At 31.7% G+C, this 487,587-nt stretch overlaps 6 protein-coding genes across 20 annotated transcripts; 3 read left to right on the plus strand and 3 right to left on the minus strand.

Annotated features, from left to right (window-relative positions):
- The first annotated feature begins 38,015 nt into the window (after positions 1-38,015).
- LOC142328266 (mitochondrial 2-oxoglutarate/malate carrier protein) lies at positions 38,016-70,412 on the plus strand. Of its 2 annotated transcripts, XR_012757262.1 has the most exons (6): positions 38,016-38,206; positions 50,058-50,294; positions 54,726-55,130; positions 61,080-61,294; positions 66,931-67,002; positions 69,839-70,412. XR_012757262.1 is itself a non-coding variant. In XM_075371953.1 (4 exons), the coding sequence occupies exons 1-4, from the start codon at positions 38,139-38,141 to the stop codon at positions 61,285-61,287; spliced, it is 918 nt and encodes a 305-aa protein (XP_075228068.1). In that variant the 5' UTR covers positions 38,016-38,138; the 3' UTR covers positions 61,288-62,003. The 2 variants fall into 2 exon arrangements, 1 of the variants encoding a protein (XP_075228068.1); XM_075371953.1 differs by lacking the exons at positions 66,931-67,002; positions 69,839-70,412 and having other exon boundaries at positions 61,080-62,003.
- A 52,984-nt stretch (positions 70,413-123,396) lies between these two features.
- On the minus strand, positions 123,397-408,374 carry LOC142328271 (E3 ubiquitin-protein ligase RNF19A-like). Of its 6 annotated transcripts, XM_075371980.1 has the most exons (16): positions 408,312-408,329; positions 365,151-365,179; positions 242,244-242,441; positions 222,855-222,940; positions 217,090-217,285; positions 211,411-211,525; positions 209,138-209,328; positions 206,285-206,429; positions 192,612-192,748; positions 191,899-191,996; positions 153,139-153,334; positions 151,732-151,879; positions 144,612-144,762; positions 142,694-142,891; positions 133,170-133,354; positions 123,397-131,207 (listed from the first exon to the last, which is right to left on the minus strand). In XM_075371980.1, exons 3-16 carry the CDS (start codon positions 242,419-242,421, stop codon positions 131,033-131,035), a joined length of 2,199 nt encoding a protein of 732 aa, XP_075228095.1. In that variant the 5' UTR covers positions 242,422-242,441; positions 365,151-365,179; positions 408,312-408,329; the 3' UTR covers positions 123,397-131,032. The 6 variants fall into 6 exon arrangements, with proteins under 6 accessions (XP_075228095.1, XP_075228086.1, XP_075228107.1 ...); XM_075371971.1 differs by lacking the exon at positions 365,151-365,179 and having other exon boundaries at positions 408,128-408,374; XM_075371992.1 differs by lacking the exons at positions 365,151-365,179; positions 408,312-408,329 and adding an exon at positions 361,350-361,367.
- Positions 162,025-170,253, plus strand: LOC142318521 (putative oxidoreductase dhs-27). The gene is made up of 2 exons (XM_075355085.1): positions 162,025-162,342; positions 169,244-170,253. The coding sequence occupies exons 1-2, from the start codon at positions 162,025-162,027 to the stop codon at positions 170,120-170,122; spliced, it is 1,197 nt and encodes a 398-aa protein (XP_075211200.1). The 3' UTR covers positions 170,123-170,253.
- LOC142317754 (protein FAM200A-like) lies at positions 377,532-378,140 on the minus strand. Its single transcript, XM_075354303.1, has one exon. It carries the CDS (start codon positions 378,138-378,140, stop codon positions 377,532-377,534), a length of 609 nt encoding a protein of 202 aa, XP_075210418.1.
- On the minus strand, positions 377,663-379,209 carry LOC142317755 (SCAN domain-containing protein 3-like). Its single transcript, XM_075354304.1, has one exon. It carries the CDS (start codon positions 379,207-379,209, stop codon positions 378,181-378,183), a length of 1,029 nt encoding a protein of 342 aa, XP_075210419.1. The 3' UTR covers positions 377,663-378,180.
- A 304-nt stretch (positions 408,375-408,678) lies between the features above and the next one.
- On the plus strand, positions 408,679-485,943 carry LOC142328306 (mitochondrial protein C2orf69 homolog). Of its 9 annotated transcripts, XM_075372050.1 has the most exons (9): positions 408,681-408,955; positions 426,045-426,112; positions 445,325-445,411; positions 449,424-449,531; positions 456,130-456,303; positions 456,558-456,691; positions 468,898-469,048; positions 470,588-470,834; positions 483,477-485,943. In XM_075372050.1, exons 4-9 carry the CDS (start codon positions 449,487-449,489, stop codon positions 483,701-483,703), a joined length of 978 nt encoding a protein of 325 aa, XP_075228165.1. In that variant the 5' UTR covers positions 408,681-408,955; positions 426,045-426,112; positions 445,325-445,411; positions 449,424-449,486; the 3' UTR covers positions 483,704-485,943. The 9 variants fall into 9 exon arrangements, 8 of the variants coding, with proteins under 8 accessions (XP_075228178.1, XP_075228131.1, XP_075228146.1 ...); XM_075372063.1 differs by lacking the exons at positions 449,424-449,531; positions 483,477-485,943 and adding an exon at positions 478,369-478,504 and having other exon boundaries at positions 408,679-408,955; XM_075372016.1 differs by lacking the exon at positions 449,424-449,531 and having other exon boundaries at positions 408,680-408,955.
- Positions 485,944-487,587: the final 1,644 nt, after the last annotated feature.

A 487,587-nucleotide genomic window follows, 5' to 3' on the forward strand; every position in this document is an offset into this window, starting at 1 on the left:
ATGAGTACAAGGTGGCTTTGCGAAAGATCTATCATAACTTCTCAAAATATTTCTGCATTTGAAATTAATAATATGATTTTAGAAAATGTTGAAGGGAAAAGCACGGAATATCGATCTGTAGATTCTGTAATTAATACTGAAGACAGGGGTTGCTATATATAAAATAACATGTCGTGTGTAATCAACACCCAGTAAAAACTACTGAAGATAAATTAATGAAAATTTGTATACACTTCTCCTTATGGTGTAAGTGCATACTAAAAATTCCAGTTTGAAATACCAAGTTTAATGGGTTAAAATGGAGTAACAACAATTTTTTATTTTTTATTTCTTGTTAGCAGATGTAGATATCTACTTAATTATTGATGTACATAATTTCCTTATATGAATATATAAAGGTTGATTTCTACATTTTTTGAAATTCAGAGATTAAAAGTGTTAAAATGGATTTTTGATTTTTTTTTAAACCCCTGTTTATTTTTTTATTTTCTTGGTAAAAAAGGAAGAAATCAACCTAATTTTTGGTGATGTAATCTTCATGTCAATAAACCAATTTCTAGATTTTTGAAATTCGACCTTTGAAGGTAATGAAGAAAGGTAAAAAAAATTTTGAACAATGATTGTAAATTTTTCCAATCCCGACAATAATAAACTAGATATTCAGTAGATTTGGGCTTGTAAATACTCTTCAGATAAATATTTAAAAACCTTTTTAGGGTATTTTTAATTTTGATTTTTTAAAGGATGCGAAGTATACGGCGGCACTGTGGCTCAACCAACACAGCCACTGCCATCGTAATTGTATGTGTGACTGGCTGCACCTATCTATTACTTGTCTAAGAATTTAAAATAAAAGAATTGACTGCTATGGAAAATACAAGTAACCACAAAGTGCAAGCGAAGCTGCAATGGGTAACTATATATACACACCATATATCCAAAGGCTGAAAATAACTTTCACCCTCATCTAAATTTTTTTTATAATTAAGATAACTGGATGTGATTTGCAGTACCTTCCTTGTCTCTCTTGTACCAAGGGGCAACTCAAAAATTTAAAATGGGACAATTGCTCATTTGATATATCACTTTAAAGAAATCTATAAAATGAGAAAAATTATATAATTAAAACTAAATTCTGATCACCCGATCCAAGAACTAAAGTTAGAATTAATCATCCAGCTAGAACTAAAGTTGTATGCTCCCCTTTAATTTTTTTATTATTTGAGTTTCCTGTTTAGCTTAAAGACAAGATAATATAACCAAGTAAGCTCTAGCAAGCAACATAAAAAGGGTAGTTTTATTATATTTTATTAACACCATCATCATCGATGATGAATCTTTCCAATGACAGGTCTCAATGTGTTCTTTTTGCTCTTGTTAATCTTGAACTTTTCTCTCCCTTTCTCTCTACAGTTCTTTGTAATTTCATTTTTTCAAAATTTATTAACATATCGTACCTTCTACTTTTCCAGCTATCTTTAGTTAAATAATTATTCCTTTTTAATGAAATACAATATATATATATATATATATATATATATATATATATATATATATACACACACATATGCATAATAAAGATTAGTACTTTTTATCTACAGTATCAGATTACAGTAAAATTAGTTAAGTTACTTAGAACTACTCTAATATAAAAATAATGTAATGAAACAATACAAAAGAAAAGAGTATTTAATTTTTAAAAAGAGAGTTAAGTTAAAAATAATTTAATATTATCATTACAATGCTTATGTATTTATATGATCATTTTTCTTAAACATATTTTTCTAACTATAAAACTAAAAAAATATTCATAGAAAAATTTACCCGGTAGAAAATATAGCAAGAAATTTACCATAGCAAAAACATACCTTTGCACCATGAGCTATAAGCAATTTTGCTAAAGGAATGCTTTCATTGGTTACAGCTTCAAACAATGCAGTTTGGCCAAAGACACATGGCTTGTTTGGTTTTGCTCCATTCATAAGCAAGATTTCGGCAACCTTGAGATAATCATTCATGATAAAATATAACAGTAAAAAATTAAATTGAGTACATTTGAAATAAAATGTGGCTTAACTTACACTTAAGGCATGCTTCAGAGCAGTGCCAAGAATTAAGATTTATCTTATGATATTCCTTAATTAATTCTCTACTGCTATGTACACAGTTTCATTTTACTACTTACTACACTGCATCTACTATACTAACTACATTAACTGTACTACATTGTACTCAATTTATTTACCTTGGAAATGTAGCGTTCCTTACGCTCATTAGCCAAGATATCTATTGGTTTGACTCTGGCTATAACACAGACTGCCTCCCATAAGACTGTTTTATAACCGCCTATAACAGCCAGCAAGAGGAGTCACTGGGCCCGCAGCAAAATGTCCACACAATATCTAAAGGCCATGTGGTGAGCCCAGACAGGCGCAGCATTCAGAATAATAGCTTCGTTGACACCTTTGTAAAGGATACACACGGTACAGTAATTCAACCCCCAATCAGGATGAATAACTCTACGAATTCCATAAAAAGCATCAGCAGCTTTTTTTGCTACATACTGTAGATCTTCCTTGAACTGAAAATTTTCTTCAAGGATAACACTCAGGTATTTTTGAGCCATAATGTACCGAATGGGGAGACCAACCATCTGAACCCTGATTTGTCAGGAAGCAGCCAATCGGCCTTTAAGCAACATCATTGTGGTTTTCTCTGGGCTGAAAATCATCTTATGTTGGAGCTCCACAGTCGGAGTGTCTCACAAGCATGAGCAGCTCGGAACTCTGCCTCGTTATGTGAATCCCCTTCAATCAGTAGCAGCATGTCATCAGCATAAGTGACGACACGATAACCACATGGTAACCTTAAATGCAACATCGAATCAAATTCTATGATCCAAAGAAGGGGACTCAAAACACTACCCTGAGGGCATCCTTTAGTTAGGTCTTACGAACCTCCGGGCCGCCATCATGCAGGAAAACAGTCCGATGGCTGAAATAATAACTCAAGAGCACTTCTAATTAATTTTGTGTACACTTATGCTTCTGCATCTGAATCAGAGCAGAGGGCCACCATAAAATGTTAAATGCTCTGGATATGTCCAGAAAAATCCCTAATACATATTTACGTGGACTAGAGGAAGCTGTATCTCCATCACCTTTAGTATGGCATCCTCAGTTGTCTTGCCCGGTCAGAAACCATACTATTTGTACATTAGCAAATGATCAGTGGCCAATCTAACATTAATAGTCAAATATAGGACCTTCTCAAAAACCTTGCCATTTATAAAACCACTGCATTGTACTACTAACTATGACCAAACTTCATCTAATCCTAGACTGGGAATAAAAAATATTTTAGATTTAGATTTGAGAATATAAAATCAGCATAGCCAAAATATCAGTTTCAAATTTCTTTGTACTGTTAACAAATTACTTAATAGTTTTTTAACAAAAAATTGTGAGGCCTTTATAAATAATTTCAAGACATTTATTTTTTTTGGCTAAATAATTTCAAGACATTTATTTTTTTGGCATGGCTTTGTATTGAATTTTTGTGGGATAATAATATATACTGATTCGTTCTGGTATTCAAAAATTCAAGAAAATAAGTTGGGAAACTATGACTGAAAAAATACATATACATATGTATTATTTGCTACATTCCTGAGATCACATTCAGTAATTGAATTTTTACATCATGTCTCTGATAAAAATACTTCATCAATTATTATTTAAATTTCAACTGTTTAAAGTCACAGTTCATAAACTTCAATCTGATGCTGCTTTAAAAAATCTGGAATTACAGAATAACTGAAAGAGATTTAGTATTAAATTTTTTATGCATTAAGTTTTGTAAGCTTTTTTAAATTTGTACATCACAATTAAAGTTAAAATTTGATTGTACATTATTACCATCTTTCTCCATTAATTTAGTTTGTCATATTCCTCTATTAATGTTTTAGGTCTTCTGCATAATAAAATATTTACCAATGTTTGTTATAAACAGCATCAACAGTACAAACATTGCAAAATGTTTATTATTCTATTTGTGTACATTTATATAAAATATCCTGTATCTATATTACTACATAAAGGCACAGATGTTTTTTAATTTGTCTGGGTAATGTCAAGAACTAGAATCAATATAAAAATGCCTGCACTGTTTTAAAATTGACTTGCTACCTAGATTTATAGGATGTACAGTAAGTAACCTCCCTACAGATATCTCCTAATTTCACTTCCTTTATACTACTTTGTTGTAATAATATGTAGATAAAAAATAAGCTATGTTTGTAAAGAAACCATTTATCACATCCATCAAACTTTAGATTTTATTTTACAAGTACAGAAACATACCTCCAATAGAGTTAAAAATATTTTTAATTCTTATTACCCTCAGATACCTCCCCTTAAAAAAATTGAACTATTGCAATATTCAAAATGTGTTCTATCTAAAAAATTGATATCTATATATATAATAGAATATATATATAGCCAAAAAATAGCAGTGGCAGTAGTATTTTTCATCACATTTTTCTCTTGTACATGTGTATACATATACTTCAAATACTGCAATATGCAAACCACTCTTTTCCTACCTTAAATATCATTTAGGAGAAGAGGAGATAATATACAAAACTTCTTGCCTTACAAAAATGTAAAAGTTGGACCATACTTTTTAAAAGTGTTTTCTATCTTCTGAAAAATTAGAAAACAGTGTTTTCCAAAAGGCTCAGATTTCCTTGCCCTCAGGAGATTCCCTTTAAACCAAAATTTAAATATTCAGGTCATTTCTTGTAATAAAATATTTTTTTTTGAAAAACTTCACAATACTGAACATGTTAGCTGTGATATCTCCACAGGTACTGACAATTAATAATATTGTTGAAATCCACGTCTATAAAATTAAACTTTTGTTTAAGTAATCCTATCAAAAAGATCTTTTAATGTCTTACTATTAAAAATAAAAAAAATAACACTGATACAAACAGATCCTTTATATCTATTTCATAGTATTTCTGTTAGTTGAGTTTTTCTTATCAGACAAATATCAGTTTTAATCTGCTAGATTATAATGAAATGTATAAAAATTGTGTTTTGTATTTATTAGGTCTTTTAAATCTCCAAGAAACAATATTAATGTCTACGGGTGGTGGTACAATGTTTATGGATGGTGGGTGGCTTTTTTTGCTGTTATGGGTGGTGGTAATAGTTTATCAATTTTTATTATTGTATAAATAATAAGAAATATTATTTGAGATTGCTGTTATTATTGTAGTCTTCAAACACCACCTGATTTAATCAAGGCAGATAAATCTTGCTAGTGGGTAATACATATATGACACATAATACACAAATCAATAGTAATACACATCATCAAAATCTGGCTGGATAACTGAATGAAAAACCTGCTGTAAATCAGTCCATTTTGTTTAAGTTGATTTACTGATTCAAAATTTTCTTAAACACTGAAACGAATAACCATTTTTTTTTTATCATCTTTTATGACTGCATAGGATCACTTTAGTCAGTCCATTATCCAAATCTCTTTGAAGGGCCTGTTTGGGCCTTGTGGTCCTCGCAGTACTTTTTCATACATTCCGATCTCCATACCCTTTCCAGTGTGAAAATGTTCATGTTGTGAGTTTCTTTCTTGTGAATGTGAAGTAAGCGTTTTTGTTAATTTTAGTTTTTATTTTAATTAATATTAAATTAATTTTTTTTAATTTTGATTTTTTTCATTTTATTTTATCTTGCCTCTGGTGTCTTCTGGTTAAATCCAATTTCCTTCAGATCCTCTCTTATTTCACTGATCCATCTGCATCCTGTCTTGGTATTTTTCAAGTCAAGATTGAACCATACCAGCTGTTTTAGAAGTTTCAAATCTTGTATCCTCATGATATGTCCAAAGAATCCTAGATGTCCAAAGAAGTATTTGAAAAATTTTATTAACTTTTTCAATTTTGAATTAACGTAATGACATTTTTGTTTTCAATTTTAGTTTAAATTGTCAGAATCTAATTATTTTCATAATGTCTTGCTTGTCTTGCAAAGACCTTTAAAGCAAGGTATCACATGACCATATCTCCCTTTTAAAATCTTTGTGCCGCATCTGCCCCCTGATCACCCCCATGAAGGCTGAATATTTTAATATACTCTATTAGATAGAATACTATTTTTAAAGATAGATTACTCTATTTTTATTAATTTCTAATATTTCTAAATTTTTGCTAATATCAGAAGTAGAATGTTTATTGTTTAATAGATTATCTACAAAAATAAAACTAATTATTTATTTTTGTAATTTCTATAATATTTATCAATAAATCTAGTTTTAAAGGATCTAGTTGTTTTTTATATACAAATATCATCACAATATTATTATTATTTTATTAATATTGTAGGAAACACGATGACGTTCCGCCGTCCAGGAAATTCAGGAGACCATTCCTGATATTTCCCTCCTCGCCTCTGAAGAGTTGGTCACACTTGTCCAGGACTGGAGATTCCTCGAGGACTACAACAGTAGCAACAATCAATACCTCTTGTTTAGAAATCTAGACGGGAGCACCCAAAACCCCCATGGCTGGTGAAATATACAATGTCAATAAAATCGATGAAAAGAAATTCAAAGAAAAGATCTCCTCAGTCCTCAGAGTTAGTAGTTTCTGGGAACATCACCACCGGAGGGGCTGCTGGCACTGAAACTGCAGTTGCTTCGACCATGTGGCTGATGATCACTTCTGCATGTGCCGCTTCCATGCCCCATGAGGGTCGAGGCACCAAAAGCGACCTGTGTACTGGTGGACACCGGAGGTAGCAAGGTTTCTCTGAGAGAGTAACCTTTCAGAGAGAGAGAGAGAGAGTGTCGGGTTCAGCTGAGACAAGCAGCACAACATGCAAGGAATAGCACAGATGCGAATGCTAGGTAAACTGAGAAATTCTTAAATCAATAGAACTAGTAGAAAACCTTGGATATCAGAGGATGTATTGCAGCTGATGGATGAGCGTAGAAAGTATAAGAATGCTAGTGAAGAAGGTAAAAGGAACCGTCGACAATTAAGAAATACAATAAACAGGAAGTGCAAATTAGTGAAAGAAGAATGGATTAAAGAATAGTGTTCAGAAGTGGAAAGAGAAATGATCATTGGTAAAATAGATGGAGCATACAAGAAAGTTAAGGGGAAATTTGTGGTGCATAAATTAAAATCTATTAATGTGTTAAATAAAGATGGTACACAGATCTATAATACGAAAGAAAAGGTTGATAGGTTAAGAGTTATATGGAAAAAATGAATTAGAAGCTGGTGTTATAAACGAAGAGAAGGAAGTCAAAGAGGATGAAAAGGGAGGTAGGTAACAGTACTGAGATCTAAATTTAATACAGCATTAAAGGATTTCAATGGGAGAAAAGCTCCTGGGATAGATGGGACACCTACAGAATTACTGTGCAGTGCAGGTAAGGAAGCAATAGATAGATTAAACAAACTGGTGTGTAATATTTTACAAAAAATCTGATGTGGACTACATATGACTTCCTTGTGTGGCTATTAAATTACATATACACATTTTAAAAAAGTGAAAAGTACATAAAATTGTATTTCATTAATAACTACTGATTTTTTCATGTTTTTTTTTTAATTGTTATTATTGGATTATTATTAACTGTATTGTTTTACGATCAGAGGTTAATAATTAATTAATAAATCAATATATTTAAATTAAAAAAAAAAGTTAAAAAAAAGGAGATGAAGTCTGATTCAAACCAATGTGCCTCCCCCTTGTAAGATCTAAATATTTCATTAATTAAAATTTTATTTGGCTATTACTCTGGAACCAATGAAAATAAGTATCACTTATGATATATCATTGAAAATCTCTCAATTAGGGCTTATTGCTGCAGTAAAAAAAGTCCATAATCCAAATTTTCTGGATTTTGGGCTTTTTTGGATACTTTTGGTCCAGTTGATTGCAATCAAAAGGGAAGGTGCACAATTAGATATTACAACAGTCCTAAATCCAAAATTTCAACACCCTACAGTTAATCCTTTCAAGTTATGCGAGATACATACATCATCATGCTGAAACTAGTCAAAATGGATTCAGGGATGGTCAAAATGGATATTTCCGTTGATATCTTAAAACCAAAATTTTCATGATCACAATACTTCCTTTACTCTGTACAAGGAAATAAAAAGGTGAAGTTCCATCAGACTTCAAAAAGAGTGTTATTGTCATGATGCCAAAGATAGCAAGAGATGATAAATGTGAAGAATACAGAACAATTAGTTTAACTGGTTCATGCTTCAAAAATTTTATCTATAATTCTGTACAAAAGAAATGAGAAAAGAGTGGAAGAAATGTTTGGAGAAGACCAATTTGATTTCAGGAAAAGTATATGGACAAGGAAAGCAATTTTAGCGCTCAGATTAATAGTAAAAGGAAGATTAAAGAAAAACAAACCAACATACATGGCATTTATAGACTTAGAAAAGGAATTTGATAATGTAAACTGGAATAAAATTTTCAGAATTTTAAAATATTTAGGGTTCAAGTATAGAGATAGAATAACAATTGAAACATTTATAGGAACCAAACTGCAACAGTAATAATTAAAGAGCATAAGAAAGAAGCAGTACTAAAAAAGGGAGTTTGACAAGGATGTTCCCTATCCCCATTACTTTTTATCTTTACATAAAAATAGCAGTTAATGATGTTAAAGAACAGTTTAGATCCGGAGTAACAGTACAAGGTGAAAAGATAAAGATGCTACAATTTGCTGAAATAGTAATGCTAGCTGAGAGTAAAAAAGAATTAGAAGAAATAATGAATGGCATGGATGAAGTCCTATGAAAGAACTACCACATGAAAATAAACAAGAATAAAACAAAAGTAATGAAATAAAGTAGATGGATCACTGAATATAAAAATAGGATGAGGAAAACTATGGAGGTAGAAAATTTTGTTACTTGGGAAGTAGAATTACTAAAGATAGACATCCTGACTCCCCTGCAGGGGAAGACACCCTTTGCCACCCCCTCTATTCCCAACCCTCATGAGCTTTACTGGAGGTCATCTTCGAAACCTCGGCTTTTGACATATTCTAGTCCGCCTTGGCCAGGATACCACTGATGCGAATGCCACGGAGTGACATTCCCATCGGTGTACTACTATTTAATGAACTCAAAACAAAACACATCTTACAGAATCTTAAGTTAGACTGAAAGGACCTAACTGAACAAAGGATCTGAACTTCCTACCCGTAGAAGGTAAAAGCGAGTTCAACACACAACATGAAACATAATAATATTACACGGAACAATAAGAACATGGTTTCATTGAAACAAAACAATGGACAAAAACAACAAAGCAGGAGTGATATGAATTGCCAAATAGCATAGGCGAAAAATTAATTTAAACATCAGGAAAACATTTTTGAAAGTATATATTTGAAGTGTAGCTTTATATGGAAGTGAAACTTGCACGATCAGAGTACCTGAGAAGAAAAAATTAGAAGCTTTTGAAATGTGGTGCTACAGGAGAATGTTAAAAATCGGATGGGTGGATAAAGTGACAAATGAAGAAGTGTTCCGACAAATTAATGAAGAAAGAAGCATTTGGAAAAATATAGCTAAAAGAAGAGACAAACTTATAGGCCACATCTTAAGACATCCTGGAATAATCATTTGATATTGGAGGGCAGGTAGATGGGAAAAATTGTGCAGGCAGGTAATGTTTGGAATATGTAAAACAAATTGGTTAGGGATGTAAGATGTAGGGGGTATACTGAAATGAAATCCCAGGGACTAGATAGGGAATCTAGGACAGCTGCATCAAACAAGTTAAATAAATGAAGATAAAAAAAATATATACAAAAAGTTTTCTTGTGCTGAGTTGAGGCAATGCCTATTATATAGCAATAATCAGATTATTCAAAATAACATAGTGAATATTGGAAAAAGCATATTATACTATTTTGTTCCTTTATACTATTTTTCTCTTGTGGCTGTGATGCATATAAATTATCTGAGGCACAAGAGGCACTAGTTGGAATTGTGGTGCATGCAGATCCATTAGATAAATATTATTACGTATAGATGTATATAAATGTTCAAAATATGTACTAAGTCCATAACTCCATGATGTATATTTGCTTAGGGGGTATGGGGACTCTCAGACATACTGTACAATAAAATTATAGTATGTTTATCACAAATTCACTTACTAAGTGTGAACCAAGGAGTTCACTTGTTGTTTAGACAAATACAAGTCATGAACAAAATCACAAATTCTTTTTATGTGATGAGGTGTGGTTGAGTATTTGATTCTCTTACTATGAATGTTTTATCTCTTGACTTGGTGTTTCTGCAATACTGTCTGGAGAACCTTCATTTGTCAGAAATTTCTAGCTAAGAAGCTGGTGTTGAAATCAGTTAAGTCTTCCCTGTAAATGATTGGTTTCATAGTTGATAGAACATTTGGATGGACAATATTGCTTCTATTTTTTTTTAACTAAAACCAATGATTTGTTCAGCAAAAGTAGTAATCATCATAATGATTTGTTGGCTCTCATCAAATCATTGGTATTCCAAAAGGTAAATTGTCATTTTTTCCCAGTAACCATTGGATCAGTTTACTGTATTACATAATGCATGTTAAATATGAAACAACATTTTATCTTTGTCTTCCAAAGGACAATCAAAATAAAGTTTAAAAGCAGTTTTCATCAGTATTGATATTGGTTTGCATTGACTTTTCATGTTGAATTCTCCGCAAACATAACAAAAAATACTTAAAAGTTCGTATTCAATTTCGATATTTTACCAATATGCAATTCAATATTTTACCAAATTAAATTAAACTGATGTTTTAAAGTCATGAATAAATAGTTGATAAATTTCTTTGACTTTGATATACAATAAAATGTTTGTCATATAACTCATCTAAATGTTACACATTAAAATGTACAATTCCCAAATGTTTCTAGTATGAAAAAATTTAATTTCACTAAAATTATTTTGTAAATTATGAGTAGTTATAATTCTTTGAAATAATAAAAAAACCTACCACAAAAAAAATCACATACAATTTCCACTAATGATATTGCAACTATTATTTTCACAGTACAATTTATTTAAGCCTACAATATTAGTCATATATCAGACATGAATAAAGGTGTTTACTAAAGTAATACTAACTTTGTGTCTCTTATATACAAAAATTATAATGATAAAGCATGTAGATTTAGGTTGTGGTTACTTGAAAATATGATATAAGAATATTTTGGGATAGATATTCTGATTTAGCATGAAAAATAATACACAGAACACCCTTTCCTTTCCATTCTAATAATTGTGTTGACTAGTGTAATCAACCTCTTGATAATTTACAAATAATCTGCAAGTATTAAATTTTCTTATTTTTCTTTCAACCTATCAGTGAAAACCAGTGTTGGGTAAAGTTATCTTTAAAACAAAACTATTAATTTGTTTATCTAAAATATACTGGATATTTAAGGAATACTGTATATCTTTCACAGAATTTTAGTAAAATATTCATCGATTTTGATCTGTGTAACTTTGAACATTTTATATAAAATTTATATTTGTTAACTCAACATGGGCGGGCATATTTATAGACTGCTACTCTTTCACACTATTATAACTTATGGAGTTCTTTAATTCTGTACTACAGCTTTCTGTACAGTTTTTTCATGAAAAGAGTTTTATTAAGTTTTTTTTTACTTTAATCATATCCCTTCCCCTGTTTTAGCTACCTCATTGAAACATAGTGCGTAGATACAAATTTTTCTGGATTATTTCATATGATTTCTAATCAATATGCAATCGACTCAGCTAATCTGTTACTGAAAACAGGCATAAACAAAAGTGATGTCTGTATCAGACATCACTTTTGACATAATACTTCCAAAAAGCTTCTGAAAATATTTTATAACATTCTATAATGTTGATCCTCATAGAAAGTAGGTACTTGAAGAAAATTAAATTCATCACCTTGCACAGCAAACAAAATTTATGAGCTTTTTCTTTGTTATTTTTCTGGTACAGTACAAAAATATTACCGACTACCAAAATTATTTTAACAAATAAAAGATTTACTTGTGTATAATTCATTTTATTTGTCAAACTGACATTTTTTTAGCTGAATTATTCATTCACAATTTGGGTGAAACCATTAAACACTTTTTAAAAATTGTTTCATAATAATTAGAATATATACCTAATTAAAATTATTTTAAAATAGAAATAAAGTCTCTTACATTTGAATGTCGCATAAATCAATATGCTCAATAAGTTTTTTCACTATAATTAATATTATTTCTATATAATTAATTAAAACCATTGATTTTTTTTTAGTGATTATGAATATAAATGCACATAGTCTTGACACACTGTGCAGAGATTTTGTAGTCTGTCACTAAATTGGTGACATCAAATTAATAAAAAAGTTTACTTCTCAATAATCCCTTTTTGTCTTATATATCTTAATAATGTGTAGCTCTTTTAAACCATTTTTCAAGACACTAAATGTGAAAAACTAATAATGAAAAAAAAAGCTTTACCTTCAACTTTTTATGAGATATTGCAATGTACAGTGGTGTACTTTTAAATTCATTTCTTCTATTTATTTTAATAAAAGGATGTTGTAGAAGCTCTGAAACTAGTTCCACACTTCCACTTTCAGCAGCCAGATGAAGCGCTGTATATCCAAGATCATTTGCTGCATTTATGCTTGCTCCACTTACCAATGCTGTATTCATTTCTTCTAAGTCATGTGTCATTACAGCTGTTAAAAATTTTCTATCTTTTGTAGTGCATGAAGAAAGGCGAACTGTGAAAACATATGACATACCATTAGTAGCCTTTTGAAAATTACAATCTATTTGATGTATTATAATTATAATAACATCCTTTACATCCATAAAAAAACGTTAAATTCACCATACATAACAAACAATGAACATAAACAGTCACTTTTTTCAAAAGTCAGAGTAACAAGTGATTTGTTATTCTATAACATGAAATAATAATACCATATTCATTCATTCAAATTTTACTAAAAAATGGTATGTGTACATCACTCAAGGAATTGTGAAATAGGAGTACACAATACGTCATATTTTATTTATATACGTTTCACAATCTCAACCATAAATGATTTCAAAAACAAAATCGTATGATAATAATAGGAAAGAAGTTATCACATATTCATTACACCCAAATACCTAATGTCTCTTCAAGTGATATGGCACTGGTTGAGGACAATAAAAACAGCATTTTATTTAGTATTCATAATGGATGTGACATGTACATACATGTACATATATTTATAGGCATAGTACATACATGTACTATGCCTATACATGCCAATACATGTACATAGCCTATAAATATGGTAGACAGTCTTATAATTTCCAATTATGGAATTCAGTTGAGTATTGTTTTCTAATCCATGGCTTCATTATCAACTATAACATACTTCTGCCAAAGCCTTTGAAAAATTGTTGGAAACATTCCTAAACCATTGTTAAATATCATGCTCAGCTGCTTCGTGGCATTGACCTCACATTATCTGCATCCTTCTCATGTCTTTCTTCTTCAAAGCCTTTTTCAAACAAGTAAAAATCAGCTGGTACCAATTCAGAATAGTGTGTGAGGATGCTCCACAGTTGTTGCATTGTGTCATGTCATATGTTCTTTGACAAGCATGATCAAAGAGCCGGTGCATTGCCATGCAAAAATTCCAATTCTTTGTTTACATTTAACAGGACGCTTCACTTTTATCGCATCCCATAATTGACAAAGGATACCAATGTACACTTCATTGTTTACTGTTTTGGCCATTCAGAAATTCACAGTGAAAAATACCCTAACCCACCAGTTGGTCTAGTGGTGAACTCATCATCACAAGTTAGCTGATTTTAAAGTCAAGAATTCTAAGGTTCAAATCCTAGTAAAGACAGTTACTTTTTTACAAATTTGAATACTTGATCGTGGATACCAGTGTTCTTTGGTGGTTGGATTTCAATTAAGACATATCTCAGAAACGGTCGATCTGAGGACTGTACAAGATTACACTTCATTTACATTTGTACATATCATCCTCATTCATCCTCTGAAGTAATTCCATACAGCGGTACCCTGAGAATCAAAAACCTTCCAAAATAACTTTTCTGTCTCCTTCCGGTATCATAAAAGTTTTTTTCTGATCTGTTACATTTTTGACACCATGAGTTTACAAATGTGATGAATGTTCAGAATATTATGAAGAATACTGTTGTGACAACTTCCATCTAAAATCCCAACTATTGACACTATCTCTAAGTTTTTATTCTATCACTTAGAACATTTTCAGCATGCTTCATTTGTCAAGGTACACCCACTATTTCATTTGTCAGTCACCCACTAGGAATGTCATCTTCAACACTACTATGGCCATCACTGAACAGCATATGCCAATTGTAATCCACTGGTTTCTTCATTGCTGAATCTCCATATACTTGGTCAAACTGCATTAGCATTGTGTGTCAGATGGTGATTTTTAAGTAAAATGCAAAATTTTATATTTGTGCAGAGTTCAATTGCTGATGGTTTTCACTGAAGCGTACACAAAACCAAAACTGCTTTAGTATTGTTGTATGTAAAACAGGAAAGTTGTTATTCGTCTAATTGTGATTCATGAGTCCTGTCAACATAAAAACCGATGAAACTGTCAACATAATCTTGTTGAGATTACTATTTAAACTCTATAGGTAATTTTGGGAACGTTTTAGCTGCAGAATTTTTTTCTGGCACAACCAATTCTATTAAAACTGCATTAGTACAAAAACTTCCTGATAGACAAAAAAAATCAATAAATTATTGAAATTATTAAATCATAAGTTATTGACATTCCACAGATCCATCATTAAGAAAAAAAAAAATATATATTATTAACTTTCACAAGTAGCTAAAATTGGACAAACTCCTGCAGGTTTGAAATTTCCCATGCTTCAAATGCCAATAAAACAAAAGAGAAATCAGTTATAGTTAGGACAGGAGGAAATTAAAAACACAAAACATAGAGTAATGCTTTGTACAACTGTAGGTTAAAAGTATTTAATATATATTTTTTTGGAGAAACAGTATGGTATAAGATATCTAAAGAATTAATTAAGAGTTGTCAAGTATATATTTAGTTTATATGTTCTGCGCACCTCTATTGTTTCTTTTAATAAATGAAGGTAAACATTTATAGTTTTTTATATGATTTATTTTTGTTTTTAGTTACAGATATTTTAAGTGCACAATTACCATGAAGTCTCACATTATTTGAATAAATGCAGTACTGAAGATCTTTATGATCTTACAATAACAAACTGTTGGATTTTATGAACACATGTAAAGTTGCATTAGAAAACAAGTGAAGTTAAATTTGTTATGTCATAACGCAACAAGCACAAGGAATAGACATGTATTTGTGGAAGCCACAAAGGAATGGTGAGGAAGAAGGGGGTGGCAAATGAAACAGGAATTACACATTTTTATGAGATAATTCTGACCAAAATTTAAAAAAGAGTGAAAAAGGGGTAGGTAGGATTCCCTAATTCCCTGAATATTTTGAACAGCTGGAATAAGTGATTTTGATTTTACTCTAAAATAACTTAAAATATTAAACAAAAGCATCATGTTTTCTAGAATTTAAAAGGTCAAAGAAATCAAAAGAAGTAGTTTAATTATTTTTTCATTCAGGAATAATAACTATTTCACCTATTCAGGAATATGGGAAAGATGGATGTATAAAAATAGCAAATGATCTCCTCTCTTCAATCTGTATGAGACTTATATACAGAGGTGGGTTGAAATCACCTTTCTAGAGGGAGGGAGGTGGTTTGAGCTAATGAAGTACCTAGCAAGCTGCTTGTCCAAGAAATACTTGAAATAGTAACAGAAGATAATTTTGATCCAATTTAAAGGTATTCTACAATAAAAAACCACACACAATGTATTACAGCTTGATATTTGAAAGAGATTTGAAAATATTCTGTTATTTTAGAGTGACCTTTTTCAGCTGGGAAAGTAACTACTGAAGTACTTGGGCTTGTGAAAAGCTGTAGGCTTCAGCAGCACACTTTCTGAATTTCTGTCATATAGCAACCAAAATACTAAGAAATTTCTTTACTGATGTTGTGGTAGAAGTTACCCTTAACTTTAAAAAAATAAAATGATGCTGTTCCAAACCTGGAGAACACTAATGACAAATATCAAAAAATTAAAACCAATCTAAAATTATTTAGGTGGTAAAATCTTAATTACGAGTACTTCACTTAATATGTAACATAAGCTTCTCAGAAACTTGCTATATTGTAGACTGTTGCAGGCATTGGTAGTTAGTAGATCTATCAAACTGAACTGTAGCTGTTAGTTTCTACCGCTCACAGTTAAGCAGATTTTACAGAAAGTTAAAAAACAAAGCAGCTTTCAAATTCTTAATTGAAGCTCAATACAAATTGAGAGAATGGCTATAAATTAATGAAAGTACTCAAGTGTCAAATAATAGTGAATCTTATTTCTGGAATGCTGTCAAACAAATCATTTTAGAACATTGTGGAGGTGAAAGTTATAAAACACAATAGTTGCCCCGAGATCTGTGTTGGCTCCTTTTCTGTTTAATATTTGTACCATGAGTTTATAGCCTTCACCCTTAAGAAAGTTTTGATGACCTGACAATTGATGACGTATACTAATAGGGTGTAGAGATCACTTTTTCTAAAACTATGTAAGGTTAAACTAATATAGAAATAGCCCCTACAGCATTGAGTGTAAAAACCTGATATTAGCTATTTCTATCTAATTTACATACAAAAAAATTTGGTTGTTTCTATCTAAACAACCTATAGAAAAAAAACTGAAAGAATGGAAGAACAATGAGCCTTTCAATGACTATCTGTTCTCAAACTTCAATAATTGGTATAACTACATGGAAGTAATCCTTTAAACATTCTTTGTTTCAAAACCAGCGGAGTGACAGCGTCTCTGTCTTTCATCCCATGGTCTCGGGTTCGAATCCTGCCCAGGCATGGCATCATATTTCCATATGGCACTTGACCGACTGAAGTTGTTTCACAATCATTCAAGGGCTGTATATTAGGAACTGATTGAAGCTGATTAATGTTATCAATATGCCAGTCTTGTATTTTTTCCAGGGTGCGTTTTTCTCGGCTCAGAAGATGCAACTCGTCGTATTCTTTTTCCTCAGACGATAATTCAAGAGCAGATGAACTCTTGAGGTGTTCTCATGAGAGTTCATGAGGTGTTGACTTCCAAATTACTTTAAGAGTTTTCTGTTTTGAAAAAATACATATATATATATATATATATATATATATTAATACTTTTAATAGATTCAGGAATAATATCTTACGGTAGTGTGAGAAAAGTTACGGTTAAATGAAAAGATTAACTTGCTGCATTAAAGCAACCGATTGTATATAATTATTATTACCCTTGGTACAATTAATTTATGGGAACTAATATTTTCCGGGATACAAGCTTTTTAAGTTTTTATTGTTTAAAAAAGTTCAGTTTTTTTTTTTTTTAGCAAAATCATTGAATATCACCCCAGTAGGAATTACAGCAAAAAGTAAAGTAATCCTTTTATTTATTATTAAAATTGCTACAATTTGAGCCCATAACTGCTTTTATAAGGTTTTTTTTTTTGTAATAATTTTGTAATATTTTTTGAGATATAAATTTTTTAAATTATGACAGTTACTACATGAACCTCTAATGCAATTAATGTTTAAATAAAAATATCTTCATTAATCATTAATAAAAAGAATATATGGCAATTCACATAGTGTTACCACCATTTCTGAGCTCATTCTACTCGCTAAAATAATAAAAAAACATTCATATAAACATGGTCCACCCTGATTCCTAGGCAAAGAAGGAAATAAAACCATACTGAAATTCTAGGAACTCAAATTAAGAGGGGTAAACTTGATGGGTTCTTATGGTTTTTGACCTGAAAAATTGAATAAAACAGGTTCCAGAACCATATCTCTACTAGTTTTCATAAAATACGACATAAAACAGAAAATTTAGTTGTCTAAAAACACCTTTTTTCACATTTGTAATACAAAAACTGTTTAATAAATAATAAATGAACAGAATTTATTATTAAAATTTACAGAGAATTAGAAAAGTAACCCAATAAAAAACAAATAAAAGTTAAAGAAATTTGATTGTGTTACTAACACTTACAGTATGAAAACGAATCGATTACACCTATAAAGCAAGTTTGTTTTCCTACAAAGAGAATGATACAAAAAATAGTGTTGTATTAAAAATAAAATTAAAAAATTACGATAATAGTATAGAAAAACCAGTACTAATGGTATTCAGAGGATAAAATTTATGTAGGTAGACATATGTGTAATTAGGGGGGAGTTGGTGGCAAGGCATAGAATATTAGAAAAAATTTCAAAACTTCTGGAAAGAAAGTTTCAAAACCCTAAAAAAGGTTATCAGCAAAAGGTTAGAATTATCACGACCAAACTATATATTTCATTATTAACATTTTTACAACAAAAAGTAAAATAATGAAAGCAATCATTTTTCCAATCAAGGTCAAGCCAGTGGAAACAATAAGTTTCAGATTAGTCAATATCTCGAGAAACAGATATGAGACTCCATTTCAGATCCTGAATTGTCACCTCTTTTGAAGGTAGGAAAATATCACATTAGTTTCCAATGGGGATAAAAGAATAATAACTGTTCATGACAGAAAATCCCTGGGGGTTTTCTACCCAAAAAACATTCAAAGATCAAAGCGACAATTAGTCAAAGCTATGTCATCAAAGTTTACCCTTTGAGGACTGTGATGAACTAATCAATTATGACTGTCGGAAAGGAAGTGGCGAGTGAAATGCACACAATACAAAATACTACAGTAAAGCTATATTCATCATAAATGAGGAATGCTGTAATCGATAGTTTTAATAGGACGGACCTGTTAAAAAAAAAAAAATGTGTATTACTTTTCTTGAGAACTGACATAATGTCAGTTTTTTTTACAAAAAAGTAAATCTGATCTCAAAGTTGATCTTAAGTGACCATGGACTATTTGCACAACTTTTTATAGCGTGTTAAAGTGCGTCGAGGTAATCATGGTGAGTTTTTCTCAAGAAAACCATCTGTGGCCTCAATCAGTAAACATGTAAATCTACCACTAACTAGCGATAAGTTAGACTTACTCTCTTGCATATCTTCAACCAAAGATACATACAAAATTTTGACACCAAAATACTTGCTGGACCTGTCATTATACACACCATTTCCTAGATATGAGATATGTACCTTGGAAGATCGTAGTGATAGGTATTCTTACCATGAGTTAAGAACCAACTTAAGGTAAGGACTTTCCAAGAATAGATGTTGATGGGACATTTACAAAAGAGAGTCTAAAGGAAACTGCACATGTTAAGAGAGAAAAGGGAAATAGAAAAACTAACAAGAGACGTACTTCTAAAAAAATAGTACATTCTTCAAAATTCAGAAAACAAAACTGAAATTTTTATCCTATTAAGTGAAACAGTCACCGCCCAAAGGCAAAGAAATATATGTTTCCTATGGTAAATCTGTCATTTCTAAAAGCAGCAATACACCCACATCAGAAACTGATCACGATGAGGCTGATACGAGAATGTGTCTTCATATAATGAATGCATTTCGAAAGGGTGCAAATTACATCTTTATAAGCACTGTTGATGTAGATGTTATCATGATCCTGGTAAGCATATTTTTCAAGTAATGAACTTACAATTCTAATTTTCAATTTCAGGTTGCATTTGGTAAGAGTAAACTCCTTTGATATCAGTACCATTTCTTAAGAGCTCGAAGAAAACAAGCCGTAAGCATTATCCTTTTTCCATGTATTTACAAGTTTAGAAACCATATTATAATTTTCTGGTAAGGCAAAAAGACACCAAGGAAAAGTGAAAAAACATCAGCTTCTGAAGGATTTATCTTTTCTGCAAATCATCCGTTTCAGCCAATCAATGTCAAAATAAAGGAATTCAAAATAATAGGACACAATTCATATGCATTATGTATGATGGTACCACAGAACTCAGAAGTGTCAGCAAGTCCAGAGAGAATCTCTTCACAAAAGGACAAGTAATGATGGATAGTTTACTACCTGCACTGGATGCCCTCTTCCAACACATAAATCAATGTATTTATCAATGTAGTATCTGGTTAAACAGTTTGAAATCGTTCCAAGATCCACCTACTCCAGTGAAATTTGGTTGGAAACAAAAAGAAGAAACTTAGCAACCAATTTGTATGTTCATACCAGAATCAAGTAAAAACTGCAGGGAATTAATAAGTATGGCTGTAAGTCTGAACCCCTCTGCTCTAAAAAATTATAGTTGTAAAAAGATTATACTTTCCTTATATCTCTATTAATGGAAAGGTCAATGTGGACAATGAAGTTATTTTTGTTTAAACATTAACTGCATTGAGTATATTCAACAAAAACCACCTAAACATTAAAGGTTCATATAGTAACTGTACTGTACTTGTAACTGTACTTACTAGTACTTACTTACTAGTTTTAGTTACTTACTAGTTTTTTAGTCATAATTTAAGAAGTTTCTATCTTGTAAAATATTAATGCTAAAAAAAATGGTTAGGAAATTTAATTTTAAATAAAAACTTATTACTTCACTTTTTTCTGTAATTCCTGCCATTTGGGTGATTTCAATGATATTTGTAGAAAAGTCTGAAAATTTTTCAAGTCAATTTTTAAAAGCTTGTCTCACAAAATATTAAATCTGCAAATGAGGTATGGCTGAAATTGTAATAATTTTAAATTTAAGTAAAATGAAGTCCTACCATTTTTATTCCAAACCATTTTTGAAGAAGTTGAAAAACCCAAGGAGAAAACAAAGATGGCAGACCCAAAAATCAGAAACCCCATAAATTGATTGTACTGATATTATATAATTGTGCAACATCTGTCATTTAATCCAGCAGGTCACAATTCTGACTAATGTATGCTCTAAGCGAACTCACTAGAATATTTCTTTTCAATATTATCAGAATTAATTATAAGATAAATAACTAAATAAGATAAAAAACATTTCAATAAACGGTGGTTATTGAAAGTGTTAAATTCTGGCTCTTTAAAAGCAACTTTATTCTCAGAGTCTGGTCTTTTTTTATATTGAAATCTTCATCGAATCATATTACGTTGTGAATAACAAAAGCGACGAGTTTATTTTACATACAAACAAGACGGTGAAGGGTTAAAATAATAACGAACATAAACATACATGATTAAATAAATTACTTATGGATGATGTAACAAAACATGATTACAATGGATGATGTAATAACTTCATCTACTACTACACCAACAATAATTCCCTCCAATTTAGCTGTAGGCGATAAAGATCATGAATTTATAATGATACATTGATTGAAGTAACACAGTGCACAATGAAATTCTTTATGAAAACATGAAAATTCATCTTTAGAGTTTCAAAAAACTCATTAACTATTGATGGCTAAAACTGTACTTAAAGTTATAAACATCTAACCTATTTTCAGTATAAAATTTGTGCCTGAGAAAATGTATTATCTGCTATTGCCAGCATACTCATAGTACTATAGGTAGCGTAAAAAACTGAGAATTTTGTTATAAGTTCTACTTGAAGAGCATGTAATTAAGAACAATTATAAGTCCAACATCCAACAACATCGCTGGGATGGGGGAGAAAAAATTTAAAAAAGATTATTTTGTAACAACTGTTAGTTATAACAAGTTGTTTTGTAACTTTTTAACAACCATTTGTTGGGTAAAAATTACTACTCCTTCAATGATGCTCCTTCAGTATTTGCCAGGATGGATCAAAGAAACTTTTGATCACAGCATCATAAGTATTAAAAATAAAAATACAGAGATTGTAGTATGTATTAATAGTAATAAAAAAAATTATCAAATAGTAGCAGTGCAGGTATGTAAGATACAAATATACAAATAATTGAAGTTAAAAAATAACAATTTTAAGGCACTAATTGAAAAATATTTGAGTTCATATTATTTGTAAATGAGAACAGAAAAATTAGGTTTAACTAATTGATATTAGTTAACAGTTAGTATTAGTTAAATTTTTTGGTCATATTAGTTCATTAAAAATGACTATGAAAGCATTATTTGGTCCTTTCTCACAACTAAAATATTTATCCTAAAACAGATAAGCTGTTTGGTGTAACAAAAGGGAACATTGATACTTTTTAACAGCAGATGATGAAATTTTTTAATTTAAAGAAAGATAGATGTTTGTAAATATATATATTCTCATTGGTCTATATATATAATTATTAATATATATGTTAGAATTATTCATTTACTAAACACCAATCAACATGATTCATTTTTACTGGCGCCAAACAAAAAACAGATAGCTCATATTTATCCTGAAAATTCATTGACTTTCTGTATAAATTCCAAGGTGAAATATTATATTTTAGATGCAAGTATTCATAGACATACTAAATAGTTTTGATAATGATGATATTCTTATTGTTTAGTTAAGTCACTCCAAAGAGTAACAATATGGTTTAATCTTGGAACATAAAAATTCAACTTCATCATCCCAACTGAATTTACCAACTAACAAGACACTTGGAAACTTCATTCTATTTGCAACAGAATTACTATGAAATTGTCATTATTAATCGGAGTATTACCCATATGACTAGCAATAGTATTCTATTTGTTAAGAATATTGACTTTTTACTTAATTACATGGAGATATTTTGTATTAATAATAATACAAAATATATATATTATATTGTAATACTATATATATATTTTAACAAGAATTTTAACATAATGGACCTGAGCAATAGATCCCTGCCAATTAAGAAGAAAGTAGTAGCAAATAACAATGAAAGGAACCAGAAGGGGACTAAAAGGAATTCTTTTTCTAAGGCTGATAGGTCCACTTAACAATTGTTCTTTGTAATACTGTCCCTCGCACACTTGCAACAGATGTTCAATGAGAAGGATTACCAAACCAGGGTAGGAATTTATGGAAAAACGTAAGGGTATGGACAATAAATAATGCTCATGCTTCAACATTTAAGGAATTTGGATCTGGTTCTACAGGTGAAGAGGATACGAGTATAAATACTCAAGACCTGGTGAGTTAAAAATCAGTGTTAAGCAAGGACCAAGGGGCAAGAAGCGATTATGAGGATAGTGCTGGTTATGTTCGATGCGATAGTGAATCAGCGTACAGTAGTAACAATGTGTAAAGTGATGTTATAAGAGTTCTGATGGTGACTGCAGGAAGTTGTTCAGTGGGTTACTGACAGTGAAAGGGATACAATATTAAATTCATTCATAAACTATAGCGTAATTTTATTTATGAACAGCAAAGTTATGTGCAAAGAATAGAATTGAATGAACTTTAGACTAATCCTATCTTCTAAATAAAACAATACTAGTTGTTAAAAGTATAAATATTAGCAGTCTGTATAATATATTTAGTCAATTGAACTGAATTCTGATTTTTGATTTTTAACTAGCTGAAAATAAATCCTGTCCTTAACTTGAAATTCCATTTTGTATGTAATTTATTAATTATTATTGACTTTAAATATTTTTATTACCATTATTGTTATGTTTGTTGTTATTTATTTCCAATTATTATTGATTTTTCTTATTTTACTTATGTTTTTAAACTAATAAACTGTATTTATAAATGTATTTATATTAAACATCTTAATTGTTGGTTTCTCAATATTCTAATTGAGCCACGAACACGTGACTACATATATATATATATATATGTAATATTATAATAAATTTATAATATATCACACCATAATCATAATAAAGTAAATTATAAATGTACACTAACATCCTATATAGGTGGATTAAACATAGATGTTTGGATTAACTATACGGATTAGATGGATGTTATACATGTAAAGAATCATTTTAACCACAAATTATTTGAAAAACACATGCTTTGTAATTTTTAAAAAATCAGTTTAATTTATGTAAAACACACACTGAACTAAGTGTTTCCTTCATTTTTACCCTATTAAAATTGCTTCTATTTGTGGAGTTCAAATGAAATAAGATTACAGAGTCCTGTTGTTACATGTTTTACAAAGGCATCCTGCTAAACTTAATTAAGATATACTCCAATTCTGATAGGAGTGATTCATGCACACTAACTGAATGCATCAAGTATTTTTTTATAATCTGAGTGAACAGCATTACAAAAGATGTTAGTTTTTTTATAAAATCATTATAAATTAATAACAACTTGCTTTCAAATTCATGAGCTGTGTTTTTCAGAGGAATTTTTGAAATAAAAGAAGCTGCTAATTAGTTCTAAAAGATCCTTTGAAATAAAAATTTCCATGTAATTTGAAAGTGAATCATTAATAACAGAGACCTGTGTTTTTTAATGATTGAAAAATTGTTTTCATTCTGGTAGCTCATTTTTATGTATATTTGGTGCTGAATCCAAATATGACCTATGATTTTTCACAAAAAGGATTCAAAATTTTTTTTTAAACATAAAAACAAATTTTAATTAAATTTATAATTTATTTATAAGTAATAAGAAAAACAAAATTATTTTAAAATACCAAAATGAAAACACATAGTAAGATACTATTTATATCTTTACAAGTCCTTGTAAATCTTTTCTTTTTTTGTTTTGATAATCCTTTTGGTGCTTTTTTCTTTTTTGATCTCAAAGCCAGTCATTCCTTTTTAATATTCAACAGGAGTCGGCTATCATGGTCAAGTACCATCTCTCTTGGTATCTCTTCGAGAGGAGATGAAAGAGATCAGAATCTCTTCATGTCTTGGTGGAATCTTTACCACTGTTTCTCACTGCACCAAGATTTTCAGGAAAGTAGTTGAGATGCAAATCTAAAAAACACAGCTTTTGGCTTATTTTAAAGCCTAAGGTTTTTAACTTATTCAACATATTTTGTACAATATTTTTATAATCTTCATCATTTTTGTTGCCAAGATGCTTTGCAACAGATTTCTTAAACACTTTCAAAGCTTGTTTTCTGCTTCCTCCATTTTAGATTAAAATATTTCATCTTTCATAAGCTTCCTTATATCTAGCCCAACAAAAACACTCTCCTTTATCTTTGTTTCTGATAAAATTGGAGACTGACAGTACATATACTTGAAACATTACCCTACTTTTTTAATGCTTACACAAATTGCTTCATTAACCCTAGTAATAAAGGAAGCCAAACTTTGCTAGGTTCTACTAAACTTCTCTTTCAATATTTTTCATACAAACTTTTAAGGTTTATCTTGGTGGCCATTCTTTTTTATTATAGTGCTGCTTTCTCTCATTACTATCCCAATCACAAAAACATGGATATTTGGTAAAACTGCTTTGAAATCCAAGTAACAAAAAAAGTACCTTTAAATCTCCACAAATTGCCTAATCTTGATCCTTATACCAAAATTTAATTTAAGTAACTCAAGATTTTCATAACACTCTTTCAAATGAACAGAATGCCATACTCATAAAGAAGCATACTTTCTTCCATTGTGCACAACAATTGCCTTAAGACTCCTTTTTGACAAATCAATGAACAGTTTTCATTAAAAAAACCTTGTAGTTAAGTTAATGTGGAATTATTCCATGAGTCCAGGTACATAATTACAGTAAACTAACTAAACTTAGAAAAATATTGAAATTTTTTTTCTCTATTCCTAAATCAATAAAAAGTAGTGTCAGGAGCTAACAAATTCTATTTCTTCAATTTTGAACTTTAAAGTTCAGCAGAATTCTAAAGAAGGTTTAAGTACTTCACCAAATCATTTAATTCAGATTGCTCAAACAGTTTTGGTTCATCACTTCCAGGATCATAATCATAATTTTCATCATTCAGTTCATTACAGGCCTGTGAAACAATTTCTCATCACTTGTATCATCTAATTTATCTGGTGGTGAAGAAACATATATTTCTTCTGGTAGATGAGGTACAGGACGTATCTCTGATCACGGATTTGGTCAAAAATGTCCTTTCTGTTTTTAAATTGAATCCCTGTATTATGCATGAACAAAATTAACAACCATTGCTATGATTGGTTGGTTATCTCCAAATCATAGGCACTCCAAAGCGGAAAGACTTGTTTTTTTCTTTGTGACCACTGCGAACCTCTTTAACAAACACTGAATAAAACTTATGAGGAGCCAAATATTTGTCTTGTTCTCCTAATTTCACACCAAAATATCAAAAATATACTTTTTTATGAATTCTGTAATGTCTCTTTGTTGTTTTATTGACAGTAAAATTTCCATAAATATAGCCAAAAGAACCAAGAGGCGCATTGACACAACCTCATGATCCCGTTGTTATTTAATTTAATAAAGCATTGTGAAATATAAGTTACATAAGATTACTTGTAAAATTTAAGTATAGTTACTTGGAAAATATAAGTACATAAAAACAAATTACATATTAAAAGAATTATAAGTTAAATGAATGAAGTTGTCACAAACAAATATCACAAATGCACACCACAGTTGTAAGCAAGATACTGAATTTAATTTTTTATCTAGAATAGCAGATATGGTGGTGGAGGTGGTGGTGAGGCAGACACACAGTTAACAGGAAAATTATCAAATATGTAGTAACATGAAAGTGGCTGTATGTAAACGATTTATTACCGCTTTTAACTTCTTTATCATAAATCTACTATATTTTTATTCAGAATATTAACTTCTTGCATTTTCAGACATAACAAGAATTATGATTATTTAAACTGTTTTACAAAATGATATTTTATAATAGGCTAACATCTATTGATAGAACAAAAAACAACAAATTGTGAAAAAATCTTACGTGTTGAAATTTTTTTAATATATTTCCCATTTTTAGCCCCAAAAAGTTTATTGAAATCACGGGATAGATCCAGACAATTTTACCATTACAGACCTGTGTAATTTCAAAGTCTTTGTTATGGTATCATTATTCTCATCAAACACGTAGAACAAAGGCCAAGGCACTTCAACTATGATGCTATTATGCAGTCCCAATCTCAAAAAAAAATAAATAAATAAAAGTGGCAAAATCTGTCCAATTCAGTGCTTCTAAAGAGTGTCAGAAAGAAATTATGAGCTGAAGGTAATACATAAAGTGCCTCCGCTCTACACCCAAACAGTCTTGGATGATGTCTCTTGAAGTTTGATCATGATTTCAGAACAAGGTGTCTTCAGAATTACCTACATCTATAACAAAAAAATAGGACCTTTCATAACCATGCCTTCCTAAGCAGATTAGGGAGTTAGAAAAGGACTTACTAGTTCTGTAAATTCCCTGACCTCTTCTACTCATGTCTAACTTGCTTTCTTTTTAGCAAGTGTATCCCTTCTCTCATTCCTCTCTATGACATCATGTACCACTATCCTAATGCTTTTTCTGTTTAGCCTCCAGAACCACCTTCAGAGGATGAATGAGGATGATATGTATGAATGTAAATGAAGTGTAGTCTTGTACAGTCTCAGGTCGACCATCCTTGAAATGTATGGTTAATTGAATCCCAACCAGCAAAGAACACCGGTATCCATGATCTAGTATTTAAATCCATATAAAAGTAACTGCCTTTACTAGGATTTGAAGCTCAGAACACTCGATTTCAAAATCAGCTAATTTGTGATGACGAGTTCACCACTACACCAACCCGGTGAGTTGGTACCACTATCCAGTATATTCAAATAACACTCAATCTACTGGTAAAAATAGATTAAAAGAAAATGGAAAGTAGTAGATTAAAAAGTAAATAGACATAGTAAAAATAGACTAAAAGTTTTCCATTGTGTGTTATAAAAAAACAAAAAGGCACAAAAAATATCTTAGTTGATAATGATCATTGTCCAATTATTGTAATAGGACAAGGAAATGAATTTTTCTTTGAAAATAAACCATAAATTTTACTTACAAATTTCTACAAGTAGATCATCTATTTGGGGTGATGATATTACTTTAAATGAAACACTTCTTAAATTCTGAAAAATTGAACCTTAATTAGTTTATTGAAGCTGATAAAAAAATATGTATGTACATTTAGAAGATTATAATTGCATACAGGTACAGTTATAGATAAAAGACACATTCTTTATCTTTTGTCTGTGACAACCGGTGATGATAATTATTTAAAACTTAAACCTTTTAAACAACAAACTACTTTTAGTCAAAGTATTAAAACTTGCTTCAATTTTTTACACTCTTCATTTCATTTTAGCTCACTAAATGAGTCACTTAAGATTGCTGCAAAAGTGACTGAAAATATTATAAGTGAGTTTTAAAAACTTCTGCATTTTATTAACTTGAAATTATGAATTTATTATAACATTTTATCAATCAGCTTTTATTCAGAAAAAAATTCCCTTCATGGGAATTTAATCTGACCAGTGATTGATTATTCATTACTTTTGTTACAATAATTCTTTATGTGGTTTTGCAGATTCTTAGTAACATGAATTTCAACATTTTGACAATACACAAGTTGTAAAAATAATAAATTAACTGTAATAATAAAAAAAAAAAAAAAAAAAATAGTCGATAGATGGGTGGAATATATTGAAGAGTTATACGGAGGAAATGAATTAGAAAACGGTGTTATAGAGGAAGAAGAGGAAGTTGAGGAGGATGAAATGGGAGAAACAATACTGAGATCTGAATTTAAGAGAGCATTAAAAGATTTAAATGGCAGAAAGGCTCCTGGAATAGACGGAATACCTGTAGAATTACTGCGCAGTGCAGGTGAGGAAGCGATTGATAGATTATACAAACTGGTGTGTAATATTTATGAAAAAGGGGAATTTCCGTCAGACTTCAAAAAAAGTGTTATAGTTATGATACCAAAGAAAGCAGGGGCAGATAAATGTGAAGAATATAAAACAATTAGTTTAACTAGTCATGCATCAAAAATCTTAACTAGAATTTTATACAGAAGAATTGAGAGGAGAGTGGAAGAAGTGTTAGGAGAAGACCAATTTGGTTTCAGGAAAAGTATAGGGACAAGGGAAGCAATTTTAGGCCTCAGATTAATAGTAGAAGGAAGATTAAAGAAAAACAAACCAACATACTTGGCGTTTATAGACCTAGAAAAGGCTTTCGATAACGTAGATTGGAATAAAATGTTCAGCATTTTAAAAAAATTAGGGTTCAAATACAGAGATAGAAGAACAATTGCTAACATGTACACGAACCAAACAGCAACAATAACAATTGAAGAACGTAAGAAAGAAGCCCTAATAAGAAAGGGAGTCCGACAAGGATGTTCCCTATCTCCGTTACTTTTTAATCTTTACATGGAACTAGCAGTTAATGATGTTAAAGAACAATTTAGATTCGGAGTAACAGTACAAGGTGAAAAGATAAAGATGCTACGATTTGCTGATGATATAGTAATTCTAGCCGAGAGTAAAAAGGATTTAGAAGAAACAATGAACGGCATAGATGAAGTCCTACGCAAGAACTATCGCATGAAAATAAACAAGAACAAAACAAAAGTAATGAAATGTAGTAGAAATAACAAAGATGGACCGCTGAATGTGAAAATAGGAGGAGAAAAGATTATGGAGGTAGAAGAATTTTGTTATTTGGGAAGTAAAATTACTAAAGATGGACGAAGCAGGAGCGATATAAAATGCCGAATAGCACAAGCTAAACGAGCCTTCAGTAAGAAATATAATTTGTTTACATCAAAAATGAATTTAAATGTCAGGAAAAGATTTTTGAAAGTGTATGTTTGGAGTGTCGCTTTATATGGAAGTGAAACTTGGACAATCGGAGTATCTGAGAAGAAAAGATTAGAAGCTTTTGAAATGTGGTGCTATAGGAGAATGTTAAAAATCAGATGGGTGGATAAAGTGACAAATGAAGAGGTATTGCGGCAAATAGATGAAGAAAGAAGCATTTGGAAAAATATAGTTAAAAGAAGAGACAGACTTATAGGCCACATACTAAGGCATCCTGGAATAGTCGCTTTAATATTGGAAGGACAGGTAGAAGGGAAAAATTGTGTAGGCAGGCCACGCTTGGAGTATGTAAAACAAATTGTTAGGGATGTAGGATGTAGAGGGTATACTGAAATGAAACGACTAGCACTAGATAGGGAATCTTGGAGAGCTGCATCAAACCAGTCAAATGACTGAAGACAAAAAAAAAAAAAATAAAAAATAAATAACTGCAATGTTTTTCTTATTTAATTGAATTTTCAATTTCAAAAATAAGGCTTGGTAAAAAATTGATTTGACTTCAGCCAACATAAAATGAAGTTTCCTAATAATACAATGGCAGTAGGAAAACAACCATGTTTAACACCTCACTGTAATGTTATTTAAAAATTATTGTTTCTGTAAAAGAAATATATATTTATTTCAATAACATATATTGGTTTTCTCAACACTCATCCTAAAAGCATCTAATAAAATCGACACTATAATAAATGCCCATGCACACCCTAATAATAAAAATAACTCTCCAATAGACCATAAAGAAACAGCAAAGTTTTAGGGATATTATTAATAACATCCCCAATAACTGTGTTAAACAATTAATCAGAGACTTCAATGCTCAACTAGGCAGAGACAGAAGATAATGTGACATCATCGGAAAATGGCCTGCCCAAAAGAAAACAAACAAAAACGAATAGAGACTTGACAATCTCTGCAGGAACCACAACCTAATCTTGACAACCACATATTTCAAGAGGAAACTTCAAAAACTCTAAACCTGGAAACACCCTCACTAAACTAAAGGAGAATTGCCACTAGACCATGTCTCCATGTACAAACACCACCACAAGGACATCTACAGGCTCAGATCACTATGTAGTCAAAATTAAATTTTCTCCCCAAAGAAAGCAATAAAACCAAGCCCCCTAATACTAAAAAAAAATGGGTCCTACTCAACTAATCGAGAATGAATTACCAAAAAGCAACTGGAAAATAACAATCACAGATAAACTCAAAGATCTGGCCAACTACCTTAAACAAATCACAGAAAAATTAGCCCCAATAAGATCCTGTAAAAAAAAATTTCAATGATGGAACAGCGAATGTGACAAAACACTGGAGAAGTGGCATCAAGCATGGCTATTTCACCAATCCCAAAAATCACAAACATCCTTCCAAAATCTAGTAAAACAAAGAAGAAACCACCTGAACCTTAAGAAGAATAAAAAGACACACTGACATTAATAGAAGAATTCAATAAAACACAGGCAACAGACTACTACAAAACCTTCAAAAATCAGCTCCAGAATACGAACCCACAACCCTATTAATAAAGAATGAAAATGGTAAACTGGCCCGTAACAATAAAGATAAGATGATAATCCTAGCTAAAATATTTCAACAAACTCCTAGACTGTGAAGAATCTACACTCCTAAACTTTAACACCAAGACCCCAATTAAAACACTACCAAAAAACATCAACCTTCCCACAATAAAAGAAGTCTACCAATCAGTGGGTGAGATGTACAATTACAAAACAGTGGGAGAAGATCAGACTTTTGTAGAGATCTGGAAATCTGAATTCATGTATCCTGTAAAAATTAAAAAAAAAATTGAATTTGAAAGTTAAGTGAAATCTGCCAATTTTTAATAAGATAATCCTGAACTCTTTAAAGAGAAGTAAGACAGATAGGGATGTAGTGAAAAAAATGTCACAAATCAAATATCAAATATTAATATTACACAACTTGAGACAGGTGATGCATTTGTGATCTTGTACAGACTGCATTTGCTTTGAATTCATTTTACTAAAAAGCCATTGATAAATTGAAAACAAATCCTAAAATCTGTGTGGTAAAAAAGTCGTTTAAATACCCTCTCTCTGTTTTTCATATTTTTAATTTAGAGTTGTAATTGAGGCTTGAAACCACTGAAGAGTTTGAAATCATTTGATTACAAAGAGGTAATACCGTTGTTTTTGATAACAGGGTGTTGAAATTACACAACTGATCTTATGACATTTTTATATTAAATAAATCTATTAAAAGCACTATTGAGAGCATATGGGGATTTTTTTAATAAGTATTTAGGGTTATGAAATCTTCTGCTGTTGAAGGCACAAAACTTCTTGGTATACTAGTTTATGCTTATCATCAATCAAAAACCATTTAGCATCTAATAGCATGGCTATCAGAACATTTTTTGGCACTCATAAATATGTTAACATATATTCAGGAAATTATAAATGTTATTACATGTATGTGTTTACGTTCATAGGTGTGTCAAAACAAACTAAAAAGTATTATCAATTATTTAAAAAAAACTAATTCAAAGCACTGCTTTGGCTTCCCTTAAAGAACTTAATTATTCTTCTATTACCATTATTAATGAATTACCAGATCACTTAAAACATTTGCAATAAATTTATTTAAAATAAAATTTAGAATTTAAAAATCAGTATTACTATTATTGTTATTATCTTTTATAACCACATAGAATCATTTTAGTCAGTCCATTATAAAAGTCTCTTCAACGGACTGTTTGGGCAGTACTTGCAGTCCTTCCAGTACTTTTTCATACATTCTGATCTTTGTGCACTTTCTAATGTTGAAAATGTTAGTTTTGTGAGGTTTTTCTTGTGAGTGTGAAGCGAGTGTTGTTGTTGTTGATTTTCTTATTTAATTTATCTTATCTGTGGTGTCTTCTGGTATGAGGCTATTTCATTCAAATCCTCTCTTATTTCTCTGATTTATCTGCATCCTGTATTGGTGTTTGTGTATCAAGATTGTACTGCACTAACTGTTTCAGAAGTCTTGAATCTTGCATCCTCATGATAAGTCCAAAGAATCCTAGTCTCCTCCTACACATGTTATCAGTGATAGGTTCTAACTCTTTCTGGTACTTTTTATTGATCCAGGTTCTTAAAATTATTCTTGTGATTTTCTGTAGTCTGTCTGTCTTTGATTATTCGTTCAGATGGAAAAGTGTTTCTGCTGCATAACCGACTTCTGGTTTTATAACTGTGTTGTAGTGTTTTTTTTTTTCATTTATCGATATACATTTTTTATTGTAAGTGTAGTAGCTTAATTTTTGAGCTTTGGCTAATTTGTTTCTTCTTATTTGGATCAAGGTTGTTTATTTTTAAGGGTTAGGGTTTTTTAGGTTGCTTGATTTGTTTTATAGTTTTCATTTGTTTTTTTTGTTTAAGTTGTTTGTTATTATTTCTCTGAGGTATTTAAATTAGGTTATTATACTGATTTTATTACAGTTTATGTTTGCTTCTTTTAATGCTGGTTTTTGGGGCATAAATTCTGTCTTTTTGAATATTTTGAGGCCAATTTTATTTGCAATGTTTTGAAGTTCTAATATCTGCGATTTAGCTTTGTTGATGTCGTTTGCTAGCAGTGCCAAATCATTGGCAAAACAAAGACAGTTTGTTTTGATTTTTCAGTTATTGTTACTTTTGGGGGAGCCATTCCCTCATTACCATTTCTAGAATGCATTTGAATACTAGTATATAGTATCTAAGAGTAAGATTCCCCTGTAATTTTTAGAGTCTGTCTTGTCCGCTTTTTTGTGCAGCGGATAGATGAGGGCTGTTGTCCAGTGTTTTGGTAGTTCTTCTTTGATCCAGATGTTGACATGCTGTTGATGAAGGGTAATTTTTGCTGATCTTCCTGCGTATTCTCAGATCTCTACAAAAGTCTGATCTTCTCCCAGTGTTTTGTAATTCTACATCTCACCCACTGATAGGTAGATTTCTTTTATTGTGGGAGGGTTGATGTTTTCTGGTGGTGTTTTAATTGGAGTCTTGGTGTTAAAGTTTAGAAGTTCTGTCAATTCTTCACAGTCTAGGAGTTTGTTGAAATATTTAACTAGGATTTTCATCTTATCTTTATTGTTACAGGCCAGTTTACCATTTTCATTCTTTATTAATAGGGTTGTGGGTTCATATTCTGGAGCTAATTTTTGAAGGATTTGTCGTAATCTGTCGCCTTTGTTTTATTGAATTCTTCTATTAATTTCAGTGTGTCTTTATGGTGTTGCCTTTTTATTCTTCTTAAGGTTCAGATTGTTTCTTTTTTGTTTTACTAGATTTTGGAAGGATGTTTGTGATTTTTGGGATTGGTGAAATAGCTATGCTTGATGTCTTTTCTCCACTGTTTTGTCACATTTGCTGCTCCACCATTGTTGTTTTTTACAGGATTTTATTGGGACTAATTCTTCTGAGATTTGTTTACGGTTGTTGACTAGCTCTTCGAGTTTATTTGTAATGCTTATTTTTTCCATTGGTTTTTGATAATTCTCATTCTTGACTAGTTGGGTAGGGTCCATTTTTCTTTCCATATAGAATTGTTAATGTTATTATTTAATGATTGGGATTAAAATATTGAACAAGAAAAGTTCATCATTATTATATGAACAGACCACATAGCAGCAGATCTTAAATACTGCCCTGAATTGTTCCTCTCCAATGCCTGCTCTTCTGTCTTCTTATATTCTGCATACTTATCTTTTTTTATAAAAATTCCCTCTTTTCCACTGTTCTCTCAAGATCTGTTATTAAATTAATGTCCTTCCCAGAATGTTTCCAATCAAATTTTCTTTCCTCCTCTACACATTATGTAGGAGTACTCAATATTTGGCAGTGTTGGTAAGCACTTCCTCATCCTGACTCAGTTCACCCATTTTTTCTCTGCATCTTCCTCCACACCGAAATTTCCAAAACTGTAATCTTGTTCTTTTATCTTCTTTCTAACTACTAGAACACATAAGTATAATAAAACATTCTGCTAAGCATAGAGTTTTGTGTTGTATAAGTGATATGCAATACTTTGTTTTGTTAGGTTATAATATAGCCAAATATATTTTACCTTTCCAAAAACCCTTATTTATATCTTAATTGTTCCATTTATCTTTAATTACATTAAAAAATAACCATAAAACACACTGTATGTTGATGATAACCTACAACTCTAACTAAACCAAGATACCCCTAATCAGCCTTTATCATTCAGGAATTGAGTTGTGAAAGTACCACTATCTCCTTCATGCCATTCAATGTTTACTGTTATATGTAATTTAAGAGCACAGAAATACACATATATAATTTATTTTATTCTCATTGTTATATTACAAATATAGTTTTATCCAGCTGTACACTGACCAGTTACTTACACATTTCTAGGGTATAATGAAACAAAAATGGTTGAAAATTGTCTTATTCCTTTCTCTACAGCTCTAATTATACGATTCTTTTAATGTTTCCAGTGCTTCTTCTTGCTTCCTTATTTTTTTTTTATTCTTCTTAACTACCTTTATTAACATTCCACAGAGTATTTCTCTTCTCAAACTACTAATTTCCAAATAATAATATTATAGTAATATTATTTCTGTATTCCATTTCTTCACTTTTTTTGGCAGCTTAATCTTTTTATTGTTATTCTTATCTACAGCATTAGCAGGGCATGGTCACTCACTCTTAGTAATCCATTAGCTCTGCTCACAATATTTATATATCTATCATCAATATCAAACCTGTTTGGTAAGATAAAGGTAAAGAATTAATAAATTTTACAAGAATCAGGTAGCTAAAAAAAGGAAAAGTAAAGTGCAGTACAGAATAGTAATGACAGAAGAGTCTAGTACACTCCTATTTCTTTTTTATTTATATTTACAATGACAGAAATGCATGAGGACATAGTAACAATAAAAGGAAAAAAATATAATGTTAATATTAATGATATTGTTTTGCTGATAGTAGGAATAAGGATTATTAATGAACAATATGGATTAATTGCTGAGAAAGAAAGTAGAATAAAATATAGAAAGTGAAATCCAGCAGAAATGAGGAATTAAATCCCAATGTAGAATACATGATAAATCAGATATGTTCAGGCAGTATAAATTAAGATCGAGAAAGTGAAGAAAGAATAAAAGAAGACTACCATAGGCCAGGAGAGCTTTTATGCAGAAATGAAATTTAGAAATTTACTTCCGGTCGACACACCAAAAGGTGTGTTGACCACCCTCCCAAACAAAATAATTTTTATTTATTTTTTAAGTATGTGCAGTTAAAATAAAGTCGGTTACAATTTATGTGAAATAAATATGTATTTATGTTGAGTACCATAACCCTAATTTTTGTGGCAGCCAGGTACTATACACATATTATTTCCAAAAATTGCACAGTCATTTCCAGGAATTATAATTATCATACATAGGCTTACTAAAGAATGTGTAAAGCAAAGTGATTTCCTATTGCCCTGTCAGATATTAGCATGCTATGGCTACTGAAAGGTGATTATTCAGCTTTTTCAAGTAACATCTTCACTCTGTTCACCACTGACTATCTGTATAGCAAACAGCATTACTTTTTAAGAAAGCAACTCTGACTAGTGGCACTTGTACCTCAAATAAATAACCAATGTCTTTTAACTAGAGTGTTAGAAGATAATTGAAAACTATTGGGTCAACATAGTATAAAATTAAGAGGTTTAAGATGAATAAGGGTGACAAAGGGAAAAGTTTGTGGGAGAATCTTGTAAAAAGAACAACAGGAAGAATAGGTGGTAGGTCATTCATTAAGGTATTCACAGTTAGAAAATTTTGTTTTAGAATGAGGTTTAGAAGATGAAAACAGTAAAGGAATGAGATAGTAGTACATATTAAGGTGATAACAAAGGATGTATGTTGTAATTAATATGTTGAAGCTGTTACTAGTTGTGCAAGATAGAAAAAAAATATATCAAGGTGTTTTATTATTATTTTAAAATAGCAATACTATGTTTTTAATAATAATAATAACTATGTATATAACAATAGCCTACTGAATTATGTTAATAATAGTATTACAACAATCCAACAACAGTAATAATAGTACTACTTCATCAATACAGCACACCAACTACACATTTCTTTTTGAAAAGGTCAGTCAGTTGGTATAGCGGTTAGTTAAACTGAAACAATTTTTAGATTTAAGTCCCAAGAAGAGTCTGGCATTTTTCCACCTATCATTTTATTAATATTATTTTCCTTGTTAATATTCATGCAAACACAAGCCAAAGCAGTATTGTTACTGGGTCTCAAGGGTTACATGACCACCACTATTAAGACCCTTGGGTACTTTCTGATTAAACAGAGGCCACCTGTTTTCAGAAGGAAGAATTATGTTTTTTAAAAACCTAACCTTAAAAAAAATTAACCAAATGTTTAAGGTTAAGTTTGGTTAGATTATATTTATAAGGGTCATATTTATATATTTTTATTTTACTTTATATATTTATAATGGTGGTCGTATAACCCATGAGACCCTTGCTGCTTTATCAAAGTTAGAATTATATCAAATATCATCAAACACACTTTTAAAATATCATACTTTTGTAATTAAAATAATTACAGTTATATTATTATTTTATTATTCAATCACCTGAGTGATCCTCCATTTTAATACAGGTAAGCAATCAGTTGAAATATATTATGTTCACATATTTTATGGTTTATCATTATTATTTTATTTGTTAAAAGGTGTATAAAATATCACCAATTGGCAAATTGGTGATACATCAATTTCCAAATATTTCATGGGTTATTCTTAAAAATCCATTAAAATTTCCCCCAAATAAAAATAAAAATTAAAGTATTAGCAATGAAAAGATTAAAATAGTTTGTTCCTTAGTAGAGTTCAACATTTGTTATACTCGAAAACAAGTTATAATTTTGGTATGATTGACCATCCATATCTGAAATATTTTATTGAAATTTTAATATTCGTGGATATAAAATAAAAATTTACCTTTCTTTCCTGATAACTCGACATTCTTAATCTTTTTAGAATATGCCTAAACAAATTACGTAAGTGTTGTCTTAAATGAAACAAAAATATTTTAATTCCTGTATTACCTTTTCAACTGTACTTTAACTGTTTTGAAAATTCGCGCGTCTTAACAATTGAAATGTGGCAGTCATTTTCTCAGCTGACCTGTACAAGTAGTTAATGTCACATGTTAGCGACAGCGTGATTAAGATTACTTTCACTTTTATTACTGTAGTGCAAGTAGGCCTGGGGGTGAATGTTGTGTGTGTGTAACATTTAAAAATGGCTAAGGAACAACCATCAAAGTCTTCGCCCGGCTACATCAAATTTTTATTTGGTGGTTCAGCTGGGTAAGTATAGTATTTACATATACGCCGTTTTTCATTCACTTGACAAATTTTTTTGGTTGTTTTATATACTCTGCGTTGGAAAGAATTTTAAGATATTTTGGTGTTTTCTGAGTTATTACATGACATATGATAAGAAGTAGTTTGTACAACATGGTTGATGAAAAACCTTAATTTCTATCCTTTTGTTTTATTTCAATTCGGGACTTCTTGTAACATACATTTTTTAGTTTTCATATTTTTTGCAAATTAGTTTTATATCCTCAATGATTGGTTAAATTTATTAATAAAATACAAATATGTGTATGTAGGTAACTATTATATTTAATTGGTTTTTAAATCACCGAAAAAACCACTGATGTTTATACTCATAAGGTACTAAAAATGAATTGATACTAAAAAGTACCCAATTTTTTTGCTACTACATCATTGTATACCAATAATCGTATTGTACCATAGTTCTTTACCCAATAAACTATTTCATTTCTTCATGGCTTGTCATCAGCAACTTTAATTATTTTTCTCTTAAATTTTATAGTTTCTACTTATATCAGTAGTTTGTTGAATAATTTTTTAATGTTATCATTTTTAAAATTTACTTTTCATTTCTTATCTTGTAATATTTGTTATTTATATATTTGTCAAGTATGTATAGTATAGAGGATTAATTTGTATCCTATTTAAAAATATGAACGCTAACAGTGAACCACCTTGGATTGCTATAATTTTAAGTTTGGCACTGTACAATAATCAGTGTGCAAGAGTAAGAATGATTACCTATCCAAAGTGGCTAGGCAGTGAAATAATCACAATGGCCATAAACAATTATTAGGGCAGTGGGACAGAAATTATGGCATCATTTGATATTTGTTTTATAGTCAAATGTTTTATCTGAATTATTAGGGTGTCTTATTTTGATTTAAATGCATTTTTAACTACTGTGATAATTAATGGAATCTATTTTTTAATACATTTGTATAAGTACAGTTTTAAGTTTAGATCATTTAAACATCATATTTATTCCAGTAGAATACAATTAAGTATAAAATTTGAGAAGATTAAAAGATAGGAAATATTTATTTATAATAAATATTGCACAATATATCAATCAACATTTTTCTACAAGAATAAAAACAAACTGCTAATCATAAATAAACATATTTCTTATAGATTCAGTGTCTTTTTATTTTCAGTAACATCCAGTACCATTTTGTAAAGATATATGGTTGAGCCATGCTTCTAGTCTATCTCATAGTTGATCAAAGATAAGTCTTCAGTTTTTGATGTGTAACAAAGCTTATTATGCTTCTTAGCTTAATCCTGTACATACAGAATCCAACCAAACCTTCCACATTTCTGAAACGACCTTTGAACCTAAAACTTTAAGGTCCTACATCCTTGGATAAGGGACCAACCTTTGTCAAAAGGACATTTCTCTTGCTTTAAAAAAAAATAAAAGTGAAAAAACTATAGAAAATGTTTCATTTGCCATAAGCTTGATTTATGTTATTTTAATTACAAGGAGGATGAGATGAAATGATGTTGAAATAAGCCCCAGACCCTTGATTGGAATCAAACCCGGACCTGTTCATCAAAAAGTTACTGATTTTTAAATCGGAACTATTTTTTTTCTCTAGAAGCATAATCAAAAGCTTTCTTAAATAAAAGTTACTCCATTCTCATTCAGTCGGTAGCCACTGACTTCTTCATATTTCTATTCTGGTAGTTCACATAGCATTTCAATTAAGAGTTTGGTATATACTAGTCTTATTATTTTACTGGAGTAGAAAATTAGTTAGTATTTTCATATAAATTCATATCACTGCAGAATTTTATTGTGACCATGGATGTAGCTATCTTAAAAGTCATTGGGTTGATCTTGTAAATATTACTAAAAGGACCCTGGTATGCATCATCTAGGATGTGGATAAACTAGCTCTTTTTTGTTATGTTTGAAAACAAGATTCATAATTGGTTACCATTATCAGTAGATTTATCCATCTCTATTAGATCATTGTTAGGTGAGGTAATTTCTATTTTATTTTGAATTGTTACTTATTTCTCTGAGTTTATGTGCACAATTTAGTGTTACAAAACCATATTCTTTGTTACTGAAATTGTTATTCAGTCAATGAATTCAGTTTTTGCAGAGATTAATTTGCTTTTTGTTTAGTTCGGTTTATTTTTGTCATGTTCAGTTTAGTGTTACTTTATTTTTATTTTGAAAATTTTATTTCATTTTAACAAATTTTTGTTACTAGTTTCACTGCAATCAAATCTGATCTGAAGCTTTATTAATTTGTATACTGGTTGTCGTATAAGTATCCAAGTTTAATAACATTAGGTTTAATTGATTTAATTAGGGTTAATTGATATGATTGCTTAATTTCCATAAAGCGCAATTCTCATTCAGTCAGTATTTATGTCATCAGTGGTATAAAGCCATTAAATACTCAACTTAATATCTTGTACCCAAGATTATGAAAAACTTTCATAAAGATCAGATTAAAAGTCAGTTTTGTAGTGACACGGTTACAAAAGATAATTTTTGGATTTTTGTTATATATTTTTTAATTAGCTAAACAATTATTGCCATTTAGATTGATGTCTTTAACCAGAAAATTATCATCATATCAATATTATAAAACTGAAATACCTACTTTTATACTTTGATAAAAGCAATTATAGACATCATTGATATTATTTAAGGAAAAAAATTTAAGCAATAACTTTTGAATTTAGTCCATATTATGGACTACTAAATCTTCATAATCTAAATCTTCAAACCATATTATGACTAAAAAAATATCCAAATAAATATTAAGTTTTTGTTCAATCTAATTACTATATTGTATAATTGTGTAGAATGTAGATTTTGACTTTATTTTTAATGGTCACTTTATGCTTCACTTTGTACTTACATTGCTAAGAGTAACTGCACTCAACTTCTGTATATTGCTACATAATAGATTTGGTATGTTTTACTTGAAATCTTAGTTAAAATTTTATTTTATATATTTTTATTTAAATTGGCAGTAACAGACGGCTATCAATTATTGCTAGAAAATCTTTATTTTTATCATGAGAAATGAATTTTGTTGACTATGAAAAAATGTCAAGTCTTTTACCCAGAATATTTTGGAAGAAAGTATTGTAATTGTGTGATTGTGCTATTCTTCCGTAGAGGAGCAGATGTTTTATATACAATTAATCGTAGTGATAATTGGCAAATTGATTACTACATTGAAATTTACGAATTAACACCACATATCTTGTACATATTAATTCCTGCAATATCCAGCCAGAAAAAAATGTGAATGTCACTTACCCGATTTAAAGGGTAGACCATTTTCTTGCTGCATCCGTCTTGTATTCACTGTTAATTAAATTAAAATTTAATAATTATTATTAGTTATTTTTACTTAATTTAAAAATTAACTATTTTTATTTAGACCAGTTTCCTCCAAGTATTTTGTGTGTGTGTCTGTGTGTGGCACGCACATGCACACACACATACACATACACATACACACACATGTAAATAATTACATATGTGTGTGCTTTGTTAGTTATGGCCTGAATAAGTTTTTCAAGGAGAATGCTCCCTCTTGCAGCTGCTAATTTAATATCACCATAACATCTTAGTTTATTTTTTCATTTAACTTCTATATAAAAGAAATTAAGAAAATATTTCTTACAGACAATTTTCTCCCTGTGAAGTATACATTCTGTAGAAGTAGGAGATAAACAAACAGACTAATGCTACTCACAACAATAACAAAACACAGTACTGTATAACAACAGATTAACCACGAGTCTGTATGTAGTCACTTTTCTTTAATGAAAGTGTACACAATATGTTATTTTTGTTGAATATATAATAAATTAATCGTATGTAATATTTAATAAATTTGTATTTACATATTTTTGTTGGTAACACCATATAACAGTTGAAAAAAAGAATAATTTCAGTCTTAATGAAATAGTCAAATTGTACACATCAACATTAGTCCAGTGTTTGATGGTAAAAATAGAGTATTACCTCAGAATTCTTTCAGACAACATCGATTGTTATGAAAATTTGTAATTAAGTCTATCTAACCCTCTGCTTCAAAAGTTATATGTTCGCAATGTGTGCTTTTTTTTGGAGATGAAAACTACTTGTTAAAAAAATTGAAAAACCCATTTAAACATTTCATAGATTGAAATCATGTTTAATTATGTTGCATAATAAACATTCTTTTATGTTATGGAATATAATTTATGTTTTACTACATTTCAGCCCTTAGAAACCACCCCTTATGATGAAATTTAAAAAAATTTGTTTTCAACAGTTTGAAATGTTGAAATATTGCTCCATTATAAATGGTGCATTTATAATGAATTAAAATCCCGTTACTGTTTATAATATAATTTATGATTTATTGCAATGTTTCAACCCTTAATAACCACTCCTTATGACAAAGATTGTTAAAATTATAGGTGTAAGTGTTTTGTAGCTCAAAATCATTTAAATGTTTAGAATAAACATTGTTCCATATTCTGAATCATAATTTACGATATGTTGCAATCTTAGAACCTACCCTAATGATGAAAAAAAAATTAGTTTTCAACAGCTTAAAATGTTTTAATGGTGCATTTATAATGAATTATAAACCTTTTGCAGTTGTTAATGTAATTTATCATTTATTGCAACGTCCCAAACCTTAAAAATCGGCCTTAAAATGAACAATCATGTTTACTTAAAATTAAAGGCATAAAATTAAAAAACAAAATTAATACTTTTTGAAAGGTAATATTAACAAAGTGCACCACGTGTTTATTCTCTCGGTTTTGGAAATTTACTGACTACACAATATAAAAGAATGTATATTCACATATATACATGTACAATATACCTATATACATCTGTGCACACAAAGTTCTATCATCCATCAGCAGTTGTTCGTCTATGGTATGCTCCGTTACTTTTCTTCTCCTACTTATACTTTCATCTATATATAAATATATGTGTATATGTATGTATATATGTATATATATATATATATATAGTGTAAAAAAAAAACATAAAAAACAAAAATATAAACATAAAAACAAAAAAAAATAAATAAAAACATATATATATACACACACACAGATATGAGTGTACAAGGATATACTTATACATATGTAGATACAGTTATATGTGTTCACACGTATTCATAAATTCTCTGAAACTGTTGAGAATATAAAAATTTATTTGCCCCGAAAATTTCACTGAAAGAATGCAATTGGTTTTTTAATACCAATAAAAACAACTTCCTTAATTTTTAAGCTATCCAATCGCTCAAAAACCTTTTTTCAGGGAATTTCAAGGGCTACAAGGCATGTAAAGTTCAGATTCCTTGAGCCCTTTGTTTTTGAAATTTTTGAGTTTAAAGAACTTGGAGAAGGTGGTCTTTGAACTTAAACGCAATGCTACTGGCTGCACTTGTCTGTGGTTATTTGATTAAAAAACATTAAAAAAAAAAAGTGACTGCGACAGGAAACGCCAAGTAACCATATAGCTAGGGCAAAGCCATGACAGGGATGCTAATATGTATATATTACAGGTTTTGTGTGTGTGTGTGTTCAGCAACATGCTTTATTTAATCTTTTTTATAAATTGTTTAAAACATTGGGCCATTTATTCTGTCATAGCACTTATTAGTGTGTCTGTGTCAGAGTATAAATTCTACAGGATTTCAAAATTGTATGTTATGAGCTAAAAAATCATTCTTTGAATTGGAACTTCTAACCTAAAATTTGTATAAAATCTTTACAATGTGCGTATGAGGAAGTTCCATTGTTATTCTCATGGTTACTGAATTCTAGTAGTGAATCAAACATTTTTGATGTCTATAGCCATTTATCATTAAAGGGAATACATTTATGATAATATTATGTGGTATTTCTGATACCCACAGTCTGAATCCTTTTAGATATTCTGTTAAGAAAATAAATTCTTGCGAATAGTCAAATTGATTTTTATGTGGTAAGATCAAATCATATATGAGTACTTTCATTTTGAAGAAACTTTATTGAACAGTAATTACATCTTGGGATTTTTCAAAAGTCAAAACTAAGTTTTCAGGGTACAAAATCAGGCTAAAAAATTAACTGATCCTAGTAGATGTGTAAACGAATATTTAGTAAATAAATAATTTTAACATTTATAGTTAGTTTATATTTATAGAGTTTATATTATAGAGTTATTTATAGAGTTTATTATTTATAGAGTTTATATTTATAAACGTGCTGCTATCTTTATTTTTTTTTTAAATATAACTTATTTTTAAAAAAATACCAGTACTTTTTCTGCCAAATCAGGCAACAGAACTATTTTGGGGGTTGCTCAACTTAATGCAACCTACAAGTGATATTAAATGTATTCTAAAAATAATATTCTTTTTTTTTTATTATAAAAACAATATTTATATATTATTTTGTAAAAAATCAGAAGAATTAAAGTCCTATCTTGTAGGTTGCATTATGTTGAGTAACATCGAAAATAATTCTGTTGCCTGGCTTGACAGAAAAAAGTACTGCTACTTTTTTAAAACAGTTTTTATTTTTATGCAAGAACTGTGTTAACTTCTATTTTAATGTGCAACTTCCGTTTTTGTATTTTGTGATGCTGCACTGTTGAAGAATTTCCTTGATCCTTTCTGTTAAATGCTGAACAAATTTTTTTTATGTTTATAGCATACTAAATATTTTACTATTCCTAACATGACCTATCAAATATATAATTTAAAAAAAAAATTAGAAGAATATGAAAAATTCCAAATCCAACTGGATTTGGAATTCAAAAGTTAATTCAAAAACATTGACAGACAATGCAGTGTGAGCTGGTGCATTGTCCTGATGAAGAACCTATGACTTGTTCTTCCACAATTCAGGTTGTTTTTTTTTTTTTTTTCCATCGAGTTGAGCAAGGACGTTGGATAAAGACAAGAATAGTTAACTGACGGTTAGATTGGATTAGATTACCAATCTATTACCAATTCAATCCTTCTGAATTCAAAACAAAAAGGCATTACCACTCTGTCATGGAGAGTGTATAAACCAGAGAAAGACTGGTAATAAATATTTACCAGCAATTATATATGTAAAATTATAAAATCAATTTTGTTTGATGAGTTGGCTTTTCAGTTTAACATTTAAAATTCAAAGCTGTAGGTTTCTTACATGTTTGACAGATTGACTGAGACTACCAAAGCTGTAAATAGATTTTTTTATAGAAGGGATCTTTATACTTCTCATACTTAGCTAAATAGCTGCTTTGCAGAAACTTTCTCAACTTTATTACTTCTTAACATACATGTTATTCATATGCATGTTCAAATTGACATCTTAGTTAAATTCTTCCAAGAAAAATTGATACATTTTAACGGTATTAAGCTTAGAGTAAAGGTAATCTAGTTTTATCTTCTTTTTATAAAAAGAGTGGACACAAGGAAGACAAATATGCAAGTGTATTGTTTTGTTGACTTCTGCTGACATGGTTCAACAGTTTGTTATGATTCCCTCTTACAAGGTGGTGGCTATTAAATAACAAGACTAATGCTGTAAAATATTTTTAATTTATATGTAGTAGTTATTATCCCCCTCAATATACACCCCTCCTCTAACCCTACACCACTTCATGGGAATTTTCCATTCTTCGAAACAGTGCTGGAAATCTGTGAGCTCTTTCATGACGTGTGCCACTTTTTCTTTTACAGCTTCAACAGTCTGAAATCTTGTTCCTGTTAATACAGATTTGATCTTGGTGAACAGATAAAAGTAACATGGTGCCAGATCAGGCAAATAAGGTGGATGGTCTAACACTGGGATGTTATACTTGGCTAGACACATCTTGACAGACAATGCAGTGTGAGCTGGTGCATTGTCCTGATGAAGAACCTATGACTTGTTCTTCCACAATTCAGGTCGTTTTTTTTTTTTCACTGAGTTGAGCAAGGATGTTGGATAGACAAGAATAGTTAACTGACGGTCAGATTGGATTAGATTACCAATTTTTTTCAATATTTTTATCTGTTTTTAATGTGGAAGGGTGACCCGGGAGAACATCATCTTCAACATCTTTTCAGCCGGAAACGCTTAAACCATTCAAAAACCCATGCACGTGATAAGCATTCATTGCCATATACCTTTTTTTAATAAAAGATAAGTTTTCAGTAGCGGTTTTTTGAAGTTTCATATGAAATTTCACAACAATTCTTTGCTCTAACAAAACACTTCTAATTTTTTTTTGGCAAAACAAAAAACATGTCATCCAAATGAAGGCCATGATCAGACTAATACGTCTACAGAAACTGGAGTGGCAACAATTGAAAGAGAAGGCTGTACACTACCCAGCTGTCAGTCATATGAATTTGGCATATGTGCGGTTCTTCTGTAGCAGCATTAGTCTCATTATTTCATAGTCGCACCTCATATAGCCTTACTACTCTTTCCATAAGTGCTGAGTTGAGTTTATGTAGTAAATTAATCGCAAAATAAGTACAAAAATGTAGTTCTATAAATATCTTTCCCCAGAACATCTGATTAAAAAGAGCAAGAGATTATAATATAATTATTATATTATATTAAAAATTATTTGTATGTTCATAAAGATAACATACAGCTTCTTTCCTGATCATTTCAAGAAAGCTCAAATACATCTTTAGCCTTTCTTCAGAAAAACAAGTTAACATACAGTTAAGATAAACAAGTTAAGATATTGGAATCATTTTAGCAAACTGGTATCTTGCAGTTTCACAATATAATCCATCAGAAAGTAAAAATTGTTATACACTCTCTTACTCATACACACACTTTATAATACACACTCTTTTTAAGTAGATGCTTTATTCGGTTTAATTTATTATATTTATCTATGAGGGTTATTTTATTTTCAAGGTCCGATCAGTCACAAAATTAAAACCACAGTGAAATTAAAAAATTTTTTATTTGTAACAAGTACTTGCATAGTTACGCTATTTCTCTACATCGTCGCCACTCCAATTTAGACATTTGTCATAGCGTTGTGCCAACTTTCTAATACCCTCGTCATAGAATGGAGCTGCCTTTGTTTTCAGCTCTATGTCAGTGCCAAAATGTTGTCCTCCTAGCCATCCTCCTAGCCAGCGTTTCATGTGAGCAAAGAGGTGAAAATTGGATGGAGCCAAGTCCGGGCTGTGTGGGGGTGATCAAACACTTTCCAACGAAAACGCTGCAGGAGCTTCTTTGTTACAGCTGCAGTGTGCGGCCGAGCATTATCATGGAGATGAGACAATGCCTGATGACAACATTCCTCTCCGCTTATTCTGAATTGCCCTTCGTAGACATTGAAGAGTGATGCAGTATGAAGCTGCAGTGATGGTCGTACCACATTCCATGAATTCCACCAAGAGCTGCAAATCAGTGTAGAAACATGGCTGAAAACACAGGCTGTTCCGTTCTATGACAAGGGTAAAGTTGGTACCACGTTACGACAAATGTCTAAATCGGAGTGGCGTTTATGTAGAGAAATAGCATAACTATGTAAGTACTTATTACAAATAACATTTTTTATTTTCACTGTGGTTTTAATTTCGTGACCGATTGTACCTTGAAAAAAAATAACCCTCGTATTTAGTGAGATTATCTCAGTTAAAATGGTTTATTTTTTCTGAAAATATTTTAAAATTCTATACATCCCAAAATAGTAAAAAACAAATATTGAAGCTTTTCTGTTCACAAATATCCCTTCACTTATGTTTGTTATAACTACAAATAAAGTTTTAAACTCTATAAAAGTGGCATAGTGTGACTTAAATTATCATAAAAATAAATTTAATCATCTAACATAGTGCAACTGTGCAACACTTTCATAAATGTTGCATTTTCTACAACACACACCCCATTTATAGAGAATATTTTACATAAAATTTAGAACAAAACACTTGTTGTGGACACCACAGGACTTCCTTTTATGCCTATTAAATTACATATACACATTTTCTTTTTAAATGAAAAGTACATAAAATTTTATTTCATTAATAACTTCTGATATTTTTTATAATTTTTTTTATATTGTTATTATTGAATTACTATTTATCGTAAAACTTTTTATTACAATCACAAGTTAATAAGTATCAATATATCAACACATAAATTAAAAAAAGGAGAGAGATTTGAACCGATGTGCCTTAACCTTATAAGATCCAAATATTTAATTAATTAAAATTTCATTTGGCTATAAATTCTGGAAGCAGCGAAATTAAGTAATAATCCATTATTTTTTTGGATTTTGGGCTTTTTTGGAAACTTTTGGTTTTGTCTATTGCAATCAAAAGGAGAGGAGGTGCACAACTAGATGTTACAACAGTCCTAAATCCAAAATTTCAACATCCTATAACTAATTATTTTTGAGTTATGCGAGATACATATGTACATACAGACATGCCAAAACTAATAAAAATGGATCAGGGATGATCAAAATGGATATTTCCATTGAAAACTGAAATTTTTCACGATCACAGTACTTCCTTTACTTCGTACAAGAAAGTAAAAGGATAATAACTGCATTTCATAATAAGCCATGCATATTAGTAACATACATCAACAATCATTCATACAGAATTTGCAACATTTTCAAAAAATGTTGTTGAGCTGCTGAAGTGTACAAAATGATTAAGTTGCTGCGTTTGCACTAAATACATCATTAAGCAGATGAGATTCCTATTCATCTGTAGTTGCAGAAAATATATTCTGTTTCTTGAAGAGGATAGTTAACAATGACTGGCAAAGTGAATGGGATGCTACTATTAACAATAAACGTCATCCAATTAAGCACACTTTGTCGCTGTGAAGTTCTCATGAAGTAATAACAATCTAGAGGTGGTTATTATTTGCAGTTTACAAATACGGTACACTAGGCTTACTCATGGATGTCTGATGATGCAAACAGATACAACCCTTTATGCTTGCTGTGACTGCCAATTAACAGTGTCCCACAGCCTTGTTAATTGAATATGTTGTACGGTACTGCATTGCAAGTTTAAACTAGGGGCTGACAGGCAAAATATGTTAGGAAACAATCCAATGATGTCAATTGTCTTGTGATTTATAAAGGCCATGCATCTTGATTCAAGAATTTAATTATTTATACTGTCCTTGTTGATTGTGTAATTGTGTATACTGTTTGGCATATGCTGAATGGTAATTTTTATTTTTTTAAGTTACTTTTTTAATGTTGTATCTACTGCGGTTTTTATTTTTCTTTTAGTGAAATAAATGAAAACAGGTTACACGCTTTTTCATTTTAAGATGTATTTTTACGTTGCTAGATTTTAGTATTAATATTCAATTTTTAACTAGTTTTTTTTTTTTAATCTACAAACAAATATATCATGTCCAGGCAAGGATAACACAAAAATGTTCTTCACCCAGAAAAAAACAAAAAAACACAACAAAATATAACAAGCACCTAGCTAAGAAGTAATTTACATCAGAATCATTCTTCACTAATACAAATAATACAAATTTTCTAATCTCCTCTAGCTACTACCACAAGTAGCCAATTTTACATCAACACATAATAAATGGATTACTACAACAGAGATCAGATAAATTACATACAAATATTTTAACCACTTTAGGATGAATAGCATTTACGATATCGCCACTACAGCAATGCTAAGGTAGAAATGTGATTGTATGATAAGATTGTCTGAAAGCATATTTTTATATTTTTAAAGAGTGAGTAGTTTTTAATTTTATTTTTTATAAAAAACTAAATTCTCTTTACCTGGAAATTTTTTAATTTATTATATCTTTATTTTGCATGTTTATTGTGATATTCTAGAATGAGTGCAACAATGTTTGTGCAACCATTAGATTTGGTAAAAAATCGAATGCAGCTAAGTGGAGTTGGTGGTGGAAAGAAAGAATATAGATCATCTTTTCATGCTCTTCAAACAATAGTTAAAAATGAAGGATTTTTTGCACTTTACACAGGTTTATCAGCTGGGTTATTGCGACAAGCTACATATACAACTACAAGACTTGGTATCTATACTTGGTCTATTAATGCTTTATCTAGGTGAGTTTTGTATTACTGCCTTATTCATTCTATACTGAATTTAATCTATAAATGTTATCATTAGTTCATCTTAACATATTGATTTCTAATATTTGATTGTTAAAGTTTGAGCTGTTGGTCAAGTTGTTGGTTTTGAGTGTATCCAAGAAAGAATACTTCACATTTCACTGTCACTTCACTGTAAAAAAGTAGAAGTCGTATTCTCACAAGTAGGAGAGTAGATTATTTAAATTTATAAAAAAAGAAATAAGTGGAAATTTTCATTTAAAAAATCCTTATTATTTTTATAAAAAAAATTGATCATTTTTTTTTACATACAAGTAGAAGTAATGGTTTCCATAAATGAAATATAAAATACATTAAGCTTAAATGTATTGAGATTTTATGAAGTACATTTTAGTTATTTTATTTTCTGAACTAAGTATGTCAATTTTATAATGTAATTTATTATATAAATACGTTATATTCAGTAAAAAATTTTGCGTTTTCATTGTGTTTTTTGTAGTTATTTTTTATCGCAGTCATTAATCTCTCATTTAGATAAAGCATTATTTAATGAATTCATATATTATTATATTTACGTTTATCATATCTTTGTTGTATCATGATTAATTAATTTCAAGGACTTATAGTCTATTCAATGTTGTATATTTATTTTTTCATACTCCACTTTTTGACAGTTTTATAATAATAAATTCATTCATTTTGGATAATTTGGAATTCTGAAGTGCACTAATTCCAATCTCACAACCTTCAGTTAACTTAGATTAATAATTAATAATAATAATAATTAATTATTAGATTAATAATTATATATATATATAATAATTAATAATAATAATTAATTATTAGATTAATAATTATATTATATATATATATATATATATATATACATATATATATATATATATATACAGGGTGTCCCATATAAAACGCAACCCAACCTTATAGTAGTAGGTATTGAAATAATAAAAAGGCATGTGTAAATGTAAATGTAATTTTTATTATTACCATCCATTACCTTACATTTAGAGTAAATGTTGGAAGTGGCCGCCAACTTCTTGAATACAAGCTTCAATTCTTTTTACAGCGTTTCCTGCAACTTTTTTCAAAGTCTGTGGCTGGATATTTAATACAACTTGTTTCAATATTCACTTTCAATTGTTCAAGTGTTTGAGGTTTGTTGCTGTAGGCTTTTTCTTTGACGTAACCCCATAGGAAAAAATCCGCCGAGTCAAATCTGGAGATCTTGGTGGCCACAAGCCTCGACCGATAACACGATTACCAAAGAATTCCTCAACGAAATCAGAAGTTGAACCTGCATAGTGCGATGTGGCACCGTCATGTTGTAGCCAGTAGTGTCTGTCTTCCTCTTCCAAGAGTGCGATGAACTGAAATAAAATATCCTGATATCGTTCTGCATTAATGGTGTACTCGAAAAAAATAGAACCGATTATTTACTTCTGCGATATTGCGCACCACACGCCCAACTTCGGCAGGTGTAATTGTTTTTCGTGATAAACATGGGGATTTTCAGCACTCCAAATTCTACTGTTTTGGCTGTTTACGTAGCCATCCAAATGAAACCGTGCTTCATCTGTAAAAAATAACGAATCCATAACATTAATTCCCTCACGCAGATATCAACGGAACCATTGACAATATTGTAGCCGTTTTTTTTGTCGGGCTCAAGAAGTCGATGAACAGTTTGAATGCGATAAGGTCGTAATTGTAATTGTTTGGTCGCCCGATGAACAGTTGATTTAGACAAATTAATTTCAGCAGACAAACGTCTGATCGATTTATTTGGTGAGGCGAATAATCGGTCTTTGATTTCAGCGACTGTATCTGTATTCAACACTGACGCAGATCTTTTGTGTTCCTTGTTATTAACAGAACTAGTCTCTGTAAATTTTGCAACTAACCTTAATACTGATGTTTTGTTAGGAGCTGGTTTATCTGGGTACTTGTGGCGAAACAAATCTTGCACTGCAACCACTGATTTCGTACTGAAGTACGACTCAACAATGAAAACACGTTCATCTAACGAAAACACCATCTTGTCTCTAGCAATACACTGAACGTTATGATTGCATTGTTGTTACTATCGGTAGTGTTCTACTGCGTCGCCGCGATCTTCAGATGTTGGACGAGTCCATTTCAGTAACGAGTAAGGGAGTAAGCTTGACTTTTGAAATTTCATGGGTGAGTAATTGATGGGTTGCGTTTTATATGGGACACTCTGTATATATATTGCATATACACACACACAAATAATATGGAATACTTATACATTTGTATGTGTTTGTGTATGCATGAGCACGAGCATGTGCTAACTGTTAGACCTGACTTCACTCAGGTGTTGGATAATGTGCACCCCTCCTCGCTAATTGAGCCATCTTACAACATTGCTAAATAGTGTGAAAAAATTTAACACCAAATTGATGTCAGGGTAAATTTTTATAATGTTAATTCTGTTAACTTTTCTTGTGTACAAAGGTAAACAAAATCATCGAATGATATTTCTTTATAATATCAATTAGATCAGAGCTTTGTCTGTTTACACCAGTTTCTCAGGGAGGAGGTTACCATAATATTTATAATACCATAACATTATAAGGGTTTTCAAAGGAAGACCCTTGAAGGATTGTTACAACTTTTTGCAAAAAAATCAAAACTCAGAATAGTTTTTAACCATTAAGTCTTATAAATCAAAACTTGTATTGAAATGCACCACAAGCCTTTTGATTAACTAAATTAAAAATTAATATTCTGCAATCAAGAAATGGATCGGTGAAATTAGATATAATAAAAATGGGGTAAGGTGGACAGAAGAATACCTAACAGTGATCCCAGAGGTAAAAATAAAAAAAAGTGAACAGAAGAATGACTTTGGTCTAGGAATTGTAGAATAATTAATGCAAAATCAAAAACTGAAAAAAGTAAATAATAATGAACATGATTTTTTTTAATAAAAGAAAATTATTACAAAAACTCAGAATGAAAGAATATATATTAGACCAAATCAAACCCAAACTGTATAACAATAATACAGATTTCTATATAGTGATTATCCACTTCAGCAGCTAAAGCAATGCAAGGTGAAAGTAGATAATCTAATTGAATATTAAAGTATAATTTGATAATAGAGAATACTAAAAAACCACTGTAGAAATACAAGAAGATAAATATTCATAGTTAAGGAATATGTTAATTTGAAAGGAACTAGGCTTTAAAAATCTCATACCAAATAAAGTTATCTGTATACTTTTTAAAATTGTTATAAAATTATAAGGAAGATTTCAGATACAAATGTATTTCCTATCTTTTGGGCAGAGATTTTGAAACAAAATTTCAGACTGTAAATTATATTAAGTAGCACATTACCTTCTGACCGCAACTTTGTAATGATGAAGTGTAGGTTGAAATTTAAAAAACTAAAGTTCAGAAAGAAGTACAGACAAACCAAAAGAGAATGATGTGAAATTGAAATTTGTTCAATTTGAACAAAACGTAGCTTTTGGCCTGAAAGTTAAAACAAAAGGAGAACTATCAGATATTACTTTTTTCTTTTAAATAATGTGTTTAGGAAGAAAATTAATAATCAGTAGAAAACCTCTAATAAAAAAAGATATGTAAGATCTGATGGATAAAAGTTGACATTTTATCAACATTTAAGAAATGAAATTGCTAGAAAGTGCAAAGAAAGTAGAGAGAGAATGTAGAACTAAGAGCCAGAGATATATTGAAAGACTGCATATGGTGGAAAAAATCCGATGAGTGGTAGAGGAAAACACAGATTAATTATAATTTCAGAGGAAATAGTATACTGAGATGAATATGACAGATAGTGAAAGTTTTAAATAAGGAATTGTTCCATCTTAAATTATTATGTTGCCTGTGAAATGGAAAACTAAATAGACTGTACATATTATTATGCAAATTTTACTGGACTGAAAACAATACCCTCAGATTTAAAATAGAAGTATTATGTTTACCACATCAACGACAGCAGTAACAGATTCTTGTGAAATTGGGATATTTTTCTGTAATCATATTTCATTGGAAAAATATGTGATTTGAAGGTTTTTATTTGAAAAGTTCCAACTTCTCTTAGTCCAAAATTCTAAATCTTAACTTTGAACAAAATTTCTGCTGTAATAAACAGCACAGTTATTATTTAAAGCTTTTAGATGTCACTATTGTCATTATAGATAAGGTCCACAGAACTTAATTACTTGTTAATTTACAGGTTACAGATAGATTTTATTTATGCAGATTCTTCTGTAAACTATGTGCAAAGTTTTGTTGACTTAAAATTTTTTTGTTATAGGAACTTGCAATTTTTTTTTCTAATCTTTTTTTTTTACTCTTACCTCACTTGTACTGAAATAATTGAAATATTTTTGTATTCATGAATTTTTTGTTTAGCGAGGATGGAACACCCCCTAGTTTTATTGTAAAAGCACTTGTTGGAATGCTAGCAGGAGCTGGTGGCTCATTTGTGGGAACTCCAGCTGAAGTCGCACTTGTTAGAATGACAGCAGATGGTAAATTGCCACCTGAACAACGTCGTAATTATAAAAACGTGTTCAATGCACTCGCACGAGTAACTAAAGAGGAAGGTTTGTTTACATTATGGAGAGGTGCTGTACCGACTATGGGGCGAGCAATGGTCGTTAATGCTGCACAGTTATCTACTTACTCCCAAGTTAAACAATTTCTTTTAGAAACTGGTTACTTTGAAGAAAACATTCTTCTACATTTTTGTAGCAGCATGGTTTCTGGTTTAGTTACAACTGTAGCTTCAATGCCAGTCGACATTTTAAAAACCAGGTACAACTTAATGCTTAACTATAATTTATGTTTAATTTTGTATGCCTTTGTTAGATATTTTATTTTTTAGTACTTTTTTTACTGATTATTTATGTTAAAATGGTCCTAAGTTTAAGTCATGTCTAATTTCAGAAGTTTTAAAAAAAATATTAAAATAAATTTTCTATATTTTTATGAAATATTAAATAACGTTAAATTTGAATTTTTGACTTCAATCAATATAAGCGCTAAAGCTTCTCTTTCACATTACAGTGAGTGAAGTCTCAGCGCCCCCTGAATACCACTGCTAGAGTCCACATAAATGATTTATTTGAGTTTTCTAGTTAAGTTATTTCAAGTCAGTACAGATACTAATTGACGTAAGTAATTAAATAACATTCAATAAACAATATTTGTTATTGTATTAGACTTCTAGTGGAACCTTCAGAATTGAGAGCCTGCTTTAGTGTCTCCAGTTTTTGTAATTTTTTTTGTAATTTTTTGTTCAAACTATAAAAGTTATGATCCCTACTCACTGGAATTGAAGTCCTTTTGAAATTACAAATGTAGTGTTGTTAATTAACATTACTTCCAAAACTGATGTGTGCTCCTGATTCATAGATTTTTAGTTTCTTAATGTTTTAGTTCCCTTTTTAAAAAAAAAAAAAAAAAAAACTACATTATTATGCATTACTATTTGAAAAATTGATAACTTTGTTAACATTACTTCTAATACTGGTTGTACAAAAACAATATCAGGATCTTAATTTGTTATACCTCTAAGATGAGTTGTATAGTGTTGATTTAAGGCTAGAATCAAATAGCAAAAAGCACAGTTTTTGTTATGAGCATAACCGTAGATTGTGATTCTTTATCTCTCTGCTCGACGTGTCAGTAGCAAATATGGCAACTCCTGAACAGAAAACCTTTTGTGCTTTGCAGTTTGCTAAATGCAAATTTGTAGTTACAGTTCAAAGTGTGTTACAAAGAAAGTTTAATTGTGATCCTCCAAGTGATAACATTTATCAGTGGCTTATTAATTTGAACTAATAAATGAACTGTTGTTCATTTTGTGTGAATTTCTGTGTAAAGGAAAGAGTAAAGGGCAACCAAGGATGTTTGAAGAAAATGTTGAATATGTGAGGGAGTCTTTCCTTTGTAATCCTAAAAAATCTATTGGTAAGGCCAGCTGCAAACTAACGATGCTGGTGAGGACAGTGTGAATGTTTTAAGTAGACACTTATTATATGTCCATACAGTTTACAGCTGTTATGCGTTTTGAAGCATATACGTTTTGAAGCGTATTAACTTACACTGTACATGGCAACGTTGCAATCAATGTGTTTTAACATGAAGATGATGACTTTCTTGAACATATTGTGTTTAGTCTACCTTTCATTGTAGTGGAAAAATAATGTCAATTTCTGGAGATCAGAAAATCCTCACAGACTCTTAAAATTCTAAACTGAGTCCCCAAAATTAATTGTTTCCTGTGTAGTATCCTGATGGCAAGTTCATTGTCATCGCAAATCATCTGATTTCAAAGTCGAGAGTTCTAAGGTTTAAATGCTAGTAAAGGCAGTTACTTTTATACGGATTTGAAAACTAAATTGTGGATATCAGTGCTCTTTGGTGGTTGGGTTTCAGTTAACCACACATCTCTGGAACGGTCGACCTGAAACTGTACAAGACTACAATTCACTTATATTCATACATATCATCCTCATTCATCCTCTGAAGAAATACCTTACAGTGGTTCCAGAGGCTAAACTGAAAAAGAAAAGAAGTTTACAGGTTGTTATTTTTTGCTTAAGTAAGGTTAATAGTAGTTTGCGTATCTAGATATCCTGGTTACATGGCTTTCTCTCTACTCAATTGCTAACTGGAGTAGAAAATTTTATTTGGCCACAAAATTGTACACCTCTTCACTGGTGTAGCTTGTATGGGATTGGTTAAATAAAGTTTTTCCCAACCACTGGATTGTCAGCATGGACCCAATGACAGAGCATGTTTGCAGTGGTCTCCAAGGTCACCCAGTCTGAATCCATGTGATTTTTTCCTTTGGGGTTTCATAAAGAATCTTGTGTATGTGTTTGTCTGTGTCTCCACTAACTAGAGAGCCATCTGATTTGAGGTGGGTAATGAGCTACCCATTACTCCAGACATGCTGGTTAAATTATGGGATGAACTCTATTACTGATTAAATGCGTGCCACATAATTAAAGTTGCGTCATTGGACACTTGTAGGAAAAACAGTAAGAGTTACTCTTTCATTTTATTTGCGATTCAAAGGTCATAAGACATAAATAGCTTTAAAACCCTGATATTTTTTATACCCTGTTTAATCTGCATTTATTTTTAAATTATTTCTAATACATTAATCTGCATTTTTTTATAGTTATAAAGAAATATTTAATTGTAATAAATAGATTGTATGTAGGAGTTGTTCAACAAAATAATACTAAATGAAATTCACTGCCCAATTTCACACAATGAATTCTAAATTTATGGCTAAATTTTTGACCTTGAGAAGTAAACTGCTAACTTAAAAGAATAACAAATAACTTTCAATAAATATTAAATTTCTCTTGTAGTAAAAGCAAAGCATTTCTTATTAAATTATAAAGATACAGTGTAAAATTTGATTCTACAATTTATCAAAAACATTTTCTCATATTATTAATTATTCATTTGTGAACAGCAAGCATTCTTTTGTGTCCAGGAAACTGTGATATTTAAATATATATATAACATATGCTGTAATAGAATTTGCTTCCAGTTTCAGAACTACATTATTAAATAACTGTAGAGTACCATATAAAAATGTCAAAAACAGTTCACTTTCTAGATTTTCAAAAAATCAAATAATAATTTTGGGCATTTGTCACAAGACAAATAAATAAATATATATATATATATATATATATATTTGGTTTTGCTGTCAGCAAAAACTGAAGTATTTATTATGAGCAGAGAGAAGCTCTATCAGTAGGCTTTCCATATTTTTTGGGTCCAATCCAGGACATATTTTTGAAATTACTTAAAAATCGTAATAATTTACCGAAACATTCAAACTTTATTTAGTTGTATTTTTCACTAGACATGACTTTTTTCAGAAATGGTTTGTTTATTTTAATTACATCATAAAATTCATTACAAGAAAGTTCTGAATTAATTTTAACATTTAGCAAATGTTTAACAGTAGATACTGAAAGTCTACCCCATTCTGCAGACTAAATGTTCCCTGTAATTGAAAAATTCTCTACTGGAGCAAAGAATGTCCCAGGCAAAGACATCACAAACTCAACCATTTTAGAAGTATTGCAACATGAAATACCAGTCTTTTGAAACACCTAAAAATTGCTTTCCACCTTCTCTTCAATAGTATCTGGTACTGTTTAGAACATGTACCACAACCTACCCTTTGGTTTTGAATTACCTGGTTCAACTATTTACATTTATCAAATAAGTCATCAATATTTATGGAATCTTTTATAATTTCATTAAAAACTTGTGCACTCTTCTAAATCAGACCAGGCAATTTCAGTTCGTAAATTTATCTACTTAAAAGTATTGGATACTAGAATTATAAAAATTGCCTACGCTTGAGAAGAATTTTTGTTCTTGAACGTCATTATTTTCTTTTAGAGTGCATAGCAGTTGTTTGGCAGAAGATGGTATAAATTTGTGGGTTTTTCTTTCCTGAAGTTGACAAATTAATTCAGAATAAGTCTGAAATGTTTCTGTTGCTGTGATAGAATTAGCTGTGATAGAGTTAGTTTCAGAACTACATTATTAAACTGTAGAGTATCATATAAAAATTTCAAAAACAGTTCACTTTCTAGATTTTCAAAATATCAAATAATAATTTTGGGCATTTGTCACAAGACAAGAAGTATGATTTTAGGCCATCAAAAATGGAAAGAATTCTTTCAATTGCAGATAACAAACTAAGGAATCTTGTGCTGCTATGAGATAATACTTTTTTTGTTATCTGTTTCCACAAATTCACAGAACTCTTTAGGTTACTTTTATTGTATATATGAGGTGTGATCAAAAAATACGGTGAATAATTTTTTATTAAAAAAAGTAATAAGGTTACATAGAATTTGATTTAATCTCCTTCAAAGTACTGTCCTTGGCTAGCAATGCACTTATTCCAACGTTGACTCCATGACGAGGCATTTCTGGAAGGCGTCTTTCGGAAGGGCTTTCAGCTGCTCAGTCGTGGTCCTCTCAATGTCAGCAATGGTATCAAAACGTTTTCCTTTAAACACAGTTTTAATTTTTGGGAATAGCCAAAAGTCACATGGTGCTAAATCTGGTGAGTATGGCAGATGTGGACAGACAGGAAAACTTTTTTCGGCCAAAAACTTGCGAATGAGAAGCGAGATGTGACACGGCGCGTTGTCGTGGTGAAGAAGGAAGCCATTGGTCCATTTCTCTGGTCTCTTTCTTCGTACGTCGTTAAAAGTTAAAATGCTTTGAACGGATCCGTATGAGATGTTAAGGTCTTCCGATAGCTCTCGAATAGTCATTCACCTGTTTGAACGAACCATTGTTTCCACGTTTTGCACATTTTCAACTGTTTTTGAGGTTACTGGACGCCCCGCACGCTGCTCGTCTTCAACAGACTCATTTCCGTTTTTAAATCGGTCATACCACTTCCATACCACTTGTACACAGTCTTCAAAGTTACCAAATTATCGCCGTGCACTGTTTCTAACATTTCATGAGCTTCTTTGGCACTCATTTGCAACTTAAGACAAAACTTAATGTTAATGCGTTGTTCAAAATCCATGTTGCGCGACAGACATGATAAACACAACCTCACTCTAGCGGCTCTGGCAGCTGACTGGCAAGCTCGAACGTGTTACAACTTATATAAAATATACACATAAAGTAAGTTTTAAATCTACAAAAATTTAAAATTTTTTGAAAACCATGTTTATTTCAAAGAATTTAACAAAGCCAACCTCATTTTTGAATACCTCTTGTAAAATATTAATGTTCATTTTAGTTCTGTATTTGTACAGCTAAAGGGTAAATTATGTACAAACTTTCAGTTTTGTAGTACATGAAAAGTTATTTTTGTTACAGTTAGGTAATACAGAGATTTCATATATGGATCTTTATTTTTCATCTAGAGATGAAGGTAAAGGGAAGGAATAACGAAATTCCACTGAAGGACTAAATCAGATTGAAATAATTTACTCGCTAAAGTAATGGGATAAGATCTAAAACTTGGTATTATTTTTGTAATATTTCATTCAAGATGTTGAGGAAATTGAATGATTTTGTGTTTTGTGCAAAATACAGCTGTAAAGTTTCTTATTATACATCATTCTAAATTCATATGTGAACTCTGAATTAAATGTGTAAATTGCACATTCAAGTGTGTTGAAAATGATGGCATCTTATAAAATGTGACTTTAACTGAAATAATGAAGATACATATATGTTTTCATCTTTCTAATTTTTATTGCATATGTGCTTTTTAACTGTAATTATTTTTTCTGCTGATTTGTTTTCGTTCTCATCAGTTTTATACATCTGTTTTAGTTGCTACTTAATTTATATTACATTGTTATGCTCATTTTTATAAAAAAAAATATTAACATCATATTTCATCTAAAACTTCTCCATAAATTGTCAGGCAAAAACTTCTTATAAATATCTAAGTTTTAATTTTCTTGATTAAAAAGGTAGTGCTTGAATGTATACACATATAAATAAATGAGTAAGGTAAATTGATAGTATAATGGATAATAAATATGCAAAACTGGAACTGGTATAATTTTTTTATGTAGTAAATCTCTGATTATTGCATCAATGGAAATCTTGACCATTAACACAAATTTTCATTACTTTATTTTACTGGACTAGCCAAAAATGGTAACATGAATGTGTATATAAGCTAATGAAATTTACTTCAGTAATTTAAAATATACTGTGTTTGTCAATTTTCAGAATTCAAAATATGAAGACAATTAATGGAAAACCAGAATATAGTGGAAGTGCTGATGCATTGTTTAAACTCATTCAAAATGAAGGATTTTTTGCATTATGGAAAGGCTTCACTCCATATTATGCTCGATTAGGACCTCATACTGTTCTTACATTTATATTTCTTGAACAGTTTAATTCACTGTATGCTAAATACGTACTTAATCCTTAAGGTTCTTGTGAGTAAAAAAATGATCTTTAATTTAGTAATTACTAAAAATTAATTTACTATACCATAATGTAATTACTGAAATGCTTTAAATACATTGAAAGGAAAAGATTAATGCTTTATGTTGAGCGCTAATAAATTGTACATTTAGCTGTATAAGTTCTAAATTTTAAATACTAAAAGTGTGATGATAGTTATTAGTTGTAAAAAAAATTAGCAGATTATAATAATTGATAGATTTTCCAAAAAATAATAAAATAATTATAAATCAAAATATGTAATATTAAAAGTAATATTTCATTGTTTTTTTATGTACCAGTATCTATCTGTTATGCAGAATAACACTGAATGCACAAATATGGGCACATGACATATATTATAATACTGACAAATATCAGAAATTTGTATTACGTAGAATATTTTATATTTTCATCATGAGCATTATGTTAGTAATTTCGATTACTATTGTTATGGCACTTCTTGTGAAGTGAAAACTATATTTGATTTTGATCTTTTATGATGTTATTGTTGAGATTGTATAATATATTTTTATAATAAAATGTTGATGGTAGAGTATAGGTTAACATTTAATTTTATATTTAAGTTGACATTTATTATATATTTTTATAGTACTCTGATATTAATTGATCATGAACATCTGTGAGTTTTGTTAGCATTTGTTTTTTTTTTTTTATTATAAATCATGTTGAAATTTTCAACACTGTGCAGTTTTCATATCATTTGTGATACCAAAAAGAGTTATACATAATTTTATAAGTTAATGAGAGAGGTAATTGAAGAATATTCAGAATTAGATTACCATTTTGCTTACAGATATATTTTCCATCATTTTATTAGTCATTTTACATTTACAAGAGGTACCCAGAAACAACCAGGATTGTTAAAAAAAATATTTTTAATCTTTATTTACTTTAATGCTCATTTAATTGTTTTAATTTTTTATACTTTAATGTACTTCAAAATACTCACCATGTGATTTAATGCACTTGTCCCGGTGTTTTTCCCCACTGCTGAAAACATTTTTGAATATTGTTCAAGGAATGGAGCAATCTATACTTGACATCCTTCAGAGTACAAAAAACACTCCGATATTTTTTCATATGTGGGAACAAAAAAAAGTCACATGGAGCAAAATAAGACGAGTAAGGAGATGTATACAGTTTTGCTTTTTGACAGGAGTTGTTTGACATTGGAAGGCAGTGTAGATTGGGAACATTATGAAGGTGCAGAAACCAATAACCACTCTCCCCCGCATTGCCAGGTGTTTTCTTTCTACATCTCAAGCAATCTTCTCAACAAGTCCTGGTAGAAATTTTGATTCACTGTTGTCCAGGAGACGCAAATTCTCTAAACAGTGGCATTCACATCAAAAATTCAAATAAATAACATCTTCACATTTGCTCAAACTTGCTTTTCTTTTAATGGTTTTGGTGAGCTCTGTGATTTCCACTGGCTTGATTGTTCTGAATCATAACCATAGCATCAACTTGCATCATTTCTGACAACTTGAGAAAGAAAATGTGTGGATCATTTTGAGGTTAATCATTAAATCATGACATGATGGCACACATTTTACAGCAACACATTTCATGTTCAAATCATCCATTAAAACTTTGTTGGCAAGAACTCTCACAAGTGATATTTTCCCAAGTTTGGAACAAGAAAACCTCATATATCTTGGTTTTATTTAAAGCTTCTCTTTTGAAACATTTTGAAGCATTCTACTGTTGCTGTATTTTTTCCTTAGAGGAAACAAAATTTAGTGCAGAAATTACTCTTTATGAGCACCCATCATAAAAATTGCACATTTAACGAGCATAAAAAAATCAACATAAAACACCCTACAAACAATACAGAGCAACATCGGCAGTCTGTTGCAAAATACTGTAAACTTGCCACAATTAGCAGCAGAATTAACAACTGCATCTAGATTGCACACCAGATACAGATTCCAGTTATTTTTGGGTACCTTTCTTAAGTATTTCTAGTCATATTATACCAAACGTACATGATAGATGACATTTCCCTAATCTAACCTTAATGCTGATATAGTTCAAAAGTAAAAGATTTTCATAAGCTGTTTATATACCATAAAAATTCAATTATTAATTCTATAATATTGAACAACTAATACCAACGATTACCAAAATAGAATTATTTATTTTTTCATCCATTAAATATTCAATAGAATAATGAAACTTTTCCTTAACCCTGGAATGGAAATGTTTTTCATTATGCTATTTATGGAAACATTCATAAATTTTGTGACTCATAAGACAAATAAAAATAAAAAACCATTTAACTTCAAAAAATTGTTTATTTTTTGTATAGAATTTTATAAAGATGATTTTATGTACAATATATTAAAAAATATAAAAAACAAGCAATTAGAGGAAGTATAATATATACAGCATTTTCATTTACATGTGACACCTTGCCTCAGCTTTGTGTTCTTTGAAGATTTTACAATATGTTGCCGCATGTGACATTTTTAGGATGGGCAGATAAAACATATTGTTCTTTTATTTCCATTTTGACTAAAGAATCTTCTATATCCCTGATATTGTTTGTAATGGTTGAACACAATTCACGAGATAAAAAAAGGCTACTAAAGGCTATGAATAAATCATAGCCTTTTTTTTCATCCATGGCTCAGTGAGTGATTTGCTTATAGTTATAAGGAAATTTTTATGATTTAAACTTGCTGCTGTTTGTAACATGAATAGCTATGAATTTAGGTATACAATATTTACCGCATTCTAAAACACATATAACAGCCAACATCATGTTTTATGGCAGCATGAATTGTTACTGCACATCTGATCTAACATGTCAACTACAGATTTAGTAGCATAATCTCTTCATTTGTATGACATAAAATTATTTGAAAGATTTCTTCATTGAATAACAACAAAAACATTTCAATTAGACTAAAATCATTTTACGCTTTTTCCCGCATAGACTGAATGTGATGAACTATATTTCTTTTTTATGTTCTTGGTCTTTAACTTTTAGAGGCTTGACTGATTAGAGATGACCAACTTTGCCTTTGAGTGACTGAACTTTTGGGACAATTACATATTTCTTCAACTGTTTCTTCTCTGCATTTTCTTTTTCATCACTGCTGGAAGATGAGATATGTCTATGGTGGTTGAATGGAGTTCAGATTATCTCTGCTCATGCCGTCTATGTCACTGTCTGGATTTGAAACTACAAATATAATTTCATGATTGGTGATATCATTCTCTAAATCAGTTTCCTTTACTTTGTTGACCTCTACAAAGACTTCATTTTCACTGTCACTGGACCTTCACCAGAATCATAATCAGTTTGCTTATCCAGATCAGTTAAAATCTTTTCTGTTTTCATAATCTGTTCAGAATTCACTTTCAAAATCACTTGTAATATCTCCACTGCAGTTATAAATTTTGAGGAGTTAATATAAGACAAATAACCTTTATGCAGAAACTTTTTCCATTCCAGGGCCTCCACAAGGTTATTACTGATTGAAATTATTTTAATAAATATACTATCTACATTAATTAATTACAAAATAAATAAAAACGTTACATGAAAAAATTAAAAATTATATTTACTGTTTTTCCTTACACAGATAAACATTCTTAAAAATTATGACTAAACAACTACCACCATTAAACTGAGCACTTTATATACAATGTTAACATATATAGAACCATACTAGCCTGATGCTGTAAAGCTTCTACATCTGTGAAGCACACGACCAGGAATCAAACTAGTTTTTCTCCACCAGCAAAAGTATGAATAGGCGTCAGAATTACAAGTTTTTCTACTTCAGGGTTTAGAAAATTCTATACTGACTCAAAATTAATAAAGGAAAAAATCTATTTATTGATTTTTCAGACTCTTATCTTGTTAATTTGTTAAATTATACATATATGTAGAGTACATTTTAGTATTTGTATATATGAGGTTTGATAAAAAAAATACGTGGAATTTTAGTTTTTCTCAAAAAAATCTTTATTCATCATTGATTTTGTCACCTTCAAAGTACCCCCCTTCAGATATAGTAAATTTATGCCACTATGTTTTTCTATCTTCAAAGCACCTCTGGAGCACAATCTCTGGTATGGTATTTAACTCCAGCTATTCTGTCTTTATTTCTTCAATGTCAGCAAAACGTCATCTTTCATGGTTCTTTTCAGCTTAGAGAATAGGAAGAATTCACAGGGGGCCATGTCTGGTGAAAATGGAGGCTGAGGAATCATAATGGTGTTTTTGGCCAAAAATTCACAAACAAGCTGTGAAGTGTGTGAGCAGGTGCATTATCATAGTGCAATTGCCATGAATTGTTTCACCACAAATTCAAACATTTTCTTCAGATTATTTCATACAAACTGCATAGAACCTCCAGGTAGTAATCCTTATTGACTCTCAGATAGTGATTCAGTGATTGTCCAAATCATTTTCTTCTCTTTTTCATTGGTTACTGATGTGCTGGGACATCCAGAACACTCATCATCCTCAACATCTTCACGGCTCACTTAGAAATGCTCTCTTAGAAATTTGTAAACCCTTGTTTTATTCATAGAAGAATTGCCGAAAGTAACATTCAGCATTTCCAATGCAGTGTTGCAGTTTATTTCATTCTTAAACAAAATTTAATGCAAATTCTTTGTTCCATTTTTCCAATAGTTAAACACTGCTGACCATACAAAAAAACACATGTAGCCTTTTTGAAAGCCAACAATAAACTCAGCATCAAAAATGGCTACCTATGTAAGTATGGGTTAGGAACAAGTGTACCAATACCACAAAAAAAAAATTGTGACAATTGGACTTGACAGTACAGAAAATTTTTAAACATTCTATGTATTTTTTTTATCAAACCTCATATGTGTACCAGTGTACTCTCTGGTGTTTTAAACAATCTAGTTTTATGAAATGGATACACCAAAGTATTTTGATTCCAGGTATAGTATGTAAAAGATTCAAATACTGTTCTAAAACATTTTTAAGTTATTTTTATATAAATACAAGAGAGAAAAGAGGAAGGAGATTGTAATTTGTAAGTTGATCTTCATGATGACCATTATGTAATTTGTAAGTTGATCTTCATGATGACCATTATCATGCATCAGTTATTATACTTCTTTTTTTTTCCGAATAACCCCTTAAGAGGCTATGCTAATCAACATAGAATAGTCACTTCTTTAGTTTGTTCTTTATATATATGTCTCAGTTTTATGTTTGGCCCAGTATTCTTTCATTTTTTGTGACTTAGTTGTTTACATTCTTCAGACCACTTTCTGCCAACTCTTCTAGTTATTTCTGGAAAGCCAGAAATAACTTCTTTATAATAAAAGGATTTCATTTTTTAAGACAGTTGTCCAGTAAGCAGCTCTGTAGACAACGATGAGAATATGTATGTATGCATAATTGATAATTGTTTTTTTTTTAAATTATATCGGATAATTTAAAAATTATTTAGTATGCACTATTAAGTTTAGAAAACAATCAGTTGATGTGATTCATTTTTAAATGTATTTTTGGTGTGGAAGCCCTGAAATTTTGTATTTGGCAGATTAAAAAAAAAAAAACAAGAAGCTGCTTATAATTAATTATATAGGTTTCGTCTTTTTTCAGATTACCTAAGCAAGATCATATTAAAAACTTCCAAGAAAGGATTTGAATTTTTAATTGCTGATTACCTTCAGTGTATGTAATGATTTTTCAATTTTGAATATTAAGTAACAGATCTTTAGTATAGTGTAAGGGATCCAAAAATAGATATGTAGAACTTCATCAACTATTTTTTTGGTTGCAATGCAGATACAAGATCCAGATCCAACTGATATTTTTTACATACCATTTGATCTCAGTACTACTTCCTGATGTCATAAGTGTTAATATTTCAACAATTATGTAATAGTTAATGTGATCAAAGGTCTTTCACTAGACCACAAAAACCAACAGCTTAAACTGTGACCTAGCTGCAGCAGTTTCAAGAACTAACTTACAAATACTGTCAATAATGCTTCTTTTTTTTCTGTATCCCAATCCTCTGGAATACAAATAGTGAATTGGTTCTAAGATACAACAAACATTTAGGTGACCTTCTCATGAATAATTTTTATTAATAAGATGCCACACTATGTTTCAAAAGAACTGTTTTCAGAGAAAACTGTATCAAAAACTTTCTTAAAAATGTTCTTTACCTATAATATAGAATACGTTAATGCCATACTTGAAGGGAATACATGAATACTATTCCCTTTGGATAATACTCTTTGGATATAATAGAGCAATTCTTGAAACAATTTTTTATCGATCTTTAGTTAAATATTTACATATTAAAATATGTTTTATGGCATTCTAGATTTTGATGTTTCACTGATTTAGACAAGTTCTTGCCAGTTAATTTTTTTTTACCTGCAGAGTAAACTGGATTACTAAATCCATATATTTTAGAAACAGACTGAATTTTCCTTGTCTTATTACGTCAATAAAACCTGACATATTAAAAAAATTGGAGTAAAAACCTATTTCCAGTCTGTGTGGGTGTTCTACTGGATGGATCAGGCTGATTTTTTTTAATTCTGCTCAGAATGACTCACAGATTATGTCATTAAGCATCATCAGACCCCAAACTTGAGTCTCCTCTGAGAATCCATCCACAAATCCTCATTTATTACTTAATTGAGGAAATTCCCGAGGTTATTACTCACAGGTAAATCACTTTGAAGGTCTGTCAATGCCTGATGACATATGTGGAGGCCACTTCGAGCAGAATAGAAAAAAATCAGCTTGATCTGTCTGGACAGACTAGAAATAGGGTTTGAGCACACATTTTACATGTGGTAGGAAAGGAAAGAGAAAAACAAGGGGGATTGGGGTGAGATATGTTGTAAATGAAATAGGGTATTAGCAGATTTTTTTAATATGTATAACATTAGTTTGTAATGTTATATAGTAACACTGTGGAACAGCAGATCACTAGTTTTACTAAAATTTAAATGTATTAATTATAATTTGAAAATAATTTGTATATTAATTATCAATTAAATAAACAAGAATTATAAATTGAGATCAAACCACAGAATAAAATGAAGTTACTTATTTGGATCACAGAAAGAAACCCACCGGGTTGGTGTAGTGGTGAACGCGTCTTCCCAAATCAGCTGATTTGGAAGGCGAGAATTCCAGCGTTCAAGTCCTAGTAAAGTCAGTTATTTTTACACGGATTTGAATACTATAGTGGATACCAGTGTTCTTTGGTGGTTGGGTTTCAATTAACCACACATCTCAGGAATGGTCGAACTGAGAATGTACAAGACTCATATGTATCATCCTCATTCATGCTCTGAAGAATTATCTAAACGGTAGTTACCGGAGACTAAACAGGAAAATGAAAGAAAGGATCACAGAAAGAAGTATGTGAACTTTCATTGTAATTAAACACTTTGTAAGGAGAAAATTATTTATTTAAGTAAATATCATTGCGTTGGTTATATAAATTAAAAATACTTACAATGGTTTAGTGTATTGTGATATTGTTTTTGAACATCAGTAGTACATAAAATTAAAAGCATTTGTGATAATAAAATTAATATTGAATATGAATTAGATTATCTGAAAAGCAGTTTTTTTACAATTGTTTTAATTGAAAGAAAACTTTTTTACCTTATTTTTAACTTTTTTACCTTATTTTTTTATGGAATCCTACCAAACAATTTTTGTTTTTGAAACTTGTTATTTTCTTTCTTGCATATTTCAACAAAATTAACACCTCTGTTATTAAACTGAAATATTATTATTTAGAAAAATATTTTTTTTATCAGTACTTATTATCTGACCAGAGTATTCAAGCCCTTGTTTGAAAAAATCCTGTTTAAAAGACCATAAAAGGAATACTATAAAATTGTTTCATCTTCCGGCATATAAACAGAGTGATTCCAAATTGCATTGCAATCTCTCTGGAGATGATTTTATAGCCAAAATTAAAAAAAGAATTTCTTATAAACGTATGTCAGACAGTTCATTAGCGAGTTTCAGCTCGTGAAACATTTAGCCCTGCTTTTTGCTCCTTCTGTGAAATTACATCATAGTAAAATTTTTGGAGTACAAATTAAGATATAAATTTTGAGCTTCCTTATGGTTTTTGGTCCAAAAAATTGAAGGAAAGTAGTCCCAGATCTCTATCTCAGTTAGGTTTTAAGAAAAATGGGGTAAAACACAAAAGTTTTTTGTTGCAATTACACTTTTTTAGGTTTGGTAATTTAACAAAGTTAAATTACCAATAAACAAATAAAAAGTTCTAGTTATCTTTGTTGACAATTAAATTCTGAGAAAATTAATGTAAATAACATCTGTTAAAATTAAACACAAATTTGAGATGTTCATCTTTAATTAGAAACAAAACACACAAATTAGATCAGAAAAGTTATATGATTTTAAACAGAACAATTTACATACCAATGCTAAAAATCTTAAAAATAAATAAATTTGAAAGACATCCTTCTAAAACATATTAAAAATTTTTATTTTTTCACAGGTTGGCAATAACAGCTGATCAACAATTAAGTTTAGTGTCTAGCATTTGAATATTCATTTGAGCGGTGTTTGTGCTGTTATTGTTCAGTCAGTCATTCATAATGGGTGATACCACAAATTTATTTTCATTTGGAAAGTTGACAGAGATGTTATTAATTTATGGTTATGTAATAAAAATGAATTGGCTGCTGTGCGTGAATACTGGAAAAATATCCAAATTAAAGAGTACCGGATCATAAAACACTTACAGCAAGTTTGAGAAACAGGTATGCTTAAACCGCAATGATTCAATGCTGGTCATGAATATTTTGTGAAAAATAATAGAAGCTGGAGCAACTATTAGTAATAATAATGATGCTATTAGATGTGCTCAGCTAGCATGGATTTGCCGAACTGAACTGCCGCATTGAACAGAATTGTGGTCACATTCAGCAATTTCTTTGAAGAAATGTTGCAGCTTTATCAAGTAACCATTTTGATATTTAATGATTTTTAGGAAAAAAAGCCAAAAAGTATGTGATTTTTTATTTTTTTATTCAGTTTTTCTGTTATTGATAAGTTTTCTAATTTTTCTTTTCTTTACACTATGATGTCCAAACATTGATGAAAATTGTTCTGTTTAAAATTGTATTACTTTTCTGATCCAGTTTGGGTTTTGTTTCTAAAGTTGAACTTCTTGAATTTGTTTTTAATTTTAAAAGACATTATATCAATTTCTCAGAATTAAATTCTCTACAAAGTTAATTAGAAATTTTTATTTGTTTATTGGTAAATTAACAAAGTTTATTTCCAAACCTAAAAAAGTGTATTTTCCGACAAAATATTTTCATATTTTACCCTGTTTTTTTAAAAACCTAACTGAGATAGAGGTCTGGGACTACTTTCATTCAATTCCTTAGCTTAAAAGCCTTAAGGAAGCATCAAATTTACCTCTTAATATGTACCCCAAGAACTTAAGTACGGTTTAATGCTCCCTCCACAGAGGGAGCAGAAAGCAAGGTTAAATGTTTCACGAGCTGAATTTCACTAATGAACCATTTTCTGACCTATGTTTATATGATCGTTTTTTCTTATTTTCAGTTATAGAATCCTCTCCCAAGAAATTGCTACACAATTTGGAATCATCTGTAGTTTTATATATACAAATTACAAACTATTCTTCTGAAACTTTTAATGTTGAAAAATAATTCTCAAAAAATAATTTATACTGCGCCTTTTTTTTTATTCGTTAGATTAAGTGGAAAACAGCAGTGTTGCACACAGGCAAAAGTTAGATTTTTAGTTCATTTAATTTCTGTTATTTTATTTTAATGAATACAAAATATTTTTTTTATATTAACAAATATTTTTTTTAACCATGATATACTATTTAAAATACTAGGGTGAATCTTGCAAAACTTACCTGCTCATCAACATTAAGACTCTTCAATGGGTTATTGTGGTAACTTCTTATTACATTAAATAATAGTCATCCTTCATAATGATCATCATTATGTATGTTTGGTTTCTCTAAATTTTTTATTATATGAAGATCATTTCATGTAGAAAAAAATTTGCCTCTTAATATTTAGGGATACCCATAGGAATGTTAAATCGGAGAGCATTTTAATTTTAGCTATATCATTTGGGGTAAATGTCATACAAGTATGCTCTGAACAGCAGCAAATTCAACAAACACTTTTTATTAATTTTCTTTATGTACTTCATGAAATAATTATCAGATAATCTTAAATTTTCACCTTAGTTATCAAAGATATTGTTTTACATGAACTGAATTACAGGCTCAGTTAAATGGATAATGCGTATTCTGGAAGTCTTTTTTGTTAATAATAAAATTGTAATTTCAAGTGTAGCCAAATTATTTAGCATTCTACATTATTTTTGGATTTCTACAACTGGTTGATGCTGGCTGTACATCTACAGTGTAGTTTATTGAAATGACATGAGCTTCGATATATATTCCTTAATTAGAAGGACCAAGAACATTTTCTGCATTATTGTCATCATCAATTTCTGTAATATAACTAGGCAAGTTATAAATTTCCATCTTTAACTATAGACAAAATTTTAATTTTCATCATCACATTTATACCTGAAGATAAAATGAAATAAATGTATCTTTCTGATGCATATACCATTCCCCATTTATGACAAAAAAATGATTTTAAAAATTTATCTATTTTTTTCATGAACATATCAGGGAAAATCACAGAGTATGAAGGTAATCTCCTTTTATGAGATAAAGTGTAATGCTTGAATAGTGTGCACTCCTGTCCAATTTTTGTAAATATTACATTAGTGCAAGTATGTTAAGCATGGATTAGTTAGTAGCAACTATTGCATTTTTTCAATGTTTGTGAAAATCACCAATTGATAAGTTTTGACCACTGAACCCTCAACACAAATTTCATCCCAAAGGTTAAGATTCTCTTTATTGTTATTTGTGATTGTAAATAGTAGAAATAACAATTAGTTTGTACAAATCCGTTTGTAATTTAATATCTTCAGCACTATTAGATCTCTTCATTTATTTTTCAACCATGGCTAGTCCTAATATGAGATACTAGAGTAATCCTAATATGAGATATCTTACATTAGTTTCATTACTTATTTATGGAATTTATATTAGTTTATAGTACATATATTAGTTTTTTATTACTTATTTAGTTTATTACTTGTTTATGGTCTAAACTATTTAAAATATAAAAACCTAATACATTTTTAACACATTTTAATGCAAGAATCTGGCAAGTTTTAAATTGTTGCCAGCCTCCGTGGCATGAGTGGTAGAATCTCGGCCTTTCATCTGGAGGTCCCGGGTTCGAATCCTGGTCAGGATCTCTAATTTTATCTGAGAGACTAATCTTACAAAATTTATCAGTACAATTTTTAGATTTTAATAAATTGTAATTAATATGAAAATGACATCTATGGCTCATGATTTTCTGCTTAATCTCAACTAGAAGACCAATATTCTCTCCAAGAAGATATATTCTTCTCTGTAAGGAAATTTACTCTAAAAAATATTTGTAATTCATTGTCATGCTTACTATTTTCTGTTTTATTGCACGGCATAAATTGCTCTGGTAAATTGTTACTTCAGTAATGGATTCTACTACTCTTTACAAAAATCTCTGTAGACATTTCACAACAGCCAAATACACCCCAGGCTGAACCTAAAATAAATAAAAACTATTTCTGTTAAATATAACTAATAACCTCAGAATCTAATGCAAATATAATTTCCTTCCTGTATATTAGATGCATTTGTTTCTTTTACATCAGTACGTGTTAGATACGTATTCCTGATGAGGTTGTTTGCCTTCAGGAAGTTCAAATTACTCATTACCCTCTTCTTTCAATGCGTTGTTAGTACAGCTTCTGGAAATAATAAAATTCAGAATGATTAAACCAATTTATAAGAAAGTATTTTATAATATTAATCATGATTAAATTATATTATGTTGTTTAATTTTTTTAGATTTACATAATAAAACGAGTGCCAAAAGTACAGTTAATTAAAACAGAATTTAGAAAGGAATAAAAAAATACAGTTAGAAGCTATTGATTGCAATACACTGCTAAAGTATATAAAAAAATTTGATTTCTCAGCCAAATTCTAGAGTTGGACCAACCTAAATTAATATCTCTGATCAGTGGTTTTTTTCTCCAGAAAATAAACAAACTGTTTCAGTGATCCCATAAAAATAATAATGTGATAATGTAATCAATCCCATAATAAAAATAACAGTGTAATTAAAAATTAACTGAGTTATTAAAAATTAACATTCAAAATACATGCTCGTATTATTTTGTCTTGCAAATTTCTATACATAAATAACCTTATATAATGCATATTATGAATTCGTGTTGATTAAAGCATATCATTTCCTAATAATATTATCAGTAAATATTGTATTACAAATTGATATTTTTAAAATCATAAAAAAAACAATTGTTATAACTACACAATAAAAAAATAATTATTAAATCATTAAAAAACTAATGCAGATTGCTTTATTAAAACTGCTGTTAGATCATTTCACATTGATTAACAAGAATACACTTTTTTCATACTATCAGTTATGAAAATTTCCTTCAGTGAATAAAGTAGATTAACTGTACCCTAAAATTTTTCAATTAACCCTTGATTATGAAGACTGTTTTTTATAATATAATTCATGAACTACAGAAAATTTTATCATTTTTCATCTTGATCATTTTTAATTAAAAAATTAATTAAAATCATGTTTAGTACACTTGTTTGGTTGTCATTCCTTAATTGTATTCTTTTATTGTTTACTACATTCTGCTCTAATTAATTTTAGTTTTGGCACTTGCTTTACAATGTTAAAAAAATCAATGAAACAAAACAATAACAAAGTTTTCAAAGTAAAAGAAAATAATTTAAAAAAACAAATGAGTAAATAAATGTACAAACAAATGTGAAAATTTATTACTTACAAATTAAGAGGATAGGAATGTTGACCTATAACTTAAAAGTATGCATATACAACTAAAGTATAAAACACACATAACATCATAATGAACCCAAGTTTTACCCAAATCCCAGTTACATTATGTGATGTTATTTGTATCAGTTCTATAATTTATTTAATAAATTGCTTCCAGAATCTTATATAACAAAAATATGTTTATATTGTAAAAATAATCGCTAAATGCTGCTTCAGATGCAGCGAACACCACATATATAGATTAGCAGTAAGAGCTGTAAGAAATTGGCAAGCCAACATTGTCTTGCCGACCTCCATGGCTGAGTAGGTAGCATCTCGACATTTCATGCAGAGGTTCTGTGTTCAAATCCTGGTCAGGCATAACATCTTTTCATACACTACCAATTTTCACTAGACTAATGATCATAGCTGTTAACGCCTATTCTTTCAAAAAAAAATTGTCTTCTAAAAAATTGAAAGTCATTTAAGTCCCAGTGGGCAACAGCAAAGATTTTGTTACCAGTTATTAAATGTAAGTTTAGTCCCAGTAGTTGAAAACGGGATAGATATCAATAAATAAATAGCAATGTTTTAAAAGAAAAACTGGGATCTCATCCCAGTTTTTCAACGGTATTCAACAAATTGTTGAATGTATGTAGAAAATAACTATATTATTTAAAATAACTTATTCCAAGACTTTATATAGTTTAATGTGTTTTTAGCCATTCAAATCTCATTAATATGATCTATGATTTAAGCCAATGTTTCAGCTGCATTTTCCCAATTTTTAGATCCAGAAACACATTTATTAAATTTATTTATATTTTTTAGTAACAGAAACTTGAAAACAATTTGAGATTCAGCGTTTATCATTGTTGGTCATATACTGCTTTAATTTTGGATGTTGCTAGGCCGAACTGATGTGTATATTTAGGAATTTAGAAAAATTTATTTACTATTTATATCATTCACTTCATTGTACACAAATTTCCATCTTTCATTTTTATTACTTTCTGAAATACTGCTATGCTTTTCTTGGAATAATTTCTTTCAGATATACTGTTAGAATAGGTATTTTTTTATTAATTATATCATTACAACTAAAACAAACTCTTAGTTACAATCTACCAATAATAAAATTTCTTTATAAGCTACTTTTGATATTTATTTTAAATGATTACTAATAAATAATATTCGTACAGTAACATTCTGTAAAAAATATGTTTAGTTTTGTTTTATAATGTAAAAAAAATATTTATGTCATAAGTAATGGTGTACATTAGGTGATGAATTTGGAATTTATTGATAATCAGGTTACATGAAAGCACATCCACATTTTTTTTATAATAGAAGATTTATATATATTTAGCCTTGCCGTAACTTTGTATCTGAAGTTAGTCACAGCACTTTTCATTATAGACTGTATAGTGCTCTTAAAAAGTAATCGTGCTGGTTTTTCTTAACAGAAACTGTGAGTTAATAGTGAGTGCTTTTAAAAACCATGTCATTATCCCAGATTCTATACGTCTGTATTATTTTGGCCATGAGAATTTACCTAGTGTTTTATTTATTCTGTGCATTAATTATTATTTTTGTGTTCTGATTTTATTGGACAAACTTGTAAAAATGTTTCATACATTTCTAACTTTCTTCATCTTATTTTTTTGCACATTTATGCTAATTAATAAATTAATTGTTGTACTCTTAACATACAAAGATGACTTTGCATAAATATTAATAAATAATAACATAAATATTTTTCTTACTGTATAATTTTAATTAATTGTATTATTTTTATTGTTAAAAATATTTAACAATAAATTAGAAAGAAATGAATTTTGATTAAAAGAACTTGTATTGATAATTTGTTCCTTACAAATTATTTATTTTTTTAAATTAGTCTGTTTGTTATTTCTAATTGAATTGCTCAACCAGGTGCCATGTTATGTTTTATTTATTTTTTATTTATCTACTTTAATGATAGTAGTATAAATTTTAACGTATACTCTCATTTAATGAATTAATTGAATGTGCCATATTTAACCCGCTAACCTAACTTATTGGTCAGATGACTACTTAATATAATAAATGACGAACAGCAAGTAATATGGTTGTTTTCTGATGTCCAAAACCTGTAAAGTAACTGTGCTTTGAAATAGTACTAATGAATAATATCTCTTATATCAAGAATTATTTTCATTAACAGTATTCTAGAATAAGTAAGACAGAGTGATCAGTATTAGACAGAACTCTAAGTTAATTAAGCTTCTAGCCTGTTACAAGGCAGTGTAATCTCAATATGAAAAGTGCAAGGAACTATGTGTATGAACTTTTTAATATAATCTTTTTACCTTTTTTAATATAATTTTTTTTTGTTATAATTATAGTACTCCAAAAAAAGTTCTAAAACAAAACAAAATAACTCAGGTTTCATCTAAATAACAAATGTAGTTAAGGACTAGTAGTTCATGTTGTTTAAGTTACTTGAAAGATACGTTTTTCCATTTTATATCAAATACTTTGAACTGTTGCTTACTATTTATATGAATGTGATACATAAATTTAATTGCACAAACTTACTCCGTAATATTAATTACCTTTTTTGTTTTTTTGTAGTACAACAGTTTGATTTTTATTGAATCAGATTTTTATAAGTCTCTGCACTATGATTTTTTTTTAATATTTACAACCATTAGCTGAAAATGTCATTAGAGTTAGTATTTGTATCATTTATATTATTGTTTAAATCTCATCATAATCTTTGTTATAACATACTTACACTGATTAAAAATTGTGACTAAACATTATTATTAGGTTTTAAAAGTTATTTTTTTTTTTTACTATTAGGAAGTGTAATAAATAAATTTTAAAAGATTTACTGCCATAAAGTATTGTTGATTCTTATAAGTTTAGCTATGTAAAGTATTACTTTTATTTTCAATGGTTTTAATTTATGAAATACAGATGGTGGCATTTCTTTTCCTGAAATAATTAGAATAACAAAACTGGAAAATGTATTCTTTATTGTATTACACTATTTAGCATTAATGTTTTTTTTATTTTATATAAAGAATTCAGTATAAAAATTAAAACTTCTAAAACAAAAAATACATGCTGTAACAATTGTTTTTTTTTTTGTTCTGGGTGGTACAACTACATGTCTAGTAACATAATGGTTCCATGCACTTAAAATAGTACTCTTAGCTCTAATGGAACTTCTAAGAGATTACTATCTTTTAGAGCAAAGATTGTGAAGTAAGGATAATTGATAATCTCGGATCCCTTGATAAATGAGAGCAGTTATGGAATTAGAAAAGTTTTTGTTGCAAATGTCATCAACTTCTGAAGCACTTTTCCTAGTTCCTATTACTTACAGTTAATTTTTAATGTTTATATTAAATTTTCAAAAATACCTAAATTTTCAAAAATACCTAAAAAACAAATTAACAAATACCTAATAAAACAAATTAACAAAGGAAATTTAAGTATCATTAATACTATGAAATAGAACACTTATTTTTAGAAAGAAATTTTTTCAGGTAAATAAAACATTTATAATAATAAGTTTATTAATTTTGTCTTTCCCAAAAATATTATTTTATTTCTATAATTGGAAATACAAGTTTATTGTACAGTCTCTGCAACACAACCTGGTGCTGCTTCCTCTCCTCACCCCATCTGCTGTTTCATGTAGTAAATTTCTTTAGTATAAGTCTTGGATCTAGACTTATACTTAGTCTAGATCCAACCATCTTTTTATTCAATCTTTTTAAGATAGATCTATTAACCATCTAGAAATGCTTCCTCAAACCCATTTTAAATATGTTAATAACGAGACTGTCTTGCTACATAGTTTATTATAAATAATATGTGAAATATACTCTATTATAAATTAGTATTTTGCTACTAATTTACTGCTAGTAAGTTTACATAAGAAAATTGAATTTTTAAGTACCATTAATTAATTTAAGGAATCATTACATATTTTAATTGTGTAATTATTAAAAGCACATTTGTTGTAAAGCTAGTTTGCTTCGTTAATTTTTGTTTAATATTTTTTTCTATAACAAGCATAGATATTTTAAAATACCAATTTACATAGATACTATAAAATAGTAATTTTGAAACCCTATGCTAGCATTATTATCAATGTGTTTACCAACACATTCCTGAAAAAGGCTTGTTTTTTGAGTGATTTAGAACTTGAATGATATCTACTAAGAGCTAAGCATATTGTAGCACATTAAATCTTTTTTTTTGTTTTAAACATAAAATTAATTAGCATGTATTTTTTCTTATATAAATAGCAGTTAGTTAATAAATTATATTATAATATTTTGTAGTGTAATGTGCTTTTCAGTTTTGATTTCATATATAAATCATGAATGAAAATGTGTGATATCTCATTCCCATTCTTTGATGCATTTATCTAATTACATGCGTATTATATCGTTTTATGGAGTTGTTTATATTTATTAACTCTTTAATGTGTGGAACTGAATGTTCATCATTTAATTGTTTGTAATGGTTTTATATCCTTAATTTATTTTAAACAAATTATGTAGAAAAATGTGTCTGGTATAAGTCTGACTGATATGTATATATACATATAAAACAGTATAATGAATTAAAATAACAGTTGAAACTTTGTAATTTATTTAGTCTGGAATTCAAGGTAATAAATTAGTAAAAACTGTGAACTGGTAAAAAAAGATTATATATAATTGCAACCAAATTAAAAACTGAACAGGTTTGTAAATATATTTGAAAAAACAAGTAACTTGTATTTAAAAACTAATAGCGAACTAGTTTGAATAATCGATTATTGTGGCTATTTTGTGCATATAAATTTTAGTTACAAAAATTAACTCGGTGTCTTTTTTAGGAAAATCTAAATTATTGCTGCAATTGTACTTTTGTAGGACAGGGCTAATTATATTTGCTACAATCTGCTAATTATTGTTTTTAGCTTGAAAATTTATCCTGACTAATCGAGTAAGGTATGCCTTTCTTTAATTCATCTATATTAGCATAAATTTCTCAACATTCTCTGAGTATAGTCCTTTGACTTTTCAAACTTCATCAAATGATTTTTATGACAAACTGTACAGTTTTCTCCAGTATTATTCATGAAATTTCTGATATACAATCTTTCTGTATAATTTTTTTACTTCAGTCAACTTAATATAACAAAAGATTTATGACTGAGGACTCGAATCCTGTAAAATATGTTAGATCACATAAAATAATATATTCTCAAAATAAACTGTAAATTTATTGTATTTCAATTGCATGTTTATTTTACTAAATATTCACCATTTAATGCAACCTGATTTTCTAAACTTTGTTTGTTTTTCACTGATTCTGTGAAAATAATTTCTAATTTACTGTTAACCATCTTGCAAACGCAACTTCAATTTCCAAAAACTAGTGTTCACCTTTTAATACCTCTTCCAATTCCAGAACAAATCTGATGGTGCCTAATTGAGCCTCTACACAGTGTGGGAAACAACCGTAATTTCAGGTTCATCAGTTTCTTCATTATTTCACTGTTGCAGTACACCCTAGCATCATATTTCAACCAAAAAATTGATCTAATGTGTTTCTTAAAGCTTGTACGCTTTTGCATATCACAAGGTTTATTCTTAAACTGTTCTTTCCTTTGGCAGATATTTTGTATAAGTTATTCTCTTTACATTCAAGAAATTACTTTATGTGCTGAGGAAAGAAATTACTTTATGTGTTCTGAATGTTTTACATATTGAGAATTAGGATGACTGTATTTTGACTGCTGCTTGCTTTTAAGGTTATAAATGTGACATAAACAGCTTTCAAATACCTGTGAATTTTGATGGGCACAAACTTCTAGCATTAAAAAATCTTATTACTGATCATTGCTTGATACTCAACTCTCACTCTGATGTTAAAACTCAGGGCAAATGACATTTGTGCAACAATTTTCATTTCCCAATGATCTGATTAGTTCACATTTTTTTAATAATTATTACATTTTTACTTCTCCTGTTTTATTAATATAAAAATCTGATGTGGACAACACATGACTTTCTTGTATGCCTATTAAATTACATTTACACATTTTTTTTTAAATTAAAATTACATAAAATTTTAATTTTTCATTAAAAACTTCTGATTTTTTTTTTGTTATTATTGAATTATTATTCATCGTAAACTTTTTTTTACTATGAAAGGTTAATAAATCAATATATTTAAATAAAAAAATAGTTAAAAAAAGGAGTGAAGTCTGATTCGAACTGATGTGCCTCACCCTAAGATCCAAATATCTCATTAATTAAAATTCTGTTTGGCAATAACTCTGGAACCAATGAAAATAAGTACCATTTATGATATATTGTTGAAAAGAGGACCTATTACTGCAGTTAAGAAAAAGTCCAAAATTCAATATTTTTTTGGATTTTGGGTTTTTTTGGAAACTTCTGGTTCAGTCAATTGCAATCAAAAAGGGAGGTGCACAACTAGATGTTAACGGCAGTTCTAAATCTAAAATTTCTATATCCTACAGTTGTCTTTGAATTATGCGAGGTACATATGTACATACATACATCGGTACATATAGACATCATGCCGAAACTAGTCAAAATGGATTCAGGGGAGGTCAAAATGGATATTTCCATTAAATTCTGAAAACCAAGATTTTTCATGATCACAATACTTCCTTTACTTCATACAAGAAAGTAATAATGTAACATCTTTAGTCAGAAGGCCAGACAAAGATTGAAAGCTTTTGTAATATTTTATTGTAGAAGATTATTGAGAATTAGATGGGGTGATATACAAAATAAGTCTCAGAAGAAGTTTACAAAATTTTTACAACAGAGTCTTGTAAAAGTTTTTAAAAAATTGAAGGGTCAGAAATCAATGCCCCAAAGTTAGTTTAGTTGTGAAAATAAATGTAATGACAAATAATCTTACTTTTTAGTCTCCAGCAGTACTCTACATTTAACATCAAATAATAGAAAATACTTTTGCATTTTCATTCATGTTTAAACATTTAAAAATAACTTAAGAAAAATAATATAAATAAAAATAAATAGGTGATTCATAACTTTTTTATTTAAATATTTTTTAATGGTGTATTAATTTATTTTTTTAGTAATGATGATCATATATTTCACCTGTTATAACTTGGATTGGATTACTTTATTTTTAATATAATTGAATTGTGTGCATTGGTGGTGGTAATTTTTGCATATTTATAACTTAAGCTTTCATTATTATTGGGTGATATAGCTGATAAAATTGTTGTATAAATTTATGTATTAATATAATTATTTTACATGTTATTTATGTATATAAAATCTCTTGTTAAATAAAAATGGTTTTATTTTTGTGAAATATATTTTATTTGGAAGATTGTTTTATTATGAAGTAGTCTTTCACCTCTTAACCCTTATCTTTTTTTTTCTCTTTAGCCTCCAGAACGACCATAAGGTATTACTTCAGAGGATGATATGTATGAATATAAATGAAATGTAGTTTTGTACAGTCTCACATCGACCATTCCTGAAATGTATGGTTAATTGCAACCCAATCACCAAAGAACACTGGTATCCAAAATGTAGTATTCATGTCTGTATAAAAGTAACTGCCTTTACTATGATTTGAACCTTAGAACTCTTGTCTTTGAAATCAGCTGATTTGTGATGACGTGTTCACCACTAGACCAAGACAGTGGGTAATCACTTCACTGACAGGGGAGACAGGAATTCCTTAGAATCTTATATCACAGGAGTTAGAGCTTTCTTGAAAGTCATTTATTTTTTTTTTTTAAATGTGCAGGTGCTTAAAATATGGATAACAATTTTTTTTTCAATAGATGTTTAAAAAGTTTCTCAGAGTTGTAATAAAAGCTTTTGAGAACTTAAGATTTGAAATTTGTGTATTTAGGACAAAGAAATAATTATTAAACAATTTTGTGGAAAAAATCTTTCAGATGTTCAAAATTTGTGAAATAGAATATTAAAATTAAAAACCTTACAACAGTCAAATTTTATTAAAGAATGTAAAACATTTATTGCAATAATATATTTTTTTTAAAGAAAATGAAAAAATCCGGAGTTAGAGTTAAATGCCAGGGATTTTGCAAATGTATATTTTTATTAAATCCCATAATCAAACGTTTGAAAGTAATCTGATATGAAGTTGTTCTTCAATTGTTTTCTTCATTGAGATGAACAGGATGCCAAACCCACCAAAATGCTGGTAATATGTGAAAGTAGCGAATAATGCTTCAAGTTTATTCACCGCAAGACCTGATTCTATAATGAAATAAAGCTAGACTAGTATACCACAAATATTTGAAGTGCTACTTTAAATGTTAAAATCACAATTTTTGCTGCTCATCCTCATAATTGGCATCTATATTATCTTTTCATTACACTATCTTCTGCTAAGTTAATAAAAAAAGTTTAATCACTTGCTCTATTGTTACTTCTTTGTTAAAACCAATCAAAATTAACACCTCAGATTTAATTTTAATTTCCCCTGTTGCATATTGATTCATAATAAATATATTATGTTTCTAAAGGAAGTACATCTTTAATTTTAAAGTATTAATTTTTTGAGCAATCTATCTTTTACTTAATTCCAACTCTCAGTTAAAGAACTGTAGCTGGATTATTATAAAAAAATGCTGAGTAATATGGTAATTAATGTAAGCGATTTGAGGAAAAGTCAAAACATGTACACTGCTCAGGGCCTTGTGGAAGTTCATATCTAAATAGAAAATTTTAAACGCAAAAAACTGAAGCATATTTATAAAAAGATAAGTTTAAAGTAAACCTACAGACTTGGTATTTATTAATGTTGTATTTACAAATTTAGCTTTCAAGTGTAAGTTCTAAGAAGCGGTAGCTAAAATATAATATATAGGATCCATTCAAACGTTTATCGAGAATTGAGATTCCGAAAAGAGGTTTGACAAGGACGCTAAGACAAATCAGCTGACCGAGGAAGACAGAATGAAGTACGGCAAGCGTTCCTATATCGCCGACCTCCGTGGCGCGAATGGTAGCGTCTCGGCCTTTCATCCGGAGTTCCCGGTTAGGCATGGCATTTTCACACACGCTACGAATCATTCATCTCATCATCTGAAGCATGCCTAACGGTGGACCCGGAGGTTAAACGAAGAAAAAAAAGCGTTCCTATATCGACGACGGATCGGTGAGCATGCGCTCTTTCGGCGAGGTCAGACCGGAGGGCAAACGACTGTTCAGCGAGTTACACCAAAAGATGGATACGTTCAGCCGCTTTCTCCGGGACTGATACCACCCGATGAAAGGGGGGAAGCGACGGCATACGGTTAAGAAATTCGTTCCTTACGTGACACGTCGCCGGGCTGAGCAAGTTGAAGAGAGTGAATGGAACTCAAGAGTCGTACGAAACTGAACCCACGATCGAGCAACGGCTGAATACGCCTAAAAGGAAGTTCGAAAGCGGGCATGACAATCAGAATGAGCCTTCGGAAGGGTTGGTGCAAGATTACATGTTCGACGCCATCAGGAACGTGGAAAACAACGTGTACGGGATTCGCTTCAACGGGAACATTCTGATGATCGGTGATGCTATCGTAGACTTCGATCGGGGCAGCGATATCGTCATAAGAAAAGGCATATCCTGCTAATCGAGGACTGTTCAAATTGTTTTTCATAAAAAAAACCTAAGTTTTACTCGGAAGAATATAAAAAAATTCTGATCGTGATCAATGCGCACAGAAGAAACTACTTCACTCATGATGACCGAAAAGTCGAATACGTTTATTTTGATGACCCTAACGAAATCTGAGAGATATTAAAATTGTTGAACGCATTGCAAAAGCAATACTACTCACGATAATGAGATCGATTTGACAATCGAAGAGTTTAAGGAAGGAAGATTACTAAAAGGAGAAAACGGACTGTAGGTCTTACTGCAAATTATAATAGAAAAGTTTTAGAAGAACTTAGAAACACAGAAAAAACTCTACGACAGCGAGTATTGGCGCGTCCTGCAAGGGAATGACGTTGGATGGTGCCGGGTTGGACAGGTCTGCGGCTGAGTACCTTGGGGGTCCTTTAGAGCATGAGGGGGTCGCTTTGGTGCAATGAGACCGTGGACAGTCCGCTCCCGGTGCCTGAGGGCGTTGCTCACGTCTGTAGTGACTATGGCTGACAGCCGTGTGGGTAAATAATAAGTTGGTAAGTAGTTGAATTGTGTGTGTTAGATGGTGGGTGTGTGTTTGTGTACGCTGGATGAGATTGTGGAAATTTGACTGTTGAGTGTGCTTTGGTGGATAACTTATGTCTTGTGGGCATGTCTTCATGATTGTTGTGCGCTTGTCTTGTGTTGGCTTGATTCTATAAATGTGTGTGGTACGTCTTAGAACCTGTTAGGTGTGCTGTGTTTCTGGATGTTTTCCTCCTTTAGGTATTTGTGGTGTACAGCGTGTGCATGTAGTGGTTTGGTATGGATGATGTTTTCTTGTGGAGACCGAATGTGTGTTGGCGCTTACCCCCGTTCTGAAGTAATGCTTTATTAGCGGTTTCCCAGGAGGTGGGGTCGCCAGGCGTGGAGGTTTAGTCGGTAGTGCGCAGGAATCATACGCATTTTCTGTAACAGCTTGCGGAACCTGTTAGCGAATCCGTCACTACTTTGACGCCCGTAAAAGGATTCTTCCACCTCTAAAAAGTCTTCCATTCGAAACGATGACAATCAACAGATTAGGTCAGACCGAAATCAGCGCGAAGATGCCGAAACAAATCTGCAATTTGTGTAAAAAATTAGGATGATGTTGTTAATATGGAAAATTCCATGTACTATATCGAATAGCATGGAGTTGTAGCATGCGAAGAGCGGATCAAATTTGAAGTCGAGGGTGCTCGCGTTAAAATCACGACCAATCCGGAAAATGAAGACAATCTGATAACATTAGTAGTATGGAAATGGGTGTACGGCCACCGGAAATGACGTCATTAAAGATGGCGGCCGTCCGCCATCTTGGAAAATAGCGGACAAGATAACGGTCATCTTGGATTGTGACGTCGGTGGCACCGTAGCCCGCAGTCTTCCCAACCTGTTTTTTTAGGACGTTCCTCAAGGATGATCCTGGTCGTCGTGGCGACGAGAACCTTATCGTTATCGTCGCCTCGTCGCGGACGTTCCTCGAGGAAGATCCGAGCCGTCGTAGTCGTTGCACCAGAAGGCGTCGCCCACCCCGCTCGAGGTCTTTATTGTGGCTCGTGCACCGGGAGGTGGTGTCTGTGAAAAAAAAATTTAGACGTACCTCGAGGATGATCCTGGTCGTCCAGGCGGTGGGTGCGGCGAAGGAGAGAAAGAGAGGTTCTCGTCGTAGATCGTGCACCGGGAGACGGTCGCTTGAGGTCTTCGTTGTGGCTCGTGCATTGGGAGGTGGTGTCTGTGAAAAAAACATTTGACGTACCTCGAGGATGATCCTGGTCGTCCAGGCGTCGGGAGGTTTCGCCGCTCGAAAAGAGGTTCTCGTCGTAGATCGTGCACCGGGAGGCGATGTCTGCTGCGCGTGTGTGTTTGCGTGCGTGCGTCAGCGGAGCGACGTAGAGAGAGATGTTTACCGTGCTGGATGCGGCGCTCCACTGACGAACCGTCCGGCCTACGCGTGACTCTCTTGAACAGGAAACAGCTGCCTATTACCCTTCACATCCGCTCGACTCCGATTAAAGCAGGAAAAACCCTGCTTATCTATTGACCACACACATCCGCTCAATTTTTAACAACTATTTTTCTTTATACATATTATCAGTCACTCACACATACACACACACGTGTATGTGTGTGTGTGTGTGTGTGTGTGTGTGTGTTGGGAGTTGCAGAGAATTAAAACCAACGATGTTGATCGTGTGGGAGTTCGAGTGCGACTGACACGAACAGTTGATACAATGTATATACCTTCCGTTTGCAAAATTGTTTTATTCATTTACCAACTTGTGATCAGTGAAAACGGTATTATTGTAAAGTGAAAAAAATAAAGTGTAGTTTTTTCATCACCTTAAGCAACTAGGTAAGTTTGAATAAAAGTTATTTTTTTGTAATATGATGAAGGTAAGATAAAATGACATACAATCAAATAATATAAATAATTTAATTAAATTAAAAAAATAAATATAAATAAATAAGATAAATAAATAATATATATGTCTTCTGTTACGGTCTGAAACACACAAAAAAATTTTTTTTAACCATTTCTAAAAAACAATGTTACGATATATGTTATTATAATTTGTTTCAGATATTACAAAAGATAGAAATGGTATCACCGGTAGTTATCCAAGCAATAAATAACAACGTCATCCGTCTTCGTTGGGACCTGTCTGACTTTGAGGAGTTGTATCTCCTTTCAACCCTTCTACGGTATCAGAAGAACATTCTGAACTGTTTGAAACAAGAAGGCAGACGTTTTAACGGCAACGTAATTAAAAAACGTTAATATTTTTATTGTAAATGTACTGTTTTTATCTTTAAAAAATAGTAGTCAATAGGTACTAAAATTATTCTATTTCTACAGGTACGTTGCTGCAAATGTTAAATTGATGAAGCACACGTCTCGAAGATGGAATAGAAACAACATTTACCAATTTGTACCTGCATAGAGAAAAGGGAACGGTGATAAATTTGGACGATAACACCGACGTTGTTGAAGAATCATGGATAGAATCTGTGGAAAAGATCATAGACACACTAACCAAACTCATCAACAATGGCAGCGGGTGGGTAATGAGTAAAATAATTAAAATAGATTTAAATATTATCCGTTACCGTCCGGTGCACGGTGCCTCTAGTTCATTTATAAAAACACAAAAAAAAACTTGTAAGAAGAGAGGCAATAATTCATGTAAAAAATCCGCATGATGAAAAATGTTTCCTATGGTCCGTACTAGCATACCTCTACAATCACCCTGGCAAGAACCAACGACAGGTTTGGTATGCAAAGTACGAACATGAAATTAACATGACCGACATATCATATCCAGTAAAAGTAAAACACATTGATCGCTTCGAGGTATTGAACCCCACAATAAGCATCAATGTCTACGGCTATGAGGAAGATAACGATCGTGTATACCCGGTACGTGTTACCGAAAACCGCGATCGTACCCACTGCATACACCTACTGCTGCTTGCAGGGGAGACGAGAGATAAATTCCACTATTGCCTTATAATTACCAAACCAGGTATAAATGGGCTATCTCGTCTCCTTTCAGGTCTTACGAAAAATCACGGTAGCAGCCAATATTGCCCTTACTGTTTGCACCGTTTCAGTTCATCAGACACACTTGTCGCTACACAAAACCTAAAGCAACATTTGATCGAGTGTAAGCGACACGGTGCACAAAGGATAAAAGTACCCGATCCCACTAAAGAAAAGAATGCGTGATGAAGTTTAGGGACTACTCGTCCACACTACACGTTCCGTATACGGTGTATGCAGACTTTTAATCATTTGTACATCCGATGGACACTGCCACCCCTAAACCTAACACTAGTTTTACCGATAAAGTAGCCCATCATCTTCCATCCGGTTACGCATACGTAATCGTAGACGAGGAAGGGCAGATTTGCGAAGGTCCTGTAGTCTACAGAGTGAGAACCGATGATGAAAATATCGTTGAAAAGATGCTGGATGAATTGCTCGGTCACGCTGATAGATTGCACAAAATTATGATTGCCGAAAAACCGATGGTGATGACTCCCGAAGACACTGAAACATATCAAAGGGCTACCGAGTGTTTTCTTTGTCATTGTGAGTTGAACGACGATCGTGTACGTCATCACTCACATATCACAGGACGGTTTCTTGGTGCATGTCATAACGAGTGCAATTTAAATTGTATGCCACCGAGCATATTCCGGTATTTTTTCATAACCTCCGCGGTTACGATAGCCATCACATAGTTCAAGCTTTGGGAAAATATAAGGACGATGTAAAAATAAAATGTATCTCCAACACGTCCGAGCGATTACAGTCACTGTCCGTCGGTCCATTGAGGTTCTTGGACTCTCTACAAATTTCTTTCATCGTCCCTCGAAAAACTTGTAGAAAATCTAGCAAAAGATTGTCAGGACAAAGACACCGTATTTAAACGTCTCACGAACTGTTATCCGCTACCCGAGAAAAGAGATTGTTTAATCCGTAAAGGCGTTTACCCGAACGAGTACATAACCCATATTAACAAGATTTTCGAAACCCAACTTCCACCGCAGACGGCATTCTACAGTACGCTAAGAAGAGAGAAAATAACGGACGATGATTACGTCCACGCTCAAAACGTATGGGAAACGTTTGACTGCAATACGTTAGGCGATTACCACGATCTTTACTTTATTAGCGACGTATTATTGTTGGCAGACGTATTTGAAAATTTCCGAAGTACGTCTATGCAATTTTACAGTTTGGACCACTGTCACTTTTACTCCACCCCCCATTTCACGTGGAATTCCATGTTAAAATTTACCCGTCAAAAATTGGAACTGTTGACCGACATAGATATGCATCTGTTTGTTGAAAAAGGTACACGAGGTGGTGTAGCCATGATTTCAAACAGATACGCCAAGGCGAACAATCCAAACATTCCAGATCAGTATGACTCATGCGAACCCACGTCCTGGGTTCAATATTACGATTGCAACAACCTTTACGGGACAGCCATGGTTAAGCCATTACCACACGCTAATTTTAGGTGGTTGAGTACTGAAGAGATCGACAATTTCGATATTAACAGCGTTGACGATCGTAGTGAAAAGGGAAGTGGATCTTACATTTACATCTTGGATTATCTACATCTTGGAAGTGGATCTTTGGTATCCACAAGAATTGCACGATCGTCACAAGGATTACCCTCTCGCACCAGAACGATTAGTACCAACCGATGATATGTTGTCCCCTAATTTGAAGGACATAAAGAGATGTCCCGTAAAGAAATTAATGACAACATTGTACGACAAGGAACGATACGTTTTACATTACAGAAACCTAAAGTTGTATACTCGACTAGGACTGAAAGTGAAAAACGTTCACAGAGTTCTTGAATTCTCCCAGTCGCCTTGATTGAAACCGTACATCGACTTCAATACTGAAAAGCGTGCACAAGCACGAAAGTTTTGAAAAGGACTTTTTTAAGTTGATGAACAACGCGGTATACGGCAAATCCTTGGAAAACGTTCGAAACAGAATAGACTTCCAACTTATCACTAACGAACGTAAACTGGATAAGGTGATTGCAAAACCGAGAGTTAAGGCTTGGTACATCTACAACAAGGATGCCGTCGAGGTAAATCTGAAGAAAACGGAGATATTCCTCAATCGTCCGATCTACATAGGATTTACCGTATTGGACATTAGCAAAATGATCATGTACGAATTCCACTATCACTACATGGTGAAAAAGTACGGTCATAATATAAATCTTCTAATGACCGATACGGACAGTCTGATGTATCATATCGTGACCGATAACGTTTACAACGATATTCTTCACGATATCGATCGGTTCGATACTTCAGATTACCCTCGTGATCACGTATGTTTTAGTAATACCAATAAGAAGCGACTTGGTAAATTCAAAGACGAGATGAATGGAAAAGCTATTCGTGAATTTGTCGGACTTCGTGCTAAAATGTATATAGCATTCTACAACAAGAAGGAGAAGAATGTTGCAAAGGGTATTCCTAGAGTATCCATTGGAAAATATCTTAAACACGATCTGTACAAAAAAGTATTTTTAATGATTCCGTTACGTACACAAGCGCGTACGGAATCATAAGCAATTTGCACAATATATTTTCTATTAACAAGACAAAGAAATCACTTTCGCCTTACGACGATAAACGTTACGTATTAGAAAATAAAATCAACACAGTTCCATACGGGCATTACAGTATAAACAAAAAGAAACGTAAACTTCCACCCAACAATGACGACAACACTCCCCAAAAGAGACCAAGAACCGTAAACGAAGTGCTCATAGTCCACGGTCATGACTATTGTAGACCAAGAACCGTAAACGAAACTCTAGTAGCCCACAACCATGACTATTGTTAATTTTTTTATCATGCGGATATATATTGCCTTTCTTTAAAACCATTATGTAAAAACTAAAAAAAATTATGTATGTAATATAAAATAAATTATTGTATCCTATTATATTTTGTGTTATTTTTCTTAAGTAAAAAACCCTACATACCTCCTCATCAAATGCCTGAGAAATAATACATTAAATTCTCTGGTATTGCCCTGCAGATATTTGAGTAATAATTCATAATATTCGTTTACCACGTTGTCCCAATGAAGTGTTAACAGTGAATACTATATATAACGTTTATTTCTATAATGTAAACTTGTTATCTCTGTAGGCGTTCCGTAAAAAGAACTTGTATATTATATGTTATCAATTTCTACAATTAAAACGCAATAACAAGGAAAATAATATTTTTCCTAGTTCAGTTTAAATCCCTTTTACACTATTATAAGAATCAGTAATAAAAAGATTTTTGTTCCAGTGACCAATTATCTATTGTACCGATTCAATCGTTACAAGTGGTGAGGCGGGTAAAATAAAGATCCTTTTCTCCTATTCCTATTCAAACACACAAAATACGGTCAGTACAACAATGAACGTCAAGGCTTCAATAGCTCTTTAGCTATTGAAGCCTGACGATGTAGCTCTTTAGCTACATCGTCAGGCGCGACGAAACTACCCCACAAGACGCGTTGAGTTGAAGGAATAAACGATTTATATCAAAGTGATTTGGTAGAGATGATACCATATGTTAAATCGAACAAAGGTTATATACTGACGATGATAAATTGTTTTTCTAAACTGGCATTCGCCATTCCGGTTAAAAACAAAACCGGTACGGAGATCGCTAAGGCTCTCAAATCCATATTGGATAAACACAAGATGCGTCATTTTCAAACCGATTTGGGGAAAGAGTTTTACAATCCGTCGGTTAAACGACTATTACATTCGTACAATATAAATCGACTATTCTACACCTTAGGATAAAAAAGCATCGATAGTCAAACGATTTAATCAAACACTGAAAATGATGATGTGGAGAAAATTTACCGAACAAGGTACTTATAAGTGGTTAGAATTACTACCGAAGTTGATCGCAAAATATAATAACACCCACCATCGGACTATCGGAATGAAACCGAAAGATGTAAACAAACGAAACCAAGCTGCTGTTTTACAGCGATTGAACACAGTACTCTATCGAAAGCGTTCTTTACCGAAATTCAATGTCGGCTATCAAGTGCTTGTAAGCGAATTTAAAAAGATATTCGCCAAAGGATATTTACCGAATTAGTCGAACGAAATATTTATCGTACATAAGGTTCACGATAATACCCGATCGTGTACTTACACCCTGATTGATATCCATGGTGAGGTGGTGAGTGGTAAATTTTACGGTGAAGAGCTCGCTAAAACCAAGTTACAAATAATGTGTATTTAGTCAAGAAACTCTTACGAAGAAAAGGTGATAAATTACTTGTAAAGTGGCAAGGGTTTGATGGAAAACACAACAGTTGGAAACATAAGGCGGATTTAGTGCGGTGAACTGATCAGTCATAAACATGAGGTTGGAACGTCAACAGGCTGGTAATATTACGCTTGAAAACTTTGACGAATATACAGGGGCCGGATGTGAAGAGGGAAAAAGGACTCGTCATGGTCCTCTTTTGCCGAATACAATTAGATCTATTATCTATGGACCATCTAATTGCGGAAAAACTAATGTTCTATTCAACTTATTGTTCTCCCCCGACGGGTTAAGATTCAAAAATATTTACGTGTTTTCCAAATAGCTGTACCAACCGAAATATAAATTTCTAGAACATGTCATGACCGGTGTTCCGGAGATCGGCTATTTTGCCTATTCTGAAAACGATCATGTGACGGCACCTGACGAAGCGGAACCGAACTCAATAATGATATTCGACGATGTAGCTTGCGAAAAGCAACATAATATTCACAAGTATTTTACGATGGGACGACACAACAACATCGATAGCTTTTATTTGACACAGACATATTCCAGTGCCGGGAAGCACCTTGTACGGGACAACGCAAATATCCTTCTTATATTCAAACAAATCGACCTCAACTTACGTCACATATATCAAGATCATGTAAATACCGATATGAAATTCGATCGGTTTCAAAGTCTGTGCGGTGTTGCATGGAGAAAACAACATTGATTTTTGGTTATGGATAAGGAGAGCGATTTCAACGATTGAGGGTATAGAGTAGGCTTCGATGTTTTTGTTAAAGAGATCAGTTGATAGCCGGTAACAATGGCAAGCATACACACCTACGAGAACGGTATACTGTACGCTAACGCGATACATTTTAGACAAAAACCACAAAACAACTTGTGTTCTAAATATTTTAGCGCCCGTCAGAAGTTTTGCGGCAACTACGTTTGTCGTAAAATGAATTACTGTAAAAATAAAGACCGCCGATGTTGGCGCCATGTAAAAAGAATGAATCGCAACTATCTGTTGGTTGTTTTGTTGATGATTACTAGCGAAGGTAAGATTTTCAATAAGCGTATATGGTTAAAATTTTTAGAAGAATGTGACGAGAACGAGATGCCTATCGAACTGGTGATCTACGATAAAAACATGTTCAACACAACAGTCCGACACGGATGGAACTTTATTTCAAGATTTAGACCCTCTCCGCTCTTGTACAAAAAGCCTTTATTGGAACTTCGAAACCGTCATGCATCTATGGACTACACAAACGTTTACATGCACATGTTGGAATACGGTAGTCGTCTAGAAGGAGCGAGATGCTGTATAGTGATCACGGAACGAACTATTCCGATAAGATCGTCCAAGACGTTGTACCGCTTAGCGTTATCATACGGTAGAAAATGTTTTGTGGACACGGCTTACGGAGTGCAATTTACCGACCAAGTACCGGAAACATTACCGATAAGACGAGGAGGATTACCGTTCGATATCGTGAACAACAGGGCTCAGGCGCTCTTTTCCGGTGAGTTTCCAAACGAAGCGCTACCTACATTGCGGTTATACGCTGATGTGTTCGGATTGAGGTACAACGAACGACGCGAACTGTTTGAAATCCAAAACGAAGATTTACTGCGAATATGCAGGCGCGAAACCGGACGAATTTTGGCCGTTGAATAGCTATCTTTTGCATTTATATTCGGAAGGTGACCGTCATCCTATCAGACGACTTTCCACATGGTACTTGACAAAGGTCCCACAACGCGATCACTCAACGTTGTGGATATTCCACTGTGGGTTGGAAATGTAAAAAGAGCTGTCGTCTTTAAAGACACAAACACAAAACTGTTGATACCGTGTATTGATCAGGGTTTGACGCAATATTACCGCGAATTGTGCAATACCAATCGCCGTCCGATGAGAATGAATGTTTCGTTTCTTACGCAGAACCAAAAAACATGCAGAGTTCTTTGGATCGGTCGAATTAGGATGGTCATCGACTGTTTTCCGATCATTCATAACTACGATGTCGAACATGAATGAGGTCGATTCATCGACGTCGTCTGTAAAGTTGGTAATGGAAATCGATAGAATACGAGATTTGATTAAAAGAAAACATCGCGCTATTACGCAAGGAATAATGGAAACTGATCAAGTGCTACAAAAGCACTTTAAACCGATTGTCAAACCATTACGGGAGCTTAAGGAAACATTTAATCAAAATAAAAATGAAATAAAAGAAAAAGCGGAAATAAAGGAGGAAGAGAAAGAGGATGAGGGTGGAATATCTACACCAACAGTTATGAGAAAACGTTTTAAAACACCAAAACATCGATTCGTTAAACCTACACACCCATCATCACCAGGTGAAGGGTAAAATATTATTTGGATCTGATCGTAACGGATAGAAATAGGCAAATTGACAACGTATACGGTGTAAAAAATATAAACGACCAATGGACGATTGGAAACCACAATGTTGTTTTTAAAGGAAATAATATTGCAATCGGTATGAAATCGTATAACGGATCCGAAGGCTTATTCCAACGGATATTTTTGAAGGAACCCAAAGGCTATACTATAAGAGACTTGGATAATTATAAAAAAATATTAGAAACAACTGAGGCGCATAAAAGCCAAAATAATGGACGCGTAATATCCAGTAGATCATTCAAGTACAATAATATTATTAAAGAGTTGTTTCCCCATCCGAGACGACTAGATAGTCAAGAGGAAGAAAGTCCTATAACCGGTTCAGGACTGATTATGAGGGCGAAGAAAACAGTAAGACCAGGTTTCGTGTACTGGGACGATCCGAACGAACTTTGCGATTGACTTCGTCTATTAGTAGCCTCTAAGCGTGGAGGTCATACTGGTCATAATAACGAAATCGTGGCCATTGTAGAAGAATTGCAAGAAACTGGATACATAAAGGAGGGTAGAGGAAACATTTTATTTTAATCAGTCTAAAGATGAGTATCGACAAGTTCGGACGTTTTCGTGGAGGATCGATTGGTAACAGACCACCACCTACGCGGGTAATCGAAACGTTTGATAAAACCACCGATGGAAATTACAATATTAGAAAAAGGAGGTTGTGCAACGTGGGATGTTCGATAGAGGATGATGATGCTACCACTTTCGGTTTTACGAACAAGATTTACGTAAAGCAGAGCGATTTGGTAAATCGATACATACCTTCAATCAACAACAACGAACTTCCCTTTTCAAATAAGCGTTTGGGTGATGGTGAACCTATCGAAAAAACGATGCCGTTAACCTCAATTATTTACATAACAACTTGTTTAGTGAAAAGAATATTATTGATATGAAAGGAGGCGTCCTGATGAATTCTGGAGAGGCGATAAGAGCAAAGGATCTTGTCACAAGGTGGTATGTTGGTCAAAGGGAGTTTCGCATAAAAAAAGATATCGATGATAGTTGTTTGTTTAGAAAAGATGGAATAGTAGATGTCAAAGGAAGCATTGTTACCAACGCTAGAATACCAGTAGAGTCATCAGATCTAACTACAAAAGAATACGATATGGAATATCTGTTCAGATTTTACAGATTTATAATGCAATATTTAGAGGATTTTCCTAATTATCAGAATTATCATAATGTTGATCGAGACGCCTTTATGCAACTTTTAGACAAAGCCAGGGTACCAAGCAAACAACAGTCTGACGAAAATGGAATACAAGATTTAGACAATGTTAAAGTGGAGTTACAAATAGACACCAACCGAACACAGATCTAGAAAAACGCATTGAAGATAAGGGGAAGGAGAATTTGACTAAGAATGAGGTTCGTCTACCAATCACAGATACGACGAAGGAGGATGTGAACAAAAATATGATACGCTCTCCGATCACGGATTCAAACAAAGATGCGTCGAAGAAGAAGGAGGATGTTAATAAAAATATGATACGACCACCGATCACGGAATCAATGTAAGATGGTGGAACATTGTAAATGGGTTCATTGTCTGTCCGACATGGAAAGAGTGAGAAGGTCAAAACGTTCTCTTGTTCGAAAGGGTAAGGTGAGAAGATCTAAACGAATAGCCAGTCTTAAACGAGGCGGAGGACTGTTAACATCTCTAACGACAGGAGCTGCTGGTGCGTTAGGATCTTATATCGGTGATAAGGCATTAAAAGGTGTCAAAAAGGTTGTGAGTAAAGTTTTAAACAAAGGAATCGATTTATTGCCAGTAGAGCTACATATTCCGGGTTATCAGTACTGCAGGCCCGGAACGAATTAAAAAAAACGATTAAAGAGAGGTGACCCTGGTGTAAACAAGTTGGACACGGCTTGTAAAGAACACGATATCGCATACGCTACGTACAGTGATAACGAAAACAGAGCGGCTGCGGATCGTAGATTAGCCGATAGCGCTTGGGAAAGATTAAAGCTAAGGATTTAGCTGGATATCGCAGAAAATGCTACCGCATTAGCAGTTACAAACGCGATGAAGTTAAAAGCAAAAACTGGTGGAAGAGTAAGAAGACAAAGAAGACGATCAAAAAGGAATAATATAAAACGTCTTGTTGAAATGATAAAAAGAAAAGCAAGCACTGCAGGGCAGGGATTATACCTTAAACCCTACCATTTGACCGGATCGGGGATTGGTGGTAAAAAAACGCCAACGACGTCGTCGTCGTCGTTGTCATCGTCTCCAATAAAGGGAATACCAGTGTGTCCGCTATCGAATATAGAATTGATATGGTACGCGAGAAAACTAAATATAGCCGATTTTCGAGGAGTCTTCATGTTGGACGCATTACCCAAAAAACCAAAGACTAACGAGTCTGCGATAATTAATCTTGATCGTAGTACCGGCCATGGAACACACTGGGTATGTTATAGAAAACGTAGACGGATGGTGGACTATTTTGATAGTTTCGGTAATTTACGTCCACCTAACGAATTGATGCGTTATTTTCCATCCGATGCGATTATAAATTTCAATTATAAAAGCAGACAGACTGTAAACACGGTTATCTGTGGACATTTATGTCTTGAATTTCTCAGTCGTGATTCGTCAGCCTACAGGTAAACATGTTCTGCATAAGTGGAAATACGTCGTTATTAAACGCTACGATCTTTCCACCATTGGATTTGTCTGATGGCGAATGGGAATTGGCATTGGTAAACCTAACCACATATAACTCGATTCCGAATATCGAAGAGGGAATCAACAACACAATTATTGTCGTCCCAAAGAAACCTAAAAAACCATTAAACTGACGCTACCGACCGAATCGTACGAGGTGGACGATATCGCTAAACGATTGAGCGATGAACTCAAAGACAAACACCAAATAGATTTACTTATGCAACCGAATAACAATACGTTAAAATGTGAACTTAAATGCATCGCTGTGATCGATCTGACGTCAAAAGATAGTCTGGCACCGTTGTTGTCTGGGTTTGAAAAACTAATCTAGCGGCGGATATATGGCACGAGTCATCGAAGCCGGTCGCCATTAACAACGTGAACACCGTACGGGTCGAATGAAACCTTATACGAGGCTCCTACACGACCGGATCAGAAGAATACATGTTGCAGGAATTTACGCTAAGCGTTCCGCCTGGTTTCAAAATAATCGATTCACCGAAGAATATAATATATCTACCGGTGAATACAAAAAACTTAAACGAGATCTCTATAAAGTTTACCGATCAGGACGGAAAACTGATAAATTTCCGCGGTGAAACCGTAACGGTGAGATTGCATTTACAAAGGAAAACCAACCGATGGGGTTAATATACAATAGCGGTGGTAGTAGTAGTAGCGAAACGACACGCACGCCGATCAGTCTTCGTGCAAACACCAAAGCGTTAACATCGCGTAACGTGTTGTTTCTTTGAAAACTTGGTTTTACAGTTTTGGTGAACCGTAATGGCAGGAGTGAATGTGTTAAAAGTCGATGAAAGTGTTTCTTTCGACAACACCATCACCTAGTACGAATATCACACTCATCTACCGTACGCTTACAACTTAATGTCAATACCGTCGACTTACAATAACAATGATGAAATCCGGATACCGATACACCAACAGGATGTGTACACGTTACCGCATAAAAGCTATTTGATGGTCGAAGGGAAGCTAACTACTAAGGCAGGCGATAACAAGGCAACAGAATCGTGGTTAACAAACAACGCGATACCGTTTCTCTTCGAGGAGATACGATACGAGATAAACGGAACGGAGATGTCTCGTACAAAAGTTAGGAATAACGACAACGATAAAAAAACATCTTATCGTTGCGTAAAAGCGAAGAAAATATTTTGGAAAACTTCGGGTGGAAGTTCAAAGCGTCGGATAAATTCAATTTGGAAGAACACACGGGAAGATTTTGCTTCTACGTACCGCTGCGTATGCTGATGGGTTTCGCCGAAGACTACAAACACATATTATTGAACGTCAAACAAGAATTGATTTTACTTAGATCTTCCAACGACGTGAACGCACTAATATCTTCCAAAGAAGCACCCGATTCCAAGTTGAAAGTGACTAAGGTAGCGTGGAAAATTCCATATGTTCATGTTGCCGATACAATGCGATTGGAGTTGTTGAAAGTAGTAGAACGAGATAGACCGTTAGCGATAGCTTTTCGTACATGGCAAATCCACGAATATCCGGCACTACCACAAACAAACATACATCCATGGACAGTAAAGACGTGTGCGCAAACGGAGAAACCGAGATACGTGATATTCGGTTTACAGACGGACAGAAAATATAAAGCTACAAAATCACTGACGCTCTTCGATATGTGCGAATTGGTAAACGTTCGTCTGTATTTGAATTCACAATACTATCCGTACGACAGTCTACAGGGTGATGTGAATATGATGTATGAAATGTTCGCCAGCTTTCGGTCCGGTTATTACAACAAACCGGAGGACGGTGTCCCGCTTACAGTTTGGCAGATTTCAAAGCCAGTGTACTGCTAATAGTTATTGACTGTTCCCTTCAGAACGAATCGCTTAAAACAGGAACAGTAGATGTGCGTATCGATTTCGAGACCAAAAACAATATACCCGCCCACACGACCGCCTACTGTCTCATTTTACATGATAGCATCGTCACATACACTCCGCTTACGGGAATAGTGAAAAAGGTTATGTAATGACGGAAACGTTTACATTTGATGATGAAAAAAAGGGAGGTGGGAACGATGAACGTTCAACATCACGATGGTTGTGGTGGTGGTCGTTTAAGTGGTGGTTAGTAACGTTGGGCTTAAAACAGGCTTATTAATCGGATTACTTTTGTCAGTATTATTTAACATCTACCCGGTACCATGTCCGAATATGAAACCGATAAGATGTAAAATTATTTTTTCTTCGTCATAGCCGTCGGTACCGTTAATATGGTGTAATTCATCGTCCGTGGAAGCGTTGTCCATTTTTTACAACACTACCGGACCATCATCTTAAAAAAACATGTCTGCTGATACTGTTAGCAACATCACTGCATCACTACCTTCAGAGAAAGCAAGGGTGTTACCAACGGTTCATGTTGCTAATACGAGATTCTCATTAGCTAACGTAACGTTACACGCATTGAAGAAAACCAAAGTGAATGTTACGTCATCATTAGCTTCAGCGAAGGCAACAGTGTTACCAATAGTAAACGCTACTAATACCAATATCTCATTACCTAACATAAGGTCACATGTACATAATGTTGATGATGACTATGATGGATTTTTAAAAGAGGAAGAAGAAACTGTGGAGGGGGTTACCCCCACCACTTCTACTTTGAAAGTATAAAATGGCTTAATCCAACTGCGTGCATACAAATCAGTAGTTGATCGCTATCCGTCATGGAAGGAGGAGGTTCTTTTTCGCCAGACGACACTCAATCCTTTCTACTCATGGAAGAAACTTTACATAACCTCAAAAACCAACCAGAAGTTACAAAGTCGGCTGAGAAGGAGGTGAAATCGAAACCAACGAAGATCCGCAAAAGGAGAAATCTGCGTAAAAAATCTTATGATAAACCTGAACAGACGATCACAAAGACCAATAAAAAGAAGAAGAACAAGAAGATGGATAAGGGGGAAGGGAAACGGAGGGGTATCCCCCACCACCAACATTGTGATTTCGGAGACATCGTCGGTGGTTACACATCACGGAGACTTCATTCACGGCTGAGCGTTCGTCATGGAACGAGTTATGAGTATCACGGCTTTCTCGGCAAACGAGGTGAGTTTATAGTTAAGGAACTTGCTGTTGTCGGTAATGGATGCTATACGATTCTTCATTTTCGATCACTGTACCCAAAGTCCGAGATGTCATCTAAATACAAACGGATGGCCGGATGGTTGGAGAGAAATTTTCACAAAATCGATTGGAATTACGGCGAAGTCGTATACAACGACGATATCATGAAGGCGTTATGTTCGCAGTTTGCCTCGATATACACCAAAGGACTGGAGAAAGTGGAATTTTTGCGTCGGTTTCTTAACGATGTTCGTCAGATACCGGTCGACGCACCGAAACTGAAATTAAACTTTATCGTAAATTGTCCGTACCACACCGCGCACAAGACGAGTGGAAAATGTGCGTTACATTCCTGTTGTTTCTACATGGAGTGGTTGAAGTTGTGTAAAAAGCCGTTGGATCTTGTGAGGGAAGCCGATCGATTGCGTTCGTTTGTGAACACAAACGCAGAAAACAAAGAGGAATTGGCAACAAACGGTTATTACTATTCCTTTAACGAATTATGTGTAAAATGTTGTTGGTGTAACGAAAGGATGGATGTGCATCATCACTCAACTCGTTGTCAAGACTGCATCAAGGAAAACGTACCGCTTTCGTTTGAACATGTTGTTCCACGTGGAGAAACGCTGTAGAGCTCAGTCTGCAAGATGTTGATGAATCAACATCTCTGGTTAGAGATCTCAATTATAGTAATAGGCTTCCATCTTGGTTTTATGCCAGGAATATTATTTATGCTTGCACTGATCACTTAGAAAAATTTGAAAAAAAGTTAAAAAAATGAAAAAAATATAAAAAAAAGATTCGAGTGTTTTACAGTAGGCCTATTGGGGAGAGATTTCACTCGTGTAAAAAAAATCTCAACGCGCCACGGTTACTACCTCGTGGGTGGTATGGAAACGTAACCAGATTTAAAGACCTTCCGATGTATAATTCCATCCGCAGTTTAGCGATGGATGTTGATATAGCCTCATCGATGTGGACGATTAGATTTTTTCCGAATCGACGCGTAAGAACGTTGCGTCATCTTATGAAACTGACAACCGCTGCCTTTCCACACGCAACAACTATAACCGCAGACGTAGACCGTTTTAATACCGTTAGAGTGGTTTTCAATTACGACGCTACTTACGCTGAACTCTACAACGGATTACAAGAATATTTAGAAAGTTTAAAAATCGATACCGTAGACGGAATGTGTAGACATTATATACTAACGGTTCGATTTCCGATTTCAATAATTACAGAAACTGAGACTTTACCAAATACCATACTTTTAGGAATACCGTACAAAACACACATTTAAGATATTGAAAATGAACTGACAGATATGATAGATTGGATTGTGAGCGAGTGTGATATGTGCATATTTTTGACAAAAAAAATAAAAAAAACTTAACGAAAGAATCGCAAAGACCAATCGTAACTTGAACGATTACAAAGAGATATTGTTTTTCTGTAAAAAATTATCGGATTTGTATTAGCGATGGAGACTTTTACCGATTCGGTTAACGAATTGAAGTTTATTGCATCGTATATTTGTAAATATTGTTTTATGACGCTTGTCACTCACTCTGTTCACTGTGGAGGTGGTGATGATGATAAAACACATGCTATCGATTGTAAGAAATTCGACTATTGCACACACTTATTACCATCTTGTGGAACCTGTTAGCGAGCCCGACACTGCCTAGGCGCCTGTAAATGGATTTCCTCCACCTCATAAAAAAAAAGAAAAAAAAGGTTGATATCTATTCGCTTCAACATACATTCCTTTGTAACTGATTTTAGTTCATTTCGCTTATCCAATGCAGACGTGTAAATAAAAAAACTGGGGTCATCATTTCTCTGGATGGACATAGATCCGAGCATTACCTGTTTAAACCGCCTTTCGATTACTACGATATATTGTCGCAAGCTACCAGAGCCATAATACAGAACTTACAAAAAGAAATGGTCACAATTGGAACGCGGGTTTTGTTTCGTACTCGAGGTTGACATCGAGCCTCGCGAATCTAGAACCTGATGCATGATGTACGTGAAAAGCGTGGACAAAAAGATGGTGCTAAAATCGAATCTTAACGACAAACGCGTCAAGTTAGCGGATCAAGAGGGATACGATTGTCCTCCGATCAACATCTTCACCTGTAAAACGGATAGAATCTGCCCTTTCGGCGAAGATTATAACTGCGCAATGGAAAAAGCTATATGGCTGGACATCGTTTTCATTTCTAGATTTAACACCTTTTCTCCTCTAGATAATAAGGTTCTCGGCGGTATATTTAATAGTATGACTGAGCCCAAACGATCATTTCATGTTCAAGAGCGGTGAAGCGATGATCCTGTTCTTCATATTTTCGCGGTCGTCGCCGACGTGTTCAACCCAGGTCAGTTTTTATTAGACTACGGTTTCCTCAAAGGCTATAATACGAATCTGACGGATGAAAAAGCGATTGAAGGCGCCGTGAGGCTGTTTCAAGAATTTTACCGGCTGCTGGTAGACGGAGAGGTGAACAATGAGACTGAAGCATTTATGTACGCGCCCAGGTGCGGCGTACCGCACCTGACACCGTACGCTGTCTCAGGATGACTTCCTGGATTGCTACTTCTTGTATGTAAATTGGACAGTTATTGTTGAGTGATGTTCGTAGTAATTGACGCACACAGGTTGGTCCCTGCCTGGGTCAGGGTGCAATGGCTTACCACACATACATACACAGACTTTTTCCTTGTATTTCGCGCTGCTGTATGTCCAAAATATCGCTGCTGTATGTTTCTGGCACCCAAAATATCGCATCGGAGTTGGTATGAATGGACGAACATCAAATCGGTGAAAATCAGCTTTTATCTTCTACGGACACTTGGGTCATTTGAATGTCAGGACATGTGAAGCAGAGAGTACAACTTCTCCACTGCTTCATGTATTCAGTTTTTGACAGGCAACAACTCCTTGTTGATGAAGATTTTCAGCAGTTCATTCTTCTGTGCAGTGTAGCAGTTCCCAACAAAACCCTTGGAACTATTTAAAGTATTATGTTGGACAATTTCAATGTCAATGAGTACCATCTTCTTTGCTTTGAGTAGCCGTGATGACTGTATTATTTGTTGAGATCGTTGACGATCTCAACAAATAATACTTTTTTAATTTTAATCTTTTGTAATTTTAATTTCTCACGAGTCACATTTCAGCAAAGAAATATCCAAATCAAACATTACAAAATTTGCACAAGTTTTAAAAAAAGCTTTTTTTGAGATTTAAAGCATGTTTCTCTCCCAACCATACCATTTAAGAAAACAGTTTTTTTGTGGTTTGATCACATTCATGTGAAAATAATCATTAAGAGTTAAAATTTAAAAAAAATTCTACTTTGAATCTGTTGTTTACTTCAGAATCTATGATACATAAAACTTTTCTTAAAGTTCCTTCTGAATCCATTAGATGTTATAATTATTTTTTTTTTATCATACTTATCACTGTTGGTACTAGATGTAGGTAATGCAGTAACAATTACCTAGGTGTTAATGTTATAATGTAATTATAAATAAATTATTTGTTAGCAGTTATTAGGCCACTGAAAATTATATTTTTCTTTATTAAAATTTTAGATGAGATATAAATTTGTCACCAAAAGCTTCCTCAAGATCTTATTTTTCTAGGAAACTGTCATTCTTTGGTACTATTTTTTGTCTAGTCAAGTCCCAATCCTTGAGAATTACAAAATATTTTTTTGTGTTTTACAGTACTTCAAGAAATTATGCTAAGCCCAGGCATGAATTAAACATTAAATAAAATAAGCACATGCATATGTAATTGGGCATCACAGAATTTCTGCTTTAATTAGATGATGAATTAAATTTAAATTACTTTTTGATTAGTTTTTCATTCTTTTTTAACTTTTCTTACTGTTATCTACTTTGTTTCAATAAATAATGACATGTAGAAGACCTCAGAAAATTCTAACCATGTGCATAACAGGTAATCACATGCTTGACACCGTAAAAAAAATGTTACACCATATTATCATTCATGAAATTTTCTGGCATTGTCATTGCATCAGAAGGTGTAATAATTTATATAAACATTTTATTTGTTATTTTCCTGTGTGTTTTAGGTTTACTCTAATAAATTATGCCTTACAAAAGGCTTCACATGCAAATACAAAACAAATTACTTGGTTGGTGCAGAAATGCACCTTCGGTGAAAGGACTAGCTTTTGCAGAAGGGCAGATCTGATTAAATAAGAGTTAAAGCACAGAAGCAAAAGATTCAGCTGCAAGGTGGAAACTAAATTGTTCATATGATTCTGCCTGTGCCTGTGATATACATTGCTGTGTTGATTTCCACTAATATTTAAACAAAATAATATTTAACAAATACTGACAACCAAGATGAAACGTGTTCAACTAAGTGGTGCACAAAAGTGAAAACTATCAAAAAAGACTTTGGAATTTGAATCTAAGACTGCAAAGCTGGCTGATTTCTTCACACAATTTCTATAACATGATATACCAATTCCTGATCAGAACCAATGAACATCATCAAAAGGGGACAAACCCACTTATTCAGAGGGGACAAATAGACAAATTCCTGTTAAGTCCCATGCATCATCTCCTCTGTAATGAAAAATGAATAAGACTCTCACGTACTTCTTTCTCTCAAAGTAAGTAAGTTGTTATATATATTATGTTAGCTTTGACCAGCTGCTATTATATTTTATTACAATAATTTAAAACTATACTGTTCGTTATTCAAAAAGATATACATTCATGTAACTAGCTTTTTTTTATCCTTTTTTAAACACTGTGGGGATGACTGTTAATCGGCTAAAAAGACGTTGCCTTGATCGTGCCCATGTGACACATAACTAGGTAGTATACACAATATTAAACAATGTAATATTAATTTACTAAGAAAGGTTAAATTAACTTAAACTGTAAAAATGATTGATATTCAATAAAGGCTTATGCCTTTATTCAATAACCAATAAAGGAGATTCAATAAATTTCCTTTACTGAATTAAATCTCTTTTATTGAATTATGGATGAACAAGAAATTTATTTACAAAAAATAATGAATCAGTAACAAGTAACAATGTTGGATAATTAACAAAACCAAGGTATTGCACCAAGGCTGTGGTTATTCAAACATTATTTTTTGGTCCTCTGACCACAGATTTGAAATCAATATTCATTATCTTTATATAAGTCATTGATCTTATATTCCCGCCCAACACTAGGAAAGAATTCATGGATTATGTGACCTTCTTCTTTGCCCACGTATGAACCCCAGATGATGTTGCAGGTTATGTGTATCGCGTTTATAGATGAAATATTGACCTGCCTGTGAGATATGTACATTTTCTTTGCAGGTAGCATCACCTTGTCAAATCCCAAAAGAGTTAGAGTAGAGTATGGTTTTGTAAAATCCATAATTTGCAATGATAGGAGACTAAACTACGATCTTAGATTCTTCCAAGTTTAACTTCCGCATATGTGTATAAATGCTATCTCTGCATAAATGTTGAAGAGAAAGGGTGATAAGATGCATCACTGTCTGAATTCTTGGCCAGCTTTGAACTAATGAGTGCTTCCATATACTGTTCGAACTGTGTGTGCAGCCATTCCAGCAGTGGTGTAATACGTTGGTTGTTGTAATAGCATACACTAAGTAACTGCCGGATAAATAAACTGTGGATAATTTACACTTCCTTTACATAATTTACTTTTAAATTTACATTGAATTTGAACATAAGAATACTTTGTTAGTTAAAAAAAAAAAAAAAAAATACTTTCATTTAAATTAAATTTATTTCTTTTTTTTAATAATTATATTTAAAATAACAAAGTAGTGCTGGAGATACATTGATTATAAACTGTTCACCTCTTTTGGATTTTTAATAAATATTCTATAATTTTTCAGTTTTTTCTAAAATCAGTACTTATAATACCAGTATATTGTATTTTTTTATAATCAAAAACCAACTTGAAGTGAGAATTGCAGGGTACCAAATCTGATAAATATGGTGGGTGTGGAGTAGCTTCAAATTTCAATTTCACAAGATCCTCAGTGGTTGCAGATGATGTTAGAGCATTATCATGTTGCAAAATTATCAGCACCACTGATTGTTGATACTTGACACACACTTCTCTTAAGGTATTTTATCATCTCTATGTATTATTTTGAATCAGTTCATCCCCTCCTTTAGGTCCTTCTCATCAGTCACAGTAAGTGGTTAACCACAGTAAGGTTCACTTTACCAACTTCTAAAGCACAAAGTTATATTATCAAACTACTCACAGTACTTTGATCAACAGTTTCATCATCATAAAGGGCTTTTAGTGATATGAATGTCACTGGAATTTACTTTTTCTGCTATTAAAAATTAAGTCACTGCAAGTTTGTTTTATACGTGCAGTGGTGTAAGTGTTTTAGATGTTGTTGAAATAGCAAGCTTGCTATACTCCTTAAAATGGTAACAGAAAATGAGAGGGCATGGGGTCAATGAGATTTGGAGTTTTAAGTAGGGGAATTAAACTAAAAGTTGGCAAACCATCACATGCAGCATTTTCTTCTCCGGTTATATTCCATTGTGCATTACATTAATTCCAGTATGCCTCTCATACCAATATTATTTACTTCGTAGAAATTTTAGTAGACAGTTAAAAGTACAGTTTTAATTTGGATGCAGGTTTAACTGGCTTTTTGGTATTGCCAATTACAAACCCTTCTCAATCTCAACCCACTTCCAGAATTGTTTCTCTAGAATATATTAGTTATTTTTAAACAATGTTCTTCTTTTATTCAGATTTTATTTATCATACAATCAGTGATTTTAAAGCAGTAATACAATACATGGTAATTGCAAATGTTAATTTTACAAAAACAAATATTCTTAAAAAAATACTAATTATTGAAACAAATTAAATAATTGTTATTGATATTTACAAAAGAAAACTTATTACAATAATTCATTGTTCAATATTTTTATTGCCCTTTGAAAAATAATTATGAACATTACACAATATACATCCCAATAAATTTTATGAACATTGATCATCTCAAAGCAATCTCTTCCGAAAATAATGGTTCACATTTCATTGCACAGTAGAAGAATACAACAAAACGCACTACTTCTTAGACCTGAGGATATTAAAAATAAACAATGAACACATCTTGAGTGTTTATGCAGATCCCTGATAACTGATAATTACACTGAACTCAATACAATAAAAACCTATTCCATCCATATATCAATGGATATGTACCTAATAGAGCATATGGTACATAATGCTAATATATATCAATAAATTTCTGATAGAAAACTGTCAACATTTTCACAGTATATAGTTTTGAATTGTTTTAAAAATTACAAAAACAAATTATATTAGATATTTCCAATGTTCTTTATTTATAAATTTAAAAACTAATAATTAATAAAATTAAAAACTAAAAACCAAAAAAGTAGATTACAGAATAAAATTATTGCATTTTACAACTATTGTTAAATAATGAACTCTCAATTCTAAATGTATTATGCATTTCTCTTTATTTTAAATCAGATGCTAATATTCAAAATATGTTTTGTTTATCTTGATTTATTTTATATAATTTATTATCAATATTTCATTATAATTTGCATAACTTTTTTCTGTGTAAAGTTTAGTGATGTTGCTCTTCATTATTTTTGTTATAATTATGATTCATTTTTACTCATTCTATCACCTATTTGTTTTATTATATTTATTATTGTATTTAGTTTATCTATCAGTGAACTACTGATAGATAAACTTAATATAGCATATTACATTTATATGCTGTATTGTTTAGTTTATAAATATATTCTATGTTTTTAATAGGTCCAACTGAAATTTAGATAATTGATAACTGTTTGTTATAGTAACTCCATCAATTATAGCACATAAAATTAATTTGATGTGATCAGTCTGAAAATTTAATTGCAAAGAGTCATTTGACAAACATCTACATTTTAAATATTTACCCAAATTTTCAATATTGGTAATGAAGATGGATAGTGGGTCATCATCAAGTTCAGTATCCTCATAAGCATTTGTAAGAGAGTAAAGCAATTTTGTTTATTTCACTGTAAGATTGAAATAAACAAAATTATTTGTAACACGGAACTTTAAAAAAGGTAATCCTATAGGACCTGGCTGAAAAGCAAGGGGTCAAAAGGGACTCATTTGTTTTACTAAATTTTTATTTATTTTTTTAACAAATATACTCTAAATACAGTACAGTTTTAATAATAAAAGCTGTCATTCAGTCAAGGGGTCAAAACTGGGACTCTTTTTTTTTGAAATTTTGATTTTTTTCTCAATTGTACTTCTAATACTGTGTAATTTTTAAGTTAAAAACATAATGGGTAATAGAAGCCCATTTTTTTTTTTAATTTTGATCTTCTCAATTGAACTTTAAATTTTGCATAATTAAGTGATTAATATTTAAGAACCCTATGGCTTATTTGAAATTAAAATCTGTCAAACTTAAAATTTGGTAAGTTATGCAATTCAATTATATATATCATTGTGATCATAAAAGACAGCTGTTGTCAGTTAATAAAACACCTGTATAAATAAAATTTACATATACACTGCTTATATTGTTGTAGGGGCACATTTTCACTATCTAGGGATTATATTCTCTTAAAGTCCAATACTTAAATATTGCACTTTCAAAATAAGTACTTATTTTTCTTTTAAAGAAATAAATTCACTGTCTTTAATAAATCCACTTTTTCACTACATAGAGACAATAAGGGCTTTGACTTTTTGTTATAAAGATTATAAGTAAATTTTAGATACATTGGGTCTGAATTTAATTTTTGGTTACATGAAATTGGTTATAAAAGAAAAGAACTAAATTTAAATTTAAATACAGCAGTAATATTTTTTATTAGTATTATTAATTATTGTTAAAAGATACTAATTTTTTTTTTATATGGCTTTCCAAATTATTGCAAGATATTCATTTATTCCAAAATTTTCCCAATATTTTATTGCTGGAATAGGATGCTACTGGGCATCTCCCACAAAATTTAATTACATCAATTACAATTGATGTAAATTACATATACACATTTTTTTTAGATGAAAAGTACGTAAAATTTTATTTCATTAATAACTTCTGATATTATTTCATTTTTTTTCTTGTTATTGTTATTAATGAATTGTTATTTATTGTAAATATTGTTTTTTACAATGAGAGGTTAATAATTATTATTAATAAATCAATATATTAAATTTAAAAAAAAATTTAATAAAAAAAGGAGATGAAGTCTGATTCAAACCAATGTCCCTTGCAAAATCCAAATATTTCATTAATTAAAATTTTATTTGGCTATAACTCTGGAACCAATGATAATAAGTATCACTTATGATATATTGTTGAAAAGTTCTCAATGAAGGCTTGTTACTGCAGTTACACGTTTAAAAAAAAAAAATTAACAATAATAACAAAATTTCAATAATATTCTAATTTTAAACATAAACTACTGCAAAATATTGATATAAGTTAAGGAAAAAGTTTATTAAAGAAAAAAATAGTATTGTAGTTCTATAAAATAGGGCTGTTCTGCACCTAAGATTTTACAATAAAATGACTGTAAATAGCATTTGTTTCATTTACGTTTGTACATTGTAAATCTATTACTTATTTTCATTCAACTTTTTGATGCAAATTAAATTTTTTTTATGTCTAAGTTTTATTTTTTTAAATTCAAAATAAGTTAAGTCAATAACCTTTAACAAAACTCACCCTGAATTTTCCATCAGCAAATGTTGCATTATAAGTTGATAAGTAGTGGAAAGTACAGTTTTCACAATTAATGCTGAACCTCCTCTGTAGAGTCCCATTAATCCTTATTTCTTAATTATCTGTGTCAAAATGTTGATAGTTGTTTTAATATCTTTTTTTATGGTCTGATTTGCCATACTTGCATTAAATTCTTCATCATTTCTAACAAGAAAATCACTGATGCAGCTCTACGTAAATAAATTATATCACAATTCAACCTCTACTCAGTTTAAATACTCACATTAATTTTGTCCTTTTGTTGAGGCTGCTTAAAAGAGCTGAAGCTACCTAACTAATGTTTAATGCCCCCCAAAGTTTGTTCACCAAGTCAGCAGGCATATCTTCACCATTAATATATCATTTATCATCTTCACCATTTAATATATCATTTAAATGATGTAAATTACAATTCCCCTTTGCCAAGAGACCGTGACTTCTCTTAAGTAATTATTGTTGAGTGTGGAATAAAGAATACTCCTTAGAACTCGTGTACAGTCCAGTGATAGAGATCTTGTCTCAAAGGATTCTTAATGAGAAGCTAGTTTTCCCCTGAGCTTGCAGATTGGATAGCCCAGCCAATCATCTATCAATTGGTCATTTTTTTTTAAAATTGGAAAAATCTTGTTGCGATATACTTTAGGTGACTAAAATACTTGGTTAGGGTCTAGGCCATTGAAGCCGTTGTATGAACTTCAGAGACATTCTGTCTCTCAAATCCTGTGTTCATACAAGGACCTTCCTTCATGAGAAATATTCCCATTCATTCTTTTTCTAAATGGAGAACTTCTAGCTCTTCAGAGTAGGGTAGCGCGTCATTACCGAGGTTCGACTGGCTTCGACAGAAACAAGGTTTTCCACAGATTCCTGTTTGACCACAAGTTACTTGTTGAATACCACATCCTCTTCGACATGCCCCTTCAATTCTTCATGGCAGCTGGCATTCCACCAACAAATCGGAAGAGAATGTTGACCTTATAATTTTATAAAGATTCCTTTCTGATGAGTTAATATCGCAATAATTTTCCTTCAGATATTTTCCTATTTTTTTATTATTAATTTTTTGTAATTAGTGAAGACAGTATGCATACTGAAAAGGCATTTCTATCAAAGAAAAAATTGAATTTGTTGCTTTATACTAATTCTCCCATCTTTTCTTTTGAATATAACACTTGCAAGGAATCTGAGGTATAAGCGCCTCTAGTCAGAGTTACTTTATCCAATGATAATGATTTTGTTAATTATAGGCAGCAGTATGCATTGATAATGGCATCTGTGGGTTTTAGTGAAGGTATCTTTGGTGAAGACTTGTCAGCTTCAAAATAATCTTCCATCACCTCCACTAGGAATTGGCATGCTGATATGCAACAATATATTCAGTTCAATGGAAAAAAAAACAACAGAAAAATGTCTCATGCCCACTTTCTCTCGTAAGCTTGGCATGGAATGGTCATTAAAAAATAAGTTAATAGATTCTTGTAAATGGCTGTGCCATTTTCTAAGTAAAATTTTTCTTTGTGTCAGTCACCGCATAAATTCATTAATTAACTTCATAAGTTTAAGATTTGCACTTGGGTTATAATGTATCATGGGAAAATCTTTTTTAGTGTATTGGAAATTTCAAGCCAACCAGAATTAGAACAAGAAATCTTCCAAATGATGGGTTGATATCCCCTACCATTCTGCCAATCACTTGATCTATAAATGCGGAGTAACTTATAGACACAATTCAAGTATTTATTACCTTTTACTCAAATGAATAGTATTTATAGTGGAAAATATGACTTCAGAGCAGAGAATATTGGTATCAAGGCAGTAAAGATTAGATACTACTCTATGTTGATAGATTTTAAGTTGTTGATAGGCCTCAGTCAATGCATTTTTTTTAGATGGATTCCATTCTTTTTTCTTAAAACATATAAAAGGTCATGGGCCATTCATTGTCGCAGTTGTTGAAACACCTTGGAAAATTCAATCAGTAAATAGAGAAAATGAGTATTGTTAATGTAATTCATGGAGGTTAAGTATAAATTGTGAGAATGATGCTCATCTTGGTTTGTCCACAGATGAAGAATTTGCAGTGAAGATTATGTTTGAGTATACACATGGGACTGAATTTGAGGAGCTTGTGAATCAGCTCTATGGTTCGCTGTTGATTTGTGTGTGAAATCTGACCAATATCTGATATCATTGAAGTTGATAACCCTAGTGTGATGAATGTATGCAAGTTAATATTAAAAATTAGAGAAGCATAAAAAATTTGACTTGATTAAATAAATGCAGTAATGAAGCAAGGGACATTTGTGACTTTTGTTGCAGAATGTTTTTTAGTTTTGTGAAAAAAATAAAGTATTTAACCAATATGAGCACTTAAAGTACTCCTCTCCTACACAACCACGCTGTTGAAAGTAGAGCACTTGTTTTTATTCTAATGTTGCAGGTCTCAGAAATACTGTTGGAAAGACTGTTAATTTACTACTGGATCTATTGATTTTCTTCCTGCCTTATAACATTCAATTTCAAGTTTTTACTTTGGAATGGCTCAAAAAGACTGTGTAATTAAACTTACATGGTTTTACATAGCAAAAAAAGATATTTTGCAGAAGATAGAGGATAACTCCTTTGTAACCACCTGGGAAGAAATAGTGGAGTAGGCAGGAAACAGCTGAAGGTGTCTACTGCAGTGAATGTCTTTCTTCCTGTTGATAAATGGAATTCTGTTTGGACTGAATCAACCCTAGTCCTTGACCCATGAAGGAACCTGAATTTGAGGAGCTTGTGAATCAGCTCTATGGTTCGCTGTTGATTTGTGTGTGAAATCTGACCAATATCTGATATCATTGCAGCTGATAACCCTAGTGTAATGAAAATAACATCAAAGCTTCTATTGTGTCACCCAACCAAAATTTGAACTCGTATGGATTCTGTTGGCCTTGATACTGAAGATATATAAAAGAATGAAATTGCCAACTCAAGTCTGACTCTTTTTTCTGTCTGGGTTGTCTCGTGTTTCAGACTTAAAGATAGCTACTAATTTACATTTTATTAAGTCAGACTAAGGTTACAAGAAGCAGTTAGTTAGAAGTTGGGTCAGATGACTGCTCTGGTTGGAGCTGCATGGTCTCTTGGATCTGATTAAGTACAAACTGCATCTTGTGCTAAGATTTGCAGTTGAAATATCTGTAAGCACACCAAACTCAACAATTAATCTTTTTCAAGCTCCTCAGCAAATGTGGATAGCTTCTGCAGCCTAGCAAAGACAGCGCTAACTCTGCATATGGCATGCATCAGTATTTGTACTTCTAGGTGAGGAACAGATGATTGCTTCCGAGGTGCATAATGAGGTGTTTCGATTAGGGCTTGGTAGTTTTTTTAAGTGGAGGAGTATGCAAATGCCGCGATCATAAAAATACAGGTATGGCTGTTAGACAAAGGGTTGATGTTAGCGCCTACTAAGACCGCAGCGACAGCATTAACTGGTCGTCATAGGCTCTGAAACATAATCGTCCGGGTAGGTGATGCGGACATCTGCACAAACCGACACGATCAAATACTTAGGCGTATGGTTGCATAAAAACCGATTACATACTGTACACTTGAACAAGGTGACTGAATGTGCAGAAACTGTCATCGGGAAATTAGAAAGACTGATGAGTAATCACCGGGGACCAAGCCCCTCTAAGAGAAAACTGATACTGTCCGTAGCCACGTCCATAATATACTATGCTGTTCCGGTTTAGGCGGAGGCTTTTGAAAAAAATCGAAACCTTCAACAGGTCTCATCTTTACAGCGTAGGATGAATATAAGCATAATATCGGCTTACAAAACTGTTTCACGGAATGCGCTCGAGGTGATTGAGGGAGTTCCTTCCATACATCTTCGCGTCCTGATGTTGAAAAGGATACAACATGGTGTGCCGCGCAAAGAAGCTCGAAATCAGGTGTTAGAAAAATGGCAGACATACTGGCTAGCCACAAATACCAGTTGTTGGACAAAAAGGGTGATTCCACGAATTGACTAGTGGGTCTCCAGAAATCATGGGGAGGTGGGCTTCCATATCTCTCAGTTGTTGACTGGGCAAGGAGGGTTTGGGGCTTACCTCCACCGCTTTAGCAGAAAAGGCCCGAACCTGTTTGCCAATATTGTGAAGAAATAGATACCGTGGAACACAAGATATACTTGTGTCACCGGTGGGACGAACTGAGGCACACATGGGCCATTCAAGGACTGATACCGTACAATACACGTTAAAGGGACACAGTGAGTGGAACGCCGTAGCAACCTTAGTCACGAATATTATAAAGAATAAGGAAAGAGACGCTGTTAAGTGAAACGGGGTAACCTAGAGGTAGGGTCTTACAGGGGCAGTTCTGCTCATGAGAGGCTGGTTCACTGAGGGGGACCACTCTTGATGACTGACCGGAGACTCCCTGAGTTCGTGGGTAATAAAAAAAAGACCGAGACCCGGCTGGATCCCTCCCTAGGGAGGGGTACAATTAGAGGCTGGCGGGTTGGTCTAGTGGTTAACGCGTCTTCCCAAATCAGCTGATTTGGAAGTCGAGAGTTCCGGCGTTCAAGTCCTAGTAAAGTCAGTTATTTTTACACGGATTTGAACACTATACCGCGGATACCGCGGTGTTCTTTGGTGGTTGGGTTTCAATTAACCACACATCTCAGGAATGGTCGACCTATTATTGTACAATACACTTCATTTACACTCATACATATCATCTTCTGAAGTATTTTCTGAAAGGTAATTACCGGAGGCTAAACAGGAAAAAGAAAGTAGTTCTGCCAAACCAATCAACAGAACTATTTTCATTTAGCATACCTTAATTCTTAATTCTCCGCCCTACGAGATAGCTACATTGCTTCCTTTGTCATTTTTTAATGAATTTCATAAACATCTAAAAATTTCCTCTCCACTAATTTGTTTCAAATTACCATAAAACATTTTTGGAATAAAAGCAACTCTGTTGAGTTTTTAAATAGTACTAATTAAATAAGCACAGTATTTTCTGCTTACATTTGTAAAGTGTAAAAATGTGTACTCAAATGATTTAAAACTAATGTTTCAAATCTATTTATTTATTTGGCTGTGATGGCCGTATAAACGAGCTAAGTTATTTCTTCATAGTCGAGATAACTTAGGCCAGACATACTTATCTTCATTCATTTGTATCATTATTATTTAGATAGTTATTTTTACGTATTAACGTGTACTTTAACTACTTTTCTTTTATTTATTAATATTGTATTATGTTATTTTTTTTATAATGTTTTTCTATGATTTACCTTAATCCTCGGCAAATAGTTGGATAGTCCCGTTTATTATATAAAAAAATTGTAAGTTCTTCATTTCTGACCCGATCAAGATAGTGGTTATTAATGTATCATTATGTAAATATTTGAATAAAATATTTGTTTATGACCAACAAATCGCTACGGAATATAAATAAATTTGAAACAAATTTATTAGTATGATTCCGTAGCGATTTTACAAGTGAAATTAAAAAAAAAAAAAATATTTAGCATTTACAAATAAACATTTATCTTACCCTAATCCATAAAGATAAATAGCGTGTTTTCGATCCATTTAACTTTGTATTGCTGCGTAATGCGGTACAAACTTCATCATAAAAAAATAAAATATCCAGTCAAATAAATCATTTTCTTGCCGATTATCGCATTTTACTTTCATTACAAACCTTGTAAAATCGTTCCCTCGCGTAAATCACACACGTATTTTTAGATTAAAAATCTTGATCAAAGGAGTGTGTGAATTATGCGAGTAAATTAAAATTAGTGAACTTAAAAAGCGATTTAAAAATAACGTTCTTAAAATAACGTTTCTCTTTCATGTAACATCGGTAAAAATGAAATTAAATTATGAAACAAAAACGTTTTTGTTAAAACATTTGACAATCTTATAGATGGTGTAGTGAGAAGTGTAAGACAAGTGGTTGGTCTACTCTTTTCAATGAGATTTAAATTAACTACTGTTAGAAGTTAAAGTTGTTCTTCGGCTATGAAACCGAAATCAAATCGGTTAATAAAATTAATCTTACAAATTCCGAATTATAATAACAGTTCCATACTTATAAATTACTTTTTCACACCCTTTTTTCCCAGTTTTTCTAGATTTCATCGGGAAAAATTTGTTAGGGCGTTTACTGTCCAGTACCTTCCTGACAAAAGCCTCCTACAGCGGAGGATCCTACAAAAAAAACCTTCATTCTGCATGTGCATTGTGATTGGAGGAAATGCCTTCTGTATAGTTCAATACTACTTGCAGATAACGTAGTCTCCAGGAAGGATGATGAGAAGGGATCATATTTTAACACATTACCGTTCTTGGGGAGGCTAACAAAGAGCTTTACACTGAACAAATATTTATTGACGTTTACTTTTACCGTACTCGAGTCAATACCTAATAATAATAATTTTGCACCTTTCTTCTTGCGGAGGATACTGTAGGTTGGAGGACATGTGCCTACAGAAAATAAAAAAAATGACGAGGAAAACATAAAGTTTTGAATTAAAGAGTGAGAAAATGGAATTACTAAGTTACAGAAATTGAAATTAAAACAGACTTCGTATCACAGTCGAGATAACTTATGCCAAACATACTGTACTTATCGATCGTTTTGATTAGTATTAAATTCCACGTTTCTGTTTTAGATTAACGCTTGTCTAATGTATATTTGATTCTTTTGTACAGGATGATGGAAAATTCTCTTTTTTTAAAGTTCATACCTAATGTTGAGAGTAATATCAAAATCTTAAAATGTGCCTTTTATTAAAAGATGGCTCGTGCGAACAGCGTACTTTGCTATTAAACCATTTTACAAATTAATTAATAGGTAAAAAGAAAGTGGAGTGATCTATGGCTTAAAAGTTTCGTTTTCATCATATGCCATTCCGATAGCTTTTTCTATTGCTGTAAACCGGTGAACTTCGATCTGCAAATATAACTTCAGCAGTAAGAAAGAATTTGCAAGAGCGAGAAAACTACAAACAGTGACCACTCAAACGGTCGGAAAAAGCTTTCTTTCAAAGTGATTTCGTTTGGAATTTTTCGGCCGAATAATGTTTAGCAAACAGACTTTTTATTTTTTTAAATTTCACAGTTCAGGAATTGAAAATTGATTTATTTCATACATACGTTAACTTTTATTAAACCAAACCGGCCCAATAAATTTAATTTAAACATTTTTTAATTTATTTATTTTTATTTTTAACTTTAACTTTTATTTCAATTTTCAATTGAAAATCGAACAGATGAATTGAATCAGTACATTAATGGTATATGTATATCTTGAGGCCAATTTTTTGACTTTCCAATACATCTACATTATCCCACTATTGTTCACTTAGAAAACTATCAATGTATTTATTTCACTGAAAAAAATCTCCAAGTCCTTGGAAGTCCATTCTCATTGCTTTTTTTGAGCTTTATCAGTAGTTCGATGACTTCACTAAGACACTGTTATATCCTAAAGTCCTAGATACTATACCTATAATAATAAGTTTAGCAGAAGAAAGTGAGTAACTGACATTGAAGTTTTTACTGGAATCAAAAAGCATGCTGCTCTTGGTAGAGTATAAGCATTTCGTCCAAACCAAAGTGAATGTTTTCATCTGTGTTTGTTATTGCATAATGTTAAAGGACCTACATCTTTTGATTTCAACATTGATGAACAGAAAGAATTTGAAAGTAGTAATCTTCCTAAATTAGTACCAACATCAGGCATTTGATGATATAAACGAGTGTTGATACCAACAACCCTAAGATTTTTTTTTAGATGCTCCTGGAAAAACTACTTTCTTGCTTCTTGCTCAAGTTCACTCAACTAAAATCATTGCAATCAGTATAGCATCATCAGGAATAGCTGCTACACTTATAAATTGTTTAAGAACTGCACATTCCACTTTTAAGTTACCGTTAAATGTTGCATGTGGTTACAAATCTGTTCTATTCATAAAAATTGTTCACTTGACAAATTTTGCAACATGCTAACGTATAGTGTGGAATTAATACACAATGAGTCATCGAGATCATATTGAAGCCATTGATCAAACCCTTCGAGATATTAGATCTGAGGTAAATTAATGGGTGGTATACAATATCATATCTTTTGTGTTTGCTGGAGACTTTCAGCAAACACTGCCTGTAATCACGAGAGTAACTAGAGCTGATGTTGTTCATGCATGCCTTAAATCATCATCACCCTTATGGAAATTTGTTCACACTATTAACTTAAGAACTTATATGAGAATTCATCTTGCGGGTGGTGATGCTAACTTTTCCTCACAACTAGTTAACAATTGAAGTGGGACTATTCCTCACAATGATGGTTACATTTCTGTCGATGAAAACATTGGTACCATTGTGCCATCATAGATGATCTCATTTCCAATATTTATCCAGAAATTTGAAACTTTTACAAAAACCGTATGACTAGTTTTGCAAAAGATCTATTATAACTTGTCAAAATATTTCTGTATTTGAAATTAATAGTATGTTTTTAGAAAAAGTTGAAGGACAAAGCAAGGAATATCAATCTGTAGATTCAGAATTTTTGAATTCTCTTAATCCTGCAGGTTTCCCAGCTCACAGTCTCAATCTTAAATTTGGAGTTACAATTATTTTACTACGAAACCTTAACCCTCCAATCTAACGACACAAGGTTGCAAATCAAAAACTTTGTGAAATCACATTATTGAGGCTTCATTTTGACAGGTCCAGCTGTGGGAGATCTTGCTCTTATACCCTGCATATCCCAGTGATCCAACAGACTTACCATTTCAATTCAAGAGGCTACAATTCCCTATAAAACTTTCATTTTCTAAAACAATCAATAAAGTGCAAGGCCAGACATTCAAATACTGGTATTGATTTACAGTCGGCCTGTTTTTCTCATGGACAATTATAACTTTCCAGAACTGGTAATTTGGGAAGTCAATACATTCTGCTACCAGAAATTCAAAACATCACAAAGACTATCACATACTTGGAAGTTCTATAAATTTAATACTGTTAGAAAAAAGGTTGGCTGCATTATAATTTCGGGTGAAGCCGAGACAGGGGATGCTATATATACAGAGTGTCCCATATAAAACGCAACCCATCAATCACTCATCCATGAAATTTCAAAAATCAAGTTTACTCCCTTACTCGTTACTGAAATGGACTCGTCCAACATCTGAACATCGCGGTGACGCAGTAGAACACTACCGATAGTAACAACAATGCAATCAATCATAACGTTCAGTGTATTGCTAGAGACAAGATGGTGTTTTCGTTAGATGAACGTGTTTTCATTGTTGAGTCGTACTTCAGTACGAAATCAGTGGTTGCAGTGCAAGATTTGTTTCGCCATAAGTACCCAGATAAACCAGCTCCTAACAAAACATCAGTATTAAGGTTAGTTGCAAAATTTAGAGAGACTGGTTTTGTTAATAACAAGGGACACAAAAGATCTTCGTCAGTGTTGAATACAGATACAGTCACTGTAATCAAAGACCGATTACTCGCCTCTCCAAATAAATCGATCACACGTTTGTCTGCTGAAATTAGTTTGTCTAAATCAACTGTTCATCGGGCGACCAAACAATTACAATTACGACCTTATCGCATTCAAACTGTTCATCAACTTCTTGAGCCCGACAAAGAAAAACGGCTACAATATTGTCAATGGTTCCGTCGATTTCTGCGTGAGGTAATTAATATTATGGATTCGTAATTTTTCACAGATGAAGATGGCGACCACTTTCAACATTTACTCTAAATGTAAGGTAATGGATGGTAATACTAAAAATTACATTTACATATGCCTTTTTATTATTTCAATATCTACCAATATAAGGTTGGGTTGCGTTTTATATGGGACATACTGTACATATAGATATAAAATGTTGTCAGTTATCAACACCCTGCAAAAACTATAGATGAAAATTTGTGTACACTTTCTCCTTATGGCGTAAGTGCATACTAAGCAAATCCACTTCGAAATTTCGAGTTTAATGAGTTAAAATGGAGAGCAACAATGACTTTTTTTTTATTTCTCTGTAACAGACATAGATATCAACTTAACTTTTGGTGTGTAAAAATAATATGATATAAAAAAAATTTATTTCTACATTTTTGAAATTTGGAGATTAGAAATGCTATCTATAATTTATATTAGAAGTGTTAAATCATACATCATTAGGAATATATATATATATGCAAAAGGCAGACCCTTATTATGCTTTAGCTTCTTTTTTTTAATAAATTACCTAATGATACAAAAGATCTTCCAACCGTTATCTGTTCAACTAAATGATTGCCCCACAGAAGCAGTATTATTAATTTTTGATATTTTTTTCAAATAATACTAATTAGATAAACCTTAATTTTCTCTGTACTTGTTTAAATAAAGATTCAATTAGTTCAATTAATGCCTTCACAGTTATTATTCTATTCAATACCAATTACACTGGTCAACATGATTTTTGTCTCAAATATCCTGTTTTCAAATATGTATTCAGAATTTCTCCATCACCCACATTTTTTTAATTTTAATTTTTTTAAATATTTTTTGTCCATTTGTCCATTGTCAAGTAAAAGTTCCTAGAGCATTGTAAATATGACAGAACCAAATGAGCTAACTGAAAGAGTAGTGTTTCTACTGTTTTACAGGTTCAGACCTGTAAAGACATGTACAAACATGATCTACTGTAGCACACATTCATCAGAACGATGCCAGTTGTCAGATAGTAGTTAACCAGTAAAATTGTCATTGTAAGTCTGAATTATTGTATATTACATATTTACAACTTTATTTCTTTTAATTAGATGTTAGTTACAAATGCCTAGAGTTTGTTTAAATCATCTTAACAATTTTTGTTATGTATGTGCTGAAGTGACACTCAAGTCCCAAAGGTAAAACCTTACTCCATAAGTAAAAGTGTCATGAACTTTATTTTGGGTGTAAAGTTGAGAACCAAACAATGGCCTGGCCCTAAATATCTGTTGTTTATTGTGTTCTAGGTTTTTTGCTGCTTGGAAAAGTGGCACGCCACATGGCATTTGCTATCTACATAATTTGGAGGAAACCCAAAAGCACTCTTGTGACTTACTTCAGCTTAACAAACATTAAAGGGATTATGTCAAAATCAAAACATACAAGGGTTCACCCTAACTTGCAATCTGCAATGACACCAGTTCCACACTGCGAAAAATTGCCCTCACCAAAGCCTCCAGAACACGTGAAATTAGATGAAGAGAGTTCAGAGTCTATGGAAGTACGCAAGAAAAAGAAACAGATTCTGGTGATACAACTTTTGAACAAAGAAGATCATCTGAGCCTCATTTACTGACTCAAGAAAATCATAATGATCTCGTATTTGATTTAAAGTTATCCAAAAAACAGTCTGAAATACTTACTTCCTGGCTGAAAGGATGGAATCTTCTTCAAAAGAATTCAAAGATATGTACTTACCGTAATCATCATTCTGAATTTAAACACCATTTTTCTGAAGAAAACGGCTTAGTATTTTGTAATGACATTTCTTCTCTCATGGATACACTTTGTAATGAACATAACCCCACAGATAGCACTTCTTCATTGATTACTCTACAGTTAGTTTAAAAGATGTGCTTCTCCATAATGGAAATAAATTCCCATCAGTACTTGTGACTCACTCTGCTAGTACAAAAGAAACATATGTAAACTTTAAATTTATATTGGAAAAGCTTCAATATGCAGTGTAAGAATGGAATATTTGTGGTGATTTGAAGGCAACTGCACTTATTCTTGGTCTGCAGCTTGGTTACACAAAGTACTATTGCTTTTTGGGTGAATGAGATAGTAGGGACAGAAAAAACCATTTCATTAGAAAAGAATGGCCTAAGCGCAAATCACTCATTCCGGAACAGAAAAATGTGAAACATGACCCATTGTATAAAAAATGTGTATCTACATCAGTTACATTTCAAACTAGGATTAATGAAGTATTTTGTCAAGGCCATGGACAATACACTCCTGGTTTCATTACTTAAAATAGAATAAAACAGAAGTTTCCTAAAATCAGTGATGCAAAAATTAAAGAAGGAACATTTGTGGGTCCACAAAGAATGGGCTAAACGCAAATCAATGAGTGATTTGCGTTTAGCCCATTCCTGAACAGAAAAATGTGAAACATGACCCATTGTGTAAAAAATGTGTATCTATATCCATTACATTTCAAACTAGGATTAATGAAGTATTTTGTCAAGGCCATGGACAATACTCCTGGTTTCATTACTTAAAATAAAACAGAAGTTTCCTAAAATCAGTGATGCAAATATTAAAGAAGGAATATTTGTGGGTCCATAAATATGATCAATAATGCATGATGAAAAGTTTGAGTAACTATTGAATCCACTGGAGAAAGCATTAAAAAATTTTACTCTTTTGGTAAATCGAAACACGGAAAATTACCGTGATATTGTCTATGATCTTATAAAAATTTGGGTTGTAATATGTCCTTAAAGTACACTTACTGCACTCACACATAGATTTCAGCTACAGAAAATCTTGGTGCGGTGAGCAATGAACAAGGGGAACACTTTCATCAGGAGATTTCAGCTACAGAAAAAAGGTATCAAGGCAAATGGAATCCTAATATGCTGGCCAATTATTGATGGACCATCAACAGGGATGGTTCACAGGCAAAATATAGCAGAAAATCGTGATGTTTTACTTTTTAGGCGAGTCAAATGTTTGAATGTTAAGTTAAGAATGCAGAAAGTATTAAGATGTTTGAAATTATAAATGCTTGTCTCTTGGAAACCTTGTGCGATGAGGAAAACCGATATCATATTTGAATCAAGAGAAAAAATACTATCAGTCACATACTTTTCTTCCAGAGACAAAAAAAATTGTTTTTTGTTCCCCAGTGTTATTATGTAACATAAGTTATATAATGTATGTGTTATCTTCATATAATAGTAACGCTTGCTTTTTATACTTATTTTTTTAATTCACTAACTTAACAGTTTGTAACTGCTGCAAATCCTGGAACAGCTCCTTTTTGTTACCTGTGAAATAATACATCTACCATACCTGATAAGATTTATGTAATATTTAAATGCGGTTCATCTGAATAAATGTTAATTTATGGATGTGTAATTATTAAATTAGCCGGTCACTTAAAAGAATAGCGTATAGGTAAAATCCTTATACCACAGAAAAAAATGGTATATCTTAAGAAAAATTGGGTTCTTTAGTATTTGCTAGGAATCTTATAAAATCAATATATTTGACTTTTTATCACAATTTTCATATCTGACTGACTGACTGACGAAATGTTAGAAAAGTTTATGAGTTGTTAGTTATAATGGAAAGTATTTCGAAAACCTCAGCAAAAATCCAATTTATTACTACACCAAAATAAACTGGACATTTGTAATGAAAAAAAATTAATGAATTTAAGAAACAGACCTGCATGTAAAAGCCGAGTAAAAAAGGATGAAATGTAATGAATTACTTAAAATAAATAAATAAAAAACCAAAGTAATATATATTTACACTGTAACATTACATTACAACATTTACACATTACATTAATGTCTTGATAATACAAAACACCCTCTTTTCATTAAAAACACTTAATATATCAATGTTATAGGCCTGTTTGTCAAATGTAGCTTACAGGTAAGTTAAGAATAGTAATTAAGAAATGTAAATACAGTATAAATAAATAGGCCTCTCAGTTCCAGTATAACATTGTCAAAATGTAAAATCTATAGTAAAATTAAAATTAACAAGAGCATTTTTAAAACACTGAAGTTTAAAATAATTGGTTTTAAGAAAACAAATCTTGAAATGTTCAAGAAAAAATGTTAGCCATTGAATAACCAATTCAGCAAATATGACATTTTTTCACAATGAAAAATCAAAAACATTATCAATTTCATTATATGTAATTTTTAATACAAAAATTAAATCTTATTAATAAAATAGTATTAATAAATCACATTTATTTTTAGAAATCACTTTCCATAATTATTGTGCTTTAATGAAGATTATTGATTTTTAATCATATTGTGCAATTTTTTTAGTCAACAATCGGGTTAACAATGCAAAACTGTAATAGTAGCATTAAAAAAACTCAATCAGCATATAAGTAAATCAAAGAAGTAGTACACACTTGTGACAAACAAGGGAACCTACAACTTAAACATAAATAAAACTGAAATGCCAAAGTTGGGTTTGTGTTGGTTTGAGACTTATTAGAACAAAATCCACAACAAATTGTAGGTTCAAGAGGAGTCTTACGATTACACAAGTTGATCAACATAAAACAAGATCTGAAGTTTCAAGATAAAAAAATATAAATAATTTTATTGATAATTAAATTTTAGAGCAATTGCAGACATCCTTTCTCTTACACCATTACTCTCTCAATAATAATTTCTGAACTTCATATTTAAATACATCTGTTACACTTCTTCAGCTCTCTGTCTCTTGGACTCTAAAGCATAAACAGATATTTTTATAAGATTCCTACTAAATAGCTTCTATAATTACTAATCGCTTCTATAACAGCAACTGCAAAACTGGCACCTAGATCTAAGATTTCATCTGTTTGTAATATTATTAATAAATTCAACTTTTACCTTTTATATATTTTTTCAAGAAAATGCAAACTTGTTTGCCCACATTCTTCAAAAAATAATTTATTCTTAAATATGGCTTCAATTGACTATACCTTACACACATTTTACGCTTCAATGTTAACCCTTTGACTGCTGAAATGGATTTAATTTTTTTTTTTTTTCACTGTATAGTAGGGCATTATGCCAATTTGCCTAGCTTTATTTTATACTAATGTTATTTTATTCATTTTCAATAAATTTTGCTGATAGTTATTATAAAAGTATCCACTTTTATCAATAGTTATCATTTTCATAACCTTTTATTACGTACCGAAAAAAGTAAAATTTCTTTACGCAGAGAATACTGAAACTTTGCTGAGAGAATTAATTATATGAATTAAATACTAAATGTGGTCATATATTTAAACCTTTATGAAGAAATATTTATATCTGTTATTTCTATTAAAGGTTTTAATTTAAAAAAAGTTGTATTTTATGAAGTATAGAGAATACTTCTTAAAATAAAGTATAGATGGAAATTTCAAATCTATGAACACTATCTTTATCCTAGCAGTAGATCTAAAGTAGTAATGATAGGTACTCAAAAGCAAAAAAGTTTTAGATTTACAGCAAGATGTGAACTATTTGGGATCAGTAACCTTCACAGACAAAAAAGGAAAATATCTGTCTTGTATTTTATACAAAAGAAAGGCATAGTAGACTGCATATTGAATGTTGTAATAAATGTCTGAATTAGATGCTTTGAGAAATCATAACTGTTTAACATATTTTTATTTTTAGTTCATAAGTTAGTAAATTATGTTAATTGTAATTTTTATAACAAATATATATTTTCAGAAGGAATAGTGAGAATTTTTTTTTATATTTATTAGAAATGATTTAAAGAACTTTTTAATATCTGTACACTGTTCGTTATTAATCAGTCAGAAACATTTTAGATATAAAGATTTGTCGCATCCACAGGAAAATCCCTAACCAGGCAGGACAAACCCGTTAGAACTACCAAATCCAAGAGAAGCTTAAAACCATGCCAAATCCAAAGATTCACACCATGCTTCAAGCAAGATTTCAACAAAAGATGGATCAAGATATTCTGGATGAAAGACCCCCCACTCATCAATGCATAATAATTGCTTTAATATTCACTCTCTCCTTCTTCTACACATTTCTGATACATCAAGATCTCCATCCCAGAACCAAGACCCAAATTTCCTTTGCCCAAGAAAATAACATCACTCATTAAATCTTCATATAGTGGACATTCCAAACTTCATTATAGCATATTTAACACTGGTCCCTGAATTTAATTTAAAGTCTCTTCTGTTCATGCACGAAAAAGATGTGCACGATCGGTTTTGTATTAAGTTCTACTTCCAACTCACGATATAGAAGATTTTGAGATTGTTGGTTTCTGGAAGGAGCATTACTGCGAACCACAGATGACAAGCAAGATAATACCTCCTATGAAGCAACAATAGAGATAAATATAAATGATGAACATTGAACATGCTCTGTTAATCAGTTTCATGCATACATTCAAAGATTCAAGCATCAAAATTCAGAAAGAAGCCAATAAGACTATTAGGCACTGTCTGAACTAATGCCAATAAAGTCCTTGGTTTCTCTTACAACATTCCATCCATAGCGACAAACTGCTGGCAGCTCACAACCTCCAGTTGATTATGAGAATGTGCTTTCTAAATATTGTGAAACATTGATCTCAATTTTGAGAGGTAACTAAGGTTAGCAAGGAATGGCATTCAGCAAAAATATCAGTCAAAATTACATATGTATTGGGAATTTGATTGTTATTGCTACTCCTTGATTTCACTTTTTTCTACATAGGCGATATAAACTGAACTGTTAGATGCAACAGCTAGTAAAAACCAACTTCATCACGAGCTTCTGCTATCAAAGCCACATACACCAATCTAATCTAATTAATAAGCTATGCTCCATTTATGAATCGTACTTGTAATCACAAAACATACAGCAAACATATTTATGTAATCTTGCAAAAGCAACCCTATGTCAACAATCCTAAATGCATAATATGCAAGCAAAGACACAAAATATTTAACTGTCCTACATTCACGAAAATTAAGACTGAATGAAACGATTCGAATGAGTTAAGAAATTCAATTTGTTTTAACTGTCTGTTCAGGGCATAATTAAAAGTGACTGATAGGTATTAAGTAGATGTAACTCATGCTCTCAAATGTATAATTCATTATTATATACAGCAATAGTACTAGACTCACCTGCTAATTCTAACAACTTGTAAAATCCAATGATAAAATCAAACCAAACATGACAGACCTGTATAATTGTACAGAAAAGTCTAGTGTTGCTTTCCATGGATGTAGTAAAAATTGTACAAAGTCAGGAAAATTAATTACTTGTTGAGTACATCTAGATCCAGGCTCTTCAATTAACATAATTTCTAAATCTTTATGTCAACAACTTAATCTCAAAAATTAAAAATCAGTACACCTGTAAATGGCATCAGTTCAACGCATGCAAACACCAACTACTCTGTTTCATCCACAATCAAATCAAGATACAAATTTAGATTTTAGATTTCTATAAAAAATCACACAATTATTGCTGAATTCAAGAATAAATATTTCAGACCTCATACTTCAAAATATTTTCATAGTACATTCTTAATTTCTCCAATTTAAAAATAGTGACATTAATTGGTGCAGAAATATATTACTATTTGTTCTGTTTGAGTCAAATCCACTTTAAACTTGGTTCTCTGGTATTACAAAAAATAATGCTTGGATGAAAGCACAATGCTATATTGCTATTCTGGGCGACATTAATAACAGATAGAATCATTTTGAAGCATTGAAAAAGTTAATGGCAGCTAAACTAAAAATTACCATTTACTGGTGAAAATTCCAGTTTGTGAACAGTATTTTTTCAAATACAGCAACGAGAAATGAAAGAGCCAACTTCAATCAGTTGGGGAGATCAAGAAACACAGCAGTCAAATGATTTTTATATATTTTTATCAATAATACTACATAATTTTACATCACCATTAAAACCTTGATACAGACACCAAAAAAATTTCTGTCACCAAAAGAACATCAAGATAAGATTACTTCGGTTTTAGCAGACAATCACATAATATGAAAATTCATATCTCCTCTCTCCACATTTTGAAAAATAGTTGGCAGGGCATTTCTAACTTATGAAGAATTATACACTATGCTTTGTAGAATAGAAAGTTTTATAAATGCCATCCTTTAAACCCTCTTTCAACAGATCCTTAAGACTACACTCACTCTTGATATTTTTTAATAAGGCAATCGCTAATCACTACTTCAGAAGATCTCATGTAGGTTAACAAAACCACCTCACCAGATGCCAATAATTAATCACAACATACCACTTCCAAGAAAAATGGAGTAAGGATTTAGATTAGTGAATTCCAAATATGAATAAAATGGAAGACCTTATCAAAGGATCTCCAAGTTGGCATGCTGGTTTTTATCCACAAGGACAATATCCCTACTTTGGTGTAGAAATTCGGAGTGTACAAGAAACTATCCAAGACGCAAATGGAAAAATAAGAGTGAAAGTAGTGAAAACTAGACAATGAAAGGAAATACAACAAAACTTTGTCCTGTTCCACAAAAACATTAGTGACTAATAATTTATCATATTCCATTTTATTTCAGAATTTAATTTTTTATTTTAGTTAGTGTTAAAGTTAATAATGCTCTTAAACCTGTAAGAAATATTTTTGATATAAGGATTGTGGAGGGGGACTGAGCAGGTTGCTCAGTCCCCCTCTAGTATTGCATTTCAACTGAAATACAGTACCTCAGGTAGCCAACCAGACAATCATGGTGCGTTCAGGTGGTTAATACATATGAATTAGACAACTGTATGTATTTATTACTTTGTATGTAATTTTACATTTTCATAGAAAGTATATATATATATATATAATTTTAATACATTAAATTATGTAAATACTTAAATAAAGTCAATTCAATTGAACGTTAGTCTGTATTATTTTCCTTAATAAATAGTGTAATCTCAGGTTTTGCTACAGCTAACGATGAATTATATTTAATAAGTAAATCAGAATTTTTTGCATAAAATCACAAGAAATTATTTATGTAGTTTAAAAAGCAAATAATTTGATTAAAAAAAAAAATACTGTCAAAAATATTATGACATTCTTATTTCAAATTATCCATCCAGTGGTCAAAGTGTTAGCAACAAATAATAGATACTATAAAATAATAATCCTTAAATCAGTAAAACATTTTCCCTCAGATAAAACAAAACTCCATATAAAAATACTATTATATTTACAAGCTAGTAAATAGTATATAAAATTGTTTTCTAGTAGCAGAATATAATTATTTATAAAAATTAATTTTTTCCACTTGCTGATTTATTCTTTCTTTCTCTTTCACCATGTAAGAAAAGAATACTTCCATACAACTCTCCTCATCATATAAATCTACTTGGAGTAATAAAAAGAATTTAAAGTCTGTTAACAACACCTACCTTTCATCAATAAAACTGGAAAGTGTATAATTTGAGTAAATAAATTTTAAATAAGTTTCAATTTTTTCTTACAAAAATATTAATCCATCAAAAATCAAAGGTCACCAATTAGGTCTTCTTGGTGACCTTCTTGGTGAAGGTCACCAAGATGACCTTCCTTATATTCAGTAGTTTTAAAATTGGTCTTTGTTAACTGAAATGCTAGTAATTAAATATAATAAAACAGAATCTTTAAAGATCAAATTGCAAATTATGCACAGCCTTCAATCCTTGTTAATTTCTTACTTTTACAACTTTACCTTAAAAACAGAATTTATATAAAAAATAAATATTAAAGATTACATATTTCTTTAAAAGAAAAGGAACAGTCAGGTCCTATGGAGTTTCCTAGATTAGAAAGCACAGAAATCTAATCGGGAAGAACCTGATAATTCAAAACTGAAAATAACAAAATAACTCAACTGAAATGCAATATGAAATAAAATAAATGCTACCATTACTCGACTGAAAACTCTATAAATGTTTTTTTACGATGAGAACATATATATAAGATATGCATTTACCGAAAAGGGTTTAATCGAATGAATTTTAAATTCAAACACATTTCATTAAGCACAATAATATTCTGTAAAATATATATATATATACTGAACAATTATGTCTAACTGAATTTAAAAATATGTATATAGGTCACAAAAAACTTGTATGACACTTTTAAGTGAAAGACAATTGGCTTTTAATACTACCACTATTCAGCAGCACAGTTAACGATAATACATAAATACATTAATTACAAACAGACTCCTTTTTTTAATGAAAATTATTTTATATACAGAAATAATAAGCTACACTGATAATATATATTGCATACGTACATAAAATCAAATAAAGTGAATATAAAAATTAGAAAATTAATTTTTAAAAAGTAGTTTCACCATTAAAATTATTTTAAGAAAAAAGTTAAAATATCAGTTATTTTTAAATGATACAAATAATTTGTGCATTGACTTAGTAATTCTTCTTCCAAATAGATTACAGAATTTGAAGAAAATATGGGTGAACAGAGATACATTACATACACAAAATATTTCACACATTTAATATTAACATCTAATAATAAATTAAATTTTAAAACTATAATGCTGCCATCATAATGTTATTATAGGAATATTTACACATTTAAAAAACAATATAACAATAATGCACAATAACATTATAATTAGTAGTTAAAAGGTAAGAAATATGGAGTTTTAGGATATCAGTATAAATATATATATATATATATATTCTTTTTTTTCATTCATATTATCAGATGCTGCGGTATATATAAGTTTAATCAAAATCACCAAACTACAGTTAGACTAGACACATTCTACAGTTAGACCAGTAGATCATCTTTGCAACATTATTTCATCTTTACTGTCAAATTATAAAAAACAAATCACACAAGTCCTCACACACATTGTCAGTTTAAAAACTTCATTTTTCTACCGTGCTTACAACCAAATTATCTAATAAACAATTTATAAGTAAAAAAAGTTCTCCAAACATGATTCTTGTTTGATCTGTTGTTGAAAAGGCTGAATAATAATGCAGTGATGCTAGAAACCAATGCTCTGAAAATGCACATTTTATATTGTTGAAAAGTAATAATAACAGCAGAAACAACTGAAAAATTATCAATGAACAAACTGAATTTAACACACTAACATGTTAACAAACTGTTATTTATTATAATTTACACAACAAAGTTTTTTTTTAAAAATAAATATCACAGTAGAAGAAGGAATTTTTAATAGTGACAAAATTACAGTCAAATGGATATAAATTTTAATAATTTAATGCTGCAGATAAGTAACACTCAACATTACATATCAGTAAATTGATTCTGCATTTCCTATCAGGTTTTTTTATGGTTTTTGGATATCATATTTTTATCTTTTATTTATATAAAATGATTACATTTTAAGGAGCACATTTATGGCATGGCTATTACAACAGAGTCTGAAGTGAGAGGTGGAGGCTCTGGTATTGCAGGAAGACTGTGTTCCATGTGTTTGGAAGGAGGTTCTGATGAATGGCCTCCAGAATTTGAGCGTGACTCAGCTAATTGATGGAAAAATAAGCTGCGCAATGATGATGATACTGTGGTTCTGTAACAACAAATGAAATATAATTTTATTTAATCACATATAATTATTATTACAATAGCTACTTCTAACTTTATAATAAATCTAAGAAAGATGTTAAGGCTGCATCTCTCAAAAAATAATATTCTGCTTTATCTGGGAAAATAAGTTTTATATCAATCTTGAAAACTTTAAAGAGGTATGGGAAGAATAGAAAAAACTAACATATTTACTACTAAATTAGAGTATGGGGTGTCCATAAAGTCTTTCCATGATTACAAAAATGTATTAAAAAAAACTATTACATTTGTAGCTGTGTGGTTTGTGGCAAAAGAAAGAAAAAATTATCAATTTTTTTTACCATGTCAATAAACTTCAACATGTGTGCCTTTTGTCGCTTATAGAATGTCCCATCAACAATCAATTTTATGCCAAGGTTGGTCAACATTTCTTCAGTAACACTAGCAACAGTTTCAGTTATTCTCAGACTCAATGTGTCCAGATCAGGTATGGGTGTTGTATAGTCTCTGTCTTTTAACATAATCCCACAGGAAAAAGTCTAAGGGAGTTAGTTACGTTTGGTGATCGTGGTGGCCAAGGAGTGAGACCGTTGTACCCAATTCTTCTGCCATGAAATGATTCATTCAGAAAATCTTGAACTAGTAATCCCCTATGTGGTGGTGTGCCATCCTGCAGGAAAACCATCCTAGGTTGCAAGTCATTTAGTTGAGGTATAGCAAAGCGTTACATCATATCCAAGTAAAAGTTAGCTGTTATTGATTGCTTAATGAAAAAGAAGGGACCAAAAATTATGCTATGCATCAATCACACCGCACATTCATTAACTTTAGGGGAATCTCTAATTTTTTCCCTGGTAAAGTACAGATTTTCTGAGCCCCACGTTCTCACATTATGCCTGTTTACTTTCCCTGAAGTGGAAAGTAGCCTTGTCTGAAAAACACAGATGCTGCAGGTACTCATTGTAGTTATCAATCCATTGCAAAATCTTGGTCGCAAAGGCACCACGACGAGGGACGTTATCTGGCTGTAGATGTTGCAATATCTGAACTTTATACATGTGCAACCTTAGTTTCTTGTGTAAAATTTTGTGCACTGTTGACCAGGGAATCCCTACTTTACAAGATGCATGACGTGTAGATTTGGAAGGCATGTAGAAATGCTTGCTACTCTAACAGATGGCCGCCCTGTTCGCGGAAGGTCGACTACACTAATGATACTCTTGGTATCAGGTGCTGGTCATCCGAATTCCCTTCAAAAGTTTTGCTGCACAGTAATCTGTGACTTCAACTCGTGATACTTCAACACACATTACTATTTCTCCTGGATTGATGCCATTTTATAAAATATTGATCAAATGCCCACTTCTCTGTCTCTACCAGCAACAAACTAATATAAAAAAACCTGATAACATTTTCTTTCTTTTGTCACAAACCGCACAACTGTAACTGTAATAGTTTTTTTACATAACTACTGCGTAATAATAAATTTTAAAAACTTACTAAAAAATATAACTACACTTAAATTTTTTATAATGAATACATAACAAAGACATCTCTACTCGCAGAGATAAAAGTATAAAAGTAAAACAGTAAACATCTATTTAAAAAATTATGACAAAAAATACTTAAAAATTTAAACAATCCAGTTATGGAGTTTGCAAGTTAGCAGCCACAGTGAGGCCTTCAGAATAAAGAGATTTAAGAATTTCCAATCTTTTGTGGATTTATGGAAAAAAATACCTAAACTAAAATGTTTAAAGGCAATCATCAAACGCACCTTACAAGCTAAATTTTTATATATATTCATAAAAGTTTGACTTGTCCATTTCAAATATATATTTATCTTTGAGCTTCTCTCTACATAATATTCCAACAGATAGTAAATAAGATCGGATTAGTCTCCATGGGAGGAGGGGAGCTAACAATAAACAGTTGTAAATTAGCGACATGTATACAATAAACTCACCTTGACGTTTTAATATCACCACTATTGCAGTTGCTACTGTTACTACTGCTGGCTCCTTGCTCCTGACTCGGCTGCAAATGTTTTCTTGGTGCCTTGCAATGGCGTTCACTATTAAGATCAATAAAACTAACATGATCATCAAATCTAACACGTTCCAATCCAACTTCATCGCCACTATCACTTGTCTGTAATAGAATTGAGAACAAGACTTAAATTCAGAGACATGTAACCAAATAGTAAACAAATTACTAATTTCATATATATATATATATATATATATCATGTAAATGTAAATATCATGTATATATATATATATATATATATATAGATATATGTCATGTAAAATAGTTTCTAATTAAAAACGCAAAGTTTTACTTTAAACATAATGCATAAAAATGTAAGGATGTATCACTCATATTCAAGTTATGATAATAAGACTGGTCTACAAGAGTTTTGTTTATACAGATAATGTTGGCTTATCTTATGTATTTTTCAATATTAAATGCAAATATGACCACAAAATTTGTCCAAAGGGTTTCACTTTTTTGTAATCATAAAAAATGAAAATTGTTAGAACGACTTGTTTTCTCTATTAAGATTTATCACTTGTAAAGGGTCAATAAGAGTTAATATTTAAATTAATAGTGGAAAATGATGTCATAAGATATTTAATCTGCTCAGAGTGGAATAATTTGGAGAAGAGACCAATGTGACTAATTTTATATTGCATTGATACTAACTGTTTATTTGGAATAATTCCTTCTAGGAAAGGTAAAATTATCGCAATAATTAATCTTTATTAATGACATCATAATTGTGTAGTCATTAACCACGTAATCAATTTGTTGTGGCTTTAATACAGATACTACTGTGAGTTTGTTTTTTTCCTACTTTTTCTGAAATCAACAAGTGTTGCTTTAGTTGTGTTTCAGTCATATATATATTTTTTCTAGCATCACAATAACTGCCTTAATTTCTATTTCTTATTTTTGACACATTTTTCCTACTAAGATATATACAGATACACAAAGTTTTCCTGCGACATTCATAACCTATACTGCTCGTGAAAATAATGGAAAAAGTTTATATAAAGTAAGTCCTAAAATGCTTCACTTGCAAGTTACAGCTAGCGAAAACTTTTGCTCAGATTTTAGCTATCCCAGTGAAATGAGCTCGTATTGAATGAAGTAGTTTTTGAGAAATCTAGGATGAAAACCAATATAATAGGGTAAAAAAAACCTGTTTTTTATGTAAGATGTACAATAACTTAGATAATATTAAATAAAAAGGTTAAATAAGATAGGTTAAATAAAACAAAGAAAAGTTAGAAAAAAATTTAATTTTATTTAGAAACACTACGTTGCTACATTTGCCAGAAAAGTACTTATTTAATGTAAACAAAAACCAAATTTTTTTGGCAATATGAAACTTTGTAAAACAAAATTAACTATTAAAAATTGCTGTTAAAAAATGTTTAAAAGACTGGAATTACTGAACAATTGTAAAATAAAAATTACTTAGATAATTTTTTTTATTAATGACAGAAATACAGTAAATTATTTGAAAAATTATTTCAAACTTGCCAAATAAATAACAATAACTGATCAACTATGTGCAATACCTTATTGTGTTTAAATCATTCTTTACTACTTTAGTGTTTAAACTTTATTTAATTACTTATTTATTTAATACTTTAATTAAATTTTATTTAATTACCTATTTTAATACTTTATTTTATTTAATACTTTAGTGTTTAAATCATTCTGTAAGGTACATTAAGTATATTGGATATTGTGAACTGTCCTGACATTAGCAATAGTTTTCTGTAAATTTAAGTTTGATCATGATCGGTTTGCCGTTGAAGTAACACAGTACTTACTTTCAACAGAGGAATATGCTGATATGATATTCATTTTGGGTGTGTGTAGTGAGTGACAATCCTACAGCTGCTGCAGTAGAATATGAAATGTCTTCCAAATCGCAGGATTCCAGATCTGAAAACAATTAGTGTGACTTTTCACACAAGCTTCAAGAAATAGGTTCACTACCTGGTATTCGTACCACCTATAAATGATCTGTCCAACACTAGGCTATTATTGATGAAATTATTATCGATATAGCACAGTCCAGACATCAGCACACGACGACTTTCTAAGTGAATCAGAGTTTTGCAATTGACAGTTTGGAGAACACTTAAATAAAACAAGTTTTATCCTTATCATAAACAGTCAGTTCAACATTTACATCCAGGAGACAGTCCGTTTCGCTCAGAGTTCTGAAACTGGTGGAATACAAATCGATAACTCTACACGTATGTTTTCCAAAGAGGCAAATTCCACTTGAGATTGCAACAACAACTTATGCAATAAGGACACAGGGACAGAATTAAATCCTCATGAAACGGTGAAAGGCAATTTTCAATACTGATTTAGCATCAATATATGGTACTACGGTCTACTTCACAATCAACTGTTTGGACCATTCATATTTCTAGCTGAGGGTTACTAGGTTCTATATAGCTTAAATGCTAAGGTCTACTTGCACTTTCTTCAAGAAGAATTGCTGTAGCTGCTTGAAGATGTTCCTCTAGCACCGAGACACAAAATGTACTTCCACCACAATGACATGCCTCTCCACTTCTCTTGTACAATTTCCACTCACTTAAATCACCATTTCCCTGAGAAATGAATCAGTCGTGGAGTTCCATATTCCTGGCCACCAATATAACCAGATCTAACATCTTTAGATTTTTGCATCTGGGGATGGATGAAAAATATTGCATACAAACAAAAATACATTCTTGTGAGAAATAAATTGTCCATATTATGGATGAGGCTGAGCAATTTAAGGTCAGCCCTAGAAAACTAAAAGGAGCAACTAAAGCAGTATAGAAAGAGTGCTAAAAAATGTGTTGAAAATGGTGGACTCATTTTTAAACTGGTACAGAGTGTATGTATAATGAATTTTGGTCTAGTGTACTGTTTCAAAATAAAATTCAAATTTTTCTAACTTTTCTTTGTTTTATTCGACTTACCTTAAACCGATTTTTTCAAAATTAAATTCTCTTCAAATTTTGTCTAATGATTTTATGTGTTTATAACCCATTTAACAAAGTTATTGTATATCAATGAGGTAAAATAAAAACTTTGTCAGAAAATACTTTTTTTGATTTGGAATAAAATAACTTTGTTAATTTACCAATAAATAAATAAAAATCTCTACTCAACTTTGTAAAGAATTTAATTCTGAGAAAATTTATGTAAATAACATTATCAAAATTAAAGAAAAATTTGAGAAGTTCAACTTTAAATACAAACAAAACACACAAACTGGATCAGATACGCGATACAATTTTGAACAGAACAATCTTTAATGTTTAAACAAATAAGTGAAAACAAATTGGAAACTTATTAATAACATAAAAAAAAATTAATAAAAAATAGATATAAAAAAATAAAAATTACATACTTTTTGGTTTTTTCTAAAAATTATTATCAAAACTTATTAAGTTTGCAAAAGTTTCTTCAAGGTAGCTGCTCAAATTGGCCCCATTCTGTTCACTGTATAGTTCAGCTTGGTGAATTCATGATAGCCGGGCATGTCTTAATAGCATCATTTCTATTTCTAATCACGTAGCTCCAGCTTCTATAATACGATGTCTCAATTCTTCTTGAGTGTCAATGGGGGTGAAATAGACTAACGACTTCATCCAATCCCACAGGAAAAATCAGCAGGTGTGAGATCGGAAGATCTCACGTCTGATATCACCTTACATCAGATATCTTCAAAAACTACTGGAGTTACAGTTCTGAGACCTGTTAGATCTATTTTCCAGCTTAAATTACTTAATAAACTTCAACTTTACTCCTTACATTGAGTCCCAAAAATTACCATAGGGTTTCTTTTTATTAGAAAAGCTGAAATCCAGGCAATATCTTTCACTTGCCATAACTCAAAAACTAAGCGTTTCCAGACCTATGTTTGAGAAACTTTTTTTATTATTTTCACCAGTAGAACGTGTCCTCAAAGTTTCTCCATTTCTTAATGGAACACCTTTACATACAGAGTTCTAGGAGGTTTCTGCTAAACTTCATAGGTATATTTCTCTTATTAAAATAATGAAAAGTGTTCATATACATATGGATCCAAAAACGCTTCGTTAGCAAGTTACAGCTAGAGAAAGATTTCATTCTAATTTCTGCTCATCCGCTGTGAAATGAAGCCCAACTGAATTTCTGGGAAGGTAAAGTAAGTGGTTTCTTATGGTTTTTGACCTTTAAAATAAAAAAGGTGGGTCCCAGAACTGTAAAAACATTATTTTCTACAAAATAGTGTATAATAAACAAAAACATGAGCTGTAAAGGTTTATAGCTTTGGTGTAGAATAACTTTGTTAAATCGCCAATAATAAATAAAACTAATAAATTAAATTGATAGGAAATTCAACTCTGAGACAATTTTTGTAGATAAAATCAATAAAAAAATAATTAACAGTGTAAGAAAATAATGTATTCTTAAACGCACAACAGAACGTACCAATATGGAAAATATTGTAAAAACAGACTAAACTTCTAAAACCAAATAAAATAGCATAAGTTACTCTTACATTATATCAACTGTTTAAAATGTCCACCATCAACCTGAAAACAAATTTCAGCAAGGCGAGTTACAGATGAGACAGCAATTTCTAGCATTCTTTAGTTTTTTTTGATTTCTTCAATGGCCCATGTGATTCTTTGTAAAAGTTTATATGCATTTTCTGATTTTTGTGTATATACTTACGCTTGCATATATCCCTACAAAAAGAAATCCAAGGAATTCTCTCAGGTGATCTAGCTGGTCATAGTTGAGGTTTATCTCAACCAATCCAATGGTTAGGAAATGTTTCATTCAGATAATCAATAACAGGACCATAAATCATGTTGGAAACATGTATCAGTTCTTGTACTAATGGAAACTTCCTCTAAAAATATTGACAGCTAATTTTGAAGAAAGTTCAGGTAACCATTAACCGTTTACCATTGAAAATGTGAGATCCAATAAGAACATTACCTATTATCCCACACTAGATATTAAATGAAAAATAGTGCTGGAAATCAGTTTTAACAGTTTCACAAGGACTGTTTCTAAAATGTTTTTTTAGTGTACTCTTTATTCCATCTCATATAATGATTGCTTAAACTGTAAATAATATCAGCGACAGAAGCACGTTGTTTTGTAATAACCATTGATAATAATTCAGCCTCAAGAGATAGAACTGATTAAAGGATGATATGGATAGAGAGACCTTTATTGTGTAATGTCTGCCATATACTGTTGCATGGAATCTGCAAATGTGCAGATTCCACATTATGAGTACTAGTAGTTGGACTTCCATATGTAGAATCTGGTCATTCACATTACATTAAATGTTCCACTTTCCCTTAGGTGCCGGTGAGCATCTCCAAATACTTGCCAGTTAGGAATGTTTCAAATGGGAAAATGTCAGATGATATTCTTCAACGGCTCATGTAGCATTGCTGTTACAAAAACCAGAGATGAAATGAATGTCAGTATACGACTGATTTGTAAACTTACACAGCATTTCTCTTTTACTACAGAACAAATCACTAACCAATTATTATCAATAGCTTTTAAAATCAATGCAAATGAACTATTTAAATAACATAAATTACAAATGCACACTTCACAATTAAATAAAAATTTATACTTAAAATTAACTTCTCAATAACAAATACAGTACACACTGAAGCAAGATTCTGGAAGATTAAACACAGAATACTATAAGCATTAATACTGTAATAAATATCACAGCACTCCTAGTGGGGAATTAATGCACCAATTAAGAAATATAATAATACTGCAGGCAGACAAATACACATTAGCGTAATTTTTCTGTTATTCTTTTACATGAAAGTAAAACTAAATTTCTGTTGTGAGATGTTGTTGGTAGATGATTTACATCAATTTTCTTAGAATTAAATTCTCTATCAATTTAATTAGCAAGTTTTATTTCTTTATTGACAATTTAACACAGCTATTTTACACCAAAGCTAAAAAAACTGGGTTTTTCAACTCAATTATTTTGTTTATTACACCCTTTCGGAAAAAATAATGGAGATACAGCTCATGGACCTATTTTTTAAAGTTTTTCAAGTCAAAACCCATAGGAGACCACTAAATTCCACCCTTAATTTACATTCCAAGAATTTCAGCAGAGGAGCAGAAATCAGGGCAAAATCTTTACTAGCTGTAACTCACTAATGAAGCATTTTCAGGAAAATGTTTATATGAACTTTTTTTCATTATTTTAATGACAGAAATACGCCTTTGAAGTTAATTAGAATCCTTCCAGGACCACTGTGTTGTGTGCCATACATGCATATATCCAAGAAGAAGGTTTTCGGTTGGTCATGGAGCCATTTTTGCACTGCTTTCTGCACGTCTGCCTGTGTCACAAAGCATCCTTGAGTGGCAAACGGTTGAGTCAGAGAGACCAAGACCTTGTTGTACATGATGGAGATCGACAAGCATCCTGATCCCTCTTCGTGCTTCACACACTTCTATCCAGCCACTTTTAAAATTCTCAATCCATGAAAAAACACTTTTACATGATAAAGCATTGTCACCATATTGTAATAAAGATCTACAATGAATTTCAGCCTTTCACATCCTCTAACCAAACAAATCAGATCAATACATGTTCCTCCTTGGTGCAAACTGCTTTTGGAACGAACATGTACAGACTGTAATAACCAGAAGGCAAATGATGCGATCAGGATCAAATTTTGCACATGTGGCTACAGTCATACCAACTCTAAGCATGCATGCACAGAAGGCAGTAAGACAACCTTATGGTGAAAGTGTAGATCATTTTTGACTTATATATCTCTCTTTCTCCTTTCCTCTCGTATATCCATTTTTACAAATAAAATTAAAATATACAAAAGCATACATTATTCATATAAGGAAAGTATTATTTAGAATACTGATCACACAAATGAACTCAAAAACAATTTTGTACGTAAATAATTATAAATATGTTTATTAATATGTTGTGGACTGTGTTTTAATGATCTTCATTTACCCTAGTTCTGAGGCATTTAATCCAGGATCTTTAAATTTATTCATGCATTTAGAAAAAAAAAATCTTATCTTCACTCACCATTGTCCAAATTCCACAAAACTTGCTGAAAAATATGAGGGATGGTTCTAGTATTGCTTCAAGGCGTGGTACCTTTGAAAGCAGTTTCTTTTATGAAGTGGTAACTGGCAAAACTTATAAATGTACCTTGTTTCTTTTCTAGATTTTTGCAGCACACACTACATGCTCTTGTAGGATATTTTTTCTCCTTCAGAACAAACAATAACATCAAGAGCATGTTTCTTCATGTCACCGCTCAGGCCATATGGGGGATCACTAAATGGGGGACGTTTGGTTGGTTGGGAAGGACCTTGATGAACACTGTCTGTCTGAATTGGAGTCAGAATCTTGTGAGATTTCCTTTATTATTGGTGTCCAATTTTTTGCAACAACCAAAAGAAAGTACTCATATGTAATTTTTTTTAGGGGCTTCAAACAATTTTATATTCTGAATAAATTGAAAAGACCACAATTTATTAGGAATAGTACCTTCTTGTACCATTTTCTTGACTTTCTCATAATTGAGCGATTGACACCTTTCATAAGGTTGTTGTATACGGCTTGGATATTTCGTCTCCTGTTCTTCTGTCCCTTTTACTAGTTGTTTGTTGTTGACTACCGTGTATTGTTGAAATCATTCTGATCTCCTTTTTATCTTTCCACCCAACAAGTAGCACATCACCCTTACGGACAAATGTGGATTTCCCTTTCTTCAACTTTTTCAATTTAACTTTTAAAGTGAACGGTAGACCTCTCTATTAACCCTATTATTTCACAAACTGTGGTTTTATTTTCTAATAATCTTTCAGCAATTGAAACACTACTGTAATAATTATCTTGGTGTACGTGAAGTCATAAACACAAGGATTACAATCAAGGGCACAAAGGGTAGATTCTTCCAATATTTTACCTTCCCCAGTGTACAGTTCCATGTTACAAATATAACCTGTATGTCACTTTCACATACCATTCTAATAACCCATATTTTATAATTTTAGCAGGATTGTACGTTGGAAACTGCAGCCTATGCCGCCATGGAATCAATCCTTCATATAAAGACAAATTTTGCTTGGGTTATGAACAGTTTTGAATTTATCCAAAAGATATGAAATAAGAGATATAATTTTGTACAACCTGCATGTGTTATTTCCCACTTGTTAAATGTCACTAAAATGCCAAAACTGCCAAATTTGTTCAAATCTACTTCTGCTCATAATGTTCGAAAAAATTGGTGTTTCAATATAAGAGTCAATGGCCCAGTAGTCAATAATGTAGTCTTTTTGTACTTGTCCCATTACCAAAAGAAGGCCCAAGAATGCTTTCATTTCATTTACAGTCACATATTTCCATTTGAGAGTTTTTGGTGACTGTCTATTAATTCCTATTATTTGTTGGTGGTACAATGTTTTATTACACATCATAACAAAAAGATCTACCCCAAAAGTTAGTTCTATAATATCATTTATATTTTCATTATTAGTAGGTAGAACCCTAATACCTGAAATGCCCTTAAAAGATTCTAAATTCGGTAAATTGTCTATAACTTTCCATGAGTTACCTGAATTTGAGTCACCGCTTGAATTGGTTGATTTCAAATCCGAACTAATATTCAATGGCACTAGCCTTTTACGAGTGCTTTGCTGTTGTGCAACAATTCCACTATCACTAGAATCCACATCATCATCATCTTCACTAAGACAATCTGACAGTATATCATTAAGTAATTTGCTTAATTCATTATCTTTTTTGTCGCGTTTACAATTTAAATCCTCAACTTGCATGACGCCATTTTTAGACTGGCTGTAAATCCCCTTACATAGCTGATATGAATGACGTCCTCAAGTTCAAGTATGAATAGGTATTCATTAATGAAAGAAACATGTGTGTAAATGTTCAGAGAATATTCAGTCAAGGCTATGAACCTTTAGAACTAATAAGTTCACAACAAATATAAGATATGGCATGAGAGTTACCAATGTACAAAATTCGGAGATTCTTGTGAACGATCTTCTGACAAAACAAGACAAATCACGAGAATTCTCATGACCGGTTCACAATATGTTACGAGAAATTTAATTTTCAGGTTTTTTCAAAGAAAAAATTCAAAAATTTAAATTCAAAAAAATTGAATTTAAAATTCAAATAAGAAAATCTTCGAATAAAAATATATTTCAAATACAGTACAGTTATTGAATAAGGCAGCAGAGTTACCACATACAGAAAAACTATTACAATAATCTTTTACTGTTGGACACTTTTCCTTAAGTCTTAAAAAAAAATTTAATATAAATTAATGTCGGTTTACGTAAATAATACATTAAAGTAGATGATGCAAATGTTTGAATGCACAATACATTAAGGGCATGTTTGCCATTTAATACCTGTCTGTCAAGAGGCAATCTTCTGTGAGCAACTCTACGCATTAAGCCTGACGCTAATTCTTCTAATGAACTCAATGAAACATTAGGTTCGCTCCTCTGAGGAATTGAAGCAGTTTCAATGTGCACTTCAACAGGAGTAGAACTTTCATTACTGCTTCCGGTTGCCGTACGGTAATTTGAAAGAGATCCACTGTCCATCTGAGAAAAAAATAATATTACATTTATAACAACCTAGTAGGTTGTCTACAAAAATTTCAAAAGTAATTTTGAGATTTTTTTATGAAGATTATACAACCGATAACAGGAGGATCTCAAATAGAGATCTCCAAATAAAAGTGTATGAGCCGAGAGAGATGTTCCACATACACCTTGGTAGTGTGCGATCACTATTCTGTACAAACACTTGAACATGAGATGTGTTTATGCATGATGGATGCCAAGACTGCTCATGACTGATGAAAAGCTTAAGTGAATAGAGAGGTGTCTCTCCGAAACTACAGTATTTCATAGCAGAACAGCAGAACATAGCAACAAGGCCTACCTGAATTCCTTCATTATTGGTGATAAGAGTTGACATTACTATTCCAGTCCCAAAACCAGAGGGACAAGCAGTCTGGAGACTCTGGAAATCACAATCGTCTCTGATATTAAAGAAAAAATTTTTTGAACAGTGAGAAAGGTATATGAATTGCTTTTTCAACAACTGTGAAACTGTGTATCAATGTGATTACTGGGTAATGTTTCATGACAATTTTGAAGACTCTGGCCAAACACATCTGATAAAAATGCTTGAGCTACATCCATCTAATTGGAAACTACACCACAATAATGCAAGCCCTCACACTGCCAATGTACATTGTTGCCCAGTATTTCGCCTGACAAATCATCAAATGTGCAGTACTCTCCATACAATCCAGGTCTTGCTCTACGATGGGACTCTTTTTGGCCCTCTCCTGAAATCAGACCTATGGTGCTAGCAATTCAACTCCTCTATGACTGCCCTGCAGAAAGTTGAAACAGATCTGATGACAAAAAATAGATGCCAACACATTATCCGGGACTGGCAGAAATATTGTGCTAAGTGTATAAAACTTGTTCAGTACTGCTGCAAAAAAATAGATATCAAGTTGACATATTCCAAACACACCTTTAGTAATAAATAAATTCATTCACTCTTTCTGACAGCCCTCATATTCTGTCTAATTATATGTAAAATTTTAAGAAACAATTAATATGCGTAATATATTGAATACATTAATTACATAAATTCTTATAAAATATGAAAAACCTGTTTTTTTCAACAAAATGTCACATAAAGTTATCTGATCTAAATGTTCCATAAAGTTATCTAAAGCGTTTAAAATTGAAGAATTTAAAAGGACTGGGAGGTTTGACCAGATATCACAAAAAAAATAAATAAATAAAAATAAAATAGTACTAATAATTCAAATAAGATATTTTGATAATAATAAAGCAAAGAATGAATCTTAAGAAAAAATATACATAAAAAAGATTATATATAAATTGTCTACAAGAAAAAAAAGAATTAGCAAATTCAATATTCTTACCAATCAACAACAGACAAAAAGACAATGCAAACATAAAAATTGAAAATTTAATACTGGTCACATTGAAATGTAGCTTCAGTTTTTCCTGATGACAGCCTTACATGTTTTTAAAAAGATGACCGTACATTAAGCATATATTACCAGCGACAAAGCAAAATCAATGGTATTCATAAATAAGTAGTGTAAATACTAAAATAAAAAAAATATTAAGTTATAAAAAATTCAGTTTCTTCTTCTGAGAAAATTTTAATTCTAACATATCAATTATTATATTTTGTAAAATGAAATTGTTTTAAAATAATTAATTCAGGATAATAATAATAATAACATAAAGAACAGCAACTAAATACCTTGAAATTCAGAACAGAACCAGCAAGGGCACGGACTGAAGCACCTCCATCATCAGCAAGTGACTTTTCTGACAGACTTGTTGTAGCCGAGGCTGTCTCACTGCTCATGCTAAATCTTTGTGTAGATGCTACTTCAGCTTGAACATCCAACCTGTAACAGTTCACTTCCAATATTAAAAGAATAAATAACTAAGGTATATATTTCTATAAAAAAAATATACATGTACATAGAAAGAGTTTCCTTACCTACAACTATATTTATTACATTAAACTCAAATTTTTACACATTACAGATCTAGATAAATTAAAAAAAAAAAAGTTATTTAATTCAAAACAGCCATCTTGGGTTAAAAAAGTTGGATCATAAATTTTTTTCCAAAGATGCCTCATATCCCGTTACCTCAGACTTCTTCAGAAAGGTGTATGGTATGTTCATAGATTTTAAGGCCTCTTGACAAAGTAGAATGACATGCTTATTTCATAAATTAAATGAAGTAGGATTATTTTTTAAATCTGTAAATATAGTCTGAGAATTACATGTTTTATATATATTATTCTAAATATTCCATAAATTATATAAAACAATTAAGAGCGTAGACATTTAAACAGAGTCAAAATGCGGAAATCCCAAAACAACTTTAAAACCGTTCCAAATAGAATACTGTAATTTTCAGGATAAGGTATCAGTCAACTACTTTACCTTTTGACAAGAAATAAAATTTCAATCCCTTCTTGAGGGGAACGGGCAGGGGTTATAACTAAATATTTTAAATGGTAAAACCTTTTGTGTGATCATTTTAAATTTCTTTAAAACAAGAAAAATGGTATAAATAAAATGTAGATATGATGTCTGTACCCAAATGGCGATAGAATAAAAATAGAATTTAAAAAAAATACAATGATAATTTAAAGAAATGTTATCACAAATAAATTCATTTATAAAAATTGATTAAATGGATATTATCGAATAAATTTATTTAAAAAAGAGAATTATTCATCAAGCATAACATTTACTTATTTATTTACATTTCATTTTAATAAATGTTTGAAATGTCCTCCCTTCTTTTGTTTGACAATGTGCCAGTTAATTATAAAAGGATAATACTGCATTATTCATCAATTCCCTTGTGATATTTTGTGTTGATTCCCGAATTCTATTTTGAAAATCATTGATAGCTTGAGGCTTATAAACAACACATCAGGTGGCTCATAGAAAATCCAATGGTGACAAGTTGGGTGATCTTGCTGGCTATTCTATTTGACCCTTCGTAAGGTCAAAAATGCCAGGAAAAAATGCATTTAAAATTTCATGTACCTGAAGACCAAAATGAGGTAGAACACCATCTTGTTAAAACTAAATGTTTTGGAAGTTGGGGCCAACAACATTTTGAATGTTTGACAAGCAAGCCTCATATTTCAACGTGTTTAAATTTTCATCAATAAATACAGACCCTATAATCATCCACCAACAATACCTGCCCATACATTTACTTTGACTGGATACTGTGTATGTGTCTCAAGATACCAGTGTGGATTAATATCAGTCTAGTATTGGCAATTATGAAGATATACATTGCCATTTAAAAAAATGTGGCCTCATCATTAAAAATTGTGTTTAATCTGTAACTGTGTTAGGATCTGGACGAATATTGTTTATCATAATTTTGCAAAACTCAAGTCTTCGATCATAGTTATCTTCATTAAGTTCTTGCACCAGACCAACTTTGAAGAGTTGTACATTTTTAATATCACTTAAATTCACTTTTTAGAATCACTGAACTTTGGCTAATTTTAAGTTCTCATGCTGCTACTCAAATTAAGGAATGAGGATTCTCAATAAATTCTTGCATAATCTCTAACTCTTTATTATTATTTGTTGCAGATTTAGACCTTCCTGGTATTCCATATTATTAATGCTCCCCGTTTCTTCAAATCGTTTGATGATTTTTGTCACTGTACCTTTTGAAATAAGGTTACGATTATTAAATGTTGCATCAAACAATTATTATATGATCTAATTCTTATATGATCACCAAAACCCCTCATCATTAAATGTGACCCTATCCAGTTCACCAAGTAACATGTTGATAGCAACATTAGCAGGTAGCACAGAAATAATTTAGTAAAACAATCACAAAAGAGGTAAAAAAATGTAAATAATAGAAGTGGCTCATAAATGTGGTAAAGGTAGACAAAAACAATTAGCCAACCAATCACAATAAATTCTCATAAGAAACTAACACTTTAAATGGAATATTACACAACAATGAAGTAAGCTTTATTTTTACAGCAATGTTAAGAGACCATCAATTATCAGCTGATCAGCATGATTAGGTGACAATATTTTTATTTATTTACTCATTAAATTGTAATAAAAAAACAATTTTTTGTTTTAAAAATTTTAAAAAATAAATTAAAAAAAAAATATTTAACTTGTAAAATAGATTTTAATTTACTTCAGTTTAATTTCTTTTTAATTAATTTTATTATTTAGACTTATTAAATTTAGTAATTTTCAAAATGCGAACTTTATCTCGCCACCATTTTGGGCACAGTCATCGACCAACTTCTTATTTATATAATTTTCTTGTCACAGAAACCTTTAATGATATACCACACAAAGGATGTTATCATTTAAAATATTTGAGTTACAACCCCTGGGCCACCCCCAATAAGAAGAGGTGACACTTTTGAAATTTTATTTCTAGTCAAATGGTAAAGCAGTTTGACCGATACCGTATCCTGAAAGTTACATTAGTCTATCTAGAACCATTTTAAAATTGTTGAGAGGTTTTCATACTTTTGACTCGCCCTGTATGTTATTTGGTGTTATATTATTGAGCATGAGAACCGAATATAAAACGTCATAAAAAATAATAATGAAAACATTAAAAATTATATTTGAAAAAATCTGACAAATACATAAATCATTAACTATTAAAATTATTGTGACTATAAATATTTATAATATAAGTTTAATTAAACTACAAAAAATGGTTTGCAAATAAAAAATTATACCAAAATTATAAACAAAACAAGGCTTATGTATCATAAATTAAAATCTATAAATACACCAAGATTTAAATTTAATTTACAATAATTAAAAAGATGTGATTTTTCATAAAGAGATCGAATTTCTGAGTTTAGACTCTATGTCCTATGAGTGACAACTGAAAAATAAAAACTATCTCTCAAGTCCTTGTAATCATTTTCAACCCAAAGGATGTCTCTACAGAATTCATAGTGGTTTTCTTTCTCTCTTTTAAAATAAAAAATTTAATTACTTTTTTTGATAGAAAAATGTTTTTTTATTTACTTTAATTAAGGATGTAATTTAATAAAGATCAATTATAACATGGGGATTTTTCATACTCACGGTTTTTGTGCCAATCTTTAACATCCTAATTTATCTACATTTAATTTAAGTAGATAAGCAGGTTTTCCATGTTTAAGCTTAGCAAAGTGCTCTGGATATCTTTTTAGAAAGGTGGTTTTTCTTAATTAGATATAATAATTATAGTAATTAGACTATATTATGGTATTATAATGAAATAATATAAGAGTACAATACATAATGGTGTTATTCAACCTATTTCAATTATTTTATTTATTATTTTATTTTTTTGTGACAGTTTTCATTAAACTAAACACTAAGGCAATTCATCATTCTTTTTAGTAATCCAGATTTCACAGAAATCAAATTCATGCTTCTGCTATAATAATTTTATTGACTTGATCACTTTATAAGCTATAATGTATTAGTTTTTATCATATTTCAGTAAATTTATTAACAAATTTCTTTTTTTTTTAATAAATCTGTTGCCATAACCATTCTTTTTTGCAATATCTTTTTTACATTAATTATTTCTGAGTTTGGTTTTCTGCATATTTATAAATTAATAACCTTAATAATATACAGGGTGTCCCATATAAAACGCAACCCAGCCTTATATTGGTAAGTATTGAAATAATAAAAAGGCATGTGTAAATGTAATTTTTATTATTACCATCCATTACCTTGCGTTTAGAGTAAATGTTGGAAGTAGCCGCCATCTTTTTGAATGCAAGCATCAATTCTTTTTACAGCGTTTCTTGCAACGTTTTTCAAAGTTTATGGCTGGATATTTAATACAGCTTGTTCAATATTGACTTTCAATTGTTCAAGTGTTCGTGGTTTGTTGCTGTAGGCTTTTTCTTTGAGGTAACCCCATAGAAAAAAATCCGCCGAGTCAAATCTGGAGATCTTGGTTGCCACAAGCCTCGACCGATAACACGATTACCAAAGAATTCCTCAACGAAATCAGAAGTTGAACCTGCGTAGTGATGTCGCACCATCATGTTGTAGCCAGCAGTGTCTGTCTTCCTCTTCCAAGAATGCGATGAACTGAAATAAAATATCCTGATATCGTTCTGCATTAATGGTGTACTAGAAAAAAATAGGGCCGATTATTTTCTTCCGCGATATCGCGCACCACACGCCCAACTTCTGCGGGTGTAATTGTTTTTCGTGATAAATGTGGGGATTTTCAGGACTCCAAATTCTACTGTTTTGGCTGTTTAAGTAGCCAACCAAATGAAACCGTGCTTCATCTGTGAAAAATAACGAATCCATAACATTAATAACCTCACGCAGAAATCGACGGAACCATTGAAAATATTATAGCCGTTTTTCTTTGTCGGGCTCAAGAAGTCGATGAACAGTTTGAATACGATAAGGTCGTAATTGTAATTGTTTGGTCGCCCGATGAACAGTTGATTTAGACAAACTAATTTCAGCAGACAAACGTGTGATCGATTTATTTGGAGAGGCGAGTAATCGGTCTTTGATTTCAGTGACTGTATCTGAATTCAACACTGATGAAGATCTTTTTTAATACTGATGTTTTGTTAGGAGCAGGTTTATCTGGGTACTTATGGCGAAACAAATCTTGCACTGCAACCACTGATTTCGTACTGAAGTACGACTCAACAATGAAAACACATTCATCTAGCGAAAACACTATGTTGTCTCTAGCAATATACTGAACGTTATGATTGCATTGTTGTTACTATCGGTGGTGTTCTACTGCGTCGCCGCGATGTTCAGATGTTGGGTGAGTCCATTTCAGTAATGAGTAGGGGAGTAAGCTTGACTTTTGAAATTTCATGGATGAGTGATTGATGGGTTGCATTTTATATGAGACACCCTGTACATATAAATTAACCCTTCTGTGACTGCTTATGTATAACAAACCTGAAGTGCCTCATTGCATATGAAAAAAAAATCCAGAAGAAGTTTAGCAAACCTGGTTAATTGTGTTACACTAGCAATTTTCATTACAAAAGATATCAGAGAATTTTAAGGATGTTTGTATATCTGAGAGAAATTCAAAAATTCAGAGAGAATAGATTTTTTTAGCCAAAGATTACATTAAGCAAAATATTTAAATTATTTATTGAATATTATCTATTGCTGCATAACTTATAATGTAAATATTTTCCTTTCAATTAACTTAAACATTTATTAAAAAAAAATATTGAGAAAAGATTTCATATAACTTTACGTGAATTAGGTAAAATTCTGATGAATATTAGTGGAATTATAATAAACTGAATTCAATAAAAAGATAAGTAATATAGTGATTTAGGTTAAATCTTTTAGAATTTTTTTTATATAAATTGACAACTACATCCGTATGTAAAATATACTAAATGTAAAATAAATTATGTACAATAAATTTCACAGTTTTTTCTTTTTGTGTGTGATTTCATACTTAAAGAGGTTTTGTTTTACAATATTGTAATTTAATTACCTTTTTGTCCATTGTGTTTTTTAACATTAAACCAGGACAGTAAAGCTAATTTACAACTCTAAACCTGTTGTAATTATAATTTATTTATACTTTTAGTAAATATTACATAAAGGAAAATAAATTTCTATATTAAGGTATTACACAAGATAATGTATTTACACAGTATAACATTAAATAAATATGACATAATAGAACTTTATTCCCCGCAAAACAAAAATAAACACTTACTACTACAAAACATTGTCAAATCAGAGAACAGATTTCAAGCAATAGCAATAATGTTTCCAGTAAATGTAAGTGATTAGTTAAATACTGTACTTATGCTTAGTCATATTTGAAAGTTAATAATTTGCTATATGGCGTTGTGCAATACTGTTTTATCAAACACTAACCTATATAATTCCAATTCTATATTTTTTTATTATTTTATCTACATAATTAACCGATTGGTTGTCTTACCTCGATTTAATTTGTAAAAACTGTCATAATTATTTAATTTGTTATAAATAGTCTGGTATTAGTTTCTTTTATCGATATGTAAAAAGTATATGATTAAAAACATTTTACTCATAATAATACATCACAACTATGTGGCGATATCATTCACAGTAATACTTTCAAAGCTACTAGACTGATGCCTAGGTAGGCACAATCCTAATCAGTTGGTCACAATGCTAATTAAAAAATAAGTATAGTAAACAGTAAGTCACCTCCAAATGCAACAATAGCAAAAAGTGAGTAACTCCCAAGTAAAAGAACAAGACTACAATTCAACAACTTTTCTAAGGACCAACTAGTTGAGTTGTTATTACGCAAAAACCGCAAACACCAGAAAGCAAACTACAAATTACCAACTAACATCATCATTTTATAAGCTTACATCAACAAATATCAGGTGACTTTCAAAGAAATATTTTTTAAAACACCAAAGTCTGACAAGCTAGTTAAAAAAAGATTTTAAACAAAATATCATTTCTGGTGTCTGTTATACAAGTGATAAGGGATCTAACAATGTGAAATTGATTGATCAATTAAGACAATGATTATGTCATATTACAATCACTAATTTTCCTAAAATTACAAACCAAATTTTTATTACGTATTTATGAATACATTTACTCACTAAAACACAACACCATTTTCTGCATATCAACCTTAGTCTTATATTCTGAAATAAATAAAATTATTCAAATACTCTCTTGTTATTAGTTTCAACTAAATGACTTACCATAATGTTAATCAACATACTCTTGTCAGTCTGGTTGTTATATGCAATCACACAGAGATGTTTCATATCTTTATTAAAAAATTAATGTCTTAATTGTTACCTATTTGCTCCAGCAATGCTACCAGATAGACCAGCAAGGCTTGCAGACTCACGATCTGGTTCTCTTTCCAGTTGACTTCCACTTCCAAGAGATAAAGATACTTCCCCTATGCTAGGATTACCACCTGGATGACTCACAGTATCTCCATCTTTAACAAACACTAAAATTATTGAAACTAATGAACTGTAATAATTTTTTAAGAAAGTAAAAGATTAAGTAAAGCAAACTTTAGTACCATTAATGAGTAAAAAAAAAAATTAAAATACTGTTTCACATTTCTAATATGTTATTATAATTCCAATCAAATCTTACTAATTTGAGCTGTCAAGAAAGCAATTATTTTCTTCTTAACTATAAAGGTTTTAAATTGTAAACTTTCTGATTTCAACAAAAACAATTAAAAATTTTTAGAGGCTCTTAAATTTTGAGATTTTTTTTAAGCTTTGTTAAATAAAATAAATCATTTGTTCACTGAACATCAAAAGAAATGCAGAATAACATAATGCTAAATTCTATAATCATTGTACACAGTCGCTTAGGAAAATTTAATGAAAGGTCTCCATAAAGATCCCAAAAGCTTTTTTTTTAAATGGAACAGCAAAATAAAAACAGACAAGTTAAACAAAAACAAATCACAGGTCTGCCTATCTGTACCCAAACAGGTCACTGAACTTTACCGAAAACTGCTTCCAATTAAAATTTACCAAGAGAATGAGCCAGTAATCTTAACTTTTATCAAAAATGACTGCAAAGTGAATTCCTTTCAAACCAGGAAGGCATGTAAGATAGCCTATCAACAAAAAAGTTATTTACAGATGATAACTGTAGAACCATCTTTTTAAAGAAATGTAGAATTACTTGAAAATATGTTTTAATAAAATTAAAAAACGATTTAATTTCTGGGAAGTAGATGTAAGATTTTTATAGGATATCCTTCTTAACATTTAATTTAGGAAAAAATCCAATTGTTTTTAAAATTCCATAAAGCTCTTGATAAAGTCCATATAACTATGTCCATGGCTGCTCCAAAAATTTTCACAACCTCTTCTTTTTGTATTTCAAATAATAAATATTTTCTCTTGGGAGATTGATTAAATGTTAGATCACAAAGGATTTTAAAGTTGAATAAATTAATTACTGAAGTCTGGCTCAATTAGGATAAAAGAGAACTTTTAATTTAAAAAACTAATTAATTCTTAATTTAAAATTATCAATTAAAATAAATATTAGTACGTTTTATCACATGATTTTTTTCAAAATGGGAACGCCTGTATTGTGTTTATGAAATATATTACCAAATTTTTTAATTAAGCATTCAAAAATTATAGGAATATACACTAATACGTACAGTAAAACTAAATATATCCATCAAGTTTAAATTGACACAGATTTTTATTACAGTCTTACCATTAGCTTTCGATGTCATAACTCCTAAAATATCATTTTCATCATCAAATTCAAATCGTACACCAGTTCCAGAAGTAGTCACACCACAGCCACCAGAACGACAAAGTGATACTGGCACTACTCCATAAACATAAAACAAGAGAATGGGTACACCGATACCAACAGCTAGCCCTGCCAAAACAGGTGATATTAACACCTAAAACAACAAACATTAACATAAAAAGTAAGTTTTTTATTCTGTGATATAACATCATTATGAAAATATTTCAAAATAAGATACAGGATTTGATAAACACATTTCTAATTAATTAATTAAGAGTATAATAAAATGCAATGTAACTTCTTAATATTCAATTGAAACTTTGTAACGCTAGGTGCATATCAGAGTAAATTGCAGCAGTCATCAGGGGCATTTTATTTTGAGGATAAGTTTCTTTGACAATAGACTACCTATAATTATTAATAAATAGTTCACTATTTACCTACACAATCAAAAGCATAGAAAAATGTTATGTTTTACCATCAAATTATTCCAAGTTCACTAACATACTGCTTGGAAAACTGCATCATGGATTTGAACAAGCTTCCAAGTTTAAAATTTACTAACAAAATTGGGATGATAATCTGTTGTTCATTAAATGTTCATGTAATTAATATATTATTTTAACTCATTTAAGTTACTTAAATAATAAACTACAATGATTAAAAATATCATGCTACAAAACTGGACATAATTCACATATCCATTTCCTCAAACAAGAAAAGATAAGACACCTATCACTATTTTAAATTAAATTTGATTTTAAATATTTATATTTTCTAAGAAAAATTATAGTTTTAATTTATGGCTGAAACAGTAATAGATAATCAATAAATTATATACAGAGCAATCATAAAGTGAATTCTTTGAAGTTTGGATGATTGAAATTTGTTTCATTTTCTTGAGATAATAAAGTCAGAAATTAATTCAGATACTTTTCCAATGAAGTTTTCATATGAGCGACTGGAAAATGCTGAGTCTGAAACTCGAGTAAACTTGACATTTATCAGGTGCTCCAAAATTCATTATAGACAATATTTATAATCAGGGTAATCCTAAAGTAACTTACATTTTTTTTTATAATGCAAGTTATTTAAGTTATGCAAGTTATAATTTATATATATATATATATATATATAAAGCTTCTTTTCAATTTTAATTGGCAGCTGCTACAGTCATTAAGACAAATAAATGCCAGCAGTATGTAGCGATACAGTATCCCACATTATTTAATTCTGATGAACTTAAGTGCAAAACTGGTTAACTGAAAGTAACTTTGGCATGTATACTTTAAACTAAGATTACACCTTCCAATTTCTAGATTTATTAATTTCATTTATCTAAATTTATTTATTTAATAAGTGCAATTATTTTATTAATGGTTATTGTCAATTATGAAAGGGAGGAATACAGCAGTAGAAAGTTTTGCAAAACAAATTTGAAAAGTACTTTTCTTTTTAAAGTAACAATTTCATTATACGTAAGAAATTCATTTACCTACGATAATATTCTTCATAATAATACTATTATAAAATAGAAAATTAAAAACTCAATAATAAAGTAAATAAATGAATGCTCTTTACGTTAATTATTTATTATTTTGTTAACTTAAAATTTGTTTTAATTATAGTTTGTAGGAAATACATTGATAACAAAAGCTGATTAAATAACAAGATTTATGTTCAGATTCAAATTAATTCGGATAATAATGTTTTTATAACTAGGCCAGGATAGCATGGAATGAGAGCAACAGTGAGAGTACAGTGAATGTGCTCATTGCTCCTCTCCACACATCTGCTAAGCATTGCTGCTGCTGCTGTTTGTTGCACAGATGATTCAACATGTAGTAGTAAGGGAAGGGTGAGGTTTATTGATTCCAGGTTAAAATGCAGTGCTGACATTCCAAGAGAAATAAGCAATCCAAATAATTCCCTCTAATAACCTTTAATAAGTTTTCACCCATCATGTAATTTCTACATCCACTTAAAGCCCTTAATCATTCACCTGCATTACATCAATGATGAGATAAATTCTTATAAAAATGTATGGCTTCACTAAACACAAACCGATTAAAATAAATATTCTCCATTTCGACTAAAATAGATAAAACAGAAATATGCAAAAGATAAAAATTTTAAAATCATTAAGTGATATAAATTAAATCTTTCTTAAAAATTAAAAAGCGTAAATTCGAATGCTGTTATATCTATGATAGGCACAATTACAAAGACCTAGAAAATAACTTCACAAGAGAATATCTAATTTAACTACTACAAACACACCAAAGAAGTCACCCGAAACAATTTTTTTCATAAAAGTTGAGCATATCTTAGAAAATAATCTTTTTTTTTTTGTATATCCAAAATTATAAGACAAGTATTTTATATTGATATTAGTGTTGCATCAAAGTAAAACATTGATAATCTATTATAACAATTTCAACTGATGAAGAAAATTTCAAAACTAAATTAAAAAAAAAAGATTTATATGGTTTTTATAAAATTCTAATATTTTTCTGTATTAAGTATTACTTCACAGATGTACTTACTACCTACAAAAAATCTTCACACAGTTATTAAAAATCACCATTTTCAGTTTGAAGATAAATTGTCAGCTAGAGATTTAAAAATACTGAATACAATTACTTTTCATACTGATGCAAAGTCAAAACAAAAATAATACTTCCTGTTAACTTCAAACTTACGACTTTAGTAATTGATACACAGAAAGGAAAGGAACTGCTGTACAGTGGCTACACGCATGCACACACTCACACTCACTAACAATCGCACATGCAACCGCACACTCGCACATGTGCACACACACACAATATCAATGATGAGATAAATTCTTATATAAATTTATGGTGTCACTAAACCAATATAAAACCGATTAAAATATTCTCCATTTCGACCAAAAGAGATGAAACAGAAATATTCAAATAGATAATAATTTAAAAATCATAATGTCATATAAAGTAAATCTTTCTTAAAAATTAAAACAACTAAATCAAATTCAAATGCTATTACTTCTATAATAGGCATGATTACAAAGACCTAGAAACAGCATCACTTAAAACAAATGAATGCCAGCAGTACGTAGCGATTAATTTGATGAAAGTAATTGTTTGTACATTACGTACAATTTTATTTTAGTTTAATTCATTTATAATGATTCTGAACAAACAATCTGATTCTTATTAAGGGTTCTGTAATTCTAAATGGTAGAAAAAATGCTTAGCAGATAACCATAATACAAGTAATGAAGGATTATTATGAAAGTTAATAATAATAATAATTAACTAAAAGCTACAGATCTCATTCAAATGAATATTTAAGAAGGTACTAGCTCCAAAACCAAGAAACATTTCTGACTTTAATTAAAAGAAAGATATAAGTATTTTATTTTTAAGTTTCTTTTCTTGACAAAAAATTATTCTGACGCTTTCTTTACTTGGCCAACATTTTGAATCAACTGCCAAGTAATAAATTGAAACGTTCAGCTTTTTTCTAAATAACGATACATAGAGGGTCGCATCAAAATACAACAGCAAGAATTATTTCAAAAATTCAAAGAATACAGTAACAAAATTTCACCTCAATGCAATAAATAAACATCCACATGCCATACTGATCAGAAATCACCAAATTAGTACATTTTATATCAAAATTTTAAACAGATAACAACAAATAACAAATTGGCTTCTTTAATTCTACTAGAAAAGAAAGTAAAATAATACTAACTGTTGATAATGTAATGAAAACTTAATTATTGAAGCAGTATCAGTAACACGTTTATCAAAAATTCTAAACTACGAGTATTTGAAAATTAACTTATTACACTGTACAATAATAAGATTTACCAATAAAGAATAACTATACTTCCCTACTATCACTACTACTCAGAAATTAATGTTACATATTTTGTAATTTCATCTACATTAAAAAATTCTGTATCAGTTCTGAACAGTGTGCAAGTTATGAAATAAGTTTCTATATTAACTCTCTTTAAAAGATGTCTCTAACCACAAACTAAGAATTGTCCCGTTTACCTTTTATAGTTTATAGTTGTGAACACAAAAAATTTTTTTTAACTTTTGTTTATTTTTAAACTTTTTTTTAATTTTTAAATATCGGTACGAAAAATAGCATTTCACTATTACTGTTAAACTAGAAATCAATCACAAAATTTTTTTATTACTTCACTGAATACAAAAAATAGTAATTGGTATACTGTTATAGGGCCTTATGTTTTAGAAGCTTAGACAGAGAGGTTAATTGATCTCACATCAGTTAAGATTATAAAACAAAACTATTAAATACCTTACCAAAATAAAGGAACAAAATAATTTATTCTGCATTATTCTGTTTTGTTTGTTAGAATGAAAACAGATCCTCTTAACAGGTAGTCAGTGACCTTTACATTATTACAGCATTTACGCTTATGCTTCATTAAACAGAATAAAGAATAGACAATTTCTCACTGCACCTCTCCTTCACTCCTGAACGTATTTATAAAAACTATAATACTGTCTACTGTATAAATTCGTAGTGGACTTTAATAAAATCATGTTACGCATTACATACAGCAGAAAAAAGTACAATCGTCATAATTTGGCATTTAAAAAAAAAAATTACTTTTTTCACAAGCATTTATCCATGCATTAAACATATGGGAAAAACACAAAAATTAAATCAAAATAACTGTATTTGTAATAAGTACCAATTTTAATTGAAATTATCAGATTTGTTATTGAAAAGTCTAAAGTGAGAATCTTTTTACACAAATAACTTTTTTCTAGTGGGAGTACAATATATTGTCGGCCAAACTATATAGTGACTAACTGAACAGTTCTAGATTATACAGTCTCCGTTTGATTCCTGGCAAGCGTCTGGCATTTTTTCAGTCATTTAATCCATGTCATATTCATTATTAAAATACACACATAAAAACACATCCAAGGTTAAAATAATTAAAATAAAAACAAACGTACACTTGCTGAATTCATTTTCTTTCAGATTCATATTTTAAAATAGAAACTTACAAACATGGACATATTTTAATAATGAAAATCACATTCAACTAAATTGTTATATTAACATTTTATTAACATTTCAAGCCAACAAAAAAAAAACTTCAGTAAATATTTAGGTAAAAGTGGTCATTAGAACAATGTCAAATGGACTGAAAAAGTTATTCCATAGAATCTGAAGCAAGTCTATCTAACATTAATATCCCAGAATGTACTGCAGCAGTCCATTCACAATAAAAGTACAAAAAAAAAAAAAAATTGATTATAAAATATTAAAACTGTAAAAGCCAAACCTATCACTACGGTTCAAAGCCGAGTCCATACCTACTTAATCTCAGTCGATAAATTCACACAGAAAGCCAGAAACTGACAACCGTGAATCCATTGAATACAAATGACATAGCTTTATTTATTTAAAGAACCGACTGAACTACAACATATTCTCTATCACCGGCTCCAAACTCTTAAAAAGAACAGCCAATCAGTCACAAAATACAACACAAATATGCATAGAAGACTTGTGTTATAACACATAACCTGTGTTATCACACAGGTTATTCATTTTAAATAAATGAGCTTGACGGTGTCAAGCGAATGTAAAGCGGAGGATGCTCATAAACTACAAAATAAAGGCTGGATGCTTGTATTGTTTTGACAAGAAAATACCCAAACGATAAGACCTACGCTTCTGTATCAATAAGAATGGTCACAAAAAACAAAAGACTGCGTGCAAATAAGCTTCATAAAATTTTTATGATGGACAGACTGGGTAAGATTATCACAGATTTAGGAATTTTCAGTGTATGAAAGTTTAAGGGTGACATTAATATTAAAAAAGATTAAATAGAACCTACTATTATATTGGTCATCTATTACAATCACATTATGGAGAGGATTGAAAAACAATCCGGTTACCACGTATAAAAAAGACTGCTGTTTTAGAACCGCAGATATTAAAACCAGAAAAGTCTGAAATAAAAACTAACACCTTCAATAATATAAAAATGCTAGTTGTGAATTCATTTCTTTATCTAATTCAGCCTTAACAAGGCAAACTCGTAAAGTGGCTATTTCAGCAAAGAAAAAATGTTTAATAGGATGTAAATAAGTTAATCCTTTTAATAAAATGGTTTCTATTATAAAATAAAATTAAGATTTTTTATTTTTATTCCACAAATGAATTCAATTTGTTTTCTTCTTCAAATTTCCTGAATATCTATCACGTAATCCACATTAATTGACATCGAGATGTAGACAAGCCAGTAAACTGTAAACAGTAACATGTACTTGTAAAAAGCACTGGGTTTTCATATTTGATCTGTTTATCGATATCACTAACAAACTATAAAGTTAACATCTGGATATTTTATGTTTATTTGTACCTGGCTATGAGATTCATATACAATTCATATCACATACAATTCATTTTTTTTTAACTAATCTGTTTTTCTTTTGTTCTTTAAAAAAATAAAGAATCAATAAAAAATTCATAATAAAATGATGTTTTGTTGTTACTTCTAAAACTGTTGCTTTTTTACTTTATTTATATATTAAAATACAAAGTCAGTGCCAAAAATTAACACTTTTTTTGGATAAATCATAAAAACATTTTACTATATATGGTAAAGTTTGTTACTGTAAATGATGGAGTAATATAAAATAACTAAAAATACATACAGCGATGTTAAAAATCAATTGTAATATTTAATAAGATATTTTACAAAATAAACTTACTAAATAAAATAAAGCTGAATAAATTAAAACTTACCTGTTACGCCAAAATCTTGGAAAATTGCATCGGAAGTACGCGGATAAACATAAATTATAACGTAAATGTTTTGATGCAGGATCAAGTGACCAAATTTTGTGATCAAATTAACTTTAAAGTTAAAAGTTATTTTTTCAAAATTATAATTAATTTTACCGCATGAAATTTTGGAAGTTTCTAATTATCTTAATCAGCATTACCAGATTGGGACCAACAGGCAGCTGTATCATCGATTCATATAGTGAACCTGAAGCCGATCGCCAAACCAGAAGTGCTGTTAATCGTTAACCGGGCAACAGAACGTTATAAATTAGTGAAGTCGAATCGACACTACTTGACCTCAAACTACCGTCTTATCGTATACACTATTATAATAAAAAATCTCAAAAAAAAATTGTTCGTCTGTGGTATGTATAATGCCAAATAAAATAAAAATTTCCAGAATCTAAATCGGTTTTCTGGCAATGTAAAGTTAATAAAATTACTTTTTCTTACTCATAATCCGTGAGAAATATTTTAACCGGTGATATAAAATACGTACCCATTAATTAACAAAAGTAAACGTGAAAAGAACGAACTCCGGTAGAATCATTATTACTTTTGGAGGTTACATAGGCGACCTTTTTTCTCGAAAGCAAAGAATGATTATTCTTCTCATATTTTTACTTCGTTTGAAACTACAGAAATAGAGGATCGAAAAGTCAGTGCAAAACCTACGAATTAGGTGTTTCAGTTTTTCTGAACGACTCGACAGAAAACGCCGGAAAGGTTTCTGGTGGAACTGTTGGGATATGAAGTATCACGCGCTGAAACGTAAGAAATAACAGCTTGAGTTTTATATGTTAGCCAGAAGTAGAGAGAGATCCTAAACTTCACTTAATTTGAATCTTAGGGCCTAAGATTTTTGAATCGAATAAAAAGACGGCAATAATGAAGCTACGTATTTGAATATCGCTAAATGCACAATACAAAAACGATTCGATAACGGATGAAACAGGTCGATGTCCTACGCAGTGAAATAAATAATTTTTATGAATTACCTAATAGATAATTTTACAAAAAATACGATTCCATAATTTAATCATAAATGTACGTATAAAACAAAACAACGTGAATGAATGATTATTTCCACAACGTTCTCTAACATTAAGCAAGCAAACTTAACTGGAGCTAGTTATTTGATGTATTAAATAATACTTATTAAAATAAAAATGAGTAATAAATAAAACTAACAATGTATAATAATCTTGTTACACACATCAATTACTGTACCTGACACTCCAACCGAATTTATAAGATACACCTGGCGCAACGTAATCGGCTTCTAAAGACGGTGGGATAATCACGACTTCCTTTTTCTCTGACGAATAAAGTCATGAGCAAAATATTTTAGTAGTCTGTGAATCGTCGGTAAAAGCGGTTATCTGATTATTTCGATCTCATAACAGAAACTAACAAAGTTATTATAAATAAATAAATAAGATTAAATTTTAATCAAAAATGAACATTTATTAAACGATAATCTACAGTCGCACGAGGACTGTGCACGAAACAGTTTTTCAAAGCATAAGGTACATAATTTATTATGAAAATAATTATGCTGTAAGTCTGTATAAAAAAATCCTACTAAACTCATTAAAATTATTTCCTACGCTGCAAAAAGCTGTAAGTATGGTAAGATATATTCAAAATCAAGATAATTATTTAACACGAGTAACGTTGTAACTGCGGATAAAACGTACAGTTCAAATTTAACCCCAGGAATTATGCGATTTACATATGATTAATATTAAATCGATTTAACTCGTAAGGTTAAAACTGCAGCACACTAACTTATGATTATACTATACTGTATGATTTATACTGTATCTTCTTACCGATGTTAAGAAAAAGAAAAACGGTTTACATTAACTATGAAATTGATAACTAAATTTTCCGTTTGTGTTTACGACTAAGCGTATCTGACAACGAAAAAGGGAAAATGAGTCGTCGACAGGGAAAATTGCTTCGTATCGGTCTCGTGTTGCGGCATAAGCGGGCAGTAGCATGTCGAGCGGCAGCGGCAGCGGCAGTGAGGCGGGAGATCAGAGCCCTGTAACAGCCGCCTGGCTGGAGGCGGTGCTCTGCGACCATCACGGTGCACCGCCTGAAAGTCTTCGCGTCGCCGATTTCGTTGCGAGACCGGGTTGCGATGCGGCTGAAAGCGTACTTTCTGATATTCTTGCGGTTTCCGTCCACTACCATCTAGACGACCGGCCCCACGATCTGGATTTAATCATCAAACTGCTTCCGCAAGATCCGTTCAGCAGATTCTTCGTCACCGAAGCCCAGTTTGACCTTCGAGAAATAAAATTTTACACAAAGGTAATAATAACTCGGATAACGTACACCGAACGCGATTAATTAGACGAACAAAGTGAATTATAACCGGAAAATAAACCACCACAAATAAATAAATCGACAAACAATTTCACTACCGAAAGACTTCTTTTTTTAAATATTAGTGTGACTACGTCTAATATACTTCGATTGTAGTAGAGTATAAAATAATATTCCCGTCCTAACGATTATATTATAATAAGGAAAGCTAGTAGTAGTAGTGCAGGTCCTCTAATAAATATAATACGAACGCGTACAAAGTGACAACAGTGGTTAATATGAGACGATTACTTAAAGAAAAAAAAAATCACTTTTATTATTAAACAATTATTTGCATGATCGTGTAATATTTACGAACATGCTTAAATATGTATTAACTTTTTCGTTTTCAAAAATTAACAAATAAATTCAATTAATTGATAAGTGAACTAATCGTTACAGTACTAACATCGGCTACACAATTGACAAAATCTCTTTGTAAAATAATTCAATAACACAGATTATAAACGCTCCTTTTTAACATATGTTATAGATAATACAATAACAAAAATAATTCTCAATAGCCTATTCAAGTACATTAACGCCGTTAATAGTTTTATTAGCATAATTTATATAAATTCTGTATAATAAAGCCTGAATTCAGAATAGGTCAAAGTAAAAACTGTGCGTGTATTTGTGTATGAAAAAAAATGTATTTAAATATTCCAGGGTGAAATCTAAATTATTTATCTGACATTGATTTTTTATTAATAAATAAGGACACAATTTTACCGGTTATACGAAAAAGATATTGAAAATTTTATTTTACAACGAATGTTTTAAGTATTTTAAACGAAATAAATGAGTCATCCTGCAAAATTAAACGTTATCTAACAATCATAAATTACCGCATATTTCAACGTAATTTAAATTAACGTCACAAATTAAAACAATTTACATTTTAAATTACTACATACCAGATAAGATATGTTTTAAGTTATTTGTACATTTAATGTGTTACACAGAATAAAATTCTTTTGTATCGAGTTAAAACTAAAAATTTAGTAAATTAAAAAATTCCTCAACCGTTAACTTTTTTAACTCATAATTTCAGTCTTATTGTTAAACCCGGTATTACGAGAAACGATAAGAATTTTTTTTAATAGTTATAGCCGACAAATGTAAAAAAAAAAAAAATAGAGGGAACATTCTTATATAATTGTATCTGTCTTACGACCTCAAAATTATGAAAAAAGCAAAATATCACGCGGTATCGGTCAGGATACGTATATCTTTTATCACAAAAACGACATTTCAAAAAAATAATTATTTCTTTCTTGAGTCATGTCAATTAGTAAATTGTTTTTTTTTAAAAACACGAAGGTTTTAAGATCGTAACAGCTCAAGTAACTGTACTCGCAAACATAATTCAAAACTGAAGTCGGTGAAAGAAATAATTAAAATGAATGCTTTTGAAATAACCCAGATATTGTTACGTGTCGGTTCGTTCGACCGCTTCGTAAGCAGGTTTTTTGCAATTGAACTTTCTTCAATAACTTCCCTAAACGACAGATACGAAAACTTTTCTTGTAAAAAATAACCCAGCATAGCATAACAGTAATGTAAATATTCAACTCAATTCGTCTGTTCTAAATACACTAATAACCTACTGGCCTGATGATAAGGGATTTTCTAAAAGCAAACGGATGTAAGAGGAGACATATCAATAAATATCAATATCCAGGTAAATTTCTTTCGAATTTTTTATCTTATCGATATTTTTTTTATTTTTTAACGGGGTTATATCCAAAGAAATACGTCCAGTAATAAAAATTGTAATAATTCAGTATTGATTAAATAATTTACGATATACTTTTAAAAGATAAAATCAAAGTTATTAACTTACACGGGTCGCGATACTCAGCTTCAGCACGATTTCATCTAAAGTAGATTACATTTTAATGTTTTACAAACTGACTTATTGATTTTTACCTATTACACTTATTTACAGAAATTTAGACTTTTTTTTAAAGCAGTAAGTTAAAAGCTTAAAAAGTTATAAGGCGAGAGAATTTTTAAATGAAGCGATATATGGATGAGTCTGCTATTTTAATGATCCACAAATATTCAAATAACGATCTAAAATAATAATTACTACAGCGATTAACAGATACGAAATCAAGAAATCTACGCGTATAATATACGAGCGATTACGTAACTTTTTTCCTTCCGTAAAACATTACTGATTTATATTTCTTCACTTAGGTAAAAACCGACTTAATTAAAAGAGATATTAGGTTAACAAATAACTTTTACGCTGTTTCTTTACAATACTTAGCACGTTAACAAAGATTTATAAAACATCAATAATTAATGGGAGTATACACATTAAAGTCAATTAATAATCAGACTGTGCACATATTGTAACAAAGAAGATTCTTCCAAAAACACCCTTAAGCGATGGTAAATTAAGAAAAAAAAATAGTAATTAAACAATTATAATCATAAATAAAACCGGTGATGAATTTTCTATGTGAGATGATCTGAAATTTCGTGATAAAAGTTAATTTTGTCGCAGAACTTTCCCGGTATAAACATGTAACTTAAAAACTAATCCTTTTTCAAATGATAAATTATTTAAGACTGTAATTACTTTCTTGTTTATGAATTACACATTTAAAAAAATCTAAATTAACATAATAAAAAACTCGTTACAGTGGTTTGTTAAAAAAGGTTTTTTAAAAATGAGTTAATACCTAGTGCTGGTTAGTAAAAGTAACATTTCCAACGATATCATGAAACATAATTAAAAACATTTCGACCGATAACAGTTTTAAATGTTTTATTTAAAAATTACAAAAAAATAAAATTAAAAATTTACCCCGACTCATGCAATAAACGCACAAAAACTATTTCTACCTCAACAAAAGTTTTTTATTTTTATTTTTTTTAATTGGAAAAAATAATAAAGTAAACAAACTTAATAACTTCTTTTTTACGGGAATTGAGGTTTTTATTTTGCTTGTTTTTTTTTAAATTTAATTCAAAAACTGTCCAACTATGTTATTTTAATATCATCTTCGATATACTTTGCACTGTAAAAGAATACGAGCGAATAAAATATTCGTGTCCGCCCCGATTTTCACAAATATGATATAATCTCGTCTAATAATCATTTTACCATAAATTAAATCACACGGTCTTAAAATAAATCGACATATAAACTGATGCTGACACATAAACGAAATTAAGACGTCATTTCGAGGTAATTTTCTTTGACGATAACAATATATTCCCTCTGTTACATATTACTGTCGTTAAGGTTTATGTTTTTAAATATCATAAATTAATGTCCAAATCCAAGAATGAGTAAATAAATCCAAAATAGTGATTTATTCACAATTTTATTGTTCGTTCTGATCCGGCCGAAGTTCCTATCCGAACAACGACGAGTAGATCTCTAAAAATTATCTGCTTCCTATAAAAGTAACGTAGGAACTACTAGGTATCCAGCACCGAATCATCCGATGTGTTACATTCGAGTCTGCTACTTTAAAAAATATTCATCCGCATTTTGAAGTAGTGACGCGTGAAACGGGCGAACAAAATCTCGTAATGGTAAAACCTGTTTTAATAATAATAATAATAATAATAATAAAAGCATTCGAAATTATCTTAACATATTTTTTAGAATTATATAAAAATGCATACAATCACGTTCTAAAAAGTAAGTTTTTCTACGATAAAACCTGCTATTGCTTAAAAAGGTTTTTGTATCGCTAATTTGAAGAAAATGAATTAAAAAAGACTACTTCTTGTAATAATGTACAATCGTTTCACTGTAAAGCGGTAGTTACAACAAAAACAGCACAACTTGCACAGAATGTACTTTTATTCGACGAAATAAAAGACACGTATAAATGATCGATAGTAATATTTCTTTGTAACACCTTACTGATATTCAAAACTATATATCACCTATTCACTCGACTAACGACCCATTACAGTCTGATAAAGAAATAATTCAGAAAGTAATTTTAACCGGGACTTTTAAGGGTAATGACCTTATCACAGTTAATTAATTTATTTAAAGAACGATATTACATTAATTGTAACCACGACCACAAATTTTTTATTACTTTAAGGCTATAGTTTTTATTATCTTTCAACTTACAAAGACAAATTAAAAAATTCAAATAATACTATTATTTGATACATTCCATTGTAATGCAGAACAATAGGGATGAGTTTTAAAGCACAACGTGACAGATACACCTTAAAGCACAATAAAAAACTCGTCCGTAAATAAATTACAAACTAAATACTTTTTTACTAGGTTTAAGGAAATTAAAGATTTTTAGTTAAAAAAAAATATTCCTATTTAATAACACAGTTGCCTCTACTTATAAATAATTGCGACAATAATGTTAAGGGCTTTACTCCAACATTTCTCAAGTTTCATCTAAGTTTTTTTCTATAAAATAAGTCTATCTGGTACTTACGCATAAGCCCGTCAACCAATAAATTGCAAACGTTTGGTTTATTGTTAATATCATCCGATATAACCATTATATTACCATTTTCTTTAATCATTTATAATTATTTATTTTATAAATATAATTTAACCAAACTTAACCTAGCTCGCTAACCTTGACTAATTAACACAGTAATGTTTTGAGTATTTAAATATTACATTCAGTAATTATTGCAATTATTTATTATTTAAATAATCAAAACATTTTAATTAGTCGAGGTTAGCGAGCGTAGGTTAAGTTTGGTTAATTTATATCTATAATTATAGACCCACCGGGTTGGTCTAGTGGTGAACGCGTCTTCCCAAATCAGCAGATTTGGAAGTCGAGAGTTCCAGCGTTCAAGTCCTAGTAAAGCCAGCTATTTTTACACGGACTTGAATACTAGATCGTGGATACCGGTGTTCTTTGGTGGTTGGGTTTCAATTAACCACACATCTCAGGTATGGTCGAATTGAGAATGTACAAGACTACTTCATTCACACTCATACATATCATCCTCATTCATCCTCTGAAGAATTATTTAAACGGTAGTTACCGGAGGCTAAACAGGAAGAAGAAAGATATCTATAATTTATAAGCAATAATGCTTATATTTTCAATATGCAAAATATATTAATGATCTCGTTACTTTGAAGTATTTTCTAAGTTACGGGATCATTATCGTTATGGTCAACGGGCTAATTCGTATGTACTGTCTATCTTATCAGGGAACTTCAAGCCGTAATAACGTCACTCGATTGCAAAATAACACATGGATCTATCCATTTGTAGATAAAAGAACGAATAAACCTTTACCGTAAGTTAAAAGCAATTTGGATTAATACATTTTAGTGAAGTGTGCGCGTGAGAATTCCTCATAAAATAGGATCTAAAAATTATCACAGCCCACAGCAGAGACGTTAAAATTAAACGAGGATTCTTGTTCGTTATGAAGAATGCTATTATTCATCTCACAAACGTAAAATCAATGCGCTTATAACTCATCTGATAAAATGATGAACCGAAAAGTTGTTTACACTTCAACCGACAGCTATGTTAAACTGTATTTAGTTGACGTAGAGTACTGCGTAATTATCTTTAATAACGACACAACAGGTGTTGTTTTTACTTCTAATCATTCAAATCAACGATCTGCAACGAATAAAAAAAAAACTTTTAATACAAATTCTTTCGCTACTTCATCGACCGATTTAATTCAGTTCCGTAAAAGAAATATGAGAGAATTTACTGTTAAATGGTAAAAAGGAAAACGACTATAATACATTTTAAATCTTTCCAATTTTATATTCTGCTCGAATTGACAAAACAAGAAGAGAAAAGTAAATAAATTTGTAATAATCATAATGAATTTTACGGATTCTATTTTTTTTATTCGACCCCTAAAAAAAAATTAAAAAGGTCTTAACATTGTAGGCTGAAAGCAAGCGCTATAAGTGAACAGCAGACATTTTTTATCGAGAGATCATTAAAACAATATTGTACAAATATTGGCAGTTTAGTTACCGGAAACTGCGAACAATTTTCGTGAGCGAACGAGCACTATAATTAATTACTGCATTAGTTGTACTCGTATGAAAGTCAAAATATGTATTTACATTGTAATGCCTCAGAAAAAAAAATATTAAGAATATAAAATACATATCGGTGTAATCATCGAACATAACTGTTTTGTCGATGTACCTTCGCCTTCGATTAAAGCCACTACATTATTACATATCTATTTATATTAAAACCGATATAATAATGTGTATAGTATCGTACTAATACTGTCGTTATACATTAGAACAGCCAATGTATTAGTAAATTTACTAAAATTCATTTTAATTAATATTACATTTTAATAAATCGACAAAGTATTAACGTACGTTTTAGCTTATCTTTGGTTAATAGAGATGCGTAATATATAATCATGACTTTGAACTGAAAATAAAGGTAACTCCGAAAACATTCTTGGTACAACTTAGATGGCTTCCCTTGATACGTACTTCTAGATTCATATAAGAATAATATAAAATATTATCGAAAGAACATCGGATATTTTAATCCGATGTTTTTCAATCATATATATGATCAAAACCAAGGGGTTAAAATGTAAACAAACAATTTTTTTAATGAAAATCATCTAGAAGAATCACAATCTAATAGAATTTTTTGTAATAAAGAAATTTATTAGATTTTTTCTTCACGTACATTTTGGCAATTTATTTAACAGAAATAAATAATTTAACACAACATACGTTAAGGTACACCGCATCGCAACGTAATCCTATGTATATTAATGCGAAATTTTATTAAAAATGTATTGAAATTTTATTTTAAGTTGTAAATCGGTTATTTTAACATCTACAACAAAAATCGTTTTCTGTTTACAGGTCGTACCGGAGTTGACACAGTTGCTTGGCGAAGGAACCGAACGGCTACCCATTCCGCGATGCTACCACGCACGATACACGGCCGACACCGAATCTGTGCTCGTCTTGGAAAACCTTAAAGAATGCGGATATCAAAGCGTCGAGTTTTCGAGAGGTCTGTCGCTTCGTCAGGCGGAATCGGCTTTGGAGGCGGTAGCTCGCCTCCACGGACTAAGTTTGGCGTTGAAGGTGCGAGATGGGATGCCGCTGGACGAACGATACCCGTTCCTCTTTCAAACGGCTAGAGCGTCCGACTCCTATCAGCAACTGGTTGAGCGCGGTCTGCCGCAGTTGGCGAGGTTTCTTGAGCGTCGACCTGGTATGGACGCCGTCCTCAGAAGTCTCGACGAAATCCGGCCCGAAACTAAAGATATTATAGCCGCTTTGCTGGCTCCAGAAGAGCCCCTCGCTTTAATTACGCATACGGATTTCTGGTGCAACAATCTGTTATTCACGGAGAACGATACTTGTGCCGTACTCGACTGGCAGATGGTCACCTACAGCCGACCGACCAACGACATCGCATTGCTCATCGTAAGCTCTTTGCCCACAGAACTGCGCCGCGAGCACACAGAACACCTCCTCGACCATTACTGGACCGCCTTGTCGTCCGTCGCTCAACGCCTACGAGTGGACATCCCGTCCGAACTTGGCTACGATCGACAGCGACTCGGCCAAGACTTTCGCCGTTCTCAGCTGTTAGCACTCCTCCTGTGCATCGGTTCTGTAGACGTAGCACTTGGCGATCCGGTGACCGAACAGAGACTTCTAGACCTTCTTGAAGATCTTCACAGAGATGGCATACTATCCGTCGACGTCCTCGACCAACCGAAACCGTAATCATAAACCAAAGACTAAATGTATTAAATATATTATTGACTGTTGACATATTTGAATATTTATTCGAATTCTATAAGTATATATATATAAATAAATATATAAGAATATATCGTATTTAAGTAAAACGTTAAGTATTGTAGTTATTAATTTATAACCTTACCACGAAACCTAGCATTAAATAGTTCATTAGCGCTTAAGGCACGCTAACGATGAGTGCGAAAAAAACTCGGTGTGGAAGATAGAGAAAGAATAGATTAACACGAAACGAAATTTTTTAAACTTTTGCTCGTTTACATTCGGTTAATTAGACAAAGAAACATAGAACCACCATTAAAAAATATTTAATTAATTTTATTACTTACTAATTTTTAAAATAAATTATTTTTATACATCAATGACGCGACCTGCTTCGACGTACTCTCATAGAATAGGCTCAGAGTGATATCGTTCGGACGATTCAGGTGAGGAAATGTTAAACGAAGCGGAACGAACAGTACAAAATAACCGGCTGAATCACCTATCGCGATACAGTATTATATACGACGTCGTTTATCTACACAATATACTCCTTTGTAACAATGACAAAAAATAGTATTTTTTTCTTTTTAACTCGGCGAGGTAACAATAGAACTACTCGCTTAAAAAAATGAAATTTATTTCGGTAATTAATAAGGACTAAAAACATAAATTTAAGAAGCTTGTTAGAGTAGCTCCTATGCACCGTCTATAAGGAAAATAATGAAACTATTTTACATCCAATCGTCAGGATCTATTTTAATCTATTTATTTAAAATGTTTATTCATTTAACCCGCGTAATATGCAACTTTAACGTTACGAATAAACGCTACTAAAATTTCGAACGGTAAAGATTATAAACCGGTAACAAGAAAAACAGATTATATTAGGATGTCGGAACATTCATACGCAACAGTCCTTTCCAGCACTCAACGAAACATAACAACGATATCTCATATTACGGTACCAAATGAATTACACAAAATGAGAGATAATATACTCGTAAATTAACCGTATCAAAACAGGAACGCCGATGTGCTCATTAATCCGTTCAAATTTTAATAATATGTAGGAAGAAATATTTATCCTTATCTTTCTGAACGTTCCGTAAAAACAAGTACAGCTCAGCGTTTGAAAGGTGAAAACTTTTGTTATTAAAGAATTTTCACGACGTAAAATAAATTTTACAAATAGGTATTCTTACTTAATTCACTGAAAAACAATAATTTAACTAAGGCCTATTCACGCCTTAGAGGACAGGTAGTTTGTACGTGAATAATTACAATACATAGTGAAAATCTGCGGCAACCGGCCAGCACTCCCACTCGTTTACCGATGTGCTATTTTAGTTTAATTACTAGAATCGGTCATTATATCTATTCACGCTCCATATAAATTACACAGTCATAATGTACGAAAGGATTAATTTTTCTTGATGTTACGGTGATAACAAATGTGAAATATTATAAAACCGTAACAGGTTACAATTAATTCAACATTATCTTTTATAAAACGGGCAAATAACCGATTGAACTAGTATGAAAAACGAAAGGAACAAGTTTTCTTTATTAAAAGAAAATAAAGATTCTTTTCGCTTGATTTTAGAATTTAAATTCAGAATAGACAAAATAAATAAATCTGAATTCAGGATTATGAATATCGAAGTAGTCAAAACAATAATATAACGTCTGGATATCTTAGGTAAAAAAGGTAAGTAAACTTATACGGCATATACTCGTGCAAATACAAAGAAAGATCCGCTTAACGTCCGAATTAGAAAATTTCTAGACAGTTAACAAATAAAAAGGACAGATATAACTGCCAGGTAATCACCAATTACTTTGAACATAATTCATACTAGAGTGTAACAATTATCTATCAATATAATAAAGAAGGCGCGGTAGTTAGCAATCTTCCTTTGATTCAATTCAAACAAAATTAACCAAATCAGAGAAAGTTTCTTTCTCAAGATCGTCCCCTTCTTTTCCCCCACCCCTTTCCTTATCACCTATGCCAGCGTTTCTCAACCTGGGGGTCGCGGTGATCTGAAAGGGGAATCTACAAACTACATACGAAATTAGCCTACAACTTTACACGTAGGCAATAATGAAATCATTTTATGAGAAAAAAACTATATAAAAAAATAAAAACTTTTTATATAAATAAAACGGTTTTTAACAAAATGATACCAATATCAAAAAAGATAAGACACTACATTTCTATTATCAGGATCTATTATTAATTTAGAATTTTGTTTAAAAAAGTACATGTTAAATATATGTAATGGATACTAGATATACAATAGTAAATAAAAAGCAATATTTAAGCGTTCCATATAATAAGCAAGAAATAGAAAAATTTGTCACAGAACCTTATCGGTCCGCTTTCATTTATAGGTAATACATATCACATTTACAGAAATAATACAATTCTTATGATTATTCGTTGTTGAATAAATGAAATCGGGCAATAACAGTTTTGTAACAAATTTTTCTATTTTCTGCTTATTATATGAAACGCTTAAACATTGTTTATTATCTATTGTCTATTACATATATTTAACATGTATTTTTTTTTAAATTCTAAATTAATAACAGATGTTGATAACAGAAACGTAGTGTCTTACCTTTTTTTATATCGATATCATTTTGTTAGGAACAGTTTTATTTCTATTATAGAAATTTTTGTTTTTTTTGAGCGGAAGAAATGATATCTGCGAGACTATTACCTTACGGTTTACAATTTCATTGTAATTTTTTTGTTATATCACTCCGTTTTATTAATTCTTTTATTTTTTTTTTTATGAATTACTGATTGTTATTTTATGGATTAATTATTAAAATCTACTGCCTTTCTAAAACAAACAAATATACATTTTTTGAATTTCTCGGCCAATTTTTTTGCCGATAGTGTTAGCATTCACTTCATACCATATTTTACCACACATAATAATGTCATACTATTACAGCGTTATAACATTACATCGTAAAAAGATAAAAGGTTATGCAGAGCCTTAAAAACGCTTTTCGCAAACTGCGTTAAGTACAGAATCGAGTTTTTGCCATTACACCCTTTTAGAGAGTAATCTAGAATAATTACGCGAAGGTAGTTAAAATTCTGTATGAAATTTTATGAATACAATAATTGGGCCGGCTAACTGTCTACTTCTGAATTCTGTTCTAAACAAGCCTTACATATCGCTGAATATATATTCTCGACCGTATTACTTTTAATACGCGTAAAAAAGTTAGATTTGCTTGTAAACAAATATTGTATATTATGCAAATCTATGAAATAAATAAGAAACGATAAAAGAAATATTTTGTTAAATTGTTTTATGGAATGGAATGGAATGCAAAGTTGGCAGGAGTCTATTACTCCCTACTTTATCGCAGAACCTGGACAGAGTCCCTTGCTGCTGGATCATTCTAATCGGGCTTGTTTTTTAAAAGGGTTATTTTTTAATCTCGGATCTAATTTTTCAAGTTTTGTCTATTATTATTTTAGTGAATTTAAATTGTTTTAGAAATTTTTTTCACGAGTAAATTATGTAAAAGCTAACGTGCATAAATAAAACGCGTATGCCGTCGTACCGATTGATCCTAAAACGATTTTGATCGTTGAGACGACTATGCGTAATGAACGTTAAGAATAGTATATATAAAATGAAAGAACTTCACTGCGCACATTATATTCTCTCAGACGCTGAAATAATAATTAAAGCTCAACGAAGCGCATGAAAGTCGAAATTAGTGAAACATTTTATATTAACTGGAAAAATGCGTTTGTAGAGGGAAACCGCAGATGAAATGGGGATAATTAATTGGCGATATGAGAAATGAGGATAATATACGCGGGAATTTAATTTTGTAATTTAAACCGGAATAAATACGTTAAAATATGTAACAAAACGAGTAAAAAGAAGTAAGAAACTCACTCTATTATTCAGTAAAAAAAACCTAAAACATCTTTTAAATAAATTTGTACAACGCATAAAACATGATACTTAAAAAAATTCCTAGAAAGAGGTAAGCTTTTCTAATTTACAGTTAAACACTTAAGTTCTAAAGACTTTTAAAAAGACTCCGATCTAATGTAAGTCTTAAAATTCATTAAAATGTGAAACCAAAATGTGCAATATCAGTAAATAACTGATGTATGAAGAGCATCGTGACGGTCTTTTATTGAACGGCCGATGAAAAAGGATATGTAATGCACCGGGAATAAAAGAAAAACATAGCAGCGGAGACTAAGCTAAGGCTTTGCTACGACTCAGCAGGGTCAACTGCCACTATTCACAATTATCCGCAGTAAAATAACGCTCTCTCCCTCTTTCCCGTCACGTGTACAAACGATCATGTCCACTGAGAGTAACAAGACCGAGGTCGGCATTGATGCGAACAAAAAACTTATAAATCCAAATACGGTAAAAGTATTACACGATTTTATTGTAAAAAAATTCAAGTAAATTATTCCTTTTGAATACAAAAACCTTACTGGCAATTTCCAACAAAAAATTGACCGTGATCGCAAAATACATGAGAATAATAAGTAAAATACAACCGAAACAGAATCCTTGGACGACTTTATATTAGTATGTACAATCAAAAGTGTAATATCTATTCCTTAAACGTAATTCACTGTATTACTAGAAGTAGGAGAATGTTATGACGAGAAAAATTTACAGTTAACCTCAACTAGCATGAGATCCAGATACTAATACTAACAAACATCGTAACACGCTCTTTATGTATACCTTATCGGATTGAATTTGTACTTCCACAGCGATGCAAACGTTAAGGATAAGGCATTAAGAATAATAATAACAGACACAAAACAAATGCGTTGCATCGATCATTATACGGCATAATTAATAGTAGCTCGGCTGGAAAGTTGTGATTCTCTACAGTGGGCGTTCCTCCCAGATCAACAAAAGCAATCGACAATACCGATTCATCGAACACTACTGCTAATCGATACCGTATATCTACGAGTGTTTAAGATAAATCGTAAATAACAAACAAACAACACGAAAATATGAAAAGTTATCGACAAAATAACCAGTATCGCACAACAAATAATGTTTTTGTTTAAGCATTATTAAGGACGCAAATTTGATATCGGTCACTGAATACAAAATAGACAGAATTGGTTTCTTATACGGCTTATTCAGCAACCCCCCAGTGATATTTAACGAAGCGAGATTATATCGAACCGATTAGACAACGACACAGCAGTAGATGAATTTTCTTCGAAATAGAAGTATCCGATAATAGGCTTTATTCCGATAACCGAAAGAGGAAAAACTATTTCAACTCGCTAGAACTCTTTTTAACAACGAATTATTAAGTTTCTATCGAAATATGAAAATCTCACCATCTAAATTAAACGTTTTTCTAACAATTTACAAAAAAAAAAATTCGTTAACTGACCCCATCTGTAAATAAAGCAAACCGTTATAAAGCGAAAACATAACCGACACAAACGGCGTGTCCGAAAAAGACTACCGTTTTCTTTATTTTTTTCTAGGTGCCCAGTGTGTGGAGGAGGGTAACACCGATTGCTATTAGATACTCCAAGTTTTGATTGAAATAGCCACCGTTCCCATGAGCACAATTTTTCAAGATGGCGCCCACCAAACAACAGAAGGCATTTTGTGCTGTGAAATACGCAAAGACGTCTATTATCAGAGTTCAATGCAACTTTCGCCGACTGTTTGAGGTCGATCCACCTGACAAGAACAACATAAAGCGTTGGCATACGCAACTCAAGCAGAAAGATTGCTTATGCAGAGGCGAAAGCACTGGCCGTCCTTAGCACTGGCAAAGTCAACAGACATAATGTTCGAATCTGGGGTTCAGAACACCCTCAACGAATCATTGTGCATGTCAGAAATTCTCCAAAGTTGGACGTCTTTGCTGCTACATGCAGAAGGAAGCTTTACGGGCCGTATTTCTTTGTCAAAAGAACTGTAAAGAGACACTCGTATCTTGACATGCTTCAGATTTGGTTGATGCCACAGCTTGAGAAGTACTTCCAAGATTTCATTTTCCAACAGGATGGAAGTCCATCCTACTTCCATAATGACGAGAGGGTATTTCCATGAGAAAGTACCAGAATGAACATCTCCCACAGCGTTGGATAGGTCGCACTGGTCCTGATAAAGCGTTGTTGAAATGGCCCCCGAGGTCTCCAGAAGTAACACCATGCGACTTCTTTTTGTAAGGTTTTGTCAAGGACAGAGTCTTTGTTCCACCATTGCCTCGAGATCTGATGAAGCTACGAGAGCGGATCACATAAGCCTTTGCTGCCATTACATGAGACATGTTGATTCGAGTACGGGAGGAAATAGACTACCGACTAAGACATCTGTCGTGTCACGAAGGGCGCCCATATTGAATCTTTGTAATGTAGGAAAAAACGTTGATATATTACCTTATTTTTGGTAAATAAAGAATTCTAATATCACATCAGAGAGCCAAGAATATATTTTTTTTTGAAAAGGGTACAATCTTTTTCGGACACTGTGCGTATTGAATAATGTACGCTCATGTATTTGTTTTGTTGAAATTATCAAAAGTTACCATAACGGCAATCAAAACCTTTTAAATACAAGAATAATCATTATTTAAATGAACGAGACGATATAATAAAACATATTTGTTCTACTCAGATTGAACCAAGACGCGAATGAGTTTTAATTAAGAATGTGAACGAGTGTATACTGGTACGACAGCCGATGGAAATTTATAATCGAAAAAAAGACTGTAATTACTCCGTAAAATACAATTATTAAATAACGTTTAAGTTTCAGACTAGCTGAAAATATGTTTGCGAGCTCGTTTAAAACAGGGAAGTTAAGGCAAAAATGGTTCAATTTATCAACGTTAAATGGGAGTCCAATATCATAATAATGGGTAATAACGGAAGATACCAATAAAACAAGAGTATAAACATTGTGATTAAATAGCTCATCGCTGTATGAGCTATTTAATCGCTAATTAAGTAAGCGATATATAAATATCGAACTACAAAATCCTATTTTAATTCGGTAAATATTTTACAAAAATATTACAAAACAAAAAATATTCACTCCACTACTTGCAAGATGATAAGATTGCTGTCGCTGAGGCGTTTCGTACGATTTTATTAAAATCGAGGTGTTTAGACCGCATCAAATAAAATATAAGTTCATGTAACGAAAAATGCGAATTTGTGGAGCCGATGTGTCCTCGGCGTGATCCGCTGGAATCGACCTGACGCGGGACTCTTTCCTTCTTCTTTCTTTCCTGTTTAGCCGCCGGTAACTACGTTTAGATAATTCTTCAGAGGATGAATGAGGATGATATGTATGAGTGTAAATGAAGTGTAGTCTTGTACATTCTCAGTTCGACCATTCCTGAGATGTGTGGTTAATTGAAACCCAACCACCAAAGAACACCGGTATCCACGATCTAGTATTCAAATCCATGTAAAAATAACTGGCTTTACTAGGACTTGAACGCTGTAACTCTCGACTTCCAAATCAGCTGATTTGGGAAGACGCGTTAACCACTAGACCAACCCGGTGGGACGGGACTCTTTCCTATTTAGTGACTAAAAATATGCTGAACTGCTGAAGTATCTACCGATTAAAGCAGAGCTTCCTAATCCGTTTTGAGTATTTCGTTAGAACGAATAACGCTCCTAAAAATTAAAGAACCGATTAAATGAAAATTTGTTTAGTCACCTAGACAAATGATTCTATTCCACGGAGATAAACGATCGAGAAACACTTGGAGATCACTTCACAACTGAGGTGCAGAAAGAGCGATACTGCTCTTGACAGTCTATTGCGAAGATCAGATCAGGAAATACCTATAATGGAATGACCTGTGCAGCCATCGTTTATAACAAAAACAAAATTGAAATCAACCGAATTAAAATTTCAAGTGAACCGCTAATAAAAACCTAAGTAACAAAAAAGGAGAATAAGTAAAGAGTCATTACGTCAAGTTATTAGTTAATAAACACCTTTAAAAAGAAACATTATTTACATGCGATAAGTTAAAGCCCGTTAAAAAATTGTTAGATTAACGGTAAGAAAAAAGAAGAACGTTACTTGAACGCTTTCAAGACCGTACAAAAAAGAGTACCGTCAAGTGCTTTAAAATTGTAGAAGGTAGTATTTATAAAAAGCAAGAGCAAAGTAAAAAAAAAATAAGAGGAGCTTTTAAACCGGGCTACTACTCAAAAGCATCCCTAAAAACAGACACTCACACCGCTTAAATAATGTAGGCTGGAATCTGAATGAGGAAAAATACATCGGTATAAAAAAAAAAATAGGGGGTTTGAGGGAGGAACAGAGAGGAAAGAGAGAAAATGAGAGAGATCAAATAAGAGCACTGAGTGCACTTAAAAATGCTTCTTAGTCCACTTGCTCTCTCTAACAAAATCACTTTTATCATTTAAATAGTGACAATGAACCGTAAAAACTTCTTTCACAAGTACGGAGAAAAAAAATAATTATAAAAAAATCTACGAGCTCAAAAGAACACGATCGTATTTTTTTAGAGCTTTCCTTAACTTAACTGCAGCACAAAAGTACACGCAGCTATGAAGAAGTGCTAACAGTAGATGTAAAACAATAATTTAGACGCAAGAAAACTCTTGATGCCAAATAATCAAGCGGTAGGAAAATTTCCGTTTGTTAGATAAAATTTTTGTAGCTAATCGCCTGTGTTCCTCGATTCCTACCTGAGCCAAGACGCCAAAAAATATGTAGTTGAACGGTCTTAATTTATTTATTAATCGTGTCTGACGTTAATTCGTTTTAAAACTTTACAGGAATCCACCACCTACACATTAAAATGACCGATGCCGTAAGAAAACATATCGATATTTTAATATTCTCAAGACGGCGACCGACGTTCGACCCACCGCCGGTGAAGTCTAATGGTCGATCGTTTTCGATAGAAAGTTTTACGTTTCTAATTTCGTCCGGATCAACTGACGATTCATCATAACCTTTTTTGAAATAAAGTGTAGCTTAAGAAATCGGTATAGAAGATTTCACATTACGTAAACCTGTCATAAAATTTTACTTATTTTTATAAAAATTGAGAAAACCGATAGTTCCTAATGAATGATGAATTTCTGATCATACAACCGTTCCATCGGTGTAGTATTTTAGAAGTGACGATTAATACGGAAGAAAAAACAATAAATCATTACTAAATAATTTCCGGAAAACTTATATCACGACAGCTATTCAAATTCGGAATTGACTATATGATAAATTATAGTTTTCACCGAAAAGACGATTATCGTTATTAACGATTCAAAACATTATTTAAATAATAACAGATGAATATTATATTAGGAATAAAAGTTAACACCCTATCAACATCTAAATAACGTATTTTTATCTATTCATTCTCACCCCTTTCTCTACACCGGTTCCTATTGTAAAGCAACGGTCTACACTAAATTTTAGTTTCAATGCTCGATTCAAAGTCGCCCATAAACTAAAATGGATTCCGGACGGAAAACCGCCTTTAAAATTTCAAGTTAAAAAACGCCTTTACACGTATTTTTTCAAACTGAAAAAACAATTGATTGAAAAAAAAGAACGAATAAGTCTTCAAAAGTAAATAAAAAATTAACCTTATGAAAAATCATTTTAAGCCTAGATCTGAACAAAAATAATTTTGTGAAATTTACGTTTAAAAAGTTACGTCTTTATCAGACACATTTTTCAATGTTCTAACCAAGGTGTTTTATCGATTCAAAGAATATTTTACGACGGTGTCTATTTTTCTATTAAAAATCTTATCACGGTTATATTTTTTGGTTAATTTTTTTATTGAAGTAAACAGATTTCGGTTCATCAAAATGTTGTACTACGCTATTTATTGTGACAAAACCTTAGTTACTATGTTTTTACAGCTCCTGATGAACTGTTTCTTAACTAAACTCTGAATGTAATGTAATCTAGCGGTTAATATAACTTTACTTTGCTATCGAAACATCAATTTATGAAATCTGGATTTTCAATTTCAGCCGTAAAAAAATTTGGGGATTGAATTATAAGAGGCTGAAATTATGTTAAATTGAATAATCATCAAGACTGATGCAGACGGTAATGATTTTCAATAACATAAAAAAATATCCAAAAAATCTTTCCCGATAAGGATTATAAAAAAAAGTTTAACATAAATAATAAGATCGTTTCTCGTATTCTTCTCTCTAATAATTCTGCGATGCCGTTACAAAGAATGAACACTTCCACTGCCTGTTTTTAAACACGGCTGCAAAGCATCGAACGTTTTTATCAATAATCTACCGATTCTTGGATAAAACAAAAATCAACTGTGCCAGGAACCAAATAATGTTGCAGAAGTTACTTCAACGATAAGATTTAATTTATTCATAACTGTAGCCGAAAAGCGGGTTAAAAAATCCACGTCTACATTTAGCACCGATTTTTATTATAAATGAAACTTTTTTTTCTTTTCTATTTAGCCTCCGCAACCGCCGTAAGGTATTACTTCAGAGGATGATATGTATGAATTTAAATGAAGTGCACTCTTGTATAGTCGACCGGTCAGGTCGACCGTTCCTGAGATGCGTGGTTAACTGTAAACCAACCGACAAAGAACACCGGTATCCACGGTGATAACAAAGAACACCGGTACTCAAATCCGTATAACAGTTAACTACGACTTGAACCTTAGAACTCTCGACTTCGAAATTAGCTGATTTGCGATGACGAGTTCACCACTAGACCGACCTGGTGGATTATAAATAATACGCTAGACGGATAATAACACGCATGGCGATTTTCCAGTTTAATAATTTTAATTCTAGGCAACGGTTTTAAACGATAAGTACATTAATTTAAAAAATCCTAAAAAAAATTAGACCGAAAAGCAGAGTTGCGAGTTCAAGAATATCTGATCGAAGTGTAACCGTTTACCCTTCTCGTATTAATTTTATACAGGAGGGACATCCCTCGGTTCCACTTTGCTGATCTCGACGGAACAAAAGCCGATCTCTCTCCTCAAATACCTCGGTTAAGTGCTTCGATTACCTATATCCCTCATAAACCCGTCTCAAAAACGGCAACAGCACTTTACGTCATACCAAACGACTTAATAAAACGTTAACGTACTTATGGCTATATAATAAAAAATAAGTTTTAAAATGATGTAATTTCTTAAAATTACGGAAAAAAATTTTAATAACTAGAAAACTGCGTAAAAAATTTCTGATGGTGTAGTAAGTAAACAGAAAACGACGTAGAGGACGCTGCATGAAGCAGACACTACATACGTGAAACACGGGAGGCTGTCGTAGGGTCGGATCAATAGCCCCTCCTGCGATCCGCTGCTGCTCCCGCATCTGAACTCCTTCGCTCTGGATATCGGATAACCCGTCTCGTCCACAGCGATGTTTACGTTTACGTCCATTTCAGCCGGTACGCGCGTGTCAAGTGTTGTGTCGTAGTAGCCCGTGTCCCACACTCGATTTGACTACATTTCACCGTACAAAAGCCGGAAAACAACCCGCGTAAATGCACCACTACCTTGGTAACTAATTTTTTTCATCGAACAAACACCGATTAATTTTACCGACATTTAACATCTAAATTTACAATACAGTTTTGTTTTTTATTGTAGAATATTAACAATAAATAACAGAAACGTTTTAAAAAACGCGGATTGGCGACAAATTGTATAATAACTGATAAGACGTAATAAAAGTTATATTATTTAACAAATGTAAACTTGTTTACTACACCGTGCGGTAGTCCGCAGAATATTTAAAAAATTAAAACACCAATTTGAAATGATTTAATACAAAGTAACTCAATTTTAAGGTAATTATAGTATCGGTGAATACGGAGAAATTTTCAACGATATGAAAAAAGTGATTATTTTCTCAGGAACTAGACACCATATCGTAATAAATTCGGCAAATATGAATTCGATCAATGGTATTTTAATAATTGGAGGTTTAACGGCGATAGTTCACGCAAGCTTACAGATAGAATAATATCTTGCACAGTGCATGTGCTGCCATGCCACTATATTTCATATAATGAAAATATGCCATGCACGGCATATATCATTCAGAAGTAGTTTGTGCAACTATGAAAAATACAATTAAGTAATAAACAAAAAAAAAATGTAATCATGTCTGCCTAATACAATAACGGCAATATACAGTATTTCTTAACGGTTTTAACCTACTGACTGAATTTATATATTATAATATTTTTTTCAGCTTCTGCAAAGTACAGAATTAGAGAGCACCCTTAACTTTACTTTTTTATATTCATTAAAACATTTTTGGGCCTAAGCCCATCTTCAGTGATATTTTTTTTTTATAAATTCTTGATTTGTTTACATTTACACATTAATTTTAGCTTTTTACATTTTATCTTGTAAAAATTGTTTGTTAATAAAATTAAAAAACATTTTAAAAATTCAAAACAAATATTTGTTCAGTCATATTTGTTCAATTTTTACTACTTCTCAACGTAATCCCCACTTGTCCCAACAATGAACTATTTTTATACCTGATGCAAAGAAGCCTTTATCTTGTTGTTTGAGTCGCTTTCCCGCAAATGACCTTCTCATTGTCGCTGAACATTTTTCCACATAATGCCTCCTTGAGTGAACCGAACAAATGAAAATACGAGCGAGTCAAATTTGGACTGTAGAGGATGTGGTAATATCTCCCAACCCATTTTTCCAATAGTTTCTTGGGTCAGCTGGACAGTGTGAAGGCAAGCATTGTTGTGTAGCAATATCATGCCTTTTCTTTGAGATCTGCTATGTTTTTCTCTCATTGCTCGCTTTACTTTTTTCATTGGCATGTCTGAGTAGTAGACACTGTTTACTGTACGCTGATTTTCCAAATAATCACAAAAGACAACTCCTTGGGCATCCCAAAAGAAGGTAACGTGACTTTTCCCGCTGATGCTTGTATTCTGAATTCCTTTCAGACAGATGAGCTGGTGCGCTTCCATTCCTTGCTTTGTCTTTTGGACTCTGGTTCAAAATGGTGAACCCAAGTTTTATCACACGTTAAAAGTTGTTTAGAAAAGGGTCACCTTGCCTTTCGTAGTGTTCTTTCAAGTCTGTAGACTCTTTTAGTCTTGTTTCCTTGTGTTGTTGCGTTAACTCTTTTGGGACCTACCTAGCACTTGTTTTGCTGCACTTGAGCTTGTTACTGATAACGTTATGAACTGTGCCAACACTTACTGCAACTGTTTTTGTTATATACTCAACTGTAATATGTCGGTCTTCACGAATAATGTCGTCAGTGTGGGTTTCAAGCGAAGGAGTTGATTCTTCAACCGGCAGGCCAGGATGTTGCTTCTCAGTCACTGAGGTTCGATCGTTTTTGAACTGCGCTACCCACTTATAAAAATTTCTACAGTTTATATGACTTTCATCATACTGTAAAATCATTCGAGAAAAGATTTTAGCCGGTTTTTCACCTTCAAAAAGCGAAAAAGGGATCGCTGAACATTGTTCAACTAATGTAGAAACTTCAAGCAGACACGTCATTGTTAAATGCAACACTGAGTTTATAAACGAAACAATTTTCATCCGTCAGCTGTTCTCTGCTCATCCCAGTGATGCCAACCTAAAATCATGGAAGTACAAAACTCTTCCTACAAACTGTTTCGCTTCTACATCAACTTGTGTCTAATTATTATTGAATGTCCCTCGTATATACAGTTTTGTTCGACTACTCGATCGATCATCTTCCACTGCAGATTTCTTGAAGTACTTAGACTTGGAACAACAGTTAATGTAGCACAAGGTAGGGTAAAACAAAACTTTAAATATCATAATTTTTATGAAAATATGTAATAATAAAGCCGCGTAAAATCAAGCTATGATTAAAATGATGCAGAAGTAACAAGAACGAAAAATATACAAAGGTATGAAGTGGATCAAACTAGTGTCTGTCTGTAACTTAAAATTTAAATAGAACTAAAATTTTATTCATATAATAAACATTTTTTTAAGTTGTCATTTTAGGAAAACTCAATCGAAAGCTTAATGTTAACTGTTAAAACCTCAAACATATATAGTCCATTGTAACCTAAAGATATAGGTGATCAGATATAATTTTTATATAGGTTGGGTGAGATAAAAATTTATCACGAGAAAGAAACACGTAGCATTCAGATAGATGGTTACTAGTTGTTCATCCTCTACCACGAACTAACTTAATGAGAGAAGATACCTTGTCCCATAATGTTCTTTCATTTTTTTTTTCAAAAGAAAACGTTCAAAACGAAGATGTTTAATAAATTTAAAATTCTAAAAAATCATTAATATTAGTCTTCTATTGTTATTCAATGCATCTTATCGATAAAATAACTTTTTCAACTTCTTCCTGTTTACTAGAGGCAATTTTTAAAACTAATTTTGCAAATGATTTCCAGGCAACATCTCTGATCTAGATTTACAAGTAGTCCTTTGAGATTTAAAATGCTCCGCTCTTCTACAATAAATTTTTTTTAGGTTGTTCTATGAATTCCAATTACTGTCTTTATAAATCAATTATTACCCATGCATGCTGTTGTGTTTGATCAACAAACACACCAGCATGTTCAGAAATTACACGGTACTTTATAGGGCATACAGATATTCTTTTGTTCTACACTAGAGCCATATAGAACTTGCCTCTGAATCTGGGTTAGACCTACAATTCAGTCTTCTGATCGACACCATGGCTTCCTCAAGTAAATCTTTGACCGAAGCTAATCTTGAGATGATTTTAAATGATTCTGATAAAAGTTTATTTTCCGATAGTTACAATGACACTGAAATTATTGAAAATCGTGAAGATAAGATTGCAGTTGTTGATGCTGTTGCTGATGAGGAAGACAGTGATGGTGATGTGAATATACAGGATGATTTCAATTGTCCATTTATTTGGGAAAAGATGGGAAATTATTGGGGGCAATGGAAGTTATTTGTTGATAATTCTGACTACAAAATGCTTAGGTAAATATAAATTCAATTGTGTCTGTATTCCTTTTGTTTTTTTACAGAAGAATTAGTAATACCATTGTTGTTGAAACAAACAGATATGCCAAACAATTTATGAATGCAAGAGGTAGGATGTTTTACAGGTGCACATATTTTATTGTAAACTCTGCATGACACAAACAAAGCTTTCTTGAAATAAATTCATTTGAAGGTTTTGATCTTCAATTACATGTGTGTGTTTATTTACAACATAGTGAAAAGCACGTACTGTATTTTTTTTCTACATGACACTAATAATAGCGTGAGGCTGCAGTAATGTTTTTGTATTCTAGAATTGAATAGAATAATAATAGATCATAAGTAGAATTGTTCTTGTATTATATAATTAGCATTAGGAGTAAAATTAGTAATTTATTTGACGATTTTGAATATTTTCAAAGGATAATTACAAAAATCAAATAATACGAACATAATAATAGCTAATTAATAATTATATTAATAATCTATGTACTTTTCTGTGCATAATGATGAAAATTTTGTAAAAATCCCACTTTTTTTGGTTGCATTATACAAGTTTTAACAAAGATTGTGCTTTTTGTACTGAAATTATTTAAATCTCCATCCGAGGGCAGTGGTCATGGCATTTAAATTCTCTGATACTGAAAGGTTAAAGGTGTGATTATTTAAAAATATTTTTTCCTCCCTGCTTCAAAGAGAACACCATGGTGTTTTTTCTGTGCTTCCCCAATTCTTCTTTTTTAATATTCTGAAGTAATATGCTTTTCCATTACGCTACCTACACTTTTTTAATATTTTTTTTTACAGGAATGAAAATAATTTTTATGAATGTGAACTACAAGGAAGAATGGATGTTTCATGAAGTGAAAGTTTTTTAGATAAAAAAAAAAATGTATTGTTACTGCTGTGATCAAAAAGGTCTTCCACATTAATGGCCCATCACAAAAAACAATTAAAATAAAGAACTAAATTTATTTCAGTACAAAAATGCTGACTGATTTTATTTACTATTTAAATATTATATGCAAACTATAATTTAAGTAAAAATACTACAAACAAAGGCAAGGCATTATGGTATCCCATGAACTGAACTTTTACAATTATTTTTAGGGAATAGTGTAACCACAGATATGCTACTCTTGTTATACTGAAAAAAGAGGAACAAGAAAAGACAGATAAAAAAATATCACATTCTTCACAGACAAATGTAAATTTACGATAAGCTCCCAGGTAATCTAGAAGTCGGCATGCTAACCACGACACTGACTGATAAGATAAAAATATTCAAACTAGAAAGCTACTTTATGAAACTGAACCAAGTAATGAAACTGAAATTGGATATTTACAATAGTAGATAATGCAAAATAAAGAAAACAAGTACAGAATAGGTGAAGTAGGCTGCTGTATTTGTTCGAGTTAACAAAGATTTCAACAACAGGATGTTTTAGAATAGTAATCAAACATGACCTTAATTAGTTCTGCCTAGGCCTTTGTTTCATAAACATCAATGTTCATAAAAAACTACACATGTAAAATGCAAGTATATTATTAAAAAATATTATTTTAAAAGAGAAAAAACAACTGTCAAATTTTTTTATTACAGTAAATATTAAAACTGCTATGGTTAACATCTAAAAAACTTATGTACCATGAACTTATCTAAAAAAATAAACCAATTAAAAACTTAAATTATTGTCAGCTGTCCATAAATTATAAATTCCTACTTTAATGAAAAAAAAGCAATCTAAACAAGCAAGTTTACAACTTTACATGGTTATACTACATTTTAAGGTGAATGGGGATTTAAGTTGTCATTAATATTATTTAAAAAAATTACATTCTTAAAATAAAAATGAAACTTCCCCTGTGAAATAGACAGTGACAATAAAATAAACTTGTTAGATATTAAAACTCACTAAAAGTATAATAAAAACCAAGAAAGATATGTACAAAAACCTAATAATAACAGCAGAATATACCAAAAAATTCAATCACCTATTATCACACAAGAACAAAAATTCTACAATACGATAAGCTGACAAAAATATTAAGGTGGAGATAAAAGTAGGTCAAAACAAGATACAAATTACATAAAAAAATAAAGCTCAAGAGAATGAATATAAAGTAAACATTTATGAACAAGTTACTCAACAATTTCAATAACACTCACAAAACTTAAATAACTGCTTTATATGTAACAAGTGAGAAAAGAATTAAAATATATGCACGTTACATATTCACAAACCTAACTGTTAAAGAATTAGTAAGCATTTTCAAAAAATGTTAACATATAATTTGTCTTTAAAACTATAACATATCCAAATATCTTAAAAATAAAAACAGAATGAAATTTCTGCTCAGCTGGTAGGTATAAAATAAATTGTGACATGTATGATGTAAACTGAAAAAAAAAAAAAACTAAAATTCGCTAAACACTTAAAACAAAAATAATAATTTTTAATTCAACAGACTATATGTTGAAAAATAACCATAAAATAAATCTTCAAAGCAATATAAAAATACTAGAGATGCCTAACAGCAACAGTCATCGAGGAAATACTATTTTTTAAATTTAAACTAATAAACCACTAAACAATGTTCAACCTATAAGTGTTAAGACATAGAAACAGATAAACATAAGGTGAAAGATGGTTTAATTATAGTATTACAGTACATGATTTTGTAATATAGCATTGCATTAAAACCAATGTTTAAAGTGCCTTGAAGACAATGAAAGCAACACAAGTGTTACAATCTCATGATCGACTGCCAGAAAACTCTCCTCTTAAATGTATCAGCACATATGTTGGCACAGGGACTGAAAGCCTATGTACTAGCATTTTGCATGCATTGGCCTCTGATATACGCAAACTAAAAAAATTATTATTTTCTATACGTCTATTATGGTATGGAAAGATATAAACTTACTGCTAGCATATGTAATTGTTGAATTTTATTCTAAATTATATATTGATGTTGTGATCTAGGCCTACTTCCTGTTGTATAGCAACTAATAATAGTAGAATCATTCATGAATACATGACTAATGTACTATTTATGAATTGTTGTAAACACATCATGCAATTCTAAGAATTTCATTTACTTTTGCTTGTAATTATGTTCTAGAAGTGGTTATTACAAAAACATTTATTGCGGTGTATATTTTATTTAGTGAAATGAATAGCTATTAGTGATTTATTTTTACTATTTGTTGCATTGTTTTCATTTAAGGCTTTTTCATAAATTCAGTCATTTAAATTTTTAATATTACAATACAGTTATTTTCTTTTAAAATGCTGAAGTTAGGAGGAAAAGTTTCAGTAGTAGTCCATACTCAGGAGAGGGAAATTGTATTCAATATTTATAATATATTTTTACAAAACAATGCCGGAACCAGAACAGTAAGGAAAACTGTAGTGCTGAATGTGGTTGTTCAAGCGACAAAATATCATAATGAACGATCCAAAGAATTATAGCAGAAGGGAAAACAAATGAAACTGAGAAGCCATCTGTGTTTGTTTTGCCAAGAAAACATGTAAATCGCTCTAGTATTGTGTGCAATTTAGATTTGTTTGACATGGAGGTTTTGAGGCGTTTAATAAATTTTATGAAACCAAAAAATGCATTCCCACCATGAAGAGAATTATGCTGAAAGCCCATGAAAGTGAAATTAATTTCAAAGGGAGTGAAAGATCTTTAAGAATATTACGTAAAATGGGATTTAGATGGAAAAAACAGAAGACAACCAGATACTGATAGAACGGCAAGACATTAAAATGCAAAGAATGAAATTTCTACAACAAAGTTCCCTATTTTGTGAAGACAGAAGACCAATTGTATACACAGATGAAACCTACATTCACAGTAGTCATACTGTGAATGTTGTGATAGACACAACAAACCTTCATGAGGGACTGAATACGCCAGTATCCAAGGGCTCACTATTAATAATTGTTCATGCCAGCTGTAATAATGGATTCATTAGCAATGTTTTACTTATGTACGAGTCAAATAAGAAAGCAGATTATCACAAATTGATGGATTCTGAAATGTACATGAAATGGTTATGGGAGAAGTGTACTCCCAACTTGCCACCTCAATCGGTCATTGTATGAGATAACACATTGTATCACAATGTTCGGCTACAAAAACAGCTAAATTCTAACTCTTTAAAAAGCGATAAGATTAAATGGTTAGCCGAACAATGAATTAACTGTTCTCCTACTATGATAAAGACTGAATTATATGATATTATAAAACTACACAAAGATCAAAAGAGATGACATTTTCGAAAATTATGATCACACGGTTCTACGGTTGCCACCTTATCACCTTGACTTAAATGCCACTGAAGTGATTTGGAGTCAAGTGAAAGCGCAAGTAGCTAAAAGAAATACAACTTGCATGTCAGATATTCTTAAGTTAGCTAAAGAGGAATTTCATAAAGTGTCTGAAGCTGAATGGAGCATATCTGCAAGCATGTTGTCAACAATGAAATATAATACATTAATTAGAACATTTATATGATGGTCACTTCACCAATTTTGAGATAAATGTGAATTCACATTTTATTTTGTGAAATGTGAATGTGTTTTTTGTGCCAACTTGTGTGCTGATAGTTCTACTTAAACTGTCAAGTAAAACTATCGAGATGTCAAACTTATGATTCTGTGATCAAACATCTTGAATTCATAGCACTTTATCTTTTAGGTATTCATTCTTAATTCATTTGTTTTATTAAAATAAACTTAATACAAAAATATCTAACTAATAGTATTTCAAAATGTTATATTAGTACGAAAGTAAATTCATGAAATGGAATTTTAATAAAATTCAGTGATAAATCCAACTGCTTCAATAAAATTGTCAGCTACAAAAATCCTGTTATGGCCTATGATGATAGTCAAAACAGCTGTATTGAAACTGCTTTATTACAGTTTTCACCTTTGTATGAACATATGAATTCGCACTATTTTGTGAATTCATAGTGTGATACAATCTCTAATGTCAAAATACCATACAAAAATTCAGGATCTTGAGAGCACTTGCGTATTATTCAAAACATACCTTCATCATTAGATATTTAAAAAAAAAACAATTCAAAGGTTGCCATCTTCCGTTTCAAACTATTTCTTACCCTTGTCTACTTAACACATAAAGAAACACCCTGGTATAGTGTGCCCGTAGCTTTTTTATTTAAAAGGAGTATTCCAAAACAAATGATATGTATATATTTGATGAGTGCAGATGTGTTAGTAAAAAAATTAAACTGCTCTCTAAGTAGTAATAGTTGTTATTAATTTAACTAATTTGGAGATGTAAAATATTTTATTTAATAATAGATTTATTTTAATCAGTCTGTTAACAAGTTGCACAAAATTTATTTAAAATTCAACTACATAACCTACATATTTAACAAAATAATGATAAGACACTTCCAAATTACCAAAAAAGTTAAAATATGGCAGATTAATTCAATCTTAATGGCAACAAAAAAGAAAAATATAATATCCTGAGATTTTTCAAAGGAACCAAACAGCATAATTTTAAAATCAAGTAGATATTAATCAGGATTAGACCAATGATGCCTAAATCAATTAACTGATTTGAAGTTGTTGCAGCCTGGAAATTCTACAAATAATATTAGCTACTAAATAAAATAATAGATCCTGTTAAATATTTTTTAAACCATAAATTATTTAAATAAACAAATTAATTTTGGCAAAGAATTTAACACCAAACTGTGCATACTGAATACAACATATTTCATTTCATAATCTTTCAACAATTAAAAAACAAGTTAACACTTCACAAGTTAATAATGTAAGAAGTAGTTTTTTTCTAAAAACATTTACCAATAAAATAAAATTGCTGATGATTACTACTACATTACCTAATGTTTGGACGCTATGATATAAAATGAGGACTGTTCAAATAGTTTGCACTCTTCAAAGTCATTTTGACTTTCTTGATTTTAAATCATATTAACGTGAAGAATATTATTAATGCAACCCCAAATGATAAATCAAAGCTGGAAAACACCAATAATTTATTTTAATAATTAAAATAGTCAAAGAAACTGATTGTTATTTAAGATAAGTTATTTCGTTGAGCTAATAAGATAGGAATATCAGTAAAAACAAATTCATTCGATTATCTCTTTTAGTTGTTTGACTACTATGCAGCATATTACTTTTATCGACAGGAAATGGTTTAAAGAATATTTTTGAACAAAACATATGTAATAATTAGAAATCATAAAAATAATAACCACTTACTATCAAAATAAAACCATCATGCTCAGTTAGTTAATTTTTAAAGAATATTCCAGAAGTTTCCAAATATTCCATGCATCTTTCTGGATTTGGGGCCTGTAGGCAGCTGTGTCCCTTGTTCATGATTTGTGAGACTCAAGCCAACCATACCTGAGATGTGTGGTTAAAACCCGACCACCAAAGAACACTGGTATCCACGATCTAGTATTCAAATTCGAATAAAAGCAACTACCTTTATTAGGATCCAAACCTGAAGACTCTCAACTTAAAAATTAGCTGATTTAATAGTTTTACAACTAGACCAACCAAACAGGATATCATATTTGGTTAAAGTGAAATCAAGTCTTCATAAAAACAGTATCAAAAAAGGTTTCTCTTTGTTGCAAAACACGCGCATACACATGCAAACATACATACATACATACATACATACACACACACAATAAAAGAATATTTAATATCACATACCGAAGCAGTAACTCCACTAGCAATCGCAAGATTTCGTTTATGTTTATTGGCATGTTCATATCGAGTATATAACTTTCGTCCCACCCAGACTGGAATTCCTGCAAAATATTAAATATATCAGCAATCTATAACAAAAAAAAGCACTAGTGTACAATTAAATGAAATTTTTATTTAAAAAAAGAAAGTAAAACAAAAGTTAAGTAGTACTGCAAACTGACTTCAAACATTCTTCATCCAAATAAAAAGATTAAATGAAAGAAAAATGTTTCCACCAATTTATATGAATTACACGCAATTTCTGTTTCATTTAACACCATAAATTTACACATTATTTACAGTAATTGATTCACTAAAATTGATGTACACAGCAATTGACTCTGGAATCAATTTTTATCCAGAATCACATGTAGCATATCAAAATGTTCTACAAGTGACACTTAGTGTGTTTACCACAGGTACTGGCCTACAGAAAATATTATTATTCTCAAAGAAAATAATTTAAAGTAATGCCTCTTGTAATTCAGGTGTTTTATATGGATCATAGCCACAAAAATTGACAGATGGTGAAAAAAACTTTTATAAATTTCTTTTACATTTAGAAACAATATATTTTATTATAATACTTCTGCTCAGAAAGTGGAAACAAATAAATACAAAATAAGATAAGACAAAAGAAGAGAAAAATATAATTAATCTATACACAGACTCCTTACCAATAATAATAGCAGGTACAGCTATGCCAGCCACTAGACCAATACCGACAGGGGCTCCGACCAATGTTCCCAGCTGCCACAGAATTTTCTTTTTGCGAGACCAAGGCTTCTTACCCCAAAATGTACATCCAGACGGACTGAAATGAGTTTGACTATTATTAATGCAACAATAAACAAAAATATTTTTTTGTATGAGAAATTATCAAAAATGGTTAAACATGACGTTACTTAATCTCACAACATTCCTATGATGAAAAAGTACTTTGCAGTTGAACAATTTTACATTAATGAATTAACTATCATTAATCATACTTTTTATTCTTCCAGTCTCGCATTTAATGAATTCCGAATAAGACTGCAGACCAGCTATTTCCAACACAAAATCATTACTGGTCCAATAAAATACTAGAAATGTGAAGTGAGCCACACCAAACATAGACGAGAGGTATAAAGGGCCAGTTGCAGTTAGAAGAACATTGTTTAACTTACTTAAAATTTTGTTATACAGTTTCCAGTGTAATAAAACAATGTTTTTCAAAAAATCATAAGGTTTTTATTTTTTAATATATTTTTTTATAATGATGCTTTTTATCAAATTACTCAAATCTAAATGAACTTATTTGTATTTTGTTTCTACCATATTGTTTTTTAATTTTTATTTCACATATGTATTTTATTTTTAAATCGTATGAGGGTAAATCAAATATAAACCGAAATTTTTGTTTTATAATTTATTGAAGGATAATAAAAATACATACAATATTATTTTTTTCCACATAATTTCCACTTTTGGAAACACATTTTTCCCAACAGGTAGTTAGCTTTTTGATCTCACTATCATAAAATGAAGGTGGGAATGACCTCAACCTTACACACGAAAACTTCAACAGCAGTGTCATCTTCAAATTTTTGTCCTCCAAGAGCTTCTTTTAGTGACCCAAACAAATGAAAATCACAGGGTATAAGTCCGGACTGTATGAAGGATGCTCCAGTGTAGTCCAGCATAAGGATGCAATTTTTTCTTGAGTTTGAGTCATGGTATGGGACCGAGCATTGTTGTGAAGCAGAATGATCTCAGATTGGAAATTTGACGATATGTAAGTTTTTTCATCTAAGAGTCAGCAGTAGTATGCAGAACTTACTGTACGATGTTATGGAGAAAATCAACAAGCAAAACTCTTTTTAAATCAAAAGAATACTGTAGCCAGAACCTTTCCAGATGGCAGTACAGTTTTGGCTTTAGTGGGTCAGTTTCTCCCTTTTTTCGAAACTCCACACTTACCTGTTTTGATTGTGGGTATAATGACACACCCAAGTTTCATCACAGGTCATGATTTGATGCAAAAGAAAATTCTCCTTCAACTTGATAATGACTCAATAACCGCTGGCACACCTCTAATAGAGCTTCTGATCTTTGGTTAGAATACAAGGGATACCACATTTTAAATACAAGATTGCCTGAGTACTGCTGTACCTTGTTCCGATCTCAGAAGCAATTTCTGCAATTGTTAATCGACGGTCATCCTTGATAAGACAATGAACCATGAAAACATTTTCAGCAATAGCACTTATCCTTGGGCAACTTTGGTGACCTTCATTTTCAACTAGTTCTCCTTAAACCTTTCAAAAATTAGTTATGCCAATCATACACTTGGATCTTTTTAAGTGCGTTGACCCCAAACTGTGCCTGAAGTCTTCTCAAAATTTCAGATGGTCCACACCCTCTGCCGTGAGAAATTTAATAATAATACATTGTACAACACGCAATGATAACTCTTGCTCTGACACTGTGATAATGATTAGAAAAAAGTAGTGAGGTGGATTTCTAGGAGTGAGATCTCCTCCACGCATCCTTAATACAATACTGAAAAGTCACACCCCTCTCCATTAGCCGTGTGTCAACGACAACAAAAGTTCTGGTTTATATTTGATTCACCCTCATATTATTTTAGAAATAAAAATCTTTTCCAGTGTGTATCTTTAGTGTCATAAGTTAAAAACTTAAGACTACAAAAGCCAGCTATGCATGTTGTAACTAGACCAACATAAAAAAACTGATGTGAATAACACATGACTTCCTTGTATGTATATTAAATTACATTTATACATTTTTTTTAAAATGAAAAGTACATAAAATATTATTTCATTAAAAACTTGATATTTAAAAAAAATTTATTATTGAATTATTATTCATCGTAATGTTTTTTTTACAATGAGGGGTTAATAATTATTAATAAATCAATATATTTAAATTAAAAAAAGAAGTTAAAAAAAAGGAGATGAAGTTTGATTCAAACCGATGTGCCTTCCCCTAAAATTCAAATATTTCATTAATCAAAATTTTATTTGGCTATAACTCTGGAACCAATGAAAATAAGTACCACTTATGATATATCGTTGAAAAAGAGGAGTTATTACTCCACTTGAAGAAGTCTTTTTTGGACACTTTTGGTTCAGTCGATTGCAATCAAAAGGGAAGGTACAACACTAGATGTTACAACAGTCCTAAATCCAAAATTTCAACATCCTTCGACTAATCATTTTTGAGTTATGTAAGATACATATGTACATACATACATACGTACATACAGACGTCACACCAAAACTAGTTAAAATGAATTTGGGGATGGTCAAAATGGATTTTTCCATTGAAATCTGGAAATCAAAATTTTTAGCAATATAGTACTTCCTTTACTTCATACAAGGAAGTAAAAATAGCCATGAAAACTGTATTTTGCTGGTAACCAGTCATAACCAAGATAAATAAAACCTATAACGGCCGCAGGTTGGACATAGGTGCTGTAGACCAACAAGTTCAATCCACATCTATTATAAATCTTAGTTAAAGCATACCCCTCCTTTAAAATATTCTGTAATATCTATCTAGGCTTATCCTTAGCTACCTTAATGGCCTGTCCTTCTGTCACATTTAATCTGTTTTAAGTGGAAACAACCTTTTAGCTATCCTTTCTAATTTATTCTATTCAAATGTCCTATCTATTTATTCTATTCTATTCAAATTTATTCTAATCCTGTGCCTCTTTTTAATGTATATATTTCTTCTATACATTAAAAGGGTAGGGTAACCTTACCCTACCCTTTTTTATTATTCCTCAATGATTTTTTGAAATTTTATCTTGCATGTTAAGCTTTTTGTGTCTGGGGCAGGTACATGGTTATAAATGTAATATTTTATAAAGAGAACTTCTCTATATTTAATTTTTTTTTCTTGTTTTTTATCCACGTATACCTTTCCATCACAGCAATGATTAAAATAAATAATATTACTGAAACTATACTTAATCTAAAACGTTTTTGGAAAGAATTAGTGACATTTTTTACACAACTTTTACCATTCTTGTACAAACTTGCATCACCTCCTTCCTTTTCAATACTTGTAACCTTTAATTTTTTCCCTAGTAACAATATATTGCAGGCAGCAGATACATTCCTTTTTTGCATACAGGATAGGGTCATCAGTCAGATGACTACTTATAAAGGATAATACTTTAGTACTAGATGCAGCTACCCCTGAGGCTTGGCTGACTATATAGGTGAGAGAGTATAAGTCTATCCAAGTAATGCTGATAATGATACTGCTAAATACAATCACTGTGCCACTATCAATTACCACTTGATTTTCCAAATTCTTTAATTTTATCAGTCTATTTACAATAAATAAAGTACATTTTCAGGATGTGTTACGAAGAAAAACAAAACCTACTGCTGACTCAATCCCTCTGACTTTATTAAAGTATGTAAACTGACAACTCTAACAAAATTAATCATCTGTCTTCTCAAATATCACAGTATCTTAGATAATTCCAGACGTTTCAATAACCAATTCCTGTACATGAATTAAAATTACAGTAAATGTTTAGACAGAACAAACCAATACCTTACAGCATATATTATAGCATTTGTTTATAACTAGAAATAACATTTCTATTTGGTTAGCATCAGCCCTTTTATTTCTGAACACGATGGAGCCTGTAAATGGCATCCTAATGTAATTATATTAACAGTATAACTAATACAACACCTAACTAATAAAATTATATTCTTAATGGTCAAAATTTAAAACTACCATTATGCTATTAAAACTTTATAGTCAAACAAACAAATTAAATTATGTTTTCTTTAATCTAGCTAATTCAAGACACACAGATTAAAAAGTTTAATTGTGCTTAAGTTTTTTCTTTATAAAAAAAAAAAAAATAATAAGCACTAAGAAAAAACATTGTTTTACTCCCTTTAACTTTTATTATTACTTTTTTATCAATTTTATAAAATTTTAGCATCGTCAAATTTCAGGTTATTTTTGTATTTCTGGGTATTTTTAGGTTGAATTAATCCAACAGTGGTCATTTAAAAAAAAAATAGTTAACTAAATCTTGATAATCTGTAATAGTAGTATCAAGTTTATTAACACGTTTATCTGAAAAATTAGAACCTAATCCAGAAAATCAAAGATATTTTTTAAATTCTCATTTACGTTTCAAGATGTAAGAGTAATATACACTAATGCTGAATAAACTGTAACATATAATTATAACAATCAGTAATCTAAGACAATATTAACTTCCATCATTTGGAATAAATATTATTTTTTAGAATCATACGAGCTTAACATTTTAAACAATAGAAATGTTTATATTATAAAGACCCACAATTCATATTTTGTAACGCCAAGAAATTAAAAAAGATATTCATGTGAAACATATTTTAAGTATCAGCAAATTTTAAACTTACTACAGAGAGACTTAGTATTATATTATGGCTACTTACTGCAGTACCTTTATCTAGAAATTAGAACTATGACAGCATGAAGTGTAACATAAATTTATTAAGATTTATTATTCCGATTTTATTTATAGTATGAATTGTTTTCTATTAGTTAATTTTGTTTTGATTTTATTGCAATGAGTAAGCAAACACTATGCAGTGTTCATATTCAAATATACAAGTGCACTGAATTTTTTGTAAAAATACATTCTACCAGTTCTCTTTATGCTTCTGGTTTCTCTCACGATAAACATAAAATATATAAAATATACAGTTTCCAAAGAGTAAAGTTTTCTTTTATTCAATTAATTTATGATTCTGACCTCTGTACTGTCTCTACTGTTTTTAAATTTTGCCTTTGCTTACTATATAAAAAATTTTAAGAATGATTATTCACTCATAATTCTGATAATTTCCATGGTAAGAACAGATTAAACAACTCTTTAAAATATCCACTGTTATGTTTCAGTAAATACTTTCAGTATTCTTTTATTACATGACTGCCCAGAAAGGAGTGTAATGTATTATGTTGTATGAGTGTATGTATGTATGATTGTCCCACTGTAACAGCTCAATGGCTGAACCAATTTAGATGTATGACCCTGCATTGGAATCCTTACGTTACCGGGAGTGTCATAGGCTATATATATATATATATATATATATATATATATATATATATACACATATATATATATATATATATATATATATATATATATATGTGTGTGTGTGTGTATGTGCATGTGTGTGTGTGGTAGTGAAGATTTGCCGGTTGAAGCACAAACTTTAATGAACTGTAAGCTCACTGTGTGAGCTGGGTTTGAACTGAATGATTCGAATTAATCAAATGAATAATATTACAAAAATAATAGAATTAAATTTATATTAATAAGATAATATTAAATAAATTTTAAAAAATGTCTGTTTAACAATAATGGGCTTCCTGTGAGGACTACACATGAGGCTAGAGTGGTGAAATGATGCAAGCATCTTGTGCAAGGTTAGACCAATCATCACCATCAAATGGTAATAAACAAGGTGCCCTTGGGGTGCTGTTTTGGGAGATTCAATGGAGTACTCTTATTTTGCAAACAATCTTCTGATTTACAAATTTCAATCAGGATATTTGTTAGTAGGTTGAAGGCTAACTTTTGCATGCATCACGGTTATTACATGACTGCCCAAAAAGTAGTGTAATGAATTTAGGGTGTATGTATGTATGTTTTGCGATAAAATAATTTTACAAAATAAGGTTGCTTTACTTACTTGTCAATTTTTCTAGTTATATCAGAATTTATAAGCATCTCCTAACCAGCAATGTATTACTCTACTGGTTGATTGTTGATAAACACGAATGGAATTTATATGGTGCTGTATTTACAGTTCCACTGTACCAGCTCAACGGCTGAACCGATTTAGATGTATGACCCCATGTTGGAATCCTTACATTACTGGGAATGTCAATGGCGTATAAATGTGTGTTTATGTATATATGTTTAGATTTGAAAAATGAGTTATACTATATACAAAACTGTCACCTGCACACTCCTATATTGAAGAGTAATATTTTTTTTTTGGGCAGTTGTGTTTTTTAATTCCATTATATCTATGCTGATGAATTTGAAGTTTCATTGTAGATGTAAAATGTTATAGGTGGTCTTACTTAATTCCCCAATTTATGTTTTTCTGTTGACTCACAAATTGTCACTTCTTCATTACTAAGATTTGATTTCAAAAAACTCAGGGGAAAACTAAAAATAATATCCTACTTTGACTTCTTTTTAACTAAACTCGACTTTACACTTGATGTGCCTAATTAACTGCCACTATTTCTACAAATATGCACTATAACTACATCATCTCTCATTATCCATACAACATTTGGGGATATTTTAACAAAATATTTTCTAGTCTTTAAATTAGTGCATAGGTAACATCAACAGTTAAGATTTGTGTGTGCATACACAAAATGTACAAAATGTGTACACACACACACACACACACATACACACAACTTTATATATATGTGTGGGTGTACATAAACACACACAACTATACTTCATTTTGCAACAACCTACTTGTCACACATTACGCAGGTTTTTAGCATTATACTGTAACAAAATCCAGTTACAGATACGGACCTGATGCTGCATCTGAAATAAGAATTCAGGTTTCTAACATTGTGCCTGATATTAAAAGAATCTGTAAATCAAAGACTGAAATGACATCAAAGTCATTGAAAATTTAAAAAAAAAATATTTTTTTTTTAATATTATTTCTTTCATTTAATTATTTTTATGTGTAATTTGTTGTAAAATTAAAAAATGTTTTTTATGGGTATGATATAAAAATTAGAATGTTTATTTTGTCTATCTAATATATCTGTATTATAAATAAAAACCCAAATTTACTCTAGCACTCCTTAAAAATTTTAAAACTTAAAAATGTGTTCTGCAATGAGTAAACTTTGGGAAACACTGTATCATACAATCAATGAGGAATGACATGAATATTGTAGCATGCAAAATGCCAAGTTTGACTGGGATTTGATCATACGTAGAGATAGATGGTGACACCGTCTTGGAGGTTAGCAAATAAAAATAAGTTTCTAATATAATTGATTATAAACTAATATAACTAAGCATGACATAAACTAATACAACTGAGCAATGACTCTATCTTCTATACAAAACTACACATCGCAATGTAGTGAGCTGTTAACTGAAGTTTTTAAATGAATTTCTATAATTGTTAATTTTACTGGTTTTTTCCAACCATAGGTCCAAATTTGTGGCGCTAACACTTTTGAATTTCTGTTAAATGTCTATATTCTTAATATGTCAGCTACCTATTTTACAGAATTATTCATCAAAGTTATAGAGCTAGGAACTGTAGACAGAAAAATTAGGCTAAACATTTTTTTCAACTCTATTTATTTGGGATTTTATAACTCCATTTATTTGGGGTTTTCAGCTAGCCACAACTCAATCAAAGAATTTCTGCAGTTATGATATGAACATTTTCAATATGATAAGTGAAATGTGCTGCCTATATAAATCAGAAGCTTTCTGTAAGACCCAGAATATATTTTTTACACTGAACACGAATTACAATTATTAATAAAAGCTTTATTTTTCAAATATATATATATATATGGGGTATGCAATACAGTAATTGTGATTTATAGAAAATAACAACTAATCTTCAAATAATGATTAAATTTTAATTTAAAAAATTAACTGAGAGAAGCTAATTTTTAAAACTAAGGAGCACTAGAAGGATCAGGTATGAAAAAATATATTCTAAGAGAAGTTAGAGTAACTTCTGACAATTACATTACTATCAATTAATGTATACATATTTTTGTATGATTATCTTTTCAAAACATCACTTTGCAAGATCCATCCTTCATGTTGCCAAAGGATGGATGTTGCCTTTGGCAACACAAAATATTGCTTGTTTTTCTTCTTATGTCAGTATCTGATACTGATATACAAGTTTTGTAAAAAAGTACATTACAACATGCTGTCTGATTCTTAAAAATCTACCCACCCTTCTAAAGGTCTAGTAAAATAACTAAAAAGCTATACCATAAAATTAAATACCTGACATATTTATGATAACTTAACATAATATGCAAGTACGCACATTCTAAACTGTTAGCAGATATTAAAATAATATAGGTTAGGTAAAAGTATTTTTAGGGCATGACTTTACAACAGTAGGTGTTATTATTAAGGTCATTTAACAGTGTTCATACTAGAACTGCATTAAAATTCAAGAATACATGGGTTACCATATAATGTTCAATGGTTCAGGAAATTAAATAGCTGATTGATTATTGTTTCCATTTATTATGTACCAAATAAATAGGTTTCTAAAGATGTCTGTTTTTATAATAAATTTTACATATGAAATTATGCTTAACACAATATATTTTTTTAAAATTAGAAACATATTATAAGAGTTTGGCAATAATTAAAGAAATGAGTCTTTTCTGTTCTCCCTCATAATGTTTTTTTTTACGTTACATATTACATATTAGTAATTAATAATGTTTAAACATGTTAAACCCCAAAAATTATAAATATAATCTAACCAAACTTAACCTACGCTCGCTAGTCAAGGTTAGCAATAAAAAAATCATTGTGGGGGAAAAACAGAAAAGGACCAAATAAATTATATGTTAATATTGGATAAATAATTTTATTAATTACTAAATTTCAATGCAAAATATGGTAGTCAAATATTGCAGTCAATAACCATTAAAAATGTATACAGTTGCATGCAAAGGATATCATTTTCAGATAAAAATTAACAAGTAAAATAAGATTAAAATGCAGCAATTAAATTAATTGATTTCTTTTACTGATTAAAATCACTTTTCAACACTAACTAAACCGGTAATGTTAAACTAGTAATGTTAAAGGGAAAATCAGTTTGTACTATCAAATAAAATCTTTTGCAATATAGTATAATACTGAGATAAATAATCTGTCTTCACACATACACAAGAATTGGGCAAACTTTGGGCAAGAATTGGGCAAATCTTGTTGAATTAAACTGGCTAATGTGTGTTGGAATAGAAAACCCGCTATTGGAAAAAATGTCCAATTATCCATTTTTCTCAAACAAGACAAGTTTTTAGTTAACACTCTCAGCAGACTGATCAGTCTAAGCCTCTACAAAAATAACTCCCTCATCTACATGATACACAAGCCATCTCATAGTATGGCAGTTAAATTACTGTTGGATAAAAGATCCTGTTCTGAAAGTCAAATAAAAATCAATAAAGAATAAAGGAATATTAATGGTTTAAGTTTATGCACTTTGGTACTAGCTTTGTAGATAGAAATTAAGATAATAGTATCCTAAATAAATAACTTATTCAAATCTGCAGATTAGCAAGCTTTTGACACCTATTAATAGACTTTTATAAATTACCCCTCAAGTGTTACTATGCAGCTTGTAGAAAAGTTTTGCTGGTGATTAATATCATCAGTAAACATGTAATTCACAAGAAAATCAGTCAAATCTGAAAAAGCTACTAATAACATGATAATTTATGTTCCCAAAAATGCAAAAATTATTTTTAAATAAATCCTAACTTCAATGTTAAGAATTTTTTTAGATTTGATTCAATGGAAGTATGTAAAGTGGGGATAAAAATGAGTACTAGTTATAGTTCTTCACACACAATATTTAAGAATTTTAAGTTTTATTTTGTATTTCTTGAAGAAATACAAATGAATTCTACTTACTTGTACAGTTTTACTTGCACAGATATTTTCACTTAACTCTCCCTATACAGAATGTTTATTTCAAAGCCACCAATGGTATCTTGGAAAACAAAAGAGCCATGTGAAACAACCTTCTCAATTTTTTTGAGGATATTAAAAATGTGATATCTATGTTTCTGATCTATACATTTTTCCAATTTGATGGTCAAACCTATTTTTTTTAGATGATAACTCCTAATTTTTATGACATATTTAAATAACAAATATCACTTTAAGAAATTTTTTATTCATAAAAATTTATTTCTAAAGCTAACGCTTAAAGTGCTACAACTTATTGAAATAACATTGTATGAAAAACATTTAACATACTCTTCCTATTTTTATTGAATTGTTAGGTAGAACACATCATTTTAAATCAAACCGAACAGAATAGATGCTACAGCCAATTAAAGTTGGGAAAATTTTATTACATAGTAGAGATGGAAGGGAATTATTTTACTGAAGGGTTTAAATCACTTTGAAAACCTTAAAATCAAAATATTATTTATGACTGGAATACTGTTCCAGTCCTTGAAATGAGCATCGATATGGATAATGCTGCTCTCTACTCATATTAATAACGTATTTTCTCTTAATGTTTAATCACAATTATCAATGAAGAAAAATGAATTTATCTTATTTATAATGCAAGCTAGAACGATGCCTGAGAAATATACTTACATTTCTCAAACTACGTAAACATTTAATGAGAAAATAAATCTACAATTACAACAATTTTCTTTAATAACAGTGGTTCACTGATAAAAAAATGTAGTCCATACAACTCAGCTTGCAATAAGGACAGTAGAAAACTCAGTGTTACTGGAATAGGTAATCGGATTCTATTCATGACTAATATAAGGGCTCACAATAATCAATATTTAAGCAAAAATAAAGCCCTGCTAGTGTTCCAAATAAACCAGCCTCTGTGGTGCAAGTGGTAGCATCTCGGCCTTTCAATCCAGAGTTCCAGGTTCGAAACCTGGTCAAGTATGGAATTTTCACATACTACAAAATTGTCATCACTTCATCTCATCCTCTGAATTTAAAAAAAAAGGAAAAAAGTGTTCCAAATAAGAGGTGTAAAAATTATTATAAAGCCGATGTAATTAGCATATAAAAGCCAATGAATAATCAGTATCACCATGTACACAAAGTTAGTGAAGTATTGCACAAATGTATAAATAAGAAATGTTGAATTATGCAAAGTATTTTCCGGACATTCAATGACTTGAATTTAAATTGAGCTTGAAAAAATAAATAAAATAAAAAACTCATATTTTATGTAAATTCCAAAAATTACAGTCGCTAATAACATTACAGATTTTGTATACAGAACTGCTGTTAAAAAAACTAATATACTTCATTCTTTCCATGAATTCTTTCAAATGCATATGATTTTTGAATCACTGAAAATGTACTTTTACATACTAAAAATATACTGAAATTTTTAGGACATTACTTAAAGGACAGAATTAGAGATTTCTTATGGGTTTTTTTTAACTGAAAAATTGAATAAATTAAGTCCCAGAACCATATCTGCAGTAGTTTTTGAGAAATCTGGAGTGATAACCAATAAATTGGGTTAAAAGACAGTATTTTTTTATGTCTGACGTACAATAACTAACAAAATTAATAATAAACACAAAACTTTTAATCAAAACTTGTGCAGAATTTAATTCCACAAAATAGAATTTAGTTATCTTCTTTTGATATATTTGATATTTAAATACTCCAATAAGATTTTAATCATAAAACAGTGGTTGCTGTTACATCACCAACACAACATTAATGTTAAAAGAGGAAACCCCCAACACGGCTAACTACTGGGCTAGCTTTCATAGTGACACTTTAAGTCACAGATTTCAGCAATTTTTATCACTGAAAAATTCTCCCATGGCAAGCAACCCTACAGTAATCTACTGCTTCCTCCAGGTGGCTGGGTTAATAGACAGAAATGAGAAACAGTCTTAATACTAATGAAAAATAACAATGGCAATAATAAATTTAAATACAGATTTCAAAATATATAATTCATGTTAACTGTGTTTCCAGAAATCTGAGCATAACTAGAAACCAAAATAAAGCTAATTCAAAACAAATGTGCTCATTACAGTGCAGTAACTAGTTATATTTGTGTACAATAAAAGGTAATACCCATTAAAAAATTTAGTATACTAAAAATAAAAATTACATACATTACTATAAACAATGTAACAAGAGAATAAAGAGATTCAGCACACTTTTGATTCACATTCTAATATTGTACGAGGGTGGTCAAGTAACTAAAATTTGTGTCTAGCGTGGAGATGGGTGGGGATAGAACCATCATCTTGGCGTCAAAATGTGTCTACACTCAGTATGTATCAAGCTGTTGCAGTGTGTGGACTATGATTTTTCTACTTTGTTCGTTGTGAATTATTGAAATGTGCACTTCCAACAGAAAATCCTGCGAATTGTGAGGTGCGTTCAGTGATTAGGTTTTTACTGTCAAAGACCTCAAACCAATTGAAATTCATCACCAACTTTGTGAGCTATACGGAGATGGAATAATGAGTGTAGATGGAGTGAGGTAGTGGTGGATAGTGGTTGGCCTAGCCTTGTGACTGATGAACTGAGATGAAAATCAACGATAAAATCTGTGAAAATTGCCACACTACGATTACGGAACTCTCACTTCATTTCCCCCAAATTTTACGAACTTTACTGCATGAAATTGTATTAGGGAAGCTTGGTTATCACAAGTTTTGTGCCAAAAATCTAAGGCGGTAGATTTCTACAAAGAAGAATTGAAAAGCTTGTGCATCATTATGATGTATATACTAAATTTTTTTTTTTATTTCAAAACTTAAGTTACTTTTTGGACAGCCCTTGTATTTTAGATCAGTGCACTTTGAACAGGAAATGAATATTAAATATAACCAAAAGAATTTCAGCTACAAACCTTTGCATAAGTAAAAATATTCTTTCTTAGAACAGTTCTGTTAACTAACAGATGCAGTAGTGATGTTCTTTTTTTATAATGAATTTATAATTAAATCAGTTATTTTTTTGCAAAGTAAATAAATATGTAAAATATTAAATACTATACCTACACTGTTCTAGTAATGTTAATTTATTTATTTAACATATCAACAGTACCATGTTTGAGAAATTATTATTAATATCAACTAATTTATTGTGAATTGATAAATTATCTAATGTACTTGAAGATTTTTTTTAATCTGATAAAATACTTGATAAATACTCTATAAATATTCAGTCAAAACATCTGATTTGAGATTAACTTACTGATCAGAATGAAACAAACTGTAAATGAAAACAAGTTTTTCTTATCACCAAGTGTTAAATTAAATTAGAAGTTCTTAATCGTATTAAAGGAAATGAGACTTGCTAATATATTTCATGATATTGAATTAAGCAAAGTTACTATGGGCGACTGTAAACAAAAACTGAATCACAACAAGAAGTTTATTTTTACAGTAAAACGTCTTGATTACTTTTCAGTAATTAGAGTTTTTTTTTTTATTAATCCAAGGAACCTGTGACTCATATTAACTCAGATTAGCAAGACTCTATACATAAGAAAAATAAAAATTATTTTACCTAAGATAATGAAGATCACTTATTTCTTTCATACACAACCAGCAAAATTCAGCTCCACACACAGCACATGTCATATGATTACAAGACCCATCATCCATTTTAACTATTAGTACTTGACAACGAGGACATGGCTTAATATCATCTCCTATAAAAACAAATACATTTTTATAAATTTTCTTTAATTTCCATTGATTTTTATGTAATATACAGAATGTATAAATGGTAAGTTATATAAATTTGAATAGAAGTATGCAAAATAATAACAGATTCTACACTTAAAATAACTACCAGATTAAAAATTTGTTTCATTAAAGCACATGCAAGTAACTTGAACATTATTTAAAATACAAAACAATTTTGTGATCTTAAAAAAAATAATTCACTGATATGTAATCCAAGAATTTTCTGAATATCTAATATTAATAATTCAGAAGCTTTTATGGAATAAAAAATTACAAAACTTACAAATTAGCAAGTTTTATAATGGTGATAGATTCATATAAAATATTCAATACACAAAGAGAAATGTTAAAGAGCACATAAATAAACGATAGTAGAGGTGGGCCACCCACCGAGTTGGTCTAGTGGTGAACATGTCTTCCCAAATCAGCTGATTTGGAAGTCGAGAGTTCCAGTGTTCAAGTCCTAGTAAAGTCAGTTATTTTTACATGGATTTGAATACTAGATCATGGATACCAGTGTTCTTTGGTGGTTGGGTTTCAATAATAAGTAGCTACAACTAACTTCTCAACTTTTTTTAAAAAATAAAACATTACAAATTAACTAAAAACTAATTTGCTAACTTTAAATTAGATTTCAGTCAAAACATAATTTACTGAATTGTGTTTTGAAAATAAACTTTTAAATATTGACCTCTGATGTGTTCACAAATCTAGGGTCTTATTAACACATTTTGCATAGTTAAAACCAATGTTTCTTCAGATACTACTGCTATCTCAGCTACAATGTTGTTTTTTAGCTCTTGTAAATTTAAATTTTGTGACTTATTTACATAAATGTTTTCTTTAAAATAACCCCAAAAGAAAAAAATCAGGTGCTGTCAAATCCAGTGACCTGGAAGCCAATGGAAAATCTAAATTTCTCAAAATTACTCGATTCCCAAATTTTGACCTAAGGAACTCCACTGTGGCTCTGTTGGTATGAGCCGTGGCTTCATCTTCCTGGAAACACGCCTCTTCAACATCATCTCCTAGATCTAGAATGAAAAATCCCTCAAGCATTTGTTGATGTCTATCATTATTCCTTGTCAGCGAAACACCATTTTCTTCAAAAACAAAAATATGGCCCCTAATGATTCTTTGTTGTGAAAGCACATACCCACACTGTAACTTTTTGTGGCTACAAAGGACATTCACGTGTAACTTGAGGATTGGCAGTACCAAAAAACAAGCATTTTGTTTGCTGACATAACCACTAAGGTATAAATGGGTGGAAGTGTTTTTAATAAAAATAGTTAAACTTAAAATTTTACTATTTTTATTCCGTTTTTGGAGTGCATTTTTACAAAATGAATTCTATTTTTATTTAAGTATAATCTGAGAGAAAAAAAATTATATTTTAATAATAAAAAAATCATACATTTTTTTCATAGGAAGTGATCTTTGACCAAGCAGGTATCACTAGCATAAAATGTTACATAAATTTATGTACAAGAAATTGTTCACTTTTAACTGCTATTTATAAATATAAAAATTTTTAATATAAACTTGCAACAAACCGTACCTAAACTCTGTGAAAAGAGCTCCTTATAGGGAACTTTAACCTTTGTTTCTTCCTAAAGCAAAGGAATTTGAATTACAATTGATTAAAACTTTAATGCAACTAATACTTCCCTGAACTTATTACATATGATTTATCGGTTATAGTATTTACATACTATCAAATATCCAACAACATACAGCAAAGTAAGTTTAATTAAAGCACTAATCAGTAGGTTTTTATCTATCACCTATTATTTTGTTTTATCATCTGTTACTAAGTTTATTATTTTTTGATAACTTAACACATTTGAAACAATGACTTGCCAATAAAAGATATTGATACTAATGTAGGGACTAACATGCATACAAATAGTTTTTGAAAAATTATCACTATAATAAAAACTTCCTCATTCTTAAATAATGTTACAATAAAAAAATTACTATTTGATTAACAGCTTATACATTAAAGCACTATCAAGCCGATGGTTTATCGATTCATTGTAATGAAAAATCTAGATGTTTTTATATTTTTATTAAGTCATAATTTCAGCTCTGCAAAGGTCAGAATGAGAAAATTCTGTTCATTATAGATCTATTTTCATGGGGACATATACCCACTTTAATCATAATCTAGAAACTTATTATAATATGATTAATTATAATGTTAAAAGATGATTAGCCATTCTAACAGGTTTCATCTGTAATGATAACATAAAAAAATATATATATATATATATATATATATATATATATATATATATATATAAGAAAATTTAATTAACATTTCAGGAATATGAAAACAAATAGATTTATTTCTTAATTTAATTTTTTTCTATTCTGTTATTTATATAACATAATATTTTATAATTCTCAAAAAAACTGTTACCAAGAAGAAACTATCAATCAAATGTGATCTGATGTTTAGTTATTTATGGCCATAATATATTAAAGAAGCTCAAATAGTAAACTATTTTTTTTTTTTAAATAAATGATCCGATCATGAAAATGAATCCAACTCATGAATCTAATTCAAGAAAATGAATCCTCAGCACTACTATTTATTAAAAGTAATAAAAGCTTGATAGATAATTTTAATGTGCCTTATGTATATAATAAATAGAGATGTGCTTACTGTGCTGAGAATCTTGACTAAAAGAAATTGAAGAAGAGCGAACATTTGGTGATCGCTGGGCTCGGGCTGCATCACATGTCTGGTTCGGGTGCCAGCCTGCTTTGCAGTGGTAGCAGAAATACGAATCACAGCCTGGCCTTTCACATTTAATCTTTGGGCAGCTGGCACAACCAGCTGCTATCACAGCATAGCTAGAAAAATAATCATTAAATTTCAATAAACTTAACAGGAAGTTTTTTTTTTTGAAAGTATACATTATTCTTAGTGATTTATGTAAACTTTTCAGATAATCAAACCAACCACCGGGGATGATTCATACTGAAGTCTACAAAAAAAAAAAAAAATGGATTAAAAAGCAGGATCATGAATAAAAATGTTTTGGTTTTGTTCCACTTATGTTTTTTGGCGTTAAGAGATACCAATATGCAAAATACATATAAAAAGCATTTTACAAATCAGAAAAGAGAAATAATTACCTACATTTCTCACTGTAAAAACCACATAATTACTTCCATTCCACTTAAATAAATACCATACTTCTGAAAAAAAGTTATATAAAAACAAATTAAGATAAAACTGTGATTATCATGAAAAGAATGATGATTTAACTGATTGTGTTTGATTCTGTACTTCTTTAAAATGTTTCCTGGTTCATTAATAATATTTAAACTGGTTTAAAGATCAACAAAGACTTTCATTCCAGTCCTGTCTGAACTATATTTTAAGCTAAATTATGGTATAAGTTCAAAAGAATTCAGCATTAAACATTTTGACTCACCTCCCAATAGCAATTAACTGTGACACAAAGTTACAAGGTTACAAGCATCATAAAACCACATGAACACATATCATTAAAAGAATAAATATTAACAATAATGTGGTGAAATGGCAACAAAAAAAAAAGAAAAAAAATAAGAAAAAACTACTTCATGTAATGCTTTATATGCTGACGGACGTCAGCATTGTTCATTGACAAATGAACAAGTAATATACCGTTGGAGATTATAAAAATATTTTTATATTCTTGCCAATTAGTATAATACTGACTGAACATAATTCTGGTTTTTGTAGGAAAAATAAAAAAAATTTAGTTTAATATGACTCTTCTGCAAAACCTTATAGCTCTCATTTGTGTGTAAATGCAATCAACATTTAATAATTTTAAGAAACAGTAATTTTTGGACGTTGCAGTAATAATAATTACCAGGGTATGAAGATTACTGCTTTTATATTGCAAAAATTACTCCTGTAGAAGTCCTTTTTAATCATAATAAACCACAAGTAAGAAAAAAATCCTTCTACAGGCCTACTAAATTCCTTAACCTCTGAATTACAGTAGAATACAATCCGTTACTTACAGTTTGCCTGGTACACACACATTGCTGCTTGCTATTTGTTTGAGAAAAGTAATAGGAAGGGATCATTTCATAATTAATACACTGACAGGTAGCCAAGAATTTGTACTGAACAAACATAAAGTGATGGTTACTTTAAGCCTATATTATTTTAATCACTACTTTTGCAATATTAATTCCTACCTTACTCTTTTCTTCCTGTGTTTATCAGCAATGAACATCAAGAAGGATCTGTACTACGAATAATAAACAAAAGTAACTGAGGAAGAAAATAAACACTGTTGTTAAAAAGCAGTGTCCTGTATTTTTTTTACTTTTCTTTATAAAGATAAAATTAAACAGCTTACTTACATAAATAAGAATGGAATAATTAAAAGGTGTTCTCTTCTAATGAGTCTCTGATTTGAATAAATTAATGTTTTTAAAACTAAAATTTTTTGTTTGTTTGTAATGTCATTTTAAAAAAAGGTTCATTCTCTTTACTTTTTAAATGAGATTCCTAGCTCAATCAAATTTTAGAAGTAATAAACGAGTCTCACTGCATCTTTTTATGAAAACTCTTATCATGTTTTAATAAAATTAATTTTCTACTACATTTTAAAAACATAAATTAATATAGATCTGCCAAGTTTAATCATTGCCCTTTCCACAAAATAAGATTGGAACTCCTCTACACAGTAACCTTGGACTATGTATGCTAATATTTCAGTCATTATGTTAATCTACAGAATCATTATAGGTAATCTACAGAACTTCTCATGTCTATACACTTTTAGGAGTCCTTACATCAATACATTACCGTATTTTAACAAAGAAGCAAGAGGTTAAAATAGCACAGAAAAACTGGCTGAGAACAAATATAATTACATAAGATTTAGAAAGCCTCCAGAATTTACCTCAACCATAGTAATCACATACCTGCAGTCAGGTGCTGGGCACCAACGGGTATCTGGATCCACAGCTAACACCCTGCGTACCATAAAATCTTCATATTTTTCATACTGGAGTTTATCATTCAAAATCATACGGATGTCTACACAAAAAAAATAACAGTCATTAGAAGTGGTGTATTATAGTTATGAAGTGCAGTTATACTTTAAAATAACAGCAATAACTTAATATTAGTTAGGCTAACCTAATACTTCAAATTGGACATAAAGAATAGTTTATTCAGTAACCATTACTGAAATAAATAAATAATGAAATAAATAAAATGTTTAAACAAACATTTACAAAAAAAAAATCTACAACTGGATGCATATTTTATTATTAGACAATCATCAACAGTTGATACAGAGGAATTGGTAAAAGTAAATACAAATATTAAAATAAATAAATGAAATAAAAGAAACATAAGAAAATAAATAAATAAAACAAATTTTTTAGGTCTTCTGTAGATACAATGAACAAGTATCAATTTTTCTTTTAGTTCATCCTACACATTCCAAACTCTATTTGCAAGTAACTGCTCTTTCATCATGTTTAATTTTACCTAAATCATAGGTATGATTTACCTCTGATAACAGAGGTTATCTTCAACATTTAGCCATAGTAAGGGTAATGTAATGATTTCTAAGATTCTTTTACCAAGTTACTACACGTGGAGAATAGTGCAAATTTCTTTTTCATGCTGATATAAACAATCCTTCATCTCTGTTAACTTGAAAATATGGATATTTCACTGTCTTTATTTACCAATTCTTTTCTGTATGCTATACAGAATTTTAACTTTATGTTAAATGAATCGTTATTAAATTTTTAAAACCATTTCCGTGGCAGAGTGGTAGCGTCTCAGCCTTCATTCAGAGGTTCTGGATTCAAATCCCAGTCTGACATGGCATTTTTCATCCTAAAAAATTTCATTTCTATATTCCACATACAAGCTTCAAAGCTTCTATGTAATTTCACCAACTAAAATATAAATAAATATTATTTTTGTTTTCGTATGACAGAAACATGGGATAAGGCTCATTACCTGAGGATATGGATGAACTATAATTAATCTAGCTCTTATCTGTACTAGGGCAATAAATAAATACTTAATAGTTATGAGATTTTTTTTCTTTAAATTTGTATTAACTTTCTATTTATTTATAAATTAATAAATAAATGTTAGTATCTTTTATCAGTTTCACTATGAATATTGTATATTTTAAATCGATTTGAAGATGCCTCTGAAATTATAGTTTTAGATGACACAATCTGTATGAATTTAAACAAGATTTTTTTTAACAGAAAGTTGAAAAACTTTATAAGTGGTATCCTGACATCACTGAATGAACAACCTTGAAGTCTCACTTAGGTCTGTAAAATAGCTATGTGGACACTGAACAGAAAACAAGGTGCAGGAATTTCCTGCACCTGCAAAGATTAAGCAACTATGAACAGGGTGAATAAAATTTCAATTTGAGAAATTTATGATTGGAATAATCCACAAGCCTGCCTATCCATTAATTTTTTCAGCAAAAATATTTCCAACAAAACTTAATGCAAACAACCTGAACTTCCCAGAAATATCAAATACAATATTTTTAAAGATTGTAAAGTGTGTTTATTTTTACTTTAAAAAAAACATTCTCATGAAATTGGTGGATGTTGTAAGACATGCATTTTTAATAAGGTGCAGGAGAAAATGGTAACAAAATCTTTTAGATTTTGAAATTTTAATCTTTTTAGTGTTGATTTTTTAATCTTTTAGATGAAATATGTAAATTTCATCAATTACAAATACAATACCACAGAGTGTAAGAACATTTTGGTTGACGATGTTGCTTTAAAACCCTGGTGTTGGAAACCAAATTATTTCATATATGGGAAATGAAAATAGGTTTTCGAAAAGGGATGAATTGTGCTTCATGGGAAAGAAAGAAATAACAGACTACCACCAGGAGATTAATGTCAGACATTAAAAGGAATTATTTAGAAAGGTTGTAGCCATCATCCCAAAAATGTCTGCTAATGCAATCAATGAAGTGCCTTATAACACACAAAGGTAGGTTCAGAAACTATCCAACAGTGCATTGAACAGATAATAATGTAACTCCTTAGATACAGACAAGGAACATTTATCTACTTCCTGATGTAAATGATTTTAAATTTCTCACAAAAGCAATTTTGGACTGTGCTAAGCTTTATTTTGGACCTCCACAAAAAAAAACCAAACTTAATTAATTAAAAAGGAAAAAATATAGCTGCCAGCTGTAACTAATTTCAGCACTAACAAAAAAAAAAAAAAAAAAAAATTGCCAAAGAAAGCAAAACAAAAAAAAAAGAAAAGGAAATACGAAAGATGTGATGGGAATTTCTTTAAAGAAACCTTACATTCTATGACACTGACTTATAAAATACTAAAAAATTACATACATACATAAAAAATTGAAGATTATTACTGGGGAAAAAAGTAATTTCTTTGAAGAAATTCCAAAGGTCAGCCTCTAATTCAAAAATCAAATTTTGATTAATAATATTAAATTTAAATCTCTGATTCTGAAAGCACCTTGGAGAATGTAAAACTTCATAATAATGCCAAACTGAGTCAAGTAAGTAATTTACACAAATGAATAATCTGTACTGTGTATAATGCCCATAAAAAAAATAAATAAATAAATACATATGACTAATCCCAATTATTAATTAATTAAACAATTAATAACAACAGAGATAAGTTTAGTATTATTGTAATATTGGGTTTGAGTTGATATGAATGAATGGAGTTAACAATGCTACAGTGAGTTGTACTTTGGAACTGTTCTATCATTCAATAAGGAAGTTTCCTGTGCCTTTGTAGAAAAAATGTTTTTTCCTCAATTAAAGACTGAAGACCAAAATACTTTTGTAACAGATAAAAAAAAGTGTACACTTAATATGTTTTAACAAATATTATTTTCATCAATTTAGAATAACAATAATAACCCTTGTTCTGTATTTGTCATATAGATCTAAAGATAATATAGTTTAAAAAAGCTCAAAAATGGTTAAAGATATCTAAGTGAAATTTCAGAAATAATATCACAGAATGGCTTATCTTATGTAAAACTTTGATCACAACTGGTCTAGCAGTTTCTTTTTTGTTTTTTTTTTATTTAGTAACAAGCAACCAAAATAAAGTTATGTAATAGGCAGCTCAAAAAACAGTGCCCGTTTCCTTCTCATCAAACCTAACTTAAAAAATTAGTCAAATATCATCTATTTAAACAATAGCTCCCAAATTTGTTCAATTCTATGTGCACTTGCTGAATCCAGATTTTTCCAAGGTGCCCATCAAGTTCTAACAAGTACTCTACAAAATACCCAACAATTTTTTGCAAGGGTTACATAGAAATAAATAAAAAATACTTTATACCACAAAAATATAATTGAACAAATTCAATTAAATATAATAATTACTGGGATAGATACGCCTATTGATATTCACACATTTTCTTAAATCATACAATTAAAATGGTATGGCCACCCTCATTTCCCTCTCAATATTGGTTTTCAAGTGATACTTAGATTTTACCAACTGCCAAAAGATTATATATCCAAAAACCCAGCTTCCCATAAATATAAATCACAAATGGAATTAAAATTCTTAAGAGTTTTATCAATTAGGAGTAAATAGTCATCTTTTACTGACATTCAGAATTCAATGCATTTCATGCATTGAATTTGTTTTCAACATTATCAGACGACAATTCAATTAGATTCTCTTCTTCTGTAAAAGTAAACTTAAATGGAACAGCTGGCATTAAATGGATCTTGAATCCATGCAAATTTATTGACATCATTACTTTGAAAATATACGTCAAAGCAGGGATAACTGTTCTTTAAAAATGAAATGAGAAATCAGCTCCTTTGGAAGTGAAAAATTGTTGCAAAAAGGGAAAAATTTATTGCTCCATCTTCATTTTTCTTTTCCTTAGCTTTAGTTTTTTTATAAAATCTAAAATTTTACAATCGATTTTAAAAGGTACATGTTGCTTCCACGCACAGAAAGATTCAACGGATTCAGTTTTTCAAAAATATCATATAAATAATATACGTTTTACAAAAAAAATCTTCATTCACATAATGTTCAGTGTAATTGCACAATTCAGATATTCTGTAGGACTTGAATATTCTAACATGAGTGCTTCCTTGTAAATAACTCAGTGGATCCACAGTGTTTCAGTGGCTTTGCTTTCAATAAACACATGCGATTTCATAACAGCTGGATATATAATGAGCACCATCAGTACAGGCACCAATGCACTTAGTCCACTCTAAACAGTTTTTGGGTACAAAAGTATCAAGGATGTCCAACAAGTCTTGAGAGCCTTTGCACTTGTAATGGTACTTAGAGGTATTCTACAATGTTATTGTCATCTATTAACGGTAAATAGCAAATCAAGTGACCAACATTATTATTATTACTATTCTTATTATTATCTGTGGTCATTCAGCTGCAAATCAAATTCCTTCCCTTTTAATTTTCCAGTTATTTGTTGATCACTCAAATCCTACACTATGAGATGTGGAATACATTACTGGTATTGACACCTACTAAAAAGATTATCCTTTTTTTTTATTTAACTCTTTAGCTTCCCAGCTAGTCACAAGATATATTATCTATGCTGAAATGAGTTCTGTGGTACCAAAACTTTTATACACAGAAATAAAACCAACATCCAGATAGCTGTCATCATATTTTCTATTTTCACACTGCTTCAAACTCTTGCTGATGATATGACCTCTTCATTTTCATTATCACAATGCTAATTGAGGTTAACTAAAAACCAGTCAATTTTCAAAAAAAGGAAAAATATTTCAAAAACTGTACTACAATCATTAAAGAATACTTCAATACTAGAACTGTAAGAAACCAACATTTAATTACGTATGAATACAAAGTAATAGAAAATTTGAGAAACTACTAAAACAATCGATAGACTAATATTACAATAACTAATAACCATTTATAGGAGCTTCTGCAACCACTGTTCTAAAAGTTCATGAAATTTATTTTGAAATTGGCTGGACAGTTTTATTTTTGTAACTCTAACTCAAATACACATACTTTCTGCCCCAAGAGGAGTCAGTCAGTTAACAATGGATATGGGAAATAATACATGATATATTCCCAGTAAATAAGTTGATATAAGTTGGTGCTAACTCACTAGCACCTGTCCCAAATTTATGTAATTAAGCAAATGCTGAAGTGAATAATTAAATTCTTAATTCTCCTCAGTTTACAATGTTTCATTAATAGTTTTATTTTATTACATTTTTTTCTTTTAATTTAAAAATTGAACAGGCTGTGGAATTATAAGAAGTATCATTAAAGCACCTCTAAAACATGATACAAATGTAATAAATAAAAAATAAAACACAATGTAATACGTGTTTGACACGTAAATATTCACAAATTTTTTGAACTGAATTTAGCTTACTCCTTTGAATACCACCACCAAAAAAACATTTGAAAGGAATCTATATGGTTATGAAAGAAAGTAGTTTCAGCTAGCTGATAAAATCAATAAATCAGCAAATAAACAAGGTAAGCATTAAAAAAAAGAAACTACTTATAATGATGATTAAAAAATTAACTAACATAAAATTACCTCAATTAGGACTTACCATTAGGATGCATTGGTTCTGAACACTCAGGGCAAGCTACACTAATTCGTGATTCTGAGATTTCTATGCGAAGGTACTGTTGGAAGCAGTCATAACAAGATCGATGCGGGCAAGTGCATAATTTTGGAAAGTATTCGCTAGGGAGTTCAGCAAGACACAATGGGCATTCCACCAGTCCCACATCTCCACTATCACTCTTAAAAAAAAAAAAAAATACTTTATAGCCTAAGTTAAACAAAGCAGAGATATTTCACATACCATACCAGATAGCTACTCTCAATTTTTGCAAGAAACTTAATCATGTAAACACATCATTACCATATAAATTTAACAACAATTATCAGACTATTTTTTATCACAGTTAATGAACTTAAGTAACTCAAACATAGTAATTAGTAATGACACACTCAATATTAATGTAAATGAGTGCTGTTATCTATTTTCACTTTAAAGAAGAACAGCAAGTTAAAGAAACTCATTACATAAATCCTAGAGGCTTCTATATCTGGAGATTTATTAAGCAAATTACTCAAATTCAAACAACCACTACAGATAAAATACGTGCTTTTTCCAGTAGTTTACTATCTCTTTGAAAATATTATTTTTTTTTTTTTTGGACAACCGAGCCTAGTAATTGCAAGGATTCTAAAATGTTTTTGTATTTTAATGAACTTCTGGCTTGAACTTAATCGGTTATACATTTTAGAACATCTAGAAGTACTTCTTTCATTTGCCAATAAATGTCTTTTCTACTGAAACCTGACATTATTTATCAATAGAGAGGAAAAAAAATTAAAAATGAAGTATAAGTAAAACTCTACCTAACTAACTGAGACCCTAAAATAAAAACATTCACATCATATACATGCGATTGCCTCTGTTGCAATGAGATTACTGAATGAACAATTATTCTAAACTGTATTTTATAAAACTTTCCCAGAAATATTTAAAAAATAGTATATTTGTAAAACAATGAATAAAATTTACTGCTATAAGACAATGAATCATTAAATACAGAAGACAATGATTGAACGTGTTACAGTTGCATTTGTTGCTGACTACACTCACACGCATGCACACGTTTAGATTAAATAAGCTGCTAGTATACGATTAGAAATAGATTTAAAATTTTTCACCCATTTTCTTTATCCACTATGAATAATGTACACTATGAGTATTTTTTTGCACTCTACGTTGAACTATGTAATATAAAAATTAATGGCAAAAGTTTTTTGCTCACAACATGGATTATTCATGACATTACAATAAAAATTTCTTCCGCTGAACATCTTTTCTTTCATTAAAATTATAATAGACTCATGCATATTATTAGATAATTCCAATTTAACTTACATGGAAAAAACATTTAATACACAACTTTTAAAACATTTCTGTTAATACTTTTTAGATGATAATAAAATAACAATTTAAATCATATAGCCTTATATTTTTTAAATATATTTACAGAAATATAATCCAGAAAGTAATTTGGACATTTGAGAAACAAATTAAATAAACAGAGTAAACCACATAAAAAAAATATAAATATAGTCTTAGTAAGTCAATGAAATCCAAAACAGCTTCTAAACAGAATGAACTGCTCATGTTAGAACATGGAAAACAGGTAACAGGTATTAAACCTAATGTGAATAATGAAGTTATGTACTCAGGATAACAGATTTCACATCTAAAAGGTTTCGTACACCTTTTATGATGTCAATTCAATCAGTGACAGGAGAGCCATTTGACCTTTCAAACATAAAACTTGTTAAATGGCAAAGTTTATAGGTTAAAGAGAGTTTAAATAAAAATTACTGATTTCTTTTTAGATGCTGTTTGAATGTTAAGTCATCATCATAAACTAATTAATGATTTTGGATTTGAAAATAGACACTTTGCAAGAGGTGACTGTATTATGGCTGTTATTATGGAAATGACACAATTCTTATCTTAGGAGGTGTTTCAAATATCTACTGCTTTTGGGTTCTGATTATAAGAAAAATTATTTCAAAAAATTGAAAAACAAAACTAAAGATAATACAATATATTTTTAAAATGGTACCAAAACTAACATTTTGATTTACGTTTTTCTTAACAGTAGATATTCTCTACAAGAAAAAACCTCATTGAGTGATCTTAATAAACGGTAAAATAATTACAATATTGAAATTGATAAAAATTAGGTTACTGAAGGCTTTTTATTTAAACCAAAAAAAATCACATAAATAACATTTTTGTATAACCCAACCATTACTTGTAAATTAGCTTCACCAGTTGTGGTTTACAGACTAATCAAACATGAAACTGTTTTCTTCTTTAAATTAATAGAAGGTGGAAATATTACCTGACTGTCAGGATTTGACCTGAGTGAATAACATTTGAAATATTCATGTGTATTACATTTATTAATCTATGACCAGTTTATAATTCTTAATATCAATACAATAGCTCCTTTGTTAAGCTACAGACAATGTAGGTGCATTCATGTAGTTTTAAGAAGTTCAAACAATCTTTTACATCTCAACGAACTATCCTCTACTACGTTAAGCTAGAGTTGAGATGTGTCCTGTCATTTTGATTATAATTAATTTATTCTTTCATAGCATTTGTTAAACCGAAATTAAATTCCATTATATGTACATCCTGACACCTTGCAACCAGTATCACTTTCCAAAATAAGATTTACTTATGAACCTTTTGACATAATTATCAAATATTTGAATTAAACATAAAAACATAAAGGCTGATGTAAGAATAAATTTGGTAAAAAACATTTTGCCACCAGCTGGTAAATTATTTTGCATCAGATACTTCGGCAGATGGATGATCAATACAACAGCGAGTGTTGATAATTCTGATGCCTCATTATAAAGAAGAAGATAAAAGGGATAAATAAATAAGAAATCACTAAGATGTTGTTTTTATATGAGTTACTTATGTTGCAGAAGCATAATAATATTTGAAAAGAATACGTTCATGTTGAAACAAATAAATAAAATGTAATAATGAGCAAGGCCATGCTTTTAAAATCTTATTTTATACATACATAAGTTTATATTTTATTTTTTTTACGATATCTTTTTTCAAGTCTGAGTTTCAATTTTAAAAAAAGCATGTGTTGCTATGGGTTGTACACGTGTTGTGTATGGGCGATTAGCCTAGATATTCATTGATTATCTAAACTTTAAATCTTAAACATAGATATTAAACACATTACGTTTAAGGAATTAAAGATAGGTTATTTAAGATATTAGGTTTTCGTGTGGTAAACAAAGCAATCCACAAAACATTGTCAAAAAAAGTCAGTCCACTGATGATTGCATAAAAATGTTAAAATTTATCACATTTAACAAACATGCAAACAACTGCATTTAGAAGCAGAATGTTCTGTAAACTCCTTGGTACATAAATAGTTGAAATAATTTCTAGGACACATGCTCTGATATAAAATAAAATATGCTAACAAGTATTCTGTACATACTGCTTTTGATTTTTATGGAAGTACTATCTTTGAGCCTCTCTATACAATAATGTTGGTCAGTTAAATGCTGCAGATATATTGAGAACAATTTTTCAACAGATAATGTATTAAATCTATTAATTTAAAATTCTTTCTAACACATAGAACTTCATTTATCCTAACTGAAAGCAAATGTGTGAGTCAAGGAAGGCCTGGATTGCTTTACAACCGTAAAGATTTTCACCTATGTAGTTAGCAAATCACAATATCTTGATTTTTGGACTGAGAGGAAGCAACAACAGACTGTTTTGTTACCACTGAGTGTTTTTGGTCACCACGAACTGACCATCTTTGACAAAGTACAATCTGAAAACATTCAGTTCTAGAAAATAATAATAATCATATCATTCAAATTAGACACGAGAATTATTTTCGTGCATCAATCATAATACAGTTGGTCTACAAAAAATGACTGTATGTTTCTACTTGGGAAACAAAATAAAAAGTTGTGGTTATTAAGTACAAATTAAGTAAAATAATATAAAATATTTCAAACCGAAACCAAATACCTGTGGGTCAATCCATTTGAAGTGTCCCAAAAAACATAAGCTGGTTGCTTGACCAATTCAAAAAAAAATTTTAACTTATCCACTTATTTCCTACATGTTTCCGGATCTTAAAACTATTTATTTTTTTTCTCCATCTTTTATTTAAGCAGTTTACCTGTGGCAGCCATTTTTGTTACGGTGTGCATACCTATTTTTGTGATTGTAAGGATTTATGGAAAAAATAATAACTAAAAAACTATTGGTCCTGGAAGGATGAAACAAAAAGCAATTTAATCATATTTTCTAAAGGTAAAAGATTGGTCCAGTGGTTTATTTACCTATCTCTCTTCTTTTTATGAGAAAATTACCAATAAAGTTGTACATGAAAGACGGTGAAATTTCATTTTTGGTTTTTTTTCTCAAGAGGCAGGGATTGATACACAGTTTAAGCTATTTTTTTATATGTAGGTATATGTTAGTAGTTTTACCATAAATAATATTAATGGTGATATACTTATCCCTAAATGTTTATGAATTTTTGAAAACTAATTTTTTTTGTAAAAATTCAAATTTTAGTTTCAAATAACTCTGATGGAGCTGGTGATAAAAATCTAAATTTGCACAACTTACAGTGTTTTTGTAGATGTTTATGGCAAAAAAAGTTTCTTGTATATTGTACTAATAAAAAAGTTATAACCTCTCAAAAATCATGAAAAACCTGTTAAAAGTGATACCATTTTGACTTACTAAGTGCTCCAAGGGGGTTATATCCCCCCATCACCATTAATAGGGGTAAGTATATCACCATTAATATTATTTATGGTAGAACTACTAACATGTAAAAAAATAAACCTACATGTAAAAAAATAACTTCTGTATATGCAATCCCTGCCACTTGAAAAAAATTACCAAAAGTGAAATTTCACTGTTTTTCATGTTCAACTTTATTGGTAATTTTCTTATAAAAAGAAGAGAGATAGGTAAATAAACCACTGGACCAATTGTTTACCTGGAGAAAATATGAATAAATTTATTTTTGTTTCATCCTTCTAAGAACAATAGATTTTTAGTTATAATTTTTTCCATAAACTCTTTCAATCAAGAAATGGTATGCACACCATAACAAAAATGGCTACTACAGGTAAACTGCTTAAGTAAAAAATGAAAAAAAAAAATATATAGTTTAAGGTCCTGAGACAAGTAGGAAACAAATGGGTAAGTTAATTTTTTTTGAATTGGTCAAGCAACCACCTTTCGGTCACTTCAAATGGATTGACCCTTATAGCAATATACTCCTATACAATAACACAAGTCCATAGAACATCTTTGTAGAGTAATACAATTATATATATTACAGTTCATAATTATATTCCAATGCAAGAATTTATATATATTTATAATATTACAGTAATTCAATACTTGTTAATTGAAGAAAGCTCTGGGAAGACAGGATACCATATCACTGTGCTTCTACAACTCCCTGTGTACAGAAATGTTTTTTAAACAACTGTAAAGCAGATTATATTTGAAAAAAAAACAGTCTGAATATTTAATCTCTCACTCAGTGCAAGTGACAATCCATGGCATGAATGGAATTAAAAGAATGTAATCCCAGCAGGGCAAAAAAAAATCGAGAAACTGCCAATAAAAAATAAGAACAGACAAAAAAATCTGAATGGTAATTTCCAAAATGTTTAGGAGTTAAACCAGAATTAAAAAAAAAATTATGATCTCAATATTAAATTTATTTAACCTACCTTGCTGACAGATACTTTGCTTGAAGTACGAGGTAGATCTCCTCTCTCTGCATCCTTAGACTGTCCTACACAAGCTTCTCGACTGCCTGTTCAAACAAAAACTAAATAATAATTTATATTAAGGAATTTTACTAATTACCAAGAGCTAACAGGGCCACTGAACTGTGTATGCACGCACACACAAAAAAAACCTTTATTTATTTCTTTACAACAGTTAGTTCTGTACAGAGAAATCAAATATACATTAAGCATTTGCTTTTACAGTAAAACAGACTTCAAAAAGGCACTGTGTGCAAAAAATGGGTAAGATCAAGATTCCTGGTAAATTTTTGTAATATGGGTATAAGGGGGGAGGTGGAGCATCAATAGGCAAAACCCACATAATTACACAGAATTTACACAAAACATCAACCAATTTTTGAAGAGAAAAAAAAGGACCCAATTATAACAAAAATAAGATAAATTAATGAATGAAGATGAAGAAACAAATATAAAAATAAAATATAAATCCTACATTGAGATATCTTCCTTCATACACTCGAACCAAATCATTTGATTTTGGTCTACATAGGTTTAACAGATTTATGCCAATTAAAATATTTATTTAATTTTAGTGGTATTAAACATAACAGTTATCACCCATTAATTGCAAAAAGAATTTGTCTGGCAAAATAGACACTGAGCAGTAAAATTTTTACTTCAGTGATAACAGTACAGGAAAAAATCTAATAACCATCAAAGTTTTTATGAAATTCTTAAATATGTATATATTTATAAAATCAAAAACGTCAGACCAACATTGTTGGTCAGAGCTTTCAAGTCTATAATAAGCCCCGCAATAAGCAGGATAATTTAGTAGGAATTGATTGGGGTGAAGAATCCTACCCAATCTATAAGAACCCCTTTATTATGGGCCTGAAAACTGTATAGTTCAGTAAAAAGTCACAAACTTTTTTTTTAAATCACGTTATTACTTTTAAAATGAATTTCCGATCTGATAAAATTGACCGATTTATGCCTCCCCCAAGCACCAAGTAATTATTTAAATTCATATAAACATAAATTTAAATATTTTGCTCTTACAAAATTTAAAAAAAATCTATACCAATTTTATTGTTTTAGAATAAAAACTGAAATACTTTCTTTGTAATTGTTATATGTGCTCTTAATATTGTACACAGTTTTGAGATAGACAATCTGACTGATTTAGTTAAGGAACAGAAACAACTACATATAACATTTTGTCCATCATTATGAAATAAACATTGATGATGCAAAGAATACCATGATTCTATTATTGAATACTACACAGAAAAGATGGCTAAAATGTAATTAAATATGATAAACTGCATTAAAATTGAACATTAAAATATTGGGATACTCATTTATTTGTATTTACACTGCATCATTTTAACAGCATTGCCGTAAGCTGGAAATGTACTGCTATCTTATACTATTAATTGTTGACTTTAATGTGGCTAGTGTAAATTGAACTGACCATTCCTGCCACAGAAAAGCTCAACTTTATTCAAGAAAGAAAGCGTCTGTGATTTTTAATTTTATAGATAATCTATGTTTAGATCAATTCAACAGTTTCATCTCGAGAGGTGAATCGTCCATTTTGGATTTGGTTTTATCAAATGCTGATGTGGTCAAGAAAAAAACTGACCATCTAGTTGTCCCTGATACTAATCATGAACTGTTTGTTATATTTGTTGCTGCCAACTAGGTTATCACGCCCAGCACTGTGAATCGAATGTTTGATTTCCGGAGAGGAGACTACTTTGGGCTAAACAATGCTATTAAGGAGAGTGACTATGGTGCTATTTAAGCTTCTTTAAGTGCAGAAGAGACAGCTTGCATATATAATGAAATTTTGTCAACCTCTGTCGCCAGTGAGGTACCCTTAAAAAAAAGGCGAATAGTAAATATTATTGGTTTTCTCCCAAGCTAATGCTTTATGTAAAAAAAATTAAACCTGTAGAAAATTAAAAAAAAATCAAGTTTGCCTATACAATATGACAACTTTCTGGAGTTAAGAAGAAAAGCACAGATATAAGATTAGGAGGACATAGTTAGCAATGAGGACAAAGTGCTGGCTAAGCTAATGAACATTTCCACATATGTAAAATCCTTTTTGAATAATTCCAGTGTTGTACATTCTATTACTATACGAGGTAATGTTTTTATGGACACTAAAGACCTCTGCAAGGAATTTGGTAAATACTTCCAGTCAATTTATCTGTCTACCAACTATGCAATTCTTCAGTAGGTTATAACGAGGTAATGAAAAAAGATTATTCTACTGGTAATACAGGCATTCCTTTTGTTACAGAAAGTGACATCATTAAAGCTACTGCAGCACTGAGGCCGCATTCTGTGGCTGGCATTGATGGAATATCTCAATTATATTGAAAGGTATTACAGTAATCATTTCACCATGCCTTGCTTTGATATATAATCTAAGTTATAGTCTAAGTAAAATTTTATATCTGAATCTTGATATAATCTAAGCAAAATCTTCTGATTTCCCGGATTGCTGGAAAACTGAACTAGTACGACCGATTTCAAAAAAGGCAACTTACATGATGTAACAAATTACAGACCAATCCTGTGCTGAATTCAGTTGCACAGGTCTTCAAGAAAATTGTTGTAACTTTATGGGATTCTACACAATGCTACTGATCCACACCGACGTGGTTTAATGGCCCGAAGATCTACAGCCACAAATCTGAATGAGATAATGTCACTTGTAGTCCCTGAAGTTGAGAATAGAGGAAGGTCGACATTACATAATTCGATTTTTAGAATGCGTTTGACTCACGATACTGTTGGATACATGTATGGAATTACTGATACTATGCTAATATGGTTACATTCCTACCAAACCAATAGGCCTTTCCAAGTCAAGGTCGCAGAAGTTTCAAACAATATGTCACAACATCTGGTATTTCGCAATACATTTATTCTAACATCTTGCTTTTGCTGATGAAACTATAATTAATTACTTTAACAGCATTGCTTGTAAGTTGGAAATGGACTGCTATCGTATACTATTAATTGGTGATTTTAATGTGGCTGGTGTAAATTGAACTGACCATTCCTGGCACAGAAAAGCTCAATTTTATTCAAGAAAGAAACCTCCTTTATTATTCTATTGTCCCCAAATCAATGACATAAATAAATTATTTATTTATGATGTCAATTTTTTCTGGTCTTGTATTGTAATTACTTCAGGTATAAAATATGAGATCAGCAACCTGATCTCACGTACTCAATCCTTAACTTCTTGCAATGGTGAATAATTACGGTGATTTTGTTGTGCTACAAACAGATATCAACCAGATACACAACTGGTAAACTGCAAATTATATGGCATTAAATTTAGACAACAATGAGGTTACAACGTTTTCACAAGAAATCACAATAGCTAACAAACAATATAAGAACTCTGATATAAGCATAAATCACAAACTAGTGTGTGACTTGGATGTATATTTTGATTGGAAATTACTTTTTAACATTATGTTGACAAGATTTTTGCCAAATCAAGAAAGCATCTTAGGTTATTGTTTTGGGTTGGCCGTTCCTTCCAATCCGTGAACACCATCTTATGCTTATATCTATCTCACAATCATTCGACAGGTGCTTGAGTACTGCTCTACAATTTGGAATTACAAGAGGGATGGCACCAATGACAAAACTGAAGCAGTCCAGAGAAAACTGTTTTCCAATATGCACTGTCATGGTCTTACTGAGCATTTTCCATCCTATGAGGACGGTTAACAGATGGTACAGAATCATGACTCTTACGGCAAGAAGAGCTTCAGGATGTGATGTTCTACCTATAAGGCCTGAAATAGATAATTCCAGCATTGGTTGCAGGGTGCCTCATATGGCTTACAGAAGATTCAATTTATTCCATTATATTCAGCATAGCATTATATTCGGCTAGGTCTCCTTCAGTGAAGATGTTTAGAATCACTTAACAGTCTACAATGAAACTGACCCCTTTTGTAATAATAATGGTGTCTTCAAGAGAATAGAATCTCAACTCACTGACTCTGATTTATGATTTGGATGTTCAGTTATATGGGAAGTTTAATTACCATTTTGTTTTCATATTTTATAAAAATCAATATAACTGTATGGAACTATTACAATATGTAAAAGAACTGATGTTTTCTGTGTTAGGACAATATACCAAGGTATTGATTGTTACTGTTCTATTGTCCCAAAATCAATGAAATAAATAATTTATAAATATTTATTTATGATTTTAATTTTTTCTGTTTATCTTGTATCATAATTACTTCAGGTATAAAATATGAGATCAGCAGCCTGATCTCAAGTAGTCCTTTATTCACACATTCCTGTTACCAAGGAAAATACTCTAGATATTACACATATTGTCACTCACAAAATTTAAGTTAATAATTAAAATAATAAACTGTTACACGACTTAAAACGTTCACAAATAAAAAATATTTTCAGAACAGAATCTTTAGAAAATAAATTTTTAATAAAAACAGTCCTTAATTCCTTTGAATTAATGGTTTTATTAATTACCAGCAATGGATAAAATAATCGATGAAAAAATTAAATTTACGACTTAAATGGACAATTAGGTTTATTTGATATTTTATTTCAAATAAATAAATACTTTTATTTTTTTATTTTATATTGGTGATATTTACAAAATTTGCTTTTATATACTGGAGATATTGCTACATTAAGATTTTTATGTAAAATTAATCTAATAAAATAAAATAACAAAAAAAAAATATCATAATATCTTAATTAAATATCATTAAGTTCATACGATAAAATGGTGAAATACTATAGATACATAGTTTTCTCTTTAGGTTATGAAAAGTTTTGATTCTATGTTTAAAAATTCCAGTGTAATACACAGTTAACAATTTTATTTTAAGGCATTTCAACTTTTCAGAGAGTATTAGTATCTTATGATCATTAAAAAATATTTAATAACTAGTCTGTCCAGCCAGAGCTCTGCCTCCTAGAACTGCTTGTGAGAATTATAATGATAAATAAAAATTAAAGCCTGTTCAATTTACTAATACTTTCAGCGTATTGTAACTTTTTTCAGAGCAACAGCTTGGTCAGTACAGGCCCCGAAGTTTGAGCGGTCTGAAGAATGTGAGTTTCAAAATTGTCAGCTTAAAAATAATAATTATAGCTGGTTACCCATCCTTTGTACAAATAGAAATGTATTTGCCCAGTTCTTAGCGGTTTTTTTTTTGTAACCAGAGAGAGATGCAGCCAGTCGCATCTTATATATAGTAAAAATGGCAGTAGCTGGGTTGGTTGAGCCGCCAAGCTGTACACCGTCGCACCCTTAAAAACTCCAAATTCAACCTAACCTGAAAATGGTTTTTAGATATTTAAATGAAGAGTATTTGCAAGCCTCAATCTAGAGAATATCTCGTTCAGTAAGTCGGAAATGTGAAAAATTTTCAATCACAGTTCATATATTTTTTACCTTTCTTCACCCATCTCAAGGTCGAATTTGGAAAAATTAAAAAATCGGTTTTTAGTTATTCTCATAAAGATTACACGCAACGAAATTCAAGTTGATACCTTCATTTGTTACTGAGAAATTAAAAAAATAGTAAAATTATATTATACTACAAAAAATTATCAAATTCAATGATACTCCATTTTAACCCTTTATAAACTCGGAATTTCAAAAACTCCTTTCTTAGTATGCACTAACATCGTAAGAAGAACGTGTATACAAATATTCATCAGTTTATCTTATTAGTGTTTGCTGGGCATTGATTATTAATTAATCAGTCAGCTGTTGTTTTATAGGTAAAGATACAAAGTCAATAAATTTGTCACTTGAAGATATCAGGAGTTAAAAAGAAAGACTTCCCCCCAAATACGTAACTCCATCAAACAATATGTTCGTCCGAATGAATTCGCTTTATTCCGAAAAAATATTGCTGAGTATCGGCTGATTGGTATTGCTTTAATGAATCCATATAAGTTTTCAAATGAAAAGTATTTTAATATTTAAACAAAAAATGACGAAGGTGTGCGTGTGCGAGTGTGCGTTTATGGAAATTCCAACATTACTGCATGTGATTATCATATGTTTGTGACAGTGATGTTATCATTAACATTAATAGATAAAACACCGTGTATACCCATGTAAGACGGGTACCCAAGTTTGAGATATTGAAAAAAGTAAAAGATATAGTTACTTTTTTCCATTTTATTAACAGAATCACCTTTGAAGATTGAACGTGTATAACGGTGTTTATTTATTTGCATAATGTCAGTGAATCAGTTCATACTATAAATATTCAGTTAAAAGCATAAAAATTAAAGTAGGCATTTATCTTAATTACTGTATCAGCGCTCAAAGTTTCCGTCACCGTAGAATTTCAGTTACCTTCGAAATCACTTAACCACATATAATCGCCCACACTTCCATCGAGAGCGTTCAAATTTATTTCTTGGGCGATTTCTTAAGTAAATTATTCGGTATTTCTCAGTAAGCCGCAATAATTCACTCAAAAATATGTATCAAAGAAGGTTTCTTAATTTTAATAGAAGTATAGTCTCGTGTATCGTGTTGGCCATGCAGTTGGTGTAGTGTTTACGGAGTTTGGTTTTAAATTGTCGGTTTACGTAGATATCTAGAGGCTGAAGAATAGATGTCATTCCACCAGTAATATAATAATCTTATCACACTTTCCAGCAATCAGTCTTCCCTTTACACCACCGGTATGACCCCTAAAACTGTCCGTTACAAGTACGGAAGGTTTGCGTAATAAAGCGCCTGGGCCACGCTCCCAGATGCATTTAATCCATTCCGGTACAACCATCCCTTTTTGTGCTTGTATATCAACAAAGGGTGTACATTTTTAACTTTTCAGTAGATGTTTTCTATTAAAGATTACATAAGGGGGTAATTTTTCCCATCCGAAAGTATTGTCAGCATCACTGAGTAAATTTTTCGTAACTGGGAGTCCATATCTGAACGCTCTTTGCACCTACACTTTTAGTTGTTGATGTCATTTAAAAGTCACTGGTTGGCATTCCCAATTTTATCTAGAGAATAACTGTTCCTTTTTCATAAATTTATGAGATATCTTTAAAATTTTGTCAGTTTACCTTCGTTGTTTGCAGCCACGGTACTGTTGACGTCCTTCTTCAAATAGAAAAACTATATCGGTAAAGAAATCGACGTACCCAGTTAAAACTAGCTTTAAATTCATTCCTATCGACATTTAATCCATCGGCGACTCCAGGGCTTTCACCCGACACATTTGTGTTAAAATCGCGTATCCAAAACGATCAAAACTCAATATATGCGTTACAGGTTTTCTTCTATTTCCGGATATTTCGCGTTTTTCCGCCGAAACTTTCTCTTGTTATTGGTTACGAGAAATTGGTTTTCTTTCTTCACCACTCACTTGTAAGACTCTTCTATATAAAATCGTTTGCTTGTTGCATCCATTCCACGATCCTTTACGTAAACAACAATACAACCTTTCTGCAACAGTGAATGAACGCAGTTTTTTTTTTTTTTACTCGTTTTGTCGTTCTACTATACACAAAAACTTCACGTACTGAACGATATTTCTAACAATGAAAACTGTTCATAAAAAGATCGATAAAAATATTTTCGTATGTAATGATAATAGCTAGGTGTGAGAAAAATTCAAAGGTAACTTCAGATAAGTCTGACCCCGTGTCGTAGATAACAGTTAAATGTTTAATACAAGTAGTGAAACCTTCAAAAAACGTACGACGCGGAGGCTATTTTTGCAACCGTCATTCGGGACAAAATGGTGCGCCTAATACATGGTTGTGTACGCTAAATAAATAAAGAGTAAAATAACAAAGAGAAAAACGTTATCTGAAAGAAAATTTCGAGATTAATTTGCTAAACCCTATTATAAAAATAAAAGAATTACTTTAAAATAAAATACGACTAACCAAATCATTAATGAACCGACAAAGTAACAACATGGTGTGAAACAATAAAAATACAATCATAAAAAAAAGTTAAAAGTTAAAAAAGTTAACTGATAGCACATAAAAACGCTATCAGTTCTAAGAATAAATAACAAAATTATTTATTTACAGCGCTACTTTCACGGAACAGGTCTAATTTACTTCAAAATAATTTTTCTTAAAATCAAAGAAACTCCACGTACTTAACTTTCTTTCGATAACGCTGTATCCTTCAACACTCCTATTCATCGATACAATCACCTTGCCCTCAATAAATCTTTTATTAACTTTTTCTACTTCAGATTCGCATGGCACGACTATTTATATTTACTACAGTAAAATTACTTTAGAATATACTTAGTAATCATTAACTTAATTTAAGCTAATGACCTCTACATACGTGTGTGATAAATAAAACTTGTTAATGAAAATAAGAGTTAAATATATATAAGAAAAAGCTGTTAGATTAAAAAAAGGCTATTTTATAGCTTCACAATAATTACAGTGTTATTATAATAACCGGTTAAGTTATCAAAAATGAATCTTGAGATACTGATTAAACACAATATTAAAGTACACTATGTACTGATAAACGACGAAAATTTGTATATTACAGAATGAAATGGTCTGATATTTTAATTAAAGGTCAATCTCAGGCACTGAAAACTAGCTAGTGTTTTATGCAATACGTAGGACACCGCCTAACATCAGCACCATTACATTTTCAATATTAGAATAAAAATAGGACAAACGATATTATTTACTTTTGTTACGGCAGGTCGTCGGTTAGAAAGAGGGACGGGTACAAATGACCGACCGTACGGATGAAAATAATGGGAAATGTCAGATGCGGCTCAAACACATTACATTAAAACCTTTCTGCGAACCTACGTTCATCCGTTCCACATTATAAGTGTTCCTTTATTCAAATGAGATGAACTAAAACTTTCATTTTCACCGTATTACACGAAACACAGATTAATATTGTGGGTGTAAGCATTATAATCTAATATAACTCTTAAAAAAAAAAACAGGAGTATACAATAAAAACAGGAGTAAACAATTTAGAGATTTATATAACTGATACAACAACAGGCGTAAATACGGGGCGCTTGCTCCCCCTGGCTCATTTAGTAAAATGAAAAATTATAACTTGAACTGGCGGTTCAAGTTCTGGATGGTCTCTGGTAACACTCGTAGATTATAGAATGGAATTAGCGGGAAAGTTCTAGAACCTTCTGTTCACTATTTAAGCGCTGCAATCAGTACGAGTGAGTTGAGGAATTTGAGCTACTAAAGACCACAATCCCGTAACAGTAATATAACATGGATATTAGACGCTTTTTTACAACGAAAACTATGTAGCTATATATTACTTTCATTTGAGTCGATGAATAGCAAAACTATCTAATTAAAGTAACCTAAAATGATCAGGAAATGCGAACTGTGTTTTTACTTCCTTGTACGAAGTAAAGGAAGTTGTGATCGCGAAAGATTGAGGTTTCCAAATTTCAACAGAAATAGTTATTTTGACCATCCCTGAATCCATTTTGACTAATTTCGGCGTGACGTCTGCACGTTCGTATGTATCTCGCAAAACTGAAAAAGACTAGCCGTAGGATGTTGAAATTTTGGATTTAGGACTGTTGTAACATCTAGTTGTGCACCTCCCCTTTTGATTGCAATCGACTGAACCAAAAGTGTCCAAAACAGCCCAAAATCCAAATAAATTTCGATTTTGGACTTTTTCTTAACTGCAGTAATAACCCCTCTTTTAAAGCTTTTCAAAAATATATCGTAAGTGGTACTTGTTTTCATCGGTTCCAGAGTTATAGCCAAATAAAATCTTAATTAATGAAATATTTGGATCTTAGGGGGAAGGCACATCGGTTCGAATCAGAGATCTCCTTTTTTTAACTTAAATATATTGATTTATTAATAATTATTAAACACTCATTGTAAAAAAGTTTTACGATGAATAACAATCCAATAAAAAAAAATAAAAATAAAAAAAATCTGGTTTTTAATGAAATAAAATTTTATATACTTTTCATTTAAATAAAATGGGCAATGTAATTTATTAGGTGTATAAGGAAGTCATGTAGTGTCCACATCATATTTTGTTTGTTTGTAATAATAGTGATTTTGATATTGAAATTTTAAGAAAAATCATACAATAATAAATAATAAAGAGTATAACGCACACCAATAACTTCAACTGCTTCTCAGGAAGAAGAGTACTACTACTACAACAACTGGGTTTTAAATGGGAAAAAACTAAAAACAATAGGAAAATTGTTATTGAACATCATGACATTAGGCAGGATTAAACGAATAAAGTACGTAAAAGTGATAAAAAAATTCAGAACCGAAAACAGGCCGATTGTTTACCTTGATGAAACTTATATTTTTTCAAGTCAAATCTCAACAAAATCATGAAGGAATGCTTCAGGGGGAGGGCTTCTTAATTCCAATTTCTAAAAGTAGTAGATTGATTACACAAGCCTGCAGTGGTTGTTTTTTTTTAGTTCTTGATAATGGATCGTTATGTATTTTTTTAACGATGAATCCGGAAATAACCTTCATTTTTTCCATTACGTCACGATTTTTCGCAAATTTCAACATTTGTAAAAAGTTGAAAAATTGTGAAAATGCAATACAATAAAATATATGCATAAAACGTATTTTTTTAATAATAAATTAATATAACATATTCACTTTTTTTGGCTTATATTATGCATTCGTATATCTTAACAGCTGAGTGGTCTGAAGAGATAGGAGGGGGGGTGTATGTCATTGACCCATTAATTTCTAATGAAAATTGCCACAAAGGTCTAATTTGTATTATAGTGCATTTTTAATTTAATTTATTTTTATTTATTTAATTAATTTTTATGAGGTACGTCATGCCTTTGGAAACCACTCCCCCCCTCTTCATCCACCCTTAATGACGAAATGTAAATATTTACAATTTTGTTCTATATGTCGAAGGGTTTTTGGAATGCTTATACTCTGCTTCGCGCTTTTCCTTTTAAGTTTTCTATAGGATTCAATTCCAGCAACAATCACAGTGTAACATCCAGCAACAATCTGCCATAATCGCAGTAGCATTTTCCTTGATATCTCCTTTTCATTTCTTTCATGTCTTTATGAAATCTCTCACCTACCTCTTCGCTAAAGGCACCCAAATTTTTAGGAAAATAATCCAAATGTAATTTTAGGGAACGAACCTTCAAGCTCATAGAACAGCCTACATTTTTGTACTTCTATAGCATGTTCTCAACGATTGTTTCTCAACATTACTATCTTTAAGAGGTTTTCTAATGTCAGCACCAGTAGACACACTCTGTTACTTTGGTGATTGATAAGACTGAAAATTTATCAGAAATGAATCAGAATTTGTCACAAATGCATTTAAGATATTTACCTTCTTTTGGTAAGGCTTTGACAAATTGTTTCATCAACCCTAACTTGATATGCAAAGATGGAAGGAGTACTCTCGGATCTATGAGAGCTTTTCGGAGCACATTTTTGGTTCCAGGTTTTAATGAAGCTCTTTTTGGCCGATCTTTACTTATCCAATGATTTTCTTTGTTCCTACTATCCCATTCACACAAAAAACAAGGAAACTTTGTGTATCCTCCTTGCTGTCCAAGGAGCATCGATATTATTTTGAGATTGCCGCACGTAATCCACTTCTGATTGTTGTATTTAATTTTATCGAGAACGAACTACAAATTATAGTAACCCTCTTTTAAATGAGACAGAATCAGACAACTTTGAGGTTTCTTTTACGACGAATCTATGAACAGTCTCCAATCGGTACTTTCGTATGGAATGTTAAATCGAGTCAAAAGTCCACATACATCAGTACAGAAGACTAATTCTCCTTCTTCCGAAAAACATGGAAGAAAATCCTTTTCTCTGTACTGAACCAGGAAAATGAGGTGCCAGCTGCTAGCAGGTTTTTCTGTTTAACCCTCGAACCAAGCAATTCTGAATTTTCTTTGATCAGATGCAAGTCTCGAAGCAAATCGTTTAGTTCAGACTGTGAATAAAGCTCTAGTGCACAGCTATCTCCGGCCTCGTACTCCTCCATGTTGCCTTCATTTAAATCACTTGTGGAACCGTCTATTTCAGGTAAACTTTCCGGTAAATTGGCACTGGTACGTCTGGACCAGTGCCAATTGGATCGGGCGTAAAACGGATGGCATATTTGAATAAACGATTCTTTTTTTATCAAATTGAAACCGTGAACACCAATCGAACAAAACAATGATTGGTGTGATTTCGTGGCTTTCGCCGCACCATTGAAACTCCAAATCTGAACGCTTCTTGTTCACCATTTGACCACCTTTTTACGTCTAAGTGCTTTGTTCATGACCTTTGTACATGAGTCTATAAGTCCTTTGTACATGTGTTAAAGCATTTGAAGCAAACGTAGTAGGGTACCCAAATTTTGTCTTGATCTCCTATTTTCACTCCGAAATACGTGAGGTACACTTGTCAAACGAAACGTGCTATATTTCTTTTTTGCCTTTCCACCATTAACTCACCACAAATGTAACGAAAAGAATCTGCAGAAATTTTGCAGCCTGTTGAAGCCATTTTGAAAACGAAAAGTTTGCTTTATGGACTGAAAATATATTCTCCATTGATAGAAACGCGTTTGATCACGGAAGACGGGAAAAACTAGATTTACGCACGTTAATGGTTGAAAAAGTACTGATAGTAGTTGCACGGTACATGAGTGGCACGGATAGCTGCCAACAAACATGTTACTCTTGTTAAACCTTGTCACAACCTGTCGGCCAAGTTCTCCCATAGTCTCGTCATCTTTAACCAAACACCTCCTCGTCCGCCTTCGTCTTAAAACTACTTAACTGTTTAGCTATAAGAATGCATAGCATAAGCCAAAAAAGTGAATATATTATATTAATTTATTAAAAAAAAAATTTTTATGTCTATTTTATAGTATCTCATTTTCGCAATTTTTCAAATTTTTACAAATTTTTATATTTGCGATTTGCGAAAATTTCTGACATTATGGAAAAAATGAAGGTTATTTTCGGTTTCGGCGCGAAAAAATGCATAGGAATCAGTTATCGAAAGTTAAAATACATTCCCCAACCCAAATTTTGCAGGCTACATGCTAAGGGTGAATTATTAACATGGAAAGCTAGTGCAACAAATGGTGACTACCACCACTCTACGAGTACAAATAATTACTTAAAATGAGTTGAAGAGAAATTAATGAAAAATCTTCCCGATAATACCGTAATAATTTTAGACAACGCATCTTACTTCAGAACACTGCAAGAAAATTGCGCACATCCAATACAAGAAACAAGGAATGCAGGACTGGTTACATATAATTATTACATTCCATTCTCATCTACTATGTTGGTCAACTACACGAGATAAAGGAACAAAGAAAAATACGAACTGTTTATAGTTGAAAAGCTTGCCAAGAAAAACGGATATTAAGTGTTACGACTACGATGTCGAACAGATTGCCAAAGATAAATTTTCTAAAATTGACGTATCGCATTTGAAACCCTTATTGCGAAAAAGTACAAAAAAAAAATGATAATGAAAACATTAGACAGCAGCACATAATTGACAGAACTACAAAATCTTTTCAAATTTCTTTGGAAGATTATGGTGGAAGTGAAAGTGACGACACGGAAAATTCAGAATTTACCGATTTGGATACTGACATTTCAATCGCTTTAGTTTCTAACGTGTTGTTTTTATTTTTATTTTTGTAAAATTTGTGTATTACTCAAATTTGTGTATAACATGCAGTAGCTTAGCGTTATACAACTTCAGTAAATAACACTTCATTTATGTCATCACTGGATCAGCAACAATATTAACGAAAAAAAAATTTTTTTATAAGGTATTGTACATTATCAATTAAAAATGAATAAGTATATTATTTAATATTAATTAAATAATAATAAATTTATTATTAATACTAATTCTTGACATAATTAATATATTTACATGAATGAAATAATAATGATAATAAAAATTAGTAGTGCTAATTTTGCGTAGTGTATATATAGATGGTTCCGTAAATGGATAATAGAATGGCAGCTGGAGCAGGTTCAATTGACACGGTGCTAGCTTCAAGATTAATGCCCTTTACTATAACATTACTTCACCGCATGTTTATTCATTTAATAATTTTGTCACGATTACAAAAGAATGAATTAACGCAAAAATAATGAACAATAATAACCCGACCCTCTTTACATAGTTATACATTCGTACCATCAGCAAGTCTCATAAATATAAATAGAATATATGCTTGACTTTTTGATAACTAAACAAATTTGAAAACACTGAATCGTCTACATAAATAAACACTACATAGCAATGTACCACAAACGTTATATCATAGACGAGTTGAAGTGGTAATAACCACAAAGGTTTCAGGGAGGTCTTATTTTACTTAACAATCGCTTTTCTGTTAACTTATTCAATTTTTACGACTGAAATCTATTTATAAAACTGAAAGAAACCCTTCAGACATCTTTTCAACTTAATCTGATTTAAGCCTCAGTAATGAAAAAAAAGAAGATAAATAAGCCCTTTTAATTGCCTAATACCCAATATTATTTTTGTTATCTTCGGGCTTTTTGACATTTTTGAATTAAAACGTTTCCAGTTTTCATCTATTCTTTTCAAGCAATAACTCCTTCCCTAAGAAATGAAAAATATTTAAAAAAACAACTGGGCATTAATTTTCAGTCGATTAAGAAAATGTTATGTCGATAATAAAATGTAAATAAAAAACTTGTTATAATGAAAAAATAACCGGTAGGAGTCGGGGTGACTACTACCATCGTAGCGATTAAGAAAATTAAAATTTTCCAACATTCAAAACGTTCTTTTTGAAAATTTCTTTCAAGAACCAACAAAATTCTCTCCGATGTCAAATTCCAACTTCCTACACCCTCCGATTCGCCCTTACTTATGATGTCTCCTTAATTGAACAAGTGTCCATTCAATCTATAATTAAGAAATGAAATTTAGTCATCTACACAAAGATTGTATTTAATTCAAATCTAACGACATCACTCGTTTTTATGATCTATCATAATTTAAAATTTTCGCGGTTAAATTTGATTAGTTTAATGATTTAAACGAAACTAAACATAATGTGAAAGTATCACTTACCGAAGCATTCGTAAGAAAAAACCCTTGACGTTTAAAAAACCTTTAATTTATTTGGTACTTAGGGGAATTAAAATTGAAGATTTGATGTACAGCTGCGAAAAAATGCAGTTTTTATAACCCCTGTTATTAGTTTTTCATTAAAACTGACGTCCAAAAAACAGTTAAAATATATTATTTTGTCTCTTCTAAATCAATAAAAAATTAAATAACTGAAGTTAGATGAAAATCTTTATCGATGTATCAAATACTGATAGTTTAAACAGTAAAATTAAATTTTTTTTAAGAATCTTTTTTTACAGAACGGTAACAAATCAAACTTAAACTATACATAGTATAACTACGTGCTACGTTAAAAAAATAATTTTAAAACTATACAGTAATTTAATCAAACATATGGTCAGTAATATCCAGTATTTTTGATCTGAAATATATTAACAAATTTCTAAATGTTCTTTTAGGATGAATTAGATATTGGATACACATAATAATGAAAAAATATTGTAACTAAATTATTTGTGGCCAACTATTTATTGTTTTTACAACAAAAATTATTTGTTAACAAACTTAATTGTTGCAGGTGTAGAGAATACATGCTAATAAATTTAATACCATGTAAACAAATAAACACATACCGAACGATAACATTCAATAATAAATAATGAGTCTGTATAATTACAAGAAATTTAACTTAAAAGAGGCACCATTGTTAAAATACATACGTTGGTGTGAGATGGGTAAAATATTGAGGAAGATGTTGGTACGACAGCAGCTAGAGTGGAGAGGACTGATTATTCACAAGGTTTAGAAATATTGCTCTTCTGGCTATATCAGAAAATTTGGCAAACACGTTATGAAATTCACGAGGTATCAAAAAGCAGGAAAAAAGCTTTGTAGACAGAATTTCGCCACCATCGATAAAAAAAAAAAAAAATGGTGGTAAGAAAATACCCTTTTTCAGTATTATTTACGGTGAACAGATTTCGTAGAGTAACTTGTTTGAGACTTAAACCCCTTGTTCACTTCTACCTCTTCTGCGTCCAATATTATTAAATATTACGGTGGGACGGCACGTCCCACTTAAATTTTAGAAGAGCATAATGTATAGATTATTTTGTTGTTTTAGACAACTTATTTTGAATATAAAAACCAATCCGTCATCAAAAAGGCACTTTTGGTCGGATATTTTGGAAAAAATTCCTTAAAACACGACCCCATAAAATCTCAAATCTGTCCTACCTATCGCCGCACATACGAGAAGTCGACTGCAAACGAAAAAGGTTAAGATAAAAAGAAATCTACTGAACCTTTAGGCTAAACTGCCAACCTAAAGGTTATGGAAGTGGTCGTGCAATCACCAGACGTGTTTTTTAAGCAAGAGTCGTTTTCAATTTGTCGCCATTAGATGCGGTGGAAATTGATGGCGCTCGCGTAGCATGTTTATTTATATCAACGATCATCTGTTTGCAACAATAGGTTAACGTTACTCGCGTTAGTTGCTGTTTATAACCCGGCTGAAATATGAACTACAATAAATAATCCCGCGAGTTATGAAGTGCGTTCATAATTCGTTATCTATTAGCGAAAAATAAAATTACTGCTGATATTCAAACAGAAATTGTCGATGTTTAGGGATCCAGTGGTATGTGCGAAGGTAAAGTTCGCCAATGGTGTCGTTTGTTTCGTCGAGGGAGAACGAATGTTCACGACGAAGAACGTGGTCGTTCGACTGTCATTACAGATGAATTGACTGAAAATGTGAATGAAAAAAATCCGTGAAAAGCAGAAGGCTTACTGTTTCTCAATTATCGATCGAATTTCCTTTTGTTTCGCGATCAGTAATTTACGACATTTTAACTGAAAAAACTGGGTTACAGAAAGTCGGGTTCCAGATGGGTACCAAAACTCTTCACAGAAACACACAAAGAAAAACGTCTTGCTGCAGCTCAAACATTTTTGAAACGCTACGAAAATGAAGATGATGATCTATGAAAACACGTTGTAACCGGTAATGAAATGTAGATATCTTATATTCAAATGCTGAGGACAAAACAGCAATCACTACGATGGCAGAATTCACCATCCCCGAACCCCAAACAGTTTAAGCGAGAAAGTTCAATGAAAAAGCTTATGGCTTCGGTTTTTTGGTACGCCGAAGGGATATTTCTGATTGAATTTCTTGAACTTGGAAGATCTGTTAACGCCAATACGTACTGTTAAACGCTTAAAAAACTTAGACGTTCAATTCAAAACAAAAGAAGGGGGAAATTAACTGATGGAATTTTGTTTCTCCAAGGTAACGCACGACCTCACACGGCAAACAAAACAACTGAACAACTGCGACGATTTCGTTGGGAAATCTTTGAACCCCAGCTTACAGTCCGGATCTTTCACAATGTGATTATTACCTTTTTCTCCATTTAAAACAACGGCTTGCATCGCAGAAGTTTGAAGATGAGGGAGGACTTGCAAAACGGAGAAATTAATCGGTTTAAATCACAGGCGGGAAAATTCTTCAGTAACGGAATAGTGAAGATGGTATGCCGATATCAAAAATGTATTGCAGTGAATGGCGAATGTGTAGAAAAGTAGCACATATATGTAAGTTTATTTTGTTATAATAAAGTTTTTTCTACTTTGTTTATTTCAATTTTTATATCAAATCGGCCCTTACTTAAAAAAATTCCCCGTAAATATCATTCTGAAAACTAGACAAAATGTCACTACCCACTAAGTAAAATTTTAACTTGTATGGCTATTTAATTTTTTGAGCGACTTGTGATTTATTTCAGGTCGTCTTCAGAGTTAGGGAAATATTGCTAAACCAATTTATAACTAAAATTTCTTTACTTAAATTTTTATCGCTTGAAAACACTAAATATTTGAATCTAAATAAATGAAATGGGTGACAGAAAGAAATTAAACATTGTAAGCTGAATTAATTAATAAAGCTATTGCAAGAGATTATCCCACTTATTAAGTGGGAATTAAATGACAAATTTTTAGCAAACCATTTTAATTGAACAATTTGGGATTTTTGTCTGCTATTAAACAATAACAAATACTCTCCTTAGTGTGGGAACGAACTAATGATCTACTTTTCAAATAAAATCAAAGTAATTCTATTGTTAACTATCACTGTTAAAGAAACTGAACCCCGAAAAAGATAGCCCCTTGCGCTTTACCTGAGGTTGTCTATCCTCACTTAATCATTGAATTTATGTTTCGACTCACTGGGGCACCCAAGCTTCAAACGGAATAGCGATGGTCATCCGTAAAAGTCACAATTAGCCTAAGAGTTACCCGGGAATAAACTAAACTTACTTGGTTACCGAGTTAACCAGTGATAAATCCAAGAACCAAACTTTAGTCGTACAAGTCTAAAGAAAACAAGTACGTTATGATTTACATTTAAATTCTCATTATCATTTTCACCAACAATATAAATAATTTCGCCAGTATCTTTTAGTCGTTACATTTTTTTGAAGTCAGTTAATACTCATCGTACATTTTTGAAGAAATAATCCTGTATTAAATTACTTGTTCTTTACTGCTGTAATATTTTTAACGCACACAAAGATAGTCGTTCATTTGTATTTTTTTTTTGCACAGATAATTCAGTTTATTCTATGTTCAAATTGTTTGGCTTACACTGTAATATACATGAAAATATCACCCACACTTTACTTCACGTATCGTACAGGGAATTGTTTTTAAACAGTTACTCTTACTTGAAATTTTCCTGTCGTGTATGTAAATAATTTTAAAAATTAGCAAAACCGTTACAGTTACTACAAGTATTCCTTGTATTTTTAAATTAAATCGTAAGATTTTGTAAAATATTGTTAAACTATTACTATACCGTAAATTTTATAGCTTGAGAACACTAAATATTTGAATCTAAATAAACGCATCAGATGATAAAAAGAGATTAAACATTGTAAGCTGAATTAATTAGAGATATTACAAACCTTCCTGATATTATATTAAATTCAAAAATAAATTTTTGAGGCAGATACCAGAAATAAACCTTCTGGCGATCGACTGCTACACTAAGCCGATGGAGAAAGACTAATGAAAGCGATGAAATAGCATCCGACCGTGTGCACTCTTCACATTGTGCAATACTCTATTTTAAGATGGAGACACATTATTTATTGTAATACTAACAATACATAGATAAAAACCGCCACCATCATAACGTTTACAAACCTCCTTGACGGAGATTCCTAGACGGTCCAGAAGCAGCTCGTATCCTACGAGCTAACAAAGGACTCGAATAGAGAAGCCTTCTGAGAGAAAATCGTGCAAGGCCTCTCTTACGTTGTGTTGAAGTTGAACACGTCGAATGGCTATCTGTCATTCCTGCCTCATGGCCAGATTTGTGCATCCTGCACTACCCACTCTACTCTGAAACACATGAAAAAAAAGGTATAATTAATTAAAAGGTATAAATTAATACCTAAAATCTATTTCAGAAAAAATTATAGACCGTAAATCGATACAAGCAGATTCAGTAATCGATTAAAGTCGTTTACTACTGTTTTTAGTAGAAAGGGCAAATCTAATCTTGATGAGAACAAATCTAATTATTTACGTTTGATGCCAGTATACCTAAGAAGGTGTACGTTCAGTTTTGGAAAAAAGTGTCAATTTTTACATCTACAAATAATTAAAAAGTATGCAACATATAATATTCACTGAAACTTGTTTTAAAGGAAAAATAAATAACTATTTTATCTTCTTTGATAACGCTTGTCCATTCTAAATGTTGGCAATTATTTTCATCCGATAATCATTTTAACCACTGTTCGAAACGGTTTTGTAGAAATTTTAGAAAACAAATTCGTACACTTTTTGTACCAAAAAAATACTTTTCTAACCACTGCTATTCTTAAATAGTTTTTCCAAATAAACATGGTCCCAAACAGTTAAAATCTGCATTTATTTTTCACAATGTAACTGTTACATAAAGGGCTAATTACTTTCAGTGATCAACACCTCCTTTGCTTACTCTACTAACTGAGGGATTTCAGTTTGAGATGTGACTGTCAAACCGTGATGTCTCAACACCAGACATTACAGGCGTATATTAATACACTGGAATTTAAGAAAAGAAAGAAAAGCTTACTTGTTGCTTCTATCAGAGTCCACGCCTAAATAAAAAATAAACATATTACAAATGAGGAAGTCTATTATTACTTTTCTTTCCAAAAATACTAATAACTTCAAATGAATGTACTTTCCATAACATTAACCGCCTCTGTGCAACAGATCTACACATCGAGGCCTACCTACGGTTAAAATTTTAATGCGATAGGTTCCTCTCGAATCTGTCACCCGATGATTATAGTATAATTAAATTAGCTTACCAACTTCACAAAGGAACAGCTGCCCACAGCTGTTGATCTCTCAAAGGCTGAGAAAATATGATATGACTCATTCTAGTCTGTCAATTTAACATTTTTCCTATATCAAAGAATTAAGTACACACAGAAAAAATAAATGAAAACTAGAATAGGTTTTATTTCAATAGCTTTACAGTAAGCGCTATTGTTGAAATTAGTATGGGAGAATTAAGAGGCATTTTTTGAGATTCTTTCAGAACTGTAAATGTTAATTACGAAAACAAGTTGAAAAAAAGCAAAATAATTTTTTCACCCTCAAGTAGTGTTTATCACAAACAAAATAAGTTAAGCGTAAAAGGTTTTACTAGTTTGAAAAATACATAAAACAATAGTTTTCGATTATAATGTAATAGATAAATAGCGACGAACGTGTATAATACCTTCACTGAAACTTATTTTCTCTTATAAGCCGACAAGGTGAGAAATCAATAGAATTTGCGGTACAATCGATAGCGACGGTACAAGGTTCTTCATACACGAGCAAATTTACAAGACCGTTGTAGGAAACAAATTTTGATTTTTATGAAAAAGAATCGCTACGAAAAATGAAATATTTTAAACGGTTAAATAAAACCTTGAGAAGAAAACGGCCTAGAATATTTGTAATGAAATCGAAAACAAATAATAATAATAATTGACAGCGACGTGACATAGCCTTCTAAAAAATAAACAGTTATTAAATAAAAAAGCAAAAAATAAATAGAAGATAAAATTTTACCACGAATACAAATAAACACAGAACTAGTAAACGTGAAAAAAGAACTCGCAAGGAAAAAGAGAAACATTGCTTTTTACATTATATAACTTTATTGATAATAAAACAAGTTACGTATTTAACAAAACAAAAACGTTTCCCTACGGAATATTATATTCATATTAAAACTAACGAAACACGACTAAAATAGATGAGGAAATATAACCAGCACGCTAATAGACGTTACGGATCAAAACTAGGAAGAAAATGTAAATTAAAATTGTAATTATTACTGATTTAAATGCATAAAGGCACTGAAAATTTTAACGTTTAAATTAAATTATATCGACGAGTCTTAACAAAAGTAGACGCAGATATGTTTAAGCGCGTATCGGATTGTATTTACGACTGCCAGAAATAAAGGATCGGTATACAGAATACTATTAATAAATCTGATGGCTAATTAAGACTTTTAGTATTTCTTTTCTTTACAAATTCAACAACTTAACGGTTCTACGATCGTAGTACTACAAGAATGTACTGTATTGTAATGTCACAGGAGTAAATCTTTTATAGCTTACAAATCACAAAATTTCACAGTATTCTTCTACTCGAAGCCGGGTAAGTTTTAACATTAGGAGGTGTTGCATTTTATTTAGGTGCATAAATATTTGAATTTGTTTTACATGTTATTTATATGTTGCAAACGACGGTAAAATATTAATAAAAAGGCCGGAATCACGAAAAAAATACATATACACGATCTGTTTCTAGAGCCGCTACGGGTGAACCGCCGATCCACTTCTGATGCGGAAGTCACCGATGGTGCTTGTAAAAATAAACATCTTAGATTTTAGTTAGGAAAAAATTAATTTTCATAAGGCACTAACAGGAACGTCGATAGTGAAGTAGTCTAGTACTAATCACTACTGTCGCCGGTTATTTTAGCAAATTAAGTCACCATAATCGTTCACGTTTTTAAAAACTATCTCAGAATCGAAAAAGTCTTCCTCGATGACAAAATCATAATATTTTATTTACGATAATTTTGAAACATAATTTTCATAAACGTTTTTGAAAAGAAAAAATATATAAATAGCTGGTTTTTCAACGTATATGTAACATCGAATAACAAACTTGAATACATCCGACAACGGATCTTCTCAACAACCGCAGTTGTTCCGAATTTGAAATCCTTACACTCCACTTGTTTCACACGATTGCGCTCAAAAAATTATATTAAAAACAAATAAATAAATGAACGGGAAAAACTCACTTCTTTATCGATATCCCAAGTTATATTTTTAGTAAAACATTTATAAAAAATACAACCGCTAAGTATCCAGAGCACGACCAAAACCGTAACTTAATTACGAGTGTCCAACAGGCAAAAGATAATTAAAAAATATAGAATTAGAATTTAGCGGGTCTCCGTAAACGATAAGTATATACACATATCAGCAATTAACCGAATGTACATTTTTTTCTTCAAGGTGTTACAGTGAAAATCGAAACCAGGACTCATAAATTCTTTGCCTTCATTCATCACGCTCCACCGATTCTCTTCTTCGATCTATAAAATAAAGAAGCTTCAATGCATTCTTAAAACTCTATCTTCCTTTCTCAGTATCTAAGAACAAGTACAACGTTATTTTTTATCTCATCGTTGTCACTTTGACATGAAAAAACCCCAACGTCACGGTCCCCTACCTAAAATCCATGTTTTAATCTTCTGTTAGCGGTACACAGCCAATCCGCCTGCATAAAGGCAGCTTTTACATTTAATGGAATTAGCCTTTAGTAATTACAGCCAGCAGTTAAAATGTGTTCGTAATCGATGTATTAAAGATCTTATTTGTCGCAGATAGCAAAGGTGCACCTCTATTGTTTTTAATTAAAGTACAACACTTCTTTAATAGGTAGATTACCGCTTGTCAGAAACTTTCAGTTGTTCGCATTCTCTTCTTTGTTAATTTTTAACGTTTTGAATTACCCGGGCGACTGTAGGAAGATTAAAAAGCTATACATTTTCTATTATTTCTAATTACCGTACACCATTCAAACAGCAGCTTATCCTCAAAACTCTTCCTTAGTTATTTTCCGCGTAAGAAGCGTTTCAGTGTAACCGGTGGTGTCTTCAAAAACGACAATATCTTAACAAATAGAGAATTATATTAGTTAAAAATATTCTTTTATTTAAAAATAAATAACCATTTAATTTAAATAAATGTAATGTACGAAGCGTGAGCACACAGTACACGAAAAACTAATTAATTCATGTCGTTTATAAAGAAGTGAACGAATACGAATGAAATTAAATTTTCAATCAGATCGGCTTTGTTTATTTATACCTTTTATCGTGCGAGCGAATACCTCTTGACACTGAACCCGGTAGTAATAGGATTACGTAGTTATTACTCCGAGCTGAAGGTTTATATGTATGTAATAGTAACATTTCATCTCAATTCTCAAGTACAGAGAATAATTTGATAAAATAAAAACAATTCAGTTTTTACAAAACATGCTATTACAATACAGCGTCAATAATTTGAATCAGATGATACAAAATTAGTTACGTAATACGAAAACTCAGACATCAAACCTATTAATTGGTATATTGTAAATAATTGCAAAACAAAATCAATAATATATAAGTAAGTAATGTTATAAATAAATTAAAATGTTTAAATAAAATAGTTAATATCTTTATATCTTTGTTCATATTTGTTTACACCGTTAGAATTATTAGCAGAAAAAATAACAAAAATTCCAAGCGCTATATAAATTATTATAAAATGTAGGTACTGAATTCTTAACGTGATTCGATTCCCTTACTTACGCACAATGAAAAAGAATCCTTTTATTAATAAGATTATTTCTGAATCTCTTTTTCTCTACACGATTTGTTACAACAATCTTAAGAATCTACTCGTAATGCCGGTACTATAGATTACAGAATGTTTCATTTCAAATCGTGAAAAGAACACTTTCCATGGCACACAACTGCCATAGTAACTGTACGGCCAAACCTAATGTTTCAACTTTTGTCGGGGTAAAATACTGTCATTCATACACATAGCAACCGTGAACTAAAATATTTTTTATGATGATAATTTCTTCCTCCCTTATTTCTACAGCTTTATAGGTACTTACCACCGATTCTCGAGATATATTTTAGAGTAACTTATATGCCATAATTTCATTAGTTTTTAATAGTTTAAAGTTTTTATTAGTTTTTTAAATTAGTTTCCGAGAAATTTTTTTGTTTTTATTTCGAACTTCCTTATTAATTCTAAAAGTAATTTTTTTCAAAGTTTTTGCCGACAGATAATTCAATCAAGTTTAAAATATAATTTTTTTCGGGAAAATTGCTTTAAATTAAAATTTCAGTCATTTTTTAGCAAGATATCAGATTGAGAAGAGTTAATTAACGTGTAAATTCGGTTAAGTCGGCTACAAGAGTACAAATTTTTAGGTGAATTTTGTCCAGAGAAAAATCGACTGCAGCGAAGCAAAATTAAATTACTTTCATTTAAGCCTTATCTGAAAATATTTGATAAAAATGTTGTAAAAATGATAAAAACTAATGTTCCGTCATTCATAACGAACGGATCCTTAAAAGTGACCTTCAAATAAAAGGCTATACCGCTTTCCGTTTCATCTTCACTACTACAAACGAAAAGACGCCGCGCATTAGGGTATTTTCTTTTTAATTGATTTAACTCGTTCACTAATCCTTGCATAACAAATGTTAAAGCGCCGTAAAATACTACAGCGATGATCAGATTCAATAATGCTTCTAATGACACCGATATGTTACACAATGTCTAATTAATGATTGCTATCCCTCTATTCGGCTCAGAAATGATTCAATCGTTAACTTATATTAACGATATTAACAATAAATTAATAATGGTATTAACTAATACCATTTTACGTGCATAAACGGGAAAGATGTTTGCGTCGCATAAATAATGAAAAATCTTTTTTACTGAATTTTAATTTTATGGAGTACAAATGTAATACTTTTCATATACCTAGGTTCGCTTGTAATATGAACCTTTTTAAAGGCTATAAATCACTACGTTTCAATATTATTAATAAATGAAAATTTAACGATTGAAGAAACAAACACCTTACGATATGATCTTTCCTGAATGAAGCTGTGGTACATCTCGCCGTGGATAATAGTCAACAGACGATGTGTTAATTTCGTCTTACAGGTATATATTTATCCGGCCGATGCTTCAGCGGATGACGATCCGCCAGTGTACGCTTCTAAAGAGGAAATGAACCGGCTTTATACCATTAATGGGGACCAAGGTAAAGTACCCGTAACTGTTCGGAAAAAGTCCTATTCCTCTTTTTGACGGGCTCAATACAAAACGAATGAAACGAAGTCGGCCGTGAATAAAGCAGTGAAACGCGGGACTTTGCCGAATTGCAGCAGCTGCTTGAAGAAGTCCCTCTAGCGCTGAGACCCAAAGTATACTTCCAGCACCTCCCTACTTCTCTTGTTCCGTTTCCGTTTCGCTTAAATCATCTTTCCCTTGAGAAAGCAACCTTCGTAGCGGGACTTTCAAATTTGTCTACGTTCGTAGATTTATATGGATACCGTTCAAGGAAAGTTGATATTCCTTAGGAGAGTGACAACGATTATATTATTAGTTATTATTATTATAAATATTTACATAACTGGCCTACGATGAGATTCAAAGAAAACGCAGTAGATTGCAAAGAAGAGCGTACGAACGAAAAGAGATATATCAGCTATATTGCATTGATGTAATAAACTAATAAACTGGACATACGATGGCAGTTCCATTCTCCTCTATAAAAAGCCGTTTAAACAACTTAACATAAAATTAATTTAAAAATTCTTATAGTTTTTAGTTTAACAATATTGACGGTTTTTAAACACAGGTAATCTCAGATGCAAAGTTAAAATATTTAAACATCTAAAAAACGAACCTTCAAATGGCCGATTGTATACAAGAAGGCGATATGAAATGAATTCATCAGTCACAAAGTTATGTGGGAACGGATAATTCTCATTCGGCCTACCGTTTCCGTTTTTCGTCACAGGTAAAAAAAATTGAAGCTGAAATATAAAAATTTACATATTCCACCGCGCTACTACTAATTTTGTTCTCGACGTCAATCTTTCTAATAACCAAAAGATTTATAAAAAAAAAAAAATCATAAGAAATCGAAGAACGACGACGCTGATTTTTATGATAAAGGACCTGTATACTTAACGCAACCACAAACCGGTTACCATAATGTGCAAATTAGAGATCACGTTTCGCATTAAACTACATTTTACATAAAAAAGTAGAATGGAATCGATTTTAATTAAAATAAATAAAAATCATCGCAATTGTCATTTTATTTTACATTTACATAAAGTTTACATTTTCCGTACTATGATAATAGAAAAAATTGAAAGAAAAAATCAAATCCCTACATTTAAATTAAAAAAATCCCAATTTATGAGACTAAAATGAATGCGCAACAGTAGAAACATTTTAATAAGACTGAAAAAAATTATATTCATATATGTATATTTAAAACATATGAAATAATTTTAACTGAAATAAATTGCGTTTCTGAAATTCCGTTTAACTGAAATAAATAAATTAACCAGCTTAATAAAATGTAAAATTACAAGCACACAGCATTAAAAAAAAATCAATTTCTTTTCAAACTTAACCGAAAAATAAAAGTTCAAAAAACAACTTTCCCAAAACAAACTTACTTTTACTTAATAAAACACCTAACACGCTAGGTAAAAATAACATCATATAATTTATTAAATCAACAATTCGTTCATACTTACACTTAAACCGCTAAAAAAAAAAAAAAAAAATTTTCAAATATATAATTTTCGGTTCTATAAATTAACATATAATTGCATAAGGAAAATCAAACATTTGTTGCGCAATAAACATGTGTGATGTTTATTGCAATAAATGGTGATTAATCGTAACAAGTAATAACGCAACAATTGTCATTTTTACGAGTACTTCGACTAATATCAGAACAATAAATTTAAATATCTAAACAATAATTTATATTAAATTAGACATTTTATAAGAATGGAATTATTAAAATCTAATCGGTTAATTTACGGATTAAAAAACAGTTTTAAAATACAGAGTGGGCCAAATAAAACCGGCCACAAGAAATAGAAATGTGAAAATTAAAATAACAATTTAAAGCAAAAAGTAATATTAAATTACTTGCATTTACTGATTCTCGGTTACAGTGCTTTTAAAAAAAGAAATGTTTACAATGTTGCAATGTAATTTTAAAGTCTCTGTTCAAAATGCTCAGCCGCTATACAAAGTTAAGCGCGGCGAATCAAGTTCAGAAAAACTTTCTGCAAATTTCCAACTGCAATCCTGGTAATCTTTTGTCGTATGTTGTGTTTCAATTTTTCTAACGTCCTTCGGTTATTCTTGTAGACTATCCCTTTCAGATAAGCCCAGAGGTAAAAATCGCACGGCGATAAGTCTGGAGATCGGGGTGACCACAAGTCCTTACTAATTGTTCTATCATTCGTTAAATCTCACTGGATTCGAGTAAAATTACAAGCCGATTATTATTTTTTCTATTAGAGAATAATATCGTTCATTCGATCCTGTGGTGAACAAAGCGAACGTGTCACCTGTAGGGCAGAAATCGTCTACACCCCTGTATTTTGGTGGGCTTGGTGACTTGCATCAGTATATTCGGCGAAGAAGGAAGCGAGAAACCGCTTCACTCCTCATTTTTCTTCCTAGCATGCATGCATGCCAAAGATTCTTGTTACTCTTGTACCGATTACAAGTGTGGCAAGCCGCTCCGTCTTGTTGGAAATTTTCATAAGAATGTTCTTCTGTAGTCTAGTTATGCGTAAATTCTTCGTAGTCGTAAAAAGACGTCGGTATTAACAGTCTCCTCAAAGAAATTCATCCGATGATCCGACTTCCAGAAACCGCACACCAAACACCAATTTTTAAATCGTGGAGTGGTTTCTGATGAGTTTTATTTGGGTGTTCAGCGTATTCTGAAAATTAACGCAGCCTGATAAATGGAATCACGCTTCATCTGTTGAAATGAAAAGGATCACGGAATCCTTCGCTAATATTCTGCAAGAGCCACTGGCATTAATTTACTCGTTTACCCTTATGTTGTTTTAGTTCATGCATAACACTCACACAGTAGGGTTTTCATTTGTTTTCATTTGAAGTATACGCCGACGCGATGTTCGAGAAACTCCTGTTTGTTGGACTAATTGTCGTGTAGACTTGTGAGGACTCCTTCCAATTCGCTACATCAGCGACAGCTTCAGGAATTCGAATAGCTGGTTGTTTTACTCGCTTTTCATCGGCTACAGAGTCGGTTGTTCGCCACTTTTTCACTATATCTTGAATTGTTGATTTTGCAGGAACATTAATTCTAGGATACGTCCCTTGAAATCATTCACGAACCAAATTTATTGAATTTGTGTCAACATACGAGGTGTGGTTATTAAATATCGAGACTAATGCTGAAAGATATTTTATCTTTTTACACACATCTATCCGTCTCTTTAACGGCTGAACGAGTCCAAAACACTGGAATGCAAAGGGCACACCGATTGTTATTTTTTCTATTAGAGAATAATATCGTTCATTCGTTCCTATGGTGAACAAAGCGAACGTGTCATCTGTAGGGCAGAAATCGTCTACACCCCTGTATTTTGGTGGGCTTGGTGACTTGCATCTGTATATTCGGTGAAGAAGGAAGCGAGAATCCGCTTCACTCCTCATTTTTCTTCCTAGCATGCATGCATGCCAAAGATTCTTGTTACTCTTGGAACTGGCCATTTTTGGGAGTTACCTGTGATTCACGTCAAATCATGCACAACCATTACGATCCCTGCACTTAACAGAAAAGTACTGTTAACCTGCAGATTATTTTCCATCGTTTAAAATATTTTAATACCTTATATTGCACTTAATAAGTTTAAAAAAAAAAACATTTAAACAAAATCAGGTAAATTGTTAATTAAAAATGATAATAAAAGAATAAATAAAATCGCAAATAACAAACAACTGACTACTACGACGCCGTATGTCGTTTTATTGAATTAAAAAGTTAAACCTATCCATCATTGTATACGGGATATGGAAACCGATTAAATTCCAGCACTTCACTTTACCGCTTATAAATTTTTTCTAAGCCGTACCGAATATACGACTAGGATTACACGATTTTTAGGAAAAGAGGACCGTCAAAATTTGCTAATACGGAAGATAAATTCTCCATTTAGAGAAACTTCTGAAAATCGATCAGAACTAAATGTTACTGATAATTCTTCTTTCAGTAAATTACTTATAAAGGTTCATCTTTCGACTTTGCAAGGATAAGAAAAATATCAGAGTAAGAAGTAAACACGAGCTTAGTATATACAATATTATCATCGAATGAGTTCCAGGACAAGAAATTAGGATTAACGATTTAGAAACGCGAATTCATACGTAATATAAACCGTGAACTTAAGCGTTAAAGTTGAAATTTATTTGATCCAATCCCGCATAACAAAAAGGGACCTAATAAAACATAATGTGCTATAAGACACCAATAAGAGAAAGGCATCTCTTTTCCTACTAACACGTATAATCAAACGAGATATCATAGGCTTCATAACCTACAAACCGGTGTATACTTTAGAAAGTAGACTGCATTACATATTATCTATCATATTACATACTTCACATACCCGAGAGATTTATTTTATTACCACAATAACGTAATAACAAAAAATGCACAACGATTATCGTTGATTACGCAACAAAAAATCGACTAGTTTCATACGCAGGAATATAAAACGATTATGAATAACGAAATGTAATCGTAAATTACTTCTATACAAATACTAGGAGATAAAAAAAATATATTTTTAGAAACGCTTACTGAAAAAAATAAAGTGTTATTAAACGCTTAAACACCTTCACACAACTTCCAAACAGAAATTCAAATAAACAATACAAGAAAACGAATAAAAGAAATATCTTATTGCAATTACACTTTTATAAAACAAATAGTTAATAAAATATTTTGAATCTGTCCCTCATATTCAGTTCAACATAAATAATCGGTTCAACTCGCAATAAATTGTAACCGACACTCGTATTCCGTCCGACAGACCAGATCGAATATTTAAATAAATTCCTGATTTCATCGCTAATTTTCTTCTTTTTTTTTCTTTATATTTCTCTTTTCCATCAAGCGCAGGGATGTGCGACATTTCTATAACCATTCCGTTCTTTTGCTAGCGTCCTTAATTCAGGTTCTTTTCTTTTCACTCACGCTATCTTTCCGATAAACTGTTCCTTTCTACCCTAGTCCATCTCTTTTTTTCATCCTTCCTTATGAATTTACTTCAAATATCTGTCGCGACCTTCTGCGATCGTTTGTTACGTGCAATACAAATACCTTTTTTCAAACCTTCAATGAGAATTCCCGATTCTCTTCCGTTAATTACGAATTCTGTCCCGTCTCGTTTTCCCTGTAACTTTCCTTAAGTACTTTATTTCTGAAGGCCGCAACCCGTTCTCACATTTCTCCGGCAAGAAACAGATCTCCGATTCATACACTGGTAACGGAATATAAACAGTTTTATATAATCTTAATTTCACTTGTTAACGAACTACTACACTTTTCCCAATATCCCAATATTGTCTAATTTATAAACTAGTTTTCTTAAATGTTTAAATTTTGTAGCATGAAAAAATAGCTTTCCCACAGGACTCAGGCACTAATTCATTAACGGAAGGCTACCGGTAATATTCCGAAAAATGTTTCGTCGAAAATTATGCCAAAAGCTTTCACTCTAATTCTTGTTTCCAGAAGTATTAAAATCAAGAAAACTGTTTTCTAGAAACGACGGAAAACCTAATTTGAAATTTCAAAAGTCTCAAACAAATCTCAAACCAATCTGACCTTCCCAGTCTTGTCGTGACGCAACTGTTAACCTCCTCACACATAACTTTAACCACCTGGTTGTCCGCTTTATCCACATTTCTTCCTTCTAGCACCTGCTACACAACTTCCCTATCCACGCTATCATAAACCTCTACTATGATAATGCCAGAGTATCATCGGTCCAAAATGCAAACAAATAAATTCGATTGTAAAATCGGTAATCTAAAGTTATTGTTTCGTCATTCACACGGTACTTTAAAAATGTTTCTACTTACGGAATACACAAATAGACTGAAAATATGAAACCCTCTCTTGTACGGTTTCACTTTCTTAAGGAACGATTGTTTAACGGAAATTCACGTAAGAAAAGTTTCAATAAAATTTCGTAGTTAGGATCTTTAACGAACTTTTTATTTTGAGTCGAAGAGTAATACCTGGAATTCAGATACTCGAGCTTATATCCTAATATCGGATTAAATATGATTCAGCAGTATTATTAGATTACTTAATAAACGCAGGATTATCACGATTATTTAGTTTAACGATTATTCAGTCTTGATGGAACGATTCAAAGAGAAAACCAAACTTTTTCCTAAGTCGTTCTTAAAATTACTTTTAGAACAGGAATTAGTAACTCCACTCTTAATTGATCATCGTTCTCGGGTAGCTTTAAGAGGAACTCAAAATCATCTTCGCATAGAACCTTTTAGTCATCAACGCTAAATTTCAAGTTTCTTTAGCAACATGTTCAGAAGTATAAATGTTAGCAGTAGGATATGTGCCCGTACGTCACAAGATATGTGTAGCGTATATATAAACCAATCTTAATTTTTTTTTTTCCGAAAAATTCAACACTTTCTTAACTATGGCAAACTTATATAATGATTGCATTCTCTGATTCTGAATGTTCTTTTTTAATGAGGATGCATCGACGTCTCTGCTTGGAAAGTAAAATTACTACTAAAAAAATTAGTATTTCTACTCGCGTTCCCTTTTTTTCATTTCAGAGATGATATGAATTCCCCCGATACTTTGTGAATGCTATTCAATAAATATTCTACAAATTAGTTTTATTTTGACATGAAATGACGTAGCTCCTACTCATCTTTTTTTACTACTCGCCCCTTTGAAATAATAGCGAGAAAATTATTCTTGATAAACACTCCAATTTTAAACGATTCGATATAATTTTTAGTTCGACATATTTTTCCATATTTATAGAACGTTGCAAAAACTCTAATCAGTATAATTCTTCGGAAAAACAAACTAAAGAATAAATAAAAAATAACGGATTCAATCGCATAGGTGCCGCGAGAAACTAGTATTCTACTATCTTATTAAACTTATTCGAAATAGAAAAGCAAATTAACGAATAAGAGAAAAATGTAATTTAAATAATCTGAGGTTCGATTGAAAATCACAATCGATTTTAAATTTTGTCGAGTAATAAATACATTAATAGCATATAAATGGGATAAACAGATGCGTGAAAGATGGTGTAAAATTTAATTGTATTACATCATTCGCTTCGTTGGATTAATATATGAATTTTATCGACTAAAATAATAATTATAAGCTATTAAACGTTGTATGAACTGTACCAAACTTGTTTACTACTCAATAAAAGCAAATAAATTATATACTTATTATATTACTGAAACATAATTACAGATCTCAATAAGTTGATAAAAATATCCCTTTCTGCACGCCGGAAGGCGGAGGTAGATTTCACCGGTGCTAAGTGGGATAAAAAATATTTCCACCTTAAAGTTAAGAAAAACTTCAAATTTACTCAATACGACAATGATTGCATGTTAAAAAAAGTTTCACATGTTTAGCATACGAGAAGTCCCATCTTACAATTCCGGCAACATTTTGGTCATCCTTTGCCGTAAGGGGTTGGTCATATCAAAAATTGTTTCAAGCAAAAGTTTTAGGTAATGTTTATAGGACTAACGAACGTTTTAAACCGTTTCAATACTATACCTATTAAGGGAGTATGGTTATTTTTGTCTTCGAAACCCCATTTTTTCAACCCCCCCGGGCCAATGGTTGGTGATATAAAAAAAATTTACTGAGATAAGTTTTAGGCCCTTATCCAAAGAATAGTAGGAACTTTAAACGAATTCGATATTTTTCCTTAATAAGAAAGTTAAGAGCGATATTCTGTTTTTTCGAAAAAGCCCCCCTAATATTTCTACCCCCGTGGCCCGATTTTGCCCATTAACGAACTCGACCGAGATTTGGGTCGTTATATTTTATGTATCAATTTGAAAGTTATTGGCGTAAAATTACGGCAGTTGTGTCCACAAGAAAGTGAAATACATACATATATATATATATATATATATATATATATATACATAATGTATAAATAAACTTTTTAACTGACGGTGGCTTTGGGGTCTGGGGATGTGAAACGCGAAGATATATCGAAATTTTCCGGAAGTCGAATCATGTACCCGTTACAATAGGTAGCTTTCTTATGAAATCTACCTATCACGAGTTAAAAATAAACCTGGATTATAAACATACTTGTACAACGGTATAGATCCATTACATTAATACAATACGCTGTACAAATTAATATCGGGCTTTAAAATAGGTCAATGGCGTCTGTTCTTGTATTAAGTTAAAAGAATAACGAAGTATGCTAGGGAAATATATATATATTTAATATATGTAGGTCAGCGAATGCGAATGTTGGCTGTACTGTGTACCACATAAGAAAAACGCCTGCAGTTTGTTACAGAAAATAACTTCATTCAACAACAATTATCTTAATTTATGCTGTATGAATATTAAAGTTCAGCATAAAAGAAGACGTTATATCCTTTAATTGTAAATCGATAAAACACAAACAGAAAAACGTTTATTAAAGATTGCATTCACGGCGAACAAAATGAAAGTAATTTTATCTACAGAAAAAAATTAACCCCATTAGAAAACGGAATAAAACTGAGCTTCGGCAACTCTTTAGGGAAAATTTGGTCGTTTACCAAATATAAACTCATGTTTTCTGAAGTACAGTAGCTGCATTCAGAACAAACAAAAACATACTTAACAACAAATAACATGAACAGCGAAAAATATTTTTAATAAATTTGTTTCAAAAAATACTATTTAAATACTTTTTAATCAAACTAAAATATATTTATTTTTCTGTAAGCGAACTGGATATTTGTTGAGGAGCGAAAATGACGAGTGGGGAGTCGGGTATCATACTGCGAAACAAGCTTCAACAGTTTTAATGCAGTAAATAAGTTGCTCCCACTTATCATGAATATTAAGACATCTGTAAGCAAGCGCGCGCACATACACATACACATACACATACACACACTCCTTTTCAGTGGTGAGATTTTTAAACAACTTTAAGCAAAACACGTACAAAAACAAATTACAATAAAATTTTCTACTACAATATTTTTGCCAAACTATAATGAAACTAATACTTATAAAACTAATGATACTTATAGTAAGAAAGTGCGTATTTTTTATTTAGGAAAAAACTACTGGAGAGAAGCAAGTATAAGACAGGCGACTGAAACGGTATGTCATTTACAAATTTAAAATGAACAGTATGGAAACGTAATTTAAAAAATCTAAGAACAACTAGATTATCTATTAAGAAAAAATCTTATAATCAATAAGATAAATAAAGATAGGTCGGACTGAAGTTTGAAACAGTTCTGGCCGAACATTTCACAATTCAAATAAATACAACAAAAAGTGAAATAAAGATAAATTAAAATACATTTAGCGGTTGCAGTCGGCCAAAAGTTCCCCCACAGAATATAAAAATATGAAAAACCCGATTAGCCCCTTTTAAAGAAAATACAGTAAGAGAAACATACCGCTGCAAAGGAATATGTGAGAACAAAGTGCTTTGTCTGGCGTCAAGGGCGCGCACTGGACACCGTAAAATAGCGATCATAGTTGCGGTAATACTTGCCCGCAGAAGCGAAAATAAGTTTTACTAGTCAAGCGTTAATTTAAAACTACTGATGATAAAACTGTGATGATTATTAGTTTGATTATTAATTTTTCTACCCCCCTCGCTTGCTTTAATCTGCTATTTTTTTTTTTTTTTTTTTTTTTTTTTTAATTAACAAAATTATTAAATATAAGATTCAAAATACAACGGACTAACACGGTCCAATTACCATTCATTTATGCCGATCGATGAAAGAACATTAATCAAACATCGCTGCTCTCATCCGGATAAAATGAAGGATCCACCAATGCGACTATATGACCAAAATGGCCCTCCAACGACTTTGAAGAGAAATCGAGATTTCAGGGGATCGTTTATCTAGTACAACGGTAACTCAGCGAGTAGGTAAATCCTTAACACTGAAGCTCAAAGAAAGAAATTTGTAAAGAAAATGAAACGATTAAAAATACAAGACGATTCTCTAACGAATTTTTCAGGAGAAATTTGAAGTCGATCCTAACTACTGGAACAAAAAAGGCAGAATCGGAATTTCAGTAGGGAAAACTAAAAACTAATGAAGTTGTCTTTGCCGGCTGCGCCAGAAACGGATTAATTTCAATACAGAGTGGACTTTTCGAAAAAATAATCAAAACCGTACCGCTCCGAAATAAATGTTGAAGGTTTGAAGAAATAAAAAGGTTGAATAAAGGTTAAAAAAGTTTGAAGGTTTCTTTTATTTTCAAGAGCAGGATTATCCTTTTTAATTACAGACAATTAACGCAACCGTTCCGTAATTTAGAACAGAAGCCGAATACAGCAGGAAGGAAAGAAAACATCACACGTCGGGTCACCTGTACCCGACGTGTGATAAAACTATGAAATGAAATCTAATTTCTTCAGTAAGCGGGAGTTGAATTCAGGAAGAACAAGTTAAATCTAATGGGAAGAGCCGTATTTCCTTTTAATTATATTGCATTTACTTTTTTATAACCGTTACCGTAATGATACTGCTAAATCCAAAAAAAGTAGAAACAGTAGCTCCAAATAAAACGTTTCGTGAATTAATTTTTAAAGATTAGTGGACGCGCTTCAGATCAGCGTTTGCAAAGAAGAACCGACAAATTTGTACATATTAAAGATTTTATGAAGCACCGTTCATTTATACGACAGTTAGCCTAACGACATATTGTATGACCAGATGACAAGAAGCATCCCATCCGTACCTCGTGTTTATTCTCGTAATCCCAAATATAAATGACAACTTATTTACGGCGACTACCAGGCACTGAGAACTTCCAAAGCAAAGTAATAACTAGATTTAATATTCCACAAATTATTGTTGACAACAGGTAAACTTAAAATAATTTTCGCAGACACTTTTTGCAACTTAGAACCAAAACAGTAAACGGTAATAAAACTTACCACCCGCTTTCTTCATATTACTGCTAACACCACTTACACAAAGCATATTTAATTATATTACACCCTTTAATTTAGGTCTTGCAAGCAAAGATTACTTTCAAACAAACAATAAAAGGACATTAAATACAAAAATAGGAAAACTTAACATTTTACATAAGAAATAATATTAAAAAAAGAAAAACGTAAATCAAAGTATAACATCACCAATTTTTCAAATAGTTACAAAAAGAAAGGCAGCAGAAACAGTAAAATAACAAGGTCATTGTAACAGAAGATAGTACAAAATAACAAATTTGTAAATACATTAAAATGTTAGTTTATTGTTTTGAAATAATGGACTGAATTACGTAAAAATACATACACAATTAATGATAACGATGAAAAAATACTAACAATACGATTAAAATGACAATAATTAATTTCAGTTAATTAAGAAACAACGACTAAATAACAAACTTCGTCTATAAACAAACCGATTACGTCAGTTGTAGTAGCAAGCCAGCCACGCACATGAACATTTTTCAGCGATTAAAATATTATACTGTTTCTATTGTTGAAAGGTTCTGTAAAACCTAAAGTTATCTTGTGTGTGGGTGAGGGCGCGCGCGCGAAAGCTAGTTTTAAAATTTCATCATTCGTAAAAAAAACTCGAACCGACCGGGAAAAATTGCGACGTTTAACTTCCGTAATTTCACAATGAAGCTGATAAAAGTAACGATGCTAATCTTTCGTTATGTAAAATTAAAACAATTAGAATATAAATTTCAAAAAATTATTTATCTCATGCCTATATCTCTTGTGCGAAGGGATTTTCTATAAATAAATCAGACTAAATCGCAATGTGACAACTGTTTTATTAGAACGTTTTTTATAGGTAAGCAATGAATGACATCTAAACCTATCAGTTTTGTTTATCGACTGAAACAACTTACAGTTATCAACGTCTCACTTGACCAGAATTTTACAATAAAACTCGGGGCGATCCTCTCTCTTTTCTGTTTAGCTTTCGAAATCACCGTAAAGTATTACTTTAGAGGATGAATGTGGTATGTATTAATGAATGTAAATGAAGTGTAGTCTTGTACAGTTTCAGGTCGACCGTTCCTGAGATGTGTGGTTAATTAAAACCCAACCACCAAAGAACACCGGTATCCACGATCTAATATTCAAATCCGTATAAAATAAACTGTCTAGTAGGATTTGAGCCTTAGAACACTTTGACTTCGAAATCAGCTGATTTACGATGACGAGTTAACCACTAGACCAGCCCGGTGGGCTTTAGGATGATTCTACTATCGGTTATATTAACGAAAAGATAAATTGTACGACTCTTGACCGAAGAGCCTTATTAAAAGGAAATTTGACCTCTTGATAACTAACGGAGCTCTATTTTCTTTATTCACTCACAAAAATATTAATTTTTTCAGACTCCCCAAAAAGAAAATAGATATGGAGAAAAGCATTTCAATATCGGAAAAACAAGACGATTTTAAAATAGTTTTCATATTTTCATCAGATGCGAGGCGAGTATCAGCGCAAAAGAAATGCGGGCTCTTGTAATTCAGAGAAAAAACTTTATACAAAAGAAAGTATCATACTTCTGAATTTCTGACGAACATTCCATAAGACCGATGATACAATTTTGATTCGTAAGAGAAAGAGACAAAGAAAGGAAGACCGAAGAAATGTTTTTCATTCCGCCGTATTTATGACTACATCATATATATCCCAATCTCTAAAAAAAAGAGGAAAACGCCCAATGAGAAGAAAAATAAAAAACGAAAAAAAATAACAATAACTAAGAAATTTTCTAGAGTTTAAAATAAACCTTGGCGATACCACAGATCAAGATATACTCGTAAGTACATTACATGTGGTAATCGCAATACTTCGGATCAGATAAAAATAACTTAAGAAAAGAGCACCTTTCATATCGGCGATTAATTACTAACTAAAATTTATCTCGAGAATAATGAAGTTAAAGAACGTGCGCGCACATAATAAGATGTGCGAGATAAATTATTAGGGGACTATCCAAAGAAAATGTATGCAAATGAACTTTATCATTATGCTTTTGATAAAATTGAATTTGTTTGAAGAACAAATACGTTTATCCAGTTGTATCGACCATGTATTCTTGCATAGTACTTATGAGCCGTGCATGGAGCTGTACATCATTTTTAAACGACCAAGTTACACGGCGTAGGAGCGTCAACTACTTCTTACAGTTGGTACTTAATTTTTAAGGATGAAACCCGTTTTGTGGTTTAAGAGATTTTGGTTAATTCGCCTGTTTCGAAAGAATTAAAAAAAACAAAACAAAAAAAGATCAAATATTTAAGTGATGTAAAATATAAATAAATACTACCCCGTTTAAAAATATACGGCGTATAAAAAAAAAAAAAAAACATTTACGAAACTTTACAATGTTTGTATAATAAATACACAACACAAAATTAGGGAGCGTGTCACTGGTTTTTTTTTCTATAAAAAAAAACAACAATTTTTAATAATTAAGATAAATTTCTTAGGATATTTTAATGTTTTACACAGATCATTCTTAATTGGACTGTAAAAACGGGAGACAAGAATAAGTTGTAGAATACAAATACAAGGTGTACTAGTCAGCGCATAAACAGCGAAACTGATGTCACACAACGGATCCTTTAACTATAAATATCCTGGGTCTTAAAAGCACTTTAATGCACTTTACAAAGATCCTCAGGTCTCACGAATAACGTTCGGTTTGCGTAATAAAAGCATAAGGTAACAGAGACCGTAGTCCATAGCAATTCTTATGAAAAGAAACGTTAATGCAAGATACAGTAACTACTTAAGAATCTTTACTTTAAAATTTACTTAACTAAGGAAAATGAAACTAAGAGAATGGACGCAAAATCAGATCTTTATTACCATTTGAACAAACAAATAATGCGTATTATTTTTTAAACTTCATACGATAGCCTTAAAACGTGGCAATGTTGTAAGAAAAAAAAGTTGTCGCCATCAATTTTGCCCGGTAAACCTTTAGCATATAACTGCTAAAAAACGCTGTTGGAAACTTATGGAAAATCCGATCTCGTTATGACTGTTTTGCTGTAAACGAAATTACTGAATAAAATAGCCGTTGGAAAGCGGTAAAATTTCGTATGGTACGTAATAAGCAGTTCAGAAATTGTGATTAAATTACCAAGTACGATCTATTTACGCGAAGAACTATTTGTCATGCTTGTTTTCTTGTATTCTAATTTATAAAATATCACATCGGGAGAAAATTTTCGTCCGTCAGTAGTTTGTATTTCCTCTCTGTGGATGAAATATAATAAAAAGATCGAATTTTATGTAAAGAATTTTTCATACGTAACGAGAAGTAATTTGACCAAAAAGAAGAACATTCCGAATTAACATACGACTATAAAATTACAAAAAATCTTACAAAACTCTTTATGTGCTCTTACGCCTATAAATATAATAAAACTATTAAATTTAAAAAGGTTAGAAAATACACATTTGTCATGATGGCAAAAAACGGCTGAAAACGCAGATAAATATGTACATAAATGAATATACATATGTAATATTATATTACTTACACCTTTATCCAGTTGCATACAGATACACACGATTATGAAATTAAAAAATTATAATTACCAAGATGAAGATTAGATGTCTCTAATTTAACTGATAAAATGGTCCGACATTCAAACGGTACTTAAAGACTGCAGATAAACAACCGAATACTTTGACGTCTAAGCTACTAGACGACTTTCAACGACTTAATTTTTTGTTATAAACATATCGATCTTAACGATGTGACGTTTTTAATCCGAGTTCAAATATATTTCTGATCTTTTCATTCATCGACTCGATATTACATATTTAATTTTATTAATCTTAGGTATTACCGTAATCCTTCGAACATTCAACTCGTACTGAAATAAAATAAAAATAAAAACAAATAGAATCAAAAGTTAATACTATTCTTCCCAAACTAATAATATTTAATAATTCATAATTAATGTATTAATTAATTAATATTAATGCATTGTATATATAAATTAAGCGAATCGTTCATAATCGGTAAAGAAATGCCTTACTACATACATTATACTTGTATTTGTAACTTTCGTGTTACAAAAAAAAAACTAAAATTTCTATTAAAAAATTATTAAGGAATAACCCGTAATAAAGCAATAGATAATTTTTTTGTAGCAAAATTCAATACTAATTATTTTATAAACAGTTTTCAGACGGTTATATTTTATACATCAAAATCATTTTAAAACGAGAGATCATATTCAATTGCATTCTCACACACCCTTAATAACATCAACGTTTATATTTACTTATATTTAGAGCAAAAATTTTTTTACCCTTTCAGGAAAAATCAGAAACAGGAAAAGTTCAGTATTACTCGTCAAAGTTTAGAAAACTTAACCGACACAGAGATGCGCATGGGTGTTTGAAATAGTGCTAGCACTATTAATAGTACAATGGAGGGGTAATGTACCGCGACATGAAGTCGTAAATAGAAAGAAGCCGGTCGCCAGTCCAGCAGTACATCCTCACCCTGCATGTCGGCTGAGATTTATAAAGTTTTATGAATGCTATTCATTTATATAACACTTGCACAAAACTGATGATACAGTATTTGTTATAACAGGACACTAACTATTACTTTACAAACGCGAACTCACTTTACGAGTAATATCACGTAATTAATTTATTAACAATTAATATATCAAGTAAAACTAGTAAACGATTTCCTTTATATGTTTGCCGATGCAAAATAAACAGAAAAACTTATTTGGACCACCAAAAAGAGGAACAGTATTATATTAAAACTGCTTTACGAAACGCTAACTTGAAGTTGTAAACAAATAATTTTTAAAAAACCTTACAAACTCAAAAAATATTACCTGTAAATTCAACAATCCTAATATAAATGTAATCGACAATATTTATTTTAGCAGAATCCATGAATTTTATTTCACAAAAAATTATTCGCACGCTACATAAAATTAAGGTTTGTCATAATTTAAAATATCTTATTGCAGATAATGTCGAGGCGTATTATGCTAGAGATTAAAAAAAAAAAAATTGTTCATACTTAGGTAGCGTGTCCTTTTATCAGTACAAGAAAACGTCTGTACAAACTAACGCCAAGAAACGCTTAATTTTCAGTCTATTTATTTCCTTTTGTTAAATTTAAGTATCTAGAAAGCGAATTTCGGCGAGATTTTAAATTAGATACATAATAGTGTTTTACTGTCATTAACTTGAAAATTAAGGCGCTATATACAAATTTTTTTTTTTGAAATCCAGAATGATGAATCAGCCTTCCTATATACGAAATGATGTTAATGATTATTCATTCGGTACGCATTCTTTCCAGACTAACACTCCTGTAAAGGAAATAAAATTCATGAAATTTACGTCTGCTTTTATATGACAATTTTTCTAATATGATAGATTGCACCCTTTGAAAAGTAAGAATATTTTGAAGGGAAAGCTTTTTGTAAATTTCAACACCAAATGTAAACCGATTAACTCGCTTAGGCTTACCGTTTTTCATTATTGTATTTCTATATTCCATCGTTACGTTTTTAAATGAAGTCGTTAAACAGCATAAAGCTGAATTTTCTAATCTTAAAAAACATATCGGTTAAATAAATCAATCCGATTATAGGTTTCAGACCCATTAATAGAGTGTCAGTTCCGCCCAATATTTTTCATTCACATTATAAAATAGAGTCCTACTCAAAACAACTGAAATACCTTCTTTAGTAAAATTTCTTTGTCAATACCCGTTTTAAATTTAAAGAAACCTTCAATAATATCGTTAAAAGCTTTACTTTTAGATCGTATAAATTGGTTTACAAACGTGAATAACACTGCAAATAAATAATTATACTACTAAACTGGAACGGAATAAATACGCCTACGTTTAAATCCCTTGTTACTCTCATAGGCCCAAAAGGTTTATAAAAGAGTCGGTTTAGGAAAAATTGCTACTTCTTTTATTTAAAAAATATAATACTTACAGATTTTTTTCGCTATTTCAATGTACATTATAGAGGAAAGGCGTGAGCGCGGACCGAATTCTTCTCCAGAAATTATTTGGAGTAAGAACAATCAAACTTTGTTGTTGAGTAAATATTTGGGTGCTGCCTTTCATCGGTTGTTCAAGCCCTACTTTTTATAATTGCGTAGTCCGATGATATCACTCCATTATTCAATTAATTAGTATAATAATGTCGTGAAATTCTTCTTTTTTGGGGGAGGGAAGGAAATTCGCTTTCATAACTGTGCTGTATAATTTCTTACGATCTCGTAAATCTGGAAGAAATAATGAAATTAGTTAAACCAAAATAACTAATTTCTTATTTTTAGCGAATTTCCATATAATTTGGAAATCGCTACTGCGCCGTCATTTTTATACACACACTCATATATATATGTATGAGATTTTTTCGTTCGCACCACTGGACACAAATCTCAACTGATTTTGACAAAACTTGGTGGAGTGATGTAAACCTACTGAAAATAGTGCCCTGTAGATTTTCAAACGAATCTGTTCCAAGAAACGAAAATTTAAAGGCAAAAAACAGGGTTTTTGAGTACGGTTTCAAGGTTAACTGAAACGGACATCTGTCCTTCTGACACACTTCTGCAACAGAAATTATTTTGTTTGTGTAAAAAGGTTTTTTTTAAATTAAAACAAGAATATTATTTTTAAACAGTTTTTCTATTATTTATTAATTTTTTTTTATTTACATAAAAGCAATGTAAATGTTCATGTTACTGCACTGTAAAGGCCCCCTTACACGTGCAAACTTATATGTACAATCGTTGCGTTCATACATATAAAGCCCCTACATTCAGCCGAGACTTGTTGGAAAGCAAAAGTACGTGTAAACGTTCATGACAGTGTAGGGAGGTCGAATGTTTAGACAACCTATTCTACAAGTAATAACCACAGATGTCCATACGAAGTTTACTCTGTATTGTTTGTTTCCGACGTTTGTGCAAACAATACTGAGAGTTTAGTGTGCAGCGGAAAAGGTACAACCTGTATGTACATTCACAAACTCGCACATACAAGTTGAAAAACTAAAATGTATGCACTAGGACATTAACAGGATTGTTCCATATGGCATTGTTCTGTCCATCATGTCACCACACAAAAAAGTTAGTACTGCGGTAATAATATTGACGTTTTATATAGTAAACGTAACAAGTGGTGTTACGTACGAGAAAGTTTTTCATATATGAATTTGTTAGATGAATTAAACGTTTCCGCACAACAGGAGGATCTGAAAAATTTTTTGTAAATGGATGAAGAAAGTTTGAAAATTTTACTGGATGTAATAAGACCAATGATAACTAAAATAAATACTGTAATGAGATAAGCAATCGGTGCAGAAAGAAGATTAACAGTAACATTGAGGTTTCTTACGATTGGTAGGACGTTCGAAGAATTAAAATTTCTAGGTGTAATTTCCCCCCCCCCCCTATCTCTACGAATTATTATACCGAAACATGCAGAGCTATATACAAAATGTTACGAAATGAATACATGCGGATGAGTTTACGGTAATAAAAAACATATTTTTATCATACAAACATTTAATATTACAATTTATTTGTTTATCTAATTTTAATTATTCTATTATTTATTTAAATTCAATTAAAGTAAATGAAATAAAACAAGTAAATTTATTTATTTATTTATCATATTTATTAGTATTTAAAACGTGTAAAAATAATTTTTTTTTTTTTAAATTACTTCCGTTTAATAAACCAATTTATTTTTTTAAATATCAAATAGATTACTTAGAGGAATTTATTAGTGGTAATACTTACAAATTTAAAAAATCAGACTCTTGTGGCATAGGAGTATTTGCTGCAGTCGTAGTAGATGAATACGAAGTGTCCGAGGGAAATTGAAAATTCCGTGCTCCATTAAAATTCAGAATTGATGAGCCAAATTGTGTTGCAAATTCGAGGCTCAATTTCTCTAACTCTCCGAAAAGCAATGCGTTGTTGATAATTTTTTCAGCGGATGAACGTTGTTCTTTGCTCAAAAATCTCAATTTACTGGCAACGTTTTGCCCAAAAATTTCGCAGGGATCTACAGGCTGTGACAGTACGGCATATGCCTTCTGTAAAAGATTGTTTAGTGGTATACCTTTACCCGTTTTTGTTAACTTCCTTGTTTTTAAAGGCAATCCCTCTTGAATTACTTCAGAATTCTTAGTTCACATTCCATTTAAAAATGGGAATATTTTGTTTCAGTTTCCGAGTTCCGAACAAGAACGGTTGGACATTGAAAGAGATTTTGACCCGTCTTGGAGTTTCCCGCACTGCCTTGGAGCGTTAGATGAGAAACACATCAAGATAACTCCACCACCTAATTCTGGCAGTTATTACTACAATTACAAAGGGTCACATAGTATTGTACTGTTGGGGTTCATTAATGTCAATTACAAATTTGTTGTGGTTGATGTGGGAGTTAATGGAAGAGTGTCTGATGGAAGTGTCATTGAATTTACAAAGTTTTATAAAAAGTTGATGAATAATGATGTTCAGATTCCGAGGGCATCACCTCTGCCAAAAAGTAGGGATAAAACGGGTGTACTATACGATGGTTAGTGATGATGCTTTCGCATTGTCTACTTACATAATGAAACCGTTTCCAAACAATACTCTTCATAGGGATGAACGTATATTTAATTATCGATTATCTCGTGCAAGTCGTGTCACGGAAAACGCATTTAGCATACTCGCTTCAATATTCAGAATTTTTCATACCACAATTAATTTAAGGTCCGAAACTGTTGAAGACATCGTATTAGCGTCATGTGTGTTACATAACTTTCTAAGACGTAGGGTCAGGAAATCCTACACTCCACCACAAAGTTTGGATTTAGAAAATACAGAGAATGGTGAAATATGGAGGGGAGATTGGAGGAATGATCATCAGTTTACGAATGTTTATGTAAGCCGTTACAGACGTACTGAAGAGGAAGCCAAGCAGCTGCGACTGTATTTTTCGAAGAACTTTAATAATGAGGGAAATTTTTTGTGGCAAAATATAATAGTATAATTTTTTGTACTTAGTACAAAACTTAATTTTTTATTTATTCCAGGCATTAAATTTAAAAGTTTAAAGAAACGTTTCTTAACTTTTACAGTTAATTTTTGCCATTGACTCTGTAATTACAGTAATAATTTAAAATAACATTGAAATAAATACCATATTTCAACACAATTATAAATACAAAATAACTGTAAATGTATTTTTTTTAAATATTTAGATTAATTAAAATAAGCATAGTCACTAACGTTTTTTTTTTTTTTTTTTTTTTGTTATTGTCTCCTTCCTTTCCTTGTTCTTCTACTAGTCCACCTTCATCGGGATCCAAAGAGGATTTACTTTCCCGTTGTATTTCCTGGTCTCCAGTAAATAAAAGAAGGTCGTATGGACGAACTGCTGTCTCACTATTGGCCGAGCAAACTTTTTAAGAAATTCAGCTCACATAGGTTCCGACACTTACAAACTCAGTTTCTTCAAAAAAAAAAAAAAACTCCGACAACAAAAGATTAGAATACGCTTTTTCGCCTTTCAGAAAGTAAACTACTCAAAAATATCTAACGAATTAATTATTTTATTTTATTCAAGAAGAAATTATAGCGGAAAATAAAAATATTACCCGAATATAACGATATATGCGACCGAATCTAATAACCACGACAGTAACTCTGTTTACAAATACAGAAAATTAATTACCGTAAATCTGAACACTACTTGATAAATATTCGGCTGAAATTTTTTTTAAATACACTATACAACAAAAAGAAGAAAAGTCTGCTTTCTTCTCTGGAAAGCGTCAAGAAATTTAACAGATAAACGTCATTACTTTCATCTGCAGATAAAATTGGAATTTCCCATATCAACCACCCGGTGTAGACACTGACATCGTGTAATTAATTAACCTTTTCAGATCAGGAAGCCAGTAAAGTGGCTCTGTGCGGTGACAGTTTTAAAACGCTGTTACAAAAACATTTTATATGGGATCTAAGTCGGTTATATTTTGTTATATTCACAAAGAAATCAGTTTTATTATACAATTTGAACTATAGTTATACGAATTAAAATGTTTTATTTGGACAAGAAAGAATATGACCATTTTTTTCTCAGAAATGTGCTTGTGTGTGTGTGTGTGACTGGTGTATTATAATTGCTATGAGGGTTACGGATTTATTTATTATTTACAAAACTAGCTTATTATATCAGCAACATAACGATGTATTGAAACACATAATAAGTTATGTTATACGGCACACACAAAAAAAAAAGGAATTTGTGGTCATAAATGTGTCACTTTTATTTGAGGCCTAATAAATCTTTTCTGACAAAAGATATCGGCATCAATGAAACACATACCGATTCGTAATGAATAACAGTATACAGTAAAAATAGTTTTTTGTCAATCCGAATAGCCTTTTAAGTGGAGGGGATTTTTATAAAACGTAGTTTTTACTGAATCTCTTTCTTTATACTAACATATGTTACTTTATTGTGTGAGTGAGTACGAGTGAACTGCAGTAAGTAACTTACTATCGCAAACCGGCGTTCCGTTGGTAATATATTATTTCATTATTTTTTTCAAAATTACATCGGTTTTTTTTTATTCAGTGCGATTTTTTCACATATTGGGCGTTTTTTTTAAATTTGTGATTTTTTTTTATTTGCCGTAATTTTTTTTTTATCGAGACAATGAATGACGAACAGATTAGGTTTGCTCTTGACGAAGAACTTTCAGATTATGACGAAAATGACAGTGACGACCTTGAGGGCTTGGATGACATCAAAAATACTGAAATTAGGAGTAACGATTTTTCGGAACCGCATCTCCTGAATTTTAGTAGCGACGATGATGATCCAGGTCATTCGATTAGTGATACTGACACGGAACAGAAAATAAATGTAGCCGGTTCAGTTCTACATCCACATGCTGAAGGAAACGGTAATATATTTCATGAAATCCATTATCGTTCTCCAGTGCAGTTGGATGTTGAAATGCAACCAGCTGTTGAATTTCCTCTCCAAGATGAGGAACTTGACACGGCGGAGTTACAAGAAAATCCAACTGACCGGGCCCAAAATGACGAAACAGTTACAGATGACGAAGGTTACGAGTTGGAAGATCGTCTGCCGGTTCTTGGAAATCCCTGGTTAGTTTGTACTGATAGGTGTAAATATGACACACTAAACAGTTTGCCTTTTACGGGTCCGGAACCAGGTGCATTTGTAAAGAATCCCGACCTTTTGGCTAAATCCGCTCCTCATAAGAGAGGTCGGCCTAAGAAGCGTCGTAGGAATTTACACAATGTGCCTGAATATATTCCTGATCCCCGTATTCATGGGCAGACGCCGTTTGCCGTATCTATGTTGTTTTTTGGGGCTATCCTTGAAAAAGTAACATCACAAACTAATTTGTATTTTCAAAGCCGTAGACCTGATAGGCCATTACCTAAGGACAGAATTCAAGGTGACGTTAGTCTTGCCCAGATGAAACGTTTCTTTGCAATCATCCTGGAAATGGGTCATACTGTAAGACACACTTTACAAGAATACTGGTCGACTGACGAGGTTTCCCATTTCGCTTGGTTTGGGAATACATTACCGAGAACTGTCTTTCTTCATATTTTGAAGTATTTACACTTCACTAACCAGGATCCACTGATAGAATCAGAAATGCAAACTGGTAACTATGACCGTCTCTGGAGAGTACGCGAAATATTTTAAATTGCTCGTCAGAAATCTCGTGAACTCTGTAATCCACGACAACAAATTGTAGTTGATGAGGTTTTATGCGCCTACAAGGGTAGAGTCTTGTTTCGGCAGTATATACCTAGTAAACGAAAGCGCTTTGGGATAAAGGTTTACAGACTTTTCGATAATTCTGGGTACACATTCGATATGAATGTATATCTCGGGAGACAACGAGAGGAACAAAATGTAAACGAAAAAATTACTGAACGTACAGTTATCGATCTAATTGCAGGTTATGAAAATTGTGGATATCATTTGTATATGGAAAATTTTTTTTCATCCCTGCAATTATATCGACGACTGAAAGATGTGGGAATTCTAGCTTGTGGAACAGCTCGATCCAATCGTGCTGGAATGCCAGCTGAATTCACACGAAACAGACGTAAACAATTAGGTTTGACCAGACACCGGTTAGCCTGTCGTACGACACTGGATGGAATATCTTGTATTCTATTCAATGACAAGCGAATGGTAACACTTCTGTCTTCTATTCATGGGCCTGCTGAAGAGGGTAAATACAGTGTAACAATTCACGGTACAGAAAATGTCGTGAGACCTGTAATGATTGTAGATTACAATAATTATATGGGGGCTGTTGATCAATCTTATCTTCTGTCTTCAAGCTATTACTTACATAGGCGCATGACAAAATGGACGAAAAAACTTTTTTTCCACATTTTTGACATGCTCTTTTTCCACATTTTTGATATGCTTCTTGTCAATGCTTATACGGCTTACAATAAATAATAAATAATACGGCAATAAGATGGAGAAGAACCAATCCTTCTGATGGTTTCGAAATGAGGTTTTGAAAGGGCTTGTTTCATCATCTCCTACGAGATTTTCTGCACGAGGATCTTATGTAAGAAATCGTGAATTTTTACGTCTTGAAAGTTGTGAAGCAAGACATTTTCCTAAACGTGAGGGAACAAACAGTTTTAGACAATGCGTTGTGTGCTCGGCAAACGGCATTCGCGTAAGATCAGTCTGGAGGTGTGTGGCTTGTGAGGTACCACTCTGTTTAGATGGATGCTTTCTCGTGTATCACACACGCCAAAATATCACCAACTAGGGGTAAGAGCTTTTTATTTATAAATTTATTACTTCATTTTATTTGTTTAGGTTATTTATTATTTTTCATCTATTTCATTCTTTTGATTTTTTGGGGAATCTCCCATATTGCGATTTATATGTTGGTGTAAAAACTAGTGCGCGCTCGTAATTTCTTATTTTATATATTATATATATATAATATATATTACGATTTTATATACATAGTAACATAAAAAATAACTGTTGTTTGACCGAATAGCTTGTAATTACTGGGGTAATTATTATGCGTTTCATGAACTCTATTGCCCCCCCCCCCCGTGGCGTGTAACAGCAATACTCTGTTGTAAAAAAAGTTTTTTTACGTAATAAATGCTCTAAGGAAGTCTTATAATTTTTAAAATAAATTTTACATTATATGTAACGCTAAGAAAAAATAAATAACTATAAAAATTTCTCGAAACTGATATGCTAATTAATCTGTAATTTATGACACGGGTTTTTCATCATATTTTGCCCAACTTTCAACCGATTTGCTTGAAAGTATTTTTTTTTTAATCAGCAAACTATGTTTCATAAACACAAATCAAAAAAAAAAAAATTTCGCTAATAAAAAACGCGGTAGAAATGCGCAAAAAAAATTCTGCAATTAAATTATCGTAATTTTTGTACGGTTTCAATTTTTTTGTTGTTACAGGCATAAAAAATATCCAATCGTAAGGTTTTTTTTTTTGTCAGAATCTGTTAAATCTCGTTAATATACTGTAATTTTTTGAAAATTTTTTCACAAGAGGGTAGCATAAGACTATGAAGAGAGGCAATCAGATACCAACTATTTTTGCGGAGCGCTAAGAAGCGCGGAGCATTGTGATGGGAAAAGGTTAAGGAACTTTACAACTTCTCAATTATCAACAGAATTAGCTACACATCGTGTGCAATACATGAAAGCCTAAGTTGTATGTAATGAATCTGCAGACTCACCCTGCTTCACCTTGAACTATGAAATTTAATAACCGTAACGTTTTCACTAACGGCACATGAAATGAGTATAACACTGACATGCGTCGTTAATTTTTAAAAACTCGTTAAGACTTTTACTTCATAGAAAAAAAAACATATGCCCAGCTAATTTTAATAATCGCAAGCAATAAACGCTAAATCCTAAGTTACAATTATAGCTAACTTATAACATTATTACGGTACCTGTAATTTATATGTTAACAAGAAACGCGTTTCGATACGTATCGCTCATTCGGCGTGATTTAAAACGTCCGTTAAATTAAAATTAGGAATATCTAGTCGAATACACACCGGTATCCATTAAACAAATAAAAATCAATAACATTTTTATTACCGGACAGTAAACATTTTTATCAGAACTTTACCGGTATCGTACTTTGGACTGTAATGTCGAACCGCTTAGTAATAGCATTCGAAGATTATCTGATTAGACTACTTCTCTGAAATCAGTCTACTTCTCTTAGCGGACAGATTAGTTTACTAATCAGATTATCTGATCACTCTACTTCTCGGATGCGCCTCTGGTCTATGAAGGTTCGTAGATGCCGGAAAACTGCCTAAATGAAACCGGACTAATAAAATAGCCAAGTGTATTCATTTACGGCGTATACGTATTTCTGAGTGGACCAGATGGTGAAGCGAGCTGACAGCTGGTATTCGTCTTATTATCCGACCCTTTGTTCGATACTCGCTTCTAAAATTTTTTCATCGTTTACGATAATAAACTATTTTAAAATCGCCCGTCCGCTATTGCAGAAAAAAGTAATGTAAATAAAAACCGTACATTTTTTACGAACATACAAATCTAAAACTATTTCGGATAAAAACGAGATAAATTACAAAACTTAATTAAGCGAATAACGAAATTTAATAAAACCCCAACATATTGTTTCGAGTTGCAACGAGAAAATATTATTCGAATGCAATCAGTATTTTTACGTAGCCTGATGAAGCTAAGTCGGAGAAAATGTAACTCACCGAATCGACGTTCTAAAGCTTCGGAAATAGTAATCCCAAAAACTAACGGGATATTATTGAAGATAAAGTTAATGAGCCCTCACCTTCTCCATCAAAAATAATCCAAACGTTTTATAAAACAAATTTTTTGGTCCTCGACTATTTTCAAATATATTCCTGACAAAAAGTATCTCGCCCGGTAACTTAAATATACTTATCGATTCCGTTATTTTGTAAATTACATCGTTCTATTAAAACGCAATACTTCCTTACACAAAAAAACTAACGATTAATAAATAAGTTACTAATAAGAAATACACTACGGCAGACAAATAACAAGTAAAGGACCGACCAACATACAAAAACGCGATACAAGATACTTAAATTTCCTATTCTCTTTCTGGGCAATAAGAAATAATATAACCGGTCAAGAAAAAAGTTACAATTTTAGTCACGAAAATTTCACTCACCAGCGTAAGAGAATTAATATATAATTGAAGATGTAACTTAAAACTTTTTAAACACATCATAAAAAGAAAACCTTACAGTAGCTACATCGTACCAGCTCATTTTTCTTTCTAACAAGAAGCTGTCTTTAAATCGTCTGATGAGTAAATTCGTTTGAAATATCCTGCATTTCAAGAATAGGTGATAAAAAATGTTATAGATCAATCGTCAATTTAGCGTACAAAATGAAAGCAAAAATTATCTCGATTCAAAAAATTAACATTAGATTAATGTATACAACGATTTTCAAACTCTTCTTAATGTTATAATAAATCTATTATTCAAGCGTATATTTTATTTCATTCCAAATTTACCAAATTATTACAATAATAATGCTATAAGTGAAGGCACTTACCGGACAAGGATATTTACATTACACAACAAAACACATGGTTACGACCTATTTAAAGATTCGGTCGTTCAAGAACACGGCTGACGAAGCGTAAAATTAACAACCAGGAAACGAGAGGACAGCGAACTATATACTTGACAATAACATCGTCTAGGTTATGTACATAAAAACATTACGTTACACCAGACTTTACAAGGAAATGTAAACAATTACAAAATTATTATTATTAAACGTTAACCACGACCCCGTTAATGATCAGTACGTTTTAACTCACCGATATTACACCTAAAAATTAAAATATGATACACCGCTTAAAGATTATTTTATATTTTCATTTAATTAATTCAAATGACCTATTTTAATGTAATACGTTTATTCATTATAATAACACGAAACGTTTATAAATCTTTTGATTACGCTATGTCTATTGAAATGCACTTAAATTACCAAATATTGAAGAAAAGGAAAACCCTACACTCTACCGTTTAATTTTTTTAATAATTACTTTGATCAGTATTTCAAGAAGTAAAAGGGGACCTGAATCACCCGATAGGCGATTAGCTTGTAAGGCTTAAAATGGATATTTTCTGCACGTTGCAGTACAGAATTATGAAGGGGAGTACAGGGACGGGTTAACAGGCAAAGCGTCTCGATAAGTTCACACCAAGAACGCATCGGGCGAACATTCTTAACGGTGTTTACATAAACTCACGCGTCTCAAAACGGGTAAAACGAGATCAGATAAAGAAAACGTTCGACGGTGAGAACGGACGTTCTACACAGATAAATCTACTACATCCGCTAACAATAATTAAAAGCTCTTCCCTAGCTCAGAGCTTTTTTCCGACAACCCTCTGGGAGATCGGGATCTTTTTACCCGGGATGGAAGCAACAAATTATGATCGACAATTTCCACTGAACTGCGTGAATACGTGCGATAAGAAATGCGCTTTTCTTTCCGGCTTTCCATAGAATCGCTTTCATCAGGCTTCAGAAACGTGGGGAAGTATCTGATAAAAATATAAATTGGCTAGCAAAAGAATGAAACTAACTACTACTTGCTATAAAATATAATCGATAACCAAAGTCTACCAGTGTAGACCCACTAAATAAAGTTTCATTAAAATTAATATATACACCGTGCAAACCCGAGACCAATGATCTTAAACTGCAAATGATCAAATAAGATATATGTAAATTACTTAAATGCGAGTAATCTACTTGTTTTAAAGTAAACTAAAAAGAAGCAAGCAAAAAAATAAACGAAAAATTAAAGTTAGCAACTTATAATCAAAACATACAACAGAAGAGAAGATAAATAGTAATAAAAGAATATGTCGGATTGCCTACACAGATATGACACACAACATACGGATGGCCTTTTTTAAATAAGATCTAACAATTATAAATGGTATCATTAGCATCATTAGGAGGTATAAAATAATTTCAAAGACACGGAATAATGGAATTCTTAACATTACAGAATCACGCCGGACCAATTTCAAACAGACCGTTTATTTTAAGTTTATCGATTAAGAAATGATGGCTTCGTCGACTACTTACGTCTGGAAATAATCAACTGATTATATCGCAATGCACAGAATTCAGCTGGAAACAAAATATACACCTACAAGCGCGCGCACACACAAATCTGCTACAAAAAACAACTTCGTGGAATACAGCGCATAACACGACATTTATGTAAATATATTCGGTGCGTGCATGCATGACCTCTGAACTAAAGATGAAGTATTAGAACGTTCAGTAGAGTACTTCATGTTATAAGAGAGGTTTTCAATGCACGGTCACGCGCAGTAATTTAATGCGAATTGATGTTAAAATGTAGTTCTTGCATTAGCATACTTTCGTAGAAAACGGGCTAATTACGAAATTAATAATTAAATGTGTATAAATAGTAATAGCAAATTTTCAAATCGATTAGTATTAAAAGGAGTACTGCACAGTAATGTACCGCATATAAATTGTATAATAAAAATACATCAAAACTCAGTTAATCAAACATTTCAATCTTAAACTTCTGTTAACCGAATTGGCGGCACAAAAAGGCGTCTGAACAGTTGGCTGACAACTTACTGTCAGCCGATAATTGTAACTACGTTTAAATACTAACATAAATTTATTTTTAGGACTATATATTATAAAGGTAATTTTTCTGATAAAACTTTACTGTATTTTGAGTGCGAATCGCTCCTTTTTTAATTAAAGGTAGACAAACGTGAAACTGACACTTACAAGCCGACAGCAATGAGCTTAAAATTTCTCAATTGCAACGAATGAAAAAGAAACATCAACAAGAAATATGACGATTTTTTTAAAAGAAATCTATATGGAATTAACACCAGGGGTAAATTTTCCGCCAAACAAAGAAAGTTTTAGACGGTTTTAATAAAACGTTTTACAAGATTAACGTTCTCCGTAGCAAACCGGTACGACTGCAAAAAAAGTTCCAAAAATCGGGATGAAAACGTAATACTTCCTCCTAAAACTGCTATTTCCAATCAAAAAAATATAAACGGTACAAACTTTTAAGTTCCCAGAATCCTGTTTTCGTTTTAATGACGAAACCCTTTACCGTACTACCGTCAAACGGTACAGTTTATTAATTGTGGTTAAGCACCCGCAGTATCCCTCAGATAATAAAATAACAACTGACGATATTTAAAAATATACTTCTCATCAGACATACGAATATTACAGGTCGGAAAGCTACACACAGGCGGACATATAAAGATCAATTTAATGTCTTTTTAAACGGTGTGAATAACAAACTTTATAAAAAAAGTAACACAACAATATTGCACAAAGAACTAATAAGAAAAAAAAAAAAAAAAAGCATTAAAGGCGTGTCATTTCATTAATACTGAATTAGTAATATATTATAACGATATATTCCTACAACATAAAAAATAAAAATAAATGCGATATCGAAGAAAGTCGTCGTGTGATTACCAAAAAAAAAAGAAAAACCCCGCTAATTTACTGTTCCTTATACAAATTACTTAGTGACTAGGAATCCTTTTAAATAGGCGTTATATAATAGAAGGCGAAAATCTTCGGTAAATACTGATACATCAGTGACAGAATAATGTAATCAAAATAATTCTATAATATTAATGCAATAGCTAAAACATCTTAAGTAACCTTAAGGGTGTTTACAGTGCCTGAAGGTGTTGTGTAAATATTACACCTATCCAATCATCCTATAGGTTTATTTAGTCAGAAGAGTTCTTTTTCGTTCATTTAAAGAATATATTTTAATTGCGTTTCATCAAACTCGACGTATACATCTTTGAATCTAAAAAATAAGAAATAAACTTGTTTTTTGTTTTTTTCGTTACCAATTTCTAGCTTACGTATATTTATTATGATAGTAAGAATCAGAATTAATCTTCCAATCAAACTATCATTCTCAACAATTAGCTCATAAAAAAACAAATCCACTGAAGAGTTAAACGAGTCCTCATCGCATAGGTAAAGCAGTAGATGCCCCAAACCTGAAATAAAGATCCTACACGTCAATCTGAAAAGATGTAGAGCTGCACACGCAACATACTACGGGAGAAAGCTGTAAAGGAGGAGGTGGACCTACTGCTGGTCAGCGAGCCCAATCGCAGAGCGTTTGGCGACTATTTTAGGGTGACCGACAACGATTATGACGCCGCTATTTACTTGCTACCACGGAGGTATGCGATCAAAACCTCTGGATACGACCACGGCTACACCTGAGTTGTGCAGCCGGTTTAAGATTTGTATGCTGCTACACTACATATCGTTTAACCATTCCCCAACAGGATTATGAGAGGAAGGTGGACGACATGGTGGAGGCCAATGTCAACTATGGCGGCGTACTGTGCAGGAAGTCTTTAGATAGCGTCTTCGTACAGCAGGCCTCTGACACGCATCACGTCGGTGTGAAGCTTGCCGTGGATGGTTTGGACTTAGGTGTCGTTGGTAGCGGGTCGTCCTATTCTTATAGGAGTTGATGCTGAATGCCAAATTGCCTCTTTGGCACAATGGGACCGCGGATGATGGCGGCGACTTGATCGAGGGTTTCATAGCGCAGCATCATTTTAATATTTTTAATGTAACCGGCGAATTGTCTATCTTCGCCGGTGCAACTGAGTTGCGGAGGGACTTCCATGGTAAAGATATCTCTGTTAGGATTCTGAACTGTTCAGTAGTCGACCCTGATCGGCGTGCAGCCCCGCTTGCGGACTATCGTCGGTAAAGGACAGAGTATTTTCATAGGGTTAGGTTTTCTAAGCGTGATTTCTGGCGCTCTTTTGTACAAGAGAAGGGAAACAAAGGCCCATGGGGTGTTGTCTATAGAGTACTTGGTTATAAGAGGAAAATATATTCTTCTGTAGGGTCTCTCGACGCAGGATGGAGTTGTTATAGACAAAGATCGTGTGCTCACTCTGCTGATGAACGATCTGCTTCCAGAAGATATCGAGGTTGGTGAAACCTCATATAATCGACGTATTCGAAGGAAAGTCGTAAGTTTTCGCTCTGAGAATTTGTCTTCAGAGATTACCGAGGTGGAATTCCGCCAAGTAATTTGTGGGCTGGCTAGGAATAAAGCCCCGGATATGATGGTATCAGAGTGGAGCTCCTTGTTTACATGTTGCCAATGATTCTTGGTCCTCTGACTAGTGTGTTTAATAGGATAGGATTTTTGCTGGACATTTCCCGGCGCGTTGAAAACGTGGTGGGTTGAAATTGCTCTTCAGAGGTGGCGACAAGGACCCCACTGTAAGTTCTTCTTACGTCCTCTGACGCTTATGCCTGTAGTAGGTAAGGTTTTTGAGGTTTAGTATCTCCGCATTAATTGCAGGTTGACTTCCAATCATATGCTGATGGACGACCGGTATGGTTTTCGCCCCGACAAGGGCACAGAAGACGCAATTCTTAGGATAATGGATCTGGCTTCGTCCAGCGAGTGCAAATATGTCCTCGGCGTCTTTTTGGACATATCCGGGGCCTTTAATAACCTGTGGTGGCCCTCTGTCTTGTTTCAACTTCAGCAGCGTGGGTGCACGCTAAATGAGGTTAGAACTCTCTCGAGCTACTTCAGCGACAGAACCGTCGTCCTTCGTGACGGCGGCTCAGAAGTAGGAAAGACCCTGTCAAAAGACTGTCCACAGGGCAGTGTTCTAGGTCCACTCGTCTGGGTCGTTAAGTTCGACTCTCTCATGAGATTTCGGATGCCCAGTGGTTGCCGCATCGTGGATTATGCCAACGATGGGTTGCTGCTAGTCGAGGGCGACTCGCGGGCCGAGATAGAGCTCAGAGCGACGCAGATATGTAAGGTTCTCAGGTTGTGGAGTCTTCAGCATAAGATTGTTTTAAGGACAAAGAAAACCACTATGATGTTTCTTAAAGGTGGTCTAACCGCGTCCAGTCACCCGCGGGTCGTGATGGACGGCCATCCGATTAGGTATGTTACAGTTCAGAAATGTCTGGATGTAATCACTGATGATAGGATTCAATTCAAGGAGCACCTTCAATTTGTTGCAAAGAAGGCCATCGATGCGTGTTCGTAGTCATCAATCCCGATTGAGGATTAAATTAGTGTAGCATGCGTAATCTTTACACAGAGGTGTCTGTGAGGCATAATGTTGTACGCTGCGCCCGTCTGGTACCATCGTTCACAATTTCAAAGTTATAGGGACATTCTATGGCGAGCCCAGCGACTTCTATTGTTAGCTCATATCGGTGACTACAAAACTGTTTCGAGAGAGGCAGTCTCTGTGATCGCCGGCATCAAACCCTTTGATATTCTAGCTACGGAACGTAGCAAGCGGTATATATACAAGATAAAAGGTCTTCTTACTTCTGGGCGTAAGCGAGAAACTGAAGACCAAAGTTTTAACTGTTGGCAAGCAAGGTGGAACGAACTTCTACTGGTCGATACACGTATGGTATCTTTCCAAATGTTAGGGAGTATGTTTTCATACGTTTTGGCAATTTTTATAGACATAGAGACAGCATTTTCTTCCTAGTGTAGGAGTTCTGTCCTCTATGAGTTGGAACGCCGTAATGTTCCCGTAGCCTGCAGACCGTGGTACGTGACTATTTGTCTAACCGTTGAAGGATGCGCACCTAGTTATGGAAAAATCCGTCACCAGGGAAAGTTCGAAGGGTTTCATACTCGGTCCCCTGCTGTGGAACCTGGTATTCGACAGATTTTTGGGACTGACGTTTCAAGAAGGGGTTACGGCCCAGGCTTTCGCCGATGACTATCCTTTTTTAGTTCGTGGTAATTAACGATCACAGCTAGAAGACCAGTCGCAAGCGGCCTTTTGAACCACTAAGGGGTGGATGGACATTCAAAATTTAAAGATTTCTGTGCCCAAGACTAAGTTTATGCTTCTCAAGGGAAATTATGCAGACAAATTATCTAACAGTCGTAACCACCGTATTAAGTATAAAGTCTGTGTAATCAACCGAGTTCGAGTTCATAAGTACCTAGGTGTTTTGTTTGATGCGCACTTGCTGTTTAGCAACCACATTAGGCAAATAGCGGCGGCCGCCGTCTCAGTGACGCACAAACTAGGAGAATTGCTCGGAAAGGCTATGGGTTGTCAGGCTGTCAAATGAACATGGTGTACCGAGGTGTCTTTGAAAGCATGACCTCATACGCGACGCCCATTTGAGCACATAGGCTGGATATGAGTAGAGCACTTGTTCAAAATTTATGAAGTGCCCAGCGCAGAGCCTTAATTGTATGCATTGGTGTTTTTAAAAAGCAACCTCGTACGAGGCTACCATCGTATTGGGAAAGGCTCTCCTAATCTATTTGGTGGTGAAAGTTCAGGCAGCCATGTGGAGCTGCGAAGAGGTCGGGAGGCCGAGGTATTTCGTATGCGGTTTTGAGCCGGGCCAGTACCGGAGCAAAACGGTGATCACAATGCACGAGTTCTAAATTTCGTTTACTTGCCTATATCCCGCTTGCGAAAGAGGCTGCAGAGCCTCGCGATGGAGCACGGCAGCTGGAATGGAACACCGCAACTAAGGAAAGATCCTTGTATAAGTTTAAACAGGATTTGGGGAGATGGTATGCCTCAAGCTAATTTTTAAGGGCAATGGGTGCCCGGGTGCTCACCAATTATGTTTAAACTAATTTAAACATATCTTTAAACTAATATCTGTTTCGGTTCCGTGGCAGCGAATTGCTGTCTAGACGAAGTAAATTTTAATTTATGGATGTCACATATATTTTTAGTAGTTGACGAGGTGCGCCTAACTATTTTAGTAATTATATGACATGGGAGCGGTTGGGACACGTAAGCCGGTGGTGTATGGCAACGCGCTTAGTCCGCTCACTCTGTTAGGTAAGCTCTGTTTGGACACTGGTCGCTAAACTGTTTGAGGCTAATAAGCCTCTGTGTCTGAGCCGTTTGTGGCACAGATTTTCGGTCTTATGCTTTAGGGCGACCGAATGGGGTGGTGGCGAGAGAAATTCCAGTTGTATCGGTATTCAACTCAATTCCTTTCAGGACATGGTGCCTTTAGGAAAAGTTTGGCTAGCTTCGGTTTGGTTGACTCCGGCTTGTGTCCGGACTGTAGGATCGATGATACTGTGGACCATGCCCTTTATGTTTGTCCCCGGTACGAGATGAACGTACCAGAATTATTAGGCAACTCGAGAGGGAGGATTCCTTCTTTGATTTGCGAGTCAACTGGAAGACTCGCAGAGAATAGACAATTGTTGTTGGCTCCCTCCGTTTCCTCGGCCTGAGCAGGACGACTTCAAGGGAACAGGAGAGTAGCACCCCACGTGGCTAGGGACCACCTGGGCAGTTGATTGGCCGAAGGTAGGCGTATTGGCATCTAGCCATGATCAGATAGAAATTGTGGTAATTATTTTGAATGTTAGCTGTCGGCGGAACGGCGACTGCACTGCCGAGGATATGAGTAACCATGTAGCCGTGAGGTGTAGCGGTATCTCGACGATGGTAGAAAGAAAGTAAATGTCACGCGGGACTCTGCGATTGAGCTGAGTGGGAGTAGGAGGTCTGTCCGCCTCTCCCTCGTAGACCAGACTGGAGTCCGTAAATTAACCTAAGTCTGGGGTATGAACTAAAAATTTGAGCTCACTAACGGAACTAGGGCTAAATTTCGTTATCGCGAACAACATTTTTGATGGTATGTTGTTTAATTTACCTCGAATTTACGAGACATTTGGCAAAAATTGGCTCAGTAAAGTAGAACTAGGCGCGGGGTTCGTGCTCCGCGAACTCGGTTAGCTAATTCAGAGTTCAACGAAGTAGGACATTCAAGACGTCCGGACAGCGACGGCAAAAATTGAGTTTAAAAATCACCAATGTAAATGTCTACCGAGGCATTTACATCGGTGGCATCCCAACGAGACCTGGCTTATTACTATGAGATGTAAAACGTTAGAGAGCGACAGACGACTCCTATTAAAGCCCATCAAGGCTAGGAACGGGGGTGGATGGTGTGGCGATCGGAAGCGTCACAAGGCGGGTGTCTTCCCCTACGGGGTTGGGATGTCAACTATGGCGGGCCCTGCTTACTAGCCGGCGATTTCAATGGCAAATGTGTAGGGCGGGGAAGCGTGGCCAAAGATAGGAGGGAGGCGCTCCTGGCCGAGGCGGTGGCATCGGCAGGTCTGGTCTGTGTGAACGTGGCGGGAGTTTCTACTTTCAGGCGGGGAAACTAAATTTCTATACTGGATCTCGCCCTTGTGGATTTTGTTTCGTGGTGAGGGACATGTTGGTAGAATCACTAACTGGAGGGTTCTCGGAGGAGAGTATGAGTGACCGTGCGTGTATTACCTTCACTGTATCCGTGGCTGGACCCAGTGCTAATGTAAGACAGTAATTGAGATTCGGCCCAGTGGCCCTTCAGAAGCTCAGGGTAGTGATTGCTGATAAGTTGGAGGAAGTAACTATTCTGGCTGATGGCATGATAAATGCTACCTTAGAGCCCTGTTGCGAAGTCGAGGACGCTAGGCCTGGTCACCGAAACAAGCAGGTGTACCTCGGTCTTCCGAAATTGCCGAATTTCGTCGGAAGTGCCAACGAGCCGGAAGAACATGGCATAGGAGGCGGAGAGACTCGGATGCCGACGTCGCCAGGGATCGTCACTTGACCCAGAAGAAAGAAAGAAGTTAAAAAGAAACGTGACCCAGAAGAAAGAAAGAAAGAAAGTAGTTCTACTTTACTGAGCCAATTTTTGCCAAATGTCTCGTAAATTCGAGGTAAATTAAACATTGAGAACGCAAAGACTCAAACACTCACTGAGAACGCCCAAAAAGATAAGTGGGCTGGGTTGTGCACCCATATCAACGAAGATCCATGCGGCGATGCTTATAAGCATCGGCGATGCGAAAGACCATGCGGCGATGCAAAACGTTTGGCAGAGCTCCCCCAGTAATGAGTTGCGGCCAGTTGATAACGGCGATCACAGCCTTGTTCCCTTGTGATGAACCCTTACATAGAAGATTGTAGCAGAAGAGAGTCCATTCTTTTCAGTGGAATAACTGCGCTTGGCTTCTGAAAGACTGAGAAAAAGGAACAGCCCGGGCCTTGACGGAATTCCTTCTGAGATAGTTAAAGTAGCACTTGATGTTGCGTCTGCCACGATGCTCGGAGCGCTCAATCACGCCCTGTCGTGTGAGTGGGTCCCCAAAAAAAGCGCAAGGCTCGTCTTGCTGAAGAAGCCTGGACGCAATTAGACACAATTATGGCGATGCAGCTGGGTACAGGTTGCTCTACTTCCTGAACTCTTATGGCAAATTGCTACAAGCTTTATTAGTTAGCGTAATTAGGATGCAATCGAAACAAAAGGAGGGGTTTCTGATCACCACTACGGATTCCGACGGGGGAAGTCGACAGTGGATGCACTGACGAGGGTCACCGTGCTGATTGAGGAGGCGTTCGTGGCACCAGGAAGTTACCAATGATCTTATTCCTGGATATCACGAACGCCTTCAACAACGTTAGGTGATCAGCGATCTGCGAGGAGTTGGAGAGGAGGGACACCCCAGCATACCTTAGAAAATATTGCTGGCCTACCTTTCAAATAGGATTATTACAACATCAACGGAAAATGGGCCTGTGGAGTTTCCCATGGAAAAGGGAGTTCTACGAGGATCACTGTTGGGACCCCTCCTGTGAAACATTGTTTACGATGGATTCCTAAGGAGAAATTGGCCGGAGGGCATCGAGTCGGTAGGGTTCGCCTACGATTTAGCTCTGATAGAAGTAGATAACACACCTAATGACCTCATGATCAGAGCCAACCATGCCATTGCAACTGTAAGGACACAGCTGGAGGATAAAGGGTTAAGACTGGTCGCGGACAAGATGGAGTCCTCATTCTGGTCGGTAGAACGAAGCTCCCCAAATAACTATCCAAGTGGAAAAGCTAATCTTACATCCGGTTACGTTCGTTAAATATCTAGGTGTACGGCTGGACAGAAGTATGAGAAGTATTGTGGACAGTGCATGTCCACAATATGGCAGAGAAGGAGGAAAAGATGGCTATGGCGTTCTCCAAACTCATGAGGAATACAGGTCTACGAGCATCCATAAAGAGGCTGCTGGCAAAGTTGCGGGGTCCGTCGCTTCATACGCTAGCCCAGTTTGGTTCAGGGCTTTGCAATACATAAGGTGCAGTATCGCGCTCAACAAGGTTAAGACGAAGATGTCGATTAGAATCGCTTCTGCATACAGGAACGTCTCAACCGTAATAGTATTTGTGGTTGCCGGGGTGCCATCTCTGGACCTCAAGATTAGTGAAGCGTTGATAGGCCAGTAGGCAAAACGAAAGAAGAAACGTGAACTTCACTACTAGAGAAGTGGCAAGAGAGGCGGATGCTGACGTTAGTGGGCGATGGGGGATGAAGGATGCACGAGGTCATTCCGAGAATGGAAAAGTGGGTCTGTCAGAGGCATAGGGAGGTTAATGTTTAACTAACCAAGCTCCTGATAGGTCACTTTGCATTCAACCGCCTACCTGAGGAGCAGAAGGCGTGACTACTTTGGACTAAATGATACAGTTCACTACATCTTCTTCAAGTGCTCCAGGTGGGCCGAAAAAATATTACAATGCTCTGAAATCACCGGATAACTTTATCCCGCGAGCCGGGCCATTCTTTAAGCAAAAACGACAGAGAACTATCAACGTTGACTTCTACTGGGTTAGGTCGGAATGAGACATCGTAAAGAGGCATCCGGAGCCCCCTACTATATACCACTACTGTTGAGATGCCCAGGAGTCTCTGTACCACTCATTGAAGTACAGCGTGCCCCAGAATTTTGCAGAAAGGCGAGTATCGGGGCATGTTGTACCAGGAGGAGGGGATTTAGTCGGTGAGAGCCAGACACAGGACAAGCGGCGGCTGAAAGAGCTTTCCTCCGTTAAAAAAAATGTCAATCTGATCGTATATATTTACAATATTTATAATCTTAACACGATCATCATTATTTTGAATACAATTGATAATTTTTAGTACGGAGAATGCGGTTAATAAATTTTTCATGCAAATTCACTTTAAATATGACAGTAAAAATGAGGCTCTATCAGTCCAAAAAAACGATCACTATCAGAATTTACAACGTAAAACACAGAACACAATAAACGAAACATTCCCCTAACTGTGAATCGTGCTTTCTGAATTCACCAAAAAAATAGAATCGGTAAGTATAATGAAATTTTTAAAAAGCCATTCGAACGTTTATAACATATTTGTAAAGAAGTTCTTTAAAAGATGAAAGCCACCGGATATAATCTCTTTCATTATTTTATAAGTAAAAATCATCTGGTTTCTCTATTTAATTCTATTTACGTCTTGATGACGTCTTTTACGGAAAAAGTTAAAAGGTAGAAGTTTTTTCGTAACCATATCCAAAACTTTATTTAATCGTTCCATCACATAACTAAGTAACCAATGCAGAAAATTTCATTGTAAAAATCATCAAAGTGTGACGATTCAATATACGTTCAAATACGAATAACGGCTATAATCGAAACAAACATTTGAAGCCATACAGATGGTACAAAAATTCAAAACATCTCATCCGTAAAATCTGCGTATAATAATGTCGATCTTCAAGGGACGAGCTAAACAAATTGCGTTTCAAAAATCATGGTTAATACAGAGCGACAATCCTAAACTAAGTATAATATTTCATTCAAACTTCAGGGGTTGTAGATTAAGAATACGTATCTAGGTGTAGCGTTCAGGCCCGGTAAACAGATACAATATCGCTCGGTTAATCTTTGTTAATTCAAAGCGGTTATTGTTGGGAAAAGGCGTAAAATGTAAGACTTGGCGAAAAGCCGTGCCGATAGAGCAGGAGTCCGAAGTCTAGCGGGACTGTGATACCGATAGCAAACAAATTATATTTTATCATCATTATGATTCACTTCTAGAGTCATTTTTTCCTTAAAAAAATGAATTTAATAACACTGGGCATAAAAGTATGGATTTACTTAAGTTAAAATATTTGCACGATAACGAGAAAAAATACTTTCTCGTACACCAATAGACACAGAGAATGACTCGAAGAAAATGTGTTACAAGTTTCGGACGGTAAGTCCTTTATCAGAGAAATAATCGTACTGTAGTCGTACTATACTTTATCGAGAAATAAAACTATACTTTCAATAAATAAATTTAACAGCAGAAACTGAAAAAAAGAGGATCTAAAATATTTTCATCGCGTAAGGCACCATCAACGCCGAGTTAGATTTTGATTTTGCCACGAAACACATGATGCACATAATCTAAAATATTATGGTCGACGATTAATCGTCAATGGCACTAAAAGAAAGACCATTAGGTAACCTCAGTGAATCTAGTGTGTCCGACATCCGATCGTGAAATTACCTTTTCTTCAGTACATCTGTGGAATTCATTGTTGGCAGCTGCACTCCGAGAATGTAACTATCTTTTTAATAAGTCAGTCACACGAAACGATCTGTAAAGGTCTGCAAAGAGCAAAAATTTAATTACCTGGAATACCTACGGGGCGAGTACCCAGTAAAAGGAGCTTACACGCGTAATGTAGTAGGTCATCTCAGTAGTATCAGGTATAACAGGATGCAGAATGCGTAGAATACAAGATACGTAATGCTCACAGAGCATTTTAATATATATATATACACACACACATACACACACGAGGTCTGTAAATAAAGTAATGAGACTAGTTTTTTGTTTTTGGTAATCAAAGTGGCAACACTGTAAAGACACTAGTAAACATGGTTATATGAACAGCTGTTTTACATTAGGTATTAATATTTTTAGTCCCTTGTTGCCACGTGAGACGTAAACAAAGTTTTCGTGAAACGAGTTTTTATTATGCGTTACAAAAATGAATGATACTAATTATGAGCAACGTTGTGCAATTAGGTTTTGTGTTAAAATCGGGAAGGTTGCTACTGAAACTTCTTAAAAATTGAAGAGGGCGAATGGAAATGACGCTCTGATACCAGCCCAAATTTTTAGGGCTGGAAAATGTTTAGGGCTCTGAAACATTTTCAGATGACCAGGAATCAGTTGCGGACGATCCACACTCTGGAAGACGGTTAACGTAAACAGGTGACGACAATGTTGAGCGAATCAGAAACTTTATACGGTACGACCGGCGATTAACTGTCAGAATAATTGCAAAACAATTGAATTTGAACCGTACCATAGTCCACCAAATTTTGACAAACGTATTGGACATGAAATAGTTCGTGCAAAATTGGTCCCAAAAAAACCTCACTGTTGAACAAAAAAACAACAGGGTGGAAGTGTGCTTTTAGGGCGAATTGAAACTGGTTCTGATTTTATAAAAAATGTTATTACTGGTGATGAATCTTGGATATTTGAGTACGACCCAGAAACAAAATACCAGAGCAAGGGAGTGGCAGGCACACTTCAAACTCACCACGCCCCAAAAAAGCAAAAATGATCAATCAAAATCATGCTAATTTGTTTCTTCGATAGTAATGGCACTTTCCATAAGGAGTTTTTGTCTACAGGACACACTGAAATCAATATCTTTACCCAGAAATTCTTGAAAGACCGCGGATAGGAGTTGCCCGCGTGAGACCAGCCATCAAAGACTAGTGGATGCTGCATCATGACAATGAAGCTTGTCACACTGCATTCTCAATTAATGATTTTTTGGCAAAGAAAAACATTTCTGTAGTTCCTCAACCACCTTATTCACCTGAGTCCCTGCGACTTTTTCCTGCTCCCGACTTTAAAAATACACCGCAAAGGACACCATTTTGGAACTGTAGAAAACAAAAAAAATATTTAACCGACCATCTGAAGAATATTCCGGTTTCTGAGTTGAGAGTGCGAAAACCGTTTTATGCGTTGCACGGCCTCCCAAGGGAACTATTTTGAAGGTGATAGAGTACATGTGAAATTGGATTGTAAATAAAACGTTTCTGAATCAGTTTCATTACTTTATTTACAGACCTCGTATATACAAGATTTTCAACTTAAAAGAGGCACCTTTACTCAGTAGTTTATACTAAATGCATATTATTGTTAAAATGCTTACATTAGTATGAGATGAGAAAAATAATGTGAAAGATGTTGATACGACAGGAGCGGATTGTGGAGGTCTGTTTATTGTATGCATATTTAAGTATGGTCAGTCTGTGTCAAGCATTGGCTTTTTAACAAGGTTGCGCAATCGGGTTTTGTTGTTTGTTAAAATGCGGTTGACTGTTGAAGAACGTGTATTCGTGATAGAGGATTTATAGACGAAATCTTATGTTGTGTATCGACGAAAGTTCAGGGAGAAATTTGAAAACGAAGTACAAATGAAAAGTGTTATTCTGAAGTTAATGTCATGCCTGACCAGGATTCGAACCCGGGACCTCCGGATGAAAGGCCGAGACGCTACCACTCGCGCCACGGAGACCGGCAAACATAAACACCTGTTGATGTATATGTACAAGTACATCGATGAATATGCTAATCCACTCAGAATATCAAACATATAAGCTACGTTCTATCGTCAATAACATGACGAATGCAGTGAACTTTTTTACTTTAGTTGTAAGGAACTACTTCCGAATTTACATTAGACAGCAAGGGAAAATTTCTGGCCAAATTATAAGGGATACATTTTCTCAGACATAAGAGCCAATGAGCTATTTATAGAAGGTAAAAAGAATTTGTTTGAACACAAATTATTTAACGTTTACTACAACCATAACTTTATTCGTGAATGTTTTATGCTTACGTCAAGTATAGAACTGAAAAAAAATCCTTTCTACGATTTGTTAAAGGGACTAATCTGGAGCCCCTATGATAACGGTCACACCTCTCGGGTTATAGACGTAAACTATTTTAATATATATAAACCCAAATATCTGAAGTTTCAGGAGCTCTCCTGCTCCAGGAACATTAAAGCAATCAAAATCCTGGATTATAGGGAAACTGCGAAATAAGCACAATTTGAAAACAACTTACCTAGGAAATTTTTTTTTAAATTTCGAACGGAGCTCTTCACTCTCTATCACTGGGCAAAACTGGACACAATTTAGCAAACTTTTCACGGGATAAATTAAAACAAATAGAAATCTAATCGAGCTTCAAAAGAATAGTTTTTTTGGAATTTCAAACGGAGGCTGCATCCTTAAGAAAATATGGTTCTCGGAAGAGCACACAGCATTTCAGGTTGTTACATAATAAAAGATACTAAAGTAATCTTTTCTTGGTAACAGGTAAGAAACTTTAATAACAATTAAAAAGACAAAAAAGTCAATGAATTTAAAGTATAAATCTAATTTTTGAATTCATAATTAAACGCTATTCATTAACCTGAAATTCCGTTATTATATGTTTTTAACTCTACAAAATATTTATACAAAAACTGATGACCTTCACTAAAACAATGAACTATAAGATAATATTCATTACGCAACCATTCAACGTCTCCCGTTTTCACAAAATAGATCTCTTCAGTACTTTAACTTTATTATGTGCATCACAGGCATCCGTCTGTCTCACACACACTCTCTCGCTCTCTCTCTCTCTCTCTCTCTCTCTCTCTCTCTGTGTGTGTGTGTGTGTGTGTGTGTGTGTGTGTGAGAGAGAGAGAGAGAGAAAGAAAAAGAGAGAAAGAGTTATCAAAAACAAATAAATAATAATTTATAAATAAAAGGTGACGCAACAATTATTCATATCACAAATTAGTCAATACGAATGAAATTACAACATTCGTCATAATTTATCAACTAAACCAAACACAATAAAATGACACAAGAACGTTTGCATCTATTTAACTCAAGATACAAATCACTGTAATGCGATAAAAAAATAATTACGTTCTAATATCTAGCTGTAATTCAAATAATTCTACATTCGGTTAACTTGTTACTACAATGCAAGTCTTGGGCACTACTTTTCTGAAATAGAAAAACTTATTATTACTATTATTATTATGAATAAAATAAATAGCTGACAAACAGTCTAAGTACAACGTTACCATCGCTACGATACGTTCGCCAACTGAAATAAAGTAACAGTAATATTAACAATAGTACGATGGTGGTGTGCTGTGCTACGCCTATTTAACCATGACTCATACAAAGATGAATCATAGTTTCAGTTAATGTATGCTCTCATCTCACCTAATACTATCATCTTTAAAATATCTCTAATGTTCTATATACAGAAAAACAGTTAAACTAAATTTCTGCACACTCGTTTAACGTGCAATTAAACACGTACCCAGATTTTTATTTATTACCTCCACGTGGTGTAACGCGCTGTTTTTCTAAATAATATTTTTATGTATTACGGTAATACTGACTACAGGTCAATTCTCGTTTAATATCAATAATAATAATAAAATAATATCTCTTATAATAAATCAATTAATTTTGTTAAGTGCTGTTTAATTCTCCTCTTTTCTGGATATTTCCCCACTTTCTTAGCCGTAAATCAGCTCACTTACCGTTCCTAAAGTGATGTGATGAACCATGGAACACATAACTTTCTGTAATCCGAAATAAACGTTTATTTGCATCAAATTACTCACATCATTGACTTTACTCTTTTCTCGACGGGTTAGAACCTAGACAGGTTTAAGATAATCAAATTTACACTAATTTAAAATAACTTTTGTCTAAAACACTGAAAAGGCTGAAAATAAATTTACTTTTAATTTTTTTTAAGACGTAAGTAAATTATCTAAAATATTATTAAAAATTACCGGCAATATTATTTTTAAAGCAGTTAATGAAGCTCTGTCCCTAAAAAAAAAGCACAGTTTTTTTTTACATTCTGTTGTGTAGCTTGATTTTCATCGCTTATTACAAAAAAACTACAAGGGCAATCGTTTACAAATTTTTACACAAGCTAGCCCATTCATTAGCTTATCATCAACTTTCAGATCTGTAGCTTCAACTGTGTACGAGTTATTCGATTTGCAGAAAAAAAAAATTGTTTGAATCTACACAATGTACGGACCAGGACCGACCGACCTTTTCCACTATACGTCTGTACGGTTTAAACTTTTTTCAATAATGAAAAAGTTATGTAAATATCATTTTTATTACTAATAAGTAGTAAATTGTATATAATTTGTATACTTAACGTTAACTAGACTAGGTTAGCGAGCGTAGGTTATGTTGATGTACAAAGATTCGTCAGTATACGAATCAAAATAATCTTTTCTTCTCTTTTCCCGGAGGCTAAACAGGAAACATTCTTTTCCTGTTTAGCCTCGGGGAATTACCGTTCAGGTATTACTTCAGAGGATGATACGTATGAGTGTAAATGAAGTGTAGTCTTGTACAGTCTCAGTTCGACCATTCCTGAGATATGTGATTAATTGAAACTCAACCCACCAAAGAACACCGGTATTCACGATCTAGTGTTAAAACCCGTGTAAAAATAACTGACTTTACTAGGACTTGAACGCTGGAACTCTCGACAGCCAAATCAGCTGATTTGGGAAGACACGTTCACCGCTAGACCAACCCGGTAGGTTCACGGCTGTTGTTTATTTAAAAAGTTATATGTTCACACGCTTCTCGCCAAGCACTGACTCGAGAATGATAGCTAACAGTCGACGTTCTTCCCGACAGCAGCGAACAGACTAACAGATGAAATGTTAAAAATTCGAGGACCTTATTACGCTCTTTAAGTAGAATTAAACGACAGAATTTTCGTTCTGAATTTAACAGAATAATAGATTCTTAAGGAATCGCTTTAAAAAAGCGGTCGAGTTTTGGCAGGACCGTTTTGTTATTTGGTTATAACAAACAGAAGTAAATATAACTTTTTAACTAAACTGATCGTAGCAACCTACACCTTTTTCTAGGAATACGATACGTTTACGATACGATACGATTCTAGGATACATTACGACGTAAGAGTGTTTGCTTTCGTTCAAAACCCGACAATTTTTCAGAATTACTCTATTTGCTTTTGTAAACCCGATGTCACCAATTAAAAAGCGTTAATTCACGACAAATACAAACAAAAAGAAAAAATACTAAATTCATCGTAAATTATTATTTTTAAAACGAAGTTTAAACAGGATTGCAAGTAGGAAGAATTTCATGGTAGTTAAGAGAAGAACGTTAAATTCATAAGTTAAAGGCAGTAAATACATAAAAAATAAACACTAATGAAACCTTATCGTTAAGTTAGCTGAAACTTTTAATTTATATACTAATAATTTATTAAATTAATATAGCAATTATTTTCATACTAATATTTAACAGAATAAAATTGTTTTACTTCAAAAAAGTTGTCAAAAAACGATACAGATTCACCTAATACTAAACACAAAATGTACAGACCAAATATGAATAACTCAGTAAGATAATGACTGATTGTTCTGTATACGTGTATTTGCTTAATTAACTATGTCCATTTTTTAAAGTTCTTTAAACATAGAAAAAACCCAATCGGCAAACATCTTACACACACACACACACACACACACACACACACACACACACACACACACACACACACACACACACACACACACACACACACACACACACACACACACACACACACACACACACACACACACACACACACACACACACACACACACACACACACACACACACACACACACACACACACACACACACACACACACACACACACACACACAGCGAGAGAGAGAGAAGAGTGTTTGTGGGCCCGTTTGTCTTTTAAACAGATCTAAAGTTTGATTCGGACCGTGATAAAATCACACTACAATTACATTTCATTTTGAAACACTACTCTTCCTTTTCTACCACCTTAAGCAGTATCTTAACGCGCAGCTTTGCGGTTTTCGCGATTATTTCGAAAACGGTAAGGAAATCGACCAAAGTAGCAGGTAATTTTCTGAAAGCCCTTGAATTTTGTTACAAAATGCAATTTGCCCGGGTCTGATAGCGTATTTAATTCTCAAGTTATTAACTATCAAATCTGAAAATCTGTGCACAACTGCTTTGTTCTTTACCCCGATTGACTATGTCACAATTTCATCTGTAATTCTCCTTCTCACAGGACGTTTTCCATCTCTCGACACTAGGTCGTTCAGTTTTAGGTTAAAGAAAAACCGCAAGACGAACTTCAAGCAGCATTTAGAGCATGCCGGAACTGAAGATCAAACGAGCGCCAGGAGCTCAAGTTCGTATAATTATTAAAGAGCTAGTAATTGTTAAAGAGTAAAGGGAAATGTAGAAAAACTTGTACATACAAGAAGCATTTTTAATTATCAAGTTTTTTTTTCTTCATTTTTTCATCATAATTTGCTGCCGTAGTGTATACTGCATATCATTGCGATAATCCAAGTATTTTCCCAAAAAAATTCAAGAATATTTGTAGAAAAACCATACGATTCAAAAGAGTATAAACATTCTCCTTATCTTAAACAGCATTATCTCAACTCGAAAAGCTTTACTTTTTTGTCTGCATTCTTTTCAAATCTTATGGGGACGCAGAATTCTAGCTTTGTGTTTCTTGCAAACGGCGTTCTTCCATACGGGCTGCGTTTTTTTTTCAGACCCGTTTATATTTCAAAAAAACATTTTTAATAAACTAAAATAGTTACCAAGCGGTTAAACTATTAATAAGTATTTCACAGTATACTTATATACGTTTATTCAGTTTCGCACAGCCGTAAAGTTAGTTCGGGTTAGAAAAAAGTACACCAAACAACATACCTTTTCTTAAGTTTTTGAATAAATTACAGCGATGAAATAGCCTAACTTAAAAAAAAAATAATAAAGAATGACCGGGAAATAAAAAACAGCACCGCGGTTAAGGCTATTATGAAATGAGTTATTAAGCTTCAAACTCATCGGTTAAAATACACCTTAAGAAGTAAAAAAAAATAAATAAAAATGATAGATAACAGTACAGTTTCACTGCGCCTAAAGTTACGTACTCACTAATCTGCAGTTTACTCGACCGTTACGCAATTTCCAATTATTTATTTATTGTACAAGAATGTAGTTTGCACGCTTTCGATTCCGGCACTGTCTAAGCTCGCCTATAATTCTCAGTGAACTGTATCTTATCACCCTGTTCAAAAGTAACTCATCAACGCCGTTTCTAAAAATATTATTCAATCGAGAATAACGGAAAAAATTAAACAAATCCAAGAGTAGCAGTTTATTACATCGGCCAGATGCAATGTACAATATAAAATATTTTTAGTATAATAATAAACACAACACGAATTGTACACTTTAAAACTATATTACACCATTTTAATATTATTATTATTGTTGTTGTTGTTATTAATACTATTAATTAGCATTTATAATAGTATTATACTATATTATTATAACTTAATAAAAAAACCCGACCGTATAACTATTTTTGAGTAATATAATTCAATGCTTCACGTGCGCGGTGCAATAGTTAATGGAAAACAGTATTCCCGACGGATAAGAAACCGATATAAAGCGGTATGGTAATACTTAATCGACTAAAATATAAAAAAAAAAAAATGTAATATTCCCTCATGGATATTCTTCAAAAAAAGAATTTGGGACTTCTTTCCTTACGATGCAAGAAGGAAATGAAATAAAAATAGAATATTTAACGAAAATACTCAAGTGATAAAAGGAAACCTGATACTTGCAAATACGACCGTAACGAACCACAAATACGACCGTAACGAACCACCAATATTATTATTCAAAAAAGACAAACGGTACATCATCATCTGATATGATTCTCCTTTGTCCTTCAGCCTACGCGAAAAGAAAAATACACGATATGATTTTTCAGCTCGTTAAAAACAAAAGATTTTCAAAAATATCGGGGACAGTTGGCGATAATTTACCGTACTTCAAAATGTTTTAAGCTCGTTAATAAATGTTTTTCTAGAATAGAAAAACTGTAATAGAATATTACAGTGTACTTCATAGTCGTGTCAAAAATAAAATTAAAAAAAGATTCATATCTTACCCCCGTAAGAACAGAATTTTTTTTTTAAATACTTCAATTTTGTGAAACTCCTTACGTTTTATAAGTCGAAAAGTTTTTTTTCTTTAAGATGGAACATGGTAGATGGATGACCTGTATATTGTAATTTATTATACTTTAAGTATTAATTTATTATACTTACTTTCGTTTTATTTTATTATAACTTATTTCCGTAAATTCGCTCTCTTGAACGATAGTTTAAAGAAAGTTAGTTCAAAACGAGTCGTTTCATTCCAGATCTGAATCCGTGATAAACATAAATAAGCACGCAAAACGCTGCACTAAACGATTTTAAACAATAATTTCACGAGAAAAGAAACTGATAACTAGCATTTACAACTTACTTTTCTAGGTAAATCTGAAAAATAATTACTTATGAAATTTTGTAAGGTTTTTATATTATAATTCTACGTATAAAGCGAATTCTCCGAGTAAATAATTTAATCGTTCACTGGAAGAAAAATCTTAAAAAATATTCCTTGAAATATTCAAAGTAATGTTCGGAGGAACTTGGCGATTAAAACGGAATTAAATTAAAAAAAAATAATAATAATAATAACAGCGAATCCGACACGATTACTGTTCCGCTGATTACTGTACATCATCGTATCGTTAGTTATACTGTACATATATTAAATAACATGTGTTATAATGACGCAAGACACCGCACCATAAACTGTAATGACAGTCTATAATGTACAGCCTTGGCTCCGAGGTTCAACGATACAAAAGTAATGGAACTCGTAATAACACTTATTAAAAATGACTGTCGCAAGATTATTTTTTGAAGCTGCTCGTTTAAACCGGCTAACAAACTAGTTATTGCAAGTGAGCATTTAATTAATTTGGCACAAAAAGAAAATCATAATTTATTCAACACAGTGATCAGAAAAATATCTCGAAACTCGGTCGGTTACTAACAATAATAGTTCAAAAGTAATAGCGTACAAAAATAATGTAATAATCCTTCCAAAATCGATAAAATTCAAAGGTTTAAAATTACCTAGTTCGGTAAGATTTTGTTAAGCAAAATGACCGCTATGCCGCACCGAAATATTTCTATCTAGGCAATTTTTAACAAAGCACAGAATAACTATAACGTCATAGAGAATCCTACCCGATAGCCTACCCAGGAATACTTTTTCTAGCGTCCGTAACTTTTGCAATTACTATAGAGTGTAAAACGAGAAGCGGAATGGCCAATTACACTCGGGAACAAAAAATAATTTTTTTTGTCTCAGGAGGAAAAATATGTGATTCTGGTAATATTTTTTCTCCTGAATTGTAATATGACATCGTTTTTTTCCCGTCATGCAAAGTTTCCGAGAGACAGGCATTTATAATTCCAAAACATTTAATACTTTCTGCATTCTTTAACTACACAATATTTAAACATGTGACCAACCTAGAAACAAAGAAATGACGATTTCCTGCTGTATTTCGCCTGCGGAGTATCCCACTTGATGGTCCAACAATTAGGCCAGCACATTAGGATTCCATTTGCTTTGATACCTCTTTTTCACAGCTGAAATCTCCTGTTGAAAGTATCCCAGCCCACAGCTCACTGCGCCAAGATTTTTCGGGAAGAAATCTAGGTACGAGTGCAGGAAGTGTACTTTAAGGACATATTACAACCCAAATTTTTTTAAGATCGTTAACAGTAATCACGGCAATTTTCCGCTTTTCGATTTTCCAAAAAACTCTGAATAACATTTTTGAATGCTTGCCAAGCACGAAATTCTTCATTAATCCTAGTTTGATATGTAACGGAGATAAACATTTTTAGGATTACACAACAGGGTCATGTTTCACATTTTTCTGTTCAAGAATGAAAGATTCGCGTTTAGGCCGTTCTTTTTTAATGAAATGGTTTTTACTGTCCCTAATATTCCATCACACAAAAAAAGTACTTTGTATAACCAAGCTGCAGACCGAAGTATCTCCATAAAAGAATATATGTAATTACAAAATTCTAAGTCATTTTCTTCCGAAAAATAGTTTTTAAATTCTGAATGACGATTACGATAAGTAAATATCTTTGTACTCTTTTGAAGATTCCATCCTTTTAGATGAGAAGCAAGCATTTCAAACTGTTTTTTTTTTTTTTGGGATAACTTTAAATCTAATATGAGATCGTTAAGATTTTCTCGAGTCAATAAATGAGGCTCAGATGAACTGCTTTGTTTAAAAGTTGTATCGCCAGAATATGTTTCTTTTTCTTCCTTACTTCCATCAGACTCTGAGCTCTCTTCATCTAACGTCACATGTTCTGGAGGATTTGGTACGAGCAATTATTCGCAGCGTGGAACTGTCTCATTACAGATTGCAAGTTAGGGTACACCACTGTACGTTTTGATTTTGACATAATCACTTTAATGTTTGTTAAGCAGAAATAACATTGAGAAGATTAATGTTTGGGTTCCCTCCAAATCATAGGGATAGCAAATGACATGTAGCGTGTGACATTTTTCTACGCAGTGAGCAGCCTAGAACACGATAAACAACAAAGATGTAGGGCCCGGGCACTTGTTTGGTCCCCGACTTTACTCCCAAAATAAAGTTCATAACACCTTTTTACTAATGAAGTACGGTTTCGCCTTTGGGACTTGAGCGTCACTTCACCACATACATGACAATAATTGTTAAGATGATTTAGACAAGCTCTAAGCATTTTGTACCTAACGACTAATTTATAGAAATAAAGTTGTAAATACGTAATACACAATAATTTAGACACACAAAGCAGTCACAATGACGTGTTTACTGGTTCACTATCTCACAACCGGCATCGTTCTGATGAATGTGTGCTACACTAGATCACGTTTGTACATGTCTATACACGTCCGAACCTACACAAAAGTAGCAGCGCTACAATTTGAGTTAGCTCATTTGGTTCCATCATATTTACAATGCTCTAGCAGCTTTTACTTGACAAATGGACAAACGGACGAAAAATCGTTTTAAAATATATAAAAAAATACAAATAAAAACCTGCATTAAGTACACCTATTGGACAAAAATCACGACGACCAGTGTTATTATAACATAATTTGCCCCACAAAAAAAAAAAATGATAGCTGCACATACTGCTTTGCGGTCTTACGTCTGCACTTTGCATCACACATTTCATCGGTTTGGTACTATTTCTTATCTTTTCCTGCTAAACGGTAACTTTCACTTTCAAAATATTTACTACGATCTGCATCCTGAATTAACCGATCCACGTATTTTTATTTTACCCTAATTACGTTTGGAAGTCCGGTACTCTTATACGGCCTCTCACCTCTTATTTGCTTTATAACGCCTCTTCAAATTTTGTACTCCATCGTCCTATACTAACTTAGTTAAGAATAGGAGATAAGAGTCCTATACTTTTAGTATTATCGCTAAATTATTTAATACGTTTCCATGCCCTAGAGCACCCCAGAAAAATACTTATTTGTATGTTGTTCTCCCTTAATGTCAAGATTAAATTTCCAAGAATAATAAATCAATATCGTCAATATATATATATATATATATATATATATATATATATATATATATATTTTTACACATTTCGGGTTTCGCCAAAAGAATAATCTTCAGCGAATCTTAACGTATTTATTTCCTATCTTCGAATCAGTCCGTAGTTTAAAATTGAAATTGTGTTCTTCAATTCAGTGATCGCTTCTTCTACGCACAAGTTCAAAACCGTAGGACGGGTAACATCCTTTTACCACGCCTTCCGGAGCTAGTATGTAATTTAGCTTTCTACATCTTATGCAATTCTTTAACCTATCATAAATCGATCTATTTTATACTATATATCTTCTATGAATGCCTAAAAAATTATGTTCCGTATCATACTTTTAAATGTCTTCTTAAAGACAATCATAATTCCCAATAGAGAGCTTTATTCTTCAGTCTGTCTACTAAAATAAAACGGAATCCAAAAACAGATCGATAATACATTTTTATTCAAACCGAACCGGTGTTCATCAGTTACAGTGTCTATCTTGCTATTTTTTCGACAGTAAAGTACCCTAGAGAAAAATCACCAGGATACATTCGATACGCTAGACAAGTTGATAATTCGACTGTTTTCACACACTTCTATATTCCTTAGTACAGTAGCAAATCAATAAATAGGTTTATTGTTATTCGTTCATTAAAATCTGAAAGCAGTGGCATTCTTTCATAAGTATATTTAAGTTCAAAGGCTTTCAGACTGAAGCAACAAGCAAAGCATAACCAGCAACGGCCAAGCAACAGCTTGTTTGTTCACTGTGGTGGATACCAATTGGATAGGCCGTAGCATCGCACCAATAGTGTAACTACAAAGAAATTAAATATGTTTGTTAATTTAGTGAGTCTAGTAAAATATTATTTACGGAACCAATTTAGAAATGGTGCAATATTATAATGCGATTAATTTTGGAATTACGGTGGAAAGTCGTTGGTTTTCTGGTAAGTTATTTTTTTACATTAATTAGTATCAGCATCATGATCGTAATAACTAATCACGTCAATAACTACAATAGTGTTCACACAAGATTAATTTTGTCGCTAACCATAAGTTGTTGATTGACAACGTGCATTTCATCACGATCATTTGAGTTTTTTTCAGGATAGGTTAAACATTCCATAATTTAGTTTCAAAACCTGACGACACAATATACTGTAATTTAGTCATCTTACATATACATTCCTATAATTTCTGGCCTCGCCCACGGGTGTCCTCATTTGTGAATTTACTAAGAACATTCTCCATTACTACTCGTATATTAGACATCGTTCAAAAACTATAAAATGTTAATTTCTCTTTCGTTTGTACGACCTATTCCGTGCATACAAGTACTTTTCCTTTCGTTTTCTCCAATTATATTTTTCAAGTCTCAAGACAATCACATTTTTGGCCGCAGTTACAAATTTCATTTTTTAATCTAGTTCTATTCAGCTTTTCTAAGTCATCGCTTTATGCCGAAGAGGAAGGTATAAAACTTTACATCTGTTGAAGAAACGGGTATCGGATCTATCCCGATCAACTAATTTTTTGCTGTATCACTTCGAATAACACTTTTCAAACATTCAGTATAATTTCTGTACGAAAGCGTTAAAAAAAGGAAAAGATTTTTATTAAGTAAACACTGAATGTGAATTTTTTCTTTACTCTTCTGATTTAGGTAAATCGATATAGACCTAATGCACGTCAACCTTTGAACTGCTAATCGCTAGCCCGACTAACGACTTCTCGTCAGTTTTCATCCACCTATCGTTTGGTGAAAATCGAGAGCATCATCGATGATATCTCTCTCCACTTAAAAAGACCAAAACGTATTTTTTTTAAACAATAACTTTTCATCTTCTTTTTAACTAAAAGCTTTTTGACCTTTAGACATACTTAAAAGTAATACATTTTAACAACTATACAACTATATAACTTTTATGCGGTACGCATATTTTCTCTCGTGAGAGGAAAAAGGAAAATTTTTCCTGAACGATAAACAAGGTAATATTTTATGTATTTATCTTTACGTAAGTTTAACAACTAAAGGATTACGGCTTCATAGTTTACGGGCTAGAAACACGTTACCTGCACACACAGCAGTAAAAAAAGGTTTACTGTAAGTCTTTTAAGTAATATATTCCGTAGTTGTGGATCCAGTTAATTTAGAAATATTGGTCGAAATATATTAATCGAATTAAAAAAAGATTAATAAATTTAAACTAGTAACACACCGAATGCACATAATTACTGGAAAATAATTAGCTGTACAACCGGTCGGTTTCAATGAAACTTACCTTACAATTAATACCTGAATTTACCGGGACACTGCGTGCAATAAGGCCCACAGAATCATTTAATCCTTCGGACTGGGATCGTAATATCACTGATGAAAATTTTACGGGTTCAAATTGATTTAATTTGAGCTTGTAAAAAATTACATAACCGATATTAAATCAATTTTAACAATTAGATTTTGTTTCTTAGTAAAGAAGTTCCTACTAAATGACTTTTCATCACTATTTGGCTGTTCTGGTTTGTCTGTTACATTCCTTTCTATAAGAGGTGATGATAAATTGCTAGCAAAGGAGGAATTTATAACAATGAATCAGTAAGATACTATAATACTACAAGAAAACGTCTCACCGTAGAAGAAATAGAGATGGAATTTTGGCAGAGAAAAAGTAAGTAATGGATAATACGAATATTTTTACCTGTAGAAAAGAATTAATTTCCAGTGTTATCATACAAGAGCAATTTAGCTACACCCCACATTAAAACGGTCAAATTTTTAATAACTTTTAAATGAATAAGCTTATTTCGCCGTATACAACGAAATTCCGGGAATTTAATTAGCTGTAACGTATTCTCTTACATGTTTTTGCCAAGATACATTGCGAACGAGAAATTGTCAAAAAACAGCTTTCATCAACAACGGTCAATTTCCATTAAAAAAGTTAAGAAAATGAACAGCGTTTTATATATAATAGGATACAGCATTAAAGTTAAGATAAAAAAATACCCGATCACTTTTATTAAAATAAATATAACTTTTCTTTTATTAAAAGCCGAAAACGGAGAAAAATACAATGAAACACTTTTAGAAACACATCACGAACAAATTTTCAATACGCACTACAAATAGAAAGTTCACTGTTGCAACACAGCTTGTACGGATTAAGCGAAATGAATAAAAAATAAAACTTCAGTGCAACAAGAATTTTAATACGTAAAAAAAACCATTCACAATCTTAGTGCTTGACAAATCGTATTAAATGAAATATTTGACATTCTTACATTTCATGTAACATATTTTTTTTTTTTTTAATATGTATATAATTCACCGTTCACCACAATCACTTTAAAAATATAATATTTATTATCGACAATCTAGATAAAAAACTATTTTCATTGTAATATTAATTTACGAGGCATCCTTAATATATTTTAAAAACAGAACCTTCAAGCAAACTCTATGAACAAGAACAAAATCGAAAAATTCCTAAATTAATATTTTCGTTTTAAAAAACAAAACACCCTGTTTTAATAAAAGTTAGAAACTATTAAAAAGGTAAATAATAACAAAATTTAGAAGTATAAGTCTGTCCTCTGTCCCGATTTCTAGAAAACACTTTTTACAACTGAAGTAAAAATTGAATAAACTATTGTAAAAATAAAAACTATTTCAAAATGTGTTTTTCTAAAGAAACGAATTTTATACGTCAGAAAAAAGCAAATGTGGCACAAGACCGGGTGCTTTGTTTTATTTCTGGAATCTTGCACCGCCTTTTCTATAATTTGTGAATTATTAGAAAAACCCCTTAATTTCCTTTAAATACGACAAGAGGATCGAAAAATAAGGAAAGCATTCCGAAAACAACATACCAAGGTATGTACGGTTAACCAAAGCGGTTTTTGTTTACTGCAGCCGTTCTTGATCAGTACAATTTGAATGGAATACGTAAAATAACATCAACAAGATTGATCTCAATGATTAAATTTTTAATACCTGAAAATAATACTCGTACTGAAATAGAGTGTGGCTTATGAGCTGTTTACGGCAATGAAACTGTTTACCGGAGTGCACTGCATTATCGAGAAATAAAATTTTTAAACGTACGAACCCAATCGAGCGGAAGTATTGGATGCATCTCGCAATGGAAATATTAGTCTCCATTACGGATTCAGAACATCAAATTCAAGTCGATGAACTACTAAAAAGTGCCTTTCAACAGGGAAAATTATATCATGATATCTAGAAGAACAAGAAGGTAGCAAACTTAAACGTTTTGATAAACTTACTTTTATTTCAACAATTAATTTGGCAGCTGGCGATTTTTACTTACTTCCTAATCTCCAAACCCCCGAAGAGGGCTTATTCCTGTCCATTTATTCCATGAAGCTACGAACACTATTTGTCCAACTGTTACGTTGGAAAAATGGTGATTTTGTCGAAAATAGTTACGTAATTCTCAGTCGATAAATTAATGTTTTTATTTATTAAATTTGCGTTCTAAGGGATTATTAATCGAACGAATAAGTTACTTTTCAGTTTAATCTTGTACCTTAATCTAACAAACACATTATTCCCTTGCCGAAGGTGATTCATTTGGTACGCAATCGATCAACGTAAATAAACCCTGTCGTTCAATGTTCCAAAGCACCGATACTGTTGCTTATTACACTCTATGCTCGTTCCCGGAATGAGGGAATGAGCATACAGTGGAATAATCTTCATGCAGATTCTGTATCATCAGTAAAATTTTTTTCATCCTGTTCGAGGGCCCCGGCTGCAAAAGATAGTGATTACTGTGTAACTAAATGGTTTTCAGAAACTTCAGGGTTACGCACGGTCGGTTTTGGGACCCCTCTTCCTTTCTATTTTCATCAATACATTTCGGTTACATCTTACACATTTTGGAAATACCATCTTTTTTCTGACGGTTTCAAATTTATAAACGTTTTTCTTCGATTGATTTATTGGAAACTGGCGGAAAAGTCGAATTTTAACGCGGAAAATTTTCCTTGTTCATAGGGTTAAAATTCACGGTCTTATACTTAATGTCAATAACGGCTACAGTAGACTTATGCCCGGTGCGATGTTTAGGCCATCCCGATGGTTTTATGTATAGTGCTAGGGGGGTCTTGTGTACGCGTAGAAGCTTGCAAAATGATCAGTTTATCTCTTGTTCCTAAGTGTATTAAGATTTTCAAGTTTAGTTAATTTGACGATGAAAGGTTGTACAGAAGAAGAACACTGTAGAGGAAGATAAAAATAGCAGTAATAACAAAACAGATATTCGTAATCGCGGTTGTAGGATGCAGTTAATATGATGAGCTTAAAAATTAGCACACAACAGAAAGGAATGGAGAATAGCATCAAACCAGTCAACGCCGAATCCTTCGGCGTATGGTTTAATTAACTCTCGGTTTATAAAATCAATTTATGTTTGCTGTAATGCGATCGGCTAAAAAAAAAGAAAGAAAACTGAAAAGTTTCTCAATATCTTCAAAATATCCTGTTATAGGGCTAATTAGTTATTGCATTTTTTATCGTTTTGTAACAACGATCTTTCTAAAGGTGTGAAGAATAAACCTTCAACGGGTCTTTAACTGAACTAGAAAGAAGAGTATCTTTAAGTTTCTTAATGCGAAATTGCCTTTTTTTTAATCATTAAACGGTTGCCACTACAATACTATTCGAAGTCTGCTAGTTTAACTTTAAAATTAATGATTTTATCTTGTTCAAGTATGTCACACAATTTTTTTCAGGTTTGTACCGATTAGAATTAGGGTTAATGTTACGTTCGGACAGGACAGAAGCGCTAAATTTACCCACCGGATGGTCTAGTGATGAATGCGTCTTCCCAAATCAGCTGAAATGGAAGCCGAGAGTTCCAGCGTTCAAGTCCTAGTAAAGCCAGTTATTTTTACACGGATTTGAATACTAGATCGTGGATACCGGTGTTCTTTGGTGGTTGGGTTTCAATTAACCAAACATCTCAGGAACGATCGAACTGAGAATGTACAAGACTACACTTCATTTACACTCATACATATCATCCTCTGAAGAATTATCTAAACGGTAGTTACCGGAGGCTAAACAGGAAAAAGAAAGAAAGAAGAGCTAAATTTAAAAAAATGTATCCTTTCTCCTTTCTACTTTTCCATTTCGTTAAAATGAAATAAAACCAAAAATTAATAAATAAAACCCCCCAAAAAATTAACCAAATAAAATAAATATATACATAAAAGAATCGTTATTGATAATAAAAGAAAACAGACACGTTTATAGTACAGGGCATTAACGTGCGTGCAAGCGAGCGATCGTGTAGCGTGTTTTTGTTGATATTCCTCGTGCCCCCCCTCGATCCAACAATCCATCCCCCCGCGTGTCAACTGATCTTTCTTTGATTCGTAATACTTTATTTCATCCATACACTTGTTGATTTACATAGTAATCAGCCAAGGCTGTAGTAGGCATGTGTTATATACCTGCCAAATAGGTGGGAGGCGGACGGTTATCGAAAATGTTAGTAGTCCCTGAAAAATTATATCACTCATGTTTTAATGTCTAGCTGAAACATCGCATAATGCACTCTCAGTTTTTAATGGGATCAAAACGTTAGAAATCAAGCAAACACCTCTAAATAACGAAAATCCGGTCGGTGAATAAATTCTGTTAGAATTATCATCACTCGATCCACTAACAGGTCGCTATTTCTCATTCTCAAAAACATTATACAGATAATTCTTTCTCATATTAAATATCCATATTATTGTACAATTGAGTACACGTTTGATTACGGTGTATACAGGCGGGGATCGTAATAAATAATTAAATATATACTTTTCCGCGGTGCTACTTAGAACTTCACAGACGATAGCCGACAACACATCCGTCAATAAGAGTATCTGTTCTAGGTCCGAGCTGTGTAATTTTTCCTAACTTGTGAAAATTAATTTCTAGTCTTGAGAATTAATTCACAAACCGAGTAAACCATTTGAACAACAGCCTTTTACCTAACTCGTAAAAAAAAGGCTACCACTAAAAAAAGAAAAAAATTTAAGCGAGCCAAAACCGAAGATTTTTACAGAAATTTCGAAGTAAAAAAGAAGTTTCAACAAATTTAAAATCGAGTAATGATGATAGTAACTTTTTTAACATTACACTGTGAAAAAAAAAAATAAATAAAAAAAAATATATATATAAATTAACTTGCTTTCATTTTCAACGTACAATCGTCACCAGAAGTAATCTATTTAAAACCCTCAAAAATTGTTAAATACAATAAACGGGTGTTGAAAACGTCATAAAGACAGAATTAATTCCCTAAATTATTTTTTAAATATTTACATGGAAAATGAACGAGCGCGTGTGAGCGCGCGCGCACAAACAAACAACAGGACAAATAACCGAAAAATGCAATTTTTTAGAAAAATAACGGATCAATTGTCTATGTAAAAAGAAATCTAAATTGATTAAATAGCATCTTACTAGTTATAACATTAACAAGAGTTGGTCCTATTTACTTTTATAAAAGATAATGAAAAATACAAATACATTAAAAAAAAAACGAAATATGCAATATGAAGCGCTAAAATAGTTACATCATATGTTAAATCACTTAAGGTTTTTAGAATATGATGACTTAGAAGTTCTGAAAATGATTCATGTTCACTAAAATAAACAAATGCCTTTCTAAGTAAGCTTTCCGTTCCATAATTAGATGGCTTGAAATCAGCGTAACGGAAAATAACACTCTTCTCGTAAAATATTAATTACATTTATCTCGTAACTACAAACTAAATTAGTAATATTTTAAACCAAAGAGGATTTAAGTTCAAATATGTTCCGATATAGATATATATATCTTTCTCGTTTGGGTTGTTATGAGATTTTTAAAAAAAGTTTTTCACGAAGTATGGTTTTCATTCGTAGGTTTGTTAAGACATAAAAATTCTTTCTACAATAAAATGAATTCTTAACTATTTTATTATACTTTGCCATTATTTACTTACCATTATTTAACTATTTTATTATACTTTACCATAATTAAGAGTAAAAGAGAACAAAACGTACGGTTTTCGTTTTAATTTGCTGTAAATTCAGCTCAGAACGTAAGTTCTAATAACGCTTCACACGTAAATGTAAAACTATGTATTTTTCATTCGTAAAAGAAACAAATTTACGATTAAATATACATAAAAGAAGATATATAAGAAAATATGGTAACCGATAGTAGATCATAGTAGTAGATCATGGTAACCGATCTACTATTTTATAGTATTACGTCTAAACAAAAATTGAACTTGCTGACTTCTTTAAAATCCAATATTTTGAAGTCGTCAAATAAAAATAAACATCTACCGATAATGAACCCTTAAAAGTGGCGACGACTTCAACGAGCCGCGGAATCTTTCTATTTCTGTAAGGAATGTAACCTACAATCTCGTAAACGAAAATTAAAGTGCAGATACCGTACCTGTCCGTTCAGTTGTAGAAAACTATGAGACACAACACTACGATAACTGTAGAACACTACCAGCGACAATATTCTTTTCTAACAGACCGGGCCGGATTCGCATGGTTTTTTCCACAACTCCTTTTATATTCCGTTATTAATTTGAAATTAGCAAATTGCACGCGTCGTACTTTTGTTTGTAAAACACGTACTTCGGAGCAAAAGTAAGTCCTATCTTTTAACGGCCAACGAATTGAAACCGCTCCAAGGATAATTTAAAAACGAATACTTAAAATGCTGATAATACTCTTGTTTTTCAATATTCTGAAATGTTAATGTTTAAATAATTTATTTAGGAAGTTACGAAACGTTGAAATCGAACAAGAACGAAAACAAGTACTTATTACCTTACGCTGTTATTCGTACACGTTTCTTCGGTTAAAGTGAAAATCTCAAGACTAACCGAGGAAAAAACAATATTTAATATGTTATAAACTCTCAATTTTTTCCACCCGTGTCTCTTCAAAATCGAGCTTTTTCTGACGCACACCACATCGGTTGCCATGCGGTATGTCTAACAGTTAAACCAATGAGGTAGCATTTTATCTCATTCACACATGTACATGAATAAAATTTTAAAGAACAGCAGTTACGAATAGGTTTTTTTTTAAATTAGGAATCGAGCTCTATTTCTAACTATTAGAGAAATGTTCATTCTCAAAAAGTTTTCCAAATTTTAGTGACTTATATAATAGGATTTGGTCAACCGATATTGTTAATTAATCGATTAATGACTGTTCTAGACAAAAAATTAGCATACGACAAAATATTTTATTTATACAATTTTTTTTATAATATATAATTTATTTACACCTATCAGTGCGATTCAGTTAATAAATATAATACCCACACACTCAGTTAATTATAATAACGGTAAAAATGATCCATAAAATTTAAACATATACACTCCATAGTCAACTTTTTATCATTAAGTAAACGTAGGTTAATAAATACGGCTAATCTACTTACGTAATATTACTTACAAATTAGCTCGTACACATGAAAACCTCACCTGAAACAAGTAACATATGCAACAAATTAAACCAAGTATTAGATAACGTGTGACAAATTTAATAACATACAAAATGAATCTCTTTTTAAAATTTAAACGCGTGCAAAATACGAAAACGTAAATAAAAAACGGTCTATTTTTAAACAAATAACAAGAAAAATTAATAAGTACTGTTAAATTAATGCCACGTATAGTACAGAAATACTGAGCTCGACAAGCATTCGGATCTACGGCCTACAACGACGCAAAGAATGCACCTCGAGTTGAACAATATAGAAGACGAGAAATAAATGTTAATATTAATAATAACTTAAAGAATTGATTTTTACATTTTCCCCTATTTACACTACACTAAGATCACGAATCGTTTTCATTTTCATTCTCATATAAAGGCCTATAAATTAATACGTAATAATAACAATAATAATGATACAGCATTTATTCGGTTCTTGTTCATAGTTTTCCGTTTAATAATAGCTGCGTCGGTGGTGATATAGATTGAAAAACCGTGGATTCCGAGTTCACAGCTACTGCGAGTGTATTGAATGCAAACAAGTTTAATTAGAGTGTATTGCATTGCAAGTAAGTGAATTATAATTTCACATAGATTAGATTCAATTCAAATTCAGCCTAGTCATTAGAATATTTTTACGTATCCATTTTTGATTGAGGTCGTACCTGACGTCATACGTTGAGAAAATCCACGGCACCCGATAAACTAGACACAATCGACGGGAATTTTCTCTACAAAAAATTGTAGAGAAATATTTTCCATTATGTAACAAATAAATAACATAACCGATTTTTAAATCGGTTATGTTACATAAACAACAGTAACAAAATGTTCAAATGCAAAAAAGCTTTAATAACCCATAAACATATATCTGCAAGCAGATAAACAGATAAAACAATCTTTTCAACTTCTTCAGAAATATTTTTCCTTATGGATTCTATCAGTTAAATTAGAACGATCGAACATTAATTTCTCGATGATGAAAAAATAATCCAGCCGAAATATTAATTCATTCCTTTTTCCTAGATTAAGTACTTGCTACTTTTTAAAATTAATTAATGTCTATCAAAGCCTAACAAAACGTAAGGAACTAACCAGTTTAATAACAGGAAAAGTCAATTATTTGACGGTTCGCTAACTCTTTCGCAACTGCTACATTAAGAAACTACAACCTAAGCGATGCTAATAAAAAAAAAAAAATAAACAATGTCCGTTATTTATTTAAGAAGATTATAAATTAACTATGTATGCCATTTTTAAACATCGCCTAAATTTTATTCTTAAGGTAATAACTCATCAAGGAAGTAATCTTAAGTTGTAATAAATTTTGGAAAAGTTCCTTTCAATACATGTAACAAAATTTTACTTATCAAATTAAACGATTTGGTTACAAATAAAATATGAAAATAAATAAACAATTGTAGGTACCTTATGTCTCAAATCTCAATAATATTATTTTAAAAAAAATTACAAGGCTTATTGATTATCGGTAAATAATTTGTGGTTGCAAATTAACAGTTACAATTTAATTAATGAAATCAGGAGAAAAAATGAGAGCTATATACCTGATTTGAAACGATCCTACTGGGACTTCAAAAATTAAATACGCCCAAAAAGAAGCTCAAAATACGCTCAAGCCGTTAAAAAAAGTTCAAGTTTCGGCAACGGCCAACAAGTAATAAAATAAACAACTTAATTCCATCTTCTCTCTAACCGGAATAATACACAGTCCGTAACTAAGGAAAAATTATCTGTTCTTTTAAAACACGACTGAAAAAATCTAATCGATGTGAATCATCCTACCACGGGTTTGGGGAATAAGATACAATTTATCTAAGACTGTGAACTCTGCGCTCAAAGTGAAAGAGATTTAACGTTTCACAAGAAATATCTCGTGTAAAGGTAACGTAATTCAGACGGTCACAAAATGACGTCGCATGCCAAAAGTATAAAGCGACTGTGTTCGGGCGATACGTCTGTTTGAAAAGCTTTAACATCATCAGAATTGCTGCGCTCATTTACATGAAATCTGTCAAATCAGTGAAATCATCCTTCTCTGTTTCTTCATACGGAACGATTTTTCTTTACAAATTAATCGAGGGAGTATATTCGTTTTATTTATTCATATTTCAATGAGGAATTTGGAAAATAAATAAATACAATTGTTGGTTTGGGCCTTTCACACCTCTTGGATAACTCTTGTATAACCTTCATCCACCTATAACCACCTCTTGTATAACCTTCATACATTGGGAGACTATTTTACTTCCTTGAAAATTTACCCAAAGTGAAAGTAATCGTTTTTTAAAAAAAAAAAGAAGATATGTGGACAACAGATGATTTCCTTGTACGCCTATTAAATTAATTACATTTATACATTTCTTCATGAAAAGTACATAAAATTTTATTTCATTAAAAACTTAGGATATTTTCTTATTATTAAATTATTTATTATTCATCGAATTTTTTTTACAATGAGAAGTAATTATTAATAAATAAAAATATTTAAATTAAAGAAAAAAAAATTAAAAGAAGGTTAAAAAAAGGAATCTGATTTGAACCGATGTGCCTTCCACTTAACTTCCTTGTACGCCTATTAAATTAGATATACTCATTTTTTGCAGCACTTCATTTAAACTTATTTCAATTTAAGTGAAAGTGAAATAAGATCCTCCGATTCTTTAATACAGGGAATAGTTACACAATTGCTGAAACTAGAGAACGTGTACACAAATTAAAATCAGAAGAATTATACCAAACCAAAGAACGATTAAATGATTGGCAACAAAAAAACAAGTAAACGAAATGATGATCAACTCCGACTTAGGGAAAATATTGTCCGACAACGTCAGAGGAGTAATGAACTAAAACAAGAATATTTTTCAATTATTAAAGATCGGGTATGTGTGTCACGGTGTACATGCTATTCTTGTGAGGGTCTATTTTTCAGTGACTCTGTAGTTAATTTTAATGTAGATAAAATTAAACAGAAATTCCAGAATAATTAAATAAAATTAAACTAGAGAATCCAAAAATAGTACGATTCTAAACTATAATTTTCAAATAATATTAAGGAATCAATCAGATGTTTTACCAAATTTATTACATATTCACATACGCGTATGTAATGCCTATTAAATTACAAATACACATTTTTAAAAGTACATAAAATTTGATTTCAATAATAATTTCTGATTTTTTTTATTGTTATTACTGAATTATTAGTTACTGTAATTTTTTTTACAATTACAGGTTAATAATTATTAATAAATCAATATATTTAAATTAAAAAAAAGGAGATGAAGTATGATTCAAATCGATCTGCCTCCCTTAAGATTCAAACATTTCATTAATTAAAATTTCATTTGGCTATAACTCTGAAACCAACGAAAATAAGCACCACTTATGATATATCTTTGAAACGCTCACAATGAGGGCTTATTAATGCAGTTAAGAAAAAGTCAAAAATCCAAATTCTTTGATTTTGGCCTTTTTTGGTAATTCGTTCAGTCGACTGCAATCAAAAGGAGTGCAACATGTGTTGTAAACACATGTTACAACAGTCCTATATCCAAAATTTCAACATCCTACGGCTAATCGTTTTTGAGTTGGACTAGATACATACATACGAGATGTGAGTAAGTAATGAAACTGACTTTTTACATACCAAAGTTTTTATTTTTTCAAACAACAATATTATCCCCCTTCAAAGTAGTTCCCTTGGGCAGCTATATACCAGCGTCGTGGTTATTCCCACTCCTGGTAGCAGCGCTGGAAGGCTTCAACTAGTAGGGCTTTTAACTGGTCGGTCACAGTCTTTTGAATGTTCTCCAAAATTCCAAAATGACGTCCTTTTAAGACATGTTTCAATTTCGGGAAAAGGAAAAGTCACAAGGACTCAAATCAAGTGATTAGGGGGGTTGGGAAACCGTAGGAATGCGTTTTGAGGTCAAAAATTCCCTGATAGAAATGGCCGTGTGACACGGGGCATTGTCATGATGAAGCATCCACTTGTCTGCAATGTCTGGTCTCACGCGAATCACTCTTTTCCTGAGCCTTTCAAGTACACCTTTGTAAAACACTTGGTTGACAGTTTGTCCTGGAGGAACAATTTTTTTATGTACGATACTCCTACTGTCAAAAAAGCAAATCAGCATGGTTTTGATCTTTGATTTGCTCATTCGACATTTTTTTCGGTCGAGAAGATGACAGAGTGTGCCACTCTTCGCTTTGCCGCTTTGTTTCAGGATCGTACTCAAATATCCAGGATTCATCACCTGTGATCACACGATTGAAGAATTCTTGGTCATTGTCGATCCCTCAAGAAGGTCAACGCACACATTTCTTCGATTGTCCTTCTGTTCCGTTGTGAGGTTTTTCGGCACCGATTTCGCACAAACCTTTCGCATGTCCAAATCCTCTGTCAAAATTTGATGTACGGTGAAAGTGTTTAAATGTAACTGTTCACTCATCATTGTTAAACGACGGTCTGATCTCACAAGAACCTTCTCACGCTCAAAGTTTTCGTCAGATTTTGAAGTTGAAAGTCTATCTGAGCGAAGTTGATCTTCAACGTGTTCTCGGCCTTCCAAAAATGATTTGTGCCAGCGGAAAACTTGTGCTCTCGATAAGCAATGTTCCCCATAGGCCTGTTTCAACTTTTCAAAGGTCACACTCGCGGATTCCCCAAGTTTAACACACAACTTGATTGCACAACGTTGCTCTAAATTCCGATGCTCCATTTTCGTAACACAACAAAAACACAAATTCACTGATGGCGCTTTCAAAAATAATGTGTTGGCTGAACCGAGTTGAAACTCGAACTGAGCATGTGGAAGGGATGAACAAACCGGTCTAGTGCAGACCGATAGACACAGCGTTGCCAGATAGCTCGCAGTGTTATCAATCTCATTACTTTTCTCACACACCTCGTACATCCGTACGTACAGACGTTACGCCGAACTAGTCGAAATGGATTAAGGGATTTATTACTTTTATTTTGAAGGATTTAGCCATACAATTATTTTTAATATTATTTTTTTGTTATGCCCTATTTTGTAGCTTACTAATGTACTGTTCAGGTCAATATGACGCCCTGCGTATTACAGTATATTAGGAAGTTTTTACCTACTGTGGATGAGGTGGGATGGGGGATACGTGTTTGTATGTGTACAGTATAACGTCCCTGTTTCCTTGGAAGTTTGACATATCTGAAGTGGCATGTATTACTTCATCAATTATAAAACACTATTCAAATGAAACAAACGATTCATAAAAAAAGAAAATAAGCAATATGTAACTGAATATATTTAAAAGTTTTTACATGACTGTAGTAATTAAGCAAGTCTCAACATGAATTTTTGTCACGTCTGGATATGTCACTTGCATACGTAACAGGCACGGTACTACAGTAAAATTACATTAGCTTATTATAATATATAAGTTATATAATTACTGTATGAAACTTATAATAATGCTTATTAGTATATCATTATATAATACAATATGGGTAACGAAAATCAAATAAAGTAGGACGAAGTTCAATAAAACGTAGCAGTTTTCTACAGCAAAGAAGTGTCAGAGATTGAAAATCGTACAAGTGCTGAGAGTAATAGAGATAGTGGTGACTTGATGAGGATGGTGGAGAAAGGCAAAGAAATTCTGCAGCAAGCTGATAACCTAGTCAGTTAAAAAATTGCAAAGTGTCAAACGACAATAACTGAAACAATTAAACACATTAAAACTGCTAAATCCCCAGTCCTTTTAGGTTAATTAAAAGGTCTGCATAATCTAGGGAGATACGTTTCCTTAAACCATTACTTTTACGTGATACTTGGTGCAAAAAAATACGGTATATTAAGAGAAGCAAGTCGTTATTATAAAAATTCTGGCCGCAACTATCCTCGATTTCTAGATCTCGTAATGGCAACACAATTTTCGACAAGTGATCAATTTACCGTAACTGTTCGTTCCGATGCCCATGCAATTCCTATATATAAATCGTACAAAGTAAATTCAAATATACAATTAAAATCACCAGCGACAAAACAGATAACAAATTATTTAACTAAACTTTCTACAAACATATACGAGAAAGGAAAAATAAATATAAATTACCGTAGGGCGAATAAATACATAAAATAAATAAGCTCCGTTAAGTATGCAGACTATAATAACAAGAATACTGAAAAATTTATCTGTTAAAGATTTTTAGGGTTAAATAATTTTTTAAACCGATTTTTATATTTTTAAGAGCCATCAAAGTGTAAATAGAGGTTTCTCGAATCAAAACTGCGAACATTAAATCAATTTCTGTATAAAGAAAATAATAAATATCTTACGTAAATTCTTCTTAAAACTTCGTCAAGGGTTTTAATTATCCAAGTCCAGTAAATGTAACTTACAACAAAACTTTAGTCCATCGTACGAGTCCGATCGACCTGTTTATGGCAAGACTTAAGCGGATGAATGCGATGTTAAACCGTAATATTCAACATATGATAATTAAAATTACACTCTATGCTGTTGTATTTGCAGATCTTCAGTCACAAGATACTGTGATGTTATCTGTTAGTTGGATGACAGATCCGAGGGGATGTGACCATGATACATTCTACATGTAATGACAATAAAACCCAATGTTTATACTCATAAGAATGTTTATACTTTATACTCGTAATGAAGTTTGCGTTTTACTCGTAAGTAGTACGTTGTACTCTGAAAATCATTTGCAGATCTTCAGTCACAAGATACTGTGATGTTATCTGTTAGTTGGATGACAGATCCGAGGGGATGTGACCATGATACATTCTACATGTAATGACAATAAAACCCAATGTTTATACTCATAAGAATGTTTATACTTTATACTCGTAATGAAGTTTGCGTTTTACTCGTAAGTAGTACGTTGTACTCTGAAAATCAGTGTTTTTCTGACTGCGAAATAGTGAGAACGTCGGAAACTAAAAGCTGCTCTTAAGTGGCGACCACTTTTGTTTAGCAGCACACGCTAATTTTTGACTGTAGATACCAGCGTAAACTTTTAATATCTTTAGACTGGATTATCCAAAAACATTGCAGCATACATAATGTTTTTCATGAAATTCTCCTCTTTAATGTAGGCCCTTTACATTAAGCCTTAATAAGTGAAAATTACCCAAAATTTGATATAGAAATTTAACAAATTCCCCTTTTTACAGCTTATATTTATTTGCAATGGAGGAGTGGAATACGCAAGTTGATTGTTTTATTATTATTACATATGTCATACTAACTTTAGCAAAAATAATTTTCCTTCTTTATGAGTTTTTGAAAATTAATTTAAAAATGTTTAAAGTTTGAGTAGGGCTTGACATACAAATTTAATTTTTCCACGTAGTATCTATATAAATACGATAAAAATTTCAACTGTTTGATTCTTAACCAGGTTATAAATTTTCAAAATATGCGCAAATAATCAACATTTGCGCCTTAACCTATCAAACTCAACCAGTATACTCATTTTAATAGACCTAATATAACACAAGTTTTCGAGAAATATTTCTGATGAAATACTTCGGACATTTGCGCGTACTGAATATTAATGAAATTACTAAAATTAAATTAGAGAAAATTTCAGTGCTGATTAAAATTGAATAAGATTTTTTTTGAAACCAAAAAGCACAGCGGATAAAGTTTTTCTCAACCCTGATTCATCTGGACAAAAATTATATAAACTTGAAATTTTGTTACTTACCTTTTGAATCGCCTGTTTACGATAAACATTGACAAAAATCAGGAAAGTACTCTACCCGTTCCCCGGAAGGGAAATTCTTTTTTAAATACCAGAAAGGAACAACATTATTTTATTACGTGGTAATAGGAGATCTTTGTTATATTATAAACAAAAACTCACTTTATTTTTTTAATGCAAAGTTATTTTGTTAAATAAACGCATAACAACACAACGTAAAACAAAGGAAAATAATTAAAATGAGAAAAAAAATCAAAGGAAACAAAATTAAATTATTTATAAAAATTAATAAATTGTGAGCCTGGATGAAAATTATTATCTATGAATAACGGGCCCTTAACCGATACAATCGGTTCGAGTCTACAAAATTCATTACTTCTCTGATTATTTCGGTCACGAGATGGTATATCGCCAGTCGAATCTGACTTTCTTCTGATATTCGGGCTAGAATCTTTTAACGTATTGATGAAGACATTCATTTGAGAGTTGAGGTTTATCTTTCATATGCAAATATTGATCATTATCTTGAAAAACCTGATCAAATGTTTCAACGCCTGGTCAAATATTTCAAGCAAAGAAAAATGTAAAAATATTACTGAATATTATATAATTTATTTTTACGGTAGAATGATTTTTAATATTAGTAAATTCTTCGTAGGTAGTGACCACAAACAACTTTGAAATTAACTTTGAATCAACTTTGAATTTAACTTTGAAAAAATTATACTACATGCAAATGCCATAACAAAATTGTCACCCGCACTCTCTTTATTATCCTATATTAAAGAGCAATTTTTGTCAGCAATGTTTTTTTGCAGTCGTTTTTTTTTTTAATTTTTAATACTTCATAAGCACTTCAACACAACAAAAGTTTAAAACGGCTACCACTGGGGTCTATACAGGAATGCCACGTTTATAGATTTAAAAAGAAATGCATATTGAAACATAAACATCGAGATTTTTTCAATTTTCTTATATTAATCAGACATTAGAAATACTAATTTTTCAACATGGGGTACAGAAAAAAATCGACAGGTGAAAAGACTGAGCCGCTGGCAGTCATGACCTAATGAAATCGATAGTTCTTCACCGAAGAAGTAAGTAAATTAATCGATGTTCATGCGGACAAAATCTTGAAAACAAAAACGTCGAACAACAGATCGAAAGCTACATTTTAGTTACGTTCTGCGGAAATTATACTTTTAAATTCATCGGCCCTCTGGCCGGCTACTCGTCAACGCACATCAAATATCAACCTTTTGCGGTTTTAACGATGAAGTACGATGTATTTGCCTATTTTCGGCCGACTATATCCTGAAATTAGACAAATTACACCATTTACGTATCCACTTAAATGGAAAAGCTCCACACGAAAAAAAATTGTTTAACGCAGTCTGAGTACGATAGTTAAACTTAACATGCCTAAGGTAGAAATTTACACTTATCACAGCCGAGAGTATATCAGACGTCTTATTTTTACAGGGTCATTCACGGGAACCGGGTGTTTTTAAAATAATCATAAAAAATTGAATATTTACTTTAAAAAAGTTTTATTGGTACTGAAACACTTGTTAAATCAAAGCATTACTTACTTATTCATGAACGAAAAATTATGTGCGGCAGGTGATGTCCATTTTGGGCAATACATTGATGTAGCCTTTCGCGGTAACTGACCTCAATTCTTTGCAGCATGTCTACATCAATCTGGGTGACGTGATGACGAATTGCGATCTTTGGGTCCTCCAATGTACGCGGTTTATTGCCGTACACACGCGATTTCAGAAACCCCCACAGAAAAAAATCACAACTACTCAAGTCGGGGGACCGAGGGGGCCAAGGAATGTCGCCGAATCTGGAAACGATCCATCCTGGAAACAAGTTACGGAGAACAGCCATCGTTGCCCTTGCTGTGTGCGCTGTAGCTCCATCCTGCTGGAATAACACATTTTGAAAATCGATTCCCCGGTTTCGTAACTCAAGGACGAAAAACGTATTCAACATCGCAATGCAACGATGAGCTCTTACAGGTTACGGCAGCGTCATTTTCTTCAAAAAAATATGGTCCAATAACACCGACCTTTCCTATTGCACACCAGACAGTCAGTCACCTTTGGGCTATGAAGTGGTCTCTCGTGAAGCTGATGTGGGTTTCTTTCTGCCCAATACCGGCAATTCTGTTTGTTGACGAAGCCATTAAGATGAAAATGGGCTTCGTCACTCATTAACAATAACAAATTTTCATTTTCTTCAAAAACGGTAAGCATTTGTCGACAAAATTGTAATCGCTGGGTGAAATCTTGCTTGTTTGACTGCTGCACGACGGCTATCTTGTAAGGATGGAAATGCAGGTCTGTATGCAGAATTCGTCTTACCGTACTTGTGCTCATTTGAAGCGCTGCTGAATGCCTCTGAATAGAGCGGCGTGGGCTTCTGACAATGGCTTACTCGTTCGATGTTCTCCGGAGTGCTAGCAGTTCGTCGTGGACCCGGTGGTTTTTTTTTCAACATTGAACCGCTTGTTCGAAGGTTGTTTACCCATCGCAATATTGTGTTACGAGAAGGGACACTTGCATTACGATGAATATTAAACTGACGGCGGAAATCTCGCTGAACAGCAGTTAGGGATTCGTCATTTCGCACAAAACTGTCATACGCGTACAGGCGTTGGTCTAGCGTCCACGGCTCCATCTCAACGACTAAAATGTAAATGCTATGAACAAAGGAAACGTCGGACACCAGCCACGTGCCCCTCTCACCACGAACGCCGGAGTACAACCCACTTCAAAAACATCCGGTTCCCGTGAATGACCCTCTATAACCTACTGCGGGTAACTTTATTACTTTACAGAGTTGTAAGATACGTCGAGATACAGCGTGAGTTGCCGGATTAAATAGTGTAAGGTATAAGCTCTCTCAATGCTCCATCGTTTTTGGTGTACGAACGCGGCAAATCACTCACTGTGTGTTATGATCGCTGTTAGCGAACGATTTCCTTAAATTACTTTGTTAGGCGGTCGTCCTGAACGCAGCAAGTCCGCTTACTGTTGTTTGTATTTCATTTTATGAACGATTCGATTACTCTATTACACCGACACGCGAAAACTGCTCAACTTCTTGTACTTGGTAATTTCGTTGAAAATAAATGTTTTAAAACGAAATTATCGGTTCACTGGTTTTACTTTATTTTATTATACATATCGGCACATACGCTGCCGCAGGGACTGAAAACCTATGTACTAACATTTTGCATGCATTGGGGCCTCTGTTACTAGCAAACTGAAAACATTGTCAATTTCTATATATCTTTTGTGGTACGATAATATATAAAAAATAGGTTTCGTAAACTTGCTGTAGCGTATGCAGTTGTTGAGTTGCATTCTAAATTATATATTATATACTGATGCTGTGATCTAGGCCTACTTCCTGTTGTACAGCAACTAATAATAGTAGAATCATTCATGAATCACACATGACTAGTGTGCTATTTAGGAATTGTAAACACATCCCACAATTATTAGAATTTCATTTACTTTCGCTTGTAATTGTCCTACAAAAAGGTTATTATAAAAACATTTATTACGGTGTATATTTTACCTAATGAAGTGAATAGTATATTTTACATAATGAAGTGAATAGCTGTTAGTGATTTATTTGTGTTGTTTTCGTTTAAAGGCTTTGTCATAAATTCAGTAATGTGAATTTTTAATATTTCAATACAGTTATTTTCTTTTAAAACGCCCAAGGAGGAAAGGGTACAGTAGTTCATAGTCAGACGAGAGAAATTGTATTCAATGTTTACAGATTCTTTTTACAACAAAAATGCCGGAACCCGAATAGTGAGGAAAATTGAAGTGCCGAATACGGTTTTCAAGCGACAAAAGTATCAAAACGAACGGTACAAAGAATTATAGCAGAAGAAAAATCAAATTAAACGAAAAACCATCCGTGTTCGTTTCGCCGAGAAAACGTGTAAATCGTCTCAGTACTGTGTGCAATTTAGATTCGTTTGACACGGAGGCTTTGAGGCGTTTAATAAATCAATTTTATGTAACCGAAAACCGTTCCTACTGTGAAGAGAATTATGCAAAAAGCCCGCGAAAATGAAATTAATTTCAAAGTAAGTGAAAGATCTTTAAGGAGAATATTACGTAAAATGGGATTTAGATGGAAAAGATAGAAAACAACCGTAAAATACAGATAGAACGGCATAACATTAAAATGCAAACAATGAATTTCTACGACAAATTTTCCCTGTTTCGCGAACAACGAAGACCGATTGTATACACAGATGAAACCTAAATTCACAGTAGTCATGCGACACCAAAATCGTGGGTAGGCAAAACGAACCTTCATAAGGGACTGAAAACATCAGTGTCCAAGGGCTCGCTATTAATAATTGTTCATGCCGGCTGTAATAAAGGATTCATTAACAATGCTTTAATTATGCAGGAGTGAAATAAGAAATGAGATTATCACAAATCGATGGATTTCGGAAAGTACACAAAATGGTTACGGGAGAAGTGTATTCCCAACTTGCCACCTCGGTCGGTCATTGCACTAGATAACGGGTCGTATCACAACGTTCTATTACAAAAGTAGCCAAATTCTAACTCTTTAAAAAGCGATATGATAAAATGGTTAGCGAATAACGAATTAACTGTTTTCCTGCTTTGGAGAAAACTGAATTATATGATATTATAAAATTGCACAAAGAATATCAAAAGAAATTTCTAAGAGATGACATTTTCGAAAATGATGGTCACAGTTCTACGGTTGGCACCTTATCACCCCAAGTAGCTAAACGAAATAGAACTTTAAATATGTTGGACGTTCTTAAGTTAGCTGAAGAGGAATAGCGTCTGAAGCTGAGTGGAGTAATGTCTGAGAGCATCATGCCAACGTTGAAAAAAATTGATTGAAGTGAACATTTATATGATGTGCACATCAAAAATTTTGTGACAAATGTGAATTCAGAATCGGACAAGAGCTCTTTAGAATTTACCGACGACAGCGACTTCGGAAAAGTAATTATTTAAAGTACTTTAAAATAATGATATTAAACGGAATACTAAACTAGTTTTAATTAAATAGCACGGTATGTACTTCGGTTAAAAATATCCCCTATATTAAACTGATAATGTTTTCAGTTGGCCTAGTACCGTGCCAAATGTTTACTGAATTCTAGTAGTTTTTTGAGTCAACTTACATACCATTTTGGATAGTTCTAATACGGTAACAGTATTAATTAATTTAATTAACAAATTAAACTACTGATCGTTTGTGCTTCCGCAAATTAGTGATATTGATTAATCCAAAAAAATTATAAAAACACATTTAAAATGCAATAAGCTACACTGTTTTCAGATAAATGAATAAAATCAACATTAGAATAAGTTGGAAACATATTACTTTGTATTAATTTTAACCGTAAGTAACGTTAATATTGCGTGTAATCCTAATATTAATCATTTTATGTACATCAGCACTATTAATCGTTGTTATGTAAAAAAGAACACAAAATATATTTTTTTAAAAAGAATATAACGTTTAGGTAAATAAAATAATAATTTTTACGGATTTAAAAAAAGAAAAAACTGTCATTTTCTTATATTAGGCATTTTTTAAGCACGGCACGAGAGTTCATACCTTTTCTTGTACAAGGTGGGCCAAGAAAAAGTAGCCCCGCCAACCTCTGAAGTAAATCTACGAAGATCGATATTCTGAACAACATGCCTGTACTGTAATCTTCAAAGTAAATGTTGAAATGGTCTACACCAACAGCTAAACACTTATATGTACGGTTTAACAAATGAAGGTATACATTCGTCAATTCCCTCGAGGTAATACTGCTTATGCACGTCCTGATATTCTGTGTTAGTACATCGATTATATACGGATTGTTCTGATACACTTGTCCTTTCAATATTCTCCATAAATGAAAGTCTCGTGTCGATAAGTCTGGTGATCGCGGCGGCCATAAGCCTCTACTCACTGAACGCTCAGCGGTAAAACGTTCATGAACACGAGCGAGTGACCTCTCAGGCGTCTGACAGGTCGTCCCATTTTTCTGGAAAAAACAGTACTCGCGTTCTTCTTTTGTCGGCTCTTCAGCAAAGTCATCCAAAATGGTCAGTTAGACATCTGCGTTGACTGTGGTGTCGAAAAATTGGACCGATAACAACATGGGGCAAGCACAGCACACCACACTTCTATCTTCTGATCATGTAAGGATGTCTCGTGTATTAGGGTGCGGATTTTCTGACGCCCAATACCTGCTGTTCTGGGCAGGTACGATCCTGATAAACGAAACCGTTCCTCGTCTGACTACGATAAACATAAACGGATCCGATCGGCAATCCGCAACCACATTCAACAATCAGCGGCAAAATGTTACACGTTCTCCCTTGTCAGGCTCCTTCAGTTGTTGCACAACTGTGATGCGGTACGGTTTCAACTCTTCAGGACACGTTTGCAGGTCGCTCTACTCACCCCGATCTTTTGCGATAGTTTTCTGATCAGACTTCCGAGGACTTCGGAGCATCACTTTGGAAAAGCGTGCACGATAACTGACGATCGGTGCATGAAATGGAGGAGAGGGAGGGACGATCAAGTGACTCTGGGGAGAGGAGTTCACACGTAAGAATATACGTCCCCTTTCCTTTGTTCCAATTTTCCACGCGAATGTCCTGTGCACGAACTTACGATGTTAACGGTCTACGTTCTGGCGGGAATAATCTTTGTGGCCCACCCTGTACATATACGTTATACGTAATAATCGTATCTATTTTGATTATTTTTATCAACTCGTGGAGCAATTGTTATAAAATCAAATTTGTTTTTTTTATCGTGTAATATATTGTAATGAAACGATATTGCTTAGTCATAATGTTTCTCAGGCTGCTTAATATTTGTCGAATGTAAACAGACAATATTTATTTATAATTCATCGTTAAAAATTAATCATTTTTTATTATTAATACGCGATACAAATAACGTAAGTATAGCAAAACTTTGCAACTGTGGATACAGAATAGGAACCTAACAGTACAGACGAACCGAATCCGTATGAAATATTTAGGTTTTAAAATAATAAAGATTGTTTAAAAGTACAAGGTTTATTCAAAAAAAGACCGAACGTTTTTTAATTACGCGCCTACGGAACTATTTAGAGACGTGCGGTTGGCAGCATTGTGTTCCGCATAACCTCCTCTGTAACCAAATGTTCTTGATTGTCGATATCGCGTTTAGTTTTCGTGTTCTTGTTATTTGAGTGCAACATGTTTAAGTGTTAGCAGCGATTTTTGTAATATGGGATTTTTTGATGATTGAATTTTTGTCTCAATGTCGTAGCCGTAAACCCAGCTTTCGTCTCCCGTTACTGCTGTCAAACGAGGAACAAACTTTGCTGCAATTCAATGCACGTTCAATTTTTCAGTCAAAATGTCACGGCATGATCCAATCGAGATGCTAACCCTTTCTGCAAGTTCTCTGACAGTCAATCGGCGATTTGCACACACCAGATCGTTGATTTTCTGAAAAAGTGTGTCATCAGCTGAAGTCGAAGGCCTTCTTGGTCGAGGGTCATCTTCAATTGACCGACGACCACTTTTATATTATGAAAACCTTTCGGAGCTTGTTTCAAAAGTTGAAAGGTTTCTGTGAAGTTTTTTCCAGTTTCACACAAAATTTTACGTCGTATCGTTGCTCCCGAAAAACACACATTACAAAAATCGCTACTAACACTTAAACATGTTGCGCTCAAATAACAATAACACGAAAACTAAACGAGATATCAACAATCCAAGAACATGTGGTTACAAAAAGGTTATGCGGAACACAATGGTGCCAACCTGCAAACAGGATTTGCTTTAACCGTAGATTGCGACGTCCTTAAATCATCATTATTATTTGAAGCAGCTGTCAAATCGCACATGTAAAACCTTTCTCCAGTGAATAAGCCTTAATTTTTCTTTAAAGAATGGAAAGAAGGGCCTGTTTAAAACCCTTATTATGTATATTTCAACATAATATTCGTAACGAACATAAATCATTCTTCCACTATCAAAGTGCGAGTGAAACTGAAGTGGGAAACTGGGAAATTGGTAAGTGGAAATTTTTTAATGTTGTAAATAGTTAAATTTAATTCGTTATTTTTCCTTAATTAAAATACATAAATTCAATCTATTCCGTTTACGATTCAAAAATAATATCTAGCGTCTTTTAGACTAATTAAAACCTTCAAAATATAAATTCATTAAATAATTTAATTCCGAAAAATTTCAATGGAAAAATAATTTTTTAAATATTCATTTCATTGTTTCTTTCAGTTTAGAGTAATTTTCAGCATTAGAATAACTTATAAAAACAGTAATTTTGGAATCTTATACAAAATTTTCGTTGCGAGTGGTATCAGACCGAAATAAATTAGGTAAATTACTGATAACTTAATAATTAACATTAATATCATAATTAATTGTAATGCTATTAATTACGTGTTAATAATAATTAGTAGTTACTCGATAAGAAATAGGCGTTTAAAAAAAAACTCGGATAAGCTTTTGAAAATTATTTCTATAGCTATACTGGAGAATGTTGGAATAAAAATAGGGCCTACAATCAATAATTTTTGTAATTAAAAAACGATAAAAATTGTTTTTAAATTCTGAGACAAAACGCGTAAAACTTTATACGCCAAAATGTCATAAGATGTAATTTTTAATATTAATCATACGAGTGTTCGCTTTCACGCTAATAAACGGAGGAGCAACATCCCCCTGCTTTATTATACTTCACTATAACGATAATAAAATGGACACTTGACAACCATAATGCTCTTAACATAACTAAAAATTACCGCTAAAATATTAGGTGTTAGGGGAAAAAATCTTTGAACGCTTACAATAGCAACCCAGGAAAATTAATTGTTTTAACAGAAAGGAAGAAATAGTGTTCATTTTTACTAAATATTCCGGTATCATTACTTCCAAGACGTGATCGATGGCGCTATTATTTTCTGGTGGCGAGGGGGAAAATATTGTAAAAAGAGTAGCTTTTAACAAATGATGTCTTGAGACGTTCAAGATTTCAAAGTTTTTGAAATTATCACGATTTTTTTAGCCTTTTGAAAAGCTTTCTTCATATTTTTAAAATTTACTGGAAAACAAAGACTCCTACATAAATAATGCTGTAAAAACTCGATAGCTTTTTAAGTTAGCGTTAAATAAGATCCAATTATATTATTAACGATAAAAATTAACCTAGTTACAGCCAAAAATGTTTTCAGGCGTGCATAATACCTTAACTTTAGTCGATACTCGAATCTAAGAAATTCAAATTTAATATATAAATGCAAGTTTGTGGCAGTTCTATCCGTAACTGCATCATGCGACAACCGACCGACCGACTGCTTCCAAATTTTCAGAATTAATTCGTGTGTCCCAGGGAAGGTTTTAAGCCATACATCTGTGCCCTAACTCCCTTGAGGGTGAAGCTGTGAATATCTCCTCCTGGACGACGATCTAATACCGATTTGATTTCGGCTTTTCGACGTAAAAATAATAGAATATACTTTTTATAAATATCCGATTTTCAGCTCTCTACCTTGACCCCTTTCAGACAAAAAATTCCTTCTGTTATATTGCAAGTTCAATATTAAGGAATTAAATTACTTTTTCTTCGTTCATTCGTCATTTAAAATATTTTTACAAACGTGTTTAATAAATCAATTTATTTAAAATAAAAAAAAGGAGATGTGGTCGAATTTAAACCGATGAGTCTTCCCCTTGTAAGATCCAAATTATTTTATTTCATTAATTAAAATTTAATTGGCTGTAACTCTGAACCAATGAAAATAAGTACCACTTATGATACACAGTTGAAAAGCTCTCAAAGAGGGCTTATTTTTGCAGTCCAAAATCTAAATTTTTTGGATTTTGGGTTTTTTTGGACACTTTTGGTCCAGTCGATACAGTCCTAAATTCAAAATTTCAACATCCTACGACTAATCGTTTTTCAGTTATGCGAAATACATTAGTCAAAATGGATTCAGGAATAGTCAAAATGGATATTTCCGTTGAAATCAAAAAACCAAAATTTTTCGCGATCACAATATTTTCTTTACTTCGTACAAAGATGTAAAAATATAAATGAATATTATAATATTATAGTTCATTATTGATAAAATTGTTGTAAATGAAGTTCCGTATTATTCAAGAGAAAATCTTCAATTATTTGGTACATTTACGCTCACATAATGTTAGTTGAAATCTAAAAGAGTTTCTCTATCAAAAGTACAAATATGTTGCGGTAACGCAGGCTACACTTAATAATTACTTACACTTAATACAGGCTACACTTAATAATTATTTTGTAATATAATATAAGAAAAATGTTACCACACGAATTAAATATGTATTCTTTTCTACTCACAAGTATTATTAAATAATTAATAATTTGTAAAGTCTACAAACAAAAAAGAACTTCAGTGTCCGCTTCTATCCTTACGGAAAAGAGGATACATCTCCGACCTCAGAGGTAATCTTCGATTTATAACAGTGGCTTTTACAGCAACTGAATTTACAAATAAGGAGATTCTATTTTTTATAATCTTTCGGACTAAAATTCGGCTAAAAATATGGTATCACGTTTTAAATCCTAATTTGCCCACATTAAAGACCGTTCATTTATAATCGAGCGACTTTTTGAGAAGAAAATCTTTAAGATTTAAATAATTTCTCTCCTTCCATCGTAAAATAAAAAACAATATAAGAAAAGCAAGTTAAAAACAACTATCAACTTTCATTTGCAAATAATGAAATCTTTCTCTAAAATCCTTACGAAAGTTTTACAAGCTACTCATGATAAATTAAAAATCTGTCACCTTTACTTATAAAAGTCTGAAAAGTAGGCGAACGATTATATTTATACATCTAACGTTAATAAGCAAAAGTATTTACAACATCGTGCATGTCCATACGTAAGTCAAACAATAATTAGCAAGACTTGTATGATTACTTCAAAAAACACTTTTTTTCCTATAAAATACTGATCATTTTAGGAAATTTGAGGACCATTTGAATGGCTATTGTTACCTCTAAATTTGTGATAAACGGACATATGACTTTTTTAAAGCAAATTTTTTATATAATAAATTTTATCAACTAGCTTTAAAAAGAAGTAGCGCGTTATGGATTTATCATCATTATTAACCGAATAAAATACGTGAATTTAACATAAAAAGAAGCTTTATTCTATAAAAATACCATTACTATTTAACAACACGAACACAAATGTTTTACAGAAACTTATAAAAAATTTATTTTTGTTGAATGTTTTTTAATTCGACAAAAATTATTTTTTTAGTGCACGATTTTCCACGAGTACGACTCTAAAAACCATTTCGTTGTAACTTCGCCTTTTTGGAGTTGAACAACGACAAAACTTTAAAAAGTTTTCCGATAAAAATTAAAATCATTTCATCAAAAGAAGCCAAAAAATCACGTTCGTTAAAAAAGGGGAAAGGTAATATTATATTTCAAAATATTATATTCAAATAACTATGTTTCGCAATAAATTACACAACTAAATTAAAGAAAATCTTTAGAGACTTAAAAAAGCACTTTCGAAATTATTTTGATAAAAAACGTTGTTTGGAGATATTTAAATAAACGCGTGATTTCTTCAAGCAAAAACTAGCGGCGGATCGATCGTAGTTTAGACTCACTGACAATGCAAATGAATATTTGTGCTGAATTTCATCGCTCCATTACCTTTTTCCTTTTAATTTTCTATTTTCCGGACAATATTATAGTGCGTATTTACGCGTTGAAAAAGACTTAGAAAATCTTAAAAAAAGGATACGTTTTATTCTGTAAACACAATTATAAAATTTAAAACGTAAAAAAAGTCAGTGAGAATTCAAGAAATAAACGGTTTTTATTGCACGTTACACATAAAAATAATAAATATAACATGGCACTGAATAAATTACGACCACTAGTGTACCACCAACGATGCTCACCTTTTGTATAACAAGTGTTACGACGTGTACGTATGTATCTAAAATAAAATCACAAAGAGAAGGCGAAAAAGAAATCATGAATGGAGAAATTTTGTTATAAAAATTAAACGGCTGTATCTCATATGTATTAAAAAAAACTCTACTAATTTTAATAGTTTTTGGCAACATTCCATTTACCGTATTAACAGCTAATTTCAGGCTTATTCGTACATGTTCGGGCAGTACGACCTTTTTTGTATTCCACAGAAAGTATTCCAATATTTTACTCCGGAGTCCCACTAATCGGGGCGGATTCGCTTTTCCGCATTACTCAAAAGCGTAATCACCTAAAAAGATATATTAAATATTTTCAAGCGCGTTTAATGAAAAAGTTTTTAGTTTGAAAATAACTAATCAATCTTTAAATGTTAGATTACTTTTAAAGAACAATCCTCTTTTAAATCTAAATTAAAATTAATAATAAAATATTCGGAAAGGTTAGTTTTCTAAAACTATGTTGCGCTTCCGTACTTTCTCCAAAGCGATTACCGTGCGTAGGAAACAGTTTAAAAAAATTACACGGAACATTTTTAGTATAATCATATAACAAACGGTTACTTTATAATCTGTACAAAAGATTTTCATTTCAAACCCCGTCCATGAATGTCGTAGTTTTACGACTATAAGTCAAGTACGCCTACGGTATAGTAACAGAACGGTAGTTAATAAAAAATATACCCGCAATTCACAGATCACCAAATATAATGATTTCGTAACAAACCCAAACGTTAAAAAACCAGTTTTAATGGAAGTTAAGCAACACGAATACAAACAAATAAGTGTTGCTATATAGCATTAACTGATTTACACGTACACGGCTCAGGTAATACTTAACCCGGTAATCGATACAAAAGTGAATAACAAGAAGTAGTAAAACTAGAAATCTGCATACTAACTCGCACGCCAGGTTCTTATGTCCGACTAAATAAACCGTTTAAAATCTATTACAATCAAATCTCTGTTCTTTTATCTAACGACACAGGCGTTACACATTTACAGATTTAAGAAATCGTATCATTACATGCATAGCTTGTTCTCCTATTTATGTATTATAACAATTAATAATCATAAAAAAACTACCCGGATTTACAATTCACGTATTTTTAAAATAATTAATATTAAATTGTCATAAAATTAAAAAAATTTTCGGAGAATTTTGTAGAGTTTAAAAAAAATATATATTTAAACCCTAAGAATAAATAAAATATTAAAACTACCACAAAAACGAATATTTCATTTATCCACTCAGGAAAATGTTAATGCCAAAACGACGATCGACAACGTAATTTAACATAACACTACGGAATCAAGATAGAGAATAAAGGATACAACACGTGTCTACTAATCCGAGGGCTGCCGGTGGAAATCCGGTAAAACCGGTTAAATAGATGATAGACGGGAATAGACGATTCCCTGACCGACTCTGCTGAAACGAGACCAAGTGTAATTAAAGACGGTTCGGTCTGGTGCGAACCACACATCACTCTCTTCTAAACCGTTGGTTACTAGGTTCGGGTGAAAAGTTTAATTAGCTTTATATTACAAACATACATTCCATGCATACGCGCTATACAATACGACCGTATATGTCGAGCTGAACAGATTACAAAAGTAATATGCAACAACCCGAATATCATATACACACACACAAAATTACGGCTAACGCATTTACTAACATAAACGTAAATTGTACCTACAAACCTTAATTTTACAACCAAAAAAAACAAAACAAAAATAACGGAAAATTAAATGTAACAATGTATAGCGCGCGCTCGTTTCTACGCAGCGTTAGTTATGTTTTCCCTTCTTACTTTAATATATTATCTTATAAATAAAGAAAACTATAAAAAAGTGTTTGTCTAGACGTTTAAATAGCTCACAGCTCAGCGTTTATTTTTTACACTTTTCATGCTGAAGACTCCCCCTCCTCTCATTATTTATTATTCAAAGCCTGAATATTGAAAATAAAAGTGAAAACGCTTCACGGGCAACCAACTACTTTTTTTAAGTACCGTGGTCTATGTTCTTCTACTCGATTATTCTACCGTAAACACCCTGCACTTTTTTTTTAAGCTATACGTTCTTTACGGTTCCTCAAACCATTTTATTTTATAGAGACCTTCTCTCTTTTTAAAGGTTTAATTATACACACTTTGTTCAGGTTAAAAACAAAAGTACCATGATAAATAACCGACCGACAATCCTTCAATCGAAAAAATTATGAATACAATAACTCATTTGAAGGTTTGGCTACTGGAGAAATACACAAATATTTATTCGTTTTAGCTTTTAGCATTCAGCGGCCGTTTTAAAAGGTCGTATTCATGTACCCTTACAACAGGGACAACAAAATACATCAATGACCTACTTACCATCAAAGATCTTGTAAGATAAAGAGCATCAAACCATTATCTTTATTAGTCGTATTATATTCTTTTTAACGAGTTATTAGCATCATAAATCCATACGATTCCAGTATGACCATGTTTATTTCCTTTCTCTAAAAATAAACAATTTTATTTCGTTACTGAAACTTATCTTTTAACAAAATGTAAAAATTCTAAAAAGGCCTTGTTAAAAAAACAGCGAACTGTTTAGATTGAAATATCTACAAATTATATAATTAGAAATATTTTATACCAGAAAATTACATAAAGCGATTAACAAATTTATTGTTAATAATCACTGCTTTCAATCCATTCTTCTGTCACTACTCAATCCGAATTCGAAGTTTTTTGACTAACAGTTCGGTAACGGTTATTGGGAATTTTTTTCTGGCCTAAAATAGTTTGGAAACAACTATTTCAGGTAAGAATGGTTATTTCTCAAAAAATAAATAAACTATATTTATTTTGATGAGCCGGAGAAAAAATGTGTACGGTTATTAAGTGTTAAGGACCATCATTTTTAAGCGCCTATGTTATAATAAAACGTCCAATGATAAAACATCTAATTAAGTTGCACTATATTTCATTAACAGAAATGACATGAAAAATATCTACTATAATAGATTTGAAATCATCTTGCAGGAGAAGGTCACCGCTACCACCTCATCATGCCCGCCCCATTAGTCGTATTCTGAAGCAGCACGGAACGCGTAGGTCAATACATCACCGCATCCATCATTAACTACGCTTCAAAAATCTAATAAGCCTAAGTAAAAATATAATATTCTCAGTAGAAAACTAAATCAAAAATTGAAATAAAATTTTTCAATAACCTCGCTTAAGGTATTTTACGTACACATAACACATTATCTCATTCTAAAAAATTGTTTTCCTTTACACTTCGCGATCGAACTACTTGATTGTTTTGTATTGCTATCTAGTAATATTCACGTAAAGAGGAAACTCATTTGTTAAATAAAAAACCGGCATAATTATCATTTATATTTTTCAGTTTAATTGTTATTTTTAATAATCTATGTGTACGGTTTCAAGACGTTGTTACATGTTTGTCATCGCATACGCAACTTTTGTTTTAATAAAATTTCGACCAGTTCAGATTACGGTTTTATATCAATCGGATGTGTCGTTTCATTGGCTGATTTTTAATTTTGAAAGTTACGTTACTTTAATTGTGTTGTAAGTTAAAATGGCTTCATCTTCGGAAACAGTACAGAAAAAATGATTTATAGAGTATATAATTATTTCAAAGAACTTGCGCATAGCAAACCTAATGCTAGTATTAAGGTTTTTACAGCAATGCATTGAAGTGACCGCAACCATGTGTGTTGTATCAGTGCGTACTGTACAAACAGACAAAATGTTTGTAGTGAAGGTAATGAAAATGCATCAGCCCAGATCGAATTATGTGAACATTTTTTTGAATCGACTCGGGAAAAAAATGCTCATACAAACTGGGTAAACGATCTGGACGATTTTAATAAAGATATAATTCGTGGCTAATCAAGAATTCTGAATCCTTGATAGTGGAGAGGAGATAGAGGAGAGTATCCGAAGTGCAGTAAAATCACAAACATTTAAAAAATAAATAAATTTTACCGAGAGTGCGTATTCCATGTGGAAGATTATAAGACAATTAGGGTTCCGATTTCGTAAGTGTAACGACGGCAGAAAAGTTTTACGGAGAGGTCTGGCACTGTTCTTGCTCGGGAAAATTAGAGATATATTTTATGAAAAATAAAGTTTCAGATGCGAGTTAGTACTTCTTACGCGCATCAGAGTAATGCAATAAAAATTTGCTAATAAATAAATAAGATGAAGTGACGAAACGTTGGCCCGTAAAGAGAAAAAGAACAATTCAGCATTGTATTATTACCGTAGTGTAGGGGGAATGAAGAGAAACCTCATGCAGTGAAGTAGAAAAAGCGCGTGACCTTCACCCACTAGAAATTTCAAATCTATAACAGCGAACAATAAACAACCTCCTCCCCCTTCACCAAAACAATGAGGTGAAACTGATATGAATGATATAGAAATAAGGTGTGTAATCTTGTACAATCTCAGGCCAACCTGAGACGTGTGGTTAACTGAACCCCAAATACCAATGTATCCACTGTCTAGTACTCGTAGTATTCAAATCCGTACAAAGAAACTAACTTTACATGGATTCGATCCTCAGAACCTTCAATTTTGAAAATCAACTGATACACAACTGATCTGCGACGACGAGTTAATCACTAGACCAGTCCGGTGGATTACTTAATATAAGAATATGATTTACATATATCCAATAAAAAAAGTAACCTTATTACATAGGAGATAAAGTGCTATTTATATATAACCCCGAAGGGAGGATACTCCACCGTAAGGATTAATTCAATTAGTACCCTAGCCATCTCTACCGTATCTATCCTCCTTTTAGTCGTTAGGATATTCTTTTTCTTCCAGGAAACTTTTTTCTTGCGATATTAAAAATGTAGGTTGGTTATATTGTAGATAGATCCCTCGATTCCTAACCTGATAGTGAAGACAGATTTAATGGCATGAAATTACATACTTTTTATAGAAAAAGTGTGGGGGGAGATAAAGCTTCATAACCCAAACTATTTGGTAAACGGTGGGGCAAAGGAAACGCGTTTTTCACTAATGAATACATTCGGTTGTTTTAATTATAGAAAATAGTTTTACATTAAATAATAATAATTTTATTGCATTTCTGAAATCAACATACCCTAATTTGGTTCGGAAAACAATGTCAGTAAGATGACGTCCTTCTTGTCGGAGCCTCTCCCCAAAGCTCTGCACGGCTTTCTCCAACATTTCATTCGACACAGCTTTAATTTCTTGACGAATGGAAATTCTCAGGTCTTCGATTGTGTGTGACTTGTTCATATACTCTTGATTTCAGATAGCCCCATGAAAAGTCACAAATCGATATAACGGGAGAGCGTGGGGCCAAGAAACATCGCCGAATCGTGAAAAGACATGCCTAGGAAATATTTGTCGAACCACTTCAATCGATGCCCTCGCCGTGTGAGCTGCGGCACCATCCTGTTGGAAGTCTGGTAATAAATAAACTGATATCCGGATTTAACTCGTATATCTTCCTGAATCAGAATGTACGTACAGTACATGTACTTACCGCCGTCTGCTTAAACTCAGGGACCGCCGGTTAAGATCGACACCGTTTTACTACTGAGCTAGACGTTTCACAGAAATGTCTTAAAGCAAGACCAAGACCATGACATTTCTTGTTCGTATATTGATATTTTGGATGACCGAATAATTTTATTATGTTTTAATGAATATTTACTTAACATTTTAAACAGTTAGGCGACAGAATTTTTTTAAAAATAAAATACAAAGATTGTTTTATTGTTGAAATTTGCAAAATATTTAGAAAATAATCTAATTTAGAAAAATCTAGAAATTTTTTAAAAACATTTCTTCTTTTCGATGCCCGCAAGAAGAGTCAGAAAATACATTTTTAGGCTAGGTTCAGCTACTCCGAGCCGATTATTCGTAGTACATGACTAAGTCGGCCAAGAGTGCAACTATATGACGATGCGACCTTCGCAAATCGCATTCGAACACAACATTGTTTATTCATCGACAATGTTGTGTGAACGTAGATCAAACGAACCCACCGGGTTGGTCTAGTGGTTAACGCGTCTTCCCAAATCAGCTGATTTGGAAGTCGAGAGTTACAGCGTTCAAGTCCTAGTAAAGCCAGTTATTTTTACACGGATTTGAATAATAGATCGCGGATACCGGTGTTCTTTGGTGGTTGGGTTTCAATTAACCACACATCTCAGGAATGGTCGAACTGAGAATGTACAAGACTACATTTCATTTACACTCATACATATCATCCTCATTCATCCTCTGAAGAATTATCTAAAAGGTAGTTACCGGAGGCTAAACAGAAAAAAAAATCAAACGAACATTCGTAAATTTCCGGCAGTCGGTGCAGCCCGGCGCACAGTGAAATAAAAAGGGGTAAAAAAAAGACAGCTACTTCAATGATAAAGTAGGGAAAAAATCAATAAGCTGTAAGAAGAATGACAATTCAATTGCAAGTTATTTTCTAACAAAACACTTTTGTTTTCCTATAATTTAATCAATATAGAAAAACCAAACAAAAACCACGTGTTTATTTTTACGGTATTGTATCTCTTCCATTATGACTTAATGACACCTAAACGAAAGAAAAATTCAACCGATGATCGATAATAGTTTAAAACAAAAATTCGAAAATTATGTTATAAAATAAAATTAATCAAGAAAAATGTATTTAAACTCGGTTAATTCACGAAATTAACTCTTCTTGCTAATTGGTTCTGCACGAGTATTGTAACTATGCACAAACTTGCAAAACTATATATACGGCGCGTAAAGTTCACATATAACTTTAAAAAAAAGAAAACAACTGATATAAGAATAATATTTTTGCTCACTAACAGTAAGCAAAAAACCTTCCAAAAAATCCGAACAGTAAAGCCTTTCTTAGGTATTTAATAATTTTATTCGATCTAGCTTTTCTCTGAACACTAGCTTCGTTACATAAAAAAAAATCAGTTAAAATTTCACAACTCAATTACTTTAGCTCTTGCGACTACCAATGATTTTTTTATCGATCATCGTAAGTAAAAGAAAATCCACACATTTTTGAACCGATTAAAAATAGCTACAAATTTAATTTATCAGTAATTCTGTTCTGCAAAACGTTGTTTACAGTAACTAAAACTTTCTAAGTAAACGGTCGATTAACAAAGACTACTGAAAGATAACGGTAAATATATATAAATAATATATATATATATATATATATATATATATATATATATATATATATACAGGAAATGATAAAATTGGTGTCTGCACTTACAAAAGTATACAACTAATTTATACATCATAATATCAACAGAACGTAAAAAAATCTTTGCGAAGATACCTCCCTCAACTGATCTAAGAAATTTTTTAAGGGGACTTCAAATAAATGAGGCAAAAATCTAAAAGCATTACACTTCCATAAAATGTTCAAGAAAAGCACTAGGCAGGGTTACTTTAACGTATTCACATAATGGGTTAAACTGTCTTAAATATATAATAATCAAAGCCGAGTTCGAATAGAGTTACTAAGCCGAGATACGATACGAACTTAATTATAGTCTAACGCGAAGAACTTCAATTTGAGCTACGTATAAACACTAAAGATTAAACGAGTTGTTAACACAAGAAAAAACCAGGAAAAGAATGGTTTTTTTTTTAGTCTTTATTCGTATTTGTAATCAATAAGTTATATAATTTCTATTTAAAATATGTTTACACGTGTTAAACCGAGAACTTTTATTATTACCTTCATCAAAGTGCTAAACTTTATGTCGTTTACGGTTCAAAATTTAATATTAAAGTTCGAAACTTAGTGTTCCAAACTAGTCATGATTGCTTTCGAAAATAGTAGTAACCGTTACGGCTGCTAGTGTGTCTCTTCGAGGGCGGTCAGAAAGTAGATTCTTTTTCAGACAAGATTTGGCCACCTTAGTCGATATTGCTTTCTGAGAACTTCCACTTTCTCTAATTTTACGGTGCTCTATTAACTTTCCTAAACGAATGGGGGTTTAGAATGATATAGTTTCAGAAGACATTCACCATTTCAATATATTCCATTACAATACCATTTCAACATCCATCCGTGACAAAACTCTCTCGCTGCACAGAATTCGATGCGGTAAATATTTTTTAAACCGATTTTGTTATCGGTGTGAAAATAAAAATATCGTTTAAACGGCAGACATCGAGTCACAGAGAACGACTACTTTTTCGGATATTTTAATTAATTACCTGTTTTAGAGTGATATTTATTGTTTTAATTCTCTATGAACGGTACTTTCATGCAGCTTTATAAAAGCTGACAATGGCAATGTACACGTATATTGTTGCTCCAGCGTACCAATCTTTTACTATTAAGACAGACATCGGTGTGTGTTGTTCAGGATCGAGATAAAAATCGCGTATTGTTTTCTTTGTTCAAACGTTTTAGCCGATACAACTTCTCGAGCCGCTACTATAATCGAAGCCTACGGTTAACGTTATCTATATTCAAAGGAGGTACATGTCTCAACTCATCAAGAAATACTTTTTTATTTCCGACCGTCTGAGTCGGTTTTCTACGTAGAAATAAAAGCGTCTAAGGGCAGTGTGCAACAAGGAATAGGATTTATTTTCACTTTCGTAATAAACGCCTAACTTGATATCGGACCGATTCTAGTTCGGATACGTTATCGTTAATAGAACCTCGGACACCATTAAGCGTGAATAACAATGTACATTTTTTAAGTAGAAAAGAAACATCCCGTACATTTTCCGCTACTATATTGAAAATAAATTTGTTTCTCAGTTTTCAAGCATTTTTTTACCTAATAACAAACCCGCATATTTAGAATTAACATCCGTAAGAGATTTCTTCCTTGTATAATAAGTTTAAAGCCAGAATAATGAATCAGGGAAAAGGGGTCAGAAAAAGTTTTTCTGCACTCGCATTTAACCGTTTCCACTTTGACAGATTAACCATTTTATTTTCCTTCCGTGAACGAAAAATGATACACCGAATTAAAACGTCACAGGTAAATAAATATAATGGATATATAAATATAATTTAATACACGATTAAAGGTTTCGCTTTCAAACTGAAAACCGTAAAACAACATAGAAAGAATACCGGAAAATCCTAGACGTAACTAGAAATATAAACGATTCGGTGACCGGGAAAAACAATCTATTATTATGAAAACGTATTTTGTCATGTAACTATCCATTATTAGATGCCATCGATTATTTATTATATAATCAAGTCGAACAATAGCTAACTGGACCTTGCGTTACCGGTGTGAGGAAATTCCTAACACCTCTAAAGAAGAAATATTAACAAAGTCGATTTACAAAGAAATCTACAAGGAAAACTATAATTTTTAGTACACCAAGGTGCGCAATTTGTTTGCTGTAAAACAAACAATAATAAACCGATTGAAATAGATTTTCCTTTTTTTCTGATTTCATAACAGCGCGATTACGTTAATAATCTATGTCATTAAGAGCTATAGATAAACGATTCAGATAATTACTTTCGTAACACGGCACCGTTGTGTGCACGTAGCACTTAATGCAATAAAAGTTAAATTTTCTATAAAATTATAATACAGTATTATTTCAAGGTATGCTATGTTTTCATATGTAATTCAGAAAAATGAATACAGACGTATAACTTAACAAGCAAAGGAAGGTGAAACGACGTGCGACGCATAAATGCATTTTTAAAGTCTAGTTCAGTATAAAAGTTTGAAAACGTTTTTTCTTCGCTAATGTTAGAAGGTTTTGTATTCAGTTTCTTTCATATTTAATGAACGTATTCATTCACTCTAACAATAATAACTATGTTGACAGTTCACCTTCTTAAATTTATGTGTACAAAAAAAAACAAAAAAACAAACAGCAAGATGCAGTATTTCGTTTTTTATTCACGATCTGTCATTGCAATAGTTGAAAACTGTAGTAGGATAATGTTACAATGAAAACCGTAAAATATTTTACGCTAATAAAACCATTTAATTCGTGTATTTATGAATTACAACATTTTTTCAATACTATACCGTGTAACACATTCCAATTCCTTTCCGAGATGTTATCTCGTTTACGTCATGTGGAATACAGGAAGTAATACGTAAAACAGTAAAATTCGATAACAGCATATTATAATTTCACAGCGGTGAAAAATAGTGCTATTTTCTGATAGATAATGTGTGAAAATTAAATTATAATTTTCAATCTGGCATAACTATGAATACAAGGAATAGATGGTAAGCGGGGACATAAAAAGTGAAAGAATTAACATTTTACATAGAACGCAAAAGAAAATCCGATTTTCTTGAGTCATTGCATGAGGTCGGTTTTATAACTACATTAGCCAAACAAGACTGAGTTCTACAGTTTCAATCGATTCCGTAGCTAATATTTTGACTCTGTTACTTTTTCCGCAGTAAGTCGAAAACTAAAACAAATTAAACGAAAAGTAATTAACCTAAACGGATTTCTGATGTAACGGGGAAAAGTTAACTGTTAAGTTTTAACGTATCCTATTCTTCTATTATTATTAATGAACAACTAAAACACTCTTTTCGTTTCCGACGCTCGCTCTATTTCGCAATCAGAAACGGACCTATTTTCAGAGCACACAAAATTGAGGTTATGTTGTCTGCTGTCTACTTTAAATTAAGAGTAACTCAAGAACGAGTACACCAATTTTCATAAAAGTTTTACATAGACAACTTCAGAAAGTTTCACTACTACAGAATATCTAAATTTCAATGAAAATGATCAAGTAGTTTTGAAAATTGTCAAGCCATAAAATTTTATACGCAGGCTTATATATAACGGGTAGCTGAAAAGTAACTTACATACCCCTTTATTATTTTTTTTATAATTGAGATAAATGGATGCGGTTTGCGGCATTCTTCCTTGTACCTACTTCAATGAACCAATATTTACGTTCTTTGATTTTTGGGCGCCGGGATGTGGGAGGCAACTCGAAAATTTAAAATGGGACCGATGGTCATTTGATATAACATTTTAGAGATCGATGAGACGAGAAAAACTATATAATTAAAACAAAATTCTGATTTTGGCAATCCAAAATGGCGGCCAACAATATGTTTGTTTTAGATAGCTAGAACTAAGTTTGAAGCTTCCCTTTAATTTTTTTGTTACTTGAGGTATCCCGACTCTCTCTTCGGAAATCTCCAATTAGAGGCTAATTCAGTAAACCCCAATTTCGAGTAGTCGGCATTTAGGAGGGGCGGGGCGACTCCAACATTTTAAATAGGACATAGGTCTTTGCAAAACAAGAAAAACCGTATCAGAAAACTAAATTCTGATTATTTAAACCAAAATGGCGACCAAAAATGTCACGACATTAATTAAAAATTGGAAAAAATAATTATTCCAATTTTTCAAATACATCTTTTAATTAAACTTACAGTCTTGAATTTAAAAATAATTAAATCATAATTAATTTACTCATACTTTAACATTAAAATTTCATTTCATAAGAAACCTTTAAGAAAGTAATCTTTATTCCGTAAGTTGATAACGTCAACAGCGAAGGTACGTTACATTTTTCATAATCAAAATGTTGATTTCTAGATAAGTAGCTTAACAGATGTTAAATGTAACTGCATTAGCTTAGTGTTATTTTTAAAAATGTTTTAATTACAAAGGTCAACAAATAAAAAAAAAAGTAAAAAAGATTAAAGAAATCAAAATTTAAAAAACTTAATTTGGATTAAAAACATTTAATCTAACTTAGAAACTTCGTTTAGTTAAAAAAACAAAAATCTACGAAAAAAACAAATTTTTTCTCGATTCAAGAAAGAATAGAAATAGTATTTTTATTTGGAGAAATCAAAACATACAAAGGGAATAGGTAATGCATTTAAGACCAGCGTCATAATCATACAATTTGTAGAACCGCAGTCACAAATTTAATAGAAAAATTTCAATGCACTAGTAGCGTTTTGATGATAAAAAGCCTGGCCGACCCAGTACGGATGAAGTTATTGAAGAAGGAATGCTAACAGAAATTTCTGTTAATAATCAACAACCGGCAAGAGCGATTGCATGAAAAAATAATTTATCTAGGTGGTCAGTACAAAAAGTATTAAAAAACATAAATACTACCATATAGTACCAGAACTTATTGAAGATGATTTTGATAGGAAGGTTGAATTTAGTGAAATTTTCACACAAGAGATTATCAGCAAGAACTACTTCTTGCTTCAACATTCACTGACGAAGCCACATTTACTTTAATTGTAGATTTTAATGGATATAATAGTAAGTACTGGTCCAAAAAAAACCTCTGGTATCGTGAGTCGTATCCAGCATCCAGAGCGATTAAATGTATTAGCTGGAATAATAGGTGACCACACTTCTTAGTCCATTTGTCATTAACGGTAGCCTGTCTTAGATGATTATATGTACTATTATGATAAATGATACGAGCAGATAATTCCAGCTCTCAACAATTTAATTGAGATAGTTCGTAGAGTAAACTAACAACCTTTACTCGTGAGAGAAGATGTGTTTTCCAGTTAGAAGTTGCTCCTCCGCACTACGCGAGTAATGCACTGAATCGCAGAAACAATTTCCGAATCCTTTGATTTCTTCCCGTGAGGGCATTAAAAATCAACCGTTTATAACTCACAGCCAACTTTTGTCGAAAATTAAGGGAGCACATAGAGGTAGAATTCCTATTCTACCTTCATGCGTTCCCTTAATTTTCACAATGCGAAATTTTCACATCGTGAAAATTAAACTTGATTTCACCAGAAACTTTACACAAAGTCAGAGAAGCTTTCTAGCACAGTCTGTATTACTGATTGAAGGAACAGGAAGGGCAGTTTGAATATCTAATATGTGATAAGAGCCAATAACATTTTTTTAACAGAAATAAGTTTATTATGGCGTCTTTTTAATTCACAAGATTATAGGACTTTTTTTAAATAAAATTAAAATTAACTATACACTTTTTTCTCGTCTCATCGAGTCTAAAATATTTTCAAATGACCATTGGTCCCATTCGAAATTCTCGAGTTGCCCCCTACCCACCGCCGCCAAAAATAAAAAAGATTAATATATAAATTCACTAAACTAGCTCCTCGGTTCAAGGAAGAATGTCACAAACTGCATTCAGTTTTCTCAATCATAAAAAAAAATCTGAGGAAGTGTAAGTTACCTTTCATCCACCCGGTACACAAATAAGGAGCCTACATTTTAAGTGAATGGTATTATCGTACTCATACCTCAAAACGTAAAGAAAATTCATCTCCAATCCCAGCGTGCGACCGAAAGTAATACCATATTTTATTCGAAAAGTTGGTTAAAAAATCGCTATTTATTAGCCGGATTTTCAGAATTTAAAAATTACCAAATAACAACATGAACGGATAATTCGAACGGGTTTCATGCTCTATTATTCAAATTTATAGCTTCGATGTTACAAATAAAATAATTTAATTTTAAGGACGAGAGTTATTTAAACAATAGTACGTAACCGATTAAAAAAACGCGGTATTTTAAGTACAAACGAGGTTTGCTCTGTTGCAAGTGACAACAAATATAACTTTATACGCTCTCTAAATCACATTTTATCAGTATTATTTCATTATATTGTACCTATTGACAATAATTTATAGTAGTACTCTCCTTTAATCTTACTTATATAATTACACTGTCAAATACAATAAATTAAAATATTCAGTAACGGCTAAGATCATGGTTTAAATTACATAACAGTGGGACAATAAATTATAAATACTGTAGTAGGCAAATAAAATCAATTCAAAATATTCTGCATATTTATTTATGTATTATTCATAAGCGCTGCAGGTTTAAATATATATAAAAAGTAATAAACTGACCTAATTGTTTCAATAATTCAAATTTTAAAAAAACAAACACGATTAGTAAAATTTAGTTACTAAAAAGAGAAATTACAGGTAAAGAGGTACTTCCGCTGTAATTACTTTTATAATTCTTGGCCTAGAGAATTAATTAATATAATATTAATATATAATATTAATATTATATTATATTATATATTAATATAATATTAATATATAATAGAAGAATTAATTCTTTACGATAAAAATTTGTAAGGCGACAATAATGTTTTTTCTTATATTGTCAATTATCAGGGAAATTAGGTGGAAGAATGTTTTATTTGTAAGGCTATATTTAGAAAAGCAACGCGAGGTAATTACGCAATCAAACCGATCCATTCTAACAGACACTGCAATACATAAAGATATTAAATCTAATCTTTATTTCCTTCATAAGTTTGTTATAAGCCACCATTTAAATTTATTTTCAAAGTATCATTCATTTTAAATTGATATCTTCGAGAATCGAAACGATGCCTTCCTGTGATGTATCCATTAAAAATGCGACATTCATGTGGATTATTAAAAAAAACGCGTTTGATGATTTACTAATCTCTCGATTCGAATTGAAACTTCGCCAAAATATAATGCTTGCATGTCCTGGCAAAGTAAACGATTAAAACAAATTAAACATTTTTATCTTTACCAATTTTTCTCTGGTAAATATTTATTTGAATTCTCAACAAATAAAAATCTGAAAACAACCGTGACTTTTTTTTATCGCATAAAAAAATTTACTTCATGTTTCATGAAGAAATAATTGCACATTTTACTTATACTTTTTTTTAGGAAGATAAGATAGTTTAAACACAAACGTCATATTTTACGACGCGGCTGTACAACAGTTATTTTTTGAGATTTATTAAAAAATTGTTTGTCTGATGCGAAAAAAGTAATAATGTTAACCGAAGGAAGAAAAAATGGGTGTAAATTGAAGTCCTTATAACGCTAACGCTTTCATAATACGCAATACTGAACGATTTTCCTTTTCTAAACTTCGGTCAGAAAACTTCATTATATCTCAGATTCTGAATATTCTGTATTTCCAACCGTTGTAAAATTTCGTCAAAGAACAGGGAGATAGGTATTTCTTTAAAAGATTACAGGACTTAAAAAATTAAATGGTTGAAGGCCGATTAATTTTTACTACTGCTAATTACATGCATTAATTGTAATATACACATATTTTTTAATACTGTAATTTATGTAATGGGCGCAACAGCTCTTCAGGTTTAACTTGGAAAATATCCCAAATGATAAAATTGCTATATGGAAACACAGCAATAATTCTCAATACATTTCCTGCCTTTAAGGTAAATATTAATAATAAAATACCTACTTCTTTAATCTTATTTATATAATCACACTATCGTACAATAAATTTCTTTTTCAGCTTAACCTGACATAGAAACTTTGTTTGGATAAAAAAAAAAAAACAAAAATCTACGAAACAAAAAACCAATTTGGTAAAAAAAAAAATTTTTTTTAAATTCAAGAAAGAATAGAAATAACATTTTTATTTGGAGAAATCAAAACATACGAAGGAATGCCTTTAAGTGCAGGGTCCTAATCATACAATTTCTACGATCGCTGTCATAATTATAGAAAAATTTCAACGCACTGATACCGTTTTAGATGATAAAAACCCTGGTCGACCCAGTACAGCTGAAGTTACTGAAGAAGGAATATTAACAGACATTTCTGTTAACAACAGAACAACATCGACTGCACAAAATAATTTATCTACGTGGTCAGTGTAAAAAGTATTAAAATACTGAAGCCTCATTTACTTTATTTGGAGCTGTTAAGGTTAATATAGATGTTAAATTTACATATTTCTTTATTTATTGTTACTAAAAAGAGACTTACTTATTTATGTGTTTGTGTACACATAAATTAGTTAAGTGTACACTTACTTATTTAAGTAAGTAAGATTCACAGCTTAATTTTTTTTTTTTTTACTCAGGATGTGGAAAAGCTGAGCAGTATTGAGACAGCCGTCCCAAAATATATTTTCGTATTCACTCAGCACAACGCATGAAGTAACATTAGCAAGATAAAATGTATAAAAAGATTTTCACTTTATTGTATAAGAAACCAAAATAAAAAAGGGTTCCAAGTAAAATCCAATTAAATTATACGGTACTTTCATTACAATGAAATATACTGAACGTAGAATCTATAATTTTTTGTTGTTGTATATTGTAGCTAAAACAATATTAGGAAGTTATTAAGTTAATGAGGCCATTGACTGAGAACTGAAACTCAAATTTTCGAACTTCCGTTTCTAAGCATGAGAAATAAAAAAAAAAATCGAAAGGCTCAATGAAGTGCAAGAGTGCGTTTTTGTGTGTCTGACACATACGCAAGTCTGTATGTGATATATATATATATATATATATATATATATATATATATACAGTTAAGCCAAAATATATTACAAAAAATATTCGGACCTATTAGTAACCGTTAGACAGTGAACTGTAGAAATATATTATTTGTTTTGTTAAAAAGTAGTATTAAAACTAATATTGAAATACACAATGTTGATATTTATAACAGTAATAAAAAACATTAAGTGTAAACTCGCAGACAGTACATCATGCCGTTATAATAGGTGACGAAAACCGGATATTTTATACAGTGATTTAACTCCGGCCTAAACAGCAAAAAGGAATCGGATCAAATGCGGGTCTAGCATTTACATTTTATATAAGAAAACCCGTTTATCGCTCTAAAGATGTATCAAAATATCCCGATCTATAAGAACGATTATTTAAATAACAGAATGAGATTTATTCAATGACACCATTTACTAAATGGAAGTTATCCGACTGAATTCCGTTTTGGCAAGCACATCGCACGCTGTTAAAGTAATTGTATAAACTGTAATGGTACTGTACTTTAAATAGATAGTTAAGATACATTTAATAAAAATAGCTTTAAATCTAAAGATTTGCCAGCTGTACCGTAAAGTGACTAACAGCTGTGAACATAACTCGGGATGATAACTACAACGAAACTAAACCACTGTAATCAACAAGAAAATAATTATGTTAACTTGATACGATTCGCCTATACGTAATTATCTTCGAGATGTATTAGTGAATCCCTGTTTTCGAAGGAAAGGTAGGAAATATTCCAGCCACGCTAAAGTAACAGTCATTTAAATATCTTTTTAATAACTTAAATGAATATATGTTTTTCATTTAGCTACCTTCAAAGTACTAAAAACAAAACACAAAAATCAGCAACGAGTTGCATAAATTTCCCGACAATATATACAGTAGCGAACAAATTAATCCGAACAAAGGGAATTTTTGTTCTGTTGAAGGGAATTTTCATTCTGTGGCAGACTGCTGCTGTTTGTTTTTTCAGGTTATGTTGTTAGTTCATACACAAACAGAATTATTGGTTTTTGTGCTTTTATAATTCATTATCAGTTTATGGTGACCTTGTGATTTTCTGTTATATGTTTACAATTAATACAAAGTATATAATTCCACGAAAGCGGTCAAAAGTTGTTGCTCTGTCCCAACACAGACAAATACAGATTGCCAGTGATTGTAGTGTCGGGTTAGGGGCTATAAATGAAATCGTGAAAAGGTTTAGGGAAACAGATTCCATCTCTCCAAAGAGAAAACAAAAATTTGGACGGAAAAAGAAAACAAAATCGATTACTAATCAAAAAAATGAAAATTAATCCACGATTGTCACGCTGTTGACCTTAATAGGGATTTGAGAGCCACAAGAATTAATGAATCTGATGTGATAGTTCGTAGAAGATTGTTGGCAGTGGGAAGGACTGCTCGAAAACCTAAAAAGAAGCAGTTACTGACACAGGTCATGAAGACAATAAAGACTTCAATAGGCAAAAGAACATAAAGAATGAAAAATTAATATGTGGAAAATAGTTATTTTTTTAGACGACTCATTTCTTTATCCACAGCAAAGAGTAGTCTACATTCGTAAGTCAACAGATGAGAAGACTACTACGCCAGCACACCTGCAACAAGCTCCCAAACACCCAGCCAAAAATATGTTTTATACATGAAGGGCCAGAAGTTCCCTTCATGTTCTGGGCCTTTATGTGAAGGGATGGGATCGATCATTCCATCCCTTCTGTGGATGGGATGATGAAATCGGACTGATACATTAACATAAGCCAAAGAAAAATAGTTCCACTTATCCAGAAAAACCCAGAACTAATTTTCCAGCAGGACCTTGCATCACGTCACACGTCAAAAAAAGCAAAAGAGTTCTTCAAAAACCAAAAACTTGGACTGCTCTCGTGGCTAGGGAACTCCCCCGACCTGAATCCTATTGAAAATTTATGGGCCATACTAAAGAGAAGACTTGGGAAAATGAACTGTAGCACAAAACCTATATATCCGCATATATGCTACTAAGAAACATACTAACTCTGGATTCGATAATTACTGTAAATTTATAGACTAGCGCTAAAAATGCACCAAAAAAGTAAAATTTTTCGCACCACTAGATAAAACCCATTTCAACTCAGCCCCCTAACATATCATTACTAAAACTGAAAAGCATCAATTTCCTGTTTATGGAAATGATGTCAAATTTCAAGTATAATAAAGTAATAAGAACAATAAAATAAGGAAAGAACTCTTTTGTCTTGCATGAATATCATGACTAGCATTTGAAAAGCGTCAAAGTAAGCTTTTCACCAATCTGTATACTCAGATATAATGACCCCTCTCCTAACATCAAGTATCTCCTCACCGCCTAATGTCAGTTCCAAATTTTAATGCAATAAATACCCCATGTATAAAAGACATCACGCTAAACTTTACATTTTTTTGATATTCTGGTATTGAGATGTAAAAGGATTTAATGGGCGACGCACCAACATAAAAGATTTTTTTACCAAACATTTTTACAACTTTAAAAATCTCGCAATGGACTTACAGACCCTAAAATGCAAAAATCTCTGAGTTCAATTTTTATTTTTTTTCCTTACTCTCTACGTCGGGCCCGCAATTAAGCATAGAACAGCGTAGGCGGTGTCCTTTCTACTCTAACAGCTCTTCCCATCTAGCGGCAGTATGGCCGCCAGTCGGATCTTTATTTTATATTATAATAGTAAGCTATTACTATTAGCAACCCATTAGATTACCCCACTTCCTGTGCAGTTTTTTAGCAGTGTTCCTATATGAGGCTATCCAGTTGTCATTATACAAAATACTACCGCAAGGGGTCCCCGATCCCTCATCAAGAACGGCCCACCTTGGCGAATCGCCCTCTCCAGATTGAGGCTGCCCTCCCTAACTAAACACACGCATGATTACACACGATCGAGGTCCCAACCGTCACAGGATTTTATCTTCAATATTCTAGTAGCTAGCTTCTCCACATTTCCCCAGGCCTGCCTACTGGAAAGCATATAATCCATAGTCCTCTCTGGAGTAAGCCAGATCAAACCCAGCTCCTGTCGAACACCGTCCCACCTAAACAGTGGTATATGGTGTGCTCCTGTGTGTCCTGTGATTCGCAGTACCTACAAGCAGAGGTAGCGCGTTTACCAAACCGGCACAGGTACCCCTCAAACTCCCCATGCCCGGTTAGCAACTGGGAGAGGTAGAATCCCACCTTCCCAAACCCACGCTGAACACACAGATCAATGTTATGTATAATGCATCTTGTTCATTCTCCCGTACGAGAAGCATTCCAGACTTCCTGCCAATCTCTCAAAAGGATTTGTTTAGCCTCAACTTTAGGCATTCCGTTATACACCCTGTACAGCATTTGAGCCCTCAGCAGAACGGGAGGGTTACCCGAAATCACTTCAACAGCATTACGGGAAAAAGTCCTGTATGCCGCAATAATTTTGATGGCAATTGCCGCTGAACAGACAGCCTATCAATGTTCCTTTTACTGGTAAATGCATCCATCCAGGCAGACGCCGCACAGAAAATTATGGATAAAGCCACCTGCAGAGTAATTCGCCTCTTGGACGACCGCGGTCCTTTATGGCTTCCCATAAGTTGACCTAATTTGGCACGCACGGATGTTCCCATCAGATGTGTGTTGAAGAGCCAATTCTTCTCGATCCCCTTGCACGCAGGTAATCCTGAAGGAGTTCCTCGACTATCCGGCCAGCACGTCTATTGACCCTCTGTAATTTCCTCCTGGCCGCAAACGCCGCGGTCCGTTTCTCCACAATGTCACTGGACCACCAATATACTCGTTGTCTACGATTACTATTTAGCGTCCCACCACGTCGACATTCTTCAGTAACAGCTTCCGATAGGCTCTCAGGTGTAATTGGGTTGTTCGAAACTGTAGTAATTCTATCGACAACACGGGCGTCCTGGAGTTCATTCGATTTCCATCGCTGAGGACGCACCATACGTCCAGCTAACAATTTAGAACTCGAAGATAATCGCTAGAAGGTCACTTGCGATTTCATCAGAAAGAAGCTTCCAGTCTCGAATCCTAGGTGCTATCTGCTCGGAGGTCGCTGAGCAGATAGGTCGCGTGGGTCCACAATCAACCCACGCCCCCTACCAACATAAGATGGTAAAAAGTGCTCATTATGAACAAGCCCAAGTGCTGGGAACAAAGCTGCCAGAATGTATCCTGGAAAATCATTCCCTGTGGAAATCATTCCCTCAAGCTCCAGATATTGTGAGTTAAAATCACCGGATAATATAACTGGGTTTTCTGCACGTTGGATAAAATCCTCCCAATCACCAAGAAAAGCTTGTTCACCTTGATCTGAGATCACTTGATGGACCGTAAACAATACTTTTCTACTATTAAACTTAATAGTAGTTAAAGTAAAGAGAGAGAAAAATTTGTGTTACAATTACAAAAAAGCTACTTACGCATGAGCTCACAGACATAACGATGAATCAAAAGCGTGAAATAAATGCTTACTAAACGTTGACCACGAGGAGCAGAAACGCGTTAGGTTGTTAGATTATACTGATGAATGTAGATCAAATTTCTACAATTTAGACCAAATTTTCTGACTTCAAAACAAAGCATGCGGGTAAAACAGAAAACTATCGGAACAATAATAATATGAATTTCATTGATTACAGACTATTGAACAAAACTTGAATGTTAGATAAACTCACAGAAATTAATTTAAGTGAAAAAACCTAACATTAGATGACAACTAATAAGCCACTTTTTTTCATGCGTTTGACGTAAAAGTTAAATGGTATTTAAAAATACTGTTTTTCTTTGGTTTCCTTTCACTTTTACTTAGGTAAACATCAGTGATGAAATAAAATTGCATAATTGACAGCAAATATATCGGGAATATTTTATATTAAAATAAGATCACCCTTGATTTTTATAGTAAAATTTTAATTACCTTCCAACTCATCGGAAAAAAATACAGCGCAACCAGTATATAATAAAAAACTATAAAAAAATACTGACATATAATAAACCTTAATAAACGGTACATATTCATCCGGTCAACTGCAGTATCTGCGTGTTAAAGTAATACATCAAAACAGTTTTAACGATAACCGGACCCTGAAATATTGTCGTAAACATTTTCTACTGCATAAGTTATTTATAAATAAAGATCTAAACTACACGGTCATAATTCAGTAATAATTTAAGTTTCATAACCAATGAATCGGATTTGCATGCATACCACCACTTGGGAAGGACCGTATCACCGTTATTAATACCCTGCACATAGTGAAAGAACCATAAATAAAAAACAACTAATATTTAAATAATATTAATGTATGAAAAATGGTCGATTTATATTTGTACAAGCCAGACTCTGTTTCACTGCTGGGTTTTTCTCGATTAAGACTCTAATACAAGATATAACCGTGCGATTTTTCAGAGATAAAATTTGACAATATTTTTTTTTGTGAAGCCGTAACATTCATACTTTGTATGTCTCTACGAAATATTTAGTTGTAATCTACATTTAAATACATCGTAATTGAATGTAGAGGTCTGCATGCTCCACAAGCAAAATCCCTTAAACATTTTTGTAAATATTTGTTAAATTTCATAAATATCTCTGTACGTTCATAACTTTAGAACCGCTATATGAATTGGTATTTCGTAGTTTACTCTAACTGTTGTTAATATTCGTTATAAATTTTAAACTTTTCAGTCACTAGATGAGGTCAAATCAGCCCGGAACTCGTCTGGTGCATAAATCCTGTACAAATGGTTTACCCCGGTAAATACTGGTTTTGAAAACATCGAATAAAAGCTTGATTTAATTTATTTGATAAAAAATATTTACATAATAGCTATTATGTACAAAGAAGAACGTTAACTGCCAAATAATTTCGTAATTAGGGTTCGTTAACTTTATGATCAGGTACGAAAAGCCGACAGTAAAGGGATTTTCAGAATCTATAATAGGTGAAAGAAGGGAGTAGATAAATTAAAAGAGGATTACGAACTACGTCAAACAAATGAAAAAAAAAAATTAACTGAAACGAAAATTCTTTAAAAAAATCCTATCATAGATATGCACGGGTGATGTCCAAATTAATTTATAATGAAATGTAGGTAGAAATTTAAAACTGAAAAAGTCTCGAACAGAACAGGGTTAAAGAATTAAAGTTGAAATTTCATTATCATCAAAAGCAAATTAAGCAAGAATTAACGGATAAATTCAAAAAAGAGGAGACAAATAAGGCAGGAGAGGAGAAATTGGATTCTAATGTTACAATGAATAACAAGCGAGATATTGGAAATGTCGAATAGACTAAAAAATTGTAAAGGTTTAGAAAACGATGAAGGCAGAAGAAAGCTGTATACGTTTCAAAAATAAGAAAAATTGAAGGAAAACAGGAAGAAAAGATGATCGGTCGTAAAAAATTAAATTATATAAAATTAAAATATAATAGGAAAAAAAGAATAGGAAAAACGAAGCCAAATTATATTAGTAACAAATATATTGAATGAAGAGTTAACATAATAAACAGTAGTTAAGGAATGTAAAACAAACTACGCAGAAAAACTAATTAAAATAGTTTTGGAAATATAGTAATGATTTCGGAGCACACCACCTTAACATCGTAATTTAATGCAAATAAGGTGAGATGCTAAGCTATCACAATTACTAAGCTGTTTAAACTTAAGACTAAGTTAATATTTACACAATTCACTAAGGTGGAAAGTGCGCTTCGATTGAAACGATAACGTTTAATTCAAAATTTATTAAATGATAAAGGATTAGATAAACACGAAAACTACTGAAATATAAATCTACAAGTCGTTTATAAAAATATAAATGAAATATTTTACAAAGAAATACAATTTGAGAGGTGAGGAAGGATACTCACGTAAACCAATTCGGTTTCAAATAGAGTACGGCAGTAAAGGAAGTTATTCCAACAATCAAACAAGGCAAACCGAAGGAAAATAAAATTACCTAAATAGTAATTGGAAATGTTGTAGGCAACCAAATTATCACCAATTTTAGCAAATACCTTTTTGAAATTTAGACAAGATTTATTTGTAGCGGATCACGCAGTTTCGATGAGAACAGAAAATTTAGAAAGGCAACGTTCCTTCAATATAGAAGAACGAGAATGGTATCAATCCAGAAAGTACAGGCACTCGAATTTGAATCTTATAAAAATAAAACTGTCCATCAGATTTCAAAACCAATCGCATCATCTTTTTAGATACTTTATTCTGCATGTGGTGACTGACATTAAAGTTTAAAAAAACAATAATAATCTAATTTTTTATTATAAGTTATCGTGGTGAAAGCGAAAAAGGCACAGTTTTTTTTACATTCTGTTGTGTAGCTTAACTTTCATCGCTTATTACAAAAAAACTACAAGGGCAATCGTTTACAAATTTTTACACAAGCTAGCCCATTCATTAGCTTATAATCAACTTTCAGATCTGTAGCTTCAACTGTGTGCGAGTTATTCGATTTGCAGAAACTTTATTCAATAATGAAAAAGTTATGTGTTACATTTAAATATCATTTTTATTACTAATAAGTAGGAAATTGTATGCAATTTGTATACTTAACGTTAACTAAACTAGGTTAGCGAGCGTAGGTTATGTTGATGTACAAAGATTCGTCAGTATACGAATCAACATAATCTTTTCTTTTCTTTTCCCGGAGGCTAAACAGGAAACATTCTTTTCCTGTTTAGGGGAATTACCGTTCAGGTATTACTTCAGAGGATGATACGTATGAGTGTAAATGAAGTGTAGTCTTGTACAGTCTCAGTTCGACCATTCCTGAGATATGTGGTTAATTGAAACCCAACCACCAAAGAACACCGGTATCCACGATCTAGTATTCAAATCCGTATAAAAGTAACTGCCTTTACTAGGACTTGAACGCTGGAACTCTTGACTTCCAAATCAGCTGATTTGGGAAGACGCGTTCACCGCTAGACCAACCCGGTGGGTTAAATCAACATAATCTAACCAAACCGTAACCTACCCTCGCTAATCTCGACTAATTAACAGTATTGTTTTGATTATTTAAATAATAAATTCATTAAATCATTAATTACTGTTTAAGAATTATTTTAATAACATCAGACTTCAACAGAAAAGGGTTTAGGCCGTGCAGTCCCGTAGTGGAAAAGATCCATATACTATCACGAAACAAGGTTTCAAAAACAACCTTCATTGTATTTTAAATCGATGAAAATGGCATTTGAAAATGTTTTGCCGAACATACATTTGTTAGGGAGTTTTATTTATAGCTTTACTGAGACGATTGAAAGAATAAGAAATGGCTCATCAGCAAGTTCTTTCCTTTTTCGGATAGACGGTATATCCTAACTCGACAAACCGTACGCATTACGATATAACGGTTCTAGACCTACGTTACTTACTAACTGGTAATAACTATTGTTTTTTTCTAATTATTTTAACAACATACTGAACTTAATGCCTCACGCCATAGTTACCGATTTAAAAATTACTAATAACGAAATAAGAACAGTATTATTCTGGTACGGTTTTGTATTAATAAGGAATATACATAGCTACGGTGAGCAAACTTAGAGAGACTTAAGTTCCCTGTGCCTTTGAATATGATAGTGTTTTCCCCCTCTTTCAGTGGTTTCACTAAAGAAGTGTGTTTTTAAAAAATAAAAATACCTTGAAAATATCAAGTACCATATTCATCAATTTAAATACGATGACAGGTAACTTAACCCGGTTTCTTAACTTATCTAGTTTGTATGTCGTATAGAACCATACATAACATGGTTTTACAAATCGAATAAATAAAAACGGTTAACGGTACCGATCTGAAATTTGGTAGGTGATCCGGTAATACGATGGGCTAGCTAATATAAAAATAGGAACGCGATCGGCCCAGTGGTAATTTAGTTTCAAGCGATTGAAATCAAGGTATGCACAAAATTGGTAATTTTCCTTCTAATCGTTAAAATATATTTGAAATAATCAGTAAAAAATAAATGTGTAATATCAACTGCAGGATAAAATTATCTTAAAGGGTTATAAAATTGTTTCGAAATCTGAGCGAGGGTTTTTTATTTTCATTAAGCTTCAATCTTGATTGCGCCGATAGTAGTCAGTTCCCGACGCTTTCTGATTTGACAAAATAAAAAATCCTCTGTAACAACGTTTCACCTCCATTATTTTATTACAAATTATTGCGATAAAGGATCATTAAGCTAAATTTAATTATTTTATCTATTATAAATCGTAATTAGAGAATTTCTAATGAAATTAGAAACCAATTTCTAATGGTTCTATCAGAACCTATTACTAATGATAATCCACGTAAGAGACAGAGATAAACTAAATATTAACAATTCCAATAAGGAATTTTATAAATTTATTTATTTATTGAAAATCAACGATATTAATTTAATGAGAAAGAAGCTGTATAAGTTATACATTGTTACAAAATACTGCGTAATGTAAGACTACGTATTATCAAAACATTCGGAGTTAGTTTACTGGGTAAAGGAGAACGTTGTGGTAGAAGCTAAGAATTAAAATTATGTATAAAGAAGAACTGAAAACTACGGTTAAAGCAATCGTTTTTCAATTAAAAGATTAATAGAGAACAATAAAAAGAGTGAAGAATCGAATCTTAACCGGTAAAAAAATCCATTAATAATAATAATATTACAACTAATAAAGACAACGTTCTGCTTCAAAAAGATATCGGATGTATTACAATGACTGAAAAGTCTCAGAAGTAGACGACTTAGGAGAAGTGTGGACCTCTTTTCACCGAATATGCTTACTCGTTTGCAAAAACAATAAACCAGATCCAATTATAATAATGTGCCGGATAATAAAACAACATATATTTTAAAATAAACATGCGATTCAGTACTTTATCGACTTGCTATTCCAACTATTGAAGGTAGAACGGTCGGCATGTATAGATGTAATACCTAGACATAAACACGTGCACGCGCGCACTCATTTACATTAATGTCGTTATAACCTCACCTTCAAAGGGCAGACGACCTTCTTATAACATCCTGATTTACTTCATAGATCGACTGGTTTCAAGTAAACCGTACGTAACGTTATTATCGGTAATAAAATTAACATTATACAAGTAAAGAGAAAGGAATTAAATCTACCAAAAAGCGACTGTTAATGCAAAATTATCGTTACTAATCCGTACTGAATCGACCCGCGAACCTGCCGCTTCATTATGAAAACAAAATACACGCTATACGACCATAAACACAAAGTTAACGCGCAAATCCCGCTGCAAATTATCCTAATACGCTAAGGCTTATCGGTTTTTCAATAGCTAAAGATCGTAGACTTCGGTTACCGAATGGAAAACGCTATCGATTAGGCCGACTAATTAGAAAACAGTCTTGCGACTATGCGACTAAGAGTACCCGATTTTAAATAGAAACTAGATCGTTTCTTTTATGAAAGATTTTCGTACAGACAATTGAACGTTTATGATAACCACATGGAATATCTATCCACATCAAAATATATCTTTTTAATTTCTCCGTTATAAAAATGGAATGTTTACACTTTTACAGTACGTTAATCAAAATGCGTAAAGTATGTGTGTGAGTAACATATATGATTGATTCACCATTCATAAACATTAATTAGTTGTATCGATCGCTGAATAACTTTTACGGTTTTGATAATGAATTACAATCTATAATAAAAACCGTAATTTTTTAAATTAGAATAAGTAAATGACCAAGAAGCGATTTCCGGATTTAAAATTCAAATTTTTGAATTAACACGTAAGCTAATATTTCTACTTTAGAATTCACTCGAACAAGTACTAATATTGTTATTACAACTGCCGTAGTTAGGTAAATTAGGTTTTTTTAATCTATCATACCTGCTACAAATATGTATAATACGTTAAGTCATTAAAATAGTTTTTTACAGCGTATTTTTGATATTACAAAAAGAGTATGAAGATTGTGGGTACGGAAGAACGTGTGGGGATTTGGAAACGAATGCGCACGGTCGGATAATCCGGTCGGATAATCGCTTTCAATGAAGTCATCTCTGCATTAATAGGTGAAATTCAATCTTCATGAAATCGGCATACGATTTATCGTAATATTTTACGCTAAAACGCAATCTAAACAATACAAAAAAAATATTATTGTATTATAAATAAGATATTCAGAACACTAAAAAACTACAGAATTTAAACACGAACAAACAAGAACCAATCGTCAGAAAAAATAAAAGTTATTGTAACTGAAAATTAACATTCTGCACAATTTGAATGTTGAACAGGAAAAACTTATTAAGCTCCAGCCAAACTAAACGCTGATTTAATCTCAATAAGATTAAATCAGCGTTTAGTTTAAATTCAATTTTTAGATCCAGATCTCTATACGTAAGCTAAAAAAAAAAAATAATAATAATAATAATAATAAATGTAATGAATCTTTACAACAAAAAAAATTTGACTATTTTATAGTAACCAAAACGATCTTCATCCAACGTCAGATCCTATTAAGCTTACAATAATTCCAAAAATTGACTTTTCCTCCAGAAATTGAATTTTATTCCTAGTTTTACATCAAGTAAAAATAAGAACTGTATAACTTTTTCTAGGAAGAAAAACAACAAAACGACTAACATAACAGTAAACAAAAGCTAATTTCTGCTAAATCGTTAACCTACTGAGTTTTCTAGATAACCATGGAAAACCAAAAGGATTTTGTTATAAGCTGAGCAATAACTCACCTACATCGCTATCACAACACTATCATATATAATGCGTTATTTTTCAACAGAACAGTCATTAATTCTTTCGCACTATTTAACCCGATCTTTCTTATATCTGGGATACACGTAAAGTACTAACAGTAAAAAAAAAAAATGCAATAATCTGCGACGATTGTTTTATGCTGAATTTCACTCGCATTTTGGGGTGCGTACTCGTTAGAATTGTATGTTAAATTTGATAAGACACACCTGGAAAGAACGTCGGTCTTAATTTTCCTAGAATGCCTGGAAGAAGACGGTTTTGCTCGTGAAGCTGACTACCATCATTTCTGGGAGTGAATCGTGTCGCCAACAACGGTTGCATTTACGACAATAGACAAGCAGCGGACCTAAACCGAACAACTTGTACAATACTTCACCGTTTATATATTTATATTTTCAGTTAACAAGTACCCATTATCATTTGATTGCCTAGCAATTAAAGGTTCACGCCTTTAAAGAACTGCTCAGTAATGCCAACTACTCCGAAGGAGTGCCGTGACCTAACCACCAAAGAAAAACAACAAATTTAGTAGTTTATTACAAAACATTCTTAAAAGTTTATAAAATTTGTTATAAAACTTAATAACGATTTTTTTTTTGTTAATTTGCTTCGGTCGTATAAAACTTTTCCACGACTTTCACTTTATTTATTTTACTAATGGCAGGATAAATGTAAACGTTTACATTTACACTGCTTACACAAAGTTATTTAAAATTCTGAAACATTCCTCGTCACATCTAGAAAAAAAAGTTTATTGCTCACGGAAATTAGACGAAAGTAGTTAATAGTTATTTAATTTCTATGTTAAAATCAAATGGATACAATAAGAATTCTAGCAGGAAATTAATTTCAATGTTATGTAAAAAAAAAGTAACTAATAATAAATGCGTTCTGCATGAATATTATATTAATTCATTCTATATACTTAAAGTCTAATTTGAAGTCATACAGCATATCGAAGTTTTAAATAATATTATCGCTTCTAAAACATTTTACTAAAAAAAAAAAAAAAAAAAAAAATGTAATTTACTTTTACTTTACTAATAAAAAGCGTAGTATTAAAATGCAACTAATAATATTACTCTGCAACGGTACAACGTATTTGTAAGTCGACTTAAATAAGTATACGATAACTGATATGTTACCTACCGCTTACTAACATGTGCGGATATGTGGGCGCAAGTTTATGTGTTTTCTTAATAGAGAAAGGTAAAAGGTAACACGTCAATTTAATAACAGTTGAATGCACATCGATATTATTTCCTGGAGTACACAATACACACACAACGACGTAAATGTAGAATATATCTTGTGAATAAAAAACATTTTACATAATAATAATAATAATAATAATAATAATGAAAGTTACGGTTCAGTACTAACCAGTTTTCAATCCTTTTATTAGTAACCTAATTTAAAACTTGCCTAATGCCTTGAAACCTAACAGCAAACATCACGATCATACACATCTCACAGACTCAATCCCACTAGAGTTAATATATCAATTTATAATACTAACAATACCAATTGCGATTTTCCATATGGACATGAATCATCTAAACGCATCTAGTACAAGTGGCACACTATTCGTGTAATCTTTCTCTGAGATTAATGATGTTTTCACTAAGCGACATGTCTCTACAGCGAGTAGAATGATGACACTCGTCGGAGCCATGTATTATTTGAATTTTAGTGGCATATTTTTCTTATTACTGATATGCGATAGCGCATTCACCACAGCGAAGAAACCGACAGAGCAAAAATCCCTTCATTCCTTACTTTATCCAAGAAGCCTCGGGCATTCTTAGGTACGGCCATGTCGTTTCGGGTGATGTATGACCTTGCGCCCACAACCGTAGCGTTTAGGGCGCTTAATAATCCAAATTAATTAAAGACGGTTCGCCGGAATGTGAATGCATTTAACATTTTTGAAAAAGTATGCGATCCATTAAAATAAAAATAATCCGACTGTCTGAACAAAATACGTTTGAAATACTCCATTAAAAAACGTTTTACGCCCGTGCATAAATTCAAAACTTTATCGTTTAAAGTTCTGTTAGTTAAGGAAAATAAATTATAGAACACTATTTAAAGAATTAATTATACTATATTGTTGTTTCTGAATTTTTCAAGACGTTTTTAAATTTATATAAATAATTAATTGTAGCGCCGATATAAATTTAAATTATCAATAAAAACCACATAACATCTTAAAAAACATAGAAACAATTTTAGAGGCCTACTGCAGCGCATTTCTCAGACCGTATAAATACTCGGTTTGTTCTAGAATAATTTTAACTAAATAACCACTACGAACGATTATTTCTTTATATTTATTTATGATACCAAAACTTTTTTTGTTATAAATAAATAAATATTCACAATACCCTAAATGATAATTAAAAAATAAAATTAAAATAAATATTTTGTTAATACATATCTGGACATGTAGTAAACAATTCGAAAACGATTCTTTTTCGCTTGCACATAAACAATTATAAAATAATAAAATGCGTTTATTAACTTAATTAGACGTTGGAATATTAAGTTGAATAACCGGATTAAAAAGAAAAATAATAGACCGATAATACGATGAAGTTAAAAATAGGTGTCGATATTACGGACCGATCAAAACAATAATTACAGAGCGGCAAAACTATACAATTAAATTAATAATGTACCAATTAATATATTAGTGTGATTACAAAAGAATTCAAAGGTTTTTTAATTACAATAAATAAAGAAATGCAATCATTAAATTCATACACTTGTAATGGCATGTATCAGTATTTTTTTTTTACGGGAAAGAAAATATACGGCCTCATCAGATATGCGAGAAAATGTTGATAACCGGAAGAAAATTTCTACAAATTAAAATTAATTTTTAATATACGACATCGATCGATCACACCAACTAATCTTTTAAGTGGCACACGGGAATCTAATTTACAGAACAATAGAAACAGCTATTTAAATAAATGTTAAAACTGTAATGTTATAGGCGACCTTGCGTGCTTCTGTAGTCCTTTCATAATTAACACCGAGGTCATAGGGGGAGACTGATCCTCCTCTCCGCCACCCCAGTGGCTACACCGATAAGAAAACCTATAAGCAGACGTAAACCATACAGGAAATACCTTCCAGGAAGAGTCTCCAATAAGTCACAACTTACGAACGCTAATAAGAAATTATACTTTTAACTTCTTAATCGGATTAGTTTTTATAACTATTTAAAACCGATTTAGGTTTACTTTTTTCATTACGAACAAAATAAAATCACAATCTTACGTGCACACGAAATAACCGACTGTCAAAGGTTAATAGATACTAAAACACTCCCTGGTAAACGATTAGATCGAGCGATCAATTAAAAGATGTACGATAATGTTTGTCTTAAAAGAATTTACGCAACAGAAATCTGCAAGAATAAAATAAGATTTTTGATGCATCTCAGCATCCGATTATGTTGCACAGAATAATTTCTACAGTAAAATAAGATTACCTAAAATGTTAAACTAAAAGATATAAATAACGATCATTAAAATTACAAAATATAAATAGCCTACATTTATCGTTGCAAAATTAAATTCCACTTATTATAGATACAATAAATAAATAAACTTGTCACAAACTTCCCTTCTTAAAAAATTACAAACAACTTTAACTAACGTTATCATTTCTTTTCTTAATGAACAACAAATTATTTTATTTCTGCGGCTACTCGATGAATCCACAAATAATTATCGTTAAAACGTATATAAAAACAGTAATTTTACCTTTTTTGATACACTAACTCGTGGCAACAGCTTTTGTTGTAATCTGTAATAAATATAAGTACAACAACAAATTTAAAAATGCACAAGAGATGACAGAGTAAAGTAGCCGAACGACAAAGAAGGCGATGACACACTGACTAACACTTTCTCGACAGGATCGAGCGCACAGTTCTCGATACGACAACCGACTGACTGACTCGAGTGAGGTTACAACCGGTACGGTAAGGCCGAACGGTGAAAGCGACTAAACCCTATCTCAAAACAACCGTCTTGTAGTCACCCGTTACACCATCCACCTTTGTTACGGAGGTAATACTAATACGCAGTTGGGGCCTGCTTCCTCATCCACCGACCTAGTTATAATTGTAACTCGCCTTCTTCTCGACGACGTTTTTATCATAATTAAAAACCGCACGCTTCGTAGCAAAACGTTTCGATCACGGCTGTGAATTAGATGTTTCTGGAGGTAAAACAAGTAAACTCCGTAAATCATCCGCTTACAACAAGCACAATTAATCGCTAAAAATACGGTTTAATGAAAATGCTTCAGTTTATACCCTTCAAGGAAAGTCAATAGGCCGAACGATAAAAAAAAATAAAATGCAGCAGTTACGGTCTTATTGAACCACATTATATGTTTTTCTGGGATGCCTCACTCGACATATTCTAATTTAAAAAAAAATAAGTAATATCAGAAATTCTCCAAAAATGATACAAATAGTCATTTGAGAGAACATATATAAAACCGTTGCTCAAATTCAATCTTTATTGTTAAGAAATAATTTATATATCCGTGATCATAATGCGATACAAGTGTAATATTTACAACGTAGAAAGTAATTTACAGTTATTTCAACAGGATATATTCGGAAGCTGAAAAAAATACAAGAATATCTGAATAAAAGATAACGGAGATGAAAAATGTCCCAAAAGATACTAAAGAATCGATAACAAGATGTATTTATTTGATGAATCTCTTTCTTCGTCGTAACTACTACTAATGTTTACTACTTACTACAACTACGCTACTACTTCGTCAAACTACTAGGATATATAATGTTACTTGTATTACACTCAGTATTACAAGCAAAGGTATTACGATGATAAAATGTTTCTGTAAATAATCGCATTATAATTTTAATTGTAAAGAAAAAATATGAGTATTTAAGATCGTCGAACGAAGAAATTAATAAAATAAATCTCTTTATCTCATCAAAAAATTTGTAAAATATTTTCTTACTTTTCAACTTTGAATTCAATTTTGTTAATTTTAAGACGTTCTGTTGCAGAACACGTTTTTCAAGAATGACATAAAACACTCTTTATTCTTTTTTTTCAATTATCAGTAGGAACGCTACCATACTATAATATGAATTCGCTTACATATCTGTAGTGATTAATCTGCATTTCATAATACGAACTGCATTTCATGTACACACACTTTAAAAAAACAAATATTCTTTCCCGCTTAAAAAAAAGATGGCAAAAGGAAAAATATTAAGCGTAAAAAAAAATCCATTTCACGTGAATACGTATATACTCGTATTGTGTCGAGAAGGTTACTCAGTCACAAATGTTCGTCCCACAATTCTATCCCACACACACGTAATTCAGCTAACCATCGATCCATCGAAACATCCTTTACCGAAAGTACAAATCTGTACTTCATAAACAGTTAACTAAATTTAATACACTCTCTAGTGCGCACGCGTATATGTAAAAACCAGCTCTCAGTACAAACTCTAAAAGATCTCAAATTTAATTAATGCTAAATGCTCTTAACATAGATGATGTGCTTTCATTATTAAAATATCACGTGAAAATTATTTGTTTTAAAAAAAAAATTTAATGGAGGACATATCTAGTAAATATCAGATATTAAAACCACTGGTTCTTTGAAATGCCCCCCTCAAAAAAAAAAGAATATGGAAAAATGGTGAAGGTAGATTAGATTGTAAGGCGTAAACTTTTGTTACACGTAAACATTTACATACTTTTCTTTATTAATGAGCAATAGCAATTTTATTAATTTAATAATAATATAAACTTCTTTTTGTTTTAAATGAATAAAAAAAACTTCTACTACCTACAAAAAGCAGTACAGTAAGTTAAATAAAGTACGATACACAAAGGAGAAGAAATAAAAATGTTAAGGTTGCCGGTAACATTATTTCTTCGGAAGAAACCAAATACAAAGTATAAGAAGTATTGAAAGGCATGCAGTTATTCTAGGTGAGAATTTAATTTCAAAATTATTAAGACCAAGACAAAGACAAAATAGGGAAAGCACATTAGTAAAATTACGTTTAGAAGTTACAGAATTTTGCTAGATACAGAAATTCTGTAACTTGATTAACAAATTAACAAATTCAAATTCTTACATAAGAGAGGTGTTGAAAATTAGGCGAGTCAACAAAAGTAGAAATAAAGAGATCTTAAGCCGAATAAATGAAAGAGGAATTTGTAGCAGAATACTGGAAAGATAAAAATCAGGTGGCTCAGTCAAGTATTAAGATAACGAGGTTTGATTAATCTTAATTCGATAATAAAGTGATATACAGAAAGTAAAACCTGTATAGGATTGGATTTTAACCGATGGTAATTTATAGTATAATAATTACGTTCAAGTTAGAAGTTTATTCTTTATTCCTGTGTTTATCACAGGAATAAAGAGTAGCATGACGAAAAAATAAAAAAATAAATAAATGTCGGCCGGTTTCGTTTGGAACGTAATTAGTTTAGTAAGTTGTAAGTCATTAAAACATAATCTGATGTGGACGCCACATGAATTCCTTGTACGCCTGTTAAATTACACATACGCATTTTTAAAAGTACATAAAATTTTATTTCTGTTCAGATTTTTTTTTCATATTTTTAAAAAATTTTTATCATTGAATTATTATTTATTGTAAAACTTTTTTTTTATAATCACAGGTTAATAATTATTAATATATCAATATATTTAAATTAAAAAACAAGTTAAAAAAAAGGAAATGAAGTCGAATTCGAACCGATGTGTCCTTGTAAGATTCAAATATTTCATTAATTAAATTTTTATTTGGCTTTAACTCTGGAACCAACGAAAATAAGTACCCAGTTATGACATATCGTATTAAGGCAGTTAAGAAAAAGTCCAAAATCCAAATTTTTGGACAAGTTGAATGCAATCAAACGGGAGGTGCACAACTAGATGTTACAACAGTCCTAATCCGAAATTTCAACATCCTACGGCTAATCGTTTTTGAGTTATGCGAGATACATACGTACATACAGTCGTCACGCCGAAACTAGTTAAAATGGATTCAGGGATGGTGAAAATGGATATTTCCGTTGAAATCTGAAAACCGAAATGTTTCGCTTTCACAACACTTCCTTTCCTTCATACATGTTAGTAAAAATGGAAAATAAATAATAAAAAAATCATAGGTAGTACAATTAAATATTGGACTAATAGACTGTAAATAAGAAAGCCGGTAATAATTCTCACAGTTAAAGAAATAGAGTGGTAAAACGATCATCCCGTTCTATAATACGGTTCTTAATACTTTGGCGGTATGCCACGCGCGCACACCCGGTTTGGTGCGAATTTCTCATAATAGGCGATGCGTCTTAGTTAAATTTTTCTGATTTTCTGATCTTTTATTATCTAAACAAAATCAAGATTACTGAGAATTAAAGTACTTCAATCTGAACCTACAAGTAGACTTCAATTTTAAATGAAACTTACTTATCACGGTTCACATAATAAAGCGACACATACACATCACATAATCAAATGAAATAAGAATGTTCAGAAATTACCTGAAGTACAAAATAACCCAACTTCGTACCTGTAACAAAAAAAGTACAAACATTAAAAATACGTAATTACTTTCGATATGAACAAACTTTTTTTAATACGCTGAAACAAGCTACCGATAATACTAATTATATAAAAACAAAAGAAAAATTATTATCTGTTTTAGATCAGTCAAAACTCAAGTTATTCAATATATATCATTCAGCTGTTTGGAGACTTTTCACCTATTAATATAGCATAAGGTACTTTTTAACACCATTTTTCAAGTATTTTAAGAACATGTAGCACGTAAATTTGTAATGAAAATATTTTGCAATGAAGCTGTAATCATTATATCTAGAAAGTTGTTTAAAATAAAATCATACAGTAAGATGACCGTACAGACAGCCTTATCTTACTTTACGATTTTATTTTATTTTTACAAACCTGTACGGTACAGGTTTGTCTGTGTCCGTATGTCAAAAAGGTGATGCACACCTTGTAATACTTGCAGGCAAGAGGAACGGGCACAAATTCTACCACCGAACCGACACCACACAGGCTGGACGAATTATTTTTTCAGACAGAAAACAATGCATTTTTTAATCTTTCAATAAATGCGATAAAATTTATTTAACTGTAGATGTTGACTAAAATATTTTAACTTAAAAAATTCTATTACATCGTTTTCGTATTAGATCGTTATAATGAACGAAAAAAAGAGTTTCTACACCTTACTTGAACGCAACTTAGGATCGTGAATAACAATAGTAGAGACATTCCAAACAGACTACTCCGTGAATATATTACTGAACCGCCACGAAAAATATTTATATCTCATTTTTCTATTTCTTTCATCCGTTTACCTTAATTACCCATCTTACTAATAAGAAACTTTCCGGGCAAAAGGATTTCTTACAATTTCTTTTTTACTTCCTTATTGGTGTAAGAACAGCAAGTTAGAAGTATTTCCTAAAGTATTTCACGAACGTGATACTATTAATCGATATATCTCATAAGCCCCTAAACCAAAAGAAAGAACTCGAGTACAAAAGCTATCTCCTGAAAAGTGTGCGGTTTTTTTTATGTAAACAAGCGTATATTTTAAATGGTCTAATAAAATAAAACAGAAACATATACTTAAATTTGGTATGTACAGTTATATACATGGAGTCACTCTGGTCTCGTTGATTCGAACAGTTTCTGCGTTGCAGCTCAGTCTCTTTAAGTGTTATTTTGAATTGGTGGTCGAGTGTACCTTCCCCAGGTTCCGAATTTTTGCTGATTGAGTTCTTCTGCAACGGTTTTACGCCATATATATGATTTAAACACTTCTCCGTTTCATGGAGATTCCGATTTTCAAGGCGTATAATTTCTTCGAGCACCCGCCTCATCGCGGCGCAAGAGTGGCAACGACTTCCGATCGTAAGAATGTAACATGCAAAGGGGGTACCCCCTTAGTCCTACTTACAGTCTTTTAATAACGAGGGCCGTAATCCGTGTCTGCGTATTACTTTTGAATTTCACGTATTTGATCCAGCAGCGAGAGGTGCAGTGATTGACAGGAGAACACAGAAGATCTCCGGCTGCCCGTGGCTCGCTGCGGGTAGTAGTCACATTTGTGGGCTTGCCCAAGAGTCTAACTAGAAGGAAGACAGTGAGCATTTATATTCGCGGATTGTCAGGTCAGGGTGTCTCCGGCCATGACAGATCGTAGGCAGGTAGGCAGGAAGTCCGGCCGGATCTTTTTCCTTCGACCTCCTCAGTCTCTGATAATGAAGGCTCGGTAGCAGATGTAGGGGTATCCACCCGGGTGGAACTTAACCCTTTAGTTGATGAATTCCTGCGGGCTATGGGAAGTTCTGGTAGTTCGGCCCTCCTGGCCCGTGAAATTCATTCCGAATCGAATAACTTGTTCAATTATCTGGCAAACCATAGGAGTATCAATGCGGCTACGAAGGGCAGATTTTTACCCCGCCAGAAGTTGTTTCAGGAAGCGTTCTCTGCACTTGTAGAAAAATTTGAGAACCTTGCCTCCAACAAGTACTTATTTGAGTACTTATTCAGAGATCAAGTAATTATTTGATACTTGCCTCGCAAGTATCAAATAATTATTTAAGAAAAAATAAATAAAAGTAAAAATGGAACCGACATCAAGACGGTAATGTGATGCACGTACATAGAATTATAAGATTCCCACTGTCCCTACCGTTGCTGTTCGTCATATGTAATGTATATTGGGTCTGAAAGATGTAAGACAACATATCTCGATTTTTGATGATTTTATTATTTTATGCAGAAACTCACATTATCTGCTCTACAGAAGATCATTTATAACATCATACAACGCGAAATAACAATTATTATTAAATTCAGGAAATGGCATTTTATCATTAGATGGACTCTGTTTTTCTATTCTACACTACACCGTAACTAATGTCAGAATGTTATTATTCAGTTCTATTAAAAAAAAATTAAATGAAAACAACGTGTCAGAGCGGAAATGAATGCCAGCTGCTACGTTTTCCGATGAATAATCAGTTCACATCAGAGGTAATCGCAGGCAGGAAAAAAAAGTTTCTTATATCAGTAAATTACAGATGATAAAGCAAAACTAATTTAGTGAATACCGTCGGTGAATTACTAAAAAAATAAGAAAAGGAAAAATAAAATATAGACTATCTAAAAATCAGTTTGAAATTCTATGTTTATGAAAAGTAACACTGATAAATTTAGCTTTCATATACAGAGTGTATCACAAAATTCTCACGGGACTTCCATAACCTATAAAAAAGATATATTGGAAAAATAATGATTTCCATAAATTAATGAAAAAGGTTCATATAAACATGTCGTAAAATACTTAGTTTGCAAGTTAAACTAGTGAAAGATTTCGTTAGGCTAGCCCGGTGAAATGAGGTTGTACTGAATTTTTAGGACGTTAATTAAGGGGCAGAATTATGCATTTCTTATGGTTTCTTGTCTGAAAAATCGAATAAAATAAGTCCTACCAGAACAGTATCTGCAGTAGTTTTTGAGAAATCTGGGGTGAAATAAATTGGAGTAAAAAAAACCCCTGTTTTTTATGTTTGGCGTATAATTATTTGTTAAATGGATAATAAACACATAAAACTTTTAAACAAAACTTGTAGAGAATTTAATCCTGAAGAAAATGGTGTAAGAGAAGTTGAATAAAACAAACGTTAGAAAAATTCGAATTTTATTCAGAAACATTACACTAGACAAAATATTCTACTTCATCTAGTGTCGAATAAATGTCTGGAATATGTTTTAGTACATTTATTATGTACCAGTTTATAATAAATGTTCAAAAATGATCCCGCCATTTTCAACACAATTTCTTGTCACGCTTCTGTACTGCTTTTGTTAATCTTTTTAGTTTTTCTTGCAGGGAGGTTCTTAAATTGTTCAGCCGTATTCATAATGCGGACAATTAATTCTCCACGAGAATGTATTTTTATTCTGTATGTGATATTTTTCATTCATCGCCAGACGAAAAAATCTAAAGGTTTATAATTCTTTATAATTCATCGCCAGGAATGAGAACCTCCACGACCTACCCATTTCTCAGGGAAATGATTTAAGTGAGTGGAACCCGCATAACAGAAGTTATTAGTAAGTTATAAGTTACTTAGTTCAAGCAGCTGCGGCAATTCTTCTTGAAGAAAGCGCAATTCTTCTTGAAGAAAGCGCAATTCTTCTTGAAGATCTCAGCATTTAAGTGGATAGATAATATGAACGGTCCAGCAACTGACTGTGAAGAAGGCCGCACCTTACATTGACGCTAGGTCGGTGTTGAAAATTGCCTTCCACCGTTTCATGAGAATTTACTTTTGCCCACGTATGTTCATTGCGTAAGTAGTGACGCCATCTCTAGTGAAATTTGCCTCGTACGGAAACAAAACATACTTTTATAGCTGTCGATCTGTAATCCACAAGTCGCAGAACTCCGAGCGAAGCGAATCGTCTCCTGAATGTAATGTTGAAATAGGCGATTTATGATACGGATGAAACGTTTTTTGTTTAAGTGTCCAAATCATGCGAAACTCTGATCCGCTTAGAAAAACGTCGTGTACTGACGCCTGGACTGCATCGATAATAATTTCATCAACAACAGCGTCGAGTTGACAGATTGTTCGTAGCTGGTACGAATACTACGTAGTGAATCTGTTACCCCAAAACAATTAGTGCGAATTTTCGCACTAATTGTGCGAATTTTCGCACTAATTGTTTTGGGATCTGGAATCCTGAGATTCAGAAAACGTATTTCATATTATACTATAGTATCTGTAGCATTACCATTGCACACACCCAAAATGAATACCATATCAGCTTTTCCTCTGTTGATAATAAGTACCGTATTAATTCAATGGCAAACTAATCGCATTCAAACTAAAATTTACAGAAAACCTTCGCTAACTACAGTAAGGTTCACAGTACCCAATATACTTAATGTACCTTACAGAATGACAAATTAATACAGTACTGCGCATTGCTGGTCAACTGTTATTTTATTGCCAGCTTTGAAATAATTTTTCAAATAATTTATTGTATTAATAAAAAAAAATTATTATCGAATGCTATTTATTAATTTATTATTAACAATTGTATAATTTCAGTTTTTACAATTTTTTCACATCACCAAACAAGAATTTGATTTTTGTTTACATTACATAAGTACTTTTCTGACAAATGTCGTAATGTACTGTTTCAAAATAAAATTCGAATTTTTTCAATTACATAATTTTGTTCATAATTAAATTCTGTACAAGTTTTGTTTAAAAATATAATGTGTTTATTACCCATTTAATAAAACTGTACGTCAAACATAAAAAAAAGTTTTTACACCAATTTATTGGTTTCCCCCCCCCCCACATTTCTCAAAAACTACTGCAGATACGGTTGTAGAACCTGTTTTCGTTGATTTATCAGCTCAAAGACCATAAGAAATCAAATTCAGCTTGTTAGTTAAAGACCTAAAAATTTCAATACAACTTAATTTCACCAGGATAGCTGAAATCCGGAAGAAATCATTCTCTAGCCATAACTCGCAAACGATGCATTTTACATGTTTATATGAACGTTTTCAATTATTTTCACAAATAGAATAGGTTACGAAAGTCCTTGATGAACTTTGTGATAATTCTGTTTAACAGCTTGTAAATAGAAATCAACAGCCACATACACATAGTATTATTAAAACCAGTAAGGCACAGTTAAAAAAAAAAAAATGCTTCTACGACTTGTGCAACAATATTAATAAAAATACTTTTGTAAATGTTAGAGAATTCAAACTTTCTTAGAACACAACTGACAGGCCTACATAAAGCCAGTGTATATAATAAAAATAACAATAATAAATCACAATTGGAGGCTATCAACAGAATGAAGTAACTTAGATCTAATTAACCGCATTCCTCGTTCGATACTAAAATGTAAATAACGTTTCTGACATAACTACTTAAAAAAAATATATATATATTCTTTAATTGAGCCCGCTTTTTTAACGATTTTTCTACCTTAATTTTATTTTAACTTCAAGCATTAACACAGACAAATTAGATGAGGGAAGTAGTCGGTTAATAGAAAAGTAATTTTTTCTTGTGGTTTAATGGAGAGAAGCGACATCCATCTTTATTCTATGATAATTTTTCTGATAAACATGTGAAAAGGTATAATTACAGACGATTAACGTTTTAGTCGCTTTAAAATGCAACTAAATGATTATGCGTGCAACAATCGAGAATAAAATTCAACTACTTTGCTAACGGTAACGTCAAACTAGACATTTTTGCTTGTCTATTACAGATTTAATTTAACAAATACAGCGGTAAATCCTGGGTACATTTCTACACAGTAAAACTGTCTTTCGGCCCGAGAATAGCTTCATCTCCTGTACGCCACAAAACCACACCGATGAAATAATTTTCCGTTATCTTAAAAGCATTGTCAAGAAATTTCCTTTTTTTAACAGACTCGTTAATCGACTATTAAAATTCATTCGTTTTAATTTTTATGAAAAGATGAATAAAAATGATTAACATTTAATCAATTGCAGTTTATTTCAATGATAATTCAGAATTTGCTAAATGCAGGTAAAAACTGTCCCGAGGCAATTTTTTAAACATCATCAAGTCGAATATAGTACTCACTTAGAATATGATGGCACTATTACATAATATTTTTATGAAATTTTAATACTTTTTTACACAGAGATTGTAAATTTTAGCGTAAAGTTGTTTATCGCCGAATCTAATACTTGTAAAATCTTTTTGTGTAATGCTGAAATGAAAAGGGGAAATTTTAACTTTCGACATCGTGGAAACCCCTACTTTTGATGATGCCTGATGGGCTTACAAAAGAGATTACAAATAAGAACAAATCTCTTTACTCTGTTAGAAACGGCAGAAGCGCTGAGATCGATGCGAGCAGACTATTTGCAAAGGGATGGAAGCAAAATAGAATGTCAATATGTTTTTTAGACCGAACCAGGGAAGTATTTCAAATCAACCTATTATACAAAATGTGTATAAAAATAATACTTTTTACTCGGTATGAAGTAATAGAAATTTGTATAATTACCCACAAATACCCTATAAAAAATTATTTATTAATAAAAATACACGACACAAAGATCCAATAGCTCTTCGTAATGACTAATTAACTATACACGTAATCACAATCAGTATATGTAGAAGAATGGCTGTTCTCACTACAAATGGGTTCACAAACCGGTATATCAGTAATTGTTTTCCTTTTTATGAAGATAAATTAATTATTATCATCTGTAACCATTTCAAATTAAATAATACTTTTTGTAAAACAAAAGTCATTAAGCAAAGATGTTTGTAATTGTACTATAATAAAGTAATATAAGAACGCCACACTGAATTTTAAAAAAATAAGTAACAGAAAATTTCATTCCACAATTAAGATATAAACAAAATATTAACTTTTAATTGGAAAAAAATAAGTACTCTATAACATTTAAATTTATTAAGTTTAGGTAAATAACAAAGCGAGATAGAAAAAAGAAATTTCTGATAATTTTTCGTCTTATGCAAAATCAATTAAAGGAACACTGTGATTAATTTTATATTATTTTATTTAATCTCCATACAGAACCGTCGTTTCAAAAGCTGTTCTCTTAAAAACTGTATCGTTTGCGAAATGTAAGGTATTAATTTGTTCTAACGTATGACATTTTTCCGCGTAACTGCTAGTTTTAAACTAACAATTATAAAACTTTTTTAACCACATGCGTTTCATTTTTACTTAAATTTTTTTTTATAAATTAGGGGTTAAAAAAGTAAAGACAGAAGAAGAATTAACAGAGATAACGTTTCAACTTTATCAAATAGATAAACACGTAAGATAACGGTAGAGTAAAAATGCGCATTTGAAATGTTCTTACCGATTAAATATTGTATTTCATAAAGCTACGTTGTGCTACACGTGTTCTGGATACCGCGAGTTTTCCTCAATACGTACCGATCGTTTTTAAATCCATAGCTATTGAACAGTTGTAGAGAGAGGAAATTACGTACAACTCCAATAAAAGATACATGTTCTATCTTGTTTCTACGTTAACGCTATTTTTTTTATCGACCGTTTCCGGATAAGGCAGTTTAACGTACTCTTAACTCAGAATTTGTCAAAAATAATCGATTAGAACATAATTCGTAAACCGGTTATGTATTTAGCAAGATGTTTTCTAAATCATTCGGGCTGGGGTACAGTTTCCGGTAAAATCTGTAATTTTTACGGTTGTAATTTCAACCGTTTCGTCATTGAAATGCGTGTAAAAAGAATCCGATAAAGAGAAATCTATTTTACCACCGACAAGAAACAAAACGTAACATTTTTTCGACGAATTATTTTTTATTATTTTCTTAACGTTTACATGAATGCAATGTTAGCCGTCACCTTTTTAGCGCACAAACAATTCCTGAAGTCGGTTAGTTACACGATATTTCTAGTAAATTCTATTTTTACTAGCCCAAAAGTATTATTCGAGCGAATCGCTTTACGCAACTTAACCGCTAAAGGAACGGATGAAGAGAGAAACAAAGCGGTACTTCCATCGGCCGATGATAAGTAACCATGTGCTGAATCGAGGTTTAATACCGGTAAAATTTCTTCCGCCGTAAGAATCGGTGAAAAGTGAAAGAAAAAAAAGGATCTTCAAAGATAAAAAATGTTAACGAGCTAAAAGGAAACGGTAATGTAAATATTAACATCGGCACAGTAACAAAACCTAATGATATCTGCAATTTATTCAATACTTATCTATATAAAATCATTTCGGGAGATTAATAAATTCTACAATCTATTGCTTCTCAAACGCATTTTAAAAATCTGGATTTATCAAAATTTTTCTTGTTTACGGCATTTTGTATAAATTCTTTAATCGTGTATTTAAACGGACGTTTAGTCGTACCTACATGAAACGTGAGATAGCTGCATTATTTATCAAATTCTTACTTACCGTATATTAATTTCGCCTTGAGTATATTTCCGGTTGGTGTATTCATTTAAACTAATTTTATATAAAAGTTTATTACAATAGAACAATTATAACCGATTTCTTAAGATATTACTTTTATTTCTTTAATTAATAGTTTTATTTTCTTAACGTTAGATTACGATTACATTTTAGAAATAATGAAATCAGTTTTCTTCTTTAACCTAACGAATTCTAGTTTTTTTTAAATTTCTTAGATCTGATAAAATTAAACAATTACACGTAAATTAGTTTACCGTCGATAACACAATATATTTGTATGCATTCGTGTGAGAATTCTGAAATAATGAGTCTTTCGATTATTTTCTTTAAAGAATCGTTACAAAGTTTTAAGAGTCGGTTGTACTTCATTTTCAGTTCGATTACCAAATTACTTCTATTAATTATTTACAATAGTAGATTAATGTGTTAAACTCGTTATTTACATAGTAATAGTAATTAAAAATGGAAAGCCGAGAAAAGTATAAAGGTAGAATAGATGCTAGTTAATAAGAGATTTTTGCAAGCGCTTATAATTATAATCTTAAGTAACTACAATAAAAAATTTTATATAATTAAAAATTGGCGGTAACGTAATTTTTTCATTCGATTTATTTTAACGCAATACAACTTTGTTGTGAATACGGCACATACATTCACAACACTGGTAGATAATAAGTATTACTGATACACGTCATTCGTGATACGCTTGGGAATAAAATCTTGTTTTATATATATAGATATCTTAATTCGAAAAGGATTAAGTAGTTCAAACGGATAATTGTCGGCTAATTCAGCATTACTAAAAGTATAAATTTAGATATTATTCGTTAACGATTTACTACGATTATCGGGTCATAATACTGATAAACACTTAACAACGATTATTTGTAATAACAAGAATATCGATTTTCCACCGAGCAATAAAGCAAAATCAAAATGTTATCGATGACTAATCCGTAGAAGTGAATTTTGGGCTACAGTTTGTATTTTGAAGGAAACAGGCTGATGGACGAATAAGCAGTTAAGCTTATTACACACTTATCGAACAGGAACCAGAACGTCCGAATTTGACCGCAGGTCTCCCACTGTATTACACAACGAACTTACTGACTCAAGTCCCGACATTTTCAGGGGGGGAACGACCGGAGTCCTAATTATAAATGTATAACCCAAAACAGGAAAAAAGGGATTGCAGAAAAAAAAAGAAACGGGATGGGCGCTAAGAAAAGATGATCTGTCCTCAGAGGAACTGCAATCACCAGATAAACAACAGTATCCAGAAGAAAGTTCAAGACCACTTCCTCTAAATTTTAGTCAGATAGGAGTAACGAAACGACTGATCAACGATTTCGCATTTATCTGTTAATGCCGGAACAAAAATATTATTTTCTCCGGAAATTAAAAACCGACGCGAAAACAGATACACGGATTTCAGTGTATTAATCTAAGGTTATTAGAATTTACTGCACATCAATTAAAATTATGGTGTGATGCTTATTCCTTTTTTCCGTTATACTGCGCATTTACTCAAAGTAATTTCCGAAAAAGAAATTAACTACGAAGTACCAGAACCCTATCACTGCTTGGACCATCTAATTTAAGTCGATTTCGTGCGTTTATCATCACTACATCCTAAAGAGAATACCGATGTTATTCTGTGCCTTTGGAGATCATGATAATATCTTTCATTAACGAGTTCCAGGTTAAAAATAAATTCCTCTTATGTCACTTTAGGGAAGAAGTTAAATTTAGTGGTAGGTAATTCTTTTATTTCTCTACGTGCTTCATCTTACGTATGTGTATTAATCACGCTTTATTATTATGTACAATAAAAAATTAATTCTTTTTATATTAATTGATCGGCTGTTAGATACTGTTGGACACTAGCACAAAGCAAATATAAAACAAAAAAAATCAGCACCCGACTAAAATACATCCACAAAGCGGTGGATATAAAACATCAGATACAATAAATTGTAATATTTTTGCCAAAGATCATTGTTCGTGTGATTTCGAATGTTTTGGAAAAGAGTAAATCTTTCCGAATAATTCCTTTTTAATGTAAAGGATATATTTTTATTTTATTCGTGATATGAATACCTTTTTTCTTTTCTTTTGTATTAAGAAAAAACCCGTTCTAGAATTAAGAATGTTCATGTTTGTTTTTATAAAACTGTAAATTAAATGAACACACTGCTATTCTAGGAATCGTGAAGGATTAGGAAGTAACCAAATAAAATACAAACATTCTATCAGTTTCCTGCTTTAGGGATTAATTACTTAAAATACGGGCCAAAATCGACTATGCCGTGGTCGGCAAACTCCTCATCCAAAAGAGCCAAATATAAACAATATTAAATTTAAATTTATTCAAAGAGCCATTTTTTTTTAACTTAAGCTTTGCTTTAGTAGAGACATTTTTATGAAAATAATTACGATCAAAAGTACACTCTCGAACTTGCCTTTGCTAAATATGTCTTAGTTTAACTAGCAGTACATTAAATAAAACTTGGTATCATACTTATATAAAGATAATATTTATTTTAAAATATAACAAGTTAAATAATATAAAAGGTATCCTTAAAAAAAACTAAAATACGCCACTAATGTGAACAACGGCCTTGCATTTCCTTGGAAAGTAAGGGTAAGTCAGGTTTGTATGTTGTTTTTAATTTTAGGGACGATTCCAAATTCTCATCGATTTCTTAATTTCTTAAGTAGATTTCTTAATTTACTCTTGATAAAGTCATGCTTGAAAATGATCGTTCACATAAATATGTAGACCCAAATAAGGAAAGATCAGCAAACGCTAGTTTCTTCAGTTGATCATACGAGTCAGGAATACTAATCCAGGCGTTAAAAATCAACATATCTTCCCTCTCCAGATCTTTCAAAGCAGATCACTTGTTCTGCAAACTTAAAATTCACATTTATTTTTCTCCAATAGCTCTAAATCGGCACAAAGACGCTCGAATTTCGAGCTCCACAATTCTTTATTTTTTAAATCCAGCAACTGCATTTCAAAGCTGCCAATATCAATATTAAAGGGTGAAAATTGTATTTCTATTACCGTGGCAATCAGAAGTTTTTTAACAACGGCTGACGTCGCTTTGCTGTTTCTAAAGTCTTTGAACTTGCTGAGAAAAGTTTCCTTCATATTTAACAGTGTTGTTTTGAAATAGCAAATATCAATATTAGACTTATTTTCTCGACATATCTCAATAAGCATGGAAAGTGAATTAGAGTTTCTCTTTCAAAATCTTTGGCAAAAAGCGACAATTTGTTTTCGAATGAAATTACTTCTTCTAACATCGAAAAAACTGTTTCCTTTTCCTTGTAACTTACGATTAAGCTGATTTAGATGAGAAGTAACATCCACCATGAAATAAAACTTCTGAATCCACAAATCGTTCGTTAGCTCTGCGTAGTGAACACTCTTCTCAAGAAGAAATACTTTTTATTTCAGTAAACAGTGAAGCGAAACGTTTTAAAACGTTTCCTCTCGATAACCAACGAACCTTATTATGCAGCAGAAGATCTGCATACTCACTCTTTACCTCGATTAGAAATGCTTTAAATTGGCGATGGTATAGAGCAGGGATTATCAAACTTATTTCTTTTACCGCCCCCTTTGAAAATCAATTATTTTTCAGCGCCCCCCATTTTTTATACACCCCTAAAACTTAAAAACCACAATTTCATTACTTTAATTAATTTAGTTATATTAGTCGGTTCTGATGTTTAAACTTACATTCTAAACTAGAAATTTTTACCAGTGAGAGCAAATAAAACCCAACTTTATAATATTAATAATATATTTTAATCAAATTAAAAGAAACAATATAAATATGTAATCAGTTTTCGTTTTTATACTAATCTAATGAGATGGATGAATTTGATGATATTTAATAAGTTTGTTGATATCAGGTTCGATTTTACTCAAAAACAGTCGTAAGTCGCCGCGTTTGGTATCTTGCAAATGATTTCTCTTTTTAGTAAGCAGCGTTGTCACAGCGCTAAATCCACGTTCACACAAATATGACGATGGGAATGCTATCAAAAATCGTTCAACGATAGACCACAATCCAGGATACAACTGCGGAATTGACTTTTGTAGCCAAAATTGTTGGTAGCCATTTTTGTATTTGATTTTTATTTCCTCGTTCGTTGTCAGTTCTATAAGTTCTTCTTCCAACTGGGGTGATATTGCTATGATGAATTTTGAAAAAGGATCTAACACCCAGTCTGGTATTTCCAATTTCAAAATGTCCTGGAATCTTTCAATGAAATCACTGTGAAGATTTTCCAAATGTTGGCAGTAGACGAGCAAGTCGTCGTTGTTGCAGGATACTGATAAATTGGGAAAATTATGGAACTCACGTCTGCCGATATTCTTCTTGTGTAAGAGCAGCTTGGCTACGAAAGCAGCGACGACATTTTTTGTTTTTATTAAGTTCAAGTCATCGCCTTGAAGTTGGAGATTCATATCATTAAGCAATGTATAAAGGTCTGTCAGGTATGCGATATCATTCTTTGATGTGATGAGGTTTTCGCGCAATTCTGTGTCTTTGTTGAAATCTGTTGAAATCTTCATCATTATCAACACAAAGCTGATTAAATAATCTGTCATTTAAAGAGTTGTTTCGGATTTTATTGACTGCTCTGATGACATGTTGCAATGATTGAAATAGTCGTTCACTTAAATTTCTAGCAACTAAATGCTGTCGATGTATAACGCAATGTACAGCAAGCACATCAGGAATTTTGTTTTTTAAGTACGATATGAAGCCTTTTTGACATCCCGTCATAGCTGGAGCACCATCTGTAGCAGCTGATACAATATTCTTCAACGGAATTCCTTTTTCATCACAAAACTTTTCCAGTGTTTTAAATACGGTTTCTCCTTTCGTGTCTATCTCTAAATTTCTAGCAAATAGAAGTTCTTGACATATTTTTTCATCTTTAATAAATCTCACGTAAGACAACAACAATGCTTCATTAGTTGGTAAAGTGGACTCATCCAACTGAATTGAAAATTTACTAGTCTTCAGATGATTGCACAATGACTTTTCAATGTTTTCAGCCATTTCATCAATTCGTCTTTGGACAGAACTATTGCTCAAAGGAATTTTTCGAATTATATCTGCCGCCGGTTTATGGAGCACAGTAGTTATAACTTCTTTTATCGCCGGCAAAATTAACGTTTCTCCGATGGTGTGTGGTTTACCTGTTTGAGCAATTAACAGAGAGATATTGTATGAAGCTCGAAGCCCGTCATCGTCTTGCTTAGCAGCCATCGAAAAAAGTTTCGATACACTTGGCTGAGCATTATGCTTCTTTTCCAGATCTTGAAAATAGGCTACATTTTTGTCCTTCTTATCCGGATGCATTTTATTCAAATGATCTTGAAGTCTTGAAGGCTTCATCGCTTCGTTTGAAAATGTTTTTGAACAAAGAAGGCACAAAGGCAAAGATGGGTTTGTCGAATTTTCTATGAATCCATATTTAATATATTCTACACTGTATTGCCGTTTCTTCTTTTTTGCTTCCGACATGGCTTTGTTTTCAAAAATATGTAAATAAAGCGTTGAACTTAAATACTTGTTTAAAGATAGCGCGCGAAACCACAAATGAAAATATAAGAAAATTACGAGCTTTTATATAGGATTTAAATACAGCAAGTAACGACAGGAATAAGACAAACACGCACAAACTCGTTTATCTCTTTCGACGCACAATCGTACTGAGCAAGTATCGATGAACCAGCCGATTTCTACCGGATTGCACCAATCAGAATTACCAAAATACATTGCTATTTTATTGTACTAATTTATTAGAACGAAACTATTTTTGTTGAATATGTTTCTCATTTATATAAGATAAGATTCTCATTATAAGATAATTAAAATTTTATATTTCGACTAGTAAATAATACTACTAACAATAATAACTTATATAACTACGGAAAATAAATTAATATCATTTCGTATTATAGATAAATATGGGTAATTTTTCAAAGAATTTTAGTTTATAATTTAGAACTGGTTCAAATAAAAACCGCCGCCTAAGCCAGCGTTTTTATTATTTGTAATATTTAATATTTATAATATATAGAAATAGTAAACGATGTTTACAATAAGTGAACTGTTTAGGCTTACTATACCATTTGACACTGGACGGTAATGGGTTAATTGTAAAAAAAATGTTCTAATGAACAATAATTATATACGTATTTCCATTTTATATAAAAATGATGATTCTTACATCAGTAATTTCTTATAAAATGATAGGAAAATATTGTAATATGCACTTATGTTAAAAACAAGAAAGAAAGTAAAGAAAACTCAATTTATGTTAGTTTACGTATGTATAATATTTTAAAACTCTGCATGGTAGTTTTTTTCCTAATGTTTAAAATAATTTCTGGTGCAATGTAATTAAGGTAAAATTGCTCTAATTTTTTAACTATCATCGATCAAGTTCCTTTATCCGCAGAAACTTCTTACAACTTGATTGCGTACGGTGTGCGGGCTATCCTACGAAATCTATGTTAAGTATTTTAAGTTTTTATAACATACATCATACAGGGTAGAAATATAAACTAATTATTCGTTATTGTGTAGTAGGTGGATTTTAATTTTAGTGAAATTTAAAATACTATATAAAGTAAATGAAATTACAAATTATACATCGCCCCCTAACCCACATCAACGCCCCCCATTTTTCTGGGCCCCTTAATGCCCCCCTCTAGGTTTCAAACGCCCCCAAGGGGGCGTTATCGCCCACTTTGAGAAAGACTGGTATAGAGCTTTAGCTACAATGGAGTTGATAATCTTAATCACCGATTCTATAACTTTGCAAATTTCTTCAGGAAATGTCTGCATACATAGTGCTTCATGATGAATAATACAATGGTAAGTAAGTATCTCGTGATTAATTTTTTCTTTAAAAATAGCGACAAACCCATTTCTTGCACCTGTCATACTTTTCGCTCCGTCTGTTGAAATCGAGATAATTTTTTCTAATGGAATTTGATGTTTTTCGAAGCACTCAATTACAAAATTTGCTCTATCTCCTCCACGTGTGTGTCCTTTGAGTGGCAATAATCCCAAAAGTTCCTCTTAACGGCCTGTAATGGAGATACATCGCACAAAAAGAGAAACTTGCGTTGTGTCATTTATATCATAAGACTCGTCAACTGCTATTCACGGGTTTCATCTTCCGTTTTTCTTTGCTTTTTCTTAGCACCCGAGCTGGGCACCTAAAAAAATGTTACATTTTGAGTAAAAATAAAGCATTAAACACAAATTTATAACAAAAGTAAAAAAAAGATCATTGAATACCTCTGGAATCTGTAAATGGAAAAATATATATGTAACTGTATTAAATAGAACTTCAATCATCTGCGAAGGTTATGGACGATTAATGAGACCCATCTTAAAAAGCGAGTCTAAATTATTTCAACGGTAACTAATATAGGCTATATTTATCGCTAACTTTACGAATACCCAAAGGTGTATCATTACATTACTACTCTCATACTACAACTCGCTGATGTTTAAAAAAAACACGAACAATAAACATTACAAAGTTTAAACATAGTTGAGGTCTGTATCCTAAATCTAATTTTAGTTATAAAATTTTTATTTTATTCGTTCATCGAATATTATCACGGTTTTTATAATCGTATTCGTAATTCTAGCCAGACCGCGGCTAAGCTACTGTTTATCGATTTCTAGTTTCATTAACAGTTAATCACAATTTACAGACTTGTATCTCAAAACCGATTAATTACTATTAACTTATGAAATATATTGTTATCGATTTGAAAAAGCTTTAGCACTCTTAGTTTCCCTCTATCTACTAACAGTCTAGAACAACTGATGGCTCAAACCGGCGCAGAATTTTAAGGATAAGAAAGATGCATACTATCATTAAATTAAAATAAATTTATATGAAAATACCTCTGGTTACTTTTTTTACGCCCGAACATTCTTCATTCATTAAACATAAAAAATAAAAAGATGAATTATGTTATTGTCTTATCTCAACATTAAAAATTCAATTCCGCGAATTTATTCCAATTTATTCGCGGATCTCCGCGAGTTTATTTTTAGCAAATAATAATTGTGTACGTACAATGTCAGGTACTTCCATCACATATGTGAACATATCTGTCTGAACAGCGGCTAAACGATACATAACTAACTATGCACAAAAATATTTTAATGTCGGTACAAAAAAAGATTAAAAATAGTTCTGGAATTAAAAATAGATAACTAAATTTTAATAGGTGAAAAATAATAAATCTTAACGTAACAATAACTGTGGCTGATGACGGATTTAAGCATTAATATTTTTTTAACAAGTGAACGAGAAATAAATACTATTATCCAGAGAATATTAATGATACAAAAATAAGAAACGTTCGTGGACAAAAAATAGAAAACGGCCATAAAAAATCTGATTTGAAATCGTTAAGTTCGATAACGACTTTATTGTCATAAAGTCACGATGAAGTTCATAATAAAAAAAAGTTCTGTTATAACAACTTTGTAAAAGTATTTTAACAGATAAATGCAACGATCAATCCTACCACATCAGTAATGACTTTACAAGTACTTTTAACGTTAATTTCTAATTCCAGTATTAAAATTTAAAGAAAATGACCTGAATTAGCCGATAGCTTAAGACTAAGGAAGGCTAAGTTACATCAATATAATCCACAATGTTATTGATTATACGGATATTCAAACTAAGTAAAAGATTCTCGAAATTAATTTATAAATAAAAATTATTTAAAAACACAGTCAAGCCAAACTATACGGTATTAAATTTGTAAATACCAAAGCTTTATTCCTTTTCCGGATATTTTTCTAATAATGGAACATTGTCTAGGATAATGTTAAATGGAACTCGTTGGAATTCGAATTAAACGAATCATTTACCAACAAAATTCCATTACTTTGCATCGTCAATTATCTATCATGAATCCGCTGTGGAACATAAACATGCGAATTAAAATTCAAATTAAGAAATGAGATGCTGCATGCATATTTTATTCTTTTATACGTCAATTCAAAAAATATTTTGAATACGAAGGTTGTGATCAGGAGTTCTATTTTTAGTGGTGACCTAAAAATATTTACTCTCGCTTATTTATACAGTGAAAACCATCAGCTTTTAGAATTCCTACGGTCTTTCCACACACTGCAATCTATTTCGAAACAAGAATTTCATATACAATTAGGTGATAAATTGTCGCAGTAATGTTCTGAAGTTTTACAAAAATCTAGACTACAGTGAATACCAAGGTCAAGATTTCCGAACGATTTTATGTCCTTCAGTAAAATAACAATATTCCTCGCATAAATAGAACGTAATATTTAGGCCGCATTAAAAATGCGATTCAAAAAATACGAAGTAAAATTATTTTTGGAACAAACAACCTAAGTCGGGGAAAAAAAGGGTTAAGTAACTTTTGCAGTGCGTTTGTTAAGGAGATACAGCCGCTTGGTAGTAAACAGGAATTCTAGTTAAATCGGTAGACGAAGTCGTCCCTGCCAAATTAAATAATTATCTTGGCCATAGTATATCGGTAAAGGTCCTCGCTGTTTCAAATCCTGCGAGCGTTTGACTAAAAACCATCAAATATTGACTAACGTATCGAAGATAAGTGAAAATGATGGGTAATGAAAAAAAGATCGATCTACCCTAAGAGGGATTACGAAACGAGGCAAACCCCCCCCACCCTAACAAACTATACCTCCAAGTGATCCTGAAAAGGAAATAGGAATCATCTTACCCATATTATCTAAAACATCGTGGCATTTTTTTTTCAGAACGGCAACAGAAGATTCTGACACACGATTTTGCACTGACCGACTCAAATAAGGGCATGAAAAAATTTTTCTCCAGATATGAACAGCTGTCCGAGAAGAAACTCGTGCGTCCTCAAGGCTAACAAACACCCGCCACCAGAACCAAGTGGCATGTGGAATTATCAAATTTAACTAAGTCCTTCGACTAGATCCTACTGTTGGATCCAAAGGTTGAATTGTTATTAAATGTTAATTCTACACATTGATTTAGCTTTATAAGTCATATCATCCGTAAATCGTAGTAAACAGCGACAATGCACCGAATATTTTACTATTTAATAACATAAGCTGTCTTAGTTCCTCTCCCCAGACTTAAGGTGTTTTCTTAAACGTGATAAAACACCGCTAAACACTTTGCGCAGTGCTGCTATCGACTGGATATAACAGCAAAATTAATTTATCATGAATACAAAATTTAAAAGCAATTACCATTAAAAACATCACTACCTAACTTGGATTTCGAGACAGATAAGTTTCTTTTACCGTTACCATTAATAACATTCATATCGGTAGACGAAAGCGAAACAGTATAACATTTATTATTGTATTTGACAAAAGATAAATGACAATGGCCGAGGAATGTAGAAAAACATCGAGATGTATGACATGTAAAGCAGATGGACACCGCACAGGTAGTACCACATGTCCTATGAGTATTAACAAGGAGAGGAGCGCATGACCCGATGGTTCGATGTATTACGGAAGGTGAGGAGTCCCGCTTGAGTATGAGGCGTCGGAGAGTGCGGAGGCAAACAGACCCCCGGTGGAGCGCCTAGGGGGTCCCCCGTACGTTTGGGGATCGCTTGGGTGCGATGAGGCTGGGGGCACTCCGCCAGTGAACTCGATTGCGGCCTCAGGTAAGTAGTGTATATGATTTGGGTGCTCTAAGTGCCTGATGTGTGTGTGTGATTGATCGGATGTGATGTGCAATATTGTATGTGAGAGATTTGTATGATATCTACTGTATTCCTATTCTCTGTGCATGACTGGTGTGAGGGCGTATTACCCCCCTCCTGATGAAATGCTTCATTAGCAATGACAGGAGGCGGTAAGCCAGGGTGGAGGCATAGTCTGTATTCATACGCACCTATAACACCTTACTGAACCTGTTAGCAAGCCTGACACTGCCTAGGCGCCCGTAAATGGGATTCCTCCACCTCTTTAAAAGAAAACAAGAAGACAAATGACAATACAGTTAATTATAACATATTCAACTCGTCTATAATACATTTAATAAGACAAATAAAATACGAAAACAAGCAATAAAATAGGTGACAAATCAAATGCAGAGGGTACACTGATGTTATAACTTTTGGACCGAAGGTAAACATACATACATTCACGTCACTACTTCACCCTCCATACAATTTTATAAAAATAAATTTACATCAAATTTAATACAAATCTGTTTCTTCAATAGGTTTACAAGTACGCTTGGCAAACAACTGCATCTTTAACAGGCGAGCGAGTACGTTTTACCAAATAGTTTCAGCAAAACGGATTTTTACTGATTTAATAAATTAAGGTAAAGAGTATATCTGCCAGAGCGAAAAACTTTTTCATTTTAGTGACCTTTAATTTCAATTTCGATTATCTCATGTTGAGTCAATTTGAAGTGTTCCAAAAAAACATAACCTGGTCGCTTGACCAATTCCAAAAAAATTGAAACTTGTCCACTTGTTTCCTACATGTTTCAGGACCAATTTTTTTTTATTTTTTATTTAACTAGTTTACCTGTGGCAGCCATTTTTGTTATGATGCGCACACTTATTTTTTGTGATTGTAAGGGTTTACGGAATAAATCATAACTAAAAGACTATTGCTCCTGGACGGATGAAACAAAAAGCAATTTGATCACATTTTCTCAAGGTAAAAGATTGGGCCAAGGAGTGATTTGTTTACCTATCTATCTTCTTTTTATGAGAAAATTACCAATAAAGTTGAACATGAAAAACGGTGAAATTTCACTTTTGGAAATTTTTTCATGAGGCAGGGATGGCATACACAGTTTGAATTATTTTTTTATATGTAGGTATATGTTAGTAGTTTTACCATAAATAACATTAATGGATATACTTAGCCCTAAATGTTCATGAATTTTTGAAAACTAATTTTTTGTATAAATTCAAATTTTGGTTTCTAATAACTCTGATGGGGATAAAAATCTCACTTCTTGTGTATTGTACTAATAAAAACCTCTCAAAACTCATGAAAAACCTGTTAAAAACGATACCAGTTTGACTAGCTAAATAAGTGCTCCAACAGGGGTTTCTTGTCTTCTTTGCAATTTACAATTTTTATATATTTTTTATATTTAGCACCTATGTTGTTGAAGTTGACGTTTTCAATATTTTTAAAACTATTAATAAGTCGTAATTTAATGATAACTTAACCAATACCAGTAATCTAATACCAATCTTATTCAAAAATGCTTATAAAATTTACCCAAACTGAGATTTCAAGAGTAGCCTGCATCTTCTTTCAACAATTCATTTTTATATTGGTTTATTTTTGTAAATACTATCGAAGAAAAAATAAATTGTACCAAAATCTTAATTTTTTTTTTCAATGAAATAGCCTGTTTTTGTAGCAATGAAAGTTTTTACTTAGTGTGGTTAATCAACGGCTGTAACCAATATCTCTTCTGATAATTCTCTTGAAATTGCGTGAGAACGACCCGTCACTGTAGTTAGTTCAAAGTAATGTCAACTTTCTCAGGACTTTGCAGATCGGTACCCAGACTTTGCCTTGTTGAGACTTTTGAAATGACGTACGTGGTCCAGCTGGGTGGAAAGAAAGAACCTGTACTCGTCATTTTCGAGACTAATATCTACCACTTTTCCTATCCACCACTGATAATTTTATTCTCAAATTTTCTTCAATTTTCCGGAGAAAATATTACGAATATCAGAATAAGTTCAGACTATACAAATAATTACACGACGAGATTCCAAATCTGGAAAAACTTACAACGGAACCGAAAAAAATTAACCTACAAATAAAGATAATGAAAACAGATGTATTAATCATGAATAGAAATTGTGATATGTTACGACTGGGGGAAACCCATTTAACCGTTCTCAATTCTCTAACATCAGGAAATATACCATGCGTATATCGATCAGTAGAACATTCGTTCCAGCTAACTTACCAAGAGTCAAAACCTTCGTCTTCAATTTCTTGCATACGCCCTTGGAGTAGAAGGCCTTCCTTCTTCAACACATACCTCTTCCTACGTTGCGTAGCCAGAATATCTATGGGTTTATTGCCAGCGATTACAGAGATTGCCTCTCGCGAGACAGTTCTGTAGCCCCCGACAACAGCTAGCAATAGAAGACGCTGGGCTCGCAATAAAATATCCCTATAACACTGAAATTGCATACGATGAGCCCAGAGGGCGCAGCGTATGGCCTCACAGACACCTTTATAAAGAATCCGCATGGTACAGAAATTCAACCCCCAATGAGGTTGGACTACCCTATGAACACCAAATAAAGCATCTATTACCTTCCTTGTGACATGCTCTAGATGTTCTTTTCTGCTTGTTCCTCCTCCAACTTTGTTGGGCAAGCCCACAAATGCTACTACTTTAGGCTGGTACCGTACAATATATTAAGAAATTCACCAGACTAATACTAATACTCAACTTCTTTTCTGAGAAGCTTTCCGAGAGAAGACTGGCGCACAGCGGAAGCTACTCTATATTGTCGAGCACGTGGCAATTTTTAGGTTACTACGAGTTTTTAACAAATCTAGTAGAACAGATAAAGGAAGTTTCTCCATTTTTTTGTGGAATATTCTGTATATCAGTACCTATAAAGCAACTTGTCCTGACTGATTCATCAGCACCCACAAAGAACTACGAGATAAATTGGTGAAATTTTGTATACATATTCTTTTTACGGTGTAGGTGCACATTAAGAAAGCAGTTTTAGAAATTCCAACAATTAAAGCGGAGTAACAATGCCATTTACTATTTTTTTCAATTTCTTGCTCATAAATGAAGATATCAACTTGATTTAATTTGTTACATTAAAAATTTGTTACAAAAAAACAGGTTAATTTGTGAATATTCGCACCCCAGAGAGGGGGAGGTGTAAGCGGCCGTCCCCATAAGGGCACAGGTTGCATAGTGGAGGACGACCGAGAGTGGCATCCGCCAACTGACGTCCACGCCCGCCGAACTCACACGAGTTCATGAAAATAATAATAATAATTACATAAATATTAACTAAATTTTTTAGTTAATATTTAGTAAGCGGTTTAGTAGAAAAATAAAAAAATTCTACAACGGAATAATAATTCATAAAAAACCTATCAAAAATTTTTATCAAAATTGCAATCAAATTCCGAATAACGCGAGGTTCCTGAAATATACAGGAACGTAAATGAAAATAGATTTTTCTTTTAACGTCGACTAAAACTTTTACTAAAAAAGGTAATTCGAACAAAGGATTACAGAAACCAGGCGACGAGAATAAATTGGGGTCATATGAATGATTAGATTCTTCAGGCGATCCAAAACAGACAGTAATCGGTGAGAAACGTAGAAACCATTATGAGTATTATCATCTATCGTCAACAAAAACGTACCGCAGAAAGAAGCATTTAGGTTTTTATGTTATTCTAAGCAAAAATCTACATTCGACTGCCTCTGCAAGTTATACCGCAACACTGAATTAGCACGAAAACCTACAACCAAAAAATATAATATTCATACATTAACAAAGTGAAATATGCATAATTAAAAACGTAAAATAATACGTTTAATTTGAAATGAACAGTAGTCACAGAAAAAAGTAATCCAATCGAGAGAGCTCTCAAGGATTTGTCAATTTTAGTTTCATGAAGGAAAAAATAAATTAAAAATAACAAGTGATAAAAACGAAAAGAAAACAGGCTATCTTATCTTTGAAGAGTTCGATCCTACAAATCAGTTCATACATTAACACGTATTCCGCGTTTTTCTAGAGTCCAAATTAATCTGAAAATAACCGGCAGGATTCATGGCAAATTACGTTTATATATTTATCACCTGTTTTCCTGGTACTTGCAATTCCTGCGTTCCATAAATAGTATACTTAAGAACAGAATTCTATCTGTGATTTAAGTATTTTTTTTTAATATGGTCTAATTCATTATGGCGGTTGTTTAATGGAAAATTATTGCTATTTCTGCATGAACAATGTCTTCTTTTAACACGTAGATCAGTGTAGTGTGAGAATTTACTGACCCGATAGTAAACTGATCGATTCGTACGTGTATAGTACTCACACAACTGGTTTAATGTGAAAGAACTTTAGTCTAGCACTGAATTTCGTGGGAGTAAGTCACACGAGAGTTTGTCTACTGATAACCAGCGTTAGATTTACTTAAGCATTCTCAACTTTATCTGTGAGTCTCACGAGTTTGAGGATTGATTTACGTCTACCAAATCGTAACTGTTAGTCTAATATTGCATGTAGACAGATTCAGTTAAAACCAAATTCTAAACTACGCTTATATTTCGAACGGAGTAGGGTTTTTACTCCTTTTAGCCTGTTTGTTAGCTATACTGCTTTTAACCCATTAAAACCTTAGGAATCGATCACACTTTATTTCTTGATTGTTGTTGCAGGAACATGTCTAGAGGTTCATTACAAGAGAACAAGACTCGCCCACAGTCGATCAAGTTGGTCGATTCACCTTCGTCGAAATTGCTTTCAACTGCAAGCTAAGCACCTACTATTGTAAGAACGGTAACCAAGAGTGCAAGGATATTCATCTGCTTTTAGATTCAATGATGATTGATATCGGATCGTTACTGGCGGAATCGTTAGTTCGTTATAGAACCATAAAATACAACATATTAATCGAACTTTCGTACTAAAAGCCGTTATTCGGCGAATACAAACGTCTGCTTCAAACAAAAAAGTCTGCGGTCCTCAACGTGAACTATAACATGCTCGACAGAAGACGCGATCGAATCATTGCTCCAAGAAGCCTAATTTCGAAGGAAAGTAGAGCGGATGGACGCTTCTGAGTATTGATGGGGTCTTGCTTGGTTCACACAAATCGTTATCGACTACTCAAACGGTCATCTTTCATTCCTCTTCCCGAATCCATCAAAGGCAAACACGCCGTCGTCAACGTGAAGAATAACTATGATCTTTGTTCCGTATCGTCGATCCTATGAAGGCACATGCAAGGTCCTCATCGCGAACGTATATACAAGCGATACGACGTCCTGTTAAACAAATACAATTCTGGTTCCCTTAATTTTCCAACACCTTTGAGCTATGTTTGCAATTTCGAAAAAATGAACGATGGGGTTTCTGTAATCGTTTTCTCGATAGATGAGAACGAAAACATCGTTCCAATCAAGGTCTCAGTGGGCAGTATTACAAAAGACGGTTGTTCAACGCACCTGTTACCTTTACTGAAAGTGTTCCTTTTAGCCCCTTTCTGGATTCTTCCCATTATTATATTTTCTACTACTTTCTTTTTAATTGGTAGGAATCCGTTACTCAGGTCCGCTATACCGGTCTTGTTACACTTTTTTATCAATGCAGTAGATGTCGGCTCTATAACGGGATGTACGTCTCGTTATAATTTCTCAACGAACTGCAGATTTATTACAATATCTATGCTAATAACAATTAATTTGGTGGGGCCAAATAAGGCTGGTGGTATGGGGGAACGAGGCGGGGTTTAGCTAGGAGGTAAGGAGTGGACAAGGAAAGTGGGCGGGGCTTAGAAAATGCTGCGCTCTGATTGGCTCGTGACGCAGTAGCCCTATTTACATATTACTGGGTGGGGGAGGTATTGAGAATAGTAGGGAGAGGTAATGGTGTAAGAGGAAATTACCACAGAAAAATAAGGAATTCCAAGAAGTTGGACTAGGAAAAAAGAAGGGGAAAAAGGAAATTCCAAGATGGCGGTTGCGACACTAGCGCTTTTGAGGTAACAGTGGTTACTATTGACCTTTAACTTGTTCCAACTTCGGTATATATACAACTCTTACTTAAAATTAACATCACAGCCGGCATCTTAAAATAAATATATACTTAAAAAAAAAAAAAAAAAAAAACAGCAGCAAATATAAAGCATATAATGTAAATAAAAATAAATAAACTTCAATGAAGTCAGAGAGCAGAGTAAAGGGCCCCTTCTCGGATAACAATAAAATTAAAAGCAAACTAAAAAACAGGCACATGAAAACATGAAACGGTACTCAAACAAAAGAAAAACAACGATGTACACAGGATAAAAATAGAAATAACAAAAGGAAATAAAATAAAAAGTAAGAAATAAAAATAAAACATAAAATAATAGATATTATTATAACTGACTGTATATTTCTACAAAACAAAAAAAACAGCAAACGCTGTTAGCTGTTTATAATCAAATGTCAGTGCAAGTTTAAATACCATAAACTGGATAAGAATTGCCTTCAATGAGAAAGTAGAAATAACGTTAGTAGTTGGGAAATAGTAATAACAATAGCAGAAAGAAAAATTAATATTACATTATAACATAACGAAAGATTATCTTACTACGATCGGTACCAATGAAAAATTATTTGTAATCTTTAATTCGTGTTAATAGCTTTTAAAACTATTCAATATGTATTCTTCTAAACCCAAACGGTATAACACAATAACATTACACAACACTACCTTGCGAAGTACCATTCTTGTACGATTAAAACATTGCAGACAAATAAGCAAATGAATGAAGTGTGTTCGTATATGTAATTATAAATCTTTATTAAAAAACAAATTATACTACGAAAACATCGCTAAGTTTTACCATTTAATTTTTGCTACAAAATACAACTTAAATGTAACATCCTTTTTAAAAAATGAAAGCTTTATCAGAGTATAATATTTATACGCTTAATTATTTTAAGCACAATATACATTTTTTTGGTATTTTAAGGTCTAAATAAACCAGCTTTGATATGAACATAAAAACCAGGTATTTTTTAAATATATACATATACAGATATTTTTTAAATGAAAATATTCTAAAAAGAAATGAAGAAATCAGAAAAAATTCTCCTGAACAAGATTAGAGGTTCATAAATTACAGAATTCAGAATTACAAAATATATGAAAAAAGTTTACGAAGAAAGTAAAAATAATCTGGAAAACAAATATAAGAATACATAAAATATGTAATTGAAGATTTAGATGTATCCAAAGGCTATAATAATCACAGAATAAAAAGGCAAGAAGTCGATCAAATAACGCATAAGAAATTAAAAATAAATTAAAGATAATAAAGCGATTGCATCCTGGTCTTACAGATACAATTTCATGAAAATCTTGGTCAAATAATTTGACGGGCTCCTTGCATTTTCCATTCTTTGCAGTTAGGTGCATCTTTAATCTGAATATATTTACATCCTAAATTATCTATATATTTTTTGTAATGTAATTCTTTCATAATAGCGTTTACTTTAACTCTAATTTATAATATACCTTTCTAACTCTGGCCGCATTAACCCATCGATCTAATTATAAATAGCTACAATTTTCTGAAGCGAACTCCTCCTCTGGTTGACTAATTCTTTGCAGTTTAAAACTTCATCGATCCGAATATAATTTAATAATTCATCTGGTCTCATCAAAATTGAAAGTATCTTTCTCACATAAAAGTACAATAATCTTTACCTACAAATATATTCAGATCCGGCCGAGATACTAGCAAGTTTATAATTTGTTTGGTGTCGTATAAAAACTACAAACAAAACACACTATCGCTTTATAAAAGTAACTTCATTCTCTGAAAATACAGAGAACGACCTGTTTAATGAATGCAAATACTAGATTAACAAAAGAAAAACTTCACAGTGAATAATATAAAACTTTAATCTCTTGAATCGCATCGTGAAAAAATGTCAAATTAAAATAAAAACACAGAATAATAAAACAAGAAACGTCATCTAATGAAAACAGATACATGCAAAGATAATTTTGTAACGGCTGAATAAACAAAGATAAATAAATTATAAAATATTTTCACACGATTTAATCTTAAAACTTTTAAAAAATACACTGAAAAGTTTTACAATTTTTTAATTCTTGGAAATGGGATTTATTTAGAAAAATGCATTTATACAACGGCAAAAGAGTTCTTCTAGCAAAGGTTATATATTTTGTTTTGAGGGCAAATCTCACATACTTTTAACAGAATAAAATATTTTGCACTCCGTTACTAAAAATGAATTTCATAATGAACGATCAACCATTTCTTTTGATTTAATATTTTTTACTTAAATGAAAATTTAGTGTTATCAATAATTATTTATTTATTCTACATAAACGCTTAAGAATTCGAAGTAAATTTTTAAAAAAATGAAACCTTACAATACCTGTATTTCTGTTCATTTAAAATAAGGATAAAAAATACATGCCGTAGTCCGATAACAAATCGAGCACCATACTTGGCGTACGGGTATATTTTTAATTTCCAAAATCAGATCGCACGCCACACAATGACAACAAAACAATCTAGTCGGTTAGAAATGGCACTAACACATTTTATAAACTACTTACTGCCTCTGTAATGGGCGTAAAAGACATAAAAGTGAATAATCGGTGTAGAAAATATATAGACTTTCTATGTACGATCTGTAAATGTATCTCTGTAATTATTCTGAAGTATGTGACCGATCTAAATGAAACTTGTCACAATATAAATCTAGACAGATGGGTGAGAATTTCCGGCATATATTACTTCACAATTAAAAAAAACATTATAAGCAAGAACAAAAAATATAGGTTTTTTTTACTTTTCAAACCCGGTTATTTTTTACATAAACTAATTTAATTGCAATAACTTACATAATAAAATTATTCTTTTCTCGTTCACACCAGGGGAAATTAATTGGGTCCGGTATTATCTGTGCACCGTCAATTGCACAAAACTGCGATTTTCGGGAGCAACGATAGATACAACGTAAAACCGGAAAAGAGTTTCACAAAAACGTATCCGTATCAACTTTTGAAACAATCTTACGGAGATGATGCTCTGGGTGGTACGCAGTGTTACTAATGTTTTTCACGATTTAAAAGAGGTCGTCAGTCAATTGAAGATGACCCTCGACCAGGAAGGCCTTCGACTTCAACTGATGATACCCACGTTCATAACATCAACGATCTGGTGCGTGAAAATCGCCGATTGACTGTCAGAGAATTTTCAGGAGAGGTTAGCATCTCAGTTGGATCATCCCATGACATTTTGACTGAAAAATTGAACATGCATCGAATCGCATCAAAGTTTGTTCTTCGTTTGATGACCAACAGCAGAAAATACATCGAGTGAACGTTTGCCGGCAACTTCTTGAACAAGCCGATGACGATGAAACACTCGTGCAAAGGCTCATAACGGGAGACGAAAGCCGGGTTTACGGCTACGACATTGAGACAAAAGTTCAATCACCACAATGAATCGGCAAAGTATCTCCGGGCCCCAAGAAAGCACTCTGTCTCGGTTCAATGTCAAAGTGATGCTCTCCATTTTTCGATTTTAATGGAATTATGCAATTTCAATTCTTGCCTCAAGGTGAAACAGTGAACCATGCGAACTATCAAGGAGTTTTACAACGGCTACGATTTCACCACGAATATGCGCCCGCACACACAGCTTTGTCAAGTCGTCAGTTTCGTGCCAAAAATCAGATGACTGTCCTCCCTCAGCTTCCCTGCTCGCCAGACCTGGCTCCTTGCGATTTTTTCTTATTTTCCAAATTAAAATCAGTAATGAAAGGACGTCTTTGTGAGACTATTGATGACATTAAAGCAAATTCGTCACGGACCTTAAAGGTCATTTCAAATGACGCTATCCAGGACTAGTTCGCGAAGTGGAAACATCACTGGGAAAAGTGTTTGAATAGGGGAGGAGAATACTTTGAAGGGGACAAGGACCAATAATCTGTAAAATTAATAATAAAGATTAAAAAAATAAAGTTTGGTTATTTTCTGAACAGACCTCATATAGACATATAAAATAAATTTTCTTCAATCTAACTCAAACGCTGCATTTCGGTAATACTGAAGATATGGATTTATACTCGCATTTATACTCTTAAGTTATTTTTTTAAATTTATTTATTTAAATCATTTCTACAAGCAAAAAGGAGAGTAATATTTAGTGGTGTTTATATAATCCGAACTATTTAAATGTACTTCAATCACAGATATTACATTAATAATATTGTACGGTATGATTAAAAATGAGAAAAAAAAACATATCTTATGTATTCATAAAAATGAATATTATTAAAAATAACTAGATGCTTTAGAGAAAATCATCAAATTTAGTTTATCAAAATTGACTTAACTATTCTATAGGCTACTTAGAAATTAACTAAAGATATATCATAATCCATACCATGTTTTCCATTAAAAAAATCAACCAATATATTTATTTAACCAAAAAAGGTTTTGTATTAGTTAAGAAATTTAATTTTAAAATGTAGATGCAAATTTATTAATCATTAAAGACTACGTAACTATCAACTGATAACTGTAATCTATTAGTAGTAAAACATAAGATTCATGTCACTGACTATGTGAAAAAAATTGTAATTGCATAATACAATTTTTAATTACTATTTAGAGCTTATATTGAGATTTAAATCTAACGTTCGTTAATTATAAATGAATATTTCTTATTGCATTACTACTTTTTTTATCCGTTTTAAATAAACATATAAAAATTTAACATTTCAATTAGTAATTATTCATAGTTAAAAGGATACATTTCATCACTACACTGTATTAGCTCCATTTATAGAAAATGACCACAAACCCATACATTTCAGCAACTATGCCTTGTTTATTTCAACTTCAATTATTCTAATTAAAACACTTAATTTTTCAATACTAATTATAAACAATTCTTGTCATTAAATAAAAAGAAGGAAACAGAAAAGTTATCAAAATTGTATAACTTATAAAATTAAAAAAAAAATTATAATAAGAATGTAATTTATTAACAGCGCAAATCACAACACATAAAAAATAAATGAATATCTAACATCTAAGTGCCTGTTCCTGGCCTAACTACAATAACTGGGTAAAAATAACACACATCACATATAAAAATGGGACAGCTTTTAAGTACCTTTCATGCCAGGGAAAGTGTAAAGTTTAATAGTTCTCAATTGTCAAACACCAATGAATAATGTAAACAAGTAGAAGAAATTTACAATGACAATTTTTAACATAGTAAATGGTGTTTCCTCTACAATTTAAAAAATTTCTAATTATTTAAATATAACTGTAATATAAATAATTTTATAATGTACTTTACGAACTAAATATAAGTGTCAATATGTATTAGTTTAAGAAACTGTTATAGTTTTGTAGACTGATAAACAAAAATATAAAGAACCACCTCACCTCATAAAATATCAACAATTGATTAAATGCTTCGATAAACTTAACCTTGAAATTATTTGTTTTTCTTACTTACATGTAAAAAGGTGATATAACATATGTGTGTGTGTGTGTGTGTGTATATATATTAAAAAATATCAAAATTATTTAAATCATTAAACATTCAGTTAAAAATAATAATAAATAAATTATTAGAATTAAAGTTCAAACTTTATAGTCTGAACTTTCATTCCAATAATTTATTTATGTATTATCATTTTTTTAATTATATTATTTTTGGATTGGAGCAAGCATATACTTTAGAAAATTAAAGCTATGTACATCCCAATACTTATGTACACAATAGACACGAATAATGAAAAAAATAAACAAGGAATGGGTAATGAGGACACTGTAAGCAGAATGCAGATCTGGAAAGTGAGATTTCTGATGACTAAAATGGAAATTACAAGGATGAAAAGAGAAGTGAACAAGTCATAGATTTGATGAAGCAGGAATCCTTGTGGGATAAAATACAACAGGGAAGTACAAGATAACATTTCTTCCTCATTTTTCTGACTGAAGAAAAAGGAGGAGGCGAAGAAATCAGAAATCTAAGAATGGAGAATACCTGAAATGAAAATGTGAAGAGGAAGAAGACTACTTACTACCAACAGTCAGAAAAGGAGAGAGAAGAGGAGATGGAGAATCATGTATTTTTCAACAGACCCGAAAGTACAGGAATAAGTAACGAATACCTATTTAAACCAATTCAAATTTCAAACAAAATTCATATCTTCAAAATCTCACAAACACCCGTTCAAAGGCATCTTTGATAAATATCATTTTTCTTAGGCCTCCACATTCATATTCATTGAGCAACAGTGATTAACAGATTCCAGAATATAAGTTTCTAAGTAAAGAAACCCAAGGAGACTTGGATATACAAAAAAGATCTTGTAAATCAAGTATTAAGATAACAGTTGATGGCTATATTAGAATTCAAACAACTTGCATCGGTAATAACTATGTGGCTTCTGAATTTTTATGTCCTACTCTCATAATACAATCCCGGAATAAGGCCTCCACACTCAACCCGGTGCCAAAAATTATCCAGAAATTAAAAATACATTTTTTGCATAAGTATATGATATGAAAACTGTCCAATCGAACGATATTATGAATTTTACATCACATTAAAAAAAAATAGTTAACTTTTTTTGTAAACAACAAAATATATAATTAAATAAACATGAAGTTTAGGTCCTGCAATATATGTATAATTATGAGAGAAATATTCATGTTTAACAGAATTGCAAAAAAAATTAGTAGTTTGAAACAACAATATTACTTTATGTTAATCTGAAGTGAATATAATTATATAATATCTTAAACAAAAGACATTCAACTATAAAAAGGGCATATCTCATAACAATAAAACATATAACAAAGAGAAATACACTGAAAAGATAATAAAAAAACAACAATTAAATAAAACCGCATAAATAAAAGGTAAAAAAATAGAATAAAATAATACACATGTTAATGGCCTTTCATAATTTATTTTGCTTGTAATTGCTTTACCTACCAGAACTGTTGGCTATTATATCAGGTAGCTGTATTAATCTAAATTTGTTGTAATCTAAAAATGCATAGAAGATTATGGAATGGGAGACAGTAAATTGACTGTTGAGCATCTTTTCTCATATTTCCATTACTCCATAAGTAATTTTTTTTTTTTTTTAAAAAACGTACTTAAAAATATTTTATTGCATTGCAAACTGTAAGATTGTTTATTAATAAATAAATTAATAACAGCTATTAATTATCTTTTAGATGATCATCAATATAAAATTACTGTCTTTATATTTCTTATTATATTAAGAAAAATGAATCACACAAGAGCCTGTTAGCTGAGTATTTTACATAATAAAAAGGTGAATAATGCTAAGATTTGGTTTCCAAATAAAGTATACCAACTTGGCATTTTTTATCAAAGCTCTGGAAAATGAAGAGCTGCATGATTATATTAACAGTTAATGTTCAATATCGTTAAATGACAGGAAAAGTAATTTTATTTTGATTTACATTGATTACAATGATAACATAATTATTGTTTCCTAACATACGAGACATGATTTTAATCTGTTTTTTGATGCTGAAAACGAATATGAACTCAGAATCTTTCTATCACCCTGCATTTTTGAACATTTTTAATTTTAATTACAGGATTTTTTTCATTTTTTAACATATAGTTAGCATTTTAACCTCCTATATTGTATTTAGTTGGATCATATTTTATTGTTTAACTTTGTTAACATAATTTTTAAGCTATAAATAGACAATACTAGGCAAAGAATTAAATCATATCATAATCACATATTATGATATCATATCTAATATTGAAGAGTGAGCCTTCATGGACAAAATTAATTATGTCTGTGCAGGTCAAAATATGTAGCTGAAAACACAGCTGTGATGTTTGTATTACGCACTGAATTTAGAATGAATTGATTTTGTTCAGTCTTATTGATGTCTTAAGTTAGTTAAAAGTGCAGTGTCATAATGCCTTGAAATTGTGTAAATGATGTGGATGCCTTTTGTTATGTATGGGGTGAGTTTTTCTCAAAATCAAATAGAAAAAACACTACACCTTAATTAAAAAAATACATCTTTTGTACTTTCAGCATAAAATTGATGATCAGGATAAGACGCAGGCTCCTCATATAGTATGCACTAATTTTTCTGTATATTTAAGAGGATGGCTGCAAAGTACATGGAAGGCTTTGCCATTTGTTGTACCTATGGTTTGGTATAAACAAAAGGCTCATGTAACCAATTGTTACTTTTCTTTAACAAGTAACAAGCATGTCTGGAATTTCTAAAAAATTTAAACATACCGTAAAATAAACCTTCATTTCAATCTGCCTGACTCTCACAGTGAATGTACCTCACAGTGAAATTATTCCAGTTCCTGAGCCCCCTGTGAATGTATGTTTCGAAAGCAGTGGTGAAGAAACAGGCAGTACTGAAGAAGACAACAATGACTTTGATTTTGAATTATCTTCCAATAATCCAAATCTTATATCACAAGATGAATTAAATGACTTGGTTGGGAATTTAAATTTATCAAAAAATCAGGCTTAACTATTAGGATCAAGACTGCAAGGTTGGAATTTACTTCAAAAATGTACAAAAATTTTGGGCTTTCAAAGCTGACAAAAAGAACTTTCTCAGTACTTCATTGATGAAAATAATTTGATTTATTGCACAAATATTGATGAGCTTATGTTGCACTTAAGTTCATAAACCTGAGGACTGGCACCTTCTCATAGATTCGTCCAAATATAGTTTAAAATTGGTTCTACTACACAACTTAACAAATATCCTTCGATACCAATCGCTGATGGTATTAATTTGAAAGAGACATACAATGTGATGAAAGACATTCTTGAAAAAATAAATTATAAAAACATAGCTGGAACATATGTGGTGATTTGAAAGTTATAGCTATTTTGTTAGGTATGCAGTTAGGCTGTACTAAGTACAAGTGTTTTCTTTGCGAATGGGACAGCCGAGCTAGGGATAAATATTATGTTACCAAAGAGTGGAAGAAACAAGACAACTCCAAATGGGAAAAATATTATTCATGAGCTCTTAGTTGAACCCAAAAAAAATACTTTTACCCTCTCTTCATATCAAGCTAGGACTAATGAAAAATTTTGTAAAGCAATGAAGAAGGATAGTCCCATTTGTACATGAGGCAGAAATTTCTGAATGTAAGTGAAGGAAAAATTAAAGAAGGAATACTTGTTGGTCCTCAAATAAGAGAGTTGGTCAAAGATTATGTATTTAACTCAATGTTAAATAATGTAGAAAGTGGAGCTTGGGCTTCATTTAAAGGTATTTGCAAAACTTTTCTCGACAAACAAAAATCTGACAATTACCACAGTATTGTTAATCAACTTGCTTCATACAGAGCTATGGGATGTAATATGTCTTTGAAAATACACTTCCTTCACTCACACCTTGATTTTTTTCCCAGGCAACCTTGGAGATAGTAAGTGAAGAACATGGTGAATCTTTCCACAAAGACATTTCGGTGATGGAAAGCCGCTATAAAGTGAAATGGAATACTAACATGCTAGCCGATTACTGTTGGACATTAATTCAGGATGTGCCTGAGGCTATTTATAAAAAAAAGCATCAGCGAAATCATTCTAACATAGGTATGGCCATGCAAAATTATAGTTTTACAGATTTTAACTAAATTTTCCCTTAATTTTTTTTGAAGTGTAATTTATTTAAAACTAAAGGTGATAGAAAAATTGTGTTTACAGATCTATAATGTACGCAAAAAAGCAATTCAAGTAATGGTATCCCACTTAGAGAAACTATAAGAAATTTTTTTTGTCCATCAGTGATATCAACAGTTAAATCCTACTTGCTTAATCACAATATTAGTAATTTTACATTAATTCATTAAATAGAAAAACAATTTATTATTATTTGTCAATTGTATTACTTATTATTTACATTATTATTTATTTAAAATTATTACTTGTCAACTACTGTTAAACAAAACATATATTACAGAAATTCTAAAAATGAAGATCACTGTAAAATTTTTTTTTGTCTTCAGTCTTTTGACTGGTTTGATGCAGCTCTCAAAGATTCCCTATCTAGTGCTAGTCGTTTCATTTCGGTATACCCCCTACATCCTACATCCCTATCAATTTGTTTTACATATTCCAAACGTTGCCTGCCTACACAATTTTTTCCTTCTACCTGTCCCTCCAATATTAAAGCGACTATTCCAGGATGCCTTAACATGTAGCCAATAAATCTGTCCCTTCTTTTACCTATATTTTTCCAAATGCTTCTTTCTTCATCTGTTTGCCACAACACCTCTTCATTTATCACATTATTCACCCATCTGATTTTTAACATTCTCCTATAGCACCACATTTCAAAAGCTTCTAATCTTTTCTTCTCAGGTACTCCAATCGTCCAAGTTTCACTTCCATATAAAGTGACGCTACAAACATATACTTTCAACAATCTTTTCCTGACATTTAAGTTAATTTTTGATGTAAAAAAATTATATTTCTGACTGAAGGCTCGTTTCGCCTGTGCTATTCGGCATTTTATATCGCTCCTGCTTCGTCCATCTTTAGTGATTCTACTTCCCAAATAACAAAATTCCTCTACCTCCATAATCTTTTCTCCTCCTATTTTCACATTCAGTGGTCCATCTTTGTTATTTCTACTACATTTCATTACTTTCGTTTTGTTCTTGTTTATTTTCATGCGGTATTTCTTGCGTAGGACTTCATCCATGCCGTTCATTGTTAATTCGAAATCCTTTTTACTCTCAGCTAGAATTACTATATTATCAGCAAATCATAGCATCTTTATCTTTTCACCTTGTACTGTTACTCCAAATGTAAATTGTTCTTTAACATCATTAACTGCTAGTTCTATGTAAAGATTAAAAAGTAATGGGGATAGGGAACATCCTTGTCGACCTCCCATTTTTATTAAGGCTTCTTTCTTATGTTCTTCAATTATTATTGTTGCTATTTGGTTCCTGTAAATGTTAGCAATTGTTCTTCTATCTCTGTATTTGAACCTTAATTTTTTTTAAATGCTGAACATTTTATTCCAGTCTACATTATCGAATGCCTTTTCTAGGTCTACAAATGTCAAGTATGTTGGTTTGTTTTTCTTTAATCTTCCTTCTACTATTAATCTGAGGCCTAAAATTGCTTCCTATACTTTTCCTGAAACCAAATTGGTCCTCTCCTAACACTTCTTCCACTCTCTTCTCAATTCTTCTGTACAGAATTCTAGTTAAGATTTTTGATGCATGACTAGTTAAACTAATTGTTCTGTATTCTTCACATTTATCTGCCCCTGCTTTCTTTGGTATCATGACTATAACACTTTTTTTGAAGTCTGACGCAAATTCCTCTTTTTCATAAATATTACACACCAGTTTGTATAATCTATCAATCGCTTCCTCACCTGCACTGCGGAGTAATTCTACAGGTATTCCGTCTGTAAAGATTATATATATAAAATACTAGTATATGTTTGGTTTGCTCTGTAATAACACAAACAGCCCTCAACCTGCTTGCTGGATGATGAAAAACACAAGCAATGGATTGCAGACTGATGTGTCAACAAGGGATTTTTATGAATGTTACAATGTGTACTTTTTACTAATCAAGAAAAACATCCAAACCTATTAAAAGAAATGCTACAACAAAAAACTTTCACTTGCTACTACAACTTCAAGCTACCACAAAAACTTCACTTTTTTTCACTAGAGATATATGTGCAAACCACAGACACATGCTGTATTATAGAATAAAACCATGGTTAAACTTTGTTTAATCAATTATAATTTTCAATTAAATCAAACAACACAAATGTAATTAACTTTATCAGAAATATAACGCCTCATCAGTTCTATAAAAAGATGAAAAGTTGCACTACCTTATAAGTAACAATTTTTCCCCCTAATATTACCTTCCCTCAACATTATAACTGGGTTATAGGTTTAATTCATCAGGCAGAACATCTTGTTCAGCCTCGGGCTAACCCATGTGCTGACAAATTATGATTAATTGAACCCCTCCAGGGTACCAAGTAATCAGCCAGCCAATATTATCTCTATCAAAAAATGTGTTATCATAAACTCATTACAATATAAAGACCAAAATTAATCATTATTTCCGTGTAAGTAATGCATTAAGTAAATTAAAAATTAAATAATTTAATTTAATTTTGTTTGATAACTCAGAAGTGAAAACTGTTATAAAAAAAAAGTAAATAAACTGAAAAACTAGATACTTCAGGGTTACATACATACACATATATATATATATATATATATATATATATATGTATGTCTGTATATATATGTATGTCTGTAGGTAGGAAAGCCTACCTTATTTGGAACCTTGCAGAGGTGGGATTCCTTGTGACAATTGAGAAACCACAAAATAAATTAAGATACAAGTATTAAAGAGCATATAAGCAATTAACTGCAATTCGATTTATTGCTGTATCATTTTTAAAATAAAGTAGATGTTAAAACAAGAAGGGATGTCTATATAGTTATATTTCTGTAAACAGTTTAAAGTTTACCGAGTGTAATTTTCTTAGGGAGATAATAAAATTTTAGTGTAATTTTTATAATTCAAAAGATGCTGAAGAAACTGTCCAATTCAAAATATCAGAAAAAGGTTTTACAGAGGAAGAAAGTAGCTTAAAACTGTTGAGCTTCTTTCTTTGTGTTAAAAGATTTTCATTAAAATGAAATTAATGCTTAGCAAAACATACTTCCAAAACACAATTGCCAACAATGACTCAAACTATAACAGCTTGTGAAGTTAATTAAGTACAGTCATAGTTAAAGTGAAACACAAGTAAAGTTTAGTTGATTATAGTTTTGTCCTGTAATTTCCCCCACCATGTTATTGTTAATAAATGAATGAAACAATAAAAACAAATCAATTTCAGTTGTATGAATAATCAGAATAACGAATGAAGTAATTAAAATTATATAACATAACAATAATAACTTTAATCTTTCACTGATATATGCAAGTATATAGTGTTATAAAAAATACAGTTGATTTGTCAGGGGTAATCTTAAGAACTACTAACTGATGGGAAAATTTCCTAACTGTTTTAAGCTTACTCCTTCCCAAAGATCAAAGGCTGGATAATAATTATGTCATACCTTCTCTAATTTCCCCCCTTAATTATAATAAAGTCATAAATTACCATGAATACATACGTAAATGTAAAGTCTATGATAAAACCAAACATCACACAATTATCAACTACTCTAGTTGATAATATGCTTAAACAAAGTGGGACTTTCCGAGAAAACCAAGCGGTAGCAGAACGTGCTATGGATTCAACAACCCATCTGTCGAATCAGATTTAAATAAAAGCATTAAATCAAAAAATCAGATTAATTTGAAAGTATTACAAAAACTATGGAAAAAAAGTAAAAATATAATTTTATCAAAGTGGTAAGTGGATTTCTCACTAAAAAGTTCTCTCAATAAACAACAATTTTAATGTTTGAATCACCCTTTGCAAAATGCATTCTGGCTTCAAAAAAAGAAAACTAATTAAAATCTGCAACTACTGTGATATTTAATATGTTTTTTCTATGTACAGTCTTTTGGAATTGGAAATGTTCAGTTTTTATGGTAAGAAAATTTGATATACGTTGCCCACCAAATACTACTCTAGGTCCTTAAAGCCTCTTGATCAAGATAACCTACGATTTTCTGATATTCAACTTTATTTTCAAATCAGAGAATTTTTAAGACAAATAAGAACCTCAATAACATAAATGAGAGCAGGAATTCCTTGTCATCCAAGCCAATTCAATTAAATAAAATAGAAATTTTTATTTTCTTACTTCAGTTAATGAAAAAAAAATAGATGTATATTCTGATCTAACCATTTTTTTTAATCATTCTGACTAGCAGTTTTTTTAACGTGAGCAAAAGAGTCACTATCAATGAGGTCCGAGTGTTCCTTTGCCCCTTCAGTACCCTCTTGGTAGGTCTTACAATGAGCATAAAATCAATACTAAGAGAAACAATTATTATTAAAATATATGTGGATATAAGTTAAACTTTTGTGCTCATAATTATCTCTGTCAGTATTTTTATACCTTAATGAATGGAAAAAACCACCAAAACTTATTTGATCCAATTTTATAATATTTCTTTCAATTTTCTGCTCATCTCATAACATGCATGGCAAATCACAAATTATGATTGAAATATATTCTATCTGATGATGTGAAATATTAAGAAGGGCATTAACCCAACTAGCAATTTTCAAATGATTCCCCTGAACATTATAAAAGTAATGTAAATTATATTTTGTTATATACCCAAATAAAATTTGTACAAATACATAGACTACTAACTATACTTTTTGGTAAATGTATTCTAACTTAAAAACTGAATGTCACCTAAATTGATTTATTATTATTCCTTCAGTAAATAAATAATAAATGTAGGAAATAATCAAATTTGCTTTATTTCATTACTCAATTCCTTCCATCATATCATTGTCATGCACGTATATACAAATGTTTGAATATAATTTGTTTGTGTGTGTGTGTGTGCGCGCGCGCGCGCGCGTGCATGTGTGTGGAGTTGCCCAAACAGGATTTTCAGAGTTTTGATCTTATATCTGACTATTAATAAGTTTATTGGCCTATATTACTAAATACTTACAAAAAAACCACAAAATGTTTTAAACACTTTTTAAATTGTATAAATTGCTAAGGTCATCCATCACCCAAATAATATTTAATACAAAGTTTTAGGGCTCAACAGAAAATGCATTCAGTGTCAGAAAATGTTGATGATCTATGGGATCTGGTTTATGAAATAACAGTTGGCATTTTATTTAATTTTTTTGTACATAAAAATTCTGCTCCCTAACATGTATGAGATGATACTACTATGCGTTCCAGACTCTCAGTACATGGATACAGTCTTGTTCAATGTACAGAGCTGCTTCTGACATTTTTACACAGAAATTCACTTACAGATATTTGTTATCTAATACATACTAGGGACCATGACAAGATAATGGCTCCAAAAACATGGTAGACAATCTTTATAAATACAGAGATAATCTTTTTAATTTTTTTTTTTTTTGTATTTCAATACATGTAACAGAGAATACATGAAGAATTACATTGCATGATATCCAATTCCGAAATACAGATGTGGGTGATGGATAACCTTCAGAGTTATAATTTTTATTCAGGTACAAATTAGCAGATTCTTTACTTTTTAAATGGTGGGGAAAGACTACAGAAGTGTGAAGGAAATTTTTTACATCCCTAAAATGCCATTAAATAAAAAATTAATAAAAATACTTTTATAATTGTGTAAATCATCCAATCAAATTTGCATATTTTTGAAGACAAAAAATACAAAGCCCATAATTTTACATTTTAATAACAAGAAATGAGGTTACACTTAAATAATTGAGAAATAATCAAAGAATCACTACAGTGATTCTTAATTCCAAGAAATTTCAAACATACTACTGTAAGTGCAGCACGATTGTGTTTACATTCCTAATGCCAAATAAATAATAAAGCACTAATTTGTTTCAAAATTTTAATCACAAAAAATAATGAATATTACTATTTTGAGTGAAGCCGTATTTGATGGAATGTGTGTGTGTTCGTTAGACTAAATAACTTATTGGATCTTTTATAAATATAAAAGGTGATAGATATATAATTGCTACTTTGTAAATAGAACCTGTAAACGGGTTGGGATAATAATTTTATTTTATAATAAAATTTCATTAATAAGCATACACTACATATGAACTTTTTCTGTTTAAATATAGTCATTATTTCATCATATTAAAAGTCATTAATTCTATATCAGACATACATTAAAAGAAATGTAACTGTCATTAAAAATGACAGTATTCTTTTTTTAATGATTTCACACAATATACAACACATCAAAATATCTAATCTAATTGATACCCATCCAAACAAAAACCAATATTTTAACAGTTATTGCAGAAACAATAAATATTAATTTTTTATATGAGAAATTACCATGCTCAAGAATGACGATAAATGTGAATTAATACATGGAATTGATTAGTTACAAACTTATAATTTCACAATGTCTTATTAGCTTATATAAGTCTTATTATTAATAATATAAGGATTAAGTAGCTTTAGGAACTTTATACCTACCATTATAATCAGGAAACTATTTAATATCCTTTATTGGATGAAATAGAATTAATGAAAGAATTATTTCTAAGAACACTAAAGTTCAGTAAGATCTTTCAAGGCTTCAAGTAAATTGAAAAAAGAAATGAAAATTATTAAATGTAATAAACTGCTGCATTATTAAGTTTAGTGATCACTGCCATGATATTACAGTAACACAAGAATAATTCATTAAAAATATCTCAATGCTGAAGTTCTACAGAAACCTAATGATTGAAATTCATATAAATCAATTTATATCTTTGAAATGCATTCTGGAGAAGGGGAACCTAAACAATCTAAATGAGAATTTTTAACAACTTAGTGATAGTAAATGAATTTAAAACTAAAAAATGTCAGCCCATATTTTATTGGAATCAAATCTGATAAAATACAATGTCACAGAAAGAAAAGTTGGGTTATTTACACAATTGCAAATACAGGTTAAAAATTTCAGCTTTAGTGAAATGATACGAAGTTAGTCAGTTTTTAAATATGAATGCAACACTAAGAATTGTAAATTTTAAAGTTTAGATTTGGAACTATAAAAATTCAGAGTATAAACAATTGTAAAGTAGAATGAAATATTCAAACACAAGGTAATTACAAATAAAAGACCTAACAGATCCAAAAAAAAAGATTCTTAATTGTAGGAATTAATTTCCAATAAATGAAGTTGAAGTTCACAAGACATTAACTAAATGTCAGACATTAACCTGGCAAGTTACGTTTTAATGCGTAGCATTCTATTGTTAGGCTCTAATTTATAATAAATACTCATTAGGTGTTCAAGGTTCATAACAAGCTGTAGGTACACTCAATACACAAATAAAGAACACTACTGCCAATGGATCCTAATTCAACATAACTACAATAGGCATGTAGATTTCCAGAATAAAATGGAAATCAATCAATTTCCAACAATGCACTGGTGTAAAACACTGCTACTCACATAAACAACTTGAGAATAACTGAACAGTTAAAAATACCAAAAACCTCAACCAGTAATGAAAAAATAGTCTATTCATTCCATATATGTAAAAGCTACTAAATAAAAACTAAAAATAGTTTGTTACGACAAAAAAAAATGAAGTGGCAAAGAATTCAGTTTCCTTAGATAAATAACTGAAACCCACTGAAAATTATCTACCCATGTTACAGTAAAATACATACTAGGCATTGGCCTAGAAAACATCAAATTTAATTATTAGCATTTACCAATACTAAATTTTAATAACTAATCTGACTGTTCAACAGTTCCACAATAACTAACCTACACCAAAGGGTCATTCTCGTACGTTTCACGACAGAAACAAGAGTTAGTTTTAAAAACATTTTCCTCGTTATTTACCCCAGATTTATAAAAACGTCATTAATATAAGCAAGATACATAAAACTGAATAAAAATAACGAAACATCTTACCTTTTTAAAGTCGAAGACCTGGTAAATAAACCAACACGAAGAAACTGACGACACGAAAACTTAAAAAAACAATAATAAATATAATTTTGACGAAAACAACTTGTACATTTCCACTAACATGGAAAGAATTTAAAATAAAAGCATAGTTATGTAGATGAAAAAGTTATTTTCAAACACTACTTACTCCGTACGTGATAAACACAAAGCTACACACTATACCCCACGAATAAACCACAACAATCATACGTCAGTTATATCAGACGTCATCACGAATCCGACTGAAAAAGATTCGAGACGCCAACATCCCCACGTAAAATAATGTCTTCGCGAAGATATGCTTATTAATATTCTGTAATTTTCAAAAGAATATTGAAAAAAATTAAAACAACTGGAAACATACCCTAGATTAAAAAATTTCAAAAAATAATTTACTCTATTCCAACATTAATATCTTTGCTGTATTTACGTTTCAAAATGTTTACTTCTGTAAATTAACTGCCGAAAGGTAATATTTGAATTTTTGGATAAGAATAAAAACGTTGCAAGTCCAATTGCTGAGCTCGAACGTACAGAATCTTATATTAAGATAAAATAATTGATGAACGTAGGTAAGCAGTTACCTACAAAAGAAACCACAAAAAAAAGAATCTTGTTAAACGTGAGCGTGTGTAATCTTTTTTCTCACTTCGTAAAATTAAATTAATAGTTTAAAACGACCCATGCAATTGTTATAACAACGAAGGTATCACTGTTTCTGCATTATTTAGTTTGTTGTACATTTTCTTTGCGGCTGCGTGTGTCTAGTGTTATGAAAACTAGTGACAAATGGTAGGTTCATATTATTACCAGTCTTTGAGAGTATTTATTAAAACTTTATTATAGATCTCATATCGTTAAATAGTGTTTGTGAATGAAATTAAGATTCATTTCTTCCATACAATAATTACGTTAATAAATTTTTAGGTTATGTTAAATATTTCTTTGCATCTGTTTATTCCAATTTTTATCCTCCTTTATTCCCTTATTCATAAACTATTGTTACTATTAAATTAAATTTTTTTTGCCTTTATCCTCGTAGTTATTGTTAAATTATGAAATCAACTGGGGAAACATATTGTGAGGTTATGTTTGGTTTGTTGTTCAGCACCAATTTTATAGTAAACCGTAACTGCAGTTGTAAAAACAAACTGCGTTTACCTTCCTTTTTAAGTATTCAACGATAATATTTACGACGTAATTAATTTGATGTTATCAGACAGCTGATTTCTAATTTTTACAAAGTTGTTGATTTCCAGCGATTTTGTTGCAAAAGTTGTTGACAACTTGCTGTAATGATTTTCTAATTAAAATAATGATTACATTTTTTACCGTAAATTTCAGGGATAATGAACATTGAGTGAGTTTTTTTTGTGTTCTTAACCTGTAATAATAATTTAGTTGTTCTAAAATGTTTATAAATTACATATGTAACTATTTTTTTAATGCACAGTTTTTTTTATTATTTTACCTAACTATTCGGGCAATAAACGTTTGCATTCAATCGCTACAGAATGTCAGATATTTACTCAGTCCATGAATACACAAGTATACTGATATTAAGTAAATAAGACGTTTTATTGAATTTCAGAATAAATAGTTAAAACTATTACTTAAACTAATCTATCAGTTTGATAAATGAAAATGTAGTTGTAAATTTGACTGGGTACTATTAACAAGTGTTCAACATGGGATAAGAATTATGATGATTTATGTAATTATGATGAATTACGTTTAATGTAATGTATAATTAAAATTACTTCATCTAAATTAGATTTTGATTTTTGTATTGAGCAGTATACAGACATCAGTAAATCCATTGTTATCAATAATTTAATTCAGTTTTTCATTCTTGATTCCTAGAGCCTAAAAATTAGCAAATTTTTCATGTAGTTCTGTTGTACACTAGTTGAAAACTTTACGTCCTCTTGCCATGATAAATTGAGTATAAGATGTTATAGCTTGTTCAAGCCGCATTGCACGTATCTGATGAGCAGCATAGCTGTGTATCTTGCTCCTTAACGAGCACGGGTTATAACACTATTCGATTACAGAGAGTATGTATACCGTACTACTATTGTTTATTCTAATCGATAAACAATTCACGTCTTATATTTATCAGTTACGTATTTAATCCAGATTTTATATATTTATAATAAATTAATAATTTATTTCTTCATTAAATACTGAAATAGATGTTACGAAATATTATGCAGACTAATCGGCTGTTAGTGATTACTGATTAATCAGAAACTAATCGGCTATTACTGCTTACTGTTTAAGCCAAATTATATTTTAGATTAATTTTATTTAACATGGCCTGTTGGTAAATATATTATATAAAAAAATATAAATTATAAAAACACTTACCAATAAATATTTGTATAAAATTACATCCTAGCGCTTTCGGAGAATTATTTCCACCTTCAGGGACGTGTAACTAATAATACATATAATAAAAACGCTTCACATATTAAGTGAGTTAGGTAAATAAAAGACTATTAGTATAAATTTAACAATTGATCGTCAATTATTAAAATCAAGTCATACGTAATGTAGTAAAAATTGTGACTACCACACTGATAAGACGCATAACGTATGTCTTTATTTTAACAATTGACGATCAATTGTTATATTTAGAAAAAGTATTTTTTTTATTTATCGACTAATTTAATATGTGAAGTTTTTACGATATGTGTAATTAGTTACTATACGTCCCTGAATTTGGAAATAATTCTCCGAAAGCGCTAGGATGTAAATTTGTACAAGTATTTGTTGGTAAACGGATTTATCATTTTTTACAAAGTATATTTATTTATAGTTTTATAACTGTAATAATATCCAAGCCAAACAAGCACAAGACTGATATCTACTGTTTATGCTTCGCTGTTTGTTCTGGGAGTGGTGAACAACCGTACGCTAGCCTAGGCAATGAGTCTTACATGAGAAAAATTTCTTTATTCAGGTTTATGTAAATAATAACCGAACGTTGTGTCATTCTAAACATTCAAATGAAACTTTAAATCTCTATGTATGCAAACCGTTCCTGATTCATTCAGAGACTAACTTATTTTGTAAATGATTCCGTTCTAATTTATATCGTATTTGCAGTTGCATATTATACATGTGTATTTTATATTATAAATTAAATTATTACAAACAAAGCCGTGAATAATATGATTTTTGGCGGGCAGTTATGTTAAGACTCAGGTCTCGTGTATTAAACTTGTTCAGTTAATTATATGTGTCCGAAGAGTAAGGTTATTGTCCGATTATAGCGTTCTTTGAGTTTCAGTTCTTGAAAGTAGTTGGAAGTCTTAAGTGAAATTTTAAACGTAATTTATTGGCGTTCAGTTAGTAAATTTGTTTCGGCTCTATTCTTATGGTAGTGAATTGATTTTATTATTTTGAATATAATGTTTAATTTAAGTGGAAATCACCGCCAACGGAAAAAATTATACACAACGTTTTTAATTACGTGATAGGAGAAGCTGTAGTTGGAATGTTTGTTAGTGACCCCCAAAAAAGTTGTAGAACGTGTTGCGTGTGCCACAGGAGTCTCAAAATAACAGTTTATCGAACTGCTGGTGAAATCGCTTCGTAAAAATTCAGTTCTCCTCGCAAAGGAGTAAAGCACAAAAAGGAAGTGACAAACTCGGGACAGTTCTGATCGGAATGCTATATGACGTAAAGTGTTAAAATTTTACTTAACCGAGGGCTGCTTGGCTTTAAGGAAACTTATCACAAAACTAAAAAGTGATTGGGTATTTAATGGAAAAAGAGTAGCTTGCGGACACTTTTGTTAAGCATGGACTTCAAATGAATGAGAATCAGAAATAACAGGGTAATTCTTATTGAAAAACATGATATTTAGTACAGACGGTTTGTGTAATAAAGTTGAAGAATATCGAGTTGAAGGAATACCAACTAATCGTCTACGTCGATGAGACATATTTTAAATTCTCATTGCCAACATTTCTGTAGGCAACCTTCAAATGCGTCTGAGTGTTTTACTGTGCCAAATTCAAAAGGATAATAATTATCCACGCTGGTGATGGATTGGGATTCCTACCCAACTGCTTGACAGTATGGAAAGCCAAATCTTCCTCAGGTGAACTGCAACATGTTTTTAAAGTGGATGAGAGAAAAATTAATACCTAACTTGCCAGTAAGTGTCGTTAATGTTTGTAAGTGCTAGATAATGTTTCTGATCACAATGCTGAAGAAAGCCGAGCACCAAATTCAGCATCAACAAAAAAATCAATGATTGACTGGCTGCGGACTAATAGCTTACCATGCCATGAAAATTTGACGGAATTTCAGTTGTATCAGAGAATTAAAAAAATAAAGATCATCTGAAAACATGTTAGATATTGGAGGAAGACAAGTTCCCTTTTTATGCATACCCCCACATCATCCTGATATTGGCACGGGTAATCGCATCGTAGCCAAAAATGTACAATTTACGATAGCTTTTAATAATACAGTCGTAACCCCCGTATTATGTATAAAGGTTGTGTAATCAGCCGAGCTCGAGTTCATAAGTACCTAGGTTTTTGTTGATGAGAAGTTGCTGTTTAGCAACCACATTAGACAAGTAACGGCGGACGCCGTCTCTGTGATCACAAGCTTAGGAGGATTACGGGCTGTCGGGCCGTCATTTGTACATGGTGTACCGAGTGTCTTCGAAAGTATGACCTCTTACGCGGCATCCGTTTGGACCCATAGGTTGGAAAGAAATCGAGCACTTACTCAAAATTTAAGGAGTGCCCAGCGTAGAGCCTTAATTGTATGCACTGTTGTTTTTAAAACAAACTCCTACGAGGTTACCACCGTGTTGGAAAAGGCTCTCCGAATCGATTCAGTGGTGAAAGTTCGGGGCTACTCACAAGCGGCGAGTCAATGTGATGAGAGCTGCATTGTCGGACCGTGTGGGAGTTCCTTGATGCGGTTACTTTGTTCAACCGACATCAGTAGTTTGTAAGGAAAAAGACTCCTACCGCGCTGCTGTAGGAAGGTAACCGAGAGATATGGCTGGCTACCAGCTAGATTAAGGCTCCAAGCTCTTTAATGGTGGACAGGTACTTGCTAGCATTTAGCGGCCTAGGCGTGGCAGCGAATTGCTGCCTTTGACGAGATAAATTTAATTATTGATAGTCAAATATGTTTTAGTGGTTGACGGGGTGTGCCTACCCATTTTATTGATATATGACAAGTGGCCATTGGGACACACAAGCGAGTGGTGAATGATACCACGCTCTTAGGTTAGCTCTAGGAGCTAGTTAGGACACTTGTTGCTAAACAGTTTCGAGGCCCAGTAGCCGTTTGTGGCACAGAAATTCGGTCTTATGCTTTAGGGCGACCGAATGGGGAGGTGGTGGGAGAAATGCCAAGCAAACCAAATCAATTACGACAGCTGCAACAATGAAATTTTGTCATAAAATGTTCGCGGAACTCTCAGTCGAGAACTGGATAAAATGTTGCGAAGGTCTTAAAAAAACAAAGATGAGTATCGCAAGCTGCAAGGACCTCTAGTACAAAAAATTGAACTAATCTTCAATTTGGGAAGCGTGAGTTCATCATAATCATCAGAAGACAACGAAAACAAGCAGTAGGGAGTGAAGTGCTTTATATTCGGCAACGTTGTAATTTTTTGCTTTAGTTATTTGTATTTTGCTAGTGCTTTTTTTTAGGTGAGGTGGTAGAATACCATTTACATACGCCCCTAGGAAGGGTTGGGGGCAGTGTCGGACTCGCAACAGGTTCCGCAAGATGTTATTTATGACGTATGTATGTCTGCGTCCTACCGACTAAACCTGATCACCTTACCCACTCCCCTCCCGGGGCCGGGCCCGCAATTAAGTATTACTCAGCCACGGAAGGTGCCTTCGAGCGCGAAAGGATCAAAAGTCCCTGTGCTTCATCATTGCCGCTCATATACATAAGTACAGACCCGCGACAACTCAGCAGAGAGCTGTCCTTCAACTCCACGCTGTCCGGTCGAAGTCTTCACCTCAGCTGAAGGCTTTCTCACCGCTAGTCTGACATTCCAGCGCGGACCTCACTCGCATTTGGACTAGTCATCTTTTCGAAGTCTGGCATCTGTCTTCTTTGTTTTTGTAATATCGCTGACGAACTTTCTTACTGACTCCAATTCATCGTGACGTTTTAGCATGTACTCAGTGCTGTTGTCTGTGGTCAAATCCTCCAGGTTGAAGCGTCGCCTTAATTGAGCCTATCTGTTATACTAATAAAACGTATGGAATGTCTTCCGCACCACAGCACTGACACTCCGGGAACTCCTTTCTGTGAAACCTAAAGAGGTACGATGCAAACTCACTGTGGCCTGAAAGGAACTGGGCGAGGTAGTAGTACATCTCACCAGATCTCTTTCTGACCCACAGTTCTACGTCTGAACGTAGAACCAACCTGTGAATTCAGAACACCGTCAACCGAAATGACTTCTCTAATATATCTTTTTCCTACCATGGCCATGGTGACAGTTTTATTGGGAGCGAGTCCCATGCCCCTTGCCGCTAACCAACCACTGATCCGCTCGACCGCGCAGTTAGCCGTTTCTTGTACCTCTTCTACCGTTTTCCCACAGGCAAGAATCGACAAATCATCGGCGTATGCTACTATTTGGGCATCACCATGTTGCTCCTGCCGCAGGAGGCTCTCAAATGAGAGGTTCCACAGGAGCGGGCCCAAAACAGATTCCAGTGGAACCCCTCTGAACATCTCCAGTATTTCTTGGCTTTCCTCTGTGTTGAGGACCAAATGCCTATCGTGCAGGTAATCTGATTGTCACATTCAGATAATCAGTAATCCCGTGAGCCCTCAGGTCATCAATAATTAGGGCCGACCAAGGTAAGCTATTGAAGGTCCCCTTGACGTCGAGGAGGAGGATCAAAGGGATCCTTCTCACCCGCCATGAACCTGCTGCACGGTCCGTAGCCCAGTCCAGGATCCACATTACTGCATCTGTGGTCAATCTCCCCCGAACAAGTCTAAATTGTTCGGGGGAGAAACCACCTGTCGCTTCCATCTCTACACGAATTCGTTCAACCCACAGCCGTTAAACAATTTCCCCATGATGCTGATCAGGCATATCAGTCTGTATTTGGCGCAGTCTCTGCCGTCAGAATCAGGTTTGGGGACAAACACCAGTCGAGCCCGTTTTAAGCACTTCGAAAAACAACACCTCCAAAGTGCCCAGTTCATTGCGTCGAACACTAACCAAAATTGTGCCTCCACAAAGTCCTTGATGATCGCGGCTGGGACCGCGTCAGGTTCCGGACTCTTTCTGACGCTGATTCTTTTGACTGCCCAGTTAAGTTCTCCAATTGTCAGTCTGTTGTCGTGGGAACAATCGATTCTCTTCCAGTCCTCCCTACACGGAGGTAGTTCTAGCGCCGCTCTAAGGGCCTGTCCGCTGATCAACCAGGGGAGGGTCCTACCAAACATTTTGGTCGCAATCTGGAAGGCGAGCCTCCAGTTAGTCAACTCTGTATTCTTGACGGCCCCCGGCTCGCTAAAACATCTTGTGTGTATTGCCACCGTCTTTAGATTTGGCTATACATATCGATTAGCAGTAGACGCTCTGCTTTGCTCTTTCCCTATGCGGTCTAGCTTGTTCGCAGGCTTCACAATGTGCACTCATAAACATGTCTGGGATTATGTCCTGGTATGGGACGAGTTCCGCAGCGGCTGAACCAACGACTCTCTCCGTCTGCATGACCGAGAACTTCCATAGAGACTCTCGGCGGGACCAACAGGCATTTCTCGTTGCACACTAAACATGATAACACGATTGTCAGAAAGGAACTTGTCTTCTACGACTCTCCAGTGCAGAACGCGTGCAGCGTATTTTTGTGGTCGCAATAATATCGATGACAGAGCCACTGCCTCTTCCTACAAAAGTAGGGACTCTTGGAGTGTTTAAGACAACCATATTTGTAGCCCCCAGAGCAGAAGCCAAATTGTAACCCCTCTTGGTTAATATGTTGCTATCTAATTCGGTACATTTCGCATTGAGGTCTCCTGTCAGCAAAGCTGGCCTTCTGTAGTTCCTTATATAGCTCTCGACCTTAGTAAGGATCTCGTTGCAGTCCACGTTCTCGCAGTTAGGGGAGGCGTAAGTAGATTTGGTTTGCTTGGCATTTCTTTCGCCACCACCCCATTTGGTCGCCTTAAAGCATAAGACCGAATGTCTGTGCCTCAAACGGCTGCTGAGCCTTGAAACAGTTTAGCAACCGGTGTCCTAAGTAGCTCCTAGAACTTGCCTAATAGCGTGAGCGGACTAAGCGCGGTGCCATACACCACCGGCTTACGTGTCCCAACCGCTCACTTGTCATATATTTACTAAAATGGATTGGCCCACTCCATCAACAACTAAAAATATATATGATATCCATAAATTAAAATTTACTTTGTCAAGACAGCAATTCGCTGCAACGCCTAGGTCGCTGGTGCCAGAAAGTACCTGTTCACCATATTAAAGCACTTGGAGCCCTAATTGGCTGGTGGTCAGCCATATATCTCAAGGTTAGCTTCCCACAGGAGTGTGTTAGGAGTCTTTCCCTTAAGTAAACTACTGATGTCGGTTGAACATAGCAACCGCATCAAGGAACTCCCACACGATCCGACAATGCGCCTCTCACCACATTAACTCGCCGCTTGTGAGTGGCCAATTTTCCCCGTGACCTCTAAGTTCCAGTGTGGCCCGGTCTCTGTCCCCCGAAGAGCAAGGCAGTCAAACATCAGGTGTTCATTTGACTGAACCTCCCCGCAGACGCACAGCTCATCAGCTGCCAGGCGGAACCGAAACAGAGGCGTAAGTAGAAATCAGACTATACTCCAGCAGCTCCACGGTGACGAAGCCTGCCCCCCCTGGTCACACTGTGTATAGCGAAGTTGCCAGAGACATCGCATATTGCGGCATCCCAGTTATCGTTGATAAACCATCCCTCTGCTGATACGACCCGTCTATTGGGCTCAGTAAGGAGGAGAAAATCCACCGCACTGTCCACTGCAGCCCTTCAGACTAGGTCATGGGCCGCAGGTAAAACGTAAACAGTAAACTGTTTTATGGCAACTGTTTTACTTATGGCAAACAGTAAACTGTAGACCTTATAGCCAGAGACAATAAGGTCGAGTCACTAAAGACTTCAACAAAAAGGTGAGTCCGTTAACAGTTCCAGAGAATTTATACCAGTTCCCAACGTACAGTCCGATGAAAAGACCAACAAAACCACAAAAAAAAAGACAGGACACAATAAGCACGTTCCCACTCCACCGAATCTCTTGCTCAATGATTATGCTAGTGCTAATTACAAAATTCATAGCGAAATATATTATAACGTAAAGTGTAAAAGTTGTACTGAAAAAGGGATTGTCGAGCTAGTAAAAACAACTATAAAAACTCAAAAAAAAAAACAAGAAATACCTCCATTTCTAGGTAATAATTATATTTATTTATTTTTTTTTAAATAAAAAAAGATAAGTTAGTATTTAAAATAAGTTAGTTAAATATTTATGTCTTTTGTTCGGTTATAATTTATTATTTTTTTATAAAAATATAAGCCCAAAAATAATTAAAAAATGTATGATGTGCATTTGTTTATTGATTGGAATAAACATTAGTATAAAAAATATTTTTAAAAAAATGTATTAAATATTTAAATAAAAAATCTGATGTGGCCACCATATGACTTCCTTGTAGGCCTTTTAAATTACATATACACTTTTTTCTGCACTTCATTTAAACTTATTTCATTTGAAACTGAGATACGATCCTCCAGTTCTTTTGTGAAGTGTACAGTTACACGATTCCTGAAATATTAGTTTTTATTAACAACAGATATTTATAGAATTATTAATTCAACAATCTTGCATGAAATATTAGGATAGAGTAAAAGTCCCTTTATTACTCGTATTACTAGATCAGTATTATTCGTATTCTTCATGAGTTGCTGATTAACAAAAGTTTCAGATTTTTGGTGTGTCGTGTAAATAAAAATTAATAATAATTAAACTGTTCCGTTTAGTGAACTCTTGTATACTAGTTACAAATGTTAATTTCTACCTAACGGTGTAAAATATCCATTTTTTATTATTGAATTATTTGGTGAATAATCAAAAAAGAAAAAGAAACTATCCTACAGGAAAAAGAAAGATAACATAAAGAAATATATCTCAAAAAACGACAATAAGATGAATAAGGGGAAGAAAATGCTAAGAACAAGGAAGAATAAAAAAATTAAGAGATGATACATATAAAGAGAAGAAAACGTTAAGACCAAGGAAAGAATAAAAAGTTTAAGAGAGGATGATGAATATAAAAAGAGAAAATTTGAAAACTAGAGAACGTGTACACAAATTAAGATCAAAAGAATTATATCAAACCAAAGAGCGATTAAATGTTGCAACTAAAAATAAATAAACGAAATGATGATCGACTCCGACTTAAGGAGAATACTGTCCGACTATATCAGAGGAGTATTGATCTATAAGATGAGAATTTTTTGCAGTTTATTAAAGATCGGGCATGTATGCCTCAGTGTAAATGCTGTTCTTGTGAGGGTCTATTTTTCAGTCACTGTAGTTAACTTTAATGATGATAAAATTAAACAGAAATTAAACTAGAAAATTAAAAATAATACAATTCACATTCTAAATTATAATTTTCAATTAATATTAAATAATCAGGTTTTTCACCAAATCGATTACATATACACATATGTAATGCCTATTAAATTACATTTACACATTTTTAAAAATACATCAAATTTTATTTCACTAATCTTTTTTTTTTCATTTTTTTATTATAATTGAATTATTTACGAGGTGTTTGAGCAAAGTAAATGTGAGCACGTTTGTTTGTAGTACTTACGTCACGCCGAAACTAGTCAAAATAGATTCAGGAATTCCGTTGAAATTTAAAAAACCGAAATGTTTCGCGATCACAATACTTCCTTTTTTACTTCGTAAAAGGGGAAGTAAAGATACTATACTACATATATATACGAGGGTTATTTTTTTTCAAGGTTCGATCCGTCACGAAATTAAAACCACAGTGAAAATAAAAAATGTTTTATTTGTAACAAGTACTTACATAGTTACGCTATTTTTCTACATAGTCGCCACTCTGATTTAGACATTTATCGTAGCGGTGTACCAACTTTCCAATACCCTCGTCATAGAACGGAGCCGCCTGTGTTTTCAGCCATGTTTCTACGCTGGTCTGCAGCTCGATGTCTATGCCAAAATGTTGTCTTCCTAGCGCGCGTTTCATGTGAGCAAAGAGGTGAAAATCGGATGGAGCCAAGTCCGGGCTGTATGGTGGGTGATCAAACACTTCCCAACGAAAACGCTGCAGGAGCTTCTATGTTACAGCTGCAGTGTGCGGCCGAGCATTGTCATGGAGAAAGACAATGCCTGATGACAACATTCCTCTCCGCTTATTCTGAATTGCCCTTCGTAGACGTTGAAGAGTCACGTAGTATGAGCTGCAGTGATGGTCGTGCCACGTTCCATGAATAACACCAAGAGAACTCCATTCCGGTCGCAGAACACAGTAGCCATACACTTTCTGTTGGAGAAGATTCGCTTGAACTTATTTGGTTTACTGGGAGAATGAGAATGCATCCAATGTTTGGATTGTTCTTTTGTTTCTTCAGTTTCGAAATGGACCCATGTTTCGTCTCCTGTGACAATTTTGTTAAAAAAATCTTCTCCTTCATTGTGGTAGCCCTGGAGAAACGTTAGGGAGGCGTCCATTCTCATTGTTTTGTGATGGTCGGACAGCATCTTGGGAACCCATCTCGCACACAGTTTGTGGTGCTGAAGTCTCTCATTCGCAATGGTGTAGAGAGCTGACCTTGAAATTTCAGGAAACGAATCACTCAGTACAGAAATTGTGAACCGACGATTTTGTCGAATTGCCTCATCCACTCGCTCAACGAGATCATCTGTTGACACTCGCTTCCTTGCCGGACCGCCTGCATCATGAACATCTGTACGTCCTGCTTTAAAGTTCCTCCACCATTATCGCACTTTTCTGTCACTCATTGAAGTTTCACCGTACAGATTACTTATTCGTCGATGAATTTCAGCTGCATTACACCCCTCAGCCTGAAGAAATCGAATTACCGCATGCACTTCACACTTGGCAGGAGATGCTATTGTTGTAAACATGTTTACGTGCTAGCTGCGTGTTCAGAACTAAATGAAGTGACGCGGCGTGATTGAAGACCATATTAGAGACGCTGCGCAACACATATGCGCAAAGGTTCATCCGATTTTTGCGCGGGTTTTTATTTCGCGACCGATCGGACCTTGAAAAAAAATAACCTTCGTAGTTATCAAGAAGGTTACTGCAATGAATAAGCTTACTGCATGAAAATAGGTCATGCTGAGGAATACAGCCTTGGAAAACCTACAGTCTGTCATTTGCCGCATGTAAAATTGGTCTGCTACTAGAACTATATGATTGCCTCATTTTACAACCAATTCTATTGAATTTATGTTATGTGTAAGCAAAATAAAACAACAAATTATTCTTTATAAAAGTTTAGGAAAATTGTTGGTTCATTCTGAGGCTAAAATCAGTAAACTATATAAATACATACTTAGTGCATATATTATTATAACACTAATAATGATTTGATGTAAAAATTACAATGAAGTGTTGAGTTCTTAACAAAATACTTAGTATGGTGCAAGTATTGGAAGGAAGCTCGCATCAATTACAGAAGTATGAATATCACTCTGCAATTTGTTGCACATGTTAAACGCCTAAATCCTGAATCACAGCTAACAGAAATATCAGAATTTGAAAAAAGTAAAAGTCTACAAATGCATAAAATAATTCTTATCTTATTATTTGCTTCACAAAAATTTTATTTGTTTGAAATATAAATCACAGTGCCCTCATCCCTATTTCTATTATATTAATATAGTAAATCTACTACATTAATATACCTTTGTGTTTGATATATTAATTATATTTACCTATCTCTATTTTATGAATAGAATTTCAGAAAGATGAATTTCAGCTGCATTACACCTCTCAGCCTGAAGAAATCGAATTACCGCATGCACTTCACACTTGGCAGGAGATGCTATTGTTGTAAACATGTTTACGTGCTAGCTGCGTGTTCAGAACTAAATGAAGTGACGCGGCGTGATTGAAGACCATACTAGAGTCGCTGCGCAACACATATGCGCAAAGGTTCATCCGATTTTTGCACGGGTTTTTATTTCGCGACCGATCGGATCTTGAAAAAAAATAACCCTCGTGTGTGTGTGTATATATATTATGTGTATATATAATATATACATAATATATGTATATATATATATATATATATATATATATATATACTGTCTTGCACGAGTAGCACATTATAACCCCGCGCTAGCGAGGCAACCATCGCCTTTGATTATATCTGTGCCAATTCGGCTTGGACAAGCTATACCGTTCTTCATGTTAGACTTGTCGAATAATTTTCCGTCTTGATTTAATTCCTTGGTTGGGTTAAAATTATTCTAAGTATTATTTTATTTGCTGGTTCATTGAAATAAATAAAAGTGTTTGTTTCTATTATATCTCAAATTATTTTTTTTATAGTATTCAAACTTACGCTTCATATATGTAATGTTCTTATAGATTAATTATACATGACCTAATACATGTTGAGTCTCTGATGGCTGATACTAGACTCTACATTAGGGTAACAAGAGCGTTAGACCATAGTTAAAAATTCATTTAAAAAGGAGTAACAAAAAAAGTGTGAGAGATTTAAATAGGGTTACAAAAAAGTGAAAAACCTTAATTTAAAAATTAAATAACCATATTTAAATAACCCTGAGTTTTAATATAACAGTCTGCCAAAAATCATATGATGATTTTTTAGTTTAACTATGTAAATGAAATTATTACAGACAATAACATGATTAGAAATTACATACAATAAATATAATGAAATGAATATAATTAAGTTTTTAATTTTTATAATTAGTAGAAATGGTATTTACATTCATTTGTGATATAATGTTAATAGTACTGAACAAATTTATAATAAATTAATTAAAAAGCTCATAATAAATATAATCAGTAATTAGTATTTCAAATAAAAATAATTATACGTAGAGCTTAAATAAATATTAATACAAGTGAATATTGCAATATATAATAGTTTGAAATTGCATTCACATAAATCTTAAAAAATAGATTAAAAAATAAATAAATCTAGGGAATTTTATTCAAGATCAATAAATTATTACTGGTGTCGTATTCCACCTTTATATATAAATCAATACATAATCGTATAAAGTATAATATAGATGTAAAATCATAAATAAATTAATACAAACATCTAAATTGGATTATAAATGTTAATACAGTGTTTATAAGCATGTTAACAAACTTATTATAAGAATATAACCAAACGAAATTACAACAACAATAGTATGAAAATAATTATATCAATAACAAATATTATTTAAATCAATTGCTTGAGATTAGTACTAGGCATAACTTATACACAGGTTTTCTTAATGGACCATTAACTGATGTAAAACAACAACCCTTACTAGGTTGTCAGAACCCGGGTAAACCTGGGTGATAATTCCATGTTTCCAATGCGTGGGTGAAGAATTTTCATTGGTAACTAATACTAAATCTCCAACCCAAAGATTACGGGAAAGAAAACGCCATTTATTGTGTTGCTGTAAATAATGTAAATAGTCCTTAGACCATCGTCTCCAAATAGGTTGTATAAATTTTTGGAGTAATTTCCAACGGCCCAAGCGATTCATTTTAATTCTTTGATAATTGGGTTCAGGCGAAGAAGTGAGTGGACATCCTATGGAAAGTGTCCTGGAGATAGGCTTCAATTTGTGTTAAAACTGTATTTAATTTCGCAAAATTAAGGATCGTTTGTCTAGTTACACGACGCATATGACATTTAACGCTTTTGATTGCGCTTTCCCATAAACCACCAAAATGGGGTGAAGGTGAAAGAATAAATGACCAGGTATTACTTTGTGTAGCTTGAACGTTTGAATGTCTGATTTTAGTTTTTCTGAATTTAAAAATTGAAGTATATTTTTGGCGGAACATAAGTTGGAACGATTATCAGGAAAGACTTGAGTGGGAATAAGTTATCCCTATGTGATATAAATCTTTTAAATGCTGCAATAAACGACTGTGAAGTCAGATCAGAAACTAATTCTAAATGATAGCTTTAGTAGTGAGACATATGAAAAGTGCTGTGTAAAATATACTTGAAGTCTTAGACCTCTGCCCGCCATGATGAATCATAATTGGGCCACCATAGTCTACTGCACAAGTAGAGGAAGATCATGAAGGAATTACGGTGGAAGATGGTAGTTGCCCAATCTGTTATACCTAGGTTTCTGCATTACATCGTAAGCATATCATACATTTACGAATGATAGAAGAAATAATTCTCTTACCATAATAATCCAAGTTGTGCAGTAATTTATGCTTACTGTATTCAATCATTGAATTGCATAATTTTTTACATATATCACAAGTATATCTTATTCATTTATTATGCTTACTAATATGCATATCTAATTCATGTCTTATTAGAACAATTACAATATATTTTTGACTAAATGTATTGTAAGTATATATCATTTGTGAACTAGGATTTTTAAATTTATAAATAAAATGGTTCATAGAGTTTCTCTTAGGACAGTAATGGTTACGTAATTGTTTTCCAGAAATAAATTTCTTTGTACAGAATTTGTAACGATAGGTATATCTAGCACGACATACCTTAGTGGCTGGCCTATTCCATTTCTATTATCAATTTTTTTTTACATTGCATACACTTGTATTCTTTTTTATCTTCTTCTGTTTTTTATCGCGAAGTTTACTTGAGTTAAGAACTCGTTAAAGTTGCCATTGTACTGTTCTGGTTTTTATTTTTTGATATTGATAGGTTTTAATTAATATTCACAATAAATTTGAACAGAGCGAACTAATAAGAATTAATTGAACAGATATGATAAAAGATTGAATTCTATAAATAGGAAGATATATTTTGTTATTTAGATGGAAGAAATAAAAGTACAATAATATGGAAGAGATAATGAAATTAATCAACAGTATATCTTCTTGTAATTCGTGATTTTAAAAATGCTCCTATGAGAGTGTACTGGGAAAGAATGTCCCAGTTGATATAATTGTGATGATTTGGCTGCTAATGAAGGGCCAGGAAGTGGAGGTACTTGGTGAGATAACAGCTGAGGCAGATAAACTGATTGTTTCTTTATTCTAAGAAGATTCAAGACCACTCACTAGACTATGGCAGAATGAGTGGAGTAGATCTATTAGAAGATCCATTTATTAATTCAAAGAAATGATATCAAATAATTAGTCCAATTTATTTACTAAATACAAGCTTTGAGGTCTGCTGCCTGGAAGGTCCTTGACACTATCTTCTTGATCAGGTTGTTTACCTACTAATGTAACTCCACGAAGATCATTCTTTTGCATTTTCCTAACAATTTGTATATTATTTGTTTTTTCATGTTAATATCGTGTAGGTGTAGTTCATAATCGAATAATATGTAGTAGAGCTACAACTTATCTCTTTGAAAGGAGTCTTATATGTCTTTGGTATGGGTTAGTTGTTAGCAGCTACAAGTGATCCTGTATGGGAAGGGTTTCTTATTCAGTGGCTGATACTTCTAATCTTTCCTAAAATATTAATACTAATATAAGGTTTTTATGTCTTGCTGGAAGAATTCAAATACTTTAAATGAGAAATAAGTTAATATTGAGTAATGGGGAGTTTGACTGTAAGCATATCCTGAAATGAGATATTTTACAATTTTATATTCATCAGAGTAATACAATATAAGTTACAGATAACTTGATTTATTTATTGAATCTAAAACTGTAAAAAACGCTACTTTTTGAGATTTGAATTTATTAAAATGAAATAGATAATTGTGAGATTGATAAAACTGCATTTATGCTGTCTACATTAATACTTGAAAAGGAATTAGTACCATAGTATATAAAAAAATAATTCAAAATAGACTTTATGTTAGTCTGATAATTAAAAATTTGTATATTTATTCTTTAAATATGATCAAATTTCTGTTCACTGTTTTTGAGTTACATATGATTTTTTGTATTTTCTAAAGAGTTATTTTAGAAAGAATTGACATACTTTGAAAAAGAAATTTGACATAGAGTTATTTTAGAAAAATACATACTTTGAATTGAAATCAAAAGTATGATTGAAATCATACTTTTAATTTAAATGATAAATAAATTTTGTGGTATGACCTGGATAGTTTGGGATGATCAAGACTTTGCAAATATCTGGAAACATTTTATTCTTTAAAGAAATTTTGAGAAAGATAGTTTTTTCTACTTTTTAAGAAATTGATTTTACTTACATCAAGATACATTATTCATACATTTCATTATGCATTACTTGTGTAAATGTAATCAAAAAAGAATGAAGTTCACTTTTATTTTAAGTAATGTTAATAAGAAATTTCATCTAATTTTTATGGAAATTTTTTATAATTCGTTACAATAGAATGAGTTATTACACAAAAGAACTTTATAAATTAATTTTTATAATTATTGAGTTAGGTAAAAGCTGTTGGAACTGTACAGGATTACCTTAGAGTTTGTAATTTGTGTATTTCTCTTTAAAAAAAAAAAAAACTTGAATCTTTTCCAAGAGGTTAATTATTCTGAAAAAATTAATTGCACTGGAAGTGCATAAGCTGAAAAATAGGATGAACTTTCAATTTAATGGAAAAAGAATAATTTTGAAATTATTGATTGATTCATCTTCTAAATACTGGTTTTTTTCCATAGGGCGTTCATGAGCTAATTAGCAACATTTTCTTCAGTGGAGTGGTGGTAGCCTATTGCTGTTGTTAATAGTGAGTTTACATCTTAAGTGTTAGAAAACCACTTAAATTTATATTTGTATTATAAATACTAAGTATGTTGTTTTTGTCAAATTTTGCATGTCTGTTATTTTCAGTTTTCTTATTAATTGTGTTTAGATCAAAGTTTTTACGTGCTGTTTGAAAAATTAGCATGTTGCGGTATTGTGTGTGTGTGTGTGTGTGTGTGTGCGTGTGTGCGCGCGCGTGCTTCAGTTTTTTTTTATGTGATTATAGAATTTAATTCTGTTGTGTCTAGTACCCGTATTGTATCTGTAGGTTAATGTGCAATTAGTCTGTCAAATGAAGTGTTAGTGCACTAAACCATTACACTTAATTTACATTTCTTTTTTCTAGTCTTTTATTCCTTTACAATATCGTTTTGAAAAAAATAAATTGTCTTAGATTTGATGTGTCCACTTTAATATAGGGAAATTTGCGTTTATGTTGGTTATGTACTAAATGCATGTGTACCAAACTTTTTCTTTACGTTCTGATATAACATGGACGACATAGTTTACTATTTCAGTTGCTGTAGTTCTGAAAATATTTATTTTTTATTCGTTTTGATTAATTTGTGTTGGAATAAAACTTGAAATTTTAGTGTGATAAAATTGAAATTAAATTTCAGAAGACATTTTCCTTTTTACTAATCATGTGTTTTTTTTTTTGTAATTGAGAAATTGATTTGTGATGTAAAATTTTTGATAGAATAGAATAGATTAGGCATTCTTTTTAAATCCTTTAGTGAATGAATGATAATAATTTATATGCAGCAATTTTCCCGCGTAATTTTTATATGTGAAATCTGAGAAAAGATAAGTGAAACTTAAAAAATAAATTTGTTGAAAGCATTACAATGTGTGATTTTACACGATTTTGTAAACTGTAATAATACCCTCTTTTTTAAAGATATATTTTAATATCATGTCCGTGGATAGACACTAGTTGTTTTACATGCACCGCACACCATGTCGTTTCGTAAAATATATTAACTATTGTTAATATATTTACTGAACCGAGCAGTTATGAATATTACCATTAAAAATGATTATTATAATATAATATCTACAATCGTTAAAATATTTACTGAACCGATTAGTTTTGATTATTACCAATAATTGTAAATATATGCTCTATATTTCTTAAATGTGTACTAAAAGAGAAATAGTCTTTGAATAAGGTAAAATACATCATCTCAATGTAGGCACTGTTTATTGAGAGGAGACAGCGAGCTTAAATTATTTGGACAGGCGCCAGAGCCGAAATAGCGGTAGCGATCAGTGCCGGACGATGCGTCAAGGAGGACGGTTGCGTAGTTCGCTGAGGAGTCGTGACTCGTCGTCAACGACGGGTAGCGATCCTCGTCAGAAAGTACGCGATTGCTGTCGTAAGTTAATCGCGTTTATGTGCACACAAGTCGGGGTTGGAGGCCTGGTAGTCGGTTATGCGATTCTTGGGGCTATGGGTTTCATGTCGATCGAAGGAGATGGAGGTAGACCAGAAAATTTGGTAGTCATGCAAAAGAGAAACGTATGTATAGAAAATCTGTGGATTATTACTAATACAGAAAATGTGTTCAATCAGACGGCCTGGAAAATGAGAGCCAGTAAGGCATTAGAAGAATTCCAAAATGATGTTGTTCATGCCGTTAGAACTGGTTATGATGGACGTACATCTGATGAGATTTGGTCTTTTCCTGCAGCTCTTATGTTTTCATTGTCCATTTTCACTATGATCGGATATGGAAATATGGTACCTCGCACTCCATGGGGGAAGATTTGTACTGTAATTTATGCAGTGTTTGGTATTCCACTATATGTTTTATATTTCATGAATATGGGTAAAGTATTGGCTCAAACGTTTCGATGGCTGTACACAAAAATATATGAATGCAGTATGGAAGACAGGAGACACAATTCAGATGATGATGTTGCACCTCCGCCCAGAATAGTTGTCCCCTCAACTGCATGCCTTTGGGTTATGGGAGCTTATGTAGCGGCCGGTACAATTATGTTTGCCAAATGGGAAAAATGGAGTTACTTAGATAGTACATACTTTTGTGTTACCAGTTTGTGTAAAATTGGAATTGGTGACTTCGTACCTGGTGCTAATATACTGGATTCCAAAGATGGTAAAAACACAAAACTTGTAATGAACTTTGTATATCTTTTACTTGGAATGGGTCTTATGGCCATGTGCTATAATTTGATGCGTGAAGTTGTCCGTATTAAAATGCGTGACTTTAAGACAGACATCACTTATTGTTTTGAAGATATTCGGCTTAGAGCTGTGGCTTGTTATAGGCGGCGAAATTCTTTGGATTAGTTCCAGTAAAATATGACTATGACTTGTAACTGTGTAAATTAAGTTTTTTAAATTGTACGAACAGTTTTATGTACAACTTGTAACATTCCATTTTATTCCATGGATATTAATATAATAAACTAGTTTAATTGGTAAGTTGATCGATTTTATTATTCTCTTTTGGAATTTCTGTTTTATATTAAATTGTTTTGATTTACATTTGAAATGTAACACTCATTTCTATAAAAATAATATTTTTATTTATGCTTATTCATCTTAATTATTAAAAGTTTTTTTTAAAAGTATTTTTCACTGTTCTACCTGTGTAAATTATGAACACTTTATTAAAAAAATTTTAAATGATGCAGTCCAAGCTTGTTGTCAATAAGATTTGCTGTTTTGCATTTATTAAATTGTTCTGTTACATGTAAGTGAACAAAACAGATTTTAAAGTTATTTTATTTAAATTAAAGTAGAAACAATAAAAAAATAAGTTTTCTTAATGGAAAAAATACACAGCACATATCCTATATAAATGGTGCGCATAAGTACGGGTTGACTAAAATTGAGCTGTGCTGCCATCATATGCTGCATCAAGTGTGGTACTAGAGAGGTTAATTGGATCAGAAGTTTGTTTAAAATAGAAGCATATCCTTCTGCTGTTACAGCGTGTGTAATCAGATAATTATCTGACTGCATCAGTTTGGAATGTGTATAGTGAAATATAGCCATCTTTAAGTTGTATATTAATTTTTATTAATCAGCCAGAAACGAAGTAAATAAACAGTCGTGGTAGATTATGATTGTGTTTCATAACTACTTTGTTGGCATAAAAATTTTGAGAAATGCCATTACTTAGTTAACATTAATAAATGTATTAAATAGAAAGCAAAATATTCAAATTTTTAATGTTTTGTTTAGTTTTTTCCACCTTATTCTTATCAACTTAATTGTGAGATGGAACTTTTTTTATTCAGGTTGTTTTTCTTACTTTTTATATTGTGATATATTTTATTACTATATAATTTTGATTATTTTAAATGTTGTGAATGGTTAGTAATAACTTTTAATTTAATTTACGTGTATTTGAAATTACTTGGTTATGCTATTAAAATTATTTACTGTTTATTTTAATGAAGTTTGGGTTGTTGATTTTGAGGTAGTTATTATTTTTTGTTTTTCTTTTTATTTATTGACAGTAAAGTAGTTGAAAATTCCAAATAGAGCTTAAAAAGTAAAACTCAAGCTGTCAAATATTACTATTACTGTAAATAGATTTTGGAAGATTTAATTCTGTTCAACAATGTGTGGTCTAATGTAATGTAATTGCTTACTACAGACCAGTTTATATTTTTACTAACAACGCAGTTGCCACACCCAGAATAACTAGTTAAAAATAACTTCAGTAAATTATATTTAGGCCTATGTTTCACTTAAGGGATATTTTTATATGCCAGTTGTATAAGAGTAATAATTTACAAATTTAAGATTTATTGTATAATTCATTGGATACATTAAATAGAAAAATAAGTTTGATATTTTAATTTTACCATTTTGTATTATAAGCATTGCAGCCTGTTAAATTTTTAAATGAGGTTTTGTTAACTTCATTCATTCTTAAAGCACTTCTTTTAGAGTATAGTGTAATACATTTAAATGTGTAGTTCTTCACATACTTTGTAACTTACTACAATGTACCTTAGTCTTGTATTAAATGTAGCCGTCTTCTTTAACATATATGTTATTTTAATGTTTGTTATTTATTTAATTTTTATGTTATCATAAAACAATCTTTTTGAAATCAAAAGTTTATTCACTTTTTTTATTTTAAACTTTGAGTCAAAGTTTTAATGCTGACTATTCAAAAAATCTGGAGTTTCTTTGTGTGAAGAACAAGAGTTAACCTCTGTACTTAAAAATCTATCAATATGTTACTTTTACAAAATATAAAATGCATTTATAGTGATTATGTACACTTTAAGACCTATAATTATAGTTTGTATAAAATCAGTAAAATAAAATAATAAGTAAACATATAGACATAAAAATATTTTCTTTGCATTTTGAGTATTAAAATCTGGGAAATTATAGAAAAATGTTCACAGAAATGTGCTATTTTCCGAATGTTCTTTTAATATTTATAGTTATAGATGTAAGAAATTAATAATTTCTATTTATCTGTACAATAAAGTTATCTTTGTAATGCAACTTCATTTCTTCAGTAAAAAACAAAAAGAATGAAATTATGTTTAGAGTTAAAACAGAAAGATCTAATTTCTTTATTATAATGTACAGCATGCAACTTGAAAACTTTACTTCATTTATCAGTCTAATTTTTTTTTGCCATTGAAATTTTTATATAAATCTAACCAGAAAAAATGGTATAAGGAAATATTTAAATCAAATTTCTTTTAAAATCTGCTTTTTAATTTTAACTGTGATTATAATGAATATGATTCATTCATTCACTCATCAGAAAAAAATAAAATGTTACATTAGCATTTCTGATATTTCATAAAGAATAATTTTTGTAATATAAGTGGATATGAATTTATGTTTGCACTAACTGGGACATTTATTTCCCAGTGTTCTGATTAATATTTGGTGATATCAAAAAGCATATTGTAAATAACTTATTAGCCTTAATAATTTCTATATACATTGAATGTACGAAATACAGGAAAAAAATGTACTTTATTTTCAATGAAAAAGCACAGTTTTAGGACTTTCCCATTACGCAGCCTTTTTTCTGATGGACAGGTTTCACACACATTCATGCACAACTTAATTTAAATTATTTATAATTTTATGTAAATATAATATTTTTTATATAGCTATATGTCAGTGCTAAACTAGCACTCCTTGTGGTGACAGGGGGTGCTATTGATGCAGTATGCCCACTTAGCCACTAGTTTAGAACATTTTTTTGGGATGGGGGATTTTAAACAAATTTTTTTTTGCAAATATTACTTTTAAATTGTTAACAAATGTGCCTAAGAAAAATAAGACCTTAATTAGGCAAAATCTTGAGATGCAAAAGGTGACCTGACCTTCCTCTTCAGTTTCACCCCCTTAACCTTCTGCCCCATATACAGAAGAAAAATCTGATTAAAATTGGTCCAGTAGTTCTGTAGTTATAAGGTATGAGATACCAAACACACACATATACATACAAACATCTGGAAAGGCTATCCATCTGGTTTTTTGGGTTCCTTAGGTGTCAAAATGTCAAGATCCAGTGAAAACTGCATATTTCCAAATTGGACCAATTACAATACTTTCCCTTCTACAACTATAGCTCTGCTATAGTGCTAGACAAGAAAGTAAAAGCTGTTAAGTGTGGTAATCTGTATAGGCTCTGAGGTTGTAAATATTTACATAGAAAAATTCATACCACTTGAACAAGGTAATACTGGAAAGCATGTGTGTCATTCTTGAATTAGCATTTCTCTAAAAAATGTTGTATAATAGAACTTACTTTGAGTAGGTGTTGATGATTGGGTAATAGTGAGGAAGCAGTTTGTTAACTATCTCTTTCCATATTGGTTAGTCACAGTTTTATAAATTCGTTAACATGTATATACATACAAAACTGGAACCTAAGCAATACCACTCAACTAAGGCTTGAATTTCACATTCCAGAATGCACATTCCACTCTCTTTTTCTGTTTAGTCTCTGGAACCACCGTAATGTATTATTTTAGAGGATGAATGAGGATGACGTGTATGAATGTAAATGAAGTGTAGTCTTGTAGAGTTTCAGGTTGACCATTCCTGAGATATGTGGTTAATCTTTCTTATGTGCTTTTGATCATCGCATGACAAGTGGTTTATTGTATCTTGCAAGGTTTCAGCTTGTAGTCAATGAAGACAGATAAATTACTTGACTTCGGGATATTGTGTAAAATCAGTGCTTCATCTATGAAGCATTTATCATATATCATCTATGACCTGTCCTCTGTTCATGAATCTTAAAAAAAATACTTGGGCTGTTTAGTTTATCCAGTCCCTTTAATATATTTCACTTTATTTACAAGTCTAATTATACCTTATAACAGAAGTGTTATTGTTTTTAAGTTTGCTGTATGGTTTTAATTTAATTTTTTTAATAAAAAATCCTGATTTGTCATTTAATTTCTGTTTTACTGTTTGGCCTTCTGAACTATGTAAACGATGAAGTCTTTATATGATGGAAAGTTTTATAGCTATTTCAGGAATACCTTTCACTCATTTTGTTAGTTTATGCAGTTAGTGACAGTTGTATAATAAGAAGATTCCCAATATTCTGATGTTTGATAACATCAAATTTTGTAGGACTGTTAAAATTTTTAAATAAAAACAAAAGCAAAGAATGTAAAATCTGTCTTATGATTTTTTTTCTTTTTATGGTGAACATAAAAACTTGAGGGATTTTGTTGATACTAACTGTTTTAATTATTTTTCAATTCACCTTTACTGAAGCATTGCATGTTAAACACAAGATTCAAAAGATTTTGATACCATAGTAACAAAAGCGGATGCAGTTTTTTTGGAATTGCAGACCCAGATAAATTTAAATACATACACCCATACATATATATATATATATATATATATATATATATATATATATATATATATATATATATAAGATAATTGGATGCAGTTCTGCGACATTCTTCCTTGTTCCTGGACTACTTCAATAAACTTATATTTCACTAATTTATATTTTTGTGTAGTGGGAGGATGGGCAGGAGCAACTCAAAAATTTCAAATTGGACCAATGATCATTTGATGTATCAAATGATCAATATATCAAATGTTTTAAAGAGCACAGTTTGACAAGAAAAATGGTACAATTAAAACTAAATTCTGATTGCCCAATCTGAAGTGGCGACTAACAATATGTTTGTTTCAGATAGCTAGGACTACAGTTGTATTCTTCCCTTTATTTTTTTTTAATCTAAAGTATCCTGTTTCTCTCTTTGGAAATCTCTAATAAGAGAGGCTAACTCACTCAATAAGCCCCAATTTAGAGTATTCGACCTTAAGTATGGTGATGGGGAGGGGCAGGCTCAAAAATGTTAAATGGGACATATATGTCCCATTTAAAACAGACTTACCCGTTTTGGTTTCTTTTTCTAATCTGTCTATTCCTTCCATCACTGTGTTCAGAAATAGGGACATCATCCGGCTGCCCTCTTCCAGGACTACCTTCCCGCGCACGTTAGCAGTCAGCCACCATTCTCGCAACGGGATCGACTGTATCTTGTCCATAGGATACAGATCGAATTTGAGGAGGTGAGAGCCACTCATCGTTTCCAAAGACCAGGGGTAAGACTGTCCACTCTTCTGCATATAAATATTGGACGATACGGGTTATATGATAGCAAGTGGGCAAACGGGTTATATGATAGCTTGTTTTAAAGATCTTTGCAGTACAAGCAAAACAGTATAAAAAAATTAAGTTCTGACTATTTAAATCAATCTAGCGACCTCAAGTATCATTAATTAATTAAAAAATAGAAAAAAATAATTATTACAATTTTTTAATACTTTTATAATAATACTTTTTTAATACTTAAATTCAGTCCTGAATTTAAAAATAATAACTAATTTACTCATTTTTTAACATTAAAGTAATTTTTATTTCACAAGTTGGTAATGTCAGCAGTTGATCAACAATTCAACAAAAGCAAGTTTAATTTTTCAGAATTTATATTCATTGTTGATTTTGTAAGCAGCTAACAGATGTTGAAGTGTAACTGCATTGGTGTTATTTTTGGATGAAGTTTTGTGCTTTTTTATTAGTAAGCTTAAAAAAGTTTAAATTACAGAGGTCAAAAGATAAAGTAGGTAAAAATGATTAATGGAATGAAAATTTAAAAAAATTAAATTAAAAAAAATTAACCTGCTTAGAAACCTGATTTTGTTTTAATTTAGTTAAAAAATCATAATCTATAGAAAAATTCTTGGGTAAAAAACAATGTTTTATTTTTCAATTCATAAAAGAGTAGAAATAGTATTTTTTATATGGAGAACTAAAAACATACAAACCCCAACACCTTATGTATTTAATGCAAAGCATCCTAATCATATAATTTCCAGGATTGCAGTCACAAATTTAATTGAAAAATTTCAATGCAATGGTTACATTTTAAATGATAAAAAGCTGATCAATTCAAATGAGTTATAAAGAAGTTGCATTAGCAGAAATTTCAATTAATAATCAACAGTCGGCAAGAGCAATATCACAAAGTAGTAATATATCTAGGTGGTCAGTGCAAAAAGTATTAAAAAAAAAGTATTATCTATACAAGATTCAATTAGTACAAGAACTTATTAAAGATAATTTTCATAGGAGAATTGAATTCTGTGAAATTTTGACAGAAAAAAATAGCAAGAACTAAATTCTTGTTTCAACGTATTGTTCACACATAAAGCTTCATTTACTTTATGTGGGGCTGTTAACAAACAATAGTAGGTACTGCTTGCAAGAAAACCCTCACTGTTAACATAAAGGTTATACCCAACATCCAGAGCGATTAAATGGGCTAGAATAATAGGTGACATACTTCTTGGACTATTTGTCAATAATCGTAACTTAGATGATATGCACTATGTTTTGCTAAATGAGCTGATTCCAACTCTCAAACATTTGACTGAGATAGCTCGTAGACCAAACAAACAACCTTTATTCATGATAGATGTGTTTTTCTAATTAGAATATGCTTCTCTGCATTTTGTTCACAATGTGAGAAATGTATTGAACCAGCTGTTTCAAAATCACTGGATAGGTCAAAATGGTAGTATTGAATTGCTAGCCAGTTCATCTGAGATGAATTCCCTTGATTTCTTCCTTTGTGAGCATTTAAAATCGACCGTTTATAGCTCACAGGCAACTTCTGTCGAAGAATTAATGGAATGCTTTGAGATAAAAAGTAGTTAGATTTCACCAAAAACTTTTCACAGTGTGGGAGAAGCTTTCGAGCAGTGTCTGTATAACTGCATGGAGGAAGAGGGAGAGCAGTTTGAACATTTAATAAGAGGTGAGAAGCAATAACATTTTTTAACTGAAATAATTTTATTAGGCAGCATTTTTGATTCAAAAGGTTATGGAATTTTAAAAAAAGATAAAAGATAAAATTAATTGACACTTGAAAAAGTAATTTAATTCCAGACTGTTATTTATTTATATTAATTAAAATTCTTCAAGATTGTGTAAGATTAAATAAAAGAAGTATTTGAAAAATTTTGATAATTAATTTTTTACATTTTTAATTAATGTAATAACATATATGGTTACTATTTTGATTTAAATAGTCAAAATTTATTTATTTTGATAGTTTTGCAAAGATTTTTAAAACAAGATATCACATGACCATATACCATTTAAAATTGTTGAACACTCCTTGCCGCTCCCCACCATCTTTAAGACTGAATATTTTAAATTTGGACTTATTGAGTTAGCCTTTCTTATCATAGGTGTCCAAAGAGAGAATTGAAATACCTCAAATAACAAAAAAATTGAAGGGGAGCATACAACTGTTGTTCTAGATATCTGAAAAACACTTTGTTGGTTACCATTTTGGACTAGACATTCAGATTCTAGTTCTAATTGTATCATTTTTGTTGTCTAACCAAGCTCTTTAAAATTATTTATCAAATGATCACTGATCCCATTTGAAAATTTTGAATTTTCAAATTGCCTGTCGCCCAAAAATAAAAAAAAAATAAATATATGTTTATTGAAGTAGCCTCTTGATATAAGGAAGAATGTCACTAACAAAGTTATTGTATATTAAACATAAAAAGGAGAGTTTCTTACTGCAATTTATTGGTTTTCACCCCAGATATCCCAAAAACTACTGCAGATTCAGTTCTGGAACCTATTTATTTGATTTTTCAGGTCAAAAACCATAACAAATCATAATTCTGCTCTTAATTAACCTCCTAAAAATTTCAGTATGACCTCAGTTTTATTGGAGTAGCTGAAATCCGGGAAAAATCTTTCAATAGCCATAACTTGCAAATGAAGCATTTTAAGTCATATGCTTTATAGAATCAATTAACCATTCATTGTTACCCTCTTTGCAGATGATATCATTATATCTATATCTAAAGATAATTATTTAAAAGGATTTGAAAAGTCTACATTTACACCCAAAAAAAAAAAATCATCATCAATCTATCAACAAAGTGAGACAAGGAGAGAATGAGAAACATCATTGTTTATGCTAACATAAATAATTTCATCATGTACCGATAATTTTTGTTGATCAGAATTCTTGTTTTCTCAAATAAAGTTTTCATCTATCATTGCTTTTTAGGGTATGCATTCTCAATCAACAGATAAAAGAACAGATGTGAGGATTATGAAAAATGAAAAAGTACCATCTGTATCAGGAATTTTTTCAAGATTCTTTTTGGTTCTTCATTTAACCTGCAGGGTGAATTAAGTCACAAAACCTAAAGTATTGCACAACAAGGTTCCTCCAAAATCTTGAGTGATTTTTCCTGACTATCACTGACTATTTTCAGAATTTTCCTGACTAAAATTACTGTGGTATAGATGAAGTTTAACAATATTTTCTCAAACAACGTTCAACATAGCACATAATTGAATTGTTTATTTCAAAAACAAAATTAGTGCAATGATATTCATATGAAATATAACGAACGGGGTTTCTGAAATAAATGATTCAATTATGATTTTTCAACTTGAAAATTCAAAAACTGACGATATTGGAAAATATCATCAATACATAATTAATCTCAGTGTAATATGAAAATATATTTCACTGTAGAAGTATTTTAATCTAATTCACAAAAATAATTGGAGATGGAGATTACATGAGTCTTAAGATATTTCTCAGTAAAAATGTTTTTAAATACTTGTTTATTCGATTATATAAAATACTCAATTTGACTCAAAAACTTCAAGCATTTGCACACTTACAACATACATATATATTACTATCTTCTCCAAAATTACTAGAGAATCGAGGACACGTCAATTAAGTCTTAGATTTCATGAAGGGAAAATTGTGAAATTCACTTTCCCATGGTAGAGAGGGGTAACGATTATATATCTTAAAGTTGGTTGGAATGTACAAGCAGCTAACAAATAAAGGGACCAAACAGCTCCCAGGATAAGCAGCTCTGCCTTATATGTGCCAATGGCCTTTTCAGAGGGTAGATGAGTGGTAGGGGTTTGGGGTACTCTGTTGCCCCAGGGGGTGGTGAGAAATTCCCTCGAAAGCCAGAAGAAACTTCTGTAGAAACTCAATGGCATTAGAATACAGAAGGTAATGGAATCCTGCTGTATTACTTTTTTCTAATTAGACACCATGATGATGTTTTCTTTTGATAAATATTCTGGAGGTAAAATGACTTCCCACTCAGATCACCAGGAGAAAGCAGCAAAAGGTGTGTCATAGAAAAGGCAAAGCAATGAGAATAGGTACAAGTAATGTAAGGACATTGTTGTCATCAGGTAAATTAAACAATTTTAAGAGAGAGATAAATATAAATGAAATGGTTGTAGAAGAGATTAGTAAGTTTAGTTAGGAGTTGAGAAGTAGAGAAGTTACCTTATATTACTCAGGAACTGATAGAGGAAAAAACAGATTTGGAATACCTATAAAAATGTGTAGCAAGAGTACAAAAAGTGATTTATCAGGATGATAGAGTAATGGCTTTAAGGACTGGATTGCTGCCAATATAATCTGTTGGCATGTACACCTGAACTATTATATTTGACTATTAGGATGAAGATATTGGAAAGATGTACAACAACGTTGAGTAGTTATTAAAAAATGAACAGGAGTGCTGCAAATGATTAGGGGGAACTGGAACACAGTGGTAGGAGAAGACGAAGATGAAATGACAGTGGGCAGGTTCGTATTGGGAATACGAAATGAAAGAGGAGACAGGCTGGTTGAATTTTTCCAAGAGAAGGATTTGTTCATTATGAATATGATTTTTAAGAATCAAAAAATGAGAAGATATACGTGGACAAGACCAACAGATGGATCTCGCTTTCAGATAGATTATTTTTTGGTTGAAAATAGATACAGGAATGGGATGTTAAGAAGGCAAATAGGTTTCCAGGAGTTGACACAGTCAATCATATTCTGTTAGTGATGGAAATGAAAATAAGATTAAAAATAATTCAAACTGCAGTGAAGGTGAAGAAATGGAATATAGCGTATTGGAAGAATAAAAGTGGGTGAAATGCTGACAAAGGGAATTACTCGAGGTAAAAGGGAAAATGAACTGGCTGAGGAAATGTGGTCAAGGATAAATTCATCTATGAGGGAAGCTGCAGAGGAAGGAATCAGCTTCTATGAAGGTGCTCAGGCAAAGAAATCTTGGGTTACACAAGAAATTATACAAAAAATGGAAGAAAGAAGAAATAAAAATAAAGAAGGAGAATACAATAGAGCAATCTGTTGAAGATAGAATAATGAATTAAAGAGAGAAACACATAAAGCTAAAGAAAGGTAGCTAAAAAAAATGTAAAGACAGAGAAGATTTAAAGAAGAAAAGGAACTATGACTTGTGTAGGAAAGTAAACATTGCCTGTGGGATAAAAGAAATCCTACTTATAAAACGAGAGACATTGAGAAGTTAAAAGTTTTATAAAGAAATGATGGGAAGAATATATAGATAACCTGTGTGTAGGAAGAAGGAAATATGAAACACAGCAAGCTGAGCTGGAAGAAGAAATTACTGAACAGGAGAAAGACCTCCAATTTTGAGATCTGAAATTATACAAGTTATTAATGACATGATGAACAGGAAAGCCACAGGAGTAGATCAGCTTCCAATATAACTGTTTAAATGTTTAGAAGATGAAGGAGTAGATAAAATACTCTCTGTGCAATACAATTTATGACAATGAAGTTTGGTCAGAAAATTTTGTTAACACAATAACTATCAACTTAATATCACATGCTGCAAAAATAATGATAAGAGTTACGAATAGAAGGTTAATTACAAAAATGGAGAAGAGTACTGGGGAAGAACAGTTTGGATTCAAAAAAGGAAAAATAACAAGAGAAGCTGTAGAACTGATTAGAATGATTGGAGAGAGATGTTTTGAAAGAGGAAGAGAATTGAGTTGATGTTTTGTAGATAGGGAAAAGGCATTCAACAGAGTACAGTGGTAAAAGTTATTTGGGATTTTGAAAGAAAAGAGAGTTGATTGGAAGAATAGGAAACTAATCAGAGAATTGTATATGAAGCAAAAAGCAGCTGTAAAAATAAATGAGAATCTCACAATTGGTTAGAATTAGGCAGAGGAATGAGGCAAGGCTGCTCTTTATCACCAACAATGTTCACCCAATGTTGAAAGAATTATTGGACGGACACAAAGGAGTAAGCACAGTTGGAAGAAATATAAATTGTGTCAGATTTTCTGGTGATCTGCTGATTGTAGCTAGAAACAAACATACAAGGAATTATAAAAGCATTGCATGTAGGGATAAAGGAATATGGGATGAAAATAAATGTGAGGAAAACAAAAGTTATGAAGGTGAATGAGAGAGAGGAAGGATGTGGATGTTGTAACAGCAGAAGGAAAAATTGAACGAGTAAAAAGATACAGATGTCTCTGGATACTGGGGGAAAAGAAAAAAGATAACATCAAAGTTTTTGAGATGTGGGACTGGAGGGGATGGAGAAGATGAAATGGGTGGCCAGAGTAAGTAACGTAGAAATATTAAGAAGAATTAATGAAGATAGAACAATATTGGCAACTATCAGAAGGATTAAAGGAAACTGGATTGGGTACATAATTAGTAGAAAAAGAATAATGAATACATTTCTTGAAGGCTTTGTTGAAGGTGAAAAGAGAAGAGGAAGGAAGAGGTTGAAGTTAATAAATGACATAAAGGCTGAGGAGATGAAAAGAAAAGCATGGGACAGAAGCAATTGATGGGGACAGCAGTAGTGCCCATCAGCAGCTGTGCCATGGACACAGGTAGAACATCTCATGTTGATATTACCAGCATGAGTACTTCTTCAATGTGTTAATTGTTAGATACATATTTGAAATTTGCGGCCCTTTGCTTAAAAAATCCATTGAATCCACTTGATTTCATTTCAATGTGATCTGACTAGATCTTTATCTAATTTGAAAAAGATTTAGTCGGATTTAAATGTTTTCCATTAAAGAAATATGTTGAATCTAGTTGTATGTTATGAAAAATCACCGAATAGGATATGGCTAGAACATTATCCAACTCAATGAGATTTAAATGACTTGATCAGATTTACTACTGTACATTTCAAACTTGAATCAGATGTATCATTTATAAAAAAAGTTTCTATGAGATTTTCTTTGTTTTTTCTGACGATTGAAGCCTCTTCAATTAGGAGAATACATAAATACTATTTATCTTTTAGTACTTTTTCTGCCCAAATAAAATTTTTCAAGTTTTCTCTGACATTATACAAATTTTAAAAAATTTCGCTGATTTTGAAAAAAAAAATGGATAAATTGGATCTAACTGGGAAAATAATGTACATGAATTTTATGGTATCAGTAAAAAATATTTGTCTCAGTTATTCACAGTGAAAACTAGATTCTGATATACGAGGGTTATTTTTTTTTCAAGGTCCGATCGGTCGCGAAATTAAAACCACAGTAAAAATAAAAAAAATATTTATTTGTAACAAGTACTTATATAGTTACGCTATTTCTCTACATACTCGCCACTCCGATTTAGACATTTGTCGTAGCGTTGTACCAACTTTCCAATACCCTCGTCATAGAACGGAGCCGCCTGTGTTTTCAGCCATGTTTCTACGCTGGTCTGCAGCTCGATGTCTGTGCCAAAGTGTTGCCCTCCTAGCCAGCGTTTCATGCGAGTAAAGAAGTGAAAATCGGAGGGAGCCAAGTCCGGGCTGTATGGTGGGTGATCAAACACTTCCCAATGAAAACGCTGCAGGAGCTTCTTTGTTACAGCTGCAGTGTGCGGCTGAGCATTGTCATGGAGAAAGACAATGCCTGACGACAACATTCCTCTCCGCTTATTCTGAATTCCCCTTCGTAGACGTTGAAGAGTCACGTAGTATGAGCTGCAGTGATGGTCGTGCCACGTTCCATGAATAACACCAAGAGAACTCCATTCCGGTCGCAGAACCAGTAGCCATACACTTTCTGTTGGAGAAGATTCGCTTGAACTTATTTGGTTTACTGGGAGAATGAGAATGCATCCAATGTTTGGATTGTTCTTTTGTTTCTTCAGTTTCGAAATGGACCCATGTTTCGTCTCCTGTGACAATTTTGTTAAAAAAATCTTCTCCTTCATTGTGGTAGCCCTGGAGAAACGTTAGGGAGACGTCCATTCTCATTGTTTTGTGATGGTCGGACAGCATCTTGGGAACCCATCTCGCACACAGTTTGTGGTGCTGAAGTCTCTCATTCGCAATGGTGTAGAGAGCTGACCTTGAAATTTCAGGAAACGAATCACTCAGTACAGAAATTGTGAACCGACGATTTTGTCGAATTGCCTCATCCACTCGCTCAACGAGATCATCTGTTGACACTCGCTTCCTTGCCGGACCGCCTGCATCATGAACATCTGTACGTCCTGCTTTAAAGTTCCTTCACCATTATCGCACTTTTCTGTCACTCATTGAAGTTTCACCGTACAGATTACTTATTCGTCGATGAATTTCAGCTGCATTACACCCCTCAGCCTGAAGAAATCGAATTACCGCATGCACTTCACACTTGGCTGGAGATGCTATTGTTGTAAACATGTTTACGTGCTAGCTGCGTGTTCAGAACTAAATGAAGTGACGCGGCGTGATTGAAGACCATATTAGAGACTCTGCGCAACACATATGCGCAAAGGTTCATCCGATTTTTGCGCGGGTTTTTATTTCGCGACCGATCGGACCTTGAAAAAATAATCCTTCGTAGTTATCAAGAAGGTTACTGCAATGAATAAGCTTACTGCATGAAAATAGGTCATGCTGAGGAATACAGCCTTGGAAAACCTACAGTCTGTCATTTGCCGCATGTAAAATTGGTCTGCTACTAGAACTATATGATTGCCTCATTTTACAACCAATTCTATTGAATTTATTTATGTGTAAGCAAAATAAAACAACAAATTATTCTTTATAAAAGTTTAGGAAAATTGTTAGTTCATTCTGAGGCTAAAATCAGTAAACTATATAAATACATACTTAGTGCATATATTATTATAACACTAATAATGATTTGATGTAAAAATTACAATGAAGTGTTGAGTTCTTAACAAAATACTTAGTACGGTGCAAGTATTGGAAGGAAGCTCGCATCAATTACAGAAGTATGAATATCACTCTGCAATTTGTTGCACATGTTGAATGCCTAAATCCTGAATCACAGCTAACAGAAATATCAGAATTTGAAAAAAGTAAAAATCTACAAATGCATAAAATAATTCGTATCTTATTATTTGCTTCACAAAAATATTTTATTTGTTTGAAATATAAATCACAATGCCCTCATCCCTATTTCTATTATATTAATATAGTAGATCTACTACATTAATATACCTTTGTGTTTGATATATTAATTATATTTACCTATCTCTATTTTATTAAATATGCTAAATACTTGTAATAAAAGCAAAAACTTACATAAATAAATTTAAAAAAAAGTGTTTTTATTAAATAAATATATAGGCTGAATTAGTAATTTGATTTGACAGTAACATAAGAAGATTCCACATAACCATTAATAAAAGATTTTTTTATATATTAGCAAAATTATTTAATGGTGCCAAGTGAGCATACAAAGCTGGCACTTATTTCTTAACAATTTGATGCCAAATTTCTACTAAATAATCATTAAAATAAAATGTTATGTTGCTGATAATCAGTATTTCAGAAAAACAGCTATTTAAAATGGTTTCCTTTTCTTTAATCTGATCCACTCATGCTTGAAAATTTACATGAGTTCATCTAAGTTAAGTGTAATACAATCAGTCGAGAACAAATTGGGAATCCCTGTTGCTTCAATTAATAATTTTTATTTTTCTGTTGAATGAATGAACTGATCAATGTAAAAATTATCCTTAATTTATTTTATTATTGTAATATTTCTCTGCAGCAGATTAAAATTAAAAGGGAAACTGGAAAGAAGCCAGTCCAAAATTAACTTTGAACACAGCTGTGCCTTTAAACTATATAGTAAATTCATATTTAAGATTAAACCTATGACTTAAAAACATTATTAATAATATTTCCCTAAGTATTTCTAACAAAATAATAATTCACAACACCCTGTGCAAAGACTAAAACTACTGTATAACCCTACTCTGAACTGACATTAACTGAAACCCAAGCTATCAAAATTATTAATAAAAAGTTTAATCTAAATTAGAACTACTCCTAAAAAATTAAACAGATTACATGTATGAAAGGCAGTTGTAAGTGCTCTCATTATTTTGTTATGAAATGGAGATATAAAAACTGATGCAAAAATAAAATGAAAATAATTTATGCTAGTTAGAAAATGATAAAATAGCCGTTTACTTTCTTTTTGCAGATTGCTACATATCTTCATGAGATAACTGAATTTTCTACTTTGTTACATTGAATCTGATCAAAAAAAGTATTTTAAAATCTTCTACATAAATATTATTATAATTAATTAATGCAGTATATTAGATTAGATCTTACCAATTGCGAATAAAATTTTAATTTTGTGCGTTTTGGAAAATTCATTGCTGCAGAACAATCATGATCCTTGGAATATATATTATGTAAAATATGGGAACAGTAACCTTCTTATGGAAAGAAGAGAGTAACTTATAAATTAGAGAGTAACTTATAACTTAATAAATCATGGTTATATGAGCTATACTACATTAATGGAGACAAACATATTGGTGTAAAAAAAAAATAGTTTGTAAAGCTCAAAATGGTAGCCCTTAAGCAATCAGCATTCACTAATCTACATTCAGGTTTCATTACTTTATAATAAACAGATTATAAAAACATTAAACAGTTTTATGTTAGTGTTTCAGGATAAAAAATAGCCAAATGTGAATTAGAACTTGAAATGTCATTACCAAGACTTAGCTTTTACCATAAAAGTGTAGATTACTGATAAATTTATGCATTAGAAATATAATGATAAAATTAATTAGCAGTGTTCTTTTACTTATGTAAATATTAAATTTCCAATTGAGTTTTTTTTTCAGTTTAATTTCAATGAGCAAGTGTACTTTCTTTATTTTATAATTTTATTTGACATCAAGGCATGATTTTCTATGTTAGTAGTTGAATAAATTAACTTTGTAACATTTAACAGAAAAACTGCAACTGTGTTTCTGTAGTGTCTACATTGAAAATAAATATGGAATGTTTTATGCATTTGCATTTTTATCTTAAAACAATAATTTTTCAGAAAAATATTTTACACCAGAAATACAACAAAAAGAACATGTTAAGTAACTGTTGGTCGAAACCATCTCAATATTTTGAAGTGTACTAAATTTTTTTTTCTTAAATATTGTACTGTAATTTTTTGTACTAAAAAAAAAATATTATGCATTTATTCTTATGAAGAATATATAAAGATGGTCACTTACTGGTTTCTTGCTGAATTGCAGTCATTACATGCTTTTAAAAAGCCAATTTTACCATGCACCGTGCCCTGCTCTAGCTGTTTCTTTCTAGCATAAGTTACTATAATTGGTTTGGCTTTCTTCATAAATTTAATACGCATATTCATAAGATGTTATATTCTAAATATGAAATATGAAGAATAAACTAATGTAGTTCTATTCATGTTCAAGATAGTTATTCTATTTTTGTTATTTTTTTATTTATATTACTTTGAATATTGTAATACTATTTTAAGTCCATATTTACTAAATTATAATAATTTAACATCTTTTCTTTTTGCAGATGGACTGATGGGTTATGTCTTGAAAAATGTTTAATATCAGAAAACTATCTTGGAATATTTTATACCTCTCTACTGCATTTAGAACTGTAAGTGTAAAATGTTTGTGTAGCTGAAGTGTTATTCTGTTACTGGGGTCCTTTTGACCAGTTTTTTGTTTATATTGCATGATCAGATGTTTTTTTCTGCCATTAAATACTATAGTAATATCAACATCATAAAGTAGCTGTTTCTGTTCAATTAGGAATTGTATCTTTTATTAGTGAAATGATTTTTTTTTTATATTTCTACATTAATCAAAATTATTCCCTGACATTTAAATGTAGTGGAATGCTGTTAATAAATAAACAAATTTATTATTTTGCTCAGCACAGGAATTTTTTATTAGGTGTGAATTTTTAAGTATTGTGTATGTTATAATTCTGGAGGGAAGAAAAAGAATTAAATAGGATTCATTCACAATTTATCTCAACATTTTGCATTGCATTCTGGACAGATATATCGTAAGTTCTATGTAATGTTAAAAAATATTATTTTTTTCATACTGCTTCCATATAGAGTTCTTAAAAATAATTTATTTCTATTCTTATTATCACTATTTATACTAGATGTACAAAAAAGAATATGGGGGTTTTAATTTGTTATAATATCATTTGGATGAGGTGTAAAGTCTTGATTTAAGCATAGAATTAAAGATAAACAGAACATATTTAGTTATGTGCATGGTGATAGATTGATTGATTCTCTGTATTTCTGCTTGACAGCGCCACTAGCAAAGTTGTGACTCCTGAACAGAAACTTCTCTGATTTGCAGTTTGCTAAATGTGAATGAAGTTACATGTTGGTGTGCATTCCATATAAAATTTAATTGTGACCCTCTGAGTGACAATAACATTTGTCGATGGTATAATGGGTTTGAAACGACTGGATGTCCAGGGAAGTATATGGAACAACCGAATGTGTCTGAAGAAAATGTTGAACATGTCAGGGAGTTTTTCATATGTGGTCCTATAAACCTGTTTATGAAGGCCGGTCTCAAGAGCAATGCAGTGATGATGGTGTGGTATGTTTTAAGGCAATTTTTACATATGTGTTTGTACCATTTGCAGTTGTTACAGGCTTTGAAGCCTACTCAATTGGTACACTGTGCGTGTCAACTTTGCAGTCGAAATGTTGCAATATGAAGATGATCTTGATTATGTTTAGTGATGAGTTTATATTGGATCTTAGTGGAAAGTTAAAACTCAGATAATGTCCATATCTGAGGATCATAAAATCTTTATGAACTCTTACAATGCAAAATGAAAAGGGATTCTGTACAATTAAATGTTTTCTGTGCAATATTCAGATGGCAAGTTTATGGGTCATTCTTTTTCGCTGAAGTAAGTGTAACAAGAGGAATTGCTTATTTGGATATGGTGCTTACATTTGTTGTTTCTCAACTGCATGATGGACCAGAGAATTTTATTTGGTAACAAGATGTGCACCTACTCACTGGCATAACTGTACGGAATCAGTTGAATGACATTTACCCCAACTACTGGATTGGTCGGCATGGACCCAATCTCAGAACTTGTTTGCAGTGACCTCCAAGGTCACTCGATCTGACATATGTTATCTTTTCCTTTGGTATTTTATAAAGAATTTTATGTATGTGCCTCTGCTACCAACTGATTTTCCCGAGATTTGAAGCACAGGATTGAATTAACTGTCACTTCCATTGCTCCAGACACGCTGATTTTAGTTTGGGATGAACTTTGCTATCGGTTGGATGTGTAATATGTCACGTAAGGTTCTCACATTAAAGACTTGTTGGGAAAAACTGTGAGAGTTACTCTTTCATTTTATTTTTGATTCATTATTCTTAAGTTAAAACTAGGAGGTATTAAATAAATTTAAACTCCCAATTTATTCTTTTTTAATACCTGTATTTTATTATGAAGATGTGGTGAAAAGATCCCAGACCATTTCCAGGGAATTAAACCTGAGATTAGGTTATCTAGAAACTACCACCCCAATCTAGTGGCCAGTTTATAATAATTAGAATTTATTCATTATAACCATTTTAAATTTGATATATAAAAAAATTAGGAATTTTAATCACTAAATTTCTAACGTAGGAAATCACTACCATAGAATATTTTTTTAAAAAGTGTCTAACATCCTCAGTATATAATACCACTTCAACCATAAACATAGATGAAAAATTTCCTGTTCTTTATTTTGCTTCTCTCTGTACTGTTACTTTTTAGTCATTTCAACACTTTGTTAAATTCTTTCTATCTTCTGCTAGTTTTTTAATTTCTTGTTATATTCCCTTTTTTACTCAGCCTTTTTTTTTAATAATAATTCCCTCCCTTTTCATCTTGATTTCTACTTCTGATTTCAATTTTCCAACTAAGCAAAATATATGTATTTCTTTTTTAAGTTACTAATAATTTATTTGTTTGACATCATTATTATTTAATTTTGCTTACTAAAAACGTATTTGTATTAGCCAGTTTGAAAACTCATGTTTGTTCATCTTTTTCTTTTAATGCTTATGCCTTTCTTTGAGATGAAGGTTTTTTGTGAATAATTTTACTTTCTGAACGACTTCCCTTTTATCCCTACCTAACTACTACTTGGTATGACCCAACTTTTACCCTCAAATTATTTAACAGATTGCTAGTGCTATTGTTTTCTCTGAGCTAAGATGAGTGTTCCCTTGATCAAACCTGTGAACCCAGCCAAATAACATTTATTGCTTGAGAAATTAGAATGGGGAAACAAGAAGGGGAGTGTTTCTTACCCTCAAATTGTCAAGCGAGTGAGTCATCGTGTTGCGTAAAACAGAAATTATTGCAACTGAGGAATTGCAAATTGAAAGGTGAGAGAGGTTTCTTTTATAGAATGAATGACAAAGAATTGATTTATAGTCTTTCTTTTTTTTACAATGGGAAATCAAATTTTTGAAAGTAAATGTCAGTTTTTGTTATGGTAAAAGATGTGAGTTTCTTTTATAACAATTCTTATAACTGTTGTTTTTAAACTTAAATTTACAGAGTATTTTTGAGCTTAAAAAGAAGAATAATTACAGAATTTTTGTAATATTTGGTTGTAAATAAAAAAGTCGCTTTAAATTATAATGCAAGTTTTCAAACATGTTGAAAAATGTGCCATGATAAGTAAAATCTAATTTCGAAGTCTGATGTATTATTTGCTTATAGTTTTATTTAGAATGGAGTATTTTCTTTATTTTATTTGTATAATATTCCCTTTTATTTTGTGCTGGTGTAAAATAAAAAAAGTTATTGTTATCAGCAAAGGTTAAAAATAACATTTTATTTTTTTAATTTCTTTTTGAAATCTGTTTGTATAAAGTCCCACCTGCAGGTACAAATATAAAACTGTGGAGACAACTTTTAGGATTTCACCTAGATGAATAGTTATATTAAATTCTGAAATGTGACTATTCAGTTTTTACAGATAGCTATTTCTTTTTTTGATTTGTATGAGGTCAGACATATGATCTTTACTATGGTTGTTGGAGATGATGTTTCTGTATCAGCTCACCCTCCTAATTTCTTGAGAGATAGTTTGTTTGATTCATGACATATCTTCTATAACATAATTTAGTAAAGTTAACTAATATTATTTGTGAACAGAAGTTCAATATTTATAAACCCAATGCTTGTGTAAGCTCATTGTTGGAGGTATAATTCATATACTGGGCATCTTAAGAGGCAAGAGAAATGGATTCAGAAATAATTTAAATTATTTGTTTATTTCATACTTTCTGATATGTCAAGAAGTTGGAGATGATGCTCGGAATGGTCGTTATTTGCATATTGTATGTGTGTGTTGTATACTTTTCACACAATAAGGTTATTGAGCATTTTTAAGTTTGTTGTCAAAATTTATTCATTTATAGTTTGATGTATATTAGATTTTATTAACTCAACACTTATAACTTCATAATTCCATTTTTGTTTAGTTTTATATGGTGTAAAAGTCATAAATTTTAATATGAAGAGATGTGATAAACTTTGCTTTGATTCTCTCTTCAGTTTGCTATTTGACTTTTCTTTAGTCTTTACAAATAATTTGTATTAATTTCAGTGGTAGTTTCACTCTATTGTACAAGTTCCTTCCATTATACACTACACAGCACTAAGTATCAAGATGATGGATCACACCTATGTGTCAGATTTACATGATTGTAAAAAGGTAATTAAAATCACAGCACTAAAATAAATATAAATATTTGTTTAAATTAACTTACTGATTTCTATATAGTGACCTAGTTATAGTGTTTTTTTTTCAGTTTATTTTTATTTTGAGAGTTTAAGATTTCATAAGAATCATTACCACTCAGTCTAGTAGTTATGGATATGAGGAGCGAGTTAACTTTTCCTAACGATAAATGAGTATTGTTATCCCATGATAAATTAAAACAATCATTATTTAATTATTTGTTTAATTTAATAGAGCGAATAGATATTTATAGAATTAAATAAAGTATTATATGATACAATGTAATTTGTTGATGTAATATAACTATAATTTTAAATATTATTTTACTCTTATTCATGTTGCTGAAGAATCAAATTATAATCAGTGATTTTGTAAGAGTTTTAGGGTTTAGATTTCCAAGAATTTTTTTGAAGAGGTTTTTCTTATTTTATCTAAATTTAATTGCATTTTACTCAATATGTATCTATAAAAAAAATTAAAACATTGTTACAAATGCATGAAAATAGTTGCTTTACTAAGGAATACTGGTAATAAGTGAGCTGATTTGGCATTTGGTGTATTCTAATTAAAAACATCTATGAACAGAATTCTTTGTTGAAAGATATAGTTGGTCACACCAATATATTAAAATACTGATCCAACATAATGCGAACAGTGTCAAGACTACAAGTAAGTATTGATTGTTTTTTAAATGTTTTCAACCCTTAACGACTTATTAACAGAATTAATGAAATACACATTCCCCACAACTGTACACTTTTCCCCCTTGATTTAATCAATTTGTATCCAACATTTCTGTTTAAGAGAAACCATAAATATACTGGAGTTAGTTAAAAACTCAATAGTGCATTATCAAAATATATAACTCAAACCATAATCTTATATTATAAGCCATAACAGAATGAAATTACTTAAAAGACGATAAATACTTAATTCAACTAGGCCTGCCAATGGGTTCACCCATTTTTAGTTTCGTGGTTGAAATATTTCTACATTTTAAAACAATTCACATTTTACACTGTAAGGAACACATGAAGTATTGCATTGGCATTGCCATGTTGATGATATCATATTCCTAAACAAAGTAAACATGAAACAATGTCATAAATTCCTCATATCTATCAACAAATTACGCTCCAGCATAAATTTCACTCAGCCCAAAACATTTGTACCTACTATTTTTCTTATAAACTCTAACATAAAGTTTTCCATCAGTTAATTTGGTTTCTTATTAAATTTATGTACTTTCTACAATTAGTTACACTTAAATCTATTCATTCAGTATAATTTTTTATTAAATTCAAAGTATATAATGTTTTGGTCAATACTAGCCAAAATTCTTGTATTTACAGTGTTTCATTACTGTAAAATAGAATTTTCTTCATAATTTAGTAGAAATCTATTAATAACATACTAATTTATTGAAGTTATTATATTTTTTTTAATACAAATATTACACCCAAATATTTTGGATAATTTTTTTCTTGTCCTTATTCATTAAACTGGTTGAAGCATTTCTTCATTCTTTTATTCTACTCCAATCTTTTAATTTCAATAAAATTGGTATAACTTTTTTGTGTTACATATTCTAACCTTTGTCTCCCATATGGGGTTTTCTGTTCTCCCTTCCATTTCTAAATTAAATAATCCCAAATCTTACAAGTAACCTACAAATCACTTCTCCCAGTAACTTTACTTTAGGCTCTTTTTTCTCCTATTATTTTTAAACCTCTTCATTTCAAATTTTGTTGACTGATGATTTTTAACATCCTTCTAAAACGTAAATTTCAAAAGTCAGTATTTATTTTCTTTTTAGGTTTCTATTTATTTAATGTTGCAGCTTAATTTACCAGTGGTGTATGCAGAATTTTGTTAATGGGTCATTATTAAAATTGTTTATAATTGACATGGTATTTTAAATTCTGTGTGTTATTTTATTATTATTATTATTATATCATGTTACAGTATATTTATTTTACAATGTTCAAATGTAGCACGCTCATAAATACCCTAATAAAATTTTCTATAACATATTTTTTCACAGCCTTACGCTATAATTTTTTTAACAAGTTTTAACATCTATTTCATTTTGTATAATAAAAATGCTTGTGCCTGATGCCACATGCCATTTTTAAACAGAAATGGAATAAAAGTAGACACACGGAAGTAAATTTCTGGCATCACTGATGATAAGTTCAAGTTTACATGGTTTTTTTGCTCGCGCTGCCATGTGAGGGATTTGAATGGAGCACCCCAATCTATTCAAGAAGCACAAATGAGAATATTAGAAAATTCTTCATCAACATTTTTGCATATGCATTTTATTTCACTGTTAATATCTTCAGCAAGGTTTACTGCTTCTAAGATATCAATAGTTGAATTCTGCAGGAATTTACACAATGGGAGACTTAAAGAAAACAGTCTCTGAATACAAAACAGCCGTATCACAAATTGACAGTCAGTCAAAGCACATAGAAGTGAATTTGTTTGTGAGGATGAGTCTTTGTAATTCCATTCTGATATGCTTTGAAGGGTTGTAATAATAGGGTCATACAATTCCACCACCGTGACCACGGAATTATACCTTTCCAACCAACATGTTGTGCGAAGTTGAACGGGTTTTTCACGATGTGAAGTTGTAGTTTCCATTTTACTTATTGCCGATTTTAAAACATGTTGGCTTTTAGGGATATTAAGAAATTTGTACAGACTCGATATTGTAGCCATACAGTTTCTAATGGCAGTTACTTCACAAGCACTGGATACATAAGTTGAGGCTGTGTGCTGAGCAGTGGATTTATAAAGTTGATGGAATATTTCCTTTACATCTGCCTGGGCTCCATTTACTTTTCCTGACATGGACATAGCTTCATCATACCCTTGACCACAAATCTTATTTATGTTTACATTTAATGAACGCAACTTGTCAAATATCGCTGTTGTGATTCCTATTCTGGTCACATCATATAATGGTACAAATTGTAGAAAGTTTTCCTTCACAGTGAAATTTTCTCTGTCAACATAACAAACACAGTGATGATTGTTCTAAGTCTGATCGGCAAGAATAGTGAAGCAACTAGAGGCACTATCTTTTACGAGTTTTCGAAAAATCAGTTCATTGCACACTTTAATTATTTCATTCTGTATTCTAGGACTGGTGTACTGTGCATTTCCAACACTACATGTCAACATATTCTTTAATACAGTATCAGTCTTACTTCAAAAACAAAGAAGTGCCCTGAAACTGCCATCATTTTCTTCTGGTTCTTGGTTGAACTCGATCTCTCATCCTCCTGAATCCCTGTGGACTTGGAGAGCGATACATTGTTTCCCACAAAACAAAATACTTTCAATAATAGGAATAAGTTTTTTCCTCTACTCCAGTTTCTTTTGAGTTGCTGCAGTATCTATACAGTTGCTGCACATCTATAGACTTCATCTTCCTTCATGAAATTTCGGTCATGATAAAGACAATTGTTCTGAAAATTGTTCAACAGCAGCACCCTTCCAGTTGTCAAATTTCTCACTACAAAGTTGACCTAAAGGTTGCTTGCCAGATCCAACACCATTGCTTAGAGCAAAAAGTACACAAAATTTACAAAAAATCCCTCCCTCAAATTCAGAATGTGCAAGCTACTTCCAGTGGTAAAGCCATTTAAACTGAAATTGCAGATTTCTCTTTCCTTTTATTGGAAAAACAATCCCTGGATTTGGTTTTCAGGTATTGTTCAAGAAATTAAGTTTTTTTCATTAGTCAAGTCTTTTCCTTCGTAAATACCAATATCATAAGCATGTGGCTCATTGGAACATGAAGAAGTTGAAGCTTCTGGAACCAGAACAATACACTCATCACTTCTAAATGATTCAGTGGGCACGTCAACATTATTGAGTGATGTCGATGTACATTCAATACCAGCCGAGTTTTCACAGGAGGGTGTGAAACTAGTTTCGGGAAGAATGTTTGCGACAGCAGACACTATCATCACGTTGCGGTAGCGAAGAAATATTTGGCAATGTGACATTTTCACTAATGTTACAAGAATCACTACCGGCACGTGACTTTTGTTAAAAAACCATAAAATTAAAACTTGAGGTCACCTAGACATATTAAAGAACACGGAACGTTAATGTGAAGTTTATATTTAAAAATATGAACTGCGAGATGCACAAAACATTAAACGAAACGTTCCACAACAAAATCTGAACTCAGACTAACAAGTGAATACCGCTCGACAATGTACAATATTTCATATATGCACTGCTGCCACTGCAGAACTGTCCTGACAATATGTTTCACAACAAGTAAGTTTATAAGGTGTCGGTGTTATTTTATTACTAGGTCGGTGTTATTACCTTCTTAAGTGGCACAGTTTTGATGGTCTTTCCTCTCTTTCAGTAGTCAAGGAGGGGTATATGCTTTGACACCCACCGCACCAGTGAGAGCACTTTCGCCTTTCCAGAATGCTGAATGACAGCTGCTGTGTTGCATGTTGAGTGATGTACTGTATTTGCCGCAGCTCTGAGTACAGGGATTAAATTATTGAAGAAGGAAGGGTGACGGACTGGATCTTATGTCGATAGATTCTGTTACTCTGACACTGAGAAATTAGATGAGAGAATACAATGGATTTTTAAAAAGATACTCAAATATATATGTATAAATTTATAGTATGTTTATTTTATATAGGCCTAATATTAAAATGCACTTAAATCTTCGAGGAGGGGGGTTCAAACCTGGTAACCCCTCCTTGCATATGCCCCTGTACTTTATTCTCCATGCAAATAATCTTGAAAAATATTTTGGTTATCACTTAGTCTATATCTGACATTAATGAGTTTTTAAGTGCTACCTACCCTTTCCTTATGCTATTCTGGTTTTATATCTTACTTATACTGAGTCTATTTGTAATTTTCTGCCTAAACAAAAAAGTCTTTGGTTTCTGTTAAACATAATTTTCTTAATATTAACCTCAAAATCATAAATAAAAAGTAAAATAGAATTAACACTAAACCCTCTGGAATGCCTAGTTAATAATTAAGCAAACTGAAATTATGCTGTAATTTCACATTTATCATTCCATTGACACATTATTCCTGTTACTTAATTAAGAATCATACCGATTATGTCCATTATCTCAAGTTCAACTGCCCTTATTTTCTTTCTTGTAATATAAAAATTTACTATCAAATGTATTTGTAATGAACCAAAAATGTCAAAACTATTCTTCAAACTTTTAATTTTTTTTAAAAATTGAGACTGAAGTCATCGTAGTAAATTTTACTTTTTTAAACTTTGTTCCTCTTCAACTGGCATATTACTTTTTAAAACTATTTAATAGTCTGATAAAGATAACCTTTTCAAATGTTTTAGAAAATGATGAGGTGGATCTTTTTATAAATTTATTATTAAATTTATGAACTAGCCATACAATACATAATGCCAATGTTTGTGCTGGAGTGATAGTATCTTCATGTTTCACTCAGAAGGTCTAGGTTTGAATCATGATTATGCTTGACATTTTTTATATGTTAAAAATTTTATTTCACACAGTAGCTGTAATCAAGTGGTAGTCTGTTTTTTCTTGTGAAAATAAATAAATTTTACAGCCATTAAGGTAATACTTAATTAAATTTGTACACTGCAAATTACTTTAATATATACTGTAAAATGTTACTACAGTTATTCTAAATTTGGTATTAATAATAATAATAATCTCTAAATTTAATTTCTTCATACATGAGAAATAAGTCATTTATATTTAAAAGAAGATAAAATGTAGTTAATTAGAACTTTCTTGAATTCAGAATTAATAAAATGTTATTTCTATTTGTCAAAGTTCTTTCATATATATATTTTTTGATATCGAATGGCATAGATCCATCAATTAGTATTTAGTATAGTGATGCATCAATTAGTGTTTAGAGTTTATGAGATTGAGAAACAGTCATAGATTAAACAATATTATAATTTTACCTTACTAAAGAAAGCAGAAGCAGAAGTGTGAGAACTACCTAAATCTAAATTTTTGTCAAATTAATTCTGTTGGGTTTAGCTCAGGCTGGTAAGGAGTCTCAATATTTTATGACCTTATTGTTCCTGATATCATGACTTGTTCAATCCCTCCATTTCATAACATTAGATTTAACACAGTTACAGAACATGGAATATTTCTTTCTCTTAGCCATGCCAGCTGTCTTATGGCTATTCAGATTTTTGGAGTAGGATATGTTTTTTTGTCATGATTCAAAGCATTATCTACCATGGAAATTTAATTTATAGGAAGGTTTCTGATCAACTGGGTTTTAATCCATTTTTCAGAATGCTCATTTCATGGTGATAGTTTCCTATTTTCAGGCCTGGTTTAAAAACCAACAAGGCATTATCCTTTTGAAATTTTCTTCTTGTAATCTGTGGCAGATTTTTCTAGATGCTCTAGCTTCAAAACTTAATATATCTCAAATGTTGACTTACTGTAATAATTCTATTTTTCATTGAAGCTATATAAATGCTTGTATCACTTGTAAATTAAGATGGTTGTAATTACATTTTGAAATTTTTTATCTGTTTCAGATTCTAGGTAGGAAAGGTTCCTCAGTTACTACTACTACTGATCCTTCCCTCTCTTGTTTAACACTTCAAGGTGTTTATGGATTTGACAACAGGAAAAATGACATCATCTACTGTCAACCTGTTGAAGGTCTTTCCCAGAAATCTGTTGTTGTGTTCTTTGGGGGAGATATTCAGGTAAAATCATTTAAATGTATTTTTTCTCCATAATACTTATTTATGTTTAATTTGAATAAAGATAAAATGTAATTTTATTTATCAGCATATTTTTTAATATTCTAGTTCTTTTTGTTTTTAACACAATAAATTATTTTTTGAATATGTAAAAAATGTGATTTAATAATCATAATTTTGTAATAAACTTAAGTAACATCTTTCACTTCAGTGAGGTCTATGTTACATAGATATTAATGATTACTTTTTCTAAACAGGATTTCTTAGAGAGCATGGAGAAAAATAAAGACTCAGGAAGTCATGAATATTTAAAATGGAATTTGGAGAGTACTGCACATTTAATGCATACGTTCTTTCCTGATAAACATGTTATAGTTGTGAGACCTTCCAGGTATATTTACTTTTTTATTCTTATTATATTTTATAAATTGAAACTTGCTTTTGTGTCTTTATTTTCACTGTTAGTTAGTTGTTGCTTGACTTCAAAAAGATTAGATCAATTCGGCACAGATGTCTGTTGAATCAGGAATTGTTACTATATAGTCTGAAGGAAAACATTTACACCTTTTTGAAAATACTTGGAGATAATAATTTAGACTAACCTGCCGGGTTAGTCTAGTGGTTAAACTCATTGTCATAAAATCAGTTGATTTTTGAAGTTGAGAGTTGTAAATTTTGAGTCGTTTGTTGAGGCAGTTGATTTTAGACGGGTTAAAATACTAGACTGTGGATACCAGTGTTTTTTGGTGGTTTCAATTAACTACATTGGGAAGGCAGTTGCAGATCAACCATAAAACCTGCCAGGAAAATTGCAATGGCAAAAACATGAACATATATGGAATCACCAGCGATCGAACATGACTGAATGGCTAAATTTGATTTTTTTTATTAATTTAGTATCATTCAATTGTTCCCCCTATATTAGAAATACTAGGCCTAACTGTATTTTGAGCTTTGATAATCTTCAGTTTTATCTGAAGAGAATATGCATCTTTATATTTTCTTGTTTCATATTAATTGAGTTTAAGCCTGTGTTGTTTTTGTATTTTTTAACTGTATAAAATACTTAAATAATAATAATCCTTAAGGGTGGAAATTATAAAAAAATACACTTCAGCTAATAATATGTTTACAAAATACTGTAAGGTAAGGATTATTAGTTTAAAAACTGATTATGCAAAAGACTGGATTGTAACATTTTTTTTTTTTAGCTGTGGATCTGGAAGAAACTAAATTTGTGTTTAGGAAAACTTATCTCTGTCACCACCACACAATTCTGGTACTCTGAGGTAACCGAAGCAATCTGGTATTGTGTCACTGTAGTTGACATGATGACAACTATATATATATATATAAATAATGACAACTATAAATATATATTGCTATGTTTTCTCTTGCTGTAATCTGATATAGATTACAATTTTAAACAGTATCTGATAGAATAAAAGGGGATGTATTAAAAATATAAACATTTATCATCTAGAAGTTAATGTAATTATTTTGTTTTAGACTATTGTATTTAAAAATATCCTTAAAGAAAAATGGATTATAAAAACATATATATCCAAAAGGTTCAATTTGAATAAAATAGTCAGTCACAGGTTAAATTTAAATAAATAATAAGTTAAATTAAAAAATAGGTTTTTTAAATAAAATGTAAAAAATATTTTTTACTAATTGTGTGATGGAACAATGACTACATCCAAGCAGGAAAATTAAAGAATGTAATCACTTGTTATTTTTTACAATTAAAATATTACGTATTAACCCAGATTTTTCTTTTGGATGATAATTCACCATATGAGCTGGAAAAAAAATGTTTTTTATTTAACTTATCCCAAATGAGCATCAGTAAACCTGAATAAAATATCTGATTTGATTTGTTCTTGGAATATATTTTTTGTTAATTTTAGGGGTAAAGTATTTGCTTTTTAATGTTTCTTGTGTCTAACCCAACAGTGACTTTCTGTTTACTAGAACCATAATTTTACATTTTTTTTTTTATGTAGAAAGTTATTTGAAGAATATAATTTTTCATTGAATTAGTTTTGTACTGGAATTTACCACCTGATAAGTAACATTGTACCTACTGAGTACTTAATACACTAAATTAATGTAGCATCTTGCAAATCATCACAACAGATCTACTAATATTTTCATGTTATATATCTTTATTTTTCCTGTTTTTAGCCTCCGGTAACTACCGTTTAGATAATACTTAGATGATATGTATGAGTGTGAATGAAGTGTAGTCTTGTACATTCTCAGTTCGATCATACCTGAGATGTGTGGTTAATTGAAACCCAACCACCAAAGAACACCGGTATCCATGACCTAGTATTCAAGTCCATGTAAAAATAGCTTTACTAGGACTTGAACGCTGGAATTCTCAACTTCCAAATCAGCTGATTTGGGAAGACGCGTTTACCACTAGACCAACCCGGTGGGGTTCATGTTATATATCTAACTTTGTTGAAGTTTAAGTTTAAAATTATCATCAGTGATAATATGTAAAACTTTAAAAATATAATAAAATAATTTTTTTTTATGGATTATTAGCAGACTGCCTCTGTGAACTAATCTTGTTTTTATTATCAAGAAACAGTATTCAACTTTTATATTTTTATAAATAAAAGCTTTAATATGAACTTTGCTTAGTTGTTTCATAAATAAATAATTTTTATATCTTTTTTATACTAGCTATCAATTAGTCTGTAGTAGTAAAATTCTATGTTCAAATATATGACAGATTCTGAAATTTAAAAATCCTGTTACATTTAATCTTAAAGGAAGTAAATTATAATAATAGACGAGAATTGAAGTGCCAAATAAGAGAGTTAATAAAAATTCCAGATCTTTTGAAATATTCACTGGTATACAAAATTTTGTCCAATTACCAATTACATTTTTCGCTTACACATTCTAACCTTTCCTTGTTTAAAATCTTGACATTTGCTTAATTTTCAATTTATCTGTGTATTATTTAACCTGACAATATTAAGTCAATTCCTGTTCCATCTTAATTATGTTATTGTTGTTATTTTTGTCACTGTCTCTGCCTCTAAATTAATTACTTCACTGTTAGAAATTGTATTAATTATTTTATTGGTTGTACTAGGCGATAATATTAAACAATTATTAGTTTTAAGCATCAATGTGAGTACTGTAATTAAATAAATTATAAAATGTCGAATTCAGAACTGAAAAAATTAAAAAACAACATGGCATAATTAAAGGTCGCCTCACGCGATTTAAAACTTATGTTGACATCAGAGCCAACCGTGATGAACTAGGCCAATTAAAGTTACATTTAACGAAATTGAAGAATGCTGGTCTGAATTCGATTCTGTCCAGACTCAAATCGAATTATTAGATGAGTCTACTTCTGCTCCAGATTCTGAATGTGAAAATTTTGAAGCTAGATATTTCAATTAGTGGAACATGCTCGAAATTTTATTGAAATAAATTCCAGCAGTGACGAGAAGGTACTACCAGTAGTTAATGAAAGCATTCAACAAAATCAGTTAGGCCCATCCATTAAATTACCCACTATTAAACTACCTACTTTCACTGGACATTACGAAGATTGGTCGTCTTATTATGATACATTTAATTCAATTATTCATGTTAATGAATGTCTCACTAACATTCAAAAGTTTCATTGCCTAAAATCCAGACTAAAGGGGGAAGCTTCACAAACCCTGCAGTCTTTAGAGAGTTCTGAGGGCAATTACACAATAGCATGGGGCTTACATAAAGAAAGATATGAAAATAAACGATTTTTAATCACTAAACATGTAAGTGCATTGTTTAACCTGAATAGGAGTCGTCACGTAATATCAGACAATTGGTTGATTATACAGTGAAACATTTAAGAGCACCTAAATCATTAGGCCAGTCCACTGATCAATGGGAAACCAGTATTAATAATAATGAGTTACCTTCTTTTGATGAATTAATTAAATTTTTGCAAAAAAGTGGCAAATGTTAGAGGCTATTGTAAACAAGCCTGCCAATGCATTATCAAAATATACACCTCCTGGTTTTACTTACAAATCGCAAAAAAGCCACAAAAAACCCAGCAATTGGACATTTCTGACACAATCAAGTTATACTACTTCAATTAAAACCTGTCAGGTTTGTGACAAATTGCATCCAATTTATCTATGTGAAAAATTTAAAATGCTTGCTGTGCCCGATCATGAGAAAGAAATCAAACAATTAGGTCTCTGTTTTAATTGTTTGAGTTCAGATCGCCATAAAATTAGTCAATGTAAGTCAAGTTCTTGTAAATTGTGCGGTAAGAAACACAATACCTTGTTACACTATTCTAAAAATTTTGATAATGCTGAATCAAGTGCAAATGGTGATAATACTCAAACTACAACTCGGAATGTGCAGTAGTTTCAACCTCAAATTTAAACAACCTTCAAAATAAACGTCAAATTTTATTATCTACTGCATTGGTTATGTTTCTGATTGTCATAGTAGACCCAATTTGTGTAGAGTCCTTTTAGATTCTGCATCTCAAGCAAATTTTATAACTGGTGCAATGGCAAACAAACTGGGATTGAAATCAATCAGAATTAATTCAGCAGTAAGTGGAATTGGTCAGTCATTAGCTAAGGCTACGTGTTATGTCCGGTGTGTCATAAGTTTCAGATTCAATTCATTCTCGGCTACTTTAGATTGTATAATTCTTCCAAAAATTACTCAACCATTGCCTACTGCTCCAATTGCTAAATCTGAAATTCAGATCCCGTCAAATTTAAACTTAGCTGATCATCAGTTTTTTAATCCTAGTGATATTGATCTTCTCATAGGAGCCGAGTCATTTTTCAATTTGTTATGTGACGACAATTTAAATCCATTGGAAACTGACCTTATCCTGCAGAACACAGTCCTAGGTTGGGTATATCGCGAAACTCCAGCTGAACAGATTTTGAGCCAATCCGAGCTGAACAGATCTTCAGCCAATCCGAGCATTGTTTGTAACCTAACCACTGAAGATAGACTTGATATCCAGATCCAGAGATTTTGGCACACAGAAGAGCTTCAGGAAGCTGACTTACAGAATCAATCATCAGAATGTGAACAACATTTCATCGAAACGGTCACCCGTGATTCTGCAGGAAGATTTATTGTCAGACTCCCACTGAACTTAGTCCAAACACTGGGAGATTCCAAAGAAACAGCGGTCAGAAGATTCAAATCACAAGAAAGGCAACTTGTTCAAGATTTTTCGAAGAAGGGTAGATATATTGAGTTTATGAATGAGTAAAAGAGCTTGGTCACATGATTCCTGTTTCTGATGATTTGGATCCGATGAACGAAACATACTATCTCCCACATCATTATGTTCAGTTTGTGTTTACTGCTGACGTTGAGAAAATGTACAGGCAGATTAGAGTGCATGAATTTGACATCAATTTGCAAAGAATTGTGTGGCGATGTTCTCCAGAAGATACACTTCAAACCTACTGTTTAACTACTGTTACGTATGGAATGGCGGCAGCTCCGTTTCTCGCTACATGATGCCTCAACCAACTTGCTATGGACGAGAAATAGGACTTCCCAAAAGGGGCTGAAGTTGCACTGTCAGACTTTTATGTCGATGATTTACTGACTGGAGCAGATTCCATAACAGACGCTAGGGGGATTTAGGATCAAGTCATCCAGATGCTTCATCGTGGTGGATTTGAACTTAAGAAGGTGGCCAAATACTGAGCTTAAACAAACTACTTTAGAAAAACATAAGGTATCAGTACTTGTAATGTCTATCATTATATCTGACATTTGGGAAAAATATTCAACATTAACCACACTTCAAAGGGTTATTGCATTTTCTTTGCGATTTACTAATAATTGTCGAAAACCACTCAAGGAGAGAATAAATGATAAGTTTTAAGTCAATGAATTAAATAATGCTTTAAATCACTTAATCAAATTGGCACAGCGTGAACATTTTTCAACTGATTTGAATGAGTTGCAGCAAGGTAAACAAGTTAACAATTAAAGTACATCAAAAATACTAAATCCATTTGTCAACAATGCTTCCATCATTCGTGTGGGAGGAAGATTAGAACTGTCAAAACTAGAGTATGGCCAAAAACATCCAATATTTCTACCTTCCAAGCACTGACTTACCTACCTAATTATGGCACAGGAACACATTAAACAGTTACATGCTGGACCACAGTTTTTTGCTTTTTTCAGTCTGTCAGAAGTACTGGCCACTAAATGGACAAAATATCGTTCATAATTGTGTTACATGTTTTAAAATCAAACCTACACCATCATCACAACTAATGGGTAACCTTCCAGCAGCTAGGTTAGAACTTATAAAACCATTCATCAATACCAGATTAGACTACTGCGGACCGTTCCATGTGCGTACCAATAACAGAAGAGGTACTCCCACCAAGAAAAATTTACATTGCTGTGTTTGTATGTTTTACCACAAGGGCTATCCATCTTGAAATAATTGAGATTTAACCACAGAGTCCTTCTTGGGTGCTTTAAAAATGATTTATGGCTCGACATGGCAAGATAACATTTATATTCTGACAACACCACAACTTTTATGGGGATCAAAAATCAATTAAATGAATTTACAAATTTTCTTTTGAGTAAATCTAATCAAGAAAAAATTTATGTTTAGTTATCGCAAGACATCACATGCACTTCATACCACCACGCTCTCCGCATTTTGGAGGCCTATGGGAGGCACAGTGAAATCATTAAATTACCATCTGAAAAGAATAGATGGCAATAAGGTACTCACATTTGTGAGAAGATGTCTACAGTGTTTACATTAATAGAAGCTTGCCTAAATTCTACTATGACTCAACTATCCAGTGATCTTTTCAATTCGTATCTACTCACTCCTGCCATTTCCTTGTTCACTACGCCAATAGAACCAGATCTGCAAGACATTTGTATAAACCAGCTTTCATGATGGCAAATTGTGCAGCAGAACTTTCAACATTTTTGGAAATGATGGTCCAGTGAATATCTCAGTAGTCTACAGCAGCGTGGAAAGTGTACCAAACCATATTCAAATCTCCAACCTGGTGATTAAGTCCTCATCAAGGAAGACACCTTACCATCTTTAAAATGGCGTTTGACAAGAGTCCTCACTCTACATCCTGGTTCAGATGGATTCGTAAGAGTTGTATCAGTTAAGACAGCTACTAGAATACTTAAAAGAGCTATCCATAAGCTTTGTCCTCTTCCAAAAAAAGATGACCTAAAATGTGATATTTGATTGACCTGTGTAACATCATTTATTGTTAATGTTTAGTTTCAGTGTATGCACAGACAATTTTGCATTCTAAGTTTTTTTGTATACTGATGTTCTTACAGACTTTGTATTTTATTATTTTGAACTGTTTAATTTGGTTGTATTTTCTCATAGCAGTAAGTTCTTGTGTGTGTATAACCTTTGAAGGGGTTCCCTTCAAGGTGGGGGGCATGTTGAGTCTTTGGAGTGTGTGTGATGTGGGGTGTTTGTGTGTGGGTTATGTTCGTAGTTCTGTTGGTGTCGAGACATTGTATATGCATTTCAAGTATGAACATTGTGCAGTGTATTTCAGTCGGTAGTGACAAATTTATAATCGCTAATAAATAATAAATTTTGTGGTGCTACCAGTGGCTCTTTTTCTTGTGCAACCCCAACAATTATAATAAAAATGCATTTTAATTATGTAATGTTTTAAAATTAAAATAGTTTTCTCTAAAAATACTTATGTGGTAGACTAATTCTGAAACCATGTTTGAATTCAGCACAAAAATACTATTAGATTCACCCATTTTCACTTCTGGGTCAAAAAATAAGTCAAATTTGTTGTATCAGTGTATATATATTTTAGATTTTGTTGTTTAGATTACTCTTCATGTAAAAACAATACTTTTTTTGATAAAGGACGAGTTAAAAATTACAAATTTGAAAATCCAGTGGTTGAAATTCACAGTAAAACTGTTCTCAGCATGTATGCAGACCTAATGCAGCCATTTTCTCTAATGAATGGATTACAATGAACTTAGCAATATTAATGATATTTATAATGACTAAAATGAATCAAAGAAGTTAAGATTGGTAATTATTGCTATACTACCATCTACATATAACTTATGAGAAACTTGATTTTTCTGGAGATTATTTTTCATCTTTGCAATAAATAAAAATTAAAAAAAAGTATTTAAAATAGTATTTTCAATGGTAGCATAATGAGAAATTTACTGACTTATTGTCGAGAGATAAATAAATGATGAACATTTCCTTTGATTATAAATTACCTTTTGGAATGAACAATTTAACCCACCTTCATTGAAATTTATTTTTCAGACAAGGACATACAAATTGAAAAGAAATATGCTCACAATAAAAATTAGTTCTTATATTAGGAGAAGAGATTTACTAAAATTGTAGTAAATAAAAATAAATACCTGTTATTTGTATTTAAAAACTAGTAACTCATCAGAGTGGAGAAACTAAACTCATTTTATCTATGCTGAAATTTAATTTCTCAGCTTCTCAATAATTATATAAATTTAAAAAAAAAAAAAATATTTCACGTACAGTTCTAATTATTGAGCATGTGTCCATACATATCTTAAAGTGATATGTGTTAAAATAAAGTTACATGGATGCTAAGCCGCAGACTGCATACAGCAGATGAGATGCAACAGGAATACAGATAAAATGTAGGTCTACATAAAATATTGATCTGGTCCTGACAAATATGAACAACTGTAAAAAGGATTTAATATATTTTATATAGAAGATTTATTTCTATGTGAATCATCTTTTTTTTTTTTTTTGCTTGATGATAAGCAAGCTTGAAGCTTGTGTGTGGGATATGGAAGAATGTAATTCTGTTACATATGAAAGATGCCTGACTGGGATTTGAACCCAGGACCACTGGATGAAAGGTTGTGATGCTACCACTCTGCCAAGGAGATCGACACAAAACTTTATCAGAGATTTATTTAATTGGAGGTTGACATTTAGATTACACAAAACTTTTGCCTGAAAAATGTCTGCTGAAACAAAGCATATATGCTACATTTTTTTTTTTTGCCTTTATGTAAATTTTAAACTGTATGTAATTTTTACATACACAATCACAAGGATTTGTAAAAGTAGGAATCCATCAGAAAACAAAGCAGAGTATGTATGATATGTTTTTCTTGTCTCATCTGTATCATGACTCCAATTACAGTATGTATCTCCTACGCTGCATTACATTTACAATTCAAAATTATTTTGCCCCACCAGATTCTATTAAACTTTAGCTCTTCAACTTTAGAAATTAAACAACCCAAAGAAAATAAAATTACTTCTACACTTCCTAAAATCTTTCCTTGTGTCAGTTGTATCAAGTGTTTCAATTTTTCAAAGTGATCATGTGACTGTTGATGAGAGCGTAATTACAGCTCCATTGTTAACAGATAACAATATTTTGGAGATAGTGCAAGTTAATCTCTGTGAAGTGCTGATGAATTAAACATTGAAAAAAATGATGCTTCCGCTAATGAAAATTTAACTGGAAAACCAAAAACATTAAACCAGAATACTAAATAAACCATTCATATGTAATTACATGTATTGTAAATACATATTATTTTGCAAATAGTACTGTACAGCTTATTAACATTCTGTTTGTTTCAAATGGTCTCTCATATCTGTTTAATTTTATTTCACTCTCTATTACCTTCTCTTTCTATTTTTTAACTGATTTTTTTAAGAAAATAACTGATAATTGTTGTTTCATGTACATTTTACACTGAATTTTTGCATTGCATAATTTCTAATAAAAGATGTTTTAATATGTTTTTAAGCTTTAGTGTAAGAAACTGACATGTGTGAGAGTTCCTTTCACTGTTGAAAGAAAAGAGTGATTGTGAAGTATGTGAAATACATTGTGTTTTACATGTAATATAAAAACTGTCCTGCTGGAAGGTTACTGTCCTGCTCTATATTATAAGGAATCTCTTAGGAAAACATATTTAAATGAGAAAATTGGAAATGACCAATCCTCATTATTTGTTGATTTTTTTTTGCAGGGGTTTTTATTATAGAAAATTACATATGTGTTCTTAAATCAAATGCAATTGAATCAAGATTGATTGTTTATTCTTGTTAATTATAAACATGTTCTTTAAACACCAGTTTTGTCCCCTGAAATTTCCCCACCACAGCAGCTCAAAAAAGTTGTGAGTTGAACCTTCTGCTGTTGCCTGTATTGTAAATAACTTTTTTTGCCCTTTTTAGACATAAATTACATGTAGTTAATTTTTTTGCAGCTATTGTTAGTTTCAGCTTATATGATTTATTGCTTTTCTTTCTGCTGGCATCTGTTACAAGAAATTGTAGAGCCAAGTTGTAGTATGCTTTTTTTATTTTGTTTAAATATTATTATTAACTGGTATTAATCAGTACCAGTATAGCACCACTTACAAGTATTGCTATCAAGGTGCTTAGTTTAAAGATGTCAAGTGCTGCTTTTAGGACTACAGTATATTTTGAATTTTACCTTTTCATACATGTATATAGAATATCTATTACGTTTCATCTAATGTTTGTAGCACAAATTAAGAAGAAAATCTTCACACTAGGTTAGGAATTAAAGCCATACTTTTCATGGCAAAGTTAACAAAGTTGCTAACGTTAGGATTGCAGCAACTTATTTTCTGTTGCTGAACATTTATATGTTGAGTATGACCAATTAACTGTGAGACAGGCCAGTCACAAACCTGCATTCGTAATCATGTCTGTATGTTAACTGTCAGTAATGAAAGGTATATCTTTTCAGCCCACTGTTTTTTTTTTATCTCACTAATATAGTAGATTAAAATTAGAATGATACTACTAATAATAACAACATAGATGCCATGCTTCACAAATCTCAATAACAAACTTTTAAAACTGAAAACAGTGCGCTCATTCCATACTAAAAGATGCTGTTGCCAAGATGAAATGCTACTGTGAAAATGTCAGTGTGAGAATGTTGCCAGTTAATTGCCTAAACGCAATTTTATAATACTCAACCTCATTTGATTTAACTGAATTGGTTTTTCTTACTTGCAAGAAAAAGTATCCAATGGAGCAATATTTTTATCCTAAATGATAGCTGCTTCCACCATAGTTTCTTGGAAATATTTATTTTTTGGTATTGCATGGTGATAGGCCGTGTTCATTTATATTGTATCAGTGCTACGTAATAAATGACAGCTGTTCTTGTTTCATTAGAATTGTTACATTAATAAGTATTTTAGTTACTCACATTCAGTAATACTTTTTTTCATTGAGGAGTAGTTATCCTAAAAAATCTTGAAATACTATATATTCTTACTTATTAACTAGATAAAATCAACTTTATTTAAATTATTTAGTATAATTAATAACCTACTACAATTACAGGTCAAAAATTAATGTGTATATTAATGATTATAATATTAACCATTAAAAAAAATGAAATTAAGAAATCTTTAGTTGATTTTTGAAATAAATAGTGTACTTTCCATCTCTATACTTGCAAGAAAATTAGGTCAAATAATTTGATTTCTGTTCTGGCTCAAACCAGTTTATTATTTTATAAAAATAATATGTAGAATTAAAAGGAAAAATGAACATATCAGTATTACAAGAAATATTTTATATTCAACATAACCACAGTCTACTATACTATATACTTTCTATTTTACAAACATGGGTGATGAGTCGCTAAATTATATTATAATATTAAATTATAATATTAGAAACATAGAAGCCAAATATTATAACTGGCAAAGTAAATAAAATTTTCTTACATGTATGTTACTTACATTTCTTTCTTGATGGCTCAAATTATCAGCTCACCAGGTTGGTCTAGTGGTGAACGTGTCTTCCCACATGAGCTGATTTGGAAGTCGAGAGTTCCAGCGTTCAAGGTCTAGTCTAAAATTTAAAATCATTTAACAGAACAAAAACTTGTTTTTATTTATCCCAAAATTTATTTCTTAGTTATTCAGCAATTCATCAAAATAAAAATATTAAGTAAAATAGATAACTATTTCAAAAACTTAACTTCTATTAACTTAAACTTAACTTCTATTTTTTATATTATGAGAAGTGGAAAGAACTCTGCCTAAACAAAGAATCAGTCAGCATGTTTGAGAACATACATAAGTATATATGTATAATTAGATTTTGACATCTCCAGCAGAATATTACAGAAAATATGCTAATGATTCCATTTATATTTAAGATAGAGCAGAATAATACATTACTGGTGAACAGATGCTTATAAATTGTTAGCAGTTTAGATTTATATGTTGTTTATTTTTATGTTGTTCTCAATCATTAAGAATGCTTTGCACAAATATTGAGCAAAATACAAAAAGTATTTTGAATCATGTCTTCCATATATGTGGGACATCTATTATTTTCACAGTCAGTGTCTGTAGTCCTGTAACAAATCACTGCATCTAAGAAACAGTGTTTACACCTTTTGGTTATTTCTAAATCAAAATCAATAAAATGTATATAAAAATCAATATATATATATATATATATATAATAAATAAATAAATAAATAAATTTGTTTGTTTCAGGATGGATTTTAATACTTATAGCTGTTTTGAAAATTTTGTTCCTGTGATTAAGTATGGTACACCTAAGCACAGACCAATGCATAACGCCCTCCAACACTTAGAAAAACTTCTTGAAGAAGTTACTTTGAAGATTAGGCAGTTACCAAATATGGTAAACAATTCACTTCATTTCCTCTGTTATTATTTTTAGAGATTTTTTCGTTAATTATAAACATGATGGTATGTATTTGAAAGCACTGATGGTATTTTTTTTTTATGAAAGCTACTGATTTAATAGTCATAATCATAGTCCACTGTACATTGATTTTTCATTTTAAAATACGTTTTTGTATTTACTGAGTTTGTTTTTTGGTGTTTAATACTTTCCTGTGAAAGTATTCAACAGAACCTACAAGTTTTAATTCAAATATCTATGTCTTAATTTTATTTCAGTAGAAAGTTTGTTTAAAACTGAGATTCCCCATTTTCAAATTTTCAGCATCTTATGGCACCATGAAACACGACGTGCTAACTGATCATAGGTCAAGTTATATGGTACCCAAAGGGTACAAAGCTTTCTAACTTGAAGGTGGTTTCACAGAATAGCACAATCTGCTGGTGAATTAATGCCCAAGGTCACCTCTATTTGGTGGTAGGTCACATACCTGTCTCAAGCATTTTTCATACTGTAGCTATTTTTTTTATTAGTTACAGAGGTTGACCTGACAGAGCCTCCTGAAGGCCAAAATTTCCTCTTTCAAACTCTCTGTGACATCTATAAATATTGTTGTATGATGAGAACAATCCTCTCCAAGCATAACAGTCATTTCCTCTTAACTGATCAACACACGCAAAAATTGCCCAGGATTCATTTTTTGACTATGACAACATCACTACCTAACACAGCTAAAAAGTAAATTTTGTTGAGTCAGTGACTAGAGTGGCTACAGTGCAGGTTCATTACTAAACACACACTAACTTGTAACTACCTGTGATGATCCTTTGCATTGTATTGCAAACCTTTCCTACTGCCCTTTGTATGGTTACCATTCAGGTACTGTTATAAAACAAATTTTAATATTTATTATCAGATTTAAAAAAAAAAATATTTCACTGGGTGAGAGAAAATGTGTCTACAAATTAAAAATTTTTTAATTATGTTTTTAATTAAAGTATGTAACAAACTTATATCAGTACATATTACATATTTTAGGTTACTTATCATTTCATCTATCCTTGCTAAAATATGTGTTTGCATGTTTGAGGATGTAATACAATAAAGAAAAGAATATTTTTAAGTAACTAAAATTTCATTTTAGTCATATTTGATTAAGCAGAATATTAAAAGATAATTGTTTTGTTTTTCTGATGACATTTATGAGAAATAACTTTCACCTGGGAAGTTCTTCGGCTGCACATGCTACAAAACTTTCATTTCATATTTATTCCCCTGCATAAAAAACAGCAGATTAACTGAAATACTTCTGTTAGTCTTATTTTAAATTAGGTTGAAAAAGATCTGATTGTATTATTCAAATATCAGTTTCTAAGAATTACTTTTAGATATAATCTCTTTTTTATTATGAAAGGTGCTGTTTCCTAGTGAATTAGTACATTTATTGATATAGTCTCTCTCTCTCTCATATGTGTGTGTTTGTCTGTCTGTCTTACATGCTTTAATAATTTCATAATTATATTTTTTTAATTGAAGGTGGCTGAAGGTGTTGCAGACTTACATAAAAGTGAGTTGAGTTTGATAGGGTTCAGCAAAGGCTGTGTAGTACTTAATCAGTTCCTATATGAGTTCCATTACATGAAGACTCTTGCTCCAGACGATGAAAGTATGTCAAGAATTGTTTCTAGAATTAGTGAAATGTATTGGTTAGATGGTGGTCACTCTGGAGGAAAAAATACTTGGATTACCTCTCGTTGCCTTCTTGAAACTTTAGCCGGGTTAGGTAAGGAAATTCTTGATATGATTATTATCTTCTTTAGCATTTTGGTTTTTTATTTATGTAAATAAAACATTATTGTGATTTAATCCGTTTCACTTCAGGACAAAGTGTTTTGTATTGAAAGACTGAAACATTTAATATTACAGAGATAATTTTGTTGGTAATAGGATTATATTTATGATATGCATTAGTGGAATGATGTTTTTCCTGATTGGAAAGTATCCAGCATTGAGACATTGGTTTTATTTTAACTCCAGTGATCAAGCACACTGATAAAGTTTACATTTAATGTAATTGTAAAAACAGATATACTTTTACTTAAATATAAAGTAGTGTCTAACTACTAGTTGTTATCACAAATGATTTATGATTTTGGCTGAAACACAATGTACAGTTGTTTCAGTCACATTTTTTAAGCTTTATCTAACTAGTATTATTAGTTAAAACACAGACTAACAGACTAATATTCTCACAATAATTTAACCTTTTGTCTATTTATTTGTACAGCACAATTCAAATATTTGGGACTTGAACTTTCAGAGGTTGATTTGTAACAGCATATTACTAGCTAATCAGTGATAGTATGTTTATTAAATGAATTATTTTGTGAGTTACTGTAATTATATTTTTATTTCGGGACACAAAGGAAACGCACAGATTTTCCGACCACATTTTCTAATTGATTTTCAAGCTGTAGTAGCAGTTTGTAATGGTAAATCATCTGTAAATTAAGTTAATAAAGTGAAAATTATTGTTTTAAAAATTAAGTTTTAAGCATAAAGGACAAAATATCTTAGATTCAAAACATTTTTTTATATTAAATCAAATATTAAGCTATATATTGAAAAATTAGATAAAGGTTTTCCATGCAAAAAAGAAGGTTGGTGTGTCACTTAAGGCATTAAAAATTAATCTATTTGCAAGAACATTTTTATTCTAGGCTTTATTTTTAAATAATGGGTAGTAATAAGTAGTATAAGTTTTTTATTAAACTTTGAACATTGATGTGGTTTTGAGAGAATGTACAACTTTTAGTGTCAGGAACAAAAGATTATGTCTTCCATTAACAAATATAACTCCCGCCTTAAATAATGAGTTAAGTTTTTTTTTAAACAAATAAATAATTTTAAACCATGTAAATAAATGAGGCAAGTGAGTAAAAACTAAAAAATCTCAGTAATGATTTGATAATTAAAAAAAATATCATAGCTGTATGACCTTCAAAAAAGTTTTAAGATCATATACGTGACCACATATTCCAATGTAAAATTTTCTCTCTTTTCATTAATGGGGTCAAAAATAGGCCATTGCAGACAGAAAAATTGTGATATCTTGAAATAAGGTCAAGTTCAAGGTCACCATGAGGTGACCTCTCCAATCTGAGTAACTTTTGTTTAGGTCATTTTTTTGTATTGTGTGTTGTTTACGAGAAAATCACCTAGAGCAATTAAAATGAAACACTATATATATATATATAGTGTTTCATTTAACACTGATCTGTATCCTCAGTCATGATTGAAATAATTCCATTATGTAAACAATAGCAACACTTACGCACTTTTCATATTTTAGTATTTTTATTTTTAGATTTCTCTAATGCAATAACAGAATGATAAAAAAAAAATATAAAAGTAAAAATAGTGACTTTCATTTTTACTTTATTACTTCCTGGTACGAAGTAAAGGAAGTATTGTAATTGCAAAATATTTCGGTTTTCAGATTTCAATGGAAATATCCATTTTGACTATCCCTGAAGCCATTTTTACTAGTTTTGGCATGATGTTTATGTGTACGTACGTATGTATCTCACATAACTCAAAAAACGATTAGCTGTAGAATGTTGAAATTTTGGATTTAGGACTGTTGTAACATCTAGTTGTGTACCTCCCCTTGTGATTGCAATTGACTTGACCAAAAGAGCCCTCATTAAGAGATTTTCAATGATAAGTGGTACCTATTTTCATTGGCTGCAGAGTTATAGCCAAATAAAATTTTAATTAATAAATATTTGGATCTTACAAGGGGAAGGCACATCGGTTCGAATCCTATTTCATTTCTTTTTTTTTACTTATTTTTTCTTAATTTAAATATATTGATTTATTTATAATTATTAACTATGATTATAAAAAAAATTTTACAAATGGAAATAAGTTTATTCATTAAAACCAGTAGTGTGATTGAATAGAAAATTTTTTTAAGTCTTATGGATTATCTTGCAGAACTGAATATTTAATGTAAAAAAAATTCATTAACAAATTCACATAAATCAATTAATTAAGATTCACTTAATAATTCAGTGAGTTTTCCACACATCATGCTAAAGGCATCAGTGAACAGTATAACCAGTTTTATTTAAATATCCTGTCCAATCAAATAAATTATGCTTTCTAAGGTTTGTTTACAGCATTCAAAAACCCACAATAAAGATATCAGCCAGAAGTAATCCTTTTTGCACATTATAACTAAATAGAATCTTATGAAACAAAAGTTCACTAAGAGAAACAATTTTCCCAAGAAAATGGTATTTTTGGTTGTAGATACATGAATTGAATGCCAATGTACAATATTAAATATTGATTATTTTATTATTCATTTTATGATTACAATTGCTCTATGTCTTATCAGTAAAAAAAAAATTTTCCTTTCATTCTGTAGTCGGGTTTTTCACAAGATAGCATAAACGTAGAATAAAACGTGGTTTAAATACATAAAAAATCATTCAGTTTTTATTGAAATTAATGAATTTTATGTATATTCTATAAGAATATAAGTGCAGATTGAATTGAACAGGGCCTCTGGATTCCGCACAGCATAAATCTGTTAGAGGTTATTGATGAATTGATTTGAAGGGTAGTAGCTGTTAAATGAAAACTGTTAAAACAATTGTTGTTTATAAGAATCCATTGATGAATGAGGAAAGTTTTCATTTGCAAGTACAAGCACAGTGTAGATTAATATAAAAAGATAAGTAAATTAATTAAAAATAAAATTAGAGATGCTAAATAAGAGGAAATTAAATGCTTGATGACATACCAGATCCTTCGTAATAAAACTGTGAAACAGCTCCATCAATTCTTCTGAAGTGTTGATGGTATTCATAGTGCTGTTAAAAGAAAGCAAAGTATCTGGTTCCTCCCACCGGGTTGGTCTAGTGGTTAACGCGTCTTCCCAAATCAGCTGATTTGGAAGTCTAGAGTTACAGCGTTCAAGTCCTAGTAAAGCCAGATATTTTTACATGGATTTGAATACTAGATCGTGGATACCGGTGTTCTTTGGTGGTTGGGTTTCAATTAACCACACATCTCAGGAATGGTCGAACTGAGAATGTACAAGACTACAGTTCATTTACTCTCATACATATCATCCTCATTCATCCTCTGAAGAATTATCTAAATGGTAGTTACCGGAGGCTAAACAGGAAAAAGAAAAGAAAAGTATCTGGTTCAATTAGATTACAAGTTGAATAATTCACTAAGCTATTAGATGAAAATAATTTGAAGTGGCTAATGACAATCTTTGATGATATCTACTACTAAGGGAAGATCTGATGTAAATGGCTCAAATCTGAATTCATAATCTTGTCTAAGAAACTTAAGAGCTGAGAAATGTAATGAATATCAGGCAGTAGATCTTATGAGTCGCTTATTGAAGCTCTTTTTAAATATCATTCATAGAAAAATGTAAACTACATGAAGAACAGGTAGCTTCTACTCAATTTTGGCTTCAGGAATGCAGTTGATACATGTGAAGCTCTGTTTAGTATCCAAGCTTTCTTCCAGCACTGCAGAGACATTAATGGAGATATATATGCCTGCTTTATTAATTATATGAAGGTAAGTAATTTCCTTCTAAAATTATTCAAAACTGTAGCACATACTCTTCATAAAAGAAAAGTGTGCTGTAAATAAAAGCAGGGGAAGAGAATATGTCTGAATGCGTGAACGTGGTTGGGGGAAATTTGGGCTGTTCGGGGAAATTTCATGGAAATTTTTACCAGTCATGAAAAATATAAATCACAATGTAAATATCAACTGATGTTGTATCCACATCATTTTTACCATTATTAACTTGAATAATTGATCTTTTAACAAGTTTTGAAAAGAAACATTCATCCTATTGAGTATTAAGCATAATGAGAACAAAAATAGCAATGTCATTCCTGGTGAGTGATGACTCACAGACTCAAATCGCAACAGGCAAGGGACGCAATACTGGTAACACACGTTGTGGTCAGAGTGTGCGCACCTGAGTGTGTCTTCTCTCCTCTGTACTGCACTGTTCCTTTAGTTGGTTTTGGGTGGGCAATAGTCTTTCTTTGTTTTTATTAGTTGGCTGGCTGCAAGCATATTTTTTTCTTTTAATAGTGAAGTAGTTAAGTGACTTTTAATAGTGTTAAATGATATACACAATATACAGTATAGTGAGTATAAAATATCATAATTGTACATTAATTAACTGTGTCAACATTTAGAAGTAAGCAAGACATGTAAATTGTGCATTTTGTGACTGGTACTGCAGACACGATAAACTTGGAAATCATTTTGTAAATAAACACCAAGAACTAAAGATCAAGCTTGTATTTCTGTATCTTTAAAAACAAAAGCTCATGACGGTGAAGAAATAAGTAGCAGTGAACCTTTAAACAAACAATAAAACTTGATGAATCGCAGTTACTTTGACAGAATCAGACTTATCTTGTGGGCAAAACAATGCCAATGTCAGCAATAATGTGTCTATCTCTAACAGGCCAACTATTTATCCTAATGTTTTTGAACTATCGACTGTAAATCAGGCAATATCCGGCCTTAATAAAAAAGTTGATGAACTATTAAAACCAAATCAGGTTTTTAACTAATCAGGTATTTCAACTATTGAAATAGGCCTATCTAGTTCACTTGTCCAGGCCAACACTCCAGTTGAGATAAATGAAGAATTTGAAGCAAAACTCAAATTAATTAGATAAGCAAATCGCTTCCAGATATTTGTCAGCTAATGCCGTGCTTAGCAGAACATATGGGCACAGTACATTGCTCCCGATGTGTAGAGCATTATAAAACCATTCCCCAGGAGGTAGTGGTTCTTAAATCTTGTACTTTTGGTATTTTCTCTCTATCAAGTGAACACCAGTTAATTTAACCAGTTCAGAGGGTACAGTTTTGAAATTTTAAAACCCATTTAATTGGCCGCTTACAATCACCTGGTCATAAAAGGTGTATTGACTTTTCTGAAGCAACTGAGTAAAGAAATGTAAGTTTGCAAAAACAACACGAAAAGGTGGGTCTGAGAGTTGCTACAGCAGCTTATAGTGCCATTAAAGGTAAGGGTGGGAAATATTTTGAAAGATTATTATGTCTAAATATATTAAATGATGCTGATATTGGTGAGCTTAATCTCTCCAAGGAATTTTTCTGAGAATTCAGAAAGACCTATTTTTTACCATGAAAGCAAACATTTTGGATCTTTTGGGTACTAAAAACTCTGTAACAAACTGTTTGCCTTTAATATCTGTCATTGCTGATAAAATAACCAAACTTCACCATACATATCAGATAACATGTCTGACCACATTAGTAGATGGTGTTATTGATATACTTGATGTTACTTGTAATATTATTGATATATCGTCATGTGGCACTTCACACAAGGGTGATGATGTTCATGTTCAGAAATTCGAATGTGCTATCGAGAATTTTAATATTAAAATAAAAGAACAGTTAAATGGCATGGCTTTTGATGGACAATGTTTTGATGTAGGTGTAGGTAAAAAACTGGCTCTGTTTGGTGAAGGGGTTGACCATGACTGTTTCTTCTCTATGCAGGACTTAGCACATAGATTAGAGTGTGTCTTAAATGATGTTCGCAAAGACAACACTTTTTCTTGGTTTAACAGTCAAGCTCAAACAGTAAGAAATGTAATGAAAAATTACCACTGGGGAATTAGCAATGAGAAATTAATTACATTAGCAGATGAACTACAAGTGAGTTTTTTAAACCCTATATCATTCCAACAAACCCGTTTTGTTCAGAGTGAATTGAAAGTTAACAGAACATTTCAAAGAGATTTCAAATTATTTTTCATTGCTTTGCAAAAAAGTGAACTAAATGCATCCAAAAAGGCAAAAACACTGAAGCTAAAAAGTATTGAGTAGAGCTAATAAAATTCTCTAAACCTGAATTCATTTACCAGCTACTTGGGACAATTGATATTTTAGAATTAGTGATGAAATTTAGTTGCACCACAAAAAATGTAAACATATGTATCTGGACAGTTTTTTATTATTACACTTCAATGAAAAACACACGGAAGAAAATGGAAATTGAAATGAAAAGTGCAAAATTAAGTGAGGAGAATTTTCCATCTATTTTAAGGAGCTTGAAAGCTTAAATAACAATGTTTACCAAGAATGTTTACTACCTGATGAAGATCTAAAGAGATCAAGATGTTCAAAAACTAAGAAACAATTTCAAGATGGAGAAGAAATTTATTCAAATGAATAAACTTCAGAAGTTCTAAAAAATTCTAGAAGACCTTTGTGTAGCATTATCAAATCAACCTGAAATGAAAATTAGTGAGGCTCTTATTATAGAAAATATGAGACAATGTTTTAGTAGCGGGTTCCTAAGAATAGCAGAAGAAACAGATGCAAGTACACTTGAATCTTTAACAATTTTAACAAATTGGATCAATAAAAATCGAGGGTGCAACTTTGATGTTAAACTTCCTTTATACACCTAAAAATGATGAGAGCAATCTTGCAAACTTAATTTTAAAAAAAAAATACTTGATTCTTCAAATAAGGCCAAAAAACCTTCTTTAATTGAGTAAGACAACAAAATGATCAAAGAACGATTTACCGATAATGATGTTAATGTTGAAATCTCAGAAACAATTTTCCTCCTTGAAAACTGCTTAAAAATCTGTAGTGAATCTGTTGGATCAGTAGTCATTGGTAACCATCTGCACAACTGAAATGTAAAATTTGACACTATTTCAAGAAGTATTCATATTATGGAATGGTTCTCCCATTCATCACACCTTTTAAAGAGATCTTTGGAGAGACACTTTAATGTTGGAAAATCCCATTTTATGAGATTTTACTCAACCAATTGTATGGAATTAGTCAAAACATCAAAAGTGACAAAGATAAAAGAAGACTGCCTTTTCTTAATGACTTGAACTGATAATCATCACTGCACACATTACAGGTAATTGTTTTTATGAAGTATTATTAATTTTATCATAATATTAAAACAATTTTTCATTACTGTACCTTTAACAAAATAGTTAAGCAATCCTACAGACATCAAATCAGCAGAATTTTTATTAGTCCTACAATATTTATGTAAGTTCTAAAAATAAAACAGGATAAATTTCAACACCTGAGAGATAAATGATGGTAACTCCATCAGATTTATGACTGTTTACCTCTCAGGTGCTGATTTGTATTTGAATAATTACAGATTATAGCTTAATAAATAAGTAATCTTTTTTTTAAATGTCTCTTAGATTAAGCCTAACATATTTATTTTATTTCAGTCCTCTCTTCAGCGGTCATTTTTCCTCGAAGCCATCACAATACAGCCAGTGTTAGACTATAGTGTTTGCTAAGTTGTGATTATTAATGTATTTCTTATTCATAAGATAATCTATTAAATAAATTAAGTGTCTGAAACCCATGTATTTTTATTACTTCTCTTTTTATAACTCATCACATACAATAAATTGGTCGGTAAAATGTAATAAACCCTCTCCTTATTTTTGGGGAAATTTCTGACTGGAAAAATTGTGTTTGGGAGAAATTTCAGGGGTCTGAACATTTTCTGCTCCCCTGAATAGAAGTAGCTAATATACAGAATTAAATGTTTAATATACTTCTACAAAGGCAGATTAAATTGTAGATTAAACATGAAACACACATACACACTGACCATTAAATATAGAACAAATCTACTTCTGTAATTTAATATAAACGTCTTCAACCACTTGATAGTAGTACAGACTAATTGGTAAAAACATCTTTAGGATATTCCCATTTTGGGTGTACCATAACTAAGTTTTATATTTTTTCCTCAGGAGCTCTATAATTATAGTTGGCACTAGTAACTGGACTTTATTCTAACAGTATCCTACCCTGATCTATTTAATGACGACAACATTCTTCAAAGCAGATGGAAACCTTGGGGATTGATTGTCAGGTTATCTATGTAAACAGCCTCTCATGGTTTAATTTTTCCATTTCTGTTTTTATTCCTCTACTAAATCTAATGGTGTTGGTATATCAGTCAGTCATTGTCCCAAAGTGGTAGCAGGCCAGTCAACTTGATTTGAACTTTTGCATAGTTGTTTCTTTAATATCTTCATGAGTTGGCTACATTTGTTATCTTAATGTACTACAGAGAGCAGCTTTCAACTTAGAAGGAGCAATGAAATGGTACCATAAAATAATTGGAATCATGTTGTTCTGGGTGGAGTTTCCAAAATATGCAGATCTCCTGCCAAGAGAGTTTCAAGCGACTTTTTCCATGTCAGAGTCTGCCAAGCAGCATCACCTGGGAAGGTTATGTCTGACTTCTTTAATATTTTTTTGTGAAAGCTGTTTTGCCTCCTACTTGTTTTTTCTCATGGCAAAATTTGATGAACAGCGCACGACTGTGAAGTTTTTCTTCATACTCAGGAAAAACACTTAACTATTGTGATGTTGAAAACAGCTTACAGGAATACTGTTATGCATAAAACTGAAGTTTATGAATGATTTTCCCATTTCAAATAAGGTGAAATGTCAACTGGTGACCAATCTTGTTCTGGACATCTTCCAACTACTTGAACGGACAAAAATGTTGAAAAAATTCACACAATTGTGCTTGAAGACAACGTAACCATTACAGAAATCAAGAAGTTGTTTGGAGTAACTTGGAAACTGGTTCAGCTAAGGGTCGCTGCAAAGTTCCCAAACTTTGTCCCTGTTCCCAAAAACAGTCCCAAACCAACCCAGATTTTACCTCTTCAAGATCATTACTGGTGACAAATCATGATGGTATGATTAGGATTCCAAAACTGAATAAAAAAAGCTTATGTTGCCTCGCCCAAAAAAAATGCTTGTCAGGAAGACATCAACATCAAGTCAATGGTCATTTGTTTTTTCTATGTGTGACAGGGGTGGTGCATTCAGAATTTGTTCTACCAGGACAGACTGTTAACCACGGTTTCTACTTGGAGTTCTGAGAAAATTATACAACACTCTTTGAGGCAAAGAAGGCCCGATTTGTAAAAGACGGATAATTGGTTTTATGTGGGTAACTGGTTTTAATGACAATGCAGCTACTTAAACAGCTCTCTGTGTGCCAATTTTTAACAAAAACAGCATGATTCCTTTTTACCCCACCCCTCTTATTCCTCTGATTTAACTGCATGAGATTTTTTTTGTTCCCCCAAATGAAGAGGGATGTGAGAGAAAAGTGTTTTGCTGATATGGAAGAGTGAAAGAATGTATAAGGCAGATGCTGTCATGCATCACAACAAGACGAATCTAAAAAGTTTTGAACATTGGAATAAATGATTGGACAAATGTATTTGCTGTGATGGAGGGTATTTTGAACGGGATTGAAGGTTTTATTGCAAAAATAAATAAATACATAAATAAAAAAAATCTGATTATTTTTGGGTACTTGTTCACAAGACATATTGCACAAGACAAGAAGGAAATGAAAAAAATGTTGTTTTCACAATCCCAACACTAATTTTTATACTTCTTAAACTCATACTTCAGACTTGTTAAACTGATTATAAGCTTACAAGATTATAAATAAGCTTATTAGCTTTAAAATAAACTAATAAGCTTATGGGTAAGCAGCAGCCTACCCATTCAGTTGCTCATTTAACACCTACAAAACTTCCACTCAGAACATGAGTACTCAGTAATATAAGTATTTAGCACTCAGTACATGAATACATCATCTCACAGCAGACATTCTAAATTCATTGGCATACGATCCCCACATTAAGCCAGTCAGTTTTTAATAATACTATTCCTAGTTCTAACCTTTACAGGATTATTTGAGGTGGGGTGTATAGGAGTGAGCCAAAATGATATGATCTGAGAGTTAATTGAGGTTTCATTAAGTTTTTGTTGTTATTAAGATAGAAATCAGGTTTGAACATCTCCATGCAGTCCTTGAAGTATTTATTCAGAATTATTAAATCTTTATCAGAATGTACTTGGTTACTTCCAGTTCTCTTTGCTGTTTAGAAATCAGTAAGTAAAGAGAATAAGTAGAGATCCTAGCAGTCAATTTGGGTAAATACTGACATACAAATTAAATAGTAGCAATGAAAGAATTGAACCCTGTGACAGACAGTTGTTTCGGATGACTACATTTATTTCCTTATAAATGTCTGAAAACTCTGTTCTTCAGTTTGTCTTAAGCACCATCACTTCATCAGCACAGCTGTGATCTGTTCTGAAACCTGGCTGTTTAGGTGGTGTAAGAGCCTATACAATTGGAGCATCCCTCTAATAATTTTAAGGAAATACCAAGAAGTGTGATAGGCCTAATATTTTCTACCTGGGGCAAGACTTCAGTTCTTCTAAATTATTTTAGTTAGTGTCCAGTTATCAAAATAGATAAATAAAAAGAAACCACCATTTGCAAATACTTGGGAGGTAACGCTGGACTGACAACTCATCTGGAAACCACATGTCGAATAATGCGTGGGAAGAGCAGTAAAGAGGACTCGTCTACCGAAAAGACTCACTGCTGCAAAATGGATAGCTAACCAGGAAGTATTAATGACAACGTATAAAACATACATTAGACCAGTCCTGGAATATGGAAGTGAGGTCACAGTCACTGCCGGTTTCACAACTGCATATAAGATAAACCTTGTCCACAACACTGCTCTGAGACTAATAACCAGTGCTGCTAAATCCACCCCAGTGGCAGCTATGGAGGCTCAGACACAAATGGAGCCTCTTAATGTCCGCTATGACAAAAGTGTACTGCACTTCTGGGAACGTTCAAGAAGAGTGTATAAGCAACAGTGGAACAGTTACCAGCAAGCAACAAGCAGGCTCAAAACCCAAATTGCACCAATCACTGCATATAATAACCAATATGAGAAGTATGGCCTGACACCTATAGATGTAACACCACTTAAAACCTATCAAGATTCTTTAACCACATTCCGAAAGCCAATTATAACTTAAAATATCATCAACTGCCAAAACACGCCTCTTATGAGGCGGAATTAAAACAGGCTGTGCTTCAAACCATTCCTAAAGATTATCTGGAACAGGAATGGTTATACATTTATACAGATGGATCATCAATACTGATGATCACTTACTGACCACTTATCAGTACCGCCATTTCCAGGGGCATCTTGGTTGGCGCGCCACAGAGCAATTATGATGAGAGATTCAAACAGCTGCCACCCAACTTGAAATCCTTTCCACATGAAAGGCAGTTTTCTTTGTTGATTTGTAAGCAGCCATCCGGAACTTGTCATGTAACACTGTAACTGACTGCACAAGAACTTTGGAGTGCAGGAAGACCTTAAACAAACTGGGATGTCAAGACTGGCAGTTGAAATTCTAATGGGTTCCCAGCCATGTTAACATATATGGGAATGAAATGGCTGACAAATTGGCAAAGCTGGGAACCTCTCTGCCTCAGTCATCCAGCACTCCTCTTGATTCAGCCAAAGCGGAAATAAACTCTGCAGTCAATAAATGGATTGGTGAAAACCACAAAGAAGGCAGGCAAAAAGTGAGAGAGCCTTGTCACACATGGTCCTATAAGCTATAGCCTCCCTCGAGCAGTTGGCGTTGCTGCATTTAGATTAAAAACTGGATATGACTATCTAGTCTCGCACCTACATTGGATACGGGTTCTGACCTTTCCAGCATGCCAACTCTGCGGCCACGAAGCTATGGATGCATACTATCTGGGGACCTGCAGAGCTCTAGACCACTCGCAGAGGGATGATGAAGGCCCAGTTTGCGTAGAAGCCTGTCTATACTGATCAGTGCGTCAGAAAATGGCTCAAAAGCCAAGAGTGGGTGTTGGCTATTAAGTAAGTAAGTTTTTACAAGCTTGCTGTTAAAAAAACCTGATATGAGTTTTATTTTTTTATAGTTTTTTTAGTATAATTTTATAAAAATAAATTAATATTGTGGGCTGTAAATATATTTTTTTTAAATTTTTAATGTTAGATATAGTTTAGAATATACCTAAAATTAAAAATAACTTCCTAAAATATATATATATATATATATGACCCCACAAAAAATATATTATGTAGTGTTTGAATTTTGTAATATTTTTTTAATAAGCTTGATGTATTACATAAATTTTAATGTTCATATATTCTTAGCTGACATTATTTAATAGTGATACTGTATTTTATTTTGTTACCAATATCATATTTAATTATTTAAAATATAAATCAAAATATAATTTCATGTTCTATGTTTTAATGGATTTTTTTTGTTTTCATCTTCCCGCAAAAAAGTTTGGTTTATTGAGATGTTCGACTAGTAAGTAAGAAGAATATGTACTTGCTTTTATAACTACTTTAACCGCTACAGAAAGTCACTATTTTGTTTCAGGGTTGTAATTTATGTTTTCATTTTACGTTTTTTGCAGGAATTAAAATACATGTCCACGTCACACCATATCAAATATGTGATGATAAAAGGCCTTGGATTGCAGTTGAGGAAAAGCAGTTTTCAGGACTTCTACAGGAGATGGGTGCTGATATTAAACGAGTAATTCACTTTGAAGATGATCATTTCATTAATTTAATAACACATTTTGAATTGTTGTCTGTTTTCAAACAAACTCCTGCATCTGTTGAAACTAATACTAATTAGAAGTAAAGTTTATCCATATGTATTGTGATTTTACAGCTTGTTAACAAATTTTGTTATAAACATGTATTATTAATTGGAAAAGTTTTGTTTGTTTTGTTGAATTTAAAAAAAAGTTTATCTAATGTTATTTTATTACCATAATTAAATTTGTTATTAGTTTGTTAAAATTTATGTGATTGTGTGGGTGTGTGTTTTATGGTAAGTGAGCACAAAAACATTTAATTTTTTTAAAATTAATTATTTATTTATTTAAATCGTGTTCACTTAAATGAATTAAAATTACATTAATTAATAATATATTAAACATGGTTTGTTGTAGAACTATTATTTCAAGGTTACCAAATATAGAGTTGCCAGTCAATGTTCATACCATATGGTTTATTTTGTTATATTAAGATTTAATTTTTTTTATTATATCTAACGAAAGTCTTACCTTATCTCTTGAAAAAATTAAGAATAGATTTATTTAATGTATCTAATTTTGATGCTAAAATCAAATTGTTGTGCAATTATGTGTGTGTGCGTGCGCACGTGTGTATATATAGTTTTTCAGTATACAGAAAAGTTCATGTTCAGTAATAATTATGATTTTTATTTTTTCCATTATTTGGCAACATGTCATCATTATTAATTTCTCAATATTGTTGGTTAACAGAGGCCAGTTGTTTTTACATGTGTTTAAAATATTACCTGTTGTTACTTTTTAATTTTTAGTGGTCAAGTGGGATTAAAATTTTATATAGGCCATCACTCATTTCTGCTAAGTTAAAGCATTCTTAATTTTCATTCAGTTAGAATGAAAATTCTAACTGAATGTATTTGAGGTTCGGATGGTTGTTATAAAGTTTATTGATGATTTAATAATTATTCATTTTATTAAGAATCTTGTTATTGCAGGTATTCCTTTTACTGATAATACTGGGATTAAAAATGATAGTTTAATTAGATTTGTTTGAGAATTTATTTGGTTAGTAAAGTTAATGTTATTTTTTTTTAATCTACATCATTTATGGACTCAAGGGCAGTGAGGAATGTTGAATTGTTTATTTTTAACTTGGATACCAGAAAAATAGGATTGGCATTATTTACCAGAACATGAGAAGTAAATGCAAATGCCTTTGCAAAATTGGAGTCTACCTAAAATACCTTATAAGTATTTATATGTAGAAACAGTAGATTTCTCTCATCTAACCAATGCTAAAAAAAAAAATTGCAAAAATAAATTTTATGCAATGGTGACAGATAATAAAAAGATTCTGATTTTGTAACATTAAAGTAATTCAGTAAGTGTATTCAATATGTATTGGGTTTGCAAGAATAATGTTTAAAAACTAATTTGCCATCTTTCTTACACTCATGTTAAAGTTGAAAAGATACATTGTAAAATGTTACATTTTTTAAAATTTATTTATCTTTTGTACAGACAGGTACTCAGATAATTGTTCCCTTTTTGTATTATTATGTTTTGTTTACAAATTTAAACATAGAGGATTGAGCTCAAGTTAGCTCATAATAATGTGTTGCTCCTAACAGAAAATAGCTGGACTAAACTTGGAAAGTAATACTAATACAACCTATTAAAGATTGTATTGACAGTAAGGCAGTAGTAATATAACCTATTAAAGGTTTTGTATTTCTGCATTTTACAAACTCTTTGGCTGTGAATGCAGTTTAATTCTTTGTTAATATTTCTGATGAAAGTAATATACTGAAATGCAGTCAGTTATTATTTTGTACATTTTTCAAGGCTAGTTTTGATTACTTTACATTTTCTAAATGTAGTGTAATGTCTGACTACAATTGAATCGAAATTATATTATTGAAGTCATTTTAATAAATTTTAATTTTATGAAAAACAGTGTAAATTTTTTCGTATTATAATTGCCTTTTATTCAACTCACTTAAAAGAAATAATTATAAATTTGAGTTTATTTTTCATCATTCTTAGTAAGTTTTGATTTATATATATATATATATAGTAAAAAAATGTAATTAATTGTATTTTACATGATTGATATTGTATAATAGTGAATGTACAAAAAACCTGGCTCCAGAGTGATAATTTTATGATTTTTATTCAGTCCACAATGTGTTAATTTGAATTTTGGAAGGAAGTATTCTTTAAAATTTTATAACATCAGTCATGACAGTAGACTGAGTTATTAATTGAATAAACCTTTTTAATATAAGTGTCTTTTGATCTGTAATTATTATTACTTTATGAAAATAAATATTTTTACAAATAATTCGTAGTTTTTTTTAGAATAAAAGATTATTAATGTTTTACAAATAGTGTGCAGTTTTATTTATTTGTAAGCTTGATTACAATTTTACAGCTTTAATTGTACCAGTGATTTTAATGTTATTCATGGAAAAAACTGTTCTGTAGAAAGTGAGTGATCTGAGAGTATAAAGTAATATTTCACTGTTTACTGCTATTCATAACCAATCCACAATTTAAAAATAAATTCTAGGGATGGGAAGGTGAAGATGCTATTGTGTATTTAATGAGCTATTCATTTTTTGTTTATGTATTTTTGTGTTGAAGATTGACAGTTACAATCACAAAAACGATGAAAATACAAAAAACAAGAATCCAAAATACATACGTACAATACAATCGTAGGCTTTATTTCTTACAACTTGATGTTTTCATAACACCTGGAACATCTTTCATGATTATGAAGTTAGATAAAATGCAAACAGCATGAAGTAGGGAGTAGTGTTCTGTAACATTAGATTATGAAGTAAGATAAAATGCCAACAGCATCAGCCATGTTTAATAAAATGTTTCCTTTATTTACCAAATGCAGATTCATTACAAGCTGGTGGCATTTAATTGTAGCTTATGACTATAGCAACAATACCATTTAAAAAAAATGAAACATGAACTAAATGGAATTATACATCAAACATTTTTATATATGTCATATTTTTATGTTACCTAATAATTTAATTACAGTAGTTTATCATAGTCTCACTTTGCTACACGTACTTCTACATTGTTTTTAAAACAACAGATTTTTTTGTTGGGTGCCTTACTGTTTTCTAATGGATTTATAAAATTCAGAAAATTGCTGTTACAACCGATGCTAATAATGAAGCAGATATTTACATTAAACACTCATATAATTTTTTTTTATTTTTATTAATGCAAGTTTTTTATTGCTAGGGCTTATTAATTTCAATAAATTATTTAAATTCTGTAAATCTTTATAAACAATGAAGATGTGCAAAATTGAAATACATTTGTGTTTTTACGTCTTCTTTATTTTATAATTCATTTTATTTATAGTCAGTGGTGGCTCGTAGTTAAAATTAGTGGGGATGTTGCTCCAGAAAATTTTTTTCTGGACATTTGCAAGGCCGTGGTTAAAGTTTCCTGTAAAATAAAAGAACTGAAAAAAAATGAATCAAGTAGAATAAAGTAGAATAGATGGAAGCAGGATAATAATCTAATTCTACACTTTATTACATTCAAGAATATGGTACATGGTTTTAAGCATATTGTGCTTAAAAATTATATTCGGTTTAACCGAATAAATAATAAAATGTCAATACAGATAATATTTTTTAATATTATTAGATAATAACCTAATAAAATGTCCACTTAAAAACACTATTCTAATGGTGCTTAATTTAAATTTCTATGTACACAGAAACAAATACATAATTAGTTTTTACTAATTACCTTCTCTTTTGCCCTTCCAGGGTGTTTTTTGACAGATTTGGCCATCAAAGAGCCCTTGCTTTCCACCACCTATTGATCACTACTGAAAAAACAACTAAACCACTTACATATTCCTTACACCGACTAAACTAGAAAGGGGAATGAACAAGGAATATTCCATACACATGCAGATGAAGTAAAAAACTTCATCTGT

The sequence above is a fragment of the Lycorma delicatula genome, chromosome 1 (assembly GCF_047948215.1).
Source record: "Lycorma delicatula isolate Av1 chromosome 1, ASM4794821v1, whole genome shotgun sequence".
Lineage (NCBI taxonomy): Eukaryota > Metazoa > Arthropoda > Insecta > Hemiptera > Fulgoridae > Lycorma > Lycorma delicatula.

What these genes read in the sequence shown, in the direction of transcription:
- LOC142328266 (XM_075371953.1), top strand. Translation starts at nt 38,139, where the DNA reads ATGGCTAAGGAACAACCATCAAAGTCTTCGCCCGGCTACATCAAATTT. An exon ending in TTATTTGGTGGTTCAGCTGG is followed by an intron (nt 38,207 to 50,057) that starts GTAAGTATAGTA and finishes GTGATATTCTAG; the next exon opens with AATGAGTGCAACAATGTTTG. An exon ending in TCTATTAATGCTTTATCTAG is followed by an intron (nt 50,295 to 54,725) that starts GTGAGTTTTGTA and finishes TTTTTTGTTTAG; the next exon opens with CGAGGATGGAACACCCCCTA.
- LOC142318521 (XM_075355085.1), top strand. Translation starts at nt 162,025, where the DNA reads ATGTCGAGCGGCAGCGGCAGCGGCAGTGAGGCGGGAGATCAGAGCCCT. An exon ending in AAATAAAATTTTACACAAAG is followed by an intron (nt 162,343 to 169,243) that starts GTAATAATAACT and finishes TTCTGTTTACAG; the next exon opens with GTCGTACCGGAGTTGACACA.
- LOC142328271 (XM_075371971.1), bottom strand. Translation starts at nt 242,421, where the DNA reads ATGCACAAATCTGGCCATGAGGCAGGAATGACAGATAGCCATTCGACG. An exon ending in TAGGAATCTCCGTCAAGGAG is followed by an intron (nt 222,941 to 242,243) that starts GTTTGTAAACGT and finishes TTGTTTGAACAG; the next exon opens with GCAGTCGAGAAGCTTGTGTA. An exon ending in AGAACCAATGCATCCTAATG is followed by an intron (nt 211,526 to 217,089) that starts GTAAGTCCTAAT and finishes TTTTTTGTGTAG; the next exon opens with ACATCCGTATGATTTTGAAT.
- LOC142317754 (XM_075354303.1), bottom strand. Translation starts at nt 378,140, where the DNA reads ATGAATCTCCAACTTCAAGGCGATGACTTGAACTTAATAAAAACAAAA.
- LOC142317755 (XM_075354304.1), bottom strand. Translation starts at nt 379,209, where the DNA reads ATGTCGGAAGCAAAAAAGAAGAAACGGCAATACAGTGTAGAATATATT.
- LOC142328306 (XM_075372016.1), top strand. Translation starts at nt 445,352, where the DNA reads ATGTTTAATATCAGAAAACTATCTTGGAATATTTTATACCTCTCTACT. An exon ending in TCTTTGGGGGAGATATTCAG is followed by an intron (nt 456,304 to 456,557) that starts GTAAAATCATTT and finishes TTTTCTAAACAG; the next exon opens with GATTTCTTAGAGAGCATGGA. An exon ending in ATAGTTGTGAGACCTTCCAG is followed by an intron (nt 456,692 to 468,897) that starts GTATATTTACTT and finishes TGTTTGTTTCAG; the next exon opens with GATGGATTTTAATACTTATA.